This window comes from Haliotis rufescens, unplaced genomic scaffold (assembly GCF_023055435.1).
Source record: "Haliotis rufescens isolate VD_foot unplaced genomic scaffold, xgHalRufe1.0.p SCAF_4, whole genome shotgun sequence".
In the NCBI taxonomy this organism is placed as follows: Eukaryota; Metazoa; Mollusca; class Gastropoda; order Lepetellida; family Haliotidae; genus Haliotis; species Haliotis rufescens.
The window spans coordinates 31,108,391-31,685,106 of NW_025964112.1; the positions used below are offsets into that span (position 1 = coordinate 31,108,391).

At 40.9% G+C, this 576,716-nt stretch overlaps 5 protein-coding genes across 12 annotated transcripts; 2 read left to right on the forward strand and 3 right to left on the reverse strand.

Moving 5' to 3' along the window:
• The first annotated feature begins 18,018 nt into the window (after nucleotides 1-18,018).
• Nucleotides 18,019-89,531, forward strand: LOC124149538 (adhesion G protein-coupled receptor L2-like). 6 transcript variants are annotated; one of them, XM_046521210.2, is made up of 29 exons: nucleotides 18,019-18,156; nucleotides 27,988-28,063; nucleotides 29,778-29,912; nucleotides 30,253-30,405; nucleotides 30,643-30,798; nucleotides 30,972-31,211; nucleotides 31,467-31,691; nucleotides 35,127-35,264; nucleotides 35,917-36,018; nucleotides 36,171-36,265; nucleotides 38,213-38,398; nucleotides 39,188-39,262; nucleotides 39,447-39,561; nucleotides 39,775-39,840; nucleotides 52,206-52,289; nucleotides 52,418-52,505; nucleotides 52,782-52,917; nucleotides 53,214-53,269; nucleotides 53,479-53,584; nucleotides 53,765-53,877; nucleotides 59,598-59,694; nucleotides 59,893-60,061; nucleotides 60,453-60,522; nucleotides 65,611-65,677; nucleotides 82,737-82,891; nucleotides 84,468-84,594; nucleotides 85,024-85,059; nucleotides 85,220-85,311; nucleotides 85,686-89,531. In XM_046521210.2, exons 2-28 carry the CDS (start codon nucleotides 28,000-28,002, stop codon nucleotides 85,262-85,264), a joined length of 3,099 nt encoding a protein of 1,032 aa, XP_046377166.1. In that variant the 5' UTR covers nucleotides 18,019-18,156; nucleotides 27,988-27,999; the 3' UTR covers nucleotides 85,265-85,311; nucleotides 85,686-89,531. The 6 variants fall into 6 exon arrangements, 5 of the variants coding, with proteins under 5 accessions (XP_046377166.1, XP_046377163.1, XP_046377165.1 ...); XM_046521207.2 differs by having other exon boundaries at nucleotides 85,220-85,250; XM_046521209.2 differs by having other exon boundaries at nucleotides 85,220-85,250; nucleotides 85,689-89,531.
• Nucleotides 89,532-133,652: 44,121 nt separating this feature from the next.
• On the reverse strand, nucleotides 133,653-384,020 carry LOC124149536 (epidermal growth factor receptor-like). Of its 3 annotated transcripts, none has more exons than XM_046521204.2 (28): nucleotides 383,792-384,020; nucleotides 201,240-201,599; nucleotides 200,763-200,900; nucleotides 192,065-192,148; nucleotides 191,610-191,731; nucleotides 191,047-191,188; nucleotides 190,184-190,285; nucleotides 184,596-184,707; nucleotides 183,515-183,676; nucleotides 182,798-182,997; nucleotides 180,383-180,609; nucleotides 179,907-180,067; nucleotides 178,370-178,541; nucleotides 174,554-174,805; nucleotides 174,279-174,424; nucleotides 173,466-173,631; nucleotides 173,261-173,374; nucleotides 172,791-173,072; nucleotides 172,258-172,321; nucleotides 171,948-172,039; nucleotides 169,469-169,544; nucleotides 169,149-169,295; nucleotides 167,454-167,551; nucleotides 166,453-166,533; nucleotides 149,917-150,066; nucleotides 149,548-149,749; nucleotides 149,224-149,406; nucleotides 133,653-140,949 (listed from the first exon to the last, which is right to left on the reverse strand). In XM_046521204.2, exons 1-28 carry the CDS (start codon nucleotides 383,883-383,885, stop codon nucleotides 140,672-140,674), a joined length of 4,407 nt encoding a protein of 1,468 aa, XP_046377160.1. In that variant the 5' UTR covers nucleotides 383,886-384,020; the 3' UTR covers nucleotides 133,653-140,671. The 3 variants fall into 3 exon arrangements, with proteins under 3 accessions (XP_046377160.1, XP_046377159.1, XP_046377162.1); XM_046521203.2 differs by having other exon boundaries at nucleotides 166,426-166,533; XM_046521206.2 differs by lacking the exon at nucleotides 166,453-166,533.
• A 42,829-nt stretch (nucleotides 384,021-426,849) lies between these two features.
• LOC124149511 (putative proline-rich protein 21) lies at nucleotides 426,850-428,637 on the reverse strand. The gene is made up of 2 exons (XM_048381547.1): nucleotides 428,630-428,637; nucleotides 426,850-428,020 (listed from the first exon to the last, which is right to left on the reverse strand). The coding sequence occupies exons 1-2, from the start codon at nucleotides 428,635-428,637 to the stop codon at nucleotides 426,850-426,852; spliced, it is 1,179 nt and encodes a 392-aa protein (XP_048237504.1).
• A 47,342-nt stretch (nucleotides 428,638-475,979) lies between these two features.
• Nucleotides 475,980-478,627, forward strand: LOC124149509 (flocculation protein FLO11-like). The gene is made up of 5 exons (XM_048381548.1): nucleotides 475,980-476,073; nucleotides 476,299-476,644; nucleotides 476,691-476,901; nucleotides 477,001-477,672; nucleotides 477,764-478,627. Exons 1-5 carry the CDS (start codon nucleotides 475,980-475,982, stop codon nucleotides 478,625-478,627), a joined length of 2,187 nt encoding a protein of 728 aa, XP_048237505.1.
• Nucleotides 478,628-504,374: 25,747 nt separating this feature from the next.
• LOC124149535 lies at nucleotides 504,375-548,354 on the reverse strand. The gene is made up of 13 exons (XM_046521202.2): nucleotides 547,751-548,354; nucleotides 542,981-543,289; nucleotides 541,949-541,988; nucleotides 541,529-541,557; nucleotides 540,982-541,053; nucleotides 540,625-540,666; nucleotides 540,429-540,482; nucleotides 532,671-532,754; nucleotides 529,652-529,759; nucleotides 526,709-526,792; nucleotides 524,450-524,512; nucleotides 513,425-513,489; nucleotides 504,375-507,332 (listed from the first exon to the last, which is right to left on the reverse strand). Exons 1-13 carry the CDS (start codon nucleotides 547,971-547,973, stop codon nucleotides 507,075-507,077), a joined length of 1,431 nt encoding a protein of 476 aa, XP_046377158.2. The 5' UTR covers nucleotides 547,974-548,354; the 3' UTR covers nucleotides 504,375-507,074.
• Between the last annotated feature and the right edge of the window lie 28,362 nt (nucleotides 548,355-576,716).

The window sequence follows — 576,716 nt, forward strand, 5'->3', positions numbered from 1 at the left end:
ATGATGTGTCTGTCTAGTACCACCTACATTATCACGTGGCTGTCCAGTATTATCTACATTATCACGTGTCTGTCTTGTCGCACCTACATTATGATGTGTCTGTCTAGTAACAACTACATTATCACGTGTCAATCTAGTAACAACTACATTATCATGTGTCTATCTAGTAACAACTACATTATCACGTGTCAATCTAGTAACACCTACATTATCACGTCTCTGTCTTGTCGCACCTACAATATCATGTGTCTGTCTTGTCGCACCTACATTATGATGTGTCTGTCTAGTAACAACTACATTATCACGTGTCAATCTAGTAACAACTACATTATCATGTGTCTATCTAGTAACAACTACATTATCACGTGTCAATCTAGTAACACCTACATTATCACGTCTCTGTCTTGTCGCACCTACATTATGATATGTGTCTGTCTAGTAGCAACTACATTATGATGTGTCTGTCTAGTAACAACTACATTATCACGTGTCAATCTAGTAATAACTACATTATCACGTGTCAATCTAGTAACACCTACATTATCACGTCTCTGTCTTGTCGCACCTACATTATGATATGTGTCTGTCTAGTAGCAACTACATTATGATGTGTCTGTCTAGTAACAACTACATTATCACGTGTCAATCTAGTAATAACTACATTATCACGTGTCAATCTAGTAACACCTACATTATCACGTCTCTGTCTTGTCGCACCTACATTATGATATGTGTCTGTCTAGTAGCAACTACATTATGATGTGTCTGTCTAGTAACAACTACATTATCACGTGTCAATCTAGTAATAACTACATTATTATGTGTCTATCTAGTAACAACTACATCATCACGTGTCAATCTTGTAACAACTACATTATCATGTGTCTGTCTAGTAGCACCCACATTATCACGTGGCTGTCTTCTCGCACCTTAATTATGATGTGTCTGTCTTGTCGCACCTATATTATGATGTGTCTGTCTTGTCGCACCTTCATTATGATGTGTCTTTCTAGTAACAACTACTCATCACGTGTCAATCTAGTAACACCTACATTATCATATGTCTGTCTATTAGCACCCACATTATCGCGTGGCTGTCCAGTAACATCTACATTATCACGTGTCTGTCTTGTCGCACCTACATTATGATGTGTCTGTCTTGACGCACCTGCATCATAATGTGTCTGTCTAGTAACAAATACATCATCACGTGTCAATGTAGTAACAACTTCATTATCATGTGTCTGTCTAGTACCACCCACATTATCACGTGACTGTCTAGTATGACCTACATCATCACGTGTCAATCTAGTAACACCTACATTATCATGTGTCTTTCTAGTACCACCCACATTTTCACGTGGCTGTCTAGTAGCACCCACATTATCACGTGTCTGTCTAGTATCATCTACATCATCACGTGTCAATCTAGTAACATCTACATTATGATGTGTCTGTCTTGTCGCACCTAATATATGATGTGTCTGTCTAGTAACAACTACATTATCAAGTTTCAATCTAGTAACAACTACATTATCATGCGTCTGTCTAGTTCCACCCACATTATCACGTGGTTGTCCAGTAACATCTACATTGTCACGTGTCTGTCTTGTAGCACCTACATTATGATGTGCCTGTCTTGTCGCACCTACATTATCACGTGTCTGTCTTGTAGCACCTCCATTATGATGTGTCTGCCTTGTCGCACCTACAATATCACGTGTCTGTCTAGTAACAACTACATTATCACGTGTCAATCTAGTAACACCTACATTATCACGAGTCTGTTTTAGTAACACCTACATTATGACATATCTTTTAACTAGCACTTATATTATCTCGTGATAAAGTTTAAACATTCGTATATGTTATGCGTCTCTATTCAAGTACATATTTTACCACGTATCGTGTACGTTATTACCAATGATGTTGCTGTTTTATTCGTTTCTGGTACCTCGGACCTCTTGCACTTTAGCCGTTTTTCAAAGGTCGAGATAACTGAAGCGCGAAAATGACCCTTACATGATTTTATGGAACCTCCCTATGTGCTCGCAATCCTTTTTTCACAATTTTGGTTCTAAGAGAAGGTCAAACGGAGAAAACCACATTTTGCATTTACCGGCGTGACCTTAGCCTTTGATACAGAGGGGTGGAGCTATTCTGTCGCAAACCCTGCCTGTTATTACAGATGATATATAATGCAGCTGATTTCGACTATCCAATACAACCTAAGAAGCAGTGTGGTTGCCTTTCATCATTTCACCAAAGGTAACTTTCAATGTATGGAATAAAGTCATAAAATATATTCACTTTTCGAATGACCTTAGTTGTTGTAAATATAGATGCCTTGGTTTACGCATATGCAAGTGAAGGCATTATTTATGTTAACTGATATAATTTCCATTTTTATATAACACGTATTTGTATATAGCTTCTGTAAAGTCTGAATCTGGCTTCGTGTCCTATAGCCCCTGTACTTCGAACCGCGTGGACTAGTCTGCTCAAAATGCTGTCCATTACAGGGACTTCAAACCTTCATCATCACGTTGTCCATTGCTGGGACTTCAAACCTGCACCATCACGTTGTCCATTACAGGGACTTCGAACCTTCATCGTCACGTTGTCCATTACAGGGACTTCAAACCTTCATCATCACGTTGTCCATTAGAAGGACCTTCACACTTCATCGTCACGTTGTCCATTACAGGGACTTCAAACCTTCATAATCACGTAGTCAATTTTTTATCTGAAAAAACATGGTACAAGTCAAAATAGGGAATTGCATCGGACATCATTTTTCTCACTGCTGTGTTAAATTTGGAAATGTCCTCCATATGCCTACCATGAAACCTTTTAAAAGATTTACTGAGGCCTTGAATGTTGTAACCTTGATCAATCAACTTCTGAGCAAGAGTCGCATGACGATCTTTGAAATCTTGGTAGAAAGAGCATGCTCGATTGTATCTCAAAAGTTGCGAGATGTAAACTGGAATATTGCTCGACATGAAGGGAAAGTTGACTATTGGAAAGTTGAAGTCATCCCTCTTATCATACAGTCTTGTGGAGAGTGTTTCGTCACTCTCAATCTTTATGCATAGATCTAAATATGAAACAGATGAGGCGGGCTCATTGGTTTCCTTTAATTCTAGTTCAGGTGGGTAAATCAGTGGAAGGGAATTGGCTATTTGATGGTTATTGGAACGATATTAGATCATCGATATGTACCTGAAGCTTAAGTTGAACTTCTTGTCCAAATTACCTTGTTTTGACTTTGGCAATCCGAACAGAAATTCCGATTCATATGCATAAAGAAACATATCCACAAGAAGGGGAGCACAATTGGTGCCCATGGGGATGCCTACGTTTTGCCTAAACGTCTTACCCAAACATTTTACATAGATGTTATCAATGAGGAAGTCCAGCATTTCACATATTATTTTCTCATTAAACTTCAGATGGCATATACTTTCATTTTTCACAAATTGTCCTGAGCCCCAGAATATAGATACGTAACTGTATCTGTGTACACCACGTTTTGTAACAAAAGCCCCATGGATCAAGGAATGAAGTTTTTCCTTAAGTTTGTCATGTGGGATAGTGGTGTACAAAGTTTAAAGAAACAAAGAGATTGCAAAAAGTCAAGCAAATCCTTTGAGTTTTTGAGAATCCACATGGTATTAATTCCACTTGTCTCAAATACTTTCTGTGAATATAAAGATAAATTATAAATTCCTTCCTTGATAATATTAAGGATTATTTTCAGTCTTTGTGACAGGAATTTGGTGGTACATTTCCTGGACCCAGCAATATATCTCTCTTTGTACGGATTTATATGGAGCGTTGGCATCCAGTACAAAAGAGGAATGGACATGTCTTCAAGAGTCAAGTCAAAAATTTGACAGTACTGATTTATGGTTTTGACAGATTTCTTCCTCAATCAACATACTGGCCTTATATGTGGCATTATTATGTCATTTATACCAAGTTCTTTGATCAACAATTAATGTAGTGATGCCCACATAATATAATGGTTATGTTATCTGAGGCCTTGTCAGTGGGAACAACTACAAACCTTTCATGTAGGGCAGCCAGACTTTGGATAACAGCTGGCTGGGACAGAATGGGTTTATTCCAATTCCGTTTCCTCTCTTTAAGTTTGTGCTTTCTACCAGTGACTTCACACACTGACTTAACCCACTCTGAAAGACATTCAACAGGTTCTTCTTCTTTTGGCCCATTTTTTGGCATATGCTTCAACAGCATCCATAATGATTTTAAAGTTGTAATCCCAATTGGTAGGAGGTTGCTCACGGTATTTTGGTCCATATTTGAATAACTGACGAAGGTTGTTATTGTCAACAATAGAGAAGTCATCTGTGATTATATGACCTGCAAGTTTATAGCAGTATGATGAGTCTTGGCAGCCACAAGTAGAGGAATTTACATCATGAGCTGCCAAGTCCACGTTCTGCAACACGTTCCTATAATGGAACAACCTGGATGAAATTGTGTTCGTATAGGAAAATAAAATTGTTGGGGGTTCCTGAAATTTGAAATATTGTGGGGCATTTTGGGAAACTGATCTTTGTCTGAGAATGTTACTAAAATTTAAGGCATCAATTTCGGTGTTTGCAAATGTCAAATTCAAGAAATTGCGGTATTTGTCTGATTTAGTGGAGTCTGTTTCTGGTCTGGCCAAACGTTTCGAAGCGATATCTAGAACAATACTCTCAAATCGATACTGTGGGCTCTTACTGTTTGTAGAAGTTACTGGAGTCGTTTAATTACTTTCAGTGATACACAGTATAGTCTTGTTCTTACTTTGTGCAGTTCTAATGGTTCCTGACAAATGACATCATTTGCCTTCGTTCTTTCTTGTGACCATGGCTGCGACGACGTCTTTGAGATGCCGGAAACAGACGCAATACATTGCCGCTGGCAGTTCGTTGGTTAGAAAGACTGCCAACGTCTTTTAGTTTGTCATTACATCCATATGTCATTGCTGTGCACAACAGTCGAATCCAATGACTTTCTCTGGATATTCTATATAACGACTGCATTTAAGGCTATCAGAGGGATGGTATATTTTCTCCAATATCCTAACTTTCATGCAAAGGATTGAGTGATTTACAGAATTGAAATGTTGTTAGACGCAATTTTGAGACTGTACTCACACACCGATCATTCTAGCGTTCTATATTCTGTGCATGTGCGTTTGGGTTGAAATGTTCATATCTTCTGCTCACTCCCGATGTCACCATGTTTACCTTATATACTGAACCAAATTAAAAACTTCACAATCCTCAAATTTTAACATTTTGACCAGTTATCATTGGGGGCCCTTATTGTGTATTTAAACAGTAATGGCCACGTATTGTCTTCAGATAGCACCCGTTTTTTGTGCAGGTGAATCGATCAAAATCATGTGCACAGCACTATAGTGGCAAAAGTGTTTTTTCACGTGCAACTGGTCACGTGGCCATAATACCGCACGTGTTTTCAGCCATACTTGTTAGCAGTCATTAACAAAAAAAGAAAAACACAAGAAAACAAAAGTCTTGACGGCCATTTGTCATGCCACGCCTTTCAAATGTGCAACGTGAACGTGCCATCGGCATGTTGCAGACGGGAACGTCCGTTGCTGAAGTCGCAAGGACGATGGGTTGTAGTCGACGGACTGTTTATGATTTACAGACGCGTCTACAGCAAACGGGTACAACCGCTAATCGCCCTCGGCCAGGTCGACCACGTGTGACGTCACATGCAGAGGATCGTCAGACTGTCTGACGTCACCTCCGTAACCGATTTTTGACGGTTACATCAACCAGAAATGAACTGTTTAGGGGTAGACTGAGTGCGCAAACTGTTCGAAACCGTTTGAGAACTGCTCACCTTCAAGCACGACGGCCATACTGCGGGCCGATTCTGACTCAATTACACAGACGTCAACGTCAATTGTGGGCACAGCGACACTTACGATGGACTCAGAGGAATTGGAATCAAGTCGTCTTCAGTGATAAATCCCGATTTAATTTTCGATTTGCTGATGGTAGGGCGAGGGTGTGGAGGCGCCGTCATGAACGTTACGCCCAGTATTGTGTACAGGAAGTTGACAAATTTCGAGGCAGAAGTGTCATGTTGTGGGGTGCTTTCTGTGGCAATGCACGTTCCAGGCTTCTTGTCATCCGTGGCAACCTCAACGCTGCTGCTTACCGCGACCAGGTACTGGCACCGGAACTTCTGCTTTGTATGGCAGCACATGGACCCGGTTTGATCTTCCAACACGACAATGCCACACCCCACACAGCAATTTTGACAAGGATTTTCCTTCAGAATGCGGGAGTCAACGTCTCCCGACCTCAATCCCTTGAACACGTCTGGGATGCTATTGGCAGAAGTCTGCGCACGCTCCAGAACCAACCACAGAATTTGCAAGATCTTGGCACCATTTTGCAGCAACAATGGCGTCGTCTTCCCAATCTTGTGTTCACAAGCATCACAAGGTCCATGCGGAGGCGTTGTGTGGCAGTTGTCAACGCACATGGTGGCCATACACGCTACTGAACTTGTGTGCCATCAGATTCTCGTGCTTGGCCTTATGATTTAAACTGTTGATGTTATTACCGAATACCGTAGGTGCTTGGAACAAATAATGGTTACCACCGTTAATTAAAATCCTTCTTTGGACATTAATGATTAAAAATTACCTTCTCTGATACATTTGTCCGTTGTATATCATACATGGGATTACTTTTAAAAATGTGAAGTTTTTAATTTGACTCAGTATAGTTACTCAGTAGAGAATTGAGTTGATATGCCATAACGTTCCTCCGACGTCCAGCTGTCACGCCGTGATATGACTGAAATACTATTCAAAGCAGCTTTACACGAAACTCACCCATCCACAAACTAATATGTTATAAGGATTTAAACTAGTTGTCAGGAAGAGAATTTATTTTTGTCATCTTCTTTATTACGAGGAACACAACGTTTCGGACTAATTGCTTTTATATGTACATGTAAGGACAACAAAATTAATAAGATAACAAAAGGTGGAAACTAACAAGGGAAGCCTTTTCATTTGGCACTTATTCATGCGCATTTCAGGTCGTTAAGATATCATATATATAGTAGACTGGGATGTCAAATATTTAGGAAACTAAAATATCAAATAGAAATCACACTAAAATAAAACCTCTTGGATATGTTGGGGCAAGAGTCCCAAGTTCCCTCTGATAACCTCCCGTCATGCCTAGGGAAAGTACGAATAATTCAGAGGGAATCCCGTAGGTTGTGGCATGAAAGTGGTGTTTTTCAGTGCGGATTTTGAGTTGCGAGGCTTGTCCTCTCAAGGTAAATATTACTATGATACATGTTGTCATTTGAATGCTCTATATTTTGCTCTGTATTTGCTAATTATAACAGTTGTGTGAAAGGAAAACCTTGCCAAACGGACCAGCTTACGCATTACCTTTGCAGTTATAGGTGCCTTAAAATAACATCTTGTTCAGTTTGTTTTGTTTGTTTGGTGTTTAACGCCGCACTCAGCAATATGCCCACTTTGTAAATTATCTGACATAGGTGATGAATTCCATTATTTGTTTATTTGTCCATCATTAGGAAACGAAAGAAAACAATTTATACACAGATTCTACGACATCAAATCCAATAAAATGAATTTACTTTTCAATAATACGCGATTAGGAACGTTGAGAAAACTGTCCAAATTCTGTAAAATCATCATGTCATTGTTGAAAGCTATCAAGTAACTCTCCCGTTTATTGAATTGCACATATATTGCTACCCAAGTGAATTTGTATACATATGCAGATATTTGGTCGGCCAATATGTTTTTCTATCTATTCTATGTATATGTATAATGTTGTTGAAATAATCGTGTACCTCTGTTGCCGCTGACAGTGGCCTGAGTGTAAATAAAAGTTCAGTTCAGTAGATGGTTACTCAAGCGTTGCTAGTATTCAGCTCATCACCTTACCTAGGACACGTCTGACCTGTTCCGATTATGCAGGTGTCACACTGTCCCAAAATTGACACCAGATGGTCACACGATAAAGGAAATGTTCAAATTCGGCTCTGATCGTAAAAAACATCGGGCCATTCGTGAGGGCATCTTAAGCCATCGTATGACCGCCGGTGGAGTATCTCAGGCTCCGGCAGCAACTTCGTGAGCGGTGGCAAAATCTTTGGCATGCAAAAAAATTGACGAAAGACCTTGCGAAGGTTCATTTTCGTTTTGAATTCGTGTGTCCATTTTGCCCTTCGTAAGGCTATCGTGGAGGCATCTTGTCAAGTCGTGTCATCTTCGTCTTTACTTCGTGTCATCATCGGTTCCATCGGGCATTTTTCGCCCAAGAAGACAATACGAAGGAAACAAGAAGCTGCCCGATTGTCTTAGGAAGGCAACACGACTTCGTGAAGCTCTCGCAATGCCGTCGTGTAGCCATCGTATTATAGTACGATGACATCGAGATGGGACCAGGGTGTCGGCGAAGAGAGCCGAATTTAAGTAGCTCAAGCGTTTCCAATGTGTCATGGTAACGTGGACATGTAAAAGGCCAGCCTCAGAGCATCTTCCTCAGTCAGTCCTGAGCAACTCTACAGAGCAGAGGCGTGTGTAACTCCCAAAGCTTCAATCACAATTAATCACTATTCAGTTCCTGCAGAATGGCATACTTTGATGATGTGACAACCAGGAAAAAGAAGGCAGCAGCATTTCTTATTTTGATGCACCTCAGAGAGAACAGAGAACAGAGAACGTGATATGCAACTCTTACAGGCCCAGCACCTCTTCTTGCAGGTAAAAATTGTCTTATTTCACTTTGTCATTTCATGCCATTTGCACCGACCCCGTGGTCTAGTGGTAGAGCGTCCGCCCGGAAAGCGGAAGGTCCGGGGTTCGATTCCCGACCGCATCATACCAAAAGACGTTAAAATATGGTACTTGTTGTTACCCTGTGTGGCGCTCGGCATTCAGTGGCTAAAACAAGGACTGGACGGCTCGGAGTCAGTATACTGTGTCTTTGTGGGGTATTCATGTTAAACTGCGGCATGGTATCTCAGTGAGCTAGCACTATAAATCGGCATCAGTCCAGACTACTACAAGCAACCACACAAATACACACACGTACATGCACGTCGCTATATAAGGACAATCCTGTACGCGACGTTAACCCCATATCACCTCACTTCTTGCTATTTGCCTTTCTAGCATTCGACAATGTACTTATCTTGTTTTGCTTTATATTTTCCAGGGCAGGGGCAAACCGTGGCGAAGGAGGAAACCGAGGTCTATGTGGGTCAGGAAATGGCTGTCTGACAAAAGAAGAGAACGCTATGGCCACTATAGCTCTTACTAAATGAGCTGAAGACAGAAGATGAGAAGGCCTTCTACAACTACACAAGACTTCCCAGAGGCCTCTACGATGAGGTGCTGCGAAGGGTAGAAGGCAGAATAGAGTAGAAGCATACATGGTACAGAAAGTCTCCCCCTCCTGGTCTCAAGCTGTCCATCACTCTACGACACTTGGCCTGTGGGGACAATTATCCAAGCCTGTCCTACAACTTCAGAGTTGCTCCAAACACCATCTCCCTCATCATTAATGAAGTCTGCGATGCCATCAAAGCCGATTTTGCTGCTGAGGTGATCCAGTGTCCTACTACAACTGAAGTGTGGATCCTCATTGCTGAGCAGTTTGAGAAGAGATGGCAATTTCCACACTGTTGTGGTGCTCTGGGAGGCAAGCATGTGGCGGTCACCTGTCCTTGGAATACTGGCTCTGTGTACAGAAATTACAAGGGCTTCTTCTCCATTGTCCTCATGGCCCTGGTCGACGCAGACTATAAGTTTCTATGCATTGATGTCGGCTCTGATGGTTCCAGCATTGATGCCAGTATCTACAATGGGTCAGAACTGAAAGAAGGCCTGGAGATTCCGAACAACATATTCAATCTCCCTGACGAGACGTCTCTACCTGGTGATGACGTTCCTGTCCCATGCTACATAGTAAGGGACAATGCTTTTGGGATTAACAAGTGCCTGATGAACCCGTTTTCAATCAGAAACATGGAGCACCATGAGAGAATATTAAACTACAGACTCTCCAGAGCCAGGCGTGTAGTGGAGAATGCGTTTGGCATTCTGGCACACAAGTTCCAAGTTTTGCTGAGGACCATGAGCCAGAGGCCAGAGACATGCAAAAAAATCACAACTTGTGTGATCCTTCACAATCTCATCAGACTGAGATATCCAGCCACCCACAAAAACCTGATGGACCAGAACCAGAATGTCATCCCAGGGGCATGGATAAATGACAAAGTACTTCTGGATGTTTACCATGAGAGGGCAAGGAACACTGGAACCCATGAGGGGAGGCAAATTAGAAGATACCTGGGCCACTACTTTACCTCAAAGGCTTGTTCAGTGCCATGGCAGGACAAGATGATCATGTAATTATTCCCACAAAGCAGTGACAGTAACATGATTACAGAGACACTAACATTGTGATGATGAACAATTATTTTCACATATTGCATTGTAGTTTAAAGCAAAATGTGTATGAGAAGGCTGAGAAGGAAGTTGGACGAATGCAGCCTGGCGAGGAGTAGTTCGTAGAAGTGCTGGCTGGCCTTACTTGGACAAGGACTGACATCTTTCTTGGATTCCCCCAAGACACACACACACACTCCTCTCTCTGGTTGGAGACTCAGGGGTGTCTTCTTGGACATCTAAATCATCAGTTTCCTCTGCTTTCCTCTTCTGAGTTCTGTATTTAACAGCCCGCTTCTTCCCTTTGCCTCTCCCTGCCTTGGGTGGCATGTTAAAGTTGAATCAGCAATTGGATTTCCCACAGTCGGCCGAAGGTTTTACACCATCGGGAGGTCACGTAACGCCTTCGCGACCTAGTTCGAACGCATCGTACTCTCAATACGACGTCGTGTAGCCATCGCGTGGCCTTCGTGTGCCCTGCGGGTATAAACTACTATAAAAATTCTCATCTTCGTGTTGCCTTCGTGTGTGGTTCGGGTGCCATCGTGTGACCTTCTGTAGGCATCGTACTTGCTTCGCCTGTTGATTGGTTGTTGACCAAGTTCGAGGCCATCTTCGCGCGAAATTCAAAATCCCATATTCGTATGGCCAACTCGTGTTAATTTCGGGACAGTGTGACGCCCGCATTACTCATTTGGTGCATTTCAACGCACATCTGTTCATCGCACATCTGACAGGTTTCTGCACCTTTTAGTACGGTTAGGGCGAATATGTAGCTGGGCTTTCAACATACTATAGGCTACACAGAGCATGGTGTCATTATGTTTTATTGGAGGATTTATTGCAAAAGTCCCATACTAGGCAAGATCAGAGAAAAATAAGACCTGTTCAAAGTAATCAGACACTTCTTCCAATTTGTCTATTCCTTTACCTATGAAGTGAGATTGTTTATAGCATTATACTCCGTGACAGTTTTTGGTTTCTTTCGGGTGAGTGAACTGGTGCAGGCCAGGTGTGGTTTCTTAGCTACGGCAGTCGAAGACACTTCTGAGACAGTTACAGTCCAGGGCAGGGAATACTGACACAAAGTATTGCTGTTTTTTTTATTTCCGTAATACATGACCACAGTCTCTTGCTTCAGTTAAAACATATTTAGCATTACGAGTGCAGGGTCAGACTCAACTGCCAGTTCAGATTTGATTAAGCGTTCTGGCAGTTGAGGGTCAGAATGTAATGAAACTTATTTTCACATATCTGCAAAGTATTTCATTCAGCTGACCATGCAAGTCCATGCAGAAAGCAGCCAAGGCAGTGCTGATACAACTGGGAGTCTGGATGCAGCCACAACGTGCCAGCTGTACCACGTAATCAAGCTGGCGCTCCTCGAGATCCACCTCCTCCGCGATGCCTTTTTTGAACGCGGGTACTGGTACGGAGACAGCTGTCCTTCAACTGTAGGTTTCCCACCCTGCTATCAAGGTCTTTATAGAGGATTTTCGCCGCTCCATTTCCGAGGTATGCTCATAAAGGTAACTTTTCTCCGATAGGATAACATGGTAAGCGCGAATGGTCGTGGGTGTGGGGTAGCACTTTGGTGCTTGTGGCGGGATACGGGTTCCATTTACATTTGGCATTCATCCCAAATATTAAATTAAAGAAGCAGAATCCAAATATATATTCTGGTTTACGGTAGATGGTTCAGCTATTTTGGCATTAGAAGATGGCTGGAAGCGCTAACTGCTTAGCAGTATGGGTTGCTCAGCAGCAGTCGCTGCATTCGTGAGCAACATGGATAAGGAACTACTTCGTAATACATTACCTAGTACATGGTGCAGGAATTGCTTCATACGAGGATTGGTAAAAAAGTACTAAGCCTCAATAACTTTCAAGAATTGGCCATAACAAAGTGAATTTGTCAATGTAGTACATTGTTTGAGTACAAGAGCATTTGGTCTGTTGAGGCCGTTTGTATATTAGTGAAAACAAGTTGAACATGATTTGAACATGATAGCGGTCCAAATGGACACAGAAATCGAAAAGAACGAGTACGTGCAGTCATCAAGTTTTTGACTTAAATGTAAAGTACTCCCCAAGAAATTTATGACAGCATGTTACAAGTGTATGGGGATAAGTGCCCTAGCTATTCTACTGTTAAACGTTGGGCAGCTATGTTTAAGGCTGGGAGAAGAAGCCTTGATGATGACCCTAGGTCTGGACGTCCCTCAACTTCCATCAATGAAGATTCAATCAAGGAGATAGAAAAACTTATACTGTCAGAAAAACGTATTACCATTGCTGAACTTGGGGAAGACACAGGTCTAAGCAATGGGCCCAATGAAACTATTATTCATGAACATTTACAGATGAATAAGATATCTGCTCTCTAGGTTCCAAAGTTTCTAAATCTGATCTTAAGGGAAAAGGAACTGTCATTGCCAGAGTAAATTTAGAGCTATTTGAGGAGGATTTCGTCAAATTCAAAAACATATTAGTAACGGGTGATGAAACATGGGTCTACCACTGTGATCCCGAGTCAGCGACTTCATGACAGTGCCTCATATCACACTTTGAAATTGAAAAGCCTTACTATCGATATGAGAAGTGTATTGAGTAACAGGGAGATTATGTTGAAAAGTAACATTAATAATACTTTAACATTTGTTTCTTTATTTTGTTAGGCTTATAACTTTTCGTAATCCATCAATAGCTACACAGTGCAGGAACGGCTTCGTAATACATCGCCAGCTACACGGTACAGACACCGCTTCACAATACATCACCTGCAACACAGTGCAGGAACTGCCAATGATACATCACCAAGATTACAGCGCATCAACTGGAATACACAACGGTACCTGCCACATAACAGCACGTGGAACGCAGTACAGGAACTGATTCCTAATACGGCACCAGTTCCTCAGTGAAGGAACTGCTTCATTATACATCAACAGCTACACAGTGAAGGAACTGCATCATTATACATCAACAGCTACACAGTGCTACACAGTTAAGAAACTACTTCATTATACATCAACAGCTACACAGTGAAGGAACTGCTTCCTAATACAGCACCAGCTACACAGTGCAGAACTGTTTCAAAATACATCAACAGCTACACAGTGAAGGAACTGCTTCATTATACAACAACAGCTACATAGTTAAGGAACTGCTTCCTAATACAGCACCAGCTACACAATGAGGGAACTGCACCATTGTACATCAACAGCTACAGAGTGAAGGACTGCTTCATTATAAACCAACAGCTACACAGTGAAGGAACTGCTTCCTAATACAGCACCAGTTACACAATGAGGGAACTGCTTCATTATACATCAACAGCTACACAGTTAAGGAACTGCATCATTATACATCAACAGCTACACAGTGCAGGAACTGCTTCCTTATACAGCACCAGCTACACAGTGAAGGAACTCCATCAATATACATCAACAGCTACACAGTGAAGGAACTGCTTCATTATACATCAACAGCTACACAGTGAAGGAACTGCATCATTATGCATCAACAGCTACGCAGTGAAGGAACTGCATCGTTACAAATCAACAGCTACACAGTGAAGAAAGTGCTTCCTAATACAGCACCAGCTTCACTGTGAAGGAACTGCTTCATTATACATCAACAGCTACATAGTTAAGGAACTCCTTCCCAATACAGCACCAGCTACACAATGAGGGAAATGCACCATTGTACATCAACAGCTACACAGTGAAGGAACTGCTTCATTATACATCAACAGCGACGCAGTGAAGGAACTGCTTCATAATACATCAACAGCTACACAGTGAAGGAAGTGCTTCCTAACACAGCACCAGCTTCACTGTGAAAGAACTGCTCCCTAATACATCAACAGCTACACAATGAGGGAACTGCTTCATTATACGTCAACAGCTACATAGTTAAGGAACTGCTTCCTAATACAGCACCAGCTACACAATGAGGGAACTGCACCATTGTACATCAAAAGCTACACAGTGCAGGAACTGCTTCCTAATACATCAACAGCTTCACAGTGCAGGAACTGCTTCCTAATACATCAACAGCTACACAGTTAAGGAACTGCTTCCTAATACAGCACCAGCTTCACAGTGAGGGAACTGCTTCATTATACATCAACAGCTACACAGTGAGGGAACTGCTTCATTATACATCAACAGCTACACAATGCAGGAACTGCTTCCTAATACATCAACAGCTACACAGTGAAGGAACTGATTCATTATACATCAACATCTACACAGTGCAGGAACTGATTCCTAATACATCAACAGGAACTGCTTCCTAATACAGCACCAGCTACTCAGTGAAGGAAGTGCTTCATTATAAATCAACAGCTACACAGTGAAGGAACTGCTTCCTTATACAGCACCAGCTTCACTGTGAAGGAACTGTTTCAAAATACATCAACAGCTACACAGTGCAGGTACCGTTTTAAAATACATGACCTGGTATATGGTGCAGGAACTGCTTCATAATACATCATCTGCTACTTGGCGTAGGAACTGTTTCATAATACATCACCTCCTATAGGATGCAGGAACTGCTTCATTATACATCACCTGCTATACGATGCAGGAACTGCTTCATAAAGCATCACCTGCTATATGATGCACCACTTGGTACTTTGTGTAGGAACTGCTTCATAATACATCTCTTGGTACTTTGTGTAGGAACTGCTTCATAATGCACCACTTGGTACTTTGTGTAGGAACTGCTTCATAATGCAGTTGCTACATGCCCCAATAAAGACATACACGTAATGCATTACCTGACACATACTTTCTGATGTATTACTATACACATACATGATTATATGCGTCAATACATCAGTATATCAGCATGCAATGTGACGTGACACCACTATGTATCACCACTTCCGTCGACATATGACAAGAGGCCGGGCATGTCGTGAGGGATTGTTGACGAGTGTGCTTGTTTTAATACAACACATACCTCATACAGTCTCACGCTTTACACAATACACCCACACATAAGTATGTGACATTGCACATTACCTGAACCACAAACGAAGTACCTACTTAAAGTTGTTAGAATCACGTTTGCTAGCGCGCAAATATGTTTCGAATTTATTTCGCCTGGTACAGTTCTTAGGTTCTTGTAACCTACCTAAGTTAAATTGTGTGTTGTTTTAATGAATCACTCGGCGATAAAGTCTTGCCCCGATAAACCAATGATTGATACTGTGAGCAACTACATATATCACGACAGACTGATTGAGTCTGGGCATGGAAGCTGGTAGTAGACAGCATGGACAACGATCACACCGTCAGAGACTTTGTTATACAATGAGCCAGATCGCACAAAATAACCACCCCATCTTCTTCAATCAAGTCAACCATGGGGCTGTGGACTCCTGTACTCGGGATGTTTTACCTATAATTCTTCGTGACCTTTTTAAAACGTGTAACACGCATTAGCTGACCGTGCATAGAGTACACTATGTGAGAACATTAGCCATTATCTTCTTGTATAATTGTAGGAGAGTGAGTGAGTGAGTTGGGTTTAACGCCGCTTTTAACAGTATTCCAGTTATATCGCGGCGTGTCAGCTTTATGTGGGAGGAAAGCCGAAGTGATGCAGGTCTCAGACGTTTACCACTTCGGTGAAACCCACGAGCACGGGTATGGTGCTGACAAACCTAGAAACATAATTGGGGCGAACCGGGATTCGAACCCACAATCATAGGTTTCTGGCGTGCCCAAGGGACGCAACTCTGCACAGCGAATCGCGGCGCCTTAGACGACTAGGCCACCCGTGCCCCCAATTGTAGGAGATGACAAACGAATAATAACCACGGCCATCCATGGCGTGCATGTATACATGATGTGGAAAACAGGTCAGTCCTGGAATTGCAGGAAATGATATGTTTGTGGCAACCACATGTCGTGAGCATATCAAACAAACCCATGCATATCCTTCGTCCAGGGGGTAGATGCCACTTTTCTTGCAACCAATCGTACAGATAACCTCGATTGTTCTGTAATATTCTTGTAAAACATCGTTTAGAAATCTATGGCGGGATTATTGATAATTCTGAAAGATATGGGGTGTTTGTTAGAACGGAGGCCCGTTGTTTGTCCAGGCCCAGCATGCCATGGAACAATGCATACAGCGCGGACCAGGCGGGCCAGTCAATGGTCTCCGCACAATGCGCCACGGAATTGCGTGACCGGAAGCTGGGCTGAGGTGGAGCATTTCCCTCGAGTATTGTTCCAGCAAATTCCGATGATTTATCAAGTTTACGGATTTCTTTATCACAATGTAACTGTGTTAAACGTTTGCTTAACACGGGGATGATCTATCTGTACCACATCTGGCAGAAGTATGCGACAACACGTCTTGGTAAAAGGACGTTATTTGTTCTGTTTTTTATGTTCTGTAAGGAAGTAGAAATGTGAGGTACATGTGACGTTCTGTCGACTACAAGATATATATATCAGTGACTCATACTACTGTACCGAGTAAACTGAATGTAAATGTAAACTTGGTCGCGAGATAAGTACTTTTCATGTCGGCTAAGATTTAGAAACGATTCCGATCACAAATGACGAAGGTTTCTCCAAAGTGATGAGGCCTTGTAAGAGTTATGTAGACTAGAGACGTAAACAAGTTGACAAACTAAACATATGTAATAGCGTTTATACGTCTATCATTAACATAAATACCTTCAATAATTTAATTATTTTAACTGACACGTCAACAGTGTTTATACGTCAATCATTGACATAAATACATTCAATAATTTAATTATTTTAACTGACACGTCAACAGTGTTTATACGTCAATCATTAATATAAAAACATTCATTAATTCAATTATTATAACTGATACGTGCAACAGTGTTTAAGTTTTAATCATTAATACGAAAACATTCAATAATTCAATTTAGACCACGGGGTGACTCTTCCCTGCTACTGATAATTCGTTGAATATGTAAGCGTGGGTCAAAGGTAATGCATGTTCTTAACTCATTACAGTTTTGATAGGGAGAATAATGCGATGCTATTGGGAGATGTATGAACATTGAAGCTCTCATATTCATTCCTATTACGGGAATATGTGCTCTTCTTGATAGCTATATGTACAAGTAGAAGTTGGATATACACAAGAGATAACAAAGAGGGCCTAAAACTATGTACTCAGTTAAACTTCCTCTCAGACGAGAGAAATCTAATCGATTCTACATATATATTGAACAATAAAACAAAAACCTCCAAATTCGTATACTATCATGATACATATACATAGTATTACTAAATATACACAGCCTGCACCATAGAATACTATATGAATGAATATGAACTATATGTGTTCATAATCATTCGCAATATGCAGATAACAAAACGAGTGGTAATAATTAACGAGCAGCCTACATGTGAGTGAAAGTAGGTTACACCGCCGTCACTGTTCTGTGTTAAGTTGGGCACAGGCGACAGACCGCACGGGTTACCTACCTGTAGTCGCCGCACACCGCCGTATCTGCTTGACCTGCTGCCCTGTACCAGTTGGACAATCTCAACATTTCACGTTTCAGTCTCGGATAATTCAGCCAGATCAACAATTTACGTATAATTATCACCACCTTACGCCGTAGGAAGTGCAGCGTTCAGGTGAGCAATTTAGATGTCTTATAGTTACATATTCACGGAAACTTAGGCATTAACTGCAAAAGTGTTGATTGCACCTGACATTTTAAGTACGGGTACATGGTATCTTATCAGCACGCCATAACGGTGATAAAGCTGTATAAATAGAACCGATCGATAGGTTAACCACTACGAAATGTGATTGATATATATCGAGAAAGTAACTAAATTATAAACAGTCATATATCAGGTTCCACGTTGTATGCTCGCTTGTTCCTTGTGTATTCGTTATATTTTTTAAAATGAAATATTATTCTGCACTTGTTTTGTCTTCCTGCCTGTTCAAGGTGATATGTCCCCTTGTCCCTCTTCTTTGCATCTTTGTAGTACAAGGTAACATGTCGTGTCTGAAAGAGCAATGCTGCCGTACAGAGCAACAATGCAGTAGTTTGAGAACGTCTGTCATTTTGTAAGGTTTTACATTGTGGTTAGACCCCACCAACACAACAGTGGTTAGAAGAATGAAAACATCTTTTCAGCTAACTAGAACAAGGCGTGTGAAGCCTTTTGTTAATATTGACAGTTACCAGGTAGTACAAACACTATCTCTGTCTTGTTTAGCTCACATAAACATCATCACGTGGGGCTGGCAGTCTCCCCACCCTCTGTTTCTGGCGTTCCGCTCATCATACATTGCATGCCCCCCCCCCCCCCCCCCCCCCCCCCCCCCCCCCCCTGTATACATCATAGAGGTATGTGCGATGTACCTGCAGGAAACTACTGTCGTTATGAGGTCATCACATGCACAAGTAAAAGACTTATTCGACATAAATGGGTTTTTTTAAATTTGTTGTGCTGACTGTTTCTTTAATGATGTTCTCGCCCAGTAGAGGTCCAGGCATGTACACTGTGAGTGGTAGACATAGTCGGAACAGCAACTCTGATGTGTGGCCGACAGTAGGCACTTGCCACCATGGTTACCTCCGACAGTGGGCATAGGGAGCCTGGAACAGGCATATCGTGTGATATTCCATACAATTGGGTGACTCTTGCTGATATGGCTTCCAGGTAGCGCATGACTTTGAATTGATTTCGACAGTAGACACAGAAGATTCTGTGCGGGGACACAAGCCTCGATACTTCTGTTATCAGAACGTGGGGCTCGTGCTAATATTGACTCCCAGTCCTGTAACAGACAAAACAGCACATTACCAGGTCTCCTATGACCTTTGCTCTAAGGACAAACGTTACGCTCCTATAAGAGCCCGAAAGGGGATCAACTGTTGCAAGTGTTACCCCACCCCCTCCGACCCCTGCCCTTACTGGATCTGCGGTGTGCAAATGTCAAAATCGTCACCAAGAAAAACCTATTTAGTTTCCACTTCAGCTATTTGGGGGGTTGAATATACCTGGCCAATGTTACATATGCACCTCATTGCCTCACTTCGTGGTAATCAAACTTTTGTCAGTAGAAGTCACTACCTGTGGAGTACATACTTATTGACGTCAACATTCCAACGGAAGATAACGAAGAACTTTTTACGCGTCTCCGTACAGTAAATACCATGGGGAAGACAGTAAAGGTAGCGAGTGATACTCTACACTATATAGTTAGTACCGAGGGTGACAATTGGATATGTAGAGTTTTTATGCGTCACTATATAGTTAGCACCGAGGGTGACAATTGGATATGCAGAGTTTATATGCGTCACTATATAGTTAGTACCGAGGGTGACGATTGGATAGGTAGAGTTTACATGCGTCACCATGAAGTTAGTACCGAGGGTGACAATTGGATAGGTAGAGTTTTTATGCGTCACTATATAGTTAGCACCGAGGGTGACAATTGGATAGGTAGAGTTTATATCTGTCACTATATAGTTAGTTCCAAGGGTGACGATTGGATAGGTAGAGTTTACATGCGTCACCATGTAGTTAGTACCGAGGGTGACAATTGGATATGTAGAGTTTATATGCGTCACTATATAGTTAGTTCCAAGGGTGACAATTGGATAGGTAGAGTTTATATGCGTCACTATATAGTTAGTTCCAAGGGTGACGATTGGATAGGGAGACGTAATATACGTCACTATATAGTTAGTTCCAAGGGTGACGATTGGATAGGTAGAGTTTATATGCGTCACCATGTTGTTAGTACCGAGGGTGACAATTGGATATGTAGAGTTTATATCTGTCACTATATAGTTAGTTCCAAGGGTGACGATTGGATAGGTAGAGTTTATATGCGTCACTATATAGTTAGCACCGAGGGTGACAATTGGATATGTAGAGTTTTTATACGTCACTATATAGTTAGCACCGAGGGTGACAATTGGATAGGTAGAGTTTATATGCGTCACTATATAGTTAGCACCGAGGGTGACAATTGGATTTGTAGAGTTTATATGCGTCACTATATAGTTAGTTCCAAGGGTGACGATTGGATAGGTAGACGTAATATACGTCACTATATAGTTAGTTCCAAGGGTGACGATTGGATAGGTAGAGTTTATATGCGTCACCATGTAGTTAGTACCGAGGGTGACAATTGGATAGGTAGAGTTTATATGCGTCACTATATAGTTAGCACCGAGGGTGACAATTGGATAGGTAGAGTTTATATGCGTCACTATATAGTTAGTTCCAAGGGTGACGATTGGATAGGTAGACGTAATATACGTCACTATATAGTTAGTTCCAAGGGTGACGATTGGATAGGTAGAGTTTACATGCGTCACCATGTAGTTAGCACCGAGGGTGACAATTGGATAGGTAGAATTTATGTGCGTCACTATTGAGTTAGTACCGAGGGTGACGATTGGGTAGAGGTAATATGCGTCACTATATAACTGTGACAAGAAATAAACTGACGTTACCAACGATATTTCTAGGATAAAATATGACCAACACAATTTGAAGCGGCAATAACAATTGTATTGTAGAAATTCATCATTCAGAACAGTAAAATGCGAATTTACTAATTCAACAACAAAGTCCTTGACCTTCAACAGGGAAATTTCTTGACAAGGGGTCATTCGTCCAGTATTCGATTAACAACATTGGTTACAACTTTAAGGTGACGACGGCCCAGACCGTTCAATACGGGATATGACCGCCATGAGCGGCAATGCATCTTTGAATGCGGCGTCGAACTGAGTAGACAAGCGACCTCACATCGACTGCAGGTATCCGATTCCATTCCTCATGGAGGGCAACGATCAACGCTTGTCTCGTGAAGGGAGGATGTTGACGTTTCCGAAGACGACGTCCCATCTGGTCCCAGAGATGTTCTATGGGTGACAGATCTGGTGATCGAGCTGGCCAGGGCAGGACAGTCACGTTGTTGGCGTTGAGGAAGTCTCTAGTAATACGGGGTTTATGAGGTGTGGCGTTACCTTGTTGGAACACCGTCCGTTGTTGACGCTGGATGAAAGGAAGAATCACTGGCCGTAAGATAATGTCAATGTAGCGTTGTGCTGTCAGATTGCCTTCGATGATGACAAGTTCCGTCTTCTCGTCCCCGCAAATGCCGCCCCAGACCATCACACTTCCGCCCCCGTAAGGTTCCACCTCCTGGACACAACAGGGAGCCGTACGTTCACCACGGCGTCGATAAACTCGCGTCCGCCCATCAGGTTTGAAGAGTATGAACCTGCTCTCGTCACTAAACAGCACTCGAAGCCATTCCCTTTGTTGCCATCGCTCAGTTTGCCTGCACTACGTCAATCTTGCACGTCGATGTTGACGGGTCAAGGTCATGCCCTTGAAAGGGCGATAAGCCCGGAGACCATAATGTCGTAGTCGTCTTGTCACTGTTTGTCTGCTGACCGGATGTCCTAAGCTGTTGACGTTACAGATGACGTCACAGCAAGAAATCTGTTCCTCAGATGAAGTAATCGTAAAAAGCGGTCATCCTGCGGGGTCGTGACCTTTGGTCTGCCACTCTGTGGTCTGTCTGCGGTTCTGCCAGTCTGTCGGAGACGTGCGACCAGTCTGGTAACGGTCATCTTGGAGCAGTTCATGTTAATGGCAACCGCTCTCCGTGTCGGTCACACCTGCAGCATACCTGTGGCTCTCTCTCTCTGGACAGCGGTCAGTCTTGGCATGTTCGTTGGTGTTAATCATCGCAACCAATGATAGGGAACAGATCCGTGCGTAATTTATACCCGGAAATTGCACGATAATTTGGGAAAGAATGTTTTAAAAAATTGCTGAAAAACACCAATATCTCCCAAAATCCGCAAAGCACGTGCAAAGAACGACAGAGAACATGAAGGCTGTATTCGTGAGATGTGTTCTTTACTGTTTTTGAACAGGTTGGCATCTTTGTTTCAAAGTGGCAAATTAGTTAATGTTGGTACCGTTTTGGCCGTCAGTTTAGAAGGCCTTTCAGTTACGTTAACACCAATATCGTAGCATAGAGAGCAATAAGATGTGTCCGTAACATTAACATTGATATTGAACCAGAGTGAGGAAATCGAGGTTTCCGTAACGTTAATATTGATATCTCGAAATAAGGCCTTTCCTTGAAGTTAGCAATGACATTGGGCTTTAACGAGAAATAAGGCCTTTCCTTGAAGTTAACAATGACACTGGGGTATACGAGAAATAAGGCCTTTCCTTGAAGTTAACAATGACATTGGGGTATAATGAGAAATAAGGCCTTTCCAAAAAGTCAACAATGGTATTGGGGTATAATGAGAAATAAGGCTTTTCCATAACGTCAACAATGGTATTGGGGTAAATGAGAAATAAGGCTTTTCCATAAAATCAACAATGGTATTGGTGTATAATGAGAAATAAGTCCTTTCCATAAAATCAACAATGGTATTGGGGTATAATGAGAAATAAGGCCTTTCCAAAAAGTCAACAATGGTATTAGTGTATAATGAGAAATAAGTCCTTTCCATAAAATCAACAATGGTATTGGGGTATAATGAGAAATAAGGCCTTTCCAAAAAGTCAACAATGGTATTGGGGTATAATAAGAAATAAGGCCTTTCCATAACGTCAACAATGGTATTGGGGTAAATGAGAAATAAGGCTTTTCCATAAAATCAACAATGGTATTGGTGTATAATGAGAAATAAGTACTTTCCATAAAATCAACAATGGTATTGAGGTATAACGAGAAATAAGGCCTTTCCATAAAGTCAACAATGGTATTGGGGTATACGAGAAATAAGGCTTTTCCATAAAGTCAACAATGATATTGGGGTATAATGAGAAATAAGGCCTTTCCAAAAAGTCAACAATGGTATTGGGGTATAATGAGAAATAAGGCCTTTCCAAAAAGTCAACAATGGTATTGGGGTATAATGAGAAATAAGGCCTTTCCATAACGTCAACAATGGTATTGGGGTAAATGAGAAATAAGGCTTTTCCATAAAATCAACAATGGTATTGGTGTATAATGAGAAATAAGTCCTTTCCATAAAATCAACAATGGTATTGGGGTATAATGAGAAATAAGGCCTTTCCAAAAAGTCAACAATGGTATTAGTGTATAATGAGAAATAAGTCCTTTCCATAAAATCAACAATGGTATTGGGGTATAACGAGAAATAAGGCCTTTCCATAAAGTCAACAATGGTATTGGGGTAATAATGAAAAATAAGGCCTTCTCATAACGTCAACAATGGTATTGGGGTATACGAGAAGTAAGGCCTTTCCATAAAGTCAACAATGGTATTGGAATAAGGCCTTCCATTACTTTAACATTGATATCGAAGTGTGTGTCTAACAGACTACTGTGAGTGACAAAACTGACGAGTACAATGTGTTTCAGTGTGACAGTGTTGACAGCACTATTCCAAGGATATCATAAACATGTCAGTCATGCGCTCCAGTTGTAATCTGAACATAACACCACGTGTCAACATTCACAAACACTGAAATTACATGTTCCCATGTTCATCTGTTTTAAACGTTTTTAATAACAATTACTTGCCCTGCAATTACAATTGCTTGGAATAGAATGTTGCGATATCCGAATGTATAGGTTTTCCATTGCAAGAAACATCTCCCTGCATGTGTCAACTGTGAAACCATACCCCCCACCCACCAGATGGAATACAAATGTATAGATAATAGCCAGTACTAATCTATACTGTTTTGACAAGCACGAATATCTGGATTGTTTTTTGTTTTTGTTTTATATATTCAATACACCAGTACACTTATACACCAGATGAAATCACTTGTTTATTTTTTTTACTTATGAGTATCCTTGAAAGGATTACATAGCGATACATAAGGGTATAAGACAGAGGGACAGAACGATACACTGTGGAAATTAGCGCGGCACACCGGCTTTTATGTTTATACCTCCGTAAACGCAAATACATATTTATGCCAATTCGTATCAATGTATAAGTCAACAATAACTTCACAGACTGCTTCGTAAATCAGTAACACAACCGCAGACAACACGAAGTGACATTGTTCATCGCAATAATCTAACCCAAGTCCCACCCTACTATCAGCCAATCATACATGGAGATCAGTGCGATACATACAGATCAGTACGATACATACAGATCAGTGCGATACATACAGATCAATGCGATACATACAGATCAATGCGATACATACTGATCAGTGCGATACATACAGATCAGTGCGATACATAGGATCAGTAAGATACATATGATCAGTGCGATACATACAGATCAATGCGATACATACAGATCAGTGCGATACATACAGATCAATGCGATACATAGGATCAGTACGATACATACAGATCAATGCGATACATACAGATCAGTGCGATACATACAGATCAGTGCGATACATACAGATCAGTGCGATACATACAGATCAGTACGATACATACAGATCAGTGCGATACATACATTCAGTGCGATACATAGGATCAGTACGATACATAGGATCAGTGCGATACATACAGATCAATGCGATACAAACAGATCAGTGCGATACATACAGATCAGTGCGATACATACAGATCAGTACGATACATACAGATCAGTGCGATACATACAGATCAGTGCGATACATAGGATCAGTATGATACATAGGATCAGTGCGATACATACAGATCAGTGCGATACATACAGATCAATGCGATACATAGGATCAGTACGATACATAGGATCAGTACGATACATACAGATCAGTGCGATACATAGGATCAGTACGATACATAGGATCAGTACGATATATTGAGATGAGTACGATAGACAGGGGTTAGTACGACATATGGGATCAGTACGATACTTTGAGGTGAGTACAATATATAGGGGGTTAGTACGATATATGGGATCAGTACGATACATTGAGGTGAGTACAATATATAGGGGGTTAGTACGATATATGGGATCAGTACGATACATTGAGATGAGTACGGTAGACAGGGGTTAGTACGATATGTGGGATCTGTACGATACATTGAGATGAGTACGGTAGACAGGGGTTAGTACGATATATGGGATCAGTGCGATACATTGAGATGAGTACGATAGACAGGAGTTAGTACGATATATGGGATCAGTACGATACATTGAGATGAGTACGGTAGACAGGGGTTAGTACGATATGTGGGATCATTACGATATATGGGATCAGTACGATACATTGAGATGAGTACGATAGACAGGGGTTAGTACGATATATGGGATCATTACGATACATGGGATCAGTTCGATACATTGAGATGAGTACGATAGACAGGGGTTAGTACGATATATGGGATCAGTACGATACATTGAGATATGTACGGTTGACAGGGGTTAGTACGATATATGGGATCAGTACGATATATGGGATCAGTACGATACATTGAGATGAGCACGGGAGACAGGGGTTAGTACGATATATGGGATCAGTACGATACATTGAGATGAGTACGGTAGACAGGGGTTAGTACGATATATGGGATCAGTGCGATACATTGAGATGAGTGCGGAAGACAGGGGTTAGTACGATATGTGGGATCAGAACGATACATTGAGATGGACACGGTAGACAGGGGTTAGTACGATATGTGGGATCAGTACGATACATTGAGATGAGTACGGTAGACAGGGGTTAGTACGATATATGGGATCAGTACGATACATTGAGATGAGTACGGTAGACAGGGGTTAGTACGATATATGGGATCAGTGCGATACATTGAGATGAGTGCGGAAGACAGGGGTTAGTACGATATGTGGGATCAGTACGATACATTGAGATGAGTACGGTAGACAGGGGTTAGTACGATATATGGGATCAGTGCGATACATTGATATGAGTACAATAGACAGGGGTTAGTACGATATGTGGGATCAGTACGATACATTGAGATGAGTACGATAGACAGGGGTTAGTACGATATGTGGGATCAGTACGATACATTGAGATGAGTACGGTAGACAGGGGTTAGTACGATATATGGGATCAGTACGATACATTGAGATGAGTACGGGAGACAGGGGTTAGTACGATATGTGGGATCAGTACGATACATTGAGATGAGTACGATAGACAGGGTTTAGTACGATATGTGGGATCAGTACGATACATTGAGATGAGTACGGTAGACAGGGGTTAGTACGATATGTGGGATCAGCACGATACATTGAGATGAGTGCGGAAGACAGGGGTTAGTACGATATGTGGGATCAGTACGATACATTGAGATGAGTACGGTAGACAGGGGTTAGTACGATATATGGGATCAGTGCGATACATTGATATGAGTACAATAGACAGGGGTTAGTACGATATGTGGGATCAGTACGATACATTGAGATGAGTACGATAGACAGGGGTTAGTACGATATGTGGGATCAGTACGATACATTGAGATGAGTACGGTAGACAGGGGCTAGTACGATATATGGGATCAGTACGATACATTGAGATGAGTACGGGAGACAGGGGTTAGTACGATATGTGGGATCAGTACGATACATTGAGATGAGTACGATAGACAGGGTTTAGTACGATATGTGGGATCAGTACGATACATTGAGATGAGTACGGTAGACAGGGGTTAGTACGATATGTGGGATCAGCACGATACATTGAGTTGAGTACGGTTGACAGGAGTTAGTACGATATATGGGATAATTACGATATATGGGATCAGTACGATACATTGAGATGAGTACGGTAGACAGGGGTTAGTACGATATATGGGATCATTATGATATATGGGATCAGTACGATACATTGAGATGAGTACGGTAGACAGGGGTTAGTACGATATATGGGATCAGTACGATATATGGGATCAGTACGATACATTGAGATGAGTACGGTAGACAGGGCTTAGTACGATATATGAGATCAGTACGATATATGGGATCAGTTCGATACATTGAGATGAGTACGGGAGACAGGGGTTAGTACGATATATGGGATCAGTACGATACATTGAGATGAGTACGGTAGACAGGGGTTAGTACGATATATGGGATCAGTACGATACATTGAGATGAGTACGGTAGACAGGGGTTAGTACGATATATGGGATCAGTACGATACATTGAGATGAGTACGGTAGACAGGGGTTAGTACGATATATGGGATCAGTACGATACATTAAGATGAGTACGGGAGACAGGGGTTTGTACGATATATAATAGATCAGTGCGATACATTTGGTCAGTAGGAAACAAAGGGGTCAGTACGAAATATCGCTATCAGTACGAAACATAGGGTCGGAACAAACACATGGGATTGCTGGGTACACATGAATAAAGAAAGATACACAGAGGTCAGAAGGGATTGATCGGTGCACAGGAGTTGATAGCGACAGTTTTACTGATGACATTTTAGACTTTTGTCAGAGCTAACGCACGATACAACTTATTGTAATTATGTGCTTGTCCATTGTTGCAGCGGTCTACTGCAATGAGGGTCCAGTCCTGTGCCGCCCTGCTGTTCATAGCGTCGACCCTCGTCTGGCGGGGAGCAGGTAACACCACCGGACCGGGGAGATAGACAAGGGAGAGCCAGTACCAAAACCTGTGTGTGCAGCTCAGGACTGTATATAATTTTGTTGCCTATCATTGCGTACTTGCTAATGACGAAAACAGTTAAAACACGCTAATGCAGACACTTTTTTATATACTGGGCACGGGTAACACATAATAAAAGGAGTAATTGAAAGAACGCTTAGATGGTATTTGCTAAAAAACGTCAAGTGTAGCAAACTGGGTGGACCTGTTTTTGGAACAGGAAGGTTTGCGCTTGGATCTTGGTATATTTTAGGGATTGGCGTTGTTCCCACTCTACTGAATAATATCGCTTTGAACGCATCAGCTAATGAAGAACGAACTGCTGGGTGGTTGTAAGTATTGTGAACAACCATGTGACCTTTATGTGGCACTTCCAGTTCCAAATATGTATGTTTTGAAAATTATCTATTTGCGGGAATGGCGATAGCGGGAATAAGAAATTGGGTCTTCTAATTATTTCATGCCAATCGATGGAAGCAAATGACACACAGTTGTAGATAGTGATATGATGTGGTGTGCATGTAAGCAGCATGACTTGGTTGATGAGTGTTACTATATGCTTAAACGTGATTACGTTTAAACACATGACTTTCATCTGTTAATGTTATTGTTAATCTGCTGTTTATCCCCCCACCCCCCCACCCCCCACGCACAAACACACATACACACACATATACACACATACACACACATACATATATATATTATAAGCTGTGATAAGCAGCAGATTAAACAATAAGATATCACTTGGTTCTACTCTTTCACACTTCCGAACAGTGTAAGAATCTCCATCGAAAAGTCGCTCAAGCAAAATAACAAAAGTTGTTATCCATGAAGTTGTTGGTTTTCCTATTTACTCACCGACTTCCAGAATGTCAACCAAACAGTTATTATATTACTTAGTAGATCTAGTAGCATCCAGATACGTAGAGCTGATTGTACCGAAAGGCCTAGTATAACAAACATGGAAGGCTATATTCGATTTGTAAGATTCTTATTTGGACGGAAAACCTAAGTAAAGGCAACTCTGTATTGCGTTCTATAGTAACTGTACATTATAAATCAAAACATATAAAAGAAGCCTTCAAAGAACAACAATGAAAACAATTGTATATCATTAACACTGACACACTAACTCAAAACAACCAATCAGGAAAAACAAAACCAGAGAATCCTCTGCTTCAATACTAGCTCCAACTGTTATCAGTGTGGTCGTCCGCATCAGCACAGAGACCGTTTTCATATATGTTAGCGAGTGTCTAGAATAATAAGATGTTTGTCTACACTTCCACCTGTCACCCCACCTGCCCCCCTGACCTGTGTGTGTGTTGTCATTGATGAACCAGGTAACAGGTTTTAATGTCAGTTTCACCCACATTTAACACGACTTTGCATTATTCCTGTACAGATTTCATATCTCGTGGTTTGTGAGACTCACACCAATACTGCACGTGATTTCCATCTCTCTCTCACTATGTTCAGAGATACGAGTGACACGGACATGTGTCAAGCAACACAAGAGAAGATCGATCCCGCCCACAATCTCTTATTTAGCTTATGCTGGACGACTGATATCTGTGATAATGTATACTATGATAAATATTTTATGAATATAATGCATTAACTACACTTTTTATGCAGAGGGCATGTTGATACATATATTTATTACAGTGTCGTGGGAGTGTCCTGTGGCCAAGGACGTGCGTGGCCACCAATGCCGCTCCGACCGTGACTGCACCAGCGACGGCAAGTGCTGCGCCATTGACCACACCTACTCGTGCTGGTCGTTGGTGCAGTACAAGCGAGGTAAACTGATGCAGGCGACAAACATTGACAAACTTCGACAGTAATGAGTCACCAGACGAACTGTTGGGCTGGTAGTCCGCCCGCCACGATATAGAGTAAAATAACCATTGTTTATTCCATGCCGACTGTCTATTATAACCACATGTCTATGTCTGTAGCGCATGTAAATGTCATATATACAATACATATCAAGAAAGCTCCGTCAGCAAAGCAAGTGACCAGTGTACCTGATGTTGCATTCCACACCGACGTCGACGTCTCGTTGATGGATGTATGTATAGACCCGTGTACAGCCCCTGCCCCAATGCTGCACTTGTACCCTATATGTGTGTTTCTGTAGACATGCTGAACTGCCCAGCCCGCTCCGAGATCCAGTCGACCAGCTGCTACAATGGGTGCTGGTCAGACAGTGACTGCCCGGGGGGAAGAAAGTGCTGTCAGAGTCACACAGACTGCGGCCAGACTTGCTACCCGCCTATCAAGTATGAGAAGGGTTAGTGAATGTTCGTGACAGGTCACCACAATAATCATTAGCAACCGTTAGCTGTTTATAATAAACAACAGATACATGCCCAACAATGACTAGGACGATCAAAATCAAACATTGTCATGAAATGCTGCCTGCAGAAATAAACGCTGCAGTAACAATAGCTGAAAATATTGATCATTATGAAAGTATTCATCCTATGGACATGTAGAGTATCTTGTATGAAGTGGCGTGTTTGTTTAGTGAAGGCCGTCATCTGCCCGGCCCCCTCCGACCCCCGACAATTCCGTTGTCACTACCCCTGCCACTCCGATGCCGACTGTTTGAACATGGGCCGGTGCTGCAACTTCCCTTGCGGCAAGTCGTGTTGGTGGTCTCCCATGGAGGCCTTTATCACAGGTAACTGGCCTCTGTCGCTACATGCATCTTTCGTACTGCAGAATATGTAAACAATCCCTAACAAACGACATTGACTGAACCTGTTATATCGCAAACCCTTTAGATCCATATCAGAATGTGACGATGTATGACTTGATATGCTTCAGTTTGTCTATCACATGATCCGGTTTCAGCCACGGTGAGGGGGGATTGTTCCTACCAGGAGAACGCTGCTATAGGGGATGAGGATGTACGCTTGTCCTGCCAACTCAGCATCAACTCTACCAGACCCGCGCAGGTAGAATGGTACAAGGGTCACACGTCCATGCCGAATGGCCGCGGCCGAGTCCACAGCATGAAGACCTGCGAAGATCGAGATTGTCGGAGTTTGGAAACGCATCTAGTGTTTGACAGAATACAGAGTGACGACGCGGGTGAGACTGTCCTATGTCGCCACCAGATAACATGGCTGTCACAGAACTAAACCTGTTTCTTAGGGATTGACAGCTGAAAGTCGACGAGAAATTATCTTGATATCTTGTCATCCAAATGTAGAATTGATGTTGACTGTTGTGGGAACTGACCGTAGCTTGCCATACGAATGTATAATTTATGTTGTCTGTGTTGGGGAAGATGGTTGTAGTTTGTTTGTACTTGACAGACCTGACACGGATACCGTGGTGTTCTAGGTACCTACATGATGGTCGTCACGTCAGGACGAGAGAAGTATGGCCACGCCGTCAACCTGACAATCTTCAACAATCCTGACATCGAGATCCAGCCACAACTATCCACTGTGTATTCCGGGGACCAGGTGGACCTCACCTGCAGGATTGTCAACCTCGACAAGACCAACCCCTACTATAAAGCAGGCATCAAACTCAAGTGGTGTCATCGAGGGCTCAGCAATGCAAGTGTGTATATATACATGTAGCATAGGAGGCTGACATCACCCCACTATATGTACATCTAACACAGAAAGCTGAATTCATCTAAGGGCATGTACAAGCAAAAGGACTGACATCACCTTACTGTATACATATAACAGAGAAAGTTAACATTAAAGTAACAAACAAAGCATAGATTGAAAGATGATATACAGCTAACACCACCCTACGACATATGTAACACATAGAGCTCACCCCGCCTTATGACATGTATATATAACAAAGAAAGCTGACACCACCTTACGATATGTATATAAAACAAATAAAAATGACATCACCCTACTGTATGTACATATAACGAAGAAACTTGACATCAACCAAACAGACAAAGCATAGATTGAAAGAAGATATATAGCTGACACCACCCTAAGATATGTATATATAACAAAGAAAGCTGACACCACTTGACGAATTATGTTAATAAAGTAAGCTGACACCATCCTACTGCATGTATATGTAACACATATAGCGGACACCACCCTAGTGTATGTATATGTAACACATACAGCTGACATCACCCAACTGTATGTATATGTAACACATACAGCTGACACCACCCTGTGTATGTATATGTAACACATATAGCTGACATCACCCAACTGTATGTATATGTAACACATATAGCTGACACCACCCTTCTGTATGTATATGTAAAACATATAGCTGACATCACCCAACTGTATGTATATGTAACACATATAGCTGACACAGCCCTAGTGTATGTATATGTAATACATATAGCTGACATCACCCAACTGTATGTATATGTAACACATATAGCTGACACCACCCTGTGTATGTATATGTAACTCATATAGCTGACATCACCCAACCATATGTATATGTAACACATATAGCTGACACCACCCAACTGTATGTATATGTAACACATATAGCTGACACCACCCAACTGTATGTATATGTAACACATATAGCTGACACCACCCTAGTGTATGTCTATGTAACACATACAGCTGACATCACCCAACTGTATGTATATGGAACACATATAGCTGACACCACCCTAGTGTATGTATATGTAACTCATATAGCTGACACCACCCTGTGTATGTATATGTAACACATATAGCTGACATCACCCAACTGTATGTATATGTAACACATACAGCTGACACCAACCTACTGTATGTATATGTAACACATATATCTGACACCACCCTAGTGTATGTATATGTAACACATATAGCTGACATCACCCAACTGTATGTATATGTAACACATATAACTGACACCACCCTAGTGTATGTATATGTAACACATATAGCTGACATCACCCAACTGTATGTATATGTAACACATACAGCTGACATCACCCAACTGTATGTATATGTAACACATATAGCTGACATCACCCAACTGTATGTATATGTAACACATACAGCTGACATCACCAAACTGTGTGTATATGTAACACATATAGCTGACATCACCCAACTGTATGTATATGTAACACATATAGCTGACATCACCCAACTGTATGTATATGTAACACATATAGCTGACACCACCCCAGTGTATGTATATGTAACACATATAGCTGACACCACCCAGCTGTATGTATATGTGACACATATAGCTGACATCACCCAACTGTATGTATATGTAACACATATAGCTGAAACCACCCTAGTGTATGTATATGTAACACATATAGCTGACACCAACCTACTGTATGTATGTGTAACACATATAGCTGACACCAACCTACTGTATGTATATGTAACACATACAGCTGACACCACCCTAGTGTATGTATATGTAACACATACAGCTGACACCAACCTACTGTATGTATATGTAACACATACAGCTGATACCACCCTAGTGTATGTATATGTAACACATATAGCTGACACCACCCTACTGTATGTATATGTAAAACATATAGCTGACATCACCCAACTGTATGTATATGTAAAACATATAGCTGACATCACCCAACTGTATGTATATGTACCACATATAGCTGACATCACCCAACTGTATGTATATGTAAAACATATAGCTGACATCACCCAACTGTATGTATATGTACCACATATAGCTGACATCACCCAACTGTATGTATATGTAACACATACAGCTGACACCAACCTACTGTATGTATATGTAACACATATAGCTGACACCACCCTAGTGTATGTATATGTAACACATATAGCTGACACCACCCAACCATATGTATATGTAACACATATAGCTGACACCACCCTACTGTATGTATATGTAACACATATAGCTGACACCACCCAACTGTATGTATATGTAACACATATAGCTGACACCACCCTACTGTATGTATATGTAACACATACAGCTGACACCACCCTAGTGTATGTATATGTAACACATATAGCTGACACCACCAAACTGTATGTATATGTAACACATATATCTGACACCACCCTAGTGTATGTATATGTAACACATACAGCTGACATCACCCAACTGTATGTATATGTAACACATATAGCTGACACCACCCTAGTGTATGTATATGTAACACATATAGCTGACACCACCCAACTATATGTATATGTAACACATATAGCTGACACCACCCTAGTGTATGTATATGTAACACATATAGCTGACACCACCCAACTATATGTATATGTAACACATATAGCTGACACCACCCAACTATATGTATTTGTAAAACATATAGCTGACATCACCCAACTGTATGTATATGTAACACATATAGCTGACATCACCCAACCATATGTATATGTAACACATATAGCTGACACCACCCAACTGTATGTATATGTAACACATATAGCTGACACCACCCAACTGTATGTATATGTAACATCTATAGCTGACATCACCCAACTGTATGTATATGTAACACATATAGCTGACGCCACCCTAGTGTATGTATATGTAACACATACAGCTGACATCACCAAACTGTATGTATATGTAACACATATAGCTGACATCACCCAGCTGTATGTATATGTAACACATATAGCTGACACCACCCAGCTGTATGTATATGTAACACATATAGCTGACACCACCCTAGTGTATGTAAATGTAACACATACAGCTGACATCACCCAACTGTATGTATATGTAACACATATAGCTGACATCACCCAACTGTATGTATATGTAACACATATAGCTGACACCACCCAACTGTATGTATATGTAACACATATAGCTGACACCACCCAACTGTATGTATATGTATCACATATAGCTGACACCACCCTACTGCATGTATATGTAACACATATAGCTGACATTGAGGATGTATATGTAACAAAAAAAGCTGACAACCTCCTTAATTTGTCTACATGTTTACATGGACCATGGCATGGTTAGATTATGAAGATGCAACACACAAAGCTGCCATACTTATTGCAGACAACAAAGGTATCCACTACCATGGTTTTGGAGAGGAGACAATTAGACTGACCAACGTTAGCGGTGATGTCGTCATAGGATGTGGCCTCAACAGCACGGAGTGCACTGTGACGGCGGAGGTCAAGGTCCTGTCTAACGGTAGGTTGTCTGTCTCCAGTGTCTCGTCCTGGCAAAAAACTATAAACCAAACGGGGAATGTACATGACCTTCTAGAGAGTGACAGATGGACGTTCAAGAGAAAATGCAGAATTTGATGACCTGTTCGAAGGAACAGCAAATACATGTGAATTATCAGTAATTATAGAGGTGTGATATCGCGTGAAAAACCCATGTTTTCGGCGTATTGAGTGAGTGCTTTAACCACTAGGCTACCCCTCCGCCCTACAGTACTTGAATTGTTCAGTGGAATGGTACATGCATATTTTAACTGGCAGCAACATCCTACAACGCATCGTTTATTATTGCAACCAAAACCTAGATTTCTGAATTAATAGGTATGTTTGTATGTACCTAGATATATGTATAGAACTGGGTATGCCTACATATAAAAGTGGGAATACCTCTACATATATATATATACGTAGATCAGTTTCGAGTATACCTGGAGATGGACGGAGTATACCACAGCTAGATGTGTGTATACGTAGATATAGATTCGAGTATACCTGGAGACAGACAAGAGTATACCACAGATAAATGTGAGTAACAGGGTTCTCCCACACTACAACAACGTGTCACATTGAATGTGCAGCATGCGTGAGTAACAAGCAGTGTTTCTATGTGTATACAGATGACCACGGCTGCCCGGTGTCTGTGGACATCAGGAAGTACAAGTGGCCATGGACACCTGCCGGCAAGTCCCGAGTTGCACCGTGTCCTGTTGGCTATTCTGGTAGGAGATTTTCTGTATCTCAGAGAGAACTCATTATGAAGTATGTGTATCATCAGTACACATCAATCTTAAATAAACGCGGATGGTTTTCTTTTACAATCCATTTGGTGACTGCCCTGTGATACTGAGGTGGATGTCATTGTGTATTACAGGGAGAGCCAATCGGTCGTGCAGTGATGTCTCCACGTGGTTCTACCCCAACTACTACCGCTGTGTCAGCCACAGGATATCCCACGTGGACCGCGAGGTACAACATCACCATTCACCTATTCAGACACTACACGGGTTTACATTCTGGTTTAGCTGAACGGTCAGTTATGATCCCGTCACACGCACGCACGCACGCACGCACGCACACGCAGCAAAAGGTATAAACACTAATACAGTAACACACTCAAGACATTGTTATATAGTTGATGTACACACAGCACTAGTACAGCTACACACATTACCAGAGGTGGTCGATGACTCACCACTCGTCACCTAGCCGATACAATAGGCATCACCCATAAGAGAGTTAACATATTTTGAGGAATGAACTGAGCATGACAAAGGTTTTATCACACTGGGTTTCATCACATCGGACTCCTGACCAGAAATGTTCTATGTTTATTACCTCTCGTGAGAATTTCTGTCGTTTTGAAGGAGACACAGCTGACTGTGTTGAGCAGTTACTTAACCAGGGATGAGTCTGTGGTTCACCACTTTCAGAAAGAAGCATGCATCAATCGTCAACATCAAACATCAAACATCCGTTTCTCCGAAGAAGGCAAAGTCAGTTTCATCAGCTGACAAGGTCATAGCTCTGGTTTTCTGAGATCCCAAATATAAAATAAAACGTCAACACCATAGAAAACTCGGTCTCGATTATCTAACAAAACAGATTCCATTGGGCATGCAAGGCTAAGTAGCGGTGAAAAATATATGAATGGACCACTGAAAATCAGTGATTACACAAGGTGTTCGCGAATAGGGTGAGCATGTCCTTCGCTAGCGGTATCACTCGCCACTCACACAAGTTGCATAAAAAATAAGTGTTTGTTCCCTGAAGCCGCACAGCAGTACTCCTGACATAAGCCATAAAGGAATCCCACTCGAGGACTACCTCCCCAAAGGCCATACCATAAATGGCCAATATAAGGAGCGTGAGAGTGTCCAGGCTGAACGTTGTGGAAAACTGACTAAATGTGTATTGTTCCACCGGAAAATGCACCTGTACCCACGTCTGTAGTCTGTCTTACAGACCCTGATACAAATATATCAACTACAGCCCATGCAAGTCTATAATGTTTGGCAAGTCTAGATTACTGCAGTATCTGAAAATGAAGAGAATCACTGGGCTCCCTTTTTATTATATTTTTATTAAGATAACTGAGCAACTGTTTTTTCTGTACGATATGTTCATTTCAGAGACTATATGTTAGTATACCACGTCTGTTCCCGCCATGGCTGTAATGCCTGACTGGGTTCCGTATTCGTCAGATGTGGCACCTTCAGATTTCCCCCACTTCCCAAACGTGAAAAAAAGGACTGTCTTGCAAGCACTGCACAAATGATGATGACGTCATTTCTGCTGAGGAGGACATTTTTACACCACCACGAGGAAGCCTTCTACACCAGTGGGATCCCGTCACATCAGTATTGTTTACAGAAGTGTGTGGACCTCAGAGGGGATTACGTTGAAACTAAATAGCAACTAACACCATCAGTACATAATCTTTGGGCTTTGAGACCGACCTTAAATCAAGAATAGGGTTTTTTTCAGCTACAGCTACAAATCCAGATATTCGTTTATTTAAGAAAATCACCCTTTAGCAATGTTATTTTGTGGCAGAATGTTTTTTCCACCATTCTGAAGCATAATTCTTTTTTGAAGAAATTTCAGGAACAATTTAATGGAAATGGTCCGTCCCTCAGAACCATTCAGCCAACCCCAGTAGCACATGGGTTTATTCTTTGATACAGTCACATAAACAACATAGGTACATATTATGATACAGTTACAGTGTGAATTTGCCACACACAGGCTTACACTATAGATGTGTTACAGTTACACACCACTCACCCTAGTCACCAACACAGTACATAACAGTGTAAGGGACAATAACCATCACAATAAAACGAATACCCAGAATCGAAAATTAAATATATAGAGAGTTTTCTGACACGCACATACTTGCACGTGTACTTGCAGCTGGGTAAGATAAAGACAGGGGCGCTGTCCGCCAGCTACATCACACCGGTCCTGGTACAGCTGGACACGGCAGCAACGGAGCTGAATCTGACCGGCGGCGACATTGGCGGCATCGTGTCTTCCATCTCGGACATCATCATTCTTGTGAAGGTCACCAGGCGGAAACTGGGGGATGATGGTCGTGAGGTAGGGTGCGGCGAGACTGGCCTGTGCACACTATATCTTGCCATACTCACACTGTCTGCCAGGTATGGCATGCCCCATTGACATGAGTATCCAAATTAGACAACCGGAAACGGTACTTTGTCACTGGTGCACGTGAACTGGTGTTTATACAAATATGGAAACATGGGTTCTTTTGATCATATTGATGTTGAAAATGAACAACGTTTACATAGTGTTGACAAACTGCTTAAAGGTTAACAGACAAATGGTATCGTAGTTGAATGTGCCTGTCATAGATACTGTTTGTATACTAGAAAACATGCTCATGATCAGTTTCTTGAAGAATGACGACGAGTTGTTTTACATGCCTAAATCTTGCGACAAATGGTTTATCGAACATCGTGCTGAGAAACTTAAACCATCCACTGTCACGACAAATGCGCAAAGCAGCCAGGCTCGGTAAACTAGAAACACCCAGAAACCCGGTTACAAGAACAACCATTCTGTGAATATTTACAGTTGATTTAAAGGTGCCATTTCGAATAAACAAGAGTAAGGGGAAAGGCAATAAACTAAATACGGAATATGTAAAGGATGTAGACTCAGAACCATTAAATATGCATATCATGTTGTGCTTGATATTCCAGTTTGTCTGTAATAAAGGTCCAGACTTTAGTGAAAACTCCTACTTTATTTCACACTAGCCAAAAACGTTTCCAATCAAGTTTACATTTAGACATTGTGACATATTTTTGAAATGTGTCCATGCCTTATTTCATACATTCATCATGTCGGTACTTGTTTTTCCAGTCCTTCATTAACATAGTGAACAGTGCCCTAGCCAAGGGTAATCTACAGGAGTGGAGCATAGTGCTGAAGGAGGCGGTGAGTTAATGTCCACAGTGCATTGTTAGCGAATCTCAGGTATGATGTGCACACTGTAGTAACCTCTTTTTATACCATGCAATATAAACTATAGTGCCAAAAAGATCATTAGCCATACTAAACGGACAAGATAGCTACTGTTATTTAAAACAATGCGTTGAGAATATTCTCTGTGTTGCCACAGCTCAACCAATCAACAGTTAGCTCTCTGCTGCGCTCTGTCAGTGACTTCGGACTGTTGACGGCAGAAGATCGCGTTGTCAACGACGACCCGGTTTATGTCGTCAAGGAGACGATACGTAAGTATCTAAAGCACTGACAATAATTACGTACATTACATAATTAATCGTCTATGTAACAACATATCAGTTAGGACATCCACAGGTTATTATAAAAGATACAGATCAAGTTTTCAACTAAGCCGCCCTCTTTGTCAAGGATTGTGTATCACATAATGTGTAAATTACCCGATGATCTTCCTACGGCCTTATCCATGCATGTATTTGTTTCAGTATTCGGCGCTGGGAAGACATCACCCAAGGATATGGTGTTCCCCGATTACACGAATGACAAACATGGTGATACATCCCTATGACTATTCATCATCATGATTTACTGCATCATGTAGTTAGATAGTCATCACCTCTGTTCATCATCAGGAGCTACTGCATCATGTAGTTAGATAGTCATCACCTCTATTCATCATCAGTAGCTACTGCATCATGTAGTTAGATAGTCATCACCTCTGTTCATCATCAGGAGCTACTGCATCATGTAGTTAGATAGGCATCACCTCTCTCCATCATCAGGAGCTACTGCATCATGTAGTCAGATAGTCATCACCTATATTCATCCTCAAGATTTACTGCATCATATAGTTAGATAGACATCACCTCTATTAATCATGAAGATTTACTGCATCATCTGGTTACAAAGTCATCACCTCTCTTCATCAACAGGAGCTACTGCATCATGTAGTTAGATAGTCATCACCTCTATTCATCCTCAAAATTTATTGCATCATATAGTTAGATAGACATCACCTCTTTCTATTCATCTTGTAGTTAGATAGACATCACCTCTATTCATCATCAAGATTTACTGCATCATGTGGTTAGATAGACATCACCTCTGTTCATCATCATCATTTACTGCATCATGTAGTTAGATAGTCATCACCTCTTTCTATTCATCTTGTAGTTAGATAGACATCACCTCTATTCATCCTCAAAATTTACTGCATCATATAGTTAGATAGTCATCAACTCTATTTATCAACAGGAGCTTCTGCATCATGTAGTTAGATAGTCATCACCTCTATTCATCATCAGGAGCTACTGCATCATGTAGTTAGATAGTCATCACCTCTCTTCATCATCAGGAGCTACTGCATCTTGTAGTCAGACAGTCATCACCTCTGTTCATCATCAGTAGCTACTGCATCATGTAGTTAGATAGTCATCACCTCTGTTCATCATCAGTAGCTACTGCATCATGTTGTCAGATAGACATCACCTATATACATCATCAGGAGCTACTGCATCATGTAGTTAGATAGATATCACCTATATTCATCATCAGGAGCTACTGCATCATGTAGTTAGATAGTCATCACCTCTATTCATCATCAGGAGCTACTGAATCATGTAGTTAGATAGTCATCGCCTCTATTCATCATCAGGAGCTACTGCATCATGTAGTTAGATAGTCATCACCTCTGTTCATCATCAGGAGCTCCTGCATCATGTAGTTAGATAGTCATCACCTCTGTTCATAATCAGGAGCTACTGCATCATGTAGTCAGATAGTCTCCACCTCTGTTCATCATCAGTAGCTACTGCATCATGTAGTTAGATAGTCATCACCTCTCTCCATTATCAGGAGCTACTGCATCATGTAGTCAGATAGACATCATTTCAATTCATCATCAGGAGCTACTGCATCATGTAGATAGATAGGCATCACCTCTATTCATCATCAGGAGCTACTGAATCATGTAGTCAGATAGTCAACACCTCTGTTCATCGTCAGGAGCTACTGCATCATGAAGTTAGATAGTCATCAACTCTGTTCAACATCAGGAGCAACTGCATCATGTTGTCAGATATACATCACCTATATTGATCATCAGGAGCTACTGCATCATGTAGTTAGATTATCATCACCTCGTTTCATCATCAGGAGCTACTGCATCATGTAGTTAGATAGTCATCACCTCTGTTCATCATCAGGAGCTACTGCATCATGTAGTTAGATAGTCATCACCTCTGTTCATCATCAGGAGCTACTGCATCATGTAGTCAGATAGACATCATTTCCATTCATCATCAGAAGGTACTGCATCAAGTAGTTAGATAGTCATCACCTCTCTCCATCATCAGTAGCTACTGCATCATGTTGTCAGATAGACATCACCTATATTCTTCATCAGGAGCTACTGCATCATCTAGTTAGATAGTCATCACCTCTATTCATCATCAGGAGCTACTGCATCATGTAGTTAGATAGTCATCACCTCTGTTCATCATCAGTAGCTACTGCATCATGTTGTCAGATAGACATCACCTATATTCATCATCAGGAGCTACTGCATCATGTAGTTAGATAGTCATCACCTCTATTCATCATCAGGAGCTACTGCATCATGTAGTTAGATAGTCATCACCTCTGTTCATCATCAGGAGCTCCTGCATCATGTAGTTAGATAGTCATCACCTTTGTTCATCATCAGGAGCTACTGCATCATGTAGTAAGGTAGTCATCACCTCTGTTCATCATCAGTAGCTACTGCATCATGAAGTTAGATAGACATCACCTATATTCATCATCAGGAGCTACTGCATCATGTAGTTAGATAGTCATCACCTCTAGGTCATCATCAGGAGCTACTGCATCATGTAGTTAGATAGACATCACCTATATTCATCATCAGGAGCTACTGCATCATGTAGTTAGATAGTCATCACCTCTGTTCACCATCAGGAGCTACTGCATCATGTAGTTAGATAGTCATCACCTCTGTTCATCATCAGGAGCTACTGCATCATGTAGTTAGATCGTCATCACCTTTGTTCACCATCAGGAGCTACTGCATCATGTAGTCAGATAGACATCATTTCCATTCATCATCAGAAGCTACTGCATCATGTAGTTAGATAGTCATCACCTCTCTCCATCATCAGTAGCTACTGCATCATGTTGTCAGATAAACATCACCTATATTTTTCATTAGGAGCTACTGCATCATCTAGTTAGATAGTCATCACCTCTGTTCATCATCAGTAGCTACTGCATCATGTTGTTAGATAGTCATCACCTCTAGGTCATCATCAGGAGCTACTGCATCATGTAGTTAGATAGATATCACCTATATTCATCATCAGGAGCTACTGCATCATGTAGTTAGATAGTCATCACCTCTATTCATCATCAGGAGCTACTGAATCATGTAGTTAGATAGTCATCACCTCTCTTCATCATCAGGAGCTACTGCATCTTGTAGTCAGACAGTCATCACCTCTGTTCATCATCAGTAGCTACTGCATCATGTAGTTAGATAGTCATCACCTCTGTTCATCATCAGTAGCTACTGCATCATGTTGTCAGATAGACATCACCTATATTCATTATCAGGAGCTACTGCATCATGTAGTTAGATAGTCATCACCTCTCTCCATTATCGGGAGCTACTGCATCATGTAGTCAGATAGACATCATTTCAATTCATCATCAGGAGATACTGCATCATGTAGATAGATAGGCATCACCTCTATTCATCATCAGGAGCTACTGAATCATGTAGTCAGATAGTCAACACCTCTGTTCATCGTCAGGAGCTACTGCATCATGTAGTTAGATAGTCATCACCTCTGTTCAACATCAGGAGCAACTGCATCATGTTGTCAGATATACATCACCTATATTGATCATCAGGAGCTACTGCATCATGTAGTTAGATTATCATCACCTCTTTTGATCATCAGGAGCTACTGCATCATGTAGTTAGATAGTCATCACCTCTGTTCATCATCAGGAGCTACTGCATCATGTAGTTAGATAGTCATCACCTCTGTTCATCATGAAGAACCTACTGCATCATGTAGTCAGATAGACATCATTTCCATTCATCATCAGAAGGTACTGCATCAAGTAGTTAGATAGTCATCACCTCTCTCCATCATCAGTAGCTACTGCATCATGTTGTCAGATAGACATCACCTATATTCTTCATCAGGAGCTACTGCATCATCTAGTTAGATAGTCATCACCTCTATTCATCATTAGGAGCTACTGCATCATGTAGTTAGATAGTCATCACCTTTGTTCATCATCAGGAGCTACTGCATCATGTAGTAAGGTAGTCATCACCTCTCTTCATCATCAGTAGCTACTGCATCATGAAGTTAGATAGACATCACCTATATTCATCATCAGGAGCTACTGCATCATGTAGTCAGATAGTCATCACCTATATTCATCCTCAAGATTTACTGCATCATATAGTTAGATAGACATCACCTCTATTAATCATGAAGATTTACTGCATCATCTGGTTACAAAGTCATCACCTCTCTTCATCAACAGGAGCTACTGCATCATGTAGTTAGATAGTCATCACCTCTATTCATCCTCAAAATTTATTGCATCATATAGTTAGATAGACATCACCTCTTTCTATTCATCTTGTAGTTAGATAGACATCACCTCTATTCATCATCAAGATTTACTGCATCATGTGGTTAGATAGACATCACCTCTGTTCATCATCATCATTTACTGCATCATGTAGTTAGATAGTCATCACCTCTTTCTATTCATCTTGTAGTTAGATAGACATCACCTCTATTCATCCTCAAAATTTACTGCATCATATAGTTAGATAGTCATCAACTCTATTTATCAACAGGAGCTTCTGCATCATGTAGTTAGATAGTCATCACCTCTATTCATCATCAGGAGCTACTGCATCATGTAGTTAGATAGTCATCACCTCTCTTCATCATCAGGAGCTACTGCATCTTGTAGTCAGACAGTCATCACCTCTGTTCATCATCAGTAGCTACTGCATCATGTAGTTAGATAGTCATCACCTCTGTTCATCATCAGTAGCTACTGCATCATGTTGTCAGATAGACATCACCTATATACATCATCAGGAGCTACTGCATCATGTAGTTAGATAGATATCACCTATATTCATCATCAGGAGCTACTGCATCATGTAGTTAGATAGTCATCACCTCTATTCATCATCAGGAGCTACTGAATCATGTAGTTAGATAGTCATCGCCTCTATTCATCATCAGGAGCTACTGCATCATGTAGTTAGATAGTCATCACCTCTGTTCATCATCAGGAGCTCCTGCATCATGTAGTTAGATAGTCATCACCTCTGTTCATAATCAGGAGCTACTGCATCATGTAGTCAGATAGTCTCCACCTCTGTTCATCATCAGTAGCTACTGCATCATGTAGTTAGATAGTCATCACCTCTCTCCATTATCAGGAGCTACTGCATCATGTAGTCAGATAGACATCATTTCAATTCATCATCAGGAGCTACTGCATCATGTAGATAGATAGGCATCACCTCTATTCATCATCAGGAGCTACTGAATCATGTAGTCAGATAGTCAACACCTCTGTTCATCGTCAGGAGCTACTGCATCATGAAGTTAGATAGTCATCAACTCTGTTCAACATCAGGAGCAACTGCATCATGTTGTCAGATATACATCACCTATATTGATCATCAGGAGCTACTGCATCATGTAGTTAGATTATCATCACCTCGTTTCATCATCAGGAGCTACTGCATCATGTAGTTAGATAGTCATCACCTCTGTTCATCATCAGGAGCTACTGCATCATGTAGTTAGATAGTCATCACCTCTGTTCATCATCAGGAGCTACTGCATCATGTAGTCAGATAGACATCATTTCCATTCATCATCAGAAGGTACTGCATCAAGTAGTTAGATAGTCATCACCTCTCTCCATCATCAGTAGCTACTGCATCATGTTGTCAGATAGACATCACCTATATTCTTCATCAGGAGCTACTGCATCATCTAGTTAGATAGTCATCACCTCTATTCATCATCAGGAGCTACTGCATCATGTAGTTAGATAGTCATCACCTCTGTTCATCATCAGTAGCTACTGCATCATGTTGTCAGATAGACATCACCTATATTCATCATCAGGAGCTACTGCATCATGTAGTTAGATAGTCATCACCTCTATTCATCATCAGGAGCTACTGCATCATGTAGTTAGATAGTCATCACCTCTGTTCATCATCAGGAGCTCCTGCATCATGTAGTTAGATAGTCATCACCTTTGTTCATCATCAGGAGCTACTGCATCATGTAGTAAGGTAGTCATCACCTCTGTTCATCATCAGTAGCTACTGCATCATGAAGTTAGATAGACATCACCTATATTCATCATCAGGAGCTACTGCATCATGTAGTTAGATAGTCATCACCTCTAGGTCATCATCAGGAGCTACTGCATCATGTAGTTAGATAGACATCACCTATATTCATCATCAGGAGCTACTGCATCATGTAGTTAGATAGTCATCACCTCTGTTCACCATCAGGAGCTACTGCATCATGTAGTTAGATAGTCATCACCTCTGTTCATCATCAGGAGCTACTGCATCATGTAGTTAGATCGTCATCACCTTTGTTCACCATCAGGAGCTACTGCATCATGTAGTCAGATAGACATCATTTCCATTCATCATCAGAAGCTACTGCATCATGTAGTTAGATAGTCATCACCTCTCTCCATCATCAGTAGCTACTGCATCATGTTGTCAGATAAACATCACCTATATTTTTCATTAGGAGCTACTGCATCATCTAGTTAGATAGTCATCACCTCTGTTCATCATCAGTAGCTACTGCATCATGTTGTTAGATAGTCATCACCTCTAGGTCATCATCAGGAGCTACTGCATCATGTAGTTAGATAGATATCACCTATATTCATCATCAGGAGCTACTGCATCATGTAGTTAGATAGTCATCACCTCTATTCATCATCAGGAGCTACTGAATCATGTAGTTAGATAGTCATCACCTCTCTTCATCATCAGGAGCTACTGCATCTTGTAGTCAGACAGTCATCACCTCTGTTCATCATCAGTAGCTACTGCATCATGTAGTTAGATAGTCATCACCTCTGTTCATCATCAGTAGCTACTGCATCATGTTGTCAGATAGACATCACCTATATTCATTATCAGGAGCTACTGCATCATGTAGTTAGATAGTCATCACCTCTCTCCATTATCGGGAGCTACTGCATCATGTAGTCAGATAGACATCATTTCAATTCATCATCAGGAGCTACTGCATCATGTAGATAGATAGGCATCACCTCTATTCATCATCAGGAGCTACTGAATCATGTAGTCAGATAGTCAACACCTCTGTTCATCGTCAGGAGCTACTGCATCATGTAGTTAGATAGTCATCACCTCTGTTCAACATCAGGAGCAACTGCATCATGTTGTCAGATATACATCACCTATATTGATCATCAGGAGCTACTGCATCATGTAGTTAGATTATCATCACCTCTTTTGATCATCAGGAGCTACTGCATCATGTAGTTAGATAGTCATCACCTCTGTTCATCATCAGGAGCTACTGCATCATGTAGTTAGATAGTCATCACCTCTGTTCATCATCAAGAACCTACTGCATCATGTAGTCAGATAGACATCATTTCCATTCATCATCAGAAGGTACTGCATCAAGTAGTTAGATAGTCATCACATCTCTCCATCATCAGTAGCTACTGCATCATGTTGTCAGATAGACATCACCTATATTCTTCATCAGGAGCTACTGCATCATCTAGTTAGATAGTCATCACCTCTATTCATCATCAGGAGCTACTGCATCATGTAGTTAGATAGTCATCACCTTTGTTCATCATCAGGAGCTACTGCATCATGTAGTAAGGTAGTCATCACCTCTCTTCATCATCAGTAGCTACTGCATCATGAAGTTAGATAGACATCACCTATATTCATCATCAGGAGCTACTGCATCATGTAGTTAGATAGTCATCACCTCTAGGTCATCATCAGGAGCTACTGCATCATGTAGTCAGATAGACATCACCTATATACATCATCAGGAGCTACTGCATCATGTAGTTAGATAGACATCACCTATATTCATCATCAGGAGCTACTGCATCATGTAGTTAGATAGTCATCACATCTGGTCATCATCAGGAGCTACTGCATCATGTAGTTAGATAGTCATCACCTCTGTTCATCATCAGGAGCTACTGCATCATGTAGTTAGATAGTCATCACCTCTATTCATCATCAGGAGCTACTGCATCATGTAGTTAGATAGTCATCACCTCTGATCATCATCAGGAGCTACTGCATCATGTAGTCAGATAGTCATCACCTCTGTTCATCATCAGTAGCTACTGCATCATGTAGTTAGATAGACATCACCTATATTCATCGTCAGGAGCTACTGCATCATGTAGTTAGATAGTCATCACCTCTGTTCATCATCAGTAGCTCCTGCATCATGTAGTTAGATAGTCATCACCTTTGTTCATCATCAGGAGCTACTGCATCATGTAGTAAGGTAGTCATCACCTCTGTTCATCATCAGTAGCTACTGCATCATGAAGTTAGATAGACATCACCTATATTCATCATCAGGAGCTACTGCATCATGTAGTTAGATAGTCATCACCTCTAGGTCATCATCAGGAGCTACTGCATCATGTAGTTAGATAGACATCACCTATATTCATCATCAGGAGCTACTGCATCATGTAGTTAGATAGTCATCACCTCTGGTCATCATCAGGAGCTACTGCATCATGTAGTTAGATAGTCATCACCTCTGTTCATCATCAGGAGCTACTGCATCATGTAGTTAGATCGTCATCACCTTTGTTCACCATCAGTAGCTACTGCATCATGTAGTCAGATAGACATCATTTCCATTCATCATCAGAAGCTACTGCATCAAGTAGTTAGATAGTCATCACCTCTCTCCATCATCAGTAGCTACTGCATCCTGTTGTCAGATAGACAGCACCTATATTCTTCATCAGGAGCTACTGCATCATCTAGTTAGATAGTCATCACCTCTTTTCATCATCAGGAGCTACTGCATCATGTAGTTAGATAGTCATCACCTCTGTTCATCATCAGTAGCTACTGCATCATGTTGTCAGATAGACATCACCTATATTCATCATCAGGAGCTACTGCATCATGTAGTTAGATAGTCATCACCTCTATTCATCATCAGGAGCTACTGCATCATGTAGTTAGATAGTCATCACCTCTGATCATCATCAGGAGCTACTGCATCATGTAGTCAGATAGTCATCACCTCTGTTCATCATCAGTAGCTACTGCATCATGTAGTTAGATAGACATCACCTATATTCATCGTCAGGAGCTACTGCATCATGTAGTTAGATCGTCATCACCTTTGTTCACCATCAGTAGCTACTGCATCATGTAGTCAGATAGACATCATTTCCATTCATCATCAGAAGCTACTGCATCAAGTAGTTAGATAGTCATCACCTCTCTCCATCATCAGTAGCTACTGCATCCTGTTGTCAGATAGACAGCACCTATATTCTTCATCAGGAGCTACTGCATCATCTAGTTAGATAGTCATCACCTCTATTCATCATCAGGAGCTACTGCATCATGTAGTTAGATAGTCATCACCTCTGTTCATCATCAGTAGCTACTGCATCATGTTGTCAGATAGACATCACCTATATTCATCATCAGGAGCTACTGCATCATGTAGTTAGATAGTCATCACCTCTATTCATCATCAGGAGCTACTGCATCATGTAGTTAGATAGTCATCACCTCTTATCATCATCAGGAGCTACTGCATCATGTAGTCAGATAGTCATCACCTCTGTTCATCATCAGTAGCTACTGCATCATGTAGTTAGATAGACATCACCTATATTCATCGTCAGGAGCTACTGCATCATGTAGTTAGATAGTCATCACCTCTGTTCATCATCAGTAGCTCCTGCATCATGTAGTTAGATAGTCATCACCTTTGTTCATCATCAGGAGCTACTGCATCATGTAGTAAGGTAGTCATCACCTCTGTTCATCATCAGTAGCTACTGCATCATGAAGTTAGATAGTCATCACCTATATTCATCATCAGGAGCTACTGCATCATGTAGTTAGATAGTCATCACCTCTAGGTCATCATCAGGAGCTACTGCATCATGTAGTTAGATAGACATCACCTATATTCATCATCAGGAGCTACTGCATCATGTAGTTAGATAGTCATCACCTCTGGTCATCATCAGGAGCTACTGCATCATGTAGTTAGATAGTCATCACCTCTGTTCATCATCAGGAGCTACTGCACCATGTAGTTAGATAGTCATTATCTCTGTTCATCATCAGGAGCTACTGCATCATGTAGTCAGATAGACATCATTTCCATTCATCATCAGAAGCTACTGCATCATGTAGTTAGATAGTCATCACCTCTCTCCATCATCAGGAGCTACTGCATCATGTAGTCAGATAGATATCATTTCCATTCATCATCAGAAGTTACTGCATCATATAGATAGATAGTCATCACTTCTCTCCATCATCAGGAGCTACTGCATCATGCAGTCAGATAGTCATCACCTCTGTTCATCATCAGTAGCTCCTGCATCATGTAGTTAGATAGACATCACCTATATTCATCATCAGGAGCTACTGTATAATGTAGTTAGATAGTCATCACCTCTCTTCATCATCAGGAGCTACTGCATCTTGTAGTCAGATAGTCATCACCTCTGTTCATCATCAGTAGCTACTGCATCATGTTGTCAGATAGACATCACCTATATTCATCATCAGGAGGTACTGCATCATATAGTTAGATAGTCATCGCCTCTATTCATCATCAGGAGCTACTGCATCATGTAGTTAGATAGTCATCACCTCTGTTCATCATCAGGAGCTCCTGCATTATGTAGTTAGATAGTCATCACCTCTGTTCATAATCAGGAGCTACTGCATCATGTAGTCAGATAGTCATCACCTCTGTTCATCATCAGTAGCTACTGCATCATGTAGTTAGATAGTCATCACCTCTCTCCATTATCAGGAGCTACTGCATCATGTAGTCAGATAGACATCATTTCCATTCATCATCAGGAGCTACTGCATCATGTAGATAGATAGGCATCACCTCTATTCATCATCAGGAGCTACTGAATCATGTAGTCAGATAATCAACACCTCTGTTCATCATCAGGAGCTACTGCATCTTGTAGTCAGATAGTCATCACCTCTGTTCATCATCAGTAGCTACTGCATCATGTAGTTAGATAGTCATCACCTCTCTCCATTATCAGGAGCTACTGCATCATGTAGTCAGATAGACATCATTTCCATTCATCATCAGGAGCTACTGCATCATGTAGATAGATAGGCATCACCTCTGTTCATCATCAGGAGCTACTGAATCATGTAGTCAGATAATCAACACCTCTGTTCATCGTCAGGAGCTACTGCATCATGTAGTTAGATAGTCATCACCTCTGTTCAACATCAGGAGCTACTGCATCATGTTGTCAGATATACATCACCTATATTGATCATCAGGAGCTACTGCATCATGTAGTTATATTATCATCACCTCTTTTCATCATCAGGAGCTACTGCATCATGTAGTTAGATAGTCATCACCTCTGTTCATCATCAGGAGCTCCTGCATCATGTAGTTAGATAGTCATCACCTCTGTTCATCATCAGGAGCTCCTGCATCATGTAGTTAGATAGTCATCACCTCTGTTCATAATCAGGAGCTACTGCATCATGTAGTCAGATAGTCATCACCTCTGTTCATCATCAGTAGCTACTGCATCATGTAGTTAGATAGTCATCACCTCTCTCCATTATCAGGAGCTACTGCATCATGTAGTCAGATAGACATCATTTCCATTCATCATCAGGAGCTATTGCATCATGTAGATAGATAGGCATCACCTCTATTCATCATCAGGAGCTACTGAATCATGTAGTCAGATAATCAACACCTCTGTTCATCGTCAGGAGCTACTGCATCATGAAGTTAGATAGTCATCACCTCTGTTCAACATCAGGAGCTACTGCATCATGTTGTCAGATATACATCACCTATATTGATCATCAGGAGCTACTGCATCATGTAGTTATATTATCATCACCTCTTTTCATCATCAGGAGCTACTGCATCATGTAGTTAGATAGTCATCACCTCTGTTCATCATCAGGAGCTACTGCATCATGTAGTCAGATGGACATCATTTCCATTCATCATCAGAAGGTACTGCATCAAGTAGTTAGATAGTCATCACCTCTCTCCATCATCAGTAGCTACTGCATCATGTTGTCAGATAGACATCACCTATATTCTTCATCAGGAGCTACTGCATCATGTAGTTAGATAGTCATCACCTCTGTTCATCATCAGTAGCTACTGCATCATGTTGTCAGATAGACATCACCTATATTCATCATCAGGAGCTACTGCAACATGTAGTTACATAGATATCACCTATATTCATCATCAGGAGCTACTGCATCATGTAGTTAGATAGTCATCACCTATATTCATCAGCAGGAGCTACTGCATCATGTAGTTAGATAGGCATCACCTCTCTCCATTATCAGAAGCCACTGCATCATGTAGTCAGATAGTCATCACCTCTATTCATCATCAGGAGCTACGATGAAAAGTACAGGTGCAAGCTTATGCATGTACACTCAACCTCTCAGGGTGCTCGCAGTCAACGTTTTTTTCATGGGAATACATTTGGTTGTTGAGAAGTTAATGAATTGACACCAGTGACGTCATGCAAAAGGTTTTTTTCAATACTGAATGCACCTGATTGTTTCCCCTAGCAGATGTTCCTAGATACAGGAGGTCCAGCCCGGAGGGCGTGTCAGTAGCTGTAGAGAAGGCTACCCTCGTCAACCTGATGGACGGTGAGTGGAAACATTGCATCTTTCAGGCATATGAGAAGCTACACTTTCCATGATAACCTGTACAAGTCAAACTATACATCAGTCAATATAAGAATCAAGGTAATGCTTCTGTTACACTGTTTTGACAGGCTCCTCTGACGAGGTCAAGTGGACATACTCTATTTACAAGACACTATCAGATATCATGAACCTGGACGACCACTCAGATAGCATCAGGTAGTAGCATCTATCTATCTTACAAAGTGCACGAAACGATATTAAATATGTTAAAGACACTGATTTATTATATACCTAGATGTGAAAGACCGAGATTCCTAAAGTTTAGAAAAGTAATATTTCAACAGCTGTGACAGAATAGTAAAAAATGTCGCCTTTTGTACATCAAGAGATGAGACGATACATCACATTTACCAGACTCACGAAATGTCCTCTATATATACCGTATCGTAATGGATCTATAATGTCATTTATAGCAATGTGTATATCCACTAGGTCTGTGTCCTTCAATGAGCGGGAGCGAGTGAAGGTCGTGTCGGACATTGTCTCCTTGATGGTGGAGTCGACAGAGGGAGCTGAATTGAACCCACCTATTAGAGCCCGGATGATGATGAGGACGGAAGAGGATGAGGTAAGTAGATCACACTCGATTGTACCAAATATTTATAGATCAAATTTCCTCCCGGTGTGCTATTTTAATATGCCTCCTGATACTTTCAGCAACATTGGCGAGCTATATGTATTAGGGCATTCTCCAGTTCTAATTTATCTCTGCGGAAATCACAAACAAATCTACCCCGTGCTGTTAAAAGTTCGTTGTAGCTTATCTAGCTTTTTTGTCCAGAGGATGAACTGTGCGGGGTATCTACGAGGATTCCTTTGATGTAATATTTCTCATTCAAGTTTGTGTTTCTATATTTGTTTCAGACACCCCTCAATAATGCGGTGCACAAAGTGTGTGGCAGGTTCATTCCTATGGATGGGTAATTATAACATTTTATAGCTGTTTCGTGTCCAAAATGGTGGACTGCAGCATTCGTTCTATGTATAAAACGTTCATTTTACAGAAATGTCGACCTGTTGCCATGTTTTCATAGTGCACACCAAACAAAATCTTCGATTTCTATGATGCAGTTAATCTGGTATGAGCTGCGTGTGACCCTCCATTACACTATACCTTGTTTGTATCTAGAAGCAACACGAGTCGCTGGGTGTCTGACGGTTGCCAGCTGGTGGTGGACAGCAGTTGGGTTGTGTGTGAGTGTAACCGGCTCGGTCACATCGCAGTCCTCACAGTGGTACGTGCCTCAGGCCAGGGACTTATTTCTCTGTAATCAGCTTGCGGACCGCAGTCTCCTTAATAATCCTATAAACACCACAGTGAATGGATTAAATGAACGTTACGTTGTGTGAGTAAAGAGGGAGATCAAATAATGTGTATAGCTTCACAGTACTGGGTGACATCTTTACTTTTCCAGGAACAAATGTCTCCGAGAGCACAGCCGCTGTTCCTGACTGTGCTGAAAGCCGTGTGTTCAGTACCTCTGCTGGGGGCTCTGGTCATCGTCATTGTCGGGATCAAACGGAGAGCGTTAGTAAAGTCATCTTACCCATTTCCAGAAAAACTGACTGGCACATTCCTCTTGTAGGCTACTTCACTTTTAAGTATATCTAATGGCAAACATCCGTCTAGGACGCTACTTCATGTATTCGCAGTGCCGTACCTACCTCTAGGAAACTACCTCAAGAAGATGTAGTGACACATATTCATCTAGGAAGCTACTTCACGTCTATATAGTGACACACAAGTGTATAGGAAACTACCTCAAGAAGATGCAGTGACACATATTCATCTAGTAAGCTACTTCACGTCTATGTAGTGAAACACACGTATATAGGAAACTACCTCACGAAGATGCAGTGACACATATTCATCTAGGAAGCTACTTCACGTCTATTAGTGACACACACGTATATAGAAAACTACCTCACGAAGATGCAGTGACACATATTCATCTAGGAAGCTACTTCACGTCTATGTAGTGACACACAAGTATATAGGAAACTACCTCACGAAGATGCAGTGACACGTATTCATCTAGGAAGCTACTTCACGTCTATGTAGTGACACACACGTATATAGGAAACTACCTGACGAAGATGCAGTTACACATATTCATCTAGGAAGCTACTTCACGTCTATGTAGTGACACACAAGTATATAGGAAACTACCTCACGAAGATGCAGTGACACATATTCATCTAGGAAGCTACTTCACGTCTATGTAGTGACACACAAGTATATGGGAAACTACCTTAAGAAGATGCAGTGACACATATTCATCTAGTAAGCTACTTCACGTCTATGTAGTGACATACAAGTATATAGGAAACTACCTCACGAAGATGCAGTGACACATCTTCATCTAGGAAGCTACTTCACGTCTATGTAGTGACACACACGTATATAGAAAAATACCTCACGAAGATGCAGTGACACATATTCATCTAGGAAGCTACTTCACGTCTATGTAGTGACACACACGTATATAGGAAACTACTTCACGAAGATACAGTGACACATATTCATCTGAGGGGTATTTCACGTCTATGTAGTGACACACACGGATATAGGAAATAACCTGACGAAAATGCAGTGACACATATTCATCTAGGAAGCTACTTCACGTCTATGTAGTGACATACAAGTATATAGGAAACTACCTGACGAAGATGCAGTGACACATCTTCATCTAGGAAGCTACTTCACGTCTATGTAGTGACACACACATATATAGGAAACTACCTGACGAAGATGCAGTGACACATATTCATCTAGGAAGCTACTTCACGTCTATGTAGTAACACACACGTATATAGGAAATTACCTCACGAAGATGCAGTGACACATATTCATCTAAGAAGCTACTTCACGTCTATGTAGTATAACACACGTATATAGGAAACTACCTCACGAAGATGCAGTGACACATATATATCTAGGAAGCTACTTCACGTCTATGTAGTGACACACACGTATATAGGAAATTACCTCAAGAAGATGCAGTGACACATATTCATCTAAGAAGCTACTTCACGTCTATGTAGTATAACACACGTATATAGGAAACTACCTTACGAAGATGCAGTGACACATATTCATTTAGGAAGCTACTTCACGTCTATGTAGTAACACACATGTATATAGGAAACTACCTCACGAAGATGCAGTGACACATATTCATCTAGGAAGCTACTTCACGTCTATGTATGACACACACATATATAGGAAACTACTTCACGAAGATGCAGTGACACATATTCATCTAGGAAGCTACTTCACGTCTATGTAGTGACACACACATATATAGGAAACTACCTCACGAAGATGCAGTGACACATATTCATCTTGGAAGCTACTTCACGTCTATGTAGTAACAAACACGTATATAGGAAACTACCTGACGAAGATGCAGTGGCACATATTCATCTAGGAAGCTACTTCACGTCTATGTAGTGACACACACGTATATTGGAAATTACGTCAAGAAGATGCAGTGACACATATTCATCTAGGAAGCTACTTCACGTCTATGTAGTAACACACAAGTATATAGGAAACTACCTCACAAACATTCAGTGACACATATTCATCTTGGAAGCTACTTCACGTCTATGTAGTGACACACACGTATATAGGAAACTACCTGACGAAGATGCAGGGACACATATTCATCTAGGAAGCTACTTCACGTCTATGTAGTGACACACACGTATATAGGAAACTACTTCACGAAGATGCAGTGACACATAAGCATCTAGGAAGCTACTTCACGTCTATGTAGTAACACACAAGTATATAGGCAACTGCCTCATGAAGATGCAGTGACACATCTTCATCTAGGAAGCTACTTCACGTCTATGTAGTGACACACACGTATATAGGAAACTACTTCACGAAGATGCAGTGACACATATTCATCTAGGAAGCTACTTCACGTCTATGTATGACACACACGTATATAGGAAACTACTTCACGAAGATGCAGTGACACATATTCATCTAGGAAGCTACTTCACGTCTATTTAGTGACACACACATATATAGGAAACTACCTCAAGAAGATGCAGTGACACATATTCATCTAGGAAGCTACTTCACGTCTATGTAGTAACACACACGTATATAGGAAACTACCTGACGAAGATGCAGTGGCACATATTCATCTAGGAAGCTACTTCACGTCTATGTAGTGACACACACGTATATTGGAAATTACGTCAAGAAGATGCAGTGACACATATTCATCTAGGAAGCTACTTCACGTCTATGTAGTAACACACAAGTATATAGGAAACTACCTCACAAACATTCAGTGACACATATTCATCTTGGAAGCTACTTCACGTCTATGTAGTGACACACACGTATATAGGAAACTACCTCACGAAGATGCAGTGACACATATTCATCTAGGAAGCTACTTCACGTCTATGTAGTGGCACACACGTATATAGGAAACTACTTCACGAAGATGCAGTGACACATAAGCATCTAGGGAGCTACTTCACGTCTATGTAGTGACACACACGTATATAGGAAATAACCTGACGGAAATGCAGTGACACATCTTCATCTAGGAAGCTACTTCACGTCTATGTAGTGAAACACAAGTATATAGGAAACTACCCCACGAAGATGCAGTGACACATCTTCATCTAGGAAGCTACTTCACGTCTATGTAGTGACACACAAGTATATAGGAAACTACCTTAAGAAGATGCAGTGACACATATTCATCTTGGAAGCTACTTCACGTCTATGTAGTGACACACAAGTATATAGGAAACTACCTGACGAAGATGCAGTGACACATATTCATCTAGGAAGCTACTTCACGTCTATGTAGTGACACACACGTATATAGGAAACTACCTCACGAAGGTGCAGTGACACATATTCATCTAGGAAGCTACTTCACGTCTATGTAGTGACACACAAGTAAATAGGAAACTACCTCACAAACATGCAGTGACACATATTCATTTAGGAAGCTACTTCACGACTATGTAGTGACACACACGTATGTAGGAAACTACCTCACGAAGATGCAGTGACACATCTTCATCTAGGAAGCTATTTCACGTCTATGTAGTGACACACAAGTATGTAGGAAACTACCTCACGAAGATGCCGTGAGACATATTAATCTAGGAAGCTACTTCACGTCTATGTAGTGACACACACGTATATAGGAAACTACTTCACGAAGATGCAGTGACACATATTCATCTAGGAAGCTACTTCACGTCTATGTAGTGACACAAAAGTATATAGGAAACTACCTGACGAAGATGCAGTGACACATATTCATCTAGGAAGCTACTTCACGTCTACGTAGTGACACACACGTATATAGGAAACTACCTCACGAAGATGCAGTGACACATATTCATCTAGGAAGCTACTTCACGTCTACGTAGTGACACACACGTATATAGGAAACTACCTCACGAAGATGCAGTGACAAATATTCATCTAGGAAGCTACTTCACGTCTATGAAGTGACACACAAGTATATAGGAAATAACCTGACGGAAATGCAGTGACACATATTCATCTAGGAAGCTACTTCACGTCTATGTAGTGAACACAAGTATATAGGAAACTACCTGAGGAAGATGCAGTGACACATATTCATCTAGGAAGCTACTTCACGTCTATGTAGTGACACACAAGTATATAGGAAACTACCTCACGAAGATGCAGTGACACATATTCATCTAGGAAGCTACTTCACGTCTATGAAGTGACACACAAGTATATAGGAAACTACCTGACGAAGATGCAGTGACACATCTTCATCTAGGAAGCTACTTCACGTCTATATAGTGACACACAAGTATATAGGAAACTACCTCACGAAGATGCAGTGACACATATTCATCTAGGAAGCTACTTCACGTCTATGTAGTGACACACACGTATATAGGAAACTACTTCACGAAGATGCAGTGACACATATTCATCTAGGAAGCTACTTCACGTCTATGTAGTGACACACAAGTATATAGGAAACTACCTCACGAAGATGCAGTTACACATATTCATCTAGGAAGCTCCTTCACGTCTATGTAGTGACACACACGTATATAGGAAACTACCTTACGAAGATGCATTTCTCGCTACTCTAAAATATTCAAAGTTCTGTCTTGATGATGGTTTTCTAAATACATTTAAATGTCTGTATTTTTCACTTTGGGCTTCTTAACATTCAATGTCAAACCATACAGGCTGCTTCTGAATATAATTTCAGGAAAGAACCTTCATATGCAAGCCACAGTATCTAAAAATGTTTACTAAACAATCAATAGCATCATCAATATTATTATGTGAAGCGCCCATAAAATTACCAAGCATGATTTTTTTATGTTCATCATAACAAAACACTCATATTGAATTGTCACTCTTATCTTGATGCCATTTATATTTAACTCTATCATTATACTGTGATAACTCAACTATAGATTTAACACTACACTCGGAAGGTTAAAGAGTAGCTATAAGCGGTAGATGATCAGACGATGAGAAATTATACTGAAGTTGGTAATGCAGTTAAAGGAAAGCGAAGTGACACACATATAATCAGGTGTACTGTGGCCTTGGTGTCCAATATAAGTAAAATCTCCCGAACCATATAGTGACATATATACCTCTAGGAAATATCTTCCCATATATGAAATGGTGCAAATTACTTTGAGAGTCTGCTTCATGTATATGTAGTGACACATACACCTGGAGGACGCTACTTCACGAAGATGTCATGACACGGATTACTCTAGGTTGCCTCTTCACGGAGTTGCAGCAACATTTATGCTTCTGTGAAAGCAACTCCGCTTAGATGTAGGTTCACACATTCCTCTGGGGTGCTACTTCACGAAGATGTAGTTCAACGTAAAGATCGTTGACGCTACGAAGATATAGTGACACATATACATCTAGGAAGCTACTTCACTTTGATGGTATAGCACATATGCCTCTAGGACGCTACTTCATGAAGATATAATGACACAAATACGAAGCTACGTCCATGTAAAGACACTCGTACATCTAGGACGCTACTTCACGAAGATGTAGTGATATAGATCTTTCTGCTATCGTAAGTTTCCACAATAGTTGCTCCGTTATGTTGCTTAGTATGTACGAATATGTTAAACATACATGCCTGAAGTAAACATGGCGTTGGTTTACTGAATACACGTACTGCAAAATATTGCGCATGGAGCATACTGGTGGGTCATGTGTTGCAGGATGACGGGCTGCACTACCTTGTCTCTCAACGTATGCGGAGCCATCGCTGGTGCTTACGTGGTGTTTGCTGTAGCCATTGACATCACAAAGGATGAGGTATGTTCGTCAGGCCACAGGTAGCAAGACACTTCTCACACCATGTTTATATGTATATAATCATGTCGAACTGGGGATTCGAACCCAATTTGGACCCACGTGTTCCCGCATTGGCTTCCAAAACCAAAGTTGCATTCACATCAGTTGTATGGCACTCGTAGGGGGTGTGTAAAACTATATGTATTTTACCTTTTGCAGGGTTTCTGCATCGGCATCGCCGTTGCACTGCACTACCTCTTTACGGTGATGACTCTAGGGATGTTAGCTCAGACGGTCTATCAAGGTGTCATCTTTTACCGCCATCTCACCCTTCCTGTGGTACATACACCGAAGTGGCCCTACGTATGCCTCGTCCTGGCTGTGTGGGGTAAGTCACAACAGTATCCACGAGTCCCCTCCAGCCAGCTCCCAGCAATCCCCACCGACAAGCTCCCACTAGCCCCAACCAGCTCCCATCAGCCCCAACAAGTTCCCATCAATCCCCACTAGCCCCAACTTGCTCCCACCAGCCTCAAGTTGCTCCAGAACCAGCCCCAAGTTGCTCCAGAACCAGCCCCAAGTTGCTCCAAACCAGTCCCATCTAGGTCCTACCAGGCTCAACAAGCTCCCACCAATCCCAACCAGCCCCAACTTGCTCCCACCATCCCCAGCTAGGTCCCACAAGTCCCCACCAACCCCAACTAGTTGTTCCAGACATGTTTTACATGAGAAGTTGATATTGTTTATCGTAATTGTAATGTCAACATGTATCTTCCTAGTGGTTGGCGCCGGGATAGTGGCAGCAACAACACTGGTGGCTGGTCTTGATAGCTACAGCACAACACAGCTGTGAGTACATACTGTAACAGCACAACACAGCTCAGCTGTGAGGACATACCCATGATAGTTGCTAACGTACTGTTCCCAAAATATCATGAACATGTATTAATGAATCATTATCAAAATTATTTTCCCTAAAATGTTCCGTGTGGTGTACAAAATTGAAAAATAATTTAACTTCGTTCTTTTCTGAGATTGCATGGATGAAAGCAAATTGTTCGCTTTTTGTAGCTTCAACGTGGTGTTACTTCTACTTATTGCGTAAACTTGCTTTGAACATAAAACAAATCATATAAATGTTAGTAATTGCCTACTTTGACATAACGACATCCATGTAATTACATCAACGTTAGTTCCTGGCCTACTGTAAAGGAACAACGCAGGTCAAAGTACATACACGTTAGTTACTGACCTATTGTAAAGGAACAACGCAGGTCAAAGTACAAACACGTTAGTTACTGACTTACTGTAAAGGAACAACGCAGGTCAAAGTACATACAAGTTAGTTACTGACCTACTGTAAAGGAACAACGCAGGTCAAAGTACAAACACGTTAGTTACTGACCTACTGTAAAGGAACAACGCAGGTCAAAGTACATACACGTTAGTTACTGACCTATTGTAAAGGAACAACGCAGGACAAAGTACATACACGTTAACTACAGACCTGCTGTAAAGGAACAACGCAGGTCAAAGTACATACACGTTAGTTACTGACCTACTGTACAGGAACAACGCAGGTCAAAGTACATACACGTTAGTTACTGACCTACTGTAAAGGAACAACGCAGGTCAAAATACATACACGTTAGTTACTGGCCTACTGTAAAGGAACAACAGATGTTAAAGTACATACACGTTATTTACTGACCTACTGTAAAGGAACAACGCAGAGGTAAGTACATACACGTTAGTTACTGACCCACTGTAAAGGAACAACGCAGGTCAAAGTACATATACGTTAGTTACCGACCGCCTGCAAAGGAATATCGCAGGTCAAAGTACATACACGTTTGTTACTAACCTACTGTAAAGGAACAACGCAGGTCAAAGTACATACACGTTAGTTACTGACCCACTGTAAAGGAATATCGCAGGTCAAAGTACATACACGTTAGTAACTGACCTACTGTAAAGGAACAACGAAGGTCAAAGTACATACACGTTAGTTACTGACCTACTGTAAAGGAACAACGCAGAGGTAAATACATACACGTTAGTTACTAACCTACTGTAAAGGAACAATGCTGAGGTAAGAACATACACAATAGTTAAGGACCTACTGTAAAGGAACAACGCAGAGGTAAGTACATATACGTTAGTTACTGACCTACTGTAAAGGAACAATGCAGAGGTAAGTACATACACGCTAGTTACTGACCTACTGTAAAGGAACAATGCAGAGGTAAGTACATACACGTTAGTTACTGACCTACTGTAAAGGAACAACACAGCTATAAGTACATACACGTAAGTTACTGGCCTACTGTAAAGGAATATCGCAGCTATAAGTACATACACGTTAGTTACTGACCTACTGTGGAGGAACAATTCAAAGGTAAGTAAATACACGTTAGTTACTGGCCTACTGTAAAGGAACAATGCAGAGGTAAGTACATACACGTTAGTTACTGACCTACTGTAAAGGAACAACGCAGAGGAAAGTACATACACGTTAGTTACTGACCTGCTGTAAAGGAACAACGCAGAGGTAAATACATACACGTTAGTTACTGACCTACTGTAAAGGAACAATGCAGAGGTAAGTACATACACGTTAATTACTGACCTACTGTAAAAGAACAATACAGAGATAAGTACATACACGTTAGTTACTGACCTACTGTAAAGGAACAATGCAGAGGTAAGTACATACACGTTTGTTACTGACCTACTGTAAAGGAACAACGCAAAGGTAAGTACATACACGTTTGTTACTGACCTACTGTAAAGGAACAACGCAGAGGTAAATACATACACGTTTGTTACTGACCTACTGTAAAGGAACAACGCAAAGGTAAGTACATACACGTTTGTTACTGACCTACTGTAAAGGAACAACGCAGAGGTAAATACATACACGTTAGTTACTGACCTACTGTAAAGGAACAACGCAGAGGTAAGTAAATACACGTTAGTTAATGACCTACTGTAAAGGAACAATGCAGAGGTAAGTACATACACGTAAGTTACTGACCTACTGTAAAGGAACAATGCAGAGGTAAGTACATACACGTTAGTTACTGACCTACTGTAAAGGAACAACGCAGAGGTAAGTAAAAACACGTTAGTTACTGACCTACTGTAAAGGAACAATGCAGAGGTAAGTACATATACGTTAGTTACTGACCTACTGTAAAAGAACAATGCAGAGGTAAGTACATACACGTAAGTTACTGACCTACTGTAAAAGAACAACGCAGAGGTAAGTACATACACGTTAGTTACTGACCTACTGTAAAGGAACAACGCAGAGGTAAGTAAAAACACGTTAGTTACTGACCTACTGTAAAGGAACAATGCAGAGGTAAGTACATATACGTTAGTTACTGACCTACTGTAAAAGAACAATACAGAGATAAGTACATACACGTAAGTTACTGACCTACTGTAAAAGAACAATGCAGAGGTAAGTACATACACGTTAGTTACTGACCTACTGTAAAGGAACAACGCAGAGGTAAGTACAAACACGTTAGTTACTGACCTACTGTAAAGGAACAACGCAGAGGTAAGTACAAACACGTTAGTTACTGACCTACTGTAAAGGAACAATGCAGAGGTAAGTACATACATGTAATTACTGACCCACTGTAAAGGAACAACGCAGGTCAAAGTATATACACGTTAGTTTTTAACCTACTGTAAAGGAACAACACAGTTATAAGTACATACACGTTAGTTACTGAGCTACTGTAAAGGAACAACGCAGAGGTAAGTACATATACGTTAGTTACTGACCCACTGTAAAGGAACAATGCAGAGGTAAGTACATACACGTTAGTTACTGACCTACTGTAAAAGAACAACGCAGCTATAAGTACATACACGTTATTTACTGACCTACTGTAAAGGAACAACGCAGCTATAAGTACATACACGTTAGTTACTGACCTACTGTAAAGGAACAACGCAGCTATAAGTACATACACGTTAGTTACTGACCTACTGTAAAGGAACAACGCAGCTATAAGTACATACACGTTAGTTACTGACCTACTGTAAAGGAACAACGCAGCTATAAGTACATACACGTTAGTTACTGAGCTACTGTAAAGGAACAACGCAGCTATAAGTACATACACGTTAGTTACTGGCCTACTGTAAAGGAACAATGCAGAGGTAAGTACATACACGTTAGTTACTGACCTATTGTAAAGGACAAAGCAGAGGTAAGTACATACACGTTAGTTACTGAGCTATTGTAAAGGAACAACGCAGCTATAAGTACATACACGTTAGTTACTGACCTGCTGTGAAGGAACAATGCAAAGGTAAGTAAATACACGTTAGTTACTGGCCTACTGTAAAGGAACAATGCAGAGGTAAGTACATACACGTTAGTTACTGAGCTACTGTAAAGGAACAACGCAGAGGTAAGTACATACACGTTAGTTACTGACCTACTGTAAAAGAACAATGCAGAGATAAGTACATACACGTTAGTTACTGACCTGCTGTAAAGGAACAATGCAGAGGTAAGTATATACACGTTAGTTAATGACCTACTGTAAAGGAACAACGCAGAGGTAAATACATACACGTTAGTTACTAACCTACTGTAAAGAAACAATGCTGAGGTAAGAACATACACAATAGTTACGGACCTACTGTAAAGGAACAACGCAGAGGTAAGTACATATACGTTAGTTACTGACCTACTGTAAAGGAACAATGCAGAGGTAAGTACATACACGTTAGTTACTGACCTACTGTAAAGGAACAATGCAGAGGTAAGTACATACACGTTAGTTACTGACCTACTGTAAAGGAACAACACAGCTATAAGTACATACACGTAAGTTACTGGCCTACTGTAAAGGAATATCGCAGCTATAAGTACATACACGTTAGTTACTGACCTACTGTGGAGGAACAATGCAGAGGTAAGTACATACACAATAGTTAAGGACCTACTGTGGAGGAACAATGCAAAGGTAAGTAAATACGCGTTAGTTACTGGCCTACTGTAAAGGAACAATGCAGAGGTAAGTACATACACGTTAGTTACTGACCTACTGTAAAGGAACAACGCAGAGGTAAGTACATACACGTTAGTTACTGACCTACTGTAAAAGAACAATACAGAGATAAGTACATACACGTTAATTACTGACCTACTGTAAAGGAACAACGCAGAGGTAAATACATACACGTTAGTTACTGACCTACTGTAAAGGAACAACGCAGAGGTAAGTACATACACGTTAATTACTGACCTACTGTAAAAGAACAATACAGAGATAAGTACATACACGTTAGTTACTGACCTACTGTAAAGGAACAATGCAGAGGTAAGTACATACACGTTAGTTACTGAGCTACTGTAAAGGAACAACGCAGAGGTAAGTACATATACGTTAGTTACTGACCCACTGTAAAGGAACAATGCAGAGGTAAGTACATACACGTTAGTTACTGACCTACTGTAAAAGAACAACGCAGCTATAAGTACATACACGTTATTTACTGACCTACTGTAAAGGAACAACGCAGCTATAAGTACATACACGTTAGTTACTGACCTACTGTAAAGGAACAACGCAGCTATAAGTACATACACGTTAGTTACTGACCTACTGTAAAGGAACAACGCAGCTATAAGTACATACACGTTAGTTACTGACCTACTGTAAAGGAACAACGCAGCTATAAGTACATACACGTTAGTTACTGACCTACTGTAAAGGAACAAGAGGCGCGTACATTCATTACATCCTTCACTGTTCCATTGTTAGGGTTGTCTTGTGTGTTTGCAGAGTTGAAAATGTGTTCAGTCCGGACAGATATAGTTAAAGTTGACGCCTGAAACACAGCGTGCGTTATTTGTAGGACTGTTGCATCACACTTGCCTCAACTGTCCTTCCCGTATTCCAGATGCTGGGTCAACACGAAAAGAGACGCAGCCTTATCGTTACTGGGCACTACCGCGACGGCACTACTGGTAAGGTGGTCGTAAATGGGTCCTGGCACTCTTTACATATATACTCGATATGCCCGTCATCTTAACGATGTCCCGCGCACGGCAAGATTAAGAAAGGTCTGTCCCATTTCAATCCAAATTCCTCTCTCAACATCCGACCTCTGCCTCCGCCGTGAATCTCCGCCTTGTAACTTGAGTAGTATAGGTAATGGGGGTTCTGCCGCAACTCCACTGGAGCAGGATTCATATACCTATACTGCTACTACAGGAGGAATTTTTTATGCCAAAATGATGATGCGATTTAATGATAGTCATGAGATTAAGTTAAATTGGCTCTAGGTGGAGTCAATGATATAAATTTTTATAGGTAATGATGGTTCTGGACCACTACCAATACCTGGGGCCAATCATTGCTTTAGATGAGTCTAAATGGTAATAAAAATATTCTTTATTATTTTTATCGATAAAGCGATATTCAACATTTTTATTAAGTTCTTCGTTCATTTTACTAGGAGACCAGACTATATAACTACACTCTTTTTGTAAATTGATAAGAAACAATTGATAACCGTATTTGGTTGGTTTGGCATCACTGATATAATAAAAACCTTGTGGTAATTCTTTCCATTGAATAGCTTTCTCCATTATTATATATTTATGTTAGCATTTGTCTAAATGTAATCACACGATAGTAAACAATCTATTTTTAATCTCCAACCAGTTCTTTGGTTTTGGCACGGAATAATTGACGCGCTTGTTGCCTCCCCTCTTCTATGAACTTTTTTTTCTCGTCTTCGCTAATACCACTGGTCTTACGAGATTTTGATCGAATCTCCTGCTTCATTTTATTGTATTTGTTGAGCTCCGACAGCACTAAACGAAACTCATCCTCGGATATCTTACAATCGGCCATTGCTGTCGAAATATGATCCTCAATGCTGTTCAACTTTGCTTCGGCGAGTATCCGAATACTATCGTGTTTTAATGCTTTCTTTTGTAACCTACGAGAAATGAATTTTATCGCTATTCCTGCCAGTCCTGAGACTCCAGCGGTTATTTCCATGCCGAGCACGATAGGCGCGGCGATTATAGTTGATAGTAAACCGATACCCGCTACACCGAGTCCCATGCCAGATACTACAAGAGCGGTGTCAACTCCGTCAAGAGCATTCACGGCTCTGCGATACTTTTTATACAATCCAAGTCTCAACTCCCTATCCTTCTCTATTCGACGTTTTATGTCGCTTATTTGATGTAATCGAAATCCATCAACAGTTTCCATCTTTTCAAATGCTTCACCGAGCGCCGGATATAAACTCATAGTGTATATTACGATCATATAATAGTCTTTAATTGGTCTTGCTTAAATGTTTTGAGACTATACATCAATCTTATCAAATGTATATTATACGGCAAGAATATCTTAGAAAGAGAAATGCTGTCACTTTTAATAATTTGGACCCCCTCGAGGGTTGCAACGGGCGATGCTCCGATATGAATAATACTGCAACGTTGACGCTCGTGATTCTTGAACCATTTAATCGATAGACCTGGTAATATTTCAAAGGCATCTTCCGGTGCATCTCCGAACAAGACTTCAATAATAAGCGTAGAAAGATTAGGTATTGCACTCAAGTTATCTTTAATATCTTCGAATTCAGTAACCAAATTTAAACTAATGTTTTTTAAGGCCGGACGACTATATATCATATGACCTGGATCATCTGGCAGGGGAGTGACCAACACACTTTTTCGTTTTGACGGGATATAAGCCGCGAGTACGATGCCACTATTTATTATCTTAATTAAATTATGTCCCTTACCCATCATCACATAAGGTGGGATAATGACGATATTCAGTAGCCACTCGATGTTTGCTTCAACCATAGTCCATTTATTATCGTCGTTGCGAGTAATATTGTACGAAGTGTTTTTAAGGAGTCTACTAACATCGACATCGCTTAAATCTCCTAGATTACCCGTGAATGTGACTTCTTTCCGCTTGTATACATTATCGTGTAAGTGTAAAGCGTATAACTTACCATTGTAACCGGGTTTATCAAATCCTTCTGTGTCTCCGAGATCGGAAAGCGCAATTGTATTACATTGTCTTACTGTTCCAGGGCCTGATGCATCAACCATTATTTTTAATATGGAGTGTTACACTTAAGTATCCTATATGTACAGGTTGATGTTTTACATCTAATACAGAAATTTTGAGGTCTGAAATAATACCACGCTTCAATTTTTTATATTGTAATAACGAGAATGATTCCGTTCTACCGCTATTATATTTTTCATTTTTCACTGGAACACTTCTGAGTAGAGTTGAAGGACTTTCTAGTTGAATATTATCCGTCGTGCTTATTTGATCAAGATGGATGAACAACTCTTTATAGGGAACTAAATCGGGCAATGTATTTCCATGTTGTGTTTCGTTAGAACTTATAATTTTAAGCTCAAATCCAAGTGTAATTCCTAAGTATGGGATAAGAATTACACCATTTTCTCCAGTGTCGATTTTCAGCATCCCATTCGATTCATTTTGTGAGAGACTAATTCCATTAGGCTTAAAAATTTCATCATTGAGTGAGCATACGCTGTAATACCCATCAGGTATAGTAATGTATTTGTCAGGAGCATCTTCATCTAATATATGTATCCTATTATTAATTTTCGCAGCACTTATATTGGTCCACAGTGGGTAATACGTTACATCGCATAGAGCGACTTCGAGTTGTCCATCCGAGTTATCGATAGTACGAAGCAGTTGAATAGACTGACCATTTGTTATTCCCAGGAGTGTAACATACATATCAAATATACAATGATACTATATCATAACTTAAATATGGAATTAACCATTATTTTTAATATGGAGTGTTACACTTAAGTATCCTATATGTACAGGTTGATGTTTTACATCTAATACAGAAATTTTGAGGTCTGAAATAATACCCCGCTTCAATTTTTTATATTGTAATGTTGAGAAAGATTCCGTTCTACCACTATTATATTTTTCATCTTTAACTGGAACACATCTGAGTAGAGTTGAAGGACTTTCTTGTTGAATATTATCCGTTGTACTGATCTGATCAAGATGGATGCACAACTCTTTATAGGGAACTAAATCGGGTAATGCATATACAGTCACTGTTTTTTTAGGTGGTAATACTACTGACTGTCCAAATCCAAGTGTAATTGCTAAGTTCTCGTCAATAATTATACCTGTTTTTCCAGTGTATATTTTCACTGTCCCATTCGACTCATTTTGTGTGATACTTATTCCATTAGACTTAAAATTTTCATCATTGAGTGAGCATACGCTGTAATACCCATCAGGTATAATAATGAGTTTTTCACTACCCCTGTTTTCACCTGGTATAATCATCTTATTATTTCTTCTTGCAGCACTTATATTGGTCCACCGTTGGTAATACGTTACATCGCATAGAGCTACTTCGAGTTGTCCATCCGAGTTATCGATAGTATGAAGCAGTTCAATAGACTGACCATTTGTTATTCCAGGTAGTGTAACATACATATTAAATATACAATGATACTATATCATAACTTAAATATGAAATCGAGATACATTACTAATCAATCGATTATAGTAACTGCCTCTGGTGCTGAATTTTTCGTTAAATTCCCAGATATCTTTGAAAAGTACAGGGTCACGGCAACTAGCGATAAAATGGTGCACGATTGGTTTCACAATCCGATGCAATTTTGGCAGAATCAGTTAAACTTTGCCAAATGGTGTGCCACAACGGGATGTGGCGTATCTGTTAATGCTCCAGGATTTATGCTAAATAAGTCTGTTTTATTATTTCACGTGTATTATCAGATTAGACGTATACTTAAAGAAATTAATGCTCCATTACCGCAGGATCGAGCGTGGAATTCCACAAATAATAATTATGATAGGTCCGCGTATGAGCGTATTTGTAATGAATTTAATGTTTCTACGAGTAAAGATTGGCGCATTAAAGGAGCAAACCATGGTCTAGGTGTTCCGTACAGCGGACAAAGAACTGTTAAAGAAGTCAGCGATGATTTAGTTAAAAAAAACTCATCAACCATTCGATCCATTTAAATTCTTACAGAAAGACAATCTTTTTGTAAGATTGCATAATCTTAATCATGGCTGGGAACTTTCGAGTAACGATTGGAGAGGTTCCCTTATGAGTTTTAAGGGTGGTTTGGCTTATATTGTTACAAAATTTATACAAATGAACGATACCGCAAACGCTTGGAATGAATTTCTTAATGATAAAACAGAAAATAATTTTACTAACCCAGGAGTTGTAAGATTTAATGAATCGATAAGAACTTATGTATGGGCAATTCTCGGTGCACAATCGCAAACACGAAAATCCATTATCGGTACTGGGACGGCGCTCGATGCACAAAAACAGTTTGTCGCAAACGTGGAGGACGCCATTAATTCACCAGTTGACATACCATCGTCTATAAAGCGTTTTCAAGATGCATTACAGTACGCTCAATCCAAAGTGGACTTCGTTTATGCGCCGGGACTATACATGTCTCCGAGTAATATGGAACTTAAGATCGGTCAAGTGATAGGCTATAATAATAAAATTGTTATCGCTACCGATCAACAAAAACCAGGTATAAATTCAGATATTAACGTCGAATTAATAACGCAAACGATCACGGGCGAAAAGGGAATAGTCAAGCCGCAAACACCAACTATCGCTCAACCATCTACTAACGCACAAGTGCCACCGCATATTGAGGCTAAAAATCAACAACATATCGATGAAAAAACAGCGCTCGTAGTGGGTGGAGTCTCGGTTGGCTTACTCATGATTTGGTGGTTAAATAGTTCTTAGCGAATACGTACAACAGCCCTGCAATTGCTACGATCAACCCCAACAAGTTTTGACTAAGCCAAGTGGTGGTCTTAGCTAATAAATTCAATAGCCAGGAAACAACACTCCCTATTATACCGGGAAGTGCGACCGCGGCTTTCTCAGCGAGCTTTCCCAGTGCTGAACCTAATGCTTTTAAATGCTTTTTTATCCACTCTTTTATACCATTTTTATCGTTGGGCGGTGTACCTCCACCTGTACTGCCACCTGTTAACGAGAGAGTCAAAGTCGATATAATAAATCCCAACGCGGTTAAAATACTGGCAATGGTTATTCCCTGTTCTCTGAACAATGTTTTAATTTTATCGGCCAGTGTAGTGTCATCGTTGAGGACTTGATCGATAGTTTCTCGAATACGACTGATTTGCGAACGAAGTGCCTTTCTATTACTGGAAGCAGCTTCGAGGCGGGCCGATCTTTCGTCTTCTAAGTTACGTAATCTTTCCGCTACGCGGCGTCTACTGAACTCATCGCCCGCCTGTTCGAGTTTTGTTTTCTCTTGAGCTATATGCTTGTCGATTTCGGATATCTTGGCTATATTATTGATGAGTTCTCCCCGCATTGTTCGCATTGCCTTGTCAAGACCTCGTAATTCCCTAATACTGAACTCTGAGTATGGTGATACACTGACCGTGGAATTATCGTAATAGGTATCTAAGATTTCTCCGAGTCCGTTCGTGGCCACGTTAGAGGCTGCTTCCAAATCATCTGTATTACCGAGTTCAGTACGCACGGTTCGAAGAACCTTAGTAGTCTTCGCGGGAAGTTTTGCTCGTCCGTATTCTACAAAACCTAATTTATCACGAACAAACTCGCGGCTATGTTTACCAGCTATAGTAGACAAGGCTAGGGGCTTACGAGTACTATAATGCATAAGATCAATATCCGGAGCGCCACGCAGTCGCAATATTCCTTTACCATCTAGCTTAAACTTTGAATAGTCACGACCTATTGGGATAACATAATTTTTATCATCTTTTAATGCATCGTAATAATCATTGACGGTTGATTGTAAAATTTCATCGTTAAGATTCGTGCCACCAAAGTTGGTTTCATCAGTACCCTCTTCGTTTGAGTTATCAAAGTCATCAAATGTACTTAGATCTAATTCATTATGTTCAAAATTAGCCATTTTTATATTAAACATAGGGTACATAATTTCAATATAAACAATGTCTTCGCAATACGGACGCAAGTTAAACCCCTATCGTAGACTTCGACATCCATTAGGGGTCAAAGCAATTCGTCAGTCTGTAACTATAACTAATAACCCTAGTACCATAGATCAGAATCAAACGCTTCTGGTTCGCTTTCCTAATCTCGGCGCACACGATGTGTTAGTTCCGGGAACTGTCCGACTAGCATTTACGATTAGTTTGACTTCTACAGACGTTAACAGGGAGCTCGTTCAGAACATAGGTCGTGCTATCGTTAAGAAAATCGCCATTAAAATTAGCGGTAATGAGGTTTTGAGTATCGATGATAGCGATGTATACTATTGCTACATGGATCTCTGGAGAACGGATAAAGAGCGGGAAAACTTACAGTACCAAGGTATTTGTAATAAGAACACATTGAGACTGCGCGTGGGTGCTGAAAATGGTGTTGATACCAACGAAAAAGATAAGGCCGTTGCCGACGCATTAGGTAACAGATTCTATGTTCCCTTAGACTTTGAATTACTAGATTCCCACATGCCCTTTTATCAAGCATCCCTAGGCGATAGGTTAGAATACGAACTCACTTTTAATGACTACGGTAGAGTAATCAGATCTGCTAATGATGATGCTAGCTATTCCATTGACAATATATCGCTGGAGTACGATATGATAACGGATCCCGAATTAGCCAGACAAATTCATAACCAGTATACCGGAAGTTTAGCCATTTTGTACGATCGCGTGCTGCGACACCGAAAGATCACGAGGGACAAAAAAGATACGATGTGGAATATCAATCTAAACGTCCCCACGAGGTCGCTGAAGGGTATTTTAATGTTGTTCGAGGACCCCTCCGATGCGTTTAAAAGAAATACCGAGAAGTTTTACAATCCCAAGATTACAAAAGTAGAATTGACTATCGAGGGCATTCCTAATCAACTATATAGCCAAGGAATGCTAGCGTATCACCAGTGGGATGAGATTAAAAAACTTCCTTCTATAAAACGTTCTCCGGAAGTTAACGCAGTCGTGAAAGATCTGTCTCTCGGGAGTGTATCGATGGGCGAATACCTCACAACGAAGTACGCGCTATGGCTCGACATGCGAACAACGGACGATGACCAATTACACGGCAGTGGGAGGAGAATAGAAAATGCTAGCGAGGGTGCCACCATACAGATAACGAAGCTTCAGGAAGCGGCTGGTAAATTAAACATATATTTGTACGTGATTATGGATGCGCAACTTAATATACAGAATGGGAGATTCGTGCAAGCAATCTATTGATAATCTTTTACCTAAAGATCCGCACTGCGCTATCATATGCGGGCAAACGGGCTGCGGAAAAACAGCTTTTATTCTAGATATTTTACAAAGTCAATATCGGGACGTTTTCGATCATATCATTATTCTGTGCCCGACTATAAGCGTTAATAAAACATACCTATCGAGAGATTGGGTAATGAATGACGACGGGGTACACAGAGTCGATCCGGGCGATCGTTTACAAGACTGTCTCCGAGTATGTCACGAAAAATACAAAGGAGAATCGACCCTTTTCGTAATAGACGATTGCAGCGCGAGTAAAGAACTCACAAAAGAGAAAGATATGCTTTCCTATTTAGCATTCTCCGGTCGGCATACTCAACATAGCGTTTGGGTACTTACTCAAAAATACAACTCTGTCCTGAAAGATCTCAGAGAGCAGACCAAATGGGTAGCGCTTTTTCATTGCAAAGATCGAGATTCATTCGAGGAATGTTTACGCGAAAATGATGTCATTTATACCAAGGGGGAACGAGACAAAGTCAGAAAAGTGTTAGCGGCAACGAAGCACTGTAAACTCGTATTAAAAACCGATCAACCAGCTGCTTATGCAATTGCTTAGCAAAATGTAGCAAATATATAGCAAAATTATAGCAAATTGTAGCAAAATTGTGGCAAAAATGTAGCAAATTGTAGCAAAATGTGGCCAAATTATAGTAAAAATTAGATAAATTGAACATTAGCGGTTAATATGACATAATGTGGTTCGAAATCCTCATTCTTTCACAACAGTTCATTATTACGGGATGTATTGGATATGTCATATTATATTATGTTAGACTTAAATATCTCCTTAGGTATTACATTATGGAATGCGACGAACTCATCGAACAAATGCTCAAAGAATCTGATGCAGATCAACATGCTGATAATCTTTAGATAAACATAGAGAAAGACTTGCCGCTTTGGTAGCCGGTGGAAAATGTTCCCAATATTTGGGAGAAAATTATACCATCGAAAAAATAGATAACATGACCGACGAAGAGATTAAAAAACTGTACGCTCATTACGAGTCTAGACTGGGAGCTACCATGACTAAAACGATAGGGTCTTCTATATTACAACTATACACAGCCGTAGCTAGTACGTTTCTCCCCATCCCGGCAGAACATCGCCTGTATTTATGCGAATCTCTCGAGAAAGACCCATTCATCGAACATGCTATAAGCGCAGTGAGCTGTGAGTTTTATCATAGATACGGAATGTTCTTAGCTCCGTTCACCACAGCTTTAATAACGGCTAGGTATTGTCAATTTAAACATACGTGCCCACTTAATAATATAAATGGAGACACAGGTGACACAACAGATTGTGAGCGAGGAACCACAGATTGTGGAAACGCAACAACAGATTGCGGAACAACAAGTGAATGAGGAACCACCACCAGTGAATGAGAAAACAAAAAAACAACCCAGAGTTACTAAGAACCCCAAAAAAATAGCTGCAGGAAGAAAGGGAGGGCTGGCGCGCAAAGCGAAATTAATAAATAATTCAAATATTAATCCTATTAAAACATGGGCACTAGTAGGAGTTGCTGGTATAGCGGTTGTATGGTTCTTTTATAAGTCCGGAGAAGAGAAAACGTCACCCCCGCCGCAACAACAAGTTCAATTAGAGGTTAGTCCTCATATAATGCTATAAGAAGCATGACTACTCCAGCTACAGACGGTAAAATGTTGGTAAACGCGACGTATCATTCAGCGGTGGTCACCGGCTTGGCCATTGGCTATGCCCGTATGGTTAAAATGATTACTAAAGCCACACCTCCCAAGCTAGATTTTAATGGATATGACATACCAATGATGGTTCTGGATATTGGATTAGCTATGGCAACGAAGGATATGCTCATCAAACAAGGACTTATCCCGGAAGACATAATGAAGTAATTAAACATTTGAATATTTATATTCATATAAACATTTGAATATTTTATATGGCATCAATTGCGATGATGGTCGGTGGAGCTGTTGTTAATGCTCTAGCTTTTTCGGGGAGTAATTTTTTATTTTCTAGTATGAGAGGTTCGGAGCAGAAAAGACATAATAAAGCTTTAGAACAATACCAAGCAGCCCAGTTACAATATACACAGCAGAGAATGAAGAGATTAGACTTTATTCATGAACAACTGATTAAGGAAGGACATTCAATTCAAACGTTTAAGGATGTTGAATCTGCCATGCACGAATACTTCCTCGTTTATGGGAAAAAACTAGACCCAATACCAAGACCAACAATGAGTCAGTTTTATACACCGTCAGAGGAACAAAAGAACCGAGAGGTCACATTTATCATGTTGGGATTGACTTCTGTATTGATTTTCAGCTATACCATGCATAAGTCGGAGTGACAGCTGTGGCTATGAATAATCAATATCTCACAGTGTAACTGTGATTTGCATTTAGACAAATGATATGATAGATGTATATACCATGAATAACTGCAAGTTTACACTCATGGGAAAGACTACCCTTTGTAACCGGCGCTGTGTTGATTTTTTTTACTGCGGGATACACAACTATTACATCAGGCGCGGAAACATCAACTATACGTGTTCTGTATGCGGGATAGGGGTCAAAGGTCGTTATTGTTTATGCAAGGAACACGGTGCTGATAGGGTCAGGAACCAGATTATTTATGCTAGGAAGAGAGATTACATCAATGAGAGGAATAGGTTGGGGAGAATATGTATTTAGATATATGAAAACAACCAATTAGACATTTGTCTCATTTTGCATATACCATTCAACCACAATGGTTTTTGTCAGAGAATTAAAAGCTATGGCAAAGCAAAGTGGACTGCGTGGATATTCTCGTATGAGAAAAGCTGAATTGATTGATTTACTCGGTTTGGAATACAACAGACCCCAGACTGTTAGAGAACTCAAAGTTCGAGCGAGAAACAGTGGGCTGAGAGGTTATTCTCGAATGAGAAGAGCTGAATTGATCGCTTTACTAGATAATAATCAACCTATTGATAATGATATTCAACATAATAATGATAATGATAATCAACATGATAATGATGTTGAGAATCAACAACAAGAATTAATATTTGTACCCACATCCGCCGGCGTTGGTAAATATCTAAGAGGTTGGAAGATGGATATCAATTCCAACATGGATGTTAACGATATTAAGCCCATCATATCGAGTAAAATTAATGAGGAATTAGATGATTTACATAGTATAAAATACCAGCTGACGATTAAAATGACATTGAGTAAAAGTAACACAGACGATAGCACCGAATATACCGAACCATATTTCCGTAGCAATCAAGAAGTTATAACCGAATCCGATACTATAAACTCATCATTAGATACATCAATTCAGAGGATACAGGAAACTTTAGAACGCTGGACTAATAGAGGTTCGGGTTGGGGTGTTGATAAAATCGATAGTTTATATTTAGATATAGCAAATTATATGCCCTTCAAAGGTGGATCTTATATAGATTTACCTCCGTATTATAAGAAGAAAAAAGCCATAATTAACGTAAAAAATAAATCCGATGACTGTTTAAGAATGATGATAAGATCTGCATTGTTCCCCGTAGATTCTAAAATTGCAAATAGACCTTCTAGCTATCCTCAAAACGATGGACTCAACTTCGATGGTATAGACGAACCTACACCAATATCGCAAATTGATAAGGTGGAAAAGCAAAATAATTTAGCTATAAATGTTTTCGGACATTCTAAAGGAATTGTTGTACACAGGATAAGCTCCGCTCCGGAAAATATCCCCAGAATCAATTCATTTCTGATCGAAAAAGATGGTAAATATCATTATACGTGGATAAAGAGTTTAAACAGGCTGCTATACGATCAAACAAAACATAAAGAAAAGAAATATTTCTGCGAAAGATGCCTGCATGGGTACAGCAGACAAGATCTATTAGAAGCGCATAAAGAAGACTGCAGAGGTGTTGGACAGAATGCTATCAGGATCGATATGCCTAAAGAAGGAAAAAATATATTAAAATTTGAACATTATTGTAATCAAATGCCAGTACCGTACGTAATTTACGCCGACTTCGAAGCGCTTATCAAACCCATAGAAAATAATCAAGATAATAATCAAGATAATAGTTTTACGTACAAAACTCAAGAACATATTCCTTGTGGTTTTGGATATATAGTTGTAAGGTATGATGGGAAAACAAACCCGCCGGTGATTTACAGAGGACCCGATGCAGCGGGAAAGTTCCTAGAATATCTACAAAATGAAGAGAGAATAATCAGGGAAAAATTATCGTGTAAGAAACCCATGCGTATGACGAGGGATGATTGGAGGGTCCATAAGAAGTCAACGAGTTGTCACGTTTGTAATAAACCCCTGGATGGGGATTCCGTAAGAGATCATTGTCACGTCACGGGTAATTATCGGGGAGCCGCTCATAACGAGTGTAACTTGAAACTAAAAATGAATGCTCAAACAATACCCATCCCCGTTGTGTTTCATAACCTTAGGGGATACGATTCACATCTCATTATGCAAGCTATCTCGAAGACCCACGGCGGTTTAACGTGCATTCCTAACAATATGGAAAAATACATATCGTTCTCGTTGACTAAACCTATACATTATAGGGACAAGGATGGGAAATCTAGAACAAAGCAAAGTAATGGGCTTAGATTCATAGACTCCGTACAGTTTCTGTTATCTTCCCTGGACAATTTAGCTAATGCGAACAATCCCGATGACTTCGCGATAACAAATCAATATACCGATAAGATAACTCGTCATTTGTTGCTGAGAAAAGGTGTATATCCTTACGAATATATGGATGATTGGTCTAGATTCGAAGAAACTGAATTACCACCCCTCGAATCATTCCATAGTAACTTAACAGAATCTAGAATAACAGATGCCGATTATGAACATGCTCTGACGGTCTGGGATAAATTAGGTTGTAAGAATTTAGGCGATTATCACGATCTGTACTTAAAAACAGATGTACTGTTACTCGCCGATATATTCGAGATATTTAGAAAGACATGTTTCAAACAATATGGCTTGGACCCGGCATGGTACTATTCCAGTCCCGGACTATCGTGGGATGCATTGTTGAAGAAGACCGGTGTAGAACTAAAACTACTCACAGATTACGATATGCACTTGTTTATTGAGAAAGGATTAAGAGGTGGTATATCGATGGCAGCTAAAAGGTATTCTAAGGCTAATAATAAATTAGTGGAAGGATACGATCCCAGTAAACCCGACACCCACATATTATATCTCGACGCTAACAATTTGTACGGATGGGCTATGAGTCAACCTTTACCCACGGGTGGTTTTGAATGGGTCGATGATATCAATGTTGTTAATATCCATAATAATGATGCGAATAAAGGGTACATACTAGAAGTTGACTTGGAATATCCAAGTTCGTTACATAAAGATCACAACAGTTATCCGCTAGCTCCCGAAAGATTAATGGTTAATAAAGATTGGATGTCGGAATATCAACGCTCCTTGATGGGTAATAGTAGGTTAGCTAACGTAGAAAAACTCGTACCAAATTTGATGGATAAAACAAAATATATAGTTCACTACAGAAATCTCCAGTTGTATCTATCGTTAGGTATGAAACTTAAGAAAATACACAGAGTTCTAAAGTTCGATCAAAGCCCTTGGATGGAGCCCTATATAAGGTTGAACACAGATTTAAGAAAGATAGCTACCAGCGATTTCGAAAAGAATCTATATAAGCTCATGAATAACTCGGTATTTGGTAAAACTATGGAGAATCTAAGGAAGCGTGTTGATGTTAAATTAGTCAGATCTAATGAGGAAGAAAGACTCAGGAAACTTATAGCCAGTCCGGCTTTTAACAGAAGCAAGATATTCGATAACGACTTAGCCGCGTTGCATATGCAGAAGAGTAATATAAAATTCAACAGACCGGTGTACGTCGGTATGAGTATTCTCGACTTGTCAAAACACTTAATGTATGACTTTTATTACAACGAACTTAAGAAGCAATACGGCGATAGATGCGAGGTGTTATATACCGACACAGATTCTTTGTTGATGGAAATACAAACCGAGGATGTGTATAAAGATATGGCAGAAAAAATAGATATGTACGACACGAGCGATTACCCAAAAGATAATGCACTGCACAGCGTAGTAAATAAAAAGGTATTAGGTAAGATGAAGGATGAATGTGCTGGGACCCCTATAGCGGAGTATGTAGGATTAAGACCTAAGATGTATTCTATAAAGAAGTCCGATAATGGAGAGATAAGAAAAGCTAAGGGCGTTAAGAAGTACGTTGTAAAAAAGCATATCAAACACGAACAGTATAAAGAATCATTATTCAACGGTAGAACATTCAAACACGAGATGAACTCTTTAAGAAGTTACGATCATAGGATATATGGATTAAGAATGAACAAGACATCATTATCCCCCTTAGATACAAAGAGATGGATTGATAATGATGGTGTAAATACCTATGCTTATGGTTATGGTGGTAATACCGTACCGTCGGGAACTATGAACAACTCTTCTCGTACAAATGCCCTACCCGGTCCATCTTGAAGATAATAAAGAATAGGCTCTCCTTCTTTCGTAACCAATCGACTAATGTTATACGTCTTAAGGGACCATATGGGATCGGTTGCGCGACGTAGGCCTCCTTCGAGTTCACCGGCCTGGTATAAATATCTTACCCTTACTCTATCCGGAAGTTTTCGTTCTTTGCCTCTCCTCGGTGCTGAAGATTCGGAAGTCACGGATTTCATTTTAATAGCATCGGATGGTTTCTTCCCTATTAATCTCGTTACTTCATTATTCAGCGCTGATACAACGGCTGATAATCGTGTCACCCATTCGGTTGATCTCAATCGCTCGGATTTCATTTCGATCCCATACTGATAGCCAAACAAACGTTCCGCTAATGTCCTGTTAAATCTTTCGACGATAGCTTGACTGCGGTGGGCCTCTCTTTCACCACGGACGATTTCGACATCGTGCTTTGTTAACAGTTTAGTTACCGATCCCATAAACTCGCGACCGGGATCTACTTGAAATAGCTTAGGCCATTTTAGAGGTCCACGTTTGTATATGCGACTCAGTGCATTAGCTACCTCTGTTGATTCTTTCGATGTTAATGGCTCAGCCTCTTTGTATCGACTAGCCACATCAACTACCGTTAAAGCGTACTTATACGTTTTGCGTTTTACCTTATCGTGGGGAAGAAACAAGAGGTCAGCCTGATGAACTTCATTCGTTGTAAAAATATCAAACTTCTTCCTCGGTATATAACGCGGTGCTGGTAAATATATTTGCCACAACGCTTGTTTCTTTAACCAATCCTTGGCCACATCTTTAGATACCTTAGCCATGGTGGCTAATTTTTTTATTGCTCCTACACCTTTCCAATATCCTCGTGGGCTATAGTAAATTTTATCCATTATTAATTAATATTGATATTTCTTTTAAAACGACTTTCGTTGAATCACATCACTAATAGAAGCAATGATTGGTCCCCAGGTATTGGTGAGCTAGAGCCAATTTAACTTAATCTCATGACTATCATTAAATCGCATCATCATTTTGGCATAAAAAATTCCTCCTGTAGTAGCAGTATAGGTATATGAATCCTGCTCCAGTGGAGTTGCGGCAGAACCCCCATTACCTATACTACTACTTGGCCTCGAATCTCCGCCCTGTACTCCGTCCTGTACCTGCGCCCTGTACCACCTACCTGTACCACCTCCCTGTACCTGCGCCCTGTAACACCTTCCTGTACCTGCGCCCTGTAACACCTTCCTGTACCTCTTCCCCGTAACTTCGCCCTGCACCCCATCCTGTACAACGGTCCTGTATCTCCGCCCTTTTACTTAACCATATGTATCCGCCCTGTACCGTTAACTTTACATCCTCCCTGTACCTCCGCCTTGTATCTCCCCCTTGTACTTCGGCAGTGTACCTCCCCTTGTACCTCCGCCCTGTACCTCCCCCTTGTTACCTACGCCCTGTACCCCCGCCCTGTACCGCCACCTTGTGCATCCGCCCTGTACCTCCGCCCTATATCTCCGCCTTGTACCTCCTACCTATATCTCCCCCTTGTACCTCCGCCCTGTACCCCCGCCTGTGCATCCGTCCTGTACCGCTACCTTGTGTATCCGCCCTGTACCTCCGCCCTATCTCCCCCTTGTACCTCCCTTGCACTACCGCCTTGTACCTCCGCCCTATATCTCCCCCTTGTATCTCCGCCTATATCTCCCCCTTGTATCCCCGCCTTGTATCCCCGCCTGTACCTCCGCCCTGTACCCCTGCCTTGTACCTCCGCCCTGTACCGCCACCTTGTACATCCGCCCTATATCTCCCCCTTGTACCTCCGCTCTGTATTCCCGCCTTGTACCTCTGCCCTATACCTCCGCCTTGTATCCCCGCCTGTACCTCCGCCTTGTATCCCCGCCTGTACCTCCGCCCTATACCCCTGCCTTGTACCTCCGCCCTGTAGCGCCACCTAGTACATCCGCCCTATATCTCCCCCTTGATCCTCCGCTCTGTATTCCCGCCTTGTACCTCCGCCCTGTACCTCCGCCTTGTATCCCCACCTGTACCTTCGCCCTGTATCCTCGCCTGTACATCCGCCCTGTACCCCTGCCTTGTACCTCCGCCCTGTACCGCCACCTTGTATCCCCACCTGTACCTTCGCCCTGTATCCCCGCCTGTACATCCGCCCTGTACCACCTCCCTGTATCTACACCTTGCCCTGTGCCTTCACCCTGCACATTCGCCTTAGACCTGCAACCTGAATCTCCGTCATATACCAGTATCATGTACCTCCGCCTTGTACGTCTTCCTTGTTCCTCCGCCCTGTACCTCCGCCTTATACATCCGCTTTGTACCACGGGAAAATCGGAACATGAATATATTACAGTTTACCCGAACTTTACATGCATAGAATTAGATATCCCCTGAATACTATCATGGGCCAGTAAACCTCTGAAAATTTGAGCACTTCATTGTGGAAAAATATGTTTAGAATGTAAACACATACATGTCATGCTCAGATCTAAACATGTTTAGAAAGTGTTTAAATCCTAAACGGAATACAGATTTAGTGTGTTCCATCTACACACGTTTTAGGTCTAAACACATGAAACGGGTTATCTTAACACAGCCTAAACGGCACCTTAGCACAACATCCCAGTCCACAGGATATGACCGTATGATACCCTCACGGTTAAACGTGCTGTTAGCCGGACTGTCACGGAACCTGTTTACGCATTTTTACGCTCGACGGTTGGTTTGACGCTAGAAATGTTTGAAGTAAGAGATGTAACTTATAGTAAATACGCCGACCCAAAGCTAGTGAGCAGCGGCAAGCTGCATATTCTTTTATGTGCAAAGGCATACTTATGGGTGAAACTCCTCCATTTAGCACTGCTTTTGTGATATTCTGGTACTTAAAGTGTGTGGCAGTCATGTTACTCCCATGAGTGCTAAATCCGGTTCCTGTGGATGGCTGGTGATGTAAGTAGGTCATGCTTGTTACTCCAACTTCCGGTTCCTGTGGATGGCGGGTGATGTAAGTAGGTCATGCTTGTTACTCCAACTTCCGGCTCCTGTGGATGGCGGGTGATGTAAGTAAGTCATGCTTGTTACTCCAGCTTCCGGCTCCTGTGGATGGCGGGTGATGTAAGTAAGTCATGCTTGTTACCCTACTTCCAGCTTCATGTCGGAGTCGTGGTGATGTGTGCGTGTGCTGGTCGGGGTAACCATAGTGACGTGAATGTGGAAGAGAAAGTTCCCATGCAGAGCGGGGTGCCATTGAAGAAGAACCCGGATATGGAATCACAGCATAGACGGAAAAACACACTTCTCAAGTTAGAACATATAACTAACGGCTGTGGTTGAATTAGATATGTTTTCATCCATGTAACCGGAGAAAGGTTACAATGTTACTAAATCTTATTTTCAAAATGAGTCTAAGAATGATATACGAACGGCATGATTCACCTGTGAGGGGATCATTTTACATTGTCAATCACTTGCCTTAAACAATATTGCAAAATTGATGGCTTAAACGTTATATGGGTACGAATCAACACAATCTAATCGACCCATCTAGATTATACTCTCACACTCGTCCGCTATTTGCTGGAAGAGGAAGCCGAAAACATCCTGAGCCGTTAAATACAAGTAGCTGTATGAGGAGGGGCTGAAAAGTACCCGCGCATAAAAAGGACACCCCTAACACGCTAGTATTAAGTACGTAGGCGTACGTACACACACACACACACACACACACACACGCACGCACGCACGCACGCACGCACACACACACACACACGCACGCACGCACGCACGCACGCACGCACACACACACACACACACACACACACACACGCACGCACACACGCACGCACACACAAAAGATACAAAATAAAAAATAAAAGAGAACAAAAACACACACACGCAGAAGATTTTGATATGTTGGACGCCTCCTTTTTAAGATTGCTGGATCCGCCCTTGAAGTACAATACGTTACATGCTTACAAGCAGCATATCTCTGCAGTGACAAGGTCTTCTCTGTTGATGTAAATGGACAAATTGGGTGCCGGCGCGCCATCAAGTATGTCCAACTGAAAGGGCTAACCCTTACAACCACCATGCGCAAATAGCATCAACATTGGGGAAAGGTGCTCCTTCCTTTGCCACTGCTGCGAGGTGTGTAGTGGAGTTCAAAGTAGGCAGAGCAGGCCAGGAAGATGATCCAAGATCAGGAAGACCTTTAACGGCTATGATGTGGTAGACAACTCACCACATTCCACATAGCCAATTCAGTAGGCATCTCTCATGATATGGTTGAGAACATTATGCTTATCTGTTGAGACAACTGCGTGACAATATTATGGATAAACGTCGTGGAAAACTCAGTCAAGGTGTGTTGTTCCACCTGACAAATTTGTTGTCGCCTTGGCTGTGGTTTTGAAGTTTTGGAGTGATGGAAGATGCCTGTGGATCTCGGAAGGGATTAAAATAAGGAAGGGATTGAAAAATAATTAACAACTAACTCCGTCATCGCAGTGCAGCCTAGTTAAGTTGAGAACTTTTCAGCCACTCCTCGTAGATATGTGGTACTTGTTCTTTGTACTAAAATCTTGCTTCAGTGTGCTGCTTAGGGTTTGCTTGATAATTGCCTATTCTACCTATATTAAAACACTCGGATGAAATAGATTTCATCGTCAAGTCGCTACATAATATAACACGTCGATGGTATGAACCTGTTTTAGAACAGAACCCTTTATATGTTTACTTTAATCTTCAAGAAAACGTCTGACTTGATCAAATCGTAAGCCTTTCCCGGCAAAGACCATATTTATACTTGGGCAAGTGATATTTTCACCTTTCCAGTCAGCGAATATTGACATATGCTCAAAAACTGTTTTCTCCTTTCAGACAAGGTTTTAGGAGCGTGATGATAGTACTGGACTTCTGTGCGGAGATCACGCTGGTCCTGATGGTGACGACACACGTTAACGGCAACACACTGGAGTACCTGTTCGCCGTCTGTACGGTGATAAAGGTAAGTGATGTGTTCGGACACTCTACCAGGTTAAAAACAATTGCACCTCCGCCATGGGGTGGGCAGGGAGTTTTAAAGCCTTGGCTCATCTCGACGAAGACCCGAAGTGTATCCGATCGAATTGAATCCATTGAATTTGCCTATATTCCAAGCAATTGTTTTAAAATATGGTAGCGAGAAACAAGAAGACGAGGACATATACGGATAACAACATATGTGTTCTATTGAGTGATATTGAGTAACTATGAAGTTGTTTTGCTTTCTCTTATTAATCAAATATTTCGTGTGAAGAAAACTAACTAAGCATTATGCCGAGCTTAGCATGCAGTGAACTACAATGGCACGTTGTTTTCGTGGTATGACATATAGACTTGAAAAAGTACCCATTATAACTGCATACATTCACTCAGTTTTCCATTCATTTTTCAGACCATGATTTTAGTCTATGTTGATGCGTATGTTGTGGTAAGTATGAACTCATTAAAAATCGCAATGTCAAGAAAACACTTTATTTCGCTGAGCACATAAATATTCTATATAATTCTATAGACATGTTTATACGCAGTTGTGATAATGGCAAAACAGTTGAAATCCCCAAATAACTTTTGTCTGTGTCTGTTTCCAGGACATTGACTACTCAACCAATCAAGGCACAGGTTTGCATTATTAGCATGTCAAGTCATCACAAAATGATCAAATCATCGAACCGTACGAAATGTAAATTATGTCGTATTTTTTAAACCTCATTGTCACTATATATTAATACCTCACTATGCTCTAACTCATACTTCCTTCTGTAGTGCTGCTGTTAGTGTCCGCGCTCCATGTAGCAGCAGGCGAGAGGGTGGGCGAGAATGTACCGTGCTATATTAGCCACCTCCTGTAGTGTTGCTGTTAGTGTCTGCGCTCCATGTTGCAGCAGGCGAGAGGGTGGGCGAGAATGTACCGTGCTATGGTAGCCACCTCCTGTAGTGTTGCTGTTAGTGTCTGCGCTCCATGTAGCAGCAGGCGAGAGGGTGGGCGAGAATGAACCGTGCTATGGTAGCCACCTCCTGTAGTGTTGCTGTTAGTGTCTGCGCTCCATGTTGCAGCAGGAGACATAGCGGGCGAGAATGTATACGAGGAGATCCTGAACGTAAACCAACATCCTTCCCGCTCCTGACTTCAACACTGAGAATGTATTGCAATCCGTGACTATGGAAGGCAGCTGCAGATAACAACATATAACATCAACCATACAACACCACAGACATGTGAAGCAGTGTATGCCAACAGCTGACGGTACATGGACCTAATGTGTACTTTTAGTACAATTATATGACAGCGTGTGTACGTGCAGTGCAGTATATGAACATAATGTGTACGTAAAGTGCAGTATATAGACATACTGTGTACGTGTAGTTTAGTATATGGACATAATGTGTACGTGTAGTGCAGTATATGGACATAATGTGTACGTGTAGTACAGTATATGACACATTGTTTTCGTGTAGTGCCGTATATGGACATAATGTGTACGTGTAGTGCACTATATGGACATAATGTGTACGTGTAGTGCAATAAATGGACATAATGTGTACGTGTAGTGCCGTATATGGACAAAATGTGTACGTGTAGTGCACTATATGGACATAATGTGTACGTGTAGTACAGTATATGGACATAATGTGTATGTGTAGTGCAGTATACGGAGATAATGTGTACGTGCAGTGCAGTATATGACACATTGTGTACGTGTAGTGCACTATATGGACATAATGTATACGTGTAGCACAGTTATATGCCACATTGTTTACATGTAGTACAGTATATGGAGATAATATGTACGTTTAGTGCACTATATGGACATAATGTGTACGTATTGTGCAGTATATGGACATAATGTGTACGTGTTGTACACTATATGGACATAATGTGTACGTGTAGGACTGTATATGACACATTGTTTACGTGTAGTGCAGTATATGGTCATAATGTGTACGAGTAGGACAGTATGTGACACATTGTGTACGTGTAGGACAGTAAATGACACATTGTGTACGTGTAGGACAGTATGTGACACATTGTTCCTTGTGAACAGTATATGACACATTGTATACGTGTAGGACAGTATATGACACATTGTATACGTGTAGGACAGTATATGACACATTGTGTACGTGTAGTGCAGTATATGGACACACTATGTACGTGTAGGACAGTATATGGACACACTATGTACGTGTAGTACAGTATATGGACACACTATGTACATGCAGTACAGTATATGGACACACTATGTAAGTGTAGTACAGTATATGGACACACTATGTACGTGTAGAACAGTGTATGGCACACTGTGCACGTGTAGTACAGTATATGGACACACTATGTATGTGTAGTACAGTATATGACACATTGTGTACGTGTTGTGCAGTATATGGACACACTATGTATGTGTAGAACAGTATATGACACACTATGTACGTGTAGTACAGTATATGGACACACTATGTACGTGTAGGACAGTGTATGGCACATTGTGTACTTGTAGTGCAGTATATGGACATAATGTGTACGTGTAGTACAGTATATGGCACATTGTGTACTTGTAGGACAGTATATTGACACAATATGTACGTGTAGTACAGTATATGGCACATTGTGTACTTGTAGGACAGTGTATGGCACATTGTGTACTTGTAGGACAGTATATGGCATATTGTGTACTTGAAGGACAGTATATGGCACATTGTGTACTTGTAGGACAGTATATGGCACATTGTGTACTTGTAGGACAGTATATTGACACACTATGTACGTGTAGTACAGTATATGGCACATTGTGTTCTTGTAGGACAGTATATGGCACATTGTGTACTTGTAGGACAGTATATGGACACACTATGTACGTGTAGTACAGTATATGGCACATTGTGTACTTGTAGGACAGTATATGGCACATTGTGTACTTGTAGGACAGTGTATGGCACATTGTGTACGTGTAGTACAGTATATGGCACATTGTGTACTTGTAGGACAGTATATGGACACAATATGTACGTGTAGTACAGTGTATGGCACATTGTGTACTTGTAGGACAGTATATGGCACATTGTGTACTTGTAGGACAGTATATGGCACATTGTGTACTTGTAGGACAGTATATGGACACACTATGTACGTGTAGTACAGTATATGGCACATTGTGTACTTGTAGGACAGTATATGGCACATTGTGTACTTGTAGGACAGTATATGGCACATTGTGTACTTGTAGGACAGTATATTGACACACTATGTACGTGTAGTACAGTATATGGCACATTGTGTTCTTGTAGGACAGTATATGGCACATTGTGTACGTGTTGTGCAGTATATGGACACACTATGTATGTGTAGAACAGTATATGACACACTATGTACGTGTAGTACAGTATATGGACACACTATGTACGTGTAGGACAGTATATGGACACACTATGTACGTGTAGTACAGTATATGGCACATTGTGTACTTGTAGGACAGTATATGGCACATTGTGTACTTGTAGGACAGTATATGGCACATTGTGTACGTGTAGTACAGTATATGGCACATTGTGTACTTGTAGGACAGTATATGGACACAATATGTACGTGTAGTACAGTGTATGGCACATTGTGTACTTGTAGGACAGTATATGGCACATTGTGTACTTGTAGGACAGTATATGGCACATTGTGTACTTGTAGGACAGTATATGGACACACTATGTACGTGTAGTACAGTATATGGCACATTGTGTACTTGTAGGACAGTATATGGCACATTGTGTACTTGTAGGACAGTATATGGCACATTGTGTACTTGTAGGACAGTATATTGACACACTATGTACGTGTAGTACAGTATATGGCACATTGTGTTCTTGTAGGACAGTATATGGCACATTGTGTACTTGTAGGACAGTATATGGACACACTATGTACGTGTAGTACAGTATATGGCACATTGTGTACTTGTAGGACAGTATATGGCACATTGTGTACTTGTAGGACAGTGTATGGCACATTGTGTACGTGTAGTACAGTATATGGCACATTGTGTACTTGTAGGACAGTATATTGACACAATATGTACGTGTAGTACAGTATGTGGCACATTGTGTACTTGTAGGACAGTGTATGGCACATTGTGTACTTGTAGGACAGTATATGGCACATTGTGTACTTGTAGGACAGTATATTGACACAAAATGTACGTGTAGTACAGTATATGGCACATTGTGTACTTGTAGGACAGTGTATGGCACATTGTGTACGTGTGGTGCAGTATATGGACATAATGTGTACGTGTAGTACAGTATATGGACACAATATGTACGTGTAGTACAGTATATGACACATTATGTCCTTTTAGGACAGTATATAGTTAGTAGAGTATATGGACAACATATGTACGTGTAGTTCAGTATAAGTGTGTTAGGGCGTAGTCAAGATGGTGGAACATATCATCTCGGCATCAGCCAAGTGTGCAAGTCATCCAAATAGGTCACAATTCAATGTTCTCAGTCGGAATTGTTACAATTGCAGTGATGTAGTAAGTGTATGTCCATTTGAAGTGAAGGCCGAGTCACAGGCTGTACAGGCTTGCCAGAATGGTTTCTAAGGAATCCTGGAAGGGACATTGTCGCTTTGGTATGGTGGTATGGTATTTGGGTTTTAGGGCGCCCACCACATCAAATAAAAAATACATCGAATAGACTACAAGAGAACGATTAGTATGCTATTACTATACTATTTTATGTGGTTGTAATTTATGTTTATGTTGTTGATCGAAATAACGTTCATATGTGATATGATTAATGGATTTCCAGACAGCTGCCAAGCAAAACATAGGTTATAGTTGGGAATACGGATGTATAACTGTAGTCGAAAACATGTGTTCATTTTGTAAAATAAAGTTTTATTGTTTATTTTAACATGTTGTTTATGCTCGGGTGTACTACTGTGTAACCTACCCAATGACATGCCACTTGGACAAGTGTGTGGAACCATACACTGCATCAACCTGTAATGAACCATTACTTATACGGAAAATGGCGGTCCTAGTTTTTATCGCAACTTGATAAACAATTCCAGGTACTCCTATTACGTCACCATCTCACACCCAGATATAAAAGTACAAAAGAACCCCCGCAAAGTATCAATGTCACACCCTCATACCAAGGTACAAACACTTCCACAAAGTAACCATCACACACCCAGATAACAAGGTACAAACACTCCCACAAAGTAACCATCACACACACTGATGACAGGGAACAAACACTCCCACAAAGTAACCATCAAACACAAAGATAACAAGGTGAAAATAAAAACACTCACCCAAAGTAACCATCACACACCATGGTAAAAAGGTACATACACTCAACACAAAGTAACCATCTCACACCCTGACAACAAGGTAAAAACATTCCCCCCCCCCCCCCCCCCCCCCCAAAAAAAAACCCCATCTCACACCTAGATAACAAGGTACATACACTCTAACAAAGTAACCATCTGACACCCTGATGACAAGATACATACACTCTCACAAAGTAACAATGTCACACCCTGATCACAAGGTACAAACATCCCCCCCCAAAAAAAAAACAACAACAAAAAACAAAAAAAACAAACATCTCACACCCAGATAACAAGGTACATACACTCCCACAAAGTAACCATCTCACACCCAGATAACAAGGTATCAACACTCTCACAAAGTAACCATCACATACCATGACAACAAGGTACAAACACTCCAACAGTGTAACCATCACACATCCTGATAACAAGGTGCATACGCTCCCACAACGTAACCATCACATACCATGATAACAAGGTACAAACGACCCCACACAGTAACCATCACACCCAGATAACAAGGTACAAACACTTCCAAAAAATAACTATCACACACTCTGAAAACAAGGTACAAAAATTCCCACAAAGTAACCATCACACACCAGGCCAAGAAGGTACAAACACTCACACAAAGTAACCATCTCACGCCCTGATAACAAGGTACAAAAACTCTCACAAAGCAACCATCACAGATGATGGTAATCAGGTACAAACACTAACACAAAGTGATCATGTCACAACCTGATGACAAGGTACAAGCACTCCCAGAAAGACACCATGTCAAACCTAGATAACAAGGTACATTCACTCACACAAAGTGACCATTGCACATTCTGATAACAAGGTACATACACTCCCACGAAGTAACCATCACACACCATGCCAAGAAGGTACATTCACTCACACAAAGTAACCATGTCACACCCAGATAACAAGGTTCATACACTCACACAAAGTAACCATCTCACACCCTGATAACAAGGTACATACACTCTCCCAAAGTAACAATGTCACACCCTGATAACAAGGTACAAACATTCACCCCAAAAACAACAACAAAAAAACCCATCTCACACCCTGATAACAAGGTACATACACTCCCACAAAGTAACCATCACATACCATGACAACAAGGTACAAACACTCCAACAGTGTAACCATCACACACTCTGATAACAAGGGACAAACGACCCCACAAAGTAACCATCACACACTGATAACAAGGTACATACACTCCCACAAAGTAACCATCACTCTGATAACAAGGTACATACACTCCCACAAAGTAACCATGTCACACCCCGATAACAAGGTACATACACTCCCACAAAGTGACAATGTCACACCCTGATAACAAGGTACAAACACTTACAAAAGTAACAACCACACCTTGATAACAAGGAACATACACTCCCACAAAGTATCAATTACACCCTGATAACAAGGTACATACACTCCCACAAAGTAACCATCACACACCCAGATAACAAGGTACATACACTCCAACAAAGTAACCGTCACACCCTGATAACAAGGTACATACACTCCCACAAAGTAACCATCACACACCCAGATAACAAGGTACATACACTCCCACAAAGTAACCATCACACACACTGATAACAAGGTACATACGCTCCCACAAAGTAACCATCACACACCCAGATAACAAGGTACATACACTCCAACAAAGTACCATCACACCCTGATAACAAGGTACATACACTCCCACAAAGTAACCATCACACACCCAGATAACAAGGTACATACACTCCAACAAAGTAACCGTCACAACCCGATAACAAGCTACAAACACTCACACAAAGTAACCATCACACCCTGGTAACAAGGTACATACACTCCCGTAAAGTAACCATCACGCTCTGATAACAAGGTACATACACTTCAACAAAGTACCATCACACCCTGATAACAAGGTACATACACTCCAACAAAGTAACCATCACACCCTGATAACAAGGTACATACACTCCAACAAAGTACCATCACACACTGATTGCAAGGTACATACACTCCCGCAAAGTAACCATCACACACACTGATAACAAGGTACATACACTCCCGCAAAGTACCATCACACACTGATAACAAGTTACATACACTCCAACAAAGTACCATCACAACCTGATAGCAAGGTACATACACTTCCACAATGTGACCATTGCACACTCTGATAACAATGTACAACCTGACAACAAGGTACATACACTCCCGCAAAGTAACCATCACACCCTGATAACAAGGTACATACACTCCCGCAAAGTAACCACCACACACTGATAACAAGGTACATACACTCCAACAAAGTAATCATCACACACTGATAACAAGGTACATACACTCCAACAAAGTAATCATCACACACTGATAACAAGGTACAAACACTCCAACAAAGTAATCATCACACACTGATAACAAGGTACATACACTCCAACAAAGTAATCATCACACACTGATAACAAGGTACAAACACTCCAACAAAGTAACCATCACACCCTGATAACAAGGTACATACACTCCAACAAAGTAATCATCACACACTGATAACAAGGTACAAACACTCCAACAAAGTAACCATCACACACTGATAACAAGGTACATACACTCCCGCAAAGTAACCATCACACCCTGATAACAAGGTACATACACTCCCACAAAGTAACCATCACACCCTGATAACAAGGTACATACACTCCAACAAAGTACCATCACAACCTGATAGCAAGGTACATACACTTCCACAATGTGACCATTGCACACTCTGATACCAATGTACAACCTGACAACAAGGTACATACACTCCCGCAAAGTAACCATCACACCCTGATAACAAGGTACATACACTCCAACAAAGTACCATCACACCCTGATAGCAACGTACAAACACTCCAACAAAGTAACCATCACACACTGATAACAAGGTACATACACTCCCACAAAGTACCATCACACACTGATTGCAAGGTACATACACTCCCACAATGTGACCATTGCACACTCTGATAACAAGGTACAAACACTCACACAAAGTAACCATCACACACTGATAGCAAGGTACATACACTCCCACAATGTGACCATTGCACACTCTGATAACAAGGTACAAACACTCCCACAAAGTAACCATCACACACAGATAACAAGGTACATACACTCACACAAAGTAACCATCACACACTGATAACAAGGTACATACACTCCAACAAAGTACCATCACACACTGATAACAAGGTACATACACTCCCCCAAAGTACCATCACACACTGATAGCAAGGTACATACACTCCCACAAAGTACCATCACACGCTGATAACAAGTTACATACACTCCAACAAAGTACCATCACACGCTGATAACAAGTTACATACACTCCAACAAAGTACCATCACAACCTGATAGCAAGGTACATACACTTCCACAATGTGACCATTGCACACTCTGATACCAATGTACAACCTGACAACAAGGTACATACACTCCCGCAAAGTAACCATCACACCCTGATAACAAGGTACATAGACTCCCACAAAGTACCATCACACACAGATAACAAGGTACATACACTCCCGCAAAGTAACCATCACACCCTGATAACAAGGTACATACACTCCCACAAAGTACCATCACACACTGATAGCAAGGTACATACACTCCCATAATGTGACCATTGCACACTCTGATAACAAGGTACAAACACTCCAACAAAGTAACCATCACACACAGATAACAAGGTACATACACTCCCGCAAAGTAACCATCACACCCTGATAACAAGGTACATACACTCCTAAAAAGGACCATCACACACTGATAGCAAGGTACATACACTCCCACAATGTGACCATTGCACGCTCTGATACTAGGTACAAACACTCACACAAAGTAACCATCACACACTGATAGCAAGGTACATACACTCCCACAATGTGACCATTGCACACTCTGATAACAAGGTACATACACTCCCACAAAGTACCATCACACACTGATAGCAAGGTACATACACTCCCACAATGTGACCATTGCACACTCTGATAACAAGGTACAAACACTCACACAAAGTAACCATCACACACTGATAGCAAGGTACATACACTCCCACAATGTGACCATTGCACACTCTGATAACAAGGTACAAACACTCCCACAAAGTAACCATCACACACAGATAACAAGGTACATACACTCCCACAATGTGACCATCACACCCTGATAACAAGGTACAAACACTCCCACAAAGTACCATCACACACTGATAACAAGGTACATACACTCCCGCAAAGTAACCATCACACCCTGATAACAAGGTACATACACTCCCACAAAGTACCATCACACACTGATAGCAAGGTACATACACTCCCACAATGTGACCATTGCACACTCTGATAACAAGGTACAAACACTCACACAAAGTAACCATCACACACTGATAGCAAGGTACATACACTCCCACAATGTGACCATTGCACACTCTGATAACAAGGTACAAACACTCCCACAAAGTAACCATCACACACAGATAACAAGGTACATACACTCCCACAATGTGACCATCACACCCTGATAACAAGGTACAAACACTCCAACAAAGAAACCATCACACACTGATAACAAGGTACAAACACTCCAACAAGTAACCATCACACACTGATAACAAGGTACATACACTCCCACAAATTAACCATGTCACACCCTATTAACAAGGTACATACACTCCCACAAAGTAACCATCACACTCTGATAACAAGGTATATACACTCCCACAAAGTAACCATCACACACCCAGATAACAAGGTCCAAACACTCACACAAAGTAACCATCTCACACCCAGATAACAAGGTACAACACTCACACAAAGTAACCATCACACACAGCTAACAAGGTACATACACTCCCACAATGTGACCATCACACCCTGATAACAAGGTACAAACACTCCAACAAAGTAACCATCACACACTGATAACAAGGTACATACACTCCAACAATGTGACCATCACACCCTGATAACAAGGTACAAACACTCCAACAAGTAACCATCACACACTGATAACAAGGTACATACACTCCCACAAATTAACCATGTCACACCCTATTAACAAGGTACATACGCTCCGACAAAGTAACCATCACACTCTGATAACAAGGTACATACACTCCCACAAAGTAACCATCACACACCCAGATAACAAGGTCCAAACACTCACACAAAGTAACCATCTCACACCCAGATAACAAGGTACAAACACTCACACAAAGTAACCATCACACACAGGTAACAAGGTACATACACTCCCACAATGTGACCATCACACCCTATTAACAAGGTACATACACTCCCGCAAAGTAACCATCACACACAGATAACAAGGTACATACACTCCCACAATGTGACCATCACACCCTATTAACAAGGTACATACACTCCCACAAAGTAACCATGTCACACCCTATTAACAAGGTACATACACTCCCACAAAGTAACCATCTCACACCCAGATAACAAGCTACAAACACTCACACAAAGTAACCATCACACACACTGATAACAAGGTCCAACCACTCACACAAAGTAACCATATCACACCCAGATAACAAGGTCCAACCACTCACACAAAGTAACCATATCACACCCTGATAACAAGGTCCAAACACTCACACAAAGTAACCATGTCACACCCAGATAATAAGGTCCAAACACTCACACAAAGTAACCATCACACACCCAGATAACAAGGTCCAACCACTCACACAAAGTAACCATATCACACCCTGATAACAAGGTCCAACCACTCACACAAAGTAACCATATCACACCCTGATAACAAGGTCCAAACACTCACACAAAGTAACCATGTCACACCCAGATAACAAGGTCCAAACACTCACACAAAGTAACCATCACACACCCAGATAACAAGGTCCAACCACTCACACAAAGTAACCATCACACACACTGATAACAAGGTCCAACCACTCACACAAAGTAACCATATCACACCCAGATAACAAGGTCCAACCACTCACACAAAGTAACCATATCACACCCTGATAACAAGGTCCAAACACTCACACAAAGTAACCATCACACACCCAGATAACAAGGTCCAACCACTCACACAAAGTAACCATCACACACACAGATAACAAGCTACAAACATTCCCACAAATTAACCATGTCACACCCTATTAACAAGGTACATACACTCCAACAAGTAACCATCACACACCCAGATAACAAGGTCCAAACACTCACACAAAGTAACCATCACACACACTGATAACAAGGTCCAACCACTCACACAAAGTAACCATATCACACCCTGATAACAAGGTCCAACCACTCACACAAAGTAACCATGTCACACCCAGATAATAAGGTCCAAACACTCACACAAAGTAACCATCACACACCCAGATAACAAGGTCCAACCACTCACACAAAGTAACCATCACACACACAGATAACAAGCTACAAACATTCCCACAAATTAACCATGTCACACCCTATTAACAAGGTACATACACTCCAACAAGTAACCATCACACACCCAGATAACAAGGTCCAAACACTCACACAAAGTAACCATCACACACACTGATAACAAGGTCCAACCACTCACACAAAGTAACCATATCACACCCTGATAACAAGGTCCAACCACTAACACAAAGTAACCATCACACACACTGATAAAAAGGTCCAAACACTCACACAAAGTAACCATGTCACACCCAGATAATAAGGCACTTACTCTTTTTCGTGGGCAGTTGTAGTTTTCATCTGCTCCCAGCACAGCATTCAGATCCACTACAATAGAGTGTAACCATGTCTGAACTGACCAAGGGCATTGGGTGAAGTCGCAGGGACGTTCTTGCCACGGGTGTCCAGTGTTGTGGAACGGACTCATGTACAGTGCCTTTGAGCACTGTGCTGTCATTCTCAAAGTCACTTTTGATTTCGATTCGATTGACTTTCTGTACATTGAGTTTCAACATTTGGGTGGTCATTTTGAAGGGTTAGAACTAGAAGGGAGTCGTCTCGTCTGCATTGTCACGTCTCGGGTTGGCAGAATGACTCGTCATCGTGCTGTCAGACCTTTGTTGGCATTCTGGTCTACAGCATCGACATTATTTATTTTTCCAGCTTTATCTGTCTACTATTCTGCACACTTGATGTGAGCCATTTTCGCTGCGTCCCACTAGGGGTAGATCATTTGATATTCGGGGAGGCCTGAATTTTAACTGTCCCAGATAAATTCTTGCAACAAAACATCATGCTTCATACTGGTAAAAAAAAAGAAACAAATTGTCTGCCACATACATTACATTGTTAAAAAAATATTAAGGTTCATAGTTTAAATTATAAAACTATCTGGTTTGTAGCTGTACCGGGACTACACGTATTTAAGCCCTGGGCTTAATTACGGATTTTGCCTTTTTTAATAAGGTAACATTTTATCCAAATTTAAGCCCAGGGCTTAAATTCGAAAAATGGACAAAACACGCTACGAAATAATGAATATCTCAAGTTTAATGAAACAATACTCACATGGAATGAAACAACAACACTTTAACATAAAAAAAATGGTTTTCTTTTTCAAATTCAAAAAGTTCAAAATTGTCAACACAGCTTAGACACTCGATGTGAGTTCTTTAATGACTGTAAATCAGTCTTCTACTTCATCTTCTGAGGTGAAAGATTCAAAGGGATCGTCGTCTTTGTTCTCATCCGAGTGAACAAAGGATGTCTCGTAGTCGGGAGTTCAGATTTTCCATTGTTACGTCATTGCCGATCTCAGCAACACCACCGGCCGAAAGGAATTGATGACGACAGAAGATGGGATAGATTCCACAGATTCCGAAACCATCTGGAGAAGAACATCATAAGATGGCTTCTTTCTGTTCCCGGTTGGGGTGAATTCCTTGTCCCCGTTGATCAACCAATCCTGCCAAGCTTTACTCATTGCAGCCTTAAATGGAGCGTTGACCCCACCTGACACATCAAGAGGCTGGAGATAGGATGACATTCAGGGACTTCAGGGACTTTACCACAGGATCAGTGTAATGACTTCTGTGCCTGTCCATCAAGAGTAGAGATGGTTGATTCGCAAAATACGATCCACGGGATTTGAACACGCGTTCTATCCAAGAAAGCATCAGCGTTTCATTCATTGAACCTCCTTTGGACACAAACAACTCAATGTTCTTTGGAACGTTTCATCCATGTTAAATATCTTGGTCTTGTCGAGTTCTGCTGCCAACTATCACACCACGGAGATTATCATAGCTGACCATTCGTTGAATCATTAAGTTCCGTTTGTCCTGCTGTCCGTGATGGGTGATCTTCCTGGATGAAATGTAATGGCGTTGGCAAAATTTACGGAGCCAAGAATCACAAATTTTTAGCGATTCGCTAATTCCCATTTCCTTCATCAGCGTTAATGCCCGGTCTCTCATATTGATGCACTTCACAACGTGCTTTTCATCTCTTTGTTCTTTAAACCACACCAACAATGCTTCTTCGAGGTCTGGATTGCCCATGCGACGTTTGTTCCTTCTGCCGTCATTATTTGGCATGACCTGTTCCTCCTACATCCATCTTCTGAGATTTTTTCGATCAATATTTAATTCTCTGGCAGCCCTGCTTAAATTACGTTCAAACTCATTTTTAACTCTCTGTACAGCTTCTAATTTTTGACCTAACGTAAATGATTTTCTGGACGCCATGACTTTAAGCTTGAACAGTTATTTCCTGTAAAATGTTAGGCAATTTGTTAATGTCCTTTTCTCTGCCAATGAATATAAACAATGCAGGAATTTCAAGACCACCTTGCAGTAGATAAGAACGTGTTGGTTTATGTGACAGAATTTCTGCTTGAATGACACCTCCACGAAGAAGAAAGTAGTTGCACAATTTACTCTGTTGAACGGGAACGTGACCTACAAGGACGTTATTATCCAGTACCGACACGGCGTGTCTGTCATATGCGTTTAAACTGTCACACTTAGTTTCAAAAATCACCTACGTTAGGGGTCCAATGCGTCTTGTATATGTGGAAACCTCTAACAGCGCTTAAGGCGCAAAATTGGTGCAAATTAGCCATATATAGGCCTGTCACAAAACGTGTTGAGGAATATCCTGAAAGGAAGATCACTCCACTCAAGTTAAAAAAATAATTTTAGCCCACTGGCTTAAAAACGTTTTATTTTTCCGTTTTTAGGCCCATGGGATAAATAATGGGGGGGGGGGGGGGGGGGGGGTTCCGGTAGCTGAAAGGAATACCTGGTCTACCAAAAACATTCAATTCCCCGTGTATTTAGACACGGAGATAACACTGATTCAAAACAATGTAGGTCTTGACAAGGTCGGCTATGTTAAATTGTAGGGGCCACTCACCGAGGGTGGCGCAAGGTGACTGTGTAATAAATCTACTTACCTTTTTGTACCGAGGTGGCATACGGCGGGACAGAAAGGAAGTCCAGTTGAACCTTTGGTCATTCGCAGGCAACTCGACCATCATCTTGACAACTCGTCTTTACAGGACTTCTGGACAGACCTTGGCAGCACTGCGTCTCGTGTCGAACTGAGCACATGTACAACAACCCCAAGAGTCTGTTCCCGAGGGTTTCTTTGCATGACATCAAGTCACACTGCCTACTGCCACTTCGCCAACATTCGTCTTCTAACGCCACTTGTTTACAAGCTCTGATTTTTAAAGGTTCTCGACACAATTCATAATAGACGTTGAATTTATGAAACCGGCTGCAAGTTTTTAAGGAATATGTACTCTTCCCATAATATCTACATCTTCAAAAAACTATACCTCCGAACCATACAATGATATAGGTACAACCAAGGTATCAAAAGCTGATGGTACACAATACAGTGGCAGGCTATAGTTCCGTGCTTTGTTTCAGAGACAGTACACAGCTTTTGTGGCATTTTCACTTAAGTTCTCTGCCTGCCTGACACCTGTGCAGCAAGGGAAGTAGTCTGTATATATTACTATACATGTGTTTCACAAATGTTAGGAATTTACCTACAATACCATTTTTCTGCATTTTTGACCAAAGTCTCCAAACAGTGTCGAAAACCTTGGTAAAATCAATATATGCAAAATACAATTTCTTTTTCGACAATTTTAAAATATGCATTAATATATTTAAGACAAATATGTTATCTACATACATAAACGTTTTTCGATGACCCGCCTGAGCTGGGGATAAAATACCATTATTATCTAGAAACTCTGTTAGACATGTGCTCGGAATATTGGTGAATAATTTCCTGAAACAACTTAATATTGTTATTGGTCTGTAATTGTTTAGATCTAAATGATTACCCTTATTTTTGTTAATATGTTTTAAAGAGCCTGTTAGCTATATCTCAGGCAGTATCCCAACAGTGAACACTAGATTAAAATATTCAAAGTAAAGAGGAGCTAAAATATCAATGGTATCGATGATATAATCATTTTCATCATGATCTGACCCCGAGGTTTTATTTGGCTTAAGTTTCTTTGCAGTCTGTCTAATTTCTTGAATTGTTATACTCTTATTTAATATCTGGCAATCATATTTTTGTTCATCTGTCAAAATGTCGTCTCCGTTATAATCAGTGTTATTTTCTCCTGGTTGGTTTAATGTTTTAAAGAAATTATAGAAAGTATCAATAAGGGGCAATGTGGCATTTTTGTTTGTGTGTTATATTTCTGAAAAACTTCCAGAGTTCTCGTGGTGAATGTTTAAGATTTTCCCGAAGCATTGCATTTAATTCATTTCTATACTGACGTATACTTTTATCTATGCAGGTTTTATAGAATCGTGTCCTTATAACGCCTTATTTTGTGTACAGTTAGATTTATTTCGATTTATTAAATTTCTTTCTTGAATTTCCAAACAGCTTGTTTTTTCTCCGATCTCTCTTCGGGTTTTCTCTTCAGTACATAGAGGTTATCACACGAGTGTGTTTGGGGATGGTAAATATCCTGCATTAGGAATAAACATTGTATTTAGCGAGCCTTGGCGAGCCTTGGCGAGCTAAATACACAGTGTTTATTCCTAATACAGGATATTTACCATCCCCAAACACACACCTCCTTATCATATAATGTCATTCTGTAAGTCTGTGCTTCAAAATCGCTTTCCCTCTCTCACATACATAACCGAAACATTGCGAGTTTTCCTGGAATGCGCGCATTAATATTATATACGTCACAGGGTTAGTGATGTGTCAGTCGGACAGTGACAGTAGCCAATGTAGTTCCAACTGAAATCTGTTTCTTATACTGTGGCGAAGCAACATATACGCAAAACAACAATAGTTTGTATTTGCTTTTCGCTGCAATCAATCGGTCCTTCCGCTAGGTTAAACTGCCCTTTGTCAAAGGGAAGCTACTCTAACCCTAGTTTATGAGACGTCACGGCCACGGTCAGACGTTGTTGACAGTCGGTCTGTCCTGTCATAACGTTAAGAAGTGTAGTCAGATGTACACACAGCGACAAAACGAAACAACGTAACAATTCAAACTTATTTCGGCCAAATACAACTATTTTAATTTGTGGAGAAGGTTTCAAGCCGCAGAGGTCTACAAGCACAGATATGGCTACTGATCCCGCTTGGCTAGGCCTCGTGCCCTCGCAAAATTGTTTCGAAATTTATATCTCTAAAGTTGTCCAAACTTATAAAATGCCTAAGCCTCGTCATAGTTAGACACTGATTTTCAGTATATTAGACTGTTCTTTTAATAATGATAGCAATTATCCCTGTAGTTTATCAAGGTTCCCGATGGTTAATTCTGACTCGATCGCCGAATGACGAGGGCGACGCCATGTTTGTTTATAAACAGTGAAAGAAGTCCCTACTTGACCTTTGATGTTTGCATCTCTTATCCGCATATGACCCCAACGGATATCGTTTTTATCCGTTGGCTTTATCCTGCCGAGAAACCTACCCATTATATGATAAAGTACATTTACGCGTTCCAAATGTTTCCCGTGCAGCGTGGGTCAGCACGTGCGCTCGGTAAGACTGTGGAGTTATTCGGCCATGCAGACTTGTGCAGGCCTCATGAACTGGCTCTGTTAATTTCTATACGCGTTGGATAGCTATATTGCGACGATATGCAGCTCCAGGTGCTTCATCGGTGTCGCTATTATTTTACATATTTTCATTCACAGAATATAATCGAAACTATCTTTTATTTTTATACCCCCGACATATAATGACGGGGGAATATAGCCATCAGTATGTCCGTCCGTCTGTCCGTCCGTCCGTAATCATTGTTTGTCCGGAGCATATTTCCTAAACCGTACAACCTAGCTTCACAAAACTTGGTACACTTACCAATCAGGCTCAGTAGTAGTGCCTTTTGCTATTTAGAGATTTTTTGAATTTTATATTTTTGTCGTTTCCATGGAAATATGATGAACTTAGGAAATTTGAGGGTACTGCTCTTGTCCAGAGCATATTTTCTAAACCGTACACCCTAGCTTCGCAAAACTAGGTATACTTTACAATCAGGCTCAGTAGAAGTGCCTTTGCTATTTAGAGATTTTTAGAATTTTATATTTTTGTCGTTTCCATGGAAATATGATGAAATTAGGAAATTTGAGGGTAGTGCTCTTGTCCGGATCATATCTCCCGAACCATACAACTTAGCTTCTCAAAAGTTTTACACCTATCAAGGAGGTTATGTAGTGGTGCCTTTGCTATTAACAGATTTTTTCTTTTTTTTTTCTTTTTTCAATTTAAATTGAAAATTGATGAACTTTGGGTAATGTCCTCTTCTGGAGCATATCTTCTAAACCATGCGACAGAGATTCACCAAACTTTATGCACATATCAATCATGTTCACTAGTAGTGCAGTTTGTTATTTATAGATTTTAATCTTTTTAATTTGTAGCCCCTGACATTTGAGATCATCAGAAAGTGAGCCACATGAACCAATATTTAATAACCTTCATTATATTTCTGGTTTGGGCATCAAGGAAAAAAAAAATCAACATCCTTGCTGAAGCTTCAAATGAAAATATTGATGGTGATTATTTTAATGTATCCTGCCGTGGTGCAAATATGAATCCCATTGAGAGACAGTTGCAGATTTGTCTCAATAAAATGCATAAATGGTCTCCAGAAAACGGCTTTAAGGTTTCCAAAACTAAAACCTGTTGTGTTCATTTTGTATCAAACGAAAACTACATAAAGATCCCAGAATATTCGAATTAAAGTGGTCAAAGAATCAAAGATTTTAGGTATGACATTTGTTCAAAATTTATCTTTTGTACTTCTTATTAAACATCTTAAAGCTAGATTTTGGAAAGCGTTGAAATTCTTAAGGTGGTGTAAAATGCTGAGTGTGGTGGAGATGGAGAAACACTTCTATTTAACTATCGGACGTTGATGAAGTCTATACTTGATATGGTTGCTTCATTTTCGGCTCAGCTCGTGAACCGTATATCCGGGAAGTTGACACCATTCATCATCAGGGGTTGTGCCTTTGGGAATTTAGGACAATGGCCATTGGTAGTTTGTGGAGGCAAATGAGCCTTGTCTTAGTTTGAAACGAATAAAACAGGAGTTGAAATATATCCCTAAACTTCGCTCTAATCCATCCAATGCAACATTTTCTTAACAAGGTATTTTCCTCCATGTCATATTAAAAAACAAACGTGGCATGCGCATGCAATCCCATACCAAAGATGGACATTTAAATTTGTCCACTATTGCCGAATTTAAAAGAACATACCTACATGGCAATTTATACAACCTGATGTATATTGAGAATTGGCGAAATTGAAGAAGTTTGAAACTAATCAATTATGTTATCAACAAGACTTCATGACCTGAAGAACCAATATGCCTCTATAAGGATAGACCAAACGATAGTAAGCAGGTATCAGCTGCAGCTGTTACTAACACTTGTACTGTGACTTGATACGCCTAACTGATGGAAGCTCGATTTTTACGGCAGAATTTCAGGTTATACTAGCTTTGCAGTATATTGAAAATATCAAATGTTCTCATACTCTAGCTCTTTCTTATACTTCTTAAATAGGTTTAAAGGTGCCATCTCCATTTGTCCTTAGTTGAAAAAGATATCATGTTTTGTTGGCTGCAAATTACTTCCCCTATTCTAATATAATACCTTCTATTAGACATTATGTGAATGATACCTGGTATCAAAGTTGGAATATCAAGATTTTGAATACAATCCACGCCATCAAGCCACTGATTGGTGGTCTCACCTACTCTCGTGTATATTGCCATGATGAAGTTGTAATACAACGAAGCCACATTGGACACAATGTATTGAAAGGTGAAGGAAGCTCCATCCTTTGCATCCCTTGCATGGTCCAGTTCCTCGAGCTCTCAAGTACATTGTGCTTAACTGTGATCATTTCGCACTTATCAGACAACGCTTAAATAATAATAAATTAGTTTAGCAAATTTAAAAGAAATTAGTCTCTTTTACAAAATATAGGTCTTAATTTCATCAGTGAGTTTTTCACCTTTGAATCCCACACTTGACTGAGATTTTAGTGATTTTCAACTTCACTTTTATTAAAGACATTTTTCCCCGCGGATGTCAGCAAATTTGCTGATGCGGAGTTAAGCAATAATCACTCACTCACTAAAAGCCGTTGCAGCACGACTTATTTTGCACGTTGCCTTTACATTGCACTGTCTATATAATCCGCCTTATTCAGCACTTCACCTGTCTTATCTTCAAGCCTTCTTCAAGTCAACTGCCTAAGTCATGTATAATCATGGGTGATTTTAAGCGCAAGTATGATGGAAAGTAGTAATAGTTTTTTTCTGACATCATTTTGTAGCCAGTATGATGTACAGTACGATGGCCGATAAAACGTGTGAAAACGTAAACTTAGCGCTGTTGCGCTTTCATTAAAAGTACGTATATTGAGGTCTATATTTGTAACACCCTAACAACTCTTCAAAGCGCTAACGAGGATGCGTAGCTTAATTAGCAGAGCCTGCAAGCTGATTGGGTATTACAGTAGATACAGAATATACGCGATCGTTTCATTAGTTGTGGGGAGACCTGTGTTGTATATATAAAACCGGTTCGGATTCCATGTTTGTCAAGAGTATGGCTTTTTGGGGCGTGTCAAGTAACCTTGATTTAACGTGAATCATACAATTTTAGCATTGTAAGAGATTTTCATTTTCAATTTTAGAAGATCTTTGTAGCCAATTAGTGCTAATTAACCACAAGCGGTATTTGTCTCACCTACTGTCACTCATCTCACAACAACATGCAACTGCAGTAGATTATTGCATAATGTATGCCAGCAGTCAGTCCAGGTATATGAAACACTCAGCCATGTGTATAGTGTAATGTAACACCTTAGCAAGTGCCACGGATTCACAGAGTCTATGACATGTCGCTTCATCTGTGTAGTGCTATTTCAAGACTACACCGGGATAATGTGATTTGGAGACAGTATACTAAACCCATGAATCAATCTATGTTTTGCAATTACTTGTCCCGTGTGTGATGGGGATCATGCTGATTAGTGACGTCACTGTGGTCAGTGACAGGGTCAAACATGTAGGGGTCACTTGTACTTCTACCTCTGAAGTCACCAATTCATCCCCCGAGAAACACTCACTTTCCATGATTACTTTTAAACTTGTGTCACTGTCAGTTATCGCAAAAAGGAAAGCGAATAAGTGAGTGAGTGAGTGAGTGAGTATGGTTTTACGCCGCTTTTAGCAATATTCCAGTAATATCACGGCAGGAGACAGCAGAAATCGGCTTCACACATTGTACCCATGTCGGGAATCGAACCCGGGTCTTCGGCGTGACGAGCGAACGCTTTAACCACTAGGCTACCCGACAGCCCCCCAAAAGGAAGGAAGTAGGTACTATGCTTCATCATTTTATAAATAGATCTTACAACAAAATAAATGAGATGAGTACCGTAACGCGAACAATAAACGCAACTGAAGAAATAGCAGGTTTCGCAACATCGTTTTCTCATCGAATATTGACCTCAATTTGTGGTATTAACAGCATTGGTCACATTTTCGTTGTTGAAAGAAAGATTAGTAGAATTTAATCATTTAATCCCACTCATACGAAGGAAAGTACAGTGTACAAATGGTCATTGCTAATTGTGAAAAGGGGAATGTCTAAGGGTTAAAAGTGTGACGAATAGGTTGGCTCTGCCGAGAACGTGTGCAGCCGACCATGATCGTGAACACGTTTGCCTGCCAGATTGCGACCGAAGGGGTGGGTTTGTTGTGCGATCAAGCGTGTAGTTTATGAGGTAACTTTCTTCAACAAGACCACATATAGAGCCTCTGTATAAACGGCAACCCGCCTCCGCTGTATTTTCGTTTCAGTTTCGTTTGATAGACAGGACAAAAGTGCAAATAAATTGTTTACACGTGCCGCTTTCACTGTTTTGAATACGATATTTGCATTAATGATTAATGTTACCATATCTCCAAATCTGCAAAGTTGTATGTACCCATGAGACTTGCACTTTAAATGCCACAATACACTCTGTTGTGGTACAAACACTGATACTAAAGGTAAAATACTAGATGATTTCCAGTCCAATATAACGACTTGTGCATTTTTAATGATGACTCGAACTCTTTTCCGCATCCCGCACCTACTCTTTAGATATGTCTCTAACTGATTCTTACCTACTCAACGAATTCTAATGGTCTGTGGCCCTTTGTGAAAGTGACCATTTCCCAATTATCATTTCAACAGTAAATCCATATGATATTCCAGCTTCCACAAGATGGAATCTTCCAAAGGCAAACTGGTCTATATTTCAAACTTTAGGAACAAATACACTAAAACCCGAGCGTTTCAATGATGTTGCTGATCCTATTCATGTGAGTGAGTGTGGTTTTATGCCGCTTTTAGCAATGTCACATCGGGGAACCAAAAATTGGCCCATTGTGCCCATGTGGAGAATTGAAAATGACAGGCGAAAGCTTTAACCAATAGGCTGTACCACCGCCCTTACCTATTAAGGTTTCTTTCTGATGTTTTCATTGAAACTGCTGATGAATGTATATCCAAGTTTTCCACAAACCCACATATACGTAAACTATGGTTTTACACAGATTGTAAACACGCTAGAAAAACTAGGAAAAAGACAGAGAAATATTTTTGTCATCACCGAACTGTCAATAACTTAAATTTTATTTTTAAATGCAAAACCTCGTCGAACGTTTAAACAAAATAAACGCCAATCTTGGCGAAACTATGTTTCTGAATTAAGTTCACGAAAACCTATGTCTTAGGTTTGGAATATGGTGCAAAGAATAAAAGTTAAAGGTTCCAAATCTAGTGTTCATCATCATTTTCCCTATTCCATTCAAAGGATGTTTATGTTGCTGCATCTTATTGTTCATGTTCCCAAGTATGATAAAACTCTTTAATGTTTCTCCTGCCTAATCTAGCGTTATAACATTTCAGGTCATTACCATCATCTAAAAGACAAGAGATGATACCAAGACATATTTTATTCGGTTTTATGGTCTATGCGGTCTTACAATTGATTTTATTAGTCTTTAAATCTTATGTCTAGTACATATTTTCACAAACAGGGTCGTTAGCTGATACAAGGAATGTAACATCCAGTTGAGGACTGAATACGACATACGTTAGTCTGTTAACGAACTTTTTACAATTAATATTTTGAAAAAGCCGTTAATACGACAGTTGTGGCAGGGATGATGGTATGGTAGTTGTAGCAGACAGATTGACAGTCGTTGTATCGTTGAGTCACTAGGTTATTTGTACGGCATTGGCCTTGTTGATTGTTACTATACTTTGAGGATTTCTGCTGGCAGTGGTGGAAGTAATTCAAACTCCTTCCACACTGACACCGCATCAAATATATTTGAGTACCGATTACATAACTCTTACTGACAGGGTGGGGTGGTAGTTCACGCGAAACGGACGACACTGTGTAAATTGGGCGACGCCTTTGATATCGCCTCACAACATACTTTTAATGAATGATCCATTATATACACATCATTAAAATACGTGCACGCGTACCTTTAATTGCATACCTAGTGTCACGTAATTGCCAAGTGTGATGTATCAACGAGACATAAAATGGAAAATTAAAAAGAAACTAACTGAACTTTAATATTGTGGAAAATAACGCCAATGAATTGGAGTACACGCGCATGAATTCGTATGATAAACTGTCAAAACGTTTTGAGAGGCCGGGTTCATTAAAGATAGTTACAATATGTAAAACAGGTGAAATCAGTAAAGCTTCTATAAGGGAAACATCCAACCAAATGGCCTTTTTGAATAGTAATGTAATGATATAATATAAAAAATATTTCACATTATACAATATACTTTGCACACAATTAGTTAATGCTTTAAAGGGACTGACGAAAACATGGGCGAAATATTTTAATAACGCCACATAATAGTTGAATTAAGCTAAAATGAGTTGAATCATGTGTCATGCTTGTAGACACACCTTAATGTATTTGCGAAACTAAAACTGTTGAGCAAAGGAAAATATTCTCGCCCATGGGTCAAACCTTTTTCTCGCCTATGGGCGAAATATTTCAATAACGCTCTAAAATAGTTGAATTAAGTTGAAATGAGTTAAATTATATGTCATGAAACTTCTAAGAACATCTTTATGTATTTGCGAAACAAAACCACGAGTTTTGAGCAAAAGAAAATATTCTCGCCCATGGGTCAAATTTTATCCCGCCCATGGGCGAAATATTTCAATAACCGTATAAAATACTTGAATTCGTTTTGCCTCCTCGGCCTGCCAATAAATAGAGGGCTTGTACCTGCAGTGTTTTATTGTGGTTGCAGACGCTGAACAACTGGAGCAGTTACATAGAAACACGGTGTTCTGGGTTAAGGCGACCATTGAACGTCCTGGCCAGTTTTTGATCACTCAACGGCGGCACAAAGGTCGCAGCCCTGTGTACAGAGGCCTTTACATGTTTTAATCATCATTGATCAACTGGCCGATGATTCAAAGGTGATTTAAGATGTGTCAAATAGACACTCAGGTAAATTCATAGATTGCTGTAGACTGTCACTCTCAGCATAGAGACGGATCGAGTTGATACCACGATTATTTGGAGGTGCATTTCTTCGTTTTGTTCATTCGGAGGGCTATTCGTGAACAATCATGCAGGCAAACTCTCTGACGTTGCTCAAAGTATACTGAAACGCTGAGTTTAAGAATAAAGGGTCAAAATGATCAGAAGAACCCTTCTGTGTGAAATCGTGCAAGGGAATTCCTAGGGGTTTCCACAGGAATGTGGAAGTAGTCCGTCGGTGTTTACGTCATTTCAAGAACACGGTCTCGTGAAAAAACGCATGAACATCAAATTGTGTCGTTCATACACTTATAATTAAATTTTCGTTCCAGTTCATGGAAATTCCTGCATTCTGATTAGCTGAATTGGTCACGTGTTATTGCATTCATTTCCCAATGAATTAAAAAAATTAAGCCACGCCCACCGCGGCGCACTACTTTTATTACTGCGGAATGTCGGGGAATCCCAATATTACAGTCGAGGGAATTCCCTTTCTGCTCGCGTGTATCGTCATGCACAGGACATTTAGCGACTTTCATGCATATTCATTTCCAAACTACCCTTTGAAACCGAAGGCCGAGAAGGAATGAAACAGCAAACGTGCAGGCTCGCTCGCCTGTTTTCCCCGCTCGCCTCCGTTTAACAACTTTCATCTCTTCGGGTTACATTTCTAACAAGCATTTTGCAACTGTGTTTTCACGTTTTCAGGGATCTATTGTTTGAATCCGGCGGTAACTGACCATGTCATTTGAAAGAGCAGCCTTCTCCCGGACATATTTCTTCAGGTTCGACTGTTGCAGTTCTTCTCGCCGCTTTGCCTTGATTGACAGGTCCTATGAACATTGTTTTGATCCTACACTCCGTTGATTGGCTACTGACTGTGTTTAGATATGTGCATAAATTAAATGATTCATGTCACGCCACATTATGTATTCCTACACCTGTAATTTATCAATCTCGTCATTTTTGCCTGCTTTGATATATACCACTTTTTTGGGTTCAACTATTGTAGATAAAACATATTTTCGTTGTCGAATTTATTTATAAGTATTGACTGTATTTTTTTCGGTTCATTTAGGTATGAATCGAAAAACCGATGTGCAAACGTTTGTAAGAATCCGCTAAGCGGATTCATACAGTTCGCACATCGGTTTTTCGATTCATTTAAGAATTGAACGTCAGTTTGGATGGGTTCATTGAAGTGTGAACCATTTAAAAATGCTGGTTAAACTGTGTGAACCTCCGAGCTTGCGCTTTTAAATCGTTCACACTTCAATGAACTCATCCCAACCGACGTTCCAATCTTGTAACTTCATACTTTGTAGTTTACTGGTCTCGCTGAATAATATCGTAACAAAGTTTGCTTAAGTTTACAGTCCTCTGGTTTCGCCGATGATCATTGCAACAATGTTATTTTGTCGGTATTTTCCGGCTCTTGGTCACATACGTTTCCCCACTTATACTCAGTTACGCAAAAATAATTCTTTAGATATAACCTAATCTGAAAATATGTCAATATCAACACAATGTTATTCTCTGAACAAATTGACAAACGATATTTTGGGATTAACCAAATCTTTAAAATAGGTAACAGGAAAGTGAACACATATAAAAAACATGACCTCGATGCACCGATGCGAGGTCAACCTTCAAACGCGGATTTATATATGACGTCACATAAGTTTGTACAAGAGGTGCATTTCGAGTCGAACGGGAGCATGATGATGAAATTTATACTTACTGCTTTTGATTGAACAGTTATGGAAAACACCCCGACACATGGACCTCCCATGGCACTAGCAAATTAGGAATATCACTGATGTGTTGATGTGTTACTTGTGTTTGGATAATCGCAAACCAATTTGGACGATTTGAATGGACTGGTGGGGATTGAACGGAGTGCTCTGAAACTTGTGTGTTTTTGTGTTAATTTTCAACGTCAGGGTGTATTACATTTGGAGTTTGGGATTTGTCGTGTGTGCTGTAATACTTTACTTGGCTGGAGTTTCTTGTCACCTGCGATGGACCTACTGTATGACCTGATGCCAGCTTCATTTCTGTGCCCCGTCACTCATGTGCCGCCGCTTCTCGGCCTAGAATGCACGGAGAAGGTCAGCCAACTCAGAAACCGGAATAGTAATTCCGTCTACATATATTTTCTCGTTTCCAATAACCAGTCGGTAAAACAGGTAGGCAAGTTTGTTCTTTTGGGTTTTTTTAAGTTAAGTTTCTTTCCTTTTAATGATTTACGGTTTCACAAAATCTTGGATTTTTTCCCTATACAATAGTGAACTGGGTTGTGTTGGCGTCCACATCTGACAAGGTACAACATTGTTTTCATTCGCACATTGTCTTGGTGCTCGATTCCTGTCATTTCCGAAAGCAAGGTGAATTTTGGTTTTATGCCGCTTTTAGCAATATTCCAGCAATATCACGGCGGGGACACCAGAAATGGGCTTCACGCATTGTACCCATGTCGGGAATCGAACCCGGGTCTTCGGCGTGACGAGCGAACACTTTAACCACTAGGCAACCCGACCACCCTCCGAAAACAAGGCATCAAAGTCAATATCGCTCAATAAATCAATTTCGTTTACCTCGGTAATTTTACAGACTTCATTTTCTTCACTTGCGTTATTTGTATTGATAGATAACCATTCCATATCCAAATCACCGTAAGGACAATCCATTTCGTTTCATCTAACAGCTAGACGACATTAAACACCAGAACCAACCTGTTATTTATTTTTTAGACAGATGAAATGTTACATGACCAGGCAAAAATACTAAATTTATTATTATGCTGTGAAATGCAGGGAGTAAAAAGAAAATAGAAAAACGAGTTGATTGTGAACACGGATCGAGAATTCGGGGAAACCCCGGAAAGTAGTTCCGTCAAAAGTTCACACAATCAATTTCACACAAAAATATTATACATCGTGTGAACTTTTCTATCCGTTCACAGGTGTGTGAACTCCTAATATCAGATCACGTGACTACCCCTTCAGCCAATCAGCAATTTTGCTGTCATATGACCGATCTCTCGTCCAATGTAAAAGTTGTATATCGTGTAAACTTCAAATTAAAAAAAATAAATTCCAAAACCTCTCCGGAAATGAACGTCAAGCGCGTTTTATCTCTGTTTTCGAAAGAGTGCGCAAGGGGGGATAATAAATCAGGGGGAAATAAGAACTTATTGGAAAGGACTATGCCCCAAAAGCTGCCGTGGGTGGTGAACTGGCTTGGACTCCACCAACTGTTACAGTGGAACACCGTGTCTAGACAGTGGAGATGCCTAGTGAATGTAACCGGGTTTTCTTGGCTTTATCCATTTAAAATATGTACAGATGACACCAAGATGTGATGCTTATGTTTATTTGGTGAATAATCACGATAGACACCCTGTAATAAGAAACAACAGATAATATAGTATATGCATATTAAAACATAATATATATCATATAATCACCAAAGTAATCATATATGTTACATTACTTACAACTAAGTATTATTAGATGATATGATAGAAATGGCTTTTAATACATATTAAGTTAAATGGTTACACATACCCTATGTGTCGCACAAGGGTGTGAAACGTGATACGCTTCAAACGTCACCATTCATTATATGTCCTGCAGAAGAAAGAGCAGGAATAAATACTTAGAGTGACTAAATACAATGAAATGAATAACAAAATGCATAGTTAGTGCAATTCCATTATTTCCCCCTGATTTATTATCCCACTCAAAAAATCAACATTAATAGAAATATATGATTCAATGTAAATACGATAATTACTTATAAATGCTTATTTATATTGCCTAATCTTTGATTACTATTTAATCCTATTTGAAGTCAAGACAAATTATAAACTAACCTTTTGTGGTGATCCACGAATACTCCCAGTGCAGTGCATAGTGATGATGGCAATATGGAGTTACTCAGAGCAAGAAGGTAAAGTTTGCATTTGGCCAATCACAGGGTCCCTTGGGATGTGATTGGACACTAGAGGGCTGGACAAAGAATGTAGTAGAGCTTGGGTTGTGACTGATCACTGAGGGCTGGACTTAGAATGATGGGGTAAAAACACACCTCTGTTGAATATAGTTCAACAGAAACAAAACTTGAAATAGATTTATTTAAAAAAAACACTAAAATAAAAATATATACACCTGCTACCCACTTCCCTCAGACGAAGGGAAATATATGTCTGACTCGTCATCCTCTGGTTCCTCGACTGGAATGGCAAGTAAGTCTCTTTGATCTTCTTGGTCTCGGGACAGGTCTCGGTGCTGGTGGATCTGGTACAGGGAGTGCACCAATGGGAAGTAGAAAATTTCGGTGTAACACTCTCTTCCTACCTTCACCATTCTCCTTTCCGACCACATAGAAAGGGATGGAGGGGTTCGGCTGACAAAGAACTGTGTATATGTCACCTTCCCATCTGTCTGCTAGCTTGTGTCTTCCTTCAAAAGCGACTGTTTTAACCAGAACTCGGTCACCAGTTTCTATAACCGCTGCTCTTGCCTTCCTATCAAAGTAGGTTTTCTGATCCTGCTGTGCTTCCTTGCTGGTATGCCGCTTGGAGTTGATCTCTTAATGACTTTGTGAACTGCTGCAGTGACTTGGGCTTGTTTGGCTGGAAGCAAGTCCAAATGCTAGATCCACTGGAAGTCTTGGGTGATGCCCAAACATAAGGAAGAAGGGGGAATGTCCGGTAGACTCATGTCGAATGCAATTGTAAGCATGGACTTAGGGTCCAACATGAGCCTTCCAGTCCTTGGCGTCTGGTTCCAGAGTCTCCAACATATCACATAGGGTCCGGTTGAATCGTTCACACATCCCAATACCCATGGGATGGTAGGGTGTTGTGGACGACTTATCGATCCCAAGCAGCAGGCACAGCTCTGTCATCAACTCACTAACAAAGTTGGCTCCTTTGTCGGAATGTATCCTCTTGGGTAGACCGTAATGGATGACAAAGTTGTTGAAAAACAACTCTGCTGTCGTCTTGGCTGATGTATTCTGACACGGATAGGCTTGAGCGTACCGGGTAAAATGGTCAGTAATGACCAACACATACTGTTGACCACCCTTGGATGGCTCCAGAGTCAAGAAGTCCATGCAGACCAGTTCCATCGGCTGCGACGTCTGGATGCTCACCAAAGGGGCTGTGATGGATGTGTTTCCCTTCCTTTTCAGACACCTCTCACATATCTTCAGGTAGTCATCGACATCCTTGGTCATACCAGGCCAGTAGAAACGTTCCTTGAGTAGGGATAAGGTCCGATCTCTGCCTGGATGTCCTACACGTTCATGCAAGATTCTGAGTGCTGAAGTCCTACATCTGGAAGTAGTACCAGCTGTTCCTGATCACATCCATCTATGCTGGTGACTCTATATAACACACCTTTCCTCAAAGTCAAATGTGCAAATGTCTTCAATAAAGTATTCATCTCCGGGTCTCCTTGGAACTGAGTATTGACAGGTCTCGTGGCATTCTCCAGATGCTCCATGATAACAGCGAGGGATGTGTCCTTCAGCTGAGCATGGCGCCAATCCTTTGCATTGGCAGCACACATATAGTCATTTACATCTGCTTCACTTCCTGGAACCACATCTGCAGACATGCACAAACTCTCAACAAGATTAGGTGCACAAATCTTGTTACAGATAGCACTCACCACATCACGAGACAGGTCTTCCATCTGGACTGGGTCTTTGCTGGGCAAACGAGACAACACATCAGTATCAATGTTGCTCTTCCCTGGCCGGTACATGATGGTAAAGTTGTAATTTGCTTGAGCAGCTAACCACCATTGTCCTGTGGCGTCCAGACATGCTGTAGTAAGTACATACGTCAGGGGATTATTGTCAGTCATTACTACGAAATCATTGCCATACAAGTAGTCGTGAAATTTCTCTGAAACGGCCAATTTCAGACACAAAAACTAAACTCGAATTTATGTGCTGAATAGTTCCACTCAGATCGATTCAAACCCCAACTTGCACAGGCAGTAACTCGTAGGTGACCATCATGCCCCTGGTATAAGACTTCTCCTTGGCCATGGGTACAAGCATCAGTGTGCAGCTCAAAAGGTCTTGAGAAGACAGCAAACCCGAGGACTGGAGGTGATGAAAGCCTGTTATTTAACTCCTGGAAAGCTTCTTCTTGAGCAGGACCCCAGTTCCAAGAAGTTTGGGATGTCTTAGACCTTGACTTCTTGGTGGCACACTTTGGCATAAGTTCTGAGAGAGGTCTGGCGATCTTAGAGAAGTCTTGGACGAATTTCCGATAGTATCCAGCAAATCCCAAGAATTTTCGGATGTCTTCTGGCATAGATGGTGTTGGCCAGTGCTGAATCTTGTCTAACTTCTCTGGGTCAGCTTCAATCCCCTCAGCAGACACAATATACTCAACGTACCTCACCTTCTTCTTAAAGAACTTGCATTTCTTTCGGGCGAGCTTTAGTCCACATTCTTGTATTCTTCTAAAGACGAGCTCCAGCCTCTCGACATGCTCTTCGTATGTCCGGGAAAATATGATGAGGTCATCTATGTATATAAGGCAAATCTTCAAGTTCAGTCACTCGAGACACTTCTCCATAAGGCGCTGGTAGGTCGGTTGGGCGTTTAACAAGCCGAACGGCATCCTGTTGTACTAAAAAATTCAAGTGGTCCTACAGTAAAAGCCGTTCTCTCCTTATGGTCATCATCTATCTCGACTTGGTAATAGCCGCTCTTCATATCCAGCACTGAGTAGAACTTGTTCCCTCCAAGACAATCTAGAAGTTCTTCAATTTTCGGGAGAGCATAACTGTCCTTAATTGTCTGGTTATTCAGCTGGCGAAAATCTATACATAGACGTAAACGGCCATCTTTGCACTTGGCTTACACAACATTGGATGCCCAAGGACTATGAGAGTGTCTAATCACACCAGAGGACAACAGCTCTTGAAGATGACTCTGAACTTGGTCATACATTGCTGGTGGTATTCGCCAGTGTCTCTGCTTGAAGGGCATGTCATCATAGAGTTCTATTTGATGCTTGACCATGTTGGAATGTCCAAGATCTTTATCGTGTTTAGAGAAAATGTCACCATACCTCCTTATAACCTCAAGTCCCCGTGCAACTTCATCACGTGTAAGCCCATCTTCCTCCAACTCAATGTCGTCAATCCACTTCTTGGAGTCTGAACATCTCATGTCAGGCAGGTCTTCTATTGTCACTAGTTGAAGTTCACACAGTAGAGCCTTAGTGGGAACAATCATTGTCTGGGTAGTAACATTAGACACATAGACTTGTATCTCATCTGGTCTGTCATGGCAGTATCTCACAACGGCTGGTATGATGTCTAAGTCCTTTGAAATAGTAGAGTCCACAGCTGGCTCTATAAGGGCACACACTTGTGGATATGGAATCCCCTTGCACAGTTGTACACGGATGATGGCAGAACCGTTAGCAGGTATGATTACAGGCTTACATTCAATGGTACCAAGGTGTGTAGAGGTTGGCCATTTAAAGGAATCTGATTCCATTCACATTTCTGCAGTCTTCCAGAAGCTCTCCAATAACATTAGTCCCAAGTAAAGCAGGAACTTTGGCATTATAGCTAGTGTCAGGCACAATAAGTAACAAACAAGTGATGTCATCTTGGTCATCACAACCATCACCAATGCCCTTGACCTTAACCTCAATGTAACCAGAGTAAGGTAATGAGTTACCACCTGCACATTCAATATTAAGAAGGCTATCTACTGAATGTAAGGGAATATGTGTGAGATACCTATCATAAAAAGAGCTAGACACAATAGACACTGTGGCACCTGTGTCCGCTAATGCCCTAACAGGAATATTCTCAATAAGTATATCTACCTCATTTGAATTCCCAAGTAAGTCAGTTTGTGCAAATACACGAGGGTTAGATGTAACACCTACGGGCGCCCCCGGGCCATAGGCGTGGCTGAGTTTAAAGGCCTCTTAAGATGGTCAAGACGTACACGACAACCATAATGTCCGGGATTCTGCTTGTCCAGGTGCGACAGATCTGTTGTCATTAGCTCCAGCCCCAGGCTGATAGAAGTAGGAAGGGGCAGTGGCACTCCTTCCCTTGGGAGATGGAGCAGGATACTGGCTGAATCGAGGATCATACATAGCTGGCTGATATCCTTGTCCTCTCTGTCCGCGACCTCTTGATCTCAGTGGTCTTCTCCCATACTACTGTCCGTGGGTGGTAGAACCAAAGGAAGGTTGTTGCTGGTAGACTTGGGCTGACAGCTGCTGAAGTTGGTCACGTAGGTCGGACACAGTCGTGGTCAGATCCTTGAATCATCCCCTTCAACTCAACAATGTCATCAGGCTTAGAGGCGGGCTGGTAACTGGCCATTTTGATGGATGCGGGCTTCAACTTGGACTTCTGGGTATCTGATTTGGCTCGGTTCTGTTCAAATTGTATCTCACGGAGGCACAGTTTAAGATACTCTCATACTTATGAGCAGCAAGACTGTTCAGTGAAGTCTTCAATCCATCCCAAAGACTGGACCTCAACATCTCATCCTGCTCTGCTGAAAAATCTGCTTCTGTTCCGCCAACTGGTATAACAGTCTCTCAAGTCGACAGCTCCAGGCAGTCTTCATCATTTTGCTGGTAAGAGCTGTAGAACTCCGAAAATAACGAAGAACTTCGGCGGAGAGTATCGAAAGCACTCTTCAACTTCGACAGAATATCCACAATGGAAGCATGATGACCAAGTTTCATCACAATAAGAGCCGCCTCACCCTTAAGAGACTGACGAATAGCCTGAAGGATAACAGAGTTGTTATGGATCTTGGACTCCATGAGACAATTCACCTCATACCGCCAAACATCATAGTCAGCATCCTTGCCGGCCGTCCCACTAAACACAGGAAGTTTAGGGAAGTGACGATAAGCAACCTTAGAACTAAGTGGCACCTGTTCTGGCTGAGAACCATCTAAAGTGGAAGCTTCTTCCTTCTTCACAACTGGACCGCCCTGCGTGGCATACTGCTTCAACCAAGACTTAAAGTCATCAGGGTTATCGGCCTTAGGGTGCAAACCCATCTTAGCAAAAGTATCAACAAGACTAGCATATTCTTCTTCAGTGAAATTTATCATCAAAGGCACAAGACTCCAAGTAAAGAATAAACAAAATCAAACATTGATCCAAGGCTGGCAGTAATTATTTCACAGGCACAACAAAATGACTTGAAGTGCAGTAGATGGTGTTTGTGAATGTGTCAACAACTACAAAGACAATGTTTTAATCCCATACGAAAAGGAACATATACAGTGAGAGAACAACAATTGTATTTTCAGCGGCATTTAAACAAATTAAAGGACATCAGTTGGGTTTATATGGCAAATGCAAGCATTACACACATGGGTAATTAACAAGATTTGACCCTAGGATTAGATTATAACATGCTTGATAGAGGCAGAATAATAAAATGTGAGGACTACAATAACTATGAAGACCACAGTGTGTCGGAACGCGTGACAATATGTACAAAACCGGTCGCGGTTCAAGGCAACGCAATCATGATGTAGACATTCCACGACGAACGCAAACGGAAGCAAAACATCGCAAACGCAAAACAATGACAAACGGCAACGAGAATAAATACTCCCCAAAAGGAAAACAACAAGACACGAAAGCAAAGGATGATAATTACAAATGGACCCTACATAATGTATGAATAAAGGCACCAAGCAAAGGGGAAGACAAAAAAAATGGAAGGGCAGGACTTACAATGATGGGATAAAAACACACCACTGTTGAATATAGTTAAACTGAAACAGAAAACTTGAAATAGATTTATTTACAAAAAAAACTAAAATACAAATATACTGAGTCAAATTAAAAACTTCACATTTTTAAAAGTAATCCCATATATGATATACAAAGGAAAAAAGTATCAGCGAAAGTAATTTTTAATCATTAATGTCCAAAGAAGGATTTTAATTAACGGTGGTAACCATAATTTGTTCCAAGCACCTACGGTATTCGGTAATAACATCAACAGTTTAAATCATAAGTCCCAAGCACGAGAATCTGATGGCACACAAGTTCAGTAGCGTGTATGGCCACCATGTGCGTTGACAACTGCCACACAACGCCTCCGCATGGACCTTGTGATGCTTGTGAACAAATGATTGGGAAGACGACGCCATTGTTGCTGTTCGATGGGATTGAGGTCGGGAAACCTTGACAGCCAGTCCATGACGTTGACTCCCGCATTCTGAAGGAAATTCCTTGTCAAAATTGCTTTGTGGGGTGTGGCATTGTCGTGTTGGAAGATTTAACCGGGTCCATGTGCTGCTATAAAAGGCAGAAGTTCTGGTGCCAGTACCTGGTCGCGGTAAGCAGCAGCGTTGAGGTTGCCACGGATGACAAGAAGCCTGGAACGCGCATTGCCACAGAGAGCACCCCACACCATGACACTACCGCCTCGAAATCTGTCAACTTCCTGTACACAACACTGGGCGTAACGTTCATGACGGCACCTCCACACGCTCGCCCTACCATCAGCAAATCGTTGATTAAATCGGGATTCATCACTGAAGACGACTTGATTCCAATTCCTCTGAGTCCATCGTAAGTGTCGCTGTGCCCACACTTGACGTTGACGTCTGTGTAATTGAGTCAGAATCGGCCCGCAGTATGGCCGTCGTGCTTGAAGGTGAGTAGTTCTCAGACGGCTTCGAACAGTTTGCGCACTCAGTCTACCCCTAAACAGTTCATTTCTGGTTGATGTAGCCGTCAAAATTCGGTTACGGAGGTGACGTAAGACAATCTGACGATTCTCTGCATGTGACGTCACACGTGGTCGACATGGCCGAGGGCGATCAGCGGTGGTACCCGTTTGCTGTAGACGCGTCTGTAAATCATAAACAGTCCGTCGACTACAACCCATCGTCCTTGCGACTTCAGCTACGGACGCTCCTGTCTGCAACATGCCGATGGCACGTTCACGTTGCACATTTGAAAGGCGTGGCATGACAAATGGCCGTAAAGTCTTTTGTTTTCTTGTGTTTTTCTTTTTTTTGTTAATGACTGCTAACAAGTATGGCTGAAAACACGTGCGGTATTATGGCCACGTGACCAGTTGCACGTGAAAAACCACTTTTGCCACTATAGTGCTGTGCACATGATTTTGATCGATTCACCTGCACAAAAACGGGTGTTATCTGAAGACAATACGTGGCCATTACTGTTTAAATACACAATAAGGGCCCCCAATGATAACTGGTCAAAATGTTAAAATTTTAGGATTGTGAAGTTTTTAATTTGGTTCAGTATATATACACCTGCTACATGAACATGGATAACAGTAGAATCGAGTTGTGTTTATATGGGCAGACTGTCAAGCGAAGAAGAAGATGGAACAAAAAAGTGCATAGGAAGTTTCAGGAACATGAGAAGTCCCACTTCTTAAATGCTAATGTAAGTTACTGTAAGCATCATATATGTCTGAAAATAGAGTTGACAACGGGGGAGAGGAAGAAATAAACTAAGTCTATACAGAACTTTTTTAAGTAGTTACGCCTGTGAACAATATGTGTTATATTATGTGACTCGAAATAACAGACGAGCACTTGCGCTATTTAGATGTTTGGGTTGCACCTTTAAGATTCGAGACTGGAAGATACAAAAACTTGCCCTAAAAAAACATTGCCTTTTACTGTAAGGACAACATTGAGGACGCAACACATGCTTTACTGTACAACACTGTGTGAACCCCATGCACTTTGAAAAAAATGTCAAGAACGTGTGCCAAATATTATTACATTCTCTGGTGAGGAACACCTGTTTCATTTCAGCCAACCCATAGCGTGATTTATACGTGCCTACGATTGCAATGATGTTTAAGAAACTAGAAAGTGCACTTTGTATAGATATTTTTTAAACGTTATGTTAGCACAATGTATGTGTTGTTTTTACATTATAGGCCATTTAAGCATATGTACAAAGTTGTGTTATTATGCATTATGTTTTTGACATATTCTCTCATAATTCCGGAAGGAGTGGCTTGAATATTTTAGATGTGATTATTGTACATGTTTATTGCTGTATATATACAGGGTGAGACTTTGATAAACAATCAGTCTTTATGCACACATTCAACCCGCGCCTATCGCAGGCACACATCATCAACAAAACACTATTTTTCACGTCATTCTCAGAACTTCTTATGACAACGCATACAAGTTACACACATGATAATTGAAACAAGTGTACTATTTAATTGCTAACTGAATAATTAATTAGCTTTATGAACTTATAACTTGAACGATTTTAGTAAACCATATCGACATGGTTACGTCTTTAACTACGTGCTAACTTCAAAATTGGTGAAACATTAGTTTATATATAGTACTAACCATTCTGTTCCATAACTGCATTACCCCTTTTCACTAACAACATCGGTATTTGTATGCCGAATCTTGTAAAGAGTACCAATTTTCATGATGGTGAGAAAACCAAGGTCGTAAATATAAATAACATTTTGCGTTCTTAAAGTGAAAGCTCGTGAAACTAGGAATGGAGGTTTTCAAAAGTGGTAGTAACTTATGTCTACTTTTACGACTATGGTTGCACCAACCCCGAACGTCATAAATAACAGAGAGGCCCATCTGTGGGAGTGCCGTTGGTTTTCATGCCATATATTTTTTTTATATATAAACAAGCTCCCTGTTCATATGAGAACGATAGTGGAGGTGAATATATTGTAACACAGAAATAAAAGTATGGAAGAGTTGCTTCCATTCGAAGTTTTAACAGTTCACTTTAAGAATGCATATTGTCTGTAGGTACACAACCGTGGTTTTCAAAACACGTTTTAATTGTGAAACGTGATACCCTTTTTCAAGAAGTGGACTGCAGACAATTCAGGATAAAAAAATTCATTCGGAGGGAGGGAAATATACAGGTGGCGGAAGATGAGAGACACAAAAGAGAGTAGGGACGCCCTTAGGGACCGACCATTTCGGATGGAGGGTGGGGCTTGGATTGTTCATCGAGATTATATACTGAACCGCAAAAGAAACGTCACCCCAAGTAACATTGCATGAAAATTTGTCATTTAAATATCTGGAGAATTTTTGTCAAAGTTTCTAAAATTTAACATCATCTTGTCCGGAAAAATAAAATTTGATGATAAAAAACCCAAAGCAGATGACAATAAAACCGATCGCCCAAACGCATCACGGCAACGGTCATGGTAACCCGATGCACGCGAGTCCCGTGCAAAAAATTGAAATGCACATGCGTTCCCCAATTTCTTGCCCTATAAAATTCCACCCAGATCGGATAAGATTCATTCGTTATTGAATTGCTACAACATGCCAAGATTGACAAGAAATCAGTGACACCAAGCCCTTGGACGATTGCAAGCTGGACAAAACACCCGGCAAGTAGCCAATGCATTTTAAGTCCACGTAAGGACCATAATACAGGCTCCAGCAACGGTACCAGACCACCAACACTACAGATGACCGACCACGTAGTGGAAGACCAAGGGTCACCAGATTGTGCGACAGCATCTTCAAGATCGCTTTGTTACTGCTGCGGAAACTGCTCGACAGACCATGGGGACACACCAGCGACACATTGGTGCGGACACGGTGTGTCGACGATTGACGAGCAGACACCTCCAGTGTCACAGGCCACACCGAGGACCCTTTCTGACACCACGTCATCGCCGGGACAGTCTTCAGTGGGCAACACAGCACCAGCATTGGCGCTTCCAGCAGTGGAGAAGAGTCCTTTTCTCAGACGAGAGACGTTACTGTATCTCAACAGCAGAAGGAGGGGCGGTCGGGTAGCCTAGTGGTTAAAGCGTTCGCTCGTCACGCCGAAGACCCATGTTCGATTCCCGACATGGGTACGATGTGTGAAGCCCATTTTCGGTGTCCCCCGCCGTGATATTGCAGGAATATTGGTAAAAGCGGCGTAAAACTGTAGCAGGGCAGTGAATGAGCGATAAGCAAACACACGCTACGGGTGAGAGACGTTTATTCGGCCAATGGATTTGTGATATTTATATCTGTCTAGGATATACACCCTGAAACATATTAAAAGGAATGGTAAGTAATATTAACAATATACATAATGCAATCATCGACATCACAGTATTACAAACCATTTTACATTACAAACACATCTTCTTCATATATTAGTTGTTACACTGTACAATGATCTGCTAACTGATGTAAGAACCAAATAGAATAATTATTTATATCTTAACTAGGTGTAAAGAGATTATAAATCTCTTTCCAAATACATACATATACATGTCTTTACGGGTGTGATACACTTATGTGTTACACAAATATAGAAACTGACTATACAAGTTATTATGTGCCTACCCTGTGGGTGAGACTGGGGTGTCTTCCCGACTACCGCCGCAACTTATAATTCCGGATATCTGAATAAAACATATACTTTTATAACAATGACTAATACAACTATTTACATACACGTTAAAATATTTCTCCGGATCCCGTATAGTACAGACTGTATATTATACATAACTGATCACAAAAGCATTTAAAACATAGCCTATTCCATAAAACAACACATACATTCTTCCTCATACATACAAGAATAAAGAGACAGAAAAGTGATATATTAGTAATTACCAAAGCTTACATTTATAAGTCTTGTTTACCACATTTATTTAAATAGATTGTAACTGAGAATATAATAAAATTAAACACGTTTAGTTAAGTTTAATATTATAAGTTTAATATACTGCAACATTTAACTGCAATAACATACAAGTATACACATATATATTATACTAACCTGATTGTAGGTGATTTCACCTGTCAACTTGTCTGTGCAGGAAATGTGTGCAGACTGAGAACATGCAGTGAGACAAAGGGTCATCTTTGAGGGTTAGCTTGGCCAATCAGTTGAGCACGTCATGGCTTGGGTTTGTTAAGGCTTACAACATGAAGGACATATTAACTACATTTAATCTATCTTAACTAATGATTTATGTTTAAAGTTGAACACTTAAAAGCAGATACTGAAGGTGAATAAAATAAATATGTACAATGTTGTATCTGTCACACACTTTCCCCCTCGGTGAAATGACGTCCTCGTCATTTATTCTTTCCTGTGACCAGATCCAGTAGAGCATCAGAGAGACGTTTTGGCTGGCCCTCAAGCAATCCTTCCTCTATGAGAGAACTGAGATAGTTTGCTCGAGATAACCAGTCTGGTTGAGTAACTGCTGAAAGAGCAAACTCACCACCGCTCATCCATTTTGGGGGTCTCCGCTCTCGAACAGGCCTCCTTGGTTGAGGATTCGGTGGTACCGTTGGAATCGGTGCAGCAGCAGCAAGTTCTCTGTCTGGTGGGACATCCACAGGTGGAACTGAAGGTTCCCCTGAAGGCTGTTCCTGTTGTTCAACATCTACAGTCTCATCCCTTCCATCAACTTCAGTGTTCTGGTCCTCACTCTCAACATCTTCGTTCGGCTTGTCTTCAGGTGGCCTGTCAGCTGGATAAAGAGCTGACCCTGCAGAGTCCGAATGATGAGTGGTGACTAACACCATATCTTCTCCATCTTCCAGTTCATCTTCATCATGTGAGATGCCTGTGGTGTCTTCTCTGGGTGTCTGGTTTACACACGTCCTTGGTCGAACTTTAGGTGGTGGTTGTGGAGACTTGATTCGTCTTGGTTTAGGCACTGGCGCTGTTTGGGGAAAGGAGCCGATGGGAAGCAGTAAATTCCTGTGCAAGGTTCTTGTCCGTCCATGTCCATTTTCCTTACCAACGACAAATACTGGTATGGATGGATTTGGTTGGACCAAGATGACATAAATATCTTCTTCCCATCTGTCTGCTAACTTGTGCCGGCCGTCAAAGGCAACCACCTTCACAAGTACTCTGTCTCCCTTCTCAATGACAGCTGCTCTTGCTTTCTGGTCGTAGAAACTCTTGTTCCTGGACTGGGCTTTCTTAGCTGCAGACGATGCTATGTCATAAGCTTGGCTGAGACGATCTTTCAAGTCTTTGATGTAACAGGTCATTGATGTTGACTTGGCTGAATCCATGTCAAGTCCAAAAGCTATATCCACCGGGAGACGTGGATGACGTCCATACATCAAGAAGAATGGTGCAAAGCCTGTTGATTCATGGCGAGTACTGTTATATGCGTGTACTAATGGTCCAACAAAGGCTTTCCAGTTCTTCTTGCTATCTGGGTCAAGAGTACCAAGCATGTTGCAGAGAGTCCTGTTAAAACGTTCACACATTCCATTCCCCATTGGATGATATGGTGTGGTCCGGGATTTGTTGATTTTCAGAAGCTGACATAACTCTCGCATGAGATTCCCAGTGAAGTTTGCTCCTTGATCCGAGTGAATACGCTTAGGTATCCCATAATGTATAATGAAATTGTTGAAGAAGACTTCAGCTGTTGTCTTGGCCGTCATGTTCTTGGTAGTATAGGCCTGGGCATAGCGGGTGAAGTGGTCAGTCACAACTAGAACATGTTGCTGTCCTCCCTTTGATGGCTCCAGGGTGAGAAAGTCCATGCAGACCAGTTCTAGAGGCTGTGAGGTTTCTATACTGACCAATGGAGCTCTTCCTGTTGGTGTTTTACGACGCAGACATGGCACACATCGTTGAACATGAGTCTCTACATCCTTGGTCATCCCAGGCCAATAAAATCTGTCCTTGATGAGAGACAAGGTCCTGTCTCTCCCTGGATGCCCAACGTTGTCGTGGAGACTTCGCAATACGGCCGATCTACATCTTGTTGGAAGGACTAACTGTTCTTGATCTTCTCCCTCTGTCTTGATGACTCTATACAAAACACCTCGCTTTAGCTGAAAGTGCTGAAAACTTTTCAACAGTGTAGTCATCTCTTGATTCCCAATAAAATGTGTCCTGTCTGGTTTAGTCCTGTTTCTGAGATGATCAATGATGATACCAATCTCTGGATCCTTTGATTGAGTTCGTCTCCAATCCCTGGCATTAAACTCGCATCTGTCTTCAGTTATCTCTTCTTGCTCATCTACGTCAGGGGTGGATAGAATCAAACTTTCAACAAGACTTGACACTTGTAAAACTTCACAGATTGCTCTTATTGAGTCCTTGTTGACCTCTTCCATTTGTACTTGATGTTCTCTTTGAGGCAATCTGGACAGGGCATCAGCATCTATGTTGGATTTTCCTGATCTGTACTGGATGGTAAAGTTGTAGTTGGCTAGAGAAGCTAACCAACGGTGTCCAGTAGCATCCAATCGAGCTGTGGTCAGAACGTACGTCAAGGGATTGTTGTCAGTCATCACCACAAAGTCATGACCATACAAATAGTCATGAAACTTTTCTGAAATTGACCACTTTAAACACAGAAACTCCAGTTTATGTGCAGAGTAGTTTCTTTCAGAAGGTTTCAATCCCCTACTTGCATATGCTATGACTCGTGGGTGGCCATCTTGATGCTGATACAGTACTGCTCCTAAACCCTGAGTGCTGGCATCTGTATGGAGCTCGAAGGGCTTTGTGTAGTCAGCATACCCTAAAACGGGAGGGGATGAAAGGCATGTCTTGATCTCCTCAAAGGCTCTTTCTTGGTCCTGACCCCACTTCAATATCATAGTCTTTGTGGCTTGTTTCCTGGATTTCTTGGCACACTTTGGCATCAGTTCAGACAAAGGTCTTGCAATGCTAGAAAAGTCTTTCACGAATTTCCGGTAATAACCAGCAAATCCGAGAAACTTCCTAACTTCTTCAGGAGTTGATGGTGTAGGCCAGTTCTTTATCTTGTCAACCTTTTCTGGGTCTGCCTCGATGCCATCAGCAGAAACTATATAGCCAACATATCTCACCCGGCGCTTGAAGAATTTACACTTCTTTAGCGCGAGCTTCAGTCCACATTCCTGGAGTCTTCTGAAAACCATCTCTAGACGTTGAACATGTTCCTCATAAGTCTTGGAAAAGATTATAAGGTCATCGAGGTAGATGAGGCAGATCTTCAGATAGAGTCCCTCGAGACACTGCTCCATAAGTCGCTGGTAAGTCGCTTGGGCATTGGAAAGACCAAATGGCATCCTGTTATATTCAAAGAAACCCAATGGTCCAACAGTAAAGGCAGTTCTTTCCTTATGGCTCTTCTTCATATATTAGTTGTTACACTGTACAATGATCTGCTAACTGATGTAAGAACCAAATAGAATAATTATTTATATATTAACTAGGTGTAAAGAGATTATAAATCTCTTTCCAAATACATACATATACATGTCTTTACGGGTGTGATACACTTATGTGTTACACAAATATAGAAACTGACTATACAAGTTATTATGTGCCTACCCTGTGGGTGAGACTAGGGTGTCTTCCCGACTACCGCCGCAACTTATAATTCCGGATATCTGAATAAAACATATACTTTTATAACAATGACTAATACAACTATTTACATACACGTTAAAATATTTCTCCGGATCCCGTATAGTACAGACTGTATATTATACATAACTGATCACAAAAGCATTTAAAACATAGCCTATTCCATAAAACAACACATACATTCTTCCTCATACATACAAGAATAAAGAGACAGAAAAGTGATATATTAGTAATTACCAAAGCTTACATTTATAAGTCTTGTTTACCACATTTATTTAAATAGATTGTAACTGAGAATATGATAATATTAAACACGTTTAGTTAAGTTTAATATTATAAGTTTAATATACTGCAACATTTAACTGCAATAACATACAAGTATACACATATATATTATACTAACCTGATTGTAGGTGATTTCACCTGTCAACTTGTCTGTGCAGGAAATGTGTGCAGACTGAGAACATGCAGTGAGACAAAGGGTCAACTTTGAGGGTTAGCTTGGCCAATCAGTTGAGCACGTCATGGCTTGGGTTTGTTAAGGCTTACAACATGAAGGACATATTAACTACATTTAATCTATCTTAACTAATGATTTATGTTTAAAGTTGAACACTTAAAAGCAGATACTGAAGGTGAATAAAATAAATATGTACAATGTTGTATCTGTCACAAAACCATACTCACTCACTCAACAGCAGATGGCAGAGAGAGAGAGTCTGGCGACGCCGTGGGAAAAGCTATTCGGATGCTTGTGTTGTTGAGAGAGGCTCGTTGGGTGGTCCGAGCATCATGGTGTGAGATGGAATTGGTCTTGCACAGAAGGTCGGCCCTGTGGTCTTCCAGAACATCGGTCAAGGGAGAGGCAAAATGGTGCCACAGCACCTCGGTACATAGATCAAGTCTTGAGACCACACGCCGTACCTCATTTGGCACTTTCAGCTTGATATCGCCCGTGCCCACCACCTTGCGAGAGCAACAAGAGACTTCCTCCGGCAGAATGGCATCATTACCATGCAGTGACCTGCCCTCAGTCCCGATTTAAATCCCATTGAGCACCCGTGGGACGAGATTCAAATTTAAGACAGCTGGATGACGTCCGACCAAGGCCGACAACTGCAGCTGAACTGGGTCAGGCGTTCCTCAGAGTGTTGGCTCAAGTGCCTATGGCCTTCATCAACTGCCTCATGTATCGACATTGCACGGCACTCATCAATGCACATCGCGGACACACGAGATACTGACATGTGATGCAATTTTCTCAGAGACTAGTGTTGTGTTTCACTTTAAGAACATTTGACACTTTAATTTCAACCTTGATGATCAGATTTGCCAAGTTTCATATTTTTTATATGTCTCGAAGTATGTTTACAGTGTTTGGACAAATAAGGTTTCTCATATATCTATCAATGGTGACGTTTCTTTTGCGGTTCAGTGTATATTCTTTTCAGTTTCAGCTGCAAAATCAGATAATTGTTTTATTTAAAACTATGAGCCTGAATGTATTTTTAAAGAAAATCACCTAGCAACAGTGCAAATTTTGCGGCAGACATTTTGATTCAACAGTCTCAAGCATAATTATTTGTTTCAAGAATTTTCGGGGACAATTAGTTTTTTTCGATAAAATTGGTAACTATGATAGTCATTGTGCCACATTGATATTCTAGAAGATTGGTCATATTTGCAACATGGCTACAGATGCTTAGGATATTTCCGGTTGGCCTGTTTGTGTGACAGAAATTGTCGACGCATGATCCCAATAGAAGAACATAAATAACAAACACTGAATCAAGATAGAAGTAAACACGAGACGTCATATATACGTCGTTGAAAGATTGCATCACCAATGCAGTGCCTTGTGAAGGCGGCAAACCGTGCAGTGCCATCAATGCAGCGAATGGTCTAAGGGAGATAATCGTTATAATAAATAAGAGTAAGGTCCCTTCTTCGAGCTCCATACACTGTGTTAACTTAAACTAATCACACCGTGTGGAATTTTCTGAGTTCTACAGGGAAATTCAAGCTCCTCACACCAATAGCCCATTCACGCGCTAAGGTTTGAAACTTCTGGTTATCTCCCTTGCTACAAGGCCGAATGTCGGATGATTGCATGTGAGTTTAAAATAGTTACTTCTAATTTAGATTTAAAGCAGGCTCCAAGAGCTATCCCAATATAAAGATCAACACCATCAATATCCCCCTTTCTTGTGGATTGGAACAATGTAGGACGTACTCTAGGGCCGGGACGAGTCCAAATTTACTACCCGGGTACCCACCCCCCTATTACCCGACCCTACCCGGTACCCACTGTAGGTCTCAAGAGATGCAAAATGTCCGACTGGGATTTTATTTTACCACAGCACTTGCAAAACGTATTCAGATACATGTATTAAACAATCTGGTCATGCATACACTGAAGTTGATTTAAGTTACAGCGGTAGAAACTAACATTTTTGGTCCACTAGTCCTTATAATGATAATATTTAGCAAAACCATTAAAAATGGCAAATTTCTACTAGTCCTTATGATACCTTAACTATTGGGCAGTTTGGCAAGGACTATAGGACTAGTGCCAATTTCTAACCCTGAGTTATATATTTATTCAACCATAAGAAAAGTGAGAAGGAATGGGTGCATAGTCAGAAAGAAATGCCAACATGAGTGACTTGCAGTGTAAGCATAGAGTTTAGATAATTTTTGTCATAAAACAATATATCAAGTGACTGACCACGGGTCCGGGTAGTCATGTTGGTACCCGGGTCCTGCTCAGTACCCACCCGACCCGGGTACCCGAGTTACCCGTCGTCCCTAATGTCCTCCACTGCGATTGGAATATGTCACTATGTAAAATGAAATTAAATAAGTTTCGGTAGTGATCGGCTGGGACAGTGACGGAATTTCAAATTATCTCATTTAGACTCAAATTCTAATGCCTCTAAATTTGCCACGTTTTATTTTCCCGCAGCAGTCTAAAGTCCTGACGCTGTTATTTGAGAATAACATATTCCGGGTTTATCATCTTGTCTATTTCCTATTATGTTCTGATTTCCTAGATTCAGATATATTATACTGATAATAAGGGTTATCTGGTATGTCACTATTTAAGTACCAGGCCTCATCAGATATGTTTCCTTGTTGTTCATCTACTTCTTCTCAGTGAGTTAACAGACGAGCCTCCAGCATTCCTGGGGGTTTCTTGCAGCTAAGAATTCAAGTTTGCGGAGTAACTCCTCAGTTTACTACTTCTCAGTCCAATTTCTACGTTTGTATGTTTTACGGGCATTATTAAACGGGTGTTGTCTATTTCTTTCATACGGGCCCAGCAGCCCATTGCTCAACAGTACAATATGAAACAATAGTTATCATTGTGTATAATTCTAAGAATACTACCTACATTACAGAATGGACATGAAACACCATAAAATCATAAGTTGCGCAGGAAACATTATATAACAGTGAATATATAAACATGAAGAAAACGGTAAGTAAAGTCACAATACCTAATTTATAATTTTGTTTGCAAACTTGAGATATTGCCTTTACACCTGACGTCCATTCCGGGCTATTTTGCCGGTGATAGCGTTACATTAGTTTCTACGGTGATCTCTCCGTTTCTGATAACCTCATTTCTTGCAGACATCACTTCTAGTAGCTTGACGACATTTTCATTATTGCCGTCACCTCTAGAGAATTCCACAGACCCGTAGATCACTCCAAGACTTATGATGTCAGTCCAGCCATTTAACCATTTCTGTCCTGCCCTGGCTGACAATATGATCAATAAACTAACTTTCCCTTAAAGGTTGCTGATCACTGGACCTTTCACCACTGAGAGACTTTCATGTTGTCAGTTGTCTCACTGGTGCCATGCCTGAATTCGTAGACCTTCTCAAGTGTAGAAGGAATTTCAGCAACCATGGAATGGTTATCTTCCAATCCCCCTACTCTTCTCCACTGGTAGAACTTTCTCCGTCATATGTCATATATGGCAGATGATGATGATGACCTCCATCATTGTACCACTGCTGAAGACGTAGATTCTGAGAATACCACAACTTGCATTTTGAACGCGGAAACTTCAAGAGTGTAGATGAAGGCAATGGCGGTTGCCGTGGAATATGTCCTGACATTCTGGAAGTCTTAGAAGCTCTTCCATCAGATGTGGGAAATCCCAGGTCACCATGTTTTTTTAGGCCACGCTGGAGCTATCAGAATGATGACACAATCTGTCTCCTTTACCTTCTTGATCACTCTGTCTAGTCGAGACTAAGGTGTGAATGCATAAGCGAAGAGGGTACCATGCTGACATAGACTGGTAGCTTGTTGTTGAGATGAGTGTCCAAAGTTGACGTGATCAAGCGGAACACTTCTGGATGGAGGGACAATTCTGTTGAGATTATGTTGTTTCTCTGGGCAGTACCCAAATCTGCACCTGATTGTGTCTGCCAATCTGAAAAAAAGGTGTCACCTCCTTGAGTAAACTTTCTGATCTCGACCCTCCCTGCCTCTGAATGTAGGCTACCACAGAGGTATTGTCTGTTGCTACCTATCCTGAGGAGTTATGAAGCCAAGTGATCCAAGTCTTGAGAGCGAGAAAAATTTGCTTCATTTCCTGACAGTTGATATGAAGTGCCTTGTTCCCTTCTGACCATACCTGCTGGACTGTCGAGCTATCCATGGGAGCTCCCCACCATGTGTTCAAAATGTCCATGTGCATGTGATGTACATGAAAGGAAACCTGAGAGGAATTCCCGGCATGACCATTTCCAATCCAGCAGTCTGGGGGTTGGATGTGTTATGAGTTCATCCAGTTGGAGAGATCACGAGGAATTCATCTTATTCTGCAGAGGATGCAAATGTAGCCTTCTTCTGTAGGTAATGTCTTGAAGTGATATGAGAGCACTTTCAAATCGGTGATGAATGAATATGGCAGCATGTCTCATCTGGCTGTGCTTCAAACATATGATGACTGACACTGCTTGCAAGCACTTACTTTAGTATAATGGAATACATTAAAAGTTAGGCAACAAATACTTCATTCAGATGACAGCTACTGCCTGTTGTTTCTCTACATAATTGATGTGTAACTGTAGGGGGACAGCAAGAAGGGGATATCGTATTTCACAGAGGAAAATATTTTATTTGGCTCACACACAACTCAATCCACAACCATGCTCAGATCCTGTTAAAGGAACCCAATGCTTTGTCCAATTTGCCTTATTTTTTAAACGATTTGTCAAAATATCTTGCAAGTCCCAGATCATAAACATATATTTTAGTATCCGAAACTGACTTCCACAGGGGATAGATATAGTTGAAAAGAAATTGCATCAGGATTCTTTGCAGATCATGTCAGTTACCATGACGTCACAATCAAATGAAATCATTAATCACTCTGCCACAGAAGCTGGTGAGCTGTACTTTGTTACACTGGTTATCACTGTTTACAAACTGAAACCTATTGAAAAATATTTCACTGAACATTACAGTTTCAATGGTCATTTCCTTATCTCTGTTCCTGTGGTTTATAAAAAACACTCAACTAGACTTATGACATAAACAAGAGGTTCCCAATATGTTGACATGCATGTAATGAATGAAAGGAATACATTCAAACATTACCTTGAAAGTCCTTGACATGGGAATTGATTACCTTGTTGGTCATGTCAGGTTGCATAGTAAGTTGGATTCAGTGCAGCATTAAACAGAATTTCAGTTATAGAGGGAGCCAACTTATTGTGGGAGAAAATCCTGAAGTGTTGAATGTCATACAGGCTTACCTGTTTGTGAAACCTTAGAGCATGTGTATCATGTTTACAAACCAGGAATCATAATCGGGGTGAATCTCGGATTTAAAGACACAACCAAGTGGCCCAAATCTGCACAGCCACTTGACATGCATGAGGCACCTCAAACCAAGTACTGGGCCACCCATTAAAGGGGATTACTCCAGTATACCTGATGAAAGAGTAGTCTTTGTGATATGTAAGAAGTCTGGTGTCACTGGTGATGTTGGCAAATGAGACAAGGCAAGATAGAATAACATCTGCTCTTGGTAATGGGGTTTGGTCAATACACAGCACATACAGAGAGATATAGTGTGAGCATACATCACGACATGAGGCTGGAATATGCCATCCACTGTTATTGTGTGGTTGAGGAAGGAAAACATAATCCATGACAGCACATACATTTTGTTTAATTAATCAAAACAACTTAATTACATCTTTGTGGCCTAAAACAAATGAAATGAAAATGAATGACATTTGGCTCATATCCAGAAAAAAACATCTATGCAAGCGCAGCAGTAAGCAGTACAGGTACAAAACATATAACTGTACAGTGCTATTGGTTGATACATGATTATACTCACAATAATTTCCTATGATCCAAGGCAGCTTCGGGACATAACGTAAACCCCGGGGGAGGAGATGAAAAGAACCCACAGCTCTGCTGTCGGAGTTATGTACAATGTGGCTGGGGGTGGGATACAACTTGGTGGCAAGTAACAAACACTGGGGGGGAGGTGAGAGAAGATTGCTCTGGTGTCTGATAACATACACTGGGGCTGGGGGTGGGGGGACAGAAAATAAATCTGCTGTCTGATAACATACACTGGGGGAGGGGGTTGGGGGGCAGAAAATAACTCTGCTGTCTGAAAACATACACTGGGGGGGGGGGGGGGGGGGGGGGACAGAAGATAACTCTGCTCTCTGCTGTCTGATAACATACACTGGGGTGGGGGCAGAAAATTACTCTGCTGTCTGATAACATACACTGGGGTAGGGGGGGGGGGGGGACAGAAGATAACTCTGCTCTCTGCTGTCGGATAACATACACTGGGGGAGGGGGGGGGGGGGCAGATGAGAACTCTGCTGTCTGATGACATACACTGGGGATGGGGCAGAAGATAACTCTGCTCTCTGATAACATATACTGGAGGAGGGGGGGGGGGGGGGCAGAAAATAACTCTGCTGTCTGATAACATACACTGGAGGGGGGGACAGAAAATAACTCTGCTGTCTGATAACATACACTGGAGGGGGGGACAGAAAATAACTCTGCTGTCTGATAACATACACTGGAGGGGGGGACAGAAGATAACTCTGCTCTCTGCTGTCTGATAACATACACTGGGGGAGGGGGGGCCGAAAATAACTGCTGTCTGATAACATACACTGGGGGACAGAAGATAACTCTGCTGTCTGATAACATACACTGGGGGAGGCGGTAGAGAAGAAAGCTCTGGTGTCAGATAACAACATAATATGGGACATTGCTCTAGCTTCTTTAATATTTGCCGCACTGAAGAGGAATAATTTCCACACAAATCCCTTTAGCGAGTCAAATATATCAACATATTCTGTTAACTTTGAATTCTGTTAACTAAGGGAATAAGCATGCCTGTTTGTCACCTAGACCAGATACAATGGCCTATCTCTGTATACCCGTTTCATCTTGCAAAGTCAATAGAAATCAACAAAGCAATTCTGCAAATACTTTACTGAAAACAATATTTGCCCAAAAAACCTTCAGGGCTCATGATTCCCATGCCTCTGAGCAGTATTTGATATTATTGTAACATAAAGAGAACAGAATCACCCATTTTATTTTGAAAAGAACAAAGGTTAGTTTTATGCTGTCATTAAACCTTCTTATAGAAGTGCTGAACAGTACAAACACTCTAGAATGAATACACAAAATCAAGCAAAAAAACCTGTATAGATTATTGCATAGTTGAGATGAAATAGATGAGAAAATTATGCAAGATGCTGATCCCTGGTCCTCAATACTTGTCACCCAAACATCAATGTATACTGTTGACGCACCAACATCTACCACTGACACTAAAGTCATGTAGACACACAAGCTACCACTGACACATACCTCCCGTGGAGATCCGGGTCAGAACAGGTCTTCAGCAACCCATGCTTGCCGTAAAAGGCAACTATGCTTGTAAAAGGCAAGGTGTTAAACAACAAACAAACAAACAAACAAACAAACTGACACATACATGTCAGGTTACACACCTACTTGGGCTGGCAAAACAGATCGATAATTAGAACTATTGTTGATGGGATGAAGCATTAACGATTATCGATATGAAATTGTGTAATCAATAATATCTTACATAAACTTTTGTGATGAAATAAAGTTTAGATTTACCAAAACAAACTTGTTATTGTCAGTAATGATGGAAAGTAACTGTTTTTGTTACATAATAAATGTCCACAAAGTAATCCCTGCTTAAATGTGCCACTGGAGTGAAATGTGCTGACTTCTTTTAGACTTTTTTGCTATTTGCTCAAAGTTACTTCTCCAATGTTTATCAATAATTGATTGATATTTAGTTACGATCATCAATCTTTATCATCTGTAATGACAGCCAGCCCTACCATCAACCACTGACTCACTAATGTCATGTTGACACATCCAACATCAACCACTGACTCACTAATGTCATGTTGACACACCCAACATCAACCACTGACTCACTAATGTCATGTTGACACACCCAACATCTACCACTGACTCACTAATGTCATGTTGACACACCCAACATCTACCACTGACTCACTAATGTCATGTTGACACACCCAACATCAACCACTGACTCACTAATGTTATGTTAACACCCAACATCTACCACTGACTCACTATTGTCATGACACACCCAACATCAACCACTGACTCACTAATGTCATGTTGACACACCCAACATCAACCACTGACTCACTAATGTCATCTAGACACACCCAACATTAACCACTGACTCACTAATGTCATGTTGACACACCCAACATCTACCCCTGACTCACTAATGTCGTGTTGACACAACAAACATTGAGCATACTCACCTACCAGTATAGATTTGTATCAGTATACATATTGTGTCAGTAGTCAATGTAGGCATTGTGTCAGTATACACATTGTGTCAGTAGTCCATGTAGGTGTTGTAACAGTATACACATTTTGTCAGTAGTCAATGTATCAGTATACACATTTTGTCAGTAGTCAATGTATCAGTATACTCATTTTGTCAGTAGTCAATGTATCAGTATACACATTGTGTCTGTAGTCAATGTATCAGTATACACATTGTGTCAGCAGTCAATGTAGGCATTGTATCAAATACACATTGTGTCAGTTGTCAATGTATCAGTATACACATTGTGTCAGTAGTCAATGTAGGCATTGTATCAAATACACATTGTGTCAGTAGTCAATGTAGGCATTGTATCAAATACACATTGTGTCAGTAGTCAATGTACCAATTACACATTGTGTCTGTAGTCAATGTAGGCATTGTATCAGTATACACATGTTTCAGTAGTCAATGTATCAGTATACACATTGTGTCAGTAGTCAATGTATCAGTATACACATTGTGTCAGTAGTCAATGAATGGCATTGTATAAATTTACACATTGTGTCAGTAGTCAATGAATGGCATTGTATCAGTATACATATTGTGTCTGCAAAGACATTATGCCAGTATAGACATTGTGTCAGTGCAGATATTGTGTCACTGTGCAGACATTCTGTCAGGTATTTCTGTGTATAAGTTCCTGATATAAAACAAAATGCATGATATTAGCACAGTATGACTCAGAATCTGTTGAAACATTAGTCTATCCAATGTAAGTCTAAGAAAATGTAAAATACAATGTATGTTGAATAAAATGCACTATACAATCTCCAAAGAATACAATTAATTTATTTTTTAAAATTCACTTAGAACAGCCAAAGAGAGCATGTAGGTGTCATATATCAACAACAGACATGAAGAATGGGGATGTTTCAGAAAAAGGATGACATTTCTTCCATGGTTTAGGATCTTAATCAAAATATGTTTGAATTTTCCTATGACTATGTACATAATGTCAATCTTGATATCTGATTATCTTATCTACTTTTATTTCGATGTCAGTACACAAACTAGTGAAGGTGAGAAGTAGCAACTACTTAGAAAAAAGGAAAATTAAGTGTGTGATGATACCATATTTACCCTACAAAACAATGCAAATATTTCTGAATTAAGGTCAGGTAACTTCATGTCTTTAAAGACCCAAATATTCCTTCACTTACACAAGTCAAGAGTGCTGGACACAGAACCAGGGGTCATATACATATGGTCTCTGATAGAACTTACAATCTGAAACATGTGGCACAAACAAATGTATTCCTTGTATTTTCCTTGATTCTACAACATTGTGTTACTGTTAAAGAAACATTGGTACTTGGGAAGCAAAGTATGTCTAGATCACTGGCCAGTGGTTGAGCAAATACATGATTCACCTGAATCTTATTAACTTAACAATCAATCGAATCATAAAACGAATAACATCGTAACAATACACAGAAATACAATGTTAACTTGACATCTATAACCGCACATTGAGCCCACACAGAGCAGTGGACAACCGTGCAAGCTGTGGTATCAACATGCCTGCCATAAGCCTACCACTGGTGCCATCTTTCTAGAACAATGACAATTAACTTTCATAAAACAGCAAAGTAAGTATTCAACATGAGAATCGGAATTCTAACTATAACTGTGAAGGTACAGTGTTTGTGTACCTCATTCCATCAGTTGATCAGTGTTGTTAGGCTCTGTAAGTAGTCGGTTGTACTTCAGTAGAATTGTTCATGGACGGCAAATGGATTTGTTCACAATGAAATTTATATGTACATATCAAAATTTAGCTGGTTACGGCATATTGAACTAAATTTCACATCTTGGGATATTGGAGGCATTTTAACAATTACGTTCAGTGACCTATGGAAAATAACCTATTTATGATCTATAGTACACATGAATTTCAGAATCTAGTTTTCCAAAATGCTACGATGCAACTGCTTATTGGCTGTGAAGATCAAGTATTTTATTTAGGACAAATGCACAGTCAATGTGCCAGCAAAAATGCAATTAGCACAAATATTTCCTGTATACATTTATAAAGAGGATCAATTAAATCTGTTACCTCGAGATGTAGACTGTTTTGTTGGTAATATCAGTGACAACATTTTTGTAGGCCTAGTCTCAGGACAGGAGCTGTAAACATGGGAGTAGGATTGGAGTTTGGTGGTACACAGTACTGTAGGGGCTACTCTAATGCATGGCACATTATGAAGATCTGTGAGGTATGTAGGCTTACAAAACATGAGTAAAAATCTGCATAGATGCAAAAATCACATTCATTTGTTCCTTCATTATCCTTTGTAAGCCTGAAACATGTAATTGTGCATGTAGTATATAGTGGTATATAAAAATATGAGTTTTAACAACTATCTATATACAACATGAAATAGTCACTAATGTACATGATGACTGACAAGCTACTGCACAAACACGAGACTGACAAGTGTTCAATACACAAACATGACATTATCAACCACCTTCCTGACATTATCAGGAGTTAACACCAACAGAAGTTACAACCAACAAAATGTCTGGGGGCAGCACCTTCCCAATGTCACCTGTGTACCATCATCAGTTGATTCAATGTTCAGATATTAAAAGCCACAATACAACAGGTTACAACAAGAACTGATGTCCACAAAATGAACAGTTTAAAAGAAATAAGAACAGTTTTCATAAAGTAAAATATTTTATTGAAAAGAAGCTGTGATGTCTGTGGGAACATCCACTGAATAAAACCTGAAAAAATCTCATTTGTTTTTTAAAAATGCCTTAATTTCGTGAAACATTGTCAAAGACGTCACCTTTGTGTATTGAACATTTGATAGCATACAAAATATTCATATGCAAATATTTAGATACAAACAGGGACATATTATTTCCATAATAGCAGCAACCTGTACACTGGTTTTAGCATGAGCAGGCGAGAGACATGTACTTATCCCAAGATTAAACAATTTTATATGAAGAATTTGTAGTCATAAACTACTATAAACATAAAATGTCAACAGTTTGGACATAATATAAAATTAGTATGGTGTTGATTTTCTGCACCCAGCGAGTTTACAGAGCTGTTAAATGTGAGCAGACATAACTTGACCTATCAACACACTAACTCAAGTCCAGAGTACCTGTCATGCTAAAACCACCATTCCTGAATATTAAAGACTTCATAAGATGTGTGTCCAATTCACTAGGTCTAAGGTAACCTCACAGCTAATGGTGGGAGTCTTCATCAAATCATTCTCTTGGTAATGATCTGTCTTACACACAAAAGATTAGATGCAGAGTCACCGATGTTTTCTATACCCCCGTGAGTCGTCTCTTCTCCAAAGGATTTCACACATATCAGCACCAATTTCACATTTCACTATGTCAGCCAGGAACATGGATGGTTTTGATTTAGGTCTGGAGTTGACGGAAAATATGTCTAAAACACCTGCTGAGTTCAATCTGAGCAAGTTATCACACTGGAAATATTTTGTTTAGGGTATTAAGATGTTGGTTAAGTAAAATCCATTGGTCCATATGTCATCAGTTAAAATGGCTGAAGCATCTATTTTTGATCACATCAAATTATGCCTCTTTCTAACATTGTGCCACAAACTTCTTGCCACTTCACATATGATTTTGTTAATTCATGGTGTTGTAAACCCTCTTTCACAACAGTGAAATGTATGCAAGGAAACATTCTTATCACGTCAGGTGACAGGCACAACCAATCATATTCCTGGGATGTCACTTTATGATAGAGTTCCAGCCCTGCGGACTCTGATCGCTACTGCTAACTAGAGTAGCTCAACTAGCAGCTGACAAGGTTCTGTACATAACAACTCCATGGCATTGCCCAACAGAGCATCACTGCTACCATGGTAACAACATAACAACTGGCAGTATGTGGACAACTTGTGGATGTAGTTCTGCACTTATCATGTAATCAGATTTTGAATGCCTTGTATCAACAGCAGCTGCACAACACCAAGGCTATTAACAGCTAGCATATGTCTCAGACACATCACAGTGACTCTTAGCTTCTCTGTTGCTAACATCTAGATGCTGAACAGTATCAGGCATTCAGACACTTCAAGTTGTTTTCTGCAGACAACAGTCATTTGCAGTATTGAGCCTAACATTACAAATCCAGTAAGGTGAAGGTCGGACAGTCTCCTCTCCGTCCTGCCTCTGAGCATTGAGTAAGTGTCAAGGTCCCAGCATGTAACATCACAGAGGTGAGTTGTCCCAGAGTTGTCTGCCCTATCTCTGATACTGTGTACCAATGCTACACAGTTGTTTCCGAGTTCTGATCAGATGCCAAAACAAATGGTTTGGATTCTGGGTGACCACCAATATCATTGTAGTAGTTGTGTCCATTTGACATGATTGACTTAGGCAAAATGATAGGTGGGTGCACTCCATTATGATGTGGCTTTGTCCACGGTTCTTCCTCCGATCTATCGAAGTATTCAGGATTGGCAACAGCCCTAGGTGATGACACAGGCAACATTCGGTCGGTGTCTGTGGGCTCCTCATCAAACACCTTCTCATTCTGGTAGTATCCTGTAAAACAAGGGAACATATATAGTACATTCATCTATACGAACACATGACAAATAACCTACTGTCATATTTTTTTAATCATTTTCACTACAGATGAATAAAACAAAATTGATTTTGCACCACAAATCTCTCCTTTAACATTGCCGCCAATGACTGTGATAGGGTAGATTCCTTTACTTGATATAAATATGTTCTATTTCTTGTCAATCTCTGTCAGCACCAGATGTCTAGTTCTACTGCCTGTCAGTTGGTCCTGTCTGTCAACATCCAATGTCTAGTTCTACTGCCTGTCAGTTGGTCCTGTCTCTGTCAGCATCCTATATCTAGTTCTACTGCCTGTCAGTTGGTCCTGTCTCTGTCAGCATCCTATATCTAGTTCTACTGCCTGTCAGTTGGTCCTGTCTCTGTCAGCATCCTATGTCTAGTTCTACTGCCTGTCAGTTGGTCCTGTCTCTGTCAGCATCCTATATCTAGTTCTACTGCCTGTAAGTTGGTCCTGTCTCTGTCAGCATCCTATGTCTAGTTCTACTGCCTGTCAGTTGGTCCTGTGTCTGTCAGCATCCTATGTCTAGTTCTACTGCCTGTCAGTTGGTCCTATCTCTGTCAGCATCCTATGTCTAGTTCTACTGCCTGTCAGTTGGTCCTGTGTCTGTCAGCATCCTATGTCTAGTTCTACTGCCTGTCAGTTGGTCCTATCTGTGTCAACATCGTATGTCTAGTTCTACTGTCTGTCAGCTATTCCCATCTGTCATCATCCTATGTCTAGTTCTACTGTCTGTCAGTTGGTCCTATCTCTGTCAGCATCCTATGTCTAGTTCTACTGCCTGTCAGTTGGTCCTGTCTCTGTCAGCATCCTATATCTAGTTCTACTGCCTGTCAGTTGGTCCTGTCTCTGTCAGCATCCTATATCTAGTTCTACTGCCTGTCAGTTGGTCCTGTCTCTGTCAGCATCCTATGTCTAGTTCTACTGCCTGTCAGTTGGTCCTGTCTCTGTCAGCATCCTATGTCTAGTTCTACTGCCTGTCAGTTGGTCCTGTCTCTGTCAGCATCCTATATCTAGTTCTACTGCCTGTCAGTTGGTCCTGTCTCTGTCAGCATCCTATATCTAGTTCTACTGCCTGTCAGTTGGTCCTATCTCTGTCAGCATCCTATGTCTAGTTCTACTGCCTGTCAGTTGGTCCTATCTCTGTCAGCATCCTATGTCTAGTTCTACTGTCTGTCAGTTGGTCCTGTCTCTATCAGCATCCTATGTCTAGTTCTACTGTCTGTCAGTTGGTCCTATCTGTGTCAGCCCCCAATGTCTAGTTCTACTGTCTGTCAGTTGGTCCTGTCTGTGTCAGCATCCTATGTCTAGTTCTACTGTCTGTCAGTTGGTCCTATCTGTGTCAGCCCCCAATGTCTAGGTCTACTGTCTGTCAGTTGGTCCTAGCTATCTCTGTCAGCATCCTATGTCTAGTTCTACTGTCTGTCAGTTGGTCCTGTCTCTCTCAGCCCCCAATGTCTAGTTCTACTGTCTGTCAGTTGGTCCTATCTCTGTCAGCCCCCAATGTCTAGTTCTACTGTCTGTCAGTTGGTCCTATCTCTGTCAGCCCCCAATGTCTAGTTCTACTGCCTGTCAGTTGGTCCTGTCTCTGTCAGCATCCTATGTCTAGTTCTACTGCCTGTCAGTTGGTCCTATCTCTGTCAGCATCCTATGTCTAGTTCTACTGTCTGTCAGTTGGTCCTGTCTCTGTCAGCATCCTATGTCTAGTTCTACTGTGTGTCAGTTGGTCCTATCTCTGTCAGCATCCTATTTCTAGTTCTACTGTCTGTCAGTTGGTCCTATCTCTGTCAGCATCCAATATCAAACAATAGTTATCATTGTTAATGATTCTAAGAATACTACCTCCATTACATATCTGCCATATCTACCATAAATCCTGTATTTTGGCTTCAATCACACTATCGAAAAAATATCAACAGACATCCTCTTCACTGTCAATTACACACAATTAGTTGCCGCCAAGTAGTTTCGTAACTAACCACGCTGTGACGTCACAATGGCGGCCATATCAAATTTCCCCCCCATCTGCTACTAGAGGTAAATGAATAGGGGAGGTGGGAGGGAGTAATTTGTATGTAATAGAGGTAGTATTCTTAGAATTATAAACAATGATAACAATTGTTCGCTAATTCTTACGAAACTTCTACCTCTATTACATATCTGCCGGAATATACCAGAGGGACCCCGGTGGGATCTGCCTCCAGTAACTCCCTGAGTAATCGACAGCAATCCGGAAACCATAATGTACTGATTCTCATCCTACTGAGATAATTTCCTCTGAAATTCCCCTTGAGGAATTGAAAATCAGAAAACTATGTCAATAATCCATCAAATACGTGATATTATCACAAGATTTATCATTATATTTGCTGATTTGACGATAGTAAACCTGGATTAGTGACCTTTAATACCACCTATTACGTCACTTCCGGTTCTGACAGCACTTCCGGGTCTGAAATCACTTCCGGTTCTGCAGTCACTTCCCCTTTTGGTAATGACGTCTCCTTAGGTCCATTTCTACCCAAAAGACGTCATTTCCTGGTGAGAAGGACTTTGTTCAGCTATTCCTGGTGTTGACGTCACTTCTGGTTCCTCTATTACTTCCAGTAATGACATCACTTCCAGTAAATGGTGATAGATGACATTTAAGGTGCTTCTTAACCATCCTACACCTAATAAGCAGAGTAATCAAGGGTGAACTCACCCTCTGATGCTGCTGGTGTCGGATCCTTGCCCGCCCACTTTTTTCGATAAAAAGGGGTAAAACTATTGTCGGACGATAGCTTGTGCCCAGACCACCCAACCAAGGGAATACATGCCCTCTAGGTCAGGTTGCACATCACGTAAGTAAAAGCCGGTGAAGGTGTTTTGTAAGGCCCACTAACAGCTGGAAACTACTGGTTCTACTGAGACTGTAGTCGATGACACGAGACTCGTGGCTAGGGCTCTTATTTTGTGAGCTGAGCAGGATTCAAGGCATGTTGTGGAATTCTGAGCCTGCGTATAACTTTGTGCAACTGTGGCCTTCATCCATCCTGCTACAGTAGCCTTGGTGATATCCTAGTTCTAGTTGGTCTTACAGGATACAAAGAGTCTCCTTCGATAGCGTCTATGTGGGTCTGTGGCCGAGAGATAGAATGTGCGAGCTATGATGTGACATAACAGTCTGTCTGGTTGATCCACTGTTGGTCCTAATGCAGGGATTGTATAGAATCTATGACCACGTGGTCCCTTTGTGGCAAATTGGTTCTTGGCTACGAATTCTGGGAGCGATCTTATAGTTATAGAAGTCCAATGTTGATCATGGGTAAGACTAGAATAGTCTAAGGCATGTAACTCCAAAAACTCTTGCTGCTGTGGCCATGGCTAGCAGTACCAATGTTTTCCTGGCATTTTTAATTAGGGTAGCCTTCGCCATGGGTTTGTAAGGTTCTGTTAACAGTGCCGATAATACCACAGATAGATTCCACTTGGGGAAGATACGAGGGGTCTTAATATCTTCTAGTAGAAATGATTTCGTTAATCTGTGGAGGATGGGATTGTTTCCAAAAGATAATCTATCATGTTGAAGTACAGAATGACGGGCTGATCTGTAACCTTCTATCGTCCTGTGTCTGAATTTATAGTCTTGATGTAGATGAAGAAGGAAGTCCGCTATCATAGGGATTGATACAGCATTATCAATAATCCCTAGTCGTCTTCTCCACTGGACAAACTTGTTCCATCTGTTGTCATATTAAAGGGTGGATGAAGGTCGCCACGATCTTGTCACAGCTTCCGAGGCAAGTACAGATTATCCTGATGTTTGCATCTTCTGCGCGATAACTTCCAGGCGGTAAGATGTAGGCTGGGCAGATTTTCATCGAATATGCTGGACCTGGGCTGTCGTAGCAGATCTCGATGAAGTGGTAACTGTATGGGTTCCTCCATTAGAAGCTTTAGTAGTCTGGGGAACCATGCCCTGCAGGGCCATACTGGGGCTGCCAGTATTATTACACAATCCGTCTCCTACACCTTGTGGATGATCTTGTCTAGGAGAGACCATGTTGGAAATGCGCAGCCAAATAGATTCGTCCAATCCATGAAAAGAGCGTCGATCTGGTGATCTTGGGTCAGGAACTGGACTGACATAAACTGAAAGTTGGTTGTTCTGGCAGGTGGCAAATAGATCAATGTGTGGCATGTCCTATATCTTGATTATCCAGCTGAAGATCTGTGGATGTAATGTCCATTCTGTTGCCACTATTCTCCCCCGACGTGAGAGGCTGTCGGCCAGTACGTTCAGTTTCCCGAGTATATGTCTCGCTTCCATCTGGCAGTTGAAGGAGTCTGCCAAGGCAAATAATCGTGTAGTCTCCGTCATCAGGGAGTTGGATCTGGTTCCTCCCTGCTTCTGAATATATGCCACCACTGTGGTGTTGTCCGTGGCTATGAAAACTGATGATAGATGAAGCTGTGTTCTCCATTCCAGGATGGTTTAATATATGGCCTTTTTTTCTCTGCAGTTGATATGAAGGATCTTCTCTGTGCTACACAATCCCTGTACTGTGAGATCATCCATATGAGCTCCCCATCCCGAATCTGACGCTTCTGTGAATAGATGATGTTCTGGCGTTTGATAAGTCAGTGGGATGCCACTCATCACGTGTTCTCTGTGATTCCACCAATGGAGGTCTTGTAGCAAAGTGGGATGTAACTGAGACTTGAATTCTAGGCCCTTTGATCATTTAGAGTTTACCCATGTCTGTAGAGGACGTAGCCTCAGCCTTCCCTGAAGGTCATATCCAGTAGAGATGTCAAGTTGCCTAGCAGAGACATCCACCACCTCAACAACTTGCTGGGTTGACTTGAAATTGATTTGATCATCTTTATAGTCTTTTCGAATCAATCCTCTGTTGGACATAGATATCCCCTGCCTAAATTGAATCTTGCTCCGATGTATATAATGTCTTGGGCTGGAGTGATCTCTCACTTGGCTGGGTTGACCTGGAAACCTAGGTAAGTCATAAGCTGGATCAAGAATATCATGTTCTGATGTAGCTTATCTTTCCCTTGGTCTGCTGCTAAGAAGTCATCCAAAGAACCATGGATTCGAACAAGCTGGAAATTGGCAATTTGATGACTGGCACTGTAATCCTGGTGAATAGCCAAGGTGCTACTGCTATCCTAAATGGTAGGACTTGGAATTCGAGCGTTGGCCATTGATTGCTAAGCGTAGATATTTCCGATATGATGGGTGTATCGGGACGTGAAGATATGCATCTGTAAGATCTAGGCTGATAAGCCAGTCTCCCTTCTTCAACATCGACCGTAACTTCTGTATGGATTCCATCTGGAATTTTGGAAGCGGCACCAGATATCTTTTGTTGAGGGTCTTGAGATCTATTATCATCCTCATCTCGGTTGTGTTCTTCTTCGGGAATAAAAAGACTGGGGAGTAAAAACCTTTGGTGTTGTTGGACTCCTTTAGTTCCCGAATGGCTCGCTGGACTCCTTTAGTTCCTGAATGGCTCGTTCCTTTAGTAGCTTCCTGAAGGCCAATTCTGCAGCTGCTAACTTGGCACCTTTCAGGCACCCACAGCGTGTATGTTTAGGCTCAGATGTTTTCTGAAGTGAAGCTTATAGCCGTGACCCACAACGGAGTTGGCGTTATGTTGAAAAACGGTAGGCGTAAACGCAATCCATAGACGTAACCACATCAAAAGGGGTCTATAACGTCGGAAGGGGCTGTAAGGAAGTCAGAATTTTCTTTCTCCTCTGATGCTTGATGTTCACTGGCGATTATATCCCCGTTTCTTGTAGTCTGGGTGGCGAAAAAAGTCCTGCAAAGATTGTGGCTTGTCATACCTCCGCCTTGGTTGGAATGAATCCTTCCCGGAGGGGACATTTTAGGAGGCTGTTTGGGTGCATATGACTTATGGTCCCAGGATTGCTTGTGAGAATGTGATGACTTGTGAGCTCTCAACGCAAGGTCTATGGTTAAAGTGTGGAAATGCTCGGCTGTATCTTGTTTTACTTCATCTATCACATTTCTGAGTTTCTTGTTGAAGGTTGTGGTCGCTGATATTGGTTGCGACATCACAAACTCCCTGGACTGGCTGGATACAACCCTTGACCTAATCTGAGATAGGAGCTGTTGTTCCTGTAGTCTTCCTGTCAGGAAGTCCAGATTTGGGATGATAGTAAATCTTCCTGCATCTTGACGATTGAGTCAAGGAGGGTGTGGATTAGTCCAACTTGATTTGTCCTAATAGTCATGGATGTTTCCGGCACAATTTCTTTCATAGGATAGTTGTAGAGGCGGTATGATGTGTCTGATTCCTGCGACAAACCAATTTATATATGCCACCTATATCTATTGAGGATCTAGCAACCGATGCTAAATCCTTGAAATGTTCATGTTGGGATTGCGCACTAATTTGTAGAAATCCTCATCCAAGTGTTGGAACTCCAGAATTGTAGCATCGTGCGTCTTGTATAACTTCATCTTGCTTGAGTCTATTGATGTTATCCGTCGATTTGTCTACGACCTTACCCATGTAGCTGGGTAACGTCTGATAAATTTGCTGAAATGGAGCAGGCACATGACATTCTCCGTATTCCGGCATCTGGGGTGGTTAATCTTCAGTCACATGTCGCCAAAGTGAACGCATAAGGTGGTAAAGCTCTTCAATAAGTTCCACACAAAAGTGTAGCCTTCGCTGTAATCTCTTTGGGGTGAGCTCTCAATCCAAACCCTTTGATTTCGGCTCTGAGTAGCCTGGGGTATCTCCTGGGGGTGGGTGGGGTGGATAATCATATCCCTCAGCTTCTGCCCCGTAGGGCTCATCATCCTCCGGTGACCATGACTCCGGTATAATATGTCCCCGTGTGGCTTGTAGCCTGTGGGTAATGGTAGCCATGCCGTGGCTGTCCTCACAGCTGGCTGGTTGGTTGGCTGGATGGCTGGATGGCTGGCTGGGTAATCCCATGGGGTCTGTGCTGCTTGCATGGGTCCCTTCGGACGGTCAAATGGTAAGCCGTTGTTGGTAGGCTGGGTAGCTGTGGGTGGCTGGCCCATGAAGTCTGTGCAGCGGCTGTACAGTTTCTTCACTGATGGATGGCTGGATGGATTACCCGTCAGCTGGAATGCCGTCAGAGGCAGGCCCGTGGCATCTTTCTGGTATGGCTGATTGCCATGGACGGCCTGTCCATGGATACTGTGTGGCTCCTGTACAGTATTGTTCTCTGGTCTAGCTGGCTTGGTGACTGGTCCATGTGTTGGTAACCAGGATCCACGCTGTGGCCCATGGCCTGGATGTGGTCCGTGGGCTAGCCGTTCGGCTCAGCTTGAAGATCTTGTGTAGCCTTGCCCTCAGCCGTGGACAAAGATCTGGTAATCTTAGCCAGAGCTACCATCGCAATCTTAGCGTCCATATGCGACAGCTTAGAATCAAGCATGTCTTTCATCATTTCCTGCTGTTCTCTCAGAAGTTGTTTGATGAGGCTCAGGGTGAGAGCAGGAGATGATGGGGTCACTGGAGAGGGAGGCGCTGGAGTAGATACTGATTTCTCATTGATCTTGTCAACCTTCTTCTTCGCCACCTCTCTTCCACTGGCCACTGGCCTCTCTTCCAATTTCGCGGCCTCTGACATTTTGGAGAATATCTCTTCTGATGTGGAGGTGCATTTCTCACATCTCTTCTCCAATGTGCAGGTCTTCCCTCTGCACTTCGTGTAGTTTACATGAGGATCTCCCGTATCGTTGATCACACTTCTCACACCCAGGGGTGGTGGGAGACTGCATGGCGACCTCACAAACCCAACACCAGCTATACCCCAGTGTGTGTAGTCTCTTCCAGCAGCACTATTACTTTAAATATATATATATTTATATGCCTGTTATTATAGCAACCTTATGAGAATAATCTCAGATTAATGTGACCTAATACCAAGTGCTAGATTGTCACTACTATTATAGTAGGTGTTAACTCTAGCACACCCAGAAAAAAGTGATATGGCCGCCATTGTGACGTCATGGCATGGGTAGTTACGAGACTACTTGGCGACAACTAATTGTGTGTAATTGACAGTGAAGAGGATGTCTGTTGAAAATTTGAAAATTTTGGTTAGTGTGATTGAAGCCAAAATACAGGATTTATGGCAGATATGTAGAAGAGGTAGAAGTTTCGTAAGAATTGTCCGGCTTCTATGGTTTGTCATTCAGCTGGTTCCCACACTGTCAGTCTCACCTTTGTCACTCAGGTCCATGTAGGCAGCAGGGTTGGCTGACTTGGGCTGAAGGTAGTCATCTTCATCCAGTGGGAGCTTCAGAGGAGTGTCTTGCTTCTTGGGCATGGGTGAGATGTGGCTGTCTGGGAAGCCACTATATGCTTGGTGACCTGCCATGTTGGGTGGGATGCCATCTATCTCATCTGCAATCACACATTTGAAATATCTCCATAATTATATACTTATAAGGTAGAAAACATGAATAAACTTAATGAACTGTTTGGTTGTGATCACATTTATAGGTAAACAATACCGCTCAAAATAAACTGGATCATTAGACAAACCTCTGTCCTTAAAGAAGCGGACTGGATCTGAGCTGTAACGGGAATTAATACTGTTTTCTCTCCCTCTTGTTGGTGACAATTGTTGTCTCATGTTGCGAGCTTCAGCTGCAGACTCAAGGTGAGCATAACGCTTCTCTCGCCATGGTCTTACTCCCCCATCTTTAGGCTTGTGATCAAACGCTGCAGCACCCAACAGAGGGATCTGAAAAAGAGTAAACATTTGTAAACAAGCATATAAATTAAGACTCAGTTTGTGTACAACATAATGATCTTCCCTACACATTCTTGATTGAACCTATAGTCAGTGACTGCATGTACCCAAATGGGTAAGCATGAATGATAAGACTCTCTTCATGAGATGGCCCTGACCTTTGTGTCCTCTGGGATTTGTGGTTGTTGTGGTTGGAGGTAGTCATCAGCCTCCATCACCTCCTCGGGACCATCCACAGCCACACTCATGCTGCGGGCCAGGTCATGTTTGTCATAGGAGTGGCTGGGCAGTCGCAACAGCTTGTCTCCCTGGAAGAGAACACATGATTACCACCATCTGACACCATCCCTGCTGCCTGATGCTCTCACACAAACATTTCCTTTACCTCCTCATATACCATACTCAACAAAAATATATGCAATTAATATTCAGACCAAAAGACCAGCGTTTATTCCTTGTCAAACTTTATACATGATATTGCTGCTGCCATTTATGATTGATATGTGTTTATAGCCCAGCAGCAGTTGTTACTGGTGGGGACTTTTCTGAAAACTGTAAACCAACTGATAGAGACTGGTCAGATATTCCCACAATTACTTTGACCCATGGTCCTGATAATATAATAAAACAGTAAACTACCTAGTAAGAGTGAGTGTATGTAAACATTTTTAGGTTAAAAACAAAAGAAAATGCAAATTATTACAAATCAAAACAAAATAATCATAAAGTGTAAATCCAATACTAATTTGCACAACAAACTAAACAATGGAAACAGTACAAAGGGTTTATCACACAAGGACATTCACAAAACACAAAATCAAACTACATGCAGAAAGCAAAATGTGTATAGTGTGAAACTAAACTTTCAAATGTCATGCTAAACAGAGAGAGAATTACCGGTACATTGTTATGAAAAAAATGCCCTAAAACATGTAAGTAGAATCTATTGTACTTGTGTCTGGTGCTCTCAAGCACACAGCCACTGCGTGTGAAATAAAATACAACCACTATGATTGTAAGTGTATTGTGTTGCCTAGAACAGAGCCACAGGACCATGTAAATATAGACATTATGTATGGATCTGTAGAGGATCCTGTAAACATAGACATTATGTGTGGATCTGTAGAGGATCCTGTAAACATAGACATTATGTGTGGATCTGTAGAGGATCCTGTAAACATAGACATTATGTGTGGATCTGTAGAGGATCCTGTAAACATAGACATTATGTGTGGATCTGTAGAGGATCCTGTAAACATAGACATTATGTGTGGATCTGTAGAGGATCCTGTAAACATAGACATTATGTGTGGATCTGTAGAGGATCCTGTAAACATAGGCATTATGTATTGATCTGTAGAGGACCCTGTAAACATAGACATTATGTGTGGATCTGTAGTGGATCCTGTAAACATAGACATTATGTGTGGATCTGTAGAGGATCCTGTAAACATAGACATTATGTATTGATCTGTAGAGGATCCTGTAAACATAGACATTATGTGTGGATCTGTAGAGGATCCTGTAAACATAGACATTATGTATTGACCTGTAGAGGATCCTGTAAACATAGACAAGGGGGTCACCTTTTACTGAACACCTGTTATCATCACTATTAAATAGTGATTCATAAACACATGCTCAAGATACAGCTGGAAACATACAATCCACTCTGATTTAAACAGAGATAACTTGTAGGTATTCAAAGGGTTTTGTCACTTTTACTTACATTGGATCATATGTACAAAGACATCATGAATGGATCAGTATTGGATCATGTGTACATAGACATCATGAATGGATCAGTATTAGATCATGTGTACATAGACATCATGAATGGATCAGTATTAGATCATGTGTACATAGACATCATGAATGAATCAGTATTGGATCATGTGTACATAGACATCATGAATGGATCAGTATTGGATCATGTGTACATAGACATCATAAATGGATCAGTATTGGATCATGTGTACAGAGACATCATGAATGGATCAGTATTAGATCATGTGTACATAGACATCATGAATGAATCAGTATTAGATCATGTGTACATGGACATCATGAATGGATCAGTATTAGATCATGTGTACATAGACATCATGAATGGATCAGTATTGGATCATGTGTACATAGACATCATGAATGGATCAGTATTAGATCATGTGTACATAGACATCATGAATGGATCAGTATTGGATCATGTGTACATAGACATCATGAATGGATCAGTATTAGATCATGTGTACATAGACATCATGAATGGATCAGTATTGGATCATGTGTACATAGACATCATGAATGGATCAGTATTAGATCATGTGTACATAGACATCATGAATGGATCAGTATTGGATCATGTGTACATAGACATCATGAATGGATCAGTATTAGATCATGTGTACATGGACATCATGAATGCATCAGTATTGGATCATGTGTACATAGACATCATGAATGGACACATATTGGATCATGTGTACAAAGACATCATGAATGGATCAGTATTGGATCATGTGTACATAGACATCATGAATGGATCAGTGTTGGATCATGTGTACATAGACATCATGAATGGATCAGTATTAGATCATGTGTACATAGACATCTTGAATGGATCAGTATTAGATCATGTGTACATAGACATCATGAATGGATCAGTATTAGATCATGTGTACATAGACATCTTGAATGGATCAGTATTGGATCATGTGTACATAGACATCATGAATGGATCAGTATTAGATCATGTGTACATGGACATCTTGAATGGATCAGTATTAGATCATGTGTACAAAGACATCATGAATGGATCAGTATAGGATCATGTGAATAAGACATCATGAATGGATCAGTATTAGATCATGTGTACATAGACATCATGAATGGATCAGTATTGGATCATGTGTACATAGACATCATGAATGGATCAGTATTAGATCATGTGTACATGGACATCATGAATGGATCAGTATTAGATCATGTGTACATATAAATCTTTAATAGATCAGTATTGGATCATGTGTTCATAGACATCATGAATGGATCAGTATTAGATCATGTGTACATAGACATCATGAATGGATCAGTATTAGATCATGTGTACATAGACATCATGAATGAATCAGTATTGGATCATGTGTACATAGACATCATGAATGGATCAGTATTGGATCATGTGTACATAGACATCATGAATGGATCAGTATTAGATCATGTGTACATAGACATCATGAATGGATCAGTATTACATCATGTGTACATAGACATCATGAATGGATCAGTATTAGATCATGTGTACATAGACATCTTGAATGGATCGGTATTAGATCATGTGTACATGGGTATCATGAATGGATCAGTATTAGATCATGTGTACATAGACATCATGAATGAATCAGTATTAGATCATGTGTACATAGACATCATGAATGAATAAGTATAGGATCATGTGTACATAGACATCATGAATGGATCAGTATTGGATTATGTGTACATAGACATCATGAATAGATCAGTATTAGATCATGTGTACATAGACATCATGAATGGATCAGTATTAGATCATGTGTACATAGACATCATGAATGGATCAGTATTAGATCATGTGTACATAGACATCATGAATGAATAAGTATAGGATCATGTGTACATAGACATCATGAATGGATCAGTATTGGATTATGTGTACATAGACATCATGAATAGATCAGTATTAGATCATGTGTACATAGACATCATGAATGGATCAGTATTGGATCATGTGTACATAGACATCATGAATGGATCAGTATTAGATCATGTGTACATGGACATCATGAATAGATCAGTATTGGATCATGTGTACGTAGACATCATGAATGGATCGGTATTGGATCATGTGTACATAGACATCATGAATGGATCAGTATTGGATCATGTGCACAAAGACATCATGAATGGATCAGTGTTGGATCATGTGTACATAGACATCATGAATGGATCAGTATTGGATCATGTGTACAAAGACATCATGAATGAATCAGTATTAGATCATGTGTACATAGACATCATGAATGAATCAGTATTAGATCATGTGTACATAGACATCATGAATGGATCAGTATTGGATCATGTGTACATAGACATCATGAATGGATCAGTATTAGATCATGTGTACATGGACATCATGAATAGATCAGTATTGGATCATGTGTACAGAGACATCATGAATGAATCAGTATTGGATCATGTGTACATAGACATCATGAATGGATCAGTATTGGATCATGTGTACAGAGACATCATGAATGAATCAGTATTGGATCATGTGTACATAGACATCATGAATGGATCAGTATTAGATCATGTGTACATAGACATCATGAATGGATCAGTATTGGATCATGTGTACATAGACATCATGAATGGATCAGTATTAGATCATGTGTACATGGACATCATGAATGAATCAGTATTAGATCATGTGTACATGGACATCTTGAATGGATCAGTATTAGATCATGTGTACATAGACATCTTGAATGGATCAGTATTAGATCATGTGTACATAGACACCATGAATGGATCAGTATTGGATCATGTGTACATAGACATCATGAATGGATCAGTATTAGATCATGTGTACATAGACATCATGAATGGATCAGTATTAGATCATGTGTACATAGACATCATGAATGAATCAGTATTAGATCATGTGTACATAGACATCATGAATGGATCAGTATTAGATCATGTGTACATAGACATCATGAATGGATCAGTATTGGATCATGTGTACATAGACATCATAAATGGATCAGTATTAGATCATGTGTACTTAGACATCATGAATGGATCAGTGTTGGATCATGTGTACATAGACATCATGAATGGATCAGTATTGGATCATTTGTACATAGACATCATGAATGGATCAGTATTAGATCATGTGTACATGGACATCTTGAATGGATCAGTATTAGATCATGTGTACATAGACATCATGAATGGATCAGTATTAGATCATGTGTACATAGACATCATGAATGGATCAGTATTAGATCATGTGTACATAGACATCATGAATGAATAAGTATAGGATCATGTGTACATAGACATCATGAATGGATCAGTATTAGATCATGTGTACATAGACATCATGAATGGATCAGTATTGGATCATGTGTACATAGACATCATGAATGGATCAGTATTAGATCATGTGTACATGGACATCATGAATGGATCAGTATAGGATCATGTGTACATAGACATCATGAAAGGATCAGTATTAGATCATGTGTACATGGACATCTTGAATGGATCAGTATTGGATCATGTGTACATAGACATCATGAATGGATCAGTATTAGATCATGTGTACATAGACATCATGAATGGATCAGTATTGGATTATGTGTACACAGACATCATGAATGGATCAGTATTAGATCATGTGTACATAGACATCATGAATGGATCAGTATTAGATCATGTGTACATAGACATCATGAATGGATCAGTATTAGATCATGTGTACATGGATATCATGAATGGACACATATTGGATCATGTGTACATAGACATCATGAATGCATCAGTATTAGATCATGTGTACATAGACATCATGAATGGATCAGTATTGGATCATGTGTTCATAGACATCATGAATGGATCAGTATTAGATCATGTGTACATGGATATCATGAATGGACACATATTGGATCATGTGTACATAGACATCATGAATGCATCAGTATTAGATCATGTGTACATAGACATCATGAATGGATCAGTATTAGATCATGTGTACATGGACATCATGAATGGATCAGTATTGGATCATGTGTACATAGACATCATGAATGCATCAGTATTAGATCATGTGTACATAGACATCATGAATGCATCAGTATTGGATCATGTGTACATAGACATCATGAATGGATCAGTATTGGATCATGTGTACAAAGACATCATGAATGGATCGGTATTAGATCATGTGTACATAGACATCATGAATGGATCAGTATTAGATCATGTGTACATAGACATCATGAATGAATCAGTATTAGATCATGTGTACATAGACATCATGAATGAATCAGTATTAGATCATGTGTACATGGACATCTTGAATGGATCAGTATTAGATCATGTGTACAAAGACATCATGAATGAATCAGTATTAGATCATGTGTACATGGACATCTTGAATGGATCAGTATTAGATCATGTGTACATAGACATCATGAATGGATCAGTATTAGATCATGTGTACATGGACATCTTGAATGGATCAGTATTAGATCATGTGTACATAGACATCATGAATGAATCAGTATTAGATCATGTGTACATGGACATCTTGAATGGATCAGTATTAGATCATGTGTACATAGACATCATGAATGGATCAGTATTAGATCATGTGTACATAGACATCATGAATGGATCAGTATTAGATCATGTGTACATGGACATCTTGAATGCATCAGTATTGGATCATGTGTACGTAGACATCATGAATGGATCGGTATTGGATCATGTGTACATAGACATCATGAATGGATCAGTATTTGATCATGTGTACATAGACATCATGAATGAATCAGTATTAGATCATGTGTACATGGACATCTTGAATGGATCAGTATTAGATCATGTGTACATAGACATCATGAATGGATCAGTATTGGATCATGTGTACGTAGACATCATGAATGGATCGGTATTGGATCATGTGTACATAGACATCATGAATGGATCAGTATTTGATCATGTGTACATAGACATCATGAATGGACACATATTGGATCATGTGTACATAGACATCATGAATGGATCAGTATTGGATCATGTGTACATGGACATCATGAATGGATCAGTATTGGATCATGTGTACATAGACATCATGAATGGATCAGCATTAGATCATGTGTACATAGACATCATGAATAGATCAGTATTGGATCATGTGTACATAGACATGAATAGTGAGTGAGTGAGTGAATGAGTTTGATTTGTTACGCTGCTTTTAGCAACATTCCTGCAAAATCGTGGTGGGGGACACCAGAAATGGGTTTCACACATTGTACCCATATGGGGAATCAAACCCAGGCCTCCAGCGTGATGAGTGAACGCTGTAACCACTGGGCTACTCCACCACCCCAGACCAATATAGGATCCTGTAAACGCAGACATCATGAATGGATCTATATAGGATCCTGTAAATATAGACATGAATGGATATATATACAGGATCATGTAAACTTCAAAGAATAGTTATCATTGTTAATAATTATAAGAATACCACTGTATTACATCATTGCCATAAATCACTGTCAGTATATACCAGAGGGAAGGTGGGTTCTGCCTCTAGAACACTCCCTGTATAGTTGACACTAATGTCCTTGAATCATTGTGCTTCCCTCACATAACTGTTTCAAATCCCATCAGAGACCATATAATAGAGGGAAGGCCCTCACCAACAGTTTATCACTAACCATCAGCGCTACGGTCTGGCATGTAACTGATACACCCAGACACCCTGCTGTTAACCTCCCTGTACCACTGCAGACATTCATGACCGACTATTCTGGTAACTATGTAAACAATATTACATAATATCCGGGGTAAGAGTTAATTCCCTTAGCCGAGATTTCTCTGAATACGACCAGCCACAATCCAATAAAAGGACGTCTTTTAGCGGATTTAATGATATCTCTCATTAGCACATGTCAGTTGGCTGCAAATTATTTGCTGAACATGTGTGACTTCCAGGACATTTATTTCAGTTTACATTCACCACAGACGATTTCGTCTTGGACCTAGATATGCCACTTGAAGAATTCCCACTCTTCGACCAGGAGTTAGTTTCAGATGACTCTTGGTCTAAATAGAATGACAGTGATGTTACCGCTACCAAGCTGTTGGTAATACCTCCCAAAAAGTTTCACTCAAAGAAAAAGTAGGAAATGAAAATATGACGTCTGTCCACAAGCGTACGTTTTCGAGGGCGTGTGAAGAAAAAGCCGTTCCGATATCAAAAGTATTTTATAACGTATTCTATTTGTTTTAAAAATCAGTTAATATATCTCATTTAATGCTGCAATTGTTAACTATTAAAAATAAACAAATATACCAAATCTAGGCCTACTACGAACACCACAGAAAACTACGATCCGGTAAATTGCACAGGAACTCAGGAAGCATAAATAAAACTCATCCACAAGCAGGGATGACACTTGTAACATATCACCATATTCCTGATGTTCACAAAATATATCAGTATCTCAAATATGTAGTATTATAGTATATGCGCAATATGTGATAGAAGCCTAACTGAAACAAAGCTAAACTTACGAAGAAATGGCGAATGCAATGGTAAAAAAATACGCGTCTTACAAAAACAATTCTAATATCATACAATATAATATAAGTCACTTTGTTTCAAAAGATATATGCGGATGATAATCACAGACAAAATGCATGTTATGTCGTCTGCTATATGGTAATTTTATTTAAAATATGTGATGTAAAATATGGCCTTGCGCAAAAAATCATACAAAAAAAACTACCGATCGTACCTAAATAACTTTTGTACCAAGCCAAAGGGGAAATCGTGATGAATGTAAAACTATTTAATTCAGGACCAATAACAGGAACACATTCGTGTGAAAGCATGCGAAAATTAAGAGTTGTGGTGTAATTATTTCGGGAAAATTCAGATTTAGTCCCATTTCTGGAGTCAAAATCTGAAATTGTTAATGGCACTAAACCAATTTTTAACATAACTCCTTTTTATACACCTTGGTAAACAAGGACTTTCATTGCAAATTAGAGGCCGTTATTGAAAATCAAAATCTGCACTTTTGCCGATTTTACATGAGCGCCATTTTGTTCTCTTGGACAAAGTAAAAGCGTGATCACAGTCATCAAATACAGTGACAACGACATGCTTTAGGTATCCAACAAATCTCAGTTTTAATGTTAACAATGTTAAGAAATACATGAGTGTAAATATGTATGGTGAAATATATCTTTTGCATGGGAAAAAAAGGCGACAACGATGACTGCAATGAACGCGTTTCTGCTGCGCAGTACAAGCTGTAGCACTGATGGTTTCGCCCATAGGCTAGAGGGCCATCCCTCTATTATATGGTCTCTGCTATCGTGCAGTGTAATAATCAGTCAATATGTGATACCTTCTTTACAACCATCATTATATTGCTGATATCCCTATTTATGATTATCTCTAGATGTGGAGATAATAATTTTGATATATTTTTATGTCACTTCTGGTATTTTCTTACGTTTTCTAACGTTTCCTGTTTTTGACATTACTACATTACACATAGGTTGTGCTACATCTACAGACAGTAGGGGTGACTGCCATGTGGAGATAGGTTGTCCTGCATCTACAGGCAGTAGGGGTGGCTGCCATGTGTGGATAGGTTGTCCAACATCTACAGACAGTAGGGGTGGCTGCCATGTGGAGATAGGCTGTCCTGCATCTACAGACAGTAGGGGTGGCTGCCATGTGTAGATAGGCTGTCCTACATCTACAGACAGTAGGGGTGGCTGCCATGTGGAGATAGGCTGTCCAACATCTACAGACAGTAGGGGTGGCTGCCATGTGTAGATAGGCTGTCCTGCATCTACAGACATTAGGGGTGGCTGCCATGTGGAGATAGGTTGTCCTGCATCTACAGACATTAGGGGTGGCTGCCATGTGGAGATAGGTTGTCCAACATCTACAGACAGTAGGGGTGGCTGCCATGTGTAGATAGGCTGTCCTGCATCTACAGACAGTAGGGGTGGCTGCCATGTGTAGATAGGCTGTCCTACATCTACAGACATTAGGGGTGACTGCCATGTGGAGATAGGTTGTCCTACATCTACAGACAGTAGGGGTGGCTGCCATGTGGAGATAGGTTGTCCTACATCTACAGACAGTAGGGGTGGCTGCCATGTGTGGATAGGTTGTCCAACATCTACAGACAGTAGGGGTGGCTGCCATGTGGAGATAGGCTGTCCTGCATCTACAGACAGTAGGGGTGGCTGCCATGTGTAGATAGGCTGTCCTACATCTACAGACAGTAGGGGTGGCTGCCATGTGGAGATAGGCTGTCCAACATCTACAGACAGTAGGGGTGGCTGCCATGTGTAGATAGGCTGTCCTGCATCTACAGACATTAGGGGTGGCTGCCATGTGGAGATAGGTTGTCCTGCATCTACAGACATTAGGGGTGGCTGCCATGTGGAGATAGGTTGTCCAACATCTACAGACAGTAGGGGTGGCTGCCATGTGTAGATAGGCTGTCCTGCATCTACAGACAGTAGGGGTGGCTGCCATGTGTAGATAGGCTGTCCTACATCTACAGACATTAGGGGTGACTGCCATGTGGAGATAGGTTGTCCTACATCTACAGACAGTAGGGGTGGCTGCCATGTGGAGATAGGTTGTCCTACATCTACAGACAGTAGGGGTGGCTGCCATGTGTAGATAGGCTGTCCTACATCTACAGACATTAGGGGTGACTGCCATGTGGAGATAGGTTGTCCTACATCTACAGACAGTAGGGGTGACTGCCATGTGGAGATAGGTTGTCCTACATCTACAGACATTAGGGGTGACTGCCATGTGGAGATAGGTTGTCCTACATCTACAGACATTAGGGGTGACTGCCATGTGGAGATAGGTTGTCCTACATCTACAGACAGTAGGGGTGGCTGCCATGTGGAGATAGGCTGTCCAACATCTACAGACAGTAGGGGTGGCTGCCATGTGTAGATAGGTTGTCCTGCATCTACAGACATTAGGGGTGGCTGCCATGTGGAGATAGGCTGTCCAACATCTACAGACAGTAGGGGTGGCTGCCATGTGTAGATAGGCTGTCCTGCATCTACAGACAGTAGGGGTGGCTGCCATGTGTAGATAGGCTGTCCTACATCTACAGACATTAGGGGTGACTGCCATGTGGAGATAGGTTGTCCTACATCTACAGACAGTAGGGGTGGCTGCCATGTGGAGATCGGTTGTCCTACATCTACAGACAGTAGGGGTGGCTGCCATGTGTAGATAGGCTGTCCTACATCTACAGACATTAGGGGTGACTGCCATGTGGAGATAGGTTGTCCTACATCTACAGACAGTAGGGGTGACTGCCATGTGGAGATAGGTTGTCCTACATCTACAGACATTAGGGGTGACTGCCATGTGGAGATAGGTTGTCCTACATCTACAGACATTAGGGGTGACTGCCATGTGGAGATAGGTTGTCCTACATCTACAGACAGTAGGGGTGGCTGCCATGTGGAGATAGGCTGTCCTACATCTACAGACAGTAGGGGTGGCTGCCATGTGGAGATAGGCTGTCCAACATCTACAGACAGTAGGGGTGGCTGCCATGTGTAGATAGGCTGTCCTGCATCTACAGACATTAGGGGTGGCTGCCATGTGGAGATAGGTTGTCCTGCATCTACAGACATTAGGGGTGGCTGCCATGTGGAGATAGGTTGTCCAACATCTACAGACAGTAGGGGTGGCTGCCATGTGTAGATAGGCTGTCCTGCATCTACAGACAGTAGGGGTGACTGCCATGTGTAGATAGGTTGTCCTACATCTACAGACAGTAGGGGTGACTGCCATGTGTAGATAGGTTGTCCTACATCTACAGACATTAGGGGTGACTGCCATGTGTAGATAGGTTGTCCTACATCTACAGACATTAGAGGTGACTGCCATGTGTAGATAGGCTGTCCTACATCTACAGACAGTAGGGGTGGCTGCCATGTGGAGATAGGTTGTCCTACATCTACAGACAGTAGGGGTGGCTGCCATGTGTAGATAGGCTGTCCTACATCTACAGACAGTAGGGGTGGCTGCCATGTGGAGATAGGCTGTCCTACATCTACAGACATTAGGGGTGACTGCCATGTGGAGATAGGTTGTCCTACATCTACAGACAGTAGGGGTGGCTGCCATGTGGAGATAGGCTGTCCAACATCTACAGACAGTAGGGGTGGCTGCCATGTGTAGATAGGTTGTCCTGCATCTACAGACATTAGGGGTGGCTGCCATGTGGAGATAGGCTGTCCAACATCTACAGACAGTAGGGGTGGCTGCCATGTGTAGATAGGCTGTCCTGCATCTACAGACAGTAGGGGTGGCTGCCATGTGTAGATAGGCTGTCCTACATCTACAGACATTAGGGGTGACTGCCATGTGGAGATAGGTTGTCCTACATCTACAGACAGTAGGGGTGGCTGCCATGTGGAGATCGGTTGTCCTACATCTACAGACAGTAGGGGTGGCTGCCATGTGTAGATAGGCTGTCCTACATCTACAGACATTAGGGGTGACTGCCATGTGGAGATAGGTTGTCCTACATCTACAGACAGTAGGGGTGACTGCCATGTGGAGATAGGTTGTCCTACATCTACAGACATTAGGGGTGACTGCCATGTGGAGATAGGTTGTCCTACATCTACAGACATTAGGGGTGACTGCCATGTGGAGATAGGTTGTCCTACATCTACAGACAGTAGGGGTGGCTGCCATGTGGAGATAGGCTGTCCTACATCTACAGACAGTAGGGGTGGCTGCCATGTGGAGATAGGCTGTCCAACATCTACAGACAGTAGGGGTGGCTGCCATGTGTAGATAGGCTGTCCTGCATCTACAGACATTAGGGGTGGCTGCCATGTGGAGATAGGTTGTCCTGCATCTACAGACATTAGGGGTGGCTGCCATGTGGAGATAGGTTGTCCAACATCTACAGACAGTAGGGGTGGCTGCCATGTGTAGATAGGCTGTCCTGCATCTACAGACAGTAGGGGTGACTGCCATGTGTAGATAGGTTGTCCTACATCTACAGACAGTAGGGGTGACTGCCATGTGTAGATAGGTTGTCCTACATCTACAGACATTAGGGGTGACTGCCATGTGTAGATAGGTTGTCCTACATCTACAGACATTAGAGGTGACTGCCATGTGTAGATAGGCTGTCCTACATCTACAGACAGTAGGGGTGGCTGCCATGTGGAGATAGGTTGTCCTACATCTACAGACAGTAGGGGTGGCTGCCATGTGTAGATAGGCTGTCCTACATCTACAGACAGTAGGGGTGGCTGCCATGTGGAGATAGGCTGTCCTACATCTACAGACAGTAGGGGTGACTGCCATGTGTAGATAGGTTGTCCTACATCTACAGACAGTAGGGGTGACTGCCATGTGGAGATAGGCTGTCCAACATCTACAGACAGTAGGGGTGGCTGCCATGTGGAGATAGGCTGTCCTACATCTACAGACAGTAGGGGTGGCTGCCATGTGGAGATAGGCTGTCCTACATCTACAGACATTAGGGGTGGCTGCCATGTGTAGATAGGTTGTCCTACATCTACAGACAGTAGGGGTGACTGCCATGTGTAGATAGGCTGTCCTACATCTACAGACATTAGGGGTGACTGCCATGTGTAGATAGGCTGTCCTACATCTACAGACAGTAGGGGTGACTGCCATGTGGAGATAGGCTGTCCAACATCTACAGACAGTAGGGGTGGCTGCCATGTGTAGATAGGCTGTCCTACATCTACAGACAGTAGGGGTGACTGCCATGTGGAGATAGGTTGTCCTACATCTACAGACAGTAGGGGTGGCTGCCATGTGTAGATAGGTTGTCCTACATCTACAGACAGTAGGGGTGACTGCCATGTGGAGATAGGTTGTCCTACATCTACAGACAGTAGGGGTGACTGCCATGTGGAGATAGGTTGTCCTACATCTACAGACAGTAGGGGTGGCTGCCATGTGTAGATAGGCTGTCCTACATCTACAGACAGTAGGGGTGACTGCCATGTGGAGATAGGTTGTCCTACATCTACAGACAGTAGGGGTGGCTGCCATGTGTAGATAGGTTGTCCTACATCTACAGACAGTAGGGGTGACTGCCATGTGGAGATAGGTTGTCCTACATCTACAGACAGTAGGGGTGACTGCCATGTGGAGATAGGTTGTCCTACATCTACAGACAGTAGGGGTGGCTGCCATGTGTAGATAGGTTGTCCTACATCTACAGACAGTAGGGGTGACTGCCATGTGGAGATAGGTTGTCCTACATCTACAGACAGTAGGGGTGACTGCCATGTGGAGATAGGTTGTCCTGCATCTACAGACATTAGGGGTGGCTGCCATGTGGAGATAGGCTGTCCTACATCTTCAGACAGTAGGGGTGGCTGCCATGTGGAGATAGGTTGTCCTACATCTACAGACAGTAGGGGTGGCTGCCATGTGGAGATAGGCTGTCCTACATCTACAGACAGTAGGGGTGGCTGCCATGTGGAGATAGGCTGTCCTACATCTACAGACAGTAGGGGTGACTGCCATGTGGAGATAGGTTGTCCTACATCTACAGACAGTAGGGGTGGCTGCCATGTGGAGATAGGCTGTCCTACATCTACAGACAGTAGGGGTGGCTGCCATGTGTAGATAGGTTGTCCTACATCTACAGACAGTAGGGGTGGCTGCCATGTGGAGATAGGCTGTCCAACATCTACAGACAGTAGGGGTGGCTGCCATGTGGAGATAGGTTGTCCTACATCTACAGACAGTAGGGGTGGCTGCCATGTGGAGATAGGCTGTCCTACATCTACAGACAGTAGGGGTGGCTGCCATGTGGAGATAGGCTGTCCAACATCTACAGACATTAGGGATGGCTGCCATGTGTAGATAGGCTGTCCTACATCTACAGACAGTAGGGGTGACTGCCATGTGGAGATAGGCTGTCCTACATCTACAGACAGTAGGGGTGGCTGCCATGTGTAGATAGGCTGTCCTACATCTACAGACAGTAGGGGTGGCTGCCATGTGTAGATAGGTTGTCCTACATCTACAGACAGTAGGGGTGGCTGCCATGTGTAGATAGGCTGTCCTACATCTACAGACAGTAGGGGTGGCTGCCATGTGTAGATAGGCTGTCCTACATCTACAGACAGTAGGGGTGGCTGCCATGTGGAGATAGGTTGTCCTGCATCTACAGACAGTAGGGGTGGCTGCCATGTGGAGATAGGTTGTCCTACATCTACAGACAGTAGGGGTGACTGCCATGTGGAGATAGGCTGTCCTACATCTACAGACAGTAGGGGTGGCTGCCATGTGGAGATAGGCTGTCCAACATCTACAGACAGTAGGGGTGGCTGCCATGTGGAGATAGGCTGTCCTACATCTACAGACATTAGGGGTGGCTGCCATGTGTAGATAGGTTGTCCAACATCTACAGACAGTAGGGGTGGCTGCCATGTGGAGATAGGCTGTCCTACATCTACAGACATTAGGGGTGGCTGCCATGTGGAGATAGGTTGTCCTACATCTACAGACAGTAGGGGTGGCTGCCATGTGGAGATAGGTTGTCCTGCATCTACAGACAGTAGGGGTGGCTGCCATGTGGAGATAGGTTGTCCTACATCTACAGACAGTAGGGGTGGCTGCCATGTGTAGATAGGTTGTCCTACATCTACAGACAGTAGGGGTGGCTGCCATGTGGAGATAGGCTGTCCAACATCTACAGACAGTAGGGGTGGCTGCCATGTGTAGATAGGCTGTCCTACATCTACAGACAGTAGGGGTGGCTGCCATGTGTAGATAGGTTGTCCTACATCTACAGACAGTAGGGGTGGCTGCCATGTGTAGATAGGCTGTCCTACATCTACAGACAGTAGGGGTGGCTGCCATGTGTAGATAGGCTGTCCTACATCTACAGACAGTAGGGGTGGCTGCCATGTGTAGATAGGTTGTCCAACATCTACAGACAGTAGGGGTGGCTGCCATGTGGAGATAGGCTGTCCTACATCTACAGACAGTAGGGGTGGCTGCCATGTGGAGATAGGCTGTCCAACATCTACAGACAGTAGGGGTGGCTGCCATGTGGAGATAGGTTGTCCTACATCTACAGACAGTAGGGGTGGCTGCCATGTGTAGATAGGTTGTCCTGCATCTACAGACAGTAGGGGTGGCTGCCATGTGGAGATAGGTTGTCCTACGTCTACAGACAGTAGGGGTGGCTGCCATGTGGAGATAGGTTGTCCTACATCTACAGACAGTAGGGGTGGCTGCCATGTGGAGATAGGCTGTCCAACATCTACAGACATTAGGGGTGGCTGCCATGTGGAGATAGGTTTGTATAGGGGTAGAGGACTTTTATCTAATTTTGTTTCAGGATACAAAGTGAGGCATATGTGGGAAACCATCGCTGATGATGTTTACAGGATATCATCCGAGCAGTCCACGGCATGCTGGTTAGTGTTGATATCTCCGTCATGCTCATACACAGGTTTAGAAACATTATCAGAATGTTTTATACACACTGGATACTGAGAACCAGGAAGGTTTATTATCTATCAAATCTGCATTCTCTTTAGTTTTTTAAATTTCACACTAAAAAGGTTTAAATTCAGAATAAAATGAAAAAGATGCTTAATTTGTATTAATATTGCTACAGACATGCAATCTGAAACATGTTTTCTCCTTTAGATAAATTTTCAAAAGTTGATACTCTGCCAATAACATGGTGTGGGTAAAAAGGCCCAGCCCATTAGTTACAGCTACCACACAGACACGACGGACACCATGCAGAATGCAGTATCTGGATACGTTTAGTCTATCCCGTGCACGATTCTACCTGATACAAAAGTGGCTGGTTACTAACGTCACAGCTATCAGGGCCTGCGATCATGTCAATCTCTGTGACCACATTTGTCTGGTCAGGGAATTTCTTCAACACATCGCCCTGTTGTCACAAACATCCACACAGTCAACGTCAAGGCATTCACTGTATACCCGCTTTAAGCATATATAAAACTCTGTACAGAAATGTTCACTACTGTGTACATAAGAAAAATCTTATGACTTAATTGTCCTTTCTAATAGAGAAGCTTTCATAATTTCATTTTCATGCAGATATTTTTCATGCGAAATTAAAAGTCAGTACAAGAAAGAAGTAACTCTGAAGGGAGGTGGCTTCAATAACTTTTATTATGAAACTCTTGTGTTTTACGGAGATTTATGGAGATTTGCAGTTTTCCTCAGTAGAACAGTGGCAACTAACACTTGACAACATGGGTACAAGAGTGGTGTCATTTTCACAAAGACTTGAACGTAAATTTGGTAAAAACAGTTTCCAGAACTAATGAAAGACCAAAGCATTTTCTACAAACAGAAAATAAAAAGCATTTTTTACTGTATTCAACCCAGTGATAGGAAGCAGAATAAAAATATTATTTACATATTTGGTCCACAACAGAGGCTTATGAAGAAAACATTAACTGATCATAATACTACAAACAATACATCAGTTATTTTAAAGAAGTATAGTGCTATATATTTTTTCCTTTAAAGCAAATCTGTAAATAACAGAGCCACATCCATTCCAATTTCTTTAAACACAATCCTTTCAAATCAATAACTAACAAAAAAAAAAGATAAAACAAAACATAAACATTAACATCCATTGAATGCAGTGGAATACAGTAACCATGTTCAGCTAGTTAGAAATCCACAAAAATAGCAACATGTACAGGTTCCAGATTCTTCATAGTGCAAGTAAGTATTGGAAGTATCAGACAGAAAAAACGGATGGGAACCCTATCTCTGTTCCTGGAAGCAATTGGATGTAACTTATTACAAACATAGAGTGTTTAATAAACTTACCTGTATGACGAGATAACGGCCCGGATCACGTGCCATCTTAGCAAACTCTTCAGCTAATTCTTTGAAGGATGGACGACTGTCTGCATCTAACATCCAACCTTTCGAACAAAACATGTTTTTGTAATCAAGCCGTTCCAGAGTGAGTGAGGGAGTGTTTTGGGGTTTGGCACTACTTTCATCCGTGTATTTCAGTCATGGTATGGTCATAATGCTGTCTTAATGTGGGAGGAAATGTGATGTAAGTCAGGCATGTTTACCACTCAGCGAAACTCACTGGACCAACAGATCATAACAAAATTCAAATCAACAAGCGGTAGATTCTGCCAGTGAAAAAGCTCAGGCAACCTTCTGCTCATACTGGCTAGGTTTAGATGCAGACAGACAGATTTGTATTTCAGTACTTGACTTCAACAGCCCATATTACAAAATGCCATGTCATGTCATGACACGCCATGTATTTGTCAACATGTTATATACAGAATAGAAAACAATGAAGGTTTATTAGTGATACCAACAAAAGTATAAGGGGGTCACACAAGTGTTCCCTATTTCTATAACATGTCTTATAAAACTACTGCCACTTAGCTATTGTATTGTAAGTATCTTCCTCTCTGATACTAACCTTGTGAGAGGTACTACTTTCAAGTGAGACTTGCTGAGAGATTTTACATATGAATTGTAAAACCTGCTTTGAGGTTTTACAATTGTGTAAACCTAGGTTTTGAAGTTGAATTTTATAAACAGCCTATTAATGTTTTTCGACTTGTTACATTTTTTTTCACATGAAAATTCCATGTTGAGAATTGAGCCTGCAACCTCACATATTGTGTTCACCACTGCATCCCAATGAGCCACTGATAAAAGTGGTGATGAAAGGTGATCAATCTTACAGGTCATGACTCATGTGGTCTTTCTCTTGCATGCTTTCATTTAGCATTCCTTTTATGTTGTGACACACTGCAATGCTTCACTATAAGGTATCCCATTGTTTTCTTATTCTTTCTGATATTTCTTGCATTTAGACAGTAATAAGAAAGTAAAAACACTGATCAGTTTTGGTTGTAAAAATCTCGACCTCTGGAAAAGCCCTTGGCCCTTTGGCCCTCAGGTTTTTCACTCACATGAGGTTTTACATTTTCAACCCAAACCTCAGAGTTGTGTTTCATCTATAACTTAGAAAACAACCAATACACATAAGAGTCTTTGTGTCGCTAGACTGCTTTAATTACAGACAAGATTCACATATAGGATTCCTACATGTGGAGGGAGACATTGTTGACACGCAGTCAGCACTGGATACTGATCTTCTACATGTCAAGCATGATTAGCATGACAGTATAAACATAGTCTATCAAAATATGCAGATTTGTTATGCCTCCATGTTTTCACACAATCTAACATTATTACATGTTGTTTTGTCATATTCGGGTACTAATAAACTGGCAGATTGATTCCTACGTAAGACAGCAGACCAAACAGGTTGGTGTTAGCACCTTACATCAGGCTTGCTAGTATTGCCATGCAATAAGACTGATCATTTAGTGCCCCTCATGATCTTGACTTCCAACAGTGACAGTGGCAAGCAAGCTATTTGGCTCCATGGCCCCGACCCGATATTAACTTTCGGTACAAATAACATCTTTGAATTCAGTAGACAGACATTCCTTAAATCTTCACATGAAAATCTTCACTTACATTTGATCATGATCATATAGACGTCAATTGTACAGATGGAGGGTTGTGGCAGCCGCTCCCCTTTCTCCAGAAGATCAGGCACGTCGCGGGCGCGGATGCTGTCATATGGCTTCTGACCATATGTGAACAATTCCCACACTGTGACTCCTACACAAAAACATACTTGTCACAAGGGACATAACTCTCATCAGAGCAGGAATGGTAGATGTCTTTCTGCTCGTGGAAATTTGTAATGTTGTACTGACAGGTTAGTTTTAAATTGAAAATATTGCTGAGCTAAGTTTCCGATATTTCTTCCACGTGAAGATCCTGTGACTCACCATAGCTCCACACATCACTCTTGTGTGTGAAGATCCGATGCTGGATACACTCCAAGGCCAGCCACTTGATGGGCATCTGTACACACAAACATGTAGCTCAAACATTCCATGCATCACAAATTCCTACTCATGTATGGCCTACTGTTGAAATACTACTAAATGCTGACATTGGAAAGAAAGTAGATACCTCCTAGTTAAGAATCTGAGATGTTGGCTGATGGCAAGATTGGAACACAAGTTCCACACATATGTAATTATGCAGCAAACACATGTGATGAATGTCCCAAATCCATTCCGATTAGAAACTGTATATTTTGTATATCAATTTTTCCTGCTGCTGTGGAAAATTGTGCACCGATCTGATAAAAGAAATTACTACTACCATTGCTCATCCACCAAAAAACAGGGCAACTCTATCTTTCTTCAGTTGTTTATTAAACAGTTGTTACCAAAGCAAAGTGACTTGGCCTACATCATAAATTAGTTTAAAGAATGGTACCATGACAGTTTTATAAAAAAATAAAATCATTTCACACACTCGCTATTTTGTTGGTTGACGTTGGGGATAAAAACATATTGAAGAAATATGGATGGTTAAATGCATATGATACTTGGCATGCCACAAAAGGAATCAACAGAGGATTAAATCTGGGTCATGGGGACTGGCAATGTTTCTTGGAGTGACTTGGCACGAGGAGCTTTTGGACAAGAGTGTTTCTGTCAAAGAACATTGCTACTGGGCAATGAAATTGTGTGATGGAAACGACAAAAACCTACCTATATCACTTGGCAATATTTTTTACCATTACCAGGGTTTTCACAACTGTTGAATATTTTGAGAAATGCTATTCATAAACTGCAAAATAAACGTACACCACAGGATTGGTGCTGTGATATTTAATAATGATAATGTGATAATGTTGAATGTTTTAATAACACTGCTTTTATTTATCATGACAAACATATTTCGTTCTCATTCAGAGAATACAAACACAAGACTAATTTGTGCGTGTTGGACTGGAATGAAAACATAAATTGTGGACATTCCAAAGTAACATTTTATGAAGATGTGAAGACGACATGGCAGGAAGGTTTTGAAATCGAAGACATACACATCTGTTGAAAAGTCTTGGAATTGTTGATGAATATTTATTTCCAATAATGGTGATTGTCGGATTGCACTTACGTCCTTATTGTTGTCAAACGGCCCTCGTGGGTGGGTGTTTTCATGTCATTTCACGTCACCTGTTTATGCACTAACCAATGAAACTTGTGTGTTATCATGACATCCTACTGACCTGTCAAGATCACTCTTATACGCTCCGCCAACTGAGAGTGAGGCAAGTTCGACCACATGTACCACTATGTGGCATCACTATACTGTGTGACTTCGTATACATATTGCACCCTCTAAGCTTTAAGAATTAAGAATCGGTTCTCAGGCAATGTCTTTTGAAAATATAGTGCGGGCAGGCAGCCTTTTTTTGTTTTTTTGTTGTTGAAACTAGTATGTAACCAAAAAAACAGTTGTGTATAGTCAACCTGGGAAAGGGCCTCCTTACAAAAATATATTCCTTGATGAGTAAAATACTGGAACACAGCATACAACTGAGCAAATCTGTGTTAGAGTATGCAAGGTGGTCCTGTTATTACACTATCTGGCTATAAAAGTGTTCATTGTGTATCTGGACTTATGTTTGAAATCCATCATATTACTTTTATCCAAAATATTCATTCAATTAATTTTGGCAAAATCGTGTATGAACTAATCAGCAGGTCACATAAACCCACCAAGTACTCGCCTTGAAACAAACATTAGTCGTTAGAGATACAAACTTTTCAGTCTTCCTATCACTGTGTTGAAATTTCTTTTCAGTTTTGATATTGACGATGACATTAAGTATTTATTAGACAAAATAACCCTTAGATAGGGGAGAAAATGTGTGAACAGCTGACTGCTATATGTGGCTTATTTTCCGAGACAAATATACATGTAATCTTAATCTCTGTGTATGAAACATTGTCCGCCATACAGTACACAGATACCTTTGAATTTGTAAAACATCATGTCTTGTGATGTTTTATTGTAAATTTCATGTTTTCATTTACCAAAATTGCAAATGGCAAAATAGGCACACAAACTCCTATTGCTGCCTTGACCATAACACAAGATGAGCAGTAAAGCATTGCCCACATCAGTGCTCAGGCGCGGAATATTTAAGGACTTTTTTTAGAAAACGTGCGGCAGACTTTGTGATCATGCAGTGATGCCTGAAAACCAAGACTATTTTTTTAGCCTAATTGAATTAGACTGATGACATCAAACTTAAATATTGGTGCTTGGAAAATACATAATGGGAGAGGATAACAGAGAATGTTCCAGAAGGGTGCTGGCAGTTTTGAAAATTGCATATAACACTGCAGCAACATGTCACCCTGGGGAGGACTGCAGAGACCAGTCCCTAGCAACAAGGCTGACCTTTCCTCCTGCAGCATGGTACTCGTCTTCATTGTAGTCCAGCAACTTGGCCAAGCCAAAATCTGTTATCTTCACTTGGGTCGGAGTTTGTACTGAAATAGTCATGGGTAAAGTGCAATGGTTTTAGATGTTTTAAAAGAAAGAATTGTACCCCAAACCAGTGAGTGCATGAACACATGGTGAAATCAGGCAGTTACATAATCCTTTCAGGTGAAAAGAAATTAAGATAAAATATAATATCACTTTACTTATATAGTGTTGAATGTTTGTTAAAAGGGAAAGCATGACACTGTGAATGTGTGTAACTCACCCAGAACATTCCTTGCTGCCAGGTCCCTGTGGACAATGCCACGGTCTTCAAGATATGTCATCCCCTGGGAATCAAAGCTCTAAGTAAACATTTCAGCTCCAAATCTTGATAAAACTCTATTTCTTCATTTGAAAATATCTCCAAGGCTGTTTAGTTTATCTAGATAACTAAAACCATTATTACCTTTTGAATGAATATGTAAACAGATATAAACTGTAAATCGTGAAATTAATGTGTCTCCAAAAGAATGCGACTGCTGGTCCCTAGCCAAAAATGTGACTCAATATGAATGCGACAACCCCTCCTCTCAAGCATCAGTGGATGTATATCTAAAGAAAAGGTCCTCTGTCTGGTTTACAGGAGAATCCTCACCTTATTGTTGATATAAATGCGATGTTTAATAATGCGAGCAAAGACCACTTGCATTTTTCGCATTTAATTCACACTCGCGTTAATTTCAAGATTTACAGTACATAATTACTAATGCCATTGACTGCAGTGAATGGCCACCTTCATCAGGGTAAAACACCTACCCTGGCTATCTGGGTGCACCAGTTGAGCAACACCTTGGAGCCAATGTGTTCCTTGTTCTTCCTGACATAGTCCAGCAGACAGCCGAGAGGCATCAGCTGTGTGATGAGCATCATCTGAGCCGTCATGCAAACTGCCAGAATACGCACACAACATGGGTGTTCCACTGAAGCCATCACACGAGCTTCCTCCAAAAGTTCCTTGTTCTGATTGGGTGTACCTTCCTGCAGCACCTTGATGGCAACTGGGATCTTCACGTTCTCCCCCTCAGGGATCCAGAAACCCTGCAGCCAGAAGGACAAGCTATGATCAATCGATGAATTAATTACAATCATATTTACCTATACAAATCATATGAATGTACTCTCACAAGATACATGCTACAACATGTACAATTTATGCAACCATTTTAACTATCTATAATTCTATTTTCAATTTCCTAAATTACCCCAAATGTAACGTCCATGCATACCTTATATACTGTGCCAAATGCTCCCGACCCAATGATGCCTCCACGTCTCAGTTCAGACTCTTTGATTAATCTCAGCTGTGCAAGGTCTGGCTTGGCATTTGTTGGAGTCAGAGGCTGAAATGTCAATTTATTCATTAATGCATTCCATTTTATGAAGTATATATCAGATCATAAAGTCAGATAAAGCTAAAGGCAGCATTCCTACCTCAGTCTCATCGAAGCCGGTCATCTTGGCAGTGAGGGCAGCAGTTTTCTCCTTGGACTTGGCCCTCTGGTTCCAGTTGTAGGCTACACACACCAATATGATGCCCACCACCATCACACCACCAATTGCAGCACCAGCAATTATACCAATCTTCTTCTTTTCTTCTCTGGAAGGATTGATACATATATCCCTATATATAAATATAACTCTATTTATCATATATGCATTAACGCTGTAGCTAAGCTACTGTATTTTTCTACATTTCTTGTGCTATATACAAGACCATCCAGCACTGCACTGAAAGAAACAATTTATGTCATGTAGTTCAGTTTCTGATAAACCCACTTGAAAAGTGTTTGCAGTTCATATAAAAACAGAAGCAGTCCCAACCAACCCCACCATTTCCTGAATGTCCCAAAACTCTACCATCAAAAACATATATCATGAGCCATTTTGACCTCTCCACACCAGGTGACAGTCCACCTCACCACCTACCCAATGCAGTACAAGTTTGGAATAAAAAAGCCTATGCAAAAAAATTACTATGGTTGTGCTACAAATAAGAAGCCTCCATACCATATGAAGAACACTGCGGAACCAAAAGATTTGGATTTGCAGTGGCAGAAACATGCATTTCATCTCTGCTTCGATCCATTTCTGTCATATATTTTATTTCAAGCCGCCAACCCTATAAGTAAATGATTCTGAAATTCCACACTTTCTTCAACCAACAGAAATCATTTCTTTTTTTCTTTTTGAAGTGCACACTAATGATTATTTGATCATATACTGTCTACATTTTTTGGCACTCACTCATCCTTCTTGCGGAGTTTGGCAACAACTTCAGGATGTTTGGCATCAGCACACACTGTCCTGGAGGGGTCAATGTTCTGCTTGTCAGTACTGTGGTCCATCACAGTATAAGGTAGTTCGTCAGGACATTCATGTGTACAGTTGAACTGAAGCAAAAAACACAAGTAAATAGCCTGGCACCTCTATGGACCAAGAAAAGATCCTCTCTTTGATCTTGAACTCATTGGTTGTTGCCATTCTATAGCTTCAATATAGCAACGTGAAGAGGAACATACCATAGATCCATCTTCATCAATGTAGATCTTGAGGTTGTTGCAGGCCTGGCAGTTACCGCTGGAGGCTCCGTAGCATCCCCCACGACACTCCTGGTGACAGCTCTCACACTCCTTTGTCTGGTTGTCAGGGTAGGTGAAGGCCGGACAGTGCTCCACACACAGACCCTCACTACGGAAGTAGCGGCAATCCGTACAGTACTGCACTCCGGGACCGTCACATGTCAGGCATCTCTTGTCACATAAACGACACAACTGCAAAGTGGCAAAAGTATTTAGTCAGCAAGTAATGTTTGTAAATTAATATACTTATCCTATCTCACACACTATGCATATCTCACACAATGCCTCTCTCTTTCTTATCAATCCAATGTGGAAAAAGTGCTCATACAAAGGTTTCCAGCTTCTAAAAAAACCCTGACACCACTCACATCACCATGGTCACCTCCCAACAATTTGGGTCACGCACACTCTGCTTGCATGTTGACCTATACAAGGGTAGCCTTATGGTAAAGCTAAACAAAATGATTATGACTTACAATTGATTTGGAATTAAAACCAGCCAATCAATTCTTCAGGATCAGGGTATCTTAGCCTGCTTTGTAACCTGCTTGGCATCTCTTTTAAGGCTTCAATGAACCCTCAAACCAATGCAGGGGTTCAAATTGGTCAGTTCGACGAGAAGAGGAAACGATCTACTATATCCATAAGAGGATCATCGATCCAGTACCCAGCAACACAAGACATAAGGCAGAGGTGAGTGAAATAAAGGATAAGGACAACGGCAAACCAGCCGCACCATATAGCCACTTTGTGACGAAGACCGAAGTCGTGACGAAGACCGAAGTATACAATCAGGTATACGTCAATTTCTAGCTGCGTAGGTGTGTCCTGGAGACCTGTTGTGCAAGTACCAACGTTCCAGATTGGTGTAGACCTTGGACGTCCATCGCAGAAATGGCTCAGAGATAAAAGAACATGAAAACCATATCCAATTTTCAATAACATCCCTCCATAACTGCTGCCACAGTACAATTACTGTGTAAAGCCATAGTAGGGACATAAAGCTCTAAGTAGGACCGAACAAATCCAAAACAAAATCATGGTACAGGATACTTCCATTACTGCTGCTGTAGAGAGTGGGATGAAAAGCCTCTTCCAGAATCGCCAGAGAGGGTTCGCCTAATCAAGATAAAGTTAAAACCTCAAAGGTTGAACAGTAAATAACCAATCAGGTTGGCCTGAAGTTGATTTTTGGCGATAATTCCCATCTCAAGCCCAGGAAAACTTTCCTATGCAAAGAGCATTCAAAATGAACTCTGTTGATGTCTAAGGCATGAATATCACTGAAACCAGCAGCCGTCGCTAGGGCCAAGAGGATAATGGTTCTAAATGTATAATGTGCTCAAAATCTTTCTCAGCCAATAGTTCGTAATTCGAAGTATGATGTTCAGATCCCAGGTCAGGGGATAAAACCGAGAGGACTGGTCCACCAACTTGTACAACCGAATCAAGGATCTTAATTCGGCCACCAGGGAGATCTTTGCACCTGTAGTAGTCGCGACAACGGAGTTAATCGCAGCCAAGTATGTAGCTAAAGTAGAACCTTTAAGCCTACAGGATGTTGAAGATAATTGACAATCTGTTGTTGCAGCAGCAGGTGATAATAGACCGAGAACAATATGGCTTCTGGTCTAGAGTACCCTTTGGCAACAAGGGATTTCTGTAAATGTGCCAAACACACAGATGAAGGGTGTCGAGCGGCAGGTGAAGCAGATGGGAGTGTGGTTGCAAAAGAAGGTAGGTGGTAAAACCCTCTCTCTGCTAGATGGATCAATGGGTGTAGACGCCATTCTGTGGGAGACGCAGTGTATGTGTTTCGTCTGAACCTGAATATTGAGTGAGTCGATCACTTGAAAGAAGTCAAACGTCAGAGACAGTAGTGACATAGACTTTGTTGAGCCCATCTTGTTTATGTACCACACAACGGGTAGGTTGTCCGACTGGATCATCAGGATGGACTCACAAAGATGTGACTCCCAATGTGACACCAGAATCAGTGACAGGTTGTTGATGTGAATCTGGCTTTTGTTGCGAGACCACCACACTGCCACCTGTAGTTCCCACCCTATGTTTGAGGCGTCGATGAAGAGATGTATGATCTGGACCCTGACCCTGAACTGTATCCCTCACACTGTACGGTAGCCCTGACCCTAGCTAATCCTTTACTGTATCCCTGACCCTGGCCTTGTCCAAATCATACATCTCTTCATCGACTCCTTCGCAAACATTTGACGGAGCAATGATGCTGTAGCTAAGTTACTGTATTTGTCTACATTGTTGGTCAAGAGAATTTGTCCACATTGTTGGTCAAATGAATGGCTTCAGGAATCACTGAGTCGGTTGTAAGTGAAATTGACCTCTGCCTGGTGAGAGCCTGTGCTGATGTCAGGAGACCGAGGAGTTGTCAGGAGTGTCAATGGAACAAGGCAATGTATCTTAATCCATCGCTCTTGGGGCACAAACATCTTGCTTAGGCGTGTGTAAATTAGGAGACTGTAACCGATCCCATAATTGATGGAAAGTGCAGAAAGCCTTGTCCAGATTAGATGCCATCTCTGTGAAGATCAGTCTGGGCAGAAGTGTAATGTACGGTGACATAGCTGAAGGGACAACGACAGACCACAAGTCCTTAGTGGAAGTATTCTTCTTAAGTTGAAGCTTGACATAGACTCAGATGAGGACTGTAGCCAAATCAAAACTACCAGTTAAGGAGGCAGGCGATGCATAGTGATCGAGAAGCTCCTCCTCGTGTATCGTTTCGGGACTGGAAGCAGGAGTGGTTGTCAACATCAGGGGAGAAGGCAAATCTGGAGTATGAACTATATTGTCCGATGGCAGTACAGATTTAGGAAGACAAGGTGAGGTTAACGCCTCAAAGATTGACTGCAGCTGGGTAGTGACAGTGGCGCAGTCATACCTGAAGTATGACGAAATGGCAGAAGCGATGGAGAACCTGGAGGGCATAATAGCTAGGGCAGAAGTGTCATGTGCATCGGTAGGGGATGGGCATCTGCTGACAGTAGCAGAGCAGCGCAGGTTGTCTCTGTGAGAGAAGGTTGTTCGAGTATGGTAGTCTGGGTGAGCGGGAGTGTGAGAGGCTGAAGGTAAATCGCTCCATGGATCAAAACGTGAAGAAGCGCTACAACGTCCAAGACAAACGGAATAAATGTCATCGGGATCAGAGGGTGAAAAAATCTCCTGTGTGTCAAGCAAGCTGGATGTCACACTATTTGATCGACTCTGATTTGACACAGAGACAAAATACCAAAAGGCTTAAAAATTATCCTCCGGTACAGAATAAAAAAGTCTCAATCTGTATAGCACCTCACCACACCGTGGCAATTAGAAAGAGAATGAGTTGGCTGGGGAAACATGTGGCTAGTGTGTATAGTTCAACATGCATACAGAATGTGCATGCCCCAGATTGTTGGGAGGTGACTATGGTGACGTGAGGGGTGTTCCGGCAAATTGTCTTTTCAGAAGCTGGAAACATTTGTGTGAGCACGTTTTTCACGTAGTTAAATAATGATGTTTTTTCTATTCAGGGATTTATTCCCAGTGTGTATCAGCTTAATATAAGGAAGTCCAAAGTTAAATATGTTTGGAAAAAAACCCACATGCCAACAGACTTTACCAATGGATCTGAAGCTCAGTGATAATCCCTTCACAGTTAGTTGTGGAGCCTTAGACACTTTGATACTTCTAAGAGTACTGACCATTATTTCTTCTGCCTCATCAAGCAATCCCGTATTTTACCTTTTTGCCTGCCATTGGTCCATGGGCACTGCTCTTCTCCATGCTCATGTAATAACCATTTTCACAGGAGATGGTATCTTTAGGCAGGCAGTAGATATCGGTACCTTTCGCTATCCCAACAACACAGGTGTCACAGCCCCCAATGCCCACAGTCTTCATGTTCCCAGAACATCTGGAAGCAAGCAAAGTCACCAGGTTACATGTCATACTGACCCGGCCGAAGTACTGTATCCCCGACACTGTACAGTATCCCTGACCCTGTACTGTATCCCTGACCCTGTCCCTGTACTGTATCCCTGACCCTGACCCTGACCCTTGCCCTGTACTCTGACCCTGTACTGTATCCCTGACCCTGTACTGTATCCCTGACCCTGTACTGTATCCCTGACCCTGTACTATATCCCTGACCCTGTACTGTATCCCTGACCCTGTACTGTATCCCTGACCCTGAACTGTATCCCTGACCCTGTACTGTATCCCTGACCCTGAACTGTATCCCTGACCCTGTACTGTATCCCTGACCCTGTACTGTATCCCTGACCCTGACCCTGTACTGTATCCCTGACCCTGTACTGTATCCCTGACCCTGAACTGTATCCCTGACCCTGTACTGTATCCCTGACCCTGTACTGTATCCCTGACCCTGGCCCTGTACTGTATCCCTGACCCTGACCCTGTACTGTATCCCTGACCCTGGCCCTGTACTGTATCCCTGACCCTGGCCCTGAACTGTATCCCTGACCCTGTCCTGTATCCCTGACCCTGTACTGTATCCCTGACCCTGGCCCTGTACTGTATCCCTGACCCTGGCCCTGTACTGTATCCCTGACCCTGAACTGTATCCCTGACCCTGTCCTGTATCCCTGAACCTGTACTGTATCCCTGACCCTGTACTGTATCCCTGACCCTGGCCCTGTACTGTATCCCTGACCCTGGCCCTGTACTGTATCCCTGACCCTGAACTGTATCCCTGACCCTGTCCTGTATCCCTGAACCTGTACTGTATCCCTGACCCTGTACTGTATCCCTGACCCTGGCCCTGTACTGTATCCCTGACCCTGACCCTGTACTGTATCCCTGACCCTGTACTGTATCCCTGACCCTGTACTGTATCCCTGACCCTGTACTGTATCCCTGACCCTGGCCCTGTACTGTATCCCTGACCCTGACCCTGTACTGTATCCCTGACCCTGTTCTGTATCCCTGACCCTGTACTGTATCCCTGACCCTGGCCCTGTACTGTATCCCTGACCCTGACCCTGTACTGTATCCTGACCCTGTACTGTATCCCTGACCCTGTACTGTATCCCTGACCCTGTTCTGTATCCCTGACCCTGTACCGTATCCCTGACCCAGACACTCTTCTGTACCTGTTATAGGCATGCATATCTATTTGTTGTACTTTAACCCAGCAAGACCCCAAAAAATGGGCTAATAAGCAAATGGGAAAGAAAACTATGAAATGTTAGTCTGTAAATTTTTATCCACTGAAATCTGCCGTATAGATGTTTAATGTTCAGATGCAGTGGTAACTGACCTTTGTTCACAGTGAGGATGACACATCTGGCAGATATTGTTCTCTCCGGCGTACATGTTTGGAGGACATTCATCCAGACACACATTCTTCTTGGATGCAATATCTTTTATTTCAACATCAACGACAGTAAAGTTGCGACAGCCTAAGCATTCCCAGTTGTCCTGAACACAACAGACAGATGTACAATGACATGCATGCTATTATCATTTCCCATTTCCTAAAGGATACAGATTCTTTAAAGGATGAGCCTGCCCTAAGCTTTGCAAAAGTGAAAAGAACAAACAAAAACCAAAATATTTAACCTCTGAAATATTTCTTATTTTAAAATAATAAAAGAAATTAACCATAAATAAACCTTGAAAATATATATATTCTGCATCTTGGGAAATTGACGAAGCACCCCATAAAAGATGAAACAAACTAGTCTGACATTAAGATAAACTAATTTCTAAGATTGAAGCCCATATGCAACTTACAGGACCAGTACAGCTACTTGCACACTGGTCGTTGCATGGGTGACAGATCCCAATCTTGGAACCATTTGTTGGCTGCTCTTCATAGAAGTTGTAGATGTCTGTGCAGGAGGCAACACACAACTTCTTGTTAGCAAGCATCTTGTTGCGACAGGATACACACTTGTTGGCCCCAACACCCCAACAGCCATGGCTAGAGCACTCCCTGCTGCACACCTGGCCATCCTTGGCTGAAGGAGACACAACACTTCAAATAGCACCGATCAACATATAACAAATGTTCACAATTTTCGCTTTACATGACAGAGAAGATCAGCTTTTCAAAGAAAATACCAACTACATGTACAACAGAACACAAAATAACTAATAACAAGAGTTTGCCACTAATGTGGCTATATCCCCCGCCCCTGTTGCAGAATTTATGAATTAAATCTAAACACATCCTAACCTTTTTTAACGGAGGTGGAACTTGTAATGGAAATTGTAAAAAAAGAAGAATTTGGAACCTAAGTCCATCTTGTTGCCATAGAAACGTAAAAAATAAAAATTTCTAAAATTTCTAAATAGCAAAAGGCACAAGTTCAGCATGTACCTGACAAACCTGCAAAGTTTCATTATAAAAATACTGAACGGTTTATGAGTTATGCTCCTGAAACGGACCCTACCCTCACCAGAACCTAAGTCCATCTTGTTGCCATGGAAACGTAAAAAATAAAAATTTCTAAAATTTCTAAATAGCAAAAGGCACCAGCTCAGCATGTACCTGACAGACCTGCAAAGTTGCATGAAAAATATTGAACGTTTTATGAGTTTTGCTCCGGAAACGAATCCTACCCTCACAGAACCTAAGTCCATCTTGTTGCCATGGAAACGTAAAAAATAAAAATTTCTAAAATTTCTAAATAGCAAAAGGCACCAGTTCAGCATGTACCTGACAGACCTGCAAAGTTTCATGAAAAAATATTGAACGGTTTCTGAGTTTTGCTCCGGAAACGAAACGTGACGGACGGATGGAGCCCGTTTCTAAATCCCCCGCGAACTTTGTTGGGCGGGGGATAATAAATTGTTAACTGCTTTTGTATTGTGGGACACCCCCAGTATATTGACCAAATGACAATGTGGGCAATAGTCAAATATATACCATATATCACTGTGTATAAGGTGACTTTTTCTAACCTTGACTAAGGGGGATTTGAAGTGGGGGTCATCCTATACACAGGGTTGAAGATCTCACATTGTTTGGAAGCTGAAAAACTTTTAGGTTCCACTGGCGATGTCAACCGGTCTTTGATAGATAGCTTTGCACTGATGTTGTTTGAGAGTACAACTTTGCATTTCATCAAAGATAACTGTTCTGAGAACTAAGTTTTGTCTATAAACACCAATTGTATCTGATTTCCTTGTTCATACTATATAGTTTCTGAAAATAAAGTTTGAATGAGCCTCACATTCACCTGGATTGCCATGCCAGCTGACACAGTGAAAACAAATCACTATCGCTATCACTATCAGCAGGACGATCTCAAATTATCAGACATCCCTTTGGTATAACATTTTCCTGATATATAACTATTTCATTTAAGCCTTCACTGCATATCCATTGTTTCCATACAGAAACATCTTAATATATGGTTTAATCATCCAAAACTGGCTCCCACAGAAGATATTGCTTGGGTTAGATCAAGGGCTATCTACATTGTAGAATGTTAACTGTATCACAATGCTTTGCAGAACATTGTGACATCATTAGTTACCATGACGTCACAACGAAATGACTTCAGTAATGACTCTGCTACTGAAACTGTTAGCAGTACTTTTAAAACTTAAAACACTGATTATTACTGTCTACAAATTGAAAAAGTTGGAAGAATGATGTTGGATGATAAATAGAATCTCACCCTCACCATATCAAATATATCAACATTTGTCGACAAAAGTTTAAAACTCCACAGCAAGCCTCAGAGTTTTAAACTTTTATCGATCAGTTGCACATGTGATATCTAACCGGTGGAGCAGAAATCAATTCCCCTTGTTTTTACATCAAATAGCAAGTTTTGGAGAAGGTGTGTATTTGAGACAATATTATCCCATTGTCTCACTTATGTTAGTACTTAAAATGGATGTTTTTCATGGTCACTAGTTTGGAGTCACACTGTGTCAACACACAAAATGGTGGTGTGTGCTGGAGTTATACGTGACCAAGCATAGTATGAAAAATACAATGGACGACAAACATGTTTTTATTGCAAATTGCAAATGTAAGGATTGTGTATGTGCTGGTGAAGTGCTTCATTCTTGATTGCTTTATTGATAGGGTACATAAATTAGCATCAATTGTGAAGGTATTTACTGGGGGGTCCCCTCATAGACGGTATATCCAATAAAGTTCTTCATGAAGAGGGCAATTGGACTACTCACTACAGTTGATCTCGAGCCTGTTGCTCCTGACTTCAGCTACTTGTTTAGGATTGTGCAGGATTCCAGCCCAGTTGACTGAGTCTGCCAAACACAAGTCTTTGTTAGCAATAATCCAGATGTCTCCGTTCTTCACAGACCTCAGTGATGACAACTCCAGTGTTTTCAGCGGTGTCATGAGGATGCCGAGACTCTGCTTGCTACTGCAAGTCACCAACACAGAAAGAAATTGATGAAGAGAAAGACATGGATCAATATATATTACACATATATCAGAGACACTAATTGCAACTGTCAACAACACACAGACACCTTGCTACTGAAGGGAAGAGGTGTCATTCGTCATATTTCATTCATACTTTGAAGAGCAATCCATCTTAACAATCATTTTTTTTTTTTTAAAACAATCGTTTTCAGGGTTTTTCCTTGACTTACAAAAATGGGGGTCCATTGGACCCCCCATAATTAATTTCAGGGGTCCTTACAAGAAATATGAGGGTCCTGTAACGTAATAAAATGATGTAGTGTAAGAATTGATAATTAACTTGATATATATATGCCTTTATATTTCTTGTTAAGAATTTGGTACAATGAATATTACAGTGCACCATGAGGGATGCACTACACTTTCATTCTGCATCCTTTCTATACATTTGTGTGTAATGGACGAACATTTCTGCATCATGTAAAAAACAATACTACCCTAGAGAAGTGGCTTACTTTGTTTCTCTGCCATGAATGACCTCCAGACTTGAAAGGAAAGAGAGGTCAGTGAAGTTCTTGTGATCTGCTTGTATCACAACATAGCCTGTGATCTCGCGGACAGTTTTCAACACTTTCAATTCCTCTGGATTCATTGGGGGAATTTCTCGATGTTCATCGCTGCAAACAAACAAACGATAATATATATTCTGTCAAATATTATTCTCATTGACTTTTGGAGTTAATTAGGAGATAAACATACATTGTACTGTGTTTTCATTGTAGAGCTAAGTTACCTGCAGATTTAACAGCGCTAAATTGAATTTGGAACTGAACACACAGCTCTACATGTTTATCTCCATTCTACTATGACTAAATAAAACCTGAACTCTTTGGTGTCAGCAAATATATTGAGTGAAGCGGCATGGGTTGAGTCCAGTGTTTTGACTGGGTTGTTAATCAGAATTACGGAATCACCAACAACAGCCTGTAACCAAAATATAGTGCTCTATATGCTCAAGCGCTTTGTTTACATCGTAATACTTCACTGGAACTTATGGCAGGCTCATAAGCATGGCAACTTGAGGTGGGCACCCCTAAAGAAAACTTAGCAAGCTTTGCAAAGCTTTCATTCTACGCTGCACGTCACCATTATGACGTCATATCACTCATTTCACAGTCCTATATACAGAAACTGCAAATTCCAAGCTCTTTCTTGTCCCCAAAATTTAAAATACATTCTTTTTGTTAATTTCTACACATCCTTTGAATATTGTAATAACCGCAACTTAACATTTTGTAGATATAATTATTTAAATATGCCATGTTAAATATGACTGAAAACAAGTACTATGCTAGGAATATTAGCCTCCGCAGTGATGTGGCCGTCAAACCGGCTCTTTCAGTCAGAGTTTTTTTTTTAATTGTGATTTAATAGCCTCTGATTGACCAATCAGAATCGAGTAATTTCCAATTTTGTTATTACATCATAATTCGGCATAATGACCGAGGCTACACAAAATTAATTACCTGATATATGAATAATCAAGTTGTCAACTAATTATTTCAGGAAGCGAAAGGAGAAGTGGTATCACCTTACCCATCAAAAGTGTTCTTGAGAATGCGCAGATTTCCCTCTATAGTTGTGCAGCCAGTATAGTTGTTGATGCTGTGTGCGTGAAGCCAGTCGTTGTTCTCCACACCCTTACACTCTGTTTTCAAGGACAGATATTCATGTGGGGATTGTTTACAATCAACATGGGAAAGGGTCTCCCTACATAAATGTATTCCTTGATGATTACATACTGGAATACAGTATTTGACTACCGTTGGACCACCATAATACATACATACAATGACCTTCTATTTTATTTCACAATGCGAAGATTTCATCGTGAGCACCCAACACCAGAAGTAGCATGTCAGTATATCCATGCATATCCAGTCCTGTTATTACATTATCCGGCAATAAAAGTGTTCATTGTGTATCTGGACTTACGTTTGTAATCCATTATATTACTTTTATAAGATTTCATTTGATTTTTTACATTAATTTAGGCAAAATCGTGCATGAAGTAATCGGCAGATCGCATCAACTCACCATGAACTCGCCTTGAAAAGAACATTAGTCTTTAGAGATACAAAGTTTTCGGTCTTCCTATCATGGTATTGAAATTTCTTTTCAGTTGTGATATTGGCCATGACATTAAGTATTTCTTAAACAAAATCACTCATTGATAGGGGAGAAAATGTGTGAACAGCTGATTGCTATATATGGCTTATTTCATGAGACGAATACACATGTGATCTTAAATCTCTGTGTATGAACCGGAAGTTGTCCGCCATACAGTACACAGATACGATTGAATTTGTAAATCATCACTTCTATTGATGTTTTATCATGAATTTCATGTTTTCATTTACCAACTTTGCAAATGGCAAAACAAGCACACAGACTCCTATTGCTACCATGACCATAACAAAAGATGCGCAGTAAAATAGTATGCATGTAAAGGGAAGTAACGACATGCTATGTTGGATCGCATTGTTTTTAAGTATTGTAGCATTTCACTGCCGATGTCGTGTGTTCAAGACGCGGAATACTTAAGGAGTTATTTTTTTTAAATGGAAATGAAAATGAAACATACGGCAGACTTTGTGATGATGTAGTGGTACCTGAGAACCAAGACTATTTTTATTTTTAGCCTTAAGGGTTAAAGCATGATATTTAATAGTGATAACAAATTTTAATTGTGTTTAACCTGTACTGAATAAGTGTCAAACAATATTTATCATTGTTAATAATTCTAAGAATACTACCTCTATTACATCTTTGCCATAAATCCTATATTTTGGCTTCAGTCACACCAACTAAAATTTTCAGATTTTCAACAGATGTCCTCTTCACTGTCAATAACACAATTAGTTGTTCCCAAATAGCATCATAACCAATCAAGCTATGACGTGCGTAATGACGGGAAACCTCACTTCTTCCCACATCTAACCACTAGAGATAGATGAATTGGGGAGGTGGGTGGGAGTACTTGCAATGTAATAGCGGTAGTATTCTTAGAATTATCAACAATGATAACTATTGTTAGATAATTCTTACAAAACTTACTACCACTATTACATCTTTGCCAGAATAAATCAGAGGAACCCGGTGGGATCTGCCTCTAGTAACTCCCTGTGTAATTGACAGTATTCTCTTCTGGAAACAATTATTCTCTGATTCTAATCCTAACTCGAGATAATTTTCCCCTGAAATTCCCCCTAAGGACTTGAATATCAGAATGCATCAAGAATCAGTCAAATATGTAATATCTTCACTAGAATTACCGTTATATTTGCTGATCTTGTTGGCAATAAGTCATTTCTGGTCTATTTCCACCAAATGATGTCATTCCTAGTTAAATTTGGATTTGTGACACTAACACCGGTGCTGACGTCACTTCCGGTTTATCACATCCTATATCTTAGATAATGATGTCTCTCAAGGTCTAATTCTAGCAAAGACGTCATTTCCTGAATAGTTAACCTTGTACTGCTATTTCTGCTGCTGACGGCACTTCCAGTCACTAAAGGCAGTGATACTCAAGGTGAACTAAATCCATCCTACACCTAACAAACAGGATAAACAAGGGTGTACTCACCCTCTGAAGCTGCTGGTTTCCGATCCCTTGCCCCTTGTGCTTGTGTATAACTCTCTGCAATGGTATTCTTAAGCCATCCCACTATTGGTGATGTCTTTGTTGAATTGAGTCTTGCAAGATATGAAAAGTCTCCTTTGATGGCGGCTATGTGGGTCTGTAGCCAAGAGCCACCTTGTGGATGACCTTGTCTAGGAGGGACCATGGTGGAAATGAGTAAGCAAACAGACCCATTCAGTCCAACAATAGTGAGTTGATCTGGTGAGCTCTTGGGTCGGGGATTGGGCTGACATAGATCGGAAGTTGATGATTCAGGCAGATGGCAAATAGATCTAGGTGTGGTGTGTCCAATAATGTGGTTATCCAAGCAAAGGTCTGGGGATGTAGTCCATTCTGTTGCCACTATTCTCCCCTGGTGGGAAAGGTTGTCTACAATGTTCAATTTCCCGGGTATATGTCTCGCTTCCATCCGGCAATTGATGGAGTCTGCCAAGGCAAACAATCGTGTAGTCTACGTCATCAAAGAGCTGGATCTGGTTCCTCCTTGTTTCTGGATGTAAGCCACTACTGTGGTGTTGTCCGTGGCTACAAGGATGGATGATTGAGATAGACGTATCTTCCATGCTAGCATGGCATAATAGATTGCCTTCATTTCCTTGCAGTTGATATGAATGTTCTTCTCTCGTGTGCTCCAAGATCCCTGTACTGTGAGATCATCCATATGAGCTCCCCATTCCGAATCTGACGTGTCTGTGAATAGATGGTGTTTAGGCATCGGATAAGTCAGAGGGATGCCGTAGGTAACTGAGTCTGGAATTCTAGGGTCTGGGATCTTAGTGAATTGCTCTATGTCTGTAGAGGACGTAGTTTCAGCCTTCCTCTGAAGGTCATATCTGGTAGAGACATTAAGTTGCCTAGAAGAGACATCCACCACCTGGTGGGTTGACTTGATAGTGATTGAATCATCGATCCTCTGGTGGGCTTACACATCCCTTGTCTAGTTGGAATCTTACTCTGATGTATATGATGTCTTGAACTGGAGTAGTCTGAGACTTGGAAGGATTGACTAGGATAAGGTGGGCCAAGAATATCATGTTCTGGTGTAGCTGAGCTTCCTCTTGTTCTTCAGGCAAGAAATCATCCAGGTACCCATGAATTCAAACTAGCCGGAGACAAGCAAACCTGACAACTGGCGCTGTAATCCTGGTGAATAGCCAAGCAGCTATTGATATCCTGATTGGTAAGACATGGAACTCAAAACATCTACCATTTATCCCGAAGCGTAGATATTTGCTGCTGCTTGTCTGGCTCCGACTAGATGTAATCTGCGACAGCTTGGGTCTTCAAAGCAGGATGTTTCCTGAAGTGCAGTTTGTATCCATGAGCCACGACGTCTAGAAACCAGTGGTCGGGCGTAACTTCCTTCCAATTTTCGGCGTATAACAAAAGTCGGTATTATGTTGAAAGACGGTAGGCGTAAATAGCAATCCATAGACATAACCAGGTCGAAAGGGTTAATAACGTTGGCATAGGTGGCAGGGAAGTCAGAATTTACGTTCGCCTCTGCCTCCAAATCTTCTATGTCGATAGGAAACTTGTTTCTTGTAGCATGGCTGACAAAAAGATTACTGAGAAGATTGGCATTTGTCATACCCCCGACTTGGTTGGAATGAATCCTTACCGGACGGGACAAACTTCTTCTTAGGAGGCTGTTTGTAAGGTGAGTCTTTCTTGTCCCAGGAACCCTTCTGGGGGTGGGAAGTTCCATGAACCTTGGCAGCTATGCTGATAGTTGGGAGCTGATACGGGTTCTGACATAATCAACCTCTTTGTTTGGTTGGAAACGGCTTTAGAATGAATCTGGGCTAAGAGTTGTTGTCACTGCAGCCATAATAGCTGAGAAGATATCCAGACTTGTGGAGAGTAAGTCTTCCTGCATTCTTACAATAGTATCTAGTAGGCTGTGAATGAGTCCGACTTGATAGTCAAAGGCATATCTCCGCTTATGCCTTCATACAGTGTCTGTAATGGCGGAATGATGTGTCTGATTCCGGCGACAAACCAGTTGATACAAGCACCAATGTCCAGGGAATATCTGGAGGCCGATGACATATCCTTAACCCGCTAAGCAGGTAAGGTGACATTTGTACTAGGGTTGCGTACTAGCTTCAAGAAATCCACATCCAAACTTGGATATTCCAGAAGTAGAGCATTGAGTGTCTAAAATAACTTCTGTTTCAATGGTGGTAAGGGTAGTCGTTCCTCATGTCTAAGACATCTCAGACATCTGGTCTACAACCTTGCCTGCGCAGCTCGGCCAAGGTAATGTCTAGTGGATGTGTTGAGAAGACGTGGGAGCGACGCAATCCCCATGCGGTTCATCCTCTGCCGGTGTCCAGGATTCCGGTATGATCAAAGTCTGTGCTGCTTGTGATAGCTGCCCGTAAGTAACGATTCCCGTACTGTGATCCTCCTCTCTGTCAGTATAACATTGGGATGGACGGTCCCGTGTGGCCTGTGACGCTGGCTTGGGTACCGTCTGCTGATGAAGATCATACAGTAGGGCTATCAACTGGGCGGCTGGTGGATTAGCCGTGACGTAATGGTTGGCTGGGTGAACAGCTGGTCAGCCGGCTGAGATATCCTGGAGTCTGTGTGGTGGTCGTCAATCGGTGCCAGAGCTGCTAACTTCTCCATTTCTATGTTGATTTGAGAGAACTTTGTCTTAAACGTCGTCTTCATCATATCTTGTTGCTGTTTGTATCAAGCTCATAGAAAGAGATGGATCTGCTGGTCGACTGGGCGTAGAGGAGGGAGGCGCTGGGGAAGCGGCTGGGGACTGAAGAGTGTCAGTAGTCGTGATGACCTCTACTTTCTTCTTAGCCACTTCCTGCCTATTAGCCTTCATGACAGCCTCTGTTAGCTTCTGGAAGGCCTTCTTAGAAGTATTGGCGCACCGCAAACACCTCACCTCTTCAGTACATATCGTACCTCTGCACCTTGTGCAGTTAAGATGAGGATCTCCCATGATCATGAATTGACCACGCTTCTTGCAACCAGGAGTTGAGGCAGTATCCATTAAGACCTCATAGCAAGCACCTAACACCAGCTATACTTATGTGCGTGCGATCGTCACTCCAGCTAGCAGTATCATAATATGTACTTTAAATGTCTGTTCTATAGAAAACTATTAGAATAATCTTAGACTAATGTGACTAAATACCAAGTGCTTGATCACTACAACTATAATATAGGTGTTGACTCTAGCACACACAGGGATGAAATGAAGGTTCCCGCCATTGCATACGTCATAGCTATAGCTTGATTGGTTATGATGCTATTTGGGAACAACTAGTTGTGTAATTGACAGTGAAAAGGATGTCTGTTAAAAAATCTGAAAATTTTAGTTAGTGTGACTGAAGCCAAAATACAGGATTTATGGCAAATATGTAACAGAGGTAGTAAGTTTCGTAAGAATTATTATCAATATATCACAAACATGCAAAGGTAATGACAATCATCCATATATTTGACTTACTCTTTGGACAAGGGCCATTGCAGGGCACGCATGAGTTTCTCTCAGTGGTGGAGCCATCTGGACATGACCGAACACATGCTCCAAGATCTTCCAGCAGATGTTCTGGGAACAGATGAAATCAGTAGGACTATTAGACTGAATAAGCACAAAATAAAGTATTTTTTTAGAATCCTAGAATTTGTCCTCAACAGAACATGGATACCTTATTTGACGTAATAAGCGCCCAGGGCGCTCTCAAAATTAGAGAAGGGGGCTCTCATTTGAATATTATTTTGTCGGAAAAAAAAGAGTTGAAAGATAAATTTCGCGGTTTAGGCTGACAGCCAGAAATGTTTATATACGAGAGATATATTTTTCCAGAATTTAATTGCCCATAATTAAGGGTGCATATAACACATGAGTGCTTTTTATAGGCGAATAAATATGTATTGTGTACAATAATCAATCGGAAAGGGTGCTACTTGGGATTGTTCACGAGCCAATATATTAGCAAATATTGCCGTGGGCGCTTATTACGTCGAATCCGGTACTCTTGCACACTGCATGTTAAATTACACATTGATACATGAATCACTGTCTGAGAAGCAGGCCAAAATCACGTCATGAGATAGTGATATTTTGGTTTCAGAGATGTTAAAAATGATCCAATGGTGATGTCATCTGTACAGGCCTTGTGATTGCCGATAAGAAGACAAAGAAATAAAAAGTTTATTTTTGACGAAGGATTATATAGGTGCCAGAGAACATTATCTCACACAAAACCTTTAGCTGGTTCAGGTGAGCTACATGTGATTTATGAAGTAAGCATATATCTGCTGAATGACGAACGTAATAGCTATATGTATGCTGTGCCTATACTGTACCTGGACACTTGCTGACACAAAGGGACCCATATGTGAATCTGGCATTTGGGTTTTTTACCAGCTTGTACAGATTTGGGTCGTAGATGTGTTGTGGAGGGCAGTAAGGCTCACAAGCCCCATCATTGTTGAAGTTCCGACATGCCTGAAAACAAGTCAGTATTGTTCACAACAATTAACATGTACATAAACCATAACTGCCCCGTTTTTTCATGACTGACAGAAAAGCAATAATGTCAATTTCAGTGTAAAAGAGTAGGTCAAAATGGGATTAGATAGCAATAAATATCTTAAGCCAAATACAGGTAGTATTATTTTGGCAAACAAATTCCATCAATGATGTCAGGCAAAAACTGCTGTTACTAATGCAGTCAACCTGGCCCACAGTCTTGGTCTGATCAACTGCTGCATTAAATGTCAGAGAAATTGTGATGTTTAAATACACAGAACATCAAATGTAACGACAGTCAGCAAATGTGTAAATAAGAACTCAATTATAAGGGATAATTTGAATAATGTGTCACTCATAAAATAATATTGAAGGGTTTGTTCCAAGTTCCTCCCACCAGGCAGTCTGTTTTCTTGGGTCCTGTGCATGCCCCTGCACATTCCTTGTGACAGCACTGATTTTGCAGCTTTCCAAAACATCGGCCTTCACAGGAACCATGGCACTCTTCACCTGATGTCACTGAAAGCAGAAACACCACAAAGTTACCTCCCTTTCATCAATATGCAGGCCACAGTCATGAACTGGTGGCATCTGTACAGAAACAGACATTATTTTCCCTGATGTGAAATCTTTCTTAATTTTATACTGTAATAAGAATTACCTATTCTGCAATGAAATGACTTTACATGACATAGAAAAAGAATACAAGAAATGACTTCATTGTCATCTCCTGTCTCCTGCTAATTACATAATTATGCATCGTTAAGTTTTACAAAATGAAATAGTCTGACTTTGCACAAAGGTTAAAACCGTTTGTAACTTTAAAGTTAATGGTTGAGAAGTAATGCTTACATTGTTGGCACATGTTTTTTCCAGAACCCCAGCAATGGCGCTGTCGAGTTGATGGCTGGTAGCAAGATTTATCACATTCCTTGCCTGCAAGATAATAATACCCTCACATCATCACCTGACACAAGGAACTAGAGGGAGGGGATATATAACATAATTACACCCTCATATCATCACCTGACACAAGGAACTAGAGGAAAGGGGACATGTTACATAATTACACCCTCATATCATCACCTGACACAAGGAACTAGAGTGAAGGGGACATGTTACATTATTACACCCTCATATCATCACCTGACACAAGGAACTAGAGGGAAGGGGACATGTTACATTATTACACCCTCATATCATCACCTGACACAAGGAACTAGAGGGAGGGGATGTATTACATAATTACACCCTTATATCATCACCTGACACAAGGAACTAGAGGGAAGGGGACATGTTACATTATTACACCCTCATATCATCACCTGACACAAGGAACTAGAGGGAGGGGATGTATTACATAATTACGCCCTCACATGATCACCTGACACAAGGAACTAGAGGGAAGGGGACATGTTACATTATTACACCCTCATATCATCACCTGACACAAGGAACTAGAGTGAAGGGGATGTATTACAAAATTACACCCTCATATCATTACCTGACACAAGGAACTAGAGGGAGGGGATGTATCACATAATTACACCCTCATATCATTACCTGACACAAGGAACTAGAGGGAGGGGACATGTTACATTATTACACCCTCATATCATCACCTTACACAAGGAACTAGAGGGAGGGGATGTATTACATAATTACACCCTTATATCATCACCTGACACAAGGAACTAGAGGGAGGGGACATGTTACATTATTACACCCTCATATCATCACCTGACACAAGGAACTAGAGGGAGGGGATGTATTACATTATTACACCCTTATATCATCACATGACACAAGGAACTAGAGGGAGGGGACATGTTACATTATTACACCCTCATATCATCACCTGACACAAGGAACTAGAGGGAGGGGACATGTTAAATTATTACACCCTCATATCATCACCTGACACAAGGAACTAGAGGGAGGGTATAACTTACATCATTACACCCTTATATCCTTTTTATGCACCACTGCTTGTGGCTCCTGGTATAAAACCTAATGCTGGATGCATAAAAATGACGTACCCTGAGTGATACTGTTACAACTTGTATAATAACACGCTCAAATTCTTGACTGACACAAGAAATTAGAGGGAGAGGATATACTTCATTATCACCTTGTACACATTGTTTTCATGTATGGTTGGTTTTGAAAATCTATCATGGTGCCAAAAGAGCTTGTAAAAGCTGTCAGCACCCTATACCTAAATCACGGAATCACTTTGCATACACACTTTTAGATATTATGATTTAAGTAAAAGATTTGAGATATCAATTATTTTATTGTATGTACCATGATATTGTTACATCATTCACATAATGTATTAGAGTATAAATCATAATATCCATAATACCAATTCAGTTACTGCTCACCAAAATCTTGGTGATATAAACTTTGAGTTGTGACAATGAATAAATAATGAATAAATAATGAATGAATAATAAATGAGCTATCATACCTCATAACACTTGGAATATGACACAAAGATTAATTGATTTGTTGTAGCAAGCGTCATGTAATACCTCATAAATATGTTCTGTAGTTCTGAATATCAGACAGAAGGTCAGACAGACGGAGTGATGGCGGACAGACCAATGACATAAGTTCAATTTGCAATTCGACAATGTCAAGGTGAGCTAAGAATGATAGCTAACTGCATGATTTAACTTTCTTGTACCTATAAAGGTTAACTTATGTCCATTTTAATTTTTCTGAACCCTTATATTAACAATGTCAGAATCTTGGGAGGTACTGTTGCTAGCATGTCCATCATCTCCTTCAACACACTGTCACCACCAGTCCTACCAGGCAAGACATTGCTACACCATGTCTATTTTCTTCTTGTATCATCTGCAAGGAAGTCTGGTTATTTCTTGTTCAATATTTCAGATGATCAGGACTAGGAATAATTATCTTCTTCACTCCCTTATCTTCTAAACATTAGATTTCCACACGAGATATTAAGTTGAGATGTTTTTTTCCTAACAAAGTCCCAGAACATCATTAATATAGGCCCTGAGCTATCACAAGCTTTGGAAACAAACCAGCATGTCTCGTAATTCTATAATTATCTTTATACATGCATAATCTCATTTTCACTTTCCCCAAGCAACAAAAACTAAGAAGACTTTTTTCTTAACTTGTTGGACACCAAGACAGTGACACAGCTAGAACCTTGAACATGTGTCATTCTAATGAATTTGACAAAGACAAATAATATCCTATCTGTTTAGGTATAGGTGAGAGCGAGGGAACAGAAGGATGGGTGGACAGAAAGGAATCAGTGTAAAGAAACCCTGGACAAATATAACATTTCTGTGTTGTTCTATTTGTTCAGCATAATCTGGTTGAAATGTAAATGGTGAGAAGATGGATCAAGTTAGACTTAAGGTTTACTGCAGCTGTGATGTCTGTAATATTAGAAAAATCACAGAGCAGCCCAAGGGAACTTCTGTTGATTGGGATAGATACTTGGACTGACTTACTTTGAAGAAATGGGTTTACCCAAACTTAGAAATATCACAGAGATGCATTATTCCCAAAGGACTTTCTAAGCTGTACCTATTTGAGGAATCAAACCTAGGTTTGAGACATCCTACATGAATGCAGCAGAATAAACCAGGCTATCCCACTGATGGCATGATAAACACAGATGGAAGATCAAGGCAAGCTAGGACAGAGATCTACTGTGTGATGGACAGGTGGAAGATCATGGCAAGCTAGGACAGAGGTCTACTGTGTGATGGACAGGTGGAAGATCATGGCAAGCTAGGACAGAGGTCTACTGTGTGATGGACAGGTAGAAGATCATGGCAAGCTAGGACAGAGATCTACTGTGTGATGGACAGGTGGAAGAACATGGCAAGCTAGGACAGAGATCTACTGTGTGATGGGCAGATGGAAGATCATGGCAAGCTAGGACAGAGGTCTACTGTGTGATGGGCAGATGGCAGATCAAGGCAAGCTAGGACAGAGGTCTACTGTGTGATGGACAGGTGGAAGATCCAGGCAAGCTAGGACAGAGGTCTACTGTGTGATGGGCAGATGGAAGATCAAGGCAAGCTAGGACAGAGGTCTACTGTGGGATGGACAGGTGGAAGATCCAGGCAAGCTAGGACAGAGGTCTACTGTGTGATGGGCAGATGGAAGATCAAGGCAAGCTAGGACAGAGGTCTACTGTGTGATGGACAGGTGGAAGACCAAGGCAAGCTAGGACAGAGGTCTACTGTGGGATGGACAGGTGGATGATCATGGCAAGCTAGGACAGAGGTCTACTGTGTGATGGACAGGTGGAAGATCAAGGCAAGCTAGGACAGAGGTCTACTGTGTGATGGACAGATGGAAGACCAAGGCAAGCTAGGACAGAGGTCTACTGTGTGATGGACAGGTGGAAGATCATGGCAAGCTAGGACAGAGGTCTACTGTGTGATGGACAGGTAGAAGATCATGGCAAGCTAGGACAGAGGTATACTGTGTGATGGACAGGTGGAAGATCATGGCAAGCCAGGACAGAGGTATACTGTGTGATGGACAGGTGGAAGATCATGGCAAGCTAGGACAGAGATCTACTGTGTGATGGGCAGATGGAAGATCAAGGCAAGCTAGGACAGAGGTCTACTTTGTGATGGACAGGTGGAAGATCAAGGCAAGCTAGGACAGAGGTCTACTGTGTGATGGACAGGTGGAAGATCATGGCAAGCTAGGACAGAGGTCTACTGTGTGATGGACAGGTGGAAGATCAAGGCAAGCTAGGACAGAGGTCTACTGTGTGATGGACAGGTGGAAGATCATGGCAAGCTAGGACAGAGGTCTACTTTGTGATGGACAGGTGGAAGATCATGGCAAGCTAGGACAGAGGTCTACTGTGGGATCGACAGGTGGAAGATCATGGCAAGCTAGGACAGAAATCTACTGTGTGATGGGCAGATGGAAGATCAAGGCAAGCTAGGACAGAGGTCTACTGTGTGATGGACAGGTGGAAGATCATGGCAAGCTAGGACAGAGGTCTACTGTGTGATGGACAGGTGGAAGATCATGGCAAGCTAGGACAGAGGTCTACTGTGTGATGGAAAGACAGAAGATCAAGATGTTTTTTTAAATCCCAAACTATCAAAAGACACCAGTTCACCACTAGACCTATCTATGTGCAAAGTTTGATGAAGTTTTCAAGATCTGCTCCGGAAACGAGGACTACCGCCTTTTTCAGTCTAAATAAAAAGTCGTTACCATGGAAACTCGAAAAATATTTTTTATAAAAATCCCAAACTATCAAAAGGCACCAGTTCACCACTAGACTTATCAATGTGCCAAATATGGTGAAGAAAAATGGTACAGTTTTCAAGATCCGCTCCAGAAATGAGGACTACCGCCATTTTCAATCTAAATCAAAGTCGTTGCCATGGAAACTCGAAATTTTTTTTTTAAAAATATCCCAAACTATCAAAGTCACCAGTTCTCCAATAGACCTATTTATGTGCCACTTGTGGTGAAGAAATATTGTATGGTTTTCAAGATCTCCGGAGAAAACGAGGATTACAACCATTTTCAGTCTAAGTCAAACTCGAAAAATAATGTTTTCAAAAATCCCAAACTATCAAAAGGCACCATTTTACCACTTGACCTATCTTTGTGCCAAGTTTGGTTAAGATATCTCTCAAGGTTTTTGTGTTCTGCTCCGGAAACGAAATGTGACGGACGGACGGCACCCATTCCTATATCCCCCTTCAACTTCGTGGCGTGGGATAATAATGGCATTTTGTCATTTAAACCAGATCCAAATGAAGCTGTGACAGAGAATGGGCCCATGGTATATGTCCTAATAGACTGGAGATATGATACACTGGAAAACAACTCTCACCCTTTGGTTACATTAAGCTGTCTCCATCCACTGATAGCGTCTTGTGACAGCCCTTCATTGTGTCTGTAGATTCCATACCAATTAGTTAGACATATACAATATTTATTTATCTTTTTCACAAAACCAACCTGGTTGTGGATAAGGGTAGTAGTGTGGTCATTCTACATACCCATACATATAACACAAGCATGGCACAAGCCGCGCGGCTCCTCAGAGACAATTGAATTGATCCCCTGCCAGGTTCAATCATGTTTTTATCGTCTGTACTGAACATTCTGTTCTCATAGTAAAAAAAATGAGTCATTTCATAATTTCTTAAATTGAAAGAGTATGTCCATACATGAAAATGACATTTGTCTGAACATCATTTTCAACAACATTTTCTTGTGTGTAAGAGAAGAGTTAAGTAAATAACTTCCTCAGTAACCTGTCGACCTCTGGGGGTGTCAGTCAGGGATAATCAAAGGAGATATTTGTGTCTCCCATTGCTTGCCTCTCCATCATCCTAGAGCCAGTCAGTCAAGTCCTTCTTATCATAAAATTTATCATTTCTACTCATCAGTGGAACTGTTTCAATCTAACCTGACAGTAGAGTCTAACCATATCATCATTCATCAACTACACTGTCTTCAATTCACCATGAAATATAGCAGCCAATATAAACCCCAATACCAAGTACCTCCTCCATGCATGGCCCCTGACTTTCGCAGGTTAATAAGAAATGAGAGTCACTATCATGGCTGTCAGTCAAAGACACTCCACATCTCTACATGAAATCTTTTCAATAATGCCTCTCAGAGAGCCATCATAAACACTGTCAAGATCTACACAAAGTATTGATATGTTTAAAAAAACCAATCCATTGTTCAATCCAATCCTTCATACAAAGTGTGAATGGATGATGTCAGTTTCATAGATGTATGGTTAGGATGCTTCAACGTGATAAGCTGCAGTCAATCATTCAAGATGATGCCAATTTCATGTGTTCATTTCATCCCATGTATTCTAGCTGACTGAATTCATGTGAGAAGGCATGGATTACCCCACCTTTGGGGCATAATTTGCAAAGGATGCTTGTAGTGCAATTCGTAAATGTAATTTAACTTAGCTTGAGGCTAATCAGTCTGAATTTAGTCTTGCACATCTTAATATGAAGCCTATCCATCACAGGCATATTCCAGTCAAGTGTAAGGTCAGATTCAGTCATACATTTTACTACCTTAAAAACTCCCATGTCACCTCTAGACTGAGGATGTTGTTTCCAAGATAGGGCCTCTAACATGTTTTACTACATTATTGGTAATGGTTGATCTCCTTCACCACCACTCTAGACCATGAGTTTCTGCAATTACATACGAAACCATAAACCTTTTCTTTTAAAGCCCTGGAAATACATCAGGGAAAGCTACATATTAAACCTGTCTTTACAGCATTTAGTTTCAAACAATTCCTAGCTCTAAAGAGCAAAGGTGGAGCACTTAATGTCGTCTTATCAAATATAGCCTGTAATTGATCTTGCAATCACATGCAGAAAAACAAGAGTGTTGGGTTGCCTCATCTGACCACATCTCTCTCTCTCTCCCTCACAATCTGACTGATCAAGGTATGGAAGCTGTCCCCTAGCAACACATCACTGGGCAGAATCAGTAATCTCATATATTTCTTGTCATCATAGCATCACCTAGGTACCTATCTATGAATGCAAAGAGAATTATTCAATTCTTCATCAGCATGAAAAATTATTTGCCATGAAAACATATTGGATGTCTGATTGGGATGATGAGGTCCAACAGTACCAGCACAGACTAGCTATTACAGAAAAGCATCAAGTTACCTCAAACATGGCTCGTAAAGACTAAGTATTTAACAATGGATAACCCAGAAAAGACTCAGACAATAATTCTGTACTATTAATACCTTCGTTTGTTACAAAAATATTTTATACTTCATGTTAGATAAGACTGACAGAGCATATGATCGTCATATTAACCAACACAAAAGTATAATCAGTGGTAAACATCTGTGGCACCTGTTTTGACCATCAGGTAAATTTCAGAGAACGTCTTCAGCCCCATCTCTCCCTCAGAATAGATCAGGACAGAACAGATAATGCTAGCCAAACTTATTTCCCAAACTTAATAGCAAAAGCATGAAATATGATGGTTCTACTAGTATTACAACATAGGCCTTGATTAATATGTCAGAACTAGGGCAATAAAGCGCAAAAGTACTGCTCATGATTTGTGAATAAACAAATTCTCCTGTTCATAAAGAAGACACATGCAAGCTATGCTTGCCCATGTGAGCCCACACTACATGTACTACCAGCTGATAGAACCAGTGACAACTACCATGGTCAGTCAAGTACACAAATAGGGGCAGTAAACTCTCCATCTCAATCTTGTGGGTGTCTCTTACAAAATCACTGATATGGCAATAAGTGTCCAATTAACGCAGATGGAATTTCTCAGTCCACTCACTCTGGTGGGCAGGATGGTTAAAAAGCAGTTCCCAGAACAACATTATGTTTAATCATCTGACATTTAAGAAGTGCCACCGCAATCAAATTGCTTGAAAGTAGAAAAACAGTATTATATTCTGAAAACATCTTTTCGACTTGTTCCACCTGATATTCCTTTCTGGGGGTCAATACATTTTAAAGTGTTTGCATGTTTGTTTGTTTGTTTTTTTGTTGTTTAATGCTACACTCAGAAATATTCCAGCTATATGATGGCAGTCTGTAAATAATCAAGTCTGGGCCAGACAATCCAGTGATTGGCATTATCAGCATCGATTCATGCAATTGGGATATGATGATATGCATCAACCAAGTCAGTAAGCCTGACCACCCGATCCCGTAAGTTGCCACTCACAACAAACATAGACACCTTTTATTTCAAGCATGGGTTGCTGAAGACCTATTCTATCCCGGATCTTCGCGGGCAAGATTTTAAAGTGCTATATGCTGTGCACATTCCATCATGTATATGTTTGCGCATTCAATCTTATATCAGAAACTTCCTGTGACATCATCTGTTGGTTTGGGAGGTTTCTCATAATCCAAATAACCTTCTAGGGACTATTGCTGGGTTAACTTGTGCTCATCTTAACAATCGAATAGAAACCTGTACCTGCACTGAAGTGCATGTTTACAAATGTTACAACATAACCTGTTTCTTGTCTGTCTGTTCAAACCATGAACCTTCAACATAGTAAGCTGTCATACCTGAATTAAATTTTCTGAAAATAATTCCTGATTTGGGGATTCAAACCAGTATACTGCATGACATTTCTGAGCTAACAACTAAATCAGCCATTGAGGCTGTACGTTTCACAGGAATCATCGGTTTTCAAAGTCATGCTTTGGAATGATCATTATCCTCTATCGGAATATGTAACAAAATATGTTTGTTCTTGTAGAGAGGCTATCTACATCTGAATGATGTGCAAAGATACAAAGAGTCTTCAAAAGTTATTAAAGTTTCTACTCATTGTAATGCTGCATGTCCTAAATTAACTAGGCACCGGTTGTGTCCACTGTTATATAAGGACAAACAATGAAGTATTTGTATTCTCTCTATATCTGATGTATTTGTTCAATTTATCTTGACATGTTTTACATACTGTACATGTTGATATTTGTTTCTCCCCAGCCCACTGTAGCATGCCCCGACTCACATTGTCTCTTGTAGTCATTACTGTCCTGCATGAAGGTCACAGGAGGTTTCAGTTGTGGGTTGATGTCTTCCCAGTCAATCGTGTTCTCATAACAGAGCAGGTTGTTGTTCTGGAAGAATACTTTCCCTGCAAGGATTTCTGCACAACAGAAACATACAAAGAATTTTAGTTCCATACACATGCATGAAGATGAATTATTAACATGATAGCTTTCTAGCACATACAAGTGCAGATGGAAAGTACTGGTATTCATTTTGCTTTCAAAAGATTGAGAGGAAGTCATGAAACCTTCAATTCTGTGTGTGTGTGTGTGTGTGTGTGTGTGTGTGTGTGTGTGTGTGTGTGTGTCTGTGTGTGTGTGTGTGTGTGTGTGTGTGTGTGTGTGTGTGTGTGTCTGTGTGTGTGTCTGTGTGTCTGTGTGTCTGTGTGTGTCTGTGCATGTGAATGCGTGCATGTTCTCTTGATGCTTGGACTCACCTGAAAGTGATGAGAATCGAAGTTCCCGCAATCCTATTGTAGAAGAATTTGGGAAGTGGTTAAGTGCAACAAATAAGCTATAGGATTGCCTTTCATAATGAAACAGCGTCTTTCCTCGAATGATTCTCAGATTGGTCAATGGAATATAGTTTGCATAAACTGCCACAATCAGAATATAGCCAGTCACTTCTTTTATGTCCTTCAAAAAAGAAAAATCATAATTTCCTGTTGTATTCTCAAGAAACACAAGTTCTAAGTTGCCAGCCACATATGTGCAGTTTGTGTAGGAGTCCTTGTATCTTTGGTAGCGGAAACTGGCTTGTCCTCGAGCTACAATTCCTTGTGATGTTCCTGTGCACACTGAAACAAAACAGCATCCAGTTAGTCGCCACATCAGACAGGTAGACATGTACACGGTGACACTACTGCAGACACAACCATTATCATTCAATCCATCCTTCAAATCATGGTGAAAATAACAACATGTCTAATATTTGTACAATATTTCAGTGGCTTGTAAATAATTGAGTCTGGTCCAGACAAACAGTGGGGTACATAATGAACAATGTCGTACACCATCAGGGTATGATGGAACACCTAGGCAGGCAGACAGATGACTGTCATTGCCTCTATCAGGTCAAGTGTGAACGCCACTATTTCAAACTCCTACATCTGCCCCTGCTGTCCTATGAACTACACCACTGAGTGTCACCATCCATTCCAACTTAGTTGACAAGCAACAGACATATAACTGTGGCAATACTAGCATCATAAAACAATCAATAAAGCTATGTCAGTGAAAATACCTTCTAAAGTTAAGGAAAATTAGAACCACACTTCTCTGAAGCTCACCTGAATTATGAAAAAATAATGGAGGTTATGTTTAAAATTGAAGCAGAATTCTGTGAGCATATATTACACACACCATACATGGGATCATTCTGACAAAGTTTAAGCTCTGTGGGCCTTGTATTTAGAGGACATGTCGTAGTACACGGGTAACCGAATGTCAAAGGTTATAGCATGTGCAAAAAAACAGGTTTTGTTATTCCTCATACCACATGCTTCTTATTTATCAAATTTATGCAGAAATGATTGAGTAAAGGGCAAAAATGACATTTTCAATATTGCTGCGATGGCCACCATGCTTAAAATGGGATCAGATTCAGTCATGTGAGCTAAAGATTAGCACTATGGTATGCTGCGTAAGAGGAAAATACGGAATTCTTATCCAATGTCTTCCTCTTCACATACGGGTGTACAATGCTAAAGGGCAAAAGTGACATTTTCAATATTCCTGCGAAGGCCACCATGATGATTGGAAATCAATCCTGTTTGATCTTTTTCTTGTCAGTGATTTCAAAAATCATTTACTGACGAAAAGACACATTTTCGTTGTTTAAATGCATAAAGCATATGGACCCTATCTTATTTTTGAGGTGGTTCATGATAATCCATCATACAATCATGTTATGGAACTCACTGTCTCCCCGCCAGTGCCGCACCTATTTGTGCTACTTGTGACTTGATTGAATTTGACTGTTTGGCCAACTGTAATGTGTTCTCTACATGATATACTCTGCTTCTCGACTGCCCCCATTTCATCAATACTGCTCCCATCCTCCCACTTTACCCAGCAATAACACAAAGTCAATACTTCGGTCATAACTACCATCTTTACAGGAACACTGTTAGCTCAAGCACTTGCCTTTAATAACCCTTGACAGATCATTGACATAGCAAATCTATATTCCTCACATCAGCAGAGTCAAAGGCAAGAGGAGCCCAAAAGATTGTTTCCCATTTGTGTATGAGTAATCCAAATGTTGGTTCATATCAGCATAAACCCAATTACATATTCAGTTGTGTGTACGTGGCATTGCTAGAGATTTACTGATGATAATTAATGTTACGAGCTGAAGTCACATCTATGTGTGTTATGTGTACAGTCCTACAGTAATCTGTATTAGTGTTGATCTGTATCAGTATACCGGACACTGGTTGTCCATAGGGCTCCTGCATATTGACAGATTGAAAGATCGTGATGAGACCTTAGCTCTGTCTGTGGGATTATATATAGACCACTGAGGTGTTATTGGAGGGGCAAATACATACAGACAACTGAAATTACTTTAAGAGTGAAACAGTTCTCAGTCATTAATATGAAGCAATCACTTAAAAAGTGTTTGCAAACACAGAAGTAGCCCCTTTAAGGCCATTTAAATGGTGTGGCCAGATATCATATCATATTCTCATATCATGACATACCACAGACATTTCAAGTCAGATATCATTACATACCACATGCATAATCCTACCAGCATGAATGATTGTTTTGAAAAATACATATACCAGTATTTTCTAAACGTATTGTGATACGTATTCATTAGTATTTCAAATCGTGGTATACCGGTATACCGGTATTACCATGCACCGCTACACTAAAGGAGATCTATTGAAAGTATTCCCATCTACAGTGGCTATAAAATGACAGCACATGCAAAAGTGTAATCAGCTTGTAAATGATTCCTGATCATAAAAAAAGTGAACTGGAATTAATAGTCAGTTTATATGAAGTTCTGATCACATGGATTGATGATAATGGAATGATAGATTAGAAAAGCTTCATAAAATGTGATCTAGACAGTGTCATTTCAGGGCAATGATATGATAATGCCTGTGGCGGCTTCTGAAAGAAACTCACAGAATAATGAATTCTTGAAAACTGGAGCAAACACAGCTAAAAAATCACGATTGTTTGACATGGAGAAATATGTGCCACTTTCCACACCACATATCTCATTGACATGCTTCTAATAGGAGAGTGCTAATTGTCCTGACAAGAGAATGGCAGTTAACTCCTTTTACCTCTTCAAATACTATTTTCCAACACCTGATTATAAGCTTAACCTCTAATGTGTTGAGGATGTGTTGATTCCTACCGCCTGCAAGTACAAAGCTTGCCAATATGGCTACCAGATGTCAGCGGAGAACGAGGAAGCGAGGACTTCCTCCACTGTGAGAGGCAGTCTTGAGGAAAATAGTAGCAGTATTAAACATGTGGGTTACTGTCAAATGTGGTGAAGGTTTGAAACAGAAGTTGGTGTTTATTTACATAAAATTCCAAAAACATCACTAAATGCTGGTCTTGTCAGAAGCAGTATGGAAATAATATACACGATGTGAAGGTCAACCTTCCATGACCACTGTTCTACAGAAACCAAGTGCAGAATGTCCAATATCATTGCCAGTTCATTTTGGGGAAAATAATTCTCCTGAAATAACTTACAACCTCATCATGTTTGGGATTGGGGCGCTTTTGCCAAACCAAATAAATGTTTCTGCATTTCAGTTGCATATATTGCCCATGTCATAACAAATATTTTTGCTATTTTTTATTTCCACTATAATCAGACACACAGATGTTACATTCCATGGCTGAGAACATTATATGTCCTGCCTACAGAAATTGCTTGATTAGTTTCAGATATGTTGACGCTTAAGATGACTCGAAGTACCTGCAGATGTCTCAATAAGAATTGACTGTAAAGAAAGTTACACATAATTGGTATACAGATAGACCTTCAGAATGAGGCAGATTATCATGCTTTCATAATCCCTGGACTTGTACCAGTACATTAAGGTAAGATCATCCCAGCATTGAGAATAAATCAAGGTATTAACAGATATCGCCACGTTCGGCTGGGAATAATGTACATGTAGCCGGAGGACTGAGATGAATCTGTGACTCGACTACATACTGAACAGCATGACATGACTTTCTCCGATTACCTTTCACTGCAGTAAAACTGTCATGTTTCTGTATTGTTATCCCTAAACAGAAGATCTTTAAAACTTCTGTTATTTTTTTGGATATAATGACACAATGAAACTTCATACAGTTATTACAATGAACCATACCCACTGCCATACTAATATAAACTCCTGTTACAGCTCAAACATGCACGTGTAGCAGGGTGTGGAGTCATCCCACAGATGACATCCTTACCTTGTCAGCTTGCTGACGGGGTTAACCTCTTTGGTCATGTGGACAAGGCGTCCGACCTTGGATCAGAAGGTACGTGGTTCGAATCCCATCAGGGGGCTCGGAAAATTTATTGGCAACTACATTGGCGCCCAACATGGGGCTGAGCACGTTGAATATTAAATTTGAGCAAAATAAGCCTCAGTACCCTATTATGCGGCCCGGGATGTGCCTTCTGTTGACGGGGGAGTATGTAGCAGGGCGTGGAGTCATCCCACAGATGACATCCTTACCTTGTCAGCTTGCTGACGGGGTTAACCCCTTTGGTCATGTGGACAAGGTGTCCGACCTCGGATCAGAAGGTCCGTGGTTCGAATCCCATCACGGGGCTCAGAAATTTTATGGCCGCTACACACGCAAAAGGGAGACATGTTGTATGCAAAGAAAATACTTTTCACAATAGTATTTTCTATCGGTATTTATTACCCACATGGTACCACGTAAACAGGGTAACATAACAAACTGTTATAAAACATGTGTCATAACACTTGCATGAGTGCGAGTGAGTATGGTTTTATGCTGCCTTTAGCAATATGTGGACACTTTACAATGTAGGTTTATTCACCGAAACAACATTGTATACATTATGCATTTGCGTAAATACATAAATATATCAGTTACATACACGTTTCCTAGAAGAAAGAATAGTCTAGGTCTAGCTGAGAGGTACATAGTTTCATTCAGAACCACTTGCTGTCTCTCATCTACTGACAATAATCAATCAGGCGTTTGAACATCCATATACACAACCAATGAACACCAATACTGATCTACTCTACTCTTTTAAGGTATATCTCTCCCCCTCCCCATCTAACATATCAATGTTGATGAGTATGTGTAATCAACTGAATAATATGGTCAATCATGTAAGAAACTCAGGGCCAGGTAGATGGACTGACCAACTCAACATTTCAATCTTTCATATGACATACTGTGACTTGTGCTTGTCAAATGTTGCTGCTAATTATAAATGTAGATCTAAAGAGATGATAATTCATCATACTATGAAGACTTTAACAGTGATAATAAGCCAGAGTCATGATGTTTTCTTGTAATAGTAACATGTCTGCTTAACCTCTTGTTATAATACTTCAACCAATGCACTCCATGAACACACACAGTCCTGATGTCAGCCCCACTCATCATGACGACAGGAGCAGTGTACAGCGTGTCGTCGTGAGAGCAAATAAAAGTATTTTAGTAATTTCAAAGTAAAACACGTTATTTCAGTGTTGTAAGATAAGTATTTATCACCAAAAGGGCATGAAAGTCCACTATAGCAGGTTTGATTTCCAAAATAATTCATTGGCCTCTACATTCTACATACTTTGGATTCATACACACTTTGCACTCATAATGTGGACACATGGACAAAGCATCAGTTCGTCAACAATTAATCGTTGGTAATCAACTGAACACAAGACTCGTTCCCATTCATTCGGTCTCTGCCTTCCACTTTCATTATGCTCCTGGCTATGGACATATGTATATAAGGTATCTGGTCCATCCATACAACCATGATCACCTCAAGGGTTTGTGGACAATTTTAATCATCTAGTATAATGTTTTATTTCCACTTTTGATTTAATTAAATCAGAAGAGGAAGACTTGAAATCCTCATGCCAATAGGATACCAATTTCATCCAAAGTATGTCAAATAAAACAATGGTCTAAAATAATTAAAATCAGTCATGCATTACATATTTGGAAAAGTATGTCACCCAAACAATCACTTTATCATTCACTATCGTAGGGCCTCAGTCTGTATACAACACATCAACTTCAATCTAACTGGGGGTAATGCTCTCCACAGTAAACGACTCACCATCAGTGCTATGCTGCCAACTGGCTAACACCGCTGTCAGCCTTATAATGGCTGAAGGGGTCGTTGTCCACATGAGTACTATAGATGTGTACCCCTGGTACATTTCAGTATACAGAAATAGACCCAACCCAAAATCAGAATAGAGAACAATACCCCGTACCCTAATGGTAGATGAGTCCCTATTCTTCAACCTGTAAACAAAACCATGTGGGATACATTTGGGACTGTGATAGAGGGCTAGATATAAACATGGAGGACACAGATGAGTCTGTGATAGAGGGCTAGACATAAACATGGAGGACACAGATGAGTCTGTGATGGAGGGCTAGATATAAACATGGAGGACACAGATGAGTCTGTGATGGAGGGCTAGATATAAACATGGAGGACACAGTTGAGTCTGTGATAGAGGGCTAGATATAAACATGGAGGACACATATGGGACTGTGATAGAGGGCTAGATATAAACATGGAGGACACAGATGGATCTGTGATAGAGGGCTAGATATAAACATGGAGGACACAGTTGAGTCTGTGATAGATGGCTAGATATAAACATGGAGGACACATATGGGACTGTGATAGAGGGCTAGATATAAACATGGAGGACACAGATGGATCTGTGATAGGTGGCTAGATATATACATGGAGGACACAGATGGATCTGTGATAGAGGGCTAGATATAAACATGGAGGACACAGATGAGTGTGATAAAGGGCTAGATATAAACATGGAGGACACAGTTGAGTCTGTGATAGAGGGCTAGATATAAACATGGAGGACACATATGAGTCTGTGATAGAGGGCTAGATATAAACATGGAGGACACAGATGAGTGTGATAGAGGGCTAGATATAAACATGGAGGACACAGTTGAGTCTGTGATAGAGGGCTAGATATAAACATGGAGGACACATATGGGACTGTGATAGAGGGCTAGATATAAACATGGAGGATACATATGGGTCTGTGATAGAGGGCTAGATATAAACATGGAAGATACAGATGAGTCTGTGATAGAGGGCTAGATATAAACATGGAGGACACAGATGGATCTGTGATAGAGGGCTAGATATAAACATGGAGGACACAGATGGATCTGTGATAGAGGGCTAGATATAAACATGGAGGACACAGATGGATCTGTGATAGAGGGCTAGATATAAACATGGAGGACACAGATGGATCTGTGATAGAGGGCTAGATATAAACATGGAGGACACAGATGAGTGTGATAGAGGGCTAGATATAAACATGGAGGACACAGTTGAGTCTGTGATAGAGGGCTAGATATAAACATGGAGGACACATATGAGTCTGTGATAGAGGGCTAGATATAAACATGGAGGATACAGATGAGTCTGTGATAGAGGGCTAGACATAAACATGGAGGACACAGATGAGTCTGTGATGGAGGGCTAGATATAAACATGGAGGACACAGATGGGTCTGTGATAGAGGGCTAGATATAAACATGGAGGACACATATGGGTCTGTGATAGAGGGCTAGATATAAACAAGGAGGACACATATGGGTCTGTGATAGAGGGCTAGATATAAACATGGAGGACACAGATGGATCTGTGATAGAGGGCTAGATATAAACAAGGAGGACACATATGGGTCTGTGATAGAGGGCTAGACATAAACAAGGAGGACACAGATTGGTCTGTGATTGAGGGCTAGATATAAACAAGGAGGACACATATTGGTCTGTGATAGAGGGCTAGATATAAACATGGAGGACACAGATTGGTCTGTGATTGAGGGCTAGATATAAACAAGGAGGACACATATGGGTCTGTGATAGAGGGCTAGATATAAACAAGGAGGACACATATGGGTCTGTGATAGAGGGCTAGATATAAACATGGAGGACACAGATGGATCTGTGATAGAGGGCTAGATATAAACATGGAGGACACAGATGGATCTGTGATAGAGGGCTAGATATAAACATGGAGGACACATATGAGTCTGTGATAGAGAGCTAGATATAAACATGGAGGACACAGTTGAGTCTGTGATAGAGGGCTAGATATAAACATGGAGGACACATATGGGTCTGTGATAGAGGGCTAGATATAAACATGGAGGACACAGATGAGTGTGATAGAGGGCTAGATATAAACATGGAGGACACAGATGAGTCTGTGATGGAGGGCTAGATATAAACATGGAGGACACATATGAGTCTGTGATAGAGGGCTAGATATAAACATGGAGGACACAGATGGGTCTGTGATAGAGGGCTAGATATAAACATGGAGGACACAGATGGGTCTGTGATAGAGGGCTAGATATAAACATGGAGGACACAGTTGGGTCTGTGATGGAGGGCTAGACATAAACATGGAGGACACAGATGGGTCTGTGATAGAGGGCTAGACATAAACATGGAGGACACATATGGTTCTGTGATAGAGGGCTAGATATAAACATGGAGGACACAGATGGGACTGTGATAGAGGGCTAGATATAAACATTGAGGACACAGTTGGGTCTGTGATAGAGGGCTAGACATAAACATGGAGGACACATATGGGTCTGTGATAGAGGGCTAGATATAAACATGGAGGACACAGATGGGTCTGTGATAGAGGGCTAGATATAAACATGGAGGACACAGATGAGTCTGTGATAGAGGGCTAGACATAAACATGGAGGACACAGATGAGTCTGTGATAGAGAGCTAGACATAAACATGGAGGACACAGATGAGTCTGTGATAGAGGGCTAGATATAAACATGGAGGACACAGTTGAGTCTGTGATAGAGGGCTAGACATAAACATGGAGGACACAGATGAGTCTGTGATAGAGGGCTAGACATAAACATGGAGGACACAGATGAGTCTGTGATAGAGGGCTAGATATAAACATGGAGGACACAGTTGAGTCTGTGATAGAGGGCTAGATATAAACATGGAGGACACAGTTGAGTCTGTGATAGAGGGCTAGACATAAACATGGAGGATACAGATGAGTCTGTGATAGAGGGCTAGATATAAACATGGAGGACACAGTTGAGTCTGTGATAGAGGGCTAGATATAAACATGGAGGACATAGATGAGTCTGTGATAGAGGGCTAGATATAAACATGGAGGACACAGTTGAGTCTGTGATAGAGGGCTAGATATAAACATGGAGGATACAGATGAGTCTGTGATAGAGGGCTAGATATAAACATGGAGGACACAGTTGAGTCTGTGATAGAGGGCTAGACATAAACATGGAGGACACAGATGAGTCTGTGATAGAGGGCTAGATATAAACATGGAGGATACAGATGAGTCTGTGATAGAGGGCTAGATATAAACATGGAGGACACAGTTGAGTCTGTGATAGAGGGCTAGATATAAACATGGAGTACACAGATGAGTCTGTGATGGAGGGCTAGATATAAACATGGAGGACACAGTTGAGTCTGTGATAGAGGGCTAGATATAAACATGGAGGACACATATGGGACTGTGATAGAGGGCTAGATATAAACATGGAGGACACAGATGGATCTGTGATAGAGGGCTAGATATAAACATGGAGGACACAGATGGGTCTGTGATAGAGGGCTAGATATAAACATGGAGGACACAGTTGAGTCTGTGATAGAGGGCTAGATATAAACATGGAGGACACAGATGGGTCTGTGATAGAGGGCTAGATATAAAGATGGAGGACACAGTTGAGTCTGTGATAGAGGGCTAGACATAAACATGGAGGACACAGATGAGTCTGTGATAGGGGGCTAGATATAAACATGGAGGACACAGATGAGTCTGTGATAGAGGGCTAGATATAAACATGGAGGACACAGATGGGACTGTGATAGAGGGCTAGATATAAACATGGAGGACACAGATGGGTCTGTGATAGAGGGCTAGATATAAACATCGAGGACACAGTTGGGTCTGTGATAGAGGGCTAGACATAAACATGGAGGACACAGTTGAGTCTGTGATAGAGGGCTAGATATAAACATGGAGGACACAGTTGAGTCTGTGATAGGGGGCTAGATATAAACATGGAGGACACAGATGGGTCTGTGATAGAGGGCTAGACATAAACATGGAGGACACAGTTGAGTCTGTGATAGGGGGCTAGATATAAACATGGAGGACACAGATGGGTCTGTGATAGAGGGCTAGATATAAACATGGAGGACACAGTTGAGTCTGTGATAGAGGGCTAGACATAAACATGGAGGACACAGATGAGTCTGTGATAGAGGGCTAGATATAAACATGGAGGATACAGATGAGTCTGTGATAGAGGGCTAGATATAAACATGGAGGACACAGTTGAGTCTGTGATAGAGGGCTAGATATAAACATGGAGTACACAGATGAGTCTGTGATGGAGGGCTAGATATAAACATGGAGGACACAGTTGAGTCTGTGATAGAGGGCTAGATATAAACATGGAGGACACATATGGGACTGTGATAGAGGGCTAGATATAAACATGGAGGACACAGATGGATCTGTGATAGAGGGCTAGATATAAACATGGAGGACACAGATGGGTCTGTGATAGAGGGCTAGATATAAACATGGAGGACACAGTTGAGTCTGTGATAGAGGGCTAGATATAAACATGGAGGACACAGATGGGTCTGTGATAGAGGGCTAGATATAAAGATGGAGGACACAGTTGAGTCTGTGATAGAGGGCTAGACATAAACATGGAGGACACAGATGAGTCTGTGATAGGGGGCTAGATATAAACATGGAGGACACAGATGAGTCTGTGATAGAGGGCTAGATATAAACATGGAGGACACAGATGGGACTGTGATAGAGGGCTAGATATAAACATGGAGGACACAGATGGGTCTGTGATAGAGGGCTAGATATAAACATCGAGGACACAGTTGGGTCTGTGATAGAGGGCTAGACATAAACATGGAGGACACAGTTGAGTCTGTGATAGAGGGCTAGATATAAACATGGAGGACACAGTTGAGTCTGTGATAGGGGGCTAGATATAAACATGGAGGACACAGATGGGTCTGTGATAGAGGGCTAGACATAAACATGGAGGACACAGTTGAGTCTGTGATAGAGGGCTAGATATAAACATGGAGGACACAGATGGGTCTGTGATAGAGGGCTAGATATAAACATGGAGGACACAGTTGAGTCTGTGATAGAGGGCTAGATATAAACATGGAGGACACAGTTGAGTCTGTGATAGAGGGCTAGATATAAACATGGAGGACACAGTTGAGTCTGTGATAGAGGGCTAGATATAAACATGGAGGACACAGTTGAGTCTGTGATAGAGGGCTAGACATAAACATGGAGGACACAGATGGGACTGTAATAGAGGGCTAGACATAAACATGGAGGACACAGATGGGTCTGTGATAGAGGGCTAGATATAAAGATGGAGGACACAGTTGAGTCTGTGATAGAGGGCTAGATATAAACATGGAGGACACAGATGGATCTGAGATAGAGGGCTAGATATAAACATGGAGGACACAGATGGGTCTGTGATAGAGGGCTAGATATAAACATGGAGGACATAGATGAGTCTGTGATAGAGGGCTAGATATAAACATGGAGGACACAGTTGAGTCTGTGATAGAGGGCTAGATATAAACATGGAGGATACAGATGAGTCTGTGATAGAGGGCTAGATATAAACATGGAGGACACAGTTGAGTCTGTGATAGAGGGCTAGACATAAACATGGAGGACACAGATGAGTCTGTGATAGAGGGCTAGATATAAATATGGAGGATACAGATGAGTCTGTGATAGAGGGCTAGATATAAACATGGAGGACACATGGGTCTGTGATAGAGGGCTAGATATAAACATGGAGGACACAGATGGGTCTGTGATAGAGGGCTAGATATAAACATCGAGGACACAGTTGGGTCTGTGATAGAGGGCTAGACATAAACATGGAGGACACAGATGAGTCTGTGATGGAGGGCTAGATATAAACATGGAGGACACATGTGGGTCTGTGATAGAGGGCTAGATATAAACATGGAGGACACATATGGGTCTGTGATAGAGGGCTAGATATAAACATGGAGGACACATATGGGTCTGTGATAGAGGGCTAGATATAAACATGGAGGACAATATGGGTCTGTGATAGAGGGCTAGATATAAACATGGAGCACAAAGATGGGTCTGTGATAGAGGGCTAGACATAAACATGGAGGACACATATGGGTCTGTGATAGAGGGCTAGATATAAACATGGAGGACACAGACGAGTCTGTGATAGAGGGCTAGACATAAACATGGAGGACACAGTTGAGACTGTGATAGAGGGCTAGATATAAACATGGAGGACACATGGGTCTGTGACAGAGGGCTAGATATAAACATGGAGGACACAGATGGGTCTGTGATAGTGGGCTAGATATAAACATGGAGGACACATATGGGTCTGTGATAGAGGGCTAGATATAAACAAGGAGGACACATATGGGTCTGTGATAGAGGACTAGATGTAAACATGGAGGACACAGATGGGACTGTGATAGAGGGCTAGATATAAACATGGAGGACACAGATTGGTCTGTGATTGAGGGCTAGACATAAACATGGAGGACACAGATGGGTCTGTGATAGAGGGCTAGATATAAACATGGAGGACACAGTTGGGTCTGTGATAGAGGGCTAGATATAAACATGGAGGACACAGTTGAGTCTGTGATAGGGGGCTAGATATAAACATGGAGGACACAGTTGGGACTGTGATAGGGGGCTAGATATAAACATGGAGGACACAGATGGGACTGTGATAGAGGGCTAGATATAAACATGGAGGACACAGATGGGACTGTGATAGGGGGCTAGATATAAACATGGAGGACACAGTTGAGTCTGTGATAGGGGGCTAGATATAAACATGGAGGACACAGATGGGACTGTGATAGAGGGCTAGATATAAACATGGAGGACACAGATTGGTCTGTGATAGAGGGCTAGACATAAACATGGAGGACACATATGGGTCTGTGATAGAGGACTAGATATAAACATGGAGGACACAGATGAGTCTGTGATAGAGGGCTAGATATAAACATGGAGGACACATATGGGTCTGTGATAGAGGGCTAGATATAAACATGGAGGACACAGATGGGACTGTGATAGAGGGCTAGATATAAACATAGAGGACACAGATGGGTGTGTGATAGAGGGCTAGATATAAACATGGAGGACACAGTTGGGTCTGTGATAGAGGGCTAGACATAAACATGGAGGACACATATGGGTCTGTGATAGAGGGCTAGATATAAACATGGAGGACACAGATGGGACTGTCATAGAGGGCTAGATATAAACAAGGAGGACACAGATGGGTCTGTGATATAGGGCTAGATATAAACATGGAGGACACATATGGGACTGTGATAGAGGGCTAGATATAAACAAGGAGGACACATATGGGTCTGTGATAGAGGGCTAGATATAAACATGGAGGACACAGATGGGACTGTGATAGAGGGCTAGATATAAACAAGGAGGACACATATAGGTCTGTGATAGAGGGCTAGATATAAACATGGAGGACACATATGGGTCTGTGATAGAGGGCTAGATATAAACATCAAGGACACAGATGGGACTGTGATAGAGGGCTAGATATAAACATGGAGGACACAGATGGGACTGTGATAGAGGGCTAGACATAAACATGGAGGACACATATGGGTCTGTGATAGAGGACTAGATATAAACATGGAGAACACATATGGGTCTGTGATAGAGGGCTAGATATAAACATGGAGGACACACATGGGTTTGTGATAGAAGGCTAGATATAAACATGGAGGGCACATGTGGGTCTGTGATAGAGGGCTAGATATAAACATGGAGGACACAGATGGGTCTGTGATAGAGGGCTAGATATAAACATGGAGGACACATATGGGTCTGTGATAGAGGGCTAGATATAAACATGGAGGACACATGGGTCTGTGATAGAGGGCTAGATATAAATATGGAGGACACATATGGGTCTGTGATAGAGGGCTAGATATAAACATGGAGGACACATGGGTCTGTGATAGAGGGCTAGACATAAACATGGAGGACACAGATGGGTCTGTGATAGAGGGCTAGATATAAACATGGAGGATACATATTGGTCTGTGATAGAGGGCTAGACATAAACATGGACGACACAGTTGGGTCTGTGACAGAGGGCTAGATATAAACATGGACGACACAGTTGAGTCTGTGATAGAGGGCTAGACATAAACATGGAGAACACAGATGGGTCTGTGATATAGGGTTAGATATAAACATGGAAGACAGAGATGGGACTGTGATAGAATAAGTTTTGATGAACCAAATTACTGAAAGTTCCCGTGAAATGCAAAGAAAAGAAAAGTTAACCATTTGGGATAAAAATCTTTTACCAGAAACGGTATACATCATGCACACATTCACACTGGATTCCAATTCCAATTTAATCTCTAATAGACAATTATTGCCCTTGAGTGTAAACTACACCCCATAGCACCCTCAGACATGATAAGATGAACAAGTGATCTATGCATTGTGTCCTTTACAAATCTGCGACCACACACATGGACAAGTGCCATATTAAAAACATGCATTCCTGGGCCAGTGCCAATGGGCTATTTTCACACATCAGCCTAGATTAGCTAGCCTGGGCTGCATGTCACTGGTCTAATGTTCCCGACAATGATACAAGATCATTCATTATCTGCCACACATTTGCTTTCATGCTTGTGTTCTGGCCTTGTTTATTTGATATCTGTATCTGTGATGCAAGGAACATAGCCCTGTCAATCAAGAGGTGCCAAGGCCGAGATTACCTCCCCTCGTTTTAATACCAAAGTCACAACAAAACATAGAGGTCAAAGTTGTCAGATAACAGCCCACCAAGTGTGTCTGTGCGTTTTTTAATGACAACTCAGACATCCTTCAGACTGAAAAAAGCTGATGTGAAAGAAGAAAATAGATCTATAGTCTATGTGTTGCACAACCATCATATTAAGTTGAAACTATCTAAAAGATCCAGTGCCTGAAATAAGGTAAAAACATGGTATAAACATACATAGAAAGATCTTTGCATTGCATGCAAAAACTGAAGCAGTCCTGTCCCCATCCCCATCCCTTTACAATCAGATACATGTATCAAGCTCATAGGCCACTTTGACTTGGCCATAGCAGGTGAAAGTTGGCCTCACGCATGCCCAATGTTCAACAGAAAAAATACAATACCTCAAGCTACCTTAAGAACAATGTAATGCACACTTCTGGTTCAATAAGATCACTTCCAGTTTGGGCCAGTGCCGGACAAATTTGAAACAGAAGTTTATACCTATAGCTATAGTCTGAAAGGTAATTTAAGGCAAGCATAAATACGGTGTTAGTGTTGGGCGTCTCAACGTGCGTGATTCCTGTGCACCCTTTCGAGTTGAGTTGATTGGTTCAACTGTGTCATATGGCCCTGTGACGCAGGGGTAGCATTATGCAGATGGCTGTTTCGATGAATGCTCGTTCCACCCGTGATAAACAGGTCTGGTTGTTGATGAAATATAGTGATAGCTAAATAGACAAGATTTTTTATTCATGCACCGATTGTCTTTAAATGTCATATCCAGTTATGTATGACTGTTTAATAATCTCATACCAACTTTGACTGGAGTATTTCAAATAGTTTTTTAGATATTGTAGTAAACGTCGGTACCTTAAATTACCTTCCAGACTATACCTTAATAACAAATTATAAGCACTTTTGGTCTAAAGACTTTGACCATTGAGATTGAGATTATAAATAAGTGTGTATCACTGCCTGGAGTTAATTTTTTGGTGAAATTCCAAAAATAAATGCTCAAGATTCTGTGCATACTAGTTGTGGGACGATGCACCGATGCATCGGTGGATCGCGATTTTTTACTTCACAATCGCACACTAAGTACAAAGTATTGATTCTTACCTTAAATGTATTCTTTAATAAATGTTACACCAAACACTAATTACAAATGAAAATGAGAAGTGAAAACGTATGTAATTTCATCCATTGTGCCATACTTGACACTGCCAACAGTAAATTGTTAGTGCGCCAGGTATTTTGCTTACGCACCACAGATAAGAACATGTGCAAGTATCGTGATACGCATCGGATCATGAGCAAGGTATCATGATGTGTATCGAATTGCACAGTTGGTGTATCATCCCAGCCCTGGTGCATACACAAGTTTTTTGAGACATCAACTTCCAGGCAAGCAGCCTCGACCTGCAAACTATGGTTGCATTACAAATATAAAGTATCTATAACTTACTGAGAATTGTTCCTGAAAGAAACTCTTTATGAGTATTTTCAGGAATTAATGTTTGTTTGTTTGTTTGTTTGTTTGCTTGTTGTTTAACGCCACACTCAGAAATATTCTAGCTATGTGACGGCGGTCTGTAATTAATCAAATCTGGACCAGACAATCCAGTGATTGACATCTTGAGCATTGATCTACGACCAACCATCAGTGAGCCTGATCACCCGATCCTCTTAGTCGCCTCTTACGACAAATATAGTAGTCGCCTTCTACAGCAAGCACGGTTTGCTGAAGACCTATTCTACCCCCGGGTCTTCACAGGTCTTATGAATGACTGTGAAAGTGACCGTGACAATTTCCACAATCATCATGATCATGACACATGATAGGTGATGAGTAAGTTACTTTGTGTTCATCCTAAATGAATGCAAAATCCTTTGATATTTCATGAACTAATCTGAAACTTCATAAAATTTGAACTATGTTTCATAATTTGACCTTGACCTCATATGAAGGTTACCCAAAAGTTGATGCAACTGAGACCCAACCTTAGAGATCACATACACTAACTTTCATTGTTAATACTCAAATTATCTTGTACACAATCTTTTCATCCAATCACATATGCAAGAACATTCCTTTTGCAAACTCAGGTGATTTCATTACAATGATGTCTCAATATGACACTGCCAATTCTTTCTAAATGGAAGTAATTTAAAGCAATATGTTTTTCATGAATTAATCTGGAATTTCATAGTTTATAGATCGCCACAGTGGTCAGGTGGTAGCGTGTCTGTCTGGAGAGAGAAACCCGGATCAGTCATACTAAAAGACGTTAAAAGGTGGTACTTATTGTTACCCTTCCTGGTGCCTTGGCATTTGGGGCTAAAACAAGGACTGGTTAGCTTGGTGTGAATATACTGTTTCTGAGTGGGGTTTTCATGTTAAACTGCAGCATGGTATCTCAGTGGGTTAGCACTATAAAATTGGCAAAAGTCCGGACTAGTACAAGCAACACAACACCCTCACACAAACTTCATTTCACCTCACCTCATAGTTCATTATTTGCTTTCGTGAGTGAATGACATTCAAACTGACTTTAATGTACATTTGACATTTATGCATAGAAAGTCAGTTCTAAGTGATTGGAAAATGCTTAGACTCCTCACAAATTCATTTGAAATTTGGGGCCTTACATGGATCTGCTCAATATCAGATATATAGAGGTTATCACACGAGAGTGTTTTGAGATGGTAAATATCCTGCATTAGGAATAAACATTGTAATTATCGAGCTTTGGTGTTAATTCCTAATACTGTCATATAATGTTATTCTTCAATTTACTGCTCAAAAATCTCTCTCACAAACATTACCTGCACATTGCAAGTTTCCTTGGAATGTGAGCATTAGGATATACTGCGTCAGAGGGTAAGTGATATGTCAGTCGGACAGTGACAGTAGCCAGTATAGTTTTAACTGAAACCTGTTTCTTATTCAGTGGCGAAACGACATATACGCAGAACAACAATTGCCTAAACAAATTGGTCTTACTTTCCTTTCGCATCAATCCATCGGTCTGTCCGATAGAGTAACTACCCTTTATCAAACCCTAGTCACAGCGACAGTCAGACATTGACAGTCAGCCTGTCCTTATAACATTATGAAGTTCCATCAGATGTACACACAGTGACATAATGAAACAATGTAACAATTCGAACATATTTCGGTCAAATCCAACTGTTTTAATTTGTGGAAAAGGTTCCAAACCGCAGAGGTCTACAAGCACAGCTTTGGAAACTGGCCCTGCTTGGCTAGTGTCCTAGCTAAACTGCCTCGCAATTTATATCTCCAAAATTGCCAAAACTTGTAAAATGCCTCAGCTACCTCACAGCTAGGCACCTATTTTCAGTATATTAGACTATTGTTTTGATAATGATAGCAATTATCCCAGTAGTTTCTCTAGATTCCCGATGGTTAATTTTGACGCGATCGCGGAATGACAAGGGTGATGCCATGTTTGTTTGTAAACACTGAAAGTAGTCCCTCTTTGACCTTTGATATTTGCATCTCTATCCACATATGACCCAAACGGATATTGTATTTATCTGTTGGCTTTATCCTGCCGAGAAACCTGCCCATTATATGATAAACAGGGATACCAGGATTGACACTTAATACATGGTAGTATTCTCAAAAGAGTAAATCGGAGTGTTGTAGCCTTTTAAGATGGGTCACATGAACATGTGGTTCAATACTGTCTGCTTTCGAGTCAGACCTAAACATAATGGTGATCAAATAATTTTATTACTTTCAAATTGTGATATACAACATTGTAATGCTGACAGGCAGTCCGACTATACCCTCACCCTATATAACATATCCAAAGTGTGGTATTGAATACATACATGAGGTTCAGAGTACAAGTTTTATATGCACTCATGAATATCATGGATGTTATTTCCTAATATATGTATAATTTTCATGAAATACTACTCTCTTATACCCATACATAATCAGGTCCTCTCTCTGCACAGGAAGTGGGTGAGACCCAGCTAGCTCCTCTCTGCACAGGAAGTGGGTGAGACCCAGCTAGCTCCTCTCTGCACAGGAAGTAAGTGAGACCCAGCTAGCTCCTCTCTGTACAGGAAGTGGGTGAGACCCAGCTAGCTCCTCTCTGCACAGGAAGTGGGTGAGACCCAGCTAGCTCCTCTCTGCACAGGAAGTGGGTGAGAACCGCCTAGCTCTTCTCTTTGTACAGGAAGTGTGTGAGACCCAGCTAGCTCCTCTCTGTACAAGAAGTGTGTGAGAACCGGGTAGCTCTTCTCTCTGTACAGGAAGTGTGTGAGACCCGGCTAGCTCCTCTCTGTACAGGAAGTGGGTGAGACCCAGCTAGCTCCTATCTCTGTACAGGAAGTGTGTGAGACCCGGCTAGCTCCTATCTCTGTACAGGAAGTGTGTGAGACCCGGCTAGCTCTTCTCTCTGTACAGGAAGTGTGTGAGACCCGGCTAGCTCCTCTCTCTGTACAGGAAGTATGTGAGACCCGGCTAGCTCCTCTCTCTGTACAGGAAGTGGGTGAGACCCAGCTAGCTCTTCTCTCTGTACAGGAAGTGTGTGAGACCTGGCTAGCTCCTCTCTCTGTACAGGAAGTGTGTGAGACCCAGCTAGCTCCTCTCTTTGTACAGGAAGTGTGTAGGACCCAGCTAGCTCTTCTCTCTGTACAGGAAGTGTGTGAGACCCAGCTAGCTCCTCTCTCTGTACAGGAAGTGTGTGAGACCCGGCTAGCTCCTCTATCTGTACAGGAAGTGTGTGAGACCCAGCTAGCTCTTCTCTCTGTACAGGAAGTGTGTGAGACCCAGCTAGCTCTTCTCTCTGTACAGGAAGTGTGTGAGACCCGGCTAGCTCCTCTCTCTATACAGGAAGTGTGTGGGACCCAGCTAGCTCCTCTCTCTGTACAGGAAGTGTGTGAGACCCGGCTCGCTCCTATCTCTGTACAAGAAGTGTGTGAGACCCAGCTAGCTCTTCTCTCTGTACAGGAAGTGTGTGAGACCCGGCTAGCTCCTCTCTCTGTACAGGAAGTGTGTGGGACCCAGCTAGCTCCTCTGTCTGTACAGGAAGTGTGTGAGACCCAGCTAGCTCTTCTCTCTGTACAGGAAGTGTGTGAGATCCGGCTAGCTCCTCTCTCTGTACAGGAAGTGGGCGAGACCCAGCTAGCTCTTCTCTCTGGACAGGAAGTGTGTGGGACCCAGCTAGCTCCTCTCTCTATACCGGAAGTGTGTGGGACCCAGCTAGCTCCTCTCTCTGTACAGGAAGTGTGTGAGACCAAGCTAGCTCCTATCTCTGTACAAGAAGTGTGTGAGACCCAGCTAGCTCCTCTCTCTGTACAAGAAGTGTGTGAGACCCGGCTAGCTCCTATCTTTGTACAGGAAGTGTGTGGGACCCAGCTAGCTCTTCTCTCTGTAAAGAAAGTGTGTGGGACCAAGCTAGCTCTTCTCTCTGTACAGGAAGTGTGTGAGACCCAGCTAGCTCCTCTCTCTGTACAGGAAGTGTGTGAGACCCCGCTAGCTCTTCTCTGTACAGGAAGTGTGTGGGACCCCGCTTGCTCCTCTCTGTACAGGAAGTGTGTGAGACCCGGCTAGCTCTCCTCTCTGTACAGGAAGTGTGTGAGACCCGGCTAGCTCTTCTCTCTGTACAGGAAGTGTGTGAGACCTGGCTAGCTCCTCTCTCTCATCCACAATAGTGACAGGACGGATCCTAATTGTCTAATAAACCAGCATTTATTACAATGACAGGGTTATCATGTTACACTAAGTTAATAGAGAGGTTCGCCCCTCATGAAATAAACACCTGTCCCTGCTGTGAAGATAAGCCATGTTTACTATTGCGATTACTCATGCGTTTACTAAGGTGAAGAGGCAGTCAAAACAAACATCAAATAAATCCACAGACCACCTAATTTAATTCAGATCTGATTTGATTTTGTAAAGGATCTTTTCATGATTTGTAAATATTATCATTTTACATGAAAATGAAAGAGTCATGAGGAGAGGATTGTGCATGTAATATACCCAAAGTGACCGTTTCCCAATGACATGTGGCCATAACTTTTATTTAGAAATGTGATTTCAAACTTTAAGAAAAAACACATTCTTCATTTTCTTTCTAGAAGAGCAAAAACAATTTATCTAATTGAAAGAATGTATATTTTAGTAGTTAGTAAATATCTTTTAGCCCTGATTACATAAACACTGCAAAACAACAGGGCCTAAATATGATGTATGTTTTCTTTTAGAGGTGCCCATACATTCTTTACTTTTCATTTATATTTTTCTGAAGTGTTTACTCCACAGCAGTTGTCATCCAGAAAGATAAGACCAGCATATGACATTACTTATATAAAACCTTCTCCAAAGGTAAAACCCCTCTAAAAAATTACCATATCTCCAATTAGTGGTTGAATCAGATAGCTTATCATGTAACACTTTCAATCTATCAAGCCAGCACTTTTGAAACTCTCCAAAATCCCAGCTGTAGAATTTAAGATTCTTAAATTAGACATCACATTGGTTATTTCAAAATCAAAAGAATCCCATGTAATGCTGATCCTCTTTCTGGTGCTACAAAAACACCCGGCACCTGTTACAGAAATAGAGGTGCTGATTGAGTGAAATGTAAAATTTATTACTCCATGAAATACTTATTGCTGTGATATGCTTGGCACTGATTTCTTGAAAACAGGTTTTCACCAGCTAACCCAATAGCTTCTGACCCTGATGATCCAGCCAATGAAGATTACCAACAAGTTGTTCAGACAATATCCATTACCAAGTTGTCCTCGCCTTACCTACCCTCATCAATGGAGCTGATACACAACAAACTCCATCACCTAGGATATACAACAAACTCCATCACCTGATATACAACAAACTCCAGCATCTAGGATATACAATAAACTCCAGCACCTGATATACAACAAACTCCATCACCTGATAAACAACTAACTCGAGCACAAGATGTACAACAAACTCCAGCACCTGATATACAACAAACTCCAGCATCTAGGATATACAACAAACTCCAGCACCTGATATACAACAAACTCCAGCATCTAGGATATACAACAAACTCCAGCACCTGATACACAACAAACTCCAGCATCTAGGATATACAACAAACTCCAGCACCTGATATACAACAAACTCCAGCATCTAGGATATACAACAAACTCAAGCACCTGATATACAACAAACTCCATCACCTGATAAACAACTAACTAGAGCACAAGATGTACAACAAACTCCAGCACCTGATATACAACAAACTCCAGCATCTAGGATATACAACAAACTCCAGCACCTGATATACAACAAACTCCATCACCTGATAAACAACTAACTCGAGCACAAGATGTACAACAAACTCCAGCACCTGATATACAACAAACTCCAGCATCTAGGATATACAACAAACTCCAGCACCTGATACTCAACAAACTCCAGCATCTAGGATATACAACAAACTCCAGCACCTGATATACAACAAACTCCAGCATCTAGGATATACAACAAACTCCAGCACCTGATATACAACAAACTCCATCACCTGATAAACAACTAACTCGAGCACAAGATGTACAATAAACTCAAGCACCTGATAAACAACAAACTCCAGCATCTAGGATATACAACAAACTCCAGCACCTGATATACAACAAACTCCATCACCTGATAAACAACTAACTCGAGCACAAGATGTACAACAAACTCCAGCACCTGATATACAACAAACTCCAGCATCTAGGATATACAACAAACTCCAGCACCTGATACTCAACAAACTCCAGCATCTAGGATATACAACAAACTCCAGCACCTGATATACAACAAACTCCAGCATCTAGGATATACAACAAACTCCAGCACCTGATATACAACAAACTCCATCACCTGATAAACAACTAACTCGAGCACAAGATGTACAATAAACTCCAGCACCTGATACACAACAAACTCCAGCATCTAGGATATACAATAAACTCCAGCACCTGATATACAACAAACTACAGCATCTAGGATATACAACAAACTCCAGCACCTGATATACAACTAACTCCATAACCTAGGATATACAACAAACTCCAGCACCTGATACACAACAAACTCCAGCATCTAGGATATACAACAAACTCCAGCACCTGATATACAACAAACTCCAGCACCTGATACACAACAAACTCCAGCATCTAGGATATACAACAAACTCCAGCACCTGATATACAACAAACTCCAGCATCTAGGATATACAACAAACTCCAGCACCTAGGATATCCAACCAACTCTATCACCTGATATACAACAAACTCCATAACCTAGGATATACAACCAACTCCAGCACCTGATACACAACAAACTCCAGCACCTAGGATATACAACCAACTCTATCACCTGATATACAACAAACTCCATAACCTGATATACAACAAACTCTATCACCTGATATACAACAAACTCTATCACCTGATATACAACAAACTCCAGCATCTAGGATATACAACAAACTCCAGCATCTAGGATATACAACAAACTCCAGCACCTGATATACAACAAACTCCAGCATCTAGGATATACAACAAACTCCAGCACCTAGGATATACAACGAACTCCAGCACCTGATATACAACAAACTCCATAACCTAGGATATACAACCAACTCCAGCACCTGATATACAACAAACTACAGCACCTGATATACAACAAACTCCAGCACCTAGGATATACAACAAACTCCAGCACCTGATATACAACAAACTCCAGCATCTAGGATATACAACAAACTCCAGACCTGATATACAACAAACTCCAGCACCTGATATACAACAAACTCCAGCACCTGATATACAACAAACTCTATCACCTGATATACAACAAACTCCATAACCTGATATACAACAAACTCTATCACCTGATATACAACAAACTCTATCACCTGATATACAACAAACTCCAGCACATGATATACAACAAACTCCAGCACCTGATATACAACAAACTCTATCACCTGATATACAACAAACTCCATCACCTGATATACAACAAACTCCAGACCTGATATGCAACAAACTCCATCACCTGATATACAACAAATTCCAGCACCTGATATACAACAAACTCCATAACCTAGGATATACAACAAACTCCATTACTTAGGATATGCAACAAACTCCAGCACCTAGCTGATAAACAACAAACTCCAGCACCTGATACACAACAAACTCAAGCATCAAGGATACACAACAAACTCCAGCACCTGATACACAACAAACTCAAGCATCTAGGATATACAACAAACTCCATCACCTGATATACAACAAACTCCAGCACCTGATATACAACAAACTCCATAACCTAGGATATACAACAAACTCCATTACTTAGGATATGCAACAAACTCCAGCACCTAGCTGATAAACAACAAACTCCAGCACCTGAAACACAACAAACTCAAGCATCAAGGATACACAACAAACTCCAGCACCTGATATACAACAAACTCCAGCATCTAGGATATACAACAAACTCCAGCACCTGATATACAACAAACTCCAGCACCTGATATACAACAAACTCCAGCACCTGATACACAACAAACTCCAGCATCTAGGATATACAACAAACTCCAATACACCCAATACCCAGTGTACTGACAATGCCCACCCAATACATGGTGTACTGACCACGCCCACCCAATACACAGTGTACTGACAACCCCCATCCAATACACAGTGTACTGACAACGCCTACCCAATACAAGGTGTACTGACAATGCCCACCCAATACCCTGTGTACTGACAATGCCCACCCAAAACAAGGTGTACTGACAAATCCCACCCAATACACTTTGCACTGACAATGCCCACCAAATACAATGTCAACTGACATGCCCACCCAATATTCTATACCGTCATCATGAAAGTGATTGAACACATCATATAGCACAATACGACAACAACAAGCATGTATCCTCATCAATCACTGATAATAATTAAGTCGACAGTGATTCTTGGATGACATATTTGCCTGACAGGTTCTGTATACAACAGTTTGATGAGGTACTAATGAATTCTCACATGTCTCTCTGCCTGAAGGCAGCCTGTGGAAGGCAGCGGTTGGCCAGGCAAAATCATCAATTACCATTCATAGATGATGAATAACAGTCAAAACTTATGACAGTATTACAAAACTAAACATATGGATACCGGTATGGATCAGATATTGGTATGGGTCGATAATAAATGTGTTTAGCATACAGAGACAGACCCATTCATTTCCTAGCCTAAGGATAATATACAAAAGCTAGCAGATGGTGATGGTTAAGAAATCCTAAAATTATGAAATTTCTGCAGTGGTGATGGTGACTGTGGTGACATGTATGTACTGTGTTGGATGGCAACTATGATGGATGGTGACTGTGGTGGATGGCAACTGTGGTGTATGGCGACTGTGATGGATGGCGACTGTGGTGGATGGCAACTGTGATGGATGGTGACTGTGTTGGATGGCAACTATGATGGATGGTGACTGTGTTGGATGGCAACTGTGTTGGATGGCGACTGTGTTGGATGGCAACTATGATGGATGGCGACTGTGTTGGATGGCAACTATGATGGATGGTGACTGTGGTTGATGGCAACTATGATGGATGGTGACTGTGTTGGATGGCAACTATGATGGATGGTGATTGTGTTGGATGGCAACTATGATGGATGGTGACTGTGGTTGATGGCAACTATGATGGATGGTGATTGTGTTGGATGGCAACTATGATGGATGGCGACTGTGGTTGATGGCAACTGTGATGGATGGTGACTGTGTTGGATGGCAATTGTGGTGTATGGCGACTTTGGTGGATGGCAACTGTGATGGATGGTGACTGTGGTGGATGGTGACTTTGTTGGATGGCAACTGTGGTGGATGGCAATTGTGATGGATGGTGACTGTGGTTGATGGCAACTATGATGGATGGTGACTGTGGTGGATGGCAATTGTGATGGATGGTGACTGTGGTGGATGGTGACTTTGTTGGATGGCAACTGTGGTGGATGGCAATTGTGATGGATGGTTACTGTGGTTGATTGCAACTATGATGGATGGTGACTGTGGTGGATGGCAATTGTGATGGATGGTGACTGTGGTGGATGGTGACTTTGTTGGATGGCAACTGTGGTGGATGGCAATTGTGATGGATGGTGACTGTGGTTGATGGCAACTATGATGGATGGTGACTGTGGCTGATGGCAACTGTGGTGGATGGTGACTGTCGTGATGGTGACTGTGGTGGATGGTGACTGTGTTGGATGGTGACTGTAGTGGATGGTGACTGTGGTTGATGGCAACTGTGGTGGATGGTGACTGTGGTGATGGTGACTGTGGTGGATGGTGCCCTTGACAACCAGGAGTGGTTCTCTACCACAGAATGTGCCCTTGACAACCAGCAGTGGTTCTCTACCACAGAATGTGCCCTTGATAACCAGGAGTGGTACTCTACTACAGAATGTGCCCTTGATAACCAGCAGTGGTTCTCTACCACAGAATGTGCCCTTGATAACCAGCAGTGGTTCTCTACCACAGAATGTGCCCTTGACAACCAGCAGTGGTTCTCTACTACAGAATGTGCCCTTGATAACCAGCAGTGGTTCTCTACTACAGAATGTGCCCTTGATAACCAGCAGCAGTTCTCTACCACAGAATGTGCCCTTGATAACCAGCAGTGGTTCTCTACCACAGAATGTGCCCTTGACAACCAGCAGTGGTTCTCTACTACAGAATGTGCCCTTGATAACCAGCAGTGGTTCTCTACTACAGAATGTGCCCTTGATAACCAGCAGTGGTTCTCTACCACAAAATGTGCCCTTGATAACCAGCAGTGGTTCTCTACCACAGAATGTGCCCTTGACAACCAGCAGTGGTTCTCTACTACAGAATGTGCCCTTGATAACCAGCAGTGGTTCTCTACCACAGAATGTGCCCTTGATAACCAGCAGTGGTTCTCTAACACAGAATGTGCCTTGATATCTGATGTTCCAAGGGCAGGAGAACATAGCTGGTGAAGAGGTCCACTATAGCGACATGTCTGATGATCCAAGCCTTTACTGGCCACCGAACGGCTAGTCTACCATTTCCCTGTAACACCCCCATAGTCAGGGAATTTGCTGTGATGGGTTTGAGCAAATTTTTGCTTCTTCAGGCGTTACTCTACAATGAATTGTTAACGAAGCGATCTTGAAGCAGAGCTTGTGCTAGTCTTTCTGTATAAAGCAGGATGTATAACATAAAACATGCCGACATTTAACTCAACTGAAATTGGACAGCGTTTGTTACTCTTGCAGTAGCTCTAATTTCATTTTTTAAAGATGATTTGAAATTGGTTGCAGCGTAATTGAAGGCATTTGCAACAAGGTAATGACTAAAGTGAGGATGCTAGCCAGATAAGTTCCTCATCAGAATAACATGAACTGTTTAGATAGAAGTTAATTTCTTTTTTTCTGTGTGTTCTATCATAAATAAAAAAAAACAACAGTCCTCCTACAGCTTGACCTATTTCAAGATCATTTTGCAATCTTCATACAAATTACACATCATATACCTTTGCCCACACAACCATACCTAAAGAATATAAACATTTCTTTGGATAGACCTTGATAATATCATCTAAACAAACAGGGCATCCCCCCATCCATCTCTTGATGAGATTAATGTGATGGAAAATTCAGGAATATATAAATTATATCCACGATACTGTCCTTTGTCTTCCTCCTCCTGTGTTTCCAGTATTCAGTGCTGTACGAGCTAGTCTGCACTAGATGTGCAAAGATGCTGACAGCAGTGAATCTGAACTGCTACCTGATACAGCCAACTATATCATGTAAATGTCAGATGTCTGTGTGAAGTGCCCTGTGTAGCCAACAACAAATACCAATTCATACACAAGATTAATTAGCCTTTCTGTAATCAGTCGTCTTTCCTGAATGAACATTATACTGAAATGGAAACAATATCGCCTGAAATAGCCTCATCATTAGTTCCAAACACTGACAGCTAGTTTTGTTTCTTTTCTGTGGCTTGTATACTGCCAAGTCGGCCATGATAAAAAAGATCTCTACATAAACCTACATTCAGTTGCAGAAACTTCAAGGGAAAATAATGAAATTCATTGAAAGTAAGCCACATTGAGATTAGTCTTGGAATTGGGTATTAGCAGCATCAGCTGCCTGAACATACTGATGAATCCTGCATATTCAGCTGTCTCCCATGTCCTTGTAAGACAATATACACATATACCTGTCCTTGTAACACAATATACACATATACCTGTCCTTGCAACACAATATACACATGTACCTGTCCTTGTAACACAATACACACATATACCTGTCCTTGTAACACAATACACACATATACCTGTCCTTGTAAGACAATACACACATATACCTGTCCTTGCAACACAATACACACATATACCTGTCCTTGTAACACAATATACACATATACCTGTCCTTGCAACACAATATACACATGTACCTGTCCTTGTAACACAATAAACACATGTACCTGTCCTTGCAACACAATATACACATGTACCTGTCCTTCCAACACAATATACACATGTACCTGTCCTTGTAACACAATATACACATATACCTGTCCTTGTAACACAATACACACATATAACTGTCCTTGTAGGACAATATACACATATACCTGTCCTTGTAACACAATATACACATGTACCTGTCCTTGTAACACAATACACACATATACCTGTCCTTGTAACACAATACACACATATACCTGTCCTTGTAACACAATACACACATATACCTGTCCTTGTAACACAATACACACATATACCTGTCCTTGCAACACAATACACACATATACCTGTCCTTGCAACACAATATACACATGTACCTGTCCTTGTAACACAATACACACATGTACCTGTCCTTGTAACACAATATACACATGTACCTGTCCTTGTAGGACAATATACACATATACCTGTCCTTGTAACACAATACACACATGTACCTGTCCTTGTAACACAATATACACATGTACCTGTCCTTGTAACACAATACACACATATACCTGTCCTTGTAACACAATACACACATGTACCTGTCCTTGTAACACAATACACACATATACCTGTCCTTGCAACACAATACACACATATACCTGTCCTTGTAACACAATACACACATGTACCTGTCCTTGCAACACAATACACACATATACCTGTCCTTGCAACACAATACACACATGTACCTGTCCTTGTAACACAATATACACATGTACCTGTCCTTGTAACACAATACACACATATACCTGCCCTTGTAACACAATACACACATATACCTGTCCTTGTAACACAATACACACATATACCTGTCCTTGCAACACAATACACACATATACCTGTCCTTGTAACACAATACACACATGTACCTGTCCTTGTAGGAAAATATACACATATACCTGTCCTTGCAACACAATACACACATATACCTGTCCTTGCAACACAATACACACATATACCTGTCCTTTTAACACAATACACACATATACCTGTCCTTGTAGGACAATATACACATGTACCTGTCCTTGTAACACAATATACACATGTACCTGTCCTTGTAACACAATACACACATGTACCTGTCCTTGTAGGACAATATACACATGTACCTGTCCTTGTAACACAATATACACATGTACCTGTCCTTGTAACACAATACACACATATACCTGTCCTTGTAGGACAATATACACATGTACCTGTCCTTGTAACACAATATACACATGTACCTGTCCTTGTAGCACAATACACACATATACCTGTCCTTGCAACACAATACACACATATACCTACACAATACACACATATACCTGTCCTTGTAACACAATACACACATATACCTGTCCTTGTAGCACAATACACACATATACCTGTCCTTGCAACACAATACACACATATACCTGTCCTTGTAGGACAATATACACATGTACCTGTCCTTGTAACACAATATACACATGTACCTGTCCTTGTAACACAATACACACATGTACCTGTCCTTGCAACAGAATATACACATGTACCTGTCCTTGTAACACAATACACACATATACCTGTCCTTGCAACACAATACACACATATACCTGTCCTTGCAACACAATACACACATATACCTGTCCTTGTAGGACAATATACACATATACCTGTCCTTGCAACACAATACACACATATACCTGTCCTTGTAACACAATATACACATATACCTGTCCTTGCAACACAATATACACATGTACCTGTCCTTGTAGCACAATACACACATATACCTGTCCTTGTAACACAATACACACATATACCTGTCCTTGCAACACAATACACACATATACCTGTCCTTGCAACACAATACACACATATACCTGTCCTTGCAACACAATACACACATATACCTGTCCTTGTAGGACAATATACACATATACCTGTCCTTGCAACACAATACACACATATACCTGTCCTTGTAACACAATATACACATATACCTGTCCTTGCAACACAATATACACATGTACCTGTCCTTGTAGCACAATACACACATATACCTGTCCTTGTAACACAATACACACATATACCTGTCCTTGCAACACAATATACACATGTACCTGTCCTTGTAACACAATACACACATATACCTGTCCTTGCAACACAATACACACATATACCTGTCCTTGTAGGACAATATACACATATACCTGTCCTTGCAACACAATACACACATATACCTGTCCTTGCAACACAATATACACATATAACTGTCCTTGCAACACAATATACACATATACCTGTCCTTGCAACACAATACACACATATACCTGTCCTTGCAACACAATACACACATATACCTGTCCTTGTAGGACAATATACACATATACCTGTCCTTGCAACACAATACACACATATACCTGTCCTTGTAACACAATATACACATATACCTGTCCTTGCAACACAATATACACATGTACCTGTCCTTGTAGCACAATACACACATATACCTGTCCTTGTAACACAATACACACATATAACTGTCCTTGCAACACAATACACACATATACCTGTCCTTGCAACACAATACACACATATACCTGTCCTTGTAACACAATACACACATATACCTGTCCTTGCAACACAATACACACATATACCTGTCCTTGTAGGACAATATACACATATACCTGTCCTTGCAACACAATACACACATATACCTGTCCTTGCAACACAATATACACATGTACCTGTCCTTGTAGCACAATACACACATATACCTGTCCTTGTAACACAATATACATATATACCTGTCCTTGTAGGACAATATACACATATACCTGTCCTTGCAACACAATATACACATATACCTGTCCTTGTAGCACAATACACACATATACCTGTCCTTGTAACACAATATACACATATACCTGTCCTTGCAACACAATATACACATGTACCTGTCCTTGTAGCACAATACACACATATACCTGTCCTTGCAACACAATATACACATATAACTGTCCTTGCAACACAATACACACATATACCTGTCCTTGCAACACAATACACACATATACCTGTCCTTGTAAGACAATACACACATATACCTGTCCTTGCAACACAATACACACATATACCTGTCCTTGTAGGACAATATACACATATACCTGTCCTTGCAACACAATACACACATATACCTGTCCTTGTAACACAATATACACATATACCTGTCCTTGCAACACAATATACACATGTACCCTTTGTTTGTGGCACAATACACACATATACCTGTCCTTGTAACACAATACACACATATACCTGTCCTTGCAACACAATACACACATATACCTGTCCTTGTAGGACAATATACACATATACCTGTCCTTGCAACACAATACACACATATACCTGTCCTTGCAACACAATACACACATATAACTGTCCTTGCAACACAATATACACATATACCTGTCCTTGCAACACAATACACACATATACCTGTCCTTGTAACACAATATACACATATACCTGTCCTTGCAACACAATATACACATGTACCTGTCCTTGTAGCACAATACACACATGTACCTGTCCCTGAAACACAATAAACACATATACCTGTCCTTGCAACACAATATACTCATGTACCTGTCCTTGTAGCACAATACACACATTAACCTGTCCTTGTAACACAATACACACATATACCTGTCCTTGTAAGACAATATACACATATACCTGTCCTTGCAACAGAATATACACATGTACCTGTCCTTGTAGCACAATATACACATATACCTGTCCTTGCAACACAATACACACATATACCTGTCCTTGTAACACAATATACACATATACTTATCCTTGCAAGAGTTTGTACCAGAATTATCATGTAATACTTAATATTAATTAATTGCTGTATCTCCACATTTCTGTCAGCAGGTATTGCCCGGGTGTGGATCTAGAAGTCACAAAGACATCAAACATCAGCTTCATTTCTAGATATGATATGCTTTGGACAATGATTAGTCAATTAGACATTTCAAATCACAATAACTACTTAGAATGGTAATAACCAGTAAATAACAGACTTCCTAACTGCACCACCACCAGTGTTCTGCCAAGAAACTGAACAAGTGGTGACAAGGACCCATTCAGCATAAATACATACGGTCATTTTCAAAACTTATGGGGCCTAACTCAGAGAGATCAAATAGACTTACAACTCGATATGCAGGTTATTGATGCAGTATCACTGTCCACAAGTAACGTTTACCAATACACGAACGTTTCGCATGGCATCTTCTTCAAATGTAACATATTGCAGGAACAATATGTCGAATGTCGAATATTTAGCCTCAATAGTTTGCCTGTGATCACTGCTCTTTGCAGGTTTCTTCAAGGTACTCGTTTTGAACTTAGCTTTGTCATTGAATTAGATTTCCTATGATTTATACAAAGCTGAAATATCGTAGTATTTTATGAGGCAACATACCACATGAGATCACGGAGCCAGGTTTGATGGACCTTTCTCAGTTTTTCTACCTTTCCTCAGTCTGTCACCATGGTCACAGTCAGGTGAGCCATGCAAAACATTCTGTGTTTCCCTAACCGAACTTGTGGTCTGCAATATTGCGATACCGGGGTCATCGGAACTATGGCAACAATATTTGCAAAATTGTGTAAGCTTGATTCTGACTGGATCATTTCTGACTTTCAGCCAATGAAAGGCACTGATAGTAAATTGAGCCACATAAGGCATCAGGATGTTCACATTCATTAATTGAAGCAGCTGTATGAGTGATCTAAACATATTTGACACAGTCAGTTACTCTCAAGAATCCCACAAGGCTGCTGCCATGTCAGAGCACTGACCACTAAAAATCTAATATTTGAGGAAACATTCTTCTTTCTCAATCCTTGTCAGGATAATGATTGAAGCACTTCCATTCTTTCTTCCATCAATACAATCATCATGCAATCCTCACAGTTGAATCAATGTAATTAAGGCGACTAATCTCGTATCCCGTAATGTTTCTGATAATCAGCGTACTAAAGTCAACCAGCAGCTGGATAAAATGTTCCAACTTTTCGAGTAATCGGTAGTCAGCTCTTCCAACACAAACTAGAAGGTAAGGCTCGGTGATAGTTCTCCCGCACTTTCGCCCTTCATCAGAATGACCTATCATCCAACAAATCAGACTGTCGCTTACTAGATCTCGGAAAGTGACAGTCAGCATGTGCTTTCTACTTAAGCAACCTCAAAAAGGTAACAAACAACAGTTACAGGCTGTATGACTGATTCCTTCAAAATCATTGTCTATCTCTCACTTCAATGGGACAAACATCTGAAACAGAAGAGACGTTCCATTGCCAGTGGGAGGTACTGCCATACAATCTTGACAATATATTAGAGATTTCAGAATGTTCAAATTTGAATCAATATTTTTCAAAGCAAAGTATGACATGGAAGTCGGCAGTGTGAAACTAGTGCCGTACAGCTTGAGGAAGCTGCTCTCAGATTGGCTAATTTCGACTTTTTGATAGTCATTTCTTTGGTCGGTCAAACTTCGCAAAAGGTTGTTCTGGCATGACCAGTAATAAGATGTCATCAGATCTATGTGTGGTGGTTGTGAGAACTAAGATCTGATTTTAATGACACTAATATCAATGGGGTGAATATAGTCACACAACTGGTACGACAACCAGTGTTCATTTGTAGTACCTCGAGATGAGGGTCCTCAACTGGGCATATGACTCCCTCGGGTGGCTGAAATTTGGCGCTGATATAAACGATGTCCTGTACTGGCTTGCGCTCTTTTTTAATCGGATGAATAAGGAACCCCAAATGAGACAAAAATTGGATCAGAAAAGTCGTGTTAGGCGTATCTGGATCTGTCTTTATTCATTGAGAGAAAGTCATCTATGTATCCATGAGTGAGTGAGTAAATATGGTTTTATGCCGTTTTTTAGTATTATTCCAGCAATATCAAGGCAGGGAACACCAGAAATGGGCTTCACACATTGTACCCATGTCGTAAATCGAACCAAGGTCTTCGGTGTGACGAGAGAAAGCTTTAACCACTAGGCTACCCAACAGCCCCCAAATATTTCAAGAACAGGTAATAAACAAAGACAGTCATAGAAGTAGGAAAGACTGCAGCTCTGGAAAAATAATACTCCAATAAAGTTGGTCTTCTTATGGGCATTGTATGAATCTAATCTGATTGAGTTAGCTTAAAATATAGTCTTTACACTGCACAAAGATCCTCCAGAAACTTACCAGTTAAAGTCAAAGTCCTGGCTACAAATATGTAGTCCTGTATGCCAGGTTAACAAAGGCAAATCAGGTCACATAAAAGCAAGTGGAAATGGCAACATGGCAGTTTGAACAAATACATATTGCAAGCAACAAAAGAAAGTGATGCCTATTTTGAGCTCTCCTGCCTTAAACCATACTGGGCTCAACAAATGCAAGAATGAAAGTGACTGACATTGATTTTGAGGCAAATCAGTGCCTGTTCATCAATCATAATTCGCTGGCTTCAAGGCTATTGTGGTTATAGTAAAGTAAATTAAGGCAGCATTTGAATTGTGAAAGCAATTACTCTCAATGTATATTTGTGTGTTTGACAATTTCACAAATGAGCCAGTATACATGAAATGTACTATATGTCATCCACTCAGTGATCAGTGTTGATTGAATAAACTCCCATACAGAACAAACAGCGGTCAAAGTGTGGCACTCAGCAGACGGGTGTGGCTGGTGACTGTCAGTGAGCCTGGCCTGAAGAATATACCAGGCCAACTGAATGTTGTGTTTGATAACATATGGAAGATTACTGGAAGTAGAAATAACCTGCTCACACTTTGCCTGCAAGGCCTCAGCAATTAATGTCAAAAAGGGCAGTTAAGCCTGATGTTTTGATGTTTTTATCACAATTACCTATCGGCAGTGGCCAAGTGCTGCAGGGTGGTTGAGGCTGTGTTTGGGATGTGGTCAGCTTCTCATGCCTAGCTCATTGATTATTGTCAATAAGGACTGTGGTAGACACATGTATTAAGTTCACTGAAGATCTTTGTCATTGGTGATAGCCCAATGTGGACCCCTACATCTTGTACAATGCTAATGTAGATAATATCCAAAGAGGGATATGTGAAACAGTTGAGGGATGGTTGATTGATCAAATTTTTGTAGTCCCAAATCCTGTTTTCTCAAGCTCTTTATCTACCAACAGTACAAATAGGCCTACACAGGTATGTCATTTATTTGGAAACAAAAAGATACTTGATTAGACATGTTTTATATAAGTACTTTCAGAACACCAAATGTCTTTTGTATTAGAATGGGGAAATAATTTGTGCAGCATAAATGACAGAAATAGCAGCCTCCAGGACAGGCTAGGCAGTACAAGCAGCCACTGATATTGATTCTAACATCATCGTCAAAATGTACAAGGTTGCCTCTTCATGGTGATCTTTTTTATTAACTTTTAAGACTTTTATCAGTCTAGACCTACCAGGCTCACAAACCCAATCCATAATCAACCCATTACGGTTGGCAAATCACTTGTGTGCCCCTACAGGGAGGAAAAAACATGGCTGTTATTGCCAAGAAACTCGAGTGTGTTCACTCCCCGCATAAATCTGGCAACAAACAGCTAAAACCATCATGCAGAGATTACACCTTAAGAAAGTAATAAAAGGGAATCTGCTAACTTCTCCCGACCTGCTCACTATCTAAAGGGCTATGAAAAGACCAATAAAATCACTGTTTGGGGGACGTGGACCCATAAAGCTATGTCCTACCAACCGTGTTGTCAAACATACACACACATATCCAAGGGCAATGAGAAAAGTACATCATCAAAGTTTAGTAGGGATCCAGACCTGGAAAGTATCTGGGCAATGTCATAACAAGCTGCTCAACCTGTAACATTCCCCCCCCAGTCACAGCCAGCCCCTTAACTCCAAGTCACTCGCAAAGGCATAATTCTGCTTGTTCGTGCACACAATGTATCATAAATGCTGGATAGGGTGTCATTATAGAACAATGAAGGCAGGTCATAATGTGTTAAAAAATATGAAAACTGTCAGGGGGGTTATAAATGTAATCCTCAGGAGGAGGTTTGTGAAGCTTGACTATGCTTCATGCTAACTGATTCGTCTTAGAGCAGAATGATATTTCAGGATGACATGTAACCTTGCTAATTGCTGTGATAGGTTCTGGTAGCAATGATGTGAACTTACCCATGTTTGAAATGGGTTTACCGCACATCCGTAACAAGACAATTTATTCATTGGTACTGGCATTTGTTAGACAATAATCTCTCAGTTTTGGTATTTATTTCGGCAAAGCGCGTGTCATGGAGTAACGACAGAGATGTAATCGTCCAAACGGCATCCCCTGACATTTCCAACACAATTGCACCGGTGTGGGGAGCCCCTTCAATTATTTCCCAGTGCTTATTTATTACAATTCCCAGGTGGCGAGGAACTTGTACCTAGCCATTGATAGCAGCTTGGCCAATGTGCAAATGGTTGGAATCTATTTTAATACTGTAATTTTCAGAAATATTCACCAAAGAAAACCAAATGAAATTCCACCAAGGATGTGAAACAAATTCCTGCATATCAATTCTTCAGATGTAACAATGGAGTCCTAATTAGATTTTCTTCAAATATATATTAACTCCAGTACAGAACTTGTTCTGATGATTCTGATGCCACAATATTGATGGAGACAGGCAGAGTCAGTGAGACTGATAGCCTGATACATGCTTCACCTGATACTAGCCTGTAATCTCTCACACCATCCAGTGGTGCCCATTCAAATAATGTTTGAATGAATTCTAATTCCCAAATACTTCTACAACAATCACTGTTATTTCTGTGGCCTTATGACCAAAGAAAACAAAATATGAAGTGTCTTATTCACGAAGGGTCGGACCTGTCTTAGGATCTTACGACAGGTATAAAGGTGACCAAAGGATGGCATGTTGAAGAAACACTTGATTCAAATGTATGGGTCTAAAGTATCATTTCAGACCACAAGAGTTTTCCACTTTCAAAACATGAACAACGGATCATAGCAACCACGCTGAAACATCATATTTACCGATTAGAGATCTACATGCCTAAAAGCGAGTCTATAACAGATGATAGCTTCAATTCACAATCATTCTACACAAAATGTTACATGAAACAACATACCTCTTTAGTTTATTTAGGTAGAAACAATAGCAGAATATTTGCATGATATCACAATGACCATGACTTTTTCTTCTCAAGGGCAGTTAAATTCTATAAAGTGACAGTGACTTCACACTGCATCATTCAGACTAGATGCTGTTTGAGTTAAACATTGTTGTTTCCATGGATGAGCAGCCTGCACATGCAGCCATCGTCCTAGCTTTGTTTACAAATTATTTCAGTCTTATTACAGGTTGCAGGTGTGTTTTAAACCAAATGAAAAGGACGTCGTTAAATGTTAGACCCAATATGTATTGCAGCAATACAACATACTTGCAACATTTTTACAATATCTCGCAACTGTGACATGGTTTAAGCTCTCTGAAAGTAAAACCAGTACGTGTTGCCTGCATCGCAAGTCTGTGATCATTGCTCCTTATTTAAGCATATAGTTTTTTCACATTTTCTTTTTCCTTTGGCATAATCCTTTTGAATTCTATATATTAATCTTCAGTACTTGCTATATCTATCTGTAGAGGACAGCAGTTACGATAATGTCCTTCGTTGATCAATTGTATGTAATCACATCAGACAATAGCATTAATCATAACATCAACATTTATCTTAAATAGTGGTTTTATTGGTCTTGTTTAAAACTTATATATTATTTAATACAAAATATGTAAATAATTCAAAGTAGCGAATTCCCTGAACAATCAATAACAACATACGGAAACACCTAGCTTATCTTGTTACCTGTCGGCCTACAACCCCGTAAGCTAGTGGTTGTGTATTCATGCTCTAGTAGCTAGTTTGAATGCGAAGAGAATAACAACAATTGTTGTTTGAAACACATATTGATATCTAGTCTTGGCATAGTCTTCCTTTTCTTGAGTTTAGCATAGTTAGAGTTCACCTTGAAATAGTACTCATTTGCTTCTCGTAAGTTCGATTCAGTTCAGCTTGGGAAGTAGCATCCAGGAATTGAAGTGGGGTGTTCCTTCCACAGTGGAGATGATCCTTGGTTATTGATAGACTCTGGCTCATAGCTGGGCTCCGTCTTGTAGGCATCAGCTAATCTTTTAGTTACTAACTGTAGCCAAATCACCTGTGTTGGAAGTAGCAGCCACGAATCTCAGCATCGGGAAACGCTTTCTCTAATGCTGTAATTGCAGCAGCTTCAAAGTCTGTCTGGATGCATTCTGGGGTTGGTTCTACACCAACTGTTTGCTGAGAGACATATCAGAGCTGGGACAGCCGCACATAGGTAGCTCTGGATTTGATGAGCAAAAGATAGTAAGCATCAGGATAAATCTGGCCATGCATTAAAAAAACATTATACATACACCTTTAGACTCAAGCTTGGACATGCATAAAAATACAATGCATCAGAGTTGGTGAAAAGGTCAAGCATCTCTGTTGTAGAAAAGACCAGGAATTTTTCTAGTGGTGGAAGTGGTGGCAGTGTCTTTCTGTTAGGGCAGTACAGTCCAGACTGGATACTGGCTCTCTACAGTCAGTGTTCTCAATAAAGGTGAAATGGGGTGTAGGCCAATTGGTCCCCAAATCCTTGTACATTGGTCCTACATTACCATTAATCCTACATAGCCAGACTATACACAACTCCGCATTAGTTCAGTCATGCACCCAACAAGGGGGAAGTATAGCCCTGAAACGTTGTGGCAAACGGAAGTGTAATTATGTAGAAATGTGCTGTGTCTACATGAAGCACTTGTCCTTGAATCTTGCAGCTATCGAGTTGTACTTCAGGCCATCATTACTTTGTAAGCAGGTGGCTACAACTGGGAGAATACTGGGATAGATGGCTCACTGAGTGAGAGAGTGTTTTATACAAGTGTCAGCAAGATTACTGTCTTAACCAAACTGTGAATATTAAAGTCTGAATCAGATAAATCATGGTTGATGGTGCGACAACAAGACCCAAACCTTGTCCCAGACAAGTGTAATCGTCACTGGTGCTCACCTATCCAAGTAGATATCAGCAGCCATATCATGACGTATTTTTCTGGTCCAGAATCAGAGCTCTAAAACTGACTAAATGCAATGCTTTGATTGTTGTAACAATTTGTACCTGGTTGTTGACAAAGTAATCTCACACAAGTCAGCAAGATGTGGCTTAAACACCACTGACAAAGTAATCTCACTCGAGTCAGCAAGATGTGGCTTGAACACCACTGACAAAGTAATCTCACTCGAGTCAGCAAGATGTGGCTTGAACATCACTGACAAAGTAATCTCACTCGAGTCAGCAAGATGTGGCTTGAACACCACTGACAAAGTAATCTCACACGAGTCAGCAAGATGTGGCTTGAACACCACAGACAAAGTAATCTCACACGAGTCAGCAAGATGTGGCTTGAACACCACTGACAACGTAATCTCACACGAGTCAGCATGATGTGGCTTGAACATCACAGACAACCTAATCTCACAAGAGTCAGCATGATGTGGCTTGAACACCACTGACAACGTAATCTCACAAGAGTCAGCAAGATGTTGATAGTTTGTTGTTTATCACCACACTCAGAAATATTCCAGCTACATGGTTGCGGTCTGTAAATAATCAAGTCTGGAACAGACATTCTTGTGATTGACAACATGAGCATCAATCTACGCAACTGGGATTCGATGACATGCATCAACTATGTCAACAAGCCTGAACACCCGATCCCGTAAGTCGCCTCTTACGACAAGTATTATAAGTCACCTCTTACAACAAGCATGGGTTGCTGAAAAACAATTCTAACCTGGATCTTCACGGGTGTGGCATGAATACTACTGACAAAGTAATCTCACACAAGTCAGCAAGATGTGTGAAAAAGTAACTATACTCATCTATCATGCCATGCAAAGACTTAATGTTCTGCCTAACAACTTTCGTCTCATCCTTTTCTATACTTGTGGACAAAATAAGCTATATCATAAATGTCTTACATGTATACAAGACATCATTTTCAGACATAACTGTAGTAAACACGAATTAAACATTCTGTTTGTAACTCTTGTTTAAAACATGGCCAGAACTGTCACGCACCTCTCAATAATTACACACTACCTCAATATCAACCAACCCATGGAATGTCTGCCCTTGTTTATCAAAGACCATATTTAGCAAAAGGTCAAACTGGGAGATAAAACTAATGCAGTTGAATGCTACACAGCCTCCTTTGAACTACATTGCAATCTTGTCTGTCCCTTAGCTTATCGGTTGTCCCTTATCACCATGTGTCCCCCTCGCAAAATGTCATGGCGCATATACACGGAAGTTGTTGAACAACCCATCCACTCATTGTTAGTGCTGGAGGAAATAGTCACTTTAACACAATATTAGTGAGAGACTTGTCAAGGTAAAACACAGTACAAATATAAATAGATAGCCTTGTGATATCATGTTACTGAAAATAAAACTCAACCAAAACATAGGGTGCATCAAGAACTTTGTTTACTTTTTGTATCTTACTTGACCTGGTCTACATCTGTAGCCTGAAGATGCTGAATACCCTTGAAATCTACTGTTGGAATTCCTGTATTTTCACAAAATAACAAGCAACAAGCAATAAATCTATCCTCTCTGCGTAAATACCCTCCAAAGCTTCTCATGGTAGTAATGATGATTCCTCCTCAAGACAAGAGGGCCCCTTTTGTTACACAGAGAAACACTGTATCTACAGAAATGCTACCAACCTCACTGGAAGTACCTTTAAGTAAATATTTATCAAACATGTAGGCACACACACAACTTTGCAGAGTGGGGAGTCTTCTTGTTACAGTATGGAAGTGCTAAGGATGTCTTATCATAATCTCATGCTGCAGTCTGTATTTCCAGAAACACTGATAAGCCAGAAAGGCACATCACACAACTTGCGCTAGCGCTGTGCCAAAATCTTTATAACTTTTTATGCACTTATTAACTGGCTAGAATTCTGCCTTTGCTGGCCTGGGAGCCATGATGACAAAGTAGCAGTGTTGTGTATTTTGCCAGTAGTAGTGTGGGGTGGGGGCACCATCAATGCAAGTATGATTCTCCCTGTGAGCCTGCGGATCAATGGGGGAGGACCATGTTACCTCTCTTGACTGACGACTCTGCCAAAACTACAGAAATAGTCTTGGAACATTTCCGGTTATCATTATTTTACTGCTGAAAAAATAGTGTTTCCACCATAAACAAATACTATGATTTATTTTAGCTCATCATATGACATAATGATTTAACTTGAATGTTTTCTTCATCATGATGCTGATGGAACAAACACTATCTGATGAAAACCACTGTGTATCAGCTGAACACTGGACGTATATAGAGGTTATTACACAAGTGGGTTTGGGGATGGTAAATATGTTGTATTTGGAATGAACTTTGTATTTAGCAAGCCTTGGTAATCTAAATACATAGTGTTTATTCCTAATACAGGATATGTCCCATCCTAAAACACATCAGTGAGATAACACCTTTATCACATAATGTCATACTTAAATTCTGTCATCAAAAATCCTGTTCTCATTTCTCACAAACATTACCTAAACATTGCAAGTCTTCCTGGAATGTGTGCATTAATATATACTACATCAGAAGGTCCTTGATTAGTCAGCCAGACAGTGACAACAGTTAATATAGTTCCAACTGAAACCTGTTTTGGGTTAGGCTGTGACATAATTACATATGGGGCCTATGACAATTGCCAAGACATATTTTTGCAATTTGCCTTTCGGTCCACCTGCTAGAGCAATTACCATTTATCAAGGTTAGAAGCTACTCTAACTTAGTCTCTATGAGACATCAGGTGTGTGGAGAGAAAGAGGTAATTTGGTAATTTAAGAACCAGAAATGTGGTGAGTATTCATATGGCTATGGCACTTATGTGAAACAACCACCACGGCCACCTCTACAAATACAGCAATAACAAAGTTCAATACAAGTCCAGACATTGAAATTGCATACAGTGCATGAAGTGGTCAGAATTGGTGGTGGTAGTGTGATGATGTGGGCAATCATCTCCTACACTGGTAGAACAGACTTCAAGGTCTGGGGAAATTAACAGCAACACGTTATACGGATGAGATTCTTCGGCTACATGCACTTCCCATTATGCAACAACCGAACGTCATTTTCCAACAAGACAATGCCCATCCTCACATGACAAGACTGAGAACAGCCTTTTCAAGAATGTCATCATCCAGGTCTCCTTTTCATCTGTTCATTATTTATATGAAATATAAAATATACATCTAAAATCACTTTTGTGTTTCTTTTTTTGAAGATCCGAATGGTCTATCCTGACTTGAATGCTGATAGACAAGATAGACAAGATAGACAAGAACAGCATCATGTTGTTTGCAAACACTGAAAGTAGTACCAGTCTGACCTATTTATTATATGTGCATATATATCCGTACATGACCCAACTGATACCAAATTTATATGTTGGCTTATTTTGCTGAGAAACCTACCATTTATACAATGAGTTATATATCTAAGGTCACACGGATACACTTGTGATTGGCCCATGGACAGGATTTACATCTACTGCACTCTTGTCACTGGACATCAATAACATCACACATATCAAAGGCATTAATGCCATCAAAAGAGGATGCTTGATGAATCATTTAAGTGCAGCTTCTTGACCAGTGGACTGACTACACAGTTCATTACATTTTCCTCAAGGACATTGCTGACAGCCAGGGGAGTTTGTCTAGGAGAAGTCACCAAGTCTCAACCTTACAGTCCAATGTGTTACATTAACGTCCAACACTCATTCACACAGGCCACATGGTCAACCACACCTTCTCACTATCTTCCTCTCAGTGCTGTTTTACCCCAACTATTAGCAAATGTCACTACCCAAGAACGTTAAATCAACTGCATGTAACAGAAAATCAGCTTTGCTCCAAAATATGTGCTCAAGTTTAAATGTTAGTAAAATGATTCCAGAAAACATCAAATTTCAGCTTTTTGTAATGCATCTGAGCCCACCTCCAAAACAACAAAGTCTGATTCTGATTTATATTAACTATGGACCATACTTTAACGGACACATCTAATAATTTACTATCCTAGAATTTCTAATGGTTTTTCTCCTTTCCTTATCATGAGTATCTAGTAAGCCAAGACGTGATCTTATCATACCTCTCCTTTCATCTATAGACCCATCTAACCCTAGTATCTCAATTCAATCTTCTTGTCAAGGTAGCATTTTGTAGTATACAGTGCAGTAAAAGCGTCTTATCTAACACTGAATAACATTTGAGGGTATCAGTAAAGTTTGGGGTTTTTTTTCAATTAAGCAATTTACTGTTACAGTTTAAAACTATCCCATACAACAAAAAATAAACATATCATGTCAAAGAAATCTCTGACAAGAATTTAACCATAAGAGAATCAAAGAAACACATAAGCTGTAGGTACATGGAAGGGTGGGAGTGGAGAGATCGTGATCTCCCACCATCAGTTAGTCACACCAGCTTTCCTAGGTAGCAGTTAATTTACTAAGGAGTAAGTGGGGGAGTTGGGACTAGCATTACTCCAGCCCTATCACAGCGGGAGAGAAAGAAAGGACATTACCCCGCATTATACCCACATGAGGAATCAAACCTGTGACTTCAGTGTGAAAAGCCAACAAGTTAACCACTAGACTACCCCACCAGCCCCAGGAAAGCATTCTTTCAGAACACTGCTGATGAAGACATACACAGTATCACTTGTGATTCAAATCAATATAACTCCAAGTGCCTTGTGAAGAGTGTATAGTCATGCTACATTAGTGGCACACTCCTCTCCTCTCCTCTGCTCCCCTCCCTCCCTGCAGCCTGCCTTCATTCACAACATAAACTACGTGTCTGTCATTCAGTGTAGGGCCTGCAACTTGCCTTCAAACCTATCAGGCTACACACCATATGGTTACAATTTGTCACGAGACATGAGTGACTTGATCCTCTATCAACACTGAGCTAGGATTTCTTCTAAATGATCTAGCACACAAGCAGGCAAGGTGGGATGAATATAGTTATGCATATACAAACACAGGAGTGATCTGCTGCCACAAACTGTACCGGTAACTGAAACACTTGTAATTCTGTCAGTCCATTATTCAGGAAATTATTCATGACACTTTTTCATGATTTTCAAATAAAAGCCTATACATACATATAGCTATTTCTTCGATATATTTGTTCTTGAAATGGAGTTAAGTAATTGAGACATCTGTCACCATTCAGGATTCTACCTATGGACACATGTAAGCACACAGTCCAGGGTACATCTTGCATACTGTGTGTAGAGGTACAACTGGGAGCTAGGGGACCATGTCTGCTTCCATGACACCTTGAACTGAACAACTGTCACAGTAAACAGTTCAATGAGAAATCTTATTAGAGTTGCCATAGAAATTAAGACATTTCCACAAACTGATTATCCCATTCCCAATAAGACAGCAGAGTTCAGTAAGACATCTGATGCCCTTTAGCTAAATTCTTGCCATTTTTTTCTTCTGATCTGTTGAGCGATAGAATAGCTATAATCAAGTGGAACAAATTCTTGTGAATGCTATCTGGCATGGGGCCATCTTCCCTTGAACCAGATGTATACAACACCACATGATATGTCAAAACTTTCCATACACTTTCACAGACTCTGCCTTTAAAAACTGATATTACAAGGTAAGTGATATCACACCCAGGAAGACTTCACAAAGTGTCAGCCCCTCCCATCTTTCCTGTCTAATGTGCCACACTCAATATGTCAATGAGAAGTCAACCTCTAAATAACTCACATCTAATCATACACCGTAACAAAGATTTATGTAAATGTGAACATACCAAACATACTTTTCAAGTACTTATGTAAATCTGCACTGATGAATTGTCAATGCTAAAAGTTTCTATCTGTGGCCACGGTCTGCCAATGTCTGTGTGTAAGACTGCTGTACATGTTGGAGACATGGAAGAGAGGTGTGCAGTCTTCATCTCTCTCCCTCAACATGTGCCATACACATGATGGAGAATGTAAATTATACATTAAAACAAAACACTGAAATTTTATTGAATTTCACAATTATTTTCTAAATCAAATCAAATATTTTCACAAGAGAGCGATACAGCCATTTTTCTTGTTTCCTTTGATACAAAATAATATGAAACTGGAGCCCTGCCATCCGGAAACAATCACCATGGCTTTCTTACTCTTACTGTTCCCGATTGAAACAAGGGCAATTGCATAGGTTCAAATGTGTATTGAGCACACACAAGTCTTTGTAAGCACATTTGTGTTTATTTATTCTGTAAATAATGACATCTTCAACGCAATACATGAAGTTATTGAACAATCTTAAAATATGTACAGTGAAACCATATAAAATATGAAATATTTCTTGGTGTACGTTGCAGAGCAAACTGCACAGTTAAACATTTGTCATGCATGAATTGTAGTTCCTGCCTGGCTGGCTTGCAATAAATGTTTCATTCAGTAGCAATGAAAGCAATTGTCGTCTGATCACAACAAAAAGTCCTATGTATTGGAAATTCAAATAAGTGTGTAAATATCATCAATGTCTGACATGTAGCCTATTGTACAGTTTGGTTCTCTCCTACACACATGCTGACGAAATTTTAGCTGAATGATATTTACCCACTGGTATTTCTGTCACAGATTACATCCTTGAAATGAATACTAAGGCATGGACATGTGTGCCAGGAGCAGGCCAGGGAATCGAGGCACCTAGTCTCAGCTTGTGTATTTCACTGACAACCCAGTCTTTGTCTAACCTTGACATACTGTTTAAGATGTTGACTAACACTTGCACAGGAGTCGTAGTTTTCTACAAAGCACGTTAGATGGCAGGTTAAGCATGTACACCAACCTGTTCTGTGAAATCCCTTTTCCAAAATATCTGTTCATTTGAAATCAACATTCTTTCCACCACAACTTAAAGCTGCTGTAAAGCTCACAGTAGCATTGTAGTGCTGCATCTTGAAAACAACAAATCATATTGAATAGTATCCATTTCTGGAACATACTTCCTTTAATGAAGGCTCAGTGCACTATGAGATGTGTTATGATTGTGAACAAACTTTAGTCAAGAGTGGGTACAATTTGTGAACCTATTTCTGGTGTCCCCCACACTGACTCCATTGCTGGAATATAGCTAAAAGCAGCACAAAACCATTATCACTCACCTACTGACACACTCACTGATGTGCAAAGCCTAGACACATGAATAGATGGTAGAGGAGGACAATTAACGGTCGAAACGGGTCAAAAGGACATTGTTGCTATAGATGGTCTATATGTTCCAACCAGTTATTCCAGCATGACACATGCATACATTGTTTTTGTTTTTTATGAAGTAAACAAAGCCCATACTGTACATTGTGAGAGTGGGTCTCCACAAGCAGACAGGCATGCCTGGCACACAGAGCCACTATTGTTTCCATATCTTTCCCCACAAAATGTGCTTGTTAACAGGAAATCGTAGATGTCCAAGACATGAATTCGACTGACATATATTTCTAATTTTCTGTCTGACCTCAGATGGGTGCCATGAAAGTTTCTCTTCATCTTCACTACCACGAACACTCACCTGCAAACAGAAGAAACATATCATGATAACAAAACAAGCACCTCTGACATGACACGGGTGCAAATGACAATGCTATGTTTTCCTCTGATGTTCTCACAGGCATTATTGCAGCACACTATGTAACAGACATAAACAGGAATACTTCATAAACCTTTTCTTTTAGTTGTGGAAACTGGTTTAGGAGTTTTCATCCGACTCTGAGAAGTGGCAAATACTCAACACACACATTGTTGTGTAAAGAACCCAGACATGATTGTAACTGAGGACGTCAATTCAGGTTTCATGTGCAAATTGTACCTCTCACTAGCCCTGAAGTCAGTCTTCTAGCTACAGAATACCTGGCTGGCATCTCTATACACTCCAACACAAAGACCTTAGCATGATGTCAAAGTAGGGTCCAAAATAATTGCAATCAGTGTTGACCAATGCATAAGCTTTCATTAAACATTATTTGGGGACTGTTGAATAACAATTATTTCATTTAAAGATATAACTGATTGACTCATCAAGACCATATAACCACAAAGGACCAGGAAAATGTAGGAGTCTATATTTCAGGCACTTAGCCCAACCCTCAATCCAATTACACAGTTCAAAGAGTTAATCTATCCCAATTTAGCAAAGCCCTTGGCAGAGGTATCTATCTACCCACACTTGTACACTACATATGTGACTGGCATTTACAAACAATGGCACAATGAATACTCTAACAAGCAACAAGTATCTTGGCTTGTAGATAAAAGCCAGCAAGTGATAAATAATGAACTACTTATGACCCCACTTGCTCCAAGACATCGGTCATTGATGGGCAACTGCTGCCCTGGCCAAGCTCAAGGCTGTAGATCTATCTTCACTCCAGCCTAAGCTTCTGCCATTATTATGCAAACTGATGTCCTAGACCACATAGACCTGGCCTCAGCAGCACAATTACACTCCAAGGTAGTCACAACCTCCTGACACTTGCTCTTCAGCCATTTATTCACTATTTTTTACAACAGTTGTCTGTGGGGCAGGATAAATTCCCCCAAGGCATAATCAGGTTTTAACCGTTGGTGGGTTTTTCTGAGAATGAACTGAACTTGAACTTGAGGGCACAGCTATGAGTACAACAGCTATAAATATAGCAGTTTTGCCATTCACATTCAAATTTTAACATTTTGAGTAATCACAAGCTTGAGCTAACACAATCTTCAACCAAGTATTCACAAGAAGATACCATAATTAGAACATAGTGTCTGAGAGGGAAGCTGTATATTCCCTGCTCTACTGTTGACACATGACAACTGCAGCAGAGACAACTGCAGCATCGACATGGGCAGTCCCTGCACAAGAGACAACTGCAGCATCAACATGGGCAGTCCTATCCAACAGAGACAACTGCAGCATCAACATGGGCAGTCCCTGCACCAGAGACAACTGCAGCATCAACATGGGCAGTCCTATCCAACAGAGACAACTGCAGCATCAACATGGGCAGTCCCTGCACCAGAGACAACTGCAGCATCAACATGGGCAGTCCCTGAACCAGAGACAACTGCAGCATCAACATGGGCAGTCCCCGCACTAGAGACAACTGCAGCATCAACATGGGCAGTCCCTGTACCAGAGACAACTGCAGCATCAACATGGGTAGTCCCTGCACCAGAGACAACTGCAGCATCAACATGGGCAGTCCTATCCAACAGAGACAACTGCAGCATCAACATGGGCAGTCCCTGCACCAGAGACAACTGCAGCATAAACATGGGCAGTCCCTGCACTAGAGACAACTGCAGCATCGACATGGGCAGTCCCTGCACTAGAGACAACTGCAGCATCAACATGGGCAGTCCCTGCACCAGAGACAACTGCAGCATCAACATGGGCAGTCCCAGCACCAGAGACAACTGCAGCATCGACATGGGCAGTCCCTGTACCAGAGACAACTGCAGCATCAACATGGGTAGTCCCTCCAACAGAGACAACTGCAGCATCGACATGGGACAGTCCCTGTACCAGAGACAACTGCAGCATCGACATGGGCAGTCCCTGTACCAGAGACAACTGCAGCATCGACATGGGCAGTCCCTGCACCAGAGACAACTGCAGCATCAACATGGGCAGTCCCTGCTCCAGAGAATATTACAGCATCAACATGGGCAGTCCCTCCACCAGAGAAAACTGCAGCATCAACATGGGCAGTCCCTGCACAAGAGACAACTGCAGCATCGACATGGGCAGTCCCTGCACAAGAGACAACTGCAGCATTGACATGGGCAGTCCCTTCACAAGAGACAACCCGCAGCATCAACATGGGCAGTCCCTACAACAGAGACAACTGCAGCATCAACATGGGCAGTCCCTGCACCAAAGACAACTGCAGCAATGACATGGGCAGTCCCTTCACAAGAGACAACCCGCAGCATCAACATGGGCAGTCCCTGCACCAGAGACAACTGCAGCATCAACATAGGCAGTCCCTCCACCAGAGACAACTGCAGCATCAACATGGGCAGTCCCTGCACTAGAGACAACTGCAGCATCAACATGGGCAGTCCCTGCACAAGAGACAACTGCAGCATCGACATGGGCAGTCCCGGCACCACTAAATGGTTTGTCAAATGATAATGAGTACGTGAAAGGCTAATGGTACATCAATGATCAATGAAATATGTTCTGTCAGCGTGTACCAGTAGTGATAGAAAATATGCCATCAAATATGCAAAGTACAATTTGTTTTTCTTTCATATGAAGTAACATTCAACAAAGCTCAGAGTCTATTTGACCACACTGAATGTGAAGCGCAGGCATCTGGTATGTCACAGTGTAGACAGCCAACAGTCCAGTGCATGGAAAGTACTCAGAAGGTTGGGGCACATCTGCGAGAGGAATGCTGACCTTTCTATTCTATCCACGTAATTGTCCACAGGGTGACAACTCGGACATGGTTGTACTCAATTCTCCAATTCCTCTGTCTCACACAAAAACCAATCCAATGTGCATGCTCTTTAATGATGTATACTTGTGGGGTTCATCCAATCAGCTATATTGCTGCATAGAGGCGCAGATTTATTGCCATGTGGTTTAGTGAAGTTCAAGAGCATGTCCAATCTTATGTTTCTTGTGGTTTGTATGGCCTGGCTACAGGAACAAGGTGGAAGTACAGCATTACAGCAATCTATGGTTGCTGGCTTTCATAGAGAACTGCGGCATGCATTTCAGTGAGGAATTGTGGATGTATTGCAATGAAAGTCACACAAGTTGCTTCCTCTACAGACCAAACATTGCATAGGGCCATGAATCAATGATCATCTCCTGTTTTCCTGACCATGGAAAGAAGTAAAAGCTTGCATAATAACCCCACATGGTCACCCAAGTAGTGACTGTATTTCAAACCTAATTAAACCATTTTGTCAAAAAACTTACAGTTTTATTTATTTCAAAAGTACGCAATTCCATATATTTTCTAATCTCTTCAATGAAACAATCATAAATATGTTTCCATGTTTCCAACACTGCTTATCTCTTTCGGAAAATAATTCAACCGATAAAAGGGTGGAACTATTTGGTTGAAGATCCTTCCTTCAGGTCACACTGTGTGAGAAAACAGCCCATGCGCACCGAGAAAGCAGCAATGAAAGAAAGTATAAAAAGAAAGTCTTTAGTATACTATAAGGGTAACACTATTTTTCAGGGCATTATCATTTCCAGAAGTCCGAGGTCTTCCGTTAACTGTCAGACTAAGGAGGGCAATTGAAAAGACCAAGGGATTCTGCAAATGATAATGCCCTGTAAAATAGTATTACCGTTATTATAGCTAAAATGGATAGAATTTGTTATCAAATGAAAATGAACAACAATGTCGGTTTTGAAACATTTACTGCAATCAACACACAACAAATGTCACTGATCCATTTTAAAAATATGAAAACGTCATAGAACAAACCAGATGACGTCACTATCGAACATCAATATGACGTCACCTAACAACGGACGTGATAAAGACCCGTCGTCAAACAAAATGAGGGCATTATCAAATTACACTTAACATGCGGGCCGTTTAATTCTATCCATTTTAGCTATAAAGTTGGTTATTCACACCATAGTAAGATCATTACATCTATCAAATCATTTCTTGCAACTTGTGTGATGCATGACAGTATGGAATTTAAAATGACACTCTCTTATCCTTCATAAATCATGTGTACTGTTCACAAGCTTTTTCCTCTCTAATTATGGACCATTTTCTTAAACACAGTCTTCTTCAACTAGAAACCGTTGCCATTTTCTACAATCTCCATTTCCCTTTCTTCCTGCAAATGTTTTTATCATAATTGTTTCGTCAATATTAAGAATGAACCTTATTAGAGAATTTGTTTTGGATTGCCAAACTGAGCCTACCCTGAATCGCTTCTTTCCACTCTACAGAAAACCCTAACTCTCAAAGGCTTATCCCATAACCTTGCCAGAAATCTTCACAAGTGTCAGTGCTGACAGATATGTGAGAAAATCCTGCACAGATTCTCACCTGAGTCCAGCTGGTTGGAATACCAGTACTATCATGAAGTCACAGGGTATCTGAGAGATTGGTGGCTTGATGAAAGAAGTCAATGTTTATTAGCTGAACCACAGCTGGATATACTACTGGCCACACAACTGTCAAATATGAAACTGTCAGGCAATGTGGCATGGTAATATTTCTGCTCAGCAGTAAGGGACAGATTTATGACTACAAGGAATGATTCTTTCTGTAGAGCAGATGCTTGTCCTCATGGGACCTTCGATGATTTGCCTTGATTAGCAAGCCACATCGTATAATCCTGGTGCATATGGACATAGTCCATTTTGTTATTTCACACTTGATTTTGTTGTAATACATCCTTATCTCACTCTGCACTCTGTTGCCTATCTGCAGAACCATGCAGAGATTGCATCCTGTGTAGGAGACAGACTATCTTCCATGTAGGTGTGTGCATCATCAGGTTTCCCTAGGCTTTTGACTTGTAACTTGATCACCATATATTGTTTTTCACGTAAAGAATTTCAGTAATCATTCTACCATGCTTCACACTTTATATATGCTTGAAAAGAAATTCTACCATCTAAGCTTCACATCTTATACGCTTGCAATGAATGTGAACACATAACTGGAATCAGTCAAAAGATGATTCTATGGACACAACTTGTATAGTCATTATCATCAAATCCAGAACATATGTAAGCCTATACAGTCGAATCTGTCCAAATCAGACTCTGCCAAATTTGGATTTTGGTGAAAATCGACATTCTCTCTGGTCGCCTCAGTTCCTTAATAAATTATCATTACTCAAACTGACCTACAACTCTCTAATTCAGACTTTTAACACTTCAGATTTCGGATTAAAGTAACGGCCCAAACAACCAAATTTACTGAAAAGAAGCTGTCTAAATTGAACTGAACCAGACCGGCCCGGACCGGACCCGCAGTCCTCTCTCTTTGAAGTAAGCAGTCATTGTCAGCTAAAACAACAATGCTTAACACTTTGTTGTCCCCTTAGTTAACTGGAATTTACTCACCTGTTATTGAGAAACTCAGCGTAATTAGATTAACTCAGTGCCATGAGCATGTCAATAAATAACGGTAAACACAGCTTGTCGTTATCAATCGCAATGGCTGAGGGAGCGGTAAAGAAAAAGTGTATCAAACTTACACTTGCTAAGAAAGATGCTTTAATTGAGGAATTTAAGTCAGTGCAAAAAACGAACCAGAAAGATTTAGCCGCTAAGTGTGGCATCAGTAAGTTGGCTGTCTCGGATATTCTTAAACATAGTGAAGACTATTAGCAGCTGTTTGCCATTTTGCCACAGTGAATGATTCTCGATGGTGAACCACTTACTTCACCTCAAAACTATGACCAAGTACACGATTTTGCAAAACAATCTTCAGAATCAAAAGCAGTCCATTCTCAACGACTTTTTCAAGTAAAGAATGTTTTAATGTGTATATAATGCCAGCCCATGGCAACGTTTCATGTACAATGAATATGTATCTGAATAAAGATGAATGATTGGTGCTTTTCGTTTTGTCTTCAGTCATGCTTTTTGTACTCTGGACCTCGATGAAACCAGACTTTTTTACTGGTCCCAACCGAGACCAAATTGGACAGATTCCACTGTAATGTGTTAACTGTCAGTGGTCACTTATCTAGACTTTCCACCTGGCCCTGGTTTGGGTGTTCACTCCCCACATGTTTCACATTTGGTAGTACCTTGCTTTCATTATTGCATTAGGCAAATCGTCCTCCGCATGATGCCCCCTTCATAACAACCCCCATGTCCCCATGGCTGGATCTTGATTCTGAAGATTTCCCCCACCAACTACACCCTCACCCTCACCCTCACCCTCACACCCTCACACACACACACACACACACACACACACACACCTGATGTTACAGAAGTAACAAACTTCACGCCTCATCAAGCAAGTTATGGCTCCCTACTGGACATGTGAACTCAGTTACAAGTTGGTCAATGGGCACGTACCCTCATAAATTGTGGCCTTCTTCAAGTGTGAAACATGCTGGGATATGCGATGAAGCATTTAAGTGTGTAGGCTAATATATACTTTTTTCTGAGTGTTGAGACCTGAACACATTCGACAGCATGACACAGCCAAACCAGGTGCTCCCACAAACTACATACATCGAGGAAACCACTCCTTCATAAGTACTCTCCCACAGCAGTATGGTCAATCTCTCTGACAGCCATTTAGATGTTGGTAGAACATAAAGACAACAGAGTAAGTTTTGTCTATAACAGAAATCATGTGATTATGGGCCATGTAATAATAAAAAGATAGTATTTCACATGGGGGAGATTGCTTCTCCTGCACACTCTCAACAAGATGTCTGTCCTCTTAATACATAAATGCATTAGGAATCTTAGTTGTGAGTGAGTATACTTCCATAATAAGATGTGATAATTTCTTTCTACTATTTAAGGGAAAACGAAGTCCCAGTTACACTTGGGTAGAACATACATGAACAACTCTCTGGAACACAACATGAAATATAGTTACTTTCATGAGGAGATACCAACACATTCAGGACATTACGAACACCAGTAGAAAAAGTCATTTTATTCCTTAATTCCATTTTTTTCTCATACTAGATAGATTCTTCAATCTTCAGTGAGATAGCAAGGAGACATTATTGAGTTCCATCAGTGCTGATGATGGTGGACACACATCAGTAAAAGCAGTGAACTCCACAAACTTCTGTCAAAGACATAAGGCAGTTGTGGTACAGCAGGTATCTCCACATGCACCTGAGATAAGAGGAAGGAAGGGGATGAGGAGGAGATAGGAGGCTGAGACTCAGGATGCTATCTCCACAGATAGGACAGGGCACAGCAGGGACTTCACACACAGACAAGGTGGGGGGTCAGCAGCTCAGACAGAACGAATGTGTGTGTGGGGGGAGGGGGGGGGTGTGTGTGTGTGTGTGTGTGTGTGTGTGTGTGTGTGTGTGTGTGCTTCAGATATCACAGAGTACAGTTGTATATATTGCCCATAATCCTTTCCACACTATGCCCATACTCCCATACTTGGGAAGTATTTAATGCTATTTTATTTAGCAACATAACTCAAACATGTAAAAAAAGGAAAAATGTGTACCAGGGAAACAGAATAGTTAGGGTGTTTAACCCTGAAATAGCCTGCATTGTTGAGGATTAGGTTCATAGGAAAAACAGCCTGACATCCTGCCAAACTGTTGCTGCCGCCGCCACCGTTGTGGAAGTAAGTCTCATCTGTGGTGGTGGAAGCAGCACATGAGGTGTGTGTGTGTGTGTGTGGGGGTGGGGGGGTGGGGGGGGACACCTTACAGCGACCCACTTCCTGCCTGACAGAAACACACTTGTACACTTGGAAGAGGTAATATATCTACAAAAACCTTTTTAAATCACTAAATAAATACATAATTTATAACTAAATTTGTCTCCGTTGTTATTGGTACCTTGTGTAAACTTCAAGACAAACTGTACAAGCCTACATTCAAGGAAACATCCATTTCAAATTTCCTGGAAACCTCAAATGAGAACCTCTACATAAAGTACAGGACTATGGACACCAGCTCCTGGAAGTATTTCCCAACATTCCAGCACTGTACCAAGTGAGCATAGATCACAATGATGCATCCCTCCCAAGTGCAGTCAGTAGCTTGATGTGGATGTCTTCATATGTCTATATTGAGAAGGAAACATGAAAATATTTAAGAACTGACTTCAATATATATATTTTGCATTTATGGAGGTATGAACATAAATAATGGTGTGCCCACTCTGTAAATATGTATATGCAAAGGGTGCACATCAGCTCTGACGGTCATACCTCCACAAACACAAAATATTATTCAAGTCAATTCTACATAAACACAAAACAAACTGTAGATAACGATATGAAACCTGTGACATTGATCAGTAAAATGATGCAACAGAAGCCCCACCCACCATATTATTAGCCAATGAGGAAACAGTACCGATAGTTCATTATTGGCCGTTACCTAATTTGTTTGAGGTTTATGGAAACAATCACACAAAACATACTTGGTTAGCCAAGCAATGCAATGGCATCATTTGCAATTTATTTGGATAATTCTTTTCTGTTTGTGAATGACAATCTGGTATTACATATTTCTTTAAATTTCTTTCACCCAAGTTGGTGGCTATTTTGAGTGAATAAACCATTTTTGTATAAAGAGAAACAGTAATAAAAATCATTAACATGCCTTTTTCTTCAATTGTGACACATGATAATGAAAACAGTGAGATGATATATAGTCCATCACTTCTTATCTACTTGCCCAGCCCTATTCCAGCATAAAGACACAGTCCTTATGTTATTTATGTCAATATGGATCTGGATGAAATTCCAGTGAAACACCCCCATCACAAAGTGTGCACCATCCTATATCAGACACACACATAAAATATAGTGTTTCACTTACAGTCTCACTTCATTCTCTATGGTTATAAGGAAACAGACCAAACTTCACCACTTTATCAAGATATGAAGAGTTAAAAGCACATCCTGCTGATAATAAAATTACAACGCATGTAAATGTGAATAATGCTTGTCTTCTCTTGTTTCCACTAAGGTTCAAAGTTCACGGGTGTCAGTTACACCCAAGAACATGGACCCATCCATTATAACTGAATCTGACTCATGCAATGGCATTTGAATATTCACCGTATACACACTTTTCAGTGAATACTCTCCACACACTAGTCAGTGAATACCCAACACACCTGAGGTCAGTGAATACCCAACACACCTGGGGTAAGTGAATACCCAACACACCTGGGGTCAGTGAATACCCAACACACCTGGGGTCAGTGAATACCCAACACACCCTGGGTCGGTGAATACCCAACACACCTGAGGTCAGTGAATACCCAACACACCTGGGGTCAGAGAATACCCAACACACCTGGGGTCAGTGAATACACAACACACCTGGGGTCAGTGAATACCCAACACACCTGGGGTCAGAGAATACCCAACACACCTGGGGTCAGTGAATACCCAACACACCCTGGGTCGGTGAATACCCAACACACCTGGGGTCAGTGAATACCCAACACACCTGGGGTCAGAGAATACCCAACACACCTGGGGTCAGTGAATATCCAACACACCTGGGGTCAGTGAATACCCAACACACCTGGGGTCAGTGAATACCCAACACACCTGGGGTCAGTGAATACCCAACACACCTGGGGTCAGAGAATACCCAACACACCTGGGGTCAGTGAATACCCAACACACCTGGGGTCAGAGAATACCCAACACACCTGGGGTCAGTGAATATCCAACACACCTGGGGTCAGTGAATACCCAACACACCTGGGGTCAGTGAATACCCAACACACCTGGGGTCAGTGAATACCCAACACACCTGGGGTCAGAGAATACCCAACACACCTGGGATCAGTGAATACCCAACACACCTGAGGTCAGTGAATACCCAACACACCTGGGGTCAGTGAATACCCAACACACCTGGGGTCAGTGAATATCAAACACACCTGAGGTCAGTGAATACACAACACACCTGGGGTCAGTGAATACCCAACACACCTGGGGTCAGTGAATACCCAACACACCTGAGGTCAGTGAATACCCAACACACCTGAGGTCAGTGAATACACAACACACCTGGGATCAGTGAATACCCAACACACCTGAGGTCAGTGAATATCCAACAAACCTGAGGTCAGTGAATATCAAACACACCTGAGGTCAGTGAATACACAACACACCTGGGGTCAGTGAATACCCAACACACCTGAGATCAGTGAATACCCAACACACCTGAGGTCAGTGAATACACAACACACCTGGGGTCAGTGAATACCCAACACACCTGGGGTCAGTGAATACCCAACACACCTGGGGTCAGTGAATACCCAACACACCTGAGGTCAGTGAATACCCAACACACCTGAGGTCAGTGAATACACAACACACCTGGGGTCAGTGAATATCCAACACACCTGAGGTCAGTGAATACCCAACACACCTGGGGTCAGTGAATACCCAACACACCTGGGGTCAGTGAATACCCAACACACCTGGGGTCAGTGAATACCCAACACACCTGGGGTCAGTGAATACCCAACACACCTGAGGTCAGTGAATACCCAACACACCTGAGGTCAGTGAATACCCAACACACCTGGGGTCAGAGAATATCCAACACACCTGGGGTCAGTGAATAACCAACACACCTGGGGTCAGTGAATACCCAACACACCTGGGATCAGTGAATACCCAACACACCTGGGATCAGTGAATACCCAACACACCTGAGGTCAGTGAATACACAACACACCTGGGGTCAGTGAATACCCAACACACCTGGGGTCAGTGAATACCCAACACACCTGGGGTCAGTGAATACCCAACACACCTGAGGTCAGTGAATACCCAACACACCTGGGGTCAGTGAATATTCAACACACCTGAGGTCAGTGAATACCCAACACACCTGGGGTCAGTGAATACCCAACACACCTGGGGTCAGTGAATACCCAACACACCTGGGGTCAGTGAATACCCAACACACCTGGGGTCAGTGAATACCCAACACACCCTGGGTCGGTGAATACCCAACACACCTGAGGTTGGTGAATATCAAACACACCTGAGGTTGGTGAAACATATCCTACACACATTGTAACAGGGAATAATAAACACACGCTTTAGTGAATTGCAAACTTGATGAAGCATTGAGATGTGTGCTATTAGTGCTCTGAGTCATCTTTTAAACTTAGCACACTTCAAGTATAATGTCATTTGAAAAAAGGAAATAGATCCAATGTGTCTACTGCTCATTTGCATATATCCGTTAATATCATAAGTATACATATTTATTTCTTATACACAAACAGTGGTGGGACTTTCCCTTCAGAAGGGAATGTATGTGTGATGGTAGGGATTGGTACATACTAGGCCAGCAGGGATTGGTGACAGGCAACATCAGGGGCAGAAGTTCAACAACAGGTAAATGTTCATGGGAGCAGTGACACTTGACCCACGTTTTACTGCACTGCCAAGATGATAATCCCATTCCGCCTTTCTTTTTCACTGATTTTTCTTTTCTATACTCAACAACAAAAGTTCCTGTGACACCAATATTTTAGTATATTTTTCAAACAAGTAAAGTTTGGTTTTCAACATTGTAGTACATGTATGGAATCAAGAGACAAAAACGCAACTGCTACAGAAAAGCATGCATTCCATGCAAAAGTTGACTTTTATGCAAGCCCCATACATTTCACTACCTAAGAATGGGTTTAAAAACATGTGCGTTAACGAGATTCCATATGCATTTATTTGCATCGTGCTGACAACAACCACTTAGAAAAACAACAAAATTACACAATTATTCAACACACATTACGAAACGCAATGCCCGTCTGAAAATGAGCATCTGTGTGACAATGGTATGCTTGAAGCAGGATTGAGTCAACTTGATGTTGCAAGACAATTTAGCATCCACAGAAACACCATTTGGTGTTTATGGCAACGTTGGCAACAGACGAATGCAGTCAGAGACCATCCTCGGAGTGGCAGGCCACGCATAACCAATAATCGACAAGACAACTGGATTTGAACAACACACCTACGAAATCGATTCCAGCCAGCAACAGTGACTGCAAGAAGCATCCCTGGCCTTCGACGAATATCTTCAAAAACTGTACGTTGTCGCCTCAGATGTGCAGCGATTGTCACCAGAAGACCGGCCAGACGTGCCATTTTGACAGGAAACCACCGTGCAGACAGCGTCTACAGCGTCTATTCACGAGCCTGTTTACAGATTTGAGTGTACTGACGTCAAGGTGAACGTTACGTCAATCATTGTGTCATGGAAGAAGATCGGTTCGGGGCGGAAGCATTATGGTATGGGGTGGGATTACAGCAAGACAGAGGACCCGTTTGATAGTGGTAGAGGGAAATCTCAATGGACAGCGCTACTGCGACGAGATCCATGGCCCAAGCATTTCCTTTCAACATGACAACGCCCGGCCTCTTATTGCTCGACATGTTCAGGATTATCTTCAACAAAACAACTTGAATGTCATCCCCTGGCCGGCTCGCTCCCCTGATCTCTCACCAATCGAGCACATGTGGGATGAGATAGATCGGTGCCTTCAACGTCAACCACGAGTTCCACAGACACTCCAGGGCCTTCGAAACATGCTCCAGCAGATATGAAATCATACATTTTCTGAAGTCAGTATGGCAAATTAAACCATTTGAACACTTACAGGAGTCTTTCATCTGTTGCAAACCAAAATTGTTTTAAATTTGGTAAAAAACATAACTTTGAAATAACTCTTATTCAATGTCACAATAACTTTTGTTGTTCAGTATATTTCTTCTCAAAACCTATACAAATACAATTACAATACAGCTATGCCAGGTTTATGAGAGTTCAGTGTTTGAAATAGACATCGGCCCGAAGGACCAAGGTTGACAGATTTGTTTTCGGCTGATAGTTTGAAATTTCAGCAGGCCCTTACGGCCAGCAGTTTATTTTAAGCTGTAAACATGGTAAATGAATCCTAACACTGAGATTACTTGGTGAAACAGGGTCCAGCTTCAAAGTACTCTGCTCGGTAACTCTTTCAACACTGCAGGCCGGTACCCCGGCCACACCATGTACTGTAGCCACGTCAAAATATTTATAGTTTCATGAACCTACCTGTCATCATTCATTTATTAAATCTACCCCTTTTCTTAAAGTCCGAAAATACGTATTTCATTTCTATTTATCATATCAATAGATATCAAATTATGAAATATTTCATGCAATGTTACTGAAAAAGAAGAATCTGCAATAAATACTTCGACAACAGGTCCATATCGAACATATCAAAGAGCAATATAAAGACGTTTCAGGTAAATCGTTAATAAATTAAATAAAGTAATAAATAAACTCAACAGATATATTTCAACAAATTGTCAAACTTACATCTCAGTTACTATTTCTCTCTTTTCGTGTGATCGTGTAATGTAAGTCAAATGAAATCTCGGCATGTGTTGCCTTGCTTTTTAGGCTTGGACACAATGTGTGCTTGAGAAATGTTTGTCACAGGTCCTAACCTATCACTATCATGTCCACGAAGTTCCAGATTTTAAACTGTGGACACGATTTCCTGTTTAAACTTTAACTATTTTCTCATAACAATTTGACCAGTCACCGTCGAGAGTCCTGGAATCACAAAAACTTTATGTTGACATATTACAGTCCAACTACAACAAATAGGACTTTTAACAAGTCAAAGTATGACATTTATGATATATACATCCATTCTGTGTCAAAAAAAATTTGTTTCAAGGTGTTTTGGGGATGTTTTTAAGACATTTTCGTGTTAGCTTGGGTAGGAACACGAAGAAGTAACTTAGTTATGGATGAACTTCAGCCAGCACAACATCAGGCAAAAATCACTGAATGTATTTCAATTGTGAATTTTTTATTCATAAAGTTGAATTACAGAAAATGGTAATTATAACTGAGAACATAAAACTCAATAAATTTAAGAGGGCAAGTGAAACAAGAAAGAAGTGAGCAAAGCTCACATACCCCCGTTATCCCTGCTGGATAGTAAATAGTTTGTTAATTAATGAAATATACCTGTTGCTTTAAGTCAGAGGAACTGCCCTTTCCTTTGTAACCCCATGAGCTATACAAAACCAGTCATCAAAATTTCTAAATTCCATCATGTTTCCATGAAAACAGTAAAAGAGAAAACTTTCAGAATCTTATAAAAGATAAAAAACAATCATAGTGGTTAATGTAGCAAGTTTGCTGAAGCTAGGATACATAATATTGTAAACATGGATCATACAAAAACTCAACCCAAAATTTATGTTTCACCATGATTCCATGGAAACGGCATAAATAAAAAAATTCTTCAATCTTCAAACTAGCAAAAGGCACAAGTATTCATTGTGGTAAATGGACGTAGCACATTTGGTGAAGCTAGGATGCATGGTTAAAAAGATTTGGGCTGTACAAAACACCCACCCTAAAAGTTTAAGTTTCTAATGTTTCCATGGAAACGGCAAAAATTAAAAAATTCAGAATCTTCAAACTAGCAAAAGGCACAAGTACCCATTGTGGTTAATGTGTGTAGCAAGTTTGGTGAAGCTAGGGTGCATGGTTAAAAAGTTATGGGCGGTACAAAAGCTCGGATGGAAGGACGGAAGGACGGACAGACGGAACGCTATATACCCCCGATTTACTTCGTAAACGGAAGTATAATTATTGCACCATGAGTACAAAAAGACATTTCAAATGATGTATGACATGTATAGCAGCAAAGATGTTTTACAAGCTGATAATTTCCTTGATAAATGTAGGTTTCATCCATCACCACAGAATCCCCCTACTTCAGCCAAAATGTTTGGGCCTTCAGTTTTTCCACTTGGCTGACAGTTTCTTCAATGTGTTGGCCCTTATAAGGCTCACAGTTTACTCTGCTGAGTTAGTGACTTATTATAGAAAAAGAAGCAACATTGGTATTACACAAAAAGAATATCAATTTTACAAACATCTAATTGTCACATTTGCTCCTAAATCTTACAGCACCAAAAAAAGGATGGTATTTTAAAATTTATTTTACATATAAGTATCTGACTAGGTCACCAGTTCTTGGTATGTCTGATCTTAGTACATTCAACATTCAAGAAAGATGACACTATTCTCCCTCATACCTAATCATGCTACAGAGATCCAGGTGAGGTATCCAGGCAACCGTGCACCTGATACCTCTAGTTAGTCCTCCTTGCAATCAGAAACCTATTCCTCCATCTCATTAAACAATAAGCTCTTGCTTTCATCACGCTCATCAAGATAGGTCTCTTTCACATTAGCTATTTCATGCTCAGCCCTGGACTTACTTCTCAATGATGCTTTCAAAAGACTGCTAATTCTTTGATGTCCATCAAACTCATTTCCCTGATTACACAACCATGATAATCTAATGTTCTAAGTGCCAATATTAGAAATGTCCACAAACTGTTACCCACTGGCGCTTCCTGAATATTAAATCATCAAAATTAGCCATTATAGGAAATGACAGAATATCCACAGACTGCTTCCCCCACCAGACAAGCCAGACACAAGGATTAGAAGCAGTAGGCTGACACTACTGAAACAGTTTCAGGAAGGATTTTTGATGCTGTCTAAAACCAGGATTAGACTTATTTGAATAAATGTACATGACAAGACAACAAGGTCCGTTGGCAGAGATGCACCAATTTACTGGGTTGAGAAATTCTCTACTTGAAAACTACAACTTCTATTTAGATACATATAGTCTGGAGGCCATACAGAGAAGTACAGATGGGCAATGCATAGCCTGGTCTTAACAAGAGTTGTTGGTGACAACACACAGATTGTACTAGCAGATGCTGACAATGAGTGTACACTTCTCATTGCAGGTTTTGGATATTCTCAAACAAATGTCCTGAGACTTGATTGGTTGAGTAGCACCATAAAATTACATTTCAAACCCGGAAATATCAAGTTTACCACAATGTCAGAATTCATAACTTTCAAAACTTTTATACTGTCACAAGTGCAGGATGAGAAATATGTTCTATTCAACAAGGTCACATGAATACAGGTAATGTATTCATCAAAAGTCAGTTTGATTCAAATTTGACAGAAAAGTCTAGTGACATGCAGTTTGAATCTCAGATGCAACCTGATTTGAAATATTTATCTGAAGCATACCTTATGTATGTTAGACTGATGAAATAGGCTATATATGAATTCAATTATACAATCTTTTTCCCCCGCTATTGAAGTTTCCAACAGGCCAATTAAGTCAATGTGAGTAAGTTTAGTTTAGGTTAGAGCGGATGTACAAGCAGTCTATTGTCCAAGTTCTGTTTTAACATTTGGATAAAGAAGATGCTGTTGCTTAGTCAGCTGTGACCATCAAATGTAGAATGACAGGAATCAGCAGAACAACAGTTGACTTAACAACCAGGAACAACAGGTGCTAATGAAATGATGTCAGCCTTCTAGATTAATTACACACCAATTAAACAACTGCCATCAGGCTGGATGTCTTGTTGATCTGAAAAACAATTGCTAAATTATAGGATACCATAAAGTTTGGGGTTTGGTAGTTGGCAAATATTTGTTTGGCAGCTGTTGAGTACACCCGATTAAAAAGTATGCAAAAATATTTGTCTTACTGTGTTAAGCAGGTGCAAACAGACAAAGAGTACACCTTTACACACCATGAAGTAAAGTAGTCTACTCATGTCTCTCGTCTGCTTCATGTCGGGGCAACAAGGCTCCAGATAGCACTTATTGTCCTACCTCTATATACAATACATAACATCACCAGCATTCTTCATCCTCCAAACTATCACTCTACACTGCCTAGATGGCATTTAAAGACAGTCCGTTTAGAGATCTGGAATACAAAGCGTCTGCTATCTGCTTATTGTTATTATTATTATTATAAATACATATAGTAAAAGCTCCAACTAAAATAACACAATATTGGAATGTATTATTCCTGGTAAAATAAAAAAATAGTTTCAGATACTACTTCTTCCAATTATTATATCAAAATTCTTTTCAGTTTTATTCTTGGGTATTTTAACTGAATCACAGGTAGATTGGGAGGAAACTTCTGCTTGCTATTTCTGGCTTAGTTTAGGAGACAAATACACACAGTTATCTTAATCTCTACATACAAAACAAAGCCTAACACAGCAAAAAATACAATATAAATGGTAGGTCATCATTTCTTGCGTTTTTTTATCACACATTTCACATTTTAATTGACCAAATTTGTTACCTGCTGTTTGTGTTCACATGAACTATGCAGTCCTCGACTGGGCACAATACACGATGTAGCAATTATAGTCAAGTGCAGACTATACATGAGAAAATATGGGTTCAACCAGACTACATTCCATATTAGGAATAACACGGGTGTGTTTGATAACGCAGGGGGTCCACTGACCCCTAAGTCAGGGTTATCGCAAGGAATGACTGTTACGCTGACAACTGCTTCAGTGAGGTGTGTAAAAGCCTCAGCAGAAGATACCAGGGAGGTATGAATGTCACTATTGACTTATCATATATAGTGCAGCAAGAGAAATGTTGTCTTCATCTTATCATTAAACACATTGGAATTCTTCCTGGTTGACTGAGTGATAACTGTTCAGATCTGGAGTGGTTGTCATGAATTATTCAGCAGCATATATCAGTAATATGATGGCGTCACTGCTTTCCTCCACTGTGTCAACTAGCACCTTGCTGCAGACATGCTAACGCTTGACAGATGTAAGATGAAGTGCCGTGCTGCTGTTTCCAGGAAGTGTTTCCCATGGTTGTGACAATGACAGTAGACTTTCATGTCTTCAACTCAATCTACGTGCATCACAAGTCACTGTCAAGCATGACAACACTTTCAGTTACACGATTTCCCCCGATGTTACATACCTGCAACTACCTTGTCTCACCAGCACCAATCAAGCGACTGAGGCCTGTCTTGCTTTGGTAGTATGTGCAGTCATATATAATGAATGGACAACAAATGTATGTCAACTTAACAAGATACAAACTCCCAAATCCAAAAAAAGTGGTTAGTGATGATATATTTACACAGTATTTTATTGAGTCCCAGACGTTGAAAAACACTGGCCCAATTAGGAAAAAACATATTCATTTAAACAGCATCATTTGGGAAGCTTCCAGACAAAGTTACAAAAACCTAAATCTGAAAGATGGTTGTGCCAAATTCCTTTCTGCGACTATATGCTTCTGTGATGAACTGCAAAGATAAAGTTTCAACAGCACAGTGATGCCATAACATGGCTGTCTGCAGTAACATGTCACTCTTGTCATTGTTGATGTATACATAGTGCTTGTACACTAACAAATGGGACTGTTACTGCACATTTTAGGCTGACCGTCAAAATGGTTTCATCATCCTATTTTCACCATTGCAGTCATGATATTGGTAAGACAAGAGAGATGTGTACTCCGCATCATTCAATATGGCTGCTTTATTGGCCTGATTGACATTGTTCGCATCATCATTCCAAGTCAAGAGACATTCGGGTTGATGTAAAATACAACAGGTTTAAGAAGACATGTAATTTCATGTGACAACCTTAGTTCGCAGTGGAAACATGTTTTCTCTCATGTCTTTCAATTGGATGCGTCCAGTAAATTATTACCATCATAAAATTAGTGTTGTTTGAATACAGGCAAGAGATTGGTGTTGTAGGCACCATATCAGTGCGATCTACAACATGACTTCCTGATATTGTCGCTATTTACCACCTGTGTCATGTGGAGTCAGTGTGTGGCCTGGACAGCTGAAGAGCGAACATAATCAACTCTTGTCCTACATTAACCTGCCCTGATTGACAGCTCACATAGGCATTATTGCCACTCAGGTCACAAGTCCAAAATGATCAATATCTAATCACTTTAAAAAACACTCATATCAAATGTTTCCTGCACAGCAATCCCATCTGCAGCACATCAAAAATTCTGCTTTCCAATGTTTTTGTTGAGTAAATTTAATTGTAATAGAAATTATAGTGTTGAAAGTTCCAAAGGCTGATATTTCTACAGGTTCAGAATCTCTATCTTTGCACTTACTCAAAATAAGATTAAAGCAGTGAGTTGGAGAATGGATAACTGTGTGTTGAAATGTAATGATTCTTGTCCATGGGCTGGGCATCCTGTCCTCCTTGTGTTAGCATGGCTACCGCTATCAATGCTGCATGGTCCCATACCAACCCATGCACACTGTCAATATTATGGTACTTACTAACAGAGTCTTTCTAATCAATCGTTGATGAACAACTTGTATACTACAAGGAAATGACATTCTGGCTGCTACAATATGGTATATTCTGTCAATAGAATCATCATGTCAAGTGTTAGGCATATTGGCGGATAGAGAAGGCTGTCAGAGCATGTATCAAAACATTCATATCTCATACTGTTTTTCAGTAACAAGTACCAATCTTACAGTACCATCATGTACCCATCTAACACTACCATCATGTACCCATCTAACACTACCATCATGTACCCATCTAACACTACCATCATGTACCCATCTAACACTACCATCATGTACCCATCTAACACTACCATCATGTACCCATCTAACACTACCATCATGTCACCCATCTAACACTACCATCATGTACCCATCTAACACTACCATCATGTACCCATCTAACACTACCATCATGTACCCATCTAACACTACCATCATGTACCCATCTAACACTACCATCATGTACCCATCTAACACTACCATCATGCACCCATCTAACACTACCATCATGTACCCATCTAACACTACCATCATGTACCCATCTAACACTACCATCATGCACCCATCTAATACTACCATCATGTACCCATCTAACACTACCATCATGTACCCATCTAACACTACCATCATGTACCCATCTAACACTACCATCATGCACCCATCTAACACTACCATCATGTACCCATCTAACACTACCATCATGTACCCATCTAACACTACCATCATGTACCCATCTAACACTACCATCATGTACCCATCTAACACTACCATCATGTACCCATCTAACACTACCATCATGCACCCATCTAACACTACCATCATGCACCCATCTAACACTACCATCATGTACCCATCTAACACTACCATCATGTACCCATACGAGGAGCTCTCTATACTATCGCTGCCACCAGTCAAAACTCCCAACTGTGAAAAGTGGCCCCAAACCATGCTTGGAGTTGAACTCGCAACCGAATAACCTTATGTCACAAACAAGTGACAACTGTCATGACGCCGAATACACTTACCGCTTCTAAATTACTTTCTTTGTTTGTCAGTTTGAATTTCTATTTCATTAAAACTATCATCTTTAATTGATATAGTAAGAATGTAAGGGAGAAGTTGGTTGCTTTTCCCGTTAGTCTGCAATCTCGAACCAATCTGATTATAAAACAACAAAGTAAATTCATCTGGAAAACATTGTCAGTTGTAAACCTTTTCAAACTGAAATATGATGGCATTCCCAAAGACATAAACAAAAGTATAAGCGGTACTAAATTTGGGGTTAGGGGGCAAATTTCAAGATTCTTGTAATGGCTTCGCCCACACTGATGGCAGCGATGTTACCGAGAGTGTAACGAAGGTGTCACGCGCTGGGAAGGAGCTTGTTGTAGGAGTTTCTAACTCACTTGATCAAGACCATTTGCCTCAATGTTCAGCTGACTTTTGTTCTTGTCCTCAGAATACATATGGCCTCTACATATCTCACTATCTGAAAAAGAGTCATCAGAAGATGGCCCCCATAAATTCGAAAGAACAAATCATCTGACTGTTACGTAAGTCCAACATGAAGGGAGAATTTCTATCTAATCTGTTTGTCCGTATACAAGAGCAGTTATTGAGCTATCAAAACAATACCATGGAATTTGGATTAATACCGTGTCAGGTACACACCAATATGAACATAGTCAAAATCAAACTCGTTACCATGGAAACGAAAAATAGCAAAAAGCACCAGTTGAAACCTGGTCTTTGAGTGTGTAGTTTCAATAAAGAGTACCTGCTAATTTTAGAGATAGGGTCCACAATAAACAGAGCAAAAGTCATACTTGCTGCTATGGAAACCAGAATTTTAAAAAATAATAATTTAATTCCTAAATAGCAAAAGGCACCACTTCAGCCCCTGATTAATACATGTACCAAGTTTGGATGAAAAATCTTGAATAGCTTTTTTAATTTTGTCCTGGAAATGACACATATCTCTGTTTCAGCTAAGCCTATCTTGTTTCCATGGAAATAGGGAAAAATAAAATTTTGAAATATTCCTAAATAGGAAAAAGGCAACACTTCAGCCCCTGGTTCATACATGTAGCAAGTTTGGATGCAAATTCTTTCACGGTTTTCTCTAGAAAAGAAATACAGACCGACAGACCAGATTATGACTATATCCCTCGCACTATATACCAGGACAAAAACCTGGTCACATACAGTTGTTCACCTAAATGAAACAATTTGTTGTGATAAACTGCTAACATAAACCTAGGACCTGACCCTAGGTGTGTCTAAGTATGCAAGAACATGCATGAGGTCAACATGACTCAATATCTGACACTAACATACTGATGGAAAAGAATAAGGGAACAGTTAGTGTTAGGCACAGTAAAGTGATATGCTATCATGGGTTCCCAGCCTTGTCTACCAAATACACGGAAACAATGTGTTGAATTTGTGTGCGCGTTATTTCAAATGTACTGACAGTAAAGCTTATTTCCCTATATTTTTCATTGTTTCCTTATTCCTTTCCATCAGTGTATGTTCTACCAGAGCCAGTAATCCCCCTTGTCATGTCTGTAAGTACCATTATAGTATCTCAGTATTATCCCATATTGCAAATTGTAGATTATGTCACACAAATTGTGTTTCTGTGCCTGTATGCCTACAATCAACAGGGTGATGGTGTCTTCATCTAATGATTATAATGCTAAGTTAAAACATTTTTGTTCTGCAATTGGATGTTGTTAGTGTCTGATGGAAGCAAGTTTACAAGTTTAGTAGCTAGTGACTTATTACTTAAATATTTCAAAAGCACATGACTACTGGCTGGTATTGCTCCATGGAGATGACAACTTCTGGGGCGTTCTGTTGACTACACCGGCTCCACATGGCCCAGTGTGCCTGCAGCCACATGACTACTGGCTGGTATTGCTCCATGGAGATGACAACTTCTGGGGCGTTCTGTTGACTACACCGGCTCCACATGGCCCAGTGTGCCTGCAGCCACATGACTACTGGCTGGTATTGCTCCATGGAGATGACAACTTCTGGGGCGTTCTGTTGACTACACCGGCTCCACAGGGCCCAGTGTGCCTGCAGCCACAAGACACTGGCTAATCAATTTGAGCAGACACATCAAAGACAACTGTGGAGTGATAGAGATGAAATAATAATGTTACTTGGCTGAGATTAAGTACTTGTAGCTTGACAGCCAGGTGTCATTAATGGCAGTCATTTCAACTGCCATTATGAAGACTGCCCCAACAGGCAGCCACTCTCATCCTATAGTCTTCTTGTACACCACACACTTTATATCGAATTCAATGCCGTTTTACAAAAAGAAACAAAATTCACTGTCAAAGTTACATTGAAACTCAGAGACAATCATTGCAGAGAAACAAGACTATAGCTGATTTCTTTACTACTGTACATGAGAATGAACAACAGCTTAGGACATTGGTGTTCCAGGTGTTCCAGTCACAGAGCCCTGTGCCAAAAGAATTCATATTATTGAAAGGTATGAATTGATTAGAATAAAAAACTACACAAAAATTATTTCAATATATTAGATGCCACACCAATTATATTTAATTTAGTACTCAAAATACTATATATGCAGTATTATGATTATGATGCAATGTTTTAGATTTGCAGTAAAAGAACAAGATAGTGGGGCCATGCTGTCTACAAGTGATGGACATTTAATGACATAATAGGTTCGGGAGCATGGTTTCTTGGAAATATACATGACATTCACCTTGTCAAACCAAATAGCCTACATTATGCAAAGACATTTCTATCGTACATATCCAGTTCAAAGTTCAGAGATTGTATGCTGCACTTTATGACATGGACTTTTAGAAACTCACTCTAACACGTGGTGCTCTGTGAATAAACATGAACTGTGAACATATATGACAATTACAGTTCCTACTACTGCTGCTATTGCTGCTGTTGCTGCTGCTGCTGCTGCTGCTACTACACATGGGCACAATGTGTGGAGATTATACCAGTGAGCTACAATTCGCTTCACCTCAGAAATAATTTCCTTGAAGCTCAGTATGGGCTCAGACAACTGCTGCCAGTCTCCTCCTGACTGAATGCATTACCTGCAATGAACAAGCGTGCCACTGAACTAATATTTGATGAGCACACCCTGGCTCTGCAGCTCTCTCTGTGATCCAGGGCTTGCCAAACAAGTGTGCAGCAAGCATGAGGACAATTGCCCACTCCTGGCTATTGAGAGAAGCGAGGTGATCTTGCTGGGCTGACTCAGAGAGCACAGGTAAACAGGTGCTCCACATGACCGACACACTGACTGCCTGGGCAGCAGGGGACATGATGCGCCCTGCACTGTGTCATGACTCACAGTATAAAGTCTCCCATCCTGTTTGAACACCTCCAATAGACGGTCACTGTGTTTATGACTGGGAATGCATGGTGACAGATCACATTAATTCATGACATTAATTCTTGTATTGCAAGGTTAGTTTTGGAGCCACAGTATAGTTAAAATAAGAACAACATAATAAAATCTCTCTCTCTCCTCTATACACAATGTTCCCTGCTTGAGATATGCATTCATAGTGGCATGCATAAATGCATTATTCATGTTTGGGATTAGGTATGAAGCCAGTGTGAATCATATGATGGCCTGTAAACGGAGAAAGGTGACATTTCTACTCTATCAACATCACAAAGAGTCTATTCAGATCACATTTCAACTTTCTTACGCACACAATACCTCTGTAAGTAGATGACAATCTTCTTGAACTACATGTTAAAAAACAGTACACTTATAATTGGCACAGATGAACAGATCAGAACAGGCTGGGCATTTGTTTTCCAGCCCTATGTAGACATATAAGGTGCACCTATTCTTGTATTTAACTGCACACTTGTTAATGAGATGCACACCTGTCAGGTGTTGGTACAACCAGACCTTGCTATATCTTCCGTCAGCATCTACATGCCAACTGTCAGTTCTCTTCCAACTGTGTTTGCTCACCACCAGCCATGAAACATTGTCTGGTCATTTGTCTCCTGTGTTGTCGTCTAGGTATTTCAAGCCAGGCAGATCAGAAATTATCACAAGCCCTCAATGAATTGTTGTATCTCCCCATCACAATGTTTCAAAAGCTAACAACACAAAATACATAATGCCATATCATTTTCATTTCATCAGAATATTTTTTTTTCATTTACTTTTATTATTTACTTATTTTACTTTTGTCCATTGAAGGCTGGATCTGTTAAAGATAATATTCCTCAACTATGATTAGAACCCTAAAACCAGCTGTGCCTGCCTCATCCTAACCCACCTCAAACTACCAAACACCCCCTCACTCTATTGTCCGCAAGTACCTACAGTGAGCTGGACACTACACCACCTTCACCAATATTCCAGTAACATCACTGTGGGGACATCACAAATCAAGGTGAGGACCTGAACTTGGGACTTCTGCATGATAAGCAAATGCTTTAAGTGCCAGCATGCCGTAACTTACCTCCATATGTAGTCAACAGTTTATAATGTAAACAGAAATAGCCACTTAACAAAACGATGCCAACATTGATATTAAAAAATTACCTGCATAAATATTGAGTACTACATATTAAAACTAACTATTTAATGATATGAACAAAATATGATGTCCTAACAAACAGGGACATACATCCCAAAGTTCAGCTCCATCAGTCTGGCAATTTCAGAGAAGAATTTACAGCGCCAATTAAGCGTTTTGATAGATTAACCTTTAGCCTGCTGAATTGTTTTAGCAAAAGGCACAGTAAAGAGGGAGGACGATTTCAAACAGTCAGTGCTTCATTAAACAAAGACCAACTGAAGAAATAATTTGCATATTTATTCTTGATAAAAGATTTGCCGGAAACTATAAATGACATAAATATATTCACCAATCCTAAGTGTTTTGGTTGCATATTTACAATATATGAAAATACAAATCCCATGTCGCGATGCTAGAAAACATACGAAAATCAAACATGGCATGCCTCGCCTAACCTCAGTATAACTTATTGCTATATTAATATCAACAAAGTTTTCATTGCCTTCATATATATATGCCTTGGCAAAAGTTGACAATCATATCAATCAAATAAAGTTTCATTTGTCATTTTCTGTTCAATATTGATGAAAACCGAAAATAAACATCGCAAAATCTGACAGCAATATTTCAGTAAGTGCAAAGGTCACTGGATGTGATGTCACAGACGGGGATAGTTCTTCTGATAATCGTTTGTTACAAAACAGTAGATTTTGAAATATTACGCCTGTCACTTACAGAATAAACACAAATGACTACATAGTATCAGTAATCACCACTAATATGAAATAACAATGTGACTTTGTCAATATAATGGGCGATCTTCTTAAATTTATCTTCCCTTCACTAACCTGCTAGGTGCGCTGACCCGGACGGTCCAACCTTAATATGTTGGCGCGTGTGCTATGTGCGATACGAGCACTACATGTTACTATCACCCCTATAGACATTTAACCAGTATAGCCTTCACCTCTGTCGGCAACAGTCACGCAGGTGTATGGACAGTATATCTTTTCGCCTTAACAATGATCTATCTATTGTCATGTCCGGAAATAGAGGTTCCTTGATTCAATGATACATCGGGGATGACCACAACTGATTATATTGTGTAGTTAACCACCAGATAGCTGTTCGAAGCGAGCCGGTGATCGTTCATTTCAGGTCGCTTTTTTTACATTTTGCAATCGGTTCTGAAAATGTTGCTCTTGATGTTTGAATATCACACTTTTAAAAATGATGCAGATTTTCATTATACACCTTCCCATATCTATGTTGTAGTATCACCAAGCAGGCTACATCATCTGCATGCATTTCAGTAGAGCAGTTAGGCGATGCAGTGTGCAAAATGTGAAGGTCTTATGCAACGTAAAAGTTGCCAGTAGCCTAAATGTTTTGAATTTTGACAGCAACACATGTAAGAATTTATCAGGTATATAACAGAAACACCTTGATCTATACGCAATATTTAGTATGTGTGACTTCATGTTTACACTGACAGCCATACAACAACCAGATGTATCGCGGAATAAAAAAGTTCCTCAAAATGAAGGCGACATGAACGTATGTGACTTGCTCAACATGCTCTACGGGAACAACTTTTGTAGTTTCTTTACAACAAATGTATTCAAATAATATCATAAGATCAGAAATGTCTGTTAAGAACTACTTCAGTAAGTCAGTCACAATGACAGCACGTTGCAATACATTTACATCAAGTACAAGACGTCAAAATGACCAACACAATAAACATGACGGGAGAGATCTCGGAAGTTGTTAATGAACCTGTGGCGGTTACATGTTTTAGTCATCAGTGATCAACTGGTCGATCATTCAAAGGTGATTAAAGATGTGTTAATTAGACACTAAGGTAAATTCATGGATGGCTGAAGACTGTCACTGTCAACCTAGACACGGATCGAGTCGATACTTCGATATTTTGGATGTGCATTTCTTCGTTTTGTTCACTCTAAGTTCGGTCGCAGCAAGGATATTCGTTAACAATCGTGCATTCAAACTCTCTGACGGTGCTCAAAGTATACTGAAACGCTGAGTTTAAGAATAAAGGGTCAAAATGATCAGAAAGAACCCTTCTGTGTGAATTCGTGCAAGGGAATTCCCAGTGGTTTCCCCAGGAATGTGGAAGTAGTCCGTCAGTGTTTACGTCATTTCATTTGAAAAATGTATGAAAGTCAAATTGTGTCGCTCGTAAACGTCATGTGACTGACCTCTTGTCCAATGGAAAAGCCATATATTGTGTAAACTTCAAATTAAAAAATATATAAGGTTAAATACATATTCAAGGGTTATTATATCAACTACAATTTTTCATCTGAGAACAATATATTCATACTAACTTTCAATCTATATAATGGTGTATTGCAGTGTCTACATCCAGTTTGCTTTGCCAATCATCAGATGATTGTAATACAGATAGAATTCTTAATTTCAATAGGCCTTGAGTATTAGTATTAGATTACTTTTTAGCAGTCATTATCTGTTACTGAACTGCATGTCATGTCAATAAAGAAAAGAAAAGTAACATATAAAAGGACTCTAGATTACTTTCATTTTTGAAGAACTAATCAATTCACTGTGGGAACATTTTTAATTACTTACAAACGTCACTTAGATCTTTGTAAGGTCAAAATGGATCCAAATTAAAATAAGATCAAATTAAGGAGTTTAATTCTTTTCAGTCTATCTGTCTAAAGTCCAGTCTCATTTATCAGGCAATATGTATACTGACCGAAATTTAAGACAATATATTACATAGCCTGCCTGGTTCAGTCAATATATACATATTGCCTGATTATAGACACTGATTGTTGTAACATATATACGTATAATCTGTCATTTGCAAAAACAAATAACATAAATAAATGCATTTATCTACATGGAATGATTGTGGGGGTAAATTTGCATTTATGTCATCAAAATATTTGATAATAAACTCTCTAAAATCATATTTGCCATATGATGATAACATCTAATAAATAGACTTAATCCTACAGGTGTCTTGAAGTACTGTTGAATGAAAATCAGGATCCATAGCTGCAGCAGATAGTCTATGGGTTGTAAGGGAAATAACTTGTCAACATGATAATAAATATTGTTACTAAAACAAGAAGATACAACTATGATTTACATCTATTTATGTATCATACACGTCTTGTTGGGGGAGTCAGTTTGATTGGCTGTTTGTTTGGACAGATATCTGTTATTTACCACTATTTTAAGAGCATGAGTATCAGAATTCTGTAAGAAATGATGGATCAATAAATTAACACCTGTGATGACTCCGAGCACTTAATTGTGGGACGCATTATGTAAGGAGCAGAATAATATGGGTAAATCTCTTACTTCAAGGTATGATGACTGGTATGTATAGTGCAACTGAGCAACTGATTGCTTGATAGGTGCACGGTAGATTTTCATTTGGCAACAAATGTTCATATATTAAACTAATAATCACGACAAAATATGTGCTAGATAAAAATATTCAGTTGTAAACAACCGTTTTTGAATGAAGGTGCAACAGGGTAACGCTTTAGCTTGGCTCTGTCTCTACATGTTACTAGTTGTCGCAGCACACATTGATCTGAGAACCAGACCAGAAGCAACATGTTGGACCGGTTCTTATATCATTTCAAAAGGAGAGTTATTGCCCTTTGGAACCAAATGATCACCCATTGGCGTATCATTTAATCTTTTTGGCCTTGTAGCCCGTAGAAACGGTAAATGATGAATCAACGTGCCAAATGCAAGTTTCTCAGTATTTTTTATTGAACTTTTGATAGATAAGGATCACCATTCATAACTTGCATCCAATCAATGATATTACAAGTCAGATTGTTTTTGTTTATAATTAATTATACCAAAAGTTGTTTATTTTTAGAAATTAAGAAACTTGAGTGTTTTCTTTTCTTCAGGTAACAAAAACTCATGATCGAGTGTGAAAAATGATAAAATCATAAAGTAAATATCAGACTGCATGCCGCTCAACGTGAACTGCCAAATGTCAACAATGGCTGTTTCTCGTAGTTATATGTGCCGATAAATTTGGTCGATACTTTCTTAGCTCGCAAACACACACAAATTAGGGAAAGCATGTGTGTTTGTTAATAGGAAGACAAAAATGACCAAATATACCATTAGTTAATAATTATTATAAGGTGTAAACTTGCTCTTGACCTCCACCCAGTGATCCAATAGCTAATCTACTGGCAATACACATTAGCAGTTAATCAGAAGAGTGCAACAGACTGCCCTCACTTTTCACTGGCAATTTGTCAGGCCATCTGTATGAAGTGATACAACAAGTGAAAGCTTTCCCAGATATCATAGATATCACAGTCATTACTCCATCAGAGTCAATTGTAAATTGACATAACCATCATGCAGGATATTGGAACAACTGTCACAGCTGACACGTCATGATAGTCAAATAAACAAGCATTCAGCTATGTCAATTCCACAGCTAATGGTTCTCAATTCATTTCAGCAACGTTATCTATCTTATTTCATGTAAACATCACACTGGTGTATCTTATTACTATATATTAGCAAGAGCTGCCTCACAGAGACGGACGGCTCCCATATTCCATGTGAAATCACAATGGCTGCTTTGTACCCGCAATTCTGATTAACATGATGCGGAAGCAAAATCATTTAGACATAACAAAAACAACATATTCATAAAAACAAAATTTCTGGCAGTGAAATAGCTTAGACTACCCATCTGGCTCCATGAATGAGGAAGTACTTGCTCACAGCAGTAAAGCATATGTTGGGACTATTGTGCCACAAGGGTGCAATGCATGATTATCACACAGACAGAAATAGTTGGGTAATGTCGAGCGATGGTCACAAGCGAGACAGTCAGTGACATTAACACAAGGCAATCATAAACAGCAGCACTGGATTACTCTTGTACAAAAAATATTGGCAATAACTGAAAATATGGACAGCTTCTTCAACAGACGGCTATGCCTATGATCTAAGATATGCTCTTCTCCCTTGTTGTGCAAAAGGTTAATGACACCACCAATATTCCTGGACTGCACTGTGTCCAACCCAGCTCAACTGTCCACAGGCATGCTTCCCATTGTTGGTAACATGGCTACACAATACTGGCGTCAAGCAACACAGTTAACATACACCACCCTGTAGCAATACTACTACCACACAGTGAAAAATACACCACCCTGTAGAAATACTACTAACACACAGTTAAAATACACCACCCTGTTGCAATACTACTACCACACAGTGAAAAATACACCACCTGTAGTAATACTACTACCACACAGTTAACATACACCACCCTGTAGCAATACTACTACCACACAGTGAAAAATACACCACCCTGTAGAAATACTACTAACACACAGTTAAAATACACCACCCTGTAGCAATACTACTACCACACAGTGAAAAATACACCACCTGTAGTAATACTACTACCACACAGTGAAAAATACACCACCCTGTAGAAATACTACTAACACACAGTTAAAATACACCACCCTGTAGCAATACTACTACCACACAGTGAAAAATACACCACCATGTAGAAAGACTACTACCACACAGTGAAAAATACACCACCCTGTAGAAATACTACTACCACACAGTGAAAAATACACCACCCTGTAGAAATACTACTAACACACAGTTAAAATACACCACCCTGTAGCAATACTTCTACCACACTGAAAAATACACCACCCTGTAGAAATACTACTACCACACAGTGAAAAATACACCACCCTGTAGAAATACTACTACCACACAGTTAAAATACACCACCCTGTAGTAGTAATACTACTACCACAGTTAAAATACACCACCCTGTAGCAATACTACTACCACAGTTAAAATACACCACCCTGTAGAAATACTACCAGTCAGTTAACATATACCACCCTGTCACAATACTACTACCACAGTTAAAATACACCACCCTGTAGAAATACTACCAGTCAGTTAACATATACCTACTTGTCACAATACTACTACCACAGTTAAAATACACCACCCTGTCACAATACTACTACCACACAGTTAACATACACCACCCTCTCATATTTCTACTACCACACAGTTAACATATGTACATTACCTTGTAGTAATGCCACAAGTAGACACAAGTTCAATATACTTTGTAATATTCCTTTCAACATGTTGAGGATTAACAGCCATCTTCTGAAGAACAGAAGTATCTTATCTTCCCATTTCAAAGTGTTTTTCTAACAGAACAGCCAGTTTGAAACAGAGAATAGATTATATGCAATGGGAATGTGTCCTTTGTTATAGAATAAGTGATGCAGCCAGTTAATGGGTGTGCAGGAGGACCCCGTCAGCAAGACAAGAGTCACTTCCTGCTTGTGTTACCTATGGTTATGTGGAGCTTTTCCCAAAAGTGTGTCCCTGTAGACTCCAGTGCCTGTATGGGCTACATGACAAAAGGGCCTACATTCCTTATCTTATCCAGTTGAATGCATTGTGCAGATATCATCTCAAAGTCAGCTTTGTCTGCCAGAGAACTTCAATGCACCAATATGACTCGAGAGATGCCATTCTGGGATTCCTATTACAACTCTTTTCTGCTCTCCATTTTTCTTTTCCTGGCGCAAGCGGGATGCTACCTCTCCAGTGTTAAACTGTTACAACAAGACAAGGAACCAAGTAATCACTTCACAGTCTGTTATGCAAATGTGAATTTTAAACCCAGCCAAAGTGTTCTCCATATTTGGCAAAGTCTTTGAGACAATTTCATCGATTATAATAAAATCACAAATTGTGTTTTTATATGACACACTGCTGTATTACTATAGCATAGCAAGACGAAGCGATTGTTAACTCTATCCTTCTTAGTAAGTTCTGACCATATTTCCTGTCTAATATAATCACTGTCATATTCATCCAATTACCAACATTCCCATTATGATCATGCATGACTAGGAGCTCACCGTGTGGAGTAAAGATCTGCAGATAACAAACACACATATATATATTCAAAGATCTAAAAGATAGGAAAATGTGGTTGAGTGTAGGCAACACTATCAACAGTCTCTTGTTGGCATTTCACTAAGAAAATTGATTGATGAGAATAATTCTAAGTTTGCATATATATATCTATATATATCTATATATATATAAACTGCCGTTTTGTGTCGCCTATGACAACGTTAAATGTTTTCATTACACCTGAAAAGCCGTTCAGCGGCAAAAGATCTTGAGTGCATGATGGAGTTTTGACAAGCACTATAATATATATATATATATATTTCTTTCTCTGCCAGTACATTCAAGTTTTAACTTATTATCCTTTCATTATGTATAAGCACTAATGAAAGCTGTTAGTGTTGTATCTGTAACATGCAACATGGCATCTGTACATTATTTCTTATTTCGAGGGATGTCTTGTCACACGATACATATCTCGATACAGAAGACGTGATATGATACATATCTCAATACTGACCATACAACATTTTGACCGGAAAACCTAGTCATTTGACTTAGAAAAGAGTCAACCGACTCACTCACAGAGTTAAAGAAGGACAACTGACCAATACCCATCAAAATGACACTGAGTCAAGTCAACAATCTGTATGAGAAAATAATAAGGAACAAGCAAGTCTCCTGTACTGTATTGTGACAGGCAGCAAGAAAAAACGGGTCAGTCTTGTTATTAACCCGGTTTCATATCCGAAAAACTACCAAGAAAGTTAGGAATTAAAAAATAGTTTGTACTTACTTACTGATATTTGTATGAGATCAACAAAGACAATCAATATGGGATTAAATGCATCTTCCTGAGGCAAGAGAGTTAACTGACTTAAAAAGTCCAGTTTCCACCCTTGCCGAACTAGGCTGGTATTATGGAGTTACATTTTGGCTGGACTAACGAGTCTATGCATAGTCCTATCAAAATCGTGCACCGAAATCAAAATCTGGTTCGTTAACTGTCGTGCAGATTTCGGTCGATTGCAGGATTTGCAAAACATGTGCACCGCCAACTCGTTGTCAGCAGATATTTTCCAAATCTTTTCATGTTTTTAATCAATGTGCTCACTATCGATCAGATCGTCCTGACCGGGCGCCACCATTTTGTGTGAAGCAAACGCAAGTGACACGAAAGGTGGAATCGGATTGGTCCATAGGAGAGGCTTAGAGGGGACATAACTGGTAATAACCACTGGTGGCGCTATGATCCAGCCCAGTAATTCCAGCCTAGTTCAGCAAGGGTGGAAACTGGACTTTTAAAGTCAGTTAACTCTCTTGCCTCAGGAAGATGGGTTAAATGTTAATCAATGCTAAATTAGGTGTATCAGGTATCGTATCGTGTGACAAATGGGATCAAGTGGTCAGGCTAGCTGACTTGGTTGATGCATGTCATTTTATCCCAATTGCGTGGATCGATGTTCATGATGTCAATCACTGGATTGTCTGGTCCAGACATGATTACTTACAGACTGCCGTCATACAGCTGGAATATTGCTGAGTGAAACGTGTGACCTTCTCAATGACATACTCTCCACAGTGTGATCTACTCAATGACTTACTCTCTTCTGTGTGACCTACTTAAGGATATACTCTCTTCTGTGTGACCCTCTCTAGGATGGATATACTGTCTTCTGTGTGACCTACTCAAGGATATAGTCTCTTCTGTGTGACCTACTCAAGGATATAGTCTCTACTGTGTGACCTACTCTAGGATATAGCCTCTTCTGTGCGACCTACTCTATAAGATACAATCTCCTCTGCCTTACTCCACTTGGCCCAACACAACCCATTTTGCTGCCTCACTTTCTACCTGTCAAGAATAAGTTCTGATTAGAAAACAAACCCATGGCAAATTACATTGTCAACAATGAGTTTGAAGAAAACTATGAGAAACAAAGAAACTGGCAGCCATTTTGAAGTGAAGGTAAACAAAACAAGCCTGGTGAGGGAGCCGGACAAACATGGCCGCCTGCCCCTAGCTCCCTCCTACATTCACTGGTACACACAGGCAACCTGAGTAATTGGTAAAGCAATCAAACTTAGCAACCCCACAGGTGATGACAAATAGCTTTATAAAATTTGCACATGATGCTACATAGCCATTAATATGCTTATCAATTAGGAGATAAACCTACTGTGTTTTGAAATTTGATGTAGTCCCAATGTAAAGTAGATACCTCTTTATTTTAATTTTCTGTGTTTTCTGAGTCATGGACTTTCAAATCCTCTTCTGCCAAATCCTTATGATGTTGGTTGACGGAGATGGCAATGAATATCGATCAGAAAAAGTTTTGTAAACAACTTGTTGTCATGAATAAAGTTTTTCAAAAAGTCTTTATAATGTTATATTTTACTTTCATAATTGGTTGTTTCAATGAGGAAATAGCTTAAATTGTTCCAATTCTGGACACCATAGAACATTTCCTAAACAGTTTCATAAACATTTCATCTGTATGCATCTATAATCTTTTAATGTTTATCATCGAAGCAGTCAGGGTTGCTGCCTAGCCAACGCCCAAAACATCCGATATCAAACTACCGTATTTCCTCTATTTGACGCTATGCCGTCTATTAATTTCGCGAGAGCCCTTGACTCGGCGTGTATTAGAGACCCAGTGTGTATTAGAGGAAATATAGATACGTTTTACAGTTCATATGGAGTGATCGATAGGCAGCCATTTTCTATGAATCAATATGTAGGCTATCTATGAATTCATACGCACATTTTTTGTGAAAAGGCTTAATAAATTTTAAAGGGGTTTCCGTAGCAAAAAGGAAACCTCTTTTTAACCAATCAGAATCAAGAATTCATCAATGTCATGGTAGAATCATGGATATACATTGAGAGATAGTGAGCTGCTAGCTAGGAGTAAGCTCTAAGGGGATTTTTCTCTCAACAAAGGTGTCAGTGTCACTATGTCAACAATGAAGTTCCTTGATTCCAATTCGACACCAGGATCTGCATACTAAACTGAAGGGTGATGACAAATGACACATACTTTACTGTTACACACATATCAATTGATCTGATCAAAGCAATGATAAAACCACAACTTTTTAGGACATTATGGTATCCCATCAAATCATATATTTTCTATCTACGAGCACTTCCTTCACAGCTGGGGTCATGTGTGTTGTGTGTCTGTCCTGAACAGTGAGTGTGTGAGTGAGTTGGGGTTAATGTTGCAGTGAACAGTATTCTAGAGTTATCACTGTGTGTCAGCTTCATGTTGTGGGAAAGCCCAAAGTGATGCAGGTCTTCAACATTTATCAGATCAGTAAATGGGTGTGGTTCTGACAAAACTTATCCTAAACAGCTGGGCTGCATGACTTATTACTAGTCAATACCTCTATTCTACCCAGCAGTGAAACACTTGCTGTCTCCTTGACAAGTGTTCTCAGTGTTCGATACACTCACCACTTCATCCAGACAGAGAGATTACCAAGATGCTATTTACAGATCAAAGATGAATTTAATAGTTGTCATAAGCACAGGCATGAAGTAGCCTCAACCGTGAGTCTGTCGATCACCATGTGGTGAATTAGCTGATATGCCAGGACTCATCAATGTCTACCTTCATATTGACAAAGAGAAATGTCTGATTTAGCAACTATCTCGCATACTGCCTGTGGCTGAAACCACTGATAGTGTGAAGTACTCTCCAATGAGTCTGGGGGTGGAAGCACACAGTAGTCATTTAGTACACTATCATCTGTTTACCTTCAAGCCACTTGACTAGTGTTGATTCTTGGAACAACCACAGCCCATGTACAATTCCAAGGAATGTTTATAGAAATAATGAAGTAAGTCCTCTTTTAAATCCATAAAATATCAACATCTAATTATAACTAAACAAGATACAAGTTAGCAAAGCTCACAAATACCCCCGACTTCGACTCCACTCCAACATATTTCTAAGTTCAAAACATGAAAAAAGCAATATTTCTCAGAAAATCTGCTTATTAAAATCAAATCATCCTATTGGTATAGAAACAGTACCCCCAATACATGAAGTAGTTTTCTAGTTATAGGTCGCAGAAATGTTTCAGCAAAATAATTCTAAGTAAAACAATGAAAAAGGGCGGATTTTTTTAAAGAAATCAAAATATGGAAAACAAAATTCACACTGCAACTCTCCTCATGGTATAGAAACTGTACCCCAAATTGGAAAAGCATCCATTAAGTAGTTTTCAACTTATAGGTTGCCCAAATGAAGAAGTAAAATATTTTTATAAGTTCACAAAATGAAACACATCATATTTTTTCAGAAAATACTCATATCAAAATCAATCTTTGCAGTGCACCTCTTCTGCTAGTATGGAACTGTTCCCTACATTGGAAAAGAATCCATGAAGAAGATTCAAGTTAGAGGTCGCACAAATGTTTCAGTTAAAAAAATGGGAAAAAAATGTATTTTTTCAGAAAAGCCAAATATTGAAATGAAACTTTGGACTGCACCTCTCCTATAGGTATTGGAGATATACCTCGGTATACCTTGGTATAACTATATAACACCACCCCTTAAAATGCTTGCAAGTACAGTAAACTACGATTATAACAAACTCAAATGGACCACTTATTTTAGTTAGTTATATCTGTCATTCGTTATACATATTTCAAACATCAGACATCTTTTATCAAGTTATGTGACATCATGTTACTCAATAAATAACAAAAGTGTACACGACATCTACAGAATATATGTGTTACTATTGTTAAATGAGGGTGTCATTTGAGGACAAGGTGTCAGTACTTAAGAGTATATCAATTGCCTTCAATTGTTTATAGACGCTCTGAACAGCAGAGCTTGGCCATGGAAGTTTTGACTGGCAGATTGGTGACACGTAAGGAGCTTCGCTCAGGGATTAACAGTTCATTGTACACTTGAACATTTTCTTTGACAAGTACACACGGGACCACATGGTGAGTTCGCTTATCTGTTATTTTGCTATGAGCGTGTTCGTTATATCAATCAACTTTATATGATAAAATATATGAAAAATGGCCTGGACCAAAAGAACAGTTCGTTATATCATTCAGTTCATTGTAAGCGTGTTTGTTCAAAACATAGTTTACTGTACCAGCAAAAACAGAAACATGCCCATCATGGCCATTTCTAGCAGGCCCATGAAATCATTAAACACCACCACACATTTCCAGTGGGATACATTTACCTTCAGCTTTTCTGGTCTTAGCCCATCCAAAGGAAGAGTTTCACCTACAGAGTCTAAGGCAAATGGTATGACAAGCCTGAGATGTCCCAGCACCAGATTGTTTCCGAAACGATATGTGGTGAGCAAATTCATTATCCCACTAGCCTTGACTAACAAATTAATACACTTATAAATTACTAATCATTTAGCCCCACTAGCCTTCACAAGTACATTAATCCACTTCCAAACCACCTCTGTCCCAGGAAGCCAGGAATCTGACTAGTGAAATGACAGCATGTTCAACTCCCCTCATGATGACAACCCATGTGGCAGAACCTGTGAGTGCAGTGAATGTCCTTCTTGTTCTGACTAATCCAATCTGTCACCAATGCTGAAGATGAACCCAAGGCTATAGGCATCAGCTGGTCTCACACAGCTACAACACACTTACCTGAAACACAAAGAAAATCCATTTAAAAGATAAGACAGATATTCCGGACACTTAATAAGAATACAAAGACAACCTGCGCATTGATATTCATATAATAAAATGTCAAGAGGCACCATCTCTTAGACCATATCCCAAAGACAGCCTCACTGGCAACTACACTGTAGGCCATCCCAAAGACAGCCTTACTGGCAACTACACTGTAGACCATTCCAAGGACAGCCTTACTGGCAACTACACTGTAGACCATTCCAAGGACAGCCTTACTGGCAACTACAATGTAGACCATTCCAAGGACAGCCTTACTGGCAACTACACTGTAGACCATTCCAAGGACAGCCTTATTGGCAACTACACTGTAGGCCATCCCAAAGACAGCCTTACTGGCAACTACACTGTAGACCATCCAAAAGACAGCCTTACTGGTAGAAACACTGTAGACCATCCCAAAGACAGCCTTCCTGTCAACTACACTGTAGACCATCCCAAGGACAGCCTTACTGGCAACTACAATGAAGACCATTCCAAGGACAGCCTTACTGGCCTTACTGACTACAATGAAGACCATTCCAAGGACAGCCTTACTGGTAACTACACTGTAAACCATCCCAAAGACAGCCTTATTGGCAACTACACTGTAGACCATCCAAAAGACAGCCTTACTGGTAGAAACACTGTAGACCATCCCAAAGACAGCCTTCCTGTCAACTACACTGTAGACCATCCCAAGGACAGCCTTACTGGCAACTACAATGAAGACCATTCCAAGGACAGCCTTACTGGCCTTACTGACTACAATGAAGACCATTCCAAGGACAGCCTTACTGGTAACTACACTGTAAACCATACCAAAGACAGCCTTACTGGCAACTACAATAAAGAACATTCCAAGGACAGCCTTACTGGCCTTACTGACTACAATGAAGACCATTCCAAGGACAGCCTTACTGGCAACTACACTGTAGACTATTCCAAGGACAGCCTTACTGGCAACTACACTGTAGGCCATTCCAAGGACAGCCTTACTGGCAACTACACTGTAGACCATTCCAAGGACAGCCTTACTGGCAACTATACTGTAGGCCATTCCAAGGATAGCCTTACTGGCAACTACACTGTAGACCATTCCAAGGACAGTCTTACCCGCAACTACAATGAAGACCATTCCAAGGACAGCCTTATTGGCCTTACTGACTACAATGAAGACCATCCCAAGGACAGCCTTACTGGCAACTACACTGTAGACCGTTCCAAGGACAGCCTTACTGGCAACTACACTGTAGACCGTTCCAAGGACAGCCTTACTGGTAACTACACTGTAGACAATTCCAAGGACAGCCTTATTGGCAACTACACTGTAGACCATCCCAAAGACAGCCTTACTGGCAACTACACTGTAGACCATCCAAAAGACAGCCTTACTGGTAGAAACACTGTAGACCATCCCAAAGACAGCCTTACTGGTAACTACACTGTAAACCATACCAAGGACAGCCTTACTGGCAACTACACTGTAGACCGTTCCAAGGACAGCCTTACTGGCAACTACACTGTAGACAATTCCAAGGACAGCCTTATTGGCAACTACACTGTAGACCATTCCAAGGACAGCCTTATTGGCAACTACACTGTAGACCATTCCAAAGACAGCCTTACTGGCAACTACACTGTAGACCATTCCAAGGACAGCCTTACTGGCAACTACACTGTAGACTATTCCAAGGACAGCCTTACTGGCAACTACACTGTAGGCCATTCCAAGGACAGCCTTACTGGCAACTACACTGTAGACCATTCCAAGGACAGCCTTACTGGCAACTATACTGTAGGCCATTCCAAGGATAGCCTTACTGGCAACTACACTGTAGACCATTCCAAGGACAGTCTTACCCGCAACTACAATGAAGACCATTCCAAGGACAGCCTTATTGGCCTTACTGACTACAATGAAGACCATTCAAAGGACAGCCTAACTGGTAACTACACTGTAAACCATCCCAAAGACAGCCTTACTGGCAACTACACTGTAGACCATCCAAAAGACAGCCTTACTGGTAGAAACACTGTAGACCATCCCAAAGACAGCCTTCCTGTCAACTACACTGTAGACCATCCCAAAGACAGCCTTACTGGCAACTACACTGTAGACCATCCAAAAGACAGCCTTACTGGTAGAAACACTGTAGACCATCCCAAAGACAGCCTTACTGGTAACTACACTGTAAACCATACCAAGGACAGCCTTACTGGCAACTACACTGTAGACCGTTCCAAGGACAGCCTTACTGGCAACTACACTGTAGACAATTCCAAGGACAGCCTTATTGGCAACTACACTGTAGACCATTCCAAGGACAGCCTTATTGGCAACTACACTGTAGACCATTCCAAGGACAGCCTTACTGGCAACTACACTGTAGACCATTCCAAGGACAGCCTTACCAGCAACTACACTGTAGACTATTCACACAATTCACTGGAATTAGGTCATTTTTCATTAACTGCCATTTTGCTGAATAAAAAGTATTACATAGATTACTTTTTTTCTTAACATCTGCTATTCCTGATTTAATTAGTGAAGCCGTAGTAATTGTATGAGCAGCAGCAGGTTTCCATCATTAATGAACGAATGTTCATCTTAAATTCTGTTCTCAATACTTCTCCTTCGCCATCACAATACGACCAGAACAGACAATTGCTAGACTTCAGCCCACACCTCCAGGGCTTATAATCATCAACATAAACACAGTGTTAAAGTGACATCTCACTGTACAGGTAATGGATGACCCATCAAATACCCCTCCCTCCAGGTACAAAGGTGACATCTAAAGTCAAAGGCTAATTACATACAAATAGACCCCAGACATCGTCTCCCCTGACTGCTGCTCTAATTCAATAACACTGGGAGATCTGTGATTTGTATACAGGCCATTGGATGTTTTAACATGACTGTCTTACTGAACACAAGATTAAATACGTGATCAGTTGGCAAGTGTGCAAGCCTGGATATCTGTTGTCTCCTGTTGTGTGGAGGGAATTGGTTTCAGCTCAAGTCATCATCATCAACATGACATGGGGTATCTGAATCAAGTTAGATAGTTACAACATGATATGCATATACATGGTCATACGGAAATTACACTGAAAAAAGAGTTAACAGGGGGTTTACTGATAACAACTGTTCTCCCAATCTCACAACTTGTATAAGTAAGATGAGTTGGTTTAACACTTGTCAGGAGCTACCAGTGTCCACCTCTAGCTGCAAACCTGGTGTCAGTTCTCAGCAACATCAGTGGCCTGGAAGGTCACAGTGAAATCATGCATCTTTCTCAGGTACTTTCATGTACCCTTAAGGTACGTCTTTGAAGGGATGTTTCGTACCATTTGTGTACAAGCTAAATTTAGAACAAAGAATGATATCTCTTTATCAATATTGATTTCTATACTTAATTAGTAGACGTCTTGATAATGTCTTCTACATTGATATGAACCCTATTTGAATAGTCCCTTCTGCTCCGCACAACCCACCATTCTCCAAATGTAAAGTACAGTATCATCATTGGTCTATACACCTTAGCATAATGAATTCAGTGCACACACACACACACACACACACACACACACACACACACACACACACACACACACACACACACGCACACGCACACGCACACGCACACACACACGCACACACACACACACACACACACACACACAACCTCTCAGCTGGCTGCCTGACTCAAGGTGATGCTGAATGCAGAGCAACTTCATCAGAACTATTCTGCTGCCTCCATCACCGACTTGACCAATGAGAAATAGGATGCTTCAACAGACATTTGTCCTCTCACTGAAATGAACATGGAATCCATTTCATCAAAGTAAAGGACTCCTCTTGCAGTCACAATAGATTCGAACAGAACTGAAAATGCCATCTAAATATACCAGAACAAGGGATAGGTGCCAAGCCACAAAACAGAATTTGTCCCTCTCAACGCATACCATAAATGACATTAACAGCTGTCTTAGAGTAATGCTAAAGGTTATGTACAAGTATAACTTCTGTACAATTTGCTGGTCTAATATCAAGATCTTAATGCTTTGTCAACTCTTGCATTTGAAAATTTTATCTCAAAACCATGAAGTTTAACCAACCTGTTTCATCAATAATTTCTTAGAAATTGGGTAAGAATAATAAAAAAAAACATCTTCTGATATGAACGGTTCAACAAAAACGTAAGTGCCAGAGATAAAATTGTTAGGTTCAGTGTGACCCCTGCAAGCTGAATAAAGTATGAACTCAGGGAAATAGAATTGCAAATTAGTCTGACATTTCACTAATGTGAGTTGCAAACGTAATTCTGAATCAAGATGGACATCAAAACATCCACAAACTATATCCAATCACAAACTGTAGAAAGATAATTACATGTCACATATAAACAAAAGGCCTCTAGTTGTATACCCAAGATGGCAGATCGTCTACACATTTTATTTTGCTAAGACATCTTGTTAAATACTACTTAAATCCCACTTGACCTAGGAGAACTGTTTCACTCATATATCGACATTACCCAGAATGGTAACCGTCAAATGATGAAGATCATTTGCATAAATCTGTTGTTCCTGAAGCACAATAGGTATTTACGGTCAATGTACAAGCAATCAATACATGCACCAGCAATGATAGGGTTCAACATGCCGATTTCTTTCAGTTGATGTAAAGCCGCTGTTCTTTACAGCTTCGATATGCTGCCATGTACACCTAGTTTCTTTGTCATAGTCAAACAGTCCAATTTGGGCTTGTACTAAGATGTATAGACACTCATTATTCTTGACTCTGAAACTGATTCAATGTCCGTCTACAAGAAGAGAGATAGAAAACATTCATTACACAAATATACTAAGCTGATCACAAAGTTGACTTCCACAAATTCTTAACTGTTGAATATTACCATCTAACATTCTGCAATCTCCTTCAAATGACTGTGAATCTCTATATCTCCCATGTGTAGTTAATAAATCAACCAGACAAACATACAGAGCTTGAATTATTCTGTGTTTTTATCTTACAACAAGCATGACTAGGCTATGCATGCCTCCATCAGTGTACTGTAAGGACTAGATAGGTCTGGCACAACCCTGTGTGGCTGACATCATAGTCTGGCACAACCCTGTCCTAGCACTATGGCAGACATCATAGTCTGGCACAACGACGTCCTAGCACTATGGCAGACATCATAGTCTAGCACAACCACGTCCTAGCACTATGGCTGACATCATAGTCTAGCACAACCCCGTCCTAGCACTATGGCTGACATCATAGTCTGGCACAACCACATCCTAGCACTATGGCTGACATCATAGTCTAGCACAACCACATCCTAGCACTATGGCTGACATCATAGTCTAGCACAACCACATCCTAGCACTATGGCTGACATCATAGTCTAGCACAACCACATCCTAGCACTAGGGCTGACATCATAGTCTGGCACAACCACGTTCTAGCACTATGGCAGACATCATAGTCTGGCACAACCACTACCTAGCACTATGGCTGACATCATAGTCTGGCACAACCACGTCCTAGCACTATGGCAGACATCATAGTCTAGCACAACCCTGTCCTAGCACTATGGCTGACATCATAGTCTGGCACAACCACGTCCTAGCACTATGGCTGACATCATAGTCTGGCACAACCACGTTCTAGCACTATGGCAGACATCATAGTCTAGCACAACCCTGTCCTAGCACTATGGCTGACATCATAGTCTAGCACAACCACGTCCTAGCACTGTGACTGACATAGTCTGGCACAACCCCGTCCTAGCACTATGGCAGACATCATAGTCTAGCACAACCACATCCTAGCACTATGGCTGACATCATAGTCTAGCACAACCCTGTCCTAGCACTATTGCTGACATCATTGTCTAGCATAACCACATCCTAGCACTATGGCTGACATCATAGTCTGGAACTACCCTGTCCTGGCACTGTGGGCTGACATCATAGTCTGGCACAACCCTGTCTTTGCACTATACCATCTGCCAATGTCAGCTACACCTAGAGGAATCGGGAGCACTTGATGCTGGCTATCTCCACATATCATGATCATGATACCTGGTACCAAAAACATTAGGGGTGAAATAATATATCAGTGCACCTGCACGTGAGTTTTCATTCGACAAAAAGATACATGATACTTTTTTTCTATATCGATATAAGATGATACACTTGTTGAAATAAAAAATTTACTACTTATTTAATGATCCACCCCCTAGCGCTTCAGTCAACAAAATATTGCAAAATCTGTTGCGACTAGCTTTTCAAGTTCACAACTAAAATAGCCACAACGAACATGAATTTACAGTGAGCTTTTCCTTTCGAACTGGCTCTCAAATATTTTCTAGTCAAGAAGTTTCCATGTGATTTGACATAAATAATGCGTATTGTGATATGTAGCATACTGTATTGTAAACTTACTGTATTGTTTCACCCCAAATAAAGATTATAAACAAGAGTCATCAGGAGATAACATATCCCCCCAAATGGTACCAGATCACCACTAGAATGATCTGAATAGCAAGTTCCATCTAGAAATATTTAAGGGTTTTGGAGTTCTGCTCTGGAAACATGCTTTACCCTTGTTTTCAGTCATCAAATGGCCCCAGTTCACCACTAGACTGATCTGTATAGCAAATTTCAACAAGAAATATTCATTCAATGGTTTAGGAGTTCTGCTCTGGAACGGAAAAAGGACAGTTGATGGATGGACAGACAGGTGGATAACAATGTTACCACAAACAACAAAAATCGGTGTTCCTGTGATCATCATGCTAAACATATTGATTTGAGAATACCCTGTTTGTGATTTGCTTTCGACTCGCTTGCATCCTCACATTTCTTGACATTTCATACTTTTCTGAAATGAGGGTCTCACTATCTGTTCCAGTGTAATACAAGCTACATACTCCCCAGGACATTAAAATGAAACTGATACCAGAAATAGAACACTGCCACAAATATCTATTAAAAGCAGCAAATCTGCGATCAGGCAATAACCAGGGCAACAAAGCAGTGCAAGATGCCTGGTTATTACTCTTGGTAAACAGTTACATTGTTACAAGTTCAAAACGATTTCCGATAATAATGTTCCTTAATGAAACTGACAATATTTTGCAATGTTTAAGTAACATATTGTAAGTAAAAGCTCAGTTCCTCTGTATATTTGTAACACAATCCATCATGCAAGAGAGCACCTGATTATTGAAATATGCTCTCCAATATATGTAGGGCATCATGAAATTTAATTGTTATAAGACACAAAATTGTTAATGATGCCTTGAACAGTCCAGGATCAATTAATCAGAAACCAAACTTTATGAAATCAAGTCCCAACAGTCAATCAAATTGCTGTTCACTTGGTGCGCCAGTCCACCAGAGTTTAAGTTACTGACCAGAAGGTTAGAATTCATCTGCACTCGGCCAATCTGCATTATCGGTGACCACATGCTGTACTACCATTAACAAATAGACACATTCTATCAAGATGTCAATGTCGTTTAGAGCGTACGAACTGGGGTGGAGGAAATCGCCAATGGTCTCGTGGAATGTTTTCAGAAGAATCCATCATTCACTCTGGACCTTCAGGATAAGCATGGACATGGCTGGAGGCGTCCTGCCGTACATCATATGAACGTCAACAGATTTGAGGGGTAAGGGTTACTGGACAGCAAGTGCTGTGGACACTTAGTCGTGTTGCATCATGCTGGTCCATGTTCGTGCCCATGGTGCCCCGATTGTAACTGACTACCCCAAGCAGTAAAACATCGCCAGAATGCAACAGCCAGCCAGGAGTCCTGACCTTTCCCAATTAGAGCAGGTCTGGGATATGATAGGAGACGTGTTTGCCAATGTCAGTGGCCTCCTGGTATATTGGCTGAACTGGACCAGGTGCTGCAAGATGAGTGGACACTGGGAGATTAATTTGGACAAATGCCACAAATGAATGTTTCGTTAGTCATGGGGCCATGACCCATCATTGATCAAGTCATCTTAATTATTTTAATACACACCCGTTGTCTTTTTCAGTTGTTTGTACCCTTACAATACACGTCAACATGATATGTCATGATACACCTAGTCTTTCCTTTTAATTATCCATCACTCAATGCCTCTTTGTATTTCTGTAATCATCTGTTATCTTTGAAAATATAGCCCTACTTTTGTTGGAGCATACATTACATGTGAAAATAATTCCTTCCCCTCATTGTTATTTGCCAATCAAACTTAACCCATGCACCTACCATCCCAACACAACCCATGCACCTACCATCCAAACTCAACCCATACACCTACCATCCCAACACAACCCATGCACCTACCATCCCAACTCAACCCATACACCTACCATCCCAACTCAACCCATGCACCTACCATCCCAACACAACCCATACACCTACCATCCCAACTCAACCCATGCACCTACCATCCCAACACAACCCATACACCTACCATCCCAAATCAACCCATGCACCTACCATCCCAACTCAACCCATACACCTACCATCCCAACTCAACCCATGCACCTACCATCCCAACACAACCCATACACCTACCATCCCAACTCAACCCATACACCTACCATCCCAACTCAACCCATACACCTACCATCCCAACACAACCCATACACCTACCATCCCAACACAACCCATACACCTACCATCCCAACTCAACCCATACACCTACCATCCCAACTCAACCCATACACCTACCATCCCAACACAACCCATACACCTACCATCCCAACTCAACCCATGCACCTACCATCCCAACTCAACCCATGCACCTACCATCCCAACACAACCCATACACCTACCATCCCAACTCAACCCATGCACCTACCATCCCAACTCAACCCATGCACTGACAAACTCAACTCAACCCGTGCACCTACCAACTCAACCCATGAACCTCCCACCTCAACTCAACCCATGCACCTACCAGTTCAACTCAACCCATGCACCAACTCAACTCAACCCATGCACCTACCAACTCAACCCAAACAATGGTAGTGGTTGGCATGCCTATCAGTCCACAGGATCTCAGCAGTTTATTTTGGGTGTCCATAAAAATGGGACACCCAATATAGAAGTATAACCATAGGAAACTGGCTAAAAATATGTCAACATGTATTTTCACCCAATTGGAGACCTGTGCAATGCCAATAACAGAGGTGACTGCTGGAGTCACCTGAAACTTCATGTCAGTCAAACACTGATTAGAGCAGTGACCTCCTGTGCCTGCCCTTAACTCTTTGTCCCTTACCTCCTTACCCAGCTACAGGGACCTACACAACCTGAAGGAGTGCTTTAGAAATTAAACCAAACAGGACTTGAGGTGTGTCAAGGGAACAATAAACAGGTCGACCTATGGTCAAACAATAGCTTGCCATAACCTAGATGCTGGGTCAAGACCTCTTCAGGTGAAAGCTAGCCCAAATACCTTGCATGGTTGTACATACTTCAAGTAAAACTTGGTCAGTCTTTTCCTTGCAAGATGACATTGTCATGTTGACTTCAATATGAACATTACAATGTTTTTGATTATGATCATGAAGTGTGCTGTTACAACTGACAGTGTGGTCCATACACATACCAAACAGTATAGCACATTGGTAACTGACGCTAGTAACACCTGCTACAACAAAACTAAGCCCATGAAACGCCTAGTCTCCTAGTATTTGCCTAGATATGAGAGTGAGTGTATGTCATGTGTGCTAGGTGCAGGCCAGCATGCCCATGTCTCTACAATGAAAGCCACATATAATCTATGTTCACCACACTCAAGGAGCTGATTAATCAGCCATTGTTATGGAAAAATACACCTCAGGCTACTGTCATACCTATTTGCATTTCTCCATTTTCATTAATACATTAATAAATCAAAATATGTATCAACAAAAAAACATCTTGAATGTCCAGGTATGAATTCATCTATCTGTATCTGACATGTGGATGTTATATCCAATAACAATGACATGTGTAAGGTAAACACAGAAGTAAACAATATACTGTAAACTAGTTATAATGAACTTAAAGGGACCACTAATAAACACATATGCATAAACACATATATCTTAAGCACATAAATTAATTTTCTCTTAATTAATTATCAACAACAAACATGTGTTTTAAACTATATTAGTGCCAACGTTGCAATTTCAAATTTACAGCCTTAAAGATAATACAGCCAGGGTAATTAACAGTAGTAGATATGAACCTTTTGTAAACTAGTTCAGTACAAAGATACATATAAGGGGAAACATTAAGCACCATGACTTCTACCAGTGTTTTCCATAACCGTAAGACATCTCTGCCCAAAAGCAGAGACCTCTGTACCATTCCGAATATCATGTGTGTCTTTGAATTACTATCAAATGATGATGATACCAGGTGTTTGCAAATAGGTGGTGACCATCACAAACACATGCAAAGGCAAGGCAACTGTTCAAATGAATAAACACAGGAATATATGGCACAAGACAAAATAAGGATTTGCATCACACATCATTTTTGTCAGTGATGTGTCAAATTTGGAAATGTCCTCCACGTCTACCATAAAACCTTTTGAAAGCTTTACTAAGGCCTTGAATGTTGTAACCCTTATTGAACAAACATGGAGCAAGAGTCGTATGACTCTCTTAAAATCTTCGAAGAAAGAGCATGTTCAACTGTACCTCAAATGTAGACAGCAAAGGCTGGAGCTGCTGGAATATTGCTCAACAAGTGAAAGTAGACTATTGGAAAGCCAAAGTTAAACAATTGCTTAGTGCGAAAATACTCTGCAAATCATGGCTGTCATGATAAGATGGAAGAGGTGTGTTTATGAATTTGATAGTCTGTGTAGAACCCCCACTGCCAGTATGGAGGAAATAGGCCACACACTTGCTACCTTAGCATCTACTACAACATATTGAATGAGTGCTTTTACACCAACTACAAATTGAGCAAGACACAACGATTAGAGAAGTTTGCAAAGACTGCAATGCAGAGATATCATATTGCCTCACAAAGAGACAGAGTGTTTTGTCAGGATCCCCCAGCAGCCAGTGCAGAACCTAATGACTCCCTCTCTATGCCAAGTTCTACCAACATCTCAGTCCTGTCATGGAAAGCACTCTCCTTGTTTTCCCCATGCTCTGGTTCTATGTTCTGTCTCATCTGGTTTTCTACCCTACACAATTCCTACAGCCAGCTGGAATTTCCAACATTTGGTCATGCATCAGGAAATTAAAAAGATTGGTGTTTTGGTTGGTTTTAAACCATTCCCAAACCTATCCCCTGTATTTTTCAAACAATAAGCTTCAACCTTCTGGATAAAGTCAATATGTTTTTAAAGATCTGGTTTAATAGAAAGTTTCAAAACAGACTGTGTACATGTTTTCTGTACTTTGTACCATAAGACGCCCACCTATATATGGGATGTGGTGAATTCCTTCACAGCATGCCAGCTCTAATTTGAGCACATAAGTATGGTATTAGTACATCATGTTGACTGGAGGATGCTGATGTTAACTAAACTGGCATGTGCCCTGCATACTAGATGACCACAGACAGATAGACTGACAGACCCCAGATTACCAGATGATCTCTCTCTCTCTCTCTCTCTGAATACATGATGACCACATACATGATGACCACACACACACACACACACAAACAAACACACACACACACACACACACACACACACACACACACACACACACACACACACACACACACACACACACACACACACACACACACACACACACACACACACACACACACACACACACACACACACACACTTCATTAAACACTCAACTTATCCAAGGCAAGCATAACTGACAACACATTTCTCATCCAGGGAAGCCCTTTAGCTTAACTACTACCTGCCTGACCACTTACACAAGCATGTACTGTTCTACCTGACCAACATTAGGAGGCAGCGATGCCCAAACATACCTGTTTTTCAAGTACCAGCTGTTTTCCAGATGAAGTAGGGGATAGAGAGTGAGCTACAGAAATCCTCAACATCCATTTCCCCACTCCATCTGTGTCCACGCTTGTTTCATTAATTGTCTATTCACTGTTTGTATCAAAACATTATCAATATAAAGTTATGTTGAGTTGGTAGTGAGAGTTAATCCGATACTGCTCCAAAACAAATTCCTTATGGATGTCTTTTGGTTCCTTTCCAAGTTGTAAATTCTCTTCCACATGCTGTGCATGCTGGCTGTCAGCTCGTGGTTGCTCTCTTCAACCAGTAATCTCTGTCAATACACTTCACTGAAACTGTTGCTTATCAACCTACATCACAAAAACATATTTTCAAGATTTGTCTTTAAGCTGTTTTATATGCTAGTTGTTATCAGCTTGTTTCTACCAAACGGGAGTTTCAGTTGCTGATCAAAACTCATGATGTTATCTCATAATCATGAAGTACTACTGTTCTTTCAATCATTGGAATAATTCTTAGTGGAGGTCTATAGAGAACTCGAGACCAAAGCCACACATGATGCATGACCCATATAAAGACACAAAACATTTGGGACAACCTCTATGACTAAAAAAACATGAAAACTTCTCTGACAAGGCATCCAAGCAGAACACGAGAATCAGTCAGCCATGTCCACCAAGTATGTCACAGCTACATCACCAGTGCAGACAGGCTGAGGAATAAGGAGGCCAAACTCTACACAGTGTAATCAAGACAACATTATATGTACCTATGTCTCTGCTAATCTTATATCCACGAAAAATGTCCAACTTCTGAAGATTTGGAGACCAATAAACATAAGACATGCGTCATACACCATCCACTGATGAGAAAATGTATGAGAATGGAAGTCCTTGTGAGTTTTGTTTAGTATGGAAATCACAACGGTCTTTGCTAGTTCTTTGTCCCATGTCGGAGGACAAGCTTCATAATGATGACACCTGAAAAATCTGGATAATATTTACAGAAACTTATTGTTAATCCTTTAAAGGCATAGTAGGAGAGTGATATACATGTCCACAGTATGGATGCCTCTAACAAGAATAATACATTGACGATTTAAATACTCAGTTTGAAATGAAATATTACACAAACAACACTGGACATTGTTCCCACATCCAGCTGTTGCAGAATGATACAATGTTACCTCTGGGTCTGTCATTAACTACTGAATCTCATCATAACTCATTTAATATTTTATATTGTTTACAGTCCCTTGTATTGGAAAACATAAAATACTCAAAAAACAATTATCTATTCTTTAGTAAAACCAAATGACAGGAAATAGGGGCTTACACAAACAAACAACATCTGTCCAGGTTGTACAAAGGGACAGTTTAATACTACACCGATGTAATAAACATGTTGTACAAAAGGACAGTTTAAAACTACACCGATGTAATAAACATGTTGTACAAAAGGACTGTTTAAAACTACACCGATGTAATAAACATGTTGTACAAAAGGACAGTTTAATACTACACCGATGTAATAAACATGTTGTACAGAAGGACAGTATAATACTACACCAATGTAATAAACATGTTGTACAGAAGGACAGTATAATACTACACCGATGTAATAAACATGTCGTACAGAAGGACAGTTTAATACTACACCGATGTCATAAACATGTTGTACAGAAGGACAGTTTAATACTACACCGATGTAATAAACATGTTGTACAGAAGGACAGTTTAATACTACACCGATGTAAAAAACATGTTGTACAGAAGGACAGTATAATACTACACCGATGTAATAAACATGGTGTACAGAAGGACAGTTTAATACTACACCGATGTAATAAACATGGTGTACAGAAGGACAGTTTAATACTACACCAATGTAATAAACATGGTGTACAGAAGGACAGTTTAATACTACACCAATGTAATAAACATGTTGTACAAAAGGACAGTTTAAAACTACACCGATGTAATAAACATGTTGTACAAAAGGACAGTTTAAAACTACACCAGTGTAATAAACATGTTGTACAAAAGGACAGTTTAAAACTACACCGATGTAATAAACATGTTATACAAAAGGACAGTTTAATACTACACCGTTGTAATAAACATGTTGTACAGAAGGACAGTATAATACTACACCGATGTAATAAACATGTTGTACAGAAGGCTAGTTTAATACTACACCGATGTAATAAACATGTTGTACAGAAGTGCAGTTTAATACTACACCAATGTAATAAACATGTTGTACAGAAGGACAGTTTAATACTACACCGATGTAATAAACATGTTGTACAGAAGGACAGTTTAATACTACACCGATGTAATAAACATGTTGTACAGAAGGGCAGTTTAATACTACACCAATGTAATAAACATGTTGTACAGAAGGACAGTTTAATACTACACCGATGTAATAAACATGTTGTACAGAAGGACAGTTTAGTACTACACCGATGTAATAAACATGTTGTACAGAAGGGCAGTTTAATACTACACCAATGTAATAAACATGTTGTACAGAAGGACAGTATAATACTACACCGATGTAATAAACATGGTGTACAGAAGGACAGTATAATACTACACCGATGTAATAAACATGTTGTACAGAAGGACAGTTTAATACTACACCAATGTAATAAACATGTTGTACAGAAGGACAGTTTAATACTACACCAATGTAATAAACATGGTGTACAGAAGGACAGTTTAATACTACACCAATGTAATAAACATGTTGTACAGAAGGACAGTTTAATACTACACCGATGTAATAAACATGTTGTACAGAAGGACAGTTTAATACTACACCGATGTAATAAACATGTTGTACAGGACAGTTTAATACTACACCAATGTAATAAACATGTTGTACAGAAGGACAGTTTAATACTACACCGATGTAATAAACATGTTGTACAGAAGGACAGTTTAATACTACACCGATGTAATAAACATGTTGTACAGAAGGACAGTTTAATACTACACCGATGTAATAAACATGTTGTACAGAAGGACAGTTTAATACTACACCGATGTAATAAACATGTTGTACAGAAGGACAGTATCATACTACACCTATGTATTAAACATGTTGTACAGAAGGACAGTTCTACACCGATGTAATAAACATGTAACATCTCCTGAATCTTTAACTCTAAAATACACTGTCTGACAAGGCCACCTGTACTATTTTCATCTACAGTGAAAATATTCATTAATGACATTTGTTCCAATTTGAAAAAAAACAGGAAATGAATGGAATGAGTTCTGTTGATCAATTTACCACGCAGCTTAGTACCACATGTTTGAACATAAGCAATATGTAAAATGTATTACATTGGCACAACTTCCCCAAAGTTGATCATTCATGTTATCGGAAACAGAATCAGGTCATCAGAATGGGGTTTTGTTTGGGTTGTGAAGAAATCGATGCAACCATAGGTCATGGAATGAATGCAACTGGTCCTTTGCAGGTATAACATTCATAATAATAATGTTATGTATATCTTAATGAACTACTTTGGCTGTATCAGAAGGTAAAACAAATGTTAGGTATTTTGAGGTAGACAATAACAACAATATAGATATACATTTGCTTAGTTTGTTTCCGGACACTAATGGGCAGAAAACACAACAACTGCAGTACCATCACCCTGACTAACCTGCTGACCTGAAAAGCCTGGACTAAAAGTCTGTCATTGAATCATCAGCCGTCGAATGAAAGACTTTTCAAAGAAATATTTTTTCCTGTCTTTGAAATTTTCACAACTAAGACCAAAGCTGCTAATACATGTATTAACATCAGCAGGATCAGATCTATCTCAAAAAACTAGTTTATAAGGCAGTCATACCACAACAGTGTTAACTGCAAAAGGGTTTCTTATAACTTTTTGAAATGTAAAAGCATCTGTTTTGAGTGATGACAAGTGTGACAGGTAATGTGATCTGAATGGGTTGATTGGCATTCAAGGACCATTCTGCCACAATTAACAGGAAGAGACCTTGCTGCCTTGCTGGCATTCCAGTGCTCAGGCACTACCACAGTTGAAATGAACACTTTTAATATCATTGATATTCTACAGTTGTGGCTTGTAATCTGATTTTTTCATCTGTTCCACATCTTGTAACAATCTTTGTATGTGAACAACAAAGAATGAATCTGCTAGCTGTATAAATCACTGGAATCTAGCATGTTTAAATCACTGGAATCTGTAACAAACATTGACTGAGAGAAGAGAATCTCCGATGTTTAGATCACTGGAATCCTGGCAAGAAACACTGACTGGGAGAAGGCCCTGCATACCTGAAATCCTGGCAAGAAACACTGACTGGGAGAAGGCCCTGCATACCTGAAATCCTGGTAAGAAACACTGACTGGGAGAAGGCCCTGCATAGCTGAAATCCTGATAACAAACACTGACTGGGAGAAGGCCCTGCATAGCTGAAATCCTGGTAACAAACACTGACTGGGAGAAGGCCCTGCATAGCTGAAATCCTGGTAACAAACACTTACTGGGAGAAGGCCCTGCATAGCTGAAATCCTGGTAACAAACACTTACTGGGAGAAGGCCCTGCATAGCTGGAATCCTGGAAAGAAACACTTACTGGGAGAAGGCCCTGCATACATGAAATCCTGGTAAGAAACACTGACTGGGAGAAGGCCCTGCATAGCTGGAATCCTGGCAAGAAACACTGACTGGGAGAAGGCCCTGCATAGCTTGAATCCTGGCAAGAAACACTGACTGGGAGAAGGCCCTGCATACCTGAAATCCTGGTAAGAAACACTAACTGGGAGAAGGCCCTGCATAGCTGGAATCCTGGCAAGAAACACTGACTGGGAGAAGGCCCTGCATACATGAAATCCTGGTAAGAAACACTGACTGGGAGAAGGCCCTGCATAGCTGGAATCCTGGAAAGAAACACTGACTGGGAGAAGGCCCTGTATACCTGAAATCCTGGTAAGAAACACTGACTGGGAGAAGGCCCTGTATACCTGAAATCCTGGTAACAAACACTGACTGGGAGAAGGCCCTGCATAGCTGGAATCCTGGAAAGAAACACTGACAGGGAGAAGGCCCTGCATACATGAAATCCTGGTAAGAAACACTGACTGGGAGAAGGCCCTGCATAGCTGGAATCCTGGCAAGAAACACTGACTGGGAGAAGGCCCTGTATACCTGAAATCCTGGTAAGAAACACTGACTGGGAGAAGGCCCTGTATACCTGAAATCCTGGTAACAAACACTGACTGGGAGAAGGCCCTGCATACCTGAAATCCTGATAAGAAACACTGACTGGGAGAAGGCCCTGTATACCTGAAATCCTGGTAACAAACACTGACTGGGAGAAGGCCCTGCATAGCTGGAATCCTGGCAAGAAACACTGACTGGGAGAAGGCCCTGCATACCTGAAATCCTGGTAAGAAACACTAACTGGGAGAAGGCCCTGCATAGCTGGAATCCTGGCAAGAAACACTGACTGGGAGAAGGCCCTGCATACATGAAATCCTGGTAAGAAACACTGACTGGGAGAAGGCCCTGCATAGCTGGAATCCTGGCAAGAAACACTGACTGGGAGAAGGCCCTGTATACCTGAAATCCTGGTAAGAAACACTGACTGGGAGAAGGCCCTGCATACCTGAAATCCTGGTAACAAACACTGACTGGGAGAAGGCCCTGTATACCTGAAATCCTGGTAACAAACACTAACTGGGAGAAGGCCCTGCATACCTGAAATCCTGGTAACAAACACTGACTGGGAGAAGGCCCTGTATACATGAAATCCTGGTAAGAAACATTGACTGGGAGAAGGCCCTGCATACATGAAATCCTGGTAAGAAACATTGACTGGGAGAAGGCCCTGCATAGCTGGAATCCTGGCAAGAAACATTGACTGGGAGAAGGCCCTATGCAGCTGAAATCAACATGTAACTGTTATATTGATCAAATCATACTCATCACACCAATAAGTTTCATGACATCATGTTACGACTTACACCAAGCAAACTTGGATATGAGTTTCAAAACAAAAAGAATCAGTAATGATAGCAGCACTGCAATACATTTCTTGAAGGGGCCATTTTAGTATTCCCAAAACATGACATATTATAGGTCATATATTGATCCGTTGTGGGTGTTCTATCAATGCAGCTGACCTACACCAAGTGAAGCCTCTGTGAATTATAGTATCTTGGATCTAATTAATAAATTTACTGATAATCATTGGCTTCAAATGTTATCTGGAAGTTGTGACAACCTTAACAGGCCGGATGTATAAACTGTGTTTTATCTTGATTGAGACAAAGGTAGGCTGGGTTGTCGGGATGTGATCTCCCAACAGGTGTCTATGTTGCACCCTCTTCAGACTCGGAGATTTCAACGTCTGTAGGTGTCTGTGTTGCACTCTCTTCAGACTTGGAGATTTCAACGTCTGTAGGTGTCTGTGTTGCACCCTCTTCAGACTCGGAGATTTCAACGTCTGTAGGTGTCTATGTTGCACCCTCTTCAGACTCGGAGATTTCAACGTCTGTAGGTGTCTGTGTTGCACCCTCTTCAGACTCGGAGATTTCAACGTCTGTAGGTGTCTATGTTGCACCTTCTTCAGACTCAGAGATTTCAACGTGTGTAGGTGCTTATGTTGCACCCTCTTCAGACTCGGAGATTTCAACGTCTGTAGGTGTCTGTGTTGCACCCTCTTCAGACTCAGAGATTTCAACGTGTGTAGGTGTCTATGTTGCACCCTCTTCAGACTCGGAGATTTCAACGTGGGTAGGTGTCTATGTTGCACCCTCTTCAGACTCGGAGATTTCAACGTGTGTAGGTGTCTATGTTGCACCCTCTTCAGAATCGGAGATTTCAACGTGTGTAGGTGTCTGTGTTGCACCCTCTTCAGACTCGGAGATTTCAACATGTGTAGGTGTCTATGTTGCACCCTCTTCAGACTCGGAGATTTCAACGTGTGTAGGTGTCTATGTTGCACCCTCTTCAGAATCGGAGATTTCAACGTGTGTAGGTGTCTGTGTTGCACCCTCTTCAGACTCGGAGATTTCAACGTGTGTAGGTGTCTATGTTGCACCCTCTTCAGACTCGGAGATTTCAACGTGTGTAGGTGTCTATGTTGCACCCTCTTCAGACTCGGAGATTTCAACGTGTGTAGGTGTCTATGTTGCACCCTCTTCAGACTCGGAGATTTCAACGTGGGTAGGTGTCTATGTTGCACCCTCTTCAGAATCGGAGATTTCAACGTGTGTAGGTGTCTATGTTGCACCCTCTTCAGACTCGGAGATTTCAACGTGTGTAGGTGTCTATGTTGCACCCTCTTCAGACAGAGTGGGATATTTCCACGTCTGTAGGTACTGATATTGTACCCTCTTTAGAGTGGAAGATTTTCACATCTGTAGGTACTGATATTGCACCCTCTTTAGACTGGGGAATTTCTCTTAAGAAATACATCATAAATTAACAATTATATACAGTCAAGTCTCGTTAATCCAACACTCGTTAATCCGACAATTGGCTTTATCCGACACTACATGATGGGAACCGATTAAATCAGTGCTATTTAGACCTGTTAATCCGACAGTCTCTCACTCGGAGTCCGACGCACCTAATTTGCAACGAATTACCAAAATCACTCATTAATCAGTCTTGTTAATCCTATACAGTGATCAGCATACTCCGGGGTCATCTGCCCGTGATTTGATGCGAGACGAATCGGCTGGTAGCTGCATATTACAACGTCTGCAGACATAAACTTGCTTAACAATAAACAATTAATGCTTTAAATAAAGAAAACAGGATAAATCACATGCTTAGATTACCTCAATCTTATTAAAATCAGACACAAGTTCTCGCTATCAACGAGGACATCCCATTACAGGTCACATCAGAACAACCTTTCGCGAACTATGACCTATCAATGAAATGACTAACAGGAAGTCAACGTCAGCCACTTCGAAAGTAGCTTTCTCAAGCTTTGGGGTACCAGTTTTAAAGTTGCGACTTCCATTCCAGACTATACTTATTAAAGTATTTTGAATAAGTCATACAGTCCCGTAACAGTTGTTTTGTGTTAAACTTTAGAGGTTGCATGATTAGAAAACATATTCCACCAACAATGTAACATAACAATATGAATATTTATTTTATATTTTTTTATTACGTGTTTGAATCCTTATCTCGATCACGAACGTTGATACTACTTAATTTCGTTTATCCGACATACTTGTTAATCCGACATAATCATATGCAACCATCGACGTTGGATTAACGGGACTTGGCTGTAATATAAGTATGTTAATGTAATTCCTCAAAACTAACAATGAGTGTATGCAAGGATATGATGGCCAATGCTGCTGTGCCTTTGGTTGGCCACACTGGAGGCACTACCTCAATATGACAGGAGGGAATTGCTCAGTGTTGGATGAAAGGGGATCAGTCAGTGAGCAAAGTTGTAGCACAGGTAATGAAACATTAACAACACCCAAGTCCAGCTGGACCTTATCAGGGAGCCAGCATTATGTCAGGATCAGTCAGCTGCTGACCTCTCGAGGATCCTGTACAAGCAAGCAACAAGTCTGTATTAACTAGCCACCTCCTACATGCCCTATTGACACCCAAACAAGATACAACATAAACACTCTTTTATTAATAATCCTTGTAATTCAAACAATCTGGCAACAGCTAATGTCTTAATAAAAGGGGATCTTCTCCTGATCTTATTTCTGATGTGGTGAATCCCTCCCCCAATATAAAGGCCTTGGCTGGCTCCTTGCCAGGCATGCTGGGCATTCCTCCAGCATCACTGACTCTTTAGATGGTTAATTAACACGAAGGAGGCATGCTAATTAATGAGAGCTCTTTAAGGAAGTCATAAGAAATACACTACACAAGTAGAAATGTTATCGTACAAGCTGATAATTCTTGTCATTCCGGGATGCTGTGATGAATCATGGGACTCAGATGGAGAACCATTCACTTTAACTCCAGGCCAGATTACTGCTGGATTATTGAAGATCTCCAAACAGTTATGATACTGTCATATTATGTACTTTCACACAGTGACCATTATCCACTACATGACATTCACTTCCTGTTCGTACCCAGCTTCATTTACTGACTAGCATAAGTGTCATTCAGTGACCAACTAAAGGCATCTGCAACTCTGTCGTTACTATGTGTGCCTTACAACAAACCGTATGTCAATGGGACGCCAATATTAAGCTGTGCAGTCAAGTTTCAGAGACAGAAAGTCAAAGATTCAACAATATATGTCAGACAAAAGTGAAAGGGAGAAGCGCTGAACCAATCTTTAAACTATGACTTTACTGCACTGAAACCACTTGTTATGGCATAGCACTGTAAGATGTCATCAATGCAATATTGCTGCATGTTAGAAAGCAGGGGGAAAATGAAAACATATTCAGACATTTGCTAAAACTTGGCACACTAACCTATACAAATTATGATTTTATCTGAACATTTTATCTATTTGTAGTTAAACTTTTAAAAATTTAAATAAAATTAACAATTAATCATACTTTGAAGCAAAACTATTGACACATTTTGCATAGGTTTCAGTAGGTAGCTTACATTTTCCTCCAACACTCGTGCTTGCCAACAGCATTATTTCTCCCACTCATGCCCTCCAACAGCCATGTTTCTCTCACACTCATGCCCTCCAACAGCCATGTTCCTCTCACTACCATCCTCTCCAACAGCCATATTTCTCTCACTACCATCCTCTCCAACAGCCATGTTCCTCCCACTACCATTCTCTCCAACAGCCATGTTCCTCTCACACTCATGCCCTCCAACAGCCATGTTCCTCTCACTACCATCCTCTCCAACAGCCATATTTCTCTTATACTCATGCCTTCCGACAGCCATATTCCTCCCACTACCATCCTCTCCAACAGCCATGTTCCTCTCACTACCATCCTCTCCAACAGCCATATTTCTCTTATACTCATGCCTTCCGACAGCCATGTTCCTAACATATGATCTGCCATAAAGTGCTCCTTATCCCAATACACACCCATGTTCCCCCTCGACTCCAAATTTCCCCCAAAAGACATTTATCATCATAACCATCTCATTCAAGCTGTATTGTTTAATTAATTATATCACGGTTCCAAGCTTAATTTTCACATCATGATCTTTCATGCCATTTTAAATGCTGAAAATCTTATCACAACTCATCATAAATATCCAAAATGGTTGCATAATTGAGCAAATAAAATTGCTATTCCCTCAATAAACCAGTATTAAACAATCCTGTGGAAGTCATAGGCTAGAAATTACTTTTATTACAAGGGAATATCATTTGGGTTGAGCAAAAGATGAACAATTAACTAGTTTTACAGCAAATGGCTTCTTTGACTGAGTGTCCATCCCAGTAGCTGATCTTTCACAAGACCAACATGGCATGGCAAGTTAACAGAAAGTCAATGAAAATAGTCAGGAATCAATTTCAGATCAAAGGCAATATTGACAATGTAATTGTCTTGGCAATGTTGCGTCTATTTCCATCATTGGATATTGTCTCACACTCTGCCATTTCCCTTGATTCAATGAAGTACCCACACACAAAACAGAAATCACAGTTACTGTAATTAATGCAGTGGTAAATGTTATACAACAGATCACTTGTCATGTGAACAGCATGTTGGTTGTGTGGGCATCAACAATTACACCATATATACAGCCTTCGAAATTTGTGCTTGTCCGCTAGCCCAAGACTACTGCAAAGGAAAAGTAATAACCCAATGACGGTAGTTCTCATTCACTAGTATCTTCAAAGGACTAGAGAACTAAAGTTTATACTTGTCAGCATCTGGACTCTGGATGTATCAAGCCAGGCAGAGTCCCACGTGTACACATGGCCAGTAAGCTAACCATCATCATACCTACTGATGCTATGTCAATGTTGATGGCACAAGCCAACTGATGCTATGTCAATGTTGATGACACAAGTCGACCTGATGCTATGTCAATGTTGATGACACAAGCCAACCTGATGCTATGTCAATGTTGATGACACAAGTCGACCTGATGCTATGTCAATGTTGATGACACAAGTCGACCTGATGCTATGTCAATGTTGATGACACAAGCCAACCTGATGCTATGTCAATGTTGATGACACAAGTCGACCTGATGCTATGTCAATGTTGATGACACAAGTCGACCTGATGCTATGTCAATGTTGATGACACAAGTCGACCTGATGCTATGTCAATGTTGATGACACAAGCCAACCTGATGCTATGTCAATGTTGATGACACAAGTCGACCTGATGCTATGTCAATGTTGATGACACAAGTCGACGTGATGCTATGTCAATGTTGAGTGAGTGAGTGAGTGAGTGAGTGAGTCGGGTTTAACGCCGCTTTTAACAGTATTCCAGTTATATCACGGCGTGTCAGCTTAATGTGGGAGGAAAGCCTGAAGTGATGCAGGTCTCAAACGTTTACCACTTCGGTGAAACCCACAAGCACGGGTATGGTGCTGACAAACCTAGAAACATAATTGGGACGAATCGGGATTCGAACCCACAATCATAGGTTTCTGGCGTGCCCAAGGGACGCAACTCTGCACAGCGAATCGCGGCACCTTAGACGACTGGGCCACCCGTGCCCCCATGTCAATGTTGATGACACAAGTCGACCTGATGCTATGTCAATGTTGATGACACAAGTCGACCTGATGCTATGTCAATGTTGATGACACAAGTCAACCTGATGCTATGTCAATGTTGATGACACAAGTCAGCCTTATGCTATGTCAATGTTGATGACACAAGCCAACCTGATGCTTTGTCAATGTTGATGACACAAGCCAACCTGATGCTATGTCAATGTTGATGACACAAGTCAGCCTTATGCTATGTCAATGTTGATGACACAAGTCAACCTGATGCTATGTCAATGTTGATGACACAAGCCAACCTGATGCTATGTCAATGTTGATGACACAAGCCAACCTGATGCTATGTCAATGTTGATGACACAAGCCAACCTGATGCTATGTCAATGTTGATGACACAAGTCGACCTGATGCTTTGTCAATGTTGATGACACAAGCCAACCTGATGCTATGTCAAAGCTAATGACACTTAATATAGAACTAACCTGATGGTATGCAAAGGTCGATGACACCTAATATAGAACTAACCTGATGGTATGCAAAGGTCGATGACACCTAATATAGAACTAATTTGATGGTATGTAAAGATCGATGACACTTAATATAGAACTAACCTGATGGTATGCAAAGGTCAATGACACTTAATATAGAACTAATGTGATGGTATGTAAAGGTTGATGACACTTAATATAGAACTAACCTGATGGTATGTAAAGGTTAATGACACTTGATATAGAACTAACCTGATGGTATGTCAAGGTCGATGACACTTAACATAGAACTAATTTGATGGTATGTAAAGGTCGATGACACTTGATATAGAACTAATTTGATGGTATGTAAAGGTCGATGACACTTGATATAGAACTAATTTGATGGTATGTAAAGGTCGATGACACTTGATATAGAACTAATTTGATGGTATGTAAAGGTCAATGACACTTAATATAGAACTAATTTGATGGTATGCAAAGGTCAATGACACTTAATATAGAACTAATTTGATGGTATGTAAAGGTTGATGACACAAGTCGACCTGATGCTATGTCAATGTTGATGACACAAGCCAACCTGATGCTATGTCAATGTTGATGACACAAGTCGACCTGATGCTATGTCAATGTTGATGACACAAGTCGACGTGATGCTATGTCAATGTTGAGTGAGTGAGTGAGTGAGTGAGTGAGTCGGGTTTAACGCCGCTTTTAACAGTATTCCAGTTATATCACGGCGTGTCAGCTTAATGTGGGAGGAAAGCCTGAAGTGATGCAGGTCTCAAACGTTTACCACTTCGGTGAAACCCACAAGCACGGGTATGGTGCTGACAAACCTAGAAACATAATTGGGACGAATCGGGATTCGAACCCACAATCATAGGTTTCTGGCGTGCCCAAGGGACGCAACTCTGCACAGCGAATCGCGGCACCTTAGACGACTGGGCCACCCGTGCCCCCATGTCAATGTTGATGACACAAGTCGACCTGATGCTATGTCAATGTTGATGACACAAGTCGACCTGATGCTATGTCAATGTTGATGACACAAGTCAACCTGATGCTATGTCAATGTTGATGACACAAGTCAGCCTTATGCTATGTCAATGTTGATGACACAAGCCAACCTGATGCTTTGTCAATGTTGATGACACAAGCCAACCTGATGCTATGTCAATGTTGATGACACAAGTCAACCTGATGCTATGTCAATGTTGATGACACAAGCCAACCTGATGCTATGTCAATGTTGATGACACAAGCCAACCTGATGCTATGTCAATGTTGATGACACAAGCCAACCTGATGCTATGTCAATGTTGATGACACAAGTCGACCTGATGCTTTGTCAATGTTGATGACACAAGCCAACCTGATGCTATGTCAAAGCTAATGACACTTAATATAGAACTAACCTGATGGTATGCAAAGGTCGATGACACCTAATATAGAACTAACCTGATGGTATGCAAAGGTTGATGACACCTAATATAGAACTAATTTGATGGTATGTAAAGATCGATGACACTTAATATAGAACTAACCTGATGGTATGCAAAGGTCAATGACACTTAATATAGAACTAATGTGATGGTATGTAAAGGTTGATGACACTTAATATAGAACTAACCTGATGGTATGTAAAGGTTAATGACACTTGATATAGAACTAACCTGATGGTATGTCAAGGTCGATGACACTTAACATAGAACTAATTTGATGGTATGTAAAGGTCGATGACACTTGATATAGAACTAATTTGATGGTATGTAAAGGTCGATGACACTTGATATAGAACTAATTTGATGGTATGTAAAGGTCGATGACACTTGATATAGAACTAACCTGATGGTATGTAAAGGTCGATGACACTTAATATAGAACTAATTTGATGGTATGTAAAGGTCGATGACACTTAATATAGAACTAATTTGATGGTATGTAAAGGTTGATGACACTTAATATAGAACTAACCTGACGGTATGCAAAGGTCAATGACACTTAATATAGAACAAATTTGATGGTATGTCAAGGTCAATGACACTTAATATAGAACTAATGTGATGGTATGTAAAGGTCAATGACACTTAATATAGAACTAACCTGATGGTATGCAAAGGTCGATGACACTTATTATAGAATTAACCTGATGGTATGTAAAGGTCGATGACACTTAACATAGAACTAATTTGATGGCATGCAAAGGTCGATGACACTTAATATAGAACTAACCTGATGGTTTGTTGGTGAAGGTCGATGACATCAAGTGTAAGCTGATTACATTGCGCAGACAACCAACAGGTGAATGGCACACACAACTGTCTAGATGCAGCTATAAACTTTTGTCTTACACATCAATGCATTATTCAATAGATATACTTTGATAACTGTTTATCTCTAGTGCAGAGAAGAGTAAAATATTTCATTTGGTCCATGATTTCACACAGACACTGGCATTTCCAATAGTAACCCAAGAAAACAGTGTTATATATGCTAATGTCCACTATTAATAATTCTTTCTTTCTAGCACATGTAAATATATAATGTACATGTAAAGTTAAATCTTTCTTGTAAATTCAGGTTAATGTAAAAATTTCAAATCTTGAGCCACATGCATAATCATCAGAATAAAAAATATTGAAAATGAAACACCTTCATAAATATTTGCTTAGAAGAAATCCTACTTTGAGCAAGACATAAGTTCATGACCTACTGCAAGTATGGATAAAGTTAATGTCATATTCTGGCTGTGACCAGGACTACTACTGCACATCAATTGTCGATGTCATGCCCGAGTCGTGCCACACGCACCCTGCTACCAACTAATCTGTCCATTTGTTCAATCATCACACATGCTAATCTGATTATTGGAAAATCAAACCTCCTCCATATGTGCCCGCAAGTGTGACATGGCATCAGTTATTTAAGGCACAAGTCGGCTCCTTCCCCAGCATGGAAGATTAAACTCATTTGAACAGAATACATACACACGCTGTAAAAGAAATGCCACTAATATGACAGTGTATTGAAATTTTCACAGTGCTCTTACATTCAAGGAAAGCAGAAGAAAAACAAGAGTTAATCCATTCATTTTCTATAACTTTATCCTAAGATGGGTATTTATGGGAATGTGACTGTCCTAATTTTGCAAATATTAAAATAAGAAATCCTATTAAATCAAAAGTATGAATAAGAACCCTTAGTTTTCAATTCCACAAGATGTTATAATCAGCAAAGTCATTATCAACTTAATATGAATTCTTAAACGATTAAGATAAAAATTAACTTTGTCCTTGTCATAGATCTGGTCTCAAAGTTGACCCCATTGCATCTCTCCTGCAGTTTGCTATTTTAGTCTAAAAAACAAAGATGCTGCCTTGGCACAAAAGCTCACCTAGATATGAAGTGAAAGGTGTGAAAGAAAGACAGACGCTAAAACAAGAGTTACTGATAGCATTAATATTGAAACATTGCAGTGAAGATAAAGTTTAGAAGCTATGCTTGTCGTTAGAGGTGACTAACAAGATCGGGTGGTCAGCCTCACTGACTTGCTTGAAGCATGTCATCAGGTCCCCCATTGCATAGAGAGATGTTCATGAAGTCAATCACTGAATTGTCTGGTCCAGACTCGATTATTTACAGACCACCATCCTATAGCTGGAATATTGCTGAGTGTGGGGTTAAACAACAAACAAACAAACAAACAACAATGGTATTCAAATATGTTTGGAACATTTCAGCTTCACTAGTCCAGTGCTTCCTAAGGATGTTCCGGACAGATGACTTGACTTTTAGTCAGATGAGCTAAAAAATAAAAGTGGCCTGGCCTCATCTATCATTGTTTTTAGTATGGAAAATAAATACATGATAAGGATATTTCTGCCATCCCTGTTGGCATAAGACAACAACTCAAGTCAACATTGAAGGCAACATACTTTAACCACTTCTCCTTTCTTTATGTCAGAACACCACCAACATGCTACTTTTGTACTGGTATTATGATATGATATGGAGAGTAAATGTGTGGGACTTGGTACATGTTATCATCACTGATTCCTGTAATGCATTCAACCTAATCCTACATCTAATAGATCACACAATATTGCCCATCTCATTACAAAAATAGTAAGGTGTCATTGTTCTTTGTGAAGAATTCAAAAGTTTATGGCATCAGTCATTGGTGGGCAGATGAAGTTGAAATCATGAACTGGGAGTGAATCCGTGCTGCCACGATGACTATGCCCTCAGACAGATCTCATTCAGACCTAGGCCTGGAGATGGGTAAGGCCATCAACAGAGCAGTTGTAAGATGAACAGATGACAGCGTCAACATCAGCAATTGAACAAGCGGAACTGCACAATCAAACATGGCTAACTTTAACTACTAGGACATTTGCCTTCTCTAATCTTTCAACTTGTGTCTCACTGAAGCAGAGGACAAATGTTTCCCATGATACTATGAAATGTGAGTCATTAATTCCGTGAATAGCCACCAGTCTGAGTAGTCAAGCCCTGGGACATAACTCAGATCCTCAGTGTTTCCTTTGATATTCTCCAATGTGCTTTGTACCTCAATCAATAACATTTACACTGTTACATGTTTGCAAATACTTCATCTGGATTGCAATCACCTTGCGATAGTGGTAGAATTACAGAAGTCATAAAATACCATCTTTTCAAATTTGAGCTCCTGAATACAGTGTAATGCATGTCTTCCTGGTGTAATGTTGTACAGAAAGGTATTACTACTCCCAGGTTGGTCATGAAGATGAAAGTCAGTGAAATGCTAAGGACAAGATCACAGACAACACGACTACAGTGGCAGCTAATGGTTTCTCTGCTATATGCCCTCACAGCCTCGTTATGTGACAAGAATTTACTCATATTTAACATTTCATGATGTTTTATTTATGTTCAAAAGGTCAACAAAATAAAGTATTGACTTTCATACTTTATATCTTTTGACAAAAGATTTAGAAAGCATGAAAGAAAGCTAAATTAACTGCAACATCACAGAATATATCATATTAAATCAAAATCATGTTACTGCCTAAAATAAAATGTGTCTGATCATGCTTTCAACACTTGCGTGATCATGTCTGTAACACCTGTGTGATCACATCTGTAACACCTGTGTGATCATGTCTGTAACACCTGTGTGATCATGTCTGTAACACCTGTATGATCATATCTGTAACACCTGTGTGATCATGTCTGTAACACCTGTGTGATCATGTCTGTAACACCTTAGTGATCATGACTGTAACACCTGTGTGATCATGTCTGTAACACCTGTGTGATCATGTCTGTAACACCTGTGTGATCACGTCTGCAACACCTGTGTGATCACGTCTGTAACACCTGTGTGATTACGTCTGTAACACCTGTGTGATCATGTCTGTAACACCTGTGTCATCATATCTGTAACACCTGTGTGATCAAGTCTGTAACACCTGTGTGATCACGTCTGTAACACCTGTGTGATCATGTCTGTAACACCTGTGTCATCATATCTGTAACACCTGTGTGATCAAGTCTGTAACACCTGCTTGATCATATCTGTAACACCTGTGTGATCATGACTGGAACACCCATGGGGCCATGACTGAAACACCTGTTAGGCCATGAGTGTAACACCCGTGGGGCCATGACTGTAACACCTGTGGGGCCATGACTGTAACACCCATTGGGCCATAACTGTAACACCTGTGGGGCCATGACTGTAACACCCGTGGGGCCATGACTGTAACACCTGTGGGGCCATGACTGTAACACCCATGGGGCCATGACTGTAACACCTGTGGGGCCATGACTGTAACACCTGTGGGGCCATGACTGTAACACCCATTGGGCCATGACTGTAACACCTGTGGGGCCATGACTCTAACGCCTGTAGGGCCATGACTGTAACACCTGTGGGGCCATGACTGTAACACCTGTGGGGCCATGACTGTAACACCTGTGTGATCATGTCTGTAACACCTGTGGAGCCATGACTGTAACACCTGTTGGGCCATGACTGTAACACCTGTGGGGCAATGACTGTAACACCCGTGGGGCAATGACTGTAACACCTGTGGGGCAATGACTGTAACACCTGTGGAGCCATGACTGTAACACCTGTTGGGTCATGTCTGTAACACCTGTGTGATCATGACTGTAACACCCGTGGGGCCATGACTGTAACACCTGTTGGGCCATGACTGTAACACCTGTGGGGCAATGACTGTAACACCTGTGGAGCCATGACTGTAACACCTTTGGGGCCATGACTGTAACACCTGTGTGATCATGTCTGTAACACCTGCGGGGCCATGACTCTAACGCCTGTGGGGCCATGACTGTAACACCCATTGGGCCATAACTGTAACACCCGTGGGGCCATGACTGTAACACCTGTGGGGCCATGACTAACACCTGTGGGGCCATGACTGTAACACCTGTGTGATCATGTCTGTAACACCTGTGGAGCCATGACTGTAACACCTGTGGGGCCATGACTGTAACACCTGTGGGGCCATGACTGTAACACCTGTAGGGCCATGACTGTAACACCTGTGGGGCCATGACTGTAACACCTGTGGGGCCACGACTGAAACACCTGTGGGGCCATGACTGAAACACCTGTTAGGCCATGACTGTAACACCTGTGGGGCCATGACTGTGGTAACTGTGGGGTTATGTGGATACTTGTACCTATTTATGCCTGTGTCTAAGGACACTGCAGTGGTTCCCCTACCTGGCAAGGCTGGTTTGGCTTTCACTTTCTCTTATGCTCAACTTACCTGCAATAAAGAGAGAGAGACAATTAAGAAACACACAAAGAAGCTGGGCACATATGGCAATTTGGAAATTACCTTGCTCATAACAAAACTTGAGGTCAAATTTGTTAATATTACAAAAGAAAGTTGCAGGGAAATTGTGCATCCCATTTCTATCTTTAGACTGTTGCAGTGAAATCTACACTACTGAGTGGTCAATGGATATGGCAAGCCCAGTTAAACTCAATTGGTGAAATCACAAGGCAGATGTCATTTTCGTTTGGAGTCTCTCTGTCTAATATCAAGAGGCCATAGGGCCTGTATCGCTCACCTGGATATTTACACCATCATGACAAAATATACATTTGTATTGTACATGTATATAATACTGCAAATATTTCGTAATTTTGACTCTGTCAGCATTTAGAAAGGGATGGATGGCAAATCTGACAGCATGAACATGTATTCTCTAGATACAAATGTAGCATAAAGATCTGAACCATTTCCATGTTATGATCCAGGATCTAAGTTTCCAGGGGCAAGGCTGGACCCCCGAGTAAACTCTATTGACATAAATGTATTATTCTCTTCATAACATACAAATGTATACAATGTATCTGTTTATTATAGGGTGGGGATAATATCGGGTTGCATGTTATGGTCAAGGTTCTAACTCCTTTGGGAGTGCAGGACAGATGAACAGAAGGGTCAGTCGTGGTAGCATATGTGCCTTCCTCTCATTATACACAGCAATTGTACATATGGTTATACGGTGGGGATCTTAACTGTGTCCAAGATATAAACTCTTTTGGCCCCGCCCTTCACCCCCTTGTGGGGTCAGCTCCTCCATTTGTACACTTCCCATCACCTGAGAATACTTCCAACCAAATATGGTTGATGTCTATCTCTTAGTTCCAGAGGAGAAGTCGCTTAAAGAAGAAGTCGTTTGAAAAAATAGTTGACGCACAGACGACAGACGACGTACGGACAACGGACAGATGACGGATGCCACGGTAGGCATAAGCTCACCTAGGCCCTTCGGACCCGGTGAGCTGAAAAGTGTGAAAATTCAAATATCTAGAAAAATGGAACACATGTGTTGAATCCCACTACTGACTACACATTTACCAAATTTCATTCATTACATGGCTGAAAAGTAGCCATAAACATTTCGTAGTTGTCTGCCATTTCGTTGTTTATTATTGCTATGGTCACAACATATTGACACAACAAAGTTGAAATAAAGGACAAAAGTACGCACTAATAGTCAAATGTTACTAATAAAGGTCAAATAACAAAACAAACAGATGCCACTTAAAAAATAAAAAGTTGAAATAAAGGTCAAAAGTATCCAATATAATAGTCAAATGTTACAAAAAGATGTCATTTTAAAAGAAAGAACAATGTGTACTAAAGAACGTCAGTGCACACAAAAGGACACTGAACTGCTAAAGGACAACAATGACAATAAAGAACGCCAGATGGTGCTGCTGTTTGTAAAACATTCTGAGTTTAATCGGCTTGTTCTACTGTGTAAATGATAACTACATGCCGAGGTGCATGAGGAATGACGTAATACATATTATTACGTCATTCCTCATGCACCCACCGTTTTGATGTCACATATATATATATGTATGTATAATGTATTATGTAGATATGCATGTTGGGTTTATGCATCGTCACCAGGGAAGGGCCTTTTCATAGGTACAGTATACTCTGTGTAATCCAACATGGGCCATGTATTTAGTACAACCTTCAATAAACACTCATTTAACACTTAACTAGGATTAATCTACAATGATCCAATTAACTGCTCATGCTTAGTGCAACACGAGGGTGTTATGATGCCGAGTTATGTTTCAGACGCACATTTTCATTGAGTTTTAAAAGTGAACAGTGCGAGAATTGCGCACTGTGTCAACCTCATTTATGGCAAGCTATTTATCCTATCAAATGTACCATGTTATACTTATGCATACGAATCCTTTTGATATATATTTTTGTCATTCAGCATTTTGTTCCTCCAAGTTCTGAAAAGCTATTAAATAAAACAAATTGTCGCACAGTACTTATATCGGTCTACAATAATAAGTTGCAAAATTGCTGGGGTTTTTCACACATAACAAAATATCGGACAACACGTAGCAGTGTCTCTTTTTCAAATCGGTTTAAAATTTGTAGTTACATTTACACCACACCATCAGACAGGAAAGTGAACATTTTAAATCGCTGCGTAATTTTATAGTCTGGGGTTGACAGTCAAGTGCTGCGCAAGCGCAATTCTCGAACATTCACTTTTCAGAAGTTATGAAAATGACGTAATATATTGTGCACCTCGGCATGCAGTTTTCATATACACAGCGGAACAAGCCGATTAAACTCAGAATGTTTTACAAATTGCAGCGCCATCTGGCATTCTTTTTTGTCAATGTTGTCCTTTAGCAGTTTAGTGTCCTTTCAGGCGCAATGACGTTCTTTAGTACACATTGTTCTTTCTCTTCATATGACGTCTTTTCGAAGCTTTTGACTATTAATATTGTATAGTTTTTACTTTATTTCAACTTTGTATTTTCTGACCGGACGGCCGCCCATACATATGGGTAATAGACACATCATATACAGGCAGCTGGTTGTCAACAGTTTCGCTATTTAGACCACAGGAATTAGATGCCAACTTCTGAATTTCATAATTTCAAGTCAAATTGTCAATCATGTAAACTTTTCCAACAAGATGAAAATATACAATATTACTAAAAAAGCAATATCCCAGTATTTGCCAAACACATTATGATACATATTCATCAGTTTTTCAAATTGTTGTATACGGTAATAGTGGCTATAAATAGCTTTTTCAATACAGCTGCCATGAAAATCAGGTTCAAACTTCTTGAACAAATTCATGGTTGGAACAAGCATGTCAAAATTGGGTTGTCACCACTGGTGAAGTTTCAACTTTATTGGTCGAGTGGTTTCTGAGGAGATGTTTATGAAAACACATTCGACAATGCACAATGATCAACAACACAACGGACAATGAAGCTATTTGACATAACTGCATTTGAGCAGATACTAGTACCTGGATACCTCAGTATGTAAATGTATAACATAATAATAATAACAAGCATGAAATACTCATATCCCCTGCCAATATGACATGTCCGGTTGCGTGCAGTGCATTAGCTCCTGTGAACTATGTTCATGTAAATGGCCTAATTGCAGCACTAAAAAAGTTATTACTGGTGTTGTTTTGCCATCTGCAGGTTATGATAGAACTGTATTTGTAATGAGTTGTGTTATAACTTAAACAATAATCAGAGAATTAAGGGAGTTCTTGCTTTACTTAGAGATCATTGAGAGCAGGGGTCACCATGAGGTGTACTGAGAAGTACAGCACCAATCATCTGATGATCTGAGTAGTAGACTGGAGTCTGGAATGCTACAGCACTGGCATGATCAGTAAACAACAAGTCCAGTGTAGCTCCAAGACAGTGAGTTGAGTCATTTTCTGCACATTGAAGAAATCTTCAAGTGTCAGTTTTTCACTCAGATCACAGTTGAAATCCCCAGTAACTAGGACATGTTCACATTCATGCTGCTTGGAGAGATCCTGAAGTTTCTGCATGAAATGAGTAATTGAAAGTGACAACCGTGTCCATGACACTTTTGGAGGAACATACACACAAGCAATGCAGAACTTGCCAACAAGAAAGGAAATGTATTCAATACTGGGAGATGACATTACATCATATTGCTGGACACTGTTCTTGAAACTTGTTGAAACATACACAGCAATACCATGTGTTGTGTCTCCTGGATAGACTTTATATCCTGGCAGGTCTCTTTCACTGTTATCATTGATGTGTGTTTCTGTGAAACAAGGACTACTACCATTTTCAGTCTCGAAACTCGACAAATAATTCTTTTTCAAAATCCCAAACTATCAAAAGGCACCAGTTCACCACTAGACCTATCTATGTGCCAAGTTTGGTTAAGATATCTCTCATGGTTTTTGTGTTCTGCTCCGGAAAACGAAACGTGATGAACGGATGGAAGGCGGGGAATAATAAAATAAGGTTTAAGTAAAGGTCATGATTTATGCTAAAGGTCAAATGCAAAGAAACATTGAAAAAAGAAACTCTTTCTTGTTTTTCCATAGCTAGGTCTGTTTATAGTTTGAATTAATAAGAACCTTCTACTCAATTTTTGTAGACCGCCATCTAAAGGTATTCTTAGGCATCGATCATATAATGATAAAACCCATAACGCACATCAAGTAATCGTTATCGCTTATGCTTCCGCTATAGATAGTGTAACCTAATTTTGAAATCAGCGTGACATGAACGCCATGGCTCATCAATTCACTGTAACATGGTTTTCAAAATGGAACAAAGCAAAGCCCATCGAGAAGATGGAAATGTGCGTGTTACTGACAGAAGATAAAGGATGCTAATTAGATCTTTCGCAGACAAGAAACTACTGCAAGAAGTTTCCTTGGCCCTACACTATACAGTCAAGCAAAAGTGGGTAGCAAAGATAAAAGACACTGTTTATTAATTGCAAAACATTGTTCTCTTGTTGATATCGTCCTGACCCAAATTGATTGGCAGCTATTACATGTTATTGCTTTTAGCATGCTCAAAGAACAATTCTGCCAGTGCTGCAAGTGCATGTTACAGTGATCGTGTGTCATTAGCTGGGTGAATTGCTTCACAATACATAATTGATACTTTGTAATTGACAACATGCAGCAACATTTGCCTCTTCAGACATGCGTTTGCACACCTGGTAATCTGAAACCCGAGACAACAAATCATAGCTAGGCCTTCAACTAATAACCAAACTGATCCACAAGAAGTTGTTAAACAATTACAGATAACATCAGTAATGACATCATCATCATTATTATTATGTACAGATTAAAATAAAAAATGCAGCAAAGAGGGTTTGGGTGATCCTGGCAGAGTCAGGGTTCAGGGACTCTACACGCAGCCCAGACAGTGAATGGGACTTCTCCCAGGAAGCGCTGCCTAGTCAAACCCACCCAGAACTTTTCGGAGAATGTGAAGACTCCCCAACACTGCAGCCTTCTGCATTATCCAGATTGCCAGAAGGGCTGTATTTCTGGTACCAAACCCGGGTACTCTCCCAATGTCAGTCAACAGATTGGGAGGTACCAAACCTAAGGCACCAAGAACAATGGGGAGTCGGACAACTTGGTACTTGGGATGCAAGCGAAAGAGTAGTCTGCATAATTGCCATGTTTTTCCGGAATCTTGTCAATCACTTTAGTGTCAAAAGAGACAGAAAATTCAATAATATAAATGATTTCATTGGATTTATCAAAAAGGACAAGATCAGGTTTGTTGGCTTGGATACGTCTGAGGCTGTAAACGGGCCTATTCCACAGAATTTTGTATTTATAATCTTCCATGATGCCCTCTACATATTCTGGGTCGTACCATGGATGGACCTCTGTGTAAAAACAAGCATTGTGAAGATTGTAATAAAAAGATCAAGCCACTCCATCATGTCACTTAAGATACTGTGTTGGACGGTCTGATTAAATTCATTACATATCTACATTTCATATTTACATTTTGATGCAAAATCACAAATTCAGGGTTTCGAGTGGGAAGTAACAGGTCCTGAGCAGCAAACAGAAAGCCTTGTGTTTCACTTTTCAGGCCAGCCGACCTCATCCAAGCGGAGGAATCGGCAGGGTTGCTGACCTTCTCAACACACTGCACATTCACTTGATGTAGTGGTCGTTCTGATAGCCTCTCCTTGACTCTGGGCCGATTTGATATGGCATTTCGCTTGGTTGACACTCATTTCTGTACCATCCAGCAGTACAGAACCATCAACAAAATCAACACCGACATTGAGATTATGACCCACATCCTTGGTACGTTTAAGAAAACTGTGGAATGCCTTGTTTCATCATGAGTCTTGACATGCTTCACAAGAGAATCATCAGACAAATAAATGTGTGCAAAAGTGCACAAAACAATTCTATCATGAAGAGCCTCCACGTTAATAAAACCATGCCCTCCCATAACGATTGGTAAATATAAGCCATCGAGGGAAGAGCGAGGGTGGTGGGATCTATTGTCTGACATGATTCTTCATGTGAGGGTGTCAATACCCTGAATTTCTTGTTTTGTCCAATCAACAATGCCAAAAGAATTTGAATGGACAGGTACAGCATAAGTATTTGTGGCTTTAACTTTATTGCGAGCGGTCAGCTCTGAACTCAAGATTTTCTTAAGTTTACATTTGTACATTTGTGCCTGAAGTTTTTCCGTGATATGGGCATTCTGGAGTTTGTCCCTAATCTGCATCCCTAAGTACGTATAGGCCTGGCCTTCCACAAGATTATTATAAGTAGTATTATTATTTACAGATTAAAATAAAAATGCAGCAAAGAGGGTTTGGGTGATCCTGGCACAATCAGGCTGGTTAGGCTCATCATCAGCTCAGGGACTTGTCCCCTCTACACGCAGCCCAGACGGCGAATGGGACTTTTCCCAGGAAGCGCTGCCTAGTCGAACCCGCCCAGAACTTTTTGGAGAATGTGAAAACTCCCCAACACTGCAGCCTTCTGCTTTACCCAGATTGTCAGAAGGGCTGTATTCCTGGAAGCAAACCTGGGTGGTTTTTATTATTATTATTATTATTATTATTATTATTATTATTATTATTATTATTATTATTATCAATTTAACACTAACATTAACCAGTATTTGTTTACATACAAGATCATTTCAATCTCACATTCAATGACAACACTGTCTACTGAATGTGACATCAACAATTGATGAAGTGCAAGAAATATCGTTACAACATCTGCTTGTAGACAGTGGCTAAAGTTTCATGGAACATATGTGTTGCTATCTGGAGCTGTGGTTGTTAAGGGTGGAAAACCTCTACCTACACAGATAAAGACATCTCACTAGATACACACTAACGGCCGCACCCCTCGAGGGCTGTAGCTCCTGGAGGAGTGTGTTCCTTACTGCATCTGGCAGATAAGTGCAACACGACTTGATACACGCATTAACAGCTGGGATCAATGCCCCATCTGTCAGCAGCAAGCCTTGCTTCTCACCTACAATGCTCCTTGGAACTGTCACAGGGTATATGGGCTAGAATCCTTGATTCTGTCGCAGGTTATATCTGCTAGTATCCTCGAATCTGCTAGAGGCTACACTGGCCAATATCTTTGAATCTGCCGTAGGTTATATAGGCTTATATCCCCAAGACTGCAACAGCTTATAAAGACTAGTATCCTCTAATCTGACAAGGTCATGTTTTAAGTTGTAGCAGGATCCAAGGGGTACATGGTTTTTTTGCATCCCACCATGAGCTCAAATTTATCTTACTGACATGTTTAAATGTAACATTGTAAAATCATTCAAACAAATTCAAAATTGATAGAAAACAGTGGTTCAGTTGAGCTGAGGTTAGCATGTGCTATGTCACGTGACTTCCATTGGCTTTTTCCTTTGAAGTGGGGTATAAGGGATTCATTCTGCCTCTCAGACATCCATGTGCAGACAGATTTGCTCGTGGAGGGGTATAAGAGATTTATTTCTCGCTGAGAAATTTATTCCCCTCCATGGTGGGATAGACAGTATTTTATCAAGATCACGTGGACCAATCAGATCTCATCATTCTGACATAGCAGTGTGATAAAGGCTAGTATCCCCAAGACTGCCACAGCTCATAAAGGCTAGTATCCGTGAATCTGCAACAGGTTATGTAGGCTATGATCCCTAAGACTTCCATTTCATAGAGGCTAATATTCTCAAGTGTTCTGTTCTGCCACAGGCCAGTATACTGGAAACTGTCCCAGATATACATACTAGTATTAGTGGTCACCACAATCGTCACTGGTTATACAGGCTGGCATCAGTGGTCTCCACAACGGCCACTGGTTATATACAGGCTGGCATCAGTGGTCTCCACAACGGCCACTGGTTATATACAGGCTGGCATCAGTGGTCTCCACAACCGCCACTGGTTATATACAGGCTGGCATCAGTGGTCTCCACAACCGCCACTGGTTATATACAGGCTGGCATCAGCATTTATCTCCACAACCGCCACTGGTTATATACAGGCTGGCATCAGAGGTCTCCACAACCGCCACTGGTTATATACAGGCTGGCATCAGTGGTCTCCACAACCAGCATTGGTTATACAGGCTGGCATCAGTGGTCTCCACAACCGCCACTGGTTATATACAGGCTGGCATCAGTGGTCTCCACAACCGCCACTGGTTATATACAGGCTGGCATCAGTGGTCTCCACAACCGCCACTGGTTATATACAGGCTGGCATCAGTGGTCTCCACAACCAGCATAGGTTATATACAGGCTGGCATCAGTGGTCTCCACAACGGCCACTGGTTATACAGGCTGGCATCAGTGGTCTCCACAACCGCCACTGGTTATATACAGGCTGGCATCAGAGGTCTCCACAACGGCCACTGGTTATATACAGGCTGGCATCAGTGGTCTCCACAACCGCCACTGGTTATATACAGGCTGGCATCAGTGGTCTCCACAACCGCCACTGGTTATATACAGGCTGGCATCAGTGGTCTCCACAACCGCCACTGGTTATATACAGGCTGGCATCAGTGGTCTCCACAACGGCCACTGGTTATATACAGGCTGGCATCAGTGGTCTCCACAACCGCCACTGGTTATATACAGGCTGGCATCAGTGGTCTCCACAACCGCCACTGGTTATATACAGGCTGGCATCAGTGGTCTCCACAACCGCCACTGGTTATATACAGGCTGGCATCAGCATTTATCTCCACAACCGCCACTGGTTATATACAGGCTGGCATCAGAGGTCTCCACAACCGCCACTGGTTATATACAGGCTGGCATCAGTGGTCTCCACAACCAGCATTGGTTATACAGGCTGGCATCAGTGGTCTCCACAACCGCCACTGGTTATATACAGGCTGGCATCAGTGGTCTCCACAACCGCCACTGGTTATATACAGGCTGGCATCAGTGGTCTCCACAACCGCCACTGGTTATATACAGGCTGGCATCAGTGGTCTCCACAACCGCCACTGGTTATATACAGGCTGGCATCAGAGGTCTCCACAACCGCCACTGGTTATATACAGGCTGGCATCAGTGGTCTCCACAACCGCCACTGGTTATATACAGGCTGGCATCAGAGGTCTCCACAACCGCCACTGGTTATATACAGGCTGGCATCAGTGGTCTCCACAACGGCCACTGGTTATATACAGGCTGGCATCAGTGGTCTCCACAACCAGCATAGGTTATATACAGGCTGGCATCAGTGGTCTCCACAACCGCCACTGGTTATACAGGCTGGCATCAGTGGTCTCCACAACCGCCACTGGTTATATACAGGCTGGCATCAGAGGTCTCCACAACCGCCACTGGTTATATACAGGCTGGCATCAGTGGTCTCCACAACGGCCACTGGTTATATACAGGCTGGCATCAGTGGTCTCCACAACCGCCACTGGTTATATACAGGCTGGCATCAGTGGTCTCCACAACCGCCACTGGTTATATACAGGCTGGCATCAGTGGTCTCCACAACCAGCATAGGTTATATACAGGCTGGCATCAGGTCTCCACAACCGCCACTGGTTATATACAGGCTGGCATCAGTGGTCTCCACAACCGCCACTGGTTATATACAGGCTGGCATCAGTGGTCTCCACAACCGCCACTGGTTATATACAGGCTGGCATCAGTGGTCTCCACAACCGCCACTGGTTATATACAGGCTGGCATCAGTGGTCTCCACAACCGCCACTGGTTATATACAGGCTGGCATCAGTGGTCTCCACAACCGCCACTGGTTATATACAGGCTGGCATCAGGTCTCCACAACCGCCACTGGTTATATACAGGCTGGCATCAGGTCTCCACAACCGCCACTGGTTATATACAGGCTGGCATCAGTGGTCTCCACAACCGCCACTGGTTATATACAGGCTGGCATCAGTGGTCTCCACAACCGCCACTGGTTATATACAGGCTGGCATCAGTGGTCTCCACAACCGCCACTGGTTATATACAGGCTGGCATCAGTGGTCTCCACAACGGCCACTGGTTATATACAGGCTGGCATCAGTGGTCTCCACAACCGCCACTGGTTATATACAGGCTGGCATCAGTGGTCTCCACAACCAGCATTGGTTATACAGGCTGGTATCAGTGGAAATGATATGACAGGAGAAAAACGTTTAGTGGTATATATCAGAAACAAAAGTTTTGGGTTTTTTCTCAGACACAGAAAATGCCAGATTTGTCCAAAGGTCTAAGACCTTGATAAGATCAGGGCCATCTGTGGAAGCTCAACTGATGACTGTTCACTGAAGAAACCCACAATTTGTCCTCTGTACATGAAGCGGGTATAAAGAAACACTACAGTCAGGCAGGATATGTGTGAGTGTCAACAAGAAAGCGTCTCACCATTCTCCATAATAAAAAAATGTTTCAATGATAACTGAATAAGAGATTGCAAATACTTCCTGTTTGATCTGTCATGCTCTGTTGGCAATACTTGTGGTTGATGAAAGAGGAGACATACTTGCGAGTCCATCTGCTTATTGCTATTGTTGTTGGAGCCTTGGCTGGGTCACAATGGAAACACAATCACTACAGGGCCTTAGTCACCAATTGAATGACACTTCTCAGAAGAAGCAAAAATAATAAGCAAATTAGATTTTACAATGATGCCAAGTAACTGCTTCTGATAGTCTGTAGAATGTCTGGTGCCAGGCAGGTGTCACTGAATATCCACTTATCAAATTAAATAGTACTTTGAATGCTATTCTAGTGATATAATCATGAAAAAGTGATTGATATAGAAATTAAAGGTATTGTATCATCTTACAAAAAAAATATGATGTCTATTTCAAAGTGAATAATATGAAAATAAATCAGAAATTGATTAATATCCAATCTGTTACACAATTCCCTACATTATCACAATGATATCTAAAAATGAGTTATCTTTTTCTATCCGATTCCTCCTCCTCAGTACAGAGCAGTGGGTTAGGGAAACAAAGCCTAAGACCACAGTTCATCAGCAGCTTTATTGTTGGAGATTCTGGGGATCTACCTCACTTTGTTCTCATTAGGTGAGGCCTGCTACTCTCAATCAAGGTAGAAGACAACATTGTACTGCTTTGATAAAAGGCGTTAATGTTCTCCAGCCTAATTCATTTACAACCTGGGTTGCTGGCACCAGCTTCAGACAAATCAATCTTACCACCTTTATCCCCATTTCAAGCTTATTTCTAGATGCCAGGCATTCAGAATGTGTTCAATTCCATTAGCCATTCCAGGATGTGATTTAGACAAATTCACAGTCTGAAATAGGCTACTTAAGTTATAATCAAATTGGGTTGTGAAACAAAGTTGATTGTTTTCACTATCAGAAGATGTTTTAAGCAGCAGCTGTGTAGAGTGTCTGCAATAATGGTTATGGGCACAACCCAGCTAACCTCTCATCTCATGAAAGCACAACACAGGTAATACTCAACTGCATACGCTTAGAGCACAAGCCCTGCATTCTTTACACTCTTGCCGGTGTAACAGTTTGGAGATAGCACCTTCATATCAAGTAACTTTTCCGGAAGAAAATTCCTTATGTTTTTCCCAATGAAAATGTAGCTATGTACATACAGGCCCATATGGATAGATACGGGTGATATTGTGGAAATACTTTTCAATGAGGGAATACAACAGTTAAACTGCCATGAAATCTATCTAATCTCATATATATACATTCACATGATAGCAACGATGATGTTTTTGTACCAGCACCACTCACATAGCAAGACGAGGGTCTAGATCAAGCAATCAACAGCAACAAAGTCATCAAATTTCATCAAATCTAGTTCAGCATCAGACAAGTTGGCATGGGAAATTTGAAATTAATGAGGCATGCTAAAACCCCAATTTCCCGTCAGTTGACGACTTCATATGATGAGGCAGCAATGAACACTCTGCATAAATCAACATGAACAAGGAGACTTATCAAGGCCTTCAAAGACGTGTAAAAAAACAGCCCCTCACCCATTTCAACTACATACATCTATGCAAGTCCAAGGAAGGCTAAACTGTCATATATTGTGACCAGACATGATATATACTTTACTGGCAATTGATTCTGTCCGAGAAGACGTATTACCTAACAGCAGGAAATGAATCCCTTCTACTCAAATAGAACATTTCTATTAGGATTATATACCTATCTGGTTGCAAAATCTGTTATATCTCAGTTTTCTATTGTTACAATGTCTAGCCCGTTCTGATGATGAATAAAACATATGTTGGTCAGGTACTATTCACACAGAAAGGGGGACTGACCAGCCCCTTCACTGGTGTTTGTGTTGACACATTTAACACTAACAATTTCTCACTAAACATGCATTAGCTGGTCTACATCCTATCACAAAAAATAACTCCAACATTACAAATGAGTTTACTCTTTGACCTTTGAGATTTACAACTTATTATTCAACTTCATAACCCCATGTAGAAAATGTAAACCATCTGTACCAGAGCTCTAGATAAGCTTTTGGTTTTTATTTTATCAATGGGTTTGCTTTTGAATGGGTATCCACAATTTTTAATGGGTATTCAATTTTTTACCGTCCTTTTTCTTGACATTTTGGTATTTAATCTTGAAAATCTGTGCATAAGGACAACACAATCATATTTCATTGTCCTATACACTAAATATCAGCCAAGGATATTTATGTATCCATTCATCTATTGTTTTGTTTACCATCATGTTTTTTCCATGTATTAGAGTTAACAACTGACAAGATAACATCACTCAAAATTCACCCACAAAGCACTCTGACAAACAACATTTTTCAATAGATTTATCAAAAATACCTCCAAATAACTTATCATTGGGATAAAAACTTTTACCAACATCAAATTTATGTTTTTATCGTCTGCATCTGCTGGCAGTGACCTCTCTGAGAAGCAATTTTTGTGTGCAAAACCTAGCATTGTAAGAAAGATATGTGCTCATTGGATGCTACTTTGAGAAGACTGTCAAGATCCACTGAGTAGGCACGATGTGCTTTTCAATTGGAATCTATTGGTATTCGAGTTTGTCACACCTGTTTTACTAAATTTAACTGTTGGTAAATTAATGTCGCGATTGGCTGATAAGCAATCATTTTATCCAACAGTTGTAATATATGTATCAGTTTTACTTAAGTAGCATATTTATAGGTTTTGGTGAGTACTTGATAAGCTAGGATTTGATGTGTGTGCATATTTCAGTTTGTTTTATGAGTCTTTTTCACAAATACACTTATCTAGAGTTTATATACGCTTATCTAGAGCTCTGTCTTTTTCACCAGGGTAAAAGGCAAATGCACACACACACATTTTAAACACACGCTACACACACACACCCTCTCACACTGCTCACATATATGAATTCACGCCCACTGATTCCACATATACCAGTAGATACCAACCACTCTCAAAATTTACTGAATTACTTTTTATATTCATATTACACATATATTTAGCTATTCAGTAAAAAAAACACTGTATATTACTGTAGATAAGCCTAATTTTGAGGACCAGAAAAAAGATTCTGAAGTAAGTACACTTTCACCAAACTCTTCTTCTGTTGTTAGAAACACTACATTGTATTGCTTCAGATGAATGAACAACGCTATAACAAACTTTGTCAATGAAAATGTGAAATTTGAGATTAAACATCACCATGATCACTAGACTTGACGATTTACCTTTTCGATTGTATTTCTTGTTTTATATGCAGGGATTAAGATTACCGTGTGTATTGTCTTGTGAACTAAGCCAGAAATAGCAATCAGCTGTTCACATGTTTTCTCCCAATCTATCGGTGATTTCATTTAAAACATACCCAATAATATAACAGAAAAGTAAGGATTACCATTACCAGGGTTATGTGGTAGCACTTTTGTGTATTATCGGATACTTTTTTTGCATGGACAAATCTCAGTTGAGTTTTAAACACGATCTCGCTTTTCCATTGCAAAACATTATGTTGAATATAATAGTCAAACTACAACAAATATGACTTTTAACGAGTCAAAGTATGGCAGTTATGATATATGTATCCATTCTCTGTCAACTAAGGTTCGTTTCAAGGCATCAATAACAGAAATATGATCATGTTTGCTGTGAATTGTTTGAGTTGGTGGTGTCAAGGTATGTGGTAAAGCGGATCTTATGGAGCGGAGCAAACAGAAGTTGTAAGTATTTGAGGGACACACGATTTGCCAAAAGTAATGTAAATATTACTGAATGAAATTTTGATTAATATTTTAAAAAAAGATTACAACCATCCAGATATACAATGAACACTTTTTATTAGCAATAGTATAACGACAGGATTAACTTGTGTAATTCAATACATAATTGTTGATATTCTATTTCTGATGACAGATCATGACGAGACGCAGTTTTAGTTGGGGGTCCGGGGTCAAAACGTTGTGGATTGGTAACATTGTGGAATTGTAACGTTGTGATACCACGTTGTCACAACATTGTTATTATGTCACTGTGCAACGTTATTTAACAATGTAATAACGTTGCGCATCAACTTTGTGAAAATGTTGTGCATCGGACATTACAAAACATTTTGTAACTACATTTCAGAAACGTCGGTGAAACATTATACAGTTTGCTTCTTGACAGTCATATGGGAATAGAACTGCTTCATCAAAATCAACTTGATGTCGTCAGAACACCAAGGCAGTAATGCATTACCCGGTACTTTCCTATATATCTTCGGCATTTGGATTTTCATCTCTTAATGCTAAAATCTCAAGATGGTAATTGCGTCTCTCTATGACAATGTTAGTATTACGTTATATTGTAACGTTATTCCACAACGTAACACAACGTTGCAAATTTATGTTGTGAAAACGTTGTGCATTGTGCATCTCAAAACGTTTTTGTAAATAATGTTTAGGAAACCACTTGCAGATATACCATACATTAATTTTTCAAACATATAGATCCATTTATGAAGTAATCTGTAGAAGTACACTAAATGTCTAATGAAAATAAAGCATACATGACCAAGACAAAACCCTACATGTTTTATTAGTAGCAATTTACTTAGTGTCACAACCAATATTGGCTGCTTGCCGTAACAGGCGACTATGCTTGTCGTAAGAAGCAACTAACCGGATCGGGTGGTCAGGTTGACTTGGTTGATGCAGATCATTGCATCCCAATTGCGTGGATCGATGCTCATAATTTCAATCACTGGATTGTCTGGTCCAGACTCGATTATTTACAGACCGCCGTCATGTAGCTTGAGTATTACTGAGTGCGGCGTAAACAAAAAACTAACAAACAATTGGCGCACATTTTTTGTGGCGTTAGATCGACTGCTGAAAAGTAAAGCCTTGTTGCCTCGTGAAGTGACGTCAGAATGATGTCACATTATCGCGGAAGATATGTTGTCACCAGCCATCTCAGTTCAAGCTCACTCTGGACATATATTACAACCAAGTCATTGTGCAGCAACTGGAACTGGACAGTTGATCTGTTCGGTGTAGGTAAGTTAATTCTTCAAAAGCAGTCTCCGTTAGTTGTTATGTTTCTGTACATACAGATAGTCAAATGATTAATGTATAGTATTACTCAGAATTTTCGGTTTTCGATCGTAAGCGTATTGACCTTTTTCACACTTAGCTACTTCCGGTTTGAAAGCGAGGCTTGGAGAGCAGAAAGTGAAGACTGGATAGCACATGTTACACATGGAGATGTCAACAAGGCACGCAATCGGGACAAACTGTGACAATTTAACCATTCCGGTACTATCACGGCAACATTAATCGTAAGTATTATTCTTATCATTGACAAAATATTCTACTGTTATATAACCTTACTGATATAGATTTAGCAATTGAGTCTGGCCATTCTGTTGTGATTTCAATTTCAAGTATTCATGACCACCTGGTAACTCCCAGTGCAGTTTATGGCAGCTGGACATACTTAATACAAATCCTACTGGGATAGTGTAAAGTATAATTCATTGTTTACACACCATTAACCCAAACTATTTATTTATGTGTTTTAGTCAAGGTGTGAGTTTGAATTACTTTGCAAGTTGTATTTGAAGTCAAGTAGAAAATATTGACCTTTTGACCATATCTAGATAGATGTCAGAAACTAACTTAATTGATATGTTGATTTCATTTATTTTATTGTAACCTATTAGGAATTGACAATCATAAACAAATCAGAATTTTTCCATCAGTTGTGTATTTGATGTAAATTGTAATGGACTCAAAAACATTCTAATAAAATAATAGACCTCAAGATCTAGATGTGCTGCTGTGATTGTGAACAGTATGTATTTTAATTGTCAATGTTGACAGATTAGATAGCATGGGATGTAATATTTCAACTGAATTATTACATAAAAGGTGTGTAAATATTTAAAGTGAAGTACAATTGGATCTGCAATTTTGTAAACAATATTTCTACCAAAATGACATTTACTTTTCTGTACCAAATTAATCAAATCATGAAATGAACAAAAACCCAACTAATTAATGGCCAGTAGATGTTCAAGCTACATGTGATCTTACGTAATGTACAGAGACAGATAACTCTTTAACAGTCAGTATTCAAATATTTCAAATTCATAAATTGAGATTGAGATAACTATAAACAGAATTGCTTTTATGAATGTTGTGTAATTCCCATGGGTATTGCAATCATTTATTCCCTTTGTTTTATGTAAACAAACATGTTGTCATGGTTGTGAAACTTTAAACAAAATAATTCAATGTTATGTATAATTGATTATTAATCATATCAATTTATATATTAGATGATAGTTGTGCTATATTGTTATGATGTAATATTTTGCTAGTGTTAACAATCTTTAGAACTTTAGTTTATTTTAATCAAGTCAAGTGGTGTGATAATTTTGATAAGTTTGGTAATTCCATCAAGACGAGAAGTATATTAAAGTATAAATACATAGAGGAAATTTGTTTTCCTTGACTGTCTCCAGTTGTGACAAAATGTGATATTTCACCCGATTTTAATAATCTTATTTATTTCACTCCTGCCAAAGTATGTTTTCAGCATGGCCAAAGTAAGTATTACATGATTAAATACATAATACAAATATCAAAACCTGTTTCATAAAACAAGAGTGAATTTCTGTGTGACATTGATACAAAGAACTGTAGTACACTCTGTCATTCATTATTTTGATGCATCTGTTGTGTTTACACAGAATATACTGTTTGAGTTTTAGACATATCAGATGAATTGATACCTTCAAGATTTTTCTAAAGTAGCATGTAATGTTATTACTCATTGTGTTTAATTTTCCAAACATTTCTCTATTTCAGAAGAATGTTGTTTTCTGAATAAGCAATATTTTGAGAAGGTGAATATGCATTGTTTATTAAAAAATCATAGAAATAGAAATATTATTACAATATTATTGAATTATTTATTTCAGGCTTTGAATTCAGAGAGTCAACACAAAGAATATCTACACAGTCTACAGAGTCCAATCTGTTGATTTCCTTTCTTCACAGAGAAGATATATGCTGAAACTGAAACCCTCTCTGGTGATGGATGTCTGGAGGAACTTTCTGCTGATAGTAACACACTGGTTTCAATTTGCTTCTTGACACATTTCACTTAAATAGGATGAGGAAGTGAAAAGCCATATTTACTCACTCAACAAATGTGCTTCCTGTCACATTTCACTACAATAGGACGAGGAAATGAAAAGCCATATTTACTCACTCAACAAATGTGCTTCCTGTCACATTTCACTACAATAGGACAAGGAAATGAAAAGCCATATTTACTCACTCAACAAATGTGCTCCCTGTCACATTTCACTTCAATTGGATGAGGAAGTGAAAAGCCATATTTACTCACTCAACAAATGTGCTTCCTGTCACATTTCACTACAATAGGACGAGGAAATGAAAAGCCATATTTACTCACTCAACAAATGTGCTTCCTGTCACATTTCACTACAATAGGACAAGGAAATGAAAAGCCATATTTACTCACTCAACAAATGTGCTCCCTGTCACATTTCACTTCAATTGGATGAGGAAGTGAAAAGACATATTTTCTCACTCAACAAATGTGCTTCCATTGTCAAGATATTAAAAATGGTTTTATAATGGTCAAATTATGGAAACTGTTAATGCATATAAATATCTTGGGCTTATGGTTACGCCCAAATTGGTATGGACAAGAGCTTGTAAAACTTTATCTGAGCAAGCTAGTAAAGCTCTTTCCAGTTAAGTCTTTAATAAGACGTTATGAGTTATCAATTTAAGAAGCTTTTAATATATTTGATAAGAAGATCGTACCAATATTAACATATGGAGCAGAAATCTGGGGTTTGGAGAAAAGAGAAGGTATCGAAATTGTACACCGGAAGTTTTGCAAATTTTTGTTACATACAGGGTACAGGACAGCCAATGCAGTAGCATATGGAGAATGTGGTAGAGTTCCACTGCATACTATTTATCATATTAAATGTATTAAGTACTGGCTCAAAATATTACAAATGCACCATCCATGGTATCCATTACAATATAATGAAATGTTATTGTTAACGGCCGACAGAAAACGTCCTAATTGGGCAATTTATGTGAAACATTTATCTATTTCGTTATGGTTTTGGCTTCGTCTGGTTTACACAAGATGTGGGTGATACCAATCTATTTGTTTATAAATTTAGTGAAAGAGTTTATGACTGTACAATTCAAGACTGGCATGCATCTCTAGATATTACATCACCTGAATTTTATAAGTCTCATAAGTTGAATTTAACTTGTGAACATCATCTTTTAAATACTAATATTTGTGAGTATAAACTACTGCTACCTAAATTTAGAAGTGGTCATAATACCCTTGGTATCGAGTTGTTTCGTAGAGGCTTAGTAAGCTGTGATGACAAAAACTTTTGTGCAAACATTGTAATGTAACTGAAGACGAAATACATGTTATATACCACTGTGTGCTCTACGATGGTGAAATATTTTATTCCCCAAACTGTAAGTGATAACTATTATTCATTACAAAGATTATGTCAGTCAACAGATGTTAATGTCATGTTAAACTTTGCCAGGTTCCTGAATTGTATCTTCACAGGAAGATAAAGCACCTGTTTATCTTCCCTTAAGAAATAACTCTCTGTAAAATGGTACTTGTAAACCTTTGTGTACTATGGGTCTGATGGCCTTCATGCAAATAAAACTGTTTGTCTGTCTGATATGGTTTTGGGATAATTCATAAACAATGTAATATTTACATAGCCTATATCCAGCTTTCAAGATAGAATGTAAATAGACTGTCAATATATATTTGAATATTTATTTTTGAAACTTTATGAAAATAATACATTGATATTTTTGTTTGGTCATGAGTATTATGAAATCATACATTTATCTGCATGAACTTCATTATTTAGACCAGACACACTTACTAGTACATTTGAAAACCTGTTTCACTAACTCTTATCCTGGAGGTTGCCAAATTTAAGTTTGATAATCCACAATACTATGTATTGAATGTATGAATAGTTTGGTAGCCAGTGACAAAAGTTTGAAAGAAGACAAGTTATATATATTCTTATCACTCTGAACTGAAGTGTCAAAACATCCATCTACAGACCCAGATTACAACCTTAACTTTTTATTAATCTACTGACATGGTTTCTATTGTCATTCTAAAATCAAACAAATAATTAATTATTGTCCTGCTATGACTAAAAAGGAAGAGCAAACTTATATTTGGCTTTCAATTTGATGTCATAAATGACACATCACAAATTTTAAAATATTTACAGTGATTGATATATGCAGATTAGTTTATTTCTTATTTTGTCTCATTCCATCAACATAATTTGTATTGGTACATTCATCTTATCTTGGTTTGATTACCAATTGAAGTTGATTCCTTCCCATCTTTTGTTATTTTATCTGTACCTATATCTGATCTGGACATGTTCATACTATTCAGGATAATTGTATTACTAGCCTCCTTTTGGTATACAAATCCCTATCATCATACAGGATTAGGTCAGGGTATTACTTTTATCGTGCACGGAGCAATCTTAATCGGCAATAATCGGTCAAATAAGTGATGTTTGAAGGAAAAGTAAAGTTTCATCTGTCATAATACAGACTGAATAGAGTTATTGCCCCTTCTGAATATTTATTTTGACACACAGGCTATTTTGTAAACTAATTTCATTTACATCGTAATATGTTTGGATGAAAATCATAGCAGAAAAATTATCTTATGTCAACTGGACTCATTGCAAAATGATAGTGCGTGGTGCAGCAAACACCACTATGAAACGTGAAAAAAACATGATCAACGATCTCGAGTTCGCCAAGCCATGCGTTGACTGAGCAAATTAGCTAAATACACAGACATGTTTCATGTTATACAGTTCATTTATGATACAAAACTCATTGAATATACAATCACATTGTACCCATATGCCGACGAGGTTATGATAAAACAATCTACATGTATTTCGGAAATATGTATCTCAAAATGCACCTTTCAATTCAGTTCTGGGATCATGACAGCAAAATGCAAATTCCAGTGTATTACAGGCATATTTAAGTTGGACCTCAGGATTAAATGTGCAATATGTTCTGTATTAGATACAGAGGATACCATTTTTTGTTTGAAACGTCCATCAGTGAAATGTGGGGACATCCATATGGAGTCCAGTGTTCATTCTAGTATGCCCCCTTGTGCCCTTGGCACACTAAAGTTTTATATGGCGCATGGTAAAAGTTCAGGCGGGTCGTGTTGGCGTAAAATTTAAATTATACCTAATTATGAGTTTTAACTTGCAAACTGTTGCAAAACTCCAAACTACGTAGGCTTTCATTGTTACAAAATTAGCGCTACCTTACTTCACCCCTCAAATTAATTTATTAAAAGGATTCAGCGGCAATGCATACATATATGGGCGGAACTTGTTCCAATGCAAGGACAATGCCCGGCCAGCAAAACATATGCAATGTACGGTGTGCACTACCGACCGATTCACGGGGAATGGCACAGAAAGTTACCGGACCAGTACACTCAAAAGACATGCAATATCAAAGGTTCACAAATAGCCTAGTCAATCAAAGCAGAGAATTTGAAAAACAATTTTGAATCAGCAGTTAAAAGGTCTTTATCTGAAAAAAAAAGAAGCAGCCATTGTAGGTATGAAGGTTGTTTACTGGTTAGGCCATGTACAATGTTCAGACAGTTAGTGTTCAATTGTGGTTAATGAACATTCAGATTGAGGATTATTTTTGCTGTATTTTTTTTACAAATTCATTTTGAATTGATGTTGATTGTTCAATAATTTTTTAATTTGAAGTTTACACGATATACGGCTTTTCCATTGGACGAGAGGTCGGTCACATGACCGCGAAATTGACGTTCATAAGTGTATGAACGACACAATTTGACATTCATACTTTTTTCACGAGACCGTGTTCTTGAAATGACGTAAACACTGACGGACTACTTCCACATTCCTGGGGAAACCCCTGGGAATTCCCTAGCACGAAAACATATATAACCGTTCTTTCTGATCATTTAGAACCTTTATTCTTGGTCTCAGCGTTTCAGTATACATTGAGAAATGTCAGAGAGCGTGACTGCATGATTGTTCACGAATATCTTCATTACGGCCTACCCTAATGAACAAACGAAGAAATGCACATCTAAACTATCGTAGTATCAACTCGACCCATGCCTAGGCTGACATTGACTGTCTCCAGCAATCTATGAATTTACCTTAGTGTCTGTTTGGAGCATCTTTATTCACCTTTCAATGATCGGCCAGTTGATGAATGATGACTAACACATGTAACCGCTACAGGTTCATTAACAACTTCTGAAATCTCTCCCGTCACGTTTATTGTGTCGGCCATTTTGACGTCTTGTACTTGATGTAAATGTATTACGACGTGCTGTCACTGTGACTGACCTACTGAGGTAGTTCTTTACAAACCTTTCTCATCTAATGAGGATATGATTTGAACACATGTGCTGCGTAAGATGTTTCTGAAGAGCAAGTTGTGCATCCATACGCCCATGTCACCTCTCTTTTTGAGGAACTATTTTACTCCGTGATATAGCTGGTTGTTGTATGGCTGTCAGTGTAAACATAAAGACACACGTACTAAATAAAATTGTGTTTAGATCTTGGCCTACATCCTTTGAGGTAAGAAATTGTGACAAAAAAATTATGAGAATTGACTTTCGCAAGCTCCGTCGTTCATACAGTTTGGCCCTCACTCTCTGAAGGTTCATACTCCAATGAACTCACACAAAGTGAAGGTCAATTCTTAAATAAATGTGTTGAACAGAACTTGCTTTCTTTTCATTGTGTTCGAATTGTTGACTTTTCCTGTATTGGAGGATAAAAATAGTAAGTTAGTAGAGAACTCATACTCTCAAATACTGAGAATACTGTATGGCTAACAAATCACAGCAATTTGATATGGCCCACAATATTTTCTAAATGGCCCAGACAACTGAAGACAGGTGGGCCATGGGCCCACTTTTTTTAAAGGCTAGGATGAACACTGGGAGTTCTGCTCTCTGTTCCCTATCAGCTGATGCAACTCACACTGCATGGAGCTATGCTCTCCAAGCCTCGTTTTCAATCAAAGATGGCGAAAGTGTGAAAAAGGTCAATAGGCCTACTGTATATATAACATATGCATTGCCTACTGACCACTGACAGTTATCACCTTTTCTTCCCAGTTATTTCTGAAATCATTAATATTAAAGTTTACTGTACATGTACTCAGAGACCATATAATAGAGGGACGGCCCTCACCAACAGTTTATCACTAACCATCAGCGCTACGGTCTGGCATGTAACTGATACACCCCGACACCCTGCTGTTAACCTCCCTGTACCGCTGCAGATGCGCAATAGATGCGCAGACATTCACGACTGACCATTCTGGTAACCACGTAAACAATATTACATAATATCCGGGGTAAGAGTTAATTCCCTTAGCCGAGATTTCTCCGACTACGACCAGCGACAATCCAATAAAAGGACGTCTCTTAGCGGATTACAAAGATTTTTGTATGATATCTCTCATTAGCACATGTCAGTTGGCTGCAAATTATTTGCTGAACATGTGTGTCTTCCGGGACATTTATTTCAATTTACATATCTCATTTTATGCTGCAATTGTTAACTATTATAAATAAACAAATATACCAAATCTACTACGAACGCCACAGAAAACTACGATCCGGTAAATTGCACAGGAACTCAGGAAGTGTAAATAAAACTCATTCAGAAGCAGGGAAGACACTTGTAACATATCACCCTATTCCCGATGTTCACAAAATATATCTCCAGATTAACTTCATATCTTATATTAAGTCCAGACTAGATTTACTTGCAAAAATGCATGATCACCGACTGGTGTAAATGCTTTACTATTAGCCAGAAAAAAAATGACGCCATATTAATGTTTTTATTTCATGTAAATTCGCTACTATTTTATAATGCTAATAATTCCAATGAATTAAAAATACACATTAAACTACGAGCGTTGTTAAATGAATTTTCGATGTGTCTGACAATGGGCTTCGAAAGAATCAAATGTTATTGGTTAATGCCAGTTTGGGGCTAGCAGTGATAATAGGGTTTGCCGGAGCGAGATAAGTTTGACACCTTCGACCTTGTTGTCTGGAACTTCTCTCCCGACGACTGCCGATATAATCCTTCTTTTTTCTTGGCATTTACAAAGCAAATGATAATTTTATAATACAAATATTTCATGAAACGGGTTTTTATTTTTGTATGATGTTTTTATTGTTGTGTAAATACACAAAGTAAGTAGTACCTTCATCATATTTACATTATTATGATTGGGTTTAGGCCAAGATCATAATCAATATTTACACGGCATAAAATAAATAATTGATTAAATGTAGTCATGATTAATACAGACAAAATCTTCAGAAGATAACAAATATGTAGTATTGTAGTATATAGTATATGCGCGATATGTGATAGAAGCCTAACTGAAACAAAGTTAAACTTACGAAAAAATGGCGAAAGCAAAGGTAAAAAAAATACGTGTCTTACAAAAACAATTCTAATATCATACAATATGTCACTTTGTATAATGTTTCAAAAGATATATGCGGATGATAATCACAGACAAAATGCATGTTATTTCGTCTGCTATATATGGTAATTTAATTTAAAATATGTGACGTAAAATATGGCCTTGCGCCAAAATTCATACAAAAAAAACTACCGATCGTACCTAAATAACTTTGGTACCAAGCCAAAGGGGAAATCGTGATGAATGTAAAACTATTTAATTCAGGACCGATGATAGGAACACATTCGTCTGAAAGCATGCGGAAATTAAGAGTTGTGGTGTAATTATTTCGGGAAAAGTCAGATTTAGTCCCATTTCTGGAGTCAAAATCTGAAATATCGCATCCGCCCTAAATTTGTAAATGGCACTAAGCCAATTTTTAACATATATCCTTTTTATACACCTTGGTAACCAAGGACTTTCATTGCGAATTAGAGGCCGTTATTGAAAATCAAAATCTGCACTTTTGCCGATTTTACATGTGCGCCATTTTGTTCTCTCGGACAAAGACAAAGCGTGATCACAGTCATCAAATACAGTGACAACGACATGCTTTAGGGCACCAACAAATCTCAGTTGTAATGTTAACAATGTTAAGAAATACATGAGTGTAATTTTGTTTTGTAAAATATATCTTTTGCATGGGAAAAAAAGGCGACAGCGATGACTGCAGTTAACGCGTTTCTGCTCGCTTCCGGACAGGCTGCGCAGTACAAGCCGTAGCACTGATGGTTTCGCGCATAGGCTAGAGGGCCGTCCCTCTATTATATGGTCTCTGATGTACTGATCTACTGACTATATTGTTAAATAAATGTAGTACCAAATACATTTCATATGATACTTGGTTCTCTGAAACTTTTTGACAATGAGAGAGAAAAAATGGCGATCGAAAACTGAATGAGTTTGATTACAATGCTTGCTAAGAAATCGTACTGTAGCTATGAACTGTGTAGTGATGAAGATGTGAGTCGTAATTAGTTACGAAGCCTGTTTAATATTTCTATTCCTGTTTGGATTCTGGTTTAAAAAAAAGTCTCCAATAAACCATGTTTGAACTAACAGCTGCCTAAGGAGGGACAAAATAAAGGTTGATTGCGTGTCATTGTACTCCGACTGAGGTTGTGGGATGTGGCTCATAATATCAACCACTGGATTGTCTGGCCAAGAATCCAATCCGTTGTTTTCAGACCAGAGTATGATATTGAAACCAAATTCCGTTAGATATTTCTTATTGTGGTACTAACTTAATAATTTTGTTACTTAATATCTGTAGGCTGAGATATTTCCAATCCAATGTTTTACATGAGGATATTAAATTTATAGTTTTTCCTAAAATTTAGGCAATTATACAATATATGTTATGGAATTTTCTATAGAGATTAGATACTTTTTCAGTCATGAGCTCTATGAATCACCTTGATAAGATAAGCACCTTGCAACTATGTCATTTTTGTGGAAGGCAATTTCTTCTTTTTCACCTGTTTGAAGCATAGTTATTTATGTCAAGAATTTTCAGCAACAATATATTTTTTCGATAAGATCCCAAGCCCCAACCTTACCCAGAATATCAAATGGTCAACCCCTAACCATGTCTGACATTCTTATTTAGTTTCCTGCAGTACAAGTCTAAAGGGTAATGGTGTCTGACTATTTGTTATAGTCATATGTATCTGGTTAACAGCTCAATCATGTTTTTACATTTTGAACATTGTCAGCAAAACACAAACCTAACTGTTAACTAGACTATTCGACGCCCTGGTTTCAAAACATTGGTAAAGGGTATCTCAAACTATACACATTCGCGTGACTAAAGCATATTCCAAAACATTTCCGTAACATGCTGCGAAATGTTTTCGGGATGTTTTTAAATTTTCGCGGGGTATGGTCATGAGATAACCTTGTCACAACGTATTTCATCCTTCTAACACAAAGTTATTTCACATCATTGTGACAATGTCTATGGCAGTCCACAGAATAACGTTGTAGGGACGTAATATCATAACATTGCCACAACATAAAATACAACATTAACACCATGCAAAATACGTTCCCACAACGTAAAATACATTATCACATCGCTGTTAGCCCACAACATTGTGACAACATAAATGGGAGTCCACAGAATAACATTGTATGGATGTAATATCTTAACGTTATCATAACGTAAACACAACGTTATCACAACATTGTCACAAAGTGGAATTGTTAGCTCGGATAATATTTTGATACAGAATTCAAGGACCAAGTTAATACCTTGGCTAAACTATGAAACCAGCTTATCTACGGTCAGAAACGGTAATGGTCATCTGTTCATCCGTTTCTGTTGTCTGGAAACATAGTAAAGTTTTCGATCACATCAATTAGGTATTGAAAGTTAGGTAAGCCTAAAACTGTCTATGGACAAAGGTAACTACTCCTCATCTGATTGTTACCCATCCATAACATCATCCCAGCAGACCTTACATGGTCAAAATCACGATTACCATATTCTTGGAACCCAGGTAAGAATTGGTACGTGTCATTTTATTGCTTGTCCCACCAGGAGACTAACATATATTGGGCTCAGACCCAGTGTCTTGGCTGCTTGGTGTTATTGTGCCCCAACGACATGGTGTACCACTGGTTTGTCTCTTCCAGATTTGATTATTTACTGGCTGACTCAAAATACCTGGAGAAATACTGATTGTGGCATTAGACAACATCCAAAAGCCAGATATGATTTGTATTTACATTAGAGGTTGTAAATGACAACATACTATAAGTTGGTTTAAACTCATATACTAGCCCCAAAAAGAAACTGTGCATCATAAAAAATGAGTACCAAAAATATACACTGGAAATCTATTCAAAATCAATTGTTTCACAATAAAAAATTCATTTCTACACAAACGTGAACAACAGTAAATGACTTATGCTGTATAGCCTCGACGTCAGACTGCCAGTCTTATGTAGAGGGTCAAACCCCAAGTCACAAGCTCAGTAGCACATATGACAACCAGCTGCATCAACCACAGATGTGTATGAACGCCTCACGGATGACACTAGTCTGGGATGAAAAGCTTGTGGGATGTCATCCCAGATTCTGATATGCTCTGTCTACAGATCCTGAAGCGTTGCAGGCAGATTTGATTGACAAGTCCCCGACTTGTTCAATCGGTGAAAGGTCCGCAGGGTGTCGTAGTCAGTGAAGTCGAGTAAAGCAGGTGGAAATGTAAATGTAAATGGCTTTACGTAGTCATCTCATTCACAGTCCTGCATACATCGCACACTTCTCCAAGTGCTTAACATGACTTTTCACTCATGTGCATCATGTTTTCCAACATCAAAACATTTCATTGGGCAAGTTCCTGTGAACCTTTCACAACCACCCACATATGTCTTGGTTTATCTAATGTTATTATGATTTAAGATTTCTTAGTTATATTCATATTTCCAATGCAGTTTCTTTTGGGGCTAGTATATATCATCATCAATATGTTTACGAGCTCTGTCTTTCTGTGTATAAATATATGCATCTGTATACACACGTGTATGTACCATATGTATGTCTATGTGCATATTAGTATCTATAAACTTTGTTACCATTTCATTGTAGATAGACATGGTACTCTGTCCCATGTGGGTATTTTTTGCACAATAAATTATTATTCTTATTCTCAATCAAGATCATAGTCACTTGTTAGCCATTACTCTGCTATGCCTGCCTGTTAGCTTCAGCAGCTGGTTGTCTCCATACTAACTGCAAACAAGGAATGCTTCTACCCTGATAATCGTCTTGGCACTTTCAACTATCTCCACAATTGTTCTGTCACTCAAGGTCAGATTTGGTTTGGCAAAATCTTTCTAGATTGAACATTTTTCACCAGAACTGTCACCAATACTGGAGGAGCCTATGAATTAAACTTTACAGATTGGGGAAAAAAGTAGCAGCTATGTTGTTATCAGTAAGATGGAAACACAGGCCTTGGTACAAGCCGAGACAGTCGAAGACCACCACTACCAACAAAAAGTAGTAACTGTCATATGAAAACCCTCATTCCTCATTTTCTTTGGCCTATATAAGCAAACAGTCGCACTGAGATTTCAGTGAAAACAGTATTACTACAAAAAACTTATTTGTAAGGTTTAAAACCTCCACAACGGCAGTGTTATCGAGGATCTGGGTACAGAGGAAGGAATTATCTAAAAAACACAGATATGTGATTTTATTATCAGTTGTCATTACTTTGCAGTCAACAACAGTGACGAGAATGAGGTATTACTGATGCTGGAAGGAACATAATCCAGCTGTTGATAATACAGCACATAGGACCAAATCTGGTGACAATACTGAATGTTATCTCAGCCTTAATTTGGGTTTCTGTTCGGCACCAAGACAGATCAGCCTTACAATTGGAGCTTTAGCAGACAGTACAATCAGGCTCCCCACTGATCCTCCTGTGCTGGCTGGCACCAGCCCGGTGATGTCTGCACTTGTCAATATGCTGCTGCTGGGATCAATATTGACGCCTTGTCTAACTCAGGGTGACACCTCCTGCCAGGCCTAGGGAGTCAACAGTGGCGGGACTTCCACCAGGCCTAACAGCTCCAGACCTTCAAATACCCATACCTGTCAGGTGCTTCACCCTTAACTCACAACATAAGCTTTTTCAACCTGACTCACAATTCATACTTTCTCTACCTGACACACAATTCATACTTTCTCCTGACATACAACTCAAGCTTTCTCTCCCGACACACAACTCAAGCTTTCTCTCCTGACATACAACTCAAGTTTTCTCCCCCGACACACGACTCAAGCTTTCTCTCCTGACACACAACTCAAGCTTTCTCTCCTGACATACAACTCAAGTTTTCTCCCCCGACACACAACTCAAGCTTTCTCTCCCGACACACAACTCAAGCTTTCTCTCCTGACACACAACTCAAGCTTTCTCTCCTGACATACAACTCAAGCTTTCTCTCCTGACACACAACTAAAGCTTTCTCTCCTGACATACAACTCAAGTTTTCTCCCCCGACAAACAACACAAGCTTTCTCTCCTGACACACAACTCAAGCTTTCTCTCCCGACACACAACTCAAGCTTTCTCTCCCGACACACAACTCAAGACATGGGTCCAAATGGACACAGAAATGGAAAAGAATGAGTATCAATGTGTCAAGTCTTTTACTTTAGAGAAAAGAACTCACCAAAGAAATTCATGACCACATGTCACAAGTGTATGGGGATAAGTGCCATAGCTATTCCACTGTTAAACGTTGGGCAGCTATGTTTACGGCTGGGAGAACAAGCCTTGATGATGACCCTAGGTCTGGACGTCCCTCAACTTCCATCAATGAAGATTCAGTCAAGGAGATAGAAAAACTTATACTATCAGATAGACATATTACCATTGCTGAACTTGAAGAAGACACAGGCCTAAGCCATGTGTCCATTGAAACTATTATTCATGAACATTAACAGGTGAATAAGATATCTGCTTGTTGGGTGCCAAAGTTTCTAAGTTCTGTTCTTAAGGAAAAAAGAACTGACATCGCCAGAGAAAATTTAGAGCTAATTGAGGAGGATTTCGTCTAATTCAAAAAGAGATTAGTAACTGGTGATGAAACATGGGTCTACCACTATGATCCCGAGTCAAAACGTCAATCCATGGAATGGCACCATTCCACTTCTCCGGCACCAAAGAAATTCAGGTCTTCAAGATCGGTGAAGAAAATAATGGCCACTGTATTCTGGGATGCAAAGAGGGTGAACCTTGTTGATGGCTTAGAAAGTCAAAAGACGATTACAGGTGCCTACTATGCTGATTTGCTTCATCACCTGAGAATTGCTATCAAAGAAAAGCATAGAGGAATGCTGACAGCTGGAGTTCTATTTTTTCATGACAAGGCCTGTTCTCACACCTCTAACTTGCAAAGGCTGTTGTGTGTCAATGTGGGTTCAAAGGGCTTCCTCATCCTCCATACTTGCCAGACCTGGCATCAAGTGATTTCCATCTGTTTCCAAAACTGAAAGAACACCTTCGTGGAAAATGCTGTGAAGACAATGATGACCTCAAAGCTGCCATGAATGTGTTTTTCAGGGTGGCTTCAGAAAACTTCTTCCTGACTGGAGTGAATGAGTGAGTATGGTTTTAAGCCGCTTATAGCAATATTCCAGCAATATCACGACGGGGGACACCAGAAATGAGCTTCACACATTGTACCCATGTTGGGAATCGAACCCAGGTCTTCGGCATGACGAGCAAAAGCTTTAACCACTAGGCTACCTGACCGCCCCTCCTAACTGGAACTGAAAAGCTTCATTATCGATATGAGAAATGTATTGAAATGCAGGGAGATTATGATGAAGAATAAAATGAAAATGACTTTCACAATTGTTGGTTTTGTTTGTTAGGCTTAGAACTTTTTGACCAGCCCTCGTAACACGCACACTGATCTACAACCGTAGACTTGTTTAATGTCTTGGAAATGACTGGGACAGTTTACATATACAAGTACAAGATGGAGTAACAAGTGGTTGCTGCCTGGCACTGGTTATCCAGTGCAGCCATTCACTTCAAGTCCATTCACCTGGCTGTTAACTATCTGAGGGACATTCACTACAAAGCAGTCAGGAACACTAAACACAAGAGGCTGTTCTGGAAATTTGCAGTGCTTCATGACTTACCCTACCGGATCTGTTGAGTTGATAACAGAAAGTCTAAGGAATCATCAGACAAACCTCTAATTGCCTTTTCACATTCAGGGTCATTTTATCTGCTTTGGATGACTTAAAACCCTTTAGAGAATTTGAAGTCTCCTTGTAGAAACAGATGATGATTGAAAATTAATATTCCAACAAAGGAACTATACATTCTTATAGCGGTAATGTTTTCATTAACCTTACTGTATTTTAATGATCTTTGATGTCATCATGCTTCACCTTAAAATGTATCAACTTGCGGGATTTGATCAGAAAATAAACTGTTGGTTGTACTACTATACATAAAATAAAATAAGATTCAAATCTTAGATAAGATAAGATATATTTCTTGCAAGGAACATTCCATTCCATGGAACGGAGGCACTATTGTGGACATACACATACCGTATTCGACATAATAAGCACTCCGCTCTAATAAGCGCCCAGGGCGATATTTTGCTTAATAATTGGTATTATATATTGGCTAGTGAACAATCCCAATTAGCACCCCTTCCGATTGATCAATGTACACTTATTTATTAGTGTATAATACACACTTGTGTGTTATATGCAGCCTTAATTATTGGCAATTAAATTCTGGAAAATATACTGTTGTGTATAATATGCAAATACTTTTCTTTTGTATCATTTCAGGCTGTCAGCATAAACCACTGAATTTACAATCTTTCCACTCTGTTTTTTTTCACCAAAATTATATTCTAATGAGATCCCCATATTTCTAATTTTGAGAGCACTCTACATGTAACAAATAGAGAGTATTTACAGAAGAAGTAAAAGAGACAAAATATGTACAAGCACGCACGCACGCACGCACGTACGCATGCATGTACGCATGCACGCACCTTTGATGATTATGTTTAGTTCAATGTAATATAAAGTGTTTTTCTTAATAATGGCACAATTAGAACAAATCTGTATGTCTGTATGTCAGCTTATTTCCCGTACCTTTAGAAGATGTATTCTTAAGTGAGCTAAGGAATAGGGTATTGAATTTAGACTGAATTTTATTGTACATATACTCACACAGAAACAACACATTATACATTATGATCATCAACTCCTGAACTGGGTGGTAGGAAGAAATCAGGAAAAGGTCTTGACAAAACCATTCTTAAAAGAATTCCCCACAGCCATTTTTCACACTGCTTAAACTGGCTTCTTTAACATTACATAGTCCCAGCAATGTTGTTCTACCCTTCTTCATGACAAAAGGGAGATATGGGATCAAGTTACATAACTCTTTTGGTGTCCCAGTGATTGAAAAGGTCAAGGTGAAATTTTTCCATATGCCTTGCTGGCAAACCGGTAACTGAGGAGTTGTGAGTATGGAGGGATACACTTCTCTATAAATATCATAGGTTACACATGAAAGAAATATCTGCCATTGTGCTCCCTGGGCTGCAGCGGCTACTACACCAGGCTTCAAGTAGAAAGCAGGTGGAGGGGTTAATTGGGTTTCAGCAATGCTTATCCCCACGTTGTCATGGGCATACACAAACATTCATCATAATGTCAACAAAATTCTAAAGATTAAAAAAATATCCTCCCACTCTAGAAATACATGGGGTTGCAGTGAGACAATTCATCTGTAAAAGTCATCTACAAGTCTGTCACATGTTCATCAAAAGAATTCTGTAACGACAATGTCATGTGACTGCACATTTATAATGAAATACTGAACTTGATGACATGTTTGTAAAACTGTGAGGTGCTCTAATGAGGCAGCAATAGCGTACCAGAACACTCAATGGCATTTCAGTCCCTGCCCTCTGTGACCACAGGGAGCTGATGAGGAAACTGCAGCAGAGGAGATAGTTCACATACAGGTTGGGTTTTTTTTCTCTCCCCAGAGCTAGCTGGGCTCACTGCCATCTTGACATCGCAAATTGCCTACCTAGACTATATTCACCTGTCAGGAAAGTAGTTTTTATCTATCAATTCAAGACCACAAAAAAACAGACTTGAAAGAATTTTATCAGTTGTGAGCTTGAAGGCTATCAAATTTCTATCATCTGTCAAGTGTGAATATTCAAATTAGTCAATTTCTGCGCAATTACATCGGTGTTATCTGTGTATTTGATGCGTAGGTGCACACATGCACAGGTGAGAATGAGATACAGCCCCTAGAACCTCAGACACTGATAAACATTACCTAACTAGTCGACATCACATCAGGTGCAAATAACACATTACTGATTTTTTATTGTTTACTTTGGGACTTGAACTCGACACAAATACCTTACATCATACTTGTCAACAATGCATACAGATTACATCAACCAACCCAATGTCTGCACTCACTATCTACAACTGTATTATTCTGCAACCTTTTCACATAAAAAATACATGAATACTCTTGAAAAACTCACCAAATTTGCTGAAATTATCAATATGCATAAATGTCAAATTCCTCCTGAGCATACTGGTACTCAGAATGTAAGTCAATTTCATTTGTTATGCATAGGATTTTGAGGCCAGTGAGCACCCTGTCCTGACAATGTCACCCTCAACAGACGCAGACGTGATTCAGCAAGGAACTGAAAAAAGTCAGGAATTGAAATCTTAAATAATTTTAGCACTATTGTTCTGATTTTGTAGTTATTTCATTAAATATCCTTTGCACTTTTTGCCATCCTTGCAAGATAGTACAGATCATAGAGTAATAGCATTGGTACAGTGGTAAATCTAAAAAAGACTGTATACCATGACAGACGACAGCAGTACACGCTCTGGTCTGTGTAACTACATCAGAGCTCCCTACATCAGGGCTCCCTAGAACTACATCAGGGCTCCCTACATCAGGGCTCCCTAGAACTACATCAGGGCTCCCTAGAACTACATCAGACCTCCATATAACTACATCAGGGCTCCAGCTAATGAAGGTGTCTGTATAACTACAACAGAGCTCCATATAACTACATCAGGGCTCCCTACAACAGAGCTCCATATAACTACATCAGGGTTCCCTAGAACTACATCAGGCCTCTATATACTACATCAGGGCTCCATATAACTACAACAGAGCTCCATAAAACTACATCAGGGCTCCAGCTGGTGAAGGTGTCTGTATAACTACAACAGAGCTCCATATACTACATCGGGGCTCCAGCTAGTGAAGGTGTCTGCATAACTACATCAGGGCTCCAGCTGGTAAAGGTGTCTGTATAACTAAAACAGAGCTCCATATAACTACATCAGGGCTCCAGCTAGTGAAGGTGTCTGTATAACTACAACAGAGCTCCATATAACTACATCAGGGCTCCCTACAACAGAGCTCCATATAACTACATCAGGGTTCCCTAGAACTACATCAGGCCTCTATATACTACATCAGGGCTCCATATAACTACAACAGAGCTCCATAAAACTACATCAGGGCTCCAGCTGGTGAAGGTGTCTGTATAACTACAACAGAGCTCCATATAACTACATCAGGGCTCCCTAGATCAGGGCTCCATATAACTACATCAGGGCTCCATATAACTACATCAGGGCTCCATATAACTACATCAGGGCTCCAGCTAGTGAAGGTATCTGTATAACTACATCAGGGCTCCAGCTGGTGAAGGTATCTGTATAACTACAACAGAGCTCCATGTAACTACATCAGGGCTCCAGCTGGTGAAGGTATCTGTATAACTACAACAGAGCTCCATATACTACATCGGGGCTCCAGCTGGTGAAGGTGTCTGTATAACTAAAACAGAGCTCCATATAACTACATCAGGGCTCCAGCTAGTGAAGGTGTCTGCATAACTACATCAGGGCTCCAGCTAGTGAAGGTGTCTGTATAACTAAAACAGAGCTCCATATAACTACATCAGGGCTCCAGCTAGTGAAGGTGTCTGCATAACTACATCAGGGCTCCAGCTGGTAAAGGTGTCTGTATAACTAAAACAGAGCTCCATATAACTACATCAGGGCTCCAGCTAGTGAAGGTGTCTGCATAACTACATCAGGGCTCCAGCTGGTAAAGGTGTCTGTATAACTAAAACAGAGCTCCATATAACTACATCAGGGCTCCATATAACTACATCAGGGCTCCAGCTGGTGAAGGTGTCTGTATAAATACAACAGAGCTCCATATAACTACATCAGGGCTCCCTAGATCAGGGCTCCATATAACTACATCAGGGCTCCATATAACTACATCAGGGCTCCAGCTGGTGAAGGTGTCTGTATAACTACAACAGAGCTCCATATAACTACATCAGGGCTCCCTAGATCAGGGCTCCATATAACTACATCAGGGCTCCATATAACTACATCAGGGCTCCGGCTAGTGAAGGTATCTGTATAACTACATCAGGGCTCCAGCTGGTGAAGGTATCTGTATAACTACAACAGAGCTCCATATACTACATCGGGGCTCCAGCTAGTGAAGGTGTCTGCATAACTACATCAGGGCTCCAGCTGGTAAAGGTGTCTGTATAACTAAAACAGAGCCCCATGTAACTACATCAGGGCTCCATAGAACTACATCAGGGCTCCATATAACTACATCAGGGCTCCATATAACTCAGCAGGGCTCCATATAACTACATCAGGGCTCCAGCTAGTGAAGGTGTCCGTATAAATACAACAGAGCTCCATATAACTACATCAGGGCTCCATATAACTACATCAGGGCTCCAGCTGGTGAAGGTGTCTGTATAAATACAACAGAGCTCCATATAACTACATCAGGGCTCCCTAGATCAGGGCTCCATATAACTACATCAGGGCTCCAGCTAGTGAAGGTGTCTGCATAACTACATCAGGGCTCCAGCTGGTAAAGGTGTCTGTATAACTAAAACAGAGCTCCATATAACTACATCAGGGCTCCATAGAACTACATCAGGGCTTCATATAACTACATCAGGGCTCAAGCTAGTGAAGGTGTCTGTATAACTACAACAGGCCTCCATATAACTACATCAGGGCTCCATATAACTACATCAGAGCTCCAGCTAGTGAAGGTGTCTGTATAACTACATCAGGCCTCTATATACTACATCAGGGCTCCATATAACTACAACAGAGCTCCATAAAACTACATCAGGGCTCCAGCTGGTGAAGGTGTCTGTATAACTACAACAGAGCTCCATATAACTACATCAGGGCTCCCTAGATCAGGGCTCCATATAACTACATCAGGGCTCCATATAACTACATCAGGGCTCCATATAACTACATCAGGGCTCCAGCTAGTGAAGGTGTCTGCATAACTACATCAGGGCTCCAGCTGGTGAAAGTGTCTGTATAACTACAACAGAGCTCCATGTAACTACATCAGGGCTCCATAGAACTACATCAGGGCTCCATATAACTCCATCAGGGCTCCATATAACTCAGCAGGGCTCCATATAACTACATCAGGGCTCCAGCTAGTGAAGGTGTCTGTATAACTACAACAGAGCTCCAGCTGGTGAAGGTGTCTGTATAACTACAACAGAGCTCCAGCTGGTGAAGGTGTCTGTATAACTACAACAGAGCTCCATGTAACTACATCAGGGCTCCAGCTAGTGAAGGTGTCTGCATAACTACATCAGGGCTCCAGCTGGTGAAGGTGTCTGTATAACTACAACAGAGCTCCATATACTACATCGGGGCTCCAGCTAGTGAAGGTGTCTGCATAACTACATCAGGGCTCCAGCTGGTAAAGGTGTCTGTATAACTAAAACAGAGCCCCATATAACTACATCAGGGCTCCAGCTAGTGAAGGTATCTGTATAACTACATCAGGGCTCCAGCTGGTGAAGGTGTCTGTATAACTAAAACAGAGCCCCATATAACTACATCAGGGCTCCGGCTAGTGAAGGTATCTGTATAACTACATCAGGGCTCCAGCTGGTGAAGGTGTCTGTATAACTACAACAGAGCTCCATGTAACTACATCAGGGCTCCAGCTAGTGAAGGTGTCTGCATAACTACATCAGGGCTCCAGCTGGTGAAGGTGTCTGTATAACTACAACAGAGCTCCATATACTACATCGGGGCTCCAGCTAGTGAAGGTGTCTGCATAACTACATCAGGGCTCCAGCTGGTAAAGGTGTCTGTATAACTACATCAGGGCTCCATATAACTCCATCAGGGCTCCATATAACTCAGCAGGGCTCCATATAACTACATCAGGGCTCCAGCTAGTGAAGGTGTCTGTATAACTACAACAGAGCTCCAGCTGGTGAAGGTGTCTGTATAACTACAACAGAGCTCCATGTAACTACATCAGGGCTCCAGCTGGTGAAGGTATCTGTATAACTACATCAGGGCTCCAGCTGGTGAAGGTGTCTGTATAACTACATCAGGGCTCCAGCTGGTGAAGGTGTCTGCATAACTACATCAGGGCTCCAGCTGGTGAAGGTATCTGTATAACTACATCAGGGCTCCAGCTGGTGAAGGTATCTGTATAACTACATCAGGGCTCCAGCTGGTGAAGGTGTCTGCATAACTACATCAGGGCTCCAGCTGGTGAAGGTGTCTGTATAACTACAACAGAGCTCCATAGAACTACATCAGGGCTCCATATAACTACATCAGGGCTCCAGCTAGTGAAGGTGTCTGTATAACTACATCAGGCTTCCATATACTACATCAGGGTTCCATATAACTACATCAGGGCTCCGTATAACTACATCAGGGCTCCAGCTAGTGAAGGTATCTGTATAACTACATCAGGGCTCCAGCTGGTGAAGGTGTCTGTATAACTACAACAGAGCTCCATGTAACTACATCAGGGCTCCAGCTAGTGAAGGTGTCTGTATAACTACATCAGGCTTCCATATACTACATCAGGGTTCCATATAACTACATCAGGGCTCCGTATAACTACATCAGGGCTCCAGCTAGTGAAGGTATCTGTATAACTACATCAGGGCTCCAGCTGGTGAAGGTGTCTGTATAACTACAACAGAGCTCCATGTAACTACATCAGGGCTCCAGCTGGTGAAGGTGTCTGCATAACTACATCAGGGCTCCAGCTAGTGAAGGTGTCTGCATAACTACATCAGGGCTCCAGCTGGTGAAGGTGTCTGTATAACTACAACAGAGCTCCATGTAACTACATCAGGGCTCCATAGAACTACATTAGGGCTCCATAGAACTCCATCAGGGCTCCATAGAACTACATCAGGGCTCCATATAACTACATCAGGGCTCCATATAACTCAGCAGGGCTCCATATAACTACATCAGGGCTCTAGCTAGTGAAGGTGTCTGTATAACTACAACAGAGCTCCATATAACTACATCAGGGCTCCAGCTAGTGAAGGTATCTGTATAACTACATCAGGACATCTGTGCAATGTGTCTTCTCCAGCAGCCACCAATAAGGTGATGTGGATAAGCATCAATATCCCCTAACTAATATCTCTAACAGAACAGTTCCTCCAGAATGCAGCAACTTCAGGGACTATGTAATACCCTAGTTAAAGTCTACCACTGCAGTTGTACTGCTGTGACACATTGATCTTAGTTGTTCAATCTCTGTTGGTAACTGCCTTCACTGGCAAATGTCTGTTATTGCAGGATTTCAGCCATTCTGGAAAACATTTCACATTTTCAGCGGCAAACACTTCTTCTAACCAAAAGGGCATGGTTTCATTCACTTACCCCGGGTTTCTTCTTCCTGGTAGCATCTAAGATTTTATTTCTCCTAGATGAGGACATTTATTGCCATTCAAGTTAACTTGTTCCCTTGATCACTGCTACAGGTTTCCACTGGAGTTCTCCACAATCTTCCAGACAGACCACAACATCAAAGTCACCATGATCATGGCCAGACACAACAATGGATAGTTCTCTTTTCATTAAAAGTATTGTGATTTGTATTTCTGCGGATATAAATGAAACATAAAACTACTTTTAATACCACTAATGCTTGATTGTCAATAACAGTCAATGGTATTGATTCTGAAGCATACTTAGCTAAGCAAATATACCCTGCTTTGAAAGTACAATTTTCGTAACCCGAGTGCTAGACGGAAATCATTTCCCACAAGGAAATTGTTTCATCAATAGGAGCAGATTTGCTCACATGTTCATGTTGTTAAGAAGCAAGGCAGACGTCGATAATGGAAAATCATCTAAATAATGTCATCAGGTAGACTGATTAAATCTTGAACAAGCTACAGTATTGTCTTGGTTACTCTGAGTACAATGTTATGAGATGAAGATGTCTTGTAACGGCAGGCTTGGGATGTGCGAATAATGAAGTGAAACTGACCAAACAGCACATGACATGTTTGGCGAACAATGCGGCAAGTATGGAATCATTTGGTCAGATCTTGTGCATATTTTCTTTCAATAAAACTGAAACAAATTCCTTCTGAAGAAGAAATATCTAACACATTGATGAGGGTGAGAGGATATCTGTAAGAGAGACACACAACTCTCCCAGAAGGTTATGGGGTATCTGATGTAGTGAGGGAGACATACGCCTGTCCATGATGGTGACGGGTATCACATCTAATGAGGGATACAGTCCTGAAGGCTACAGCAAGGAAGAATGAGACACTGATGGTGGTAGTGCCATTTTGTTGGAAGCAACAGGTGGAAGACAAATGTTGGTAACAGGTCATGGAGCCAGCTCGGAAGTGCTCAATGCTACCTGGAGCCATATCACATTTTCTGTTTATTGTCATATGTAAGTGAGAAGCTCTTGAAAAGGCATTAGCCTTGCACTAGTTTCTGCCATGGCGAGTGGGCTGTATGTCAAGTATAAAAGATAATTCATACCAGGATTTGCTCGTATCAAAGTGTGCCAACTTGCTGACTACAATATACCTGGCATATTGATTAATTGAGACAAGAGAGCACATAATGAATAAAACATCATAGCACCAAATAAACAATTCATTAAAAAGTGTACATAGATAATTTGTTTTTCCTCTGTGCCCACAAACAGTATGTTGTTGATTAACACATCGATGTTGATAGTATGTTCATATCCCTTGTCACTCACACATCACTGCCTTTAATAGTGGATTCTGGAGATGTCCTGTAGACATCTACCAGACCAACTGCTGATGAATTACTTGACAGGATTCTCCAAGATATGCTGCAGACATCTACCAGACCAACTCCTGGCTAAATACATTGACAGAGGATTCTTCAAGATATGCTGCAGACATCTACTAGACCAACTGCTGATGAATAACATTGACAGAGGATTCCCAATGATATGCTGCAGACATCTACCAGACCAACTGCTGATGAATTACATTGACAGAGGATTCTGCAAGATGTTCCTTGACTATCAACCAGACCAACTTTTGGTGAATTTCCCTGATATCTCTTTATCTCATTTATATTTCCATATTCCAAACTTTGTCCCCACAAACTGAGGCTTACTTTTAAAATCATTGCAAAAACCTAAACAACATAATTTTATGTGACATATTGGTACATTTTGTTTGGTATTATGTATACGGTAACCCACAATGTGTTAAGATCAAAATTGAATGTGGTTTGAGCACTGATCAATACAAGCACACATAACAGCTGTAGCGGTGGCTATTACATGTAGGTGTCCCTCTCCTGCTTCCTACACTCAGTCAGTGAGCCATGCACCCACGGATGTGGTCGATGGATGTAAATATTTAATACATATTCCACCACAGTTATTCCCACCAGTACCGAAGAGTAGCCTCTTGAGTGTAGTTGTTCAGTTGTACATTGCAGTGTCAGTGGTACATTATTGATATGTACAATCCTCACTCCAACCATTGGCAAGAGATTATCATGTAGGTTTCATGCACTGAATCTTTGAAATGTCATATGATGAACAGATATAGAAGGTTTGATAGTCTAGAATAGACGTTATATCAGCAATGCTTTGCACTGCACACGCCTTCCTGGGAGAGGCAGCAGCCAGAATGGCAACATGGTTTACAACTTGACCTTCTAATGTGTCTCCGGCAGTTGAGAAGTCGGTACCACAATGTGATGCAATCATCAAATCTCCTGTAATCCTAACTGACTATTGATGCACCTGTCAGACATACCCACTGTGTCCCATCCCCATACAACAAAAAACATGATTGCATTTAATTTTCTCTCAGCTTATTTGAATCCACCTTCATTTTCACAAGAACTGACTGCAAACATACAACTCAGTTCACATATGTTTAAGTCAGTTCACAGCAAGAATGGCAAGATAATACACATAAATGGTTTAACTTAACTAGACACACAAATATAAGGTGGTTTGTGATAACTCTTCATAAAATCTAGTCATCTGATTTGACTGTCTGGCAAACCTCTAACCACATCAGCTGGCTAGTGAGGAAGCACATCAGGATGTCATGGCGTTAGATGTGACATTACTGTTTGCAATTTCCATTACCATACAAAGACCCCAGTGTGCTGGCAGACACAGTTAAGATCTAATGAGAGACACAAAAATAAGTAAAGATAAATGTCTTACATGTCTCAAAAGAGGGTTCATAATAGCTGGACAAGATTGAATATCAATTCAGCTGGCAAATCCTGTTCACCCCTGCAACTGAACCATGTAACTCCTTACTAAAGACCCTTGATTTGACAAGCACATGTGAAAAATAAAACAACTGAACACATATATTTCTGTCTACACAAATCAAACACGAAAAAAAGCTACGCAATTATAGTTTTGGAGATGTGCAGGAAGTCCTGGCGTCTCTACACACAGCTGGTGGGTAGTGTGCCTGTCCTGACCTACTCACCTACATTACATATCTTCAACAACCTTGATCAAATCCTCTGATAAGTTGATTTACAGTCATCAAACTGCCAGTGAACACTGAAGAAACATTTGTACATCCAGTGTTGGCTGGCATATGCTGGCTGCAGAGCATTATCCATCTAAAGTCAGCTCATTTTATAACAATTTCATATCAAGTTTAAAACTACTTCAATGAATTCAAACCATGACGTTCGTATACAAATGTTTATTGTCATTGCTGCTTGACCTTGATCAATGCTTCACAAAAGATATGTTTATACTACTTCAGAAACATTTCAGGAATTTTCAATAATTCATTAACAAGTTTGTTTGTTTGCTTGTTGTTTACTGCCACATTCAGCAATATTCCAGCTATATGAGAGTGGTCTGTAAATAAGACCTGAAAATCCAATGCTTGACACATGAGCATCAATTTACGTAACTGGACATGATGACATGAATCAGCCTCTTACACAACAAGCATTGGTAGCTGAAGACCAATTCTAACTTGGATCTTCCCGGTTGCATAAATAGCAGTATCCAGTAATGTGGGTGAGGCCCTCACTCCTGCACTCTACAATGCGGTCTGTCAAACCATCATTGAAATATTATGGGATGTCAGGGATAACATTATTCCATTATCAGTATGTATTGTTATGTAAATTGTAAACCCACCACTTCAGCATGGTCTACCTCAGTGCTGACCTGCTGTGAGATGTGCACGTGTAGACAGAGTGAACACAATCCTCTGTATTGTGATGTGTGTAATGTTGCCCTGTGCCCTTCATAATGTTCACCAGTACTCAGCAGTGCTACAAAAGAAGATTTGTTGACAAGATATGCCACTGTGTGGAGATGTCTCGATTGTAGGGTTGCTATGCTGCCACTCCTACTGATGAGCTTCAGTGCGCCTGTCTATTTGTTCACACATGTCTATGGTTCATTATGTACTTTGGCATGGCTTTCTTCACCATCGCAAAGGAATTTTAAAAATAAAATTACAATTAAACAGAAATGGAGAGAATGGTTGACAGAAGAGAACATACCTCATGAAAGTAGGAGATTCTTATTACCCAAGTACTTCAGTGAGACTTCACCAGTACACATATTTCAATTCTTCTTTCAAAAGAAACACATCTTTTGCTGAATCCATTCATAAAACATATGACCTCTCACAATATCTGCATCAGTATCTGCATCAACTTTTGTACCACACATCCCACATAAACCTGTTCCCCTCATCAAACCAAAGGCTTAAATCAACCCTGCCAACACCACCCAGCCTTCAATCAACCCTACCCACAAAACCCAGTCTTTGACCAACCCTACCAAGAACACCCAGCCTTCAATCAACCCCACCTACAACCTTCAGCCTTCAATCAACCCTACCCACAACACCCAGCCTTCAATCAACCCTACACACAGCACCTGGCCTTCAATCAACCCTACCTACAACACCCAGCCTTCAATCAACCCTACACACAGCACCTGGCCTTCAATCAACCCTACCCACAACACCCAGCCTTCAATCAAGCCTACCAACAACGCCCAGCCTTCAATCAACCCTACCCACAACACCCAGCCTTCAATCAACCCTACCCACAGCACCTGGCCTTCAATCAACCCTACCCACAACACCCAGCCTTCAATCAACCCTACCCACAACACCCAGCCTTCAATCAACACTCCCCACAACACCCAGCCTTCAATCAACCCTACCACAACACCCAGCCTTCAATCAACGCTCCCCACCATACCCAGCCTTTAACCCAGCCTTCAACCAACCCTACCCACAATACCCAGCCTTCAACCAACCCTACCTACAACTCAGCCTTCAATTAACCCTTCCCCAATCTCTAGCCTTCAGTCAACCTACCCTCAACTCTACCCCACAGCAACTCTACCTGAAACCAAACCTATCCCACATTAGGAAAGCTGGGTAGAGCATTCCCTGAAACATCTCATGGCTTCACGGTCATTCTGCTGGTTCAACATCTTTCCCAATGTCAGGTACAACATATCAATCTGTGTACTGTGGAAGTTATTGCCAAGTGTAATCAGGTGGCGTTACATTTTACAACTTACCACACATTGCCAGCCTGTATCAGGAAGAGTGGGCAACTCATCATTTAGACCAGCTTTATGAGCTGGGTATATGGAAAAGTTAATCTTTTTATGAGGTGGGTTGTACAGAAGAGCTAATGTTATTACTGTCAGACCTGGTATTATGTCTTCCCAGCTAATGAGTATAGAGCCACTATTTATGCCTATCTGGCGGCAATTGCCATAACTCTAGTAGCAGAAAGAGTCATGATGAAATCATCTCAATATTATCAATAAGATTCCTTGGAACCATGTCAGCCCACATCAGCAATTATGTGAATACATGAATGAGTAAGAGGCGTCAGAGGGGGTGATCCAGGGTGGGCCCAAGATTGTCTGGGGTGAAGTCATTGAGAAATGCCTGTGTTGTAGAATGGTGTGACCTGCTCTAGTTCTCCATGTCACAAACACTCTGTGATCAGCTGCCAATACAGGCAGAGGTGGGCGGGAGCATGTGGGATCAGCCAGACAACCACAGGGAAAACTTATTTTCATAGCTCACAGTTACGAGATTTTGTACTTTTAGTAATCCCTCCCTTATAAACTCATGTGGATACCATAGTGAGGAGCATACAGCAGGGGTAGAGCATGAAGCAGAGCATAGTGTGTAGAGCATAGAAGGTAGGGTGTAGAGTATAGAGTGTACAGTGTTAAAGTACAGAGCATAGTGTGTAGAGCATAGAAGGTAGGGTGTAGAGTATAGAGCGTACAGTGTTAAAGTACAGAGCATAGTGTGTAGAGCATAGAAGGTACAGTGTTAAAGTACAGAGCATAGTGTGTAGAGCATAGAAGGTAGGGTGTAGAGTATAGAACGTACAGTGTTAAAGTACAGAGCATAGTGTGTAGAGCATAGAAGGTACAGTGTTAAAGTACAGAGCATAGTGTGTAGAGCATAGAAGGTAGGGTGTAGAGTATAGAACGTACAGTGTTAAAGTACAGAGCATAGTGTGTAGAGCATAGAAGGTACAGTGTAAAAGTACAGAGCATAGTGTGTAGAGCATAGAAGGTAGGTTGTAGAGTATAGAACGTACAGTGTTAAAGTACAGAGCATAGTGTGTAGAGTATAGAACGTACAGTGTGAAAGTACAGAGCATAGTGTGTAGAGCATAGAAGGTAGGGTGTAGAGTATAGAGCGTACAGTGTTAAAGTACAGAGCATAGTGTGTAGAGCATAGAAGGTAGGGTGTAGAGTATAGAACGTACAGTGTTAAAGTACAGAGCATAGTGTGTAGAGCATAGAAGGTACAGTGCTAAAGTACAGAGCATAGTGTGTAGAGCATAGAAGGTAGGGTGTAGAGTATAGAGCGTACAGTGTTAAAGTACAGAGCATAGTGTGTAGAGCATAGAAGGTACAGTGTTAAAGTACAGAGCATAGTGTGTAGAGCATAGAAGGTAGGGTGTAGAGTATAGAACGTACAGTGTTAAAGTACAGAGCATAGTGTGTAGAGCATAGAAGGTACAGTGCTAAAGTACAGAGCATAGTGTGTAGAGCATAGAAGGTAGGGTGTAGAGTATAGAGCGTACAGTGTTAAAGTACAGAGCATAGTGTGTAGAGCATAGAAGGTACAGTGTTAAAGTACAGAGCATAGTGTGTAGAGCATAGAAGGTAGGGTGTAGAGTATAGAACGTACAGTGTTAAAGTACAGAGCATAGTGTGTAGAGTATAGAACGTACAGTGTGAAAGTACAGAGCATAGTGTGTAGAGCATAGAAGGTAGGGTGTAGAGTATAGAGCGTACAGTGTTAAAGTACAGAGCATAGTGTGTAGAGCATAGAAGGTAGGGTGTAGAGTATAGAGCGTACAGTGTTAAAGTACAGAGCATAGTGTGTAGAGCATAGAAGGTACAGTGCTAAAGTACAGAGCATAGTGTGTAGAGCATAGAAGGTAGGGTGTAGAGTATAGAGCGTACAGTGTTAAAGTACAGAGCATAGTGTGTAGAGCATAGAAGGTACAGTGTTAAAGTACAGAGCATAGTGTGTAGAGCATAGAAGGTAGGGTGTAGAGTATAGAACGTACAGTGTTAAAGTACAGAGCATAGTGTGTAGAGTATAGAACGTACAGTGTGAAAGTACAGAGCATAGTGTGTAGAGCATAGAAGGTAGGGTGTAGAGTATAGAGCGTACAGTGTTAAAGTACAGAGCATAGTGTGTAGAGCATAGAAGGTAGGATGTAGAGTATAGAGCGTACAGTGTTAAAGTACAGAGCATAGTGTGTAGAGTATAGAGCGTACAGTGTTAAAGTACAGAGCATAGTGTGTAGAGTATAGAGCGTACAGTGTTAAAGTACAGAGCATAGTGTGTAGAGTATAGAGCGTACAGTGTTAAAGTACAGAGCATAGTGTGTAGAGCATAGAAGGTACAGTGTTAAAGTACAGAGCATAGTGTGTAGAGCATAGAAGGTAGGGTGTAGAGTATAGAGCGTACAGTGTTAAAGTACAGAGCATAGTGTGTAGAGTATAGAGCGTACAGTGTTAAAGTACAGAGCATAGTGTGTAGAGCATAGAAGGTACAGTGTTAAAGTACAGAGCATAGTGTGTAGAGCATAGAAGGTAGGGTGTAGAGTATAGAGCGTACAGTGTTAAAGTACAGAGCATAGTGTGTAGAGTATAGAGCGTACAGTGTTAAAGTACAGAGCATAGTGTGTAGAGTATAGAGCGTACAGTGTTAAAGTACAGAGCATAGTGTGTAGAGCATAGAAGGTAGGGTGTAGAGTATAGAGCGTACAGTGTTAAAGTACAGAGCATAGTGTGTAGAGTATAGAGCGTACAGTGTTAAAGTACAGAGCATAGTGTGTAGAGTATAGAACGTACAGTGTTAAAGTACAGAGCATAGTGTGTAGAGCATAGAAGGTAGGGTGTAGAGTATAGAGCGTAGAGTGTTTAAGTACAGAGCATAGTGTGTAGAGTATAGAACGTACAGTGTGAAAGTACAGAGCATAGTGTGTAGAGCATAGAAGGTAGGGTGTAGAGTATAGAGCGTACAGTGTTAAAGTACAGAGCATAGTGTGTAGAGTATAGAACGTACAGTGTGAAAGTACAGAGCATAGTGTGTAGAGCATAGAAGGTAGGGTGTAGAGTATAGAGCGTACAGTGTTAAAGTACAGAGCATAGTGTGTAGAGTATAGAGCGTACAGTGTTAAAGTACAGAGCATAGTGTGTAGAGTATAGAACGTACAGTGTTAAAGTACAGAGCATAGTGTGTAGAGTATAGAGCGTACAGTGTTAAAGTACAGAGCATAGTGTGTAGAGCATAGAAGGTACAGTGTTAAAGTACAGAGCATAGTGTGTAGAGCATAGAAGGTAGGATGTAGAGTATAGAGCGTAGAGTGTTAAAGTACAGAGCATAGTGTGTAGAGCATAGAAGGTAGGATGTAGAGTATAGAGCGTAGAGTGTTTAAGTACAGAGCATAGTGTGTAGAGTATAGAACGTACAGTGTTAAAGTACAGAGCATAGTGTGTAGAGCATAGAAGGTAGGATGTAGAGTATAGAGCGTAGAGTGTTTAAGTACAGAGTAATATTGAGTATAGCAAAGTGAGGAATATAGATTGTGAGTAAAGAGAGCAGAATATAGAGCATGGAGTATGAAGTGTATATCAAACAATATGAAGTGAAGAATGTGTTTTATTGAATTAAAAAAGAAATCACTTAAAAAAAATCCCAAGTTAAAATCCTGATAAATCCCAGTACAGAGCATAGAGTGTGTAGTAAGGAGTGTAGAACATGGAGTACACAGCACAGTGTGTTTAGCATACAGCATTGTGTGTAGAGCATAGAGTGAGTGAGTGAGTGGGTGAATGAGTGAGTTGGGTTAATCGCTGCTTTTAACATTATACCAGTTATATCACGGCATGTCGGGTTAATGTGGTAGGAACGCCCGAAGTGATGCAGGTCTCGCACAGCGAATTGTTGGCGCCTTAGACAACTGGTCCACCCGTGTTCCCTGTAGAGCATAGAGTGTGGAGCATAGATTGTAGAGTGTGGAATATAGTGTGGAGTAGAACGAGGAGTACTGAGGCAGGTGTGCTGAAATGGGGTTTCACCTTGCTTTCAAGGTCTTTACACTTATATAGTGAGTGTAGAACATAGAGTATACATAGAGGGTGGAACACAGAGGGTAGAGTGTAGAACATAGAACATATAGAGGGTGGAACACAGAGGGTAGAGTGTAGAACATAGAACATACATAGAGGGTGGAAGACAGAGGGTAGAGTGTAGAACATAGAACATACATAGAGGGTGGAAGACAGAGGGTAGAGTGTAGAACATAGAACATACATAGAGGGTGGAAGACAGAGGGTAGAGTGTAGAACATAGAGCATACATAGAGGGTGGAAGACAGAGGGTAGAGTGTAGAACATAGAACACATAGAGGGTGGAACACAGAGGGTAGAGTGTAGAACATAGAACATACTTAGAGGGTGGAAGACAGAGGGTAGAGTGTAGAACATAGAGCATACATAGAGGGTGGAAGAGAGAGGGTAGAGTGCAGAACATAGAACATACATAGAGGGTGGAAGACAGAGGGTAGAGTGTAGAACATAGAACATACTTAGAGGGTGGAAGACAGAGGGTAGAGTGTAGAACATAGAACATACATAGAGGGTGGAAGACAGAGGGTAGAGTGTAGAACATAGAACATACATAGAGGGTGGAAGACAGAGGGTAGAGTGTAGAAAATACATAGAGGGTGGAAGACAGAGGGTAGAGTGTAGAACATACATAGAGGGTGGAAGACAGAGGGTAGAGTGTAGACAATAGAACAAACAGAGGGTGGAAGACAGAGGGTAGAGTGTAGACAATAGAACAAACAGAGGGTGGAACACAGAGGGTAGAGTGTAGAACATACATAGAGGGTGGAAGACAGAGGGTAGAGTGTAGAACATAGAACATACATAGAGGGTGGAAGACAGAGGGTAGAGTGTAGAACATAGAGCATACATAGAGGGTGGAAGACAGAGGGTAGAATGTAGAACATAGAACATACATAGAGGGTGGAAGACAGGGAAGAGTGTAGAACATAGAACATGCATAGAGGGTGGAAGACAGAGGGTAGAGTGTAGAACATAGAACATACATAGAGGGTGGAAGACAGAGGGTAGAGTGTAGAACATAGAACATACTTAGAGGGTGGAAGACAGAGGGTAGAGTGTAGAACATAGAACATACATAGAGGGTGGAAGACAGAGGGTAGAGTGTAGAACATAGAACATACATAGAGGGTGGAAGACAGAGGGTAGAGTGTAGAACATAGAACATACATAGAGGGTGGAAGACAGAGGGTAGAGTGTAGAACATAGAACATACATAGAGGGTGGAAGACAGGGAAGAGTGTAGAACATAGAGCATACATAGAGGGTGGAAGACAGAGGGTAGAGTGTAGAACATAGAACATACATAGAGGGTGGAAGACAGAGGGTAGAGTGTAGAACATAGAACATACATAGAGGGTGGAACACAGATGGTAGAGTGTAGAACATAGAACAATACATAGAGGGTGGAAGAGAGAGGGTAGAGTGTAGAACATAGAACTTACATAGAGGGTGGAAGACAGAGGGTAGAGTGTAGAACATAGAACATACTTAGAGGGTGGAAGACAGAGGGTAGAGTGTAGAACATAGAGCATACATAGAGGGTGGAAGACAGAGGGTAGAGTGTAGAACATAGAACATACATAGAGGGTGGAAGACAGAGGGTAGAGTGTAGAACATAGAACATACATAGAGGGTGGAAGACAGAGGGTAGAGTGTAGAACATAGAACATACATAGAGGGTGGAAGACAGAGGGTATAGCGTAGAACATAGAACATACATAGAGGGTGGAAGACAGAGGGTAGAGTGTAGAACATAGAACATACATAGAGGGTGGAAGACAGAGGGTATAGTGTAGAACATAGAACATACATAGAGGGTGGAAGACAGAGGGTAGAGCGTAGAACATAGAACATACATAGAGGATGGAAGACAGGGGGTAGAGTGTAGAACATAGAACATACATAGAGGGTGGAAGACAGAGGGTAGAGTGTAGAACATAGAACATACTTAGAGGGTGGAAGACAGAGGGTAGAGTGTAGAACATAGAACAAACAGGGTGGAAGACAGAGGGTAGAGTGTAGAACATAGAACATACTTAGAGGGTGGAAGACAGAGGGTAGAGTGTAGAACATAGAGTATACATAGAGGGTGGAAGACAGAGGGTAGAGTGTAGAACATAGAACATACTTAGAGGGTGGAAGACAGAGGGTGGAAGACAGAGGGTAGAGAGGGGTGATCACAGAGCGGAAAGTGGTTTAGTTAGTTAAACTAAGAAAAGGGCTGGTTGTTTAGATTGCTGGTGATCAGTGAATGGACCGTTGGGGTAGTGGTTGGATATCCAGTGAGTCTAGCACTGGTATTACCACAGTAATAGCTCGGTGCTGTGTCTGTGGTGGGCTGACTGGTTGGAGAAGGCCACTGGCTTATTGTCAACTGAGCGGTAGACTGTTTGTTAAAAAATATCATAGTTGAATCTGCCCTTGCCCAATTTCTTTCAGTCTGATCCCCAAGTTCATTTTTAACAAGAAAGTCTCCATTAGTAAAAAGTGTAAGGCTGCAGAGCATTCACAATGCTGTCATTGAAAAACTCGGAGGCCAAGTGAAATGTGCTCCATGCTGACGCCATCGTGAAGACATCAATGTCTCAGTAGTCAGTCGCCATAATGTCACTCAACATGTTCAGTATGGGAGATGAACTACTCTGTGTTTGTGAAGACAGGCCATCAGGTCACCTGACACATTCATGCTCATTGACTCCAATCCTAGTCACACTTTGGATGACATGACACTCCATTCTCTAACTATATCATTGAACCATCATGTATTTATGTAATACACATTTACTATTATAAAATGTCAGAATTCTTAGCTCAACATCTCTTGCAAAAGATTACATTTCAGTGCTATTCCTGAAACATCCTTTCTTATTATCTTCTAAATGAGCTCCCGTCTGACATTTATACTGACTTTGTAACCAAATATGGAAGAACAGACAGGTTATCCAACTAATTCCCTGGTTATTGTTTCTACAAGATCTTTCTACCAACGTCAGCAGCCTAACAACTTCATCCAAGAAGTTGTGCATTTGAATTGTAAAGTATCGGGCATATAACTGTGTGTCATCTGGTAATTTCCTAACTGTGAGCAGAAACATCTTTTATTGCTGAATGATGGCATCAATGTTGATATTAATACACACTGGGTTGAATTAATTCAGTCACAGGTTGGAACTTCTATGCATATACTACCACAACGAGGATCTATCCAGCTGGTCAAATGTGAGAAATGTCTGAAAATGTTTATCACCATAAAAAGACCAATATGGAAATGGTAATGTTATAAGGCAAATAAATTATCTGAAGACAGCAACTTTTTTCCTTAAGTTCAAGGCATTATCAGCTGAATCGCTGATGTCATGTTCACAACTTTGAACTTGTATCAGATGTTGAACTAATCCACGGGTGTCATTGTGCGAGTGTGACATACATTTCAGCTTGATTACCCTGAAGCAATCAAGCCTGATGAACCCATCCAACTTGTTCTCTCATCCACAGGACAGTCTGTAATGAGCACATCAAATTCTACAAGCAATGGATAGGCTCATAACACCACTTTTTGTTAATTTTAACGAAAGAAAATGAGCCAAAAATTCTTTAGCTCACCTGGATTATGAAGAAATACCTGTATATTATGTGACCAACACCTATAGTCAATTAAATCAAAATTGGGTTTAACAGATTGTATGAAAAAAATATTTTTGCAACACCACGATGAATGACAATGATGCTGAGTGCAAATCATGATGCCTTAAACACACTTGAATCTACGTATAGTCATAATTCACTCAAAGTCTCTGTTTTCTGAGCCCTGTGGTTGTTAAGAATAAGAATTTTAAACTTACACAATCACAATAATTTGAACAAAATAAGATATCTTCATTTGAAGGAACTTTAATGCCAAATTTCAGCTTTATCAGTCAAAGAGTGTCAGAGAAGATATTTAAGAGCATGGTAAAAGTGTAAAGGTCTTTCCACAGAGTCATGTACCTTTGTAGTAGTCCATCACAAGAGAGAAAGCACGCTTCAACAAACTGCATGTCCCTTACCCTTGCCTTGATGGACAGAACAATGTGTTTTGGGTTTGACCAGCCAAAGGAGCAGTAACTGACAGACACACTTGTAAAATTGTCATAAATGCTGGTTTGCTGTCCGTGACCAATATATGCATTCTTGTCTCATATAACACAAGGTGTAGTAGGGTGGTGAGACTTTGCCAGGACCATCCTTCTGACAGCCTCTCCTGATGTTGCTCCAAAGTCACATTTAGTGTCTTTCTTCCCCAATGTAAGATAATAATTTGATGCAAAATGTGGTTGCAGGCTAGTGAGCATAAAGCTGATGTTTCTTTAGATATGTCTTTTTCAAAATTTACACCTACTTTTGAGTCTTATTGCCCATAAAATTTTACTTTGGTGATACTACCTATTATGCTGTGAAGGTGTAAAAGGCAAATCAAGGTCAGTATAACCTGTTTAATATTATTTCAAGTATTGAACAGTGCTGCCTGTGCCATCCCTCTCATAGCCTGAAGTAGTAGCTTGGGTCCTCAGCTCTCTGCCTGGCTGTTACATACCCCAAGCACAACAAATGGATGTCATTATGGGGATTACCAAGGTAATCCTATTGCCAAAGCAGTTCATTCACTGCGGCTGTTTACCAACAAACAGATCATGCATAATCGTTGTCTACTGGATAATTATGTGGTAGGGCTATTGACACAAATTGGATGAAGCCCTCAGTGAGGATTTAGAGAGGTCAGTAGGCTGTAACCTTTTGCTTCTGTCCCTTGTGCTTTGATACAGTACAAACTATGTCTTTCTATCATGGGCTTGTAGAAAAAACAAACTAAGCTGAGGACTGGTTGCTCATGCTCTGTGACTTGGCTGTTTGCATGCCATCATGCGCAGATGGTGTGGATGGTTGCTCACGCTTTGTGACTTGGTTGTTTGCATGCCATCATGCGCAGATGGTGTGGATGGTTGCTCATGCTCTGTGACTTGGCTGTTTGCATGCCATCATGCGCAGATGGTGTGGATGGTTGCTCATGCTTTGTGACTTGGCTGTTTGCATGCCATCATGCGCAGATGGTGTGGATGGTTGCTCATGCTTTGTGACTTGGCTGTTTGCATGCCATCATGCGCAGATGGTTGCTCATGCTTTGTGACTTGGCTGTTTGCATGCCATCATGCGCAGATGGTGTGGATGGTTGCTCATGCTCTGTGACTTGGCTCTTTGCATGCCATCATGCGCAGATGGTTGCTCATGCTCTGTGACTTGGCTGTTTGCATGCCATCATGCGCAGATGGTGTGGATGGTTGCTCATGCTCTGTGACTTGGCTGTTTGCATGCCATCATGCGCAGATGGTGTGGATGGTTGCTCATGCTCTGTGTCTTGGCTGTTTGCATGCCATCATGCGCAGATGGTGTGGATGGTTGCTCATGCTCTGTGACTTGGCTGTTTGCATGCCATCATGCGCAGATGGTGTGGATGGTTGCTCATGCTTTGTGACTTGGCTGTTTGCATGCCATCATGCGCAGATGGTGTGGATGGTTGCTCATGCTTTGTGACTTGGCTGTTTGCATGCCATCATGCGCAGATGGTGTGGATGGTTGCTCATGCTCTGTGACTTGGCTCTTTGCATGCCATCATGTGCAGATGGTTGCTCATGCTCTGTGACTTGGCTGTTTGCATGCCATCATGCGCAGATGGTGTGGATGGTTGCTCATGCTCTGTGACTTGGCTGTTTGCATGCCATCATGCGCAGATGGTGTGGATGGTTGCTCATGCTCTGTGACTTGGCTCTTTGCATGCCATCATGCGCAGATGGTGTGGATGGTTGCTCATGCTCTGTGACTTGGCTGTTTGCATGCCATCATGCGCAGATGGTGTGGATGGTTGCTCATGTTTTCAATCACTGTTTTCCATGATCCAGACTTGATTATTTACAGGCAGTCATGATATAGCTGGAGTATTGCTGACTGCTGCACAATATTCACTCCCTCAATTATATGTGTTGGTTTTGTCACTATGTAATTTACTAATCCAAGTTGTTGTGTGTACGTACACTACTTACACAAAGCCAGTGTGGTAGCAGCCAGACCATACAGATCTGGGAAAGCTTGGATTAGTTCACATAACAGGTTTAACAACTGATGCTCAACTTTTTCCAAGTGGCTTAAGACTGAGCCTGTCACAACAGAACTAAGCTGACAACATTCCATTATGATGTAATGATAGGAACTTAGGACCCTAACATTCCCATAACACAACTAAAGGCTCAATGATAGCTTCAAATATCTCAATTATCCTAGCCTGACCAACATACTAACTATGTAAATCCAGAGAGTAAAAACTCTCTTGATCTGCTCAGGGGCTGATTTTCTGCCAAAAGTCAAAAGGTAATTTCACAAATTAGAATTAGAATTTTCCCAATTTATGTTAATACAGTTATAACTAAAGTTATGGCTTTGTAGAGTAACTTTCATGTAACTTGCAAATGCCTAATAACAGGACCAATAAAGACAAAGAGGCTTTAATGCTTAGTTTTACATTATTACACTGAGTGCATTGTTAAAATACCTCAGATTTTAGGAACTTTTCCCAATTTTAAACAAACTAATTATTTTTTTCCCAAATGCCTGTTAAGGATTAAGTTAAAGCCTGGCTAATGAATATCAAATCCTTTGTAAAAAACATGTTAAAACTGACATGTTTGATCAAGCATATTCATTGTACACGTTATAATATTTCATACAAAATCAGGTTACAAGAATCACCAGCAATACTTTTGTCAGATAAATACGTCTTGTGGTAGTGAGTGTCTGTTTGTGTATGTGATGGTGTTTTCAGTTAAGTGTGGTACCATCCAGTGTTTGAAACTACTCTTGTAAACAAATCTTTCAGATGGTTGAAAACTATGGACAATCTGGTTGCATGGTGCCATATCAAGGTCTATATTAACGGACACAAATACTACTGGAAGTACCTACAGCACGGAGCCAACTGGGTGTTCTGACCTACAGCACAGAGCCAGTTGGGTGTTCTGAACTTCAGCACAGAGCCAGCTAGGTGTTCTGACCTACAGCACGGAGCCAGTTGGGTGTTCTGACCTACAGCACGGAGCCAGCTGGGTGTTCTGACCTACAGCACGGAGCCAGCTGGGTGTTCTGACCTACAGCACGGAGCCAGTTGGGTGTTCTGACCTACAGCACAGAGCCAGTTGGGTGTTCTGACCTACAGCACGGAGCCAGCTGGGTGTTCTGACCTTCAGCACGGAGCCAGTTGGGTGTTCTGACCTACAGCACGGAGCCAGCTGGGTGTTCTGACCTACAGCACGGAGCCAGTTGGGTGTTCTGACCTTCAGCACAGAGCCAGTTGGGTGTTCTGACCTACAGCACAGAGCCAGCTGGGTGTTCTGACCTACAGCACGGAGCCAGCTGGGTGTTCTGACCTACAGCACGGAGCCAGCTGGGTGTTCTGACCTTAGACACGGAGCCTTCTGTGTGTTCTGACCTACAGCACGGAGCCAGCTGGGTATTCTGACCTTAGACACGGAGCCTTCTGTGTGTTCTGACCTTCAGCACGGAGCCAGCTGGGTGTTCTGACCTACAGCACGGAGCCAGCTGGGTGTTCTGACCTTAGGCACGGAGCCAGCTGGGTGTTAAAATTGGAATAAAGACATTTCCCAATTCAGGGTATTATAACTAAAGATTTGCGAAGTTGACTTGAATTTCTCTGGTAACAGAACCAATAAAGAGAAAAGACTTTAATACAGGATGTGTGGCAATTACAATATTGTACTGAGTGCTAAGAATACCTCTACTTCTAATTTTTCCCATTGTGGGACAAAATAATGCACCTGCATCAAAGCTGTGTGGGTACAATATCCATACCATACAAAAACTGAAACTGTGTTGCCTGGCTGTGGTGATCATATATATTCAAAATAAAAACACTGGTTGCCAAAAATGCCTTGCTCAAGATGAGACATATTTTTACTACATATTCAAATTATTATTTACAAGGATTCTTATCAACAATACCCACTGAAAATATATCATTTCTACATCAATAACTACACCTTGCAATGTGATTACAACTAGTGGTTGAGCACAGCAGCTGCATGGGTGCATCGTCTAACAATACCCACTCTCATACAACACTCTGTTTTCAAAATAGCAAGTGAATGAGTTAAACACCACTTCAAGCAGTATTTCAGAATGTCAGATGTCAGCATTATAAGTAAGCCAGTAGTATCACGGTTCTCAAACATTTATCACTTTAGTCAAGCATGTGAACATAGGTATGGTGTGTCCCAGTCAGGATGACGTCCAGTACAATGCATGTCTAATGCCTTGTGATAACATTAAGTTAACTAGTTTCCAGTAGTGCATCAATGTTATATATTAACTGTTCATCGGTTCTTCTCAAAAGCTCTTGCAAGAAGCCAAAGCTACATTACACTCTTCTTCTGCTGACCTTTACAAGAATGGCCAGTGAATTCTATGATTGAAGATTTCCCTTCAGGGGAGATACTATGATCCAGCATCAAACACATGAAGCAAGCTACAAGACAGGTAGCGGTGACCCTACTGACATCCCTGGCATGACACGAGGTAGAAAAGAAGGGAGCCAAGGATCAAGGATACACAAGCACAGGCAGCTGCAAGGCAAGGGGTAGCAGGACAAGGGGGGTGGGTAGCAGGACAAGGGGGGTGGGTAGCAGGACAAGGGGGAGAGGGTAGCAGGACAAGGGGGGTGGGTAGCAGGACAAGGGGGGTGGGTAGCAGGACAAGGGGGGTGGGTAGCAGGACAAGGGGGAGTGGGTAGCAGGACAAGGGGGGTGGGTAGCAGGACAAGGGGGAGTGGGTAGCAGGACAAGGGGGGTGGGTAGCAGGACAAGGGGGGTGGGTAGCAGGACAAGGGGGAGTGGGTAGCAGGACAAGGGGGGTGGGTAGCAGGACAAGGGGGAGTGGGTAGCAGGACAAGGGGGGTGGATAGCAGGACAAGGGGAGTGGGTAGCAGGACAAGGGGGGTGGGTAGCAGGACAAGGGGGGTGGGTAGCAGGACAAGGGGAGTGGGTAGCAGGACAAGGGGGAGCGGGTAGCAGGACAAGGGGGAGTGGGTAGCAGGACAAGTGGGTAGCAGGACAAGGGTGGTGGATAGCAGGACAAGGGGGAGTGGGTAGCAGGACAAGTGGGAGTGGGTAGCAGGACAAGTGGGAGTGGGTAGCAGGACAAGGGGGAGTGGGTAGCAGGACAAGGGGAGTGGGTAGCAGGACAAGGGGGAGTGGGTAGCAGGACAAGGGGGAGTGGGTAGCAGGACAAGTGGGAGTGGGTAGCAGGACAAGGGGGAGTGGGTAGCAGGACAAGGGGGGTGGATAGCAGGATAAGGGGGAGTGGGTAGCAGGACAAGGGGGAGTGGGTAGCAGGACAAGGGGGAGTGGGTAGCAGGACAAGTGGGAGTGGGTAGCAGGACAAGGGAGAGTGGGTAGCAGGACAAGGGGGGTGGATAGCAGGACAAGGGGGGTGGGTAGCAGGACAAGGGGGAGTGGGTAGCAGGACAAGGAGGGAGTGGGTAGCAGGAGTTAGGGGCAAGTAGTTGATTAGATTACATCTTGATCTATGGTGGCTTTGATGCAGTGTTGTACATTAGGGTCCTCTCTCACTCTTTGGTCTTTGCTTAATGTTCATACATTTTGCATGTATCAAAATCAATGTCCTATACACACCGGAACTCTCTGAGTGAAAATAGCTTGGACGTGTGATTTCATACATGTCAAACCACTCAGGACTGTAGTATGTCTATCATTGTCTCCACAAAGGTGTCCAACTCACAGGCATTAAAAACACAGCTGACAGTAGGAATAGAAACTATAAACAAATGTCAGCATGGCAAGCATTTTTTGCACATACAATACAGAATCCAGCATACAGCAGTGTGGACATTATGGCATACTTCTTGTTTTGTGCATATTCAGAGCGTGACGCCATAAGAGACAACAATCTTAATACGGCTGACAGTATCACAACATTTACACTACATACAGTTACAGACACATATAGGTTTCAAGGCAGAGTGTTGTTTACTATTGTGGTCAACCACACCTGGCGTCCTAGGTTCTGTCAGACCAAATCATCTTTGATTATTGAGAGGTATCTGAGGAATTGGTATATAGTGCTGTTAATCAACCAACCAGCAGGTCTATGCAGAGTAAACCAGTGTATAATGTTAGAGCCCCTTTGCTGCTGCAAGCACACACACACCCCTAATGTGTGTTGCCATGCATGACTTGGCCCAGTCTCAGACAGTCAATACTGACAAGCAGCTACAGTGGCAAGTCACTGAAAACATGGCAGAGTGTTTAAACAGCAATAAAAGTAGCCTGACTAGACAGGGAATAATTCATGATTAGGGCCAAGGACAGGGAGCTATATATTTTCTGGTTAGGAAAGTGGGTTGGATTCACTATGCTACCATTGAGCTGTGACTATGCATATATCTCAACAGTGCCTGGAAGAACTCAGTGGTTATGGTACATGAAACACTTTAACTGTAGGACTTATTACATGGATGGGAATAGTATTTGTTGGGTGTTTCAAAGCTAGTGTGTGTCAACCTTCTATCTTAGTTTAACAATATTTTTGCCAAGATGTCAATGCAAAAATATTAAGAAAAAAACTAAAAAACATTAATGTGAATAACCTAAGAAATTCAGGAAAAAAATTGGGAAATATTCTTATCATACCAAAAACACATGTTCAATCATACAAAACATTTTTACTTCAGCATAAAATTTCTACTTTCACAAAATCCAAACACATATTATTAGACTAAATAATCTATTAATCAACACATGGATGTATCATCAACCTAAACTCTGCCCTGCTTAAATCATCTTGTCTGAAGCAGATCACATTTCACACCCCTTGCCAATAACAATGGCTGCAAGATAACACAGAAAAATTTCCTTCTTGACAGGAAATGTGTTTTGGTCAAGGGCATTTTACCTGCAAAGGATGACCTCTACTGACGACAAGTAACCAGGACACTGACACTCCCTTCATCCTCATATAGAGTACATAGTATCTACCACACCACTGACACAATGTATACAGAGGACACAATATCTACCACACCACTAACACAATGTATACTGAGGACAAAGTATCTACCACACCACTGACACAATGTATACAGAGGTCACAGTATTTACCACACCACTGACACAATGTTTAGAGGTCACAGTATCTACCACAACACTGACACAATGTATACAAAGGACACAGTATCTACCACACCACTGACACAATGTATACAGGGGACACTGACACAATGTATACAGAGGACACAGTATTTACCACACCACTGACACAATGTATACAGGGGACACTGACACAATGTATACAGAGGACACAGTATCTACCACAACACTGACACAATGTATACAAAGGACACAGTATCTACCACAACACTGACACAATGTATACAGAGGACACAGTATCTACCACACCACTGACACAATGTATACTGAGGACACAGTATCTACCACACCACTGACACAATGTATACAGAGGACACAGTATCTACCACACCACTGACACAATTTATACAGAGGACACAGTATTTACCACACCACTGACACAATGTATACTGGGGACACAGTATCTACCACACCACTGACACAATGTATACAGGGGACACTGACACAATGTATACAGAGGACACAGTATCTACCACACCACTGACACAATGTATACAGGGGACACTGACACAATGTATACAGAGGACACAGTATTTACCACACCACTGACACAATGTATACAGGGGACACTGACACAATGTATACAGGGGATACTGCCACAATGTATACAGAGGACACAGTATCTACCACACCACTGACACAATGTATACAGGGGACACTGACACAATGTATACAGAGGACACAGTATCTACCACACCACTGACACAATGTATACAGGGGACACTGACACAATGTATACATAGGACACAGTATTTACCACACCACTGACACAATGTATACATGGGACACTGACACAATGTATACAAAGGACACAGTATCTACCACACCACTGACACAATGTATACAGGGGACACTGACACAATGTATACTGGGGACACAGTATCTACCACACCACTGACACAATGTATACAGGGGACACTGACACATTGTATACATAGGACACAGTATCTACCACACCACTGACACATTGTATACAGGGGACACTGCCACAATGTATACATAGGACACAGTATTTACCACACCACTGACACAATGTATACAGGGGACACAGTATCTACCACACCACTGACACAATGTATACTGGGGACACAGTATCTACCACACCACTGACACAATGTATACAGGGGACACTGACACAATGTATACATAGGACACAGTATTTACCACACCACTGACACAATGTATACAGGGGACACTGCCACAATGTATATAGACAACACAGTTTCTACAGAAAGAGGAATTTATGTGAATAGTAAACACTTCTTTTTTAAGCTTGAGGAGTGTGGTTATGTATAGGCATCTTTCTGTGACAATGGTGTCTTGACACCTGAAACCCAGAATTCATTCACATTGGTGTACGTAACACCTGTGGTTCACATTTCAGGTGATTACTGTGAGGGTAAAACGTGGAGGAGATCCCTTTCTTTGTCCCTCCATGAGTGTCATCGTCCATGTAGATACTGCAGGCTGAATATCCTTGTATCACAGCAAACTTGCTGGCAGACTGTTTGACAGTATGCCTCAAATATTGAGGGCCATATTTGGTCTGTAGTTAATTTGTGGTTTGAAGAATGTGTGGTAGTTATTTGATGTCCTTCTGCATCATGTTGGTGGGGCTATAGCAGTAGCTGTAGACAGGTGGCTGGCTGGGTGGCAGGCAGAAGGACAACATTCCCCCTCCAACAACCACTAACCTACAACATTACTCAACTATAGCCACACTCTCCAACATAGCAACCATCTGTTTAACAAATGCATTCTCACAGGCCCTACAAGGAAATTACCTACATGCAATTACCAACCACCTATGGTTCAGGATATGCAAACTTTCCACAATATTTTGGATACAAAAACAAAAAGATGTATCATTATAATTTAAACTATTCATACATTTTAGACCAACATGCTAATGTCTGCCACATCAGGTATTTGATAAGCCTGGATATAGTTTTCTACATCTTGACCATGTTGACAAGATGAAACTCATTGGGCAAGAACAATTTCTAATTGTAGTTATCAGTATTTCCTAATATTTGTGTATGTCCTCAACTAAAATGGGCGTTATAGATTTTGTTTGAGATTGTTGATATTATTTATGAATGAGTGGCAGGAGAAAAACCTTCCTCATTTCACACAACATTTATGGACTCACAGGCATTTTCAGAAAGAACGAATGAAACAATGACACCATCAATATGCTGACATTTCAGGCAAAGAATTCTGAACAAGTATTGCATTTGAGATAACATAGGAGTCTGAAATGGCAATATGAATGTTGTCGGTACTGTGTGGTGATTGACATCTGATATTCAACATCTCTAACCTCTGTCTGCCACATTCTGAAATGAATGACGTATCTGTCACAATACACAACAAGACAATAATGCTATGGCACTGATGTCACATCACAAGGGTAAATATATTTGATAACTTAGAACTCCACCACAATGTGTAAGCAATCAGTCTGTCACAAACACTCTCATTCAGGTCCAGGACACATTTTAAGAATCAAAATTCATACATGTATTAAAAAGAAAATAGGAGTAAAATGTATTTTTGACATTAAAGAAAATTATTTAAGGATGTGTTTGTAACCATAGATGGAACTTGCCTAACATCAGCACCAGTTATCACACACATTGACAAGTTCATTTGTTTCTTAAACTGTACTTAGAAAACAACTTCCCACCATGAACACAGCTTCTTAATCAATGACTAAAATTACAGACAATTAGCTCAGAAACATAAATTGACGATCATTAGTCAGCTAAAACAATAGCAACCTATGAATCCACGTTAGAACTCCAACAAGTTGTTTGATCCCATTTTTAACAGAATGATTGAATTATGTTGAGCTAGTCTGGTGTCTATTGTTGCAGGTACATTATCGAGCGAGCACAGTTCACCAGGTGTCAGCCAGCTGACAGGAAGTACACAGACAAGGGGCTGGTCGACTCTATCTGCCTCACTGCCCACACAAACAACACTCACCTATTACCTGGCTCCAAATATTTTTCTAGAAGAAAATTAAAAGAAACCTTTTAGAAATGTGTTTTCTTATTGGTGATTTGAATGGGACCAGGTAGACAGGTGGGGGTAGCACACTTTATGTAGTGAACAACAGCACATACAACATTCCCATTGTTATTTAACTATTTACTCAATATCATAAGGACCAACATCAGATTTCTTTACAAACCTATCAAAAGATCATGGTACTAAAATTGTACAACATTATTTGATACCCTTCTGTATTTCTAAGAACTCTGGAGAATGGAGTTGCCTTATGCTTTGACGATCCTTGGACGTAATTGATGACTGATGGGTAAAGGTCTGACCTGGCATTGGATTATGATATATTCATTTTCAAACATTCATGTTCAAATTTTGTAGTTTATACTTTAAGAAACTTTAAAAAATCAATTTCATTATAGTTAATGCTTGAATGACCATGAATTTCGACAGATATCAAACATGATATATATCATATTTCCATTCATTCCTCATTTTTCATTCCTCAGATTTTGTTCATTTTGTTCATCTTGACCATGGTCAAATCTGATCCTTCCCAAGACAGGCAAAACTGATCCTTCCCACGACAGGTCAAATCTGTTCCTTCACATGACAGGGCAAATCCGATCATTCCTATGCCAGGTCAAATTTGATCCTTCCTTTGCCAAGTCAAATCTGATCCATCACATGATATAAGAGAAATCTGATCTTTCCTATGACAGGTCAAATCTGATCCTTCCTATGCCAGGTCAAATTTGATCCTTCCTTTGCCAAGTCAAATCTGATCCATCACATAATATAAGAGAAATCTGGTCTTTCCTATGCCGGGTCAAATCTGATCCTTCCTATGACAGGTCAAATCTGATCCTTCCCATGACAGGTCAAATCCGATCCTTCCTATGCCAGGTCAAATCCGATCCTTCCTATGCCAGGGCAAATCTGATCCTTCCTATGACAGGCCAAATCTGATTCTTCCTATGCCAGGGCAAATCTGATCCTTCCTATGACAGGCCAAATCTGATTCTTCCTATGCCAGGGCAAATCTGATTCTTCCTATGACAGGCCAAATCTGATTCTCCCTATGACAGGCCAAATCTGATTCTTCCTATGACAGGCCAAATCTGATTCTTCCTATGACAGGGCAAATCTGATCCTTCCTATAACAGGCCAAATCTGATCCTTTCTATGACAGGCCAAATCTGATTCTTCCTATGACAGGCCAAATCTGATTCTTCCTATGACAGGCCAAATCTGATCCTTCCCATGACAGGCCAAATCTGATCCATCACATGATACAGGACAAATTTGATCCTTCCCATGACAGGCCAAATCTGATTCTTCCCATGACAGGCCAAATCTGATCCTTCCCATGACAGGCCAAATCTGATCCTTCCCATGACAGGCCAAATCTGATCCATCACATGATATAGGACAAATCTGATTCTTCCTATGACAGGCCAAATCTGATTCTTCCTATGACAGGCCAAATCTGATCCTTCCCATGACAGGCCAAATCTGATCCATCACATGATATAGGACAAATTTGATCCTTCCCATGACTGGCCAAATATGATCCTTCCCATGACAGGCCAAATCTGATCCATCACATGATATAGGACAAATCTGATTCTTCCTATGACAGGCCAAATCTGATCCTTCCCATGACAGGCCAAATCTGATCCATCACATGATATAGGACAAATTTTATCCTTCCCATGACTGGCCAAATATGATCCTTCCCACGACATATGATATTTAGGCCTTGCTTATAAAGCGAGTGAGGTATTAATTTGCTCTTCAAAATAATGTAACAAGAGACAGGAGAAGTGAGTTTGGCAACTGTAATGATGTAGAGAGTTACACACTGTGTTTTATACCAAGAACAATCTTCCACAGTTCACATGCCGCTACCTGTGCCTGTGGACTGTCTATCCTAGCAAATGATCAGACATTTCAATTCTAGTTTCCCTAAATGAGAAACATTTAGTTGTATTTCTGATAAATACAGTGTATTATTCTTCCATCGCTGTACATATGTGTATGAGACTGGTGCAGAGTAGCAACCAAGTATGATCTTCATGCCACTGTTCTCTACACAAGCAGTCAAGTGGTATGAATACCAAATGCCCCTGTTCTCTACACAAGCAGTCAAGTGGTATGAATACCAAATGCCACTGTTCTCTACACAAGCAGTCAAGTGGTATGAATACCAAATGCCACTGTTCTCTACACAAGCAGTCAAGTGGTATGAATACCAAATGGCAACTGTTCTCTACACAAGCAGTCAAGTGGTATGAATACCAAATGCCGCTGTTCTCTACACAAGCAGTCAAGTGGTATGAATACCAAATGGCAACTGTTCTCTACATAAGCAGTCAAGTGGTATGAATACCAAATGCCACTGTTCTCTACACAAGCAGTCAAGTGGTATGAATACCAAATGCCAATGTTCTCTACACAAGCAGTCAAGTGGTATGAATACCAAATGCCACTGTTCTCTACACAAGCAGTCAAGTGGTATGAATACCAAATGCCACTGTTCTCTACACAAGCAGTCAAGTGGTATGAATACCAAATGCCACTGTTCTCTACACAAGCAGTCAAGTGGTATGAATACTAAGATTAACATGGCAAAGTAGATGTAAGTGCTCCTTTTTTACTAAATAGAATTGAATTTGATGTTGAGAAAGTGTACATTCAAGTCCACTATTATGTCACCATGGATAAGAGACAATGAGGCCGTGAAGATGACACCAGTGGCGTTACACCCCAACTCCACCTAGTTGTGCTTCAAGGGAAGCTACATAGGTTAAGGAACTTGTCTCACAGACCAATGTACTTCATGTACATACCAGGTGCCACAAGCAGCCAAAGTGATGTGGTGCTACTTGACATCATCTGCCATCTTCACAGTACATGTCACGGTTCCCAATGTCATACACACAAATATTACAATGGCAACATCCAGGGCTTTATCTAGACATGCTCAAAAGCAGATATTAAGCCCCCAGTCTGCAGCAAAAGTCAGTCCAAATTAAAAAATTGAATAAAAAACTTCCCAATTCCTGTTAAGATAGTTACATGTATAACCAATGGGAATACTTTCAAGGTAAGTTGTATTTCACTGATAATAGGGGCATTATACAGAAAAAAGCTTTAATGCTTAATTTTGTATTCAATGCAAAGTTAAAATACCTCCGAAATTAAGAATATAAGAACTATAAAATATCCCAAATCAGAACAAAATAAAATAACAAAAAACAATTTAACTGGCAAGAGCAAATAGTTTTAGAATCCTAGATAAATCCTTAAACACCTCCAGTTCTTTGGTATGTATTCTGTTATTTCATGGAAATCTTGAGTTCATTTTTGTTAACGCAGTTTTCATTAGGTAGAGCAGCGCTTCCTGATATGAACAACTACCCCCATCCTCAATCACCATCACCATCACATCACTGACTTTATCTCATTACTAACAAAGGAGTCAAGGGAAGTCTTTTTGGGAACAAGGTTCACAGAACCTTAATAAATGAATAAATACATTTTGATTGCAATACCACAATCTGACTGATATATCAACAACTGGTTTCTGAGAATGACCTCCCAATGCCAGTGTAAAACATGAATTACTACATATAATTTCATCTATTGTTAATCAAAACATGTAGTGGCTGTAAATTATTAATTTTTTCCTCTATTAAATCAATCAATCCCATATTTGCACACTGTGCAACCAAAATAGCTCCATAATTGTGAGAGTCTGCCTTGAGGACAAGTTTGTGCCAAATATTGACAGGTAGAATTTCTATACTCAGTGATTATTGTGTTAATGATTGAAAATGATATGCACTTGCACAATGAATAAAAGTGACACAATTACACATACACACATATCTATATATAATTTCATAAGTACTTATGATTTGAGAGTACAATATATTTAAAATTTCAAACAAACACTGCAGAATACTTTTACCGACATGTTTCATTCATATCATCAGGGATTCTCCCCTCTCTCTGATGATACAAATGAAACTTGTCAGAGTACATATATGACTCAATGAGAACCATACTTCCCTTTTTACTAACTTTGTTTATCTACCAAATGTCATTTTACAAAAGTACAGGGCATGCTTGTGTTGAGTGTCAATATCATTAATGAGATTTTTCTATTTTAAACCAAAATACCCCACCCCCCAACCACCCCCAAAGAAACCATCAATCATGAAGATGTATTATTTTTAAAAAAAATTAAAAATCTGTCCAAACAAAATGTAATCAAGTTGAGATTCATGACCACATATACAGGGTGAGCTCTTAATCACAAATTGCATATGGACAAAATGGAGAAAGGGGGGGGGGGGGGGGGGGGGGGTTCGTAATGCAAGACTGGTGCGTAAAATCTATTGCATTGGCTCCGGTCATAGAGTGATAGTCTGAAATAAACACGTAAATTTATAGGCCCGACAACATCCGGGCTTTATTCAGGGTACACCTCAATAACCTACCCAACCCACAGGCGCAGCAAGGCACGCGCGTGTATCATTCCGAGCGACGGCAAAGGTGTGACAATCAGAATTATTTAATGTGTTGATGGTTACCGGTAAACAACCGATAATCAGTTTGCATATGATTCCTGATTGCAATTAAACGCTTAAACTGTGACTGATATAGACACTTTGTGCAATTGACATGAAGCGCTCAGCAATATACACGGTTATAAACCAGTGCGATATGACAGGTATTTCACCCCCGGCCTGTCGCTAGTTGTCCCAAAAGTTTATAATCACAACAATTTCTGACACAAAGTTGTAATATTTCACTGTCGTTTCACATTTGGGTGTGTTATATGTTATCTCAACCTTTAGAAGACGCGACAAACAACTACCCGAGTTATTGCGTTACTTTGAGCGAGCATTGCCTAGCCTATATATTGGCTAGGTAAACAAAACACTGGCCTACCTTACCTTGTTCATTAGCTAAGTCCATGAGACCCACGGTAACTCCAAAAAAAGCACAATAATATAGGATCTTGAGCGCGGAAATTATCTGGCGAGCCATCGTTTACTCCACGAAGAGTTAGTCCAACTTTTTCACTTTAACTTCATCGTTGTACGAGTTATACTCCACTAGGCCTTCACAGCACTTCGCACTGTGAGTTAGGCTTTTCGCCTCTTGCCGACTAATGCCGAACTCACCGGATATACGTCACGAGTGAGTAAATGATTGGCGCGCGCTCAGTCCCCCGCCATGTAAACAAACACGTGCACGCTGAGAATTAGCCAAGTTGGACTACGCTAGAGAACCGAGCGTACTTCTATTTACACCACAACACGCGTGTGTTTGCGGGAGACCCAGTGGTCGGCGTGAAAGGTTCCACTGACGATAGTGCTGCCATAGCTTGTACAACACGAGGGTCAGCATGGGAACTCACTGGAGAATTACATTCATCACATACGTTATGAAACATTTTGGGATTTGTTTTTAATAACACACACACACACACACACACACACACACACACACACACACACATATATATATATATATATACACACCCACATACACACACACACACATTGTCTGAATATAGTCTAAATCGATGAAAAGAAAATGTGTGGTTATGTAATAAAACCCATGTATTTAGACAGGAAGGTCCTATCCTATAAAAATAAATGCTAGTTACACACACACACACACACACACACACACACACACACACATATATATATTGTCTGAAATGATCAAACTGAAATGTGTATTTATGTAATGTGATGTGCGCAGCATTTGTGAGATAAGATGGAAGGTTGTCTGGGCTACAGGTGAAGTCCTATATAGCTTTCACGTAGCCTTCTGAGACTGAGTGCATCTGATTCAAGGAACCTGTTACTTTCGAGAGAGATAGAGAGCACAAAAAATAACGCGAAGTTGCTGGGATAAGTTTCCAAATCCTTAAACATCAGCAGGTGACGAACGTCACGATACACGATCGTTTGTGTTTGTTGCATGGTCGCAAGTGTGTGATACACGACCGTTAGTGCTTGATGCATAATCGCTAGTTTTGGATGCACGGTCGCTGATATCTGATGCATGAACGCCACAGCAGTCTAATGCATGGCCGCGAGTGGGATGCATAGTCGCCCACTCTAGCTGGATTAATACAGCTTTCATTCACCGCACCACGTATCTAATTTGGGGATCACCTCCGTGGTCTAGTGGATAGGGAGCGTGTGCGGAGTATCGACGGTTCGATCCCCGGCCGCGTCATACCAAAAGACGTTAAAAGATGGTACTTGTTACCCTGTCTGGTGATCGGCATTAAGGACTGGTCGGCTCGAAGTCAGTATACTGTGTCTGAGTGGGGTATTCATGTTAAACTGCGCCATGGGTATCTCAGTGGGCTAGCACTGTAAACTGGCACAAACACACGTGCATGCACGTCGCAATATAAGTGCAATAATCTTGGACGCGACGTTAAACCCCATTTCACCTCACTTCTAATTTGAGGGGCACACTTTTTTTTCCGCTGCTCCACGTCCCTAGTTTGAGGGGCAAAATATTCATTCACTGCACTATGTCCCTAGTTTGAGCGGCAAAAAGTTCATTCACTGCTCCACGTCCCTAGTTTGAGGGGCAAAATGTTCATTTACTGCACTGTCCCTAGTTTGAGCGACAAAATGTTCATTCACTGCTCCACGTCCCTAGTTTGAGCGGCAAAATGTTCATTCACTGCAATATGTCCCTAGTTTGAGGGGCAAAATGTTTTTTTCACTGCTCCACGTCCATAGTTCGAGCGGCAAAATGTTCATTCACTGCACTATGTCCCTAGTTTGAGGGGCAAAATGTTCATTCACTGCACTATGTCCCTAGTTTGAGCGGTAAAATGTTCATTCACTGCTCCACGTCACTAGTTTGAGGGGCAAAATGTTCATTCACTGCAATATGTCCCTAGTTTGAGGGGCAAAATATTCATTCACTGCTCCATGTCCCTAGTTTGAGGGGCAAAATGTTCATTCACTGCAATGTGTCCCTAGTTTGAGGGGCAAAATATTCATTCACTGCAATATGTCCCTTGTTTCATTCCCTTCTTGGTGTCCCTATTTTACGGGATACTATTTTCATTCCCTTCTTGGTGTCCCTATTTTACTTGATACTATTTTCATTCCCTTCTTGGTGTCCCTATTTTACAAGATACTATTTTCATTCCCTTCTTGGTGTCCCTATTTTACTTGATACTATTTTCATTCCCTTCTTGGTGTCCCTATTTTACGGGATACTATTTTCATTCCCTTCTTGGTGTCCCTATTTTACGGGATACTATTAATTATTCCCTTCTTGGTGGCCCTATTTTACTTGATACTATTTTCATTCCCTTCTTGGTGTCCCTGTTTTACTTGATACTATTTTCATTCCTTTCTTGTGTCCCTATTTTACGGGATACTATTTCATTCCCTTCTTGGTGTCCCAATTTTACGGGATACTATTTTCATTCCCTTCTTGGTGTCCCTATTTTACAAGATACTATTTTCATTCCCTTCTTGGTGTCCCTATTTTACAAGATACTATTTTCATTCCCTTCTTGGTGTCCCTATTTTACTTGATACTATTTTCATTCCCTCCTTGGTGTCCCTATTTTACTTGATACTATTTTCATTCCCTCCTTGATGTCCCTATTTTACGGGATACTATTTTCATTCCTTTCTTGTGTCCCTATTTTACGGGATACTATTTCATTCCCTTCTTGGTGTCCCAATTTTACGGGATACTATTTTCATTCCCTTCTTGGTGTCCCTATTTTACTTGATACTATTTTCATTCCCTCCTTGGTGTCCCTATTTTACTTGATACTATTTTCATTCCCTTCTTGGTGTCCCAATTTTACGGGATACTATTTTCATTCCTTTCTTGTGTCCCTATTTTACGGGATACTATTTCATTCCCTTCTTGGTGTCCCAATTTTACGGGATACTATTTTCATTCCCTTCTTGGTGTCCCTATTTTACTTGATACTATTTTCATTCCCTCCTTGGTGTCCCTATTTTACGGGATACTATTTCATTCCCTTCTTGGTGTCCCAATTTTACGGGATACTATTTTCATTCCCTTCTTGGTGTCCCTATTTTACAAGATACTATTTTCATTCCCTTCTTGGTGTCCCTATTTTACGGGATACTATTTTCATTCCCTTCTTGGTGTCCCTATTTTACAAGGTACTATTTTCATTCCCTTCTTGGTGTCCCTATTTTACTTGATACTATTTTCATTCCCTCCTTGGTGTCCCTATTTTACGGGATACTATTTCATTCCCTTCTTGGTGTCCCAATTTTACGGGATACTATTTTCATTCCCTTCTTGGTGTCCCTATTTTACAAGATACTATTTTCATTCCCTTCTTGGTGTCCCTATTTTACAAGATACTATTTTCATTCCCTTCTTGGTGTCCCTATTTTACGGGATACAGTTTTCATTCCCATCTTGGTGTCCCTATTTTACTTGATACTATTTTCATTCCCTTCTTGGTGTCCCTATTTTACGGGATACATTTTATATTCCCTTCTTGGTGTCCCTATTTTACGGGATACAGTTTTCATCCGCTGCTTGGTGTTTCTCTTTTGAGAAGAACTTTCATTCACAGGTCCGCACGATGACTAGACCACGTTCGCGCCGCATCTCACATTTGCCGCGCTTTCCCAGATCATCAATGCACTTCAGTGGAGGGGCCGGTCGCTTACTACCGAGGATATTAATATTACAACAAATACCACTTTTGACCCAGAAACGACAAGTAAATGCACAACACAATGTAAGCAATATGAAACACAGGCGACCTCTGCCCTATTTGGGGAGTACTGGAAGCGTTTATTTGAAAGGGACGTTTTGGCATTGCACTATAAGAACATTGGTTGGAACGACTTGATCCGCACACATCCTTTAACACTCAACATTGCTGGCACCGGTCTGAAGTGTATACACTGTAGCACAGGCTACACCACAAGACCATCATACTGTATGCTGCAGGGCTGGGGATTCCTGCGAGGATGTATTCACGTTTAAGTCGAAATAATCTGTACTTGATGTATAACAATGAAGTTCCGGGTTGTTTCAGTCCACGCCTTCTTGGGGAAGATTGGTAGAATGTAGAAGTATTGTAAAAAGATACTCGGATGTGAGAGAAGTGCTTCAGTGAGGAAATCGTAATACTCCCCACATAGTAATTTCTTTCAAAGCATAAATTCACCCAGGTCCAGCTGAGCTAAATTCCCTATGTTCAAATGTTTAGCTCAGCTGTACTAGTCTGAGATAAGCGATTTTGATTTTCTTTACTTAAATAGTTCTCTTGCGAAAACTATCATACATTATTTGAGGGTTGTCAGAAAAGTTTTCAGCCTTTAAGAAGTTTGCTCAACATCATCCCCTCCAAGGTCCAAACACGTCTCATAACGACGCCGGAGTACCTTGATCCCACAGGTGTACATGGCTCCTGGTGATGTAAAGCGTCCCCCACAGTAGAAATGACGTGATCATTATTTCCACAATGCTTTCCTGACAGCTCTTGCTTCACGTTTGAAAGGAAGCAGAAATCTGATGGTGCCAAATCTGGTGAATACGGAGAATGTTCCATGAGTTCAAAGCCACAGTCATGCATTGCAGACTGCACAGGTGTATTGTCCTGCTTGAACAATACACCTTGGTGAGTTTTCCACGTAGTTTAACTTTACAATTCTCACGCAGTTGCCAAAGCAGATTAGCATAATATTGCCCTTTAATGGTCTGACCTTTCGGAAGGTAGTCCACTGGTAGGATTCCTTTGGAATCAAAGAAGACCGAAGCCGTCAGCTGTCTTCCGTAGGGAGGTTAGGTTTCCACTACTCTGACTGCTGCTTAGCCTTTGGCTGATAGTTGTGAACCCAAGTTTTCACCCATGGTTACAAATCATTTACCAAAATCACATGGATGTGCTTTCTAAATTCGTAAATTATCAAGAGAGATAATGCACATAGAAAGTTTCTGGTCAAGGGTCGGAGCCTTGGAACCCAGCGTGCTGAAACCTTTGTCCAGTTCCTTCCTTAGAATGTTCTCAACTCTCTCATGACATATGCGACCGCCTCCGTGGTCTAGTGGTAGAGCGTCCGCCCGGAGAGCGGAAGGTCCGGGGTTCGATCCCCGGCCGCGTCATACCAAAAGACGTTAAAAGATGGTACTTGTTGTTACCCAGTCTGGCGCTCGGCATTAAGGGGCTAACACAAGGTCTGGTCGGCTCGGAGTCAGTATAGTGTGTCTGAGTGGGGTATTCATGTTAAACTGCGGCATGGTATCTCAGTGGGCTAGCACTATAAATCGGCATCAGTCCGGACTAGTACAAGCAGCCACACACACACACACACACACACACGTGCATGCACGTCGCTATATAAGTGCAATAATCATGGACGCGACGTTATACCCAATTTCACCTCACCTCATGGGATATGCCTACTACATTAGGTGTGTGACGTTTGGTGAGTCGTCGATCATCCATAAAATCATATACATTTTATCAACACTGTCCTTGGTGGTAGCAGTTGAAGGTTTTCCTGATCTTAGATCATCTTCGAGGCTCGCTCTTCGTAAGAGTGGCAATGCAAGGAGCATCACCCCAAAGTTGACACTTTTCCGCATGGATGGCTGTTAGAGTGAGCCCTTTCAGTTGGCGATAATTGCTGACAGCGCGGCAGCCAGTTTTGTCTATTTTCATCAAAAGAGAATACCTAGTCATTTTGATGCCTGCAAATATATGCTGACTGGTTGTGTATTTGGTACAAACGCAGCCTGTAAACACGGACAGTTTTGTATATACACAAACTGTTGGGGTGTAATATACACCCTTCGTACCTCAGAATCCTTCATCCACCCCTCCTGTATACAACTTACATCGAAAACACACATATAGCTGTTTGTTTGATATGCTACCACTGATCCACTAGCGCCTGGATATTTATTTTTTATGAAGAATGTGTGGCGTAGTGCAGACGTACGTGCTGTGTGATGACCCCATCGTGCCTTGATGATTGGTCAGTCGACTGTTCTCAAGGAAAGGCTATGAAACGTGTGCTACGTGACATGTTAACGTTGGGACCAGCATTGTCGGTAGAGGATGTGGACAGGAATATAATACAGAGGAAGAATGTTAGTATCTGCATAAAATTGAAGTTTGCAAAATCTATTCAAATTGGGAAACATTTATAGCTGCAGGAGGTGTCGCTAAGATTGGCCTTCTTATCATCGACCATTTCCTTTTTCACGTTAGGAAATCTATGCCTTCACCAAAGACAAATTAAGAAAACTACAGGTGAAGGAATGAACACATACCGAAGGCCCGTATTCCATTCCCTTGTTGGGTACAAATGTGTGAAGCCCATTCTGATGTTCAGGTCTTTAAGATACACTATGTATACCCAGACCATAACATGTAAAACATGTGACCAGGTCTGTAAGATACACAATGTATACCCAGACCATAACATGTAAAACATCTGACCAGGTCTGTAAGATACACTGTGTATACCCAGACTATAACATGTAAAACATCTGACCAGGTCTGTAAGATACACTGTGTATACCCAGACTATAACATGTTAACATGTGGGCAGGTATTTTTTTATGTAAAAGAATGATAACACAAAACATACATTTGGTTTCGTTGCAAGTCATTAAGGATGCTTAACGAAAAACAAAGGAAAATTCTGAATATGTTAGCAAGTCCTCCCTTGAAGACGAACGAAGCATGATGTGCCCCTCCCATCCGTGCACAAGAGTATATCACTGTCCAGGGTGTTGTCGAGCCCATGACCGTGGATGGCCATTAATCCTACTGTCCGACTGTGCTAACCAATCCCTTTACGTGAGAAAATGACAATGGCACATGACTTCATGCAAAGGCAACAACAAAATGTCTATTTGTAACATCAATTTAAAGTTCATATCAGAACTACCCACGTGAAAGACAATACCTCACTCAACTTTACATAGCGTTTGCAGTCGGTGCATGTTCCATGAACAAACGTGTACAATAGATGGCCACATAGAGACACACGTATACAATATACGACCCCACATAGACACACACGTGTACAATAGACGACCCACATAGAGACACGCGTGTACAATAGATGGCCACATAGAGACACACGTGTACAATAGATGGCATCATAGAGACACACGTGTACAGTAGATGGCCACATAGAGACACACTTGTACAATAGATGGCCACATAGAGACACACGTGTACAATAGATGGTCACATACAGACACACGTGTACAATAGATGGTCACATAGAGACACACGTGTACACTAAGATGACCACATAGAAACACACGTGTACAATAGATGGTCACATAGAGACACACGTGTACAATTGATGGCCACATAGAGACACACGTGTACACTAAGGTGGCCACATAGAGACACACGTGTTCAATAGATGGTCACATAGAGACACACGTGTACACTAAGGTGGCCACATAGAGACACACGTGTACAATTGATGGCCACATAGAGACACACGTGTACAATTGATGGACACATAGAGATACACGTGTACAATAGTCGACCCACATAGAGACACATGTGTACAATAGATGACCGACATAGAGACACACGTGTACAATAGATGGCCACATAGAGACACACGTGTACAATAGATGGCCACATAGAGACACACGTGTACAATAGATGGCCACATAGAGACACACGTCTACAACAGACGACCCACATAGAGACGCGTGTAAAATTGACGGCCACATAGAGACACGTGTACAATAGGTGGCCTCATAGAGACACATATATTCAGTAGTGAGTGAGTTAAAAGTTCACGTCGCATCCGCACTTTCAGCCATATAGAGATCGTATTCATTCGATGGCCACATAGAGACACACGTGTACACTAAAATGGTCACATAGAGACACACGTGTACACTAAGATGGTCACACAGATACACACCTGTACACTAAGATGGTCACATAGAGACACACGTGTACACTAAGATGGTCACATAGAGACACACGTGTACACTAATATGGTCACATAGAGACACACGTGTACAATAGATGGTCACATAGAGACACACGTGTACACTAAGGTGGCCACATAGAGACACACGTGTACAATTGATGGCCACATAGAGACACACGTGTACACTAATATGGCCACATAGAGACACACGTGTACAATAGATGGTCACATAGAGACACACGTGTACACTAAGGTGGCCACATAGAGACACACGTGTACAATTGATGGCCACATAGAGACATACGTGTACAATAGATGGTCACATAGAGACACACGTGTACAATAGATGGTCACATAGAGACACACGTGTACACTAAGGTGGCCACATAGAGACACACGGATACAAAAGACGACCCACATAGAGACACACGTGTACAATAGATGGCCACATAGAGACACACGTGTACAGTAGATGGCCACATAGAGACACACATGTACAGTAGATGGCCACATAGAGACACACGTGTACAGTAGATGGCCACATAGAGACACACGTGTACAATAGATGGCCACATAGAGACACACATGTACAGTAGATGGCCACATAGAGACACACGTGTACAATAGATGGCCACATAGAGACACACGTGTACAGTAGATGGCCACATAGAGACACACGTGTACAGTAGATGGCCACATAGAGACACACGTATACAATAGACGACCCACATAGATACACATGTGTACAATTGATGGCCACATAGAGACATGTGTACAGTAGATGGCCACATAGAGACACACGTGTACAAAAGATGGCCACATAGAGACATACGTGAACAACAGATGGCCACATAGGGCCAAGCATGGGTTCCTGACGACTACTTCTAAACTCGAATCTTCACTGGTCGTTGTCTCATTGTACCTTGTGAGAGGTACTACTTTAAAAGTGAGACCTGCTGAGAGGTTTTAAATTTGAATTGTACGTCCTGTTTGGTTGTTTTAAATGTAAGACCTGCTTTGAGGTTATAGACCTAGGTTTAACAGTTTAAACAACGCTTTAATATGCATCAAATGTTGATTTTTGACTGGTTAAAAGTTATATACTTTTTCACATGAAAATGTTCATAAAAAAGTATCATGTTTAGTATTGTATCACGCCGTTTTCCCACTGAGAGACCGGGACAGGTGATGAGATGGTGTTCAATCTTCTTGTCATGACATCAGTTGTGTGTATACTGCACGTGATCTTTCTCTCGCTCGCTGTCACAGAATTAATTTAATACCGCAACTGCGGTATTATTTTGACTTGCATTAAGACGGTTCATAAGTTAGTAAAAATAGTCGTCATCGGTTTTGGTTGAAAATGTGAAACCACGAGTAAGGGAAAAACTGTGGTCCTATAAAGTAAATAGCTACATGAAGATATTCATGTAATGTACATGGCTGCATGATGACATACGTGTAATGTACATGGCTCCATGATGACATACGTGTAATGTACATGGCTGCATGATGACATACGTGTAATGTACATGGCTGCATGATGACATACGTATATAGCAGATGGCTGCATGATGATATACGTGTAATGTACATGGCTGCATGATGACATACGTGTAATGTACATGGCTGCATGATGACATACGTGTAATGTACATGGCTGCATGATGACATACGTGTAAAGTACATGGCTGCATGATGACATACGTGTAATGTACATGGCTGCATGATGACATACGTGTAATGTACATGGCTGCATGATGACATACGTGTAATGTACATGGCTCCATGATGACATACGTGTAAAGTACATGGCTGCATGATGACATACGTATATAGCAGATGGCTGCATGATGATATACGTGTAATGTACATGGCTCCATGATGACATACGTGTAATGTACATGGCTGCATGATGACATACGTATATAGCAGATGGCTGCATGATGATATACGTGTAATGTACATGGCTCCATGATGACATACGTGTATAACAGATGGCTCCATGATGACATACGTGTATAGTAAATGGCTCCATGCTGATATACGCGTAATGTACATGCCTCCATGATGACATACGTGTATAACAGATGGCTCCATGATGACATACGTGTTAAGTAGATGGCTCCATGATGACATACGTCTCTCTCTGTACCACATTTCTTCACAGAAAGGCACTCCTCAGAGGATTTACCGCCATTCATTTAATGTACGGTCTATTGAAATGACTGTCTGTCATTGATTCTAGACAACAAATGTATAGGCATTTCACCCTGGTTAAGACCACACCTTGTTCAACTGTTTCAGCAGGAGTGCCCTCTGTATCAGAGCATTCAGGTTACGCAGGTATTTTACGGGGTCTTCACACACCTGTTCATGCACTTGTGCACTAGAAATTGTACCTCGTACATGCTCATTTTAAAAATAAACACTTTCTCCGATCATGGTAGTTATGATTCTATAAGCACAATCATCACTCACAGCTCAATCGTTCACATTTAAGCTTTCCAAAAGCGTTCTAGTGCGACCATGTGCAGATGTGCAGTGTGGACGGATTATCAATGATAACATGTTGTACATGTTTTCTCATTGACACGAAGAGTGGTCTGTTCATCAAATTATACATATCTGATTGCGGATTTGAGTAGGTTATTCTGCATATCAGCGTTTTTCGAAGATGTAGAAACAGTGGGTCATACGAGACAATCCATTTGTGGAAGGATGTTACACAAAACCGCATGTGACGTCATTTACAATGGATGACATGTTCCAGGTCATGTTGCTGTGAGCCTCACAGACAATGATAACAATGGAATATTTGGCTTAAACTAGACAATCACCATGAATCAAAACCTACAACGCTCAGTGGCAATTCCTGAAAATAATTTCACTGATATCCGTACATCCGTGTTATAAATGTCTACATCATCTGCCCCTGGCTACATATCTTCATCATCTGATCCTTGCTACATATATTGTCATCATCAGATCTTGCTACATGTCTACACCATCTGATCCTGGCTAGATATATTGTCATCATCTGATCCTGCTACATGTCTACACCATCTGATCCTGGCTACATATATGGTCATCATCAGATCCTAGCTACATGTCTACACCATCTGATCCTGCCTACGCATCAGCATGTCTACATCATCTGAGTCTGGCTACGCATCAGCATGTCTTCATCATCTGATCCTGGCTACATGTCTTCATCATCAGACGCCCGGCTACACATCGTCTTCATCATCTGATCCTGACTTCATGTCTACACCATCTGATCCTGGCTACGCATCAGTATTTCTACATCATCTGATCCCGGCTACGCATCAGCAAGTCTTCATCATCAGATCCTGGCTACATGTCTTCATCATCAGAAGCCCGGCTACAAATCAGCATGTCTACATCATCTGATCCTGGCTACATGTCTTCAGCATCTGATCCTGGCTACGCATCAGCAAATCTTCATCATCTGATCCTGCCTACATGTCTTCATCATCAGACGCCAGGCTACAAATCAGCATGTCTACATCATCTGATCCTGGCTACATGTCTTCAGCATCTGATCCTGGCTACATGTCTTCAGCATCTGATCCTGGCTACGCATCAGCAAATCTTCATCATCTGATCCTGGCTACATGTCTTCAACATCTGATCCTGGCTACATGATCCTGGCGACATGTCTTCAACATCTGATCCTGGCTACATGTCTACACCATCTGATCCTGGCGACATGTCTACTACATCTGATCCTGGCTACATGTCTACATCATCTGATCCTGGCTACATGTCTTCATCATCTGATTCTGGATACATGTCTTTATCATCTAATCCTGGCTACATGACTTCATCATCTGATCCTGGCTACATGTCTTCATCACCTGATTCCGGCTACATGTCTTCATCATCTGATCCTGGCTGTGCATCAGCATGTCTTCATCATCTGATTCCGGCTACAAGTCTCCATCATCTGATTCCGGCTACATGTCTTCATCATCTGATTCCGGCTACATGTCTTGATCATCTGATTCCGGCTACATGTCTTCATCATCTGATCCTGGCTGTGCATCAGCATGTCTTCATCATCTGATTCCGTCTACGTTTCTTCAACATCTGATCCTGGCTACATGTCTACACCATCTGATCCTGGCGACATGTCTACTACATCTGAGTCTGGCTACACATCAGCAAGTCTTCAACATCTGATCCTGGCTACATGTCTACACCATCTGATCCTGGCGACATGTCTACTACATCTGAGTCTGGCTACACATCAGCAAGTCTTCAACATTTGATCCTGGCTACATGTCTTCATCATCTGATCCTGGCTTCATGTCTTCAACATCTGATCCTGGCTACATGTCTTCACCATCTGATCCTGGGTACACGTCTACATCATCTGATCCTGGCTACATGTCTACATCATCTGAGTCTGGCCACACATCAGCAAGTTTTCAACATCTGATCTTGGCTACATGTCTTCATCATCTGATCCTGGCTACATGTCCACTACATCTGACCCTGGCTAAATGTCTTCATCATCTCACCCCGGCTACACATCAGCATGTCTTCATCATCTGATCCTCGCTACATGTCTTCATCATCAGATACCGGCTACATGTCTACACCGTCTGATCCTGGCTACACATCAGCATGTCTTCATCATCTGAACCTGGCTACATGTCTTCATCATCTGATCCTGGCTTCATGTCTTCATCATCTGATCCTGGCTACATGTCTTCATCATCTGATCCTGGCTACATGTCTACATCATCTGATCCTGGCTACATGTCTTCATCATCTGATTCCGGCTACATGTCTTCATCATCTGATCCTGGCTACATGTCTTCATCATCTGATACTGGCTACATGTCTTCATCATCTGATCCTGGCTACAAGTCTGGCTATGCATCAGCATGTCTTTATCATCTGATCCTGGCTACATGACTTCATCATCTGATCCTGGCTATACATCAGCATGTCTTCATCATCTGATTCCGGCTACATGTCTTCATCACCTGATTCCGGCTACATGTCTTCATCATCTGATCCTGGCTACATGTCTTGATCATCTGATGCTGGCTACATGTCTACACTGTGTGATCCTGGCTACACATCAGCATATCTTCATCATCTGGTCCTGGCTATACATCATTATGTCTTCATCATCTGATTCCGTCTACATGTCTTCGTCATCTGATCCACGCTACATGTCTTCATCATTTGATCCTGGCTACATGTCTTCATCATCTGATCCTGGCTGCATGTCATCATCATCTGATCCTGGCTGCATGTCATCATCATCTGATCCTGGTCATCTTAGACCGCCTCCGTGGTCTTGTGGTAGAGCGTCCGCCCGGAGAGCGGAAGGTCCAGGGTTCGATCCCGGGCCGCGTCATACAAAAAGACGTTAAAAGATTGTATTTGTTGTTACCCTGTCTGGCGCTCGGCATTAAGGGGCTAAAACAAGGACTGGTCGGCTCGGAGTCAGTATACTGTGTCTGAGTGGGGTATTCATGTTAAACTGCGGCATGGTATCTCAGTGAGCTAGCACTATAAATCGGCATCAGTCCGGACTAGTACAAGCAGCCACACACACACATACACGTGCATGCACGTCGCTATATAAGTGCAATAATCTTGGACGCGACGTTAACCCCAATTTCACCTCACCTCATCATCTGATCTTGGCTACATGTCTTCATCATCTGATCCTCGGTACATGTTTTCATCATCTGATCCTGGCTGCATGTTTACATGTTTTCATCATCTGATTCTGGCTATACATCAGCATGTCTACATCATCTGACACTGGCTACACATCAACATGTCTTCATCATCTGATCCTGGCTACATGTCTTCATCATCTGATCCTGGCTATGCATCAGCATGTCTTCATCATCTGATTCCGGCTACATGTCTTCATCATCTGATCCTGACTACAAGTCCTCATCATCTGATCCTGTCTGCATGTCTACATCATCTGTTCCCTGCTACAAGGAGCTGATTTAGGCACATCGAGGCCCATCAGCCACAAGGAGCTGCTTAGGTCACAACGAGACCCATCAGCTACAAGGAGCTGCTTTGAGTCACATCGAGACCCATCAGCCACACGGTGCTGCATGATTCACATCGAGACCCATCAGCCACACGGTGCTGCATGATTCACATCGAGACCCATTAGCCAGAAGGAGCTGCTTGAGTCGCATCGAGACCCATCAGCTACAAGGAACTGTATAAGTCACATCGAGGCCCATCAGCTAAAGGAGCTGCTTTGAGTGACATCGAGACCCATCAGCCACAAGGAGCTGCATAAGACACATCGAGACCCATCAGTCACAAGGAGCTGCATGAGTCACATAGAGACCCATCAGCCACAGGGAGCTGCATAAGACACATCGAGACCCATCAGTCACAAGGAGCTGCATGAGTCACATAGAGACCCATCAGCCACAAGGAGCTGCATAAGACACATCGAGACCCATCAGTCACAAGGAGCTGCATGAGTCACATAGAGACCCATCAGCCACAGGGAGCTGCATAAGACACATCGAGACCCATCAGTCACAAGGAGCTGCATGAGTCACATAGAGACCCATCAGCCACAAGGAGCTGCATAAGACACATCGAGACCCATCAGTCACAAGGAGCTGCATGAGTCACATAGAGACCCATCAGCCACAGGGAGCTGCATAAGACACATCGAGACCCATCAGTCACAAGGAGCTGCATGAGTCACATAGAGACCCATCAGCCACAAGGAGCTGCATAAGACACATCGAGACCCATCAGTCACAAGGAGCTGCATGAGTCTAACATAACTGTTGACCTCATGTACTACTGAATGGGACACAGCTGCAGTCTTCAGTTTAAAAGGTGATGTTAACCTGGCACATACCATACGGAAGTCACGTCCTGAACATGGCATGTGTCAAGTGGCAATACGGACCATCGGGATATTTTACACCTACACATTTTTAGGTATAAATTTTACATAATTGAACAGATAACGAAATAACGACTACAGATAACCTAATTCTAATTATCACATTATTTATGTGAAGAGGGTATTTATATGTTATATGTTATACTCCATCGGTGACTACCTCACTGTTGCTGCAGTCGTCCACGCCAGGTCCCTCTGTAATCTGTATGTACACTCACGTGAAGTAGAGCATTAGCAATCATGTGCACACAGATCACAACCTTTCTCTACCACCATTGTGTGTACTGGACTACCCTCGGGCATGTTTGCTTCATCTGTTTGATCAATAAAAAACGGCTTTGTTTTTAAGTCCGACCTGTTTCGTGTGTTCGCCTGTGTACATTGTTTGAGCACGACATTTGCGTGTTTAAGTGAAATCAGTCAAACTAAGGATGAAGTCTTCATGAAACCAACAACACCGATGGTTCCCAGATGAATAATGAATAACTTTATCGCCTGTGTATCAGGCAAGGGTCTATTCTCGATAACGGGATAATAGTACTGCGCTCTCTGACTGTGCATCTGATTAATTAAGACTGCATAATGTAATCCTTCACAGGCTTGGTACAATGTCATCCCAGATTGAGCGACGACCAGCTGGTAAACATTAGCTTATATGTTGTGAAATACATCGATGGTGTCATTGTATACATAGTCATTGTACAGTGGATTACAGTGTTATTCCCTTTTTAAACATATTTTCCAGTATCTATACACTTGTGCTTCAATGGTTCCCCGACAGACCTGACTCGTGCAATAAGCGTGGGGGTGGGTGAGGGGTTAGTTGTATTACATCACCGTTTCTAAATGAATAAGCAGCTTTTGATCAGTCAACTTTATGTTTTTTATTTTTTCTGTTTTTTAATCATAGTAATTGTGGCTGAGTATTTACGCTAATATAACTACACATGTACGCTACTTTCAGAGGCATTGGTGGTTCCGTGGTCTAAGGGGTAGAGTCATGGTTTTTTTCTTCCTTTTTGGGGGGCTGAGATTTTTCTTATTTTAAGGCACATTTCAAATTGGAAACCTATGGAAAGAATGTTAACATTTTCTCATTGTTCACTAAAACATAATAACTGTACAGATGTAGGTGATTTAAAACAGAACAGTGAAATTAGCATTATAATAAAGCAGTTTATAAAATAATAAAGAGAAGACTATTTACCCATATCCCATATCCCTACATTACCCATATCAGTGGAAGTTTAAAGTGAAACTTTTGCTGCACTTGCAGTATGCCAGCCAACAAAAATGTGGATGTAAAAAAAACGATTAACTGTTCATTCACCGTTGGACAGTGACAAATAGCATGCTGAGATTAATGGTACTTAAAGAACAAGCCATTGGTATGATACAACACATGGCAACGTTGCAAGGAGTATTGGCTGTAGCCAAATGACAGTCACCAGGCTGATGGTCCATTATACTGGATGGACGGGAGACAGGCGATACTTCATCTTCGAATCATTCGTGAGGCGACGGCCTTGGCCGACGCCATGACTAGCCATGCAACCTAACAATACTCCTGAACGTCGTGGAGCATTTGTCCCCTGAAGCATTTAAAAAATATTGAAGTCCAAGTACACAGTAAAACGCATTTCTCCAATCACAAGGATCAGTTTTTGCCTCATACTGGTCAGAACTAGAACACACTCACTTGCATCATCACAAAATAGAAACAGATGACACCAGACACATTAGACTCCCTTTGTATAAGCAAAACACAGAATTTAGGAAAGATTATTCCAGACAGGTGCAAGAAATGTTTGAAACCTATATCATTCAGCCACAGTTCTTCTGAATGGCCCTCTACCACCTCTGCCAATATTTTCAGTGTACTTGTTTGTGATAGGGGCTTTTGACAAATATCACTCCATCCAGATGCAAAACACAAGTAGGCCTAAATTACACCTGATGGTGTTTGTTGGTGGAATCGCCTCCCTTTGGGCCTCAAAAATATTCCTATAGCATTTCTGCAAAAAACATTTCAGACATGAGTTAGCGTTACATACCCATAAATGTAGATGAAATAATATTTTCTAAGAATCTTTTTCTTTGAATCCCCTCAAGGCAGTATTCTGTAAAATCAAAGAAGCAGGACTCACCAAGCAAATGTAAATCTGCAACAAAACAAGTCACAAACTTAGGGCATATCTTCCGCAAAGATGGCATCCATGCCAATCCTTCAAAAATAGATTCAGTCACACTGATCCCACCCCTCAAAATGTCCATGACATGTGTCATTTCTTAGATTTGGCACCGTTTTATCACAAATTTGAAGCAAACCTTCCTGGCATCGCCTCTCCTCTATACAACCTTCTGAAATAAGATGCGTCTTTGGAATGGTCCAAGAATTGCCAACAGGCAATGCAAAAGCTAAAGCAAGCCCTTGCAACAGCCCCTATCCTTGCATATCCTGACCAAAACAAACCATTCATCCTCACAACTGATGCATCTAAAACTGCAACAGGGTACATTTTAGGCCAACTTGATTCTCATGGCTGAACTTGGAATGACGTTGTTAATTCATGTATTTTGATCAGTATCTTCCTGTTCTGCTTTTAGAAGTAAGCAATGTTGACTGATAACTTTCCTTTTGCTCGTCAGGTTAGGTTATTGTAATAAACTATTTCTATTCATATATATGTTTATATTGTATTTTGTTTTCCAAGTAAGGGTATATGATGCTTCATGGTCATTTCCCATCAACAACTGTTGAATTGTTGAAAAAGTACCCGGTTCATAATTCAACAGGTTGGTACTTTTTCAACGTAAGGGTCGGTTTCTTTTACAACGACCTGGTTCATTATTCAACAGGGGGAACTTTTTCAACGATAGGGGCGGGTCCTTTTACACCGACCTGGTTCATTATTCAACAGGGGGAACTTTTTCAACGTAAGGGTCGGGTCCTTTTACAACGACCTGGTTCATTATTCAACAGGGGGAACTTTTTCAACGTAAGGGTCGGGTCCTTTTACAACGACCTGGTTCATTATTCAACAGGGGGAACTTTTTCAACGTAAGGGTCGGGTCCATTTACAACGACCTGGTTCATTATTCAACAGGGGGAACTTTTTCAACGTAAGGGTCGGGTCCTTTTACAACGACCTGGTTCATTATTCAACAGGGGGAACTTTTTCAACGTAAGGGTCGGGTCCTTTTACACCGACCTGGTTCATTATTCAACAGGGGGAACTTTTTCAACGTAAGGGTCGGGTCCTTTTACAACGACCTGGTTCATTATTCAACAGGGGGAACTTTTTCAACGTAAGGGTCGGGTCCTTTTACAACGACCTGGTTCATTATTCAACAGGGGGAACTTTTTCAACGTAAGGGTCGGGTCCTTTTACAACGACCTGGTTCATTATTCAACAGGGGGAACTTTTTCAACGTAAGGGTCGGGTCCTTTTACAACGACCTGGTTCATTATTCAACAGGGGGAACTTTTTCAACGTAAGGGTCGGGTCCATTTACAACGACCTGGTTCATTATTCAACAGGGGGAACTTTTTCAACGTAAGGGTCGGGTCCTTTTACAACGACCTGGTTCATTTTTCAACAGGGGGAACTTTTTCAACGTAAGGGTCGGGTCATTTTGCAACGACCCGGTTCATTTTTCAACTGCTGGAAATGACTAGATTATGTTGAAATATGATCGGGTTCAGTATTCAACGTTGAAAAATGAGTCTAAGTTTCATTTTTCAACGTTACACCGGCTTCCTTGTCGGATGGCCAACCTGACGCCGTATCTTGTCCAGCGAGTAGACCGCATGTCCACTGCAGCCACGAATATATTCTCCTGTGGTAGCAATCATGTTGAAAGAACACCGTCCAGACAGTATTAGCATTAGCAACCACAAGCCTGACATTTAAGATATTCAGAGCTTACCGAGGTACCTAATGTACATTTAAAACATCGTTAAAAGCTATAGAATATACTGCCAATTCGTAGACATTCTATTCACTAATTCTCTTGTGTAGCTACATTTAGTGCCACCCCCAGGCTGCAGTGATGAGTGATCACATGGCGACCTGTTCTATTTGTGTGGATCTTGGAGTTATCAATCACCAACGGTATCATTTTGCTGCCGGGCCTATAAAGGTGCTGCTTCTTGAATCTCTTTCACTTTCCTCTTTGTTTCTTCGCTGCCAGAGATGGAGAGTACTCGGTTTACACGCCAATGTTGAATGGCTAAATACTTTGTGACTACAGGATTGAAATACACTTTCAACCCTTGTTATAGTGATGTGTACACTAAGATGACATGCTGAAACCAAAGCATGAAAATGTGTGTGTGTGTGTGTGTGCGTGTGTGCGTGCGTGCGTGCGTGCGTGCGTGCGTCCGTGTGTGTGTGTGTTATTACTTGACACCAGGGCAGGTCCATGTGTGTTAAAACTAGTACCCAACTAACACACGTCCATACTTTTGAACAGGACAGGTCCATGTGTGTTAAACCCAGTACCCAGTTTACACACGTCCATACTTTAGAACAGGACAGGTCCTTGTGTGCTAAACCCAGTACCCAGTTTAAACAGGTCCATACTTTAGAACAGGACAGGTCCATGTGTGCTAAACCCAGTACACATCTTACACACGTCCATACTTTAGAACAGGTCAGGTCCATGTGTGTTAAACCCAGTACCCAGTTTACACACGTCCATACTTTAGAACAGGACAGGTCCTTGTGTGTTAAACCCAGTACACATCTTACACACGTCCATACTTGACACCAGGGCAGGTCCATGTGTGCTAAACCCAGTACCCAGTTTACACACGTCCATACTTGAGAGCAGGACAGGTCCTTGTGTGTTAAACCCAGTACACATCTTACACACGTCCATACTTGACACCAGGGCAGGTCCATGTGTGCTAAACCCAGTAAACATCTTACACACATCTATACTTAACACTAGGGCAGGTCAATGTGTGTTAAAGCCAGTAGCCAGCTTACACACGCACATACTTTAGAACATGACAGGTCCATGTGTGTTAAACGCAGTACCCAGTTTACACACGTCCATACTTGACACCAGGACAGGTCCCTTTGTGTTAAACCCAGTATGTAGTTCACACACGTCCATACTTTAGAACAGCACAGGTCCATGTGTGGGAAACCCAGTACCTAGTTTACACACGTCCATACTTGACACCAGGGCAGGTCCATGATTGTTGAACCCAGTCCACATCTTACACACGTCCATACTTGACACTAGGGCAGGTCCATGTGTGTTAAACCAAGTACCCAGTTTACACATGTCCAAACTTGACACCAGGGCAGGTCCATGATTGTTGAACCCAGTACACATCTTACACACGTCCATACTTGACACTAGGGCAGGTCCATGTGTGTTAAACCAAGTACCCAGTTTACACATGTCCAAACTTGACACCAGGGCAGGTCCATGATTGTTGAACCCAGTCCACATCTTACACACGTCCATACTTGACACTAGGGCAGGTCCATGTGTGTTAAACCAAGTACCCAGTTTACACATGTCCAAACTTGACACCAGGGCAGGTCCATGATTGTTGAACCCAGTACACATCTTACACACGTCCATACTTGACACCAGGGCAGGTCCATGTGTGTTAAACCCAGTACCCAGTTTACACACGTCCATACTTTAAGACAGGCCAGGTCCTTGTGTGTTTAACCCAGTACACATCTTACACAAGTCCATACTTGACACCAGGGCAGGTTCATGTGTGCTAAACCCAGTACCCAGTTTACACACATCCATACTTTAGAACAGGACAGGTCCTTGTGTGTTAAACCCAGTACCCAGATTACACACGTCCATACTTGACACCAGGACAGTCCATGCGTGGTTAACCGAGTACCCAGTTTACACACGTCCATACTTTAGAACAGGACAGGTCCTTGTGTGTTAAACCCAGTACACATCTTACACACGTCCATACTTGGCACCAGGGCAGGTCCATGATTGTTGAACCCAGTACACATCTTACACACATCCATACTTAACACTAGGGCAGGTCCATGTGTGTTAAAGCCAGTACCCAGCTTACACACGCACATACTTTAGAACAGGACAGGTCCTTGTGTGTTAAACCCAGTACACATCTTACACACATCCATACTTAACACTAGGACAGGTCCATGTGTGTTAAAGCCAGTACCCAGCTTACACACGCACATACTTTAGAACAGGACAGGTCCATGTGTGGGAAACCCAGTACCTAGTTTACACACGTCCATACTTTAGAACAGGACAGGTCCTTGTGTGTTAAACCCAGTACACATCTTACACACGTCCATACTTGAGAACAGGGCAGGTCCATGATTGTTGAACCCAGTACACATCTTACACACGTCCATACTTAACACTAGGGCAGGTCCATGTGTGGTAAAGCCAGTACCCAGCTTACACACGTCCATACTTTAGAACAGGACAGGTCCTTGCGTGTAAAACCCAGTACACATCTTACACACGTCCATACTTGAAACCAGGGCAGGTCCATGTGTGCTAAACCCAGTACCCAGTTTACACACGTCCATACTTTAGAACAGGACAGGTCCTTGTGTGTTAAACCCAGCACCCAGTTTACACACGTCCATACTTTAGAACAGGACAGGTCCTTGTGTGTTAAACCCAGTACACATCTTACACACGTCCATACTTGAGAACAGGGCAGGTCCATGATTGTTGAACCCAGTACACATCTTACACACGTCCATACTTAACACTAGGGCAGGTCCTTGTGTGTTAAAGCCAGTACCCAGCTTACACACGTCCATACTTTAGAACAGGACAGGTCCTTGTGTGTTAAACCCAGTACACATCTTACACACGTCCATACTTGAAACCAGGGCAGGTCCATGTGTGCTAAACCCAGTACCCAGTTTACACACGTCCATACTTTAGAACAGGACAGGTCCTTGTGTGTTAAACCCAGTACACATCTTACACACGTCCATACTTGAGAACAGGAGAGGTCCTTGTGTGTTAAACCCAGTACACATCTTACACACGTCCATACTTGAGAACAGGGCAGGTCCATGATTGTTGAACCCAGTACACATCTTACACACGTCCATACTTAACACTAGGGCAGGTCCTTGTGTGTTAAAGCCAGTACCCAGCTTACACACGTCCATACTTGACACCAGGGCAGGTCCATGTGTGCTAAACCTATTACCCAGTTTACACACGTCCATACTTTAGAACAGGACAGGTCCATGTGTGCTAAACCCAGTACTCAGTTTACACACGTCAATACTTTAGAACAGGACAGGTCCTTGTGTGTTAAACCCAGTACACATCTTACACACGTCCATACTTGAGAACAGGACAGGTCCTTGTGTGTTAAACCCAGTACACATCTTACACACGTCCATACTTGACACCAGGGCAGGTCCATGTGTGCTAAACCCAGTACCCAGTTTACACACGTCCATACTTTAGAACAGGACAGGTCCTTGTGTGTTAAACCCAGTACACATCTTACACACGTCCATACTTGACACCAGGGCAGGTCCATGTGTGCTAAACCTATTACCCAGTTTACACACGTCCATACTTTAGAACAGGACAGGTCCTTGTGTGTTAAACCCAGTACACATCTTACACACGTCCATACTTGACACCAGGACAGGTCCATGATTGTTGAACCCAGTGCACATCTTACACACGTCCTTACTTGACACCAGGTCAGGTCCATGTGTGTTAAACCCAGTACGTAGTTCACACACGTCCATACTTTAGAACAGGACAGGTCCATGTGTGCTAAACCTATTACCCAGTTTACACACGTCCATACTTTAGAACAGGACAGGTCCTTTTAGTGTTAAACCCAGTACACATCTTACACACGTCCATACTTGACACCAGGACAGGTCCATGTGTGTTAAACCCAGTACGTAGTTCACACACGTCCATACTTTAGAACAGGACAGGTCCATGTGTGGTAAACCCAGTACCCAGTTTACACACGTCCATACTTGACACCAGGACAGGACCATGTGTGTTAAACCCAGTAACCAGCTTACACACGTCCATACTTTAGAACAGGACAGGTCCCTTTGTGTTAAACCCAGTATGTAGTTCACACACGTCCATACTTTAGAACAGGACAGGTCGATGTGTGGTAAATCCAGTACCTAGTTTACACACGTCCATACTTGACACCAGGGCAGGTCCATGATTGTTGAACCCAGTCCACATCTTACACACTTCCATACTTGACACCAGGGCAGGTCCATGTGTGTTAAACCCAGTACCCAGTTTACACACGTCCATACTTTGCGACAGGACAGGTCCTTGCGTGTTAAACCCAGTACCCAGTTTACACACGTCCATACTTTAGAACAAGACAGATCCTTGTGTTTAAACCCAGTACCCAGTTTACACACGTCCATACTTTAGAACAGGACAGGTCCATGTGTGTTAAACCCAGTACACAGTTTACACACGTCCATACTTGAGAGCAGGACAGGTCCTTGTGTGTTAAACCCAGTACACATCTTACACACGTCCATACTTGACACCAGGGCAGGTCCATGTGTGCTAAACCCAGTAAACATCTTACACACATCTATACTTAACACTAGGGCAGGTCAATGTGTGTTAAAGCCAGTACCCAGCTTACACACGCACATACTTTAGAACATGACAGGTCCATGTGTGTTAAACGCAGTACCCAGTTTACACACGTCCATACTTGACACCAGGACAGGTCCCTTTGTGTTAAACCCAGTATGTAGTTCACACACGTCCATACTTTAGAACAGCACAGGTCCATGTGTGGGAAACCCAGTACCTAGTTTACACACGTCCATACTTGACACCAGGGCAGGTCCATGATTGTTGAACCCAGTCCACATCTTACACACGTCCATACTTGACACTAGGGCAGGTCCATGTGTGTTAAACCAAGTACCCAGTTTACACATGTCCAAACTTGACACCAGGGCAGGTCCATGATTGTTGAACCCAGTCCACATCTTACACACGTCCATACTTGACACTAGGGCAGGTCCATGTGTGTTAAACCAAGTACCCAGTTTACACATGTCCAAACTTGACACCAGGGCAGGTCCATGATTGTTGAACCCAGTACACATCTTACACACGTCCATACTTGACACCAGGGCAGGTCCATGTGTGTTAAACCCAGTACCCAGTTTACACACGTCCATACTTTAAGACAGGCCAGGTCCTTGTGTGTTTAACCCAGTACACATCTTACACAAGTCCATACTTGACACCAGGGCAGGTTCATGTGTGCTAAACCCAGTACCCAGTTTACACACATCCATACTTTAGAACAGGACAGGTCCTTGTGTGTTAAACCCAGTACCCAGATTACACACGTCCATACTTGACACCAGGACAGTCCATGCGTGGTTAACCGAGTACCCAGTTTACACACGTCCATACTTTAGAACAGGACAGGTCCTGGTGTGTTAAACCCAGTACACATCTTACACACGTCCATATTTGACACCAGGGCAGGTCCATGTGCGCTAAACCTATTACCCAGTTTACACACGTCCATACTTTAGAACAGGACAGGTCCTTGTGTGTTAAACCCAGTACACATCTTACACACGTCCATACTTGGCACCAGGGCAGGTCCATGATTGTTGAACCCAGTACACATCTTACACACATCCATACTTAACACTAGGGCAGGTCCATGTGTGTTAAAGCCAGTACCCAGCTTACACACGCACATACTTTAGAACAGGACAGGTCCTTGTGTGTTAAACCCAGTACACATCTTACACACATCCATACTTAACACTAGGACAGGTCCATGTGTGTTAAAGCCAGTACCCACTCTTACACACGCACATACTTTAGAACAGGACAGGTCCATGTGTGGGAAACCCAGTACCTAGTTTACACACGTCCATACTTTGGAACAGGACAGGTCCTTGTGTGTTAAACCCAGTACACATCTTACACACGTCCATACTTGAGAACAGGGCAGGTCCATGATTGTTGAACCCAGTACACATCTTACACACGTCCATACTTAACACTAGGGCAGGTCCATGTGTGTTAAAGCCAGTACCCAGCTTACACACGTCCATACTTTAGAACAGGACAGGTCCTTGTGTGTTAAACCCAGTACACATCTTACACACGTCCATACTTGAAACCAGGGCAGGTCCATGTGTGCTAAACCCAGTACTCAGTTTACACACGTTCATACTTTAGAACAGGACAGGTCCTTGTGTGTTAAACCCAGTACACATCTTACACACGTCCATACTTGAGAACAGGACAGGTCCTTGTGTGTTAAACCCAGTACACATCTTACACACGTCCATACTTGAGAACAGGGCAGGTCCATGATTGTTGAACCCAGTACACATCTTACACACGTCCATACTTAACACTAGGGCAGGTCCTTGTGTGTTAAAGCCAGTACCCAGCTTACACACGTCCATACTTGACACCAGGGCAGGTCCATGTGTGCTAAACCTATTACCCAGTTTACACACGTCCATACTTTAGAACAGGACAGGTCCATGTGTGCTAAACCCAGTACTCAGTTTACACACGTCCATACTTTAGAACAGGACAGGTCCTTGTGTGTTAAACCCAGTACACATCTTACACACGTCCATACTTGAGAACAGGACAGGTCCTTGTGTGTTAAACCCAGTACACATCTTACACACGTCCATATTTGACACCAGGGCAGGTCCATGTGTGCTAAACCCAGTACCTAGTTTACACACGTCCATACTTTAGAACAGGACAGGTCCTTGTGTGTTAAACCCAGTACACATCTTACACACGTCCATACTTGACACCAGGGCAGGTCCATGTGTGCTAAATCTATTATCCAGTTTACACACGTCCATACTTTAGAACAGGACAGGTCCTTGTGTGTTAAACCCAGTACACATCTTACACACGTCCATACTTGACACCAGGACAGGTCCATGATTGTTGAACCCAGTCCACATCTTACACACGTCCATACTTGACACTAGGGCAGGTCCATGTGTGTTAAACCAAGTACCCAGTTTACACATGTCCAAACTTGACACCAGGGCAGGTCCATGATTGTTGAACCCAGTCCACATCTTACACACGTCCATACTTGACACTAGGGCAGGTCCATGTGTGTTAAACCAAGTACCCAGTTTACACATGTCCAAACTTGACACCAGGGCAGGTCCATGATTGTTGAACCCAGTACACATCTTACACACGTCCATACTTGACACCAGGGCAGGTCCATGTGTGTTAAACCCAGTACCCAGTTTACACACGTCCATACTTTAAGACAGGCCAGGTCCTTGTGTGTTTAACCCAGTACACATCTTACACAAGTCCATACTTGACACCAGGGCAGGTTCATGTGTGCTAAACCCAGTACCCAGTTTACACACATCCATACTTTAGAACAGGACAGGTCCTTGTGTGTTAAACCCAGTACCCAGATTACACACGTCCATACTTGACACCAGGACAGTCCATGCGTGGTTAACCGAGTACCCAGTTTACACACGTCCATACTTTAGAACAGGACAGGTCCTGGTGTGTTAAACCCAGTACACATCTTACACACGTCCATATTTGACACCAGGGCAGGTCCATGTGCGCTAAACCTATTACCCAGTTTACACACGTCCATACTTTAGAACAGGACAGGTCCTTGTGTGTTAAACCCAGTACACATCTTACACACGTCCATACTTGGCACCAGGGCAGGTCCATGATTGTTGAACCCAGTACACATCTTACACACATCCATACTTAACACTAGGGCAGGTCCATGTGTGTTAAAGCCAGTACCCAGCTTACACACGCACATACTTTAGAACAGGACAGGTCCTTGTGTGTTAAACCCAGTACACATCTTACACACATCCATACTTAACACTAGGACAGGTCCATGTGTGTTAAAGCCAGTACCCACTCTTACACACGCACATACTTTAGAACAGGACAGGTCCATGTGTGGGAAACCCAGTACCTAGTTTACACACGTCCATACTTTGGAACAGGACAGGTCCTTGTGTGTTAAACCCAGTACACATCTTACACACGTCCATACTTGAGAACAGGGCAGGTCCATGATTGTTGAACCCAGTACACATCTTACACACGTCCATACTTAACACTAGGGCAGGTCCATGTGTGTTAAAGCCAGTACCCAGCTTACACACGTCCATACTTTAGAACAGGACAGGTCCTTGTGTGTTAAACCCAGTACACATCTTACACACGTCCATACTTGAAACCAGGGCAGGTCCATGTGTGCTAAACCCAGTACTCAGTTTACACACGTTCATACTTTAGAACAGGACAGGTCCTTGTGTGTTAAACCCAGTACACATCTTACACACGTCCATACTTGAGAACAGGACAGGTCCTTGTGTGTTAAACCCAGTACACATCTTACACACGTCCATACTTGAGAACAGGGCAGGTCCATGATTGTTGAACCCAGTACACATCTTACACACGTCCATACTTAACACTAGGGCAGGTCCTTGTGTGTTAAAGCCAGTACCCAGCTTACACACGTCCATACTTGACACCAGGGCAGGTCCATGTGTGCTAAACCTATTACCCAGTTTACACACGTCCATACTTTAGAACAGGACAGGTCCATGTGTGCTAAACCCAGTACTCAGTTTACACACGTCCATACTTTAGAACAGGACAGGTCCTTGTGTGTTAAACCCAGTACACATCTTACACACGTCCATACTTGAGAACAGGACAGGTCCTTGTGTGTTAAACCCAGTACACATCTTACACACGTCCATATTTGACACCAGGGCAGGTCCATGTGTGCTAAACCCAGTACCTAGTTTACACACGTCCATACTTTAGAACAGGACAGGTCCTTGTGTGTTAAACCCAGTACACATCTTACACACGTCCATACTTGACACCAGGGCAGGTTCATGTGTGCTAAATCTATTATCCAGTTTACACACGTCCATACTTTAGAACAGGACAGGTCCTTGTGTGTTAAACCCAGTACACATCTTACACACGTCCATACTTGACACCAGGACAGGTCCATGATTGTTGAACCCAGTACACATCTTACACACGTCCTTACTTGACACCAGGTCAGGTCCATGTGTGTTAAACCCAGTACGTAGTTCACACACGTCCATACTTTAGAACAGGACAGGTCCATGTGTGCTAAACCTATTACCCAGTTTACACACGTCCATACTTTAGAACAGGACAGGTACTTTTAGTGTTAAACCCAGTACACATCTTACACACGTCCATACTTGACACCAGGACAGGTCCATGTGTGTTAAACCCAGTACGTAGTTCACACACGTCCATACTTTAGAACAGGACAGGTCCATGTGTGGTAAACCCAGTACCCAGTTTACACACGTCCATACTTGACACCAGGACAGGACCATGTGTGTTAAACCCAGTAACCAGCTTACACACGTCCATACTTTAGAACAGGACAGGTCCCTTTGTGTTAAACCCAGTATGTAGTTCACACACGTCCATACTTTAGAACAGGACAGGTCGATGTGTGGTAAATCCAGTACCTAGTTTACACACGTCCATACTTGACACCAGGGCAGGTCCATGATTGTTGAACCCAGTCCACATCTTACACACTTCCATACTTGACACCAGGGCAGGTCCATGTGTGTTAAACCCAGTACCCAGTTTACACACGTCCATACTTTGCGACAGGACAGGTCCTTGTGTGTTAAACCCAGTACCCAGTTTACACACGTCCATACTTTAGAACAAGACAGATCCTTGTGTTTTAAACCCAGTACCCAGTTTACACACGTCCATACTTTAGAACAGGACAGGTCCATGTGTGTTAAACCCAGTACACAGTTTACACACGTCCATACTTGAGAGCAGGACAGGTCCTTGTGTGTTAAACCCAGTACACATCTTACACACGTCCATACTTGACACCAGGGCAGGTCCATGTGTGCTAAACCCAGTAAACATCTTACACACATCTATACTTAACACTAGGGCAGGTCAATGTGTGTTAAAGCCAGTACCCAGCTTACACACGCACATACTTTAGAACATGACAGGTCCATGTGTGTTAAACGCAGTACCCAGTTTACACACGTCCATACTTGACACCAGGACAGGTCCCTTTGTGTTAAACCCAGTATGTAGTTCACACACGTCCATACTTTAGAACAGCACAGGTCCATGTGTGGGAAACCCAGTACCTAGTTTACACACGTCCATACTTGACACCAGGGCAGGTCCATGATTGTTGAACCCAGTCCACATCTTACACACGTCCATACTTGACACTAGGGCAGGTCCATGTGTGTTAAACCAAGTACCCAGTTTACACATGTCCAAACTTGACACCAGGGCAGGTCCATGATTGTTGAACCCAGTCCACATCTTACACACGTCCATACTTGACACTAGGGCAGGTCCATGTGTGTTAAACCAAGTACCCAGTTTACACATGTCCAAACTTGACACCAGGGCAGGTCCATGATTGTTGAACCCAGTACACATCTTACACACGTCCATACTTGACACCAGGGCAGGTCCATGTGTGTTAAACCCAGTACCCAGTTTACACACGTCCATACTTTAAGACAGGCCAGGTCCTTGTGTGTTTAACCCAGTACACATCTTACACAAGTCCATACTTGACACCAGGGCAGGTTCATGTGTGCTAAACCCAGTACCCAGTTTATACACATCCATACTTTAGAACAGGACAGGTCCTTGTGTGTTAAACCCAGTACCCAGATTACACACGTCCATACTTGACACCAGGACAGTCCATGCGTGGTTAACCGAGTACCCAGTTTACACACGTCCATACTTTAGAACAGGACAGGTCCTTGTGTGTTAAACCCACTACACATCTTACACACGTCCATATTTGACACCAGGGCAGGTCCATGTGCGCTAAACCTATTACCCAGTTTACACACGTCCATACTTTAGAACAGGACAGGTCCTTGTGTGTTAAACCCAGTACACATCTTACACACGTCCATACTTGGCACCAGGGCAGGTCCATGATTGTTGAACCCAGTACACATCTTACACACATCCATACTTAACACTAGGGCAGGTCCATGTGTGTTAAAGCCAGTACCCAGCTTACACACGCACATACTTTAGAACAGGACAGGTCCTTGTGTGTTAAACCCAGTACACATCTTACACACATCCATACTTAACACTAGGACAGGTCCATGTGTGTTAAAGCCAGTACCCAGCTTACACACGCACATACTTTAGAACAGGACAGGTCCATGTGTGGGAAACCCAGTACCTAGTTTACACACGTCCATACTTTAGAACAGGACAGGTCCTTGTGTGTTAAACCCAGTACACATCTTACACACGTCCATACTTGAGAACAGGGCAGGTCCATGATTGTTGAACCCAGTACACATCTTACACACGTCCATACTTAACACTAGGGCAGGTCCATGTGTGGTAAAGCCAGTACCCAGCTTACACACGTCCATACTTTAGAAAAGGACAGGTCCTTGTGTGTAAAACCCAGTACACATCTTACACACGTCCATACTTGAAACCAGGGCAGGTCCATGTGTGCTAAACCCAGTACCCAGTTTACACACGTCCATACTTTAGAACAGGACAGGTCCTTGTGTGTTAAACCCAGCACCCAGTTTACACACGTCCATACTTTAGAACAGGACAGGTCCTTGTGTGTTAAACCCAGTACACATCTTTCACACGTCCATACTTGAGAACAGGGCAGGTCCATGATTGTTGAACCCTGTACACATCTTACACACGTCCATACTTAACACTAGGGCAGGTCCTTGTGTGTTAAAGCCAGTACCCAGCTTACACACGTCCATACTTTAGAACAGGACAGGTCCTTGTGTGTTAAACCCAGTACACATCTTACACACGTCCATACTTGAAACCAGGGCAGGTCCATGTGTGCTAAACCCAGTACTCAGTTTACACACGTCCATACTTTAGAACAGGACAGGTCCTTGTGTGTTAAACCCAGTACACATCTTACACACGTCCATACTTGAGAACAGGACAGGTCCTTGTGTGTTAAACCCAGTACACATCTTACACACGTCCATACTTGAGAACAGGGCAGGTCCATGATTGTTGAACCCAGTACACATCTTACACACGTCCATACTTAACACTAGGGCAGGTCCTTGTGTGTTAAAGCCAGTACCCAGCTTACACACGTCCATACTTGACACCAGGGCAGGTCCATGTGTGCTAAACCTATTACCCAGTTTACACACGTCCATACTTTAGAACAGGACAGGTCCATGTGTGCTAAACCCAGTACTCAGTTTACACACGTCCATACTTTAGAACAGGACAGGTCCTTGTGTGTTAAACCCAGTACACATCTTACACACGTCCATACTTGAGAACAGGACAGGTCCTTGTGTGTTAAACCCAGTACACATCTTACACACGTCCATACTTGACACCAGGGCAGGTCCTTGTGTGCTAAACCCAGTACCCAGTTTACACACGTCCATACTTTAGAACAGGACAGGTCCTTGTGTGTTAAACCCAGTACACATCTTACACACGTCCATACTTGACACCAGGGCAGGTCCATGTGTGCTAAACCTATTACCCAGTTTACACACGTCCATACTTTAGAACAGGACAGGTCCTTGTGTGTTAAACCCAGTACACATCTTACACACGTCCATACTTGACACCAGGACAGGTCCATGATTGTTGAACCCAGTACACATCTTACACACGTCCTTACTTGACACCAGGTCAGGTCCATGTGTGTTAAACCCAGTACGTAGTTCACACACGTCCATACTTTAGAACAGGACAGGTCCATGTGTGCTAAACCTATTACCCAGTTTACACACGTCCATACTTTAGAACAGGACAGGTCCTTTTAGTGTTAAACCCAGTACACATCTTACACACGTCCATACTTGACACCAGGACAGGTCCATGTGTGTTAAACCCAGTACGTAGTTCACACACGTCAATACTTTAGAACAGGACAGGTCCATGTGTGGTAAACCCAGTACCCAGTTTACACACGTCCATACTTGACACCAGGACAGGACCACGTGTGTTAAACCCAGTAACCAGCTTACACACGTCCATACTTTAGAACAGGACAGGTCCCTTTGTGTTAAACCCAGTATGTAGTTCACACACGTCCATACTTTAGAACAGGACAGGTCGATGTGTGGTAAATCCAGTACCTAGTTTACACACGTCCATACTTGACACCAGGGCAGGTCCATGATTGTTGAACCCAGTCAACATCTTACACACTTCCATACTTGACACCAGGGCAGGTCCATGTGTGTTAAACCCAGTACCCAGTTTACACACGTCCATACTTTGCGACAGGACAGGTCCTTGCGTGTTAAACCCAGTACCCAGTTTACACACGTCCATACTTTAGAACAAGACAGATCCTTGTGTTTTAAACCCAGTACCCAGTTTACACACGTCCATACTTTAGAACAGGACAGGTCCATGTGTGTTAAACCCAGTACACAGTTTACACACGTTCATACTTGAGAACAGGACAGGTCCATGTGTGCTTAACAAAGTACCAAGTTTACACACGTCCATACTTTAGAACAGGACAGGTCCTTGTGTGTTAAACCCAGTACACATCTTACACACGTCCATACTTTTGAACAGGGCAGGTCCTTGTGTGTTAAACCCAGTACACATCTTAAGCACGTCCATACTTGACACCGGGGCAGGTCAGTGTGTGTTAAACCCAGAACCCAACTTACACACGCCCATACTTGACACCAGGATAGGTCCTTGTGTGTTAAACCCAGTACCCAGCTTACACACGTCCACTTACCGGTAATAGCATTGAGGTAGAGGGGCCTCTGTGGTGGAGGATGTGCTTGAGCACACTGGCCATCTACTGAACAGGGCGGGTTACACTAATGGCCATCTGCTGAACAGGGCGGGTTACACTGATGGCCATCTGCTGAACAGGGCGGGTTACACTAATGGCCATCTGCTGAACAGGGCGGGTTACACTTGAGCTCCGGTAGGGCAGGTTGTGCTTGTCCACACAGAAAGTAACCTGCAGGGTTGAGTGGGTTGCACGGGAAAACATTAAAGGTCATCTATACAGGGTAGGACAGATTAAGAGGGAATACACTGAAGGTCATCTGCAGGTATGGCGTGTTGTGGGTGAATACACTGGTGGTCATCTCCAGGGTATGGCGTGTTGTGGGTGGATACACTGAGGGTCTTCTGCAGGCTAGAGTCGTTTGTGGGTGAACACACTGAGGGTCATCTACAGGGTATGGCGGGTTGTGGGTGAATACACTTAAGGTCATCTCCAGGGTATGGCGTGTTGTGGATGAATACACTGAGGGTCATCTCCAGGGTATGGCGTGTTGTGGGTGAATACACTGAGGGTCATCTCCAGGGTATGGCGTGTTGTGGGTGAATACACTGAAGGTCATCTACAGGGTATGGCGTGTTGTGGGTGAATACACTGAGGGTCATATAAAGGGTATGGCGTGTTGTAGGTGAATACACTGAAGGTCATCTACAGGGTATTGCGTGTTATGGGGGAATACACTGAGGGTCATCTAAAGTGTATGGCGTGTTGTGGGTGAATACACTGAGGGTCATCTACAGGGTATGGCGTGTTGTGGGTGAATACACTGAGGGTCATCTCCAGGGTATGGCGTGTTGTAGGTGAATACACTGAGGGTCATCTACAGGGTATGGCGTGTTGTGGGTGAATTCACTGAAGGTCATCTACAGGATATGGCGTGCTGTGGGTGAATACACTGAAGGTCATCTCCAAGTATGGCGTGTTGTGAGTGAATACACTGAGGGTCATCTAAAGGGTATGGCGTGTTGTAGGTGAATACACTGAAGGTCATCTACAGGGTATGGCGAGTTGTGGGTGAATACATTGAGGGTTATCTACAGGGTATGGCGAGTTGTTGGTGAATACACTGAGGGTCATCTACAGGGTATGGCGTATTGTGTGTGAATACACTGAGGGTCATCTACAGGGTATGGCGGGTCGTGGGTGAGTATACTAAAGCTCCTCTCCAGGGTATGGCGTGTTGTGGGTGAATACACTGAGGAACATCTGCAGGGTATGGTGGGTTGTGGGTGAATAAACTGAAGGTCATCTACAGGGTATGGCGTGTTGTCGGTGAATACACTGAAGGTCATCTACAGGGTATGGCGTGTTGTGGGGGAATACACTGAAGGTCATCTGCAGGCTAGGATGGGTTGTGGGTGAATGCACTGAAGGTCATCTAAAGGGTATGGCGTGTTGTGGGTAAATACACTGAAGGTCATCTGCAGGCTAGGGCGAATTGTGGGTGAATACACTGAGGGTCATCTGCAGGTAATGGCGGGTTGTGGGTGAATAAACTGAAGGTCATCTCCAGGGTATGGCGGGTTGTCGGTGAATACACTGAAGGTCATCTACAGGGTATGGCGTGTTGTGGGTGAATACACTGAAGGTCACCTGCAGGCTAGGTCGGGTTGTGGGTGAATGCACTGAAGGTCATCTCCTGGGTATGGCGTGTTGTGGGTGAATACACTGAGGGTCATCTACAGGGTATGGCGGGTTGTGGGTGAATACACTGAGGGTCATCTACAGGGTATGGCGGGTTGTGGGTGAATACACTGAGGGTCATCTACAGGGTATGGCGTGTTGTGGGTGAATACACTGAGGGTCATCTACAGGGTATGGCGGGTTGTGGGTGAATACACTGAAGGTTATCTCCAGGGTATGGCGTGTTGTGGGTGAATACACTGAGGGTCATCTACAGGGTATGGCGTGTTGTGGGTGAATACACTGAAGGTCATCTACAGGCTAGGGTGGGTTGTGGGTGAATGCACTGAAGGTCATCTAAAGGGTATGGCGTGTTGTGGGTGAATACACTGAGGGTCATCTACAGGGTATGTCGGGTTGTTGGTGAATACACTGAAGGTCATCTCCAGGGTATGGCGTGTTGTGGGTGAATACACTGAGGGTCATCTACAGGGTATGGCGTGTTGTGGGTGAATACACTGAAGGTCATCTTCATGTTATGGCGGGTTGCGGGTGAATACACTGAGGGTCATCTACAGGGTATACCGTGTTGTATGGGAATACACAGAAGGTCATCTCCAGGGTATGGCGTGTTGTGGAGGAATAGAGAATACAGGCTAGAGCCGTTTGTGGGTGAATACATTGAGGGTCATCTGCAGGTTAGAGCCGTTTGTGGGTGAATACACTGAGGGTCATCTGCAGGCTAGAGCCGTTTGTGGGTGAATAACTGAGGGTCATCTACAGGGTATGGCGTGTTGTGGGTGGATGCACTGAGGGTCATCTGCAGGCTAGGGCGGTTTGTGGGTGAATACACTGAAGGTCATCTACAGGCTAGAGCGGGTGCTGCTTGAAATCATTAAAGGTCATCTACAGGGAAGGATGGGATGTGCTTGCAAACTGATAAACTCAATCATCTCCGTAGACCTCCAAGCAGCCGTCTGAATCACATTGGTATAACTTCCGACGTTAAGCCATATGTCTAAATGTTGTGCGTAATAGTTCATGTACATGGTATATTACATGTATCCAGAATTCTCGAAGTATAGGAATAATAGAGTTTGGCATTACACGGTTCTTGATCCTGGGATTAGGCAGGTCCATTTAGTACACAGCGATGACTTTGAAATAGCTGCGGTATTCAATACTGTTTAAGTTTTCATAGTGTAGTGTTACATTCGTACGACTGACATTTGTGCTACTTGGATACATTTACACCTGTTCTACACTGGTACTGTTGCAGGGGACGTTTCCGTACCGCTCGGGCACTGCTGGTGCTGTCAGAATCGAAGACCTACTAAATAACTGCACACATTGAAGTGTTTGTCTTGTAACACTTTTAATTATTTTATCTGGCCGAATGTCACGGCCTCAATGAAAACGTCTTCAGAAACGAGCTATATTTAAACTGTCCCTGGAGGTTTCTCCCGTGAATGCCTGGCTGTTGACCTGCTCCTCGTGGGTTTCGCGGGGGACTCTCCGTTCTGCACGCTTTTACAACACACAATGGAAGTTTTGAAAACGTGTATAAGTTTTTCGTCAAATCCTTTTTTTTCAAGTGTTCAAGTGTATACTTCTTTTGTCCACCAGTTGATCTTCGCGGGATCTACTAAAGGGCTATCGATATCCATTGTTCTTTTTAATTTTTTTTCTCTGTTGCATTTTGCACATTTGATTTGCATAGTTCACACCTGTACAAAGAGATGATAGCAACATGACCAAAACTAGTGAAGTGATTCTTGTACCCAGACGTATGTGTTGCGTACCTGGACATAATGTAGCATTATGAGAGCTTTTCCTGTTCGGTGTCAAATTCAGTTATATGTTAAATGTTCAACAGTTTCAGTTGCTGTCTACGCAACCCTTACTATATATATATATATATACATACCTTATATTTATCTCTGTGTTAAAATACATCTGCCAGTACACTATCTATACCTCATTTATGTGTTATATACATCTGACAGCACACTATATATACCTCATTTATGTGTTATATACATCTGACAGCACACTATATATACCCCATCTCTATGTTATATACATCTGACAGCGCACTATATATACCTCATTTATGTGTTATATACATATGTCAGCACACTATATATACCTCATGTATGTGTTATATACATCTGACAGCACACTATATATATCTCATTTATGTGTTATATACATCTGTAAGCACACTATATATACCTCATCTCTATGTTATACATCTGACAGCACACTAAAAATACCTCATCTCTGTGTTATATACATCTGCTAGTACATTACATTTACCTCATTTATGTGTTATATACATCTGCCAGCACACTATATATACCTCATTTATGTGTTATATACATCTGCCAGCACACTATATATACCTCATCTCTATGTTATATACATCTGCTAGTACACTATATGTACCTCATCTCTATGTTATATACATCTGCTAGTACACTATATGTACCTTATTTATGTATTATATACATCTGTCAGTACACTATATATACCTCATCTCTATTTTATATCCATCTGCCAGTACGTTATATATACCCCATCTCTGTATTATACACATCTGCCAGTACACTATATATACTTCATTTTTGTGTTATATACATCTGCCAGCACACTATATATACCTCATTTATGTGTTATATACATCTGCCAGCACACTATATATACCTCATCTCTGTGTTATATAAATATGCCAGGACACCATATATACCTTATCTCTATGTTATATACATCTGCCAGTAAACTATATATACCTCATTTATGCGTTATGCACATCAGCCAGCACACTATATATACCCCATCTCAATGTTATATACATCTGCCAGCACACTATATATACCTCATTTATGTGTTATATAATCTGCCAGCACACTATATATATCTCATTTATGTGTTATATACATCTGCCAGTACACTATATATACCTCATTTATGTGTTATGCACATCAGCCAGCACACCATATATACCTCATTTATGTGTTATGCAAATCAGCCAGCACACTATATATACCCCATCTCTATGTTATATACATCTGCCAGCACACTATACCTCATTTATGTGTTATATACATCTGCCAGCACACTATATATATATATATATATCTCATTTATGTGTAATATACATCTGCCAGTACACTATATGTACCTCATCTCTATGTTATATACATCTGCCAGCACACTATACCTCATTTATGTGTAATATACATCTGCCAGCACACACACTATATATATATATATATCTATATCTCATTTAAGTGTTATATACATCTGCCAGCACACTATATATATATATATATATATCTCATTTATGTGTTATATACATCTGCCAGTAGACTATATATTTCCCTCATCTCTATGTTATATACATCTGCTAGGAGACTATATATACCTCATATCTATGTTATATACATCTGCCAGCACACTATATATACCTCATCTCTGCTACAAGGTCACAACACTTATATCATCTCTCAATGCTATATACATCTGCCAAGACACTTAGCATTTGACCCCATATGTGTCTAACAGGAGAATACTGGAATTCTACACTGGCGTACCAGTTACAAGTGGGAGTGATATTAGAGGTAGTATGCATGTGAACCGTCTTTGTGATAGTTAAAGTAAGGCGATCGACGGCTATTGATTTCACTCCTCTCTGTCCGCTCCTCGGACGCGATTAGAGCTTTGAAGGAACACCGTTAGCACTGAGAAGTCCTTATCCCAAGATGTCCTCACTGGCTCTCTGGCAGGAATCTGACAGGATGGTCCAAGATATGACATTAACCCAGGAATGTCAGGATCTTGTTACAGCCCCCACCGAAACTTTATCATGTTAAATATGTAGCCAGGCAGAAATAAGAGAAAACCCTCTTTAGATATTTGGCTTCCTGTGTTGAAAGTGAATAACACATCAAAACAGATTTCACACTCCTGACTCCATTCGTGTACCCTCCGGTAGATACGAATCGTTACAACCGGATTCTCTACCAGGGAAACTCATATAGTGTTCGATAGTATGTAATAACGATTGCACCTGAAATACCATATATGGTATATGTAAATGCTATCAAATGTTCACAGTAAAAGAGCGTAAGAAGGATCATGTATTAAGTCGACCGTCAGGAAAGGAAATTGTATTTATGATCCGACATCGATTCAGGTAGAAAATGGAAGTGTTTGGGAAGAAATCATTACATCTGGTTACTCGACGTTGTCCGTCAGCAGCACCGACCTAGGTTTCCCAAAGGATCTACTCCGCTGTACTCCCACGCAAGCATCAGCGCAACAGAGCCAAGCAACATCACACGATGACAACCACGCTTTCATTGTATGGACTGTTTATGCCGCTGAGGCAACTGTTACGAAATAATGCGAGGGTGTAGCGTGAAACGATTTAAAGAAACTATATTTTATTAACACGATATAATTATATATCACACTCCCACACACGAAGCTGAACACTTACTCTTACCAGGTGTAACTACTTTGGCGTTATAAAACCTTTCTTCTTTACAAAAAAATTAATTGCCAGTAAAGCGATCATACACTGTGTTAATCATTGTATTCATCACTGTCGTAAGTGCCTCCCTGTAAAAGTGAAAACACTCAGTTTGTATTAAATCTCCGACAATGTCTCTAATCTATACTCGTGTGGAGTGACCAGTGTGCTCAGACATTTAGCACATGAAGTAGAGACAGCGGTGTGGACGTAAGGGTGTGACTGGAGAGGTGTGGGTGGAAGGAGGAAGGACAGGGAGAGAGAAGTAGGAGTGGATATAAAGAGGGAACAGTGGAGGGAGGAGTGAGTGTACGAAGGAAGGACAGGGAGAGAGAAGTATGAGCGGATATAAAGAGGGAACAGTGGGAGTAATGGATAGGGAGAGTGAAGTTGGAGTGGATACAAAGTGGGAACAGTGGAGGGAGGAGTGGGTGTACGGAGGAAGGACAGGGAGTGAGAAGTAGGAGTGGATATAAAGAGGGAACAGTGGGAGTAATGGACAGGGAGAGAGAAGTTGGAGTGGATATAAAGAGGGAACAGTGGAGGGAGGAGTGGGTGTACGAAGGAAGGACAGGGAGAGAGAAGTATGAGCGGATATAAAGAGGGAACAGTGGGAGTAATGGACAGGGAGAGAGAAGTTGGAGTGGATATAAAGTGGGAACAGTGGAGAGAGGAGTGAGTGTACGGAGGAAGGACAGGGAGAGAGAAGTAGAAGTGGAAAAAAAGGGAACAGTGGAGGGAGGAGTGGGTGTACGGAGGAAGGACAGGGAGAGAGAAGTATGAGCGGATAGAAAGAGGGAACAGTGGGAGTAATGGACAGGGAGAGAGAAGTTGGAGTGGATATAAAGTGGGAACAGTGGAGGGAGGAGTGAGTGTACGGAGGAAGGACAGGGAGAGAGAAGTAGAAGTGGAAAAAAAGGGAACAGTGGGAGTAATGGATAGGGAGAGTGAAGTTGGAGTGGATACAAAGTGGGAACAGTGGAGGGAGGAGTGGGTGTACGGAGGAAGGACAGGGAGTGAGAAGTAGGAGTGGATATAAAGAGGGAACAGTGGGAGTAATGGACAGGGAGTGAGAAGTAGGAGTGGATATAAAGAGGGAACAGTGGAGGGAGGAGTGGGTGTACGGAGGAAGGACAGGGAGAGAGAAGTATGAGCGGATATAAAGAGGGAACAGTTGGAGTAATGGACAGGGAGAGAGAAGTTTGAGTGGATATAAAGAGGGAACAGTGGAGGGAGGAGTGGGTGTACGAAGGAAGGACAGGGAGAGAGAAGTATGAGCGGATATAAAGAGGGAACAGTTGGAGTAATGGACAGGGAGAGAGAAGTATGAGCGGAAAAAAGGGAACAGTGGAGGGAGGAGTGGGTGTACGGAGGAAGGACAGGGAGAGAGAAGTATGAGCGGATATAAAGAGGGAACAGTGGGAGTAAGGAGGGAGGAGTGAGTGTAGGGCGCGAGGAGTGAGTGTAAGGAGGAAGGACAGGGAGAGAGAAGTAGGAGTGGATATAAAGAGGGAACAGTGGGAGTAAGGAGGGAGGAGTGAGTGTAGGGCGCGAGGAGTGAGTGTAAGGAGGAAGGACAGGGAGAGAGAAGTAGGAGTGGATATAAAGAGGGAACAGTGGGAGTAAGGAGGGAGGAGTGAGTGTAGGGCGCGAGGAGTGAGTGTAAGGAGGAAGGACAGGGAGAGAGAAGAAGGAGTGGATATAAAGAGGGAACAGTGGGAGTAAGGAGGGAGGAGTGAGTGTAGGGCGCGAGGAGTGGGTGTAAGGAGGAAGGACAGAGAGTGAGAAGTAGGAGTGGATATAAAGAGGGAACAGTGGGAGTAAGGAGGGAGGATTGAGTGTAGGGCGCGAGGAGTGGGTGTAAGGAGGAAGGACAGAGAGTGAGAAGAAGGAGTGGATATAAAGAGGGAACAGTGGGAGTAAGGAGGGAGGAGTGAGTGTAGGGCGCGAGGAGTGGGTGTAAAGAGGAAGGACAGAGAGTGAGAAGTAGGAGTGGATATAAAGAGGGAACAGTGGGAGTAAGGAGGGAGGAGTGAGTGTAGGGCGCGAGGAGTGGGTGTAAGGAGGAAGGACAGAGAGTGAGAAGTAGGAGTGGATATAAAAAGGGAACAGTGGGAGTAAGGAGGGAGGAGTGAGTGTAGGGCGCGAGGAGTGGGTGTAAGGAGGAAGGACAGAGAGTGAGAAGTAGGAGTGGATATAAAGAGGGAACAGTGGGAGTAAGGAGGGAGGAGTGAGTGTAGGGCGCGAGGAGTGGGTGTAAGGAGGAAGGACAGAGAGTGAGAAGTAGGAGTGGATATAAAGAGGGAACAGTGGAGGGAGGAGTGAGTGTACGGAGGAAGGACAGGGAGTGAGAAGTAGGAGTGGATATAAAAAGGGAACAGTGGAGGGAGGAGTGGGTGTACGGAGGAAGGACAGGGAGTGAGAAGTAGGAGTGGATATAAAGAGGGAACAGTGGGAGTAAGGAGGGAGGAGTGGGTGTATGGATTGAGGAGTGGGTTTATGGATGGAGTAGTGGGTGTGAGAGGGGAGGAGTGGGTGTATGGATGGAGTAGTGGGTGTATGGGTGGAGGAGTTGGTGTACGGATGAAGGAGTTGGTGTGCGAGGGAATGAGTGGGTGTATGGATGGAGTAGTGGGTGTGAGAGGGGAGGAGTGGGTGTATAGATTGAGTAGTGGGCGTATGGGTAGAGGAGTGGGTGTAAGGATGGAGGAGTGGGTGTGAGAAAGGAGGAGTGGGTGTGAGGATGGAGTACTAGGTGAAGTAATGGAGGAGTGGGTGTGAGAGGGGTGGAGGAGGTGTGAGACGGGAGGAGTGGGTGTGAGAGGGGTGGAGGAGGTGTGAGACGGGAGGAGTGAGCGTGAGAGGGGTGGAGCGGGCGTATGGATTGAGGATTGGTGTATGGATGGAGTAGTGAGTGTGAGAGAGGAGGAGTGGGTGTATGGATGGAGTAGTGGGTGTGAGAGGGGAGGAGTGAGTGTATGGATGAAGGAGTGGGTGTGAGAGGGGAGGAGTGGGTGTATGGATGGAGTAGTGGGTGTGAGAGGGGAGGAGTGGGTGTATGGATGGAGTAGTGGGTGTGAGAGGGGAGGAGTGAGTGTATGGATGAAGGAGTGGGTGTGAGAGGGGAGGAGTGGGTGTATGGATGGAGTAGTGGGTGTGAGAGGGGAGGAGTGAGTGTATGGATGAAGGAGTGGGTGTATGGATGGAGTAGTGGGTGTGAGAGGGGAGGAGTGAGTGTATGGATGAAGGAGTGGGTGTATGGATGGAGTAGTGGGTGTGAGAGGGGAGGAGTGGGTGTATGGATGGAGGAGTGAGTGTGAGAGGGGAGGAGTGGGTGTATGGATGGAGTAGTGGGTGTTAGAGGGGAGGAGTGGGTGTATGGATGGAGGAGTGAGTGTGAGAGGGGAGGAGTGGGTGTATGGATGGAGTAGTGGGTGTGAGAGGGGAGGAGTGGGTGTATGGATGGAGGAGTGAGTGTGAGAGGGGAGGAGTGGGTGTATGGATGGAGTAGTGGGTGTGAGAGGGGAGGAGTGGGTGTATGGATGGAGGAGTGAGTGTGAGAGGGGAGGAGTGGGTGTATGGATGGAGTAGTGGGTGTGAGAGGGGAGGAGTGGGTGTATGGATGGAGTAGTGGGTGTGAGAGGGGAGGAGTGGGTGTATGGATGGAGGAGTGAGTGTGAGAGGGGAGGAGTGGGTGTATGGATGGAGGAGTGAGTGTGAGAGGGGAGGAGTGGGTGTATGGATGGAGTAGTGGGTGTGAGAGGGGAGGAGTGGGTGTATGGATGGAGGAGTGAGTGTGAGAGGGGAGGAGTGGGTGTATGGATGGAGTAGTGGGTGTGAGAGGGGAGGAGTGGGTGTATGGATGGAGTAGTGGGTGTTAGAGGGGAGGAGTGGGTGGATGGATGGAGTAGTGGGTGTGAGAGGGGAGGAGTGGGTGGATGGATGGAGTAGTTGGTGTATGGGTGGAGGAGTGGATGTGAGAGGGGTGGAGTGAGTGTAGGGATTGAGGAATGGGTGTATGTTTAGGGGAGTGGGTGTAAGGATGGAGGAGTGGGTGTAAGAAAGGAGCAGTGGGTGTGAGGATGGAGTACTAGGTGAAGGAATGGAGGAGTGGGTGTGAGAGGGGTGGAGTAGGTGTGAGACGGGGGAAGTGAGCGTGAGAAGGGTGGAGTGGGCGTATGGATGGAGGAGTGGGTGTAGGGATAGAGGAGTGGGTGTATGGGTGGAGTTGTGGTCGTGAGAGGGGAGGAGTGGGTGTATGGATGAAGGAGTGGCTGTATGGATGAAGGAGTGGGTGTATGGATGAAGGAGTGGCTGTATGGATGAAGGAGTGGGTGTAAGGATGAAGGAGTGGCTGTATGGATGAAGGAGTGGCTGTATGGATGAAGGAGTGGCTGTATGGTTGAAGGAGTGGGTGCATTGATGAAGGAGTGGCTGTATGGATGAAGGAGTGGCTGTATGGATGAAGGAGTGGGTGTATGGATGAAGGAGTGGGTGTATGGATGAAGGAGTGGCTGTATGGATGAAGGAGTGGGTGTATGGATGAAGGAGTGGGTGTATGGATGAAGGAGTGGGTGTATGGATGAAGGAGTGGGTGTATGGATGAAGGAGTGGGTGTATGGATGAAGGAGTGGCTGTATGGATGTAGGAGTGGGTGTATGGATGAAGGAGTGGCTGTATTGATGAAGGAGTGGCTGTATGGATGAAGGAGCGGCTGAATGATGAAGGATTGGGTGTATGGATGAAGGAGTGGGTGTATGGATGAAGGAGTGGGTGTATGGATGAAGGAGTGGGTGTATGGATGAAGGAGTGGGTGTATGGATGAAGGAGTGGGTGTATGGATGAAGGAGTGGGTGTATGGATGAAGGAGTGGGTGTATGGATGAAGGAGTGGGTGTATGGATGAAGGAGTGGCTGTATGGATGAAGGAGTGGGTGTATGGATGAAGGAGTGGCTGTATTGATGAAGGAGTGGCTGTATTGATGAAGGAGCGGCTGTATGGATGAAGGAGTGGCTGTATGGATGAAGGAGTGGCTGTATGGATGAAGGAGTGGCTGTATGGATGAAGGAGTGGGTGTATGGATGAAGGAGTGGCTGTATGGATGAAGGAGTGGCTGTATGGATGAAGGAGTGGGTGTATGGATGAAGGGGTGGGTGTATGGATGAAGGAGTGGGTGTATGGATGAAGGAGTGGCTGTAAGGATGAAGGAGTTGGTGTATGGATGGAGTAGTGGGTGTGAGGGGTCTGGAGTAGGTGTATGAATGGAGAAGTTGGTGTATGGATTGAGGAGTGGGTGTATGGATGGAGTAATGGATGTGAGAATCGAAGACCTACTAAATAACTGCACTCATTGAAGTGTTTGTCTTGTAACACTTTTAATTATTTTATCTGGCCGAATGTCACGGCTTCACTGAAAACGTCTTCAGAAACGAGCTATATTTAAACTGTCCCTGGAGGTTTCTCCCGTGAATGCCTGGCTGTTGACCTGCTCCTCGTTGGTTTCGCGGGGGACTCTCCGTTCTGCACGCTTTCACAACACACAATGGAAGTTTTGAAAACGTGTATAAGTTTTTCGTCAAATCCTTTTTTTTCAAGTGTTCAAGTGTATACTTCTTTTGTCCACCAGTTGATCTTCGCGGGATCTACTAAAGGGCTATCGATATCCATTGTTCTTTTTCATTTTTTTTCTCTGTTGCATTTTGCACATTTGATTTGCATAGTTCACACCTGTACAAAGAGATGATAGCAACATGACCAAAACTAGTGAAGTGATTCTTGTACCCAGACGTATGTGTTGCGTACCTGGACATAATGTAGTATTATGAGAGCTTTTCCTGTTCGGTGTCAAATTCAGTTATATAAATGTTCAACAGTTTCAGTTGCTGTCTACGCAACCCTTACTATATATATATATATATATATACATACCTTATATTTACCTCATCTCTGTGTTAAAATACATCTGCCAGTACACTATCTATACCTCATTTATGTGTTATATACATCTGACAGCACACTATATATACCCCATCTCTATGTTATATACATCTGACAGCACACTATATATACCTTATTTATGTGTTATATACATCTGTCAGCACACTATATATACCTTATCTCTATGTTATATACATCTGACAGCACACTATATATATACCTCATTTATGTGTTATATACATCTGACAGCACACTATATATACCACATTTATGTGTTATATACATCTGACAGCACACTATATATACCCCATCTCTATGTTATATACATCTGACAGCACACTATATATACCTCATTTATGTGTTATATACATATGTCAGCACACTATATATACCTCATGTATGTGTTATAAACATCTGACAGCACACTATATAAATCTCATTTATGTGTTATATACATCTGCCAGCACACTAAAAATACCTCATCTCTGTGTTATATACATCTGCTAGTACATTACATTTACCTCATTTATGTGTTATATACATCTGCCAGCACACTATATAAACCTCATTTATGTGTTATATACATCTGCCAGTACACTATATATACCTCATCTCTATGTTATATACATCTGCTAGTACACTATATGTACCTCATCTCTATGTTATATACATCTGCCAGCACACTATATATACCTCATTTATGTGTTATATACATCTGCCAGTACACTATATATACCTCATCTCTATGTTATATACATCTGCTAGTACACTATATGTACCTTATTTATGTATTATACACATCTGCCAGTACACTATATATACCTCATTTATGTGTTATATACATCTGCCAGTACACTATATATACCTCATTTATGTGTTATGCACATCTGCCAGTACACTATATATACCTCATTTATGTGTTATGCACATCAGCCAGCACACCATATATACCTCATTTATGTGTTATGCATATCAGCCAGCACACTATATATACCCCATCTCTATGTTATATACATCTGCCAGCACACTATACCTCATTTATGTGTTATATACATCTGCCAGCACACTATATATATATATATATCTCTCATTTATGTGTAATATACATCTGCGAGTACACTATATGTACCTCATCTCTATGTTATATACATCTGCCAGCACACTTTACCTCATTTATGTGTTACATACATCTGCCAGCACACTATATATATATATATATATATATATCTATCTCATTTATGTGTAATATACATCTGCCAGCACACACTATATATATATATATATATATATATATATATATATATATATATATATATATATATATATCTCATTTATGTGTTATATACATCTGCCAGTAGACTATATATTTCCCTCATCTCTATGTTATATACATCTGCTAGGAGACTATATATACCTCATATCTATGTTATATACATCTGCCAGCACACTATATATACCTCATCTCTGCTACAAGGTCACAACACTTATATCATCTCTCAATGCTATATACATCTGCCAAGACACTTAGCATTTGACCCCATATGTGTCCAGTTCCCTCAACGTAGCTGCCTACCGCGACCAGGTACTGGCACCATAACTTCTGCCTTTTATGGCAGCACATGGACCCGGTTGACTCTTCCAACACGACAATGCCAGACCCCACACAACAACTTTGACAAGGAATTTCCTTCAGAATGCGGGAGTCAACGTCATGGACTGGCCGTCAAGGTCTCCCGACCTCAATCCCATCGAACACGTCTGGGATGCTCTTGGCAGAAGTCTGCGCACTCTCCAGAACCAACCACAGAATTTGCAAGATCTTGGCACCATTTTGCAGCAACAATGGCGTCGTCTTCCCAATCTTGTGTTCACAACGCGGAGGCGTTGTGTGGCAGTTCTCAACGCACATGGTGGCCATACACGCTACTGAACTTGTGTGCCATCAGATTCTCGTGCTTGGCCTTATGATTTAAACTGTTGATGTTATTACCGAATACCGTAGGTGCTTGGAACAAATTATGGTTACCACCGTTAATTAAAATCCTTCTTTGGACATTAATGATTAAAAATTACCTTCTCTGATACATTTGCCCGTTTGGGATTACTTTTAAAAATGTGAAGTTTTTAATTTGACTCAGTATATTATGAAAATATCTGCAATGATTCTTCCAGCAATGAACTGAGAGCTTATTTGTTTGATTGAATGAGCACTTATTCCGATTTACCTACAAGCGATATATCCACAGGATATTGCCTTTGGATGAGGTTGAAGTGATTGTTTCATCACATGTAAGATATTAACCAGAATAATTGTGCAACTAACTTATCTGCACTGACGTTTGATGGCCCTTCCTCTCTGGCTAACTATACCAAAGTTCATTCAATTCCGACATCGATGACTGGAATGAGTTTTTCACACAGAGATGGTTTGCAACAGCAACTTAGAATAAGACTTCCAGAAGATACAAAACGTTTCCCTGACATTTCTAGATGTATTTGCTACGTTGATTCTCGCAGTGTGAAGAGTGAGTGAGTGAGTGAGTGAGTGACTAAGGTCAGGTCAATGTACATCTATGTACACTACCTTGCTTCATCGATGAGAGGTCATTGTACATCTCTACAGATATTAGTATAATGACATCATGTTGTAACAGCCACGCGCTGAGGAACTCCTGAGAGGAGAAAACGTACTTCACATATAAAGAAGAGCTGTTTCACATAACACTTGCTATTTATCTTTTTATTACGTACTCATGGACATATTATACGTATAAATATGGACATTCGATATTTCAGATTCATAAACTATATATATTCACACGCCCCCCTCCTCATCCCATCACACAGACACCTCGAACAAAACAACAATAACACAAATAATAACTAAGGCTTTGGTATTCCCTAATGGCAAGAATTGTCAAAATGCGTTTAGTTGACATTTCCAATATGCCAATATTTGAGTCCATCATCGCGTGTCGGGACAGCCACATTTCAATATTTAGCCCTGAATGGACACACACAGACATTCCATTTACTCAATGAATATAATTTCAAGCTTCATCCTAAAATAGGATTTCTATTAAGTGAGGTACGAGGTGTACAGCGTGAGAGATAGACAGAAGCAGTATATCGCCCCAGACACAAGGCTGTCACTTCTAATTATTTATCAGCAGGTAAACAATATGTGACACTGGCAGGAAACATTGCTTGAGGGAAGTGAAAATCTTGACGTCACAAGCGGTTTGGTCCATTTACAAGAACTATGCCCCACGGGCAACTTTATATTGCAAAGTGATAATTCGTGAATAATGTCAACAAGAGTGGGGTTGGGGTGGGGGGATTACACGACAATAATTAACCTTGAAACCGGAAGTAACAGATAATCGTCGGATGTAGTAGTCTGCGTGCGGGTCTAGTTCAAGCAGACCTGGCCCAGACCTTGGTAAACATTGTCCCAATCAGTATTACAGTGGTTTTTTTATTTTACCCTAATCACATACCAAAGAACTACAAATCAAAACTGACAAAACATGTCCGTATATGTATATCTGCTGACTGTTTGGTGCACTGACACGGTTAAATCCACACAACGCGCGTAAGCATAATCCTAATTGCAGCTGGAGACAAGTGTAGTGGCATATACAGACGGGGACCTTTCTTCAGTACTTATAAACCTTCATGAACGTTTGTGCCTTCAACAAGAAACACGGCAACATCCCAAAGATTGAGCAAAATACTAGTATGAAAGACATCATCCAGGCGTCAGAGAAACGTCTATTTGAGCTTATTTGTTCGGTAAAAGGTTAAATACAACTGTCTATCAGTGAATCAGAATCATAGTTAATACAACAGTAAGTTAGCGAGGTGTCCAAAATGTGTGGCAACATGGGAATGATATCACGAAATTTACCCACTGCAAGTTGGCTCACGTAGTTAATGCTACACACCCTCAATGCACACTCAGTGCGATGAACTGTAGTCATGTTTTAAAAACATCGATGTTTAAGCATATACATACAGCGTCACACTTTTGTTATGGCTATAATTGATGTTTCCTTAATCCAGACACCCACTCACAACACTGGACTCTTCCAATATATTGACTGACACCAAAGAGTTCAGGTTTTATCATGGCATGCCATGAGGATAAACATACTGGTTTTAACCCAGAGTTAGGTTACCAGTTTAACATTTGAGCCTGTCTGCTCGTAAGCATAGACGATATAGCATGGTGGTACAAACATGATAGGTAAGCAGTGGATTATGATACACGTCAATAATATTAATGATAATCGTAGTGAGTGAGTTTGATTTTACGCCGCTTTGAACAATATCACAAGTTGGCAATGCTAACATAAACTTGATCTCAACTTCTACAATAGCTGTATAAAAGTTTAATTTTTTAGCAATACCCTCCCTCCAATATTTTTCATGATTTGGTCATGTATATATCTTCTTTGATGCTTTTAGTGTATATGAAGCAAATAAGAAACAATATTAAAATAGTCATGTAACTTATAAAGAATGAATGAATGTAACAGTTTGCAACACTCTGTGAAGAATTCTGGAAGTAACAAATAAACTATACGACATCTTGATCATCCCACACATAATTATCATATGTATTAGGTAATATCTTTACATTTGTATTGAATGTTCGTCCCATCTCTTTAACATACTAGCATTATTTTGTATATCTAATATCCTTCATACACATACAAGTTCACATATAGTGTTCACATCTTGTAAACGATTCACAACAAATAACATAACAACCACATTCACTTGAAACAGCTGCATTAGTAGTAGACTTTCCCACAAACCCGATTTATGTCATCCCAGTATCCCAGAGCAATATAAAACGATATGTTTTTTTAGAATAAAACATTTTGAAGATAATTGTGGATGCAAGATTTTTCAATTTGAACTGAAAAAATATTAATGTTTTATGGGATGAAGTGTTGTTCCCGCTTTGTTGATAAGAGTTTGCACTGACTTTGATCATAACTACGTTGTTATGACTTCTAACATATTTTATGAAGAACTTTGCAATAACAGTTTATTGTCGTTAGTAGGTAATGGAGTTTTACATTGTTTTGTGAAAATCAAATAAAAAGTATAATATGGTTTAAAACTGTATTAAAGACATATTGTATTGGTGGCAGTAATTTAGGGTTATTTTGTGGGTCGGCTGTAATGTAAGTCAGGTCCATTTGTTATCAGTTGTCAATTGTGTGATGTTCCAACTCCTTGTTGTTGGATTGTCGCATGCTGGCAATTGACGTGTGTGTGTGTGCTTGATTCGCCTGAGTGTTCAAGTTTGACATGTCGTTTTCAGGGCACGCAGGGCACATTTGACGTAATGACAGTTTGGTCAGGATTGCAGCTATCCATATTAGGCCCTATTCCACAAATGGGTGAGCCTCTTTTACATGTTGTTGTATGTTCAAATATATTTTGGTTATCTGTTGGGAATCTTGTCTTATTGTATCTATTCCTTTGTGTTTATTGAATGTGAACATGTTAATGTTGTGATGTGCATTATGAAATGCTTTTTTTGTGACTATAGCTGTTACAACTATATAGCCGGAAATATACTCCTAACAAGGTTCGGGGGTACTCGGAAATACCTAAAACCTTCCAGTATTGTAAGATATATTGGTTTCCAGTATAAGTCGTATGATAATAATGAACGAATTGGATGATAGAGTAAGATGGGAAATTTCAAATTTGACGTTTTTCGGATAAGTAGTTCGTAATATCGCCACGATTTTTCGCATATTAAAAAATCAAGGGGCTCAAAATATTTCTTGCTGTAAAATTAGATTTTCCATTTATATCAAGGGATTCATTTTAAAACAATAACCTGATAAATTAGAAAGTATGAGTTGATTACATTATGCGATGAGGACAAAACATCCCTAAACTGGTTAGGACTGAGATATTAAATATATTATTTAACTAAAAGCTTATCAGTCAATTAAAATCTAATCATTTTTCAGATCTGTGGTAAATTTGGACATTGATATCATTACAACTGTGGTCCTCTGCTAACAGTAAATGTCCTTATTAGACTTTCTTTTCAGATCCAATGACTGGGCTAAACGCACATCTACATTTGAGATCTCATGTACATCAACTTTAAGTGAAGCCTCTTCTTTTCTGTGTGTTCCTGTAACATTTGAAATTAGTAAAAAATACATTTTACCCCTCTCTGAACACCCCCTGGCGCAACTCATGATTTGTTACATTGATATGACTTTTCTTATCTCTGCGGTAATTGATGGGAGTAATAAATGGCATAAAAATTGCTACACAATTAATTGATGTGATGAATATCTTATAATTATGCAGAAATAATGCATCTTTTGAACGATTTACATTTATTCATTGCTACCAACATAAGCATATAATGAAAGCATCTCTCATAAGCAATGTCATGACAAATTAAACTCAACATAAACCTGAACAAAAAATATGGAAATCCTATGTTAATAATGACCTTTAATTGTTACATTCATTCTTTATTCGTAACATTTGACTATTTTTGCGTACGTTTGCCCTTTATTTCAACTTTGTATTTTTTGACAGATGAGTCAAATCTTTTGATGTATATCAATGAAATAATCAATAATTACACGTATTACATATATTCAATACCTCAGTTTCACAACAGACATTTCTTACAACAACCATATTTTGACAATAGGCTCAGGAAGGTCGAGCATATTCCCTATTAAAGTAAAGCGATGGTAAGCGTCATGTAACTATCGGTGTTCCGTATAGGGTAGGCGTCATGTAACTATCAGCGTTGTGTACAGGGTAGGTGTCATGTAACTATCAGAATTGTGTACAGGGTAGGCGTCATGTAACTATCAGTGTTGTGTACAGGGTAGGCGTCATGTAACTATCAGTGTTGTGTACAGGGTAGGCGTCATGTAACCTTAAGTGTTGTGTACAGGGTAGGCGTCATGTAACTATCAGTGTTGTGTACAGGGTAGGCGTCATGTAACTATCAGTGTTGTGTACAGGGAAGGCGTCATGTAACTATCAGTGTTGTGTACAGGGAAGGCGTCATGTAACTATCAGTGCTGTGTACAGGGTAGGCGTCATGTAACTATCAGTGTTGTGTACAGGGTAGGTGTCATGTAACTATCGGTGTTCCGTATAGGGTAGGCGTCATGTAACTATCAGTGTTGTGTACAGGGAAGGCGTGATGTAACTATCGGTGTTGTGTACAGGGTAGGCGTCATGTAACTATCAGTGTTGTGTACAGGGTAGGCGTCATGTAACTATCGGTGTTGTGTACAGGGAAGGCGTCATGTAACTATCAGTGTTGTGTACAGGGTAGGCGTCATGTAACTATCAGCGTTGTGTACAGGGTAGGCGTGATGTAACTATCAGTGTTGTGTACAGGGTAGGCGTCATGTAACTATCAGTGTTGTGTACAGGGTAGGCGTCATGTAACTATCGGTGTTGTGTACAGGGAAGGCGTCATGTAACTATCAGTGTTGTGTACAGGGTAGGCGTCATGTAACTATCAGTGTTGTGTACAGGGTAGGCGTCATGTAACTATCAGCGTTGTGTACAGGGTAGGCGTGATGTAACTATCAGTGTTGTGTACAGTGTAGGCGTCATGTAACTATCAGTGTTGTGTACAGGGTAGGCGTCATGTAACCTTAAGTGTTGTGTACAGGGTAGGCGTGATGTAACTATCAGTGTTGTGTACAGTGTAGGCGTCATGTAACTATCAGTGTTGTGTACAGGGTAGGCGTCATGTAACCTTAAGTGTTGTGTACAGGGTAGGCGTCATGTAACTATCAGTGTTGTGTACAGGGTAGGCGTCATGTAACTATCAGTGTTGTGTACAGGGAAGGCGTCATGTAACTATCAGTGTTGTGTACAGGGAAGGCGTCATGTAACTATCAGTGCTGTGTACAGGGTAGGCGTCATGTAACTATCAGTGTTGTGTACAGGGTAGGTGTCATGTAACTATCGGTGTTCCGTATAGGGTAGGCGTCATGTAACTATCAGTGCTGTGTACAGGGTAGGCGTCATGTAACTATCAGTGTTGTGTACAGGGTAGGTGTCATGTAACTATCGGTGTTCCGTATAGGGTAGGCGTCATGTAACTATCAGTGTTGTGTACAGGGAAGGCGTGATGTAACTATCGGTCTTGTGTACAGGGTAGGCGTCATGTAACTATCAGTGTTGTGTACAGGGTAGGCGTGATGTAACTATCGGTGTTGTGTACAGGGAAGGCGTCATGTAACTATCAGTGTTGTGTACAGGGTAGGCGTCATGTAACTATCAGCGTTGTGTACAGGGTAGGCGTGATGTAACTATCAGTGTTGTGTACAGGGTAGGCGTCATGTAACTATCAGTGTTGTGTACAGGGTAGGCGTCATGTAACTATCGGTGTTGTGTACAGGGAAGGCGTCATGTAACTATCAGTGTTGTGTACAGGGTAGGCGTCATGTAACTATCAGTGTTGTGTACAGGGTAGGCGTCATGTAACTATCAGCGTTGTGTACAGGGTAGGCGTGATGTAACTATCAGTGTTGTGTACAGTGTAGGCGTCATGTAACTATCAGTGTTGTGTACAGGGTAGGCGTCATGTAACCTTAAGTGTTGTGTACAGGGTAGGCGTGATGTAACTATCAGTGTTGTGTACAGTGTAGGCGTCATGTAACTATCAGTGTTGTGTACAGGGAAGGCGTCATGTAACTATCAGTGTTGTGTACAGGGTAGGCGTCATGTAACCTTAAGTGTTGTGTACAGGGTAGGCGTCATGTAACTATCAGTGTTGTGTACTGGGTAGGCGTGATGTAACTATCAGTGTTGTGTACTGGGTAGGCGTCATGTAACTATCAGTGTTGTGTACTGGGTAGGCGTCATGTAACTATCAGTGTTGTGTACTGGGTAGGCGTGATGTAACTATCAGTGTTGTGTACAGGGTAGGCGTGATGTAACTATCAGCGTTGTGTACAGGGTAGGCGTCATGTAACTATCAGTGTTGTGTACAGGGAAGGCGTGATGTAACTATCAGTGTTGTGTACAGGGTAGGCGTCATGTAACTATCAGTGTTGTGTACAGGGTAGGCGTCATGTAACCTTAAGTGTTGTGTACAGGGTAGGCGTCATGTAACTATCAGTGTTGTGTACAGGGAAGGCGTCATGTAACTATCAGTGTTGTGTACAGGGTAGGCGTCATGTAACTATCAGTGTTGTGTACAGGGTAGGCGTCATGTAACTATCAGTGTTGTGTACAGGGTAGGCGTCATGTAACCTTAAGTGTTGTGTACAGGGTAGGCGTCATGTAACTATCAGTGTTGTGTACAGGGTAGGCGTCATGTAACTATCAGTGTTGTGTACAGGGTAGGCGTCATGTAACCTTAAGTGTTGTGTACAGGGTAGGCGTCATGTAACTATCAGTGTTGTGTACTGGGTAGGCGTCATGTAACTATCAGTGTTGTGTACAGGGAAGGCGTCATGTAACTATCAGTGTTGTGTACAGGGTAGGCGTCATGTAACTATTGGTGTTGTGTACAGGGTAGGCGTCATGTAACTATCAGTGTTGTGTACAGGGTAGGCGTCATGTAACTATCAGTGTTGTGTACAGGGTAGGCGTCATGTAACTATCAGTGTTGTGTACAGGGTAGGCGTCATGTAACTATCAGTGTTGTGTACAGGGAAGGCGTCATGTAACTATCAGTGTTGTGTACAGGGTAGGCGTCATGTAACTATCAGTGTTGTGTACAGGGTAGGCGTCATGTAACTATCAGTGTTGTGTACAGGGAAGGCGTCATGTAACTATCAGTGTTGTGTACAGGGTAGGCGTCATGTAACTATCGGTGTTGTGTACAGGGAAGGCGTGATGTAATGTGATGTGCGGGGAGGTGTGAGAGGCTGTTGGATATGTACAATGTAGTAGTCACGTAGCACTTCTTGCCGAATGGTCGGTGTAGGCGGCATCTCTCACTGATACCACCACAGGCCTCAACCTCGCTATTTATATACTCAACCTGAAAAGAAACAGAACCGGCCATGTTATTAATGGGCTCTGTAGGTTTATCTGGTACTGGCTGCCCATGCGGGGGGTAACATTTCACTCTAACTGCCTCCATTCACACTACTACACGTGAACGTGCTGACGGTCGCGTCTACTCCAACATTTGCACCACCACCTTACACCAGAAGAGTAAGTAACAACCTGCAGCAGCGTTTTCTTCTTTAGGTGCAATAACATGTTAAATCAGTCCGACAATACACGCGAAGAAAACCAGACAAGCGGCAAACCCCGTATTGTCGTCAGGGTGACGCCGGGTAACCTCTTGTAAATATGCCAGATATGTGCTGTTACATCTCCTGCATTATCGGTTTACGACGTCTGTCCCTCTCTAATAATGTTCAAGACTTCAGAAGAAGGGTGTCTGTGTTAAATCATCAGTTTGTGGTGGTTGCCCCTCCGTAACAGTGTTTCAAACGCTAGGAGAAGGGTATCTGTGTTATCGGTTTGTGGTGGCTGCCCCTATCAGTGGTCCAGACTTCAGAAGAAAGGTGTCAGTGTTATCAGTTTGTGTTGGCCCATTCCAAACGTGCTCAAGAATTCCGACAAGTGTCTGTTATCTGTGTTATCGTATTCTTTCTGTGTTGTATGTCCCCAAAGTACATATCTTTCCAAGTATACCATTAAATATTTATATGTACTCTAAAAATAACATAAGTGGTTTTCAAGAGACTCATTTGCTGACTTTTGTAGGGCTTTAAAGGCGATACGTGGGACATGTGTTTGTCAAGAACACAAAGTGAAACAGTTCACCAAACGTTACCGGAGAAGTATTTACACGTACCGGCAACATCAGTGTCACAAGCACGGCAGTCCAAATGAGTTTCGTGTGTGTCCAACACTGGACTGAACAACTGCATGATACCTCCAGCCCATGGAATCAAGAAGCGAATGACATCTTTTGAAATGGCAGACCATTGTTCCTGAAGATCTTGGCATAATTGCTGCAGATTATGTAGTCCTGGTTGACGTTGACGTAAACGTCCGCCTAGCTCATTCCACAGATGCCCAGTTTGGTTGAGATAAAATAAGATAAGATAACACTTTATTGTCCCGAAGGAAACTTTGGTTACATCAGCACAAGGTCTTAGCCTTTTAATAAATACACATACACATGAATAAGAGCAATTCAAACGTAATTAACATTAAATGTGGCACCAGCGAATAAATGCTCAACAATTATTTTTCACAAAACATTTTATAAAAGCTTGTATTAGCTGGTATGAATGAATTCCGGGCCTTGTTTGTTCTCAACAACGGCGATCGTATTCGGCGGCCAGAAAGGAGAAGCTTGATACTCCGAATGTAACACATGCGAGATATCGCTTAGTGCTTTATTTGCATTAACTATTTGCCGTTCATAAATACTGCCAATGTCCCGGAGCGAGATGCCAATGATTTTATTCGCCGTGTTACAGATTTTGAACAGTTTTTTATGTTAATAATCAGAATACTTAAAATAAATATTTTACTAAATATTGACATGATGGTAGAGTCAATTTGAAAATGTCTTAAACGACGAAGGAAATAAAATTCTGTTTACCGTTTTTGTTACATATATTCTGTATTTGCATCCCATGTGAATTTTAAATCAATGATGGTGTTCAGATATTTATACTTGTCTACAATTATCTTTTTCTAAAATCTATGACCATTTCCTCTTTTCTTTATTTTAAAAACGGATACTTACACCAAGATATTAAATTAGAAATGTCATTTCTGTACTCTAGTTCTGAATCGTTGATAAGGTTTGCAAATTTTACAGCAAAACAAGAAAAAAAACGGCTAATAGAGTCACTGGTGTACAACATTAATAAAATGGGCGAGATGACATAACCTTGAGGGGCCCCTGTAGAAGAGCGAAAAACGGGTACCGTTAGCGGTGACGAACTGTGGCATATTTACAATAAAATATTTGACCCATTTGACAATATTTAAATAAGTGAGGTTGTATGGTACTGAAAACGGATGAAATATCAACGAACAATATGCTTACATGTTATACGATTTTCCGTATCTAGATGGCTATAGATTTTATGCAGGAGAGTCTGTGTTCGTCCTCGACATCTCTGTTGGGTCTATATGCAAAAAATTGCAAAGGGTCTACAAGTTGCTGAACTTCGAAAAATAACAATCTCTTGAAAATACGTTCAAGGCATTTCATAATTCTGAAGTTAGAGCCACAGGGCTATAGTCATTGTGTATAGTTGGGGTGTGGTTTTGGGAACGGGTACATTGCTGGGAATTTTTCATAATAGAGGAACGTAAGTGGAATCTCATGAAGCTTGAAAAAGTATTGAAATATGGCGCACAACTCCTCACTGCATTCTTTTAATACTGTCAAAGAGTGACTTAATAGCACTGTGAACAACGCATTATATTTAACGAATTATAGCTTCTGAACTTTTCCCTTTTGTACAGTGTTGAGTACATATCGTTTAGGAAATCTGGACTATTTAACATGATGTAATCCATGCGTAACAGCGGTCAGTTGTACCATTGTCTAACACGGCATTTCACATTATGTCATTTATAGCCTGAATACTTTTTCCCCCTGGGTCGTGTCTGTAATCACATCCACAAGTCCTGTGTCCAGGGTGACGCCATTGTCTCTTCGTCTGTCCATTGCTGTCCAGTAGTGTATATATATGTTTACATCTTTACTGTTACTTAGTCTGGTATTCCGACAGCACCTGTATGTACCGCCGCGTGTAGGATACGCCTGCTTGCTGGACTTGACTTGTGGTAGATGAGTTGGAATCTCTGCTCGACATATTTCTATTAGTAATTGTATTTGTTTGTTTCATTGTCGACAAAAGAGGTTTGGACTCAACGTATTCTTCGTCTTCAACATACGCGTTGACAATACTATACCATATAAATTACCATATACGTCTATTGCCCGGGCCGCATGCCTTGCGTCTGTTTAGTGGGCTAGGAGATTCAAAAACATCATCATTAGATATAGCTATCATCCTGCTGGAGGGACTGACATTAATTCCCAACATTTGAGGAAAGATCCCAAGTTTCAAAAACGAGCAAAACAAGGGTTGAACTCATTGACGAAAGACCGGTCATCATGTGCACTTATGCGAATGTGTGTTTTGTTGGTCCCACTGCTAGTCTTGATGATATTCCAGACAGAACGTAGATTATTGCTTTTTGGTCTGAAAAGTGATTTGCATTCCTTGGTTACACATGTCCTTTTGAATGGATTTAACTTTGACACCCAGGGCTTGTTGTTCGGGTACACTTTAATTAATTTATAAAGTCTACACAGAAATGTATGTAATCAGTGATTACATCAGCTAGTTCATCTAGGCCAGCACTTGATTCCTCGAACACTTCCCATGTGGTGCAGTCAAACACCCTCTTAACTGAACTGATCCAGTGAATCTTCTGTCTACGATTTGACAGATTTTACAATGGCTTTTTCACTTTTGAGCGTTTGTCTGTTTGTTGGAATAAAACTGATCACATTATGATCCTATCTTGTAACTGGGGGTTTCGTGAACGATTTGTAGGCGTCCTTCACATTTCTGTAAAATAGATCGAGGGTTTCATCTGATCGTGAATGATACTAGATGGTCTGTCAGTATTAGCATTGGGGGGAATGTAAACGACCGTTACAAATAATTGTCCAAATTCTCTTGGTAGAAATCGTGGTCTCAGTGACGAGTTCCGGTGACCTTGACGACATGGGCAGTACATTTCACTTCTGAGCTCTCAGGGAGTCAGTAGTATAGTTGTGTGTGGACGAATTTTGTTGTACTGAAACATGTCGCCTGGTGCTTTCAGAGCCGGGACACGATAAAGGCCAAAAGACGGCATGTTGAAGAAACGATTCGAAAATATGGGTCCACTGTATTATTTCTGACAACAAAACCGAGTGTTTTCCACTTGCATTTTTTAAAATACGAACTACAGATCCCTCCAAACACAGCTGAAACATGTATTTACCGATAATAATTTATGCCCAACTGCGAGTCGATAACAGATGATAGCTTAACAATCATTCCATACAAAATGTTACTTCAAACAACATACCTTTTGTGACAGGTATAAGTTCAGTAGATGTTGATAGTTTATTTTATGAGTTAGGTATAGTTGTCAGACAGTATTATCTAAGGGGTAACCACTCCCATCGAACTTCCTGTACTGACTGTCAAGATGTTATATTATTGTTTACATGCTAATATAACATGTGCACTGCATGTCATTGACGTGCATGACGTGATGACGTCATTTGAGATATACGTCCCTTCCGTGTTCTAAAGATCGCGCCACGTTTAAAGCCATTACAGAGTCATGGAATGAAAAGACACCGTTACAAGCCAGTGTCGTCCTGAATCTTGTCCAAAACATGGCGTCAGAAGTCTAAATTAGGATTAATTATATGCTATAATTATATTAAAATTCGCGAACAAGCTCGATGCTGAAAAGGGAAAAGTTCAAGTCAGTGCTCTAATCTATGCGATGGGGAGAGATACTGAGAACATTTTCAAAACTTTCACATTTCGTCGAGAAGAAGATAACAAAAATTACGATATCGTGTTGACAAAGTATATTCCCAAGCGTAACATAATACACGAGAGAGCTCGTTTCCATTGCCGATCACAAAACTCCGGTTAAACTACAGAAGTGTTCATCAGAAGCTTTTATGACCTTGCAGAATTTTGTGAATTTGGTGCAATAAAAGGGGAACAAATTAGAGACAGAATCGTAATTGAAATTAGCTACAAGGCACTATCTCAGATATTACAGATGAAACCGGATCTTACTGTTGACACTGCAATTGAAAGTGTTTGCCATTATGAGCCCGTGGGAAGTCAAAATACAGTCACCTCAAATCAGAAGGATCCGTAGATGCTGTAACAAGCAAAACAACGAATTCTACTCAAAACTTGCGGGGACAAAATCTGCAAGGTGGAAGAGCCAACGGAAACAGACGGAATTAGCCGAGCGACATTCGGAACAGCGGAAGTGTACACAAACATGGCGGATTGATTCATCGGGGGTCACAGTGTCCAGCAAACGGTGTCAAGTGTAACAAGTGCTCAAAACCTGGACATTATGCACGTGTATTTAGAAGTCGGTCCGTCACAGAGGTGACTTGGGGTCAGAATGACGGAAATTCAAGTGACAACGATAGATCGACACGTAAGCATCAATAATATGTCATTGGAACTGTCTATATTAACGATGATGATACACAACCATGGTTACTAAATCTGAAAATCGGAAATACTATATACTTTTGGTGAAACGGGTCTGAGAAACGGAGTCCCAGGACAAATCAAGCTCAAGAATAGAGCCGAACCATATAGTGTCAGCACAGCCCGACGCATTCAGATACCGCTTATGCCACTTCGAACTGAAACGAGTGGAGTGATTGCAAAAATAACCGAGGCGACTTAATGGTGTTCTCCGATAGTTGTCGTACCTGGAAAGAACTCTAAAATTAGAATTTGCGTGGATCTAAAAAGACTTAATGAATGACTGAAAGAATTAAACAATGGGTGGAGGGTGGTAATAGAGAAGCGTGGAACCACTTCAGCACGAATGGGCCAGGGACGACAAATCATGTTGAAGGGTTTGCATTCGAAATTGACAAGGCAACATCTACAGATTTATTGACCTGATAAAGAAAGAACAACCCCAGACTAAAATATTATTGTACCAGCTGCATCCTGGAGGGTCTCATCGAAACAAGAGAGAAAATGTTTCGGGCCATAGATGACCGCCTTGAAGTGTAAGGAACAGGTTGCTCCAACAAACTGTATCCGCTATACAGTATGGCGATATATATACTGTGTCACACCTTCTGGGTTCCTATGTAAGCAGTGAGATGTGAAAATAAATGTCTGAAAATGTCCGAAATAATTGTCTTATAATGTCAGAAATAAAAACATGAGATGTGAAATTGTTACCCCTGTCATTCACAAGTTTATACATTGATAGCCACAGTTGGTAAAAGAAATTCTGCAAGAGACTATAACCTTAATCCCTATTAGTTAGGGAATTTGCATGATTGGGTGATTTTAAAATTGGAACAATAGAGTTGGGCAATGTGAGAACACCCCCTTAAAGTGAACAAAGAATCACGTGAACTGCGCGTAAAAGAGCTCACATTTCTTGGAGACTGAATCACCAAAGATGGTCTCATACCAGATCCAACAAAGATTAAGGCGATCGATGACATGCAAATCCCAACAGAATTTGAAAGATTCAGTGAAGACTGGGGTTTAATTCATACCACCTCCAGTCCCAAATACCCCAAATCCAACGGTCCAACAGATTGTTCTGTACAGACTGTGAAAAACATCAGGAAGAAAAGGGGGATGATGACCCACACCTTGGCCTAAAGTCTCTTGGCCTAAAGCAGTACACCACTTATCCATGGATACTCACCATCCTAACTGCTCATGGGTAAACGCCGACAGACCAACCTTCCAACTGCAACTACAATCCTGAAACACAACACGCCACTAAGAAACACCTTCCTTCAGCAACAACAAAAGACAAAAACATATAAGAAGGCACAATATGACAACCGGGCAAGAGACAAAAAAACCCAACATTTTTCGAATTTGTGATAGCGAAAAAACTGGCGAATGATAGAAGTAAACAAAGAAATATAAACTCATTCATACCTAGTCATGACTGTCCTGCGTAATCTTCTCAGACGAAACAGAAGTGATCTACTGCCCACACCCCAAATGCCTTTGCAGTGTGAACAAACATCCGAGCCTGAGAACTCTTTTACACCACCATCAGATGTGGCCACATCAGATGCACCGCCAACACCAATGTCTACCGTCCCTAAAATAGATAAAGAACCAACAAACCCACCTACGGGAAGTAGTGGCCGTGTCGTGCAAAGGCCAAAGGGGCATCATTAAAGAATGCTAATGACTCTTTACAAGCTTGTTAATTCAAATACTTGTAATGCTGTTCTAGTTCTAATTTCAAGTTGTAGTAGCCATGTTAGCGCAGCCTTCAGTTGTGACAAAACTGTGTCCTTACAGGACTTTTAGCTTTAAACGGTATTACTCAGTGCCAAAAAACTCCAAATGAGTAATACTATTATTCATTGAGCCAGTAAACAATGAACTATAACTGTAATACTCATATAATACAATGCCAGTCACAAGGAAAGCAATGCCCAAACTTAAGTGGACAGATGTAACAGGTATAACTTCAGTAGAAATTAATAGTTTATTATATGAGTTGGGAATGGGAGACCACAAAGGGAAGAACATGATCTCGAACGATGTCATCCCGGTTGCCATTAACAAGGATGAGTTGTGTTCTCCCAGGAGTTGTAATGCCAAACCATACCATCACATTACCACCCCAAACTGACGACGTTGATTTACGCAAGCCGGTCGACCCTGGTACGACCATCAGAGCTGTCCAGATGAAACATGGACTCATCTGTGAACAGCGCACTGTCCCAGTTTTGTCTTCTGAACCTTGGTCTACACCAAGCGAGGTGGGCCTGACGGTGACGTGGAAGCAAAATTGGGCGTTTCGCTGGACGTCGGAATATGGTTGTCTTGTTGACATTACGACACACGTGGACGACCGGCCTGTTGCAAGTCATGAGTGTTGCCCTGTTGTGGATAACGTCTCTGAAGGGAGCGCATTTGTATTTCGATGAACACGTCTGGCCATTCCTGTTTTCAGCATTCCCGTGGCGGGTAGACGTTGGTTTACAGCAAGCCATGGCATTGCGTAAGCGTTATTTACTTACTTAAGTGTTTTTTTTATGAACACCTGACAGCGAAACCATCATTGTGTGCTATTCACATAACAAAACACGAGTGTGAGTATCATGCTGTGTAACAAACACACAGACATCCAAATTGTGCGTCGTTCATTAACATGTACGTGCAAATTGTGAAATACTACCTGAAGGCCAAGGAGATGTCTTTATGAATGTGTATTGATTTTAGAATAAATCTATTTTCGGTGAACTTTATGTGTATCAAAGTTACTTTTTTCGTTTGTATACTTTTGAAAATATTGTTACCCTATGTGATTCTTCCTTTTGGAGAGTACACATAAAATACTTTGAAGAATGGTAAATCAGTGCAAATAAATAAAGAATAGCCCCTGTGAAAATGCTGCTGCATGTTGATACATATACAGCGCATATGACTACACTGACAATGCACAAAGATTAGTTTATATCCAATTTCACGATAGCACGCGTTACTTAATGTGTGAACTCTGCCATGATTATTTATGGAAATAAAGGAAAAAATAATGTCATTATTATTTTTATTAGTTTGACTGTGTGGGTGGCTTTGCACGCTGTTTTAAGCCACAGTGAAGCCAGTGTGGGAGGATCGTCTACACACACCACACATTCTCCCATATGAGAAGCCCACGGGACCATGCCACAGACTCTCCACGAATCGACCAGAGTAGGTAGCTGAAGGAGGTGAACAGCCGACTCACAGTAGGACGCCCATCACACTTCTGTTGAAGCTGGAAACGGATAAAAAACAGCAACATGGAGAGATATATCCACATTACACAAACAGCAACATGGCGAGATACATCCACATTACACAAACAGCAACATGGCGATATACATCCATATTACACAAACAGCAACATGGCAAGATATATCCACATTACACAAACAGCAACATGGCGAGATATATCCACATTACACAAACAGCAAGATTGCGAGATATATCCACATTACACAAACAGCAACATGGCGAGATATATCCACATTACACAAACAGCAACATGGCGAGATATATCCACATTACACAAACAGCAACATGGCGAGATATATCCACATTACACAAACAGCAACATTGCGAGATATATCCACATTACACAAACAGCAACATGGCGAGATATAACCATATTACACAAACAGCAACATGGCGAGATATATCCACATTACACAAACAGTAACATGGCGAGATACATCCACATTACACAAACAGCAACATTGCGATATACATCCATATTACACAAACAGCAACATGGCGAGATATATCCACATTACACAAACAGCAACATGGCGAGATACATCCACATTACACAAACAGCAACATGGCGAGATACATCTACATTACACAAACAGCAACATGGCGAGATATAACCACATTACACAAACAGCAACATGGCGAGATACATCCACATTACACAAACAGCAACATGGCGAGATATAACCACATTACACAAACAGCAACATGGCGAGATACATCCACATTACACAAACAGCAACATGGCGAGATATAACCACATTACACAAACAGCAACATGGCGAGATTTAACAATATTACACAAACAGCAACATGGCGAGATACATCCACATTACACAAACAGCAAGATAGCGAAATACATCCACATTACACAAACAGCAACATGCGGAGATACATCCACATTACACAAACAGCAACATGGCGATATACATCCATATTACACAAACAGCAACATGGCAAGATATATCCACATTACACAAACAGCAACATGGCGAGATATATCCACATTACACAAACAGCAAGATTGCGAGATATATCCACATTACACAAACAGCAACATGGCGAGATATATCCACATTACACAAACAGCAACATGGCGAGATATATCCACATTACACAAACAGCAACATGGCGAGATATATCCACATTACACAAACAGCAACATTGCGAGATATATCCACATTACACAAACAGCAACATGGCGAGATATAACCATATTACACAAACAGCAACATGGCGAGATATATCCACATTACACAAACAGTAACATGGCGAGATACATCCACATTACACAAACAGCAACATTGCGATATACATCCATATTACACAAACAGCAACATGGCGAGATATATCCACATTACACAAACAGCAACATGGCGAGATACATCCACATTACACAAACAGCAACATGGCGAGATACATCTACATTACACAAACAGCAACATGGCGAGATATAACCACATTACACAAACAGCAACATGGCGAGATACATCCACATTACACAAACAGCAACATGGCGAGATATAACCACATTACACAAACAGCAACATGGCGAGATACATCCACATTACACAAACAGCAACATGGCGAGATATAACCACATTACACAAACAGCAACATGGCGAGATTTAACAATATTACACAAACAGCAACATGGCGAGATACATCCACATTACACAAACAGCAAGATAGCGAAATACATCCACATTACACAAACAGCAACATGCGGAGATACATCCACATTACACAAACAGCAACATGGCGATATACATCCATATTACACAAACAGCAACATGGCAAGATATATCCACATTACACAAACAGCAACATGGCGAGATATATCCACATTACACAAACAGCAAGATTGCGAGATATATCCACATTACACAAACAGCAACATGGCGAGATATATCCACATTACACAAACAGCAACATGGCGAGATATATCCACATTACACAAACAGCAACATGGCGAGATATATCCACATTACACAAACAGCAACATTGCGAGATATATCCACATTACACAAACAGCAACATGGCGAGATATAACCATATTACACAAACAGCAACATGGCGAGATATATCCACATTACACAAACAGTAACATGGCGAGATACATCCACATTACACAAACAGCAACATTGCGACATACATCCATATTACACAAACAGCAACATGGCGAGATATATCCACATTACACAAACAGCAACATGGCGAGATACATCCACATTACACAAACAGCAACATGGCGAGATACATCTACATTACACAAACAGCAACATGGCGAGATATAACCACATTACACAAACAGCAACATGGCGAGATACATCCACATTACACAAACAGCAACATGGCGAGATATAACCACATTACACAAACAGCAACATGGCGAGATACATCCACATTACACAAACAGCAACATGGCGAGATATAACCACATTACACAAACAGCAACATGGCGAGATTTAACAATATTACACAAACAGCAACATGGCGAGATACATCCACATTACACAAACAGCAAGATAGCGAAATACATCCACATTACACAAACAGCAACATGCGGAGATACATCCACATTACACAAACAGCAACATGGCGAGATATAACCACATAACACAAACAGCAAGATGGCGAGATATAACCACATTACACAAACAGCAACATGGCGAGATACATCCACATTACACAAACAGCAACATGGCGAGATACATCTACATTACACAAACAGCAACATGGCGAGATACATCCACATTACACAAACAGCAACATGGCGAGATATAACCACATTACACAAACAGCAACATGGCGAGATTTAACAATATTACACAAACAGCAACATGGCGAGATACATCCACATAACACAAACAGCAACATGGCGAGATATAACCACATAACACAAACAGCAAGATGGCGAGATATAACCACATTACACAAACAGCAACATGGCGAGATACATCCACATTACACAAACAGCAAGATGGCGAGATATAACCACATAACACAAACAGCAAGATGGCGAGATATAACCACATTACACAAACAGCAACATGGCGAGATTTAACCACATTACACAAACAGCAACATGGCGAGATACATCCACATTACACAAACAGCAACATGGCGAGATTTAACCACATTACACAAACAGCAACATGGCGAGATATAACCACATAACACAAACAGCAACATGGCGAGATATAACCACATAACACAAACAGCAAGATGGCGAGATATAACCACATTACACAAACAGCAAGATAGCGAGATACATCCACATTACACAAACAGCAACATGGCGAGATACATCCACATTACACAAACAGCAACATGGCGAGATACATCCACATTACACAAACAGCAACATGGCGAGATACATCCACATTACACAAACAGCAACATGGCGAGATACATCCACATTACACAAACAGCAACATGGCGAGATTTAACCACATTACACAAACAGCAACATGGCGAGATACATCCACATAACACAAACAGCAACATGGCGAGATATAACCACATTACACAAACAGCAACATGGCAAGATACATCCACATTACACAAACAGCAACATGGCAAGATACATCCACATTACACAAACAGCAACATGCGGAGATACATCCACATTACACAAACAGCAACATGGCGAGATACATCCACATTACACAAACAGCAACATGTCGAGATACATCTTCATTACACAAACAGCAACATGGCAAGATACATCCACATTACACAAACAGCAACATGGCGAGATATAACCACATTACACAAACAGCAACATGGCAAGATACATCCACATTACACAAACAGCAACATGGCAAGATACATCCACATAACACAAACAGCAACATGGCGAGATACATCCACATTACACAAACAGCAACATGGCGAGATACATCCACATAACACAAACAGCAACATGGCGAGATACATCCACATTACACAAACAGCAACATGGCGAGATACATCCACATTACACAAACAGCAACATGGCGAGATACATCCACATTACACAAACAGCAAGATAGCGAGATACATCTACATTACACAAACAGCAACATGGCGAGATACATCCACATAACACAAACAGCAACATGGCGAGATACATCCACATTACACAAACAGCAACATGGCGAGATACATCCACATTACACAAACAGCAACATGGCGAGATACATCCACATTACACAAACAGCAAGATAGCGAGATACATCTACATTACACAAACAGCAACATGGCAAGATACATCCACATTACACAAACAGCAACATGGCGAGACATAACCACATTACACAAACAGCAAGATAGCGAGATACATCCACATTACACAAACAGCAACATGCGGAGATACATCCACATTACACAAACAGCAACATGGCGAGATATAACCACATTACACAAACAGCAACATGGCGAGATACATCCACATTACACAAACAGCAACATGGCGAGATACATCCACTTTACACAAACAGCAACATGGCAAGATACATCCACATTACACAAACAGCAACATGGCGAGATACATCAACATTACACAAACAGCAACATGGCGAGATACATCCACATTACACAAACAGCAAGATAGCGAGATACATCTACATTACACAAACAGCAACATGGCAAGATACATCCACATTACACAAACAGCAACATGGCGAGATATAACCACATTACACAAACAGCAAGATAGCGAGATACATCCACATTACACAAACAGCAACATGGCGAGATACATCCACATAACACAAACAGCAACATGGCGAGATACATCCACATTACACAAACAGCAACATGGCGAGATACATCCACATTACACAAACAGCAACATGGCAAGATACATCCACATTACACAAACAGCAACATGGCGAGATACATCCACATAACACAAACAGCAACATGGCGAGATACATCCACATTACACAAACAGCAACATGGCGAGATACATCCACATTACACAAACAGCAACATGGCAAGATACATCCACATTACACAAACAGCAACATGGCGAGATACATCCACATAACACAAACAGCAACATGGCGAGATACATCCACATAACACAAACAGCAACATGGCGAGATACATCCACATAACACAAACAGCAACATGGCAAGATACATCCACATAACACAAACAGCAACATGGCGAGATACATCCACATTACACAAACAGCAACATTGCGAGATATAACCACATTACACAAACAGCAACATGGCGAGATACATCTACATTACACAAACAGCAACGTGGCGAGATATAACCACATTACACAAACAGCAAGATAGCGAGATACATCCACATTACACAAACAGCAACATGGCGAGATACATCCACATTACACAAACAGCAAGATAGCGAGATACATCTACATTACACAAACAGCAACATGGCGAGATATAACCACATTACACAAACAGCAAGATAGCGAGATACATCTACATTACACAAACAGCAACATGGCGAGATATAACCACATTACACAAACAGCAACATGGCGAGATATAACCACATTACACAAACAGCAACATGGCGAGATATAACCACATCACACAAACAGCAAGATAGCGAGATATATCCACATTACACAAACAGCAACGTGGCGAGATATAACCACATTACACAAACAGCAACATGGCGAGATACATCCACATTACACAAACAGCAACATGGCGAGATATAACCACATCACACAAACAGCAACATGGCGAGATACATCCACATTACACAAACAGCAACATGGCGAGATATAACCACATTACACAAACAGCAACATGGCGAGATACATCCACATTACACAAACAGCAACATGGCGAGATATAACCACATTACACAAACAGCAACATGGCGAGATACATCCATATTACACAAACAGCAAGATAGCGAAATACATCCACATTACACAAACAGCAACCTGGCGAGATATAACCACATTACACAAAGAGCAACTTGGCGAGATATAACCACATTACAGAAACAGCAACATGGCGAGATATATCCACATTACACAAACAGCAACATGGCGAGATACATCCACATTACACAAACAGCAACATGGCGAGATATATCTACATTACACAAACAGCAACATGGCGAGATATAACCACATTACACAAACAGCAACATGGCGAGATACATCCACATAACACAAACAGCAACATGGCGAGATACATCCACATTACACAAACAGCAACATGGCGAGATACATCCACATTACACAAACAGCAACATGGCGAGATACATCCACATTACACAAACAGCAATATAGCGAGATACATCTACATTACACAAACAGCAACATGGCGAGATACATCCACATAACACAAACAGCAACATGGCGAGATACATCCACATTACACAAACAGCAACATGGCGAGATACATCCACATTACACAAACAGCAACATGGCGAGATACATCCACATTACACAAACAGCAAGATAGCGAGATACATCTACATTACACAAACAGCAACATGGCAAGATACATCCACATTACACAAACAGCAACATGGCGAGACATAACCACATTACACAAACAGCAAGATAGCGAGATACATCCACATTACACAAACAGCAACATGCGGAGATACATCCACATTACACAAACAGCAACATGGCGAGATATAACCACATTACACAAACAGCAACATGGCGAGATACATCCACATTACACAAACAGCAACATGGCGAGATACATCCACTTTACACAAACAGCAACATGGCAAGATACATCCACATTACACAAACAGCAACATGGCGAGATACATCCACATTACACAAACAGCAACATGGCGAGATACATCCACATTACACAAACAGCAAGATAGCGAGATACATCTACATTACACAAACAGCAACATGGCAAGATACATCCACATTACACAAACAGCAACATGGCGAGATATAACCACATTACACAAACAGCAAGATAGCGAGATACATCCACATTACACAAACAGCAACATGGCGAGATACATCCACATAACACAAACAGCAACATGGCGAGATACATCCACATTACACAAACAGCAACATGGCGAGATACATCCACATTACACAAACAGCAACATGGCAAGATACATCCACATTACACAAACAGCAACATGGCGAGATACATCCACATAACACAAACAGCAACATGGCGAGATACATCCACATTACACAAACAGCAACATGGCGAGATACATCCACATTACACAAACAGCAACATGGCAAGATACATCCACATTACACAAACAGCAACATGGCGAGATACATCCACATAACACAAACAGCAACATGGCGAGATACATCCACATAACACAAACAGCAACATGGCGAGATACATCCACATAACACAAACAGCAACATGGCAAGATACATCCACATAACACAAACAGCAACATGGCGAGATACATCCACATTACACAAACAGCAACATTGCGAGATATAACCACATTACACAAACAGCAACATGGCGAGATACATCTACATTACACAAACAGCAACGTGGCGAGATATAACCACATTACACAAACAGCAAGATAGCGAGATACATCCACATTACACAAACAGCAAGATAGCGAGATACATCTACATTACACAAACAGCAACATGGCGAGATATAACCACATTACACAAACAGCAAGATAGCGAGATACATCTACATTACACAAACAGCAACATGGCGAGATATAACCACATTACACAAACAGCAACATGGCGAGATATAACCACATTACACAAACAGCAACATGGCGAGATATAACCACATCACACAAACAGCAAGATAGCGAGATACATCTACATTACACAAACAGCAACATGGCGAGATACATCCACATTACACAAACAGCAAGATAGCGAGATACATCTACATTACACAAACAGCAACATGGCGAGATATAACCACATTACACAAACAGCAAGATAGCGAGATACATCTACATTACACAAACAGCAACATGGCGAGATATAACCACATTACACAAACAGCAACATGGCGAGATATAACCACATTACACAAACAGCAACATGGCGAGATATAACCACATCACACAAACAGCAAGATAGCGAGATATATCCACATTACACAAACAGCAACGTGGCGAGATATAACCACATTACACAAACAGCAACATGGCGAGATACATCCACATTACACAAACAGCAACATGGCGAGATATAACCACATCACACAAACAGCAACATGGCGAGATACATCCACATTACACAAACAGCAACATGGCGAGATATAACCACATTACACAAACAGCAACATGGCGAGATACATCCACATTACACAAACAGCAACATGGCGAGATATAACCACATTACACAAACAGCAACATGGCGAGATACATCCATATTACACAAACAGCAAGATAGCGAAATACATCCACATTACACAAACAGCAACCTGGCGAGATATAACCACATTACACAAAGAGCAACTTGGCGAGATATAACCACATTACACAAACAGCAACATGGCGAGATATATCCACATTACACAAACAGCAACATGGCGAGATACATCCACATTACACAAACAGCAACATGGCGAGATATATCTACATTACACAAACAGCAACATGGCGAGATATAACCACATTACACAAACAGCAACATGGCGAGATACATCCACATAACACAAACAGCAACATGGCGAGATACATCCACATTACACAAACAGCAACATGGCGAGATACATCCACATTACACAAACAGCAACATGGCGAGATACATCCACATTACACAAACAGCAATATAGCGAGATACATCTACATTACACAAACAGCAACATGGCGAGATACATCCACATAACACAAACAGCAACATGGCGAGATACATCCACATTACACAAACAGCAACATGGCGAGATACATCCACATTACACAAACAGCAACATGGCGAGATACATCCACATTACACAAACAGCAAGATAGCGAGATACATCTACATTACACAAACAGCAACATGGCAAGATACATCCACATTACACAAACAGCAACATGGCGAGACATAACCACATTACACAAACAGCAAGATAGCGAGATACATCCACATTACACAAACAGCAACATGCGGAGATACATCCACATTACACAAACAGCAACATGGCGAGATATAACCACATTACACAAACAGCAACATGGCGAGATACATCCACATTACACAAACAGCAACATGGCGAGATACATCCACTTTTCACAAACAGCAACATGGCAAGATACATCCACATTACACAAACAGCAACATGGCGAGATACATCCACATTACACAAACAGCAACATGGCGAGATACATCCACATTACACAAACAGCAAGATAGCGAGATACATCTACATTACACAAACAGCAACATGGCAAGATACATCCACATTACACAAACAGCAACATGGCGAGATATAACCACATTACACAAACAGCAAGATAGCGAGATACATCCACATTACACAAACAGCAACATGGCGAGATACATCCACATAACACAAACAGCAACATGGCGAGATACATCCACATTACACAAACAGCAACATGGCGAGATACATCCACATTACACAAACAGCAACATGGCAAGATACATCCACATTACACAAACAGCAACATGGCGAGATACATCCACATAACACAAACAGCAACATGGCGAGATACATCCACATTACACAAACAGCAACATGGCGAGATACATCCACATTACACAAACAGCAACATGGCAAGATACATCCACATTACACAAACAGCAACATGGCGAGATACATCCACATAACACAAACAGCAACATGGCGAGATACATCCACATAACACAAACAGCAACATGGCGAGATACATCCACATAACACAAACAGCAACATGGCAAGATACATCCACATAACACAAACAGCAACATGGCGAGATACATCCACATTACACAAACAGCAACATTGCGAGATATAACCACATTACACAAACAGCAACATGGCGAGATACATCTACATTACACAAACAGCAACGTGGCGAGATATAACCACATTACACAAACAGCAAGATAGCGAGATACATCCACATTACACAAACAGCAAGATAGCGAGATACATCTACATTACACAAACAGCAACATGGCGAGATATAACCACATTACACAAACAGCAAGATAGCGAGATACATCTACATTACACAAACAGCAACATGGCGAGATATAACCACATTACACAAACAGCAACATGGCGAGATATAACCACATTACACAAACAGCAACATGGCGAGATATAACCACATCACACAAACAGCAAGATAGCGAGATATATCCACATTACACAAACAGCAACGTGGCGAGATATAACCACATTACACAAACAGCAACATGGCGAGATACATCCACATTACACAAACAGCAACGTGGCGAGATATAACCACATCACACAAACAGCAACATGGCGAGATACATCCACATTACACAAAGAGCAACATGTCGAGATATAACCACATTACACAAACAGCAACATGGCGAGATACATCCACATTACACAAACAGCAACATGGCGAGATATAACCACATTACACAAACAGCAACATGGCGAGATACATCCATATTACACAAACAGCAAGATAGCGAAATACATCCACATTACACAAACAGCAACCTGGCGAGATATAACCACATTACACAAAGAGCAACTTGGCGAGATATAACCACATTACACAAACAGCAACCTGGCGAGATATATCCACATTACACAAACAGCAACATGGCGAGATACATCCACATTACACAAACAGCAACATGGCGAGATATATCTACATTACACAAACAGCAACATGGCGAGATATAACCACATTACACAAACAGCAACATGGCGAGATACATCTACATTACACAAACAGCAACCTGGGGAGATATAACCACATTACACAAACAGCAACATGGCGAGATACATCCACATTACATAAAACAGCAACATGGCAAGATACATCCACATTACACAAACAGCAACATGGCGAGATACATCCACATTATACAAACAGCAAAATGGCGAGATATAACCACATTAAACAAACAGCAAAATGGCGAGATATAACCACATTACACAAACAGCAACATGGCGAGATACATCTACATTACACAAACAGCAACATGGCGAGATATAACCACATTACACAAACAGCAACATGGCGAGATACATCTACATTACACAAACAGCAACATGGCGAGATATAACCACATTACACAAACAGCAACATGGCAAGATACATCCACATTACACAAACAGCAACATGGCGAGATATAACCACATTACACAAACAGCAACATGGCGAGATACATCCACATCACACAAACAACAACATTGCGAGATACATCCACATTACACAAACAGCAACATGGCGAGATACATCCACATTACACAAACAGCAACATGGCGAGATTTAACCACATTACACAAACAGCAACATTTCGAGATACATCCACATTACACAAACAGCAACATGGCGAGATACATCCACATTACACAAACAGCAACATGGCGAGATATAACCACATAACACAAACAGCAACATGGCGAGATACATCCACATTACACAAACAGCAACATGCAGAGATACATCTACATTACACAAACAGGAACATGCAGATATACATCCACATTACAAAAACAGCAACATGGCGAGATACAATCACGTTACACAAACAGCAACATGGCGAGATATAGCCCCATTACACAAACAGCAACATGGCGAGATATAACCACATTACACAAACAGCAACATGGCGAGATACATCCACATCACACAAACAGCAACATGGCGAGATACATCCACATCACACAAACAGCAACATGGCGAGATACATCCACATTACACAAACAGCAACATGGCAAGATACATCCACATTACACAAACATCAACATGGCAAGATACATCCACATTACACAAACAGCAACATGGCGAGATATAACCACATTACACAAACAGCAACATGGCGAGATTTAACCACATTACACAAACAGCAACATGGAGAGATATATCCACATTACACAAACAGCAACATGGCGAGATATAACCACATTACACAAACAGCAACATGGCGAGATACATCCGCATTACACAAACAGCAACATGGCGATATGCTTTAATTATTTAGTCAATACCATATAATTTACATACAGTTTAATTATCAAGTCAATACCATATAATGTACATACAGTTTAATTATCAAGTCAATACCATATAACGTACATACAGTTCAATTATAAAGTCAATACCAAATAATGAACAGACTGTTTAATTATCAAGTCAATACCATGTAATGTACATACAGTTCAATTATCAAGTCAATGCGATATAATTTAAAAAAGTTTAATTACCAAGCCAATACTATATAATGTACATACAGTTTCATTATCAAGGTAATACTATATAATGTACATACTGTTTAGTTATCAAGTCAATACGATATAATGTACATACAGTTTAATTATCAAGTCAATACCAAATAATGTTGATACAGTTTAATTATCAGGTCAATACCATATAATGTACATATACTTTAATTATCAAGTCAATACCATGTAATGTACATACAGTTCAATTATCAAGTCAATGCCATATAATTTACATACAGTTTAATTATCAAGTCAATACAAAATAATGTACATACAGTTTATTTTTCAAGTCAATACCATATAATGTACATACAGTTTAATTATCAAGTCAACACCAACTTATGAACATACAGTTTAATTATCAAGTCAATACAAAATAATGTACATACAGTTTATTTTTCAAGTCAATACCATATAATGTACATACAGTTTAATTATGAAGTCAATACCAAATAATGAGCATACGGTTGAATTATCAAGACAATACCAAATAAGGAACATACAATATAATTATCAAGTCAATACCAAATAATATACATATGCTTTAATTATTAAGTCAATACAAAATAATATACATATGCTTTAATTATTAAGTCAATACCATATAATGTACAAACAGTTCAATTATCAAGTCAATACTATATAATGTACATACAGTTAATTATCAAATCAATACCATATAATGTACATACAGTTCAATTATCATGTCAATACAAAATGATGTACATACAGTTTAATTATCAAATCAATACCATATAATGTACATACAGTTCAATTATCAAGTCAAAACCAAAAAATGTACATACAGTTTAATTGTGAGGTCAATGCCATATAATGTACATACAGTTTAATTATCAAGTCAATACCATATAACGAACATACAGTTCAATTATCAAGTCAAAACCAAATAATGTTGATACAGTTTAATTATCAAGTCAATACCAAATAATGAACATACAGTTTAAATATCAAGTCAATACCATACAATGTACATACAGTTTAATTATCAAGTCAATACAAAATAATGTACATACAGTTTATTTATCAAGTCAATACCATGCAATGTACATACAGTTTAATTATCAAGTCAATACCAAATAATGAACATACGGTTGAATTATCAAGTCAAAACCAAATAATGTTGATACAGTTTAATTATCAGGTCAATACCATACAATGTTCATATACTTTAATTATCAAGTCAATACCATGTAATGTACATACAGGTCAATTATCAAGTCAATGTGATATAATTTACATACAGTTTAATTACCAAGCCAATACTATATAATGGACATACAGTTTCATTATCAAGTCAATACTATATAATGTACATACAGTTTCATTATCAAGTCAATACCATATAATGTACATACAGTTTAATTATCAAGTCAATACCAAATAATGTTGATACAGTTTAATTATCAGGTCAATACCATATAATGTACATATACTTTAATTATCAAGTCAATACCATGTAATGTACATACAGTTCAATTATCAAGTCAATGCGATATAATTTACATACAGTTTAATTATCAAGTCAATACAAAATAATGTACATACTCTTTATTTTTCAAGTCAATACCATACAATGTACATACTGTTTAATTATCAAGTCAATACCAAATAATGAACATACAGTTTAATTATCAAGTCAATACCATATAATGTACATACAGTTTAATTATCAAGTCAATACCAAATAATGAACATACAGTTTAAATATCAAGTCATTACCAAATAATGTACATACAGTTTAATTATCAAGTCAATGCGATATAATGTACATACAGTTTAAATATCAAGTCAATACCATACAATGTACATACAGTTTAATTATCAAGTCAATACAAAATAATGTACATACAGTTTATTTATCAAGTCAATACAAAATAATGTACATACAGTTTATTTATCAAGTCAATACCATGCAATGTACATACAGTTTAATTATCAAGTCAATACCAAATAATGAACATACGGTTGAATTATCAAGACAATACCAAATAATGAACATACAGTTTAATTATCAAGTCAATACCAAATAATGTACATACAGTTCAATTATCAAGTCAATACAAAATAATGTACATACAGTTTAATTATCAAGTCAATACCATATCATATGTACATATCGTTAATTATCTCGCCAATAGCATATAATGCAGATGCAGTTTTATTATTTCACCAATACCATGTAATGTACATTCAGATTAATTATCTCTTCAATACTATATAATGTAGATAAAGTTGAATTATCTCGCCAATAGCATATACTATGCATGCAGTTTAATTAATTCGCCAATAACATAAAGAATACATACAGATTAATTATCTCTTCAATACTATATAATGTAGATAAAGTTGAATTATCATGTCAGTATCATAAGTGTACATGTCCCTTAATTACCTCGTCAATGACATATAATGTAGATAACGTTTAAGTATATATAAGCATATCTACATATATACAGAGTATTTATCTTGATGTTGAGGTAATCAACTCTGTTTTCTGTATCCAATCGCAGTCAACTCCATCCACATACACACACACCCCAGTTGCATGGATCGATGCTCATGATGTCAATCACTGGATTGTCTGAGCCATACTCGATCTTTTACACACCGATCTTTCGATGTATAGACAGTGAAGAGTACACAGAGATGACAGGATAGTTCACAAACCATGTGAAGTCCCCTGTCAAATAAGCGACAGATACGCTTTCTCAGATATCTCAGATACGCTTTCCAGGAATTATAATTACGCGCATTTGTCTACAATTCACTTGATATCAGACTAGGGAGCGGGTGGGGTGGGGCTGTTGGCCAACAACCATGAGAGGTTCCACACAGTTATCTCCCTTCTTCACTGATTGCCATCGCTTATCACTTGTCTCAGAAGCTGTCACTCATGGTCGTTTATCTGACTGTGGCCCAGTGTCGCGTTCCCTGTCTCTATCTAGAGCCCAGTAGACTAGGTAACGGAACGAGTAGAGCGAGTGCCTTGTGACTATTGGTCGCTGCTATCCTGCACCGTTTATCTTAATGCCGCACAATACGTGCCACGCCCCAGCAAGCGTGATGTAAATACAGGTCAATGGAAGAGGTAGGTGGGCTCACGCGCTCTCAGGTGACAGATCATCGTTTTCAGCTAAAGGAACATACACACATTTAACGAAGGTTAAGATCAGTTAATGTTCCGGCACAGATTCAAGTTTCCCCTTAGTGCGAGACTTTCGTATTTCCAGTCTAGCTGTTTGGTAACAATGATACGCTTTAAAATAGTATAATGTTATTTAGGATACTTCCGTCCATCTAATAAACGATATTTTAGACTAACAGATAGTCTAAAAGGGCTTTTATTACACCATGCATTTCTTTCCTCCTAATAATTGTTTTTCCCGATGCTGAATTCATGTGAAATAGAGCTGGATGGCCTTTTTGTAATCTAGATTAGATTTCGTTTCATAAAATACATATATTCCACAGTCATGGTGCAGGGATAGGGAAATATTACCAGTTTGACGAGTGAGTTTAATGCTAAGGTCCGGAAGGTCATGCAATGATACCCAGTATACCATGATACTTGTTTGTATAGAGATAGCTATACCTGTCTAACATAATCTCCTAGTACTGCAGCATGTCACATTTGGTAAATACCTCATGCGTCGAGACCTCGTTTTTAACCCCTGAGTTAAATATATCATTTCTAGACACCTTGTCATGCAATATTGAACTTTTAGAGAAAGGATTGCACCCGGTCACGTGTGAAGCCAGGTTGATTCCTATCGGAACTGAGCTGGTTTCAAAGTAGTATTTATGTTCGCGTTCCGCCTATCATCGCCAGCTGCTATCCCTGTACACCAACAGTGTGGGTAGATAGGTCATGGAAGCTTTATCTGGAGGAAGCGCCTCTATCATTATGTATGTGCCATGATACTATATCACGATGCAAGAGCGACTATCTACCCCGTCTCGTCTGCCTCACGCGCAGCCTCTTGCTATGACGTCATCACTGATAAAGGTGATAATTCGCGACACAAAAAACCCGTCGACATTCTTTATATCCTAACCGTGCGAGGAGGCCAGGTGAAATGCAGTCAGATTTATTACATTTATCATTTTTTAAGCTGGAGTGACGTGTGGTACATACAATGTGTTTTGATGTGTGTCGTTGATATATACGATTTGAAGCTTCTCTCAACTACAATGCGACCAGTGAAATTCTAGAATTTTCATCATCTGGTTCTAGGGAGACTTGCCTGGCTATCAACTGCTGGTTCCACAGAATCATGCAGGCCAGATCAACTGGTGGTTGCAGTGTATCTTGCACGACTATTAACGGTAGCGAGGCAAAATTGTATGACTATCATCTGCTGGTTCAAGGGACACACAAGGGCACGGCAGTCAACTACTGGTTTAAGGGAAACGTGGACGACTATCAACTGGTAGTTCTAAGGTATCTTATACGGCTGTTAACTGGTGGTCCGAGGAAAACGGTTATCAACTGGTGGTTCATGGAACAATTGCTCGGCAATGAACTGGTGGTTCAATGGAAACTTGAACGGCTATCAACTGGTGGTTCTATGAAACTTGCATGGACTTCCGGTTGTTCTATAGGAGCTTCTATATTCTACGCGTCTATTAACCGTACTTGTATCAACTTGTGGTTCTTGTTTGTATATGTGCATATTTATCGGCGGATCTCCTGAAAACTCAAACTCGCGATCTGCATACACATCAATTGCTGTTATAAATTGAATGTGAGGCATGTATCATGAAGATTACCGATATCAGATTAGACCCGCGCCACCACGCTCCTCTGTTTATTGATTTCCCACCATTTAGACGACTTCTAAATAAAGGTCTCCTGCTTCGGTTTCCTGTGTCCGCTTCCTATTACGCCACAATACTACTGGGCGTGCTTGGCCGGAAACATTCTGAGGGCTGGTCTTCAAATAAACTCTCAATGGACAAATCAACCAGTCAGCGATGAGGCATTGGGAAGAAATGAACGGCTTTTAACAAATTAGCTTTGCTTGAGAAACTGATACGGTAAAGGCGCCATTAGATGTTTGCTGGAGATACTTAGCGGCTTGATGTTGGTGCTCGGAGGGAAGGCTCAGGTCGGCTTCACAAAGTCCTTCTGTAAAAAGAGATGCGAACGTCTAAGATTTCTTTCTTTAAATTCCTTAATGGCATACTCATCATCTTTCAGCTAGAAGACTGAAACTTGAACCACGTTCTTGTAAACGTAATTACAAATATTCAATATGCGACGTGAATTAAATGTATTAATTTTTTTAACATTTTAGCTATGTAAATGTTCTGGTATCTCTGTTATAAAAGGTATTTCATGTTATGCTATTTTTATAAAGTATGTCATTGTGTATAATACTATAGATATTCGGACACATAACGAGCCTGGACGTTTTGTAAAACACAAGTGCATAGACGTATGAAAACTGTGTCGTGCAAATAAAGGAAACAAACTACACGACACGAGGTGGGCTATAATACGCCAGAGTAATCGGGACCTAGGCGCGGGGATACCTGAAGGCATAAGACGGCAATGGTTGGGTACATGTCTGCGACTACAGGTGCTAGGTGGCAGTAGTACCGCCATGTTTCCATGTAAACTATATGACAGAATCAAATCAAATTCTGTAAATGACAATTCAATTGCAGGAATCCATGACAAGCTCTTTGAAACGACAAACCTGACAAGGATATTTACAAACTCTGGCAAATGTCAAACTGTGTGTCGTGTCGTTTATGGGAACCTTTGAACAAATAGATATATGTGCGTGCGTGCGTCCGCGCGCGCACAGGGGTACTTTTTGCAAAACTAGAATCAAGGAGTATATAATTGTACCCCTGTACTCCCACAGCTAGTGCTTCATAATCACGGATTGAAGTAACTAGAAAGAATGTTTGTTATTTATCGCCGCATTCAGCAATATTCCAGCTATCTGACGGCGGTCTGTAAATAATCGAGTCTTGACCAGACAATCCAGTGATTGACATCATGAGCATCGTTCTAGTTGCCTAACGACAAGATTAGTTTTACCAGGACCTATTCTAACGTGGAATCCCCACACGAAATCAGGCAATGTAAAGCATAAACCAGTACACGATCATGTGTATTAACAAACTCTCATCGGAATGTAATTCCGTAAGTCGATTTACATATGATTTAAACTACAATTGTTGCCTTATAGACTTGTGCAAGTCTTTAAGATAAAACGGGGATTTCCAACAGTTCACACCCGTGAAGAACTTGGGTAGAATAGGTCTTCAGGAACCCATGCTTGCCGTAAGACGTGACTATGCTTGTCGTAAGAGGTGACAAACGGGATCGGGTGGTCAAGCTCGCTGACTTGGTTGATGCATGTCATCGTATCCTCACTGCGTAGAACGATACTCATGATGTCATTCACTGGATTGTCTAGTCAAGACTCGATTATTTACAGACCGCCGTCATATACACACACAACTACTAAGTCTGCAGTGTGAGGAGCGCGTTTCTAAACTGGACTGAACTAGACTCGGTGTATTTGTAACACGAATTAAACCTGTGCGTTAATTGTATACATGGAAGATGATTCTAGCATATCGTATGGGTAGTACCTTTGTCTTTTTATCAAAGATTTTCACCAATGATACGATGGGTGATTGGTGAGCCCCACAGACACAGGCGACCTAAAGACATTACAATGTTAAAACATCATCCCCTTCCTCATTAGCACACTTTTGCCAACGATGTTGGGTGGATTTGCTCCCGGTCTAACAGTAGTTCTTCTCTTGGCTGTCTGACCGTTCTCCACAGGTGCTATGGCTTTAGCTTTCGAATTGGATAAGGTGGGCGCTGTGGGAGTTCAAAGCCGCACTGGTGGCGTTAGGACGCTGCATTTTGCATGTGTCCGTGTCGCAGGTATTTAAGCCTAAACCTCCATGGCCTAACACATGAACATCAACGTGAGGGATGGCATAGACATTACAACGTGGGCAGATCCACCCGTGGGAGGCTGCTTTTTACTGACAAAAGCAGATTCTGCTTATTCCATGATGAGGGTCGTGCTCAGGTTTGTTGTCGCTGGGGAAGACGATTGTCACGAGGCTGCATTCAGGAAGTGCATCCATTGTGGTGACAGTAGCGTAATGGTTTGGGGAGGAATGTGTGGCAACCAACGGACGGCACTAGTCATCATCCGCGGCAAGGGCAAGCGGCAACCTCAACTGCCAGGTTTACAGGGATGGCGTTCTCAGACCCGTGGCGTTCCTTTCCTTAGCCAACAGCAACAGGGAACAGCACGACAACCTCCAGAACCTCCAAGAGCTGGAAGCCGCACTGAGGGATGGGTGGCAACAGATCCCCAATGACGTCATCAGACGGCTCACGACATTGACATTGGTGCTCGAGGTTGTCCTACTCGCTATTGAGAATGTCAGGTATCTTTTAACCAACTCAAAATGATCATGACAACACCTGCTTAACTCTGCTCATGAATGTTTACTGTGATATTGCGACCCCCATGTTCCTTGATACGCCATGTCAACGTCACTTGTTATGAGATACTAATTGATATGATACAGGTAACCCAGCCTATGATACCCGTATCAAATACTTACTTTTAGGTTGATGGGGATAACTGCAGCATATATGATCTTTCATCAGTAGTTGAAGGACAGATGATATTCAATTGACAGTTAAGTTTTAGCCAGTTTAAACAAATTTCTGCTCTTGAAGACATACAATGTACATGGAATATAACATGACAATTTTAAATCTCGATAATTTGTGGTTACCTTAAGACGAATATGTTGTTGGTCTGAGATCAAATTACATATTTATTTGGTGTGTATTTCATTCCAATGTTTCCTAAGGATAGGCATACAAAGGTGAATTGATACAGATTTTCGATATTGTGTAGGTTACAGTACACACTCTTTCAGCTTTGGGAATTTTGTGGTGTCTCTCGGTATCAATATTAAGAACTCGAGCACAAACAAAATTGGTAGCAAATGTACACATTGTCGAATCTTAAACATTTATATCGAGTTGTAGATGATAACGTATTAGCCTATATGTATCTGTACATGTCGTCCAATCTGGCTTCAAAAGGTTAGGAAAAAACTACATGTAAACACAGTCACAGCCAAGACCTGGACTAAATAGAATGCATCTGACATTACTTGCCCAGTTCTCTCTACCTTCTGAATCAAGATCAAATAACACTTTGCGCGCCTTACGGGGAAGTCAGGAATTATTTCATTTCATCGAACTGTTTAAAAACAGGCATTATGGGTATCGTCCACGTTCCCCTAAAACCATTACATTTGGAGTGTTGATACTTGTACCAAGATAGGGTTTGGATGCTAGACATTGAACTCTTTTGACTTTCACTAATGTCCCAATGTTTCACATCCATAAGGAAAGATGGGTTTATTTCTTTAATCAAATATTTTTTTCAAATGTTGCGAATGGGATATTTCGATAAGTCCAAACACCATCAGCAAATATCAAGGACTATCTGTACTCCTCTCTGACATGTATCCTAAATTTGAGCATTAAAATGGGCTTAGTACACAACACTGTTTCAGGCCAATAGTTGCCCCCTCATCGAGAACAAAGCCAACATAGATGTCACCTTTTCCAAGGCCCATCCACGAGCCAATGCCGGAACACATCCTCATGAACTAAGACCATAACATCAAGTGGGAAACCACCAAAGTCCTGTCTTCCAACCACAGCAACTGGCGACAAAGAAGACTACAAGAAGCCATCGACATCAGGAGACACCAGCCAGCCAGGAACCGTGACCAGGGAACGTAGCTGCCCAGTGCTTAGGACTTATTGCTTTGATTATTGACTGTGCTAATTATCCAGCTGGCTTCCATTTGTCCATTGACATTTTCATTGCTATTACCTATCAGTGCTAACTAAAGTCCTGGCTTCAAGTTGTCCATTGCTAATCACCTATCAGCGCTAAGTATCTGTTGTCTTCCCTTGTTAAGTACCACCTTTGTTATCTCACCACTTCTATTGTTCTTCCAGGTACATAGAGGTTATCACGCGAGTGTGTTTGGAGATCATAAATATCTTGCATTAGGAATAAATATTGTATTTTTAGCGAGCCTTGGCGAGCTAAATACATAGTGTTTATTCCAAATACAGTATATTTACCATCCCCATAGCGTGATAACCTCTTCATCATATAATGTCATTCTTTAATTCTGTGCTTGAAAATCGCTTTCCCTCTCTCACAAACATCACCGAAACATTGCGAGTTTCCTGGAATTTCGCGCATTAATATTTATTACGTCACAGGGTAAGTAATGTGTCAGTCGGAAAGTGACAGTAGCCAATATAGTTCCATCTGAAATCTGTTTCTTATACAGTGGCGAAGCGACATATACGTAAAACAACAATTGTTTTTACTTGCCTTTCGCGGCAATCTATCGGCCTGTCCGCTGGAGTAACTGCCCTTCGTCAGAGGGAAGCTATCCTAACCCTAGTCTATGAGACGTCACGGCCACGGTCAGACGTTGTTGACAGTTGGCCTGTCCTGTCATAACGTTAAGAAGTGCAGTCAGATGTACACACAGCGACAAAACGAAACAAGGTAACAATTCAAACATATTTCGGCAGAAATCCAACTATTTTAATTTGCGGAAAAGGTTTCAAGCCGCAGAGGTCTACAAGCACAGATTCCGTACTGATCCCGCTTGGCTAGGCCTTGTGCCCTCGCTAAATTGTTTCGAAATCTATATCTCCAAAGCTGCCAAAACTTATAAAATGCCTTAGCCTCGTCATAGTTAGACACTGATTTTCTGTATATTGGACTGTTCTTTTAATAATGATAGCAATTATCCCTGTAGTTTATCCAGATTCCCGATGGTTAATTCTGACTCGATCGCCGAATGACAAGGGCGACGCCATGTTTGTTTATAAACACTGAAAGTAGTCCCTACTTGACCTTTGATATTTGCATCTCTATCCGCATATGACCCCAACGGATATCGTTTTTATCCGTTGGCCTTATCCAGCCGAGAAACCTACACATTATATGATAAATGTATGTTTTCTGCTTCATAGCATTTATTCACCTGATGAAGGAGTAAGTATATACTCCGACACATTGTGTTCCTCATAATAAAGCAAGCTGACATCCATAAATTCTCTTCCTCATACGCACGCTGCTTCTATCTACAGAAAACAATGCAACGAAGAATCTACCTTCACTTAGATCTTACTGTTGTAAACATCTTTCCGAATACACTATTTAAACGATTACATCTGTAGCTACTGGTATCATCGCTTGGGACATTTTTATATGTTATATTCGTACTAAACGTCCAAGCTAAAGAAAGTGTACACCAATATTTGATGATGGCTTAAAATAAAACAAACAATACATAGGTATTCGATGGTGATGCATTTAATGCGAGTATTAGAAATGGTTTGGTCTTCAGCCGAGTAATATTTTGATAAAGTTTGTAATTGTTTGGTCAAGTTTTCAAGTGTATACTTTCTTTTGCCCGGCAGTTTATTATACCTTAACCCGAAGCACGTGGATACTGTTGAATACATTATATAATTAACTAAGGTATACATTAAATGAGGCATATTATTTTGACACAACGATTTGAACACCTCAGATCATAAGATATTTAAATCCGAAAAATGGTACTGCAATTAGCATCTCTTGTGCTGTAATTGCGACCTCTAGCACATTATGATGTGCTGCTTGATGAACAGTATCATGAACATTCAGTGTAGGCATAAACTCGTTTTCGTTCAAAGCTGTCAATGTAGGACCGAATTAAATTTTAACGCACTCACTCGTTCAAAACTGAACCTTGAAATAAATCTTTTGAATTGCTTTCAAATTAAATTACTGTTATCTATCGATGTTGAATTCTGTAAGTTATGTAGTTGCTCTTTCTTAAATGAACCTCAGCTAAATCATAATCAGAAATGTAATCTGGGAAGTCTCTGGAGTGCTTCTATGTTACAAAACAGAAAGAAACATCAGTCTTTGGGCCCCGGCCTTACTGTTATGCGTGTTGAGATTTGTTACCAGAAACCACGTTTTCACCTGTGTGCCTCGTTCTCCCCATTACTGTTAGAACGCTTGTCAGCCAAACTGTACTGTACAGCCAATCTGTGTACTGTGACTGTCCTTCATGGCAGGCGTTCATCGCAAGGGCCATAGGATACAAACATTTTTTTCAGTTTTTTTATTAAATTTGGTACGCTTGTTATCAGTGTGAAGTTCCGAAGGGCGGCTGTTTGTCGTGAGGTGAGATCACTGGGCACCACCAATACCAAACTTTTTGACAGTCTAAAATGCTTAACTTGTTGTCCTCGTGAGTGGAGCGCACTGAAAGTGGTCTAGGTCGATCTCCTGACCTTCAATCCTAACTAAATTATCTCTCAATACCACGAGGATACCACACCTGACCACCTTCCTATGGTTCCATAAACGTCTCGACGCCACTGTCAAGTTTCTTATGGTTAGAAAGTGTCCATTTTATTCTTTTCTATTTCCGTTTGTGTCATCTTACTCTCTGCTGTGCCAGTTTAAACGGTTCTCAAGATCATCAACCTTGGTATGCACAACATCTACATCTAATTACAATATACGTGTATGCTGGTTCCAATAGAGTCTAATTTATTTAATATCTTCTTTTAACTCTTTATAGCGGAGTCAACAATGGAGGTCGCAGTTCCATAGTTTGTGAAGAGCATGATGATCAGTAGCGAAGCGTGAGACAGTGAAATAGATATCTGATATGTCACTATACAACTTACCAGTCATTATATCTCTCACCTTAAGAAAGTGTTGTTGATAGTCCATTTCATTCCAGGGAAGAGTGCCATTCGGAGGTTTGTTGACGCCCAACATGTCTATGTTGATGCGGTTACACAGGCCACCGCTCGCCCTATCTAACGCAAACCCTTCGGGTAGCAATATCTCCAGGACCATATATATCATATCTAGTCGATGATGGAGTTGTTGCGTTTGTTTTATAAGGAGTACCTACACAATAGGAGATCTATAAGGAGTACCTGCACGATAGGAGACCTATAAGGAGTACCTGCACGATAGGAGATCTATAAGGAGTACCTGCACGATAGGAGACCTATAAGGAGTACCTGCACGATAGGAGACCTGTAAGGAGTACCTGCACGATAGGAGATCTATAAGGAGTACCTGCACGATAGGAGACCTATAAGGAGTACCTGCACGATAGGAGACCTATAAGGAACACCTACACTATAGGAGATCTATAAGGAGTACCTACACTATAGAAGATCTATAAGGAGTACCTGCACGATAGGAGACCTATAAGGAGCACCTACACAATAGAAGATCTATAAGGAGTACCTACACTATAGAAGATCTATAAGGAGTACCTACACTATTGAAGACCTATAAGGAGTACCTGCACGATAGGAGATCTATAAGGAGTACCTGCACTATAGGAGACCTATAAGGAGTACATATCACCATAAAGCTGCAAGTAGATGGCTAATCTACAAAACGTACAATCTGTTTGTTCTTTCCGACACGCTGCGCAAAGGCAGTTGGCGGTCATTATAAAACCATGAGTATGTTCATACAACATTTCAATATCTGCATTGAGAGCCGGATCACGGCAGCCGGGACAGTGATTATAAAAGGCCTACACAACAGCCACGTCAGACAACAGCAATATGTCAATAGTCCCCAGTAACCTTGCGTGCGTCGGGTCCTCCGTCTCCTGTGAAACAGGCAACACTGTGTCGTCACTATGGACAATATGAGATGAGACCGATGGGGACAACATTGAGCTCGAAAAGCTGATAGAGCCCGCTGTTTGTCAACATGCGTGAATCGTGTGTCGATCCCGGCCACCGAGCAACAACGTCAATGACTCTGTCGTCGCTGTCAAAAGCGATCTGCGTATTTATGCTGTGATAGTGATGTCGGTTTACGTATTCATTTTCGTTTACTGTTGGTGCCTGGATTTGTACGTGGGTTCCATCGATCACCTGACAACTCCGGGAAAGTTCGCAATGTGATAAAAGTTGGTTTGGTGACGCCTCATGTCCCCGAGTTGCAGGGGGAAGCAGACAAACTGTTTCACAATCCTGTCAGATGACAAACTGGTGATGCACTGATTTACACTCTCGAAATAGTGGGCTGGGTGACATCTGCATTACACAACTGAAACTTTCCTGTTGCAAAGTACCTTAATGTGATCAGCGTCTTTCGTATCTCGTCAAGTGCGTGGTTACGGTTGGTTGCAGGCTCCACGTCAGCTGCTATTAAATTAGCTACGTACCTAATACCATTTCCATCTAAACGGTATCGCCGTATCAACTCCTCATCGTTGTATTCAACAAAACTTTGTCTTCTTTGATGAAACGAACGACGACCTAGCGGTACGGCAGCAATTTTGTTCACTGACTTAAGTCATACACCTTGTAGTTAAGCCTACCCCTACCCAGTCTTAAGATTTAAGTCAGAAATTGGTAAAACTTAAGCCTAAGTCGCTTCATGAATATGACTTAAGTCAAATCTTGAAACTCAAGTCAGAAAAGGTAAAAAAACTTAGTTTTTTTCAAAACTTAAGGTTTTTTTCAGTCTTAAGTTCTTTTATGAATACCGCCCCTGGACTACAGTACCTTCAAAGCTGTGAGGGTTAGAATAGATTCCAAGCAATCTAGGATTGTCGTAAGAGGCGACTATATGGATCGCTGTGGTCAGGCTCGATGGCTTGGTTGATTGAGAGTCGCCGTATCCCGACTGCTGCTTGGACTTTGCTCATAATATCAATCACTGGCTTGTCTGGTCCAGGCTCTATTGTTCACCAACAATAACAAACAAACATTCAAAGTACGGGAAACATTTGATGCACATAAGATAAGTGTCTTGCTAGCTACAATACTTGAACTAATTTTCATGAACTCCGTTACCAGACGGGAGAACGTCCTTCGGTGAAACCTAAGACACAGTGGGGCTCCGACGCAGTGGGTGTGTAAACGCCATGATAGCTAAGGTATAATATTCGAATAAACTTGATAATTCGTCGCTTCAGTAGTCTGTAATGTAAATAATTCACGAAGACGTGAGTGTGAGATCTGAAACGTGATTGAAGAAAAGGTATCACTTCCAAACTCCCGGGGAACACTGCGGTTGTGATCGAGTTGAAGATGATAGTGTTCCTTTGTTTGCACGAGTCTGACAACCCAATATGGACGTATACCAGTACAGACAAAATTCTATTTGCAGTTTCCAGTTTCCAATTATGGTTACATAACACCTATATATACAGTTAACCATATCTGGCAAGTTGTCGCGCACACGCTAGTCCATTCTAGTGTAGGTTGTCGGGGTAAGTGAGTGAGTCGGTGCTGGTGTTGATAACATTAGAAAACTTAATCAGGCCGAATTGGGGATTCGAACCAACAACCATGGGTTCTGGAAGTAACGCATCTCTGCACAGCAATTTGATGCACTTCAGACGAAGTTGACATAGTGTAAGTTACTGCAGGTGGCTTGACGGATGTCATTTGAAATGGTGTTGTTTTCATCCACGTCGGTGTGATCCAGAGGCATCAACGTCTCTTTGTCCACTGGACTCTGTCAAGTGCTGAAGGTATACATGTACCAAACGAGATTAAACCCTGTTCTAAGCCAGGTCTAAATACACTTGATTGATCGCCTTTTAAACGTGGGCTAGGCCTACTTAACGTCATCGGGGCCCTCTGCAATATTGCTACACCTGGTCTAGACCTACTGTAAACATCATCGAAGCCCCCTTCAAGATTGCTGCACCTGGCCTAGACCTACAGTGACTGTAAACATCACCTAGGCCCTCTGCAAGATTGCTGCTTCTGTTCTAGGCCCACTGTAAACATCATCGAGGCCCTCTGCAAGATTGCCGTACCTGGTCTAGACCTACTGTAAACATCATTTATGCCCTCTGCAAGATTACTGTTCCTGTTCTAGGCCCACTGTAAATATCATCAAGGCATTCTGCAAGATTGCTTTATCTGTTCTCGGCCTATTGTAAACATCATCGAGTCCCTCTACAAGAATAATGCTCCTGATCGGGGCCCTCTGCAAAATTACTGTTCTTGGTCTAGACCCCCTGTAAACATCATCTAGGTCCTCTGCAAGACTGCTGCTTCTGTTCTAGACCCACTGTAAACATCATCGAAGCCCCCTTCAAGATTGCTGCACCTGGCCTAGACCTACTGTAAACATCATCTAGGTCCTCTGAAAGATTGCTGCACCTGGTCTAGACCTATGTAAATATCATCGAGGCCCTCTGCAAGATTGCTGCACCTGGTATAGACCTACTGTAAACATCATCTAGGTCTTCTGCAAGATTGCTGCACCTGGTCTAGACCTACTGTAAACATCATCGAGACCATCTGCAAGATTGCTGCACCTGGTCTAGACCTACTGTAAACATCATCTAGGTCCTCTGCAAGATTGCTGAACCTGGTCTAAACCTACTGTAAACATCATCTCTGCAAGATTGCTGTTGGTGTTCTAGGTACAATGTAAATATCATCGAGGCCCTCTGCAAGATTGCTGTTGGTGTTCTGAACACAATGTAAACTTCGTTTAGACCAGGCGCGAGATCGCCTGTCAAGGCTGCCAAGAATAACTCTATAAGTTTAGTTCAGTATCAAATTGATTACACCTGCAACCTGCATTTTATTTGATGGTGACATGGAACGCGGCCTACTGTGTTAGAGAAACAACTCCCCTATGATATCCAAAACAGTGTTTAAGAATATATAATGCCGCTCTATTCTATCAGGCGGCGGCGGTGGCTGTTGTCGGGTGATCTGCAGTAGTTAGACTGTAAAGGTGTTATCTGCTGTGTACTTGGAACACATCCTCCGTTACACTAATACAGACAGGGTCACTTCGGGACACATCTACACGATAACGTCATTATATTGAGTAACTGTTGGTGTAAACTTGTTAGAGGAAATTGTTTAATGTTGATTACTGCATAGCAGCTGCATGACACTCTCCTACGGAAGCGTATGTCTATTAAATGCTCGATGAGGGCGGGTCGTTGTGGGTAAGTGGCCCTGTTGTTTCATCTACTACACAGAATGCTCTAACGGTTATTTCATCAATCTCCACACCTGTGCATCTATATAGTTTCCTCACCAACATGTTTCCCATTCCGCAAAATTGCATATACATACTTTTGTATTAACCTACAGTGCGGGTCAGGGAGAGAGAAATGGTGTGGCGGAAAATGAAGTTTCAAGCCGAAATCGAGATAACGGAAAGGAACGGCACCACATTGTCCATAGGCACAGATATAACAGAAATATGGTATTTGGGGACAAGTCAGAAGGGCCAAGAAACAGAGTAACTGTAGAGCCACAACACACAGTACAAGCAACACAATGTCCACCGTTAAAAACCGTCAACATCCAGTTCACGCAACACTGATTTCAAAACCAGGAAACCTTCACAACACAGTACATGCACAGCTGTGTTCCCAATCAACACCCAGTACAGAAACACACAGTTTAAGAAAAATGCAAGACAACCCTCAACATCCAATACAGGAAACACGGAGTTCAACGTCAGACAACCCTCAACACCCAGTACAGGTAACACGGAGTTCAACGTCAGTCAACCCTCAACACCAAGTACAGGTAACACTGAGTTCAACGTCAGACAACCCTCAACACCCAGTACAGGCAACACGGAGTTCGACGTCGGACAACCCTCAACACCCAGTACAGCTAACACTGAGTTCAACGTCAGACAACCCGCAACACCCATTCCTAGCAACACGGAGTTCGTCGTCAGACAACCCTCAACACCATTCCTAGCAACACAGAGTTCGACGTCAGACAACCCTCAACACCCAGTACAGGTAACACGGACAACCCTCAACACCCAGTACAGGTAACACTGAGTTCAACGTCAGACAACCCTCAACACCCATTCCTAGCAACAGGGAGTTCGACGTCAGTCAACCCTCAACACCAAGTCCAGGTAACACTGAGTTCAACGTCAGACAACCCTCAACACCCAGTACAGGCAACACGGACAACCCTCAACACCAAGTCCAGGTAACACTGAGTTCAACGTCAGACAACCCTCAACACCCAGTACAGGCAACACGGAGTTCGACGTCGGACAACCCTCAACACCAAGTACAGGTAACACTGAGTTCAACGTCAGACAACCCTCAACACCCAGTACAGGTAACACGGACAACCCTCAACACCCAGTACAGGTAACACGGAGTTCGTCGTCAGACAACCCTCAACACCCAGTACAGGCAACATGGAATTCGACGTCAGACAACCCTCAACACCCAGTACAGGAAACACGGACAACCCTCAACACCCAATACAGGAAACACGGAGTTCAACGTCAGACATCCCTCAACACCCAGTACAGGTAACACGGAGTTCGACGTCAGACAACCCTTAACACCCAGTAAAGGAAACACGGAGTTCAAAGTCAGACAACCCTCAACACCCATGCCTAGCAACACGGAGTTCAACGTCAGACAACCCTCAACACCCATTCCTAGCAACACGGAGTTCGACGTCAGACATCCCTCAACACCCAGTACAGGCAACATGGAGTTCGATGTCAGACAACCCTCAACACCCAGTACAGGAAACACTGAGTTCAACGTCAGACAACCCTCAACACCCATTCCTAGCAACACAGAGTTCGTCGTCAGACAACCCTCAACACCCATTCCTAGCAACAGGGAGTTCGACGTCAGACAACCCTCAACACCCAGTACAGGCAACATGGAGTTCGATGTCAGACAACCCTCAACACCCATTCCTAGCAACACTGAGTTCCACGTCAGACAACCCTCAACACCCAGTACAGGAAACACGGACAACCCTCAACACCCAATACAGGAAACACGGAGTTCGACGTCAGACAACCCCCAACACCCAGTACAGGTAACACGGAGTTCGACGTCAGTCAACCCTCAACACCCATTCCTAGCAACACTGAGTTCAACGTCAGACAACCCTCAACACCCATTCCTAGCAACACAGAGTTCGACGTCAGACAACCCTCAACACCCAGTACAGGAAACACGGACAACCCTCAACACCCATTCCTAGCAACACAGAGTTCGACGTCAGTCAACCCTCAACACCCATTCCTAGCAACACTGAGTTCAACGTCAGACAACCCTCAACACCCATTCCTAGCAACACTGAGTTCAACGTCAGACAACCCTCAACACCCAGTACAGGAAACACGGAGTTCGACGTCAGACAACCCTCAACACCCATTCCTAGCAACAGGGAGTTCGACGTCAGACAACCCTCAACACCCATTCCTAGCAACAGGGAGTTCGACGTCAGACAACCCTCAACACCCATTCCTAGCAACAGGGAGTTCGACGTCAGACAACCCTCAACACCCATTCCTAGCAACACAGAGTTCGACGTCAGACAACCCTCAACACCCAGTACAGGAAACACGGACAACCCTCAACACCCATTCCTAGCAACACAGAGTTCGACGTCAGTCAACCCTCAACACCCATTCCTAGCAACACTGAGTTCAACGTCAGACAACCCTCAACACCCATTCCTAGCAACACTGAGTTCAACGTCAGACAACCCTCAACACCCAGTACAGGAAACACGGAGTTCGACGTCAGACAACCCTCAACACCCATTCCTAGCAACAGGGAGTTCGACGTCAGACAACCCTCAACACCCATTCCTAGCAACAGGGAGTTCGACGTCAGACAACCCTCAACACCCATTCCTAGCAACAGGGAGTTCGACGTCAGACAACCCTCAACACCCATTCCTAGCAACACAGAGTTCGACGTCAGACAACCCTCAACACCCAGTACAGGAAACACGGACAACCCTCAACACCCAGTACAGGTAACACGGAGTTCAACGTCAGACAACCCTCAACACCATTCCTAGCAACATGGAGTTCGACGTCAGACAACCCCCAACACCCAGTACAGGTAACACGGAGTTCAACGTCAGACAACCCTCAACACCCATTCCTAGCAACAGGGAGTTCGACGTCAGACAACCCTCAACACCCATTCCTAGCAACAGGGAGTTCGACATCAGACAACCCTCAACACCCATTCCTAGCAACAGGGAGTTCGACGTCAGACAACCCTCAACACCCATTCCTAGCAACAGGGAGTTCGACGTCAGACAACCCTCAACACCCATTCCTAGCAACACAGAGTTCGACGTCAGACAACCCTCAACACCCAGTACAGGAAACACGGACAACCCTCAACACCCAGTACAGGTAACACGGAGTTCAACGTCAGACAACCCTCAACACCATTCCTAGCAACATGGAGTTCGACGTCAGACAACCCCCAACACCCAGTACAGGTAACACGGAGTTCAACGTCAGACAACCCCCAACACCCAGTACAGGTAACACGGAGTTCGACGTCAGACAACCCCCAACACCCAGTACAGGTAACACGGAGTTCAACGTCAGACAACCTCCAACACCCAGTACAGGTAACACGGAGTTCGACGTCAGACAACCCCCAACACCCAGTACAGGCAACACGGAGTTCGACGTCAGACAACCCCCAACACCCAGTACAGGTAACACGGAGTTCGACGTCAGACAACCCTCAACACCCATTCCTAGCAACATGGAGTTCGACGTCAGACAACCCCCAACACCCAGTACAGGCAACACGGAGTTCGACGTCAGACAACCCTCAACACCCAGTACAGGAAACACGGACAACCCTCAACACCCATTCCTAGCAACATGGAGTTCGACGTCAGACAACCCCCAACACCCAGTACAGGAAACACGGACAACCCTCAACACCCAGTACAGGCAACACGGAGTTCGACGTCAGACAACCCTCAACACCCAGTACAGGCAACACGGAGTTCGACGTCGGACAACCCTCAACACCCAGTACAGGAAACACGGAGTTCGACGTCAGTCAACCCTCAACACCCAATACAGGAAACACGGAGTTCGACGTCAGACAACCCTCAACACCCATTCCTAGCAACACTGAGTTCAACGTCAGACAACCCTCAACACCCATTCCTAGCAACACGGAGTTCGACGTCAGACAAACCTCAACACCCAGTACATGCATTACATACAGTACATTATGTTTATTTGTTATATAAATCCTTCACAGCAGAAAAAAATAATTATCATCTTTGTTCGACACTGAACTCTTATTTACAGTAGACAAAATACATTTCTCATATTATAAGACACTTGCGCGTCCTTCAGGTTTTGGCACTGTTTAATATTTTGCCAAAAGAAACAGACACTAGTTTTAGGAACCATGTCTTGTAGGCACAGCCACCTAAACAGTAACGGCTGAGACATCCGTCGTCAAGTTCCCCTGCATCAGACAGCTGATTATGACAATGGCGTAAATTATAGAAGATATCCATGGAGACACACTACCTAGGAAACGCTGTAATAAATTAAGCTCTAAATGAAAACTGACAGCTCAATCAGTCTCACTGATTGGCTCTCGGGATGAAACCAATTCGTCTGACTATCTTTATTATCTATATTTAGACATGTCATATTGTTCCATTGTCCGTGTATGCCATTTGGCTTGGCGTGGTCTTTGCATCTGTACCCTCATAGCTGATTATTCTATTCAGACACGCTAAGTAAAGGTTCGTTGTCAGGTATGGCAACATAAAGATAGAATTACACATTACACGTTCAGCACAAAATATTGGATAAACATAAGACCCTCCCCGATACACGGTTAGAACAATAAACCGAATACATGTACGTACTAGAATATACGACGAATATATACATATGTTTGTACGCACAAATAGGCCTATCTTGTTATAACCTCTTCAAATCTACTACATACAAAGGATATGTGATGTACAAAGTATGTGTAGAGGGCTACATGAACTAAACAAAACTGTTTCTTTTTATTTATTGCTAAAATAGTACTGGATAAAATATCAATTCGTTTTAAGTAAAATACGTTTTCCCAGTATACTTTCTGACCAGCGTAAGAAATGACATTAAACTAATATATGTCTTTACTTAAAAGTTTGAAGGTCTTCCATTCTTATCCTACCCCCTTAAACAATAGATTCATCACGATTTCGTAGAACTTGATAAAGACACACAGAAATAAGCATAATCAAGTGAAGAGAGAAGATGGCTCTTCTGTGTTACAGATCTACCTAACGCGCTTGTTGGCATGTACATATTCCTCCAGCAGCGTCCCCGACATCTGGGACAAACAACACATGCTAACATGACCACAATAAAACTATACTCTCCCACGAAATAAACGCATTGGTGACATGGCACGAGTCAGTTCCAAATATTTTGAAGAAATTGTGTTAGATTTTTTACAAACGAAATGCTCCTTTGTGTTTGGAAAGGACCCAGTGTGTCAAAACGCACCATTTTTAACTGTAATTTTAAATTTGCACTTCAATGTCATGGGGGAAGAACTGTTTGTAATATCCACGTGCAATTTAGGGGTATCGTGAGCTGCCTATACTGCCTATTTCAAATCGCATTACAATCCAACATTTATCAACCACTGTGTCCACCATGGATAAAAAAATAGGGTCATGCCACGTCTCAACGCTGTATATGGTAACATTGCCATAGAGGCTGGGGTGTCTCAGTCTTACATATGCATCATCTCAATGTTCACCAGAGCACTATTTCTCGTCTTTGGGATAGATATCGGCAATACAATTCCACGTCAGATCGGCCCGGAAGTGACTGACCTCGGATCACCACTGCCTCTCAGGGTCAGTACATCATGGTGCCTTCATTTGCGTAACTGGAGTGTCGTAGCAACGGCGACTGCTGGTAGAGTACATGGTTTGAGAAGAGACGATCCGTAATTGTTTGCGAGAGGTTGGACAGATGACCTAATATTGGTCCATTGCTGAGACGGCTGTTTCGACTGGTTCAAAGGTGCAACAACTATGGAAACTGGAGTTTGCAACTCAGGCGTTTGGCTTAGTGATAAATGCTTCAACGCCGTAATTAAAGCCAATGTGTCTACAGGCTTGAAAATATACGTTTTGAACAATCCTGCGCCACCCAAGTTGACCGATTTGGTGGAGGTGATTTTACAACATCAAAGGTGTCCTATTATTGACCGTCGGATTGAAATTTATTGTATATTATATGATTGGACGCATACTGCACGTGCCACAGCTAACATTCTACAGAATGTGAACAATAAAGTTCTCCCAAGGCCTTCCAAAGGGCCAGATCTTAACCCCATAGAACATTTGTGGGAGGACCCCCATAGACAACGTCAACCGCCACTCCAGAGGCTTCAGCGACTGTCACACGTATCGCAGGACGAGTGAAATAGGATTCCACAAGCTCGGATCTAAAGACTGCTATCTACAAAAATGTAGCATTTCTACCATTGTCTCTAACATAGACTGAACAACAAAATTTCCTGTAACATTGAAAAAGACTTAATGCAAAGTTATGTTTTTTACCAAATCTGAAACAATTTCGGTTTGCAACAGATAAAAGACTCCTGTAAGTGTTCAAATGGTTTAATTGCCATACTGATTTCAGATTTCATAAATAAAACATGAACATGCTAAAATGACAATTTGCATATCAATAGCGTGTGTGTCCACCTCTGGTTGCGATGCAAGCAACACATCTTCGTCTCATGGAATGGACCAGGCGTCGCACCAAGTCCAGTGGGGTATCTGTCCATATCTGCTGGAGCATGTTTCGAAGTTCCTGGAGTGTCAGTGGAACACCTGGTTGACGTCAAAGGCGCCGATCCATCTCATCCCACATGTGCTCGATTGGTGAGAGAACAGGGGAGCGAGCAGACCAGGGGATGACTTTCATGTTGTTTTGTTGAAGAGAATCCTGAACAAGTCGAGCAATAAGAGGCCGGGCGTTGTCATGTTGAAAGGTAATGCCTGGGTCATGACCACGCAAAACCGGTAGAACAACAGGGCCGATGATCTTGTCGCGGTAGCGCTGTCCATTGAGATTTCCCTCTACCACTATCAAACGGGTCCTCTGTCTTGCTGTTATCCCACCCCATACCATAACACTGCCGCCCCCGAACCGATCTTCTTCCATGACACAATGATCGACGTCGGTACAGTCGAATCCGTCCATCGCTGTGGCTGAGGTGAAAACGAGACTCGTCAGTGAATAGAACTTGTCCGCACTGCATGGCCGTCCAGCACAGACGCTATCTGCACCACTGTAGACGTGCTTGACGGTGGTATCCTGTCAAAATGGGACGTCTGGCGGATCTTCTGGCGACAATCCCTGCACATCTGAGACGGCGACGTACGGTTTGTGAAGATATTCGTCGAAGGCCAGAGATGCTTCTTGCAGTCACTGTTGCTGGCTGGAATCGATTTCGTAGGTGTGTTGTTCGAATCCAGTTGTTTTGTCGATTATTGGTTACGCGTTTCTGTGGACGTTAAATTGTCTTGCAACATCACGTTGACTCGATCCTGCTTCAAGCATATCAATGGCTCGCAGACGCTCATTTTCGGACAGGCGTGGCATTTCGTAATGTTGAATAATTGCGTAATTTTGTTGTTTTTCTGAGCGTGACAAGAAGGTATTCTTTCAGTTTAGGAAACAGGTGGAAATCACTTAGTGCCAGGGTGTCGATGTTGGCTTGCTGTTTGAGGAGGCCTACCATGAACTCATCAAGCAATGATGACTTATCCTGTTTAATTGGCTTCATGTCCTCTGTTAATCCTGTTAATCCTCTACTGTTAATCCTCCATCTACTATATATATATATTCTGTACTAAGTCCCTCATTCAGTCTTGCTTGACAACGGTATAAGGATCCATACCGAAACGTCTCTTTTTACAGTATTAAAGAAGTTGTTATCCATAAAAGTGTGTCTACCTTGTCATCCGTCAACTTCTAGGTATTGCCTATCAAATAATAGGGGTGTTTGATTAGTTCTCACATGATGTTAAAGAGGTATATACTCTACATTGTATACTACAAGGGGTGTTTGATAAGTTCTCACATAGAGGGAATTGCGTAAAAGTGGAATCTTTTGATGTGGATATTAAATGATGTTTTAGAGGTATATGCTCCAAACTTTGAGTCATCTTATCAAATTGCTTCGCTGTGACAAGTCAGTAAAATAAGCAAAGGTCTGTGACCGTTGGGAAATGCACAAACTTGAGGAAAGTGCAGTGATCAAGTACTTGCCGAAAAAGGTCTTAACATCAAAAGCCGACCATGACGATATGAGTACAACACCATGGAAGGATGCCCCTTTATAAGCCACCATAAAGAGGTGGTCAGCAGAGTGGCAGGGAGAGTCTTGAAGACGACTCACGACCTGCCTGGAAGGCCTGTGACGCCAGCAACACAAGCCATGTTCCAGAGTGTCCAGGATGTGGCGACGAATGAATAAGCATCATATTGCTGGTTCGGTAGGCATTATTACCCAGTAGAGAGTACTTTCTATTATTCCATTATCAGAGGAACTTTGGCAATGAAGAAAGTATCAGCTCGTTCGGGCCCAAGCTTCTTACATCTTATACACAAGGCAACAGGCACATGTCTCGTGATTATCCGTTTGAAGCTGATCCAGAAGCTGATTCTTGCGACAATTTGTTAGTCCAAATAACACGCTGGACACACCCGATATTAAGTTTACAGATATTTATCGTCATAACACCTTCACAGTCATTTCCAAAGTTCCCTTCATCTGTATATACATATACTACTGACAGAGGTGAAGGGAACTTTTCATATGACCGTGAAGGTATATATATATATATATATATATATATATATATATATATATATATATATATATATATATATATGTGTGTGTGTGTGTGTGTGTGTGTGTGTGTGTGTGTGTGTGTGTATGTATATGTATATGTATATTATGTATATATATATATATATATATATATACACACACACACACACACACACACACACACACACACACACACACACACACACACACAAGCCTTAGCCGACTATTATCCATTCTATATAAATTAACCATGCCCTAAACATTAACACAAGGTTATTTAAACATATCAAAATAGTATATCTATATATTCTACAACCGCAAATCTACAGAGCTCCTGGGTTATTGGTCGACATAAAGTTTAGTATTGGAAAGTTGAAGTCATTCTTCTAATCACAGTCTCGGAATCGTAATGCATAGATCTAAATATCAAAACAGTCAAGGCGGTCTCACTGGTCTCATTTATTTCTAGTTCAATCAGTAAATCAGTGGAAGAGAATTGGCTATTTGACTGTTATTGAACGATATCAGATTATTAATAAACCTGAAGCTTAAGTGAACCGGCTTGGCCAAATTGCTTTTTTTCACTTTGCCAACCCGAGCAGAAATTTCCTATTCATATCCATAAAGAAACGGATCAGCAAGAAGGGGAGCACAATTGGTGCCCATGAGCAAGTCAAGCATAGTATGCATTCCAAGTAAATAACTGGTCAGCAGTGTTAATCAAAGTATTAACAGTGGTTTTGTTGGTTTAGTTAATCAAATATAACATGATAACGATATCAGAGGTTCTGAGCTGTTTAGGTTTTCAATACATGAACATAGGACCCAACTAAATATCACTGAAATAGATAGAGGTTGTGGTAATTTCTTTTCGATAGCAGGTCGAGACTACAAACAGTTGATAACACATGACTAGGATAACATATGTTGAACTGTTTTGCGAACGAAGGGTGATACTGCTTGTTTATATTTCCATCATGGTCTACTTATTTTATCTCCTCTGTCAAATATCCAAAAATATGTCAAGTGAACGCTTCGTTAACTCGCCATGTTAACATGTTCTTCTTGTGTGGACGCATCTATGTGGGACACCACATACAAACATCAAAGTTTCATGTGATAATATGTGATAATAATTGTTTATGATTTATGCAGCCTAAGTATTCACCTTTTCATCCCCAAATGAGGGTGTTTGTTTTTAATCAATCTCGTTAATAATTCAGGTCAAAGGATAAGAAATTATACCTCAGCTCCATCCAAACAATTTATCAGCACACACGACTTTGGTGTCAGCAGTGAAAGTTTAGCTGGTGTTGGGGACTTATAAAGAAACGTTTTTGGTTCCAATGACAGCAACTTTATCGAATCAGTGACATATGTCTGTGAGTTTCTTGTGTAACTCAAAACTGATTATAATTCTGTTGGGATACCAAAGATTGTGTTTCTGACCTTTGGTAAGTGAATTAAAGTGCTATAAGACAAAATGAACAGCCGGGAATCATGAACTGTTGTGAAGGACAGGTTACGGTCAAGGTAGGGATACAATAAATTCAAACGGTAGAGTGGTCAATATCGGGTAGTGTAGGATGGTGATGTTTGGTTATATAACGTAAGTCACACAGATGCTTCGATTACACTCTGTTGTTTTGAAAAAGGGCTACCTCAAAAGATGGGTCAGAAACAGAAGTAAAAGATTTCCTGTATGGACAGGGACGAACGCTACGTCCCACACAAGTAGAAACTTGGGTGCCGGAGTAGTGTGGGTTACTTTCACTGATAAAAAACAGGTTATGGGTGTTAGAATGAAGAGATATCTCATTCAGAGGTACAGAGTGAGAAATGATTTTATATAGTTTGAATGGCTTGCCAAAAGAAGGAATTGGATGTTTTACAGATACATAAAGGTGATCAAGTGACCGAGTATATATATATTGACCTTGAGAGCAATAGAAGGAGACATCTAGTTGTAGAATTAGAATGTTGGGACGATTGGCCGAAAGTACTCTGGAATGATGAATGGTAGTTTGGTCATTAGAGGTAATGGTCTGTCATTGGCCGAACTCTGAACCCTAGTTTAGTTCATCCAGTTGATGGTCTGTGGAAGATGCATGCTGATTCACTGGTTATACTGACAAGGCCTCAAAAGAGGATTTTAAGGAGTTAACGTCCAAAAAAGGAATATCATGATGACTTATCTTGAAACAGTGAGTCATCTAAGACAGACAGATTGACAGACAGACAGTTTATTCAGTAATTTAGGCATCAAGGCCCATACTACAATGCAGATTGGATATTACCATTTGTCACGTGATGTACATGATTAGATTTTAAATCTAGTTACACATTCCTCATTTTAAAGACATGTTTTAAGATTACAGAAACATCATGGATCATATCAGGATTTCAGAGTTTAGCAGATTTATCATTAACTGACGGTCTTTAAAAATACCTTGCAACATGGGGAGAAATGTATACCTTAATGGGTATACGTTTCACATATATGTAAGACATGGTATTCATCTTCTACTTCTCCGGATGAACAGTTTTCGCAAATAGAGCTCACAATATCAAAGTCTTTGGACCTGCCACATACATTTACACTTTGATTGGTCGAATGAAAGGTCGGTCTGACCTGACCCGTAACGGGATGTCCTCACATCTTTGTTTAGCGATAGCGAGAACTAAGATCTGATTTTAATGAGATTGCCACTAACAAATAATAGATTTCTCACATCTGAAACCCAATTAGTTTTACCATTATCATCAAGTACCTTTAACATTTTGTAACATTGATATGCGTATCTATCAGGCATCATTCTAAGTAATTTAATCCAATACTTAATTACCCTTAATTGCCTGGCTACAAAAATATTACTACGGCCTGTTTCACGAAGGATTGCCTTGTTTGAGGCAAACTTACCAACACCGAGAATCATTTGAAATATGAAGTGTGAACTTTTTCAATTGCAGCGTAATACTTAGCACCCCATATTTCAGAACCATACAAAAGTATTGGCATAATTTTGCCTTCAAAAATGGTACAGGCTGTGGCAAAAGACCCACAACTATTTTTCCTGAATAAATTATAAAGAGGTCTAATGGCTTTCGACGCCTGAACAGCTAATGCTGACATGCCATAGACCATGACAATCTAGAGGAGAAATAAGACCTAAATATGTATAGTAAGTGACTACACTCAAGGCACACGAACAAAGAAGCCATGTTTCATGTTTTGCAACAATACCACCTTTTCTAAAAACTACAGCATTGGTTTTATTCAGATTTACTTCAAGATTCCATTTTGAACAGTAACTCAAACATTTAACATTTAACTAAAGACAAATGTTTGGCATGCCATTTAGGAGTTTTCATGTTTCCCCCTGGGTATTTTCATTGCCAAAATATTAACAACCTGGTTGCTCTTCCAAAGTCTCAAAAGAACTACCTACAAAATTAAAAACGTCCACACTTTGACCTAGAAGGACCTGGATGTATGAATTTGCAGTATCAGCGCACAAGCAGTATTATGAAATGCATTAATATATGGCATGGCCGCTGGTCGAGGGATTAAAGCCTGGTAAGTGTGGACTTCGTGCTCAACACAGAAATGGACTTGGCTCTGGACTGACTTGGTGGATGAGACTGCATCCATGAAGAGGAGAAGCCCTAAGAAAACCTGGCACAGATGCGTATCTTCGGGAGAGATGACAATGTTGTGAAGGTAATGATGTGATCAATATCACTCTTCCAGAATTACAGGTTTGCATGTTAACTTGCTAACCCTACTTTTCTACACTACTTGTCATTATGTTCACGTACATATCATGAAGGGACAAAGGAAATTAAGTTTTACTGACCATGGTAATGCTTATATCTACGTTTACATTTTCTGACTCATTGTTTTCGGTGAAAATCTTATTTTCATACCCTATCCAAAATATTCTTTACGTTTATGATGGATAATTGCGCCATGTGGTGTAATGGAGGCGTTTACCATGTACTCGTTTTAATCACAAGAGAGGAAATTCTAAAAGCTATCTACGATTTGAAAAACAGCAAGAGTTCCGGCATAGATGGTTTAATTCCAGAGTTTTTAAATATTCTGTTAATTTTCTACTCCCATACCTTGAATACCTGTGTAATATTTTAGAAACGTCTTATTTCCAAAAGGGTGGACTATCGGTGTGATTGTTCCACTACATAAATCAGGATCACTTACCGATACAAAAAAAAATCGAGGAATTACCCTTCTGAGTGTTTTAAGCAAAATATTTGTTTCTATTATCAATAAAATTTTCACTTTTTGGTCAGATTCATTAGATAAAATTTCGGAAGAACAAGCAGGTTTTAGACAAGGGTTCTCAACCACAGATAATATTTTCGTACTTAATGCGATTATTCACAAATACATGCAGAGAAAAGGTGGAAAATTTTATGCAATTTTTGTAGGTTTAAAAAAAACCGTTTGATTCTGTAAAGAGAAACGAAATATAATGTGGTCATTGTTTCTTTCAAATGCTGTGAGTAATAAAATGGGTAAATTATTATGCAATATTTATCAAAATGTAAAGTCGTGTGTTACAAATCGGGGAATATACTCTGATGTCTTCACATGTAACATTGGTGTACGCCAAGGCTGTATTCTTAGCCCCTTCCTGTTCTGTTTTTTCATCAATGAACTAGCTGCACAAATTAAGGAAAATTGTAAGGATGGTATACAGCTGCATCCAGATATTGTTAAGATATTTCTGTTGTTTTTTGCTGATGATATAGTCCTGTTCTCTAGTACGATAAAAGGTTTACAGAATTTGATAGATCAACTGGAGCTGTACTGTTCTAATTGTCAACTCCAAGTGAACACTGAGAAAACGAAAGTGTTAGTTTTCAAAAAGGGAAATAAACTATCAAGTAGGGAAAAATGGTTCTTAAAACTCACAACCGTTTCAAATTGTCACTCCTTATAAATATCTGGGTGTAACCTTCACAGGCAGATTATCGTGGAATTACCACACCAGTAATGCAGCAATGCAGACAAAAAAGATACCAATGGGAATCTTGCATAGTTTAAAAACTTTCACTGATCTTTCATATCAAACCTTTTTTTAAATATTTGATACAAAAATTACTCCAATTTTTTTATATGGAGCAGAGGTCTGTGGGCATACTGAAAACAGAACTATTGAACTGGTCCATCTATATGCTTGTAAACGATTCCTTGGCATAAAAAACTCTACATCCAGTGTTATGGTAAATGGTGAATGTGGACGTGTACCACTTTACATATTTCAACATATTAGAATTCTCAAGTATTGGTTCAAGATTCTTAAAATGCCTTTGATAGATTACCTAGAAAATGTTACAATATGATGTTATTGTGTGTAAAACATGGAATCCGCAATTGGGTATATGATGTAAAGTCGTTATTAAATGATTGCGGCTATGGGTATGTTTGGCATAACCAATGTGTACCAAGCAATCCATATACATTTTTAGTATCTTCACGCCAAAGACTTAAGGATATATACTTACAAAAATGGGCATCGCATGTTTTAAGTTCAGAAAAATGCAATTATTACAAGCTTTTCAAGACAACAATTTGCCCAGAATACTATTTGTTTGACATCAACTTTAAAAGGTTTAGAGTAAGTTTAGCACAATTAAGATGCAGCTCTCATAGACTTAGGATCGAAGTAGGCAGGCATAGAAAAAACATAGCCAGAGAATTGAGAATATGTGAGCAATGTGGTTTAAATGTGATTGAAGATGAGTTTCATTTTCTGTTAGTTTGTCCAAAATACGACCACCTGAGAAGAAAATATATTGACCTGCCTTGTTATGTACATCCCACTCTACAAAAATTTACAACGATCATGTCAACAACTGATAAAGATACTCTAACAAATCTATCAATGTTCATTTATCATGCTATGTTAATTAGAATATGACCTGTTAAACAGATCTGTAACCACTCCCGAAAACAGAATTGAACTATGGGCCTGAGGCCTTTCAGTATGGAATAAAACTTATCCTATCCTATCCTATCCTACTAGTTTTGGGTAGTGTGATTAGGTCCAAAGATTGAGATATAAAATGAAGATTTCCACGGAGGGGCCAGTTTAGGAGATACACCTTTGTGAAAACACTTGCTGGTTATTAGATAAAAATTATTTGTGTGATTTAGGATGTTGATATGCCTTCTTGATTCCTTAGCTTTTGCAACTTTGAGATTCTCAAAGAATTGACTTTAGTGGATTTATGCATCTTTACCAAATCAGTACAGACTCGTGACGTGTGGATGCGAGCATTGTCATGATGAGAAATGGCAACTGGTGAAGGACCCGTATGTAGCGATCCTGGGCTGCCGTGGTGATGAGGGGTCTCAAGGAGTCAGGACAATATCTACCTGTGTTGCTGGTACCGTGCCCAAAGTCGGGAAATTGTGCTCAATGTCGAAATGTCTTGCCATTGATGCTGGTGATTCGTCAGCTTCAGGTCTACCACCCTGGGGATACCCGAGGTAGAACGTGTCCCCAGTACCCCCATTGCTGGTGGTAAGAGGCGACCCAGTTGGGCGACCCGTTTGCCGTGAGTTGAATTCTTGTGTTGGTGGAGGACGGGAGTCTGGTGGCTGAGTGTCCAGGAGTAGCGTTCCTTTGCACAACACACCACTTTGCCCAGACGGGTGGTAGGGTGGGCCTAGTCCTATCAATCGGCTGGTCATTTCACTCCCTGAGCACCTTATTTTTCTTGCCCTATTACTATTTGGGTTGGAAGTTTATTTATGATTCAACTGTTTGAATAAACATGTACACTGACTTCCACTTTTTATTTTTTTCTGTTTGAGTATGTATGTAGGTGCTGCAAGTCCACTTGTTATTAGCATTGTCTTTATGATACTCCATGATGTTTGGGGAGCTTAGATGATGAAGTGTAATACACTAAACATGGATATGAAACCCCGCTAAAAAGAAACAAACGTCCACTTGACAATGATGAGGAACAGCGACTGTCCAAAACATTTGAATACTGGCTACCTTTCCTTGTTATTGACACTCTTGACAAGTCACCTATATGAATGAACCCATTTGCTCAATGATCAAGGAGGTATTTTTGAAAAATATTCACAACTCGCAAAAGAATTTTTGTTCCAAACGCTCTTAAATCTGTCAAAGCAGCCTATTGTAATGCCAATGTCGAAGTGTACATTCTGAACCCTTTCAGATGCTTCAAAGGCCAAAGCTTCTGCCATGGTGTCAATACTTGCAGTTCGTTACAAGTGCTCACTACAGTGGGAATACTCATATAACGGAAAATTGTAAAAGTAAATGTTAAACGTGCACCAACTGCACAGGGAGTCCCTCGGCTTTCTAGAAACAGAAAATGGAGATCAATAAAAGAAACATATGTTTTGTTAATGCCAAAATTTGCTGTTCACAACCTCCACTAAATGAGTCTTATGCCTCCACCCTCTGGAACAACCCAAAACGTAACCTCTTCGACTGTAACCACTTCATCAATAAACAGACTTGACATAGGTTAACAGAGAAACTCCTCAAGTTTTCTTAAAATCAATCACAGTCATCTTCAAGATCTCAGGTAAATCATCATCAAGTCAGCTCCAAAACCTCAATCTGAAACATATGTGAAACAAGTCGTAAATCAAATCTAGAACAGAATCGTCTAAACAATATCACAGTGGCAGAGACTCAAGAAAGGATAAGACAATCACATCCAATTGTTTATCAATTTTGGATTCGTGGAGGACATAGATTGTGTCCGAAAACATCCATCATAGGAACATGGCTTGTCGCCCTTAAAGAAAGTGTGGGGTAGATCCCCGGACAATCCTTCGAAGACATAGTTCCTTCACATATTGTACAGTGGAATTGTAAAGGACTGAAGACTAATTATCATGAATTACAGCTATTAGACCCGGACTTTAAACCAGAATCCTGTCAAACAGGAAACGTATCTTCACTTGTCTGATCTGCAAATTCTCTACGTTCAACTCCCCACACCCTGTGTAATCATTGGTGATAGGATGGCCATAGTCCACTCTGAAGTGGAACAAACATTAATACTAAGGTAAAACACTGGCGGATTCCATCTCCAATAACGACCTGTACAAAATTTATGATGACTCCGACACTTATCTGCATCCTGCAACTTGAACCTACTCTTCTCTATATTGGTCTCTTCTGACCTGCTCAACGAATTTATAAAGGTCAGTCCACAACGACCTTTTTGGAAGTGACCATTTCCCAACCATCCTTTCAACAGTAAATCCATCTGATATTCCACTTTCCACAAGATGGATTTTTTCAAAGGCAAACTGGACTTTGTTTAAAACCCCATACGCAAATAAACTAAAACCCTATAGTTACAATGATGTTACTGATGGTATTCAGAATTTTGACATTGCTGATGTATGTATACGCAAGTCCTCTACAAAATAGATAATAAGCCATGATTTAACACTGTAAACACGTTAGGAAAGCTAGGAAGAAGGCAGAGAAATATTTCCGCCACCACACACCTGTCCATAACTTCAATAAATTAATGTGACGTTAAGTCGTAACTAACTCACTCACATCAATAAATTAAGAAAATTAAACGTAAAAGGTCGTCATACATTTAAACAAAACAAACGCCAAGTTTGGTGAAACTGTGTCTGTGAAATAAATTCACGTACAATTAGGTCTAAGGTTTGGAATAAAGCGCAAAGGATAGAATGTATGGGCTCCAAATCTAGTGTTCACCATCTGAAGGAGGTGACACACTATTAACCCATAAATCTGATGAAGCAAATAAACCATAACAAACTTTAGCTAAACATTCTTCCTCGTCAAATTATATACCGAGATTTCAGAAAGAACAAGAAGAAAAAAAGAACGTTGATCTTAATTCTGATAATGGTGAGAATTATAATGAAAACATTTTCATTCATGAGTTGCAGAGCGCAGTACGGCAAGCTCGCAATATTACTTCCTGTGCTCATAATATCCACGAGTAGTGACTTAACACTTGCCTGATGCAAGCTTGGAAACATTGTCAAATATATTTGATCAAATCTGGACAACGGATATTCCCTTCATGGTGGCGATAAGCTGTTATAATTCTAATATCTAAACCTGGCCTGAATAATACTGATCCTTCCAATGATAGGCCAATATCGCTTACCACCTGTGCTTGTTAGACCATCGAAAGAATTGTAAATATCAGGTTAATAAGGTATTCAGAAACCAAAGATCTTAATACAAATATTCAATGTGGTTTCATAGAAATAGAAATACTATTGACATGGTTTGACATAGTCTGTCTAAAGAATGAAATGACCCTGTTGATGGGTCATTATTCGTCGATTGTATTGTATAAATTATGCCCACGATTGAGTGATAATTACAGCTCTGTCTCAAAAAATCAATAATTGATCCAAGGTAACGGCTTTACGTTTTTTAATTTTGGTTACTGGCGATTTATGGCCCACGTCAAATATTGTGTTCTTGAATAATAGTGTATTAAGTGTATTATGTTAAATGTTTTAAAACTTGTTCCCCGGTCCCTAAACCGCAGACCACATCTCTAAAATTTGAAATCTGAAACTTATATGCAATGCTTGTAGTTGGTAATAGCGAACATATTTCAGATGAGGCTGAATACACGTTCAGATCATTCGACATAATACAAATGAATAAATGTATATCAACTTCTTAGGCGTAAAGTACAATAACAAACGACTGTGGGAATCCTAAAAGATGTCATCTTCCATTTATCAGGTGCCATATAATTACCGAAGGAAGTATCAACACCTAATGAGAATGTTTAGTGTTCACTGATGCCTACACTGTAAACACAGACTAATTAGTGCCTTAGAAATGTTACTGGGATTGTGAAAATATTTGACCTTTGTATAAATTTATTTTCTTAGATGGTATTGTACTTTGACAACCGGAGCAGGAAATATGTATTTTCTGTAAAATGAGAGTAGAAGAATAATGTTTTAAAGTAATTGATGATAAACTTTGAGAAGGAAATTTTCCAGTATAAAATATAGTTATCGAAGATTGGCATGTTAGAGATCTAGACATGGCAAACCCGAAAAAGGTCCAGTATCATGTCACAAAAAGGTGGTCAGCAAGTCCTACTAGATGGCTACAGGTACAGATTTAACAACCGTAGGCTAACATGTGTGTACTGGAAATGTGTACAACGTGGGTGCTTAGGGAAATGCACAACTGTTGGCCAGTTTGTGAGGAATCAGTCACCTCATAACCATCAACCAGACGACCTTGTAGCATTGCAGACTGTAAGCACACTCTGACAGAGAGTTCAAGCAGAGACTACTCCCATCCAGATGATTTACGACGAGGAAGTTGCCCGACTCGACGTTCAGGATGTTGCTGTCTTCCCGGCTTACCAATGCAAGAAGAGTGGCCTCTACAAACAGAGGAAAAAGACGATTCCCCCACTTCCACAGTCCCTGAGTGAAGTAGATCTTCCTGATATCTACAAGCAGACAACCGATGGAGAGCCCTTTCTCTGTATAGATGACGGAGATGAAGACAAGATTTTGTGTTTTGCCACCAGTGACCGCCTTCACCTAGTCCAAGAGATTGACACTCTGTTAATGGATGGGACATTCTACAGCTGCTCTCCTCTTTGGGATCAGTTGTATGTCATTCATTGACTCGTAGGTACCAAGATGACACAGATAGTGTTCTGCCTTCTGCCAAATCGCCAGCGCCAGACTTACGAGCGTCTGTTCCGTCTTCTCAAGGATGCTGTCCACCAGTCAACAGGTTCCCCACTACAGCCCCAAACAAGCATGAAATACTCACATCCCCCGCCAATATGACATGTCGGGTGTGTGCAATGCATTAGCTCCTGTGAACTATGTTCACTGGGCCTTTTTGTAAAGAAATATAGTACGTTTTTCAAGATCTGTTCCGGAAACGAGGACTACCTCCATTTTCAGTCTAAATCAAAGTCGTTGCCATGGAAACTCGAAAAATAACTTTTAAAAAAAATCCAAAACTATCCAAAGGCACCAGTTCACCACTAGGCCTATCAATGTGCAAAGATGGTGAAAAAAAATAGTACGGTTTTCAAGAGCTGCTCCGGAAACGAGGACTACTGCCATTTTCAGTCTAAATCAGGGTCGTTGCCATGGAAACTCGAAAAATATTTTTTTTATACATGCCAAACTATCAAAAGGCACCAGTTCACCACTAGACCTATCTATGTGCCAAGTATGACGAAGAAATATGGTACGGTTTTCAAGATCTGCTCCGGAAACGAGGACTACCGCCATTTTCAGTCTAAATCAAAGTCGGTGCCATGGAAACTCGAAAAATAACTTTTTTTAAAATCCCAAACTATCAAAAGGCACAAGTTCACCACTAGACCTATCTATGTGCCAAGTTTGGTGAAGAAATATGGTACGGTTTTCAAGATCTGCTCCGGAAACGAGGACTACCGCCATTTTCAGTCTAAATCAGGGTCGTTGCCATGGAAACTCGAAAAATATTTTTTTTTAAACATGCCAAACTATCAAAAGGCACCAGTTCACCACTAGACCTATCTATGTGCCAAGTATGACGAAGAAATATGGTACGGTTTTCAAGATCTGCTCCGGAAACGAGGACTACCGCCATTTTCAGTCTAAATCAAAGTCGTTGCCATGGAAACTCAAAAAATAACTTTTTTAAAAATCTCAAACTATCAAAAGGCACCAGTTAACCACTAGATCTATCTATGTGCCAAGTTTGGTGAAGAAATATGGTACGGTTTTCAAGATCTGCTCCGGAAACGAGGACTACCGCCATTTTCAGTCTAAATCAAAGTCGTTGCCATGGAAACTCAAAAAATTACTTTTTGTAAAAATCCCAAACTATCAAAAGGCACCAGTTCACCACTAGATCTATCTATGTGCCAAGTTTGGTGAAGAAATATGGTACGGTTTTCAATATCTGCTCCGGAAACGAAATGTGACGGACGGACGGACGGACGGACGGACGGCACCCATTCCTATATCCCCCTTCCACTTCGTGGCGGGGGATAATAATCCAGACGGACTTTGAAGTTGCAGCTACTAGGGCAAAAGAGACATTGTTTCCAGACTGTGATGTTAGAGGGTGCTTCTTTCATTACTCCCAGGCCCTTTGGAGGAAGGTGCAGAGACATGATTTCAGTGCTCTCTATTAACAGAATCCTGAAGTCAACGCCTGGGTCCGCCGTGCAGCCGCACTTCCACTTTTCCTGTCAACCTGGTGCAGGATACATTCATAGATGTCATGGAAAGTGCTCCAGAGATCCCACAAGCAGTGCAGTTTCATGACTACATGACCAACACCTGGATTGATGACTATGCTCAGTTTCGGTTGGGATTGTGGAATCATCACGACAACATTGGCCCCAGAACCAACAATCGTCTAGAAGGGTTGCATTGTCATCTTAACAAGGTCGTCCAGAGAGCCCATCCGAACATTTTTGCCTTCATCAAAGTGATCCAGAGACTAGAGAAGACGGAAAGAAACAAGCTTGCTCAGAATCTCCATGGCGCCCGTCCACCACCCCGCAAGAGAATCTACCTAGAGATCAACCAGAGACTAGAAAGGCTACAGAAGCAGCTTCGACTGGGTATCAAGTCTCCTCTCCAGTTTCTTGATGCAGCTGGATGTGTTGTTAAACTGGGCTAACAAAGCAACTAGTTTGTGCAACTCTGTGACACATGAAATATGATAAATGAAAATGAATGATACATATGGATGATGTACGAGATGAAATATGATGAATGTAAGTCTGATATGGATATAATGTACATGGAATATAAATGAAACTATGGATGATGTATGAAACATCAGAAGAAATGTATGAATAAAGAAAAACCACTAAATATCATTTGCGAGTGTTTGTCATTTGTCACTGTAGGCAATAGTACACTAAAATGGGCCAGTTCCACTCTGCAGAGAGGTAGCAGGGCAGAGAGGTAGCAGGGTATCACATGTAAAACCACTGAAGCATATAAATGTTTGTTTTAGACTGTAGGCATTTGTCAATGTAGGTATTAGTCGACTCCTCCTGTTCAGTTACCACTGTCCTGTACACTTGACAGATGGGTAGGTAGGCAGGCACGCCCATACAACATGCCACCCCAGCCCCAGCAGCCCCCATATTGCTGACACTGTCTAAAACGGCGTAACGACCTTTACTTACTCATGAATTATTGATGGACATTTACCAATATGTGTAGCATGGCGAGTATTCCTATGACTGCGCAAATCCGTCTCCCACTTCTGAATGTACACTCTATCATAGTGTTCTCGACTAGTCCGCCTCTTTCATCCGCCTACTCCCCGTGGAAGATGCCTCATGCAAGTGTTGGACTATGGGCCCGGGGTAGAGCATCTCGGAGGTCAGCTCGTACACGCCGTCCAACTCGGTCAGGACAGCAACTCGGACACATGCAGCTAGTTCCCCATGCCCCGTTTTTTCCTCTTTACTGCAGTCCAATTGGAATGACAGCTCATGACAAATAGGTCTTAGTTGTATTGTAGCGCCTTCACCATTAACCTACAGACACACCTACATACAACAATTCATGATTAAGCACTTATGCAACAATAGTAAGTCTATCATAAGGATATGATGTGATTTATAGATTATACGTTCTCGCACTGGCTTTCGATTGATACATTAATGTCTAACCTGTCTACCATCACGAAGGGCGTTTGGGTAACCTTGAGATTAAAGATTTGGCATGTCAAGCGAATTCGATTCCCCACATGGGTAAAAGATGTGGAGCCTAGTTCTCCCTTAATATTGCCAATAGGGGCTACCGATTCTACCCACTCACTCTGTTAAGGCGTTGTCTAGGATAGGTGGTCAGCAATACCACAACAACGGACACCATTAATGGGCTTCACACATGGACAATAAAGTTTACTACATCTATTTTATAATACACTGCATTTTTCATACGTGCGAATTTCTGGACAGTTTGGAACAGTCCAATGACAAGAGTTTTTTCTCTTGGGAACCACCACTGTTCCAAGAAGCAAAAAATAATCTTGAAGGGTTTCATCATACCATACAACATATCATACCGGCTTCTTTCCCACCACCATTCCCCTCCATAATGCGGGCGTAGAGAGAAGTGGACAGTCGTTTGAAGAGCCACAAACAACACCTACAAGGATACGAGCGCCCCATGCAGTGTCTTGATGCAGTGGAGTATTTGTTGAACTCGGCGAAACTGTCAGGATGCACATTTGCTTAACTTGCCTGATTGCTCATCATTATGATGAACTATGTTCATTCTTCCCCGCCCTTAAGGCGGGGAAGTATACGGGAGAGGTTAATTTTGGAGCATGTAAGTCGACATGTTGGTTTCTTTGAAATTTCAAGCCACACAGTTACCGAAACGAAACATACAAATCATGTGAAATTTGCGTGAAATGTTGATGTTTATCTTTTCCAGGAATAAGAGATACTTCAAAATCATCTTGCTATTCTGAGACTTAGTCACTTTTCGTAAGGCTGATAGCCCATGAAATTTGTTCATTTTGTTTTTAAAAGAGCTAAAAATGATCCCATTTCGCTAAAGTTAACCGGTCTATAATTTGTAAGAATAAACTATTGCGCATTGAGCGATTATCTCCTTTAGCTATAGGCGTAGCATAGAAGTGATAAATTCACGCACTGACCTTGCATTGCTGTACATCGTATCTTATTCAAGCTGTATCACTGAGAGTGAGTGATTATCTCCCTTACCCGAACAGTTCAATTGCGCACTACCTTTGCAATGTATCGTATGTTATTCAGGCAGCCATCGAGAAACGTTCCAGGAAGGAATTTAGGCCAAGCCTGTCACGCGCACTCAATTTTCACACTGCTATTGCAACATATTGTTCAACACGATTAAATAACAGGCTTCTATAAAGTATGACTTTCTTCAATAAACAACACATGTAAAACAACGGGTTTGATATGAGAATTTTTTTATTAGTTGTCTTCATAATCACATGTATGGCGCTTGCTGTGCATAGTTGAGCACAGCATTGTTTTAAATACTTCACTGTATGTAATGTATGGTACATACCGTTTCACGCGGCGGTATACGTTTCTGCATGGTTTATTGCTTTGACAAAAAAAATTAACTTCCAGCAGAGATCATACACCCGTATATGTTCTTTGCTTCTGGATACATAGGAAATCAACAGGTTGGTCTGCAGTTTGCAATTATTTTCCAAAAAGATAATACGGTTGCATGATATCTTCACGATGTTTGGGTTGAACATAGTAACATTCTTCTCAACAAGTTTCCAATCTAAGCCGGAAGCAATACCAACACAAACCCAGTTAACCAAACGGAACCATACACAAGAGTGAGTGAGGTAGTTGGGTTTAACGCCGTCTTGAATAGTATTCCGTGTCAGCTTGAAGTGGGATGAAAGTCTGAAGTGATGCCGGTCTTAGACGTTCACCACTTTGGTGAAACCAACGAGCAAGGGTTTTGTGCTGACAACAAAATCGGGGTGAACCGAGATTCAAACACACTGTCACAGGTTTCTGGCGTGCCCAAGGAACACAACTCTGCATAGCGAATTGCAGCGCCTTCGGCGACTGGGCCAACCATGCCCCCGTAAACAACTGTAAGAAACTATTATACAACAAAGATGTTTTAGATGAGATATGTATTGCGGAACATTCCATGAAGAACAGTGGCAATATTGTACAATCACAAACTACAAAATACATGCACAATAAACGACAATTAAAAAACACAGGAACATTCAACATTCAAAAGAGGTAGAATTTAATTTCTAAAACGGGGTTTTGTAATGATATGGAAACAATATGAGAATTGAGCAAAACTATGGTAATGTTGTACATACATGTACAAGGAATTTGTTTTTAATTGTTGATATGTTAACAGATCTTGGAAGTTGTTTCTGGATAACTGTTGGTAAACTTATTAAGAATCTGCTCCTTTTAACAGAGTGTACCAAATTCTTTATCATGATTGGGGATTATTTGTGATTCTCTTTCTTGGTTGTATTATGTAAGACAGTGCGTAATGTTGTTCATCTTCTGAGACATCACATGTTTCACAGAGACGTTGTTCAAATGGGGTTGGTGTTTTTGTATATCTACATTTTTTTCAATTTTTAGTTTGTGATCACTTAAACGAAGTTTTGAGAAAAGTGACCTATGGCCTTTGTTTTTACAATATGTAAGATGATTCTCAATATTTATAGATAACGTGACCAAACTGTATGTTCCTAACTTGCTACTAGATAAATGGGAATCCATTAATGATTGCGTGAATTTTTACATTTGAACTGAAGTATATTTAGAGTGTATTCATTACATTTTTTGTGTTTACTATTTTAAAAGTTTGCTTTATTTAAACCAACCAACATTTTGACCAGAAATATTGATATTTGCTGCAAAAGCATGCTTTAGAGTGACATTTGTTGTGTTATCTATATAGGATTTTTTTATTGGTACTAATAGTGGGTAAACATCAAGGTTTGCCTGACAGGCCCAGTTTTCTTGCCTTGGTTTTCTTTGTGCTGACACACTGTTTCTTTTATTGTGCTTTCCAAAGATAAGTACATTAATAACAACCAATTTGTACTTAACACAAATTCTCTCCTCCCATAGCTTACACTTCCTTCCTCTGCACATAACATTATATGGCGGGGAGCTATTGATGCTCTGCAGCAATCTCTACTTGTAAATATTAACCCGCTGAAAGCCAAACTGCTGGCAGTAGCTGATGACGATGTAAAATACTGAAACTGTGTGTGGGAGCATTATGAAAGCATGTCTATGCCATGGTGATAAGATGTGCACATGTTAATTGACTCCAAACCATATAATTAAGACATATTTTCAACCAGCACAGTGGATCAAAAACTTCTTTTTTAAAAATATTTTTTATTCAATTCAGTATATGACATTACAGAGTAATACATGGAGTAGCACGTCTTGTGGCATACTTGTTAGGTATAGGTTACCTATACAGCAGACAGCAGGTCAGCAAGTTTAAGTTGCTACAGGTGTCCATCAAAGTTTACACATGGTGAAAACAGCAAATATTTGCCATATTTATTAACTAAGTGTGGAGCTAAATCCTTACAAATTGGTTGTGTAAAAAAAAAATATATTAATTAATAAATAAATAAGGATCAAAAACTATTTACACAAGAGCTATGAGGTAACTGTATATTACAGAAATACATGATAATGTTGTTAAAGCAAGTACACACCAGTTGAAACCTTTGATCGCCACATCTGCACAGATATATCATGGTCAAACCCAACCAAACTGATGGACAGGAATGTTGTACATATCTAGAGTGAGTGCCTGATTTTTCCCCTTTCCGTAACCTGCAAGAAAATATTCGACTTGTCCCATAATAACACGGGTTGCCACAAATAAGGCTTGGTGCCTCTTTGAACGGACAATATGACGGTGTGTCAGCTTCATGTGGGAGGAAAGACCAAATTGAAGCAGGCCGTAGACATTTACTACTTTTGTGCTGCAAACCAAGGATTATGACCGAGGCTAATCTCCGAATGGTACCTACGACCAACTCAGCACTCCGTTGAGGCGTTTTGGAGATCGAACGTCTAATACACAAATTCCTTGAAAAACCTCGTCAGGTCTATATTTGCATAGCCATCTCAATAACAATGATGTTTTGGCAACGTTCAGAAGGACCTGGCGTTATTATTGTAATTACAAATATGTAGCGTACTTTTTTAATGCCAAGTGTGGTACAACTGTCGTGTACAACCAACTCCTATGTGACTAATACATACGTTCAAAGACTGAGCGAAATCGTTCCACAAAACAGGATTGTGGCAATTCCCCAGTTCTTCCCTTTGCTGTCAACCTTCTTGGTTGCGCCCTGTCCGTTATGTACTTACCCATGTGACAAGGTTGACGGAACCAAAGTCACAGACTGGACATCTCACCATGCAGTCCTAGGAATCCCCTTCGCACTGCCGCCCACGGGTAAAGGGGGTTCAGACGACCGCACACACATCCAGGCTTTAACCATTCCTTCAAAGTCTACTTGAATGGTCCATCATGTCTTTAGACTCTCAAGATGTACATGTATGGTGTTGATGGTGTTACTGGAGACGAGGATGGCTAAATGAATGTATTCACTGATGTCACTAACGGAAACCAGGAACATCCCTGGATTTGTTTGGATAAATGGCAGGGGCTTCATTATGCCATTTTTCTTTGACCCTTCCTCCATCATTGCCCTTAGGGAAGTAACTGTGGCAACAATCCAGTATTGTATGGGGACAGTTGGATTCTTCATCACAAAAAGACCGTGTGTCTATGGGGAACTATGGTCTCTTGGACCAACCTCTTGCTCTGCAAATGGTCAAGAAACACATTGCATCTTTAGGGGGTTGGGGGGAGGGTCAGGGGAGAATCAGCAGGATCCACCTGGGACCTTGTACCCTGGGTCCAAGGAATTGTTCCAAAGAACAATCATGCAGAGCGGGTCCGTCTCATCCCTTGTACACAGAATCCTCTCAAATATACAACAAAACTGGCTAAAAGACAAACTGTGGCTCCAGTACAAGGACTATCCCTGTCAAGGAGTGGACAGCAGCACCATGGCCAATGTAATTGGAGATTATCCTCTGTCACCCTTAGTCGAGTATGTTTTGTACATACTATTGATGGGGAATTTATCAAAGGTGATCCACTAATTCTAATAAATTCCTAAGATTGCCTGAAACAGGTTGGGCTTCAAATCCTTGGCGTCTGTGGTAAGCAACTAAGGAGGTTAGTCGTGTATGATGCTAAACTATGTCTCCTGAGTTCGAAATAAGACTTTCTTCGGGAACACATTTATCCCACAGCTCATGAAGCTTAATTCTGGGATACCTAACTGCGACCTATTTGTGAGTTATAAAACATGCTGACTATTAAACATCCACCACCTGCATTCTAATGGAAAATTTACATTACCGAATATCAAATTTCCTATGAATACCTTTGGTTCAGATGAGCTAAAAATTGGCGAGCCTTGTTTAGACGTTTCTACATTTCAGTGACCAAAACAACGCATTGAGGTTAGGCCTGCACCAGACTTGGCCAATGTTTACTGAACCACGGAAACACTCTCTAGTGCTGAACACCACCATGTGGGTACAGTCCCAGTCCTTCAAGGGCAGGGTCAACTTGTGGTCAACTACCAAGTCTCCTGAATGCCTTGCGGAAATAGCATCACCCTCACATCACAAAGAACCCTAAACCTCTGATCATTGGGTAGCTGTATGTCAACAAGTAGTCAAGTTTGTGAATAAAACAATTTATACAGATTTGTTTTGTGTTAGTCTGGGAATATGGGTGAGTAAGTTTTGTTTGTTTGCGTTTAACGCTGCACTCAGCAACATTCCAGGTATGTGACGGCGGTCTGTAAACAATTAAATCTGGACCAGACAATCCAGCGATTGACATCATGAGCATCAATCAACGCAATTTGGATACAATGACATGCATCAACCAAGTCAGCGAACCTCCTGATCCTGTTCGTCGCCTCTTAAAACAAGCTTGTAAATAATCAAATAATGATAGAATGCAATATCACTGAATAATTTGTTATTTCTCGAAAGACCTTGAGCTTGATGAAAAGTGATCAAAACCCTTTCAGAGGAGGGCACCATCCTAGATAAGGAACAGACGAAGTTTAATGATAAAAGCATTCATACTTTTGTGGAATGTGTAACCACCAGCATTCTGCAAGCATCTTTTAGAGCCACCATAGCAGGGATCATCTTTACAAAGATGGAGCAACATGAACAACAACATGAAAACACAAACCCCACAGGGACATTATTTAGCTGACTTTAATACTTCAGACACCGGGTAAACATAATTAAAACACAGATAATGATATGAGACACATGTTAAGAAATTCAAAGAGTAAACTTGAAATCTAAACTGATCAAAAGTTTACAGCAGAGTTTGGTGTATAATGTAAACTCAAACCTTAGAGTTGAGCAAGTGACACAGTTTTCTAAAATGATATTGACCTGCAGGTGATGTGAGGTTTAATGTTGTGTTGACGATTATAGCACTTACATAGCGACGTGCATGCATGTGTGTGTGTTCCTACTTGTACTAGTCCAGACTGATCAGATGTTCAGCTTGGAGTTAGTGTAGTGTGTTTCAGTGAGGTATCCATGTTAAACAGGTATCTCCGTGGGCTGGCACTATAAAATTGGCATTAGTCGGAGTAGTACAAGCAGCCACTAACACACACATGCATGCAGATTGCTATATAAGTGTAACAACCTTGAACGTGACATTAAACTCTATTTCACCTCACCTCTTAATGCCTTTTGATTTGACATGGCCAGAGGACAGAACAACTGACCTTCTGCTCTACTCTCAAGAGACTGTCATAAAACCATCTACTTATCCAGATGGCCACTTATCCAACATGTTCTATTATCAGCCATGACGTGAAATGTCTTAAAAAGTATAGCAAACAAAAGAAACATTCAATGTTAAAATATATTAACCATCTCAATGTTGAGTTGTATCTCCCATAAGTAATGCTGAGTAAGACGGGCAGTACCAAGCAACCAAGGGAAGGAACTCATGGATGTTTGGAAAAGTTACTGTGAGCTGATACACACCACCGGAGTGTTTGAAGGACAATTTCCTTTTGAATTTATATTTCAATTTGCCTATATAATGACTCCAGGGATCCAGACGAAAAAGTCCTTGTTTACTTACATAACCAGGTTTTAAACAACAACAAATAACACAGTAGGGACCAAAAAAACCCATCTACTTTTTACTCGTCATTCAGTATTAACAAGATTTGACTGTAGCCCATAGTATTGGAGAAGAAGAGCACAATGCCGACTGACTGGAGGATGGTGGATAGAAAAATGGACAATGTCACAGTGTGTTAAAACTGATTCCTGTTCTCTATGACTATATGAAGCCTCAATCTAAATGTTTAATGGAATACTGCTGAATAAGAAAGTACTGAGTGCAGGAAAAGTACAGCAAAAAATGCAAGTGTATGCTATTTGTGATAATCTACTGTCATAAGAAACTGTGGCACACACACATGCTTTCACATGCTCTCAAACACACATACTCTCACACATTGAAGTAAAACGTATCACATGAAGACCATGAAACATAACCTGCAGCTATTTCAGCCTATCATATTGACAATGAAATTGGCAGGTATACATGCACAGTTCAAGTTTCAGACATTACATTGTTACACAACCAGATACCACAACAATAGTAACAAGCACAATACAGGCCACAATTTCAAGCTTCAGTAATTTAATCAATAATTCAAACTATATACCCAGAATTTGCACAAACCTGTATAAGACTATTGTTTTATAAAATATTCAAGTCAATAGTCAGTTACATTCTGTTTCTGACCAGACACTGTTGGATATACTCCACACTATCTATCAAATTGTGTATGCAAGCCTTGGGTTGATCGTTACAAGGGTGATGGATAACATTCCATGATGGAGACCATTCACTGAGATACTTAGGTTCCAGTTTTCATCACTTGCCACAAGTCTTTCATCACTTGCCACATAGTTTCAATTGTTTTTAGATGTGGAGAAACTGAAGAACACTGCAGTATCAAGCTGAGTAGCTACATATGGGTGAATTGTGTCATTGGACTAGGGATATTGTCTTGTTAAAGTTACAAGGGAATTTCACTTTGGGTGATATTTGAATCAAAGATACCCCTTGAACACTTCATGAATCCAGTTTTCATGTTGCTGTCAGTAACTGAGTCCAACTAAGCCACTGACGCCCTTCCCAAACAACAACTCTTGAACAAACTGACCACACTTGTTGTGAGATGGTGAGAAGCACTGTTGAAATCTAGCACCCCTTTACATTGGTTATTGTGAGCTTTGTCATACATGTCATTCTGCCTATGTGCGGTAAACCAGACATGACAATATACTCCAATATGTCCTGATAAAAATGTGTCACTTTATAAATGTGAGCAAGAGATACTCACATTTTTTGCATTAATGTCATGCTCACATAATTCAAAACTGACATTTTCTGGTTCATTGATCACTTGATTGCCTGGTTTGTTGACAGGCCGCCGAGGCATCGCAAGAGTACTGGTGAGCATGTCAGGCAATACATACTTACTTTTTTATGCAAATTGTGTGAATGGCGGGTGCTACCGGTAGGGCAGGACATGCATACCCTTTTCATGAACACCTGGTGTCATCACTGATTTTCAGCCAAGACCCTGCACATCGTGTCATAAACATCATGTAATCGTATATTCATTTGATCATTTGCAGAATGGAGGCAAACACAATACACAAAGCACTGTCATTGCTGTTGACTTGTAGAGCAGGATATTGATCCATTATCCATGTATAGTATCCATGTGTCTGGACGCCATCTGGCCTGGCATTGCGTACCTCAGCTCATACACAGAGTTTAGTCATTCATTTTATACACCAAGCCAATATATGGTTGGAATTGAAAGAAGCAGACAGTATGGGAGATTAAACTTGTTCTGTGATTATTGATTGTTTTCCATTTTGTAAACTGTTTCCTGGTTTCGGATGTCTCGCTGTAATCAATGGTTGTTTCATTTGAGTTTCATCCTCACTTGTGCAATTCTCAATGTCTAAATCAGACAATGCAAAATCCACCTGTTTAGGATATGTCTGGGAACTGTATGAAGGTGGCATATCCATCTGAAGACTGCTGGCATCATCTCTGGGAGGATTGTTTCCTGTTGGGATGACATGAGGGTTTGCCTGTAAAGATAAGGTGTATATTCAGTGTCATTTTCCTGAAAACATAGTGAGTGAAAAAGCACTGGAGTAGGAAAGTAAAATGGTTAGATCACTCTTTCTAATTTGTGGTTTATAAATATCATTTCATGATTTACAGTAAACAGAATCCCATCCCTACAATTTCCCAAATGCCCCAAACTTTCCCACCAAACATGTATCATAAATTACTTTGACTTCACAAATCAGGTATCTAATCCCTATCAAACTTGGATCCAAATGCTGTCCAATGCAGTACAACATTGGTCCTGCTACCCTAAGAGAAGCACTTCTGGTCTAATGACATCACTTCTGGTTCTGATTTAATTACCTTCACCTTAACATTTCAGCAAATCACATGAAATTATTTCATGTATAAGTGCTTACAAACATTTAATACAAACACTGAGGTTGGTTCAGTTCACAAAGAAGCAGAACAACCTAATGAATGACCATACCAATGACCTTCAAATAGCTGAAAACCTCACCACTTTAATGCACCACACAAAGGATGACAGGTACCAAACATCATCGAACAAAAATCAACACTTCTAAGTAATTTTGAAACGAGCAAAAACTCTGATACATACAGTCACATCACTAAATAGTCTGATACATACAGTCACATCACTAAATAGTCTGATACATACAGTCACATCACTAAACAGTCAGATACATACAGACACATCACTAAATAGTCTAATACATACAGTCACATCACTAAACAGTCTGATACATACAGTCACATCACTAAATAGTCTGATACATACAGTCACATCACTAAATAGTCTGATACATACAGTCACATCACTAAATAGTCTGATACATACAGTCACATCACTAAATAGTCTGATACATACAGTCACATCACTAAACAGTCTGATACATACAGTCATATCACTAAACAGTCTTATACATACAGTCACATCACTAAATAGTCTTATACATACAGTCACATCACTAAACAGTCAGATACATACAGTCACATCACTAAACAGTCTTATACATACAGTCACATCACTAAATAGTCTTATACATACAGTCACATCACTAAACAGTCTGATACATACAGTCACATCACTAAACAGTCTTATACATACAGTCACATCACTAAATAGTCTTATACATACAGTCACATCACTAAATAGTCTGATACATACAGCCACATCACTAAACAGTCTGATATATACAGTCACATCACTAAACAGTCTGATACATACAGTCACATCACTAAACAGTCTGATACATACAGCAACATCACTAAACAGTCTGATACATGCAGCCACATCACTAAACAGTCTGATACATACAGCAACATCACTAAACAGTCTTATACATACAGTCACATCACTAAACAGTCTGATTCATACAGTCACATCACTAAACAGTCTGATACATACAGTCACATCACTAAACAGTCTGATACAATCAGCCACATCACTAAATAGTCTGATACATACAGTCACATCACTAAACAGTCTGATACATGCAGTCACATCACTAAACAGTCTGATACATACAGCCACATCACTAAATAGTCTGATAGATACAGCCACATCACTAAACAGCCTGATACAATCAGTCACATCACTAAACAGTCTGATACATACAGCCACATCACTAAACAGTCTGATACATACAGTCACATCACTAAACAGTCTGATACAATCAGTCACATCACTAAACAGCCTGATACATACAGCCACATCACTAAATAGTCTGATACATACAGCCACACCACTAAACAGCCTGATACATACAGCCATATTACTAAACAGTCTGATACATACAGCCTAATACAAAACAGCCTGATGCAAACATTCACATCACTAAACAGTCTGATACATACAGTCACATCACTAAACAGTCTGATACAATCAGTCACATCACTAAACAGCCTGATACATACAGCCACATCACTAAATAGTCTGATACATACAGCCACACCACTAAACAGCCTGATACATACAGCCACATCACTAAACAGCCTGATACATACAGCCATATTACTAAACAGTCTGATACATACAGTCACATCACTAAATAGTCTGATACATACAGCCACATCACTAAACAGCCTGATACATACAGCCACATCACTAAACAGTCTGACACATACAGTCACATCACTAAACAGTCTGATACAATCAGTCACATCACTAAATAGTCTGATAGATACAGCCACATCACTAAACAGCCTGATACACACAGCCACATCATTAACAGTCTGATACAATCAGTCACATTCCTAAACAGTCTGATACATACAGTCACATCACTAAACAGTCTGATACATACAGCCTAATACAAAACAGCCTGATGCAAACAGTCACATCACTAAACAGTCTGACACATACACCCCAACACAAAACAGCCTGATACATACAGCCACATCACTAAACAGTCAGATACATACAGTCACATCACTAAACAGTCTTATACATACAGTCACATCACTAAATAGTCTTATACATACAGTCACATCACTAAACAGTCTGATACATACAGTCACATCACTAAACAGTCTTATACATACAGTCACATCACTAAATAGTCTTATACATACAGTCACATCACTAAATAGTCTGATACATACAGCCACATCACTAAACAGTCTGATACATACAGTCACATCACTAAACAGTCTGATACATACAGTCACATCACTAAACAGTCTGATACATACAGCAACATCACTCAACAGTCTGATACATGCAGCCACATCACTAAACAGTCTGATACATACAGCAACATCACTAAACAGTCTTATACATACAGTCACATCACTAAACAGTCTGATTCATACAGTCACATCACTAAACAGTCTGATACATACAGTCACATCACTAAACAGTCTGATACAATCAGCCACATCACTAAATAGTCTGATACATACAGTCACATCACTAAACAGTCTGATACATGCAGTCACATCACTAAACAGCCTGATACATCACTAAACAGTCTGATACATACAGTCACATCACTAAACAGTCTGATACATACAGCAACATCACTAAACAGTCTGATACATGCAGCCACATCACTAAACAGTCTGATACATACAGCAACATCACTAAACAGTCTTATACATACAGTCACATCACTAAATAGTCTTATACATACAGTCACATCACTAAACAGTCTGATACATACAGTCACATCACTAAACAGTCTTATACATACAGTCACATCACTAAATAGTCTTATACATACAGTCACATCACTAAATAGTCTGATACATACAGCCACATCACTAAACAGTCTGATACATACAGTCACATCACTAAACAGTCTGATACATACAGTCACATCACTAAACAGTCTGATACATACAGCAACATCACTAAACAGTCTGATACATGCAGCCACATCACTAAACAGTCTGATACATACAGCAACATCACTAAACAGTCTTATACATACAGTCACATCACTAAACAGTCTGATTCATACAGTCACATCACTAAACAGTCTGATACATACAGTCACATCACTAAACAGTCTGATACAATCAGCCACATCACTAAATAGTCTGATACATACAGTCACATCACTAAACAGTCTGATACATGCAGTCACATCACTAAACAGTCTGATACATACAGCCACATCACTAAATAGTCTGATACATACAGCCACATCACTAAACAGCCTGATACAATCAGTCACATCACTAAACAGTCTGATACATACAGCCACATCACTAAACAGTCTGATACATACAGTCACATCACTAAACAGTCTGATACAATCAGTCACATCACTAAACAGCCTGATACATACAGCCACATCACTAAATAGTCTGATACATACAGCCACACCACTAAACAGCCTGATACATACAGCCACATCACTAAACAGCCTGATACATACAGCCATATTACTAAACAGTCTGATACATACAGCCTAATACAAAACAGCCTGATGCAAACATTCACATCACTAAACAGCCTGATACATACAGCCACATCACTAAATAGTCTGATACATACAGCCACACCACTAAACAGCCTGATACATACAGCCACATCACTAAACAGCCTGATACATACAGCCATATTACTAAACAGTCTGATACATACAGTCACATCACTAAATAGTCTGATACATACAGCCACATCACTAAACAGCCTGATACATACAGCCACATCACTAAACAGTCTGACACATACAGTCACATCACTAAACAGTCTGATACAATCAGTCACATCACTAAATAGTCTGATAGATACAGCCACATCACTAAACAGCCTGATACACACAGCCACATCATTAACAGTCTGATACAATCAGTCACATTCCTAAACAGTCTGATACATACAGTCACATCACTAAACAGTCTGATACATACAGCCTAATACAAAACAGCCTGATGCAAACAGTCACATCACTAAACAGTCTGACACATACACCCCAACACAAAACAGCCTGATACATACAGCCACATCACTAAACAGTCAGATACATACAGTCACATCACTAAACAGTCTTATACATACAGTCACATCACTAAATAGTCTTATACATACAGTCACATCACTAAACAGTCTGATACATACAGTCACATCACTAAACAGTCTTATACATACAGTCACATCACTAAATAGTCTTATACATACAGTCACATCACTAAATAGTCTGATACATACAGCCACATCACTAAACAGTCTGATACATACAGTCACATCACTAAACAGTCTGATACATACAGTCACATCACTAAACAGTCTGATACATACAGCAACATCACTCAACAGTCTGATACATGCAGCCACATCACTAAACAGTCTGATACATACAGCAACATCACTAAACAGTCTTATACATACAGTCACATCACTAAACAGTCTGATTCATACAGTCACATCACTAAACAGTCTGATACATACAGTCACATCACTAAATAGTCTGATACAATCAGCCACATCACTAAATAGTCTGATACATACAGTCACATCACTAAACAGTCTGATACATGCAGTCACATCACTAAACAGTCTGATACATACAGCCACATCACTAAACAGCCTGATACATCACTAAACAGTCTGATACATACAGTCACATCACTAAACAGTCTGATACATACAGCAACATCACTAAACAGTCTGATACATGCAGCCACATCACTAAACAGTATGATACATACAGCAACATCACTAAACAGTCTTATACATACAGTCACATCACTAAACAGTCTGATTCATACAGTCACATCACTAAACAGTCTGATACATACAGTCACATCACTAAACAGTCTGATACAATCAGCCACATCACTAAATAGTCTGATACATACAGTCACATCACTAAACAGTCTGATACATGCAGTCACATCACTAAACAGTCTGATACATACAGCCACATCACTAAACAGCCTGATACATCACTAAACAGTCTGATACATACAGTCACATCACTAAACAGTCTGATACATACAGCAACATCACTAAACAGTCTGATACATGCAGCCACATCACTAAACAGTCTGATACATACAGCAACATCACTAAACAGTCTTATACATACAGTCACATCACTAAACAGTCTGATACATACAGCCACATCAATAAACAGCCTGATACATACAGTCACATCACTAAACAGTCTGATATAATCAGTCACATCACTAAACAGTCTGATACAATCAGTCACATCACTAAACAGTCTGATATAATCAGTCACATCACTAAACAGTCTGATATAATCAGTCACATCACTAAACAGTCTGATATAATCAGTCACATCACTAAACAGTCTGATATAATCAGTCACATCTCTAAACAGTCTGATATAATCAGTCACATCACTAAACAGTCTGATATAATCAGTCACATCACTAAACAGTCTGATATAATCAGTCACATCACTAAACAGTCTGATACATACAGCCACATCAATAAACAGCCTGATACATACAGCCACATCACTTAACAGCCTGATACATACAGTCACATCACTAAACAGTCTGATATAATCAGTCACATCACTAAACAGTCTGATACAATCAGTCACATCACTAAACAGTTTTTAACGTTAATTGGCTGTGTAATGGCATGAAGTCTGACACTCACATGTTGGTCCACAATAGTGCCCTGTGCTCCTAAGATAACATTCCGAGCATCAATATGCAAACCATCTGAAACATACAAGAGTGCATGGGAACTCATTACATGATATTACCCACAGTGCCACAGATATAGGGGAAGTATTTTTGGTAATTGTCAGTGAGCATTATAATTGTTGACACCATGTTCAATTACTTGCCACAGTGATATCAAAAGACATCATACAATTCTAATGTACTTGCCAATCAACATGGACCATCATCCAAATCATTTCATGTGTCCGGAGTGAAGTCTCCACTTGACATGTCAACAACAGGCTGTGGTGAAGTCTCCACCTGACATGTCAACAACAGGCTGTCTGAGGTGAAGTCTCCACTTGACATGTCAACAACAGACTGTCTGAGGTGAAGTCTCCACTTGACATGTCAACAACAGACTGTGGTAAAAGTCTCCACCTGACATGTCAACAACAGGCTGTCTGAGGTGAAGTCTCCACTTGACATGTCAACAACAGACTGTGGTAAAATTCTCCACCTGACATGTCAACAACAGACTGTGGTGAAGTCTCCACCTGACATGTCAACAACAGGCTGTCTGAGGTGAAGTCTCCCCTTGACATGTCAACAACAGACTGTGGTGAAGTCTCCACCTGACATGTCAACAACAGGCTGTGGTGAAGTCTCCACCTGACATGTCAACAACAGGCTGTGGTGAAGTCTCCACCTGACATGTCAACAACAGGCTGTCTGAGGTGAAGTCTCCACTTGACATGTCAACAACAGACTGTGGTGAAGTCTCCACCTGACATGTCAACAACAGGCTCTCTGAGGTGAAGTCTCCACCTGACATGTCAACAACAGGCTGTGGTGAAGTCTCCACCTGACATGTCAACAACAGGCTGTCTGAGGTGAAGTCTCCACTTGACATGTCAACAACAGACTGTGGTGAAGTCTCCACCTGACATGTCAACAACAGGCTCTCTGAGGTGAAGTCTCCACCTGACATGTCAACAACAGGCTGTCTGAGGGGAAGTCTCCACTTGACATGTCAACAACAGGCTGTGGTGAAGTCTCCACCTGACATGTCAACAACAGGCTGTGGTGAAGTCTCCACCTGACATGTCAACAACAGGCTGTCTGAGGGGAAGTCTCCACCTGACATGTCAACAACAGGCTGTCTGAGGTGAAGTCTCCACCTGACATGTCAACAACAGGCTGTCTGAGGGGAAGTCTCCACCTGACATGTCAACAACAGGCTGTCTGAGGTGAAGTCTCCACCTGACATGTCAACAACAGGCTGTGGTGAAGACTCCACCTGACATGTCAACAACAGGCTGTCTGAGGGGAAGTCTCCACCTGACATTTCAACAACAGGCTGTTTGAGGTGAAGTCTCCACCTGACATGTCAACAACAGGCTGTGGTGAAGTCTCCACCTGACATGTCAACAACAGGTTGTCTGAGGTGAAGTCTCCACTTGACATGTCAACAACAGGCTGTCTGAGGTGAAGTCTCCACCTGACATGTCAACAACAGGCTGTCTGAGGGGAAGTCTCCACTTGACATGTCAACAACAGGCTGTCTGAGGGGAAGTCTCCACCTGACATGTCAACAACAGGCTGTCTGAGGTGAAGTCTCCACCTGACATGTCAACAACAGGCTCTCTGAGGTGAAGTTCTGGCTATATCTGACGACGGCCCTTAACAAAGGCAGCAGTTGTGTCGTCAGGAGTATGAGACCAGCAGAACGGCGGGACGAAGTATCTGACGAGGCGCGGGAACACCAACCGGGCGACTGGCGGGAGCTTGCAAGAGTTGCTCCCAAAAGGCACAAATGGCCTTAGGATTCATATAATCAAGCGGCGCAGAAGGTGTAGATTGGGGAGGAGCACCGAAGGAACCGTGCCGATGTAGTCATATCCGAAGGTGGAGGGGCTGGATTCGACAGGCAGGGAGAGGTTGGTGGCAGCGAAGTATCAAACATTTCCTCCTATAAGCAAGTTTTTTCTAGCGACGAAGGAGGGCCTTTCTGTTATGATTAAAGTCAGTAATTGACAAGGGAGTGCAAAAAGAGCAGTGCTGATCAAATGAGCATGCAGGCTTGCAGTAGGGGCAAAGTTGATGTGGATCTTTCCCCAACTTAGGCCTTTGACATAAAGCACAATGCATAGAATACATTCTGCAAAAAAATGTAAACAGCGCATAAGTGTAACGAGCAGAATCACATATGAAGCAAAACATGTTACTGGACAATAAGTGAACTAAGCGTACAAACAAACAAACACAACACAGTGTGAAGCGCGACTGGGATCAATTCAAAAACAGAATATTCCTAATCAATAGGAAGTATGTCAATAGCAAGCCATAATCAACAAAATAAAAGAGAGATTCACCAATAGTTTAAGAGAACTATAGCAAAAAGTACATAAACTCGCTACTCCATAAACAGAGATGTACAAAAGTTAAAATGGCGACCAAGGGGTGAAATGTGCTATAAAAATATAGCTTTACAAGCTATAAACTGCAAAGAATCCGATATAGCAAGCAGGGAAAGGATATATGGAGGAAACACCACCTGAAGACAAAATTTGAAAATAAAACAAGGTATGCCGAGAAATGGGCTGTAGTCTGTTTAAACTGTCTCTTCGTTCCAGTACTGTTTGTTTGTATAAGGTAGGGAAGCTAAAGCACTGTGTAGTATCAGGTAAGGTAAAACAAGTCCTCTGAAGTCTTAAGAAGAGATAGGCAGTTCGGACGCTTTATGTCATCATAAAAATTGATTAAATGTGAAATCAATACACACAAAAGGACCCTTCTCTGAAATAAATAACTCAGTCTTGATAAGTATCTCTTAGATCAGCTAACTTCAGAAGTTTCTTAGAAAAAATATCCCCACTGCAGACACTATGTACCAAGTAAAATAACATAGATCTAGGGATGTAACTCTATAAAACAAATTGTTACGGGACCAATTTCCGAACTCAGCCTTGACAAGTATCTCTTAGACAAGCATGCAAATTTTCATTCATGTGACTTCAGTAGTTTCTGAAAAAACATGTCCCCATTTCAAAGAGTATGCACTAAGTCGAAAAGCATGGAGCAAGGGCCATAACTCTGTAACAAATGTATTTACAATACCAAGTTTCGAAATCATTAAAGATCATAACCAGTAAAATCAGTGTGTAATATTTCATTTCTCTGACTTAAATACTTTATGAGAAAACTTTGTCCCCTTTGAGAAGCAGACGGACAGACGAACCCCATTCCCATATCCCCAACCCAAATTGTGGCGAGGGATAATAACTCACAACTCAGCATTACAGATTACTGCCATTGTGCCAATGTGGACGACTGAGCAGCATCTTTGAACAGCATGAAGAAAGATCCGCCAGAAGTGAGAGAAGAATGTATCTTTAGTTTGTCCAGTGCATCAGTGCAGCTGGACATCCAAACTGTGTCTACATGTATTGTTTTTGTAGCCCATTTTATGCTTGTATCATATTAAATAATTGCCATTTTACAGCCAGTCCACGTTGCAGCATTCCCTTGCACTAATTAGGCAGTGTATCCTTGTAAATCCAGCACCACCAGTAACACCATGACAGTTTCTGATCATTTGAAATCAACTCAAATTGGCCCTCAACATTGAACCATACTTGCTGATCTACATCACTTGGACAACTCATCAGATGTCAAATTTCAGCAGAAATAACTTAACCATGGCTTCAAGAGAAAAAAAGACTAGTCATAGATGTATAAGTATCATTCATAAGTTGTCATGACATCACATGGTGATTGTTTTCATAGCAATGATTGAAATACACAAAATACCTCATATGAATAGTGCCATGGCACTGTAGCTCACCTGGATAATTAGTCAACAGTCAATAAACGTCAATAAAAACAGACACTTTGCTGTCAGCATAAATACTCTGGTAATATTAAGAATGAAATAATTGACACATGTATATGTAAGTATCATATTTCAATAATATGTTCTGTATCCAACAATAAATGTAATATTGTATAAAATTCTTACAAAAAGGATAAATTTATGTTACACAAAGTTTCAACACTGTTTCTGTATATATATATCCCTTCTGAGGAGATTTATTTTTCATATTTCTTTCTTATTTTTCTTGTCTTTGCATTTTTATGACTTTCATAAAATGAATGCAATGTTAAATGGTGACAAACAATGACATAAACACCGTTTCTCAGTTAATGTGTACATTTAAACATCAGCTGAAACACTTCATATAGCTTTGATATGGGAGATCATGCCAGTTGTTATATTAGACTGACTGGCAGAAACAAGTGACACCAGAAAAAAACCCATAAATTAATTAAGCTCTCAGATATCAACTGTCCAAGATATATCAATCTAACACTTATGTCACTGTTGCTCCTAATAACTAAAGGCAAGGTTCAACAATTAATTTCAAAAGCATATCAAAAGATAATCTAGGTAAGGAAATCTATCTGACGTGCAAGTTTCACTTCATCATGCATTGATACATTGCTGAAATCGTTTGTTGTTTTTATTGATTTGCTTGTGAAAATGTAAATAAAACATATTTCACTCAATATGTTGTGTAGCAAAAATTTATAAATAACAGATACAAGTTTGTGAAATTCATGTTAATTTCATGACATTTCCATCGATTACAGAAACAAATGTTACATAATTTATGAAGCTATCTTCAGAACTCATGAATAAACTGTTTTACGATTCCATGTGATCATGCATTTCCTTCCGCGGCACTAGTCTCTTGACAATCATCATTACACGTTACACAAGATAGCCAGCCCCACACTGGCACTGGTAACATTTCCCCTGTAACAATCATGTCAGGACATTTGATAATGTTGTGGATGTTTTAAAATTAAAGATGATAGGTTTATTCTTTGAAAAAACAAACTTGTTCTCTTGAGCTTTTTGACTGTGTAAATACAGATGAAATTTTGTGTAATAACAGACACAATTTTGATGTTAGTGTTACCAATCGTTTGTATTAGATTTGCATAATATGGAAGTTACCAACAACAACAAAATTTTCCTTGCCAAATATGCTTGTAATAGTTTTTAGATTTGTGTGTTTCACTGCACTACATTTTTCAATTATATTTTGTCAAAAACTCTTTCATTTTCATTTTAACCAGACACTAATATATTAATAGAGATAATAAGAAGCTTCTTTCCTGTTTTAGAATATGGGAGATGTATGTTACACGAAGATTGCAGCATATTTGACATCTGTGTTAGCTTCATCTTACAATAATTAAATTTTCGATGTGTTCATTAAACATCCTGCATTCCAATTAGCTGAATTGGTTACGTGTTAAGGTGCCACACCAACCGAGGCGCACTACTTTTATTACTGCTGAATGTCGGGACCAATAATACAGTCGGGGGAATTCCCTTTCTGCTCATGTGTATCATGCACAGGACATTTAGTGACATTCATTGTCCAAACTACCCTTTGAAACCGAGGGCGGAGAAGGAATGAAACAGCAAACGTGCAGGCTTGCTCGCCAGTTTTTTCCCTGCTCGCCTCAGTTCCACAACTTCATGTCTTTGGGTTTCTTTTCAAACTAGGATTTTTCCAACTGTGTTTACACGTTTTCAGGGAACTAATGTTTAAATCTGGCGGTAACTGACAATGTCATTTGAAACAGCCACCTTCTCCCGGACATATTTCTTCCGGTTCGTTAGAGTCTGACTGTTGCTGTTCTTTTCGCCTATTGCCTTGATTGACAGGTTCTATGAACATTGTTTTTGTCCTACTCTCTGTTGATTGGCTACCGACTGTGTAGGCGTGTCAAGTTATGTGCATAAATTAAACGATCATATAACTGGAATGTTTATCAATCTCATCGTTTTTGTCTGTTTTGATATATACAACTGTTTTTGGTTAAACTTTTGTAGGTATAACATGTTTTACAGTGTTGAATTTAATTATAAGCATTGACTATGTATTTTTTTCGGTTCATTGAGGTATGAATCGAAAAACTGATGTGCAATTTTTTGTAAGAATACACTACAAAAATTATCAGTGCATTGTGTTTTGGGGCAAAATCATATAAACTGTGCTTTGAGACCAGTTTGTCTGTGGACTGAAATGAAAGAGTACACAACTTAAACTTCTGAGGGTAAATGAGTGACATTTGAGGAACCAGTTGAGACGAGGAGTTGGAAGAATTGGCATCATGAGATACCAGTGAAATTCAGAAGACATTCTCTGTAATGTAAATTGCCTCCAAGTCAAAGAAGCCATTCCACAACCTGGGAGTAAATGCTATTGATATTGAAGGGAAGGTCACAGTCCAGATCAGTTTAGATAGAGTAGAATGAGTGTACAACAGCAAGTAGACCACGCCTGCATTGCTTTGAGTATGCCAAGACTTTCCTGGTAATGTTGAGGCAAGTGGTTGGCAATATGAGAATGAAGACACTGACTTTGACACAGGGTACATGCACACCCAGAGAACTGAGAAACCATTTGGTTACCCGGACGTTCAGGGGGGAACAGTGGACCTGGATACAGGTTCTGCATGTTTAGTGATGCAACACAAGATGGACCAGTCTGTTTTCTAATGTGCAACCTCCCCTGTAATGTGAGGATATACACAGAAGAACCACTAGTACCACTTGAATACATAGATGTAAATATAAGCTGAAGCTCGGGAGGGATGTCTGAATTTCTACCTTGTCCCAAAAGGAAAGGGCAATGAGGCATTTTTGGGTAGTCTGTGGATAAATGGGCTTGGTCTTGCACTGGCCGAAATCCACTCGATAAAATCACAACAGAACACCATGCCTGGAAAATAGGGCTGGGACAAGTCCAAATTTACTACCCGGGTACCCAACCCCCTATTACCCGACCCTATCCGGGTACCCACTGTCGGTCTCAGGAGATGTCTCCAAATATCCGAATGGGAACATTTCTTAGCATAGCCCTGGCAAAACGTATTGAGTAACATGTATTAAACAATCTGAATACACTGAAGCTGAATTAAGCTCTCTCTTTATTCATCCATATGAAAAATCAGAAGGAATGGGTGCATAATCAGAATGAAATGCGAACATTAGTGACTTGTAGTGTAACCATAGAGTTCTAGATAAGTTTTGTCATTAAACAATATGTCACGTGACTAAGCAAGGGTCTGGGTAGTCCTGTGGGTACCCGGGTCCTACTCAGTACCAACCCATCCCAGGTACCCGAGTTACCAGTCCCAGCAATACTGAAAAAGGACCAGAAGTAGAAGAACTATCACAGAGATACAGCTCAGTATTCAGAGAAGGCTTTGAAAAGCTCAAAGATATTATTAAAGCAAGACAAATTTTTCCGAAGATTGCACACACACATTATATAAACCGAGGGATATTCCATGGTCCCTCCATAAAGAAAGTAGGTGTGGAATTGGAACAAATTGAAAATTTGTACTTGTGAGGACTTCAAGATGACTGTAAACCCAGTACTCCAGGTGAGACACAGCCAATGCCCAAGGTGGAAGATGTCTTAATGAAACTATCTGGAGGACAGTATTTGACAAAGGTAGACATCTGACAGGTGTTTTGACAAATAGAAGTTCCACACCATTAACCCACCGAAAGGACTTAACTGATATAACTGGCATCAGTCATCCAAACGGCCCCTGCTATATATCAGCGAACAGTAGAGCAGGTTTTACAGAGAATCCAGGGACAGATATCATATTAGATAACATCATCATCAGTCATCCAAACGGCCCCTGCTATATATCAGCAAACAGTGGAGCAGGTTTTACAGAGAATCCAGGGACAGATATCATATTAGATAACATCATCATCAGTCATCCAAACGGCCCCTGCTATATATCAGCGAACAGTGGAGCAGGTTTTACAGAGAATCCAGGGACAGATATCATATTAGATATCATCATCATCAGTCATAGAAGTGAATCTGAAAGCTTGCTAGATTAGACATTGTGTTGCAGCGACTGGGAGAGAGAGATCTAGTTAAGAATGTTGAGAAACGTGCATTTGTCAAGGACAAGATTCAGTATTGTGGTCATGTAATTGACAGTGATTGTGTTAGTGTTTTCAGCAAGTCAAAGAACTTGTGAGTCGAAAGTGATAGATGATCAACAAAACAATATACATGCTTTACGCACTTTAAAAAAAAAAACACATCGTATCCCTTCAGCAAATTCAGGTGAATAAACAGGTATAACAAACTTGGTCAATAAAAGTATGAAATTTGATATAAAACATCACTAGACATGATGATTTTCCATTTAAAATGTATTTCCTGCTCTCAAAGGCATTGTTTTATGTGCAGAGATTAAGATTACCGTGTGTATTTTCTCGTAAACTAAGCCGGAAAAAGCAACCAGTGATTCAGTAAAACGTACCCAATGATACATCTTCAAAGAATTTTTTGATGCAGGGTTGTCGGAAGAAATTGTATCTAAAATTATTTTATCAGGAATGATATATTCCAATATCGTGTTATTTTAGTTGAAGCTTCCACCATATTTAATTAAAATTATAAGAACCATAAGCATAGCACTTTGGTACAGATTGTATGCAGGATATTGTTTGACTTATGGTACGATTTTGACCAGTCACCGTAGGGACTTCCCGCGCTACATGTATTTCGATTGCAAAAATGTTATGTTGACATTTAATAGTCAAAATGGCTCAAATATGACTTTTAGCGAGTCGTGGTACGGCATTTATGATATGTGTATCCATTCTCTTGCAACTAAAGTTGTTTCAAGGCGTCAATACCGGTAATCTGACCACGGTTGCTGTTGACAACAGTGAGTTGTGAGATCTACTGATCACTTCGCATACGATTTCGCCGAAATTATTGTAAACATTATTATAATTTTTGAAAGAAATTTGGAATATAATTAAACAAGAAAAAAAAGTGAGCGTGGCTCACTTATACCCCCAACCCGCCTATTGTGTCAGTAGTTTCAAATTTAATAGCGAGGATAGGGTTAGGGTTTGAAAAATTCATTAAAAAAATGGCAAATTAATAAAAACAATTTTTTTCTTTTGACTGCACCCATCATTATGACAGAGATTATATGTACTAAGTTTGAGATGAATCCACCGAATAGTTTAAGAGAAATCGCGCGGACAAAGATTTCGGACAGACGTTAGGGTTTGAAAAATTCATTAAAAAAATGGAAAATTAATCAAAACAATTTTTTTCTTTTGACTGCATCCCTCCATATGACACAGATTATATGTTCTAAGTTAGAGATTAATCCACCGAATAGTTTAAGAGAAATCACGGGGACAAAGATTTCAGACGACGTTAGGGTTTGAAAAATTCATAAAAACATGGAAAATTAATAAAAACAATTTTTTTCTTTTGACTGCACCCCTTCATATGACACAGATTATATGTACTAAGTTTGAGATGAATCCACTGAATAGTTTAAGAGAAATCTTGCTGACAAAGTTTTCAGATGGACAGGCGGACAGACGGACGGACGGAACCTTGGTATAACTATATACCCCAGACATTTTGTCGGGGGTATAAAAAATATATTGCAAACATTAGTCCAGATAAACAATGAACAATTTTTTTATTACCAGATATGATAATAATAGGATTAAATTGCGTACTTCAATTCCGATTTGTTGACTGGTATTTCTGGTGTTTGGTGATCAGCTGATAATGTTTTCTGAGATGGGGGAAAACATTGTGTCATTTGAAAACTTGAGTTTATCAAAAAATGTTAGTAAATTTTCGGAGAAATGCTTTACTGAGAGCTATAACCGAGTTAGCGCTATATTGAAGGGCGCAATAACGAGGGAACACTGTAACACTTAGAGTTGCAATGGTCGCATCACTCTATGAGATAGGGGCAAGTGATGTCAGATGGGACCAAGAAACGTAATGCATTTGCTTCACAGGCTCTAAGGAAGTTGGAGTGCAGTTATGCCCATGTAGTCGAGGAAGACTTTGGACTGGTATGGTGTGTATAATTTCAACCAGTATGTTTAATGGAGAAAGTTTACCTTTGTGACAGATCATCAGCAACTAACGGCAATGCTGATTTACTTACAACACTGAGATTGGATAAAAATCAACTGAGATTGATGCAGTGGATTTGTTTCATATCAGTCAGTTTGAGACATGACCTATGCAAGGTGGAGATATTCAGCTTCAGCAATTGTGTCAATGATTACACAATTGAAGGGTGGTAGTTGATGCACATTCAAAATGGAAAGGTTGTCTTCTCAATATCAAGAACAGCAGACAGGACAGTGGACATTTTGTGCACTATATTTACTTATTATTTATCTTAATATTTAATCTTAATATACTTTTCTTTATACTTTGAAAAACTAACACAATATTTATTTGTTGATTTGATGAAGCTTCAACCTTATAATGGTGACCAACATGTTTGCTCATGATAATTGATGAAAAAAGATTTGCAACATTGTCTACGTTAACATAATAGTAGAATTGGTGCAATACATTCTGAGCAAAGGAAGCAAAGAATATTTTTGCAACATTTTCAAGGACAGTTAAGTTGAATGCTCATCATGATACCTTGAACAAACTTGAATCTGCTCATAGCAATACACATCCATGCATTGTTTGTGCTTCCTAAGGCTTGTCGTTCTTGAGGGGAAAAAATCATATTTTTTTGTGAACTTTGATTTTTAACATACTTCTAACAAAAGCTAAAATACCATTTGATGTATCAAGTTGAAAATACACAATATTACACAAATGAAACATATATGCTATTATCCACTATAAAACTACACATACACCAAATTTCATTGCATTTGGTGGTTCAAAAATGGCTTTTTATCACTGTTTCAATATTGCTGCCATGGTTATCATTTTAAAATTGGATTTGAACCTCTTGAACAAATTCAGTCATCATCCAAAGGAACAAGAATGTGAAGCTTAGCTTCTTTGGTCCAGTTACTTTCTAACGGAAGGGGTGAAATGATATCAGACAGGCAGGCAATGACAAAAATCAAACAAGCCCAAAATATTGTCAATCTTACCTCTAGGTTGAGACTTAGCATCAGATAATTCTTTCAATTTTTCCTTCATCAGGTTCTGTGAAACTGCAAATATTGAACATTTTTACTCTTAGTACACAAATATGTAAACAATGGGTAGTTTTTTTATATAACGATGTAACCAATGGAAAATGTTTATACAAACAGGTACCTCCAATTCAAAATATGTATCTCTAGTGTCATATATTGGATCACATGATTTTGCCACTGTTCTGTTTGAGGTGAAGTTTTATAAAAAAAACACCATGTATTTATACCTCTGATAACACAAGATTTCTGTCATGCGCTTAACGAAGTGAGATACCTAACCATAAGGATCATACAGTGCTGTTAATGCAGGACACAACACGATTTTGTGAATCCTATATGTCATTTTACAACATGGAGAAAGTAACCTAATTAACAAAAGATTGCCAAAAAAGACACGTTACTTCAGATAGTTACCATGGCCCATGGCAGCAATTTTGGAACTTGAAAACATAACTGTTTTGTTGACAAAGATCTCACAAACTTCATCCAGAAATATCAATCAAAATGACCAGTAATTTTGGAGAAGAAAATTTTATCATAAAGTCTGTTTTTCATACGCAAAAATGCTACTTTTCAAACAAAACTCCTGCCTTTGGGTGAACAGGGGTACGTTCTAGATCTGAAAGCACTACTGATATAGATGTGCCCAGTGGTTTTCGACAAAAGAGGTTACTTGATGTTGACATCACTCAAATCTAAAAACATCAATTCTGGGTTGAGAAAACATGTGCCAACTGCAGTACGAATCTAAATCGGAAATCCAATGCCACAAGCTACCTTTATAAAAATGAATATGCCCTTTCCATATTATCAGTTTGTGACATAAGCCACTAGTCCTCAGCTCAGCTCACAACAGCCCATAAACTAACATCAAGAACTATTTCAGAGGTTGCTATTAGAAGAGTTCGGGCCATCTTCCCTAGGAAAGGGAGTTAACTGACTTTAGATGTCCTGTTTCCACCCTTGCCGAACTAGGCTGGAATTTATGGGCTTGATCATAGCACCATCAGTGGCTGTTACAAGCTATGCCCCTTCTACTGACCAATCAGTTTTCACCTCTCATTTCACTTGCATTTGCTTCAAACAAAATGGCGGCACCCAGTGAAGACAATCTGATCTATAATAAAGATCTATATTGTACTAAAACAGGTCTTACTTCGCATGCATCAAATCATGTGAGCACATTAAATTAAAACATGACAAGATTTGGAAAATATCTGTTGATGCTAAGTTGTCAGCAAACATGATTGAAAATCCTGCAATCAACCGAAATCTGCACGTCAGTTTATGAACCGGATGTCGATTTTGATTTGACTATGCATAGACTTGTTTGCCAGCCAAAATATAACTCCATAATTCCACCCTAGTGCAGCAAGGGTTGAAACTGGGCTTATCATACCTCCATGTCAGAAAGATGAGATCCGATTGGTCCATGTGATGTTGATATAATACTGTGTATCCTGCCTTGGAGGGTAATAAATTTCTCAGCGGGGGAATAAATGCCTTATTACCTGCTACGAGCGAGTCAGGCTGCACACGGATTTCTGAGAGGCAGAATAAATCCCTTATACCTTTATAAAACCTAAAGTGGATTGCACTAAATCCCATGTACACTCAGTGATCCTGGTACAACTCATACCCCGGGTATTGTATAGTCAGTTAACTCCCTTGCCTCGGGAAGATGAGTTCAGGCTAGAAGCAATCTGTGCCAAAATGTTCGAGTCTACTAGGCCTAACTTGGCTGAAAGCATCCTTTTCTCTGGATGTTGTAGATATTACGAGCTGAGCTTACTCAAACAGAAGTTTACTTGACTCTGGCTTTGGACTCAGGTTAAAGTTGAATTCTGTAGTAGACAATAAAAGTGATTGGTACAGACTTCTTATAACATCCCTTTCCTTTTTTAAAGTATGTCATGTGCAGTGTGAAAGTCACTTTTCTCTGGCTATCACAATAAGAATGCTGCACTTACTTAAGGATGGAGTTCAGTTACCTGGAGTAAGGCTTCTCGAGTTTGGCAGTAAACAAACATTTTACAGGCTATGATTTATGATTACCTTGACCCTTGACATGGCTGATCGAAGTCTCATTGTTTGACATAAATCTCAAAGCATCCCCATTTACATGGGCTGCATACTTCTTATATTAATATTCACAGTTTGAAACTAATGTTGGCCCCTTCAGGCGTCAGTAACTCAACTGTTTATAATTACCTGTCATTTCAGCAGCTTTCAACACTGACTCTCCTGTAGATGTACCTATTGCTAGTTCTTGTCTACTTCTGTCTGATGAGGACTCTGAAAGGAGGAATATACAACGTGTAAGGGATCTCAAGGTACCTCAGTGAGAAAACATGGGAAACATAACATAAGTGAGGTCATTTTCATGACATTGCCAACACAAAGCAAATATTCCATTCACAATCATCCCTCCTGCAATAACTTGACCTTAAAGCTATAGTCACTAATATCAACACCTGTTGGTATTGTACACCTGGGTCTTTCTAACTCACTCTTTTCTGTCATTAAAATAATGGCAATAATCACATGATAATATAATATCAACTGATTACCCTCATCAACATGGGCTTGCATGGGTTTGGGCCACAATGCTCTGTGGCTTACCTGAAGAAATAATTGTATGAAGCATCAAACTTATTACAATGACAAACATCTATAGTGATGGTGAGGGTGATGTGGGAGTCAAATGCTATCCCCAGATTACAAGCCTCATTTATTGCTGGGCTTGATAATGCAACCCCTAACCAAGAGGGTGTATCAGCATGCTTCTGGTTGTCTTGAAACAGATCATCAGTAGTTCAGCCTACTTGAAGATCCTGGTTGGAAGTGTTCAGCAACCCATACTTGTTTAGGCAACCAACAGGATTGGGTGGTCAGGCTCACTAACTTCACCGATGCATGTCATTGTATCCCAATTGCGTAGATCATGGTTCATGATGTCAATCACTGGATCGTCCCATCCAGACTCGATTATATACAGACCACCATCATATAGCTGGAATATTGCTCTGAGTCCAGCATTAAACAACAAACAAACAAGCTATCTGTGATTGTGTCTGATCACAGTTTAGTTTGAGAAAGTCTCAAGTCATCCAGTTCTTGATATAATCCAAGTAACTGTTGAGGATAAGATTTGCCACCCGGCTGCTTGTTCCCACATCAGTAAACACAGCCTGAGACCGTGTTGGGGGATGCAACAGCCAGGAGCAATTCATCATTATATCATGTATATTTATAATGTGATATATAGAGATTACTACACGAGTGTTGTCGGATACCATTTATCTTACGAGTTGTTTCGAAACATTTTTCACAAGCAAGGCAGTAATCTGTTTCTTACACACCCTAAAATTGCACCTTTATAGCAGCATATCGATGCATTTTGTCTATTCTAAATGATTGCAGTGTCGCATTAATACAGAACACGATGGTCATGAGTGACCACATCCGATGTACTGCTCAGTACTCATAAATTATGTGACCCTAAACTAGATAAGACCAAAGAACCCGCTGGATGAGAGGTTCATAATTTTTACCTCAAAGAAATTACCAAATATGTACAACAATGTTTACTTTCTTATAACATCACTACCGGTGACCGACTTTTACAAAATGGCGTGTTCACTGACGACAGTACCCAAGATTTTCAGAGGAGGATTTTCGTTGATTGAGGGATCGTACATTAATGTGTCATGTAAGTAATCAGAAACAAACAGACAATCGGCGTACTGTTTTATGTTTTCCAATGCAACCAAGGGAATTAGAATCTAATCAGAAATGCAGATAACTGCCGTCATCGTTGTGTGTGATTTTGCGTCAGTCATGGCACCACACAGGACGGAAACTTTCACGATTTCAGTTGAATTTACCAGATCATTGTAATGTATATATTTGTAATTCCATAATTCTTGCTTCGATACTCTTCCCACGAATAGTCTCAAACTCGGGAGCCAATGTGTGCAACAATTAGACGAATGGATCTCCCAAATAGGAGAAAATGCTACACAGTGTAAAATCTGAATTTTGCTTTGTTTACATTACAACAAGAACGAGCACAGTGTTCGTTTCCACACATAATTTATTTCGCTTGATTTCATCTAGGTAATTTGCATTGTTGACAAAGAGCATTTGTCATTTGATTCTAAAGTGTATGAGGAATTCAGTGATGTGCATGTATCGAGTTTGAAATGTATGTTATCTGATAGGTGTCTTATAACCGGCATATGTGAAACGTGATTTGGTCAACACTATTCAATATGGCGGAACGTACAAAAGAAAAATGGCAAGATTTGCGAAGTACTTAATTTCAATTTCAGTAATTTTGCTTTGCCTAAATTGACAGTAGATGATATCACAGAAGAGGGAATCTCCCACAGAATTTATATCTAGTGTGTGTGATGTATTATGATAATGACCTTGTAATGTAAACAGGATGTTGCAATTATAGTATTTAGTATTTCCATTTAAGTTATAAAAGCAATCCTCACAAAGGGGAAATGTATCTATGGTAACCTGACCACAAGTTACCTCCCTTGCACTATGCCCTTACACACATTGTCCATACACAGTCCTAAACTCTGTTTTTATTGAGTTTATGATGTCTCTAACAGGAGACCACGTTATACCAATCACTACACTAAAGAGGACCGTAACACCACAACAGAGTTTGAGGACAATTCCACATCAGCGGGTAAAGGAACAGATATGCCTGCGACAATGCAGAAAAGACCTAAGAGTCTGGCTCTATCTGTCTCCACTGTTATGAACAAGAGTCATCAGGAGATGACATATCCCCCTGGTCTGGTGCAATCCGAAATGGAATTTGGCTACTTATACCCCACTTTGGTTCTTTGCTCCTGGATACCTTCAGTTCAGTGAAGAAAATATAATGTTCAGTATTTTTCAATATCCCTTCGGCACAAATATCAAAAGGCACAACTTCACCACTAGGCTGATCTGTATAGCAAGTCTCATCAAGAAATATTCAACAGTTTTGGAGTTCTGATCTGGCTACAGAAAAGAGGAGGAGGTCAGACGGACAGACATGCTGATTGCTATATCCCAGCTACCCCAACAACCAGCTTCAAACTTTAATGCATCCAAATTTAATCATTACTGCTAATTCAAACTGTTTACCTTGCTCAGGAATAATTGGTTGACTGTCATCTGATTGGCCTCTCTCAGGTTGACCTTCAACTGAACGACCTCTCTCAGTCTGACCTTCATCAGCATGATCGTTTTCAGCTAAAAGAAAGATAACTCTGTCATTCACCTTGACCTACATGACCTCTGGTGATCTTTGAGAGACGTCAATGAAAATATTTCAAAATGGTAACTCCAACCAGGAGTTTATATGTATAATCAATAATATATAGTGAAATATGCCAGAGAATTTGCAAATATATGTAGTCAAACATGTAACATCCATATCTGATTCAAGTCTAAACTTTCACCTTGACAGTGACCAGGACATCTGCCTGGACTATACCAGGTGACTGTATTGATGAAGGTTCTTACAATTTGTAATAACTGAGTGAATAATGCTCTAAATTATCATGATTTCAAATATTCAGGGCCAGTGACTTGTTTTATAATGGGAATTGTTGGTAATTTATTACAAGAAAACAATATAACTATCTTTTGCACTTTGGGGGTGCATCCAAAAACATATACCAAAATCAATCTTTAATGCATACCATGCTAATGGTTTGGTGCAAGTACACAACCTCTGTATCTGAATACAACTACATTAAGATAATTATCTTGAGTCACAAGTTGATGTCAAAACGACTGGTTCCTAGTGTGGCCAGAGTGGACCATGCCCCTAACAATCGACATTCGTTCAGATGTCTGACATAAAAAATGATAGATGTAAGAGCACATAAATGGCGACTTTTCTCCAATATATCTATTTGAGAAGCCCACAGATCAATATAAAAATAAAGTCACAGCACTGTAGCTCACCTCTATAAGTAGTAACACTGAGGACTAACTGAGGACTCACACTATATGGAACCAAATATGACTTTTATCTTAAAGAGAAATATACGAGCCAAAGTTAAGCACTCACAATTACAAAGGAAACAAGTGTACAAGGCCAATTATGCATTTTTTAAAGAAATTAAGAGCATGGTCAAAGTGCAAATGGCAAATGTAAAACGTTTCAGCTTTCAGTACAGTTGGAGTGCAAGGATCAAATATGAGTATAAACTTAAAATATCTACAAAAGTGCACCATATATGTTGAGCCCTGCTATTAGCTACAGAAGTACCAAATTTCAATACATTTTGCCAAAATATGGCTGGGTAATAGCCATAAGTGCTTTTGCCTGTCAAAACAAATTTGAAACCTCTTGATCAACTTCAGATGTCATCATTGGAGGGAACAAGCACGTGAAGTGCAAGCAACTTCACTGGTTCAGTGGTTCCTGAGGACATGATGTTTACAGTGCCAAATGCATTTTCAGATACTAAAAGAGCATGGTCAAAGTGCAGTTTGGTTTCCCCAAAAGGTCAATTCAAATATATATTTGTATTCTTGTACAGATCAGGCTTCAGAGACATGTATTTCAACTGGAGAATATCATGTCATCCATGTTCATCTTGCATTTTTCTGTCAATTAAAAAACCACACACTCATGTACAGCTTTGAACATCCTATCAATCAATGATCAACTTTGTATATCAACAGTCAAAGACCACATTACTGTCTTAAATCATATAACAAGCTAACCAGTGTCTAGTCACAGATTAAATACAATAGTTGCAATTCAAGATTGACATGGTAAGAATTAGTCCTTGTGTTTGAGACCTGAGAACACCATGACATGTTACATTTCTGATATATAACTGTGATTCCACCAGTGGCATGACCGACCATCCGCAAATCTAAATGTCTAAATACATGTACTGAGGGAGTGTTTTTCTTATCTTTCGATTTGCTCCAATGTTTTTCACCTGCATAGGATGGTGAAATGCACAGTACAGAAAACATATTATAAAGAAATAAGATAAAACAATAACAACAAACTGAATACCTGAGCTGCTTCATCATGTGAAAAGTTGTTGAAATATTTATCTTTCAGGCATAATTATATCTTTGAAAAAACAATTTCATTCACCATATTTACATTGCAGGATATAAAATAGGTTATGCAATATGAAACATATTTAATAGTGTTGTCTTATTCTATATCATTGCCATGTATGAAACATCTGTATATGTGCTGTTGATAGAACCTTTCAAAGTCAGGTGCACAATTATTTACCTCCTAGCCTAGCTGGCGTCTGGGTGAAAGACGCACAATGCTCCAGCCTTATTATTGTCTGTGGCAATTATAAATAAATGTCTTCTAAAACTTTTTTCAAAGTAACAATTTTAAACAAAATTTACCCTCAGTGTTCAACACTAACACTGGTCCACTGGTCCGAGTCTAGCATATTTTATAAAGGATCAGTAAAATTAAATAAATGCTGTCAAGTGTTATTTTAGGGACAAAGTAATTTAAGAACTCTACATTCTAAGCAAAACCAGCAACCTGAGCCAGCCTGTGTAGTACAGAGTTAGCTCCTTCACTGGTTTCTCATTGTACAAAGAAGTAATACCTTTTAAAAATCTTTTTTGTCAGGTCCATTGTGTCACGTGGAGATCCAACAGGGCCAGTAGATGATTCAACATGCATGCAGTCCTTTGGACCACTGACATATTTTGGTCAGTGACAAACACTGGACCCTGTGTTTTCACAATGGTTAAACATAACTTGAAATAACATCCTTTATTAACCAACACAGACGGTAACTCTATTTAATTCACACTGCCCAGAACATTTAAGTATGAACACAGGTTTTCAGCAATCTCCAACACAATCCTACACAAACAGTTGCAAGCACGTAGTTTTATACTCATTGATGCATGGTATTACCTGTCACTTTAATATAAATCTGCAAGGATTGAAGTGATCAGAGTATATAGAATATTTCTCCAGTGTTTAAAATGAAAAAGGTTGCCATGCTGCTACCAGAAACCAGAGACTTTTGAAGTTGCAGAGTCTCACCTATCTCTTACCCTCTGATTGGCCAGTTATATGGTTTCAATGACAGGTGGCAACAGGTTAAGTAGGGTCATGGACAGCATTTCTACACACACAGTTACAAACCTAGATGTGCAGTTGGAGGTTCACGTGTTTCTGGTTGGGACATCCCATCAGAACTGTCTGCTGTACGAACCGCTGTAAAATCACCTGGAACATTCAAAACTAAGGTCAACTCATGCTATAAGTCAATTCCAGGGACCAAGCTCAGACTTCTGTTCCTCCAACTTTACTGACAACATGTCCTGATACTTGATTTACAATACATAAACATCAATACATGATATTTGACTCACAATACATAAACCCGTATACTGAATCGATACATGATACTTGATTTACAATACATAAACCTGTATACTGAATTGATACATGATACTTGACTCACAATACATAAACCTATATACCGAATCGATACAGGATATTTGACACCTGATACATAAACCTATATACTGAATCGATACAGGATATTTGACTCACAATACATAAACCTATATACTGAATTGATACATGATATTTGACACACAATACATAAACCTATATACTGAATCAATACATGATACTTGACTCACAATACATAAACCTATATACTGAATCGATACATGATACTTGATTTACAATACATAACCCTGTATACTGAATCGATACATGATACTTGACACACGATACATAAACCAATATACTGAATCGATACATGATACTTGACACACAATACATAAACCTATATACTGAATCAATACATGATATTTGACACACGATACATAAACCAATATACTTAATCGATACATGATATTTGACACACGATACATAAACCTGTATACTGAATTAATACATGATATTTGACTCACAATACATAAACCTGTATACTGAATCGATACATGATACTTGATTTACAATACATAAACCTGTATACTGAATCGATACATGATACTTGACTCACAATACAAAAACCTATATACCGAATCGATACATGATACTTGACTCACAATACATAAACCTATATACCGAATCGATACAGGATATTTGACACCTGATACATAAACCTATATACTGAATTGATACAGGATATTTGACTCACAATACATAAACCTATATACTGAATGGATACATGATATTTGAAACACAATACATAAACCTATATACCAAATCAATACTTATTTGACTCACGATACATAAACCTATATATTGAATAGATACATGATACTTGACTCACGATACATCAACCTATATATTGAATAGATACATGATACCAAGTTTATAGTAGATCCTTGTTGAGAGTAGAAATATTTTTACAGTACACCCATGTTGACAGTAGGTCCAAGTTTACAGTACACCCATGTTGACAGTAGGTCCAAGTTTACAGTACACCCATGTTGACAGTAGGTCCAAGTTTACAGTACACCCATGTTGAAAGTAGGTCCAAGTTTACAGTACACCCATGTTGACAGTAGGTCCAAGTTTACAGTACACCCATGTTGACAGTAGGTCCAAGTTTACAGTACACCCATGTTGACAGTAGGTCCAAGTTTACAGTACACCAATGTTGACAGTAGGTCAAAGTTTACAGTACACCCATGTTGACAGTAGGTCCAAGTTTACAGTACACCCATGTTGACAGTAGGTCCAAGTTTACAGTACACCAATGTTGACAGTAGGTCAAAGTTTACAGTGAACCCCTGAACACATTTTCAGTTTTGAGGGAGCTTTTAAAGTGCACTGTCAAACAAAGTGAAACAAAAAATATCACAAGAAACAGGATATATTCACTGAACCCAACTACAAACTACAAATTAACTCAAATGTTATTACATTTTGAAACGGTCAAGAAATGGGTGTCAATATGTCTTTCAATATGGCTGCTGTGACAACCATATTACAATTGTATCAAACCTCCTGGAAAAATCCAGGTGTGATCAATGGAGGGAATCCTGCCAAGTTTCAGCTTCAGCCAGTCGTATACTGACATGTCAGGGGAGATATTTACAGGCACTCTGGACAAGGACTGACAACCAAGCCATGACAAAGGCTCACGTAAGGTAAAGTAACTATTTTCTTTTTGGTTCAATGCTGCGAACAAATCCAAATATAGTTTTAGTCCTCTATACTTTATACACAAAGTTTCAGCTTGTTGGACCTTGTGGTCCCTTAGAAACACATTTCTGGAGATTTCCTAGATCCATGGGATATGGGTGACAGACAACAGACTCTGGATCTGAGAGACATGGATGAGAGACAACAGACTCTAGATCTGAGAGACATGGATGAGAGACAACAGACTCTGGATCTGAGAGACATGGATGAGAAACAACAGACTCTAGATCTGAGAGACATGGATGACAGACAACAGACTCTAGATCTGAGAGACATGGATGACAGACAACAGACTCTAGATCTGTGGGACATGGATGACAGACAACAGACTCTAGATCTGAGAGACATGGATGACAGACAACAGACTCTAGATCTGAGAGACATGGATGACAGACAACAGACTCTAGATCTGAGAGACATGGATGACAGACAACAGACTCTAGATCTGTGGGACATGGATGACAGACAACAGACTCTAGATATGTGGGACACGGGTGACAGACAACAGACTCTAGATCTGAGAGACATCGATGACAGACAACAGACTCTAGATCTGAGGGACATGGATGACAGACAACAGACTCTAGATCTGTGGCACATGGATGACAGACAACAGACTCTGGATCTGTGGGACATGGATGAGAGACAACAGGCTCTAGATCTGTGGGACATGGGAACCAGACAACAGACCCTAGATCTGTGGGACATGGGAACCAGACAACAGACTCTAGATCTGTGGGACATGGGAACCCTACAACAGAAACTAGATCTGTGGGACATGGGAACCAAACAACAGACGCTGGATCTGTGGGACATGGGAACCAGACAACAGACTCTGGATCTGTGGGACATGGGAACCAGACAACAGACTCTAGATCTGTGGGACATAGGAACCAGACAACAGACTCTAGATCTGTGGGACATGGGAATCAGACAACAGACTCTGGATCTGTGGGACATAGTTGACAGACAACAGACTCTAGATCTGTGGGACATGGGAACCCTACAACAGAAACTAGATCTGTGGGACATGGGAACCAGACAACAGACTCTGGATCTGTGGGACATGGGAACCAGACAACAGACTCTGGATCTGTGGGACATGGGAACCAGACAACAGACTCTAGATCTGTGGGACATGGGTGACAGACAACAGACTCTAGATCTGTGGGACATAGGTGACAGACAACAGACTCTAGATCTTTGGGACATGGGAACCAGACAACAGAAACTAGATCTGTGGGACATGGGAACCAGACAACAGACTCTGGATCTGTGGGACATAGGTGACAGACAACAGACTCTAGATCTGTGGGACATGGGAACCAGACAACAGAAACTAGATCTGTGAGACATGGGAACCAGACTACAGACTCTAGATCTGTGGGACATGGGAACCAGACAACAGACACTAGATCTGTGGGACAGGGGTGACAGACAACAGACTCTGGATCTGTGGGACATGGGTGACAGACAACAGACTCTAGATCTGTGGGACATGGGTGACAGACAACAGACTCTAGATCTGTGGGACAGGGGTGACAGACAACAGACTCTAGATCTGTTGGACAGGGGTGACAGACAACAGACTCTAGATCTGTGGGACAGGGGTGACAGACAACAGACTCTAGATCTGTGGGACATGGGAACCAGACAACAGAAACTAGATCTGTGGGACATGGGAACCAGACAACAGACTCTGGATCTGTGGGACATAGGTGACAGACAACAGACTCTAGATCTGTGGGACATGGGAACCAGACAACAGAAACTAGATCTGTGGGACATTGGAACCAGACAACAGACTCTAGATCTGTGGGACATAGGTGACAGACAAGACTCTAGATCTGTGGGACATAGGTGACAGACAACAGACTCTAGATCTGTGGGACAGGGGTGACAGACAACAGACTCTAGATCTGTTGGACAGGGGTGACAGACAACAGACTCTGGATCTGTGGGACAGGGGTGACAGACAACAGACTCTAGATCTGTGGGACAGGAGTGACAGACAACAAACTCTAGATCTGTGGGACAGGGGTGACAGACAACAGACTCTAGATCTGTTGGACAGGGGTGACAGACAACAAACTCTGGATCTGTGGGACAGGGGTGACAGACAACAGACTCTAGATCTGTTGGACATGGGAACAAGACAACAGACTCTGGATCTGTGGGACATGGGTGACAGACAACAGACTCTAGATCTGTTGGACATAGGTGACAGACAACAGACTCTAGATCTGTGGGACAGGGGTGACAGACAACAAACTCTGGATCTGTGGGACAGGGGTGACAGACAACAGACTCTAGATCTGTGGGACAGGGGTGACAGACAACAGACTCTAGATCTGTTGGACAGGGGTGACAGACAACAGACTCTAGATCTGTGGGACAGGGGTGACAGACAACAGACTCTAGATCTGTGGGACAGGGGTGACAGACAACAGACTCTAGATCTGTTGGACAGGGGTGACAGACAACAGACTCTAGATCTGTTGGACAGGGGTGACAGACAACAGACTCTAGATCTGTGGGACAGGGGTGACAGACAACAGACTCTAGATCTGTGGGACAGGGGTGACAGACAACAGACTCTAGATCTGTTGGACATGGGTGACAGAAAACAGACTCTAGATCTGTGGGACATGGGTGACAGACAACAGACTCTAGATCTGTTGGACATAGGTGACAGACAACAGACTCTAGATCTGTGGGACATGGGAACAAGACAACAGACTCTGGATCTGTGGGACATAGGTGACAGACAACAGACTCTAGATCTGTGGGACATGGGTGACAGACAACAGACTCTAGATCTGAGAGACATAGGTGACAGACAACAGACTCTAGATCTGAGAGACATAGGTGACAGACAACAGACTCTAGATCTGTGGGACATAGGTGACAGACAACAGACTCTAGATCTGTTGGACAGGGGTGACAGACAACAGACTCTAGATCTGTGGGACAGGGGTGACAGACAACAGACTCTAGATCTGTGGGACAGGGGTGACAGACAACAGACTCTAGATCTGTGGGACATAGGTGACAGACAACAGACTCTAGATCTGAGAGACATAGGTGACAGACAACAGACTCTAGATCTGAGAGACATAGGTGACAGACAACAGACTCTAGATCTGTGGGACATAGGTGACAGACAACAGACTCTAGATCTGTTGGACAGGGGTGACAGACAACAGACTCTAGATCTGTGGGACAGGGGTGACAGACAACAGACTCTAGATCTGTTGGACAGGGGTGACAGACAACAGACTCTAGATCTGTGGGACAGGGGTGACAGACAACAGACTCTAGATCTGTGGGACATGGGTGACAGACAACAAACTCTAGATCTGTGGGACAGGGGTGACAGACAACAGACTCTAGATCTGTTGGACAGGGGTGACAGACAACAAACTCTGGATCTGTGGGACAGGGGTGACAGACAACAGACTCTAGATCTGTTGGACATGGGAACAAGACAACAGACTCTGGATCTGTGGGACATGGGTGACAGACAACAGACTCTAGATCTGTTGGACATAGGTGACAGACAACAGACTCTAGATCTGTGGGACAGGGGTGACAGACAACAAACTCTGGATCTGTGGGACAGGGGTGACAGACAACAGACTCTAGATCTGTGGGACATGGGAACAAGACAACAGACTCTGGATCTGTGGGACATGGGTGACAGACAACAGACTCTAGATCTGTGGGACAGGGATGACAGACAACAGACTCTAGATCTGTGGGACAGGGGTGACAGACAACAGACTCTAGATCTGTGGGACAGGGGTGACAGACAACAGACTCTAGATCTGTTGGACAGGGGTGACAGACAACAGACTCTAGATCTGTGGGACAGGGGTGACAGACAACAGACTCTAGATCTGTGGGACAGGGGTGACAGACAACAGACTCTAGATCTGTTGGACAGGGGTGACAGACAACAGACTCTAGATCTGTGGGACAGGGGTGACAGACAACAGACTCTAGATCTGTGGGACAGGGGTGACAGACAACAGACTCTAGATCTGTTGGACAGGGGTGACAGACAACAGACTCTAGATCTGTTGGACAGGGGTGACAGACAACAGACTCTAGATCTGTTGGACAGGGGTGACAGACAACAAACTCTAGATCTGTTGGACAGGGGTGACAGACAACAGACTCTAGATCTGTGGGACAGGGGTGACAGACAACAGACTCTAGATCTGTTGGACAGGGGTGACAGACAACAGACTCTAGATCTGTTGGACATGGGTGACAGACAACAGACTCTAGATCTGTTGGACATGGGTGACAGAAAACAGACTCTAGATCTGTGGGACATGGGTGACAGACAACAGACTCTAGATCTGTTGGACATAGGTGACAGACAACAGACTCTAGATCTGTGGGACATGGGAACAAGACAACAGACTCTGGATCTGTGGGACATAGGTGACAGACAACAGACTCTAGATCTGTGGGACATGGGTGACAGACAACAGACTCTAGATCTGAGAGACATAGGTGACAGACAACAGACTCTAGATCTGAGAGACATAGGTGACAGACAACAGACTCTAGATCTGTGGGACATAGGTGACAGACAACAGACTCTAGATCTGTTGGACAGGGGTGACAGACAACAGACTCTAGATCTGTGGGACAGGGGTGACAGACAACAGACTCTAGATCTGTGGGACAGGGGTGACAGACAACAGACTCTAGATCTGTTGGACAGGGGTGACAGACAACAGACTCTAGATCTGTGGGACATGGGTGACAGACAACAGACTCTAGATCTGTGGGACAGGGGTGACAGACAACAGACTCTAGATCTGTGGGACAGGGGTGACAGACAACAGACTCTAGATCTGTTGGACATGGGTGACAGACAACAGACTCTAGATCTGTTGGACAGGGGTGACAGACAACAGACTCTAGATCTGTTGGACAGGGGTGACAGACAACAGACTCTAGATCTGTGGGACAGGGGTGACAGACAACAGACTCTAGATCTGTTGGACAGGGGTGACAGACAACAGACTCTAGATCTGTGGGACAGGGGTGACAGACAACAGACTCTAGATCTGTGGGACATGGGTGACAGACAACAGACTCTAGATCTGTTGGACAGGGGTGACAGACAATGCATTAATCAGTCAATACATCTTTTTTTCAGGCTTTGACCCCATAAGGATGACTTTTACAACTGACATGAATGATGAGTGTCTGCAAACAATTCCACTTGGCCACAAAGAAAAGTCCTTGACAGTTTCAATAGCAAACATGCCACTTGCAGCATATAAACATCATGCCCCTCCTTTTGCATGTAACAGACAAGGCTATATATGTCCTCTGATGAACAATGTAAATCCATGTATTATCTATTCAGTGACGTCAAATTTAAAAGTAGCATGTTTGCCGGTCTATCATCTTCATAGTAAGTGAAAAGATCTTGCTTTTTACTAAGTACGATTCAGAAGTAATTTTGGTACATTCATAATGATTACTGAAAAAGACTAATAAATCTCAATCTGATGTTTCACTCACATTCAAGACCTCACTCTCATTAACATCTCACAACCCCTCCACAGGAGCATCCTATATGACATCTGAATGTAGATAATGAACCTAAGCTGACAGTTCTGAATGGTGAACAATAACGTCCACACATTCAACTGGATGAATATTTCATAGCTCAAAGTATCTATTGATTGAATTCAAAATACTTACACTGAGGACTTTGGGCCGATGATATGTCCTTTCCTCTGATATAACTTTTACCCACTGAAACATAAGTTTGAAAAGTTTTGCCATATAACACTGACATGAGTGTTCCAAATGTTTTAAGAACTTAAGTTCATGAATATTTCATAGGTCAACTGTATCTATGGATTTAATTCAAACAACTTACATGACCCATATTTACCTGATTGTAGTGCCCTTCTCTTCCACATGCAACAGATAATGGCTGAAATAGGAACATTGTCCTGGTTTTACTGTCATGGTATGGGTGCTGGTGATAATTGAGGGTAGCACAGTGAGCAAATAACATACTTTGTCTTCAGGAAAGCCTACCCCTTCTCTTGTAAGTAGATAAGCTTCTTAGATATACCTTATTTTATGAAAAAATGGTCACAATATGAAGCTAATATAAAGATTGAATAACAAGAATTGAATGAGTGTAACTTTACATTATACAGAAATAAAACTTTCACAAAGACACACAACCATTCCTTCATACTGGATCCTAATTTCTGCTTCAGTTTCAGTTTCTGCCTCTTACCAATCACAGCAACTGTAATGACGATTGGCAGCACAATTTTAAGTATCAGCGAGGAATCGTGGGCACCAGGAGCTGATGGGAGAGAACCAGGATTACTTCACAATCTTCACAGTGTCTGACTCACAAATAATCACAATTTGGATCTTTTGTCATAATTTACAAAATATTCATCTAAAAATTCTATTAACCTTAAGGTTGCCAGAGAGTACAAATAACATCTTCATTTTTAAGCAAAGCTTCCACTTACTTGATGGTGTAAAATCTCCAAATTAAACGCTGGGAAGTGAGTTAATTATTAATGTCACATTGGCAATATTTCAGCCAAATTGTCACTTAAGCATAAGGGCAGGAAATGGGAATTGAAGTTCAAACTGTAAATACATGTACTCCCATTATGCTAATGTTTCCAATCAATCCGCCCCTCATGGAAACTCTCATGACAGCATGACAAGTGTATGAGGCTCTCTCCTACCCCCAAATCCTCATGGGGGACCAGTAGGGTTGATACTTACTGCAGCTAACAGTGCCTCCATAAGTACATACACACCTGCTGATGTAGATTCTGTGGTGGGTTTCCTGCAATAAACAGTGATACTGATGTCAGTCTTTACATGCAGAGTGCAGGGGGATAGTCCTTTAAACAACTTTACACATGACATATAGCATGGTTACAAAAATGATGACATGTTTTCAATGACATCAAGAATAACTGGTAGAGAATGCTGATGAGGTTCACACTGGTTTATATTTTACAAGTTTTAAGGGGTTCAGGGTCTGAAAACAGGTTTAACTACAAATTGACATCACTTTCCAGAGACAACCCTCCTGAAGGCAGGTTTCAAAACCAACAGAGAGACATTGTATGTTTAGAAACATTTAGTAGAAACAGTGTTGTTAATCCAATTAGATTATATTTCTGGGTGTTTCCTGAGTGTAGGAACCAGGTCAGCATGGGGTGTTGCCTTACCTTGTAGTGCTTGTAGCACCAACAGCCACACAACTGTAATCTGGAACACACACACGGAGCAGATGGTAAAGGGGAAGCTGCAATTGTCATTTCAGATACAGGAAAAGCAGTGTAACATTGTATATCACCTGAGTCTAACTGACACTGAGGCTCACCTAAATTTAATTAACACTGAAGCTCACATGGGCTAACATGCATGAACAATTGAGGTGCTAAGACTACTGTATCTATACTTCACAAACAGTAGTTGTACAAAGCTCCGGGGTGGCTGGTGGATTATAGAGTCAGCACATTCAGGCATCCATTGTCATTCTTACTTTTCAAAAGAATTAATCTGTTATTAACCAAAAACAAAAAAATTTATCCTATTTTGTATGAGTAACCAGCTGATAAGCTCATAGAGGGATAATATATAGTGGAAGTGCAGTTGCTTGACTGACAGATTTCCCTGGTTTGTTCACCACACAGGTGTACACAGTGTGAAGCCCCCATGATGTAAACTGCTAAAATCAGCTTGAGACCTCACTCCCTTTGAGTACACAAAAGCTTCTTTATACAATGGTTCCATTTTATTCACTGATTTCTTCAAAATGAAATTTTCTAGTTGATATCATGCCAAAATTCAGGTTCATCTCTATGTAACTAAGTGTCCTGTAAAATTACTTTTATTGACATATTTTGTCTTTGGAAAAGAAATTCATAGTACATTTCTTACAATTGACCTTTTTATGTTTTTCAAACTTCAACTCTGTTATCAGAGCTCAATATAAAACCCATCCATATAGAAGATTAGTGCCCTTGGTCCATCACATACAACAACCAGTTTGTCATTCAACACCTGCATCCTTCTACAGGTGACATTTCTCACATCCATATGTACACCCATAGGCCAAAATTATGATAAATGTTCTTCTGGCACATTACTTTGAAGGAGAGAATACCAGTTGCACATGTTCCTGAGACAACCTATCTGGTACATGTCTTGTACAATAGTGTTCATTTATAGTCATGGTTGGAGTATGTTGTACTTACTGGCAGCAAGATGTTGTCCATCTGCACAGGGCTCATATCCGCAGTCACAGATGCTGTCAAACGTGAAACAATCGCAATCAGTAGACTTGTTTGGCACATAGCCCTTCTGATGGTCACATGAACACTTGTAGTCCTGCTGGGTAGATGAGTGCTCACACACAAACTTCCCTTCACCACATGTTTGTTTCTTGTAGTCACAGTTGGGCTGAGAGTACTCAAAGGACATCTTGCCGTGTTGCTGATAGAAGTCATCTGAACATGAGGCACAGGACACAGTCTCCATCTGTGTGTCTATGTGGGCATGGGTACCTACAACATACAGTACTGACACAGTCTCCTTCTGTGTGTCTATGTGGACATGGGTACCCACAACATACAGTACTGACACAGTCTCCCTCTGTGTCTATGTGGACATGGGTACCTACAACATACAGTACTGACACAGTCTCCCTCTGTGTCTATGTGGGCACGCGTACCTACAACATACAGTACTGACACAGTCTCCCTCTGTGTCTATGTGGGCATGGGTACCTACAACATACAGTACTGACACAGTCTCCCTCTGTGTGTCTATGTGGACATGGGTACCTACAACATACAGTACTGACACAGTCTCCCTCCGTGTCTATGTGGGCATGGGTACCTACAACATACAGTACTGACACAGTCTCCCTCCGTGTCTATGTGGACATGGGTACCTACAACATACAGTACTGACACAGTCTCCCTCTGTGTCTATGTGGGCACGCGTACCTACAACATACAGTACTGACACAGTCTCCCTCTGTGTCTATGTGGGCATGGGTACCTACAACATACAGTACTGACACAGTCTCCTTCTGTGTCTATGTGGGCATGGGTACCTTTAACATACAGTACTGACACAGTCTCCCTCTGTGTCTATGTGGACATGGGTACCTACAACATACAGTACTGACACAGTCTCCCTCTGTGTCTATGTGGGCACGCGTACCTACAACATACAGTACTGACACAGTCTCCCTCTGTGTCTATGTGGGCATGGGTACCTACAACATACAGTACTGACACAGTCTCCTTCTGTGTCTATGTGGGCATGGGTACCTTTAACATACAGTACTGACACAGTCTCCCTCTGTGTCTATGTGGACATGGGTACCTACAACATACAGTACTGACACAGTCTCCCTCTGTGTCTATGTGGGCACGCGTACCTACAACATACAGTACTGACACAGTCTCCCTCTGTGTCTATGTGGACATGGGTACCTACAACATACAGTACTGACACAGTCTCCCTCTGTGTCTATGTGGACATGGGTACCTACAACATACAGTACTGACACAGTCTCCCTCTGTGTGTCTATGTGGGCACGGGTACCTACAACATACAGTACTGACACAGTCTCCCTCCGTGTCTATGTGGGCACGGGTACCTACAACATACAGTACTGACACAGTCTCCCTCTGTGTCTATGTGGGCACGCGTACCTACAACATACAGTACTGACACAGTCTCCCTCTGTGTCTATGTGGACATGGGTACCCACAACATACAGTACTGACACAGCCTCCCTCTCTGTGTCTATGTGGGCATGGGTACCTACAACATACAGTACTGACACAGTCTCCCTCTGTGTCTATGTGGGCATGGGTACCTACAACATACAGTACTGACACAGTCTCCCTCTGTGTCTATGTGGACATGGGTTCCTACAACATACAGTACTGACACAGTCTCCCTCTGTGTCTATGTGGGTATGGGTACCTACAACATACAGTACTGACACAGTCTCCCTCTGTGTCTATGTGGGCATGGGTACCTACTACAACATACAGTACTGACACAGTCTCCCTCCGTGTCTATGTGGGCATGGGTACCTACAACATACAGTACTGACACAGTCTCCCTCTGTGTGTCTATGTGGGCATGGGTACCTACAACATACAGTACTGACACAGTCTCCCTCTGTGTCTATGTGGGCATGGGTACCTACAACATACAGTACTGACACAGTCTCCCTCTGTGTCTATGTGGGCATGGGTACCTACAACATACAGTACTGACACAGTCTCCCTCTGTGTGTCTATGTGGGCATGGGTACCTACAACATACAGTACTGACACAGTCTCCCTCTGTGTCTATGTGGGCATGGGTACCTACTACAACATACAGTACTGACACAGCCTCCCTCTGTGTGTCTATGTGGGCATGGGTACCTACAACATACAGTACTGACACAGTCTCCCTCTGTGTCTATGTGGGCATGGGTACCTACAACATACAGTACTGACACAGTCTCCCTCTGTGTCTATGTGGGCATGGGTACCTACAACATACAGTACTGACACAGTCTCCCTCTGTGTCTATGTGGGCATGGGTACCTACAACATACAGTACTGACACAGTCTCCCTCTGTGTCTATGTGGACATGGGTACCTACAACATACAGTACTGACACAGCCTCCCTCTGTGTGTCTATGTGGGCATGGGTACCTACAACATACAGTACTGACACAGTCTCCCTCTGTGTCTATGTGGGCATGGGTACCTACAACATACAGTACTGACACAGTCTCCCTCTGTGTCTATGTGGGCATGGGTACCTACAACATACAGTACTGACACAGTCTCCCTCTGTGTCTATGTGGGCATGGGTACCTACAACATACAGTACTGACACAGTCTCCCTCTGTGTCTATGTGGACATGGGTACCTACAACATACAGTACTGACACAGCCTCCCTCTGTGTCTATGTGGACATGGGTACCTACAACATACAGTACTGACACAGTCTCCCTCTGTGTCTATGTGGGCATGGGTACCTACAACATACAGTACTGACACAGTCTCCCTCTGTGTCTATGTGGGCATGGGTACCTACAACATACAGTACTGACACAGCCTCCCTCTGTGTCTATGTGGACATGGGTACCTACAACATACAGTACTGACACAGTCTCCCTCTGTGTCTATGTGGGCATGGGTACCTACAACATACAGTACTGACACAGTCTCCCTCTGTGTCTATGTGGGCATGGGTACCTACAACATACAGTACTGACACAGTCTCCCTCTGTGTCTATGTGGGCATGGGTACCTACAACATACAGTACTGACACAGTCTCCCTCTGTGTGTCTACAACTAATTGGACAAGTCTTGTGATTTATTCATGGAATTTTGGTTAGAAGGGTTAGTCTTTTGTTGATATATTATAGTTTGTACGTATTCCTAGGAATTGTAGGGATATAGTGTTCATGCTGTCGATAATTTGGCTGTTTTGTCATGTTGCAAATATTGGGTAGATCATGGTAAGTAGTTGTGTTTCTGTATGCATTACAAGTGATATTATTTACGTAAGGTAAATAATTCAGTAAGAGCGAAGTTAAGGCATAATATACCATTATTAAACTAAATCTTCAAGTACTGTGAAGCTGATGTATGATCGTGTGAAGTATGATAGTAAGAATGTGAAACATATGTGTGGCTACGTTACATTTTGGTATATGTAAATGTGTTATGTATAAATGTATAATGTATGAATGAATCAAGGTTTTACTATTATATTTGAGAAATGTTTTAAGTTACTCTGCAATAACATAATGTATCTGTTGGTAGCAATATTGCTGCTATCAGATTGGTCTGCACAGTATGTATGTATATATATTCATTTATTTGTCATGCAGATGTAGCTGTACTCGTGCAGAGGTCTGTGCAGGACTGATGAACCCAGGTCCACACACTTGGGGGGTTTACTAGGTTTTATATATATCTCTCTAATTTATATGATAGGCATATATAAGGATATATGCGGGCTACTATGTTTATACGTAGTTTCTGAAAAAACTTGTCCCCATTGCCGACACTACACACTTAACTGAAAAGCATGGAGCAAGGGCCAAAACTCAGTTATATAAGCATGCAAACTTTCCTTCATGTCATGTCAGTATTTTCTGAGAAAATTTGTCCCCATTTCACGCAGTATGCAATAAGTTGAAAAGCATGGAGCAAGGGCTCTATACCTGTAAAAAAATCATTTATGGCACCAATTTCCGAACTCAATCTCGACAAGTATCTCTTATACAAGCATGAAAACTTTCATTCATGTCATGTCAGTAGTTTCTGAGAAAATTTGTCCCCATTTCACGCAGTATGCACTGAGCTGAAAAGCACAGAGTTAAAAAAGCACCATGCAATATTTTCACATGTAGATTCACAAGTCCAAATTTACTACCCGGGTACCCATCCCCCTATTACCCGACCCGTAGGTCTCAAGAGATGTCTGATTGGGAAACGTTTGACTTTACTGCTGTCAAAATAAACTTAGATACATTTATAAACCGATCTGGTCATGCATACACTGAAGTTATATCATTATGCAAACATATAAAGTCAAAAGGAATGTGTGTATAGTCAGAAAGAAATGTGAACATTTGTCACTTATAGTGTAACCATAGAGTTCCAGATAATTTTCCCATTAAACAACATGATCCCATGACTACATATATGTATATTTCTGGGTCAGTTACACTGAAGAGCTGTCATGAGACAGCTAAAGTACTATGTCTTAAACTGATATAAAGAAGATGTTGAACTAACGTGGACTTTATTTTATATATAAATATATATATATATATATATATATATATATATATATATATATATATATATATATATATATATGAACCCCCATATACCCTTATACCTGTGGAATGTCTTCAGATATTAATAGATTGACATGTATAACATACCCAGACACCTGTGAAATTTTTTTTAATTTTATCTCACCTGGTCCACATTCCGAGGGGACAGCACATGCCCAGAATATCGTGTTGTTACTGGCATCGTACTGGCAGTGGAACCTCCTTGTTTGGGATTCCTGCTGGCACTCCCTGTCGTATTCTTTCCACTTATAACTGTCAGTAGCAGGACAATAAGGCAGGTCCAGTTTAAGGGCCGACATAATCAAGATATGGGGCAGACAACATAAAATGATTAGCCTTAACATCATAGTTTGTCTGTTGCTATAGTAGGCTTATATGCGATTGTGTTTTACACTGTATGAGTCATAAATAACCATCCTTTTTACACCATATTCTGTGTGTCTGATCATACTCCCGTGCAGTTAACCTGTTGACCACCAAATTAAGGCATGTTGCCTCTGTAGTACACAGCCAGGAGAAAATGTCTACCGAAATCGAATCGTGGGGAATCCCCATATGCGTCACCACTTCATCTTTCCGTAAACTACAAGAACATTCGTGACCAACTCGTGTTATTCCGGGACTAGCCGTCTTCTTGCAGGTTACCGAAAGGGGCGAGTGGTAATGAATGGTCGGTAACGGAATAACACGAGTTTGTCACGAATAGTCGGTAACGTTGAAGAAGACTCGTCACGGAGTGGCACGAGTTGGTCACGAATGTCCCGGAATGGCACGAGTTGATTACCGGAAATGAACGAGTGTGAGATCAAATATTGGAGTCCATGTAATGGACCGCCTGATGTAGTTTCGTCGTGTCATTTTGTGGAAACATTCCAAGAACAAATGTAGACGTTTTTCCTGTTACACCCACCGATTTTACGTGCGCATCACAGGTATGGAGAAACCGGAGGTTGCACAATGTTTTCGAATCTTGAATACATCTTCTGTTTTGAATAAAGAAAGTTTTTGACTTTAGATGAGAATACTAAGTGGTACTAGAAAACAGTATAAGAAACGTTTGTTGATGGAATAATCATCTTTGGCGATAATTGTATGTTCCTCGGCGTTGGTTGCAGGCTAAAACGGCACCTCAGCAAAACTTCACTAATCTGTCGGGCGATAGGTTTTGTTGCGCCTCCCAATCAGAGTCGGCGAGTGTATTGGAGTAGAGACTAGTTTCTAATGTAAACATGTTTAAATTTTTCACAATTATTTGTGCTTGCAAGTGACCATGTGAGTTTATTTTAATGAATTTCAGTACAAGGTAAAAAAATAAATATGATGCCGTTTTCGTCAGGCAATCGTAGCCATCGCAGCCAGAAGATAGGTCTAAATGTCACACAAAACTATTTGAACCAAAATAAGTTGTAACATATGATGTCGTTCTGGTAAAATTCGTTACATGCGTGACTAGATGGATGTCATGAATAAATTAAATGTGAGTCCAAAACAAATTTTTGACTCCTTGAAGCAGTGACAAAATAAAGTCTGGGAAGAAACACAATGTGTGATTGGCACTTGATGATTTAATATACTCTTTTAAACTCAAGACTGCTTTTAAGTGAACTATTTGCGTTTTACAATTAAAGTAATGCGTCTTCATTTCAGGGGTAATTGTAGGTAATTTGCACGACAAATGTAATCTCTAAACAAAAAAAACACACCCAAAGACAAAGGCATTTGTGATTGCATTTGTCACTATTGAGAATACCTACAGCATGTATAAATAGCACCGTCCAATAAGTACTGAGTACTTTATTAAACTATTAAAATATTGTAATGATTTTGTAGATTATAATTTATAGGCCAGTTAAATGGAATATCGTCAAAATCAGTATGTTGTCAAGTTAAGTTTCCAGGTCAGCTACAAAAGACCAATTGAATCAAAATATATTGCATGCTACGCATCACAAAATACATATACAAGTTTCAAATCATATTGCGCTGCATAGTCATATTTATCCAATCGAGATGTTACAGAATTTGCATGACATTGCCAAATAACGAAACATCTTCATAGATGGTCTTGACAGGTGCAGCAAACTCTTCCTCACTCAGCAGGTTTATAAATATGAAGTCAGGAAACTTTTTGTCATGAAGGAGAAATGTTAGTTTAAGTATCCGCCGTAGAAAATGGTTGCTGTTCAAGGGGATACTTCTTCAATATACAACACAACTCCGTCTGCGGGTCCACAACGTTTTATTGCGCATGGGTGCTTCACAAGCTATTTCGTGTTCAGCTGCCAGATCTCAACTGCCGAGCTGCGCCGGTCTACACGCATATAACTCACTTTCTAACATTCATATATACTATTCTTTATGAGGTAATGCAGCTATGCTACATAGTAGGGCTGGGACGGGTAACTCGGGTACCCGGGTTGTGTGGGTACTGAGTAGGACCCGGGTACCCACAGGACTACTCGGACCCTTGGTTAGTCATGTGATATATAGTTTAATGACAAAAATTATCTAGAACTCTATGGTTACACTACAAGTTACTAATGTTCGCATTTCTTTCTGACTGTGCATCCATTCCTTCTGACTTTTCATATGGTTGAATAAAGACATGACTTTAGTCAACTTCAGTGTATGCATGACCAGATCGTTGAATACATGTATCTAAATACGTTTTGCAAGTGTTGTGGTAAAAATGAATTTGCAATCGGACATTTTGTATCTCTAGACCTACAGTGGGACCTGGGTACGTAGTATCTCGTCCACAACCCACATGCCTCTCGTGCAGCGGTCGTACTGGTGATCTTACTCTTGGCCTTATAAGACAACAGCATCAAGTTGCTGTCCCATAACTCCAAGTGTATGTATACCGGCATCCCGCACCCCTCACTTGCCACCAGTGAAACAGCTGACCAGTGCACGCCTGACCTGTGACCTGGTTACTCCCCAAGGAAGGGGTTTGCTTGAGGGAGAGGGGGAGGAAATGTGTGCTACTGCCCAGCGCACACTGTTCGCGGTACACTGTATATTACTGCATGTGGCATACTGTATATTACGCTTGAAATACTGTATACTGCATTTGATATAAGTGTGCGTTATGGCATTCTTAGATCAGCAGCAGGCGCCTGGAGGTTCCTTGGTGCCCTCTCCCAACGGGGAGGTTCATGATGGTGACATGGCTATTTACCTCTCATTGACCTTATATCCCATTTAGAACCGAAGCGGATTAGACTCATGGGGTTGATTATGAATATAGTTTAGGGAACGCTGAAGTCTAGTGTGTGAGATATAATATACTGAACCGCAAAAGAAACGTCACCCCAAGTAATATTGCATGAAAAGTTGTCATTTAAATATCTGGGTAATTTTTGTCAAAGTTTCTAAAATTTAACATTACCTTGTCCTGAAAAATGAAATTTGATGATAAAAAAAACCCAAAGCAGATGACAATAAGACCGATCGCCCAAACGCATCACGGCAACGGCCATGGTAACCCGATGCACGTGAGTTCCGTGCAAATTGAAATGCACATGCGTTCCCCCATTTCTTGTCCTATAAAAATCTACCCAGAGCGGATAACATTCATTCGTTATTGAATTGCTTCCACAAACCAAGATTGACAAGAAATCAGCGACAGAAGCCCTTTGACGATTGCAAGCTGGACAAACCGCTCGGGAAGTAGCCAATGCATTTTAAGTCCACGCAAGGACCATATACAGGCTCCAGCAACGGTACCAGACCACCAACACTACAGATGACCGACCACGTAGTGGAAGACCAAGGGTCACCACCCGACGTCAGGATCGACAGATTGTTACTGCTGCGGAAACTGCTCGACAGACCATGGGGACACACTAGCGGCACATCAGCGCGGACACCGTGCTTCGACGATTGACGAGCAGACACCTCCACTGTCACAGGCCACACCGAGGACCCATTCTGACACCACGTCATCGCCGGGACCGTCTTCAGTTTGCAACACAGCACCAGCATTGGCGCCACCAGCAGTAGTTGTGAGCAGCGCTCTGGGACCGCTCCTGGCTTCTGAAGTCGAGAGGATCACGTGACCTCTGTGACGTCAACTCCGGTTGGGTGTGCGCAGTGCATGATGGGTCCTGCATGCGTATCCAAGATGGCGTCACATCCGTTTCCGGTGGCGTGCGCATCCAAGATGGCTACACATCCGTTTCCGGCGCCTCCAAGAGGGCGGCATTTCCGTTTCCGGATGGCGGCACGTCCGTTTCCGAGGGGTCATCTCCCCATCCAACATGGCGGCTCGGCGCCTCCAAGAGGGGAGGCGGGAGGAGGAGGAGGGAGGGAGGAAGGCGGGAAGGGAGTCGGGTTCTTTGTTTTGTTTTGTTTTGGTGGGTGGGTGGCGATGGCATGTGGAGATGATAGCTCACTGAGACGAGCTTATCATACACAGTCGACGACTCTGCCACTTTGTTGCTAGGTTGACGTCATATCGGCGAAGGATTTTGCAACAACATTTCACAAATCATGTCATCGGGTATGGTGATGTGTTTGTAAACTTTGAGGTGCAAGGTTTCGTTCCACAAGGCTATCGTGTATTGTAGCACACTATGACAGCCGTTCGTCTAAGTTAAAAGTCGGTGAGTGGCGAATTTAAAGCTGCTAAAGGTGTTGCCTGAATTTCTAAAGGTGAATCGGCAGGCACAGACATGAACGTGATGTAGGTATATGCCTACGTGATGTACTTCGTGCATGTTGCCATGCAAACATGGTGCCACGCGTGACGACAAACACACGTTGATCCATAGGATTTTTATTATTATTATTATTAATTATACCGAGGTGCTGGCACTCGTGTAGGTTGACATGCGTACTGTCACGCGTATCTCCATGCACACGTCATGTACTACGTGTTTCCATGCAAACGTGGTGCCATGCGTGACTACAAACAGACGTTGACGTTGATCCATAGGATTATAATTATTATTAATTATATCGAGGTGCTGGCACTCGTGTAGGTCGACATGCACACGTCATGTACTACGTGTTTCCATGCAAACGTGGTGCCATGCGTGACTACAAACAGACGTTTACGTTGATCCATAGGATTATTATTATTATTAATTATACCGAGGTGCGGGCACTCGTGTAGGTCGACATGCGTACTGTCATTCGTGTCTCCATGCACACGTCATGTACTTCGTGTGTTTCCATGCACACGTGATGTACTTCATGTTGCCATGCGAACGTGATGTCATGCGTGTGTGTCTTCAAACACACGTTGATCCACAGGATTATTTATCATATTTAGTATTTTATAAGGATAGAGAGAGTGAGAGAGAGATAGACATACGTGGTGTTTGACTCGGTCTCCAGGCACACGTGGTGTTTCACTCGTGTACACCACCATACATACCAACATATTTATCTTATTTTATTATTTTGAGACGTACAATGGTGGTGTCACGCGTAGGTTGACATCACATCGGCGAAAGATCTTGCTACAACATTCCACAAATGACGTCATCGACTATGATGATGTGATTGTAAACTTTGAGATGTAAGGTTTTGTTCCACAAGGCGGTCGTATTGTAGCACATGGACAATCGTTCGTTTAACAGTGGGTGAGTGGCGATCACCTTAGCGCTACGATCATGGTGTGGAATTCTAAAAGGTGTTGCTTGAATTTCTAAGGGTGAATCGACAGGCACAGACATGAAGGAATGCAGGGAGCGATCGAAATGACCCCTGTTTTTATTGGTCCAACACGCTGCGCGCTGATTGGTCCGTTCCGGCGCCTGACTTTCACCTCGGTTTTCCAAACTGGCCCGACCCTTGTGTTTCTTTTTTATAGGAAAAGTGTTGACCAGAGAGTGTCTATCCTATTTAAGACACTGTCACCCTGTTTTATGATTGGACGACAACCCAAGCTTCTGATGGGTAACCATTTTTTATCCTGTTGTTTCTCCCTGGGGTGAGCATGCTGATTTCTCCATCCTAAAAACACAACACAATTCATTTTTTCAACTTTTAAAGTGGATCGAAAGGGCTCCTGTTTTGATGGCTCCAAAACGCGACACGCCGCTGGATCCGTTTCAATGCCTGCACTGAGCCTCAGTTTTCCAAATTGGTCCGACCGTTGTGTTTGGGTTTTTTCATAGGAAAAAAATGTATTTTCCACGGGAGAGAAAGTACAACTCGGCTCGGGTGCTGTCTTCTGATTGGTCGGTGCTGACTTCTGATTGGTCAGATTTTCGATCAGAGACCTATAAATAGATCGTCTTGTTTGTGTATATAAAGGAAGGGTTGACGTTCATCAGGCACCATGGCGGACAAGCAGAGTACATCCTATCGTTTGGAAAGGAAAGACGCCACACGCTCCAGGCGGTTAAGAACTGCTAACCATACCTATCGTTTGACTTTCAACCCAGACTACTTGGACACCGTACCACCGGACCGCGTTCCCATGGAACTGCCAGCTTTATTTGACAGGGTGATCGATGACTTTTATCAACAGATGTCAGGCCAGAAGGGAGATCGTATTGGTCTAGGTATCGATCATCCCGCTTTGAACACTCCCATACGGATTCCCTTTCGTCGCTTTGAAGATCTCCATGGGCTAGATATTTTGCATGCCGTGGAAAAAGTCCAACAGTCCAACAAAGACCTGAACATCGATGCCACCATGGTTGTGACTTTAGTACACGTAGCAGATCCCGACAGGCTAGGATCAGGCAGTGGCCGTCATCAACTGAAAAACGTGATTGGACCTTTTTAACACGCAAACAAGGTATTGTACGGATCAAGAACGAAGATCAATCCCGTTTGGCACGGGCCCTGGTGGTGGCACAGCATTATGCCCAGAAGCCCCACCCTCTGACCCCAGAATGGTCCGCCTAGCGAAAGAGACTGACGAGAACGGATTGGGTCGACGTTCAAGGCATACGGGCACGGGACTTGTTTCGACGTCTTGGCCTGCCTGAAGGTCCCTGTCAGGAGTCAGGATGTGGACGATGCATCAGTGAAGTGAGCAATGACTTGTGCGAACACTGTCCATGGAGAGAAGAAGGGTATGGTCACAGCCGTGAGATTGTGTTTCGAGGCCCCACCACGCGACATGATGTGTGTGTGTGGTTGACCACGCTAGCTGAAAAACCCAAGAAGAAGAAGAACCAAGAGGAAGAGGAGGGCAGCACACGCAAGGGGACTACAGCACACCTGGGGAAAAGAAAACGGGATGGAACCCCCTCAAGAAACCACTCTTCAAAACGTCAACGACATTCATCAACCCAGCAGGAGGAAGAGGAAGCAGTAGAGGTGGAGGGGGAAGATGTCATGGAAGTGGAGAAAACAAAGAAGACAAAGAACAAGAGCACCACCACGACAGTCCAGAAGGAGGATCGCATTTATGTGATGGCCCATAATGCACAATCGTATGATTTACACTTGATCCTGAAGGGCCTGTACCACCTTCTGGTGAAACTCCCCACCAAGATTCGAAATGGTCAACAAATTTTGCAGGTGACCCTGGGACGGTTGTGTTTCGAAGACAGTTTAAATTTCATACCTTACCCACTGAAAGCATTTCCAAAGAGCTTTGGGCTGAAAGAACTGAAGAAAGGGTACTTTCCGCACTTTTTCAATACCGAAGTTAACCAGACCTACAGAGGTCCCTATCCACCAGCCGTCATGTACGATCCCGATGTCATGTCTCCCACAGAACGCACAGTCTTCCTCCAGTGGCATAACCAAAAAGTGAAAGAAGGAGCCTTGTTTGACTTGCAAGGAGAACTTTTAGCCTACTGCCAGAGCGATGTTGACATTTTGAGACGAGGATGTGCTTACTCGGTTGGCATGGATCCCTTTGTAGAAGTAATGACAGCTGCTGCTTCACCATGAAATCCTTCTGAAAACACGACCTGAAACCCAACACCATTGCCATTCTTCCACCTCAAGGCTACCAACCCAAGAGAAATTATTCCCAAGCCTGTATGCACTGGCTCCATTATCTGATGGAGACGCACCCCCATCTGCACCTCCAGCACGCCAGGAATGGAGGTGAAAAAGAGTTCACGTGTTGAGAGGGCCAACATCGGTACAGTGTGGATGGCTACGATCCAGCGACAGGCACCATCTACGAATTCCTGGGCTGTTTCTGGCATGGGTGCCAGGCCTGTCACAAGACCCAATGTGGAGAACCTCATCCCGTCCTGGGCACGTTGTTGGGAGCCCATTATACCGACACCCTCGACCGCCTGAGTCCTTTGAATCAACACCCTGAGGTGAAACGGATCGTCATCATGTGGGAGCACGAGTTTACAAAAAAGCAACAGGAGGACTCCGCTCTGCGTGCTTTCTTGCAGGGACCCAACTGTATCCACGTCCCTGGGCCACTCAACCCTTGCGAAGCCTTCTATGGAGGACGCACAAATTCCCGCGATTATGCTACGAAGCCCAAGAAGGTGAAACCATCAAGTACATCGATATTTGTTCCCTTTATCCATACATTTGTAAGACCAGAGTGATTCCCACGGGACACCCGACCCTTCTCCATCAACCCCCTGTGGACACGTTGTTTGAACTGAAAGGTCTGATCCAATGCCGTGTCCTACCCCCGAAACGACTCTACCATCCGCTACTACCTTACAGATCGGGTGGCAAACTGCTCTGTCCTTTGTGCCCTACGTGTGCCGATACCAGATCAGACTCCCCCTGCGAGCACACGGACGAAGAGAGATCATGTTCGGGCACGTACACCACCGTAGAACTCCATGAAGCCGTGAAGAAGTATGACTACCAGGTGCTTCGGATCTACGACGTTTGGCATTTTGACACCTTTGCACAGCATGACCCTGGCACCCAGCAAGTAGGTCTCTTTGACACTTATATCGATCGTCATTTCAAGGAGAAGCTCGAAGCCAGCGGATACCCCGAGGGATGTACGGATCAAGACGCTTACATCGAGGAGATCTACGACAAAGAAGGCATTGGGTTGGACAAGGACCGCATCGAAAAAAAAACAGGACGTCGCACGATTGCCAACATGCAACTGAATTCGCTCTGGGGCAAGTTTGGACAACGACTAGACTACAGTCAGAACATCTATATGAACGATCCTGTACAGTACTTTACCTTGTGGAGGGATGAACCCAATACCATCAAGGATGTTACCATTGTCAACGAACACATGGTGGAAGTGACCTATACCGAGAAGAAAGAATTCCAAACCCCTCATTCTCATTTCAGTGTCGCCATCGCTACTTGGGTCGCCGCCCAAGCACGTCTCAAGCTGTACGAGACCCTTGCCCTGGTGGGTCGCAGGGTCTTGTACTTTGACACGGACAGCATCATTTACATTCATTGACCCCACGACGCGAATCCAGAGCTTGGCCATTCGTTGGGTGAGTTTACAGATGAACTGGACGGAAACACCATCGAGACGTTTGTGTCAAAGGCCCAAAAAACTATGGCTATGAGTTAATGAACCCCAGACCCGATGGAACGTGCACGACCTGCAAAGTGTGAGGGTTCACTTTGAATTACAGAAACCAACAACATCTTAACTTTGACACCATGAAAGGACTGATACTGGGACAACGGCCTGGGAAAGAGGGGGAGAAAATCAGTTTGGATTACCCTCATCACATCATTCGAAAAGGACCTCAGCATGAAAAGGCTCTTGTGACCCGACCCACCTGATAAGACTATCGTACCGTGTACGACAAGCGACGTCTCGTCTACGACGAAACCACAGGGCTCCCTGTAGACACGCTCCGCTTTGGGTACAGAGACGACTAGATCACTTTGGGGAGGTGTCACAACGGATCGAAACTGAATCGCCATGAACACCTACAGAAAAAAACGGATCGAAATCTGACCAATCAAAAGCTTGGGTTGTCGATCTATCAGAGGCCGCGCTCGGGCCATAGTGGGCTCTGATGAGTCGAAACGAGGTTGTGCTTTCTCTCTCACGCTACAAGCCTGACCCTATGGAAAAGAAACACTAAGGACGTACCACACTGGTGGGTGGCGTGTGGGACAGAAACCAGCCAGTCAGAAGGTCGGATTTTCCACCAATCAGAAAGCAGAGTGTCAGTGTCTTTAAGTACGACCAACGTTCCCTGGCCATCACTTTTCACTGAACGGTCCAAGCAACAACACCATCATGTTCTGGCTACTACTACCGTATGACAACAATGGCCACTACCGCCTCACCATCAAACAGAAGAAGAAGGAGAAGGGGGACAAGGACGAGGACGTTCTCAATAGCGAGCAATTCCGTCGTGCAATGGCGGACATCCTGGGGGAGAGGCTAGTTCTACATTGGGAGATGATGAGAACAAGTGCCTTGTACAAAGCTTCCCATGACTGCATGCATGAGAAGTTAAAGAGTGTTGTGGACACATTTCTGCCTCCGGAGTATGGCATCTGCATCCCCAGCATGGAACTCTACGTGGAAAATTCAGCCCCAACACCTGAAGCAGCAGCACTCACAGCATCCATACTAAAAGCATCCAAAAAAGCAGCAGCACCACACGTCGCAGCACTTACGTCAGTGGTAGCAGAGGGAACGTTAAAAGACACAGACGTACTCCTCTCAGCACTCATTGCAGCGTCAGCAGCGGCAGAAGCAGCACCCATACTAACAACAACACCCTCAGAAGCAGTGAAAGCAGCACAACAACTCGACTCAGCACTATGGACAGCGATACTAGCATCAGCCGCAGCAACACCTGCAGCCATAGAAGCAGCAGCAGTAGCACTCGTTGAAATAGTAACTTCACATGCACCCTTGCTACAGCAGTACTCATCGCAGACAACACCAACAACAACACCCGAAGCAGCAGCAGAAGCTGCCACCACACAGGCAGAAGAAGATGCAGCTGCAGACGCAGCAACAACACCCTCACTAAAAGTATTCATCAATGCACTACAGATGGCGCAATGCGCGGCAGGTGTGAGGGCATCGAAGGGGACACCCCGAGAAGCTGCAGCAACAGAAAAATTCGCCTCAGCACTATCCTGGGCGGCAGCAACAGCCACAGCAGCCACACCCACAGCAGTAGAAGCAGCAACAGCTGCACTCGTCGCCATAGTGACAGGAGTAACTTCAGCGCTGTCATCACCACCACCACCTTCACCATCACCGATGGTCACCTCAGATGCTGCAGCACCCACACAAAAACCAGTGGCAGTCACCACAGCACCATCACCACCACAGCAGCAACAACAACAGCAGCAGCAGCAGCAGCAGCAGACACCGAAACGAAGGGGACATCCTTTTTGAAACCTGCAACACCTGCAAAAAGACGACCACGGAAGATATTGTCTCTGAAGATCTCTCATCAAGAACAAATGTAAGTACCATGCTATTCTTTGTCTCTTGATGTGATGATGATGATGTCGATGTTGATCGTGAGTATGACTATTCATATGATTCTTTTCTTGTTGGATGGACAGGATTGACAGGACCCCAGATGTCAGTTCAGCCCAGTCCGTGCTAGAACAGTGGTGGGAACAAACCCCTCGGGAGCCCACCTATTCACCGAATGCACCTGTGATGATGACGACCTGTGACAGTGATGATCATGAAGCGCTCAAGCTGGCAACTTTCCCTTCCATGGATCTGGACACACTCCCCCTGCTTAATGCTTCTTGGTCACCAGCATCACCGGAAGATGTTCATGTCTTCTCCTCAGGTATGCCCATGGTTTGCAATGATGACAACGTTGACCAGGATCCTTATGAAGAAGCTCGACTCACTCCCCTACAACGCGAATGTAGTGCCTGCCGACACAACAACATCTTAAGATACATAAGCTGCAACAGTGGTCAAGTGATGTGCCATGTCTGTTTCAGGGAGGCCATAGACTGTACTTGTTTTACTGATGGATCTGTCACATGTTTGGGACCTATTTGGGAAAGTATGATGGAGGGTCACATCTTATGGTGATCCTCATCTTCACTCGAAGAGTTTGAAGATAACGTGAATGTAGTGCCTGCCGACACAACAACAACATGTTAAGATACATAAGCTGCAACAGTGGTCAAGTGATGTGTCATGTCTGTTTCAAGGAGGCCATAGACTGTACTTGTTTAACTGATGGACCTCTCACATTCGTGGGACCTGTTTGGGACAGTATGATGGAGGACCACATCTTATGGTGACCCCATCTGCACTCGAAGAGCTTGAAGATAGAAGAGGAAACGTTGTCGCGTTGTTGTTGTAGGGACATGCAAAGCACTCCCTCCTCCATTGTCTTCGTATTTCCTATGTATCTGGTTGTGGTTGTTGTTGTTCATTATCAAACAGTGATTGATTGAACTGACTCTTTGTGTCTTGATTGATCTCAACTCCAATAGAGTGCCGAACCGAGGGTAGAGGTTGAGTTGAGATGCCGTCTACGTTGTCTGTCTGTGCGTCTGTCATGTCAGTGCACATGCTCGTTGTAAAAGTGAAGAAAAAAGTAAAGAATAAAAAAAAATAGATAAAAGAAAAAGGCCATGCTTGAAAGATCAGCTGCCTGGTGTCCACATGGTGTTCAGACTAATCGACACCCACCCTGCTTGCTTTGCCAACACAAACAACAACAATCCAAAAGAACCCACACCCTCCCCCTCTTCCTCTTGGAGGCACACGCCTTCGCGTGACACCACCATTGTACGTCTCAAAATAATAAAATAAGATAAATATGTTGGTATGTATGGTGGTGTACACGAGTGAAACAAAAACAAAACAAAACAAAGAACCCGACTCCCTTCCGGCCTTCCTCCCTCCCGCCTTCCTTCCTCCTATCCCTCCTCCCGCTCAGGTGCCTATGGCCTTCATCAAGCGCCTCATCCATTCCATGTATCGACGTCGCACGGCAGTCATCAATACACATGGCGGACACGAGATACTGACTTTTTCTCAGAGGCTAGTGTTGTGCCACTTTAAGAACATTTGACACTTTAATTTCAACCTTGATGATCAGTTTTGCCAGGTTTCATCTTTTTAATATGTCTCAAAGTATGTTTACAGTGTTTGGGCAAATAAGGTTTATCATATATATATATATCAATGGTGACGTTTCTTTTGCGGTTCAGTATATAGTTCCTGCCAACACCCTGTAGATGAAGAAGAGCTCTATGTGCTTTCATAGGTTTGTAGAAGGAAGAAATAGTTATGTTCATAGTCCAGCTGTTGTTGTCTAAATCCCATGTGCAGCTAGTGAGCAAGCCAGAAAAGATTGAACAAGGATAAGAGGAACTCCAAGCTTTGTAAGAGATTAAAATATTTAGTAGTTATTGTGTTTTGATAAGTTTTGACAAAGAAATAGGTGCGTTCATGGTCAAGCTATTGTTAACTACATTGTTTATCTGTACTGGTGCAAACATATCGCCAGACTCGAGGAACATCTTCAGATCGGAGTAGTCAGCCCACTCCAGTTCATTCATGCTGATGGACAACTGCAAAAACTGAACAACATGAAACTGTAAATCTAAGATTATGATCGATATCTGTGAACAGTTTCTAATATTTATCAATATCGGAGGTAATTAAGTATTGTAAGGATTGTATATAAATATAAACTGTTAGATTGACATGTATTTCATAATCAATATTGAAATTTATTGACATATAACTATTAATTTATATGAATAAAAAAAAGAGCAATATTCTGACATTTATTTCATCTATATTTATTCAAACTTATATTAGGTAGGCTGATAATTCCTTCCATTTTCTGTCGAATTTATCAATACTACAATTTTTCATTGCGATATTTTTTTCTATTTTACATACATCTTTCAATATTTGTATGAAGAAAGGAAAGCATATGGAGTTTTCTTAATGCTTGACCGGTGAATGTAATTTATTGCAAAAAGAATTATATGGTTGAAAAGATAGTTGTTTTTGTTGTAGCAAAATGATTTATCTAGAATGGTAATATGAATATCATATGTAAGTTTCGAGTTACACTTCAATTTCTAACCTAAATGTATTTACAAAAATGCATTCTATATACACATGATATATGTTTTCAGATTTATAGACACAAAAAGAGCATATATCATCAGCCACTTTCAATAATTCCTTTTTGGTATATAGAGCTCTATTTATGAATCTGATCTGGAAATCTATTAGTTTAACATCATTGGTACACATTTTACAATTATGTGAAAACATTATTCCATAAAATTCTTTCATTAAATTCATTTTCCCATTTATCACACATCAGAGGAAAGTTGGATGTAGCTATGAGTTTATCATAACAAAATCTGGAGCCCTTTGTTCTTATCAACAAGTCTCTCGAAATGTTATTTATGTATAAATTAGCTGTGACACAAAATCTGCCATTTATTGCTTTTTCCAACGATTTAGGGATATTTAGCATTACTCTGTTGTAGTTAAGTAAAGTACCTTTAATTTAAAATGTGTCTTATAATTCTTCAAATGTTAAAAATCTGTTGTTGCTACTGAAATCATTTAAACTATGAATACACTTATAAAACCAATGTTTTAAAATGAAATTATTTTTAAATTGCTGATTGAACCATATTGGCTCTGATAAAATCTCTTCAATACTTTGTTTGTTAACTTTATGTTTTCTGTAATAATAACCCCAAATATTGAATATATCCCTCCACAAGGGATTTTTCAAAGTAATAAACTTATCAATATGTGTACCCAAAAGGAATATCTGTTTTGATTGAAAGTTCTTTAATGTTGACAAAGTCGATTTTTGTAAACTTGTCCTTAAAGATGATAATTTCAATGAATCAATAAATTAGCGGGTATCTATCATTCTCAGACCACCTTCTTTATATTTCCTTATCAAAGTATATCTTTTTGTATTTTGTCTGGCTTGTTATTGACAATGAATGTATACAATAGAATCATCGGGTGGGTTTGGGAGTGCTGAAAATATATGAACTAATGTTGAAAGAGCCAGAGTCTTAATAACTGTGATTTAACCTGTTAATGTAAGATGTCTTTTTTCAGCTTCCCAGTATTCTATTAATGTGTGCGTGTCTTTTTCTTGTATTTATTACACATGTAATGTGGGATTAAATATTATTCCCAAGACTTCAAAGTTTCCCTCATGCGAGTCTAGTATTGTGTCCTCACGGAGTTTGGTGCTGCTTCCTGCCATTATAACCTATCAATATAACTTTAGTTTTGTCAATGTTTACCTTAAGGCCAGGTTTTCTATAACATATATTCAAAGTATCAATTGCAGCTCTAAGACACTTTTCAGATCCATCTAACAAGTAACTGTGTATCATCTGCATATTGACCTAATTTATACTCCATGTCATTTATTGTTGTTCCTTTTATGCCTCTATTATTCCCAATCATTATTCCAAGTATCTCAGCTACAAGCAAAAATGGGTTGGGTGAAAGTCGGTCACCTTGCGTGCATCCTCTTTGGTTCTGAAAAAAGTGGAGAGATATCTATTTTGTATTAAACAAGATGCATTCTTAGTTAAGATATCTACCCATTTAATTATATTTGGTCCAAAACCAAATATTTTCATAACCAATTCAGTAAATGTTTTGTAAACTGTGTCAAAAGCCTTTTCAAAATAAAAAAGTAATTGAAGTCAACGCCTAAATCAACTTATTGTTTCCACAGATTGGGAAAGAATGTTTGACTCCTGCAATTCGGTCAGCAAAGCCTGTGACGCCCTAACATTAGTACTGGGTCAATATGTAAAAGAGTGCGTACCCTCCCAACAAGTAATAATAAGGCCAAGGGATAAACCCAGGTTTAACAGCGAAAGTCGACGAGCAATCCGTATATGAGAAAGACTCAGAAATAAGGCAAAATTATTTTGTAAACAAAATGACTTTCTAAGGTACAAAAAGCAAAGAAATAATGTTAACAATCTCCGAAAACAAGCAAAAGATTTAGAGGACTTCCATTGTAACTTAGATGGGTTTTTATCAAAAGAAAATAACTCCAACTTTTGGAAATTACTTAGATAACTTATTCTTGTTCTAAATGATTCTGGTACTACAACAACTAAACCCTCTTTGGTCACTGATGTTTCAAGCATGCCAACCGCTTTTTCAGATTCCGAAAGGTCCGAAGCCTTAATTATATATTTCAGTTCAGTCACAAATGTCGATAATTGCAGCCATGTGTTACCTGATTCTTATAACAAATGTGATACTGATACTGTTGAACATAACGAAATAATCGATTTGATAATCGTCCAGATAACATTAATCATCGCTTATTGAAACATATTGACCATTCAATAGCCACGCCATTGTATTTATTGTTCAATTTGTCTTTGCTAAAGCACGAATTTCCACACTAGTGGAAATTGGCACGTCATTCCTATAGGAAAGTGGATAAATCTTCAAATTCCAATTATAGACCTGTATCACTACTATCATGTATCAGTAAGATTTTTGAGAGAATCGTTTTCAAGAGGTTCTATAATCATCATAAGATCATAACTTGCTGTGTAAATACCAATCTGGATTTGTACCAGGACACTCAACTACTTTTCAACTACTCGAAATATATAATCAAACATGTTAGTCTTTAGATCAGCATGAATATTTTTGCATGTTTTTCGGTGATATTTCTAAAGCATTTGACGGAGTGTGGCATGAGGGTTTATTACACAAGTTAAGACAATATGTTATCAGTGATAACCAGCTTAAATGGTTCCAGAGCTATCTCACAAACAGACGCCAAAAAGTAAATGTTGACGGTTGTCTCTCCAGTGAACAAAGCCTACACGCTGGCGTCCCTCAGGGGTCAGTCCTCGGTCCATTATTATTTTTGATTTATATTAATGTTATATGCTATGAAATGAGAAATTTGACACGTTTGTTCGCAGATGATACTAGCATTGGCATTTCATCTCCCGATTTTAAGAATATTGAAAACTCCATAAATAAAGATCAATGCTAACTACATAACTTGGCACAAACGTGGTTAGTACAATTCAATCCCAGCAAAACCAAGTATATATTCTTCCCACATAAAACCCCAGATGAAATACCATCACTAGTTTTCAATAACACATGTATGGAAAGGGTAGACTGCCACAAGCACCTTAGTGTTACATTATCACAAGACACAAAATGGAACGATCATTTCAATAATATTCTTTCAAGTGCATCAAACATGGTTTCATCGATGAGAAAACTTAAATATCGGTAAAGTAGATCAAACTTGGCTAGAATATATCTAGTTTTTATCAGACCGACTTTAGAATATGCTTCAGTTGGCTGGGACAGCTGCTCTTCCTATAATGCTAATAGATTAGAATGACTACAACTTGAGACCGCTAGAATAGTGACAGGATTAACTTAATTGTCCTCCCGTCCCTGCTTGTATCATGGAATTGGATGGCAGCCTTTAGCGTATAGAAGAAACGTCAACAACATTGTAACTATGTATAAAATAATAAAAAAGCAATGTCCTTCATATGTAACTGCACTTATACCACCATCTGTGTCATAGAACGTCAATTATAATCTCAGACACCGCCATAATTTTGTAGTTCCATTTGCACGGACATCTACGTTTAAAAGGACTTATACTATAGATACATTAGGCCAATGGAATAATCTATCATCAGAAATAAGGGACAGTTCGTCAATATCTTCTTTTAAAGCTGTCGCATCTCAACCGCCGACATCACCACATATGCACTATAATTGCGGTAAGAGATCTACAAACATATTGCACACAAGACACAAATGTAGCACACTAAATTCAGACCTGTTTCGTGTTAACTTATCTGATACTATTTCCTGTAAATGCGGAGCTCCTTGTGAAAATTTCTTTCCATTTATTCTTCGAATGTACCTTATATGATGATTTTAGGGAGACATTACTGACAGCTATCGATAATCTTGGAGGACAAAAAACTCTACACAGTATTCTTTTTGGTGACCTAAATCTAAATGTTTTCCTGAATACCAAAATATTCTTGTCTTGTACACAAATTTATAGAAACGACTATATATAAACACTAAAATGTATAATATTTGCATATGTAGTTAAACCGCGGCATGGTATCTCAGTGGGCTAGCACTATAAATCGGCAACAGTCCGGACTAGTACAAGCAGCCACAAAAACACACACACGTACATGCACGTCGCTATATAAGTGCAATAATCTTGGACGCGACGTTAAATCCCATTTCACCGCACCTTAATTCTGTTTGCTACAGGAGAACTTAAGATTTGATATATAGTATTTAGTATTCGGTCGCTAGTTCTTTCAGAAGCCTTCTGTCTTTGTTTTGTTTCGGAAAGCATGTATCTTCTATTCACAGTTAAGGTAAATTAGATTATTACGGTAAGTTTTACTTATATACCTAAGAAACCATACACCTAAGTCATTCCAAAAGAATATTTAAAAAAATAACTGGAAACCCATCCAGACCAGGGCTTTTGTTATTCTTCAATGATTTAACAACTTTTGCAAGTTTAAACATTTCAATAGGTTTTTCACGGTTATCCACAAGTGAGTTACGAAGTACAGGGGTATCAACATCATCAAATACTTGTCTGATTTCCAAAGTATTTTCCCTATTAGAACTTCTAGATGAGTATAGGTTTTTTTGTAAAATTCTTTCTGTTCAGACAGCATTTCACCACCTTCACCACTAGCATTTGTCAAATAATTAATAGTCTTATTGTGTAAGTTCTGTTTTCCATGTGACACTAATACTCAGACGGTTGTTTCCCCTTCTTCATACCACTGAATCCTACTTCTTATTTGCCTTCCCCTCTCTTTATCTTTCTTCAATTGTTCTATTCTTTTGTTATACTTTGATAAATCAGAGCAGCTTCTCTCACTTACTGATTGAAAGTCATATCTTATCGTTTCTTCTAATTCTTAAATAATTTTTTTTTCAATTATTGTGTTTTCTCTTTTTCATTTTTTTCCCAGAAACGATGAGAATAAAATAGATTTCCCCCTTATTTTCATAAGCAGGGTTTCCAAAAATAGAGAATCACTGATGGACAGTTTTAATTCAGAGTCATTACTATTTCTGAGACTATTTTCATCAAGTGCCAAATCTGCATATTCCCTTTTTGTTTCAACAAAGTTGTTTTCACAAGATCCACATATCTTTGTTATACAATAAAGAGATATTGAATTTCCAATAACCGCCACCCTTTCTTTGGATGAAGAATCTGACAAAGTCATAGTAATATTAGAGTGGTCAGATTAATAGCCAGGTAAGATTGAGGCATTTTCATGTCAAACTAGCAATATCACCTGAAACAAGAAAAAACATCAAGTCTAGCCTGTTGCCTTGGATTCTTGTTCCACCAAGTAAATTTCCTTATATCTTCATTGCGATCTCTCCAGATATCAACTAAATCAATATTTTGATTGTCTAAAGTTTATAAAACTATATTTCATGCTCTTGGATTGTTAATATTTTTATAATTTTCAAGATCGATAGTTGGATTTAAAACAAGCTTCCAAGCTCCACAATATATTAATAAAATGATTTTCAAATTCCTCAATATTAGTTAAAAAATGTTTTATAGAAAGTTGGATCATCCTGGTTTGGTCCATAAATAGTAGTTAGAGTCATCCTTAGGCTTTCAATGGTGATATCTGTTACAATAAAGTTTCCATTATTATGGTCAATTTTACATTTATGTATAGTTGCTTCTGTGTTAGTATTTATCAACATACCTACCTCCTGGTATTTGACGTAAAGGGCGATATGATACACTGCAATCCCCATTCATTTTTCATTGTATTTTCATCTTCTTTACTTATGTGGATATCTTGTAAACAAATGATAAACATTTGTTTATTACGATACAAGTTTATAACTTCTTTTCGCTTTCGCTAGCCCACGGCGATTAGCAGAAACTATTTGCATCTAATTAGTCATTGAGATTATAAATAGACACATGTAATTTTTTTCTCTGTTGGTTGCCTACTGAATTGAATATATTTTTTAAATATACAAAAATTAAAACTAACACATAACATGGTGTGTAAAACAAACAAAAAGACTCCTTAACACCCATGCCATACTCCATCCCAACTAATTACAACAAGAAAACAATAATAACAAAAGCCTCTCTGTGACCCCAGGACATCACTAGTGCATATATATAATTACTCAATGATGAAAATGCAACCCAATATATTTTTTCAATTTTTCAATTTTGTATCCAGCACTTCATTTTAAGCACGGCTGAAAATGTGTTTTGAGCAGCATGGGATAAGTCGTGATAAAGTTGGTCTGTAAATTATTCAGTCTGGAGAAGACAATACAATGCTTGACATAATGAACATCAATCTACGAAATTGGGTTACGATGACATGCACCATCAAGTCAGTGAGCCTGATCACCTGCTCCAACTTCCATAATGATTTATACATTTTAATGACAAGTTCAGTAACAGGTTAAATGCGAAAATATAGAGGTACTCCAGTAGCGACTTCAACCATCAACCAGCCACGTCAGGAGCATGTTTCATTTGTCTCGACTACTTCTTCCTTGGTCTCAGTTGTCACCGTCTGTACAACCCCATGTACACCAAATACTGACCACCTCGGGCTTTGGGAATAAACTTTGTGTTATTTTGAGCGTTTGCCATGGTGCAAAAGTTGACCACTAAAAATTGCAACATAGTTTTAGTCATTTACTGTACTGATAACATCTCCCAAAGATTGTTTCTAATTATTTACTTAATTTAAATTGATATTTAATGTGAGTGATGAAACTACAGCTGACTTGACATAATCAGTACAAACAATAACGCCATGTTTATCCAGGCAGTACAGATAATTCCTTTTAATCTGCGCTGAGTGCCAGGTAGGTGATATAAACCCAAAATTATTCCATGTTTGTTGACAATGGCATTTCATGGATATCTTCATTACGTTATAGGGAGGAAGGTTTTAATATTGCGAGCCCTGAAATTGTTTTGATGATACTGCAGGCAAGAGAAGCCACAACACTCTGGCGCATTAGAACCATTTGTATTACAACTCATGCTTTCGCTCGTTAGCTATGTTAGACTCGTAACAAAAATGGTATCTAATGGGGATTCGTTCAGTAATCATTATAAATCAGATGACTGAAATTTTCTCCACTACCCATGTCTGTCTCTCTGAAGAAACATTGGTTTTTGCAGATCTGAAGCTTCACATTTGCCATGAAGTCTTTTGATTATATACTTCAGTGTCAGAGTTTTCTAAAGTTGAGAAAAGTGATTTTTTCATTGCAGTGAACATAACACTTGATATTTCACTGCACTTCGCGACCTGTATTGTTACAAAATAGATTTTAATTATCGATCGTCTTGAATTGGCGCCGCCATCTTCTTTGAAGCAAATGCAAGCGTAATGGGATGTTTAATATGATTGGTCAATAGGAGGGACATATGAGGGACATAACTTGTAATAGCCACTGGTGGCGCTACGATCGAGCCCAGACATACCAGCTTAGTTCGGCAAGAGTGGAAACTGGACTTTTGCAGTCAGTTAACTTCCTTGCCTCGGGAAAATGGGAATAACACGAGCTGCTCAAAAATAGGTCTACTAGTGAAAGGAAATCCTTCGTTATATTATGTTGTGAACGGAAAGGATTTCTCGTATTGTTCAATTATTCGTGTAAAGCAAGACGAGTGACAGCGATTCCTATTGGATTCCTTCTTGTAAAAAAGTCATAGATCAATGGATGTTGAAAAAATGTTTTAGAGATGTGACAAAATGTGTATCGTTTAATAGGTCCAACAGTGCTTGCTTTCGATTTTAAGCCCTGGACGACCCAGGCCAACCCGTCTTGTCCGAGGTATTACCCAAGTTAACCGTGGTTGACCAATGTTAGCACAGTCTATACTCGTTCACTCATTTACGTCCTACTTGGGTGGATCTAAGTTGCCCATGCCTAATGCCTGGATGCGTGGCTCGGGATAGTAGCCGCCAAGTGCATTTAATTTCATCACAACAGCACTTTACACCCGTGAAGATCCGGGGTGGAATAAGTCTTCAGCTTCCTATTCTTGCCGTAAAAGGTGAATATGCTTGTCGTTAGAGGCGATAACGGGATCGGGTGGTCAGGCTCGCTGAGTTGGTTGATGAATACCATCGTATCCTAATTGCGTAGATCGATGCTCATGATGTCTGGTCCAGACTTAATTCTTTACAGACGGCAGTCATCTAGCTCGGATATTGCTGCGTGCGGCTTTAAACGACAAACAAACACACATAACAGCACTTCAGAGAATGTAATTAATTAAGTTTAGGTATGGATAATATATGTCTTTTCTGATATGAGTCAAGAAACTTCAACTTTCGTTTGTTCATAAAAATACTTTAGAATAAATAATGCAACTTTGAAGCTGATTTTGTATCTCACTTGATATTGATACTGAACTCTTGTTTCTTATGCATGAAATAGAAAAAGTACAAGGGCAGTTTTGTAAAGCAATGAAACACATGTTAACAGCTCATAGTTGTGCGTTATTGCAATACACATGGCTGTTGTTTCCTCTCCTCCTGACAGCAATTGGTATTATAACTATAGGTTGCATTTTACTGCACTAAAACTATACTTGATTAACACTGGTTAACTCAGAACCCTGGTTTCCAGAAATGTGGTAACCTCGGTTGTCTCAGGTCACTCAATTTTAATAATCTAACGCCCTAGTGGTATCATTGTATGGGTGTGTAAAACATGTACTTGAACAGAAATGGTATCCTTTATTGTATCTTAATATAATATATTAGTAAAGTTAAAGTTTTATTATCACATCAGTCTTAACACTGTCTTGGCCATTCTTTTGATATCAAGCAACATGGCCACATGTACTGTGAAACATATGTGAAACCATTTATATATTTTTAGTTTTTATCTACATCTGTAGATATCTAGTGTCATAGTGTGTTGTACTGGGCACAACTATCTGCAATACATACACTTGAGCCTTTGGCACTATTTCTACATCTCTCTGTTAAGACAATTTATGATAAATTGTCATCTATAGAGGGCTCCAAAATAATGGTAAAAAAATGTTAAAATGATTTTCGGCTGGGGGACTTCGCGCCTGGACCTGGACCTGGACCTGGACCTTGACCTGACCCTGGCCCCTGGCCCCTGGCTGAGCTACTTCTCACTCATTGAATGATTTAGACGTTAACAGCTATGTCAATCGCAATATCCACTCACTTATAACAATGGCCTGCAAGACCGCTGCTTGATAAGAAAAAAATAAAAGATAGAAAAAGAAAGAGTGTATAAAAACACATTTAAATATATAAACTGAATTCAAATTCCCGAATAGCAAAATGCACCAGTTCAGCGATTGTTTCATGTGTATGGAAAGTTCTGAAAACAATTATCAACCGTTTAATGTTCCAGATATGAACCCTACATATACCTACATTTGAAAGAAGTCCCATTTTTGTCTTCTAAAAATCTAAACATTACAAATATGAATAGGCAAAAGGCATTAGCTCATGTCTGGTGTGTATACAAACTATATCAAATAATATTAAGCAGCTTATGAATTATACTCCGGGAATGCACACGAGTCCAACGTTTCGGGTTTTCGAAGGTGGTATAGTGTATAACTTATGTCTACTTTAACAACCAAGGATTGGGAGGCGCAATTAAACTTATTGTGAAAACATCACATGCTTTGAAGTTTTAATTACCTTTACTCAATTTAACTCAATGTCAAACTGAAACTGAGTCCGGCGGAAATGTCAAGAAATTGGACTCGGGTATACTATATATTTAATATTCATTTTAGTAAGTAGAAAATAAATAGTAATTTTAAAGATATTTCATATATATATATATATATATATATATATATATATATATATCCTTTCTGCCGGCAGCCGACATCACAAGAATGTTTCTGCGGATAACAGACCGTGTCCCCGCCCAAGGAAAACAATGCAGCCTGGTTTCTCGGGTAGCTACGCCAGTGTGGTGTATAGCGCCTGCGCAGCATACCCAGGGAACCAGGCTGAAATCAATATTACGTGATAACGCAGTGTCTGAAGGTTTATGTCATTGGGAATGCCTATGGGCGGCGATTAAACTCGGAATGTTTTACAAATTGAAGCGCCATCTGGAGTTTATTGTCAACGTCCTTTCGTGCTCGCTGACGTTCTTTATTGAAAACGGCCTTTCGTGCTCACTGACGTTCTTTCGTACACATTGTTCTTTCTTTTCTTATGACGTCTTTTCGTAACATTTGACTATTAATATTGTATAATTTTGACCTTTAGTAGTAACATTTCGTTCTTTATTCGTCATATTTGACCTTAATTGCGTACTTTTGTCCTTTTTTTTCAACTTTGTATCATAAATGCCATCATAGTAAATTTTCGACTGACCATATTTCCCAGATGAATTTACCTTCTTGTTTGTTTGATCCAGATTGGTTCGAGATTGCAGACGGAACGGAAAATCAACCAACTTCCCCCTTACATTCTTACTATATAAATTACATTATAATTGTAATGAAACAGAAATTGACAAAGAAAGGAAATAATTTAGCAGGGGTAAGAGTATTCGGCGTAACGGCAGTCATTCTTCCCCGCCCTTAAGGCGGGGAAGTATACGGGAAACGTTAATTTTGTGGCATGTATGTCGACATGTTGGTTTATTTGAAATTTCAAGCCACGCATTTACGGAAACAAAACATACAAATCATGTGCGTGGAATGTTGATGGTATTCTTTTCCAGCAATAAGATATACTTCAAAATCGTCTTTATGTAGTTAATTGATGCATCTGACCGTTTCTGGTCATTAGCTGACATTATTAAACCATTCATGTGTAATCCGATGTCCTTTTTTCCTCAAGGACTAATTTTCTGATTTTCACGGTGTATACAAAAGAACTGTGCTGCGGAGATCGTAAATAACAGCATAATAAAAAAATTATGTTCTGAATATGCTTATTCATGAACAACGACGACATCTCAATTTAAATGTAATATGGCTGAATTCCATATTCTACACACCACACTTTTGATTGTTTGGATGCTCATGTTCACTGGAAATATTTGGAATAGTTATATTCCGTATTTTGAATTAAACCAGTCCCCCGTGGTTTTTTTTAATCAGTGCAACGCACATAGCCACATGTGAAACGTTTGGTAGCAAAGTCAAAGCAAAATCGGAGTAGTGTGTCAGCGAATTTGCATCAAGGCTGTAGTATTTTTCAACCGTTTAATGGAATTCAATGTACAGCCGTAGCTCTGGTCACCGGCCGTAAGAGGCCACGAACAGGATTGGGTAGTCAGGCTCGCTGATTTGGTCGATGCATAACATCATATTCCAATTGCGTAGTTCGATGCTCTTGGTGTCAATCACTGGATGATCTGGTCCAGACTGGATTATTTACAGACCGCCGTCATATGGCTGGAATAATGCTGAGTGCGGCGTTAAACAAGAAACTATTTTTAAATAGACCTACCCTATGCAAATGTTTCAACTGTATTGCCCAATACTCAAAATAAATAATATTTCTTTCCACAACAGCGTTGTGTTATTTGTGGTTAATATAATTATGCTCCATCATGCCTTTCAGTAACATCATAATTATGCGTTTGTGAGGCATCACATATGGCGGGGAACTTTTATGCTCTGCATCAATGTTTTCTTGTCACTTGTTCGTAAACATTACGGTCAGTCGGCTGCGAGTTCAACTCGAAGCATGGTAGTTGCCACTTATCACAGTGGGGAGCTTTGACTGGGGGCAGAGATAATAATGAGAGCTCCACGAACGGGCTGTCGCTGTGAGGAGTTGGGGTATTGGTGTTTATTTCCAATTTATCATCCAAAACTATGGCTCCCACAGGAGATATCGCCTGGGTTAGATCAAGCGATTTATTACATGCCCGTGAAGAGATCACCCGTTTAATAAACATACAGCTGTATTACACATTATGTAATACCAAACCGCTTATTAATGTACTGCGGGAACAAGTTTCACGAACAAATATTGAAAACTCTCAACATCCGTGGGCTTATTCAACTTCATTAAGGGGCATTCACACGGTACAAATTGTTGTATATAATTTGTTGTATGCAATTAGTTGTGAGAATTGCGGTCGCGCGGTACTGGGTCAACCTCTGACTTTGCAATTTAACCCATTTGTATATTACTGAATTTTTAACCTCATTGTGCAAAAATGAAAGACTGGTTTGAAGTGTTGAAATGTTGTCCGGGTTTCTGTTTTGCTGATTAAAAAGCCTCTAAAATATGTAGCCATATTTGATCGTACATAGATAAAGTACAGTGCGACGAAATGTTTTATTTGACAGATTTATGTAAACTTTGAGCGAACAAAATACTGTCTTATATCCGATCAACGTCATGACAGATTTTTATAATTGTACGATTATGTTTTCGAAAACGTTCTTGTTTGATGTGGCGAAAATAAAGTTTCCACTATGACGTCAAAACACGAGGGAAAGGTCTACAAGTAAAAAGACAAAAAGGGGCATAACTCTGCATTGCTTAACTGTAAGCCATTGTATCTCAGTATCCGTCATGTCCGTTGTGAGCATATGCTATGGCTCAGGACAATGCAAGAACAGAATGTTGGGCTTCATCACTACAACAGCTCCACAAGCCCACACCCCATCCCCACCCACCAACGCACCCCCAAACCACACAGACCGTCGATCCGCCTGCGCCAAAGAATCTCAAACGCTCGGCCCCTATTTTGAAACGCGCACCTGAATCAAACTTTAGCTGGCAATGTTCCGCCAGTTAAACGAAAAAATTCAAATATAAAACAAATATACTGAGTCAAATTAAAAACTTCACATTTTTAAAAGTAATCCCATATATGATATACAAGGGACAAATGTATCAGAGAAGATAATGTTTAATCATTAATGTCCAAAGAAGGATTTTAATTAACGGTGGTAACCATAATTTGTTCCAAGCACCTACGGTATTCGGTAATAACATCAACAGTTTAAATCATAAGTCCCAAGCACGAGAATCTGATGGCACACAAGTTCAGTAGCGTGTTTGGCCAGCATTTGCGTTGACAACTGCCACACAACGCCTCCGCATGGACCTTGTGATGCTTGTGAACACATGATTGGGAAGACGACGCCATTGTTGCTGCAAAATGGTGCCAAGATCTTCCAAATTCTGTGTTGGTTCTGGAGAGCGCGCAGACTTCTGCAAAGAGCATCCGAGACGTGTTCGATGGGATTGAGGTCGGGAGACCTTGACGGCAAGTCCATGACGTTGACTCCCGCATTCTGAAGTAAATTCCTTGTCAAAATTGCTGTGTGGGGTCTTGCATTGTCGTGTTGGAAGATCAAACCGGGTCCATGTGCTGCCATAAAAGGCAGAAGTTCTGGTGCCAGTACCTGGTCGCGGTAAGCAGCAGCGTTGAGGTTGCCACGGATGACAAGAAGCCTAGCTGGAACGTGCATTGCCACAGAAAGCACCCCGCACCATGACACTTCCGCCTCGAAATCTGTCAACTTCCTGTACACAACACTGTGCGTAACGTTCATGACGGCGCCTCCACACCCTCGCCCTACCATCAGCAAATCGAAGATTAAATCGGGATTCATCACTGAAGACGACTTGATTCCAATTCCTCTGAGTCTATCGTAAGTGTCGCTGTGCCCACAATTGACGTTGACGTCTGTGTAATTGAGTCAGAATCGGCCCTCAGTATGGCCGTCGTGCTTGAAGGTGAGCAGTTCTCAGACGGTTTCGAACAGTTTGCGCACTCAGTCTACCCCTAAACAGTTCATTTCTGGTTGATGTAGCCGTCAAAAATCGGTTACGGAGGTGACATAAGACAATCTGACGATCCTCTGCATGTGACGTCACACGTGGTCGACCTGGCCGAGGGCGATCAGGGGTGGTATACCCGTTTGCTGTAGGCGCGTTTTTAAATCATAAACAGTACGTCGACTACAAAACATGCATATGACACATAAAAATTGGCCATGAAATACAGTGCACGCAGGCACAACCCGGGTATATTCTGTAAAAGGTACAATGATTCCGAACATGTTCAAAGTCGACTTAAATTCAACAATGATGCACCTTAAATGTACATAAAATCTGAATACCTGTAAGCCTTCACAGAACCTCTGGTTACAAAAGCTTGTGATGACATCAATACTATATAGACATAGTTCAAACTGTGCTTAGGGTCTCTGTATCTGCAGATGGCAACATATATGTTGCTATATCGCAGGAAAACAAACATATCTCACATCACGGTATTCCCAAGGATGACATCATGATTCCAGTTACAGTTGAGGAAAGGATCCTCAATGGTTGATGTAGCAGGACTGGGTCCGATGCCCACAGACACTACGGTGTTCGTCAATGGCCAATATTTATTCGCAGAAATTGTGAATGTGATTTAAAAGAAAACCACCCTGAAACAATCAGGTATACAATATATAAACATATAAAACAATATACACATATCATAAACACAGATATATACATACAACTCATATGCATACTAGTATGATGAGATACAGTACATAGTATTGTTGTAAATGCACTGGGTAGAATATATTTATGTACATGTTAATTAGGAAAGTATTCTGTCTTGATATATGATCAAATGCATACACTAGATAATGACATGTAAACGACATGTAAACGACATGTAAATGACAACATGTAAATGACAACATGTAAACGACATGTAAATGACATGTAAACGACATGTAAACCTACCAGGTGTGTGGGCCTGGGTTGAGGGCCTGGGTTGATATCACACCTGGGGACGATGCCGCGCTACGTTTCTGCACGGTAGTGCAAAACTCGTCTGCAGAGGAAATAATAATATATACAGTACATGCAGACGTGCCAATAAGAACAAATACTTTCTATCATATATACATGTAGCTGAACATGAAAGAGTAATATTATAAAACGCCTCATGCATTCATTCATATATGCTTACCCTCATTCATTCATTTATGCTTACTTTCATTCATTCATTATGCTTACTTTCATTCATTCATATATGCTTACCTACATTCATTCATACCATGCATGCTTGCTTAGCCTTCCCTCTTATATCACAAGTAACCTCTATCATTTCTAAAACTACTTATCTTACTTTTTAGTTTAATGCTTATACGTGTTTTAATGAT

Excerpts from the sequence above, each read along its gene's own strand:
- LOC124149535 (XM_046521202.2), bottom strand. The coding sequence starts at position 547,973 with ATGATGTTAAGGCTAATCATTTTATGTTGTCTGCCCCATATCTTGATT. Across the intron at positions 540,483-540,624 it reads GAGAAGGGCACTACAATCAG|TGGGTAAAAGTTATATCAGA; the intron begins GTAAATATGGGT and ends CTTATGTTTCAG. Across the intron at positions 507,333-513,424 it reads GCACTATTGTGGACCAACAT|GCAAACCCTCATGTCATCCC; the intron begins GTGAGTGTCAGA and ends TTATCTTTACAG.
- LOC124149509 (XM_048381548.1), top strand. The coding sequence starts at position 475,980 with ATGAAGTTTCAAGCCGAAATCGAGATAACGGAAAGGAACGGCACCACA. Across the intron at positions 476,074-476,298 it reads AATATGGTATTTGGGGACAA|GAAACACGGAGTTCAACGTC; the intron begins GTCAGAAGGGCC and ends CATCCAATACAG. Across the intron at positions 476,902-477,000 it reads ACCCTCAACACCAAGTACAG|ACAACCCTCAACACCCAGTA; the intron begins GTAACACTGAGT and ends GTTCGTCGTCAG.
- LOC124149536 (XM_046521203.2), bottom strand. The coding sequence starts at position 383,885 with ATGGCTCGCCAGATAATTTCCGCGCTCAAGATCCTATATTATTGTGCT. Across the intron at positions 173,375-173,465 it reads CCGGCTTCGATGAGACTGAG|CCTCTGACTCCAACAAATGC; the intron begins GTAGGAATGCTG and ends TTGACATTTCAG. Across the intron at positions 166,534-167,453 it reads GCCGTTATCTCGTCATACAG|GGCGATGTGTTGAAGAAATT; the intron begins GTAAGTTTATTA and ends TTGTGACAACAG.
- LOC124149538 (XM_046521207.2), top strand. The coding sequence starts at position 28,000 with ATGAGGGTCCAGTCCTGTGCCGCCCTGCTGTTCATAGCGTCGACCCTC. Across the intron at positions 30,406-30,642 it reads GCCTATCAAGTATGAGAAGG|TGAAGGCCGTCATCTGCCCG; the intron begins GTTAGTGAATGT and ends GTGTTTGTTTAG. Across the intron at positions 53,585-53,764 it reads ACATCGCAGTCCTCACAGTG|GAACAAATGTCTCCGAGAGC; the intron begins GTACGTGCCTCA and ends TTACTTTTCCAG.